General features: G+C 37.4%; 6 protein-coding genes and 2 long non-coding RNA genes across 9 annotated transcripts in view; 5 read left to right on the top strand and 3 right to left on the bottom strand.

Moving 5' to 3' along the window:
* The first annotated feature begins 14,603 nt into the window (after window positions 1-14,603).
* On the top strand, window positions 14,604-15,820 carry SAYSD1 (SAYSVFN motif domain containing 1). Its single transcript, XM_085219432.1, has 2 exons — window positions 14,604-14,794; window positions 14,879-15,820. The coding sequence occupies exons 1-2, from the start codon at window positions 14,660-14,662 to the stop codon at window positions 15,167-15,169; spliced, it is 426 nt and encodes a 141-aa protein (XP_085075558.1). The 5' UTR covers window positions 14,604-14,659; the 3' UTR covers window positions 15,170-15,820.
* A 467-nt stretch (window positions 15,821-16,287) lies between these two features.
* GLP1R (glucagon like peptide 1 receptor) lies at window positions 16,288-97,405 on the bottom strand. The gene is made up of 13 exons (XM_085219431.1): window positions 97,242-97,405; window positions 68,660-68,756; window positions 67,251-67,361; window positions 49,146-49,255; window positions 46,469-46,575; window positions 42,558-42,711; window positions 40,869-41,028; window positions 33,578-33,638; window positions 29,614-29,683; window positions 29,083-29,171; window positions 25,328-25,466; window positions 24,401-24,442; window positions 16,288-19,749 (listed from the first exon to the last, which is right to left on the bottom strand). The coding sequence occupies exons 1-13, from the start codon at window positions 97,311-97,313 to the stop codon at window positions 19,582-19,584; spliced, it is 1,380 nt and encodes a 459-aa protein (XP_085075557.1). The 5' UTR covers window positions 97,314-97,405; the 3' UTR covers window positions 16,288-19,581.
* Window positions 97,406-105,702: 8,297 nt separating this feature from the next.
* Window positions 105,703-226,914, bottom strand: DNAH8 (dynein axonemal heavy chain 8). The gene is made up of 93 exons (XM_010706919.3): window positions 226,816-226,914; window positions 225,297-225,585; window positions 224,415-224,549; window positions 221,855-221,939; window positions 221,015-221,163; window positions 220,187-220,376; window positions 219,584-219,747; window positions 218,427-218,603; window positions 217,992-218,105; window positions 215,661-215,768; window positions 213,851-213,952; window positions 212,040-212,186; window positions 210,886-211,083; window positions 210,669-210,745; window positions 210,109-210,208; window positions 209,242-209,361; window positions 207,831-207,966; window positions 206,733-206,920; window positions 205,538-205,618; window positions 202,081-202,197; window positions 200,242-200,361; window positions 199,387-199,528; window positions 198,168-198,277; window positions 196,433-196,539; window positions 195,917-196,019; window positions 194,081-194,237; window positions 192,632-192,825; window positions 191,057-191,183; window positions 190,307-190,542; window positions 188,822-188,926; window positions 187,499-187,612; window positions 186,922-186,984; window positions 185,302-185,402; window positions 183,754-183,891; window positions 182,037-182,277; window positions 180,829-181,028; window positions 180,346-180,499; window positions 180,072-180,235; window positions 176,081-176,183; window positions 175,380-175,484; window positions 174,940-175,101; window positions 172,800-173,024; window positions 171,981-172,153; window positions 170,107-170,285; window positions 168,623-168,810; window positions 166,492-166,578; window positions 166,248-166,355; window positions 165,330-165,464; window positions 164,638-164,799; window positions 162,679-162,925; window positions 161,195-161,436; window positions 160,975-161,115; window positions 156,676-156,913; window positions 155,729-155,871; window positions 153,160-153,294; window positions 151,143-151,265; window positions 150,691-150,904; window positions 150,063-150,172; window positions 149,308-149,471; window positions 147,200-147,389; window positions 146,675-146,797; window positions 145,142-145,272; window positions 144,657-144,810; window positions 143,490-143,654; window positions 142,709-142,935; window positions 142,207-142,325; window positions 140,054-140,157; window positions 138,248-138,424; window positions 137,066-137,233; window positions 136,198-136,410; window positions 135,509-135,646; window positions 135,037-135,164; window positions 133,795-133,966; window positions 132,953-133,108; window positions 131,969-132,124; window positions 131,095-131,277; window positions 130,620-130,725; window positions 129,551-129,803; window positions 129,263-129,453; window positions 127,626-127,747; window positions 126,065-126,180; window positions 124,569-124,771; window positions 123,574-123,647; window positions 120,890-121,042; window positions 118,360-118,515; window positions 116,570-116,686; window positions 115,802-115,903; window positions 115,260-115,420; window positions 111,262-111,418; window positions 110,541-110,693; window positions 110,258-110,447; window positions 106,977-107,098; window positions 105,703-106,461 (listed from the first exon to the last, which is right to left on the bottom strand). The coding sequence occupies exons 2-93, from the start codon at window positions 225,582-225,584 to the stop codon at window positions 106,174-106,176; spliced, it is 14,004 nt and encodes a 4,667-aa protein (XP_010705221.2). The 5' UTR covers window position 225,585; window positions 226,816-226,914; the 3' UTR covers window positions 105,703-106,173.
* A 516-nt stretch (window positions 226,915-227,430) lies between these two features.
* GLO1 (glyoxalase I) lies at window positions 227,431-233,246 on the top strand. Its single transcript, XM_010706918.4, has 6 exons — window positions 227,431-227,580; window positions 228,073-228,155; window positions 228,786-228,926; window positions 229,729-229,796; window positions 230,868-230,957; window positions 232,042-233,246. The coding sequence occupies exons 1-6, from the start codon at window positions 227,509-227,511 to the stop codon at window positions 232,128-232,130; spliced, it is 543 nt and encodes a 180-aa protein (XP_010705220.1). The 5' UTR covers window positions 227,431-227,508; the 3' UTR covers window positions 232,131-233,246.
* Window positions 233,247-235,001: 1,755 nt separating this feature from the next.
* BTBD9 (BTB domain containing 9) lies at window positions 235,002-349,228 on the top strand. The gene is made up of 12 exons (XM_085219433.1): window positions 235,002-235,154; window positions 236,869-237,036; window positions 242,491-242,701; window positions 243,856-244,219; window positions 245,933-246,197; window positions 248,289-248,508; window positions 250,567-250,686; window positions 302,247-302,356; window positions 311,076-311,265; window positions 322,898-323,005; window positions 337,828-337,906; window positions 342,332-349,228. The coding sequence occupies exons 2-12, from the start codon at window positions 236,955-236,957 to the stop codon at window positions 342,524-342,526; spliced, it is 1,944 nt and encodes a 647-aa protein (XP_085075559.1). The 5' UTR covers window positions 235,002-235,154; window positions 236,869-236,954; the 3' UTR covers window positions 342,527-349,228.
* Window positions 349,229-370,297: 21,069 nt separating this feature from the next.
* On the top strand, window positions 370,298-421,810 carry LOC146544916 (uncharacterized). The gene is made up of 4 exons (XR_014882052.1): window positions 370,298-370,719; window positions 383,731-383,847; window positions 408,462-410,358; window positions 414,806-421,810. It is a non-coding gene; the product is annotated as an uncharacterized LOC146544916 (long non-coding RNA).
* ZFAND3 (zinc finger AN1-type containing 3) lies at window positions 390,552-521,685 on the bottom strand. 2 transcript variants are annotated; one of them, XM_085219435.1, is made up of 7 exons: window positions 521,477-521,685; window positions 487,737-487,777; window positions 485,893-485,919; window positions 433,087-433,266; window positions 423,171-423,236; window positions 409,372-409,542; window positions 390,552-393,190 (listed from the first exon to the last, which is right to left on the bottom strand). In XM_085219435.1, exons 1-7 carry the CDS (start codon window positions 521,545-521,547, stop codon window positions 393,036-393,038), a joined length of 711 nt encoding a protein of 236 aa, XP_085075561.1. In that variant the 5' UTR covers window positions 521,548-521,685; the 3' UTR covers window positions 390,552-393,035. The 2 variants fall into 2 exon arrangements, with proteins under 2 accessions (XP_085075561.1, XP_003203979.2); XM_003203931.5 differs by lacking the exons at window positions 485,893-485,919; window positions 487,737-487,777; window positions 521,477-521,685 and adding an exon at window positions 433,875-433,894.
* A 183-nt stretch (window positions 521,686-521,868) lies between these two features.
* LOC146544917 (uncharacterized) overlaps window positions 521,869-576,716 on the top strand; it is a 61,835-nt gene continuing 6,987 nt past the window's right edge. Inside the window, exons 1-2 of the long non-coding RNA XR_014882053.1 lie at window positions 521,869-522,032; window positions 565,378-565,482. This is a non-coding gene — a long non-coding RNA (uncharacterized LOC146544917). The remainder of the gene's footprint in view (window positions 522,033-565,377; window positions 565,483-576,716) is intronic.

Here is a 576,716-nt window from a genome sequence, read left to right on the forward strand (position 1 = left end):
TCACCTCACTATTTTCTTTTGAATACCATTTTCTTCTTGTTGGGGTCTGATAAGTGCAGGCTGAGCTTCTGAAATCATGGTTAAATGAGGAGGTCTTAGCCCTACCTTTTGTCCTGAAAAGTCGGTCAAGAAAGGCTTTAGCGGAACACCCAGCTACTGAGGAAGAACATGGTAGAGATGGGCACATCACCAAAGCTGAGCAAGAAGATCTAAAAAGCTGCAGTGGGTTGGTGGGGTGAGGCAGGGATCCAGGAGGGAGAGGAGTTGCAGATAAGGGTGAGCACATGTATGGGGTGGGGTGAGCTGGAAAAGAATTTGGGATCAGGATAGGAAATCAAGGGTGGAGGAAAGAGTGAGAACATAGTATGGGTTTCCACAGTGGATTGTGGGATCAGGAGGAAGAATTTGAAACGAGGATCTTGTGGGGAGAGGCTCTTGAATGGGAGAGTCTGTGCATTCTGTGGTTAACGTGTAGAACAGGTGAGAGGAGGGGACATGGAGTCTTGAAAAGGAGTGCTGAGAATGGATTTGGGATAGGAGGGAAGCTGGAAGGGAGTGATTAGGAGAAAAGCAGAAGTTGTAGAGTGGAAGTAATTAGGACATTCTAACTCACAATGGCTCACTGCATGTAAGCAGGTGAGGAATATGACTGGGACAGAAGAGGGAATGGACTGGTAACCTGTAGTGTGGGTCAGAGGCAGGACAAGTTAAGAGGGTGCTCAAGGCTGCAGGGACTTATGACTTAAGAGTGACTATGATTACCAGCAGTCAATTCTTGTCCCTATTCATCCTCCCTTCTCACTCAGAAACCTTGGAGCAGAACTCAGAAAAAAGAAACATCTAGAATCACTTCTTGCTTCTCTCCTGCCCCTTCCACTTGCTCAGACTATCAGGAGTGTCCTGAGAAGCCCTTTTGCCACCCTCCTTCTCTCACTCTGTGAAGGAGGCACACCAAGCGACACAGCAGAAACTCAAACTCACAAAGTCCAAAGTTCTTGCTGCTTCCCATTCCCTGTAAGGGAATATTTGATCTTTGGTTGACTGCTTCCTTTAGATAAACTTGGGCTTTGTACACGTGTTCAAACATGCAGAGCACAGTTCAGAGTTATGACAATAGCCTTCATCATTTTTTTTTGTTGCTGTTGTTGTTTCTAAATATAAACCATGGTAGCAAAAGATAAGAACAATTTCATCCAGGTTTCTGTTCACTCCCATTTTGTCATTACTGCAGGTGCAAAAACATACCAAAAAGCATTACGCTTCTATTTTCAAACAATATGCTTCTTGCTAGCAAAGTCTGAATGGGCTTCCATCAGTCTGTAGGATTAATTTTACAGAAATTACTAAACTCTGTATGAATTCCAGTAATTGCAAATGTGGCCTTCTAATATGCTGTTGGGTCATGTGAGAGCAAGTTTATGGCCTTGCAAAACCTACTAACAGCAGATACTTCTCTTTCAAAAAAAAATGTGTCTGTCAAAGCCAGATATTGTGCATTGTTTCAATTCTAGCTGCACTCTTTTTCAGTAAGGTAGTATGTTAGAAATACTTGCTAAAAAACAGGATAGGAAGAAATGTCTGTGTATGTGCATGCTCCAGCAAGTTTAAACTGCTCTTAAAAAACAATGTATTTCTCTGATCAGAGGACCAGGCAGTTCACAGGTAGGCTGCGCCTACAGACATTGCTGTGACTGTAGGAGGAGGCTTTCTTCTTTATCATTAGGCAGTTTTTTTCCCAGTTATGTTTCACATTTCAATACTGGTGATTTTAAATAGACTGTTTGTAAAAGCAGAGCAAGAAAGTGAGCAAAACAGCAAATCTTTTATCTGAGAAGCTTAGGCTGTGAATGTACTCTGCAAGTAAGCAATTCTGCTGTTGTCATTGCTATGTGAGGCTCCTGGGCAGAATGTTGATGAAAAATTACTGAAATACATGTCTGTGACCTCAGCAAAGCACACCTGCAGGTAAAATAATACAAAAAAAATATTGCAGACTCTTTTTTCCAGAGCCCAGAGCACAAAAATCAAAGGTTTGCCTTCAGATGGTATGTGATTACCTGGTATGGAGCAAGAAACTCCAATGGGATGCAATTAATACAGCAGCCTGAGGTCTATCTTATTGATCTTGCAATATTTTCCTAATTGTTGAGATTCTCATATCCTCTTGGCTTTTATTACTTGCCCTAACTGGTGAGCTGTTAGATAAAACAGTATCTACCATTGGAAAAAAGAAAAAAAAGAAAAACAAAACAAAAAGAAACTTGCAGGTGTTACTGTGTTCGTAACCATGACATACAAGACGTGCTGGATGCCCCATCCCTGGAGACACTCAAGGTCAGGCTGAACCAGGCTCTGAGCACCCTGAACTAGCTGTGGGTATCTCTGTTCATTGCAGAGAAGTTGGACTAGGTGACCTTTAAGAGTCCTTTCCAACTCAAACAATTCTGATACAACCAATTTAAACAAGGCATCTACTGGTTTCTTATTTTGCTTCTGACTAAAGAGCAAAACTATGAATGTTGCATTGCTTAGAAATGAAAATTTATCTACTCAGTGCAATGGCAATTAAAAATAACAATTTCACCTGAAGATGAATTTCAATACTTGCTTGTCTCTCTTCAGCGAGTGTTGTCCTGTCTTCTGTGGATATATGTCTATGCAGCAGATTAATGTTTTTTAGACTAGGGTGCTAATATGTTTGCATGGTGATAAACCATATCATCCTATTTTTTTTCTTTTCTATTTATGACTAGGCAGTAGAAGCTATTACTATTTTTATGTGCTCAAAACTGATAACAGCTCTCACTTAAAGACCAAACTTTGCAGCAGAAGCTTAGGTTACTCTAAGAGGCAAAGTGGCCAATTTTGTTCATTGAACTAATTTTCTAATAGGTTTATAGTCCTGTAGATACTGCATTTTTTGTGAGTAGAAGAAAAGTTTGGACTCAATGACATCTAAGGCTGTATTCAAGTTTACAGTTTGTAGTAAATCCACATGTTACATTAAGCCCAGTATTGATAGGATAACACAATGCTAATTGATCATTTTTTGTTCTTTTATAGAATCTGGCAGGATATTACAGTCTTTTATATTAGTATAGCAGCCTTTTGTATTTCTGGTGTTTCGAGTGTCTCACAGTAAGCTGTTGTTACAATACAGAACAAGGGACAGAAGCTCTTGATTCCAAACTGTTTTATAGTAAAAATGCTGAAGGCTTACATGTATGTAACTACCCAAACACAAATTTTTCCCTTTAACTTCCAACAAAGCTCAGGTTTCCATGTAGCTGAATGATCAAATGAACCTAGGAAAATGCTCACACATCCTGCTCCTGTGAGAAATACCTAGTTGGAGCCTTCAGGATAGTGAATACAATGAATATGCACATCAATAAAGTAATAAACATCCTCAATGTGGTTAGGAACATGAGTTAGGCAAAATCTTTCCTTCTTTTTACATTTCTATTTTTAGTTTTCTGCAAAGTGATACACAGAAAAACTGAAGTTTTTTTTGCCAAACTCTGTATTGATATACATAACTATGACTCTGACCTTTTGAGAAGGTCTATGGACTTCACTGAGCACAGCACAAAACATTATAGGTTGTTATATCCCTGTAACTAACAGGGATTTCAAGATAGCTATTATCAAGTCAGAAGTATTTGATCAACAAAAAATGACCAGTTATCTAAACCTTGGAGAGTAGGATAGATGAGGACAGAATAAGGAATGTAAATCAGCAGAATTGTTGAAACATCACAAATCCAAAGAAATGGGAAAATGATGGAAAAAGTCAGCAAAATCAGAAGTGTCAGAAAGGCAACAAAAGATGCAATGTGACAAACAAGTGTTGAAGGCTGCTTGCAAAGACAAAGAAGAGTTTTAATAACTGTGTTTCAAACAAAAGGTCTGTGAGGGATTGCTCAAACCAAGGGGAAGTTGTTCATGGAAGAGCTAGATAGTACTGGAAAACAGAGTTTCTTTGCCTCAGCATTCATTAGGAAGAAAAGGGAAAAACTTTCAAGAATTGAAAGTATTTCTGTAGAACAAAATCTGGAAAATGACTGAAAATAAAGCCTGCCCACTGAAGCTGACAGAATAGAATAACAATTCAGCAGAATGGTCCCAGGGCAACTGGTATCTTCCCTTATAACCCCTCCCTCCTCCCCCCCCAATAGAGTGTAGAACGTAAATACTGACAAGAGGACAGCAAAGACCCAACTGCAGCATCTGCATTGCCCCAGCAGAGTACAGGTTACATGGAAACAGATCTTTTTTTTCCCAGCCTGTGTACGTGGTGTGTATTGGCATTCTTTAGTATTCTTTTTGCGTGCAAAATCCTTCAGTTAAACTTCAGTTGAAGTCTCCTTCTACTTTCCTTCCTTTTGTTGAGGATTTTTGCTTGGGATAGATAGAATTTAGGCATACAAAAAGGGAAGCTTTTCTTCTGCTTATATGCCATCCTTGATGTGGAAAAAGCAGTAACAGGCATCAGCGTGTGTGCAAAAATGTATATATTGGAAGCAATGGTAACAAGCCCCTTCTTGCTGATGAGTTAAAGCAAACGTACTAACACTTTAGTTAGCATGGGCAATGCAGTGCATCCTTCTGGTCAGAGTAGATGTTATCTTAACACTCAGTTAAGTCTTACACTTAAGAACTTAAATCTGCAAACAACTTGAACGCATGACTTAATGCATGGCTTTATTTCGTAACTGATTTAGTCTTCCTTTAGTTTCTGATTATTAACTCTTGGTTAGCAAAGCCAGCCACAAAAGAAAGGGGACAAATTGCTTCCTTCTATGCTTTGCAAAAATCTTTTTCCTGGAAATTAGATTAAGATACTTCAGCTCTTGTAATCTACGTTGCTGCTCTTTGACACTTGTTTGGCAACTGAGACAGACAGGATTCAAAACATTATCTTAGAGGTGAAAGGCTACATATCCTGTTAGTGGGAAAACTTTCATCTACAAAAAACCGTGGTATTTGTCTAGAGACTAAGGAAGATCTGATATCAGGAAAAGCCTTTGTGAAATCCACTACAGTAACAGAGGTATTCACCTTGATTTAAAGCATTATTTTATGGTGAAATCTAAAAATGGAGCAAAATTGGGCTATAACTTAAATGCAGGAACTAAGACAAATAACAATTTCTATGAGGAAACGGAAGTGCCACGGGGATTGGGTTCCAAAGCAAACTTGTTTTATGAAAAGGATATGAAGTTAAGTAATGGAAAACAAACCAAGAATTTAAAAAAATATTTTTTGTCAGAAATGATAATAAAAAATGAAAAAGATAAATAACAGAATTACACAACTGCCTGACGTTCAGGAAGGAAAGTGTGCATTTGATTAATATACTCAAGAAATTGTTGAAAAATTTATCCTAGTGGAATTAGTACTTCTAGGATGTTGCAAAGGTCAGAAAAAATGTGGAGTATTGATTACCTTACCTTGAATCAATCCCACTGTAATGCCACAATGAAGATCTAATACAGTTGGTCCTGTTTGTCTTAGGACATTTTCCGAATTTTTACTCTTGAAGCAATTCACTTTAATGAAGAGTTACTGGTTTTGTTTTCTTTGTTTGTTTTCCCTGCTTTGCTTTTCTGTACTGGAGCAATAAGAACTCAACTCAGTTGCAGTTTGGCAAGAATTAAACATGGAGGAATTAGAGAGGGAAGTAAATAAATAAATTGCACCCTTCCCAGTGCTACTTGGTTGGAACCAAATGACAGCACAGTCATTCTGCCATGCTTTCTACTGGGTTCCATCAGTAGCTGGGATGTTGTACAAGCACAAGACGAGGTCAGACAGTTTGCTGAGCATTGCCTTTTTTACTCTGAAATCGTGACCTTCCTGCTCCACTGAACAAAGATGGTCAGGAGTTCCCGGAGCAATTTTCCAAATAAAAGATACTTTTTTTGTAATCCAAATTTCTTGAAGGAATGTTTCAACAGAAGATTTTCCAGTAGCCTGCTAATTCAGATCTGTAGGCTGAGAGAGACCAGAGCAAAGGCTGGATAGAGAGACAGATGTACTGCTTCACAATGTGCCGTGATGTGACCCAGTAGCACTGATGTAGAGATCAGTCTCTGGTAAAGCTGCCTACTGAAGTCAAGAGCCCCCCTCCCCCAATGTCTCCAAATTAGTTCAAGGCAATTTTTTTCCTCCTTTTTTTTTTTTTTTAAATTTATATTTTATTTTATTTTTTCCCACCAAATAATCAACAAACTCAGACTCCCTTTTGCCTATCTCCCGCCAGCTCCATACCTCCATGTCTGCTTTACAGATACTTTGGTGAACTGGTGAAGGGTACGGGGTTGGAGAGAGGAACGCAGAAAACCTTAATGTCTCAACAATGCCTTTTTGCTACCATCTAGTGGTGATAGACAGGTGTCATAATGCAGGTGCTTGCAGAGAGGTGGATTTTAGCAATAAGGAAAAAAGATGGAGAACTGCTACAAAAGTTTCCCCAGAATGTCTTTGCTGTAAGATTTTGCTTTGCAGTCCCCTGGTGCTGATCCTGCTGCACTTTCTGTCAGTCTATGGCACAGTGTAGAGAGGCCAAGGCAGGGCTGTGACCTGCTCTTGTCCAGGATCCAGTCTGCCTTGATACTACAAGTCTTTTTTTCGCTGTTCCCAGATGATTGATGCTTGCCTGCTTTGGGGTGCTGCAAGATGTCAGACTGCCTGAGATCACGTAATATCTATGATGCTGAAGGAAAGGCCACAGTTGTCTTTATCCTGCAATGAGTTTCATCAAGAGAGCAGAGGAGCCTTCACTAAATATCCTGGATCATGTCATAAGGGACGCAACACATCAGCAATAACAAGACATGATGACGATACGTCTGAGGGTTACAAAGGTATAAGTCAAGTCCAGAACCTTCTATTACCTGTTGTGATAGGTGGCCCTGGCCTAAAAACATTGCCACCTGCCAAACTGGGAGAATACTTTCTTCTTAGATTAGACGTATACACCAAAAATGAAGTGCTTGTTTTAAAGAGTATCCTCCTTTAAAGAGGGGAATCTCCCCTAGAACTTAAATTTAAATATTGATACTGACCATTTAGAGGGGGAAAAAAAAAAAAAAAAAAAAAAAGAAGACAGAAAGAAAAAGGAAAGAAAACAACTGTCCTCTGAAAAGGGAAAGCAGTAGATGGAAAACCCGAAATCAAATTCTGAAATCAATTTAGTGAAAGAGACATTAAATATAGAGGTCTGTTTTTGGCTCGGTGCACCACAAAAAGTTCCTAATGAAAAGGACTTTCTTTATATCGGCGCAGAGCTCCCTTTTCAGTATCCCACATTCTGAAGACAGATATTTTGTGTAGATACTGGTAATACAAATCCAGAATATTTCACTCTGTTCATACACCTGAGTGAGTTAAAGGAAAAACAAATTAATATCTATTTTGGTTGAGATCAATTCTACAGCAAATAAATACATTTCCACACATACATGATGGAAAAGTCTCTGTATATGTGATTTTCCTTTTGCTTAAAATTCACTTACCCTAGAATCACAAATATATGTCCACCCAAAAAGAAAACAGGAAAGAGAGAGAGAGAGAGTAATCACCTAATGTAAATTGTATTTCTGTCCCTAATCCTGGAATTAAATCCTTTCAGGCCTCTGCAGTCAACCCACAAATATGTCTTTGGAAGATCAGACTTAGAATTGGATGCCTCAGTAACAGGAAAGAGGTGTAATCTAAACTTCATTGTGCAGCTTTCCAGTGTTAGCTGTATGAATTAGTGAAGATTAAAGCTGTGTAACTCTTGACTTTGACAAGCAGAAGTTGGGTTTTACAAAATACATGTTGAAATTCAGTGTTCATGTGATAAAAAGCACACTTATTGAACAAACTGGTATATTTTGAAAGGTGAATCTTATCTCACAGAAGCAGATGACATGGATTTAAATTTTCAGTTCTATTGAGATCAGGCAGCTGTAGTTCTAACATGACAAAAATAATGATCCATATACTCTGTCTGCTTTTCTATAGGTGATGTAAAGCTGAGTTTAATACAGAAATCTTCAAAGTAATCATATCAAATGACAGCAGAGGGAGCTGTCATTTCTCCTCAGTTTATGGTGTCCTCGCTGAATCCATTGATCTCTTACGCCTTGTGTAGTTACTATCAGGAATCTTGAAAAATACAAATTCTGAAATGTGGTGGAACTTTTCCAAAAGAGAGTTAGAGACTAACAAGGGAGAAAGAAAGTACACATTAATATATGTAAGGCCAGAAATCATCTTCTGAACATGAAGGCCCTGCAACAAGCACTTTGTTTTTACAGAACTAACATGTAAACAATGTTGGGCTTGTCTGGTTAGATTTACCTTTTTGCTAGAAACATAAATGACAGACTTGTTAATCTGTAAGTTCTTATCCCTCGTGAATTTATAATATATTTGCTACATTTTGCTGTCCTTACTGAAGCACTCACACAGAACTGACAGGGTAACACTTGCTAAAAGTGTGTAGGGTCCTGCCCATGGAAGCCATATGGAAGCCACACATTCATCCATTGAAAGAAATGACAAATGAGCATACCACATCCTGTGCTGCCCTATATGTGAGATAAATTAACTAGAAAAAGTTTTTTCTTGTTTTTTTTTCTTTTTTTTTCTTTTTTTTTCAATCTGAAAACTCAACAGACGCATATGAAGTATGGGTTCCTTGGATTTTTTTTTTTTTTTTTCTTTTTCTTTCCTTTTGGGGCTTGATTGATGAAAGCATGGCCTATACGGCCCCAGTAAGTGAAGCACTGAAACTCTGGTCCACTTGGATTGAAGTGAACAGACAGGTGAGGTGTGAGGTTACATGCTGAACTGGCTGCTGCAAATGCAATGCTGAATGTCTTTTAGGATAAGCCCCAAAATACCGAAACACAGCCCAAGCTTTGTTTCTAGACCCATTAAAGGCAGAATGATGCCCCGCATCGTCACACTAAAAGCAGCTAGAACTCAATGTCTGAGCTCTGCTTGTTACAAATCTAGAGGCTCAGCCATGGCACTTCCCTCTCCCCACAGGCAGTGCTGGACCTGATGAACCCATGGTGTGGTTTGCCCTTTGGGCTGCCAGGGCGTGCTGCTGTCTCATATTCAACTTGCTGCCAAGCAGAACCCCCCACATTCCTTTCTGCAGGGCTGCTCTCCTGCCTCTTGTCCCCCAGGGCAGGAGATCCATACATAGATACATAGATCCAGGGCTGCCCCATCCCAGATGCATGTCATTTATCTTATTAAAGTCCTGTGTATAAGATACAAGATTTGTGAGGAATACTTGGAATACAACAGAGTAAATTGACTGCATCTGTAATGGTAAAAGCAGAAGTTGTAAGTATTTTTATTATTATTATTTTTTCTTTTTTATGGAAATAACATGAAACAAGTTCGTGTGATGCCAGCAAGTCTCACCATGCAGACAGTGAGGTATGAATTTAGTTGCATCTGTCATGAGACATAATTCTAATCCCAGTATAATCCTGGCTAAATTCCCACTGACTTTGGTAGAGTTGAGATGGCACTTCACAGGTCCTCCTCGATTCAGGAAAGCACAAGGTCTGGTTTGGCATCTCCATTTCTCTCAAACCCACTGCAGTGTCTCATTGTTGCCTCTGCTGTTCCCACAGGTATTTGCTTATCCTTCCCTCCTGTCTGCGGGTTCACTTAGACCACCTTGCCTGGCTTTTCAACTGGCAATTTATGTCCTGATCATTGATCAGTGGAGACTACTCGATGTGTTCATTATGGTTCTGCATACAACTATGTTGTTCCCTGGGACAACTGTACATCTATCCATTGGTAATCAGTGGCATGCTAAGGATTTTCCATTTTTGAAGATGTTGGAGGTAGGCTACAGTATTACAGATTAGATTTCGGAGTACTGCGTAGACCTTTTTGCAAAGCGAGTTTGGCAACATTTGCTTCAAAGAGTTACTGATTTGTATCAATAGTCAAAGTTGCTTTTCACTAGCTCTCTACCATTAGTAAAGGCTGCACTTCTTGTCCTTTATGGATGTAAGACTTTTTTTAGATCTTGATTCTCTTTTGCTATTTTATGTCAAATAGATCTGCTTCTAGACCAAAAAAGGTCATTTGTTAGAACAAACACTGGTAGGAAAAGTACTACGTCTGTGAATAACGCTCCATTAAGTTTAACTTACTAAGTTGAGTGAATTAACTCAGATTGTCACATTTCTAAGAGCTCTGTCAAAATCCAGTGCAGATGTTGGGGCTAAGGGATGACAATGAGTAGAAATTTGAATAAATGAATAAATTTGTTGATGGTACAACAAATGATGGTATTTTCACACAATCTGGTATTTTTTCAGAAGTAATGATTTGGATCTGTGTCTCGTAGATATTGTAAAGATACACACCTACAAAGATTTTTTGTTAAGTAAGCTCATTTCTGTTTCAAACCATAGAGGAATAGGTTTGCTATGATGTCTCCCTCCTTCATCTTGTTTTGCACTGAATAATTTGCGGGAATTAAGAAAAAGCATTTAGCTCCAGTGGCTGGCATTCCTTGGGATGCAGGTGCTGCCTCACATTCATTTGGATTGCTTACAGCCAAGTCTATGAGTATGAGCCTAAGGCTCCAAGCAGCTAACTGGAATGTATATTACCAGATATGATGATTTACAGTCCTTTGGATGTTGATGACTTGCCCTATCATACAGGGCAGCTACGTGAAGGTATGAGAAATGGTTGTTGCATAAACATTCTGTTCCTCTGACAATGAAATCTGTCAGTACTCTGCTGCCCATTGTTTTCATTGAAATGGTTGTATAAAATAGTCAGTGTGACCACTGACATTTACTGTGCATTTTTAATGAAAGATTTCTGGAGATCAGAATGGGTATGTGTGTTGGGAGGTAATGCGCTACATTTTTTGCCTTCCTCAGTCTTTATTCAAATCTTGCTGTTATATCTGTTGTTATATGATAAAAACAAACAAACAAAAGGCGTAATTATGGTCTTCTGAATCTGAAAACAGTTTTGAAAGCTTTGAATTCTGAATCAGATCAAAGTTGTGAATATAACGAGGCAGTCTGCTAGAATTCTCATTGGTTGCAACCTTCTAAATGTAATAAAACAAATGAAGTTGATCTCCCTTTCCTGTTTTAATTATGTCACTAAATAGCTGCAATCTCCAGCTGACATTGTAATAGTAAGGGGAACTTAGTGTTTTTTTCCTGAAATGGAAGTTTCTCATGAAATCCTAAGGAACATTTCAGATAGCTGTGATGGAAAAAATAATTCTGCTTAGCTCACACTTGATTGTCTTTAAATACAGAACATTTTGGCATACAAAACAGTATTGCAAGGGCTAATATCTCAGCTCTTTTTAGCATATACTGTTGAATACACAAACGTGCACATCTTGATATCACGCAGATGTGAAAATCTGCAATTCAGAATCTAAATTGCTTTGATAAAAAGACAGACAAAATATTTCCTTTAAATCTAAATGCAAAGTACCTTCATGCTGCTATTTTAGGAAGCAAAATTAGTAACTATTTTTTTTTACAAAGGAAGCATCTCTCCTCTGTACTTCAGTAATGATTAGTAAATGGATATGCAGAAAGCTCTGTATGAAATTAGACAAGCATGAATCTGTGCACTCCAATATATTTAATACATGTTCCCTAAGACCTCAACAACTAGAGCTAATGCTCCCTCAGCTCCATTGAACTAATTAAGTTAGATCATTATGTTAATAATGGGCTGCCCTTCTGCCTGCATTCATAGCACTTAGCGAATCAGTGTGTGTGTGGATGCTTACTGCATGAAGGAGAAAGCTTCTGTCAGTGAATTAGATTAATCCATCAAGAGAATTAATGTGACATGATTACTGTTGATATATGTGAAGAAGCAGGCGTGCATGAACTTGACACAGAGATATCTGCAGCTGTAGGAAGTAAGAAACACTTCAAAACATTAGGCAAGGGCTATGAGTCTGTACAGTTGAATAAGTGGGTTGCTGATGCCAAGATGTGCTGATGATAGGCTGCTGATATGACAAATGTACAGGGTGCCATGGGATCCTAATACAGCTATCAAGCATTTAGTTTAACTCAGTTGTGTCGATGTTTTGCTACAGACTTTTAATAACACCTGTTGTGTAAAATATTTCCCCAGATTAGTTTTCAGTTCTTTTGCTTTCTGAAGGAGAAGAGACGCTCGAAAATTAATTAAGAAAAAAAAAAAAATCAGTTGTACTTAGGACATCATTTTGGTTGTTCTCCAGTTTTGCCAATTATTTCATCAGCCACTTCATCTCCTTCTGTTCTGCTGACTGTGTGCCATGTCCAAGGTTGCTAATGGTTTGGAAGTTCCCAACTACTGAAATGTGGCCCCTTAAGCCAGTGATAACTGGCTGAGAAGAAAAATGCTGGATTGGGATTATTCTTTTGTGTCATAAATATTAAAACATAATGAAGAGTTGATAGCTGGGATAAAGGAAAAAGCAGAATTGCTGAAGCGAAAATTTATAAGAATAACAAATTTTCTTCCTGACAGAGATATGCGTGTGGACTTCTCTGTATGACAGATACAACCATTAGAATGTAGCATAAAACCAAGCAAAAATAATTGCAAGTTTTTGAAATGATGTTAATCTTCCTAGAAGGTGGTGGGCAGTATTAGAATTTCAGTTATCAAGAACAAAGTGGTAGAGAACTACCAATAGCACCTGACAATTTAGATTAATCATTTACTTAGTTTCAGTTTACAGGAGCAAGGCTTATCTCGTAGTGCCATGCGTAATTTATTTTTCTTACACAGTGAGAAAAGGTTCTAAGATACTCAAGAGTCCTGAAGAAACGATTTCTAATTCACAATGCATTCTCCTGTACTTCCAACCACTGGAAGAGGCTGCAGAGATAGGAATTATTGTGTTGAGGATACTTGTAAGCATTGAAGTCAAGAGCGAATTGCCCAGATGGTTTGTTAAGCAAACAAATGACCCTCCCCCCCCTCCAAGTATCTATTCAATGAAGCTGTTCATTTAAAAACAGGATATACTGATGCCATTAAAGATCTTATATATAAAATTAGTTTACGTATTTGTCTGCAGTGTAGCATTCATTTACAGACGAGGTTACTGTAGTGCACTCAGACTTCAGAGGCATGATTCATGGTATTCATTTATGTGTTTCCTAACACATTGCAATGTACATAGCCCAACCCAGCTATAAAATAGCTATTTGATTCCATGCCAGCAAATACATATTAGACTCAGTACATTTTGAATAAAATTTGATAGCATGTGAATCACTGGATATAGCTGGCATAGCATTAAAGTCAACCATAAGTATCAGTTTGACTATGGACACCTATAGGGGATACATACTGCAAGTATCCATCACTTCTTGGAGGTATTGCTTTTATAAACAGTAGTGCAAGAGGAGGGAAAAAAAAAAAAATTCAAGTAATGTCCTGTGAAGAATATCTTAAAACATTTTGGACAGTGATTTCAAAATCAAATTTCCACAAGTAAAGAGAAAAATATCATTCACTGTGGCACTTTTTGCAAAGTCTGAAGGTTGAAAGAAAGTTATTTTGTAACCAAGTACAAAATAGGCATTTAAAAAATTATTTAACTGGCAAAAAGACACAATTTTTTTTCCACATTAAGATAACTTAAGAACACCCAAATTGGTTTTTATTAGACTTTTCATATTTACTTCTTGGCTGACACATGCATGAGATATTCATCCCTAAAGGTCACTTCTGAGAAAGCAATAAGTGACTGGAAACAGCACTGCAGGACAAAATGATGTCTCATTGCTAACTATTATTGGTAGAGAGTGATAAATATTTTACTCCAGAGGCTACAAGCCAGCTCCTGTAAATAAATTTCTATTTCTCAGCTGTAGTGACAGCTGAAAGATGGTGTGACCTGAGTTTAATTTTTTGGTTAAAGAGAAGATGGGGTGGAGTGGCCTGGATGTGTCACCTCATTGCCCACAGCAAGGCCTGAGGGCTGCCTCCGTGGGGCCCTGGCTGCCCTGAGAGCAGCAGCAACAAATGAATGGGGCCTGCATACAGTGCCCAACAAACACAGCTGCCATGTCATCCCTTCTTGTCTGGACCAGTGCTGCCCTTTAGGCTGTTCGAGCATCAACACAAGGCTGCAGTCACTACAGCTGCTAACATCTCATTTTCCCTTTTGTGTGCTTTGGTTGTTTTACTTTTGGTTTACTTTTTCCGTTTCCTTTTCTATTTGGCGTTGACATTCATCCTTAAGGTTTAATCATGGGGTAAAAACGAGAGGGAAAGGAGAGAAAGGGAAAGAAGGAAGGGAAAGATGGAAGGGAGATGAGGAGGGGAAGGAAGGAAGGAAGCCTTCCAGATGTTTTTCAAAGCTAGGGGGTGGGTGCTGCTACCCCTTTTGGAAAGGCAAGATGGAAGTAGCTGTCTGTCTGTGCTGCGGCCTACAACCTCCTAAATTTAGGTTTCGCAGTCTGAGGCACCTCCTACCTCTGCCTACTCCCATCATCCCCCACCGGCCCGCAGGGCGGCGCCCTTCCCTGCAGCCGCCCGGGGGTGTGGCCACACATCGCCCGCCCGCCCGACGAGGCGTCAGAGGCGCGGCTCGGCCCTTTCCCCGCCCTCGCGCAGGCGCGGCCCGGCCATGTCCGCCGTGGAGCGGCGCCTGGCCCAATTTCGGGCCGCCCGCGGCAGCGCAGCCGTCCCCCTGCGCCCCGCGGAGCCGCCGGGAAAGGCCGCGGCTTCGGAGCCCGCTGAAAGCTCGGATGGCGGCGGGCAGGTGAGCGCCGCGCGATGCGGGTGGGGGCCGTGCGGCGGCGGCGGGGCCGACATCTGAAGGCACGTCTCGCTGCTGCCTCCACAGGCCCGTCTCGGCGGGGCTCCGGCGCCGGTGTGGGCGCGGCCGCTGCTACTGAAGGTGCTGCTGTGGGCCGTGCTGCTGGCGCTGTTCGCCGAGCTGGAGCTGGGGCTGCCCTACTTCGTCCTCTCCCTCCTCTACTGGATGTACGCCGGCACACGCGGCCCCGCCGAGCGGCGGCAGGGCGAGCTGAGCGCTTACTCCGTGTTCAACCCCGGCTGCACCGCCATCGCCGGGACGCTGACGGCCGAGCAGCTGGAGCGGGAGCTGCATTACCGGCCCGCCGCCGGGAGGTAGCGGAGCTGGGGCCGGGCTGCGGAGGCGGGGATGCGGCTGTGCCCTGCGCTATGCCGCCCGTGCCTGACTCCTTCCCCGCCGCTCCAGAATAAAGCCGTAACAAAGCGCCATCAACTTGTCGGTGACTTTCTGCTTACCACGGGAGGCCGGTGTTGGACTACACTTGTAAGGGAGTGCCCTGCCGCTTTCCCTCCCGGCTTTGTCTACACCCAAGACAAGGCACGAGGCGGTATCGATACAACTGAAGCCAGATGCTGCTTCCGATCATGCCCGTGCTTCATCCAATACATCAAATTTTGGTGCAGGTTTCCCGATTGCTTCATGTTACAGCGTTTGCTATCTGCAGTGTAAGGCGAAAATATCAGTTATTACTCCTGACAGGTGACACGTGGTTTTAACCATCATTTTGGAAACATAACTTAGGGACAGTGAGCAGCAAATACAGGACTGCAAGAAGCTCTTAGATGAAAGAGTACTTGCTTGTTGCAGGACTCGTCCTTTTTTACCAGCACACAGCTGGTGATGCTTCTCACCATCATCCCGTGTGCAGCCGTGTGCACTTTTCTTTATGAGCCATTTTGGTTTTTTTTATGATCCCATTGGTATTTCTAATATATAAAAGATTGCATGAAAATAAATAATTGATATTAAGTTGTTTAGAGCAGTTAGTTGAGTTTATACCCCTTTTGTTGAGAACAAAAGTCGCAACCTTGGTCTTTCAAGTCCTGTTTCATTGTTTCTTTTCTGTGTTAGCTGTGATTTATAGTTACCACAGGCTCCATCTTTTGTTGGATAAACAAATGGAAGTGTTAATTGGACTGGAAAGAATAATAGGTTAGGGCACAAGTAAATACCGTGTAATGCTGCTAAGCATCTTTCAGTATCTCTCTGCAACACTGTCAGCTCCTACTACTGCTCTGTTGTATAAATTCCAAATGTTACATAAAGCCAACCACGGAATTTTCTCACTTCTTTCACCATCCTCTGGCTGAGATGTACAAACCAGCTGAGTTCTCACCGTTCTTTTCACTGATTTCACCTAACTCCATGTGGGTAATGTGCTCCATTCTGTTTTTGATTAATAAGCCTCTGCAGGTTCAGAGCACTCTTTATAGTGGACACAGAGGTGGAAATAGAAATCTTTACTTCCATGGAAGAACCATGAATTAGGAGTCTATACAATCTTAGGAAGTATTCTGCTAATGATGGAGTAACAAACAGGTGATAATTAGGAAAAGGTAAGTACACCAGTAAGTGAGAGCATTTTGTGAGCGAGTTGAAACTTTATTCACAAGGAATAAAATAAAAATGTTCATGGGGAGCTGATAATTTGACACCTTTCACAGATCCCATGGGTGTTTTAAGCAAGGAAAGACATGCAAATAAATATTAAGGTAACATCCACGAAACAGTAAAACTTTATAGCAGCAATAATGGAAATAAAGGCTTAATTTGCTTTAAGCTTTAGTTACATGTCAGGGTGAATTTGTAGACTATTCTGTTTAATACTTTATGAAACAAATTACTATGCTAAAAGAGAATGAAGCTGAAAGGCACAAAAAATAAAAATTCATGCAGTTTATCTGTTCCAGTGCTTTCTGTTGCTTTTCTTATTTCATGCTACTCAAATAAATGCACAGTATAAATTCTGAAATAGAGATGGCAAGAATAACAATATGGGCTTGTAAAAGATTTTACTGAAGTAGATGTGAAGTATTACGTAGAAATCATTTTTTAGGCCTTAACGTATTTCTCAAAGTACGGTACTACTGTAGTTCTGCTTTGATGGCAATTCCTTTCACTTAGTTTCACCAGTTCTTAAGAGAGACAAAGAAGTGAGAGCTTAATTGGAGAGGAAGAAAAACACACCAAGGCTTGTCTGAGATCATTACGCTTTTTTTCTTTCACTTATATTCTAACAAGCTGGAACATAAAAAGATAAATTTGACAACTGGTGCTGCAGATATTCCTATGGGCCCAAAGCCTTCAGTTCTTAAGTGACTGGGAAGGCCAAAAAGAGCCTCAGGGCTCAAAAGCAGGTCAAACTGTAGAGGGAAACTTTGTGACAGAAACTAAGTACAGCTTTCTTAGCGCACACAAATGTCTATCCTCCTTCACTGTGTATATTTTTTCCAGCATAATAGTGTGTAACGCATACCTACAGCTTTTTGTTGCCATAGTAAAACAAATTTTGCTAACAGCTGCACAAGTGGCAGAAACCTTTTTTCTGGGTTAGCACACAATCAAGCAGGGCCCTGGAAAATTAGCATCCATCTTGAATATTAATGAAGGAAATTATTCCCTCCAGTGTGTCTTACCATATAGATTAAGATTTCACCTGTAGCTGATACCTTTTCACCTACCAGTGATTCTCATGTTGTTGCTTTCAAAGCAATCAAACGTAGATGCTAAGTGGAAAAACAATGCATACTCTGCATACAAGAAGCTAATTAATTATATTTCAGAACAGTGACTAATGTACATACATAGTAGTCAGATACTGTATTAAGGGTGATGCATTGTAGAAACTAGGTATTAAATTTACAGAAGAGCCTGAGGTGCTTCATTCCAAGGTCAGCTCTGCAAACAATGTTATAAAGGCACAGCCTGGGAATGGCCTGTGTAGAAGCCAGTGTGCTAGGCATACGCAAGCCAGCCTGAGAACTGTGGTGGATTTCTACAAATGTGTCTTGACTTTTCCCTGGAGCTCAATTATAAGCATTATAGCAGAAGAAAGTAACCTATCTTCTCTAATTTAATTCTAATCTGCTGATTACAAAATTAATCCAACCTGTTGGCAATTTGAATTCTAATACAAAGATTAAATTATTCCATGCAAAGCAATCTAGCTTCAGGCAGGAAAGATGCTGAGTTATATCCAGTCCCCTTTCTTGGCAACAAGGGATGTGGATTCAAGTGCAAAGAAGGACTTGAAAATATCTCTGCTGAGTGGTATACCTGCTAGGCTATGGAAGCCACTCTTATTACAAGAAGGCTATGGGCAGGAATGTTCTCAGACCTACTCTTTAGCATCTTGTCTCAGCTGTAAAGGGGAGGTGTATATCTAAGCTGAGTAAAGATACATAACGCTTGTTATTAAGTGAGGCAATGGGCCAAGGTCTGCTTATAAAAGTGCCTCATGTTTTCCCCAGCAACTCTTGTAAACTTCAGCAAGGGTAACATAATTAGCAGCATAGATGCATTCTCTACAAGAGCCCTTGCAGTTTTAAACAAACAAACAGCCCGTTGAGTTGAGGATGCAGTGGTATGGGGCATTTTTTGAACCCAGCTGAGGGCAGGCCCTGGAGCAGGTGGGCAACCCGGGCCCTGGGCAGCAGCCGGGAGCTGTCCGCCGTGCTGACAGTTCAGCCTTCCACTACCCTGAGTAGAACACCTTGCGGGTATCTCAGGTGCCTGGAGAAAATGTACAAGGCTAGAGAAGAGACAAAAGTGAGCCCACACTGTAAATATCAAATCACTTCCGAGTCAGTGAAGTCTGGTAAGACCAATTGTAACTGCAGGTTGACTTTTCTGTGTTTGCATCCACAGAAAGCACAGCACAGCTTTGAAGGAAAATGTTTTGAAGGAAAAGTCATTATCCTGTCTGTGTTCATACCTATCCATACCTATTCATAACCATGGAGAGGCAGAGTACCATATAAAAGCGGAAGGGCTCTGCATTCGGTGGTTATTTCCATTGTTGTCAGTAGAGATGACACATCTATTAATATCAGAATAGGTTCCCTAATAGATAGTAGTTTTGGTCTGTTTTGGTCTGTTTCTTTCAAGCAAAGTCTAAAAAGAAGATTCAGGAATATACACCATGCTACCTGCTGCAGTTACAGACCTTCAAGATGCTGTTCTTCACCTTTCTGGTAAACAGGTAAATACATTCTGAACTTCAGATTTGGGAAACTTTCTACAAAACTGATTCATACTTAAAGCCCATGCTGCCTCCCACTAAGTTTTTTGTAAAATGTGATAGCACCTTACCCTATCCTATCCTCATAAAAGTCAACATGTTTTTTTTTGTCAATAATCATATTCTGTTTCCTTGTAATTTAATCAGTCGATCACTCAGCTCGCTCACTCAACAATAATAAGCCATTGACCCTGTGGTTTCAGACTGGATCAATGCTATGCTAAGTTTTGGACACCTGGAGGCCTTGTGTGCAAATAGGAAGAAAGTTTTAACTTACTTTAGACATGATCAATTTTTGCTCTGATGTGTTGATTACATTAGCAGATTGCTCTCCCTAGAAACCTTTGTCCAACAGCCTGCAGGCAATGAGCAGCATATACTCAAGTTTCTTGCTGGAGATGACACACTTAAGCCACTTGCTTGGGTATTTAAGGGTTTTCAGGTACATTATACAGTTCATTGTTCTCAATCTGGTTCACCTGCAGAAATCTTAGCTGAATGTAGCCTGGCAAGTGGCAGCGTAAACACTACTGCCTACCGTGCCTCCACTACTGATGCTGTTGGCTGGACACTTCAGAGGTTTCATGCTGCTGTCCCTCTGCACGTACAAATGTTCCAATCTCCAGCGCTCCCAACTTTTTCGAAACTCCATCTGAACCTAACAGAAGCAAAACAAGAGAACAAAAGGAATGAGTATAGAAGTAATCAGATCTTTAAATGATTCTGTTAGAAAAGGGCAAATTCATAAACATACCACACTACTGAGGAAAGATGGCAATGTTCTAAACCTCTATTATTGTTGCTTGAAATTATCTAATTATCTCATTAGTCTATCACAGGGTATTTCATATTTAAAATAATGATGGTTTTCACTTTCACTTGTATAAAGCTGTTTTTATGCTACAGTGCACCAGGAATTTTTCAGTATTGTTTTCTAACTAGTATTCATCTGTCATACAACCTGTACTCCATGCCCCATGTATTAAGTTGATTTTACTTAGCGACTATTAAATGAGTGAAAAGATTGACTTCCTGCTCAATACTGTCACCACAGGCATTCTTAAAGTTCTGCTTCTGATTTCATTCAATCAGTATTATTCTTTGGCTGATTTTTATTTGTGGAATATTTACTTTTCTAATTCCATGCAAAAGATATTTATTCAGAATTGATATACCAACAAACTAGCATATTAAAGACTATACTGTCTTTCCCCCTTCTAGATAACAATTAAAGTATCTCTTTGCAGATACTGTATTTTTTTAAAAAGTTGTAGTACTTATGCAAGGCTTATATCCAGTTACTGGTCCTGGGTTAAACTGTGTAATTGCTGTATCCATTTGGGAGTTTATCAAGGGTTTTGAAACCCTTGTGTCATGGTTTGGGGTTTTTATTCTTCAGAACAGAATTTTGAGCCTACCTGTTCCATGGGCAAAGTTCTTGCCACTGGTCTAAAGTAAGAAGTTCCATTAGCTTTTAACGCATAAGGAAGAGGATGTAAAATTGAACCTTTTTTACTCTATTTAGAAAAAGGCAGGAGAGCAATTACAGTGATGAACTCACTGGGGTGTGTACTTCTGCCTGGAAGTTAAGTGCGCTATGGTAGGTTACTCAAGTGAGCCTTCTCTGGAGAGTTCCTTTTTATTTCCTCTTAGGGTCTGGTACTGACCACCAAGAGACTAAATAGATTAATGGTAGTTCCAGCACAGGCCTGTTATCCTGTTCAAGCTGCTGAAATCTTCACCCTCTGATGGAAACTTTCTAGGGAACCAGCTACTTTTTGTCTTTCTTCTCTACTTGTTTATTTTCAAATACCAAACCTGGAAAGAAACCCTGAAAAAGGAGCAAAGTATGCACAGCCACTTGTCTTCCTTTACTAGTTACCCCTAGCATTGCTTGTCAGCTCAGAGCTACAGCCCTTGTACTTAGTACCGTCCTGGCACAAGCACATGAGAGCCAAATGCATTCCTGTCCAAATGCATTCCTGTCCAAATGCATTACTGACTGTGGAATCTGTCCCTCTGGTATCACAATCAAATGGGGAACAAGGAAAGGTGCTAAGATAAAATACTATATTTTATTATGATTCTGGGTGACCGTTGTGTTAAAAGCCACACAAAGGCACAAGAAAAAAGACAGCATGTCTGAAATACTTTGCCATATAAGAGTGAGGAAGACTAACTTGATAAAGACAGAAAATGAAGCAGTGAAATACAAGCACCACGCTGTCTGCAGAATAAGAATGGATGATACTTTCATTCCTGTAATTGGTAACTTTTGTGGGAATGGAGAAAGGCTGTTTTCTTAGGCAGCACTGGGAATAAGCAGTTTTAGATACTGACAGGAAGATCCTGAAAGAGAACATGAATGTATTTATTGACAGAGTAAGTCAATGAGCAATTGAAGCAGGTATTTAGAATCAGGCAGAGGGATGCAATATCTTCTGTCTGGATGGACATGACAGGTGGTATCCTAGAGCTATGACACAAATAGCCTGCAAGATTGAGATGAAGTGATTGGGAAGAACTGAACAAAAGACCATAGCAGAAATGATGCTTTAGGAATAGATCTGGATGACAGAATATTAGTTTTCCCTCCAAAGGTTAAGGAAAAGGGTAAAGAGCAACTCTGCTTTCAGTGCTGAATTAATTTTTTTATTGCCTAGATGGCTATGAAGACATGACTGAAGTAATAGTTCAAGATTTATTTAGTAGATCTTGAGCACAGAAGTTGTACAGATCTTTCAGCCAAATAATTAGCCAAGCAGCATCCATGCATGGATGAGATTCCTCATAAATAGGCTGTACAGGGAGAAGGGAGCCAAGAAAAAAATTCCCATGAAAAAGGGGAAGAAGAAAATTTTCATAGACAAAAGTAAGAAGTATGTAGAACCTAGAAAAGATGGTCATGGATGTTAAAAATGGAGAAGGTATCTCACAGAGAACAGCTGATTGAGCCTAATGCAGGTTGCAGGCAAAGGTATTGAGAATGTGGCAATTAGTCTGAAATCTGATTACAGAGAAGTTAAACTTTGGCAAAAACCAGGTCATACAATCATAGTGATAGGAATGTAGATCTGAAATGACATAAAATAGAGCTGGTGGAGCAGTTTCAAGAAATAGTCTGTATAGAGAATACAGAGTAAAAAGAGAAAATGAAGATTGAGCAGTAATGAAAACCAAAACAAACAAACAAAAAAAGGCAAGGAATCCTGGAGTTAGGACAGATTCTTTTAAGTTGAAAGAGGGTGAAGTGTATTTCCACAGAGATAGGAAGGAGGCAAAAAAAGAGAAGGAAAACTATACAGAAGGCAGCCTGAATTAGCTTAAACTAATTCTGATGGAAAAGGATAGCATCTCTCTGGTTAGAATATTTCTTACAGAAGGCAACACCGCAGAAAAATGGATCACATTAAACCCATCTCAGTCTTCAAAGAAAATTGGTGATAACAGCCAATCTGATGAGACTCTGTAATTTGCTTCAGAGGAATACTTGAGGAATTATTTCAGGTGAAATGTGACTGAAATACAAACATATTTTAATGTTCTTCTGTAAGTAAATTCTATGAAAGGAAATAACATAACTTCTATCTTTATTTCTGTCCTTGATCTGGCTCCAACACTTGCAAAAAACAAAGAAAAGTATGGCTAACGTAAAAGAAAAGAAGTCACTGAATCACAGACAAAAAATACAGACCATGTGCATACAAGGATAGACTTCATAAACACTGTCAGAAGAAAAACAGTTTAAAAACTAAGAGTTTAAGAAGGAAATAGAAGAGACTTGACATACTCAAACTCTTTACACGGATTTATTTTAAATATGTTGATGAATGAGCTTGACAAAATTCTTTTCCCTTCTTTTAGTAAGCATTGGAACAAGTTAAATAATTCAGTCTAGATTGTCAGATTTCTATGAAACTGAATACATTACAATTACACACTGGAAATTACATTACAAAAGCAAAAGAGCTGTAACAACATGAGATGTCACAGAAGGTTCTGTCAAAAGAAGCAACTCTTTTTTCAGGGTTTGTAATGAATGTAACTTTGTTCTTGTATCACCTGGAGGAAACTATTGGACATTATTCACCAGGGGCCTGGCTGCAGCTGCACAGGAGATGTGTGAGCAGAGGCCAAAGTGAATCAAAATAAATGATACAGCAGCAGATGGTTCTTAATTTCAGGATTTACACCTGTAAAAGTGTACAAAGGATTTTAAACAAGTATTTTCCAATTCATGCTTGAGCAAAGCCTGCTGCTACCCACCTCTAGCTTTCATAAGTGGTGCAATTAACACATTCACTTAAACATAATCTTACCCACAGCTACAAAAGTGAACAGTCTCCTGCAGGGCTTTATTCAGCATGCCTGCTGCTTTTTTGTTAACTCCAGCCTAGTCATAATGACATAATTAGAACATTTTTTCCATTGATTTCAATTACTTGATGAGGTCTATCTTTCAACAGATGATCTTGGATCACTGTGTCATATTTAAAAGTAGACTTAGCACTAATGCAAAACACATTGACTTGCATTAGACTTAATAATGTGCTGCCAAATCAGTAGTGTTTTTGCTTCCTTTGCAAACCTGGCTGCTGAGTGAATAAATAATAACGACCACTTAGAAGGTAACACGAAAGGTTTAAGCAGTACAGAAACAGAACAATACTCTAACAGGTCTGGAGTTCAGTAGATGCCCTAGAAGGTGGTACCTGTATTCATATTGGCTCAAAGCTTTGAGGCTGGAGCTTTTGGGAGAACTTGCTACTCCTTGAAGTTCAGTGCTATATTTTAATGAGAGAGTGATGACATTTTCAGTAGCAGGGATGCAGGGAAACCAGACTAAATTAAACCGTACAGACATTGGCCACGAATACTCTACAATCTCACCAGTGAGCTGCTTGGAGTTGTAGAATAAAAAGGGCTCTACTTCAATATTAATCAAAGCAAGCACATTAGAAGCTCTTTGGAATAGATTAAAAGGAGCAACTGTCTCAATAAAATGAAAGTTCAATCACTGAAAACTATACAATTGTAAGCAAGAAAACTTGCAAGATTTCATGCCTACAAATAACACTCTTGAAGTACATTGCCTGGATTCTTTCCAACAAGAATTGTCTGAAAAGTTATCCCGTGTGGCTGTAAAGAGGACGGTCTATAGAAAGAGTAGATTTAAAAAAAAAAAAAAGTCCTCAGTAGGACTTTCAGCAGTTCAAGATCATTTAGCAATTCAAAACCACTTTCAATTTCCTTTTTCTACAGTGGCTGCTGATAGTGCAAGCTGGAGCAATTTGTAGTATCTCTCTTACCTCATTATTGATGAAACAGTAGAGAATTGCAACCATCAGCCCCTGAAATCAACAAAAAACAGAAGAGGAGTGAGAAGAGCAGAGCAGAGCAGAGCAGTTCTCGTGCTTTGCCAAGCAAAGCTGCAGAGGACTGAGCTCCACACTGGCATGTTCCATGGTGAGAGAAAAACAAGAATGAAAGATGAAGACAAAGGGTGGTCTCTGACAGCCCTTATGGCAGAGAAATTTGATCAAACTATGTCTCAAAGCACACAATCTTAGGAAAAATAAGCTACTATGTTCTTCAACCTCTGTCATTTTTTCCTAACACCTCTTTCCCTCTGCTTCTTCCTTACCTGTCTTCTGGCCATAAACACTTAATATAAACAATTCACAGTGAGCTTAAATACAGCTCTGTGCTTGATAAATGAATGGGTGAGCAGGTAAACTGGAAGAATAATGATTCCCTTAGACAAGGAGATTATTTTAAAAATGGCTTTACCTAAGGCAACAGATAAATAAAAATCACAGTAAATCTACATTTGCCTCACATGCAGTTTCAGCTGTAGACAACTACTTCTCACAGCACTGATTTTCAAGAGTATCAAAAATGCAAGAGAAGGCACCAAATTTGCTTTCAGCAACACCATTATACAATCACAGGAAATCACAGACAATTTCATTATTGCCTTGAGGCACCCCACAGGGAGTAGAGCTTAATACATGGATGGGAATACCAGTTTACTGTGAGAAATGTAAGACTTATTGAAAATAGAGTGACATTAACATCTAAACTAAATATTAAAAATGAGTTATCATATCACTGGCATAAACCTGCAATATCCAGTGCTAAATTGAGAAATACAATAAACAGGAATGAGACCATGAGCAGGACACCAAACAAACAGGAGTTACAAAATATCCACATGTGCCAAGTATGAATGCTACCTGGAAAGAAGCAAAGGAGAGCTCAGTAAAAAGCTTCACAAAGCGCAGCATCCCTCTGGCATGTTCATCAGTAATAAAGGCAAAGATGACCTCATGGGTTCCCAGCAGTGGGATCAATGTCAAGGTAGACTTGGCCAGCCTAAGATCACAAAGAAAGAAAGAAACAATGCCACTGAATAATTCATTGTTCCGCTTCTGACACACCGTGATCCGAAAAAGAATAAATAAATAAACAAATGAAGGAAAAGTAGCCTCAAAAGTAACCATGGTAGGTTTCAATATGTTTTAAGTGCTACTCCACTACACATCCCCCCTGCTGTCAGCAATGCTATTTATTCAGCTCCTGGCTGTATTTTGCCTAGAAGGCCTTTCAAATTTAGGAGCAGGTCACATGCTTTCTTGTTCCCCAAGATGTTTCCCTGTGTACACTTCTCTCCATTTGTAAATGGGAAATATAATCAAAACTTACTTTGTTATCTTGTTAATGAAAGAAACAGTCTACCAGGGATTAGAATCTTTTAAAAATACCTTGGCATATGGAGGATACTTCTTGTTCCTTCCCACCTCCATGGTGTGTTAGATCTTCAAAACACTGTAACTGACTGTAACTGTATAAGACTTCATAAAAGCAGTTAAACTGTCTTAAAGTGACTGATGACTCTGTGATTTAAATGGCAAGTTCAAAGACACAGCTAGCAAAAAAAAAAAAAAAAAAGACCAATATGAAATAAAGTATTTTTTCCCTGTGGGAGGGAAAGGAGTGCTCAGGGTTACAACTATAGGGAACCATTCACAAGAGTAGTCCTTAGCTTTCTTTTAATAGATACACAAGCCACTCAACAGGATAATGGAAGGTGCCTGAACCTCACAGAAGAGCTTACAGTACTATCCTGGGCCACAGAACCAGTCAGTGCTACCAGTGTCTGCTGACAGTCTGCCATGGGACACTTTGGTGGGTATAGAATCATTTGACTGGCAGGGTTGACAGTACTTAGAATATCTTGTGCACTCTAGGCTTTCGGCTGATATTCTGAATCAAATTCAAGTTGAAAGGAATCTCCAGAAGTCCCTTGCTCAATTCAGCAGGTTTGCTCAGGTCTCTGTCCCACCAAGTTTTAAATATGTCCATGTCAGATACTGCACAGCCCCAATAGGCCCCTTTTCCCACATCAGGCAACTCTTTTTTTTTTTTTTTTTTCCCCCCACCTCTGACAAACAGCTGGAACCCCTCTTGCAATAACTTGTCCCCCTTGTCCTTTCACCATGTACGTCTGTAAGAAGTCCAGCTCCATTTTCTCTATAATTACCATTAGGTAGCTGAAGACTGCAATAGAATCCTTGCTTAGCCTTCTGTTCTCCAGGCTGAATAAATCTAGTTCTCAGCAACTCCTACATCACTTACTTTATTCCCTGACATACAGTGGTGAAAAAACTGAGGCAAGATCCATGGATTACAGGGGGTCAGAACACAATGACTTTCTTGAACCTGGACACCAGAAGTAGTTTCATAGGTGCTGAATGGAATGGGTCTGTCACTTCCCTTGATCTGGCTACACTCTTACTAACGTACCGCAGTCAGTCTACAATGCCACAAGGGCACACTGCTGATTTATGTTCAGCTTGCTGTCCTCCAGCATTCTTGGGTCTTCCATAAAGTTGCTTCATACGCAGTCAGCACCCATTCCATGTTGCTGGATGGAGTTGTTCCACACTAAGCACTGGGCTCCTGTCAGCCCATCCACTAGCCCGCCAATGTCTTTGGTGCACAAGGCAAGATCGAGAGATACTGTATCTAAGGAACCATTTAAATTAAACAGTTTACAGTCAAGCAGGCATGCAGATTTTTAGTGGACGTAGGCATGCCACTGCACTGGAGGAGGAGAGGGAATTTGCTTAAAAGAGTAGCTAGCCAGCAAGTCTCATGAAGCAGGCTCTGCTTCACCACCACCTCCCTGAGACAGAGGTAGAAGCAAGAGGCTGACTGAATCAGTTCTTGAGGCACGGCCTGGGTAAAGAAAGGGAGTTGGGTAGATGTACAGCAATCCCCTAGTTTGTTTAATGAATGTTAATTAGTCTAGATGGGATACTTGGAGAGCTCTATATTAAACAGGAAGCTATGAAAAATCCTATGAAAATGCTTCCTGGGTAGTTAAGATCTCCCTGAAGAAAATTCCCTACCTCAGCAAAAGAGAGCTTCCTCACAACTCCAGTCCTTAGCAGAGAAAAGGGATTTGTTGCTATGCTGAACAACGAGCGCTATCTGGGCAACACAAGAGAGCAGATCGAAAAATTTGTCTGAAAGCAAAAGACTTCTCCTTTACATATAACTTAGTGACTTTCTAGGGCACCTACATTGGTCTTGTTTAAGAGAATAAATTTCACAGTAGCATTTCCGTCTTTCATCCACACAAGTCTTTTCCAGTATCTCTGAGCAGAAAAGAAGGAGTAAAAATATTCTCATACAGCTACCTATGTTCTCTGGTCTTGTTATCATCAGAGACTTACCAATGAACTGAACTCTTCTGGGTAGAGAAGACTTCCTCAACTTGACTGTATCTACCAACCACAAGAAGGACTACCAAGACCTTAGTCTTCATCAGTAAAGAAGGTTCTGATGCTGGGTAAATTCTTTCTTGATAAAGCCTCTTTGTTTACTAGCAGATTATTGAACATACAACATGAATAACTGAATGAACTTGCACTTCCGGTTCAGCTATATCAAACCTTCCTTCTAAATATAGAAGTCATAAGGGCAAGGGCTTTCTCCTTGATAGCGTAATTTTACAGTCAGACCTTCAAATGCCTCCAAGCCAGCGAAACTGCCTGCCTCCCACTACGCCCTGCGAATTTTACCCTGGGAAGAAAAGGTCATGTTTATTCAGAACGAATGAAAGTTAAGCGTGCAGCACACTAGGAGTCCTTTTCTCTGCTTTGAACTTCAATGCATAAGGATATCCAAAATTTCACAAAGCTCTGAAGGTAAGTAAATCAAGACAACTCTGTACTCTGATAAGATGACACAAAAATACGTGCTGTGTCTACTATAGAAGTCAAGCAAAGTCAAAAAACCATAGCTGAACAGCATGTTGCTCCACACTCATTAATTTATCCTATAGCAGACTTGTTCCTCCTATACTATTTTTCAGACTGTAATACAGAAATGTACTTCAAGATGTAGACATAAATGATGCAACTATGAATCTTATCAAGGTGATAACAGGCGTAATACAGACAGGGCAACGACTGCAAAATAAATATTGAACATTTCAGTGGGTACTCTCTTGAAACTTCATATATATACCTAGTAAATTCAAGATTGAAAGTTTGTCCTAATAAAAATTGGCAATAAGAACAAGCAGCAGTACTCAAAATAACCCCTCACTATCTTCACTGAAGATTTTATTTCTCTCACTCATTTTCTTTCAAATTACGTAAGTACTTGTATATGCTGCAAGTATGCAAAAAATACCTGCTTACTTAATATTCTTTCAGTTGTAGAAGAGCGTAAACTGATGAGCTCAGAGATCAAGTCTTCTGTTTATCTCTAATGCAGGCGCAATAATTGTCCTGGCTTCACCAGGAGGTTTCACTGGTGTCTGACTGCCCAAGCAGTCACAGCAATATGCAACACAAGCTATGCATTTACTCAGGGTCAGTTATCTTTAACCATTCTTGTTAATCCACTTCTTTCCATGTACCTCTTTGTCTACTTCTATTTTGAGAGGTAACAAGTGTCAGACCATCAAACAACATACCTGCATTTTATGTCAGTTTTGCACATCAAATTGGCTTGTAGCTTGGAGATGATGATGCATATAACTCTGATAAAGATTAAGAAATTTACCTGGAGAGATTAAAGAAGAATTTATACAGTCACCAAGAAATATGCATTTGCAAGCGTTAGGTTGGGTTGTGTATGCATTTCGAGGTCCCTGGGAATCCTGCTATTCTGCAGCTGAAGAATTTACCACAGAATTCAATTTCTTACTAAGTTCTAAAATGCATCCTCTGTGCTACCTGCTGCAGCTTTCCCAAACAGAGGAGTTAGCTGTATTGATGTGGCATGCTATTTAGTTATCATGCACTGCCAACAAACAAGACAGTATAAAATAAACATCACGCTTGTCAGGAATTCAAGTAATAGAAACCAATTTGGTTTCATAAAATCTCATTTCTGAAAATGTCAGTGCCCTCAAAGGTTATTAGCCTCTGGACATGCACAATAGCCATATGCACTACCACTCTTTGTAATACATGATATAGTACTGAGTGTACTCCATACTCACCCCAATGGCGATTAGAATGGGCAGTCTGATGATCAACCAGTAATTCATGTTATAGTTCCTGCTCCAGCAGCTAGGCAGATGGCAAAAAGACAAGAAAAAAGTTTCAGTACATTACTAAAATCTCCCATTTCTCATTCACTTACAGTAGTGCAGATGGAAAACAATATTGAGGACTAGATACCAGGAAAGTACATCATGCTGACATGGAAACAGATGCATTTGCTGGGTTCTTAGAAACACTGAATGCTTTATACAATTGCAGCTGTCATAATCTAGCTGGATACTACTTGTCTGCCTTTCCTGTCCACTAATGGCTAGTTCTCCTCCAACTCTTGATGTGAATTATCATCAATAAATTTTGGAGATTTGCTCCATTAAAACCAAGGCCATTTGGTTGCAAGGGGAGAGCTATCGATTTGAGTCAGATGTTTCTTGTGTGGTTCCTGTCCTACACCTCTTGTGTACTTTCTGTCCAGAAAGTAACATGCTGCAGGCAATCTAATACTTTATTCTTCCCATAAGCCTCATTTTCTTTTTTAAAATTTTTGTGCCCTCAAGCAATGGAGGAGAATGATCACTACAAATGTAATGCCTGAAAGCCATAGCTTGGATCATCAGTTTGAAGTGATCATTACAATGGGGTTTTGTACAGTTAGTTCTTTTGTCCGCTGTCTCCAGCCAGCCAGCCCCATGAGGTCGTGTGTGTATGCACAATGGCTTGGGTGGCCCAGCAGTGTTCACGTCCACTTCATTGGCTCCAGCAGCAACAGCTTACTTAATATTTGCATGAAACAGCTTTGTTAGTCTCTTGTCACATTGTTCAGTATTACTCAACAGAAACATTCATCAGTAAACTCAGCAGGTTACTGAGACACACAGACTGTGAAACAAACTATGAAACAGCACTATAGAAAATACAGGTTGTTTCACAGAACAAATTTCTTCTCCAGATTTCATCTGCCTAAACTTATGTGTGCTCAGTTTTCCCTAAGTTTTCTTAACAGACCTATGAAAGTAGGGCACTACTGGCAGAGAGTAAGCCACCTAAGCCTTGTCACGGGACAGTCAACTTGAGAGAAAATAGAAAACCGTGTAGTGCATAATAGGAGTCCATGCCACAGTGCCTACACACACAAATCCTACAGAAGAAAGCAAAGCAGTTTCACTGTGGCAGTTCCATATTCCCTTGGTGGTAACGGAGGTCCAAAAAGGCTAAGAACTTCATTTTTCTTTCAACTTGAGTTTAATACATACAACCAGATCTGCTTGCATTATCCAATTGTATTAAATTGTATTTTAGATACTGAGAAAGAAGTTTATGTATTGTGTGCAGTCAGTGTACCTGAGCTGGAATCTGAGTAACAGAACTTCTTAATTGCTATGGGTGACTGGATTCTGGCTTCATGCATTTTTTAAATTAATTTTATTTGAACCCCTCAAGGCAGGTAGGATAACAGGCATGGCTGGGAGTGGAGTTCTAATTTTCTGACTAGCTAAATGGAAGCAGAGGCAATTTTAAAATTTCCTGATAATGACAGAGACTGAGAAATGGTTTAACATTAGCTCTGCTACATTTCTGTGTGTATTAATTTGCTTCCTGTGGCACAGAGCAGTTTTAGCTACTTTTAAATTTATACAAATATGTGCAATAAAAACACCATTAGAGTCCAATTAAAGTGCCACAGCTATTAAAGTGTCCAGAAAATGAACTTGATAGATCTGTACATTATTTTTTCTCAATTTGTGCTTTCTGGGACTTTCACACTGATAAATATGCTAGCAGCTATTCTGATTGGGATCTACCCCTGCAGTTTGTTCAGGACCACTTAAAAGATGGTCGGCAGATAATAGCATCAAAATTGCAAATGGGAAATTAATCCAGAGAAACAGATGCTACTGGGAAGTTTCTGCCTTTGCTTAACAATCTAGAAGTCTTCTATGAATGAAAACACTGATTTTTTACCTTAAAGACATACAGATTAACGGCTCATTTTTAAAAATACTGAAGACTGGCTGTCTTCCTCCCATAGTTAAATGAAGGCAGAAACAAAGAACACAGAATCATCACAGAATGGCTTGGGTTGGAAGGGATCTTAAAGGTCATCCAGTTCCAACCACCCTGCTCTACCAGCTCTTCAGGTACAATGTAATGATTAAGAAGCTCACTGTCTTCACTTTTATTCGTAATCTATACAAAAAGTGTTTTTAAATAGCTCACTTTTTAAAACAGCAACTGATTTATAAAGGAGTTCAAACGTGTACCTGTAAGGAAAGAAGGAACCAATGTACAAATAGATCTTGCAGGTTCTAATCCTTTATTCAAACAGCAGGATTGCCTGGAACTTCCAATCCTGGCCACATCTACTTCCAGTTATTCCTCATAACCAGGTAAGAAGTTGAGTCACAAATGAAATTTACAGCCTGCCGCATATCCATGGTGACAGTGCTACAGCAAACAGCACGAAAGATATCCCTGTCTGCTCCAACAAATGTCTGCCCAAGGCACAGAAATCATGCCTTTCAGAGAAGCTGCTGCATGTGGTTATTTACTGTTCTATTTTACAAATATTTATACAAGATTTAGAAAATTCAATAAGGTGCAAAATTGTCCCCTTTAAGGTCCGCCGAAGGCAGTGAATGACAGTTTTCCGTAATAGAAAGTATAAATCAGCTCTGAACATCACATTATGTAGGAGGCTCAGTGTGAGTACTTTGAATACATTTTCTACATTGATGGCAAGATATGGCTATGGAATACTGCCTTTCAGATGCTACATGCTCTCTACATCTATTTTGATCATTTCATCAAAACTAGCAATACATCAGAATAGCCATGATCTTGTTATGGTACATTACCAAGTCAACCTTGGAAAGAAAAATCATAGAATAATCCTAGTATTGCTTAGGCCAGAAGAGGCAACTTGACAGCTGTTTCAGTATTATGAAAGACACTGAAAAAAACCCTGATCTTAATACTCATGAATACCAGAAAACAGTCTGAGAGCAATTCTGACTACATGGAATTTTCACACCATGGCATCTCTCCAGCAAGGACTGTGCTTGAAAAAAAAAACAAAACAAAAAAAAAACATCTCACAATGACTACAAAGTGTTGGCTGGGCTGCTTGGATGCTAAGTAAGAAGATCCAATAAATAGATCATCTAGGAAAAAAAATAATGAAATAGCATGAAGTTATACACATCATCACAAAGAAAGCTACTCAATATTTTCAGGCAGTCATTGTCACCAAGACGAGGAAGCCACTTTCCTCTCTCTTGCTTGAAAAACAAAAACAAATCAACAACAAACAAACAAACTAAACTATAATGCTTTCTGGTGCATAAAGCAGTAAAAAGGCCTTTTTTTGCTTTCAGAACAGTTCCTATGGGAAAAGCAGACAAAATGTATTTTGTGTTTTTCAACAGTTTTATTAGTGGTACACTTGACTTCAGAAAGACTAACACAATCAGACACAGAATGCGTTTTCATTTTATGAAGACCAAAACAATGGAAGCTTAAACAAGAACAGGCAATCACATCTCTGCTGCAAGGCATAAGCTAACCACTACAAATTGCAGGCAAAATTCTGTGGGACGTTTTTGCCTTCATCTGAGGCATAACTCTAAAGGCTACTGCCAAAGGCACAATATCAGGAGAGGTCTCGGTTGGGTATGATGACTTCTATTGTTGTTACTGGAACTACAGAAAAACAAAACATGCCTCTCCTTGACCTGCAAAAGGATAGATTCATTCAGACATGCAGAAAATTGGGATCAGAAAGAAACATACAGTCCATCCTGAAATGTCATGCAAGACCTTCAGACAAAACAGAAGCAATTTTATGAGGTTGCAGCACATAGCCAAAGCAAACTACACTACACTACAAACAGAAAGCAAACAATGGCCTGTCAGTGCACACACACAGCACAAATGAGATAGCTAGAAAATCAGAACTAAACCAACCCCTCATCTTCATAAAGGTACTTGACAGTTCCCCAGAGGATAACAAACAGCATTGGTACACCTGGGAAGAGAGGAGACAAGGTTGACACTGACATTAAAGGACAGGGAAAAGCAGAGAGGACATAACCCCCCATACAATGATATACAATGTAATTCTTTGCCAGGAGGGTCACGTCTCCTGACCAGTGCAGTTGGCTGTCAATAGTGGAAAGAAGAATCTAACCAGCAAGTAATTAGTATGTATAACTTTTTTTGCCTACACCCCTGTCTAGTTCCCAGCAGGCACGAGCAACGAACAACAGACCATCACCCCCATATTTGGCATATACCAGCTTTTTATCCATTATCATGGAGAGGCCAAGGGAACTAAATTTCTGGAATATCTGCTGGCCACTATGCAATTTAGAGAGAAAGAATGAAGAGTTCTTTGACCCAAACCTTCTGCATCCACACTTCCATCTGCAGGTCTGTTGTGTTGCATTAAGGTAGTACCAAGCTCAGGCTGTCTATTGGCATTGGGACTGGAGTACATTCAGTTATATGTACCATGATGATAATGAAAGCATGGGCATATTCTGTGGAGCAAGTGTGCTCAGGTCTCCCCAGAAAAGACCCAAATTTGGGCTATGGTATTTGAGCAGGTGCATCTCTTCTTGAGAAGAATCTTGCTCCTGTGCTTACCTGACAGTGTATGTGTTAGAAATATTCATAGTTGATCTGGGATGCAAGGGGAAGACACAAAAGCCAAATAAGCTGGCAGTTATAATTTGCTTTACAAAGTCTCTCAACAAAATTTTAAAGTGCATTACATTCTTAAAAATGAGAATGGTAACAGATGTTAGAACTTTGTAATGCAAAAGTGCAGTTTCTGACAATAGAAGCCACAGGGAAATCAGTGATCTCTTGCAGACTGAAAATCTTCAAGCAATATCTGCATGGAGTATACAATATCAGTAAAAACCTATTCATTCATTGCACTGTATTCCTTCTCTACAATCATAACAGCTAAATACTGCAGAAATAGCTCAAATGATAAATTATTCTCTATCAGTAACCAAAGGGAAATAAAAAGAGAAAAAATAAAGAGCAGCAGGAAAAAAAGTCACAGAAAACCAATAGTTATAATAATAATAAATATGTAAATTGAGTAGAGATACTGGGCAGGTGGTTGAATCACATTCCACAGACATACCTTATACTGAGAGTGTATTTTTGGAACAAAGTTACCGAGAAATCAATCCTACTTTGATACTGGCATAGGAGATTAAGAACAGACTCATTGCAAATCACTTCCGAACAAAAGAGCCTTTGATTCATAGAAACTAATTATAGTTTGAATTACTCCTTTCTTAACTTTGCTGAGAATTAAGACACTTCAATATGAAATTCACAGATTAAGGCACAAACACTGTGAGCACAAAGGCTGTGTGTCAGTGGAGGGAACAGATGCACTGAGTGATAATGGTAATCATTTGTGGATACCTCCATCTTCTGGATACACCAGAAATCTCTCCAAATAAATTGCATTACTTGTCATTTGAATTAAGTGAGAAACTGTTATTAATACTGTATATTAAATGGGCCTGGCAGGAGAAGGGCTCGTATTACTGAACTAGCATCAGTATCCTGCTATGTAAATGTTGTACAAGTTAATAGGTAGCACAGTGGCACAACATCCTCTGTCCCTGTCACCTCTGACGCAGGTCTGCAGTGCCTTTGTGTTGCAACAACATCAGTCACATATGGTCCTTTCTAGCAATATATATTTTAGTATGAGACACCAATACTTAGCAGTACAATTCATATTCATGAGCTTTGAATATCAATGCAAATTCTACATGGACACCATCTGTCATCTGACCAAATTCACAAAGACTAGTCCTAAGAAAAAGGTGGCTCTGAAAACTATCTGAAAAACAATTTCGGCAGATAGGACTACATTTAGTTTCCCAAAGTCCTAATCAAGATCTGAACAGGAGACTGCCGCAGCCTTCCCTAATCCACCTCAAATCTACAGAATATATTCAAATAGCAAACGAGAAAGTTTGCAGCATCTCTACAATAATTGTAGCTTGCAAGGATCACTGAGGTTCTCCATAGATTACTTTGTAATCTTGACACCTAATTAACCTCAGTTAACAGGCAGAAAAGTAAATGTCATTCTAGCTACTTTGCTCAGGGGAAATTTGCCAGGCTTCAGTAAGCATCAGAAGCAAATTCTATAAAGCGCTTTGAATAAAATCTAGAGATAAATATTATTTATGAACAGAATCAATATAGTATTCTCATCCTGGGCTCACAACACACAGCACTTGCAGTACATTTGGGCTTCAGTCTTGTGCTTCTTTCTCATGCAGCTATTCAAAGAATACCGGATATCTGAGAAGAAACTTCCCTCACTTGTAGGGTGTGCTTGCTCTCATACAAAAAGCCCTGAGATCTTTGGGCAATTTCCCCAGGTTAACCGAAAAAAAGAAAGGTATCCGAATTCAGGAAACTGTAGCAGCTGCTTCTGTCTGTACTGAATCACATCTGAAGATGCCAGAGACTGCAAAAGTATATTCATAACAGACTCAGCCACATTAATGCTTACAGAATAACTAATTGAAAGTCTTTGAACACTATATTGTGATTATGAAACCTGTCACAGATACCATATAATAAGCATGCTGAGAGTTCAGCTAAAAAAATTCAACTTAGATGACACAGGACGGGGCTTCTGAATAATAGTCTACAAAAATTACACATATTATAGATGATAAGAAAGTAATAGATCTGACAAATCAATGTCTTATACACCCCACTGCATAAGTAAGTATCTGGACATACTTATTTTCCTGCTAACTTACAGTATTCTGCACCTGCTCAGGTATCTGCACAGCTTACAGAAAAAAGGAAAACAAGAAAGGTAGGTAAACCAGTCAGACATTATCCATGCCAAAACCCAACAGTTTTAGACAGAACAATAATAGAATGGAGTAGGTAAGAGAAGAAAGTTGTGAGAAATTCTACTTGAGGATTCACCATTTGGATGATGTTCTCCTAATGTTCCACAGTCCCAAACGAGCAGAGAGGAGATTCATTAGCAGCTCTGCTAGTGATAGCTTCTACATCCTGTGTATAACTGCAAGCAGAAATCAGCCTCTCCCCTTAATGGGTCTGTGACATTTTGGAACAGAATGGATAAGCTCAGACAGTTTTGAACACCACAAAAGATATCACCAGGTATGTTCCATGCATTTTTCCTTCCCATACCTTGATGTGCAAGTAAGTTTTCATTCTAGCAGGCTATTGCTAGGTTTGCATTGTACCTCATTTTCTGTGAAGGTGATTTCAGAAGAGAAAGATGTGTGAGGAGCAAGAGAGGCACTCACTCCTCATCCTCACGTAATGATTAGAGATTCTTCTTGATGGAAATCTGCCTCCATAGGACCAAAGTATTGCCATCCTGCTGGGACTCATAAAAAAGGACATATTCTGCATACAGCATTTTAGGAAGGATGAATTTATTTATAAACTAGTGTTTCAGATCAGTGGTTTCCATGTGGTGAGAAGTTTAGCCTCTGAGATAATCAGGCACACAAACCAGAGGAACACGGCTGCTGTCAAAAGAAATCTAGTTTCACATCTTTCTCTAAAGAAACCATCCAGGACAGTCTGACTTCATCAACTACAAGAGATATGTGATGAGGAACTAAAATTAGTGATAAATAAATACAATCAGATGAAGAAAGGGTACCAGTATAGAAGTGAAAAGAAAACATGTAATTTTTTTTTTTTTTAACAGATAAAAAAAGGAAAAGTTGAAAGCAGAAGACTGAGAGCAAAGAGAAATAAGAGAAAGTCCAGAGTGATTTGTTTATTTGTTTCTTATCAGGCTCAGTCTGGACACAAAATCAATTTTCATATCCTTGTCTAGAAGATTTTTCACTGAAAACAGATAAGAAATGGTAGTGTAATGAGTGCATCCTCTTGCTACATTGAGCTCATACTGGGTTTGAGAAGGAAGATATCTTACTGGCTCTGCTCCACTCAGATCATCCTTGCAATTGAGATGTAGATTTTGACACCCTAGCCAGGCTTTTTGCCTTTAACAATCTCATTTCCTTCAGTGTATTCATCCTTAGAGCAAGTTTGGATTACCAAGAGTTGGAAGGAGGGGAGTTATTTATTTTTTATAGCAGTTTCCCTGCTGCATGCACAGCTGGGTGTAAAATTGCCACAGAAGTTAAGAGAATGTTTAGCTTTTTTATTAACATTTTCTTCTTAGTTTTTAGTGCTGAAAATTGCCTCCTCCTGACTTTCCTCCTGCCTGGCTGCCATGCACAGTCACTGTGGGATGTTGCCATTGCTTTCCCATTCATCTCTCCTCCCCAGCTCTGAATGCAAGGTCCTGTTTCCAGTTGCTGCTGAAAGATGCACACAGCAGTGTTACAGCAGTACTGCCCTTCTCCAGGGATTATTTTGTATTGCCCTGACACATTTACTTGATGTCAGGATAAGGCTCAGTGACTCTCCTCTTGGGCTCAGGCACAACAAAAAATGTGCTGGTGTCCCAGCCATCCTGATTAAGACCAGCCTGCACATCCCTATCCTTATTTTGAATTGAGATAAAATGTTCATGTTAAACGTAAAATGAGAGTACTTTTCCAGTTACGTAGCTACACAGATTTTTTTCCACTGTTAATGACAAAGCATAGCACTATTCAACATAACAATTGAAACTCTTGGAGAGAAATACATACTAGGACATTTCTACCTACTGGTAAGCTGGTCCTTATGTTATGGTTTTGTTTGGGCTTACCCAATGAATTGATTTGCTCTAGCTTCTTGTTTGTTCTGAGCCTGATTGTTCAGCGAAAAAAGTACAGCAAGGAAAATACCACGGCTGAGTGTACATGCAAACACCCAAGTGGAAAAAACCCTTGAAGAGAATACCATTCCATTCATGCATTAGACAGGAGTAGGAGCACAACCAAATGCAATCACACTGGGGACTCCAGAAGCAGAAACAATACCATATGGTCTGTAAATGATCAAAAAGTTCAGTTCTCATTAGAAAAAATAATGACATGAGTAACACCCACAAAGTTTATGAACAATACACCCACAAAATTTTAACACAAATATTCATCAAAAGATGAGTAATGACACAGTAAAAAATCATCTTGTAAGACACTTCATTAACACGATAAAGGGTCAGGGTATCAAATCAGCTCTGACATAATCAGGTATTTCTGGATCCAGCTTTATTTTTTTACAGTTGATCAACTATTTCAAAGAGTGAGATGCCCTCAGCTCAAACAACCTCACTTTCTGGCTTTTTGAAGCAGAGCCTGAGGCATTATGCTGAGGCTATTATATAGCTCAAAATGAAACTGAGCATTCATAGCAGAAAGGGATCTGATGAGGAACTTGAGCACCCAAAAACTGGAAACACCACCGAAGCAAGAAAATGAGTTAAAAACATCTTCACCTGTTCTCAGAAACTGCTCAAGACCAAACTGTTACCTGCTATAACTGATCTGGGAGCACTGAGGGCTTCATTGGACTGCAGTAGCAGATGTCTGCATCTGAAGACAGAGAATTATTAGCAAGGTTTGCACATACAGCCATGGCTGGAATAGCAAGAAACTATAAAGATGAGGATTGAATGGCACTGGCAAAGCTTTTCTAGGAGGTTTGGATGAAGTTTATATATTTAATGTCAAGTTCTGGCACTGCCACTCATTTCCACAAAAATAAAGTAATGTCTTCTGTTTTTGCGCTCCACTTTTGCAGATATAATTTTGCTTTTTTTTTTCTTCTCATTTTTTTCCATTTCTTCTCATGACTTCAGTGCTTCAAAGATGGCTCCCCCCCACCTTCCTTAATAATAAAAAATAAAAAAAATCAAAGGTAAAATGATTACTACCTAGTTTAAGAAAAGTGGCTTACAAAAACCCTGGAGAAGAACTCTTTATGATGGAGCACATTGATAGGATAAGGGTTGATGGTTTTAAATGAAAAGAGGGGAGATTTTGATTAGATGTTAGGAGGAAATTATTTACTCAGGGACACTTGTACAGACTGCCCAGAGAATCTGTGGTCCCCCCACCCCTGGAGTCATTCAAGGCCAGGTTGAATGGGGCCCTGGGCAGCCTGCGCTGGTGGGTGGCAGCCCTGCCTACGACAGGGATTTGGAACTGTGTGGGCTTTAAGGTCCTTTCCAACCCAAGCCATTCTGTGATTCTATGATTCATTCTATGATTCTATGGTTATATAAAATGCTTTTGCTGCATGGTCTACATAAAACAATAACAGAAGACAAATACCTTCTTAACTAAAACTCTCACCATGAAATTGCTATTCCTTACATTTATTTATACCAGAAAGCCTTTACTTTCCATATATTACTGTTCAGTAAAATTGGTCGAGCAATTCACACTGAGTCATTTATACATATTTTATCAGTGAATTAATTTACTAGAATATTCACAGTTGGTAAATCCATAGAAAGAGAAAGACAGTCAAAGCAATTTAAATGTTAGAAGTAGTATCTGTGAAAGCATTTGCAGTATTTACTTGGATTTACTTTCAGCTTTTCAATAGTCACTCAAGTTCTACAAGGATGGGAGGGAGGAAAAGAGGAATGAAGAGAAGGCAATAAAGACACAAAAGAGAAATAAAATTCAAAAATTAAGATCAGTCCTGAATAGTAATAGAATCCATGCTAACTGGAGAGTGAAAGAATCAAAGCTTTAGAATTTTCATAGAAGGCAGTTCTGACTAAAGCAACTGATTTTAACTCATCACAGTACTTAATCTCAAGGATACATATGTCCCTGGCACATGCACCCTGACCAATCTTTCACCTGACATTTGTCACTTGGTCTGCTCTGCCCACAGTCTGAATGCTACCTGCTAGCAGCCCCTTATTTGTCATCCCTGTTGCATTCCTCCACTCACTGCCAGCACGCCTCTATCTTTACTCCAGTTTAGGTGTGAGATACACCATTAATTTGCACCAAAAGTAGATGATGTCACTGAATGTAATGAGAAACTGTCAGGGTATGGTAATTCAGAGTACCCTTTGCTCACCTGAAACCAGCCACACATCTTCTTTGTTAGGAAGTTGATGTCTTGCTGGAAAAGTACCACATGCTTATGAACCCACAGCCTCTATGCTGCAGGCCTCCAGGAGCCACACTGGCCCAGCTCAAACAAGATCAGGGATCAGGTATAAAAAGAGAATAGACTGCAGAACTTGAAGTGGGCAGCCACAGGTGGACGTAAGGAAAGATCAACTTACCCCAGCCAATGCAGAGATACAGCCGAAAAATTCTCTGCTCGGAAAAGACAGACAGTACCAGCAGCGTGTACAGGTACATGCCTTCCACCAGCAACCAGTAGTAGTTTGCAGCCACACAGTACTGCATCATCACAAACACCAAACGGCAGCTAAGGGATTCCTGCGATGAAAGAAAGCACAGCCCAAATGAATACAACAGTGGCGACAGGAAAAAGAGCAGACCAACCCAAAAGACTGTTTTTCTCTATCCTACTTGTACTTCCTTCTCAAAACGACACCTCACGTTTGAGTACTGAAAGGACAGAGACCAGCACTATGTGCTATATAAAGCAGGTACACAACATTCCTACTTTCAAAAAAACGAAATTATTGGTATTGAATTTTCCTTGTAAGCATTGGACTATAATTTGAAAAGCAGCACAGAAAGATGAAAATGAAAAGCATCACCCGCCCATAACATGTGTAAATCAGTGAATTTTTTCACTTCTCCAAATATTCCATTTGGCAGCTGAGAATTTCACTATTCAAGAGCAAATGGCAGAAACCATAATATTTACCATTTTCCAAAGCAAAAGATTTTTGATAGAAGCTCAATATTGTTCAGTGCATTACAGTTAAGTGCAAAAAATCTCTCAGCTGACAAATTACATAGATGTGGGCAACAGAACTTTAAATAAGCATGAAACCTGATTATCTAATTAACGTATCCATCAGATCTGATGAAACCATTATTGAATAAGTCATATCTGACAACACAAAAACTTTTTTTTTTTTTAAATAAAGAAACGACTGACAATTCATCGTGAATGTCCCCAAACTCTTCATTTAATGTAAGCATTATAGTCTTACTTTCTGCCAACCAACACAATCTCAATGCAAAGAAATGAACTACCCTATGATATTCACTTGTGGTATTAACAATTAAGCCCTAGGCAGAGCGTCACAAAGAGATGGGTACTAATCATGTATTATGTCTCTTTATGACCCCCAATCCAGTATTTCAGTAGCAAATGCTGTACCCGTGTTCTAGAATCACAGGAGTGATATAAATAATGGGAATATATTTCTATAAAGATTCATATTTGGGAAACAAAATGTAATTAAAGAGGAAAGGCATGCTTTCATCATATTCACAAGAGCTGCAGATCCTCCTTAATTGATTAGAAGTATTTAATTAGTCTGTTCCTCCAAAGCTTTTCTAAATGCTTTTAAATTTGCATATCAATTTGATGCTTCAATTTTTCTATCATTAAAACATTATAAAGATTTCCAAGAATGACCCACTAATTTGATCACTATACCGGAGGGACAATCCTAACACAGGAGGTGTTGGCTTAGTAAAATGAATTTCCTCTTGCTAGTACTAGAAGAACTGCGGCTGTAGAAGAGGAAAGAGTCATTTATACACATGCAAAAAATCCACTTGGCCATGTTTGTTCCATTTAGAAAGGCAAACCTACAAGAGGACGAGAAAATATACCATGACATCAACTGTTTGTCTGCAATAAGCTCTGAATGGCACAACCACAACCGCATACGTTGCGCTGTAAGATTCAGAGAAATTACAGACTGCAGAAAGCATTGTTTTGGACAAGCCTAGGTGTACAAACTGAAATTACCTGCTGTGATGCAGACACACCACCATGATGACTCCAATATCCTCATAACCACCACAGTGTCTGCCCCTACCTGGAAGGAGATAAGTCCTTCCCACTGGTGCTCTTGTGTGGCTGTGCTGTACATCCACTTCACCACTGAGTCTTTAATGAAGACGGATATAGCACGGAGGATAAAAGAGGTGAAAAGGTTCAGATGAATATAATTCCTTGTGCAATGAAGATGTCTGCAAAAATGGAAGACTCAGTCATGATCCACAAATAGTGTAAAAGCAGCAATAGCATAGATAGGACTGAGGGCAGGCATAACGAGCCCTGTTGAAAATCATGAGGTACCAGAGGAAATCCTGTAACTTGAGAATGGCTGGGGGCATTTCAAGCTGTTTTTGGGAAGGAATCACTGTGACAGAGGAAAATATATTCAAAAGTGCAGCTATGAGGGTGAATGTCTGAGGGAAGGGAAGCAATGGGTACATAAGAAAAATCAATTTAAAATGTTTTAGGAGTGTAAAAATTAAATCATTTTCATAAGAAACATACGAAAGATCTAAAACCATTCTAATTTCAAATCATGCTGTACCTAATCCCTTTGAACTGACCCTAGTGTCACTGAACAAGTTTACTTCGGCTCAGGAACTGCTGTACAGTACAGCTTCTGGGCTGTGTTCAAGCATGCCTTCCCCAGTGAAAAGAAAATCCACCTGTAAATTATCAATTTGACAAGAGAAAAGGCTGTATTCAAATCTCCCATGTAACAAAAAGGAACATGATTTCCTCCTCTGCATTCAGAATTGAAAAAAAAAAAAAAAAAAAAAGAGAAAGAAAGAAAAGAAAAATACCCTCTTGAATTTCAGCAGTCACAGCTGTAAAGACAACAACATTGCTACTTATCAAAAAGAGCATGTTTAAGGACAGCAAAGGAAACTGCAGTCATGTAAATGACAACCAACTGCAGAGTGCTGCTAGTGCTTTACCAGTTTCACCCACAAATTTTTTTTCTTCCAGAATTGCAAGGGTACATATTCTGCTTCAAAGGAAGCTACACTAGATATAATTCTCTCTTTGTTTGATGCTAAAAAAAAAAAAAAAAAGGAAAAAATAAGCTTGATCTTGAATACTATCAGTTTTAAAATTAAGAAAAAGAAGATTTTTATTTAAAAATATATAATTTAATAAGAATTGCTTATATCACTTTTAGGTTACCGCCTATTGCAAAACTTACATATGATTAATATTTATTTTTGTCTAATTCAAAATTTATTTGTTGCTACACTTCAAAATTGCCATATATTTAAATCCAATTGACAAATGTATGTAAACTAGCCAAATGAAGATAACAGGTTGAAGTAGTTACTATTTCTGCTGCAGTCAAGGCAAGCTATTCAGATTACCTAATTCATGAAATTATGGGCCTGCTTCAGCTTCCATCACTGAAACTACAGATTTTTCTTTCATTTCAGAAGATGGAAAATTGGACACTAGAGATACACTACTCTCTTGAATCATTACAAAAAGCAAATACAAGGGTTATTCTGTAGTATAATACTAACTCCTTCCTACTACAGAAGTGGTGAATATCAGCATTTTGATGCCACCGAATTCAATTTCTATCCTCATCTGATGAGACTGCACAACCAATGGGGATGAGTCACATTCCAATAGCATCCAGAATCCAGTAACTGCAGTCACATAGGGGGAGCGTCTTATGTTTTTTATGAGATATAGAAAGAAGTTGTCTTCGGACAGTCAATAGACATAAAAACAAAAAATGGTTGGATGGCATTCCATATCTCTGAAACATTATTTGCAAAGCCAGAAACAGACACTCAAGCACACTTCTCCAGACACTGCTTCACAGTTGAAGGAAAAATTGCTAAATAATCTCTCCACAAAAATCAGGGCATCAGCATTTCCTTTCTCCTACCAGTCATCTGCGGCAAAGTTGCTCCTTATGATGTGCCAAAGCCATGTGCATCCTTCCTTCAGGAAGCACATGGTTGTGTTCTGTGTCTTTTACATCTGAGCTGCTAAAATTACTCAAAAAGTGTCACTGATGGGTGAAGTAAGAAGAAAGCTCTCATCCTGGGAGACATTTGGAGAATTCAAGACCATCCGGTGTTTTGTTGGATGAGTCCCATGTTGTACAGCCACAACACGTACAAATCACAGTTATCATTACGTGGGACTCAGAGAGTGAGCATGTCTACATTTCTGCAGTCATTTTAAATCTTCTTTGAGAAGAAGGGATAACACTACACTAGAAGGCGTTGCATGCTAGTATAAGGCTTGGGTTACTTTAGCTTTGGGGATTAGAAGATGAAGGCACGACTGATGTTTTTAAATGCAACTCCTCCAATGAGTAGGAGAGAGGACAAGTGAGGGACTGCCTTGCTAACAGAGTGCTGGCTTCAGAGCAAGCAATCATTAACCGGCAATGAGAATTATTTACTAGGGAAGAAAATTTCTTAAGGATCAGAGCATAGAACTGGGAGATGGGAAAATACAATTCAGAGGCAGCCTCATCAACATGTAATCAAGATGATGAGATCCAGATGTATACAGCATCCAGAAGCAAGACCACATGACAGAGGGACTTCCCTCCCACACCAGAGTAGGCTTATGTCTTTGTGTTTTCTAGCACCGTGTTCAGCATTCCTATACCATAGGAAAATCTGTCTGGAATCAGTGAGATACTTATTGTACTTAGGGAGAGAAAAAAAGAGAGACTGTTTTGTTGGAGGCTGAAGGCTTTATTTTTTATTTTAATCAAACCTACACAATGTACCATCAACACGCACCCAGTTCAGGAAGGCTGTGCAACCTGGAGTCTCTTAATTTTGAGGTACTCTGTGCAATGTGTTGGTGCATTACTGGATGAAGCCAGTATGCTAATGTGACCAAATGACAGCAATATATTTCACAAAAACTTTAGAAATATCGATTTCAATTAATTTATCTTCCACATAGCAAAATAAATGAGAGTTTCTGAAAGCTCTCCAACAAGAGATGGTGGCAAAAGTCCTTCTCTGCATTGAAATACACCCTACACAAACCACATCTGGAATACTGTGTTCAGTTCTGGGCTCCTCAGTTCAAAAAAAGACAGGAATCTCTAAGAAGTCCAGCAGCAGGACACAAAGATCAATGAATCATAGAATCATAGAATGGTTTGGATTAGAAGATGATAAAGAGCCTGAAATCATCTCCTAAACGATGAAAAGCTGAGAGACCTGGGTACGATCAGTATGGAGAAGAGAAGGCTGAGGGGCATCTCACTGCTGTTTATAAGTATCCAAAGCATGGGAGTCAAGTTGACTGTGAGGGACTCTTTTCAGTGGTGAACAACAGAACAAGGAGCAACAGGCAGAAGCTGGAGCATAGCAAGTTCCAAACGAAATCAAAGAACTCCTTTACTATCAGAGTGATGAAGCACTGGAACAGGCAACTCGGTGAAATGGAATCTCCTTCTCTAAAGATATTCAAGACCAATCCGGATGCCTTCCTGCAAGACCTACTGTAAGGAACTTGCTTTAGCAGGGGGACTAGATGATCCCTAGAGTTCTGTGATTTTGTAATTCTGTGACTAGGAAATGGGCAAGACTGAGGCTTATACACAACTGTGCAAGGTAGAATGAAAACTCCTCTGCTAAATGTCCATCCCAGATGCATCCCAGATCCCCCATCACCAAGGCAACATCATGAGAGAATGATGAAATCTTTCTTCATCTCTTTTAGTGGAAACTTCATTGAAATAAATATAAAAACAAAATATTTCAACTAATAAAAAGCATATTCATACATGCCAGTCATATAATAGAAGCTTAGGAATTTTGCTTGAATTTTGAGAAGAAATGAATGCGAGAAAGAACACAAAGGCAACTGAGAAATAAGGTGATAGAAGAAGGATAAAATCAAATTTTTATGTCAGCCTGATACAATCATACAGAAAAACATTTCTCCGTTCTCCAGAGCTTCGCCAGTTACCTGAATCCAAGAAGAATGGCGGTTGCAATTATAAGGGCAGAGAAGGAAAGAGCATATCCAATGGTGTATATGATGGACAAATTCAGGAGCTGTTCTTCTGGTGCATCCTGAGAGCACATAAAGGAGAAAAGAAAAAAAGAGAGGGAGGAAGGGATGAACAGAGCTAATGGGCTTCAGTTCTTTTTTACTGAGTTGCTTTTTGACTTTTCTTAATGATACACGGAAGTCACTCTCCTATTTTTAAGTTTAAATGCATTCATTGAATCACTCTTCCACTTTCCTATGTTTTAAAGAAATACAAATTTTAATCTTAATTCCCCAGCTGCTCCAAGGTGTTCAGTCAAAGAGTTGGACTTCACAGCCAAGCTAGAAAATAGATAATGCAGAATTATTCAATAATAATCAGAGTCAGAGAGGCATAAATTACCACACGGGCAGGGATTAAACAGATAACAGGAAGAACAGACAACTTAATTCTGCAGTAAAAATGGTAAAGCTTATATTTTCAGACTTGCACTCTTAGAGCCTATCACCTTAATGCTGTAATAAGGGTGTTCCTTTGGTAATGTCTATGTTTAGAAATAAAACAAGCCAGGTCCCATTTACTGGGTCTAAGGTAAAGTATGCCTTACACTCATGTAATTAAACCCCTTCCTGTCCCTGAATAGTGCCTCTTCCGCCTCAACTACACTGCCTGCTGGCAACAGGCTGCAGACCACCTCATACCATTAACTATGAGTTACAGCACTGCCTGAAAGGGAATGAAGTGATGTAGCAGCAGGGATGCTCATAACTTCCTGATAGCCTCTCTCTCTCTCTCTCTTCATATGTCCTGTTGAAGACACATCCATTTAGACGCTTGCTTAAAAGTGCTGGACAAAATCTTTAGGGAGAGAACTGTCTAAAAAGCTATGTGTGGGTCTGAAATACAGTACACACTTTGTTGCTTGGGCTCCAAGGCACATTCATGTTCTCTTTTATTTCTCTACTTCAAGCTGCTGATTATGCAGCAGACTCCCAAGACCTGTGGTGTACAAAGGAATATACTCGTTGTACTTCACAAAGTACAGCTATTCAGATGTATTTTGCAAAGCCAGGAGGATTTAATGTGAGCATACAGGCTGTTCCTCAGAGATTTGCTAGCTTAGTTTTAGAAGGAATGACATGAAAGTTACTTTATGAAGAGAAAAATAAAATCTCTTCAGGATCAAAAGACAGGCAAGCTACCAGGATGTAACAACTTAAAACACCTACATAGATCAAACCCACAACTCATACCTAAAGAAAACAATGTTATTTCATAAGGAATCACTTGCAAACTCTTGGGACTGTGTGTAACAACAGTTGTGACATAGTATACAGTAAGCTCATAAAAACAACCTCCTGTCTTTGTGCACAAGATGTATAGATCGTACAGTGTAAGATTACCAGGGGCTCTGTACACATTAGCTGGAAAAGCAAACATGGTCATTCACATTCCGGGGTGTCACATGATTTATGAAGGTTTTCAAACTCCAAACTAGCTCATGGAAACCTGGAGGTAGGTGCCAAATGACCACGTGTTGCCACTAGCTATCTCTTTTCTTGGCATGTTCCAGCACAGGTCTGGAAGAAACCACAAAGGCAAACAGGGAAAAGTGATCAAAATTATACTGGCTGGTACACCAAAGTGCTGTGCTGAGACACCCAGAATATGCTACTGATATGGAAGAAGAAAATTATAAGGAAATTTTAAATAAAATACATTATAAGGAAATGTTACATTTTACACAGTTGGAGAACTAGAAATTATCTCTTATTGCATTTCCTTCCACTTTGCAGCCATCTATTCCTTCTAAAGAGGTACTGAGTTCCAGGAACTCAGGAGGCACCCTGCCTGTGGAACTAAGGAATTTCATACACTAGTACTGTTCTGGCTAGGTATGTACTAGTTCCCAGCATGCTGAGACAGAGAGCAAACTCAATTTATATAAGCAAAATGATCACCCTTGGAGGCTCACAGCTGTAATGGCATTACATCATGGGTACGCACACAGTGCACTAGCTGACGCCAGTGGCTGACCAAAATCCCTTGGAAATCTCTCCACTTTTCTTTATTTGGTGCCAGGTATCCCAGCTCCCTGCAGAGTATAAAGTACTAGGGCAAGAAAATAAACTGACAAGCCTAATTCTACAGTTCATGTCAAATTTAGCTTAAAAACAAACAAACAAATCCCACAAACAAACAGAAAGCAGGAACTACCCTTTGCCCAAAGCTGAAAAACAAGTGACTTTCAGGTCAGTTAATTTCAATATCTACTTATGAGACAGAGAACGCAAACTAATTTTATCCCAGAAATATTCCACCAAGGGAAGGAAAGGAAAAGGGATAATATTAGATGATTTCTGTAATGAGAGTAAATAAGACCACTGACTCCCTCAGGAATATCCTGCACCACAGCCAAGATCCTCCAGTTTACTTCTCCCAGTTGCCTCACCTACATTAACCCTAGGCTCATCTGCCTCACTTTGTTAAAGGGGAGATACCTGACATCCCTTACTGTTAGACTCAAAGTGAGGCACTCAGGATGAATTGAAAATGATTACTTTGACAGGGCAAAAATGCATTTGCATCAATCATTAGTACTGTCCTCTGTTTGGTCCTAAATAATGGTAGCAGCCAGAGAGATACTCTTACCTGATCAGAGGCCTCACACTCTGTCAGGTTCCTCCAGGGCAGAGTCGAGTTCTCCTTCAGCAGCCAGGTACCCTCAGAGGTACAGAACCGGTACACCTGCCCATGCAGCACTGCCAGAAACAAGAGGGGACATAGGGTCAGCTGGAGTAGAGCATGCATGCTGGGAGGCAAGGCTGCGACCTTCCCTCCTCACCAACAGCTTTCTGAGTTGGAAAGAACACTCCAGGACGGCTGCAGGAGCGCTTTTTGCCTGCTCCCTGCCCATCAGCACTGCTGCTGCCTGGCCTCAGGGTTACAGCCTCATCTACGATATTCACAGGGAAAAGAGCATGCGAAAGGTGTGGATGCTCTTTCTATTCTGAAATCATGCAGACTAGTGAATAGAGAAATGTCAGAACAAGTACATTAATACAATCTCCCCAGAATGCAGCTATCTCGGCAAATATCTGCACTACAAAATAAAACCATAAATCTCTGCTTAAAGTAGCCGTGTAGTCTTTTAATTCCTCCTGTCTACATGTTTGGATAACAAACAAATAAATAAAATATCTTTTAAAAGCAGTTAGCAACTTGATCTTGTAAAATCAGGTATGATGAAATGACTTATAATAAAATTACATCAGACAGCAGCACCAAAATAGGAGTACAAATGGTAAAGACAACTGAACTTTAGCATATGAAAGTATCTAAAGTCTAATAATTCTAAATCCTAATACAGCAGTAGTCAGTGCAGGAATCAGACACTTCTGTATTCAGGAAGAGTCTTAAGCAAAAAGAATTAAATCAAAAGCCCAAACAGAAGAAACCACGTAATGTGAATGGGAGAAGAAACTATGTATGTCAATGGGAGAAGCATACGCACGTCTTGTCTCAGGAATCATTCATCACCCAAAACACTTATGAGATAGAAAACTTTAGAAACAAACAAATAAACAAAAATCTTAACCTATAAGGCAGCGTTAGGATTGCAGCATGGTTGATACGTGGAGAAATGCTCACAAAAGAACTGAGAAACCATGCAGATGACAGGAAAGTGGTGCAGAGCTGATGTACTAAAGGCAACTGATACTCTCAGGAACGGGAGATCAAGCCTCAACCCTGTGGAAACAGAATATTTTCAGCTGTATATGAAAGACATCTGACCTTATATAATATCAGCACAAGTTTATGACAAGGGTCCTGAAGGTTTTGGTGTTGAATACATACCACACACACAAGACCTTTCATCCTCTGCAACTGGTCTTGTTGAAAACCAGCACTGTGAAAGACATGCGAGGCAAACTCAATCCCCAGGATTCTTAGTCATGTCTGAATCCTGTTGTGACTCAGGCCCCCTTACTTTTCAGGCAGTGCAAATACCAAATGTACAACAACCAGCTCCAGTTTGAGTAGATCAAAATGATGAACAAACTTTCCACAAGATGTGAGTAGTTGCTGCCTCCTTGCTATCATACAATATCCTTCTCCTGTATCATAATGCTTTTTGATACCATACAGTCAGTTTCTCAACTGACACCAATTATTACATTCAATAATTGAATATCACACTCTACAATGAAAATAAATAAAAACTACTTCCAGCATATGGGGAATCTGATTTTATTTAATTTGTAAATTAATGCATCAGCTGACGAAGTTGCACAACTTTTAGAATGGGATCTTAAAGAAGCCAGTTTATTTGTAAAGTGTCAATCACACCTCATTAGAATTACATGTTAAAATGTGGATTGATGTCCAAAGCTCAAATGCTCTGTAGACCGATAAAAGACAGAGAGGATAGGCCAAGAGTTAACACTGAAGTTAATACCATCATCTATAATGTTCTCTGATGAGTCTGTAAATAAAAACAAATGCTGTGGCCAGCTAAACAATTCTACTTAAGAGGAAAATGTTATCACATGGCAGAATGCTCACAAACACTTCCCTATCAGCCTCCTTTTATTAGAAATAGAAGCAAATTAAATGATTTATCTGCTTAAAACAACCTGATCTGCCTTTTACAACAACACTGTGTCAAGGTCAGATTACTCACCTAACAGTCCCTCAGGATAAACTGAAACATTATTCACTGTAAAAACAAATTACAGCATGTCCTATTCAATCACTTCTATTCAGGCAGAGAGACGTGAGAGTGACGAAAAAGGACGAGAGACCAAGAGTTTTGTCTAGATGCTGTGTCAAATATTATAGAACTCTGTTAATAGATCTTCTCTATTTCAAGCAGAAGTAAATGTTTTGGAAATGGTAACAATTTTGTCCACTAAAAAGAGGGATTCTGTAGTAGTATATGGGTATCACAACAGTCTTCCAGCAGACTAGTTTGTTCCTGAAATGAGAAAAATGCCCTTTGATGGGGACCTTGGGAGTCTACACCTCCCAACAGTTATCAGTTGATGTGACCTGACCACTGCTCACTTAGAGTCACTGTTGGCTGTAAAAGCTGTCACAGAAGCATCATTTAGCCCCCATTCTGGCTTCTCATACAGCAAACACATCCTAAACCCAAGACCTGCAGTTGGCAATACAGCAATAGGGTGCAATCTGGACATGAAGCCTCCAGGGAGCAGGAGGAGCTCCAGCCTGCACTACTGTCCAAGAAACACATTTATCTAAATGAGTGTTTATGCTGGGCTCACTGCCACATCGTCTGAAATTATATTACCTCAACAGGCAATTTAACTACGAGTACTTTATTTAGTACCCTTTCCCACTGTTTCTCCTCCCTCTGTATATTAGTCATTCCAACTCCTTCGTTTTAGTGATGATAAAGCAATGACAAAACTATGCCTTGCATTTTGTTTTGAAGGCAGAAAAGCTGACGGTCACTTCAAGTTTCTGCAGCAAGAAGAGATTCATTTTCAATTATATCCTACAGTCTGTGTGAGAGGTGGGAAAACAGATCTGAATGCACATACTGAGAGCTCCCATCATGCTGCAACAGAATGATAAGAGAGAGTCATGTACCCACTGTCCTAAAAGAAAAGATGGACGTGAGCTTACACACACCTAATATCTACTTTACAGGGTGCAAGGGGAGATGCAGCTGAGCAAGTGTTGTCTATGATACAGATTGCACGTGTTGTCTATGATACAGATTGCACGTGTTGTCTATGATACAGATTGCACGTGTTGTCTATGATACAGATTGCACAAACTCACCTTGCATACCCTGAAGTCCTCAGAGCCTGTACGTCATGCTTTACTATCAAAAGTTAAAAACCAGAGACTTTGCTCATGGAGGTGATGTACTGCAGAGATTCTGCATGCAAATACATTCTTATTTAAAAACAATCAATTTGGAATTATACTAATGCTAAAAAATAAAACATTCAAGACTTAAGAATTGCTAAGCTAAAGCCACTTATGTGCTTTTTAATTCCATGCAATAAAACTGTTTTAACTTATGCAGTTATACATTTTTTGTCAATAGAATCTATTGTTGGGTTTGTTTTTTTCTTGTGGGAGGGGAGAGAGGGGATTCCTCAGGGTAAATAATAGGGGGATGTCATTTAATGAAAAATTATCAAGCTATCAGGTCATATTTAAGCATACTGAATCAAAATAACAACAAATCCAATGTTTTCTTAGACCACCAATTCAGCTTCCCAATGAACATTAACCACTACTGTCTCCTATTTGTTCACAGACGTTCCAAAAATGAACAATGTATTCTAGTTACATATTAAAGCCAGATTTATACAACAGAGAAAATTATGCAGCCACAATATTCATTCTACATGGACATTCACTTTTCTTAGTGCAGAGATCATCATTTCCAGCTCCGCAGTATTTTCCCTCACACAGTACAAGTCCCCACAGTTAATGAGGCAATGATTCTGCAGAGAGGAGTTTGAGCTTTACTACTTGCCTTAAAAGACCACCCATTCTGTGCAGTGCAGGAGTAAGATCTGTGGAAAAGTGATAGAATATAGCTTCGTAATTAAAAACTACTTGCATACTAGTTGCCAATAGAAGTTGCATGAGCAAAGTAGGCCACAATAAATCAAAGCACTCATTAAGTTGTAACATTGCATATCGCTAGGTAGGAGTTAGTATCTCAAAACAAACAAGCCAAAAAAACCCACCATAAATCAACCAAAAAACTCACCAGAAAGAAAAAAAAAAAACAACAACAAAAGCCCCACCACATCATACTGAAAAACAAGATTATTATGCTAAAAGGAGTTATACTCTCTAAGCATTTCAGCTGAATAACTTGTGTTGAGAAAAAGCTGTATTGATTATGCTAGACCACACTGAAACCTAACATAACCTTTTGAAATGTACTTTAAAAAACAAGTCATAAAAATGTGTGCATTTTTGTGTGTATTCATTTTAATAATGGAGAGTGTTTATGAACTATAAAAGATACGCGAATTAACATAATAAAAGAAGGCTGTTTATGAAATACAAGTATTTATGCTAATAGCACAGCTTTGTGAAGGCTTGGTAAGACACCAAGAGGGACCAGTAAAAGTCTTATTCAGAATAAATAAAAGTGAGTTGGAATAAATTTATTGCACGAACAAACATGATTGAAAGTTTTATATATATGTAAAAACACTGCTAAGAGGTTCTGTGTTTTTAAGTTATTGGATCAGTAAGTTAATGTAATTAATAGAAGACATCTCATTAAAAGCATGTTAAAATAAAGTGGGAAAAAAAAAAAAAAGATGCAATAAAAAGTTTTCTTGAAAGGTAAGAAGAGAAACAGCTGCAGGCTTCCTAAAGCAGAGGAAGGGACCCATTTAACTATGCCCGTGATTCAAGAACTTTAAAAATAAAAAAAAACAAAACATGCATATAGTGAAAGAAAAATAAGCTAAAAGAAAAGGATGACTAGGCAAATCATCAGCATGATGCCTGGTGAGCCAAAGCAAGGGAAAAAAGAAAAAACAACAGATAACTGCTATGTTAAATATGCATAGCCAGGAGGCAGAGGTAAGTAGGCATGCAAATAAACCCGTTATTTGATGAAGCAAAACAAGAAGGTCCAGAAGATGTAGATAAAACCAGTGCCAGGTGCCACAAACAAACTGCCAATCCTTAGCAGAAGGGAAGTCTTGGTTATTTAGTTATCCTCAAAGACAACAGTGTAAATTAGAATAATTGAATCATTAGATTTCACCTCTCACTGGACAGTGATAAAGATAAGCCAAAAATGCAAAACTGTTGGCAGGTTTTGGTGCAGGCAACTTTAAAACATATCATGAGAAGGAATCCAATCATCAAAACTTCATTGAGAGACAAATAATTCTGTATTACCTGCTACATTCCAAAAGTAAAAGAGTTGGATATTTCAAAGCGGAACAGATAAAATGAAGGATTTCATGTATTTCAGAGTGAAAACATACATTTATATTGAACAAATCGTGCACTCTGGCACTGGTCAAAAGCTTATTACTTTTGCAAAAGAAAGCCTGAAGCTGCAAAGGAAGATTTTATCAACTGGTAAAGGCTTTCCTTTGGAGATAGCTCTTACAATTTCTGCAGACTTGGAATTATTTTTCCAGTACTTTGAAGAAGAAAAAAAAAAAAAAAAGCAAAATAAAACACACACACAAAACAAAAACAACCCACACAGCAACAACAAAACAAAACCCAAACAGTTTGTTCAAATACATTAAGAAATGCAGCCTTTGATATTACTGCTCAGGACTTGTGCCACATCCATACATTCATGCGCTTTGTCAGTGGATTTTTCTGTCACACAGCATGGGGATATTGATGTTGAGTCTCAAATACGGCAGAGGTGTACTCTAACACTTTTTGCCTTTCTGCCCCAATATCTTCCTCTTCTTTCTGCCTTCTTTGCCCATCTCCTTTTAGTTGCTATCATACTATTTCTCTTCCTGCTTATATTGCCCTCCTTAGTTCTCTTCTTCAGCTTTATTTCTCCAACAATTTCTACTGTTGCAATAATTACTCATGCACTACTGATCAATAAACCTGCTGCTGATCCTCTCCCTTCACTCTGAATTTTCTTATTCCTCTCAGCTCTTTGACTTGCTGTGCTCCAAAGCCACTGGAGATGAACAAAATAAAACACCCTGATTTCAACCTCTATCCTCTTAACATGTCTCCTTTCTCATCGTGTTCCTCAGATATTCTCAGCACACCCAACAAGCTTCTGCTCCAGTCAAACAGTGAAGAGAGGGGAATTCAGTGGGACAAAATGCAAAGAATTCACCAGAAGGAATAGAAAGTGGGATGTCTTCACTGCCCTAGGAGTCCCATTCATCCTCCTTACTCACATGCTTAAGTGCAGCATGGTTCTGACAAAAAAATTTCTTGAAAATTTTCAGCTTTAAACCAGACTTCTATTATATTGAATCACATTCAACCAAAGCTTTGCAAGCCTATAAGTTACTAAAATCAAGCTCCTAAAGAAAAAATAAAAAACAAACTATCAAATGATTTAATCACGGAAACCAGCATCACTCCTGCCAATAGTTACTGGTGGCAGTTATGCCTAGATTGACCTTCCCATTAAAAGATGAATCTTTACAACATCTATGAGACCTACTTCTGATCTAAAAATTGGGAATTCTTACACCATTCTATTAGTAAACTGCCCTAAATTCACTCTTTCATCTTCATTTCTACTCTGTTTTCATTGCTTCAAAAGTATTTGGATGGACATACAATCCTTTTGACTTAAATTTTTCTTTTCCTGCCAAAGTGCAATTCTTTCTTGAAGTATTCACTGCCAATGTTACCTCGCATTTTTAAAAGCTTAGAGCAGCTCTCTGACATTCATCATCCCCACAAACTCAATATTTTCCACATTTTTAGCCATGCTTCAGTTCTGTTTAAACAAGATTGTTGATACTCTGCTTCATTAAGCTCTAGGACAATCATCAGCCAGGTTTTGTGTGTGGAAGTCAAGCTTTTTTTTATTTTTTTTAAACTTTCAGAGGAAATACGTTGATGAGCGCTTGATCCTTTTCTTGCTTAATTCACTTCTGCTTTTTCCAATTTTCAGAAAGTAAATTAGTTTCAGAAAGGTCAGATGAATCTGGCCAGCCACCAGCCACCACTATCATTATTATTGCCATTGAACTACAAGTACTGAGGTTCTCTCATAAACACCCTGCCCAGAGAACTTTCGTTCTTATTCACGGAAAATTTAAAGTGATGTATGGGAGTGCTAACAGTACACTACCATTTGCAGTACATTTGAGGAGGATTTGGTGTACTTTCAAAATTCATAGCAAGGACTTGGGTCTCTCAGGGGAAGTGTAGTCTACTACTGAAAACTCAAGGGGAAATTTAATAGCAAAACATACAAATGGAAAATGGTAATATACCAAATAAAGCTGTGTACATGATGAATAAGTACAATCATTGTGTAGCTTAGAACATTTTCAAGGTAAAGTTGCATTTGTGGAGTGTGAAGTGGAGGATGTTCTATAATTAAACTACTTACACACAGGTACCTTTTAAGTCAGTCCACACTTTTTGCATGACTACTTTGTCAAATGAAAATATTAAAAAAAAAAAAAAAAATCAACGCAAACATAGAGCTACTAACTAGAAAGCAGACAGCATGATTCTTCCCCACATTAGGTATTTACATCTATAGGTATATAGGCAAGCTGAGTTCCATACATACTGTTACCTGAGTTTTGTGGATCTCAGGAAAAGCAAGCAATCCTTCAAGTTCACTATGATACCAGGAATGTGTTTGTTACGTGAGAAAATACATACAGATTGGATGCAAGAGGAACATTTGCCGTCACTCAAAGGTGAAGTGCCAGCAATCACAGAACAAGCAGGGAAGAAGTGGGCTCAAGATCACACAGTTCACCCAGCAAGCTGTTCTTTACTCATGCAGTTAAGGTCAAGCATTCACAGTTTATTCTATCTTGGTGGCTTGGGAAAAAAAAATAATAAATAAAATAAAATCAATTCTAACTGATGATTAACAACATTTAAGTGAGCCAGAAAGATAATGACCTGTTCTTAGCAAAACATTCAATTATGTAGCATACATTACGTACTATGTTTATTTAGATCATGACCTATTTCAATTTACTCTTTGCCTACTATATTTAAAAGCTGTAAGTTCTCAAGCGTAAAATCATTACAATTTTAAAGAGTAATATGAAGAACTGTTTGAGGCCTTTTCCTTTAATAGGACTGTGAACAAATGAAGATACTACATATTTCAGTTACACAAGACACTGAAACAGGCTGCCCAGAGAGGCAACCAAGGCCAGGCTGGATGGGGCTGTGAGCAACTTGGTCTAGAGGGAAGTATCCCTGTCCGTAGCAAGGGGGTTGGAACTACATGATGTTAAGGGACCATTCCAACCCAAATCGTTCTATGATTCTAAGACCTGTAATAACAGTTTAGATGAAGTTTAAAGAAATTGCTAAGCTTAAATCTGCCTGCTTAAGATAAGCTATTTTTAGATCTGCACAGACAAAGCACAGAGGTACCCTGGTAGCTCCCTTGCAGTCAGTTGTGATGATTAATTCTCACTTAAAAGAACCTTACTAAGAAACTATTAAACTTGAGAAGTTGGGGGACAACTTCAAGAAGATGCAGAATGAGGTTCACCTATGCAGTGATGTGCCTTGATATCCTTGATACATTCCAAGGAATTACTTAAGTAGAACAAAAACCATCATACAGTCAGAAGCAAGAGTGTTGGAAAACATGCCAACTTTTCTACCTTCCACAGATGCAGTCACACCCGACCAATGTCCTACAACAAAGACACTCACCTTTTATGTTATGTACATATGCATGTATGCAATGCAGAAGAGCACATTCTTCCTAGAGAACCTCAGGAGACCAGATTTGTACCTACCACGCATAAACCATGAAGTCATCCCTGTCTTTCAACAGATGCACTTCAACATTCAGCCACATGAAAAGTCTCCTTTTGTTCCCATTGCACATTTGAGGAGGTGCACATGCTTTGATTGTGGCAGTTCCTTAAGGAAGTCACATAACTCACCCATTTCAATATTCAATACATTTCATATTTTTAAACAAAACTAAGAATGGCATTGCCACACAGTACCCAGCAGATATATCTGCTAAAGATTTTTTTAAAATTATTTATTCTGACAGGGTCTCAATCTACCTTTGAGATGAGCAGCAAACGTTCTAGATTTTTCTGGTTTACAACCAGATGGAGACTAATAAATGGAAACAGAGGTGAACTTGAAAGACTGTTTTGTTTTTTATTTAGCAAACTGAGATTGCCAATTAGCTTAAGACAGCTTTCACTGCAAAGAAGGAAGTATAAATTTTGAATTGCTTAAGGGTTAGCAAATGCAAAGCAGGATCTCTTTCACTGAAAAAAGGTCACATCCCTTTCCAGTATTATGAGAGCTTTCTGGAAACTCAGTTTTATTGGAGCAAAGAAAGGAAGAAATATAATAAATGTCTAATCATCTTTGCAGTAGCCAATACTTGAAGAAAAATTTATTTGCTTCTACATTTAAAGAGAAACAAGCAGTTTAGCAACAAGCTCACGTAGCCATATAACAACATTGGCTTTAAAGAGATTTTGAACTATGAAACTGAATGATTGAAGAAAAAGCAGTGGAGATCAAACCAGACATGGCTTACACAGGATTCTTAAACTAAATGTTCAAACCAGACATATAGTGCAAACTTTCTGAAGGAAATCTCTCATACACTGCTACTTCCTCAATTATACTGCTTTCTGTAGATTCCTCTGCAATGTATATTGCTTTCTTTGGGCTGTCTCACATGGATGATGTGTCACTGCCCCAGTGTGAAGTCTCAGGAACAAAAAAAAAAAACCCCACCTTTCATTCTGCTTTTTGTGTGAAGCACTATGGCACTAAGAAACCAAGTTCACTCCTCTCCTAAAGGGATGACAAGAAAAGCTGTTCTGTGACCAGAAAGGGAATGGTGAGCACTGAAAAAATGGACCTTAAGCTATTATGAGAGAGTAAGAAATAGGGAAGAGCTGACCTGGATGTGTCCTTGCAACTAAAGGTACTCAAAGCAGCAAACCACCCTCTGGTCTCCTACGCAAGGCATGTGAGAAATTTGTTCCTTTCTCTGGCACAAAAGTTTGGTACTTCGATAGTCTTCCAATGGGTTCCATAAGGTCACACTGGTGGACTCTGTAGTTGTACAGATAAATCATTAGGTCCTATGTCCCCATTCCGGATTGAGGTGCATCCAACGGATACCTGAGGCACCGTTTCTGTATCAGTTTTCTCCAAAAAACACCCCCCACATCTGATCAAACTGAACTTGCTCACAAAAAATACAGCCATCAGAGGGTTGCTTCAAAACTCATTTGTGCCATACCAAAATACCAATACAGACACACCTCAACAGTCAAGCCAGTTCAGGTGTCAGACATGTCAAATCTAGAGATAGAGTGTTTTTTATTTCAGTTTAGGACTTAAAAGATGAAAAGATTTTGAGCAGAGCTCTCAATAATATTCGTTAGCACATTTTATTTATGGGTATTAATCACCTGAATTTATACCAATTCATACTGAGAGTATTTCTAACGCTGCATTTCAATACAGAATACCTGAAGCTTGACTTTTCATATGGTCAGTACCCATACATACATTTGCTACCTCATTTATCCAAATAAAGATGATTAGTAAAATCTGCTACTACTATGGTACTACTATGGTTTACATAATTTGTCTGAAACTGGAACCTCTGGAAGTTTTTTTTTTTTTTTCAATTAAAAGGAATTTAGTACTATTAAACAACAAAATATCAGAATCACAAAGGAGACAATTGTAAAATGAATTGTGCAGCTCTGAGGTTTCCAAATCCACACGGTGTTATGGGCAGCTAGCCTTCAATTGTAAAAAGGTAATAAGAAAAAGCACATAGCCACTGGCAGCAAAGTGAGGTGCTCTCCATCCTTTAAAGGAATACTGATCCCCTTGGAGATCTGAACTTTGGGACAGCCACTGCCCAAATAGATCTTGCTGATCTTGCTGACTACAGTGTGGATAGTACAACATGCAAGTTTTACCTGCTGTAACTACAGTGCTGTCAAAAACTGAGCAGCTTTTTTAAGTTCTCACTAAAGAGAGGCTTTGTTCCGTAACACATGCATATATGACAGACCAAAAGTTCTGACTTGGGCAGCCAGAAGCATGTGAAACTTAGCTTCAACAAGCATTGGACACAGTCCAAAGTCTGTGCTGGAAATTTCAAAGAACAAATGTTTTCACCAATAACCTCCCTCTCCTGATACTTCAGCATCTCCCTGTGAAGATCTGCCCAACAGTGAGAATTGCATAAGCACAAATAGTAACAAAACAAAGAGCTGGAGACAAACTGCCCATATAGGTATGAAATTGCTGTGAAGTTTACTGTTTTAAAGATATATTAGCAGGCTATGAGAAGTGCAAATACAAACATCTTACTGGTGATGGAGGAGGAATGATGCATATGATGCATAACAGAAATACATATGTGTCTTTTGATAATTCAGATATTTTCATTTGATATTTTCAGAGCATTTCAAAACACCATGTTGGAATATACGTCTTCCTAAAGAGAAAGCCTATGAATCTCTGAATGAATCCAGAGATCTGAACAGAATACTGTTTGTCTGAAATTCACTTCTCTCCCTCCTTCTGTTACCCTCAGTGTTTTTTATTGTTCCAGAGGGCTTCTTTGTTACATAAACAAAGCTTTTTTTTTTTTTATATGGCATTAGAGAGACAAATGACTGGAGAATTCCTACTATCAGGTACTCACAGTTCAGCATTAACTGAGCTCCTCATTTACTATACCATGAAAATCCTGTACTGTGCTGTGAGAAACGTGAACCAGTAACAAAGTTGCTCTAAATATTATTAGCTCCAGCGACAGTGGCTTAACCCACACTGAAGCAGAGACTACTCTAAACCTCCGCTCAGCTTCAGTGCAATATTGAGTATCTAGACAACTTTAATATCCTTATTTCACAATTTCCTGATGAGTTAGGGCAATGTTCTAAATGATCAATCTATGTAAAGTAGATAAATTTTAATACAGTTGCAATCACTGCAATCAGGAATCTGACCTGCATGGAAAAATAATGACTCAAAGAATCAGGGGAAAAAGATCCACCGCATTTCACTCGGCTAAAATTCCCAATCTGATTTGCTGCACAGCCATACAGAATAGAAGAATATGTTTAGCAACTAGATATACAAAATGCAGTAGTTAAATGTCACTGAAGAAACATGTAGTTTGTGCATGCCATGTCCTAGAAGTATATCAACAACTCAATGCCCAGTATTTCATTGGAGATACAAAATAAAATTCCTCTAAGGATTCGTGTTTAATTTACTTGCCTGTCACAAAGTAAGTCCATAGCAGTATAGGGATACAAGGGTTCAAGCATAAAATCGTGGTTTAATTTCATGATCTTTCTACTATCCAGCTATCACAAACACATTCTCTTCAGAGACAATCTTTGAAGCCAGTATGCCAGTACTGAATTTGGCAAGGATACTGACACACACTGGGTAGCAAAATAAGAAAAATGTTCAGCACTTCTAAAGAGATGTGACATACAAGCGGGACAGTATTGATTTTCTTTACTATACTTTATAGTCCTTCTTTGTATACAACACTTTTCAAAAGAGGTAGAAGACAAAAGTTGCAATTATAAGGTAAGTGATATTGTGAGACAAAACCTTGCAGCTTCAGACATTGCTTAGCGTAACAGAAATGCAGACCCATTCTCCATAGGCTTGTCTTGTGAAAGAGACAAGTCAGAAGTCTCTGTATGCATACAAGTCTGAATGGACATAGAGGTCTGAGAATAATTGCAGCAAGTAGAAATGGAAATCAGTTACTGTCATGTACTGTCATTACCTAGCATAGCTACTAAGCAGAAAAAAAATCCCCAAATCATTTTCAGCTTTCCACTCTACTAGCAAATCTGCTGAGCTGCATCTGCTGTTGGGAGTTGCAGAAGGGTAGTCTGAAGACTGATAGTCACTAAGACAAGATGAGAAGTGATACAGGAACAAGAATAAACCTGTTTCGCAGACAAAGCCTGCAAAATTTGTAATTGATCAAGGAGAGCTCTAGCATTACAAACACTTTTCATGTGAATTCTTTTCCCCACCTCCTTTTCTGGTTCACACCAATGAAAATTTATAAACATTCAACAGTTAAAAGGCCCAGAATCGCACCAACTTAAACAATTCAACAAAGAGAATCACAGAACATTTAGTGTGGAAGGAACTCCCAGAGATCTCCCAGCATGACCCCTTACCATAGGATGAACTAGAACAGATTGCTCAGGGCTATGTCCAATCAGACTTAGGCCATCTCCAAAATTTCTGTTTCAGAGTATGATCACCCTCACAGTAAAATAATTATATTTAAAGGAAGCTTCCTGTATTTCAAGTATGTGTGCTCACACACATCAATAAGATCTCTGCACACACATTCCAGAACTTTCTCTTCTCCTGGTTGAAGAATCCCATCTCTCTCAACCTGTATTCACAAGAGATACTTCAACCTTTAACCACCATCACATCCAATTGCTGGACTACCTTCAGTACATAGTTTGTACGCAGAACTCAGAACAAGACAACGCATTCCAGACAGATTCCACTCCCTAGAGCTAAGCGACAGACTATTCCCACAGAACTGCCAGTGATGATGCTATGGCCAGTACAGCCCAGGAAGCTGCTAATCCTCTTTGTCTCAAGGGCACATTATTGGCTTACGTTCAATTTGGTGTCCACCACCAGGACTTACATGGCCTTCTCCGACAGAGCTGCATTCCAATCAGTCAGACCTTAGCCCATACTGGCATGCAGTTATTTTCCTCCCCAGGAGGGAGACCGCGCTTCCTTCTGTTGAACTCCGGACAGCCCATTTCTCCAGTCTCTCCAGGTCCTTGCAAACCCTGTGGTGCATCTAAACTCCCTCACAGTTTTGTTCCCTCTGCAAACTCGTCCTTGCGGTATACCACTAGAGACCGCTCTTCAAGAGGGCTTTATGCTGATGATTCCTTTGAGCCCAGCAAAACAGTTTTCGGCTCATCTCATTGTCTGCTTTTGTGTAGTTCACACTTCATCAGTTTATCAAAGAGAACATTAGAGGAGACAGTGCCAAAAGCCTTACCAAAGTCAAGATAAACAACATCTACTGTTCTCCCCTCACATACTGAGCTAGTCACCTTATCATAGCTCAGGTTTGTCAAGCACGATTTCACCTTCATAAATCCAAGCTGGCTATTTCTAATCACCTTGTCTTTTATGCGATTGGAAACAGTTTCCAAGATTATCTGCTCCATCAACTTCCCAGTGATTGATGTGAAGTTGACCACTTCGCATCTCCCCACATTCTTATTCTTTTTGAAAAGAGGAGACAGTTGCTTTCTACCAGTCCTCAGGAGCCACGCCCCCAATTTCCACAACTTTTCTAAAGATAATCAAGATTAACCTCACAATGACACAGTGTAGTTTGTTCAGCTCTTGCTGGTACAACGCATAGACTTGTGTACATCCAATTTAAGTGTGCCTTAGCCTGATTTTCCTCTACGAAGGGCAAGTATTCCTTGTTCCAGACTTTACTACGGATCCTAGTAGCCTTGGATTGCTTCAGGCAAGCTTTATCTGTAGTGACCGTTGTGAAGAAGGCAAGGAGTATCTCATTCATTTCCATGTCCTTTTCCACAAGATCCCCTACTACATACAGCAGTGGATTAAATTTTTCTCTCTCTGGCCCTTTGGTTTTGATATTGCTTCAAAAGATTTATTTATTTATTTATTTATGTAAATCACGCTTAACTTGACAGATTCTGGATAGACTTTGGCTGTCTTAACCCCCATTCCTGAATGCTCACTGTCTCTATATTCCTCTTAGGTCATCTGTCACTGCTTCCAGCTCTCTTACACTTTTAATGGAAACTGCCAGGTAACTCTCAATGCTTCCTCCATTCCCATACTTTATCATAAACAGCAGTAAGTTTACTCCCCAGGGAATTTCTAGGCAGTATGGTTCTATAGCACACTTTCCATGCATTCTAAAAAAATGGATCCTAATCAAAGAACAGTAGTTTTAAACAAAGCAAGCTTAGCAGAAGCCCTTCATGCTTAATGATCTTCACTTAACATACTTTAAAGGTACTTTCTAAACAGGGTCTTATCTTTCCCTTTTCATGATTTTAAACATATAAAGACATCTTAGCACTGCAGGGCTTACATCTATTTTAGGCTATGAAAGAATAAGTAATAAACATACTTTTGTGATTACTGTAAGTCACTGGGCATTCAGTTTCCTATTGTTATAGATCTTGCATTATAAAGGAGTTACCTCCCCATCGTGGCAGTCCATCAGCATTCGCTTTGAACATGACTCCACAAGACATCATGAAAATGAGTCAGGTCACAGTAATTCAGACCCCTAAATTAGGCATCACACACTAATAGTAGCCTCTTGTGTTTTGTATTAGATGATAAAAATATTTCCTCATTCCATTCTTATTTCTCACTGATAACACATATTGAGGTATACTCACAGTATGCACATGAGAACAAATCCAGATATATTTTCTGAAGTACTTTTGCAATCCTCCCTAGCATGCTCTATGATTTTTCAAAATGAAAAGTCTTCTCACTGAAACAGTTTTCAGGATAATTAATTTTACTTGTTTCCAAGAGTATCAAAGATATTGCACATCCAAAAATTTATTAATCTGCACTATTGCTTAAAATCTTGATTCTCACCAGTAGTAATGTTTGAAAAGCAGCTGAAAGTCAAACAACTGTGTCCTGTTCAGTATCTCAAAGATTGCAAGTAAGCAAGTTTAGAGGAAAGCAGTTGAATCCTGTAAAAAGTTTTAGATATCCAGAATTACTAGGTATCCAGAAGTGTTAGGTTTATTGGAAGTTCTGCAGCATCATACAATTCTATCTCAATTAATTGTGAAGTAAATATTAATTCCACATATTTATAAAAACTTGTTTATCTGTTCTAAAGTTGCAATATTTTAAATGACTGATCTGAGAAGGGCAGGGAAACAGCATTTTAACATTAGAGGTTATAAAATTATCAGTTACTACCAATACAGTTCAGATAGAGTACAAAAAGACATTCAGAAGATAGAAATATGAGGTAACATCATATTCATAATATCCATGTGGGAAAACCAAGAAATGCATCTAGAAAAAAAATAAATCACCCTGACACATGTTCAATATAAACAAGACAGCAGTAAGACACGTCATTTCTGAAAGCAAGCAGGACAGGAGTAACCAAATGGCTGTAGGAATCCCAGAGCACAGGAGCCAAGAGAATGGAAGAGATCATCTCTTTCACACATCACCAGGTCTCTAACCAATTAGCATGTTGATAATGCTGGACTTCAGAGGAAGACATGGGAGCCTAATATAAAAGCTATAGCAATTAAAAATGAAAATAGCAATGCAGACTCAATTTTGTTTTAAAGTCTTATCTCTAAGACAAGCTTGAAGTTCAACAAAAAGTTTAAGGGTTACAATAGTTGACCTGTCACCTCCCAAACTGTAAGAAACAACCTTGTAATCATCAAGGTTGGTAATACTAAAGAGGAAGAGGTGCTCCAGACACCAAAGCAGATATTCCCATGTGGCCTATGGAAAAGTCCATAGTGGACGTGCTAAGTTGACCTTAGCTGGCTGCCAAACAGGCATCACACTGCACTTTTGTTGTAGTAAAGCAGTGACAGGATGAGGGGTGGAGCTCTTCCACGCATGGAAGTTGTCCACCTTTATAGGTATTATGATGTTATTTTGATGTGAGAATTTTTCACTCACCTTCAAGGTAACAACAGTTCAATAAGAAAAGCAAAAGCTGTTCACACAAGCAAAGCAAAATAAGCAGTTTATTCACTTCTTCACATTGGCAGGCAGATGTCCAGCCACTTCCTGGAAAGCAGGGCTTCAGCACACAGAACAGTTACTTGGAAACACTAATGCCACAGCTATGAGTATTCCCCCTCCCTCCCTCTTTCCCTGAGCATTTTTTGGCTGAACTTGCTGCCATATGGCATGGAATGTCCCTTTGATCACATCAGGTCAGCTGACTTGGCTATATCATCTTCCAAACTCTCCCCCCCCAACAAGGCCAGTAAATGTGTTGGAGAGAAAGCCTTGATGCTGTGCAAGCCCTGTTAAATAACAGTCAAATCACTGGCATGTTATCAATGCTGTTTAAGCCACAGGTGCAAAGAACAACACTGTGATGAAATTTACCTCTAACTAGTCAGACAGTGCAATTCTTATTCCTTATTCAATAGGATTTTCATCACTCCCAGGTCTCAGGATACACCAAAGTATCCTTCAACTGTCCTATTTCTCATTTCCAAATTCCCTTTACTAAGGCCTACAACTTATACTACACATCTAAACTACTTTTACCTTCAACAGCCAGGTTTATACAGCCTCATTAACAGCATGCTGTCCCTTACCAGGGGCCAAGTTCAATCCACCACACAAGACAGCCCATTTACACTTCAAAACTTAGATTTTCATAAAGAAGTTGCACAAGTACTACAAGTTACTATTCAGGGACAAATATTAGATGAAGGAATCCACATGAATTGTCAGATGAATGTATACATATGGATGTAAAAAATAATCACCTTAGAGATTTATCTGTCAGAGAAAAAAAAAAAAAAAAGTCTCTGCATCCACCAGTACCTTCACCTTGTTGTATTCTAACAATTTATTCCAGGAAGGAACACAACACTTTTCACTTCAAATCATTTTTCTACATTTACTACAGGAGGACCTCCTGTAACAGCTTTGCTGCTATTTCTGTTTTCAAACTGTACCATTACTACTGTCAGCTCATCTTCACCAACAAGTATCACAGTACTGTTTCATTAACAGTCACTACTATTCAAATAGCAAAAACAGATGAGAGCACAAAAATGCAAACTACATTCAATCCTTAGAAAGTCTTTTCTCTCATCTTCTGATACATGGAAATAAATACTATACTAATTCCCATTCCTGCTTTTATATTACAGAGAACTGAATGCACCCATGACTGTTAAGGCCAATATCATCCTTTCCAATACTGTGCAAGTAAAACAGGGTTGGTTTAAAGCTGTTCTTACAGGCAAGGACTCTTACCTGTGTTGGCCCAAGGTAAATACCAGGGGCAGCTGACATTCACATAGGTGCCAGGCAGTCCATCAGGCCAGCAGGCATAGTTGTCAAATGTTCTGTTGCAGAACTTGCCTTCTGCAAAGAGATGGAAGAAAGGGGCATGCCACTCTCTTATTAATATTAATGCAGAAAAGACTAAAGAACAAAAGATAAAATACAACATGTGCATTTAAGCCATAATAGTATTATGCATTCAAACTTTGGAGTTAAAGTTTTTTGGACAAGCAAGTCTTATTTATCCCTATGAAACAGGGATGGGAAAAAAATTGGGAATATGTTGGGGAAAAAAAAAAATAAAAAAATCAGTCAATTAATCAAGGGAGAAGAAAGGCACATCAATATTAAACCATTTTTATCTTTTCTCTTCCACACCCACATGTGTCTCAGTTGGATTTAAAATATTTTTTGCTGTGAATACTGTAGATAATCATTGCTGAGAATTGGCTCACAGTCATGCGGTTGGAAATCTAATCTAATACATAGAGATCCATCAGCAAAATACCCACACACAACCATAACTTTGCATTACAGCTTAATCAACACGAGAGTACTTCAACTTCAGATTTATTAAACTGTCATTCTTAGAGGGCAGCACTCAGCCACTCAACAGGATAATGGAACAGAGAGAAATGAATGTTTTGCAGCCATTGTTGTCATCACCTACTGTTCTCACTCCGCCATAATAACGTGGTTAAGAGAAGGAAAACTGACAGTTTTCAAGTAATTATTCAGATACAGCTTTAGACACATCTCATCTTTTTCAGTGTGCCACAACAGCACTGAAGCACAGCAGTGCCCATATTGTATCCAGTTCTGAGCGTCACTGACAAGTCACCAGTGTCCTCTAAACGCCACAATGCTGGCACACTGCAGCTGTTCCCAGCACACTGGAGCAGCTCTACTGCTAAGATGAGCCACATTCTCATTTGCACTTGGCACTTTTTCCTGCATGTATGTTTTGTTTTAAATGCCATTTCAGCATTTTACAATCCACAAAATAATTTCTACTATTAGATTAATGTAAACGGTATGGTCCTAGACTTCCTCATATCTATACTCTCTCAACCCTTACCTCTAAAATAAATTTCAAGAGTGCTATATTAGTAACCTACTTTGATGCACTACAGCCACCACAAGACAATTCTGGATCTGAAGATGAAAATCTTTACAGTGAAATTCTTCCTTAAAATGGTTCCTCTCAGCAGAGGGAAGAGTCCCACAGAGAACAGGTTGAAGGAAATGAAACAAAGAATAGATAGTAAGGATAGGACTGGACAGTAAGCTGGAGAAGTACTTTCAAGTTCATAATTGCTCCCTTGTGACTGTTGTTTTGCATTTTAACAATACTTTATATCCCTACCAAGCAGGCTTACCTGCTGCAATAGGAGGTGCCTCATATAAGTATTTCAGGCATTGGAGCTGGTATTCCTTCCACTTCTGCACAACACCAGAGAGGGATCCATCTGTACTCTGAAAGAGAAATCACGAGTCTCAGACATTGAATTCAAACCACATTTTCCATGCAGTCTAAATTGGAGGATGTGAAGAAGTCTTGACCAGCCTCATCTCCTTCTATGACAAGGTGATCCACCTACTATGCCCAGGCAGCCAAGAATGCCAATGGCATCCTGGCTTGCATCAGAAATAGAGCAGTCAAAAGGACCAGGGTGGTGATCATCCTTCTGTATGCAGCTCTGGTGAGGCTGTACCTTGAGTACTGTGTTCAGTCCTGGGTCCCTTGCTACAAGAAAGTCATTGAGGCCCTGAAGCATGTCCAGAGGACAAAAAAGCTGTGAGGGGTCTGGAGCACAAGTCTTAGGGGGAGTGGCTGAGGTAACTGGGATTATTTAGTCTGGAGGAGGCTCAGGGAGAACTTACTGCTCTCTACAGCTCCTTGAAAGGAGGTAGTGGTGAGGCAGGGCTTGGCCTCATCTCTTGGGTAACAGTGAAAGGACAAGAAGGAATAACCTCAAGTTGTACCAAGGGAGGTTCAGGTTCATTATTAGGAAATACTTATTCTCCAGAAGAGCAGTGAGGCAGTGGCACAGGCTGCCCAGAGAGGTGGCGGAGTCACCATCCCTGGAGGTGTTTAAGGCAAGGGTAGACGTAATACTTTAGGACATGGTTTAGTGAGCAATATTGACAGCAGGTGGGTAGTTGGAGTAGATGATATTAGAAGTCTTTTTGAACCTTCATGATTCTATGAACTCAAAACAGCACTACTCATAATAAACATTGCAAGATGCTACTATGTGGTTAACTGCAACTAAAGAAATCTTTTTCTGTTGGTATCATGAAGAAAGGAAAAAAAAAACAACAACTAAGCTGTGCTCTCAATGAAACCCAAGTTAAGTTAGCTTTGCTGTCTCAAATCACAGAAGGGTTTGAATTGGAAGGACCTTTCAGACCATTTAGTTCTAATCCTCTTCCATGTGCAGGGACACTTTCTACTAGATCAGGTTGCCCAAGAACTCCATCCAACCTGGCCTTGAACGCTTCCAGGGAAGGAATATATTTTTCCTGAGGCCACAGAAAGAGCAGGGATTCTTTTCAGCACGATATGACAGGCTGCAGTATCACCTTTTCCAAGTATCAAGGAGCAGAGTGGGAAGTACATACACACTCTGCACAAAGGCAATCAGATGTTATTAAACTATAGAATTTAGTGCTGGCTGTTCAATCAACCCTAACTGAAGCCTCACCGTGCTCCCAGAGGCCCAGCTTACCCACTGCAATTAAGTACAGAGGCAACAATTCTCACTTCATATTCATATAAACTGAATTACAAACATAAGGATTACCAGGCTCTAAGTAATTGATAACACAGCTAATTCAGCATTCTTTTCCCAGAATAAAGCCCTGCATGGATGTCATAAAAACCTAACAGCATTAACTCTGCAGTACAACCCTAATAGAGGAGAAAAAGTCATTTAACCCTAACTGCTGATCAGCTTATGAAGTGAAGCATGAGGGTTAACAACCCTCGTAATTTAACTCTCACAGCTTCAACTATGCATTTTTGCCTTCTATTTCAGCTTCTAAACTTTTTTAGATGCTTAGAAAAAAATATAGCAGGACTTGGGAAGGTTTGTTTAAAGTCACATAGCTATTTAAAATTTATGCTGTATTTCCGGAAAGGCAACCTGGATGCTATTCACTACAAATAGTGCACCTTTAAAAGATGGTTGTGTAATCTCTCTGGTAAAAAAGAAGTGGCATTTTTGGACTACAGACCTCAAATCCCTTCTTTGCTCTTGAATCCTCCAATTATTAAAAATATAGATTTGGGGAAGAAATAAGCAATCAGAAATACCACCACATTCATTGTGCTCCTGTCTGGATTAAGCCATAATATCGAATTACAAGGATTCACTTCAACATATGATGAGAAATACAACATTTAGTAGGTATCTGTTGTGTTTAAAGAATGGTAGCTCCCTGTATTTACAAGCAACTCTTAACTGTAGCTAGGGCCTCATGGTCATAATTTTAAAAGAATTTGGCCAACTCCCACTGAAGTCAAAACAAGTACAAGCCTGTGGATCTTTCCAACTCTGACCCTTGTCTTCCTGATTTAAATCATTCTGGTCACATTTCACTTATGCCAATAAATGCTGCCAAAGTCTGTTTGGGCTCAAGTCACCAGCATAAAAATGAACGGACCCTACTGAATGTTAACCCTGCATGCATATGGTAACACAGAAACCTGTAGATCGAGGTTCCTTCCAACCCCTGCAATACTGTGATTCTGTGAAAACATTATTGCCCAAATTAGAGTGCGGAGAAACACACAACCAGGGGCTCCAGAATGTCATCTACAGATCTCTGTAGACTGAGCAAGGAATGAATGACCGGTATGGGGAGAGGGAAGGTCTTTCAAACTTAAGTTTCTCCCAGATAGTCTTCAGAAGGAAACTTTCAGGTTACACTTTGTTTAAATGTCTTTATCTTATAAGGGTAGCTATTAAAGTTATACAGGATTGTTTTACCCCCTCTCGGTCACTATGTTAATACTTCAATACATAAATTAAAAGGAACATTCTCCACATGAACTCTGAAGTTCTGATTCAGAATAATTTCTGAAACTACTCACTGTTCCACATCTTCCCAAAAAGTAACTATTAATTATGCATGCAAATGAATGCATCAAGTTGATCCAAATCCAGACTTGCAGATTAATATGTATACAGAGTTTCATTTAGAAGTGAAAGACTACATTATAAACTATCACCATAAACCTAAAACTGTTTGCACTGAGAAAAATAGCTTGTTGGAGGCAGAGATACTTTGAAACAAAATACTCTCTTCTAAATCAAGTTTTCTTTTATTGTCTTCATGAATACAGGAATAGCCAGTTGTAATTAAAAATTAGAAAAAAAGGCAAGCCTCTATTCCTCTATTTAATGAAAAAGTAGAAATATTCTAATCTATAGTAGTTTCTTATGATGTGAGATGACAACTAACAGTGAGATTATTTTACTCTTAAAATTTGCTAATTAGAAACAACACCTTTTTGTGGAGACTGATTTAGCAGGTTTCTATTATCTATAGTCACTTGTATTAAGACAACGAAATATAAAACCCAGAACTACATATTTTATTCTCTCTATTAAACAGGTCACTCTGCTTCAGCAGCGTTACCAAAGTTAGCTTAAATTTGATTTTACTATATGGTATCTGTTACAGCTTCTACAGGACCCGTGTATATACAGACTTACGGTAACAGCTGATATTCAAATAAGAGATACCATATTTTTTTGAGGAGTGATTTAATTTCTTCAGCAATATCGAAGCACTAAGAATGCTTATATGAAGACAGAGCTCCTGGGTCAGTACTCAGAATTTGGAACAAATTCAAGAGTATTCTAAATTATAGGGCTGCCTTTCTTTGCTAAAAGCACCAGTTCATTGTGTTTTTGTTGAGGTTTGCCTCCTTCCATTTATACTCAGCCGCAGGAGTGAGAACATCAGCAGTAGTTTTGCTGGATGAAGATATATCAAAGACAGATAGTGGAGAAGAGGACGGAAGCATAGTTAAAATGGAAGAATGAAAAGGCAAGAATAGGTGAAGGACGTTAAAGAGGTGAGTAATGGTGAAGCTTAAGTAGCATAAATTGGAGGCAGGATAATTAAGACAGACAAAAGCACACAGACTGGGGGCTTTTCAGTGTAGGTACCTAATTAAGTGTAATTAATCTCCAATGATAAATTAGCTCATTCAATAGTCTGAAGACAGAACGCTTTATAAAACCTCAACATCTTTACAGGAAACCCTCTTTCTGTAGCCACCATTTATCTTCATAGACCCTACTGTAAAAGGAAGCATTTCAATCACTTTCCAACATCTTTGAAACTATTTGAGGAAAGGCTGAGTGATTTGCGTCTGTTCAGTCTGGAGAAAAAAAAAAATAAAAAAAAAAATGAGAAGGGATCTCATCAATGTTTATAAATATCTAATGGGCAGAAAACAAATGGATGGGGCTGGACTCTTTTCAGTGGTGTGCAGTGACAGAATAGGGGCAACAGGCAAAAACTGGATCTCAGGAAGTTCCATATAGTTAACTGAAATAACTTCTTTACTGTTCCAATGGAGCAGCCTGCCCGGAGAGGTTGTATACTAAAGGATCTCTAGAGGTCCCTTCCAACCTTTAGAATTCTATGATTCTATTGCTGCTCTTACAAAAAAAAAGCATCCATAGATACACAAGGTGAGCTACGCACAAAGGTACTATTCTAATAGAGTGAAATTGGAGCACAGAATATGAACACTGAAGGGGCTGACTTTGGACAAAATACACCGTGAAACTTCAGAGAAGAAAGAAAATTTCTTAGAGCTTCAGCCGGCAATTCTTGAAATTACCATCTTTCCTCTTCCCCCAGTCATTATATAAGAGATCTTACATGCGAAAGAAAGTGAAAAACCTCCTTCTGTAAGATTTCTACTTGCTGCTAAGGGCTCATATTTTATGTTACAATCACTAGCATCTCCAAAATACTAATTTTACTCTTCCAAAGTAAATGCTAGAAAACCTAACACTGAAGCAGACTTCAGGATGGCCTTGGTATTCTTGTTTCAGGTAGGAAAAGTGACATCAAATCTCTCAGAGGATAATTCAGATTAAATTTACAGCCTTTCATCTTGGTAATACTAACAGGTTAAACTTTTTTCCCCTCAAAAAAGACCAATAAAAATCCAATGCAACACATTATTTAAAGGTTATGTTGTTCAGAATCAGTACAACAGAGGCTGAGGTAGGTAAAGATTGTACACTATTAGTTTTAAGTTCATTCCACATTCTTTCCTCTATAATAAGAATCTTATTAAAGTGTTCTGTGCAAATGAATCTGCACCAATTAAAGCACTGTTTTATTCATAACATGGACTTACATTTACACAGGTTTTGTCCTCATTTCACACCCCAAATTGGGCAGAGCAACACTGCAATGTTGTAACCCATAACCACCTTCCATTCTCTGAGACCAGAATCTCCCTGTCAGAAAGAATGACTTGGATGTTTCAAATATTTCAAGGTGGCATAAAGCATGAGGCTCATTTACAGCTTCTTGAAAATACTTTCCCACTTAGCAAATGCCTTGCTACAACAGTACCTCTGGGAGCAGAAGAGGCTGTAGCATAGCAAAACTCTACAATAAGGTTATCTGTGCATAGAACAGTGTTATTCCTCCTGCAATCTGTAATCATGTATCTCCATTTCTAATTTGGAGTGAATATGAAAGCATATGAATAGCAGGATGCCTCCACTAGTTCATTAAGACCATCTTGACCATCGGTCAAGACTTGATTTCTCAGCAGTTATTATACATCTATCAGAGAAGCCCTGCAGACGTTGGTGCTATAACTCCCAACAGTTGTTCTTCAGCTGATATTCTGGCTGAAAACCAGCAACAAAAGAAGAACACCACTGTCAGTTCAATCCCTTTAAATACAGAAGGTCATGTCAAAGGGAAAGGAGATACATTTAAAAAAAAAAAAAAAAAAAAAAAGGCTGTGCTACCCAGAGAACTATCACTGGAGATACTTGCACAGTAGCTTTTCTGAAGATAATGGGACTGCACTTTAGGACATCTGACATCCCCTGGATTTCCACATTTGTTACTTTCCCTTCCCAAATTACATCACCTCGTTTTGACTTCAATATAATCAGCTGACATTATGGAAGTCTAAGTGAACCTTTTGAGGTCAAGTTACTATTCTTAGTTCCTTCTTTAGAGCTGCTTGACTGATCAGATAATATAATATTAATTACGTTTCAAGTCATATTTTACAAGATACTTCATCAGCAGTTGGATCAATGTGGACAAATCCTTCACTTCTCAGGAAAAAAAAAGCAAAAAAAAAAAAAGCAGTGGATCAAAATAGCTTTCCTTTCAGAGAAGCACCTATTACCAGCTTCTAGGAGCTTTTGCTGTAAACACTTCTGTTCCTTGGTTACTAATTGAACGTATGACTTCAGTAGTTCAAGAGCACCATTAAAAAAAAAGTATCCTTCCAGCACCTTCTCTGACAGCAAAAAGCAGAAAATTACATAGGTCTCTCCAAAAGTAATGCCTCCTTTTTTCTTCCAAGGAAACTACAATAGATACAAAGAGTACAATAACACTATTTGATGGAGCAAGTCCTCAGCTACAAAATATTATTTGCCAACATGGTCACCACCATTTGCTATGCATTTTGACCAGCAATGAGCTGGTCCACATAACTAGTCCACATGCCATGCTCTTAAAAATCTGCATGGCCATCCAGAACAAGACTTGTCTTTCACATCACTGCCACCACTGCTGAAATATAATCTGGAAATAGTAGTAGTACTCTGTATACTGAACAGATCATATTTCTTATTCTTTACAAGTGATATCATGTAAGCAATCTGTCAGATGATTTAAAATTGGTGTATAGAACAGTTGGAGCAGACGAACAAGGCATCGCTTTTATTTTTCACTGATAACAAAATAAAAGACATTTTTGGAATATGTTAATAATCTGCTATCTTTAGCAGAGGTAAGGGTTTCATTATCATAATGTATGAAGGTCACTCCAAAAGTAATGCCTTGTATTTATTTCCATGGAAACCACAACAGGTACAAAGAGCACAATAGCACCTTTTGATAGAGCAAATTCTCAGCAACAAAATGCTATTTCTCAACAGGGTCACAGCCATTAACTATGCATTTTCATCAGCAGAAGTTACTCCCAGTCACTGTCACCACTGCAGAAATGTACAACCTACCACCCACCTCACTGTGCTCATATCCTCTGTTTGGTTCCCATAAACGTTCAGAAAGTATCAATGAGTGTCAGTGGTAGCCATCTCCTCCACATGGAGGAATTCAATAAAGCATCTTTGTTCCATACACACTTCCACGAGAGATGCCATTTTGTCAGGCTGTCCCTCTGCTGCCATCTGTCACATAGCAACAACATGTAATGAAGTATTTATGGAAAGGTTCAACATTTACTGCCATACATTCACCTCTGATGTTGTGTGCAAACAAAATAGGAATCATCACTTTGGTAGCAGGCCTCATATAAGCTCTCCACTAAAGGTGCTACTGAACCTAAAGCAGCAAAAGCTAACTCATCTGGCACTCAAACCCAATCAATGCATAGGAAGGATACTGCTTTGCTTTCTCTTTGGAGTTGCTGAGACTGCCAGCACACTGCCAGTCCTGAGCAGTAACACTGGGCTTTCAACATCTTCCCAAAACACACCTTTTATTCCATTTCTTCTGCCCAAGTAGCTTCAAAACAGCATTTTGGACAATCCAAAGACCAGAAAGCAAATATCACCTCAGTCAAGGACCAGAATATGTATTATTTATTTATTTTAAATCAAAGGCTGGATCTCAGGATTCTTTCCTCCTAGTTGAAAATAACCACTGCACCACATGGTCCCTCATCCTTGCCTGCCCTCCTGTCCTTTTTCACATCTGCACAGCTTCAAAAGGAAGGGTTGAACGTGCTCAGTCACATGTGAAACTATAAACAAGACAGCACAGAGCACTAATCAGCTGTCCTCTCCCTATTATCCTCCCTCCACTCCCCCTTTCTTAAGGACAATTTTTGCTTTATTAGAAAGAAGGATAAGCATGTGTACCTCTCAAAAGCAGCTTGGAACTGCAGGTTTCCAAACATAAAACATTTGTGTGTGGAGGCTTGAGTAAGACAATTCAAAGAACTAACAAAATTGACATGAGACATTCTTGCTTTCAGTACTTCTAGTGACTAGGCAGAGGCAGCTCTCAGTTCAGCAGGACTTAGTTTCATAAACTCTCCCAAAAACATAAGCTGTTTGAGCAGGTGTGAGGATTCAGCCCTGACCACAAGGGTTTCCACTTCAGGACCAAACATCTCAGTTTTGTCCTGTAATGCTTTAATCATGCTTTCAAATCAATTACTCCTCTCTTCCTCTCCAGAAGTTTTGTTTCAACAAGGCACATTTCCCTGAGAATGTCTCCTGGCCCCTATCATTTTCTGGATCAAAGCAAAGTGTTTGGCATTCAAAGACAAGTGTCAAAGCAAACTGCTTTAATATCTAAATCAACTTCCGCAGCATACTGTACTAAAAATCAAGTGAATAAAGCACAATATTTCAGCTTTCTACAAATTAAGGATCATCTCCAGGAGACAAAAACTTAAGTCCTGTAGGCCAGGTATGGTAGCCTGAAAATTTGCTACAAAACTACAATTAAGAGGTCATTACATTGTTTCTGCCTTCTATAATAGACATACTGGGGATACCAGTCTTTATCCCATGAAGATCTTTTCCCAGCCTAGATAGAGGTTTCCTCTTTACTCACTCTAGGACCCACAAAGCAGTATGTTTATAGTTGAAACATAAGCATTCAGTTTGATTATAATTGCTTTCTGAATACATTATTTTCATTACATTTTCTTCCATCTGTTCCATTAAATGTTGCTGCAAAGGACTTACTATATGAGCCAGTCATAGAAACTTCTAAGCAACTATACAGAAAGACAGAAGAAATGCAAAAATTGCAAAGGAGCTAACTACCAAACTCTTGGACAGCAGAAAACAATCCCACAGTTTTAGTTGGAGGTACTGTGTGTCAACACAAGAATTAAATCATCACAGGAATTGTGTACAAAGAGTTTGTTACGCATTGCAAAACTAAGTATATGTTTTGTGAAGTGTTCTTCAGAAGAGGACATTTATTGATGCAGTTATACAACAGAAGTATCGAAGCAGTAGAGAGTTTAAATTTCATTTACAGTCTCTTACAAGCGTGTAGCACTCACAACTGTACGGAAGGAACAATGAAAGTGCTGTGGGAATAGGGGAAGTTACAAAGAAGAAAACAAGAGTTCTTCAATCTACCCATCCACCCTCAGCTGAGAGACAAAGTATAGCCTACACTATTGGAAGAATAACTCAGGCTTTCATTAAAAAGATTATGGTGACATACTATCACAGTGGAATAGATGTGCAGTGAGGAACATCAAGGATTGAAAAATTAAGGAGAAATCTAGGGTTGAATTCAGATACTTAATCATGGACACCGGCTGATCTCCTCTTAACATACACAATTGTCTTGCTTTACCTCCTGTAGAAGCTGCAGAAGTGCATGTTTCCCTGTAACTTGCATTACATCTGCTTCTCCCACACATGCTCTTGAATACTGTAGGACGTCTGCAGAGCTAAACACCTGCATTTGGTAACTGACTCATCCTGAGTGTCTTTTTGCCGCTCAAGCAAAATAAAGAAAAGAACATCTGTCAAAGCCAGACTCCTACTGCAGTTCAAAATACAATGTGCTAAGCTGGTTCTTTATGACATATTGAACCAAGCACATTTTAAAAAGATCTGTTTTCTAAGTTTATAACTGTCTGGTTTCTCTGCAAATACTAACAATGGGCTAGAAACACTAAGTATTTCCATCTTTCACACTGAAGTATCATAGAATCATAGAGTGGCCTGGGTTGAGAAGGACCTCAAAGATCATCTAGATTGAACTCCTCTACCACAGACAGGCTCACCACCACTAGATCAGGCTGCCCAGAGTCACATCCAGCCTAGCCTTGAATGCATCTGGTTACAGATGGATCCCATGGGAGTTAAGCTTACCCCAGCTTTTCAAATGACTGCTCAAGCAAAAAAAAGAAAAGAACATCTGTCAAAGCCAGGTACTCTCGTTTTCAGTACTGTCATGTGAGATCAGAAGGCAAGGTGTAGAGAAGTTGTGATTTCTCCCCAGAAAGAGCAATATACAGCAATATAAGCCTGGTCACCAGCTTGTTGGTCGATCACTAGGACCCCTGAGATAAGCTCTCAATAGCAAGGGGGAAAAAAAAAAAAAAAAAAAAAAACATCAAAAAACACAAAGCAGACATCTCTTACTGAATGCATTTTCTTAAGTAACATTAAAAAAAAAAAAAAAAAAACACAAACAAACTTAGTTGTCCTAAGAAATAAAGGATTTGATACAAAAAAAAAAAACAAAACAAAAACTATCTCAGCACAAAGTTATTAAAAACAACAAATAAGCTCCATATATAATATTACGGGTTCTGTACCTACTGTTGTTTAGTGATTGCTAAAGAGGAATGCAATAAAATCTGCATGGCTTTCACAGTTGTAATTGCAGACAGTAGCTTATTTTGGTTTTAACTAATGCCAAGTTAACTCCCTCAGCAGTTCATTGTCACAGAGGCTCAACTGTCCATCAGCCAATTATCTGCTATACTGCTCCTTCCTGCCTACTCATCCCTTTGCCAAGACAATTATCTGTAGTGGCATTACAGATTGCTAGCATTTTCATCAACAGTACCATCACATCTGAAATCAGATCAAACAAGAGAATTTCTGCTAGTGGGGCTTGGTCTCCAGACGTTTTCCTTCCAAACGCTATGGAAGAGATAATGCAGAGGTATACCTCTGTCTAACACAATGACATGGTCTGTGACATCTAAATGGGACAGAACCCCTACAACAGTATTGCTGTGGTACCACAGCATATACAACAGAGTTCTCATTTACTTGGACAGATACAGCGCAGTGTTTTACAGGCAGCACTTATTTTTTTCTAACAATTTTCATCATTCAACATACACTGCTGCCAAGTGTTACATTCCTCAGTCTTGATTTGTCAAAAATAAGAGAGGAGCAACACTGCAAAATGGCTAGAGCCTTAATCAAATATGGAGAAACAGTGAAGCAGAGAAAAAATAGTCATAAGATAAAGGCAAATGCTGCCCTGGAACTGCACTCTGATCACATGAAATAGAAGTAACACAGGCCCACAAGGAAGAACAAAAACAGCATGTTTGAAGTTAATCAGATGATCTTCATGTTAGATGGTAATGGACTACAGTTCTTAGGCACCAGAATCAAGAGGTGATACAAACTGGAAGAACAAATCTGGCAACACACACTGCTGCAGAACTGCAGCACCATCCTCACAGCCGTGTTCCCAGTCAGGGGAGCCAGGTGATGTTACCATTTCCAGAGACAACCCAGCATGAAAGTTGCATTCCTGCTTTCAATCCACCTGTCACATCCTCTTCCCTCTATTTCCTTTTTAACCAGAAGACAGTGAAGTTCAGCATCCCTACACAAGGAAATTTTTCACTGCACTCTCAAAAGCCCTTTCATTAATTTAATTCTTAAAATTGTCTCACAAGAGAGAATTTAAAGCATCACCTTAATGTGACAACAGTATAATGTATTCGCAAGATCTTAGCAGCCAAGACTGAATGCTACCATTGCCTTTCTACAGTTGCAGGTAAGAGCTATTTTGATTTTAATTCTGTGCCATCTTAACTTCACTTTTATTTGTGGAGGACAATTCAGCTTCTTTAAAGGCAAAAATAAAACAGCTCAAACCCCAAACCTGTGCTTTCCCCCATACTCACCCCCACCCCCAATGTTCTCTGTGAACAGTTGCTATGATCTTCAACAATATTTAGAATTACCATTGGTCTCCATCTAGCTAAAGAACAAAGGAGTGAAGTCTATTTTAAGCAGCTTTCATTAACCTATTAGCTTTTAACCACTTCTCCTGTTTCTTTAATACAAGGTTGATGCTTTTAAAGATTTGCATGGGACTACATAAGCTTAAGACTTTGGAATTCTCTAAATTTCAAACAGTGCTGAGCAAGCTGTTCAGTACTCTGCTGTAACAAGTTACCACCTTTAACTCAATTTATTCAGAAGGATCAAAGCCACCCCTCCACTGAGATAAAAGTACCTGTCAGATACATTCAGAATGGGTTTACTTCCAGGTTTTTTTGTTTGTTTGTATTTCCTACAGTCCCACTCTGACAGGGAAGTACGGGAATACATGCAAGCCAAGCTGAATCAGCTTTTTTCCTATACTAGGGCTGTTCATAACTAGAGTTATGAACCACTCTATTACTATAGGACTTTTCCTCAGATTTGAATCACTCTACCACAAAACCCTTTCAAAAAGAAAACTGTGGTGCATTTATTTTGGAGGCACAGTGCAATAAAAGCATTAAGGGAAAAACCAAGTGTTATAGTAAGCAAATAGCTGAGCAAAACACAAAGATTCCAGGAGTTCTGGTCCTGGATCCCGACGGAGACAATAATACCAGCTCTGAAGTTACTAGTAGTACAGCAGCATGTGTAGATGATACAGAATTCATAAAGTTAAATTTAAAATCCTTCTCATGCTTAATCCTGAGGTCTTTCTTCAGAAATCCCCTTCCTTGAGCTCAGAGGGTTTTGCAAGTTCAAGTTTCAATGTAAACAAATACTTCAGCATTTCTGTCAAGAGTCAACGTTGGGCCAGTTTATCAAACATTCTTCACTACAACTCTCTCAAATAGCAGTTTTCTAAAATCCCTCTATGAAAATGTCAATAACAAAATGAATTTGTAGCCTGCAATCCAGTTAACCTTGTATACATAATGTTCAGTTTCTAATAGTCCATTCCCATTCTGCTAAAGAGAACCTGGCACTGAGCATACCACCAGAATCAACAGCAGAAGCTCTGTGCATTACAGGCCTGCAAAAGTCAATCCCATATGCTAATATGCTCCTAATTCCCAAAAATTAACACAGAGGAAGGCAAATGCAAGGTGCAATCTCCAGTTCAGTACAAGTTAACCCTATCCCCATCCATAAATGATTTCTGGCAGGCTCTCATCTCCATCAGATGGAGTCTCACAACATTGTTTTCCCAATATGAGGAAAACTGTCAGATTCTTCTCACATAGAATCCTTATGAGTCTCAGTGCAGGATTGTACTTTATTATTAACTTTATTTTACTCCTGGCAGGTATCACAGCCTTCAGCTGTGTAGGTCTGCTTAAGAGACACAGCTGTATCTCCAGAAATGAGCCTGTCCCCCACCTTGGTTCTTCTTTCCTAGCCATGCTCTTGTAGGTATGTATGGAGCTAAAGATGTCTGTGACTTAAGCCACAGAAGCAAACCATAATAGTGTTGTTGTTAGAACTGAATGGACAGACACTTCTCCCCGTCTCCTCTGAGGAGACCTTTGAAAGGAAGCAAAAGGTCAACAAGACAAAGACTGCTGCTCAGGCAGCAAGCACTGCTTTGCAGAAAGCAGGAGATGCGATTAAGCCCAAGAGCAGGGCGAAAACTTCATAAGCCACATGAAGAAAAAAATGTGCAGAGCGCTTCAAGAAAACTGTCCAGCCTGAAAAAATGTAAACATAGAAGAAAGAGCTGTCTCTCGGGTCAAGTTCCAAAGGTTTGCCAGAATGAAGTTCAATTTGCACAGAAAGCTTTCCCCCCTCCATCTCCAGTTTTCAGAGCACCAAGGGAAGCAGCGACCATGCAGTAATACCCACACACATCTGAAAACAGATAGGTCGCTTTAGGGAATTAAAATCATTCAATTAGTTCCATGTTAGTAGTTTCACAGCCACATATTTCCTGTCTGACATTAATCTTAAATCAAGCAGCACTTGTAGAAACAGAATAGATTCCCTGAGAAGAGGCTACAGAAAACACTAGGGAACTTAAATGACAGCAGCTTTATTTGACTTTGTCTTTTCCAAGACAGTTTGTTCACTGAACTAACTGCAAAGGATTCTTGTTTCACATCTCAGTGCATCCTTAAGACATACTTCTGTAGCACAGAATCTTCTTACACCATAACCCTACTATCATTTAAAGCAGCATAAAGCAACACAGCTGTTCAAAGATGCAGCCATGATTTCTTCCCTCCTTCACTCATCTCTTCTCCTCGTGCCAGCGTAAGTGTTCATGCCATTGCACTGAGCTAAAAAGGCAGACTCTCCAGGGAAAAATTACACAGGCAGAATGTTCAAGACTATACAGGTTGCCATGAAGCAGAGGCCAGCACCAGCAGCGTAGCTCATGGGGATGCGTGAGAATAATCTTATTCACTGTCTCAGAACAATGTCTAAAGAGGAATCTAAAACAAAGCCCGTTCCCTGTATAAAAATAATTAAGCTAGGCATCAAGTATTTATTATCTACAAAAAAGCAAAGACTTGAGGACTTCAGTTACTGGAGAAGTAGTCCTTCAGGTCTCTTTACCAATATCTATTGCTAGACCACTCAAGATTTTATTTTTTATTTTTAACCTTTTCCCACTAGAAGCAGTACTTGGCAACCACAGAGACCTCAAGACCTGAAGGAACCATGATGAACATCTTAACAGCTTCCTGTGTAATACTTTTAGAGCCTTAATGTGAATGCTTAACAAGCAGGTACTGTTCAGACCCACATCTAACCTTGATTCAAAGATTTTAAGTGATAAAGAATTCCCTTCACTCTTAGGCAATTTGCTACCATGGTTAATTATACTCAGTATTGAATTTGGTGCCTATTTATGGGCAGAGTTGACTTAATCATGCAAATAAGCCTACTTAGAGGAATTACCTTGCAAAACAAAGTATATCACAACAGTTTTATATAACAGAATAGGGTTGACGTTACAAAAATCCAGCCAATTAAATTTTCCTTAAAAAATAAAGTTGATTAGCATTAGTTATGTTAGATCATTTTCTCAGCCTTTTCACAACAGTAGTGGATGAGTATCAGATTAGTGAAACCAAGGAAAAAAATGTTTTTAATGATATTGCCACTATACAGCACCATGCCAAAACTGCCCTAGCACAATGAGGAAGGGAAGCTAGATTTCTCCTTTCCAGCACTGCTAGGACAACTGACTCCTTTGTTAGAAGTTTTAAGTTCCATTACCCACAGACTTCTCGGGCACTTCAATCTCCATTAGCATTTTTTAAACAGCTGATTTGTACTGGCTGCTGTCAGCTTCTTTACCTCTTTGATATCAGTCACTGCCAGATATTTCAGATGACACTTCTATTTCTTTCAAGAATAGTTAAAAGTTTCTACAGAAGTCAACTACACAGCTAGCAGTACTGGGGACATTATCAGTATCTTTAGACTTGTTGTTAGGAAGAAATTCTTTATTGTGAGGGTGGTGAGGCACTGGAACAGGTTGTCCAGTGAGGCTGTGGATGCCCCTCCCTGGAGGTGTTCTCAAAGCCAGGCTGGATGGGGCTGTGAGCAGCGTTGTCTAGAGAGAAGTGTTCTCGCCTGTAGCAGGGGGGTTGGAACTACATGACCTTAAAGGCTCCTTCTTATGATTCTATGGTCCTGAACACCTCGAACTCAGCAGTATTCATGCTTTTATATGATAATTTTCTCACATAATCTTTTAGCTTTACTTTTTCGAGCATCATGCTTCAGATGGTAGCTACATTTCATTGTATTTTTTCCAGTTAGAAGACTGAATAGAATGGGTAAACATGTAAAAACCTGCCGATGGAAGTGCTGCAGTGCAAAGTAGCACACTTTGTATACAGAAAGATAGCAGTCCTTCTTCCATCTCTGGTATCTTCTTGCCTTAGTAACAGATATTTTGAGGTCAGGAAGCTTACTTGTGTAAGTTTAAAATAAGTAGATTAGCCACCATATGTTATAATTCTACTTGAACACCACACCGGCCATTTGCATGCATGTACACAGATTGCTCTTACACCTTTCCAAAGCACCCAGAGAGGACAGCATTTCAATTCTTCTTCTTCCTTGCTGTGTTTTTCCACTTTGTCTTAAGGATATGTGGAGTCTAAGAAAACAAGACTCACAGTGCAAGACTTTGAGTTTGATACACAAATTTAAACGTTAATAGTCCCCATTCCCTCTCCAGCTTTAATTATTGGGTTCTACCCAGATTTGTCATCCTCTGTTCAAACATATACACACACATCCCTAATACTGAAATCCTTTTTAAACGGTATCTTATGGAAATGAAACCGTTCTCAGCCTTAAGATTAATATCTCCAAAGATGCCTCAAGTACTCTTGCAATTCTATTAGCAGCACTCCTTTTAGAAGAAACTCACTGCCATAGTTTCTCCCTCCACATCACATAGAGCTCTCAACAGGCTGAAAGCAGCCATCCATACCTCTTTAGAACAAAACACACAATGTTATTTTTCATTAATTAGTAGAATTGCTAATTTATACTGTGTGATGGCCTCACCAGTAGGAAAGAGATATCTCTAAGACTGACATGAAGCATACAGATCCTTTAGCAATTACAATTTGACTTATATGAGGTAAACTTGATTCTACACGAGTAGAAAGAATAAGTGCTAAGATGAAAAGAAAGAAAGGAAAGTCAACTTTAATTACATTAAAGTCCATTCTAAAATCAGCAGGTACAGGAAAATCTTCTGCTCCAACAACCTGCACTTTCAGGTTATTGTTAGGTACATCCTCCTCTATTTTTACGGCAACCAGGATTTGTTCAGGAAGATTTGCATGCATAAAGGCTTATTCTTACATTCTTAGAACACAATTTCAAATGATTCATGAATTCATTGAAGTTTCATACCTTACACCTCCTTTTTTCAAGATGAAGAGACCTTTAGCTTTATAGAATTGAAAAAGACCTTCTTATTAGCTTTACAAAAACAGAAGAAACACAGACACTAATCACCTGAACTGAGCAAGTCCCTATTTGAGTACAGGAACCTACTAAATTAACCATCGTGTAAAACAAACATTTCAAGCTCCACAAGGAAACCCTAAAAAGCCACAGTCAAAACAGGAGTTGTTAAGAAGGATCTATTCTATGGAGATCAAGTAGAGAAACAACACAATCAAAGAAAGCAGTAACTCACTATGTAGGAGACAGCAAAACAACTCTGGCCAGAGCTGAAAGGAACCTCCTGTCTGGAGGAACCCTTTAGAAAGGAGCAGCCTGGGCAGCAGCACAAATACATAGCAGACTGTCCAGCTTGTCTGCTTTATTTCTACCAAAACTTTCAACGGAGAGAACCCACAGAACATTTCCCTTGTCAGATTACTTGGACACTAGAAATGGTGAAAATATTTAAGGCGGCGCCAGGGTGAAAGAAATGACAGCTGAGGGAAAAGATGCCTAAAGACAAAGATTTAGTTGAGAGCAAAGTGGGTTGGCACTTTCCATTTTTAACTGTTCAAATAGATTCTTTCCCAGTTTGCATCATAAAACTAAGTGAAAGACAAGTGTTGCAAAACAAGCACAAATCAGCCCACAATGGTGCTGAAGCCAAGTATTTCCATGTCAGCTGCCTGTCAGTTCATACTCGACAGCATTACAAGTTTGCTGCAGACTTGCTATGAAATGACCTCCTCATTTCTCTGTGACAGTGTGCTGTGCTTGCTGCCTTTCAAGAAACACTGTTCTCCTTTGCTGATCCCAGCTGTCCATCGAACAGGATACAGACACTTTGAAATAAATCTGTTTATTTGGAGCAAGATCAAGCCCCGGAAATATTTCCAGCATGACAAAAATAGGGGAAGAGTAAAGAGTAAGAACAGTTATAAATTAAAACCAAAACAACAACAAAAAGCAGAGGACGTGAAGTAGCATCAACATAAAGATCCCCGTCTTAGATGTAATGTGTGGACAAGAGAAAGCTTTTCGAATTCAGGGTTTTTATGCAAGTTCTCAGTGCAGTGACTGGAAATCTATTTTTTCTTGGTTAGATGTACACAGATATTCTCTCTCCTCTGAAGCACACTCTTATTCATGAAATGCTTGAAAATATGAATTTTCTTGAAAGTCTGTTTTAAGCACCATGTTATGCAGTTATGCAAAAACCAAGGTCACATATGACTAAGTTCGTATGTTGAAGGTAAGCAATAAGTATTATTATAATATAGAATCATAAGTATATAAGCAATAAGTAAACAGGAACACTGCAAAAATCAAACGCTGTAAAAAAAACAAGTTTCTGAACCTGAGAAAGTGATCTTGCAAGGGACAGATGTGAAGGAAAGTAATCATTGGAGGCTTGAACACGTAGAAAGCTAATCCCATGAACTATAAAAGATGTTTACATTAGTTTTGTTCTCTCAATATGTCAGCATTTAAGCTCACTAAGTAGTATATGTGCAGCAATGACAAGTCAGTTCATTACAGAGCGCCCTGTTGTAAAAAGCATACTACTTAATAGTACAAATATTCTCATTTATCAATTTGTTTATTATACAAATGTAAATCTTCCTCTCCTCTCTCATCCCCCAAATCAATTACATAGGAACAAAGAAACATTTTCAGAAAAGCACAGCCCTTCAATCCTTATTCTACAAGAAGGAACTCAGTACCCAACTGAGTTCTACAGCCATTACAGATATTTCCAAGGCACCTACCACATCAGTATCCACTCCCTTCTCTCCATGCAGAATGCAAGACAGTAAATTATTTTGTTATTCAACTATTAAGTAATTAACATTCCATATGTATAATTCAATATCTTTCACTTTTTGTGGAGATTAAAACTTTGAAACTTCAGACCTTCTATCTTCAAGATAGATGGAAAACAAACAAACAAACAAAAAGCAGACACACGTAAGCCCTGAACTGGATTTTCCTTGGATGCATCTCTACAGTCCCTGTACAACAAGTCTTCAGCCACCCGTTTCTGCTCTCATCCAGCTATGCCATCCCCTATTCCTAGCAGAAAGCTTCTATTTGCAAGAGCACGTTGAGCTAAAATGAAGAACACAAGGTGCTTAGTGGGCCACAAATACCAGATTGGGTAGACCTCTTGCCACCAGAGATAACTGTCATGGCTAGCACACCTCCTTTAACCAGCCAGACCAATCATGAATACTACAGCAACACTGTGGACAATGTCACCCCATCTTCTTCTCCTTCCTTTTCCATGTACAGAAGTCAGGGTCTTGTTCCTAAATAGGATCCCAACTGCCCTTTGTAGCTGAAGGGAGGTTCTTCCCACTCATTCTCACACAAAAGCATCGTTACTGTTGTTGAAAACAAACTTTATGCTGAACAGATCTGGATAATGTTTGTCCACAATACACACTTCTCTTGCTAAAGAAAGAATATCCAAGGAAAGCACTATAAACGTTCAAACATGAGATCGCTGTTCCTATTTGGAAAGTCTGTGATGCACAAAAATAAAAAAATAAAATAAAAAAAAAAAGCAGAGTAGCTTAAGCTGCACCAACTTAATGTTTCTTTTACAGAAAACTAGCAATCTGTTACAACTGTAACAACTTCCTCAAGAATTAATATGGAGAGGAAGATATTAATCCAAATAATTGTTTGCCCGTTGTTTCCTCTCTACTGCGATCACATGAAATGCCCGAGTGATTATAAATCATTTGCCAGGAGATCCACAAAAATTTGAATCTCAACAAAAGCAGTGAATGATGAAATGCAATATCTAAACATAGCCTCACAGTTAATTAAGTATGTAGGGTTACGGAGTAAGGAAGAACATAGGAGTGAGAAGAAATATGAAAGCTTTTGTGTATTGCTATTTCCCACCACTTGGTTACTATAAACAGCAAGAAAGGGGAAAAATGGAAAAACATAGCGTAAAAAAATATATCTTCGGCTGCTCAATGACCCACCCATATGGAGGTGGATTCCATGGATGGGATATCTTATTCATACAAGCAAATAAATAAATCTTTGGTACATTCCAGCCCTGAGACACAATGTAGCTCAGATACCAAAGCAAATAAGAAAACAAATCAGTCTGAAACTACAGTTTAGTTCCTTGTGATTTACAACCATGTCTACTACTGCAGACATTAAGAGTTCAGATTATAAAGCTAACATTCTTTCATCCTTCCATTTCATTAGTAAAAGAATCAGTTTTATCCTGGAGAGCTTTAACAGCATCATTCATTACCAGCAGGTGTCTTAATCCCCAAAGAGCAATGAACAAACTCAGAGCATACGGAGTTATTCTTCAGATACTTCCTATCTTATGGAAGTTCATCCATTAACTAATGTTAGTGGCCCTGGAAGTCCATAGGGAACCAGCTGGATACAATTAAAAACATTCCTGTGTCAACTGTTAGTTAGATTCAAGTAATAAATAACACAGGGGCCCTGAGATGTAAACTTAAAGTACACTCATCTCAATATTAAATGTGTTGGAAATTTTCTATCGTACTGTTTGAATAAGATGTTTCTGACCACCTTTATGACTGAATGTCTTCTGTACCATTTCTGTGATGTTAAATATTTCCTCTACAGAGGACATGTGTAGGAAGCATTTTGAAAGAAGTCCACTACAAATACAACCTCATTTATTTGATTTGCAACTTATAACCACACCATGTCTTGTAAACAGCATATAATAACTTCATATCAATCTTCTCTTTTCCAGAGAGCACCGTTTACCGTGTCACTGAGTTTAAAAGGAATCGGATCTTGATATCCTTAGAACAGTACATTTCAAACAGTACCCAATGAATCCTTAATTAAGAAATTGTAAACAAAAAGGGCAATAAATTAGAATACCACAGCCGTCTGACAGAAGTTGAGACAGGCAGCTATATCAAGTAATTCAGTTCAAATGTTCCACCTTCAGTTTTCCCATCTCAAGGGAAAAAGCCTCATCCATTGTGAGTAACTAGTACTGTATAGCAGAATGTTTTTATCTGGGAGAAATAGGACTGAAGAAAGAAAATGAAGATTGACCAAACCGAGTCTCACTGATTACGTTACACAGGGAGGTGTCTGCTGCTACCTCCATACAGCTGTACCAATATCCAGTGTTTCTACAGATGAAGTATTTGGAACTTGTCAGTTTTTAAGAGTCTGACTTTTTCCACAACAGCAGCAGCAACCGCCAGTTATACTGGAGCATATGACGTAAGCTGATCTATTAAAGCCTTGCACTTTCTCCTCACTTCATCTACCGAAGCAGAAAGGAAAAATAAATCAGGATTTGAAACCCAGATTCTCCCTCCACTCAAGACAGGGCAGAATGTGGACTTTGAGGATGGAAACCACCCACAACATAATGATCAGCCTGTAGATGAGGCACAGCCAGCTAGAAAGGCAACAGGCTTCTGGACTTCCCAAACCAGGCAGGTACCTCACCCAGCCATTCCACCTCCTCTCCTATGTGTCTCACCATAACAGACTCCAAACACCAAAACACCAAATTAGAAGTACAATTTATTTATTTCAGGAATTTCAACAGGGTATTCCATAACACACAGACCAAGTTTCTTTGAAGGTTTTCTGCTTTTCATGAAATAAGTCCTGACATTTTAGAGAACTCGTAAATACTTCAGTACACCCAACAGTTTTGTACATCAAATCTCTTAGAGCAACTCTCCAGCAGTCTCTGAGGCTCCTCTCTCTCACTAGAAAGGTCAGAGGAGCAAAGTTACCAGTTTGCCCCTTGAAGAAAGTCTATAGAGAGGCTACTGCGTTGCCAGGAGTCTCTGTACATCAGGAAGCTAATCTTAGGATTGAAGCTCTCAAATGTCAAGCACATCAGTCTGTCCCAGGAGGTTCAAAAGGCAATAGCTATTATTACTTATTCACACTGCAGTTTCATAGCTACATTAGCCCCATACTTCAGGATTTCTACCAAGCACCTGCAAAAGCTGGCAACAGATCCAGGAATGCCCCTCAAAGGCAGAAGAGCTTCTGTAATTACTTTACCTGCTATAGCTTTGAATTAAGAGTCTGATTTCCAGGAGAGAACAGTCTGCTGGCATGTTGAAAGCACAAATCCTGGACACAGCACACCATGTATTTGTAATTCAACAACAACCACAACAATAGCAAAGAAAAAACTGATTGGTACAGAAGAATGTCAAGACAAAAGTCAAAAGGAACACCAGATTAATGCCTCCAATCCCTTCCCACAGATCTGGTTTTAGGATCAACTGTAGCCTGGAACAGTCTTCAGCAACAATCACCAAGGCACATGCTAACACACAACCCATGCAACAACCACCATCAGGTATGCTTTGTGCACACCTGGCTTCAAAGACAGCAACTAACTTAAGAAGAGGACCTCTACATTTGGTTCAGCACAAGCTCCTAGACCTTTCTTCTCCGTATTAAAAAGTATGTAATCTTGAAAAGGAAAAAAATCAGCGATGAAATCTCTGTAAGTGCAGGGACATACCATACCCTGACACCCACTACCCACCCAATATACCATACAGTTACAGCAGATTTAAAAGAAAACAAACATTCTACAATGCTATGGAAGTTGAGTTTTGTTTTAGCATGGTATTTTTGAAGGGGTGGGAGGCTGGGCTCAACACCCACCAAGGTAACAAGATAATCCTCCAACTTATTTGCTCTAGGAGAGTCTTAGAGAACCGAGCCATGCTTGCAGCAGCTTTGGGAAGTCCTCTACTCATAACCTCTCACTGTAGTCTCCCCAATCTGACTGTAATCACATGCTTCAGTTAGACCTGTTTTCCGAGTGCTGTTTTCAGATACCACAGCAGACATGCATTTATCTGTTTTCTTCCCTTAGTTCTGAATAAGTTAGCTTTTAACACGTCCAGATTGAGTTAATTCCTTGCAACCTGGTTGTGGAGAGTTGAGCTGCCATGAAACAACCAGCAAATACTTTGATCCGGAAAAACATTTTTTAGCAGAACATTTAATAACGGAACAGTACATAAGGAAAAACACAACATCTAGGAGACTGCAGTCAGTGCCATGAGCAGTGCTGATACCTACAGAGCAAAAAGGGGAGAGAAATATTAGGAAAAAGTTGTTTCCTATGGGAAAGAAATGCATATAAGTTTGATGCTAGCAGAATTCAAAGGTAAAGACTGACGCTACATGTCTCAAGTGTGCTTTTAAGAGGTACAGCTCCCATACACCTTTGGAAGGAGCTCTGTACGTCTCTCTTGACTATCGCAGCTCAGTAGACAGAGTGATAAACTTATTATGGTGTCTGCTGAAAATCTGCAGCTTGCCTCAGTACATGCTCAAATGTCCCCCAGTCACAAGCAGAGCACTCAGGAAGCAGCTTTTCTAGTACTTTAGCTTCTTTCTGTCTGTATTTGGCTTGTCCATGTGCAGGAACAAGTCAGAGTCTAAACTGCTTGCACTACCACAAAAACATGGTCTGCTGAGGATGATGAGGTCCCATGCAGATATGTCCATACACACATCTGTTCCATTTATCCTGAAGACATTGGGTCTAACAAATCAGTAGGAACAGTACTACATGGAAAGAATAATAATAAAGCAGCACAGTTTGACACAGCAGGCAGAAGGAAAAAAGAATCAGTCTGAAGAATGGAAGCGATTTGAATGGGTAAGCAGAAAACATGCCTTAAGCCATGGGTGTCCAACCTTTTGGCTTGCTTGGGCAGCAATGAGTAGAATTGTCTTGGGCAGTATAAGCTACTCCGAAAGTAATGCATCCTATTTATTTCCAAGGAAATTAGCCAATACAGAGAGCACAATAACACTACTTGAGAGAGTAAATTCTCTGCTACAAAACAGTATTTTCCAACAAATCTCCAATCAGTATGTTCACTTTCATGAACTTCTCTCCTTGCACAGAAAGGAGCATAGGAGCAGCAACAGAGCAAGGAAAAGGACAGCAGCAAACAGCAGCAAGAACTACACACCCAGTAGTGCAAAAATGCATGTTTCGGAAACAGTCTTTAAGACCTTAAAGGCAGACTCAACTGAGAGGTTGGGAGGGCAAGTGCATAAGTGAGACAAAGCAAGAACTGAAAGGAGAACATAGATGAACTCAAAGGACAAGACACAAAATTAAGGGAATTGGGAAAGCTATCTTAAAACAGTTCAGGAAAAAAGAAGGCAAGAGATTGAGTTAACAATGAAAAGTAATCAATTTTGAAAAAAATAGTAGTCGATACCAGACAGCACGCTCAGATGGCAATCCATTAACAGTCAATTACAGTGAAACAGCAATAAGATGTAGTCAGTACAACTACATCTGTACAATGACTAGCTGAAGGAACTGTTCTTCTATGCAGGTGATCATAGGCCAGTGTAATTGAAGTTCATAAGTATCAGTTTCTAACATCAAACCAAATAGCAAAGAACAATATTCAGCCACCGGGAGCAAATCTAGGCGAAAAACTCATAATTTCAAGTTTGCTGTATTTTCTGTGCAGTATAGATATCTTTATGGGCTACCTTCCATTTGGCAGACTGGAGATGCTTAGACACTGTTTACCCTCTCTCTCTTTGGATAGGAAGCATTGTATGCAAACATTTAATTTGTTATTTTCTGTGGTAGTTCAGTTTGGAAAGACTTACTTTAATTAAAGGAGCTCCTGCCCAAAGCTTTAATTCAGCATCACAGGAAAATAACATTGTAGGGCTTAAATAGAAGGTCTCTTATCTACTGACAACTTTTTCCATAGCAAAGACATGTCTGCTATTGTGTAAAGTTACTTTTGTTAAGATACAAATCAATAGAACTGACACAGTGAGAGAAGGAAACTTGAGCAGCCTTGACTAACAGTACTTGTACTGGTTTACCACAGAGAAAGAAACACAAAAGCCTTTAATAAAAGAAGCTGAACACTAAGAATTTCACTACAGCACTGCAGAAGGAAGCAATCAGTTTTCCAATGGTCTGCTCCAAGATATAAACTTGTGAAGGCCCCGTGATGTCAGAGATAACAGCTCCTGCCGGTACATCCTCTCAAGTCACCGAGAATCAATCAACACAACAAATTAAAGCTCAATTTAGTGTGACAGGCCTACGGAAACTGGCTATGATATAACGCATTAGAAAGTCTGTTTGACAACCAGCAGACAACCATTTATATTTTGCATACCAGGCCCAGTTTCACTGAATTCTATTGTAGATATACAGCTGCAGCTTTTGGAAGGCAGGAGTTTTAGTTACTCATACCGCCGCTTCTGTCACTTCCAAAGCATGGTTTTCTTCTCACAGAAGAGAAAACACACCCTGCCATACCCAGTTGTATTTTACCTACACTTCCCCTCAAATACCTTTGTCCCAGTCGTTTCGGACTGCTGTCCAGTTGAGTGGAAAGTGCAGTAACAGCACCAGAAATGTGGGGAAAGGCCAAAAGATTTGACAGCTCTTTCAACAACTTCAACTTGCATGGACCAGACATCAGACCTTTATAATAAATGCAAAGAGTCAATACATTGTTCTTGCTACATTAATACAGTCCCTCCCTTTGGCAATTTAATTTCCTAGAGTCCCTAAGCTAAAACCCTAATGGTTTTTTTTGTTTGTTTGCTCCCCTCCATAACAGAGGAGCAACATTAAAAGCATCTTCATAGCTTATATAATCAGATTTGCTGTACTACAGCATTAGGTTTTATTATACATGATGACAGTGGCTTTATGGAGTTTCCGAAAAAATTAGAGTTGTTTCTGGAAAGCCAGCACATTACTTTCTGAATAGACAACCACTGTTTTATTCAGCCATCATTTAGGACACTGATTTAGACTGCATTCATTTAGATGGCAGCACTATTAAGCAATTTAAAGTTTTACACCATATTAATATAGGCATGAATTTAAGTGGCCCACACATATAAAGTTTTTGAAAAATCTGGCCACGTTCCCAGAAAAGGCATTCATAAACTAGAAGCTGTCCAAGTGTCCTTCGGTAACAGCTACAGCAAGGTGGCACAGTGTCAGACCTTGTTCGATCACCCTTTTCTCAATTGCTTTCTATACCACTGCCAGAATGTGCTGCTAGTAATGGGCAGAGACTCATCTAGAACATTTTGATTTTGAGAGTTCAGGCAACAAAGCAAACTGGCACTACACGAGCTCTGGGGAGCAGGAAAACAATACAACAACACAACCCTAATTTGCAGTCAGTGTAAATATGGAGGGGTTGTTGCCCAGAAGACTCAACTAGTAAGACTCACCTCAGCTGTCCATGCTAGCTTCTGTGTGAAGACATTGGTTTCCAGAGCATTTCTCCACCTGTTTCTCAGCCAAGCTCTATAGCCATTCTTCTCATCATAATGACTCATAGGGAGCAAGTCTATAGGACAGCATTAATCAGGAGCCTCAGCTCAGTTCTCTCAGCAGTGGGGGTGCAACAGAAAATAAGTCAAACAGTCATTGCTCTGCAAACCCATACTGGGACCTCAGTGCTGCTCAGGCCAGCATCTAGAAGGCCAACAAGATACTTGAAACCATCCCCAAGCTGCATCTTTTCATCAGGAATGATCAAGACTCAAAGCTGAACCTTCGAAGAGAGCCACCTGATCCTAGAAAGCTGTGCGTAAAGAAGTGGAGGCTGCAGAACTCAAGGCAGCTCTGACAGCCTTCCTAAGGGTGAGAAAGTAGAGAGGACTACACAAGCATTTAATACCTGCAATCTAATGGTGACTGTTGGAGAGCAGAGTAGTGACTGTAACTGAACAAGCCTGAACCACCCGATGGGAATAGAGTGCCAACAACATGCACATACACAAACATCCAATCTCATTAACATAAGTATTCAATGTCAATATCAACACTTATCTATTTCTAAAGAAAAGCACTTCAGAAATAACAGCTGAGGACAGCAAGAGATCTGTAATCCTTTTGCTGAATTTAACTGTACTTCCAAGGAGCCTTTGCTAATCACATTTTAGCATGAAGAACAAAAGGTAAGTTTGAAGAACAGAACTGCCAGTCAAGAACTGTGGCACAACTCCTGTCTGCGCTCCACTGATATATTTAAATTACTTTCTTCAAGAATATCTCAACAAACCTTTGAACATAAGTACTGCACAGAGAACTGGGATCTGAAATCCAACCCCAGGGTACAGCCAGACGGTGGGGAACCAGCAAGAGGCTGTGTCAGCTCTGCCAGCAGCAGGATACCGCTGCTCAATGGTGAGAAGGGGGAGGACACAACGCTTGTCATGAGGAGTAATATCCTGCAGTGCAGCTGTGTGCTACCAGCTCTTGATCATTATACTGCCTTCGATGCAGTAAATCAAGGAAGATCTAGACACTTATTAAGCAATTTCCAGCCATCCCCCATTTAATACAACAGCAAGTTTCCAGAACAAATTTAAACTCCAGACTTCATTTTTTTTCTTATTTCTACATACATCTTTAGCTTCTCATCTCCCTTTCCCATCTTGCTTTCCCCCTTTCTCATCTGTTTGAGGGGCTGTGGAGGGAGGGAGAAGTTCCACGTAAAACAGCAGTCAACACCACCACTAAAGCATTTTCTCCCCAACTCCCTATGAAGTTATTCTACCTTTGTCTCACATCTGTCACATCCCTTTAAACTAGAAAACTCACAGCCAGCAGTAAAATTTAAGTGATAACAATCTGCTCCTGCCTAAGCAGTGCAATTTACTGATATTCCCTTTAACACCATTCTGAACCTGAAAAAAAAAAAAAAAAAAAGACAGCTGGAAGCAGAAGTGCCATGCTTCTGTGCAGTTAGCACTGAGCACAGTGTTTTGCACATTTTCTTAGCATACATCAGGCACAATCGCTGCTGTAGACAAGTTGTCAGATAAGACCCTCTAGTGTCAGAAGAGGATATAAAAGCAGAGTGTATTGTGAGAATGAAGCCAGAGGGCAAATGTAGCATTGAGACCAGAGAACTCCTCTCCTCTCCCCTTTCCCCAGCCCTACAGACATCCAGAGGAGAGTCCCTTTGCTAGCACAGCCTGGAAGGTAAGAGACATTCCTGATCTCCATACTGATCTCCATCCCTAACATCATCCCAAGGTAATCAGGGTGGAAGGTAGGTCAGGAAGTCATCTGGTTCAGCCAATGCCAAGCCATGCCTGACAGCAGTTCGGGCTGCTCAGCACCTGAGCAAACAGAAAACTCTTCCAAGGACAGGGGTTCCCAGCCCCTCTTCGCCTCTGTTTCAGTGTTGGGCCATCTTCATGGTGAAGAGCATTTCCTGACCAGAGTTTTCTCAGATGTAATTTGTGCCTGTTGATCCTCTAATGAGGCCCTAACATCAGGAAGGAAGAAGGCACGAGACAACCAAAAAACCCAGAAATCAATATCCACAACAACCCTGTGGACTTCGGCATAGCTGGGAACTAAATGGATTGCTTTTCGTGGTGTTCTGTATAAATCTGTAGTCTCAAACTTTCAGCAGCTGGGAAATCCGCATAGCCCACAGCTCCGTCAGCCCCACCAACTCCACCATCCTTGCAGCCCACCTCCCGCCTCTCTCCTCCCCAGCCCCATGTTCAGGGCTACTCCAGGGAGCAGCCCGGCACCTACAGAGTAAAGGAAGACCCAACAGTCTCGGTTGTTTCACGTGGATTCTGCCAGAGAAAACACGAGAAACACTTGACCAGTGCTTCAGACAAGCAGCACACAGACCTAGGAAAATTAAGCCATCAAGGAAGGGGTTTCCCCGTACACGCCAGCCGCATCCATTCCCTTTGCAGCACGCTCACCTCTACGACCCCGCTCCGTACCTGTGGCTTAGATTTTGTTGGCAACGCACACGAGCGCACTTATTCCCCGCGGCCGAAAGGAAGAGTTACCTTGAGGATCGAAACACAGCAGCAGCGAGCGGCGCCCTCGCTTCCCTCCTCCTTCCGACCACAGCTCCCCAGCAGACCCCCGCGCAGACCCCTCCCTCCGCACACGAGCGCGGAGCCGGCTCCGCGGAGCCGCCCGTACCGGAGCACCCGCGCCCCCCAACAACCTGGGACACCCGCGGCCCCGGGCACTCACCCGCCTGGCGGGAGCGGCTCTGCCCGCGGCTGCCAGCAGCAGGACGAGGGGCACGGCCGCAGCGACGGGCATAGCCGGGCAGGCCCCGTCCGCGGGGCCCGGCGGAGCGAGCAGCCCGCTCCCGGCGGAGCCCCGGCGGCCGCTTTTGTAGCGGCGGCGGAGGCGGGACCGGGGCCGGCCCAGCCCAGGTACGGCCCGGGGCGCCTCGGGGAAGTAACAGAGCGGGAAAAGCGCCTTCGCCAGCCCCGTCCCCACCTCTCAACTTCGGTTCGGAGAATCAGATTTCGTCTAGGATCGGGGAGCGAGGTGGTCCTCGTGCTGTTCGCAGCGTGAAGTTTGATTACTTTCTAGTAACAGTAGGTGCCGTTACCCATTTATATCAGGAATTTTGAGAATCGCAGAACCATTAGAGTTGGAAAAGACCCCTAAAATCATCTCATCCAACTGCCATCCCACCCCGCCATGCCCACTGACCGTGTCCCTCAGTGCCATATCCACACGGCTCTTGAACACCTCCAGGGACGCTGACACCTCCCAGTGCCTCACCATTCTTTCCAAGATGTTTTTCCCAATATCAGAGCTAGGTTTCTAAATCTAAGCCAAGATACAAAACAGCTCCAATCAGCAGTAGGATGTGCAACTCAGCAAACGGGCTCTTTTGGTTTTCACTCTTCCAGATTCAAGTCGTTATCCTTGCATACTCACTTTGTGCTGACACACAAGACTAAACCTATGGTAACTCACATGTATTTGTTGAGGTTATGCACCGACGTTTGGAAGAAGAAAGCGTACAGAGCCTCCGCAGTTTAGCAGGGAATCTCAATTGAACTCAGAACAGGGGTAAAGATTTCAGATTGTTCTGTTAGATACTACTGGAATAGAAACTAGTTATTAATGATGTATATTAATTTCAAATGCACCACAGCCAGACTGATGCTTTGGGAATGTAACTGCTCACAACACTGATGTTGTGAGATCATGAAGTCACTTAGCATATGAATTGCCAGCACAGCAGGTACGCTTCAGCAGCCAAGTCCAGGCAGAACTTACCATTTGTTGCCTAAAGCCTGAAAGGAGATTTCTTTCAACTGTTCAAAAGTGAGAGAAAACAAAAAACAGGAAGAAAAAAAAAATTAAAAAATACACCCCTAAAGAGGAGAGAAAGAACATACCTCATATTAGGTGAAACTCCTGGTGTCTGCCTCAGACAACGGTTTTTATATTATTTGTTGAGATGAATGTTTCACTGTCCCGGTAAAAGAGATGCTCTGTTAGTATCAGAATCGCATTTCCATCTCAGACATTGCTTAAGAAGTAGGGAACAATGAGGAATGAACAACTAAGATTAATTGTGACCAAGTCCAAAGAGGAGACTCTGTGATTTTATGGAAATCTGTGATCCCCTGGATATAAAAGGTTCAAGACCTTACCTAATGTTTGCCTCAAAGGGATGAAGATAATGAGACAGGAAAAACTCACTTATTTTGTCTCAGCTCAAACAAATTACACATAGATACGAGAAACTTCTAAAGAAATCTACATTACTGTTACCTGCAGTTATCACACCCTCAAAAGAAGCAGAGAGAAAATCAGCAATACCAAACTGCTGAGAAACACAACTAGAAAAACAAAGCATTTGCTACAATTTTTGGCAGTTTTACTTCCCTGAAAGGCTAAGAGAAAACCCTGGCCCAAGTCAATATCTGACCTGAAGTCCAACAGCTGACTCAATTTGGAAGCACTTACTGGTCTTACCTTCTGGCACCTGAAGATGATGCTTGTTGCAGCTGCTTTCAGTAAACCAACAAAGACACCAGGCAACTGAGCAAGATATTCTCTAGCTTCATTAAGACCAGGCAATTTGATTGTTCTTAGAGCCCAATTCCTCTTCTAGAGGAGGATGGAGTGAAAAAGGGATTGTGATAGAAGAAACATTGACTGACTTTACTCAAGAGGTTTATCTAGAAACAGTGAACTCTAAGAAGCTATGTTTTTATTATGCCCATTAGGAAACTATTATCTCATTTCAGAAGACTGAAAAAAACCTATTGACTTTAATCACTGTGATAAAAGAATGGTTATTTTCTTTGAAATAGAAGGCTATTTGTCCAACAAATTCAAGTTTTCTTGGGAGGAGTGGATAATGATGAAAGGTGTCTCTAAAACCAAGCTCTATTGGATTTTTGTTAAATTTATTAGTGTTTTTTTCAATACTAAAATCTAACTTAATCTTCAATCTGTGTTAATGTTAGAGAAAGGTAATCTCAAAATAGAGAGCTAAGAGAAACATTAAAATGATGCTATCTAAAACTGAAAGAAGCTAAGATTCTTTCAGTTTGAAAAATACAGCACGATGAGTTGAGAAAGCTTTGTCCAGCACCTTTTTGTTGGTTTTCTTTTGCTTATTTTGTAGGACTGTAAATAGTACTTCACATATACGACTTCTGTAACTTCTTTTTCCTTCAATTAATTCCTTCTATCTTATGTATATTGAAAGTTGTAGGGTATGAAGTTGCTGAGACATGGAGAATTAGGTGTTTTACCCGAGCTCTGGATTTACATGAAGAACAGAGGGAAATGCTGCTCTGTACAGCATTTAATGCAATGCAAGCATTGGCCATGTGTCTGAAAGGCTGCCAGCTGCGTGTGTAGTCCTGTGGTTTGTAACTGTAGTGTGTAGCTGCAAGGAGGTGTCTGGGTTCATTCTTTATCCTGTTAAGAGGAATTGTCAGTACAGGTCTTCGCAAGCTCAATAAAAGCTAAAGTATCTGAAGTTAGGATCAATTTGGTCTGGAAATTAATCCTTTCCGTATTTTCTCAGCAAGGGAAAACTATGATACAGAGATACTGTATGTTTTGATATATGTTTTGTATGATATTCATAATGCTGATCTTTTCTAAAGAGGCAGGGAGGATGTCTGCCTTCTCAGCTGCTAGATGTTGAGCAGAGAGGACCTGGATTTCAACAGAAAAAGGTTGCCCAAATGCTGAGACAAGCATTTAGTAGCTTGTCTGCAACATCTGATGGATTTTTGGAGACAAAAAATCCTTTTGAAAGTGTGCAGGATATGTCTGTTGAGAAAGAGAGGTGATCTCTTATAGACTAGCAGTTTTGATTTAAAAATATTCCCTGGATGAATGAATGAGATGGGAAATTGATTTTATGGGTTTCCTATGTACTATCATGGCTACCGTAAGTACTGTCTATGTAGTAAATATACAGGCTAAAATCTTTCTCAGGAAAGAATAGCCATTTACGTTGATACATCTGTTCTTTTCACTTGAATTTTATGTTTTGCTCTCACTTGTCCAGTAAGGAGAAGACAGACTGTTAACCACAGCGTCTTTTGAGGCCATAACTTTTCACATAATAAACATCCCCAGTATAAGAAGGTGATCCTAACTGTTATTCAATTCCGTCACTGCACAGCAGCTTCTCACCTGAAGATACAGGGAAGAAGGACAATTATCTGGACATCTGTTGGCAAATTTTCATTCTACATTTCAGTATCTGTTCACAGATATTCTGCTTTGGTGATTAGGTAGCTACTTCAAAAACTTAAAATTTAGAGAAGTTTTAATTAGCTGATCTCTTGAACAACCACTTAATTAATCTGAATGTCAAATACAAATGGTTATAGGAGGAATTACTGATTAGTCAATATCATAAAATCATTTTAATTGGAAGAGACCACTGAATGGCATTTGGTCCAACTCCCTGCAAAGAACAGGGATACCTACAGCTCCATCAGGTGCTCAGAACCCCATCCAGCCTGACCTTGAATGTCTCCAAGGACGGGGTACCCACCATCTCTCTGGTCAACCTGTTCCACTGCCCTTATTGTAAAAAACTTCTTCCTTATGCCCAATCTAAATATCTCCTCTTCTCTTATAGTTTGAAACCATTTCCCCTTGCTATGTCACAATAACACTCTGCTAAAGAGTATGTCCCCTTCATTCTTATAGCCCCCTCCCTTAGATACTGAAAGGACGCAACTGGGTCTCGACAGAGCCTTCTCCTTCCCTTTATTAAATATTCAATAGAGTAAATCAGAAACTACAGATATCCCCAAGGATATCTAGCATTCACTAGCATTTCCACAGTAAATTAGAAATTTTAATAGAAATAGAGGCAGAAAAGTATATTGCACATGTTACCAGTTGTTTTTCACCATACTAACCTCTGCTATGTAAAGACTCATGGTATTTCTATTTCTGAAATCTGTTTCTGGATTTGACCTTTATAGTGGACTGTTGCAAAATTTAAAAAAAAAAAAGCAAAACAAAACAAACTTATACTGATGTTTTCAGAGCTGATCTCTGCACGTATCTCTTATATTCTGAAAGCAGTATTAATCAGTAGGAAAGGCGTCTCTTTTGGCTTTTATACAACCAGATTCGCCTCAGGAATACCCTGTCTGTGTGGTGCAGATACATGTATAACATCTTACAATGCCTGTTTTCGGCTGTATGATGTCTGCCCCTGGAGCCAGTATCAGTGGCTTCTGAAAAAAAAGTTGATCCAGAGACTTAAAATAATCATCCAATTATATTCCAATATTAAAATTGAAGAAGCAAAAAAACAACCACAAACCAGCAGAAACAACAGTATACTTAAAACTGCAGTGTGCAAATTCTATACACTTGATTTTTTCATTATTTTACTACATGCATTAACGGACTTATATTTAAATATTACTGGTAAATGTTCTTCCAGACTACCCAAAAATAACACTGAACTCAGCAGTAAGAATAGATGTAATCAGCATGAAACGAAATTACTGAACATATCAAGAAAATCCTAGGTCTTTCCATAAAATATTTCACCTTGGAAGTGAACATTCTGAACCTTTGCACAAATTTTAGTTACAAGCAACCAGAATCTTAAGGCAGAAATAGAAGAAAAATGTTTCTTTGAAAATAATAAATCTTTTAAATGAAGTTTAGCTGAAATGTTATCCTGTCAGAACAAGCTCATGTCCAATCAGTGGTTTTGTGAGATATAGCAGGCATTCACAAAGTAAACATCTGGAATACAAGTCTTACGAAGAGCAGTTGAAATTGTTCAGTCTAAAGAGGAGGCTCTGGCTCTCTACAACTCCTTGAAAGGAGGTTGTAGTGAGGTGGGATCGGCCTCTTCTCCCAGGTAACAGTGATAGGACAAGAGGTGATGCCCTTAAGATGGAGCAGAGGAGGTTCGGGTTGGATATTAGGAAGAATTTCTTCTCAGAAAGATCAGTGATGCACTGGAATGGGCTGTCCAGGAAGGTGGTGGAGTCACTGTCCCTGGAGATGTTTAAGAAAAGCGTAGTTGTGGCAATGAGGGACAGTCAGTGGATAATATTGGTGATAGGTGGACAGTTGGACAAGATGATTTTCGAAGTCTTTTCCAACCTTAATTATTCTATGATCTCTCTCTTCTTTCCCCTCAATTTTCAAATTATATTCCATAGTTTTCAGTAATTTTACCTACTGTTATATAAAAGCTTACTATACGGCCATGCTTCAGACCTCTTTTGAACACTTCTGTAAAAAGTAATCATCTTGACATACATGGCAGATCAAAGGACACTCATTAACTTTTCCACTCTAAAGCAATGGGAAATAGTAAAGCCATACCTTGTCTCACCTGTTTGAGTTTACCTCTGAAAATCAGAGGGAAAAGCTTTCGGCAAAACAGCTCCAAAGAACAAAGAAAGAATCTGATTAAGACAATGGACGTGCCCTCTAAACTAATTCTTGAGTAATTTTTCTACTCATTCTCACTCATATATTCATGAGTTAGGTCCTTCTTGCATCTGTGTGTGGTGACAATTGGTTTTGGTAGTTTTTGGTGTTTTTTTTTTTTTTTTTTGGCTGTTTAATGGTTTTGTTTTGTTTCTTTTTTTTTTTCCTTTTTGTTTTAATCATCTGTTAAATATTTATATTTTGCTGATAGGGTATTCTTGCCTTTGTCGATTCAGGCAGCATAATACCCTTTCACTAGAGAAACAGAAGGAAGTATCTTGAATAGCAAATGCACATTAAAAAAAGATCAGGAAATAACTTGAGGATAAAACTTGTCATGGTTAATTTAGGAATTTTAAAACTTGTTCTGTACATACAGAGCATTTCTGGGAGTGAAAGGTCATCTACTGAGATCTTGAATTCCCACAGATTATGTCAACTGTGAGAACAAAACACCAGACAGGCTCACAGAATATGGGCAAGGGTGAATGGAATCAGATAAACAGCTGTCAAGAATCTAATGCAATATATGAATTAGTCAAGAGCAGCAATACATTATTTACCTCTATCTTGATATTATACAGACTGGAGAATGAAATAATCTTCTGTTACATAACTTGGGACATTATTTATTTACACATTTGCCTATATTTTCCTGTATAGACTTTCAGGTATAAACGTGGCAATGCACACTTTCCATGTGCGGCAATGGTCGCACAGTTACACATAGTTTCCATATTGTAATGAAGCTGAGACCAGACTAGGAAAGGTATTTTAGGAATGAATCAACTAAGTTGTTGTGATGGTTTTGGATACAAGCTAAGATATTCTGTACTCCAAACAAGAATTTTTGTCTTTTCTTCCAGCATCAAGTCCATTGTCAATTAAATGGAGCAGGTCCAAAGAAGGCTGGAGCAGGTCCAAAGAGGGGCAACAAGGCTCATGAAGGGCTTGGAGGATATGCCCTACGAGGAGAGACTGAAGGAACTGGGACTCTCTAGTGTGGAGAAAAGGAGGCTGAGAGGAGACCTTATTGCTCTCTTCCAGTATCTAAAAGGTGCTTACAGCAAGAGCAGGGTTGGTCTCTTCTCACTGGTGACAGGTGACAGGACGAGGGGAAATGGCCTCAAGTTGCATCAGGGTAAGTTTAGGTTGGTTATTAGGAAACACTTCTTTACAGAAAGGGTTGTTAAGCACTGGAATAGGCTCCCCAGGGAGGTGGTTGAGTCACCATCCCTGGATGTGTTTAAAAACCATTTGGATGTGGTGCTCAGGAACATGATTTAGCAGAGGATTGTTAGAGTTGGGTAGTATGGTTAGGTCGTGGTTGGACTCTATGATCTTTAAGGTCTTTTCCATGTGATTCTATGATTCTAAATACTTGCAAAGAATAATAAATGAGTTGGGGTAAGGAAGCTTTTACAAAGATCAGGTGTCATGAAAACCCTTTCTTTTAAGACCCAACGTATTTGTACTGTTTCCATGACAGCCTTCTTGAAATGCAGCTCCTTTGAGGGCTCTAGCAGTGTCGCTCGCTGAACAGAATTTTCAGGTCAGTGTTGAGGAGCTAGCTAGCATTTGCTAGTACTAAGATTGCCTAGTGACCTGTAACAAAAATCGAGGACTCTCATCTTTTTTGGGGACAGTGGTTTGAATCACTACTACCTTGGACTGCTCTGAGTCATTTATCAAGTGGGCAGGCTCTTTGCTCAGGATGGCAGCTGAGCTAATTGATATTTGGGACTTTCAGTTCGGGCTTCTCAATATTTCAGCATTTGCAAAGGCAACTCAGGATTCAGGAAATTAATTTGGGAATGTGCCAAAAGGGGGCCAAAAATACACCTCAGCTGTACCCTGAGGTGTACCAGGCCCAGCACTGCCAGCCAAGCAAAGGGAAAGGATTGTCCATCTCTGCTCTGTGCTGTGCAGCCTCACCTTGAGTATTGTTACATTTGGATATGAGCAAGTCTACAGAGAAGAAAAAGGGAAGGGACTTTTTACTGAAATGCATTTGAAGATCTTCATTTTCACCATTTTGACATCACTTTTTATCTGTGTATTGTATCTTCCAGAGAATATCCTGGGATGATGACTTCTAACAAGGAATAGAATGCCAACTCAAGGAAGAGCTTTTACTATTGCACCAGATGCCCAAGGCCTTCATCAAGTAAAAGCTGCACTTTTCCACATCACACAGATTTGATCATTCCTAAACTGCAAAATGAAGATCATAGTCCAGTCATTTAAGTGAAAAACTGTTGCCAAATAGAGGAACCTGAAGGAAGAACAAATCTGATACAATTACTAAAGACAGTGTAGACTGCATATCTTGTTTACTATTATGTGCATATAATTAATGTAGTATTAATTATCTGTCGATAATTCATGGATACTTATCGGATTTATCAGAAATAATGCTGTGATAGCCACTCCCAGGATTCCAGCCTATGTTTTAGAGTAAAGGTGAAATGTAGGAAAATTATTGTAGTTATATATAAATTGCTTCATTATTCCAACCAGAAAAGCATCTGTATTAACTAGCTGGCACTGTTCTACTTCTGTAGCTATTTTCCTTCTCTGCTAAATTGAACAGAGAAGTTCCCGCATCCTGTCAGATGGTGTGGAAAAAACATTCTTGGTGTAATAACCTTGGTTTGCATAATCTATATAGTTTAACAGGAACAAGTGAATTCTGAAAAAGCACAAAAGCACAAGCAAAAAATATGGAGCAAATGCAGCCTTTTATCTTTGCTTCCCACACAGTCAAACAGAATCATGCATTTATCAGGCTGAGGCCAGGAATACTTGTATTTCAGAGAAGTTTAATTTTATTATGCCTTACACTGTCTTCTGTTGTCATTATATCTTAGTTTGAAACACAAAATAAAAGCTGCATATAAGAAAATGAAAAAAAAGCCGTCTTTCTCTTCTCTTTTTTTTTTTACATTAATTGTATCATTCAAGCTTTTTTTTTTTTAAAGTAATATAATGGAAACATCAAAAACTACAGACAATTAGTTAATTTAGTTTTAAGGTAAAATTTTCAAAGAGAAAAAAATTCATAAGCCAACTCTGAAAGCTTTATTGTATAATAACAGATGGCCCCCAACTAAAAAGCAGAAGAATTACAGATGTAACTGGTTATATATTCTAACTATAACTACATGCTTTTTTTAGTTTGTTTGTTTCTGCTATGAAAAACATTTTACTTGATGTCACATAAGAGAGCCACTCCTCTCAATATCCAATGGTCTGGAGGCACTACTGTCCTTAAATAGATCACTGTAATATAGTTCAGATCTGTTCTGCTGGGCTTCTTGTAAACAGGGCAAACATAGAGCTTAGGATCTTTTGGACCAGTTGTATTAACAGCAAATATATGTACTACTGGCAGCTGGACAAAAAGCATCTTTGGTGTAGATTCAATGAGTTTACTGTTTCTTCTGTCCCAGCCTGCTCCTTCCAAGTACAGCCCGTGAATATATACGCCTTCCTGTGTGGACAGTAAGTGGGTACACGTCACACAAAAGAAAACATCTGCTTTGTAAAATGAATAATTTGCATAAGCTACCAAAAGGAATACTTTTATGAGAAGAATATCTGACATTGAATCTTTCTAACCTATAAAATTAAAGCATAATATCCTCCCTTTTCATAAGATAATGCTACTGAAAATGATGGCAATAGAAGTTTATAAAATCTATTCTACATACAATTTTACTTGAAGTTTATTATATGTTCATTAAATACACATCTTATTCTTTGGCTGAAGATCATTTAAGAGAAATAGCTTTTTTTGAAGTAAGTGGCTTTTAAATAATATTTTTATAAAATATTAGCAAAAAAAAAAAACAGAAAAGATTTATTATTGTTGGTTATCTTCGAAGTTAAAAACAAACAGTGAGGTGAAGAGGCTAGTAATTTTCCCCTTTAGCAATCCCAAATTAGTGAGTTGTACAAATTACATACCGAAATGTATAATAAAATATCTTTGCATGTCACACTTACAGAAGGAGGTACTGTGATTTCTTCTTTGTTCTGCTTTAGCACTTCGTTGTGTATTGTAACTGTATCTAAAGCCCAGCCTTTATGTGCTCGAGTAGCTTCCTGTCTCATTGCTGTTAGGAATCCTTGAAAAATTAAGGCCAGATTTAGTATATGTCCCACATGGCAAAGAAATTTTGCTTATAATGTGTATGGTTCTACACTCAATGTCATAGGCAGACATTCAAAGTTAGAAAGAAACGAAGCACCTTCATTAATGAATACAAACTTATTTGCCACCTTTTTGTTCCTATTTTGGCCCTTTAGAAGTCATTGCAGGGATAAACATTTTTAAATGGCACACAATACAGTTTTTGTATGCTAAACAATTCAGTAGCTGAGAAAATGTTTGCTCAGGATACTCAATTGCTTAGTATCTTTGTTATCCACTACAAGATCCACAGTAGCTTTGTGCTTCAAGAAGTAATGTGAGTGAGAAGTAATAGGTGAATATATACTGATGTAAAGGCAACTTATGAATAAGTTTTTAGTTTTTTTGTTTGTTTTTTAAATGGACAATGTAAAATATATAATAAATTTCAAAAATGCAGAATTTCAGTGATGGGAAACCAAAGGTGAGTCTGAAGTGATAGTAGAAATAACTATATGCAAGGAGAATCTAAACAAGTCAGTGTTTATAAAGGATTATTATTGTCTTGTTAGTGAATAAAAGGAAGAAATAAAGGTAGAGAATGACATAAGTAGTGAGGTGATTTTCAGAATATTGTTTAGGGTAGGCATTGCAGAGATTTGCAACGCAAAGAGTTTGAGAGGTGAAGGGATGAATAGACAAGATGATAAATAATTGTGCAAAAGGGAACTTTGGATGTGTTGTGATAGAAAAAGCTACGGAAGTGAAACACGTATAAACAACCAGGTATTTACTACAGGTGTCTCAGAATATGGTAGCCACCAAAATAAAACAACAGCTACTATTTTCTGCTGGCAGATGAAGTACTACTTGGAGTTGTCAAAACAAGACTGAGGAAAACGGAGAAAAGTTATCAGAGGGAACTACACACTTGAGAGTGATTACTATAAAGTCTTAAAGATTAATTGGCATCAGTTCCTACTTGATGGGGCATAAAGAAAAGAAAGATTAGCATTTTGGATGCTGTTGAGTGCATAAAAGGAGAAACCACTGAATGAAATACTGACAAGCCAGGAAGGAAAGCATGACAGTAAAGTCATGAAGTGGAAGGCAGCAATTCCAGATGTAAGAAGTGGTTTAACACACTAATTAGGAAAAGTTCTAGAACTAGAAGCTGTGTCACAGCTGAAATACTCATATGTGTTGCAAACATTATGTAGTACCTGAAATGAACACATAATAATTTCCTCAAATACTATCTATTCTAATACAAACAAAACAGTTTGATCTAAGTTTCTAAATTTCACTAAAATTAATAATATCTGTAATAATATACAAAAATTTATCTTTTATAAGCCTGTTGAAGTGCAGTGTTTACTTAATGGAATACTTACTGTATTACCACAAACATTCTCTCTCCCAAAATAATTATAAGTTATAGATGACAAGCGCTGATACTTGCCAAAACATCACAAGAGATTTTAAACACAATTATTGGTGAGACTTTATAATTTTATACAGAGGCTTTTCCAATAAACTGATAAAATATACTCGTCTTATTTTAACATTATAATGTATTTGCCAATACCACAACCAATTTAGAGCTTGATTCCCCATTGCAATCAGTCTGTGTTTACTTGCAATGCCAGTACAAGGTAGTCCAATTGCTGAATTGGCTCACTCCAGTCAATTTTTAATTTTTAATTTGTGATTTGATTTACTCAGTTTCCTGGTGAGCTGTATTATTAACACAGTAACTATACCACGCTCTTATCCCATAGTGCACCGTCTATGCTTAGCAGACTACTTTCTCAGTTTCCACTACTAGCATTTCAGAACAAAGAAATTTAAGCAATCATCAGCTTCAAGATGGTCTCTGTGCTAGGGCTAGCTCTTAGGCTAAGTATTTTCTTTAATCAAAAGAATCTGTTCCATTGTCATCATTTATACCATTTATTCCATCATCATCAAATATATGCTCTTGTGTGCTCACTGGAGATCAGTGCACTCACCAGCTATGCTATTTATGATACAAATGGTGTGATGACATCTCAAAACAATCTTTTAACAATAATTGTGATGCCCTCCAGGCACCTTAACTGTTTCTTAGTGCAACTCTTAAAAAGACTTGTATTTTACAGTCCTAGTCATAAAGAGATCAGTAACAATGGAAGCATTATAACTCATAAGATGATCAGGATTTCATAGATTAATCCTAACGAAAAAAAAAGTTGCTGTTACATGTGAGAAACTTTCCGTGGGCATTTTGTATGGATAATTGTGTAAGCTAAAATATATTATTCTGCAAACATACATCTAATAAGGTAACATTTTTTGTTAACTATGAAGATGGTTATAATTGTTTTTTGCTCCTCTCAATAAATATATCAAGCTGAAACAGACAACGATAGATCATGTTTACTTGTACTTTGCAGTATATCCTCAATGAATTTGAACAAACTGTACGTTAATCAGAAACACTGTGAAAATGACAGTGAAAGATGACAATGGAAGGTAGATAGTTCTGTTTGAGTTGTATGTTGCTACTATACAGTGTAAATAGAACCTATTGCTATAGACTCTTCCATATTTGCAACTTGCACTTTGGAAACGGATAAAGAGTTCGAAGCCACAGGAAAAGCAGGAAAAAATACATTTTCTACAGAAGTTCTATCATTCCTTGCTACAATATGGCAACAAGATAAAGCACTACATTTATTAGCTGTGTTTTTTTTCTTTTAATGTAAAAACTGTGACTGTGGGTCAGACCACATGGCTATCTGTATCAGCATCCTGTCTCTGACTCTAGAAAAAAAGGAAGATGCTTACTAACACAACATTAGAACAGGCAAAATGACTCATAAATCCTTTTCCTTCTGTGATCTTCCAAATTCTGTCAGTGCGGAACTTAGGAATCTCCCAACTTGAAGGTTAAGTTTAGGCAATCATGTTCATAGCTGCCTTTGAACTGAGTTTCCCATGACTTTGGCTAATATCTTTTTTTGAATGTGTTCATAACTTCCTCTTCTACGATGTATTCTGACAATATTGGAAAAAAAAAGCCCTTTCTAGGTGTAATATTAAATTAGACGTATAGTAAAACCCATGAAATTACGGTAAATACATTATTACCCAAATCCTTTCAGTACTCTACCTTGTGGATTAAAGAATCCAGTCATCCAAAACACATTTGGTCTTCCTTCATATATCCAAGTAGAGAATTGAGTATTTCTTTCCAGAAATTCAGTAAACCAGAAGCCCAGTGTTGAAGAATCCCAGGATACTCTTTTCCATACTTGAGGAATTCGAGCATCATACATATTATCCAGTGCATCTCTCAAATTCTGAAGGGGTGAAATGATAACATATGATCTAGAACCATCAAGGTAGTAGCTTAAATAGAATAATCCATTCATAGTAAATGTATTTATACTTGCCTCACTCATAATAATAGTCCCTTCTATGGCTAATTTAAGATCATTCAAACTGTTGCGGACTATTGTGATAACTTTTTGCATTCTGTCAATTTCTTGCCGAAGAAAAATATTCATAGAGTTGAGTTGTCCCATTTTAATTAAACGAGCTTTTACCTAAAATTACCCAGAAGAATGAGTTTAGTTAAATATGAAATGTTAAGATACTGTGAAATACTGTTGACTTATTCAACAATATAACTCTTTGTTTGAGAAAGACAAACCATAGATTTATACTTTGAATTATTCAACTAAAAGTTCTCACCTTAAAACCATTGCAGGTTTTTGTTGTTGTTGTTGTTGTTGTTTTTGTGTGTGTGTGTGTGTCTGATACTACCTAATTACTCATGCACTAGACCAGAACAACCTGGAAGGACCGAGGAGACTGCTGTCACAAAAAGCAAAGATTGTTTTTTTGTTGTTGTTTTCATATCTAGATGTGGAAAGCACAGTCTCCAGACACATCTCCATCATCTTTTTTGCAGCGATAGAGATAAAAGTGTTGATTCCTTACTTGAATCTGCTTGAATAGGAAACTGAATGAATTTAACAAGGTTTTTTGTGTTTTTTTTTAATAGGGTGGATGGGAGAGGGGAAGACGTGGAGATGAAGGGAGAAGTTGGGGTCTTATATGTGAAAATTCAACAGAGAAAGAATAGAACGAAAACTACTAAGATGAGCTTGCCTCATGAGGTATATAATCTGGTGGAAGTTTCTCTAGCATATCTTCAGCTAAACGATAAACAATTGCTTCACGAGTTTCTCCAGGTCCTGCTCCACTTTCTTTAGGCTGAATATTGGTAATAGTATCTAGAACATCAGCTGCTGTGTTACTTTGGTATCTACAAGGATAAGAAATGTGTTATAAATTACAGAGGGCTTTTTAATGGTTAAAGCATATGCTTGGTAGAACACAAAATTTGAATGTGTGGAAAAAACATACTGTGTCACCAGGTTAATTTGAAACTCTCAATACAAACTGTTTTCCTGTGTTTACTGTCCCAAGCTGAACACACTCTTTGTGAACAATTTTTGGCTTTGTGTGATTGTAAAGAATCTGGTCTGCCATCTACCCATCCTGTTACACAGTTGTTGTTTGTCTAATTCAGAGTCAAGAAAAAGAGAGTGTTCTAGAGGTTACTTCTTAACCTTTGAGAAAATGAGATTGCAGAAAAACTCATCATATGATTTCTAGGGATTCTAGTTTTGTTACAAGAAGGAATATTTATTTATTTAAGATACTACTTAGAAGTAAAATGCAGAAGAAGGAAAAGGTGGAGGCATAACTCTGCATACTGCCTCTTCATTAATTAGAACATTCATTCTTTCTTGAGGCATTATTTCAGGATTAGTTATAGAAAAGCTGCTAGATTTGTAACACTGGAGATTTTTTGTAACACTGGAGATTAAAACCTTCTATTAAATAATACAGCATGGGCAATGCTAATTTAAATTTATGTTCTTAATCAACGCAAAAAAAGCATAGCATTAATGGTAAAACATACTAGAACACATCAGTTCTTCAGCACAAGTAGAACAACAGAAGTACTTTTGTTATAATGCTAATACGTGGCATAGCTTTCTCTCAGGCTGTAAAAAAGCAAGCATAAAGTCAATCTGTTCATATTTCAGTGGTGGCATTGTCTACTTTTACCTTATAGCATAACATACGTGAGGAACATACAGCCTTGCTCTGGCTCAGAACATACATTTATTACAATTCAAAGCATAATTTTACATGCCAGTTTTACTTTTCAACCTTCATCTGACATCCATCCCTCTTATTACTTTGTCATACATAATTATATAAGAAATGAAATTCCACAGGCTAGAACATACGAACTCATAAAGAAAGTATCTAAGATTGAAGATAGTGTCATAAGACTACAGAAGCTAGATACTGTGCATTTCAACATAAACCTTTTTGAATTCAATTATAAGACTATAAATCAGAAAAAATAGAAGACATTGTATGGCACTTTACCTCTCAGAGGATATAATTTCTGCTTCTGAATGTAAGAATGGTGGGGCTCCCATGGTTTTTAATAACATTTGACTTCAGATTCAAAACTCACAAGCTGTTTTCCATTTATGCCCCTTCATTTAAAAAATGACATATTTATTCAAGACTACATACTGTCATAGAAGTTGGATAAAATAAGATTTCTTCTGGAGTCGTGATTTTGTTCCTAATTTTGGTACCATATCACTGCTTCTAACCCCTTCTCTTTGACTCAGTGACCACACAACTACTGGCAGAATAGCTATGAAACTTTCCCCCATACTGCAAGTTCCATGATTATTATGTTAATTATAAACTAAAATACAAAAATGTTTGTTCTTTCTCTGTGTCTAAACAAAAATAGAAACTATCTTAAAAGGAAGCAATATGTAAACTTTAGGGAAAAGCTGATAATACGGAACAGTTTTTGAAAAATATTCTCAAAGTAGGAGACTCAAAGGGAAGTAGTACTCCTTTCTCTAATGACATTAGGTTGAAATCTTCTGGAAAGAAGGAAAAATGACCTGAATCATCTGAAGAATTTGTTTCTCACAGAGACAGAGTTTGGTCTTAGCAGACTATCAAAATTTATGCCATTAGAAATTTTCTGTACTGGAAATTGAAACTAAGTAAAAAATATAGTTGGAAAGAAACATTACCTCAAATGTGTATAAAAAACAGCAGTATCAATTGCAACATAATACTAAAAAGCTTACATTCACCAAGGAAGGGAGAATGGGAGACTGTACTGTTTTCAGATAGCAGATTACAGGTTGCAGTAATTCATTTAGATTTAAGGCTTCAGTATGGAACCAGCTGGTGAAGGGAATTTGAGAGAAGGTGGTCAGGATATTACTTGCCTACCCCGGCACCTGTTAACAATACTGCCTTTGCAGAATTCACATAGTAAGTTAAAAATATTGCAGCGACTTCAGATGTTAAACTCAAGAGGATGAAAATACTGACATTCAGTGAAATCTTAGAGTTGGAACACTTGGATCAAACTTTTGACTGATCTTGAAAACTGTTCCACTAAGCCAGAGATAGATAGGTCATTATCATCTTTGGTAATGATAACATGGAAATGTCTTGGCTGCCTCAGTGTTCCAATGCTCAGTTAGCTTTCTGCATAGAATCATAGAATGGTTTGGGTTGGAAGGGATCCCAAGGACTACCAGGCTTCAAACTTCTGCCAAAAGCAGGGCCACAAATCTCCAGATCTGGTGCTAGAGGTGGTTGCCCAGGGTCCCATCCAACTTGTCTCGAATACCTCCAGGGATGGAGCATCCAAGCCTCTCTGGGCAGCCTGTTTCAGCAACTCACTACTCTGTGAAGAACCTCAGTTTTGCCTATAACATTCTGTGCTAAGACATGGAGAAAAACATAAAACTATTGATAAATCTTCCCCTAATTCTAGAGGAATATGTAAAAAAGAAATCTCAAAACAACAAAAGAATCAGGAATAAGATGATGTGCCAAGTGGAAAAAAGAAAGAAATCAATACTAGAGATAAACAAAAAAACTGTTCCTTCTCACTAAAGCTTCCCCAGTATTATTAGTTTCAAGTTTTCTCTAATAAATTACTCCTTCCCTACAAGCCTGATTTCAGGGCCAAATTTTCTCTCTCCTTAGAACTTCGTTTAGTTCCAAATTAAATCTTGGATTTCTTTAACCAGTTATGGAAGGGAGATCTTGCAAGTATAAAAGAATGACTTTAAACAGAAAGAAATACAGTGAATCGCTCTTTGATTGCCTTCCTCAGAAATACACATTTACAAGGGTAGGTACTAGGTGGAGGTAACAATAAAATTGTGTATTGTTCTCATAGTATCTTTATGAATCTGATATTTTTATATGATATTCAACATCTCAAATCTGAGACTGAAAAATCCTGGGAAGTTATTTTGTCCAAAAATGTTAGAAAATATTATGTTTCCACAATAGTCAGGCACTTTAATATTTCCCATGCTTTAAGAAACAATGAATGAGAACATATTGAAAATGCAATAATTCATGGCAGAATTAAGAACTTCAGTGAAAGTGAAAAATGATTCACAATCTTTTGTAGGGTATATAACACTATAAGAAAATAAAAGCCAGGTTTTACAAATATTATTAAAGATTTAAAAAAAAGAATTAAGTCAAAGATAAAATTTTAAATTGAATTAATATTTGGTGAGATTGAAAAGTCTCTTTTAAATAATGGGAATGACAGGAATGATGGCAGTAAAAAATTGTAGTTATATGCAAAGGCATGCTGTAAACCAAATGACAGTCCAGAGAATCATTTAACAATAGTGTACACTAAAAACAATGGAACAGCACAAGGCAAACATTAGAAAATTTCTATAGTTGAAGTGTACAATTATTACTGTACACTTGAAATTGAAATTGAATTTAAATAGAGATGTTTCATAATGCTTTCATATTTAAAATATAAAAAAGCACATTAAAAAAACAACACTAATAAGTGAGTAAATTCTGACTACTTTAAAATAATACGTAAAATGTACCAGAAGACACTGTGTTCATAGTCAGGTACATGCATATGAAATGTTCTACCTCAATAGTGAAATTCACATGAATCCTGGATATCTCTTGAAAAATAGATATTTCACAGAGATTTTGTTTCTTAGCACTAATTAAGAGTCACTAGTTTCAATATATTGAGTGCCACTTACGTAATATCAGCATTAGGATGGAGACCAAAGACCTTTGGGCTGTCCACAGCAGGGAGTGACTGGATGTATTCAAAATACTGGTCCAGGGTTTTGCACACTGGAATTTTATATCCAGTATAAAAACAGAAGGCGCTGTCAAACATCTTCTCACTAAACCACACCTGTGCAAAATCCAGAAGAAAGAAGTACATTATTCTGCTCCATAGAGTTTTTAATCTCAGTTTTAGAGAATAGGAGTTCTTGTTTTAGATAATACATTCTTCCTTTTTTTTTCTTGAATATATAAGTAAATCATTAAGAGTTACATCTAAATTTGACTTCTAGTTATGTTGTATTTTTTAATAATTTCTGCTTCTGACTAAAGAGAAATCAAGAAAGAGAAACTCCCTGGCAAAGAACAATGTTATGAAAAATTCATTTTACTTTGATGGGTCTTACAAGCTGGTGAAGAAGTGCATGTGCAGTAGAAAGCTGGGCTTTTGATTTCTGCATAGCAACAACCAATAAAAATGATAAATAGCTGTATTTTCAAAGACTCTCACCCTTGCAAAGCAATTAAGAAGGCGCTTATCAAAGTCATCTGTGACTCGGCCTCCATATTGCACTTCTCCAATCATGTAGCGTACTGTGTTCCATGATATTCCCTGCATGTAAATAAAGTAAATCAAAGACTATAGTTAAAACACATAAGAATAGTAATTCAGATATAATCTGAAGCTCATCAACTTCTAAAATGTAAGTTGAAAAGATTACACTTGGAGCAAAAAATAATATTGAATTCTAATGTGTTTTCTAAGCCCAGCTCTGTAATTTTAAACTAGAATTGGGCTTAATATTGTTTCAGGACACACATCTCATTATGTCCTGTGTGACTTGGAATCAGTCTCAGATGCTACTGCCTCTTTTCTCTGTTTTTCCTCTGCAGTTTCTCATATTTCTTACTCAGCAAACTGCTACTTTGCAAGGAATGGCTATTCTGCATTATCAATGGGAAGCAGCAGAAGCCCAACTGTCAGCCACAAAATAATCTGATTGAATGTGTCAAATCCTGAAAAATATTTGAGCTCCCTTTTCAAAACAGATATTGTATAGATTAGTTAATATTTTGCTTATGGTACTGAAAAAAACAAGATCAAGTTCTGAAATTCTTAACTACTAAATTTTTTAACATGGAGAATAGTATAAAAAATTGAACTTTGATCATTATTAGCTGTGCTGAAGGAATAAAAATTACTAGAAACATGATGAAAAGCAATTAGAAGTACTGTATAAAGCAATTAAATATACTGTATGTAAATTGAAATATTCACCTTCTTGATGTCACATTCATCTAGATGATTTTGTATAAACTGAATGCTGGCTGTAAAGTCAGCTGAGTTAAATTCATATGGAATATTCCAACCCAAAGGCCCAAACTTTCGTCGCTCCTTAAGAATGCAATTAAAAACAGATATGTTAATGAAATGCATCATTTTGTTTCATTATTCAAGTTAAATACAAGTTAAAAAAAAAAAAGGCTAAGTAACAGCTATGTGCCACAAACATATCAGTAGTTAACAACATGGTATTGAGCCTCACCATGGGGATAAAAATTTATAGAAGAATCAACAGAATCATATATTTACCTTCAATGCAAATTACTTTTATTAATCAATGTATGAGTCATAGCTTTCATATGTCTCAGGTCTACGATCAGCTTGTTCCATGAAGAATTACTTTGCTGAATAATGCTATTGTTTATTAAATGAATAAACAGTGAAATACTGATGTTCTAAAATTAACTAAAGTTATAGTACATTTATTGGACTTCAAATAACTAGATGAATAATGACTTAGAGTTGTTGACATCACCAAGCAGAATTTAGCTGCCTTAGCTACAATATTTGAAAAGAACTAGAATAAGAAAGAAAAAGAAATGCATATATATATATATAAAAACAACACTTAGACCTTTTACTTTTCCTATTTTCCCAAAGCATATATTGTTTATTATAGATGAGATAGCACTATCCAATAATACCCTGCAGAAACATAAAATGATTTTTCTGCCAAATTCTCTGAATTACTTCTTAAGCTATATTTATCGTGGCAATCTTGTCTAGAAAAGATATTGTATACTCAGTCAGTTTAAAGCAAAAGAAATGTATATACTGCTTGCTGATCGACAATCCAGCAATAAATTTTCTGAGCAGATGAACGACACAATATTTCAGATGTTCAGATGACTGAACAGACTAAGATCTTCTGCCTCTATAGGAACATTATAATCAGGAGAAAGTACACATGACAACTTTCTCACTGCTTATAATGGGTAAAAGGAGAAAAATAATTCAGAATGCAGTATATTAATAGGGACCTCCTACAGAAAGCCTTTCTCTTTCACCATATTTGCTGCACTGAAAATACAAGAAGCTCAACAGAGCATGAAGTTTTAGTAGAGTTATAAAACTATTTTGAGACTCTTGCTTAAAAGAAGGTATATTTAGAGGATCCAAATACTTGATAGATATTGTGATCTCAAATATTATATATATCATTAATGTACCAAATACACATACCATCTTGCTGCATTGATATTAGTATAGAAAACATCACATAAAAATAAGATAAAAACAAGACACTAAGTGATAGAATTTTATTTGAGAGTAGCCATCTAGAAAGTAGACAGCTACTCTAAACTAGGAATATGAATTACCTTTAAAATTAATGGGAAAAAAATTCTGATACCTCTCCAGAAAATTATTTACACCTTTACAGTGAGCTGCCTGATAGATAAACTGACTGACTGTTTTGGGGTGCTTATCTATGTCTGTTACTGACAGAGAGAGAGTTTAGATGTCACCCCTTCTGTGACTAACTTGGACAGCTAAAATTGGATGAAAAAATCCTCATTCTAAACACTGACAACATGAAAATTATATACAATTTAGAAGTCAATTAAAAGAAGAAAGTAAACCGAAATATAGATGATAGAAATTAAAGCTCCAGCTCTGCAACACAATGCTATACTAAGTATCAGAATGTGTGTTTTCTATTAGGAAACACTGTTAAAACAGCTACATTTTATCAGGACTTAATTTTCAAACCTTATAAGAAATACCTGAACAGTAGAATGCAGAAATGCTACGGTGTAAAGCAAAGGTTTCCACATAGGCATATTGCTAACATCTAACAGATCCTGATTAATTCCAGAAAATGTTCTTTTTAAACCAGCACGTACACCCTGGGGAGGTTCATTTGTGAACTTCAGAGAAACCTGTTATGTAAAAAGATAAAGGAATTGTACTTATGTACTGAAACAGAAGCAACGTACAGAAATGTCACAGATATTAGTTATAAATGAAATATATAATGTCAGTAGTTGAATCATTGTAGATTCAGAATTGATACTGCTTTACTCTGCAAAAGGAGTATGCATTACATTGGATGGCAAAACCCTATGACAAATACTTTAAGATCCTGAACATGGATTTTCTGTTTATATTGGTGAGACCCATCACTGACAAAAGTCCACTGACGTAAGAATTTTCACCAACTTGCAAGCAGTTGCCACGCTTTTCATTATGCATCATATGATCCTTTATCCCCAGTTCAAGGCCTGAATGAAAAGAACTATACACAGTAGATGGTAACTCTGTTGTATTTTTGTTCCCAAGACTTCACAGTAAATACACAGCAACCTCACCTCTCCTCAGTTCAGATCTTAGTGTTCACAGAAGCTACTGTGGACTCCGTTGCTGTGTCTGCAACAGTAAATTAGGAGATTGCCCGTGAAAGTTCCTGGGCACTCCAGTTAGCAGGCCTGGAAGCCAAACCTGCGGCTGTAAAATGCCAAAGTTTTTGGCAACAGCCCCTAGGTTTCATGCAAACTGCCTAATGGAAATGGTTTCTAGAAAACTTTAATTGTCAAATCGTATCTGCAAGTTATTTAAAAGTGTGCTAGTTACCATGAGTTTCCATGTCAGAGAATGTTATAACTACTTACTCCTCTGGACTATTGCATTCTGCTGGTTAATGTTCATGGGCACACTAGAATCTATTAGTTCAGACACAGACTGGCTTTACCAGAATCTGATATATATTCCATAAGACACTTTCAAATGCTGGAGGGACTCAAATGAAAACGAAGCATTTGTCTGCTCCAGCAGTACGCACCTGTCTGGCTGGCTTGCATAACATCACAGCATGCACTGAAGGCGTAGTGAATGTCAGGCTGCTGTAGGGCTGAATGCAAGCACGGTTGTGAACTGCTCCTACCACTGAGAGAATTTTAAAGGGCTATATTAATGAATAGGTACTTCTCCTAGCAGTTTTACTATGCCCATGTTTGTAATAAGGATCTCCAATTTCTTTTAAGGAATGACTTTTCAACTTAGTCTCACAAATTTGTATCTCCGGACTGCAGAGCCTAGGCAAGCTGTCTCAGAGACATGAGCTCTAGACCTATCTGCACATGAACACACTGAAGTTTTGGAATGAATGGGAACACTTGCTAATCAGTATTTCCATATTTTAAGGGTTAGCCTACTCGGTTAGTGAGTTTTTTTAAAAAGCAAATGACTCTCTCCTTTCTTCCAAAAATGATTTGTCAGTTACTCATTTTCTGGTATCCTTGCATATATTTTAACAGGTAATATTTTAACAGGTAATATGCCACTATAGACTGATAAATCACAGATTTGAGGTAAATGCAGTGAAAATTAATCTAACAATCCTCATAGTTCACTATTCTGAAATTTAGCAAATTATATATTTACATATCCTACTACTCATAAACTCAAATATTTAGGATCTCCTCTTCTGTTAAAAGCTATCTTCTACATACACAGTGACATACATTTCTAACTGAAAGCTCTCTCCTAAATTATTCCAGAAAGGAATTTCCCCCTCTCTTCTCCACACTGCCTGAAATCATATATACATAGGCTAATGCTTCCCTTTGTATCCTAAGAATCAACAATGCTATCTTTTTTTATTCATAAAAAATGGGAACTACTAAGAAAACTACCACTCCTTTAAAGAGGAAAGAGGTCTTTGAACACCAAAGAGTCAGCACACATCTATTACACTAGATATTAACCAGAATTATGACCTGCTGAAAAAGTACTGACAACAAAACAGTGATTTAAATGCACTTCATTAGAGGTTAGGCCATTTTCTTGGTACTGACAAAAAATGTCTCCTTAGGATCTACAGAACAACCATTTATTATTTAGCCAAAAAAGTCCAGATTACCTCTTGGTAGATAATGTTCTTTGAGCTGTGCTGTTCTAATGTGTTCTGTTCCCTTTATGTTTTATTCCAGTTAGAGAAATCTGAAAGAGTCTAAGAGCAGTCATGGGTGTTACTCTACGCTCAAGACACTGTGGTAAAAAAGGATACAAGTAAAGCCTGATATTTTTTGATTCAACTATGTGCGTACTGACTTAGTGTGAATTCACACACACATAATGCATCCTTAATTGAGAGAACTTCCAGTTACTGGTAGGAAACCTTCTGTTTAGTGTCATTTAGATTGTAACGTTCATTTTTTTTTTCACGCCCCTCTGCTCTCTATCTATTCCATTTCATTTTACATACTTAAATGGAATAAGTGGCACAAAGTGCCTGAACTAAACATTTGAACAAACCTGTAGCAGTGTAATTGGGAACTTAGGGTGTGGTTCAGTAGTTATCCAAACTCGAAAAGACTCATCCTGTATCTCAGCAGTAAGAAGTGTCTCCAGTAGTTCATCCATGAAATCCAGCCCAAGATGACAATTTTGTAGTAACACCCAGCCACCCTAAATAGGAACACTAACTATTACTTTATAAAATTAAGACCGAGTTATTCATAATATTAAAAACAACCATCTACATTAGAATCAAATTTGGTCTTGTATGTAATTTTTGAGTAAATTTACTTTTGATCTGTTTCTAAATATGTATTATCATTTGATGACAATGGCATAATTAAAACAAATAGAAAAAGTTAGTGTAAAACTTAACTTCACATTCTATAAATTCATAAAAAATAACGTAACTAGAGTCAAATTTTCTAAGTAAAGTATCAGTGCTACCTAGTGGCAAAAAGAAATAATTTCTGTCCTCTTCTGGCAAAAGACCAGTGAAAAGCAATCCTACCATCAGATCCAACAGAATACAAATGAAAAATTAACAGCTAAAATCTGAAACAAATATCTTAAAAAAACACACAAAAAAAAACCCCTGTATTTTTAATGACGCAGTTAGCATAAAGAGGTTGCATCAATACTCCAAAACTATCTAACTTCAATTAGGCTACTTGCAGTAAGCACATTTTTATGAAATTCAACCTGCTGGATATTAATTTTGTTCCTATTCAGCTCTCAATTGCATCAAAGCTGTATTTTTATTATTTTCTCCATACTTCTGCTTTAAATTCAATCAGCTTTTCTAGCATCACTTTAGAAGTCTGGTGCATCTGAAGCCTGATATTAAAATTGGACATTATTTAATCAGTTCTAAAAAGTGATGTGTGGATTTCATTACAGCTTGTAATTTCATATTGGCGATTCTGTTTTAATCTATTTAGAAAGAGAGAAATAACATTTTCTACTGAATATTATAAAAATATTTATGGTGAACTAATGACTATTAAAACAATAAAAAACAAAATAAACAAGTAAAAACATAAAAAAGCTACAGCAGAAAAAAGAGACTTTATGAAGGCTTGCTTTCTTTCTTTCTTTCATGAAGATAGAGGGTTTTTTGTTTGTTTGTTTATTTTTAGGAAGATCTTTGATCAGTGCAATTTCCAAATGAATGAGACTCAATTCTTCAAAACTATCTACATATAACACAGCAGCTTTAATCATATTATAGACACTTGGCCAGAGGCAGAAAAACCAAGATGTTTGTCTCCATATTCACAGCCTTTTTATTTTTCCTTTCATATTTGGTGTTCACACATTCCTTCCTCTCTAAAATGTGTTTACCACCAAGGGATTTGGTTCAGAAATTGATACTAACAGTTGTACTGAAGTATGGTTTTGTGCTTTCAACAGAGAGCAAGGTGTAGTTGCCCAATTTCTCATCATTCCAAGAAGCTGATGGGTGGAGACAGAGAGCCAAGGAATCTAATGGATGCCATATATTGTGAAAGATAAGTTTTAAATCTCAGATCTCAATGGATTCATCTTGAACTTTTTATCTAACTTTTCACGAATATTCCCACCGTAAGTTTTAAAGAATATAACAAATAGGTAATATGGCATGAATCAAACCTTTACTGAACACAAGTCAGTTCAGACTTCTGTAGGTGAATATTACAGGTGCTAGCTTTGTGGTTCAGAAAGGATGAATAGTTGGTTATGGTCAGACCAAAGCTATTTCATTTATCAGTAGAGTTCTTTCAGTCTTCAGTTAGTAAGTAACTTCTTCACTTTTCAACTAGTATTCTAATCCTTTAGAATTCCTGATATTTTGGGTTTACAGGCAACCATGGCTATATATCTTTAGCTGTAACTCTGTCCACAACTCTTGTGTTCCAGCTCTAGCATTCAGCTGACTGTGCTACTTTTACACTATAACTTTCATATTCTATCCAGAGTTTCAGTTACCACCTTTTCAGAGCTGCTCTGAAGTTTGAGAATATCATCTACCTATAAAAAAACCCCTATAAATAAATTAAAAAAAAAATACAAAAAATACACTGCAACTTGTCTCAGGGACCTCAGAAAGTTTTTCTCTGAAGTCCCTGAGACTCCGAGCTACAATGATTGACAAATAGAGAAAGAAAGAACCAAAAACAACTGCCATGGAACAAGAGGCCCTGCCAATAGTACATATGTAAGGAAGAAAATGTGAGGGGCCTCAGCCTTCTCCATCTACAACTTTAAGCTGTGTTTGCTTTGGACTTGCCATTTTGTCTTGTAGAATTTTTGCAACTTTTATGTAGCTCTCATAAGAAAAGAAAACAGAAACCAATCACAACCCCAGACGAACAACAGAACAAGACAAAATAAATAACAACAACAAAACTCCTTAAAAGAAGAGGATTCTGAAAGCCTTGCAGGATAGAATTAAGATGTTATGTTCTTTTTGCTCTTGGATGACAGTGCAGCAAAAAGAAGGGAATGGGCTGCTTCTGAAATGGTGCTCATACTGCTGGACTCCACAGGTATGGGAATATCCCCCAGAGAAATGCTTTCAAGGCTCTGGTTCTCAGAGACTTGCTTATCCTGAAATAAATCTGTTACTAGGGTAAAAATGTGAAAAAAAAGAAAGATTGCATGCAGGAAGAGCTTTTCTGCTAGAGCAGAAAATAAATTTATATTGCAGTGTTTTTTCTCACCTGTTGCATTGACATCTGTATGAGTTTGCGTGCGTGGTATTCTTGTCCTTGACCCATAGAGATGGTCCTACATTCTGCAACAAATTTGACAGTAATTAATGAACTACTATTCTTGAAAAAATAATTCCAATTCAGTAGAAAAGAGAAGTGATATAAATACAACACAATTAAGTATGCTTATAAGAAAAAATACAAGTAGAATCCTTTCACCAGCTATAAGTTTTTTTTAACACTGAAATACTGAAACAGTTGCATTAAAACATCCATAATGATTAGTGTTTACAGAAGCAAAATACTGTGCCTAAAGTTATTGTCAATGAGAATTCAAGCCAAACTGTAATTGAGTCACAGCTTACTTTGAAATATGAACCGAGATTTTCTTTTTTTTTTTTTTTGTAGGTGATGAAGCCATGTGAATTAACAATATCCATAATTCTAAATTTAAATTATGAGCATCTTAGTGTGACCAGTATCACAAATGTATGTATCTACATCCAGCTCAATTTGTACACACAAGTATCAAAATTTCAATACAATGTAAATACAGAGTCCAGAATATTCAAATGCAAATAATGCATGTGGGTTTTTTGTTTTTTGTTTTTTTACAAAGTAATCTTTTAAAAAGATTACATTATTTCTTTGCCTGCTCTTGATATTTAAAATAAAAAGGCAGTACTGTCATCATGCCTGAATTAGTAAAAAGTAAATCTATCTTACTATCTTACAGTTACGGGTTAAAAAACATAATTACTTGGATGTTAACAGTTTATAAAAGAAGAACAGAACAACACTGTTTGCCAACTGCACACAGAATAGTTCTCAGCATACTATATTTTATTTAATATTACCATTATCCCTAAGACAACGGTTCAGGAACAGTAATGGTGGTATAAATGAATTTTAAAAATACTTTTCAGGAAAAAAAAAAGTGAAGTTCCTTACATTACTCTTCTATATATTAAAAGTCTCAACACAATGATTAACTATTTTCCTACCCAATTTAAGCTTCCTAGCCAAGGAATCAATTTGAATAGTTGGATCAGATCCCATAGACAAGAAACAGATCAGAGGTGTTCGTGTGTCACTTTCCTCCCAAGTTTTTTCTAAATTCAGAATGACAGGTTCTGTATATTTCTCATCCAAGGAACTTGCAATGTATTTCCTGGCTTGGGAAACTGTCCGGTCTGGACACCAAGATCTAGAAATAAAATATAAATACATGAAAATACAAATTCAGTTCCTCTTTTTGTTGCCAAGAAATTCTATTTTAATCAAGTAGACATTTTTGCTTCATAATATACACATTCATATGTATATCTTATGTCTCTACAATTATAATAATAGAAAGAGCTGGTAGTCTTCCCCATTCTTATGACTGGTCAGTACTTTGCAGTTGCTTTCATTTTTGCCACAAGTAAATCATTTGCTCTGGAAATCTCTGTTCTGGGTACCTTTATCAGATGGGAGCACACTTCATTTTAAATAGAGCTTTTGTACAGGGAACACAAGTAGGGAAATATGAAATTGGTTTCACTCCTCAGTAAAATTCTACAGATGTTTCATTGGGACTGTTAGTCTTTCAAGACGTATCTCTTGCAATGAATTGTCTTGGTGAGTGGGACGAGTCCTTATTGTTGCCAGGGGGAAAAGAAAACAAACCACCACTTCTTTTAGACCTAATAGTATGACTTCTCTGCAAAACATCAATTTAGAGTCTTCTTATTAATAGATACCACTCCATCTTCTGGGTGTATAGTATGTATCAGAATAGCATTTCTTCCATCATATTCAGGTCTTTCATATTGAACAGGCTGAATCCATTCCAAATGCATTTCATGGTCTAATAATGAATGTTTTATGCAGAGTACCTGATTTATTTCTTGCAAAATTTGGAAACTACATAATGAATGCAAAAGGAAATGAGAAAGGTACACAGGATCTCATGTATAAGGAAGCTAAAATCTGCTTTGGAGAAATCCATTCATCCCAAGTACAGCCACAGTGATCTTAGGCAATGCAATAAAATCTTCTAAACTACATTTTACATGTGGGATTTTAGAATATCTGCTTTGCATTTTCACAAACATATATATATATATACACACACACATACTAATGTTCTTAATTACATAAGATATTTAGAGTAACTCATTTTAAGAAAAGTGAGAAAAGGTCATTTCAAAAACTCTCTGAATGATCCTACTATTTCATTGGCTTTCTGGAGAAGGCTGCAATGTGATCACAAGTTTCCTTTTATCATGTCATAAAAACAGCCAGCAAGCAGTTTTTTTAGAAAAAAATATTTTTCCTCTCTTCAGAGGATAGCTTTGAAATGAGTAAATTTAACAATATGACATATCAGTGAATTAATAATATCTAATATCACCTACAAAATAATTATAATTATGGTATTATGACAGTAGCATATCAATATTCTGAGACACGTGCTGCAACAATATATGTAATTTCCTAAATTTCTGAAGATGCTCACCTGATAAGTAAAAGCCTGTGGAAGGTGTCAAGTGAATCATATCCATCAGGAATAATTTCTTCCTCGGGAGCATCTTTATCATACCAATTTTTCCATCCCTTTTCATTATTGGTTATCTAAATTTATTACATTAATATACATAAACACATTTCAGCTGTAGTAAAATCACCTTGGAAATGTATATTTAAATGAAATTTTCTTATTATATTAGAATATATTACGAGCAACATTAACAGACAGCACTTGAGACACACACCAGAATTACGATATTACAATTAGAAATGCTAGTATTATGGTGCAGCTATTTAAAAATCAGTAATTAGCAGAAGGATTCTATACTAGAAGAGTACCACAATATTTTCTCTTTAATACATGAATTCATGATCCTTGAGGTCCCTTCCAACTTGGGCCATTCTGTGATTCTGAGATTCTGTGATTCTATAATATAGAGTACTAAGAGAAAAAAAACTTTCTGTCCCAATACAGTGTAGATAGTCAAAAAATAACAAATTAAAAAGAACAGGATCCTACTTGAAACTATGTCTGCCAACAAGGCAGAAAACCATTACAAACTACAAAGAAAAGATTTTAACTGATAAACACATGACTAAATTTAAACATCTCAGCAGTGTGCACAGTATCATGCTTTTTGGATTCTAGCTCCCGAACAGCCCAGAGCAGAGACCTGACTATGTTCCTCCAGCTTGCTCCAGATTCAATGTACTGTTTTAGTACCTCCAGAAACCAAGATGTGGAGAAAAATGAGAGGTAAGTATCCCGATCTTTCCTTGATACAGAGCTGGGAAACAGTCAGGACCACTTCCAGATACACCACTTAGGAGAAGATTCTGCTAACCTTCAGGGCACTAAATATTGTCACAAAATCGACTCGTTTGACCACTGCTGTAACAGCAACAGCAAGAAGGCCTCAGTGATCAGACCAAAAGTCTGACTAACATTGCTTGGCAAGAAAAGGAGAAAGGCTTAGGGAGGATTATAGCTACAATAACAATAATAAAAGATAAATTTAGCAAATAAATTAATAAACATCACAATCTTATATGTGTAGAAGTTCATGTATGTCTCAATAACAGAAATAGTATTTTCATAGCTAACTTATCATAACTGAGTAATATTTTGACCTTTGATCAGAAATTATTATTTTAAAAAACAGCAAGCAGTTTATTTGTAAAATCCAACAGACTCAAGGCAAACTAAACAACCTGAAACTCATAGATAAACCTGAAACTCATAGATAAACCTTCTGAGACGTTTTATATCTCTACTTTTTTTTCCTCTCTGACTTCTATTGATTTATACGTTCTTTGGCCCTGTTCTCATTCTACCACAATTATAATAACAAAAAAAGCAGGTAAAGAAAAAATGTACAGCAAATAAATATACCCTGTTTCCCACTACCTAACTGTTCATTTCAGTGCTTTTATTCTACACTCTCTTTGGCTTTGTTCTTAACTACATTTTTCATGTGCATTTCCAATGTGAAGTATGTTAGCAAAATTATGATTAGAAACTGGTGATTAACATAATTAATAAGTATCACCTGATTCAAAATTTTTGCAAACTCTGGAAGTTTACTCAATTCCACTAAGTTTAGCCACATCATGTCAAGAATCCAGCGGAATGGTTTAGGTGGGCAAGCCTTTAGATCCAGTGCTGCACCTCCTGCAGGTAGAAACATTTGGATAAAACGTACAGACATTCCAAAGGTTTTTTGATAGTACTTATTAAATTATGATTTAAATTATGTTTTCTGGATGATGTCATTTTCACTGAGATACTGCATGCATTCCTCATGCACAGATCATTTTAAATATCAAGCATAAATTATTTTAAATAGTAGAGATAAAGTGAGATAGCTAGTAGGTCATACATGTTTTACATACTCCAACATGCAGGTGAAGAGAAGACTCAGAAATAAGACTGAAATCCAATTTTAGACTGACTAAAAAAAATATAAAGACTCCAAGTAAGTTTTTTTTATCATAGTTTTCTACATGTTGTAGCTGCATCGTTTCTGGTCCTCAGCAAATTAACTAATGCCACTTTGCAGGAAAACTGGATGGTGTTATTCCAGAGTTATCAGAAATAAGATCATTTTTTGTTTAGGTAGGTGGTATGATTAATTTCATCAGTTTGCTAAAACAGACTGAAAAAAAAAAAAACATCTTGGAAAAAATTATCATTATTTTTAAGAACTATGTTTATGTGAATGCATGTATAGATAACCTATACACATAAGCTATTTAAATGTTTTTTAGTTATATACACTCATCAAAACACATACATAGGTATATATTCCCTTTCAATTCAAATATTCATACTTTTATAAACTGTTTGTAATCATGCTATAGATTATGAAACAATTTTAACAAGAATCTTTTTTTTTTGTTCTGTGTCCACTTCATCCCCAAATTTTCCATGAAAGGGATATGGAGAAAGTTAATCATAAAAGCAGGAAAGAGAAGAACAGAACATCTGTTATCACTGTGGTGTCATTTTGTGCACCATTTCTCATTATCAAATCAATTGTGGTGAACATAGGCAGGAAAGACTTTCTTTATTCCAGATTTTAAAAATTGTTAAATTATTCCCGTATTTTGTTACAGATTCTAATAAATAAAAAAGGGGTAAGCATCCAATTTCTGCATCAGGTGCCAAGGTATATCTTCCTCCAGCAAAACAAGAATCCATGAGCTGAGAAGCCACAAAATATGGTTCCTTATGTAAAGCTTTACGAAAGCTGACAGGTCAGTATGAAAGATTTCTAAGCATCCCCTGCCTGACATCAGTGTAAAGCAGCAACTGAATACTACTCTCAGAAGATAAAGTCACTATGACAAATTGGAAAGCAAAATAGAATATGAACGCAATCCTTTTTCCTATCCATTTCATTCAGTAAGGGCAGATACTGAATATATATGTTCACTACTTTGAAAGTAGACATTTGCAAAATTCATTTGAACATTGTAAGATTCAAGCAGGTTTTTTTTACAGATCCCTGCATAAGCAATTATGGTCAAGTTTTTCAGCAGTCATAAATTCATGGAGACAGTGTCTGATCCCACAGAACTATTGGCAGAAAACATGCAACAACAACAAAAAGTCATAATTCGAAATGGTATAAGAGTTTTAAGGATTGAAATTACCTCTACATAACACATAATTTTTTAAACTCACCTCTAATGAATGCATGGAACTCTGTGTTTTTCACATGTCCTCTCTCAAGATCGATTTTCAATGTCAGGAGAAGGGTAAAAAGGAACTTGTGGTTTTCATATAAGCCTCTAGCAGAATATGTGTAAATTTCATAGGTAAGGTACTCAATAATATTTGAAATTCTTTTATGGGATACAGGAGACTTCTCAGATCTGAATCATGAAAAAAAAAGAACAAGAAAAGCATTTTAATAAGAACAAACACATGGGAAAGACACACACGGAATGGTAGAAAGATCTGTTTTCCCACCTGGCCATGGATTGATCAAATAACTTCAAGAACTGAGCCAGTGAAGTCTGATACATATTATTGACCATGCTCATTTCTGTAATAAGAAAATAAAGAATGCTCCCACGTGTAGCAGCAGGTCGATAATCCTCCTGAGCAGAGTTAATCTTCACTTCAGTTTCTGCTGCCACAGACAACTTTTTATTTACTTCGGCAGCTGTTTGTTTAGTTATTTGCAGAACTCCAATTAGGGATTCATCATCTACTAGTGAGCCTAAAAAGTGAAATATCAGATATTTAGGGCAGTTTTATCACTTTTTAAAAAACTTCATAATTGTCAAAATCAAAACGAATTATTCACACCAAATAGAAATGATTTTCTGAATTGCAGAAAACATTTTAAAACACAGACAAAACAGGATAGGTAATATTAAAAAATATTTTTAAATTCAGGGCACTAAAAAAATGCATTCAATTTGTATCAATTTGAATGTATCTGTACAGAGAGCTTCGCAGCATGTACTAGAGATATCAACTCTCTATGGCACATAAAATACAGTATTCATGCAATGTTACTTAACTATTTTTAAAATTTGTTGATTGTTCACTCAAAAAGACTTAGAATCTTAAAAGTGACAGTCACATAATAGCATTCAAAAGCATTTCCATTTAAATGAATGAATTCCATCCAGTTGAAGTTACCAACTTTTTTTCTACCGACGATAAAACAAAATAATCACGTGCAGGCTCCTAATATGATACAAAAGATTTTGCATCAGTAACATTTTATCTAGCCTATTTAACTCAGCATTTTCAATGGCTTAAGGTTTTGCTATAATCAGATTCAGTATCTCATCTGAAGAAATTGGTTTATTTTGCAAAACCTGTTTAGGTGCTTAAACACACTTAGTATCTGGAACGGATATATATCGGCACGCTATCATACCAAGTTTCACATACTTCAAATCTCTGTAGTTTTATTCATTACATTTTGGTTGGACAAATTGGTTTCTGTATGGTAAAGTTCTAATGTTCAGCAGCTTAATTAGCCTTATAAAATTCCTACTTATTTTACAGTTTGATACAGAACCTCTGGTTGCACTCAGTTTGTATAGAAGATTGTCTTCCAGTTCTTTCATCTTTCTTTTATTAAAAGTTACATCTTCCATGAGTTTAATTCGTTCTGCCTCAAGTTCCTATTATTAAAAAACAAACAAACAAACAAACAAGAAAAAAAGAAAAAGGCATGACACTTGATGGACTGTAGAGGTGAGCCCTATTCAAAATCTAAGTACTGATTTTTCAAGTTCATGGAATGCGCATTTTATTTCTTCTGCTGTATGGAATATGTTATTGTAACTTTTATTTTAGGTCATACCGACAACCATTTGAAGAAAATCACCTGTGTTTTTTTTTTTTTTTTCATTAAAAATTTTCTATATTGAATCTCAACAAATTTTTGATTTTTTTCATTTATTTTCACTTAAACACCTCTTTTTCCTATATACTAACACTGTTAAACAAAAATTAAGCATCACTATGGTTTATGTGCACCTTCAAGTTACCTGTTTTTCAGTAAGAATTACTCTTCTCAGTAACTGATTCTCAAGTCCTTTCATTGTAACAGTAAAATCAATAATTGATGTTTTTGCATTAATTTCAGGTGTGAAAGCAGGATTGGGTAGCTTTGTAGTAATGTATAGTCTAAAGGAACTCATTACTTCAACTTCCTTATCACCAACTTTCACCTGTGAAATAAGTCAGAATCATATTGGTAAAATGAATAATTTTATCAATTATCATCTGCAATTTTTTCTACAATCTGTAACATCTCATACAGTTAAAGAAGATAGTTTGGAAAAAAATATATAGCATAACATATATATAGTACATACAGTCATTTTATTTCAGAATATGTGGAAGGAGAATGCTTTTAGAATTTGACAGTGATTTATTTATCTAAATAAAGGTCAAAAATCTGCATGGTTCTTCAAGTTGGGAGTATATTTAATACTATTAATAAGCTTCAAATGTGGGGTTTGTTTCTTTAGAAAATATTTCTTTTCCTGATAAAATATTCTGTTGTCTGTTTTCACTACCACCAATACTCCACACTCAGAACTGAGACAGCTTTTCAAACCTACATAATTCTATTACATGGTATAAAATGAAATTGCTTGAAAATGAATAGAAAGTATTGTAAGCATTCAATAGGATAAATCTAACTGGTTCTACCTTGGAAACTTCAGAATTAACTGCAGTAGTTAAATTCTAGATTCATTAGTTGATTACTCAGCCGAGGCTCTGTCTTGTTTTATTAGTTTAGTTTGATTCTTCAACATTACCCTCCTGAATACAAAGTCTACCTGATTCAGCAGAGATTTGCAATGCACAGAAAAAATATAATTCATCACAAAATTAACTTATACCACCTCTAACCTTAAAAGAAGTTCCAGATTTAATGAAATTCTTTTCTAGTATGTTATCAAGAACTGGATCCAACTCTTCACCTATATCTTCAATCACAAGTGATCGTCCCAGTGAAAGACTATCTTCTAGATGTGTACGGAAATATTTGTGATTCAATGTTGTTACCTTAAAAAGTAAATTATAAACTGATATAAGGACAAAAGCATTTATTCTAAGATGTACATGAAAAACATAGATCTCATTAGAAAAACTGTTTTAACTTTCTTAACTGTCTTAACTGTCTTTGTTACCTGAATTTTAAAGGCAGTAACAAATGTTGGCTTTGCAGCAATTTATGCAAAAAGAAATACTTCTCGTGTGCACAAATCAAAGTACCATAAAAATGTGAAGTGAAAGATTGGATCTAATAGAATCTTCAAAACTTCACTATCAAAGCAGAAGTACAATTGGCACAGCTTACTCAGAGATTAAAATGCTACGTGTATTTTTGAAATCAGAGATGCTTAACATTTTATTTTCTATTCAATATCCTTAGAAAATATTTAATAATTTTTTCTTTTTAGTGTTGAGCAACTCCTATTCACTTGTAGAATATTACCAACTCAGATGTTTGAAGTAGCACAAAAATGGATTTATAACATATGAAATCATAAAAAAAGAAAAAACTAATTTAAAAAACACACTACTTCTGTATTGCTTTCTAGATTTTAGTTTTCAGAAAGCTCTCATATTAATTTCAAGATTTTCACTATGGCTATGAAATAGGGCAACGGCTTTGTGTAAAAAGACCCAGAAGTCCTGATGGATAAGATGGGTATGAACAAGTAAACTCCTTTTGCAGCAAAGGCCAACAGCATTCTGATCTGCATTAGGAAAAGTCTAACTGGTGGGTTGAGCAAAGTGATCCTTCATTACTGGACACAGATCAGGGAAGCCCAGATGTAGTCAGTAATGTTTAAAGAAAGAGCATTACATTTTCATAACATTGCTCACCTGTAATTCATTATCCTGTTCTTTCTTTTTAATCCATGTTTTCCCTTGAGTTTGTGGATCTATCAAAAGGGGATATCTAGTTGCCTTAGTGACAATTATACCATTCTGAATTGAGAGGTCATCTCCAGGTAGTCCTTGAAGATTCCACTCACTAATCTACAGAATATTTAAAAATAAATAAATAAATAAAGATAAAAAAATTAGTTTGGAATAAAATCTCACTTAAACTATTGTTCTCCAGATAAGGTTATTCTCAATGATAAAAATACGTCTTGAAAGTCTAGAAAAAATGATAAGTCAATCTGGCAGCGAAGTTAAGCATTGGGATCAATTTAGGGAAAACTAGAGAAAGAGATTTTTTGGGTATAGTATTTGCTGAAGAGTACTTAGAGACATTGTTTACTGTTTGATTTCAATGAAAATATTTCATACATTCTTTGTTAAACATTCACTTTAATTTAAAATTTATTTTTCTAACTAGACCCAGAAAACACTAAGAGAACTAAAAACTACCAACAAGCAACATTGTTTTAGTTTAGATATGAATTTTGTAAATCTGGTGACAGATTTTCAAACCAGTATACTTGAAAGTGCACTATCTTACTGGCAACTATCTAATTGCGTAATATATAACTTGTTTATCTGCTTGTATCTAAACACTCCTCATTACTTAGGTCTGTAGTGGAAATTGCCACAAAAATTTGTTGGAAAACAACAAAACTACACTGCATGGCAATATCAGGGAATTATTATCCTGTTCCAGCTAAGCATAATGATGGCTAGCACCAAAAGAACATGCTCATTGAGGTTAAAATGAAGTCTACTGATCACCAAGAACTTACAGTTGGTGGATCTACCAGCATAGAAATTAAGTTCAAGCTTTCAGAAAAAGGGATTTTATGGGCTCTCATCTCTGTTTCCCATAAATCTTTAAGTAAAAGATTCCTGAAATTTTGATTAAAAGGTCCACAGTATGAAAGGAAACCTGTGCAAAGCAGTACATCTCCCACAAGTCTAGGAAAAAAAAAAAAAAAAAAAAGTGATGCACAATTTCATTTTCTTTATAATATAAACACATAAACAGCTTTTGAAACATACTAATAAGAAGATTTCTGTTCCACATGCTTATTTAAGTAAAGAATTAGTGGTCTTTGAGAACAACAGATGGTTTATTTGTGTTCTGATAAAATCTTCATCACAAAACTTAAGAGCAGAATTGTGCCAAAACGTTATATTTACCCCTGCAAAGAAAAAGAGGCCAGAACAATTCCTTTTTTTCATAAATGAAGCAAGAAATTAATTTATGTCTTAAAAATATGCCTGCAATATATTATTTATAAAAAAATAATACTTAATTCTCTTGGTTCGAACAGATCCTCATAAAAAATGTCCGATTTTCTCATTCACACAAAATCACAGAAACAGAAGCGTTTCACAGAAAATTAATCCAAACTTTCAATCTGTTTACCTTTAGCAGCCAATCTGACAGGTTTCCTGTCTTCTAGACAGCTAGTAACTTTGGCTCATAGGTCGCTCAACATTTTGTCATTTGGAGTGGTACATGGTATGGACTCCAAGTTTTCTAGTTCCTTAAAACAAGGCCTAGTATGCTACATGTTTTTCAACGCATGGAATATAGGAGAAGGGCTAACGTTTGGTTTCTGTAACTCCCTCTTTCATTCAAATATGCCATAACTTAATATCAAATAGGGAAATTTATTTTTCTTCCTTATTCCTTCTCAGAGTCAACCTTAGATTATCCCTACTTTCTGCCTTTCCCAGTAATAGTGGCACAGGGAACAGTATCAGGGCAGAGGCAGCTGTAATACAAGCACATAACCTCTTCTGAAATGCATTCAAAAACATGAGGCATTATTCTAAGTTTAAAAATACAAGTACTCAGTTACTGAAAATTAATCATAAGAGGAAAATGCAAATTTCAGGACAGTTCACTTGATTGTGTAATCATATTAAGATTTTTTTAGGAGGAAAATGAAGCATAACTAATGAAGTTCTTAAATTGTTTGCTAACTCTACATTTTTTACAGGTAATTCGTTGCTGTTTTTTTCTGATAAATTGATACCTGTTAATCTGAGATTTAAATTCTTTTCTTTTCTCAGTCCACCTAGTTTTCTCTCCACTCAGTCCTTGTATAAGTGCAGAGGCTGCTTGCATCTTTCTTCTGCATGTTTCTGCATCATTCATTAAGTCCTAAAAATGAAAGAATACTGTTTCATTTAATAATAAAATGGAATAATCTTAAGTAGTTATTGTGTATATATACACACACACACACTCATACTCTTATTATGGTTAAGTCAAATATTTAGAAGTCATTCTGGAGAGCTGCATGTGCAACAGTTGTCTAGTATGTTCCTATTTACAGGAAGAAGGAAATACAAGAGAGCATGAATTTAAATCTTTTTTTTTTTTTTAATACATGAACCTCATCCATGTAATTCAAGATAGTAGGCCCTAAATGGATGTCTGTGTCAATTTCTTCTTGTGTAAGTTTTCAAGTAAGCAATTTCATAATGGAAATACTTGTATCTCACCATTTTCTCCTTCATTGCTGCATCAAACTTTGCCTGTACTTTATCCAGTTCAGCTTGCTTTTCATCCAATTGCTCTTGAGCATTTGCTAATTCTGCATTAGCTACTTTCAGACGGCCTTCCTGTTTTGCCAAGTTAGCCTGCAAAGAGAAGGAATATTAAAACAATAGTATGAAATTTGAATGTACTTTGATGAATTATTTTCAGCCTGCTCAACTGGAAATCAGCAGTCAATAATATACTGAAATAATTTTATATTAATATTTATACAAATACTATTTCCTGTGTCATATATATAATTTAGATACTACTCTCGTGTTTAACTCAAGGTCCTTACATCTGATAAAAAGTTTCTGTTCAAATGTTTATGAACATGAGAAAGAAAATACATACTAAAGTAAAAATGACTCCTAAAATATTTTACTGTTTGGTTCTAACTACTGCAACTTAACTCCTTTACTGATGACATAAGTCCCAAATCTCTTTAAAATGGCAACATTTAGGCAAGCTATCAGCTGTTTCTTTCTGTATTTATTATCCTTAGCCACTACATTCTACAGGTAATTAAGTCTGAATCTATTTATACATACGTACATAGATATGTACGTATATATGTATATTAAATCCTACTACCATTAAAGTAAATGAAGTTAATTTACACAGAAAGCAAAATAATGAGGTGGTGAATTACCTTAAGAGGTAAGACATCTCTGTTAACACCATAAAACACTGCCATGGCTTGTGTCCAAGAGAGGAGACCTGCCACATTGCCACACACTTTTTTACCACTCTCCATTGTATAGTCCTCCATGTTAAAGTAAGGCTGGAGTAATTCCACTGTCTCTTCATTGATTGTATCCTTAGGAAATTGCTGTAAACTCTGCAAGAACGGGCCGCTCATAAGCTATAGTAAAAAAAAAAAAAAGCAACACGGGATATTTGTCAACTCTTTACTACATACTCTATGTCTAAAAGACTGTTCACTAGTGAGTATGTTTAAAAAAATATAAAATTTAAAGAATTGCAGAAGACATGGAAAAAAAAGAGCATTCTGAGAGAATTCCAAAGATTTTCCTAAGGACTTGGGCCAGGAATACTGAAATACAGCATAGGAGAAAACGTATTATCTCTTAATTATATAGTTTTTCAAACAATCTTGTAGCCTCGAGAAAAAAAAAAAAAAAAAAAGCAAAAAAAAAGCAAAAAAACTGTCTAAGTGTAAACCAGCAAAGAGAATGAGCGATGTTTAACAATTCTCATACTTTATGTATAGCAACATACATAGAACAGGAGACAATCATATTTTAAGTGAACATTGGCAGATTTATTTCCTTCCATCGAGAATTCTTTTTCAGGTATGTCACATGGAACTGAACCAGCAAAATTCCCTGAGTAATTCACCTATAACCTGTAGTAGCTTTATACAAAGGCTACTATATGAATCTCAAAACCATGTTTACATTTTCACAAACTACTTTGAGCAAACAGCATTATAAATTCTCTGTTATTCAAGTTGCTATTTCTAACTTTTTCTAACATTTTTAAAAAACTCGACTTACTTTTAATGATTCTCCCCATGATGGTTTGCAGCAAGGCTTTTCTGGATCCATGGTAACTGGATCTAATTGCTTTTGGAATAGTATCAGACAACAGTCCATGATCCTCATAATTAGATGAGGAGGTTTTGCCAGCTTTCTAACAGTAGCGATATCCACTGGTTTGATTGTCTATTTAAAAAAAAAAAAAAAAATTAACACACTGCTGTCTCGTTACCATCATTCTATTTTCCTATTCAATATCTTAATCTTAATGTTTGTTTGACATACTTTACTCTGAGGCAATCTGTATAGAGAACACACACACAAAAAATAACTCATTGGGTTTACTTTATTAAACTTCATAGTTTCATGACATTAATAATAAATATCAGACAGAAACATTTTCTCAATTCTAAAGACAGCACTCAAATCTTAAATTTAAATAGATAGAATAGCAGCATTAGCTTAATTTGATAATCGAAGTGACTGAAAAAAGTATACTGTAAAATTGCAGAGGATTTAATTAAAAACAGTTTACTTGGAATGACAGTATTTTGGATTTTTAAGGATTAAGTGACACAATTTATTCTGAGATAAATTTGACGTTTTGTTGCTTTCTAATTTATTATAGGTATGAGATTTTTTAAACTTCATTTCCTAGTAGCATCACTGACACTACGCTTAGCTTAATAATGATTTATATGATAATTTTAAATGACTCCAAACTTCAAAACTAACAAGGTAATTTATGTCTGAAAAATATAAGCATGTCACTATCTATCTGGAAAATGTAGTTACAGACTCAACACAGAATTCACAGGACAGTGCAAGACTCCCAAGTCCCTTAGACATGATGGTTTTTTGGTGAACTATAACAGCCTTTCACTCCTCTTAAAGAGGAACAAGGTATGAAAAAAAACAAAACGAAACTGTAACTTTTGGAAAGATTTATGTCTGCATCTTCCTAATGACCAAATAATAGCAAATACTACAAAATATTCTCAGTGTTTTTAGAAGCATATTGTGAGTTCCATAAATACTTATCAGAGATATGACCACCATGATAATAGTGATAAGTTAGTGTCAGCAGTCAAAACCAACAAACGAACTACTTAAAAAGAAAAAAAAAAAAAAAAAGTTAAGAAGTTGACTAAAGATGTCTAAAGATGTTTAAACTAATAAAAATGTAAGAAAATTATTCACATTCAGTGCAGCTTCTGCTTCTTCTAAGGCTGGTTTTGCTGCCTCCAGTTTACTTTCTGCTTTCATTTTTTCTAAATCAATTTCATCCACAATTTTTTGTGCTTTATCCTTCACAGCTTGGACTTCGTTTTTTACTTTAGATGCAGCTTCAGCACTTACTTTGACTTCTGCTAGTACCTGGGATTGATAGTAAACACATAAAAAGTTGACATCAAAGTGGTGGAACAAGTAATTAAGCAATCTGACACGAGAGAAAACAGATAAGGGCCTGTTACAGATAGATATATGAAGCTGACCCTACCTATATAGGGAATCAAATCTATCATTTACAGAATCCCCACAGAGAAATACTGGAGAAGTTTCCCAGCAGGAGTTGGATAGTCTAATTACTTTAATAATAGATAGAAGGCTCTTCAGTGTCTTTTAAAGCTATGGTGTTTTATCCTATGATGGATTTTCATCTTCTTTGAAACTACTTTTTCAATGCAAACAGTTCTTGCATTTTTTCACCATAATTCTGTCGGTAAAGATAAAAATAATACAGCTAATTGAACTAGTAGAGGATGGCAAACCAGCTTATGAATAGTGAGCCTCCTCTCACTAATTGTGAACATGTGTAATTCAGTTATCCACTTGTGCATTTGTTTCCTCAGTGCACATGAATTTAGTTCTATTTTATGCACAACACACAGTTGATGTCAGAATAGGTTTTTATCAGGATCAGCTGTAGGGTCAAGACCTGCACTCTGAGTGCATTTACAAAAACAAAGTGTGTTCTCTTAAATACCTATAACAAGAAATGATAGATAAAAACAAATGACTTTTGTTTTGTTTTGTTTTGTCTATCCAATTCTGAATCCTAGAGGGCTCAGTATTAAGTGGAAAGAAAGTTAGATAATATAAATAATATCACATTTATCTGTTCTTTTATTGTTGGTCTGCAAATCTTCTTCAGTCTCCTAAGCAGTATCCTGTTGAAACAGCTGACAATCCAGAGGGTATGTGAACAATTATTCTAAGACAGTTCTTTCAAAATGCAGATCAAAAACAAATGTTAAAAAAGTGAGCCCTACCAGCATATCTATCATACTCCTGAAATCTAAGCTGTGTCAATTCATTCAATTCTGTCATTATTTTCTCTTACATGAGTAAAGGTCCTGAAGAATACAAGGAGTCCTTTAGCCATTGCTGGCCAAAGGTTTGCTCCCAAATGCATACTACACATTCACTGTCAGAGTATGATGGAATCTTTCAGAAAACAGAATGCCTATAGTAATAGTCAGTTTACATTAGACCACCAATCTCATGAACGCATAAATATTTTTGCTAATATGAAAATAAAATATGAAACTAAACTAAAAGTGGATGAATTTTTAAAATCAATTCTGAAATACTAAAGTGCTCTTACCATCTGTTAACTTCTTATCCACAAATAAGTGCTCTTATAACAATTCTATCATTTAATTACAATTTAATAACAACTTTATAAGTCAATAAACTTCAAACACACACACACAAAAGCTCATGAAACAAACAAAGAAAATGATATCTGATGCTTATAGGAGTGGAAAGAAATGGGAGGAAAACAAGAAAGGCACTCAATATTGGAATATGTTCATGATCTTCCACCCAGACAGCATAATCCCAACCTTCGCTGCAGTCTTAAAGTGCCTCGCATTCAGAAGTATGTGCTTTATCAACATGATGTGGATACAGTCGTGAAATCTTTTTAGACACGTGCTTTTACTCCAGTGTACAACGTGATGTTATCCACTGCCTTTTGCTATTTAACACTGGAGTACTTACTTCATCTGCCTTTACAGATGCCACAGCAAGTTCCTTTTCCTTAACAGCCAGTTCCTTAGAGAGCTTAGCAACAGATTCACTGGCTTCCATCAGCTTAGACAGACCTATTAAGTAAAAGACAAAAATAAGAAAAATGAGAGCTATTAGTTTTTCTAATTACAAAATGCAGTCCAGCTCTGGATCCAAATGCCTTTTTGCTCTCCTTTAGATTTGTGTGTAAGGGATAGAAAGTGGATGTAAGTGATCATACTAGCATGATTGTGCTTTATATTCATTTTTCATGGATACAAACAATTTCAAAATGTACAAAATGATTGCAAATATCGTTAAGTCTTCAAAAAAATCAAAAATTTTATGTTTGCTTTATTACAGCTGTATACAATATTTAAAAGTGGTATATTAAGAATATATTGTGTCAAAAAAAAACCAAAACAACACATGATGCAGTTAGATGCATTTCTAACATTTTATTGGAAAATGACATAAGTATTCAGATCCATAATCGCCTTCTAACTTCCAGGAAGAAGTTTCATGTATTCCATGATCAGCTATCTCTGTTTTTCCTTATCTGTGTTAAAGGGCTGTCCACCCAAAGTGATGAAGCAGAAGAGATTTCTTATATCTTTCAAAATGTGTTACTTGTATTGACAGTACACATTCGCTGTGATCAAACCAGGGCATTTTCTGGAAAGCAGTACTGATCATATAATTTTGTCACAATTTTGCTGCTTTACAAGTATTTTTAATTGTCCTAAACACATATAACATACAGAAAAAAGATGTCTTCTAAATTTTTTAATATTAAGCAATGTGAGACTAAGGATATGGACATGTGAGATAGTAGGTAAAGTAGATAAAGAGATAGTGATAAAGTTTTTGAGATCATTCTGTAGGATGCCATAAACTGGAACATGTTTGGAGTCATGGATGACAAAGTGTTTTTGTGATTTTGTAATAAGCCTTTTATATGCAAATGAAAATATTCAGATTTTTTTCTAACTGGTATGAGTGATAGATACTGATAGATATGATTTTCTGGGCATCAATAATATGAGATGCTGCACAGAAGACAAAGGTGGTCAGCTGAACAAGATCCTTTTGTTTTGAAGACTACATAAGGAATTTTTACATATGTGTACATATACACACAAATTAACAACAACAAAAAAAAAAAACAAATCAAATCATCCGGGCTCCCAGATTTAAATCCCATTAGCAGGATTCATCATAATGCGTCCAATGATTTCTAAAACTGATCTTTGCAGGGAAATCTGAATCATGTCAAAATGTAGTGGATCACTTACTTGTTTATGGACCATTCTGATTCAGCAGTTTGTGAATAAAATACCCACACATGCTTACTCTATTCTTCATTCTCATCAAAAGCTATATTTGTTTGTTAGAAATATCTTACTATGTATATGCTTTCTCTGTTCTGCTAAATTAAAATAGAGTACCTTTTTTCTATCAAGTTGTCTAAACTGTTTGCATTGTAGAATTACAAAAATATGTCTAAATGCAAACAGAAAACCGAAACTGTACTATGAACCCAGTAAGTACTATTATAAGTGGAAAATTAGATCACTTCAAACAGATATTAAAAATTAGAAGAACATGTAAGTCACACTTCCCTGTATTTCAGATCCGTATTTAGAAAATGACCACACATAACAGCTGCTCATTGCACAGCAGAAATCTTAAATAAATCAACCACGAAGCAATCAGATTGTAGAGAAAGGATTTCATAGACAAGTTGAGATCTGGACTAGATGATCTTTGAGGGTCCCTTCCAAGATAAATGATTCCATTAAGTCCAGAAATAAATTAATAACAGCCTCTCTACTAGAGGAAATAAGGTGCTCTCTCAGGCCATTTCATGTCCTATTTTCTATTAAAAATAGTAAAGTGGAAGTACTAAAGTTTAATATAATGTTGTGATGGATGATTAAATCGACAACTTCTTTAAGGCATTCTTTTAAAGGAGTTATTTTGGTCTGTGATACGTGAAGGGCTCAGAAGTGGTTCTCACCAGCTACTAGTTCAGGACTGTGATTAACAGAAATGATTCTAAGTAATCATTGATTAAGTTGCATAATATTAAAAAGACAGATCATTTGAGACAAAACATGGAAATATACCTTCATTTATCTTACCAATTTGCATACGTTCAGCTTGTTCATTAATACTTGCTAACTTTTCGGCATAAACATCTTTGTAGCCATTGATGAAAGAGAGATAAGATTTAGGTGTTACGTGAGCTCTTCTTCGATACCTAAAATAAGGTACGTTGGCAGCATGAATTTCACATATATATTTTTGATATATACAGCAATTTGATTACTTGCAATGAAATGGAATGTTACATAAAACAAGCATTCAATTCAGTCAAGTTTCTTCATAATATAAAGTCCTATTTCCAATTATATTGTTTTTATCCACATAAATAACATTAAAGACTGATTAATAGTAGGAATGAAGATAATGAATTTCCAACATAATAGTACTTTTCATGGCCTTTTCATATATTGATTGAGAAGAATCATTTTAACATTGGCCTTAAAATACAGTTACTGAATCTTACAATACAATGAGTTACAAAACAATATAAATAGCAATACATTTGAGATTGATTTTCACATTTGTTTAAAACATTACCTTTGGAAATAATTCTCACAGCTTTCTGAAACTATATCATGAAAGAGAGCCATGGTTTCTACTATTTGTGTTTTAACTGATGCAGAGCAGACCATATTAAATTCTGAAAGAAAATAACTGGCTACAGCTACAAGAGCCTCTTTAGGCCATCGACTGAACCAGTCCATGGTGCACCCTGAGATGAGACCAGGAAATTTCAAAGAACGTGCACGGAACTTCTCACCAACCTACGGAGAATAACATTGTCAGTTTATGATACAATATCTAAATTAGGTTAATCAAAATGCTTGATGCATATGAACAACTAAATAGACTATATTTTTTCATACTAATTTTGCACATCGTTATTTCTTTTAGATATTTTGTCACATTTGCAACATTCAGTATTATACAAAATTTGAAAAAGATGATTACAAATATGAATATGTCTTAATATTTCAAAATTTCAATTAACATATTTTCATTTCCATGAAAATGAGTAACAAGTAAAAATTTCATAAAGTTGCATACTCTGATCTGTAATAGAAAAGAATATGTCAGGAGGGAAAAATGAAAATCAATTTAACATGTAAAAAATGACTGAATTTTCACGTATTTACTTTTAAGTTCTGACAACTGCACTATTATTTCTAATGTATCAGCAATTATAATCCAGACTTCACAAATCTTATCATGTGTCTTTAAATCTCCCTAAAAATATAAACCTTGAATAATCCTGTCATAACTTCCAGGATATTTTGCTAATGGAAATAAAGAAGACAGATGTAAAGAAAATACTTACAGGAGAAAAGCAGAGGACAACGTGCAAGTTCTTCTTTGCCCGAGTTAAAAAATACTCATACAGGTTATCAAAGGTAGGAGGACACCGAGGCATCTCTTTTTTCATCAGTGGTACTAATCCTTGGGTGATTTCATCCAACTCATCGCGAGCAAATAAATTAGAAATCTTCATATAAAATTAAAAGTGATAATAAAAGAAATAGCACTGATTTAGTTTTTCTCTCGTCTTCTCTGTGCACATTCGCAGTTTAGATGTACTAAAAACCAAATCTGTCTGTTAATTAGATTTCATTCAACTCCATTAACAATGAGAAATTCTAACTCAAAAAGTACTACAGTTTAATCCAGCAGACAGCTCAGCAACAAACAGCTGTTTGCTCACTTCCTGCCTTCCCCGTGGGATGGGGAAGAGATTTGGGGTGAAAAAAAGGAAGAATTCATAGATTAAAACAAAACCCAAGACAAAAAATGGAAAGAAAAGTAATAGTAATGATGATTACTATTTACAAAAGCTGCATGAAAAGGTGTATATATACACACACACACACATACACTCTCTCTCTCTCTCTCTCTCTCTCTTCTCTCTCTCTCTCTCTCTCTCTCTCTCTCTCTCTCTCTCTCTTTCTCTCTCTCTTTCTCTCTCTCTCTCTAGATATATATATAGATATATATAGAGAGAGAGTTGGTTCATGATATCAGTGGCAGGTGCTGGTGGTACAGCAGTAGAGCTTGAACCTACTCAACAATATTCCATTACACGTTGTTGCTGTGTGACAGATGGCATCAGAGGGGCAGTCTGACAGAATGGCATCTGACACAGAAGTGCTTTTGAAGCAATGATGTGTTAGTGAATTCCTCTGTGCAGAAAAAATTGCACCCACTGGCATTCACTGACACTTGCTGAACATTTATGGAGACCAAACAGTGGACATGGGCACAGTGAAGCTATGAGTGGTGCGTTTCACCTGTGGTGACAGCAACAGGGGGTCACCTCTGCTAGCAAAAATGTACAATTAATGGTGGTGACTATGTTGAGAAACAGTGTTTTGTAGCTAAGAATTTGCTCTATCAAAATCATTATGCTCTTTGTATCTGTTGTAGTTTCCATGGAAATAAATGCAGGCACTACTTTTGGAGCAACCTACATTGTCACAGTGAATCTCCTTACCTCTCCTGAAGACAGAAGATTATTAATGTATTCCAAAAATGCCTCCTCTTTTATTTCATTATCAGTGAAAATAAAAGTGATGCCTTGTCCCTCTGCTCCAGCTGTTCTATACAACAATTTTAAATCGTCTGACAGATTGCTTATGTTATATGATCTATAAAGAATAAGAAACATGATCTGTTAGATGGAAACAAAGAACACTGCTATTTCCAGATTACAGTGTTTTACAAATGATAGTGCAAACACCTTTTGTATCTAAATATGCATATTTTGGCTCAGGAATAGGTAACACATGGTACAGCTTTTTGAACTCAAAACTTTGTTCAATATTGCATATAAACCATATATGTACATGTATATTTTTTAATTTTCATTTTTGGTTGGTCACAAAATGAAAAAGATAAGCTGTTAAAAACATACAGTTATGACTATGCAAAGAGAACAAATAGAATAAATTGCATCTATATATTTCTTGCATTTCTTACCTGGTTAAAGTAATCTGAAATATTTTATAGCCAGCAATATAGGAAGCCAACCTTGAAAGACTTTGTTTTCCAGAACCGCCAACTCCAACAAGTAAAGCATTTCCATATGCAGTTCGAATTATCCGGGAAATCTATATAGGAAAAAAGAAGTGCACAGAAAAAAAACAAAACATGAATTCAAATAACTAAAAATCTGTTATACAATACAATTCATTTAGTAGAATACAATGTAAAGATTATTAAGAGGACTGTGAGTTTTGAAGAAAATTTTTCCTCTCAGAAGAACAATTTTATATTCTTTAGGAATTTTGTGGACCTGAAATGAAAGAGTTCTCACATAATTCTATAGGATGGCTATAATTAGAGGTACACACAGGATTTAAATACATAAATGTAGACTATATAAGCTATGTTGAATGTACTGTACTTAAAAATACAAATTAAAAAAAACTGTCTAGAGGAATGAAAACTACATTAATTTTAAGAGTTTAAAATACTTTGATGTTTTTGCTGAAGAAAATAATTTGTTCATGACCATTTATTTTATCTACTTTCTATCTTTTTCTTAAGTTATTTCTGTAACAATTTTCTAAGATGCAAAACTTACTGTTCTATTGTGTTTTTTGTTTGTTTGTTTGTTTGGATTTTTTTTGCAACTTTCTTTCTTCTTCTGAGAACTGTATACATCACATCTTTCTTGGATTTGTTATACAGCAGGGAACTATCACTCTTGAATACTATAGTTTGCTTCATGGATTACATCGAGCTTTTGAATTCTATTGATCTGTTCCTTAAAAGAATTTTTAGTTTTGTATACAGTTCCCTCTGAGTGTATCCACATTTAGACTTCTATTTTAATATCATTATGAGTGTAACAAAAACCTATTGCCACTATAATCATGACAGTGCCTCTCTACTGCACACATGCATATCCCTGATATTCTGGTTAAAACTTGCCAATGGAAATTGAGATTCAGAAACTTATAACATTTTCTGACATTTACCTAACACTACATTGAAAGAATCTAAAAATGAAATGTTTTTCTCCTACTCAAATTCAAAGATAAAGAAGTTATTTAATTCTCTGGAGATTAACTAGAGAAGAATAAAACTTCTCCTGTTTTGGTTTCAAAGTTGCTTCCACATTTACTTTGGCAAACATAACACCAAGTTCACACATTTCTGAAGCAACACAACTTCTTAAACCAGAGACTTCCAACAAAGTACATGCTAAGCTATTTTTTTTTTTTTAAAGCTAACTTCAATTTTGACTTCAAATCAATTCTTCCCTTATGCCTTGCTTTCTGAATAGGGGTTCAATTATTTTTACCATCTGAGACCTTCCTCTACCCTACAACTTTCTACTGCAGCTCATATTTACGCCTCTTGTTTCTCATCCAATCAGACTCTACCTCACATTGTTTTCATCACGTCAGGTACATATCCCCTTGAAGTGCCTTCTGAATCCTTAAAGATTAAAAAACACTGTATATATATATAGTTAAGCTAGTTAAAAAGTAAAAAATCCCAAACCTTAATAATATGCGTCATTGCATCCTTAAAAAACACCAAGTCAAGAAATGATCCTCTAATGTAATCATTGTATTGTCTTTGATACATTTGCAATTTTTCACAAAGAAACTCAAAGCTTGGAATCTGAAAGATTAAAAATAAGTTTTTTAAAAAAAAATTAGTAACAACATTAGCAATCCACATTAGCAAATAACATTTGCAAACAACATTAGCACATCCCTTCAGAATTTAAAACCCTGCTGGCATTTTCATGCACTAACGTGAGTTCATGTTTTAGTCACACATAATGAAATTATCCTTTTAAATCACTTCAGTGCATGTGCCTGTGTGTAAGTAGAATTCTTCACACGCAAAAAAAAAAAAGGAGCAATGAGTGTAGGAATGAATAAACTACCTTTATATGGTAGGTATAGACAAATGTGCTGCAGATATTCAACAAAACTTTCTGTATGATGCGAACTTGGCAACATAACATACTTAAAAGGAAAACTGCAGTGCTGAATATTTTGGTATAAAATGAAATACCTCCTCATAAATTTTTGGTGCTTCAAACACAAAGTCTTCTGGTTCATCACCAGTTGGTTCAGGTACATCCCGCAGAAAATCAACAAAATATGGCTCTGCTTGAGGAACTGATACACCCGTACCCACATATTCTTCTATTGCTTTTGTAATAGTTTTATCAAACCAGGCTATATCCTCAGGAGTAATAAATCTAAAAGTAATAGAAAAGCCTAATTAAAAAAAAAAAAACTCAAGGAGAAAAGCAGATAATACTAAAAAACAAACAAACAAACAAACACACCAAAACTTTGTAACATTTCACTGGAAAATACGTAGTAGGCAATAGCTACCAAAATGATAAGGCAATATTCACAGAAATTAAATATGTTCATGTTCCACAGGTACAACAGTCAATCATTAGAACAGAGGAAAACAAATCTCTGCATTTTACCAAGAACTACGTAAAGACTAACCACTTAATTTCTCAGATGAAAAGTTTGAATTGTTCCAAAATTACCATGGCTAAGATTTTCTTACATTCTTTTGACCAGCAGTGGAATAGCACAATTTATGTTATTACTGTACCGTCAATGAAACGGCAATGAAACAAAGAATAGTGAAAGTCAGCTGAAAACTCTTGATTTCATTTTTATATTCTTGATAAATGATGGATAAGATTTCCTTTTAGATTTCTCGTATGCATTTTCTGAACTCAGTATTTGTATATAAGGAGAGAAAGTACGCAGGGTTTCCAAATTAGAGATCCTCTGGGATATTTGAGCTCATCATAAAAGCAATAACTTCAGTTTGTGGATGCATCCTCCTTCCAAAAATAAGAAAGCATCTAGAAAATGATTCAGAGTTTCCATGAAAGAAGAAGTGGGATTCTAGAGGATAAGGGAAAAGATGGTAATTAAAACTGGTTGACTGCGGTCTGTGTTCTGCCTGAAACTGTTCCTAGCATTTTACCTAGAAAAGTAAGGACAGTTCTTTCTTATACCAGTTTCAAGTATGTGTGATTTCAAAGCTTTACTTATCTTCCTTGTTTTATTTCTGCTTCAAATTGAGTACATGTTGAAGTCCATATACCAAAGTATAATTATAATGATTTTACCTCGTCTCTCTTATAAGAAGCTCTGTCTCTTTTGCTTAAGACAATTGGTTTATATCATTGCTCTTTCCTTGAAAGGTTACTGGAGTAACAGTTATTAAGGCTCACTGTGCCATCATTACGTTATTTGCCTGCTACAGCACTGAATCATTTGCATCAGACTGCACATACTTGACATTTTAAAATAAACTCAATTTTAGACTTCTACAACTGTACTTAACACTGAAAAAATTCACTGAAAAAAGTCATGGGAGGTAATTGTTAAGTACTTGCCATTTCATGGTCTTCGGGTTTAATTTAAAGCAAAGTCAGCATCGCATGCTCTTTTGTGTCTTGCTTTCATTTTATAAAGTAAATTCAATGTAATAAAATAGTTGATAGGTATTTCGAAGAGTAAATGTTTAACTTCAATATTTTAATTAGAAAGCATGCATTTTATAAAAAAATGTGAAGGCTGTTCCTCAGGCCATCAGAAAATGAAATAATTGGGTTACATAAAATCAACAGTAGTTGTGGATATACATTGCTTTTTACATGCAGCTACCTTACCTCTGAAATTTCACAGAAAATAGAGACATTGTAGAAAAAAATATTACTGAATCTTTAAAACATAGTGCTGATAACTATCTGTTTCATGAATCATTTAAAGGAGTTTTTGATGAGAATGACTATTTTTCAATCATAGGCTTATGATGATTACTTTTCCCAATGAAGAGATCAAAGCAATTTAATATTATTGTCTGTGGGCCACAGTGTCAAGTTAGATACTGTACAATCCTCTTTTTTTTTTTTTTTTTTTTTTCCAACAGAGAGACTGGATGATAATCTATTAGCAGAGAACAAGACATCTGTTGGGATTACACCATACAACAGAGACTGTGCAAAATAAGACAACATTTTTCATATTTGCCTAATTACCTTTATCTTGTTAAATAACTGTAGGGGTATGAGCATAAAATGAAGTGAAAGGAAAATGAAAATGAAACCTACTAAATATAAGATGATACAGTTATGATACCTGTCAGCAATTACTCTAGTGCATTCATGTTTAAAAAGTGCTAGAAGGATAGTTGTGTTCGTGCATTCTTCTGCCTTTATAGTTAACATTCCTTGCCAAATTCTAGAAAGGTCTCGAAGATTGAAGATATAGTGGAATTTAGATGGTGTAGGCAGCATCTTTGTCTAAAGAAAAGTATATTTTGAAAAATATTCAAAATCAGTAATATTTAGAATGAAATAGAATAAATTATACATTTATAAATAATTATGTACTTACTAAAATAACAAAAACACTGATTTTCTCATGTACTACTCTGGGCAAACTGTTTCTAAGAAGCCATCTAAAAATATCTGATCTCTTTGGAAGCAGGATCTAGCACTCTTATAAGAGTATAGCGCGATTATCTCATATGTTGCTTTGGGCTTTAGAAATTAAAAATGATAAATAATAAAGAATTTCACACTCTGTTCTCAAGTTATAGTGATTAAAGCTTTGGATAACATGAATAAAACTATAAGAATGAATGAAATGATACAATCATTCATTTGTCACATATACTTAAATCTGATATTTTCCAGATTCCTTTCCTTTCTCCAACAGTTATTCTTAAGGGGTATGAGCTCAGATGAGATAAATAAAATCATAGACTGATTTGATGTGGAAGGGACCTTAAAGATCATTTAGCTCCAACCCCCTTATTATGGGCAGGAGCACCGTCCTGTAGACTTAGATAGGCATACTGATGTTAATAAAACTTTCTATGTAATTCATACCTTTGTCCACTGCCACAATATTCTACCTGTTGGGACCAATTTTTGCACCATATCAGATACTTCAGAACTAAAGTTTCTACATGAATGAAAATACCCACATCCAATAATACCTGAAAAGATAAAATGAAATACATAATTAATCTCAGGGTGCAGGATGTAATAATTTAATTTGTAAGCAATATTAAAAAAAAATTTAAATTAATCTGCTTTTAAATTATGGATGAAATAATGTTGTCTCTCTTATTCGTGGCTTTTCTGAACTGGTGTAGAAACAATTGGAGTCAAATGTACTGTTAAAGTTAAAAGAATTATAGGAACAGAAGTTTGTTCAGACAATGCATATGTATTACATAGTAACAGCAGTGTTCGTAATCTTTCAGAAAATCACAAATTATTTTCTTATCAACTATTTTTTGTGTCTAAAAGCAGAAAGGTAAGTATTAAGAGGGATTAATTTCTGTTCCATGGCAGAATTTTGTTATAATACATCTTCAGTTGTTTCAATGGAAGTATTCTCTATTTGCATGATATGAAAATGAAAATAGACAACTTACTTTTACACATTTTAAAGAAATTATTAAAAAAAAAAAAAAAAAAAAAAAAAAAAAAAAAAAAGAGAAAGAAGTACCGAAGATTTTGTCTATGGATGCATTGGATGGCAATGTACAATTGAATATACAAAACTGTCTTTTTAAACGCTGTGGAATATCATTACGGCCTCCTCCTGGATGTATCATTGCTGCTATTATTTGTACATCTACAATAGTAGTGAAGTCTCCAGGTTTATCTAAGTTGTACATTCCTTTCATTTCCATCATTTGACGAACAATTTCATTTGTTATCTGTAAGTTTATGTAACACACAAATTAGAAATTCAAGCCAAAACATATGATGGGATAATTTAATTTCTTCTTGTAATGTTACCACTAATACCTACAGAGGCTTAGTCCATACTCAGATTAAATTATTAAATAGCATTACCAATGACTTAAATTTAATTAAAATTTTGAGAAGTCTCCTGATCTCCTTATATATGAAAAAAATATCAGTTTGAATAGACTGTACTTTTTAAAAACATACCTGATCTCCCCATTCATTGACAACTGGCATATTGATATCATCAATGAAAACAGTCATTTTCCTGCCTCCAGGAGGTCCATAAGTATTTCCAACACGTTTATCCACATAACTCTCTATTGTCCTCTAAAAATTAAAGAAAGCTCTTGGATTTTTATCTGAAGTACAATATATATAATGTATTGTTAAAAAAAAAAAAGAAAAAAGTCTAGCTTTCTTCTACAACACTTAACTAACGATTTCTTCTTTTTAGTAGCCTCAGCTTTGATAAAGAAGGAACTCTATTCAGCTACAGCAGTTCTCCAGACTTATGACTAGAATATACAACCCAGCTCTAGCTACCAGAGAAGTTTTCTTAAAAACGGGTAGTATGGTTTGGTTGTGGATGGACTTGATGATCTTGAAGGTCTTTCCCAGCCTGAGGAATTACACAATTCTGTGATTAAAAATATTTTTAGAGGGATTAGAAACAGAAAACAGATACAAGTTTTATCCAATGGCTTTTTGCCACACAAAATATTTAGCTGAGTAATTGTATATAGAACCTTGACATATATATTGTATATACCTAGGGTAATTGTATATAGAACCTTGACAGCATTAACACGTCACTTTGGAGATATGATTAAGATGAAAAAAAGAAACTGCTAAGGAACAGATAATGATTACTTATGAGATTCAGGACTTTGTAGCATCTAAAATTGTCTGATCTTTCAAATATCTTCAGAATGATGGCTCAAACTTCAGAACCTATACTGTATGTGGCTCTTTTAAGTGTTTAGAAATATTTCAACTGTTTTTTGTTGGTGGTGGTTTTTTTCTTTTTTTTTTGGTCTGCTACATTTCACTTTTGGAAAACAGCAAAATGAACTATGTGTTCAGCTCGCTAGCTGAAAAAAATGAGCACATCTTCAGAGGTATCACAGAACTGTAGCAGAGGCAAGATACAATAAGATCCTTCCATAGTGCATCTGTACCAGAGAGGAGGAAGTCTGGGTTCTGTTTTTCAAGATAATAATGTTCTAGGGACCCATAATGCACTAAGTGAAGGACATAGGGACAAATGATACTGACTATTCAGTTAATGTTTTATGTGTGAAGGGATACTTGTCTTATTCTGTCTCATAGCTTGATATATGCCATGGATAGAGATCTTCCGCATACCAGAAAAGCCCTGCAGTTATTTTATGAGTTTTGAATTATAATAATAATGGAGGTTTAAGTTATGACTTCTTACCACTTTCTTTATACCGTTTTGAATTACCTTTTTAAAAACAGATACTAGATTTTGGGATAGAATTTATAAGACCTGCTCTCTGAACAGGCTTTTCAATCAAGAAATCTTCACAGGTGATTACTTCATTCTACTAGAGGATTCTCACCATGAATTCATTTGAAGAGGCAATGAAGCCAATTCAACATTCAGGATCACATCTTAGCAAAGTACTAGTATTGAATCACTGTGCTGTGATATAAATCATACTATCATTTGAAAAGTATCTGTAGTATTTGGTTTTATTTGTATAGATTTTTTGCCATTGTTTTGGAAAAGGGAAATCTGTACAAAGTTTCACTGCTAGAGGACCTCCACGACTAGATTTTTGTTGTACTCATCTTTCCTGAACTAAGAAAAAATAAGATCTAGAATTTAAAATCTGCTTTTTATTTAAATATATGTATTGCTACATATATATATAGAAACTGCATAATTAGGACAAACTGATTAACTATAAGCAAAAAATATCATTAATTGAACAAGAAGTGAAGGGTCTTTAGAGAAAAAAGTTCCTAAAATTCCGTAGTGAAAAAGCACACAGTAATCACAAATATATGCATCCATATATGAGTGAATATATTTCACTTCTGTCTGCAAAAAAACATTATTTTATGGAATTTTCTGAAGACTTTAAGTGACTTAGGCAAAAAAAAGTTTCTTTAAACTATATTTCTACCTCACTTATCCTCAGAATTAAGTACATTTAAATATATATTCAAGAATTGCTTAAAGGTATATTTTTACCTGAAACATAAATGGTTCTGTGGCAGATGAAAAGTTTAAACATTTTGACAAATGTTCTTCTGGATTATATTTCTTCACGTATGCCTTAATCATGACTGTCTTTGCAGTTCCCTGTTCTCCTATGAGCAGAACTGCCTGCAATAGACATTTGAATTCCATAAGTAGTATCAAAACTGTTAACTAAATATGCAAAATGGAGCTATTTTAGACAAAGGGATTTTTCCTCTAATACTTTGGTCTAATATTAGATGGTATATTGTTCTGATTGTTTTCTCTGTGCGTCCATATGCAATGACACAGTATGTGTTTTTCATACCACCTCCATTTTCCAAGACAGATTACTTACTGAGTCAAAAAATAAAGAATAAAGAGAGAATGTTCTAGAGATGGTTTGTGGGTATTTTTGTTTGCTTGTTTTTTTAAAGCCAGTTCCTTAACTTTTAAATTTTCTAACACATTCATTGCAATAGTGATTTGCAGCAGGTGACCTTAAGCAGGGTTTCATTTATAATGGAAAGAGGTCTCAAACATCTAATTTGAATGTTGTTTCAAGTTGTTTTCTTAGTAGATATTTTATTTTTGCCTTCACTTCTAATCTCTCATTTCCTGGTTAATCTGTATGCTAAGTGTCATCTTTCATGTAAAAAAAACCTAATAAATACATCAAGAAAAAGAAAGTTTTTCTGGTTTCCTTCTTGTATTGGTAAAATCTGAGTTAAAATCAGAATGTTGCTGAAGAAAAGGATTAATGCTGTAGTGGTACTTTTTTTCCTTTTGTTTAAAATTCCTATAGAAATCTCCCATTTCATTTCATGAAAGGGAGCTAAATAGGAACCTCACTTTTTTCTTCAGACATGAGTCCTTCATGTTTTCTTTCCAGATTTTCATCCTACTTATATGTTTGACAGATGCCATTCTCTTCATTATTACATCCACTGCATGAAACAAATTTAATCAGTTCAAAGAGTGGCGTACTTATTTATGACTGTGGTCACTCAACTTGATAATGCAGGAGATCCCTGACAATATTGTATTTGAAATGTTCAAATATTTGTCACTCTCATCTACTTTAAATTAGTGCTCTCCAACAGATAAACATGATGATCCCGTGTGGTCTAATTCCTTATCCAATTTCTTGAATATCCAAGAGATAAGTAGACCACAGTAACACAGATAATAAACTTTGGAGAATCAACAAGTCAGACTTGTAAAACATCACTTTGTTTTTATCTAGTTCCTGTAATTCAGCTGTAGCTGGAAAGAAAGTTAAGTTAATGCTGTTATGATCTGATTTAGGAGAGAAAATAATAAATGTATTCCTCAAATCAAAATTCAATGCCTTACAAAACAGGAATGCTTGAAAATACTGCACACTGACTGCTATCTTAGATGGGAGAATTTGGCTCACCCAAGATGCAGACACTAGTTCCATGATACACTGAATTCTGAAGTAGAAAGGTGGGTAAAACCATGCATTATTGGAGCACTGAATCGTGAAAAAGAGTATGGTTCAGAAACTATCTTTAGAACATTTCAGTATTTGTTATATGCACTGTAATGACTGCACAAGAACGTACCTGGAAATATTACAAATATCTCCCAAAGCGTTGACATACAAAGATTAATCATTTGTTCTCAAATATCAAAATTTGGTATGTTTTTATAATCTGTGTCAGATACATGAAAGAGACAGCCACATTATGATCTCAGGAACAGATTATCAAGTCCAAGTAAATGGTTTTGTGCTAAATCCCAGAATTTCACAGAAAAGCCAAGTTCCATCACTGGATCATGCACTTTTGGTATTTCTAATATTGGCTCCAGATTCCAAGAAAGGAGTACTCTGAACTGTACTTCAGAATCCAGCACAGGTTTCCACACTAAGTTGCTGGGACTGTTAATAACATTGTGCTAAAGCAACTGTGGCTTTTTCTTGTCTGTTTGTTTTTCCGGAGCATCAACCGTGCAAATAGAACTATACTATATAGTTCTATTTATAGAAATAGATATATAATAATATTATAAATATATAATAATATATATTTATGCTGTAAATAACTAGTGTTTGATGGCCTTTTGGCCATGATGCCAGATTGGATTTTACTGGTTAAATCAATGTATAAAGTATTTTCTCCTTTTCCACAGTCAGGGAAAATGCTATTAAATACAGCTATCCTACTGAAAGAAAAAAATGCAGTAAAGGGTAGTGATTTCATATTTATAATGAATTGATATGTGAAGCTCATTATCCTTATTTCTCTATTCAAAAAGCATAAACTAAAATGAGGACTATTGTGCAAATTCTAGGAACAAGGTTTTAAGACTTTTCTCTAAAAAAGATGATATGTTGTTAGTTTTAAGTTTTAAGAGAATAAATATTTTATTAAGATATTTTAAACCTCCTTGGGGGACAGAAATAACTATAGAGGATTTAAGTTAAAGAAATAAAAACAGAGCAATATTTAAATAATGGTGCAGCTGGAAAGCCACAGCTAGATACAGAGAATGACTGCAACCCTGTTATTATATATGTATGTTTCTACACTTAAAATAATACTTATATACTTACTTTGTGTTGTTTTGCAATTGTGTTTATCAAAAACTGAGTTCTGACATTGTCAACATTTGGAACCAGAATAGATGCATAGTCTGGGACATTATCTGTTGGATACACATATTCCTGAACATTTTTACTCCAATGTTCCCAATCACCTGAAATTCCAAAAAGATTTTGTTAGTAAAAAAAAAAACAACAACCCTATAAAATATAAATATGTACTATTTAAATATACATATAGCTACCTAAATAAAAAAGCCAAAACAATGGTTACCTGAAAACTTCTTCTTATTCTGCTGGTGAAAAGTTACAGAATATGAAAATATGGGTGGTGTGTATAAACTAAATCAATATTGCTGGCAGGAAAATAACTGAATTTGGATAAATTATAAGTAGATGCATTCCCATGACAACATCATGTGATAGATCATTAAATTCTTAGTGAAATTGATGTGCCTGCATTAGCTAACCTATAAATTCCCCGTGGAAAATAATATACTATTTGAGGTCTTATGAATTCTAAGATTTACTAATGATCATCAAACACGGATAAACAATGATTAAAAGTGGAATTTAAATTGGATTATATGTTTAACCAAAAATACTGTGAGGAAATTAAATACAAATGTAAAATTAAATTAATCTAGAACAGACTGGAAATAAATTATTCTAAAAATGTAGACTGGTTAAAGATAAATAACAGAAGAAAAAATCTGTAAGAATGAAATTAAAAGCAAAAGAAATAAGAAAATATTGGCAATGAGAACTGTATCCCTGGTTTCCAACTTCTTATCTTGACAGAGTTGACGCATAGAGAATATGAGTTACTACTATACTTCCAAAATCTTTACTCATACAACCAAGGAATAAGTAGTAACTTTAAATTTCTAGTGAGCTATCTTCAGTTATAAAACACCAGTAAAATAACCATCTTTTTTTATTATTCAGATTATTCCTACCATAATCAGTGACGTAAAACTCATACATCGTTTGATTGGTGCCAGGGTGAATTTCTGGTAAATCTAATTTGTTATCGTGAGTTCTGATGAAGGCTTCAAGTTTATCTCTGCTGTCCAACTCCAAAAGGGCACCTAAACTCCACATTATTCCAAAGCAGAACAATTTATGCAGATGAGTTGTAGACGATAAGCCACCTTCTTCCTTCGATGGAATCAAACCTTCCAGAAGATTAATGGACTGGAAATATTTTAAAATATAATGCATTAAGAAAGCATTACATAATCACTTTTTAATTTTATATCCCCATATATGTATTTACATAAATTATTCATATGTATTCAAACTTTAAATTATAATTGAAAACAGGTACAGATTACAAAAGAATAACATAAATTCCAGAATATCAAGGAATCACATAACATTCAGAACTGTAAACCCAAGAGAATAGATTAAAGGTATCCATGTAAACCTGCACATTTTCAAAACTACTTCAGTATTTTGACAGTCAAATACATCTACTAAATAATGTCACTTACAAGCTAGAGTAATTGAGCAATATTTTAAGAGTATTTATAATATCTAGTGGGATATTCATAATTCCAAAACCAAATACCCATCATTAAACATTATAATTTATGTGCCTCCTCACCTCTGAAAAGTCCTTAAAGCACTGTTTTCTATCTTTAAGCATAGAAGAATTTTCAGTCGCTGTTTAATGTTTTTATCTCAATTATGGTCAAATATTGAATATATCACATCAACTTCTCTTTTGCGTTAAAAAGGAAATTAATCTTTGAAGTATCCATTTTTATGATTGCTTCTCTCTCTAAGGAACTAGATTCCAGAAATCCAGTAACTCACTATTTATTATGTCACTCTCAAGCCAGGTATTTATTTTGATCGTCTTAAATAGTATCACTTATAAGACTTTTTTATACATAGCAGTATCAAACACATTGGTTCAAAATACATCTTTCTAACTGCAAATCAGATTTTCAGTCAGCACCTGGAATTAGTTCTTTAATAAATTATTTATGCTGTCTTAGATTTCATAATCTCATATACTTCCTACTCACAAGTCGGAAGTAATGTACTACCATATATAAATATACACACCCACTCATTTATAAAAACACATGTGTAATAATGTCTATATGAAAAAATATAATACAGCCTAGGGACCTAAATAGTTTAAATATTTTTAATTGCTTTAAAAGTCAGTTTAAAAAAGATGATTAACCACTATTAATTACAGTTATGACTGTTAAAATAATGCCACTAATTTTCTTTGAAAGACAAATTATCAGCTATCTAATTATTTCAGAAACAGGCTGTATCTGTTTATCTGAACAAAATCTGTTCATCCCCTCAAACATAAGACCACTTTAAATTTTTCCCATGATGCATTGGCGTATAAAAGTATTCTGCAACAAATTTTTGGAGAAAGAAAACAGACAGAAACAAATAGCTTCAAAAATACACAAATGGTTCTAAAAAGTCAGGTGACAACACTTTTCCCAGCATCTCATCTGTAACAGTGACCAAAAGTGGACTCTTTCTGAAAAATAAAAACAAAGGAAAGCTATGATAAATCCTATTGGTACTCTCTTGGCTTGCAGTGGTACTGGCAGTGGTGTTTCCCATACTCTGTCCAGCGTAGGGCTTTCAAAATCAAAAAGACTTTCCCTGGGTTTAGAAATCATTTACAGATTTTTCAATCATGAAAATTTCAGGACTGGTCTTGAACGTACATAAACTTTTACGATCCATAACACCCTTCAGCAAGATATTCCATAGATCTGCTACATGCAGCATGATACTGTTTGTTTTTTTTGCTTGTGTGAACCTCTCCATGAATTTCATTTGCCATTTCATTACCTATTTATTCAGTCTCATAAAGTCTGTCTATAGTTCTTCATGGTTAGCTGCTTTGTCCTCAACACCTTGAACAATTCAGTCATAAGTAAACTTCTTCAGCTACTTTTCCTAGTTGTTTATTAATATTTTTTAATTATATTTTAATTAATTAATTAAATATTTTTTCTATGATTTTGAGTGGCACCAGCCCACCGCTGTTACCTCAGGATCAATGCTATACTCTCCACTTTGTAGGAATTGCTCCCTTATTTCAATCATTTGTTTTCTATCTTGTGATCAATTATTTACCTAGAAATGTATCGCTTGCCTCTTGCTGTTATTGCTTAGGTTCCATGTAAATCTGCGGTAAAGAGCTTCATTGAACACTTTTATTTCTTCATGAAGACCCCATCTAATAGGAAACTGACTTTTCATATATACTTACAAGGTGGGATAGCCCTAAATAAAACTATTGACTCTTCTCAAATAAATTTTACTTGTCTATCTAATGAGGTTGTCCAGAGGAAGGTAAACAGCTAAAACACAAATACAAAAATAAAAATGGCAGAAAAAAAGATAATCTAGAAATAGTGATAGAATATATATAGTTAGAAAATCAGTGGAAAGTATAAGGAAGGCAGGCAGTGGTGACAGTACTATTACAAAAGTAAAAGTAAATAGATAGATAGATAGATAGATAGATAGATAAAGCTGTCATGGGGGGGAGGAAGGGGAGTGGGGAATAAAACAATAAATAACAAACAGATATAACTGTGAATGTCCACAAACAACAGGTAATTGAGTACATGAATATGTGTGGGTAAATATCCAAAATTGAACACAAGAACACTTAAGAACACATCTGCTATCTGCAACTAGTTTGGTACACAGACTTAGGTAACACCTGGACTAAATGCCAGTTGCACATCCATATCCTGAAATTAACAAAGAGACATGAGATAGAACCACCATTTGGGAGGCTAATCAGGTACAATGTTTCTGCACATAGACCATTTATGGAAAAGGAGTGACCTTGATGTCTTGTAAAGAAGAGGTGGTGCAGAAATAAAGGATTTCCGGAAATAAGTGAAAAAAGGAGGTAAAGATCATGGTTGAAAAAAAGATCTTGGAAGTAGAGGAAAATCCTGTAGATCAGAACAATGCATCCAGACAAATGCTGGATGATGCAAACGGGCATTGGTCTGACTCTGGTAACTGCAAGAGGTTGCACAGCATAGAACCAACAAGGCATATTGCCTGAACTTCCCATATAAAAAGTAAAATCCCTGCCTGGATAAGAAAGTGAACTAGAGTCGGGAAGCAAAGTGAGCAAATGAATATATAAAGTGATTAAGTAGAATAAATGGTCTGATCTCATTGGATCATAGATAAACACTAGCATGAATATATGCTAAGGGTTTTACTGTTGCATCTGTGATAGAAATGCACTACAGAGTTACATTATAGGAAGAAATATTCATTGCAGGTTTAATCAGGGAAATCTTTTACTAGTAAAATAATATGAGTAGAACACTGACTTGCTCACATTTTCTGAAGAAAACCTAATAAAAAACAGGATAGAAATATAGTTAATCTTTGTACCATCTGTTGTGGCTATTTATCTGCAGCAAAATACTTCCAACTATTAAAAATCTGAAGTTAAATCCCCAGCATACAGGAAAGAGATATCACGTTTAATAGTAAGCAAATGTTAGCTAACTATTTAATATTAAATAGTTAGTTTAATATTAATTGTGGTGTATTAATTTTTGGTAGCAAAAATATTATCTTGTCTATTCTCTTATTCTGAATTTATGATACTATCAATATAAAACATTAAATAGACAAATACAGAGACTAGAGACTCAGAATCAGCACATGAGAACTGATTCATAAACATACAGCTGGAGACACACAGTATAGGATTGGCAATCATAGTAGATCTGTGAAGTAAATATTTTTTATTATTAAAAAATCACTGATTGGCTCCCACTTGAAGAAAAATTGTGACTAGCAGGAAGAGGAAAGCAAAAGTAACTATGTTGACCTTGGAAGCATTGACTGAGACAAATCACATCTGTAGATAAAAACAGAATTATTCTCTGCTGAAAGTACCAGTAGGTTTTGTTTGACCTTTACTGCAGTTTGTTTGTTGTTTATGGAATTGGAATGAAACCACTAGCTTATTAACTGTATGCTTAAGAAAACCAAATTAAGCCTTCAACTTCTATTCAACTCAAGACCAGTATAAATATGAAGCAATAAGAATTTCATTCTGCACATCTCTAACTCCTTCTGTATTCCCTAAGAAACTAATATTGAGGGTGTAGTTTTCTTCTCACAAAACAATCTTTTCAAATGAAACTTTACTGCTATCACGTTGTTCAATTTTGCAGACTTACAATATCAATTCATGCAAGATTACACATTATCTGTTTTACCTGCATAATGTAGTTACATTCCAGAAGCTCCATTTTTGGATTAAGGTTTAGTTTCATATATGTATATGCTGGTTCAAAGATTCTGTCATACAAACTTTGCAAAATTTCAGCTTCTTGAGCAGAACGTTTTTTCAACCATGCCTGAAAAACATCCACAATGTTATTCTGTATAAACATATAACCAAATAAAATTAGGAGCAGCTAACAATGATAATCTTACTTGTAATATTGGTCTCCAGCTAAGGGCAGAAGAGCTGATGTAGACCATACCCATACGAGAAACCGTTGCTGGAGAAGCATTCTCAATGTTGTGGACTTCAAATAACAATTTACAAGTAGGAGACATGGGAATTCGATCTCCATTTGCTAGAGTGAGAGTCTTGTTATCATCCAAAACTGAATTTAGATTCTCAATCCAAATTGCATCAACAGGACCATCTAAAACCAAAAACACATTTTCACCTGGGGAAAAAAACAAAACAAAAGAAAATAAAAACCAACAATGAAGAGTTATAGTTCATATACTTAAAGAACAAGCTTATTGTAAATTCTACTGTCTTCACAGATATTCATTACTGTATGAACTGCACAACAAGTAAAGGCATAATCTCTGAAAGAAACAAATAATTATGGCATGACTATATCTTTATAACATACATTTGCAAAGACATGACTTAGGCTATCTGCATATAATCAGATCACCACTCTCTCATTCTCCCTTCTCAACAGGAAAAGAGGAGAAATTAAGAAGAAAATGCTCATGGCTTAAGGGAAAGACAGAAAGATTGTTTACTAGATACTGTCACGCAAAACAGACTTGACTTTAAAAAATAATTTAGTTTATTTAAAAGATATTTATAGAAAGGATGTTAAGATACTTGAATTTTTACAGAGGAGAGCAACCAACCAGGTAAAAGGCCTGGGGGGCATGCCTGTGAGGAGAGGTGGAAGTCGCTTTGTCTAATTTGGATAAAAGGTGGCAGAAAGAACACTTCATTGCTCTTTACAATTTCCTGAGGGAAAGTGGAGAGAGAGGTACTGATCTCTTTTCCCTGGTAATCAATGAAAGGACATACAGGAATGGCACAAAGCTTCACCAGGGGAGATTCAGATCGGTGGCATTGGGAAAAATCTCTTTATTGTGAGGGCAGTCAAACATTAGAGTGAAGTAGGGAGCCTTGGAATCCTGGATCTCTTCCCTGTTGTCCCCTTTTCCTCTTTTTAATCCCCTTTTTTAAAAAAAGAGAACACCTTCTAGGAAGATACCCTAGGAGAATTCCCTTTCATTAATACAAACATTTTTGTTCTTTCAGATGCAAATGAACATTTCTGGGAAAAGAAATTTCAGTACGCTGCAGTATAAATATAAGTAGTCAAGACAAGAAAAACAGAAAAAAATATTAAAGCTAGTGCAATAAGTACAAATAAATCTTCACTGTAATTTATCAGCGTCCAAGTAATACATCTGCACTGCAGAACTAAAGTGGTAAGGGAAAAACAATTTAATTACTGTTTTTATTGTTTAATGTTAATATTGAAACAATTGAAACAGTAAGTTTTTAAACTCTTCCTGTTTCTTGTGAAGAGATGTGAAATATCATCTATAGTTGTTTTGAAGAGGGAACTTCACCATATTTTCAAACTTGAGATTCTTTTCAACACATCATTCATTTTCCTGATAACCCAAATATAGTATTTACAAACCCTTTTTAGCTTTCAATGTTTTCCTCCACAGTGTAGAAAATATTCCGTCTGTCCAATCATTAGTTGCAGCATCTAGTTTTCCAAACATCTGAGGAGCTGTAATAGCTTTGGGATTCATTCGCATTTCTCTATGAGGTTGTCCACATTCTGTCAGTGCTCTCATTAACATAGTTATGACCATTGTTTTTCCAGATCCACTGGGTCCAAGTGTCATCAGCCCATGACGAACTAGAGAAGTTTCATACAACTATTAAAAAGCAAAACATTTTGAGAAATATGCTTTTGGAAGATTTTTGCTTATACCTATATATGTTTGATAGTCAAAGATTATAAATACATTAGACATTCAAGATTAGGATCTCAGAAATCAATTTGTATTTCCTTATTTGTAGCATTTTGTGGAACTGTACATACTTTCGTATCCTTATCTATTAAACACCAAACAAGTTTACTATAAATTGGCTTACAGAACTAAATCTAGCCTTTTTCTGTATTACTCAAAAGGAAAAAAAATGAATAGTAGCAAAACATTTAACACAAGAATGTATAATAATGAAAGTGCTAAAGCATCTTAAATACATGAAGTAAACAGACACACTTCCTGTAGGATTTTGTAAATTAAGACCACACAGCTGATTAACAAATCTAACACTTCAAGGACTTCCTTGAAGTATTTATGTACAAATTACTACAGTCCAAAATTGTAGTTTAACCATTAAATCACAAGTTTACTAAACATCATGTCTTACAAGTTTTCCAGAGCCAAAATAAGTAATTTCTTGGAACAGCTTAGGAGATTTGTGCCTTTTGCTTTTCAGTCAGAGTACAGCTTAGGTCTAAAGAGCACGCAATATAAAGCAAACAAAACTTAGTACGTTACTACAGTCTAAGCAACCTGGTATTGCATAGGGTCTACCTTTCAATTCCTCAAATGCCAAGAACAAAATATTATGTCAAAATTATACAGCTTTTTTCTTGTTTGTAGGCAAGATTGTTTACCAACAACTACATAACATCTCCCATTCAGATTCTACAGTTTTCTCACCCATTTTTACTAACGATGCTGCATTCAGGTAACAGGGATACATATCGCACATATGTGTGGTCCTTCCACAATATTCACCTAGCTAATGTACTTCAGAAAAAGCTAGCTTTGAACACTACAGACACAAATTAACAGTAGTCAGGCTGGTTCACATTCTTTGATATCTAGAAAATCTCCAAGTCTCTTCATAGCTTTAACCACTCAACCACATATGTCCTTGAAAGAAACAGTTCATTCATATTTGCACCTTTGGTTCTTCCCTTTTATAGTACTTCCAGTGTGTTTGCTTGCATAATTAACCTTGTCATAGGTTTACATAAGGTTTAATAGCATACACTAACAAGTCTGAAGCCTCTACATGTCCCTACACTTTATCTCTTTAAACCCAATATGTATAAACTGGATAATTACTCAACCAGAATATAGGTACTTAACACTTATGTGAGAAAAGATTCGTTTACTACAGTATCTGCTCAAATACACAAATACATACCTCTTATATTTTTCTTTGCCCTGTGATAGCTCTTCTAGCTCTTACACTCTATGCTGTAGAAGTTGTAAGCTGGCTATTTTTGTTACACTTTATTTACTGCCTTGGCCTTCAAAATGCATTCTTGTGCCCTACTGTCCCTAAGCTAGCCTACGAAACTCATGTTTAAAGAGCTAAGTACATACTTTTCTTTTTCATTCAAATAACTCACTAAAATATATGGGAAAGGCTGAGTTAGCAGCATTCTTTAAGATTTTCTTTCTTTTTCTGCATATAAATAAATAATAGATTAGTTTTCCTAGTGTGGTTTACATGTAAGTCTTTATTTTATTCTTATACTAGCAGAACAAGACAGCGATTTAACCACTAATGTGGTGTTCTGACTTGAATTTGCTAAGAAGATATTAGAATTTTTTTTTTTTACCTGAACAAGCTTAAGATTCCATGGTGGATGGTTAGTCAATCCTGCTTCCTCAACCTGATTAGCTACTGCAGCCTGAAGGTCATTATATGTATTACTGTCCAACTGCAGCCCCGGAAACAGATCATTGATAAGACTCAGAAACAAGGGCTCATCTTCATCTATCTGAAAAAGTTACTCAGTATTAAAGCCCAGCTATCCACAGTTCTTAAACCCAAATTGATATCTGCTGTAAAATATTAAACAATAAGAATTTACAAGTGCTTGTGTTCATAAGCACAGTCAGCCAACAGGACAAATCACTAAGCTGGCAGCATTTTCATAATGTCATCTGTATGTCATGTGAAAAACAGATTTGAAATTTATTTCATTTCTCACTCAGTACACACTAAATCTGTATTTATGAAGTGTATGATCATTCAATTCTAATGCTTAAAGAGCACCTTTAAAATGCACCTCTAATGCTTAAAGAGCACACTTCTAAAAACGTGTGAAAAATAGATTTCTCAGCCCTACTGAATATCATACCCTACAGATTTTGGTACAGACAATGGATTTATGGCATATAAATTTAATTCATATTCAAATTATTCCATTTATTGATAGTAATCAATCTATACCCACTAGTATGTAGAACATCATGCCCTAGACAAACCACTATTAAATTAATTAATTAATTAATATTAGATTCTTACCAGCTTTGAAAGATTCATATCTCTTAGCCCCCTCATAACAATGCTTAATTCACTTTCATTTGGTCTGGCCCTTTTTTGAGTTCCAAGAGTCCTAAGTACTGAAAGGATATTCCTCAGACCAAAGTCATAATGAACCTAGTAGAATGTGAAAATACAGATTATGAATCAGTAAGTTCTCTACCTTTATCTCATCAGAATAGCAAATCTTACTTGTCTGTTCTATAGTATAGTCACATTGTCTGGAAAAGTTAACTTAATTTGGAATTGTTGCTGTTCTTTAGAAATTATTCTATTAAAATAACAGCTAAGAAGTTTATTTTCAGGAAGGAGAGTATAAGCTTTCTAGTTCTGATTTCATTGACTTCACCATTTATGAACTGATATAGCAACTATTTTGTAGCTCTCTACATCAGTTTTTTTTTTTTTTTTTTTTTTAAAAAAAAACAATATTTGCATTCTACCCTGGATGGTCCCAACTAAGGCAGCTTAAACCCAAGGCTTCAGATCAAAGCAGTGCTGTGAAATTCAAAGCAGTGCTGTAACTAAAATCAAACTTAAGACATTCCTCCTGCAGAAAGCTACAGATGCTTTCTCTTGACTTTACTATGCATTTCAGAAAAATGAGACACAAGGTTAATTTTCTCTGCCTACCACAGTTAGGCAGAGAACTTTATACATGGGCAACTATAAGTTATATTTTTTAAAAAATTAGGTGAATGTGTGTATGTAACTACATATACATGAACTTACATGGTTCAAAAATGTTAATAGAAAAATGGTTGAATTATATTTAAACTATTTCAATATTTTGTTGAAAGCATGAAAGTGATTGTTCAGAAACAACCTACACAAATGAAAATCTAAAAGGTTGCATTACGTAAATACTAAGACAAAGGGGAAGAGAATGCATAACATTACCTGCTTAGTGAGCTGCTCCTCACAAAGTTTATAAAGAACGAAGAACTTCTGAGACAAAACCACATTATCAATAAATCCATAACTCGCAAGTTTAACTCTTATAATTATCTGAAACACAATGTTTTCCTTTTAGAAATAAGGGTGTTGTGTTTTTGTTTGTTTGTTTTTTTAATAGATAAGCAAATTTAAATATTCAAATAACAAAGTACATTTTTTTTTCTTTCAGTTCAGTCATTAATTTTACCTGTCTATCTGGAACCATCATTGACACAGTTCTGAACAGAATTTTGAGATTTTCCGGTAGCTCTTGGCGTCCAGCATATCCAGGATTCTATACAGGAAAACAAATTGCGTTATTATTTGCATCAGTCAAATAGTATTCTTTTTATTTTTTGAGAAAAGCAAATTTATGCATAAATGCTCAGATCTGTTGTGCTACACCCTTTCTCCCTAGTGATTAAAATATGAAGAAACTTCAACCAAACTATGAAATTAACAATTACATAAAATTGCATTATAACTGAAATTGTTTATCATATAAGCCAGTAATCATAATTTAAAATTTTTGTGGAATAAAATCTACTTGGTTCATTGCTTCTAGTATATTCCCAGAGCTTTACATTGAGATTTCCGCAAGATAACTGTAAAAAAATGATAGTTCATCATTTTCTCTAAAGTAACTAAAGATTATATAGTTGACACTAGCTTAACTGATACTGATCAAATGTTAGGCATTTGAGGAAGAGAATTTCCTAAGTACTGTTTAGAAGAGGTATGTCTTACAGATTCAGTGACTAGCAAGAGCCAACAAAATAATAACCAGTCTATGGTAAATTTCTCTATATTTCTCATATTTAAAAGTTTATCTTTAAAGTATGTATTCTCAATTTCAACATTTAATAGTTTACGAGTGGATCCCATCTGCTGAAGAAATCTAAAAAATCTAAGGAATTATAATACTTTCAGTGATTGCACTGAGTTAAATTATAGTTTAAAAATACAAAAAGCATATTTTGTAACTACAGTAAAATTAATAGTAAAAAAAATTAAAACATGAAAACTTTATGATAAATCATATGGAATACAGTTTTAATGACCTTAATAAGTTTAATAGTTAACTTTAACAAGTTTATTGAGGATTTCCTGAAGCTTACTGCAAACAGGTTGAACAATTGACATCAAACATGTCACATTCAAAAGATTAAAAGTGATCAAATTAAATTTGTAAGCACCTCAATTATTAATCTACACTTGAACATGTAGATGTGTACTTTAATTTCGCAAAAGGTCATCCTGGATTGCCATCTGCCTTAGCATCAGGAAACATACACTATAAAATTCCCCACCCATGAGACTATAAGAACCAGTACTGCAATGCTTCAGAAATCCCACAGTGACAAGACATCATATTCTGAAAGTTCTTATTCTAAAACTAGGAGTTTGTGCTTCTACCTTTGGGAAATGATTGGTAATAGCCCATCTAAAATTATAAATAAATGAATATTTTATTTTTCTATTTTGCACAGATTATCCATTCAGTTGTGGGACTTATCTTTGATGTATATATACTGCAAGAATTTTTCCCGTGTTGTCATTGTATGAAGGTCTCCCATAAACGTCACCCATAAAAATCTCATGATGCAAGACACATTTTTTCATAATGCCTATGCTAAATCCAGGATTCGAGCACACAGCAGAGAGATCCCTTTGCCAAAGAAGGCAAAACTGGACAACTAGTATTGTGTCTAAACTAGTAAGCACATCCACATGAAAGAATATGATAATTTTTTTTTTTAAAGATCTTTTGTCCCAAACATATGAGGAGGAGGATCTTCATACTCATCCTCTGTAAATCAGCTTTATTTTTTTTAATCATATACAGTATCCATTACACAAGACACATCTACTTGAAAATTGCCTTTCCTGGAAGGAAACCTTCAGGTTTAGGAAAAGGGTCTCTTTTTTTTTTTTTTTTTTTTTTTTTTCTTCTTTTTTTTTTTTTCTTTTCTTTCCCTCCAGTAGTTTTCTCACTAATAATGTTAAAGCATTTCAGGTTAAGGTATTTAAGTATGTTACTGTTTTGATCCTCTCAACAAGCACAGAGAATCCTGAAAGTTTGGCCAAACTTCTAGGTAGATGACATAATGAATTGCAGTACAGTAATGATGGGGTGCAATGCACCAAACTCAGGAATAATCTTAAAGTAAAAACTAAGGCATGCTATTCATGGAGAATTATTTATGTGTTCCTCTAGTTCAGTCTATTTCTTAGCAACAGCTCCAACTAATTAATCAAGTAATTTCCTTTCACCTTGTCATGTCATTAATGTCATATGGCATAATTTGTCGCTTCTAGGGAATTATTGCTATATTTACCATTGTTAGGAAAATTCCAAACTCTGGATTTAAATCTACACAGTCTCCATCAGAAAAAATGAATTGTTTTTTTCTTTCTTTTCTCGCTGTTAAGATAATATAGATTTGTTGTGCTGCAACTGACAAGACAGGCAACTCAATCCGGTTGAATTCATCAAAACATCCCCAAGATCCAGACTGTGCAAGACCTAAAAAAAAAAAAAAAAAAAAAGGATATAAAAATGTGTAATCTGCTTTTTCTTCAGGTATATTTGAGATACTTGAACTATATGTTTGTCTTTTTCTTCAAATAACTAAATAAAATTGGCATTATTTATTGCCCTGGAGCTAAGGTCAAACTTCCTCCAAACCACCTGAGTATCTTCATATCAATATTCAGCTTTCTTCAAAATGTGTGCTAGTGAATCAAAATCAGAAACATCTTTTGTTATCTTGGGGAATTCAGCAGATTATGGTACTGATCTTACCATGAATGGAACCTTTAAAGTGACAATTTGATTATTTTGCAAAAAGCAATGGTTCATCTAAGAAATAAAAAAGGAGTGACTTACATCTTCAAAAAATTAGCTCTAAAATGTTGCAGAAAAAGTCCTGCTTTTTAACTTTTATTTGTGTTTTCACTTTCAAAGAAGATGTTTTTAGAAACACACAGCTTTAGACAATTTTATGCTACAATTATTTCTTCAATAAAACAACAAAAATCTAAATAATTTCACCCTTTCCTTCTCAGTACAGACAATACTGTAACTTTGAAAAATCAACTGTCAAAAACTATATGGAGTCCAACAAGTCATTTATCTGGGAGAGAATAACTCCATGCAGCAGTCCTGGCTTGGTGCTGACTGCCTAGAAAGCAGTTTTGCAGAAAAGGACCTGTTGTCATCCTTAACAACTGAGCATGAATCAGAAATACATCCTTGGAGCAAAGGTACCCAGCTGCTTATTATCCAAATGTTTGAGGAAAATCACTGTTCACCATTACCTTGCACTTGTGAGATAGCAGTTGTAGTAGCATATACAGTCTGATGCTTTCCAGTAGAGGAAAGACATTGGCTTACTGGCACAAGCCCAGCAGGTGGCTGCCATGATTGCCAGGACATGGAGAACATGATTCAAAAAGGGGGCTGAGAGAATACAGGCTCTTCAGCCTGAAGAGAAAGCTAATTGAAAAGACTACTGCTGTTTATTGGTGTTGAAAGCTGGGAAGTTGGAGCCAGACTCTTCTCAGATGTAAACACTGGAAGAAAAGCCAATGGACACAAGTTGCAATATGGGAAAGTCCAAGACAATACAGTTACCAAAAAATTTACCATGAAGTTGGTCAAACACTTGAACGGTGGCCCTGGAGTGTTCTAGTCATTCCTAGAGATATTTAAAACCAATAGGAATAAGGTCCTGGGCAACCTGCTCTAATTGCACCTGCTCTGAGTATGAGGGGGTGGTCTATGTGACCTTCCATCCTATATGATTCTATGAAATCTTACCTTTGAAAATCCTACCCAAACCTCTGAAATCCATTTGATCAGAACAGTTGAATACTACTACATATTTTCCCAGAGCCTTTCCCATGTCTTTCGTCGTTTCTGTTTTACCAGTTCCAGCTGGTCCAGCTGGAGCTCCTCCCATGTTCATTCCCAAAGCCTGAGCTAAAGTTATATAGCACCTATAAATGTTAAATCATATCAATTTATTAAACTTTGATAAAGATATGTTTAATGCAAATAAAAAATGAGTTATGTGATATATTCTTGTGTTAAAGCATCAATTCTTCATAAGCAATTCCATTGATTTCACTCGAATACAGAAATTCCAGAGTGGCAAAATCATAAAACGCAGAATTTAAGCATTTCTAATAAAACAAGAAAAAGTAATGTGATCTTTATCTAGTACATTAAAAACTGTTAATATTAGATAAACTAGCACATCAATGAACAGAAAGGAATTTAATTGTCATTAATTATTTTTGAAGCTAAAATGAGACAATTCTGATGTTAAATTATACCATCTTATATTCAGCAATATCTTAATCTCTATACCATTCACCAGGTTAGGTTATTTTTGTCTAAATCTTGAAGTCTGAAGGAATAAGGATATGTGGCCCTCACCATAATTATGGATTAAAACTTTGAATCACCAATTATTTTTTTTTTCAGTCCTGAAGAGTCCTGACTGCCATTTTAGTTATATGCGATCCTTATGATTTTCACACAGTTAAGTGTCAGAGTAATACGCGAATTAAAGTGACCTAGTTTCTATACAACTGAGGAGGTATCTTCACTGTCAAATCAGCTCTAAATAACTAACATTGCTAAAAGTATTTATTCAGAATTTTTAGTCTATAGAGTTTAATAACTACCTAGTTCCTATGGATTAAATTGAATCATTGTGGTGTTTTATGTCAAATTTGCACTACAAGGTTCTTGACGCTTATTATCTGACTCTGTTAACTAATAAGAAACATAAATAACTTGTAGGTTTTAATTCTATGGGTCTATTGGAGTAGAGACAAATTTGGAGTAGAAATTAAGTTTTTTGTCCAAAAATATTTGATTGCTGAAGTACAATATACTGCAGAAATGAACTGAGCTTTCCATATTGTCACAATAGCAGTCCTATGTATACTAGAGAAATAAAGATGTTCTAAAAAGCTGTATAGACCCATATTCCACATAAATAGCAAAATTAATAATGGTATCATGTAAATTATTGCAATATATTGAGTGGAATTTTTGGCAAGTAATATAAATAGGCATATACAGCCTACTTTCCCATTTGGCCAAAAGTGACACCTCAAGAAAGGAATAAATTGAGAAAGAAGCCATGGAACTCCGAAGGAAAAAAAAAAACAAAAAAAAAAAAAAAAAAAAAAAAAAAAAACCAACATGAATCCAAATTTGAAACAAAATTAATGGTTGGTTGTTTCCCAGTACTAATAATTGGTTATCTTTGACTTTCAAAGACATTGGGGTAGTAAGGGTACTACTTGACATCAAGGGTAGCAACAAAATCCTTATAGAATCCTTTATTACAGAGCTTAAAACATTTGATCCAATCTCTCTTTTCAGAATAGAAATTCTGCAAAAATTACACTAGTGTGTAATTACTCAGTTCTGCTAGTAGATCTCTTAAGACCATGGAATGATAAAACTGCTGTAAGAATGACTAAGTGTACAAAATAGTGGGAATGTATTTTACTTTTTTTTTTTTTTTTTAAGGATACAGTTAAGCAAATGTACAAGAAGACTTTTGATTATGACCTAGAACACAGAACTTAATTCAGAATATTTCTCCTTGAAGATACTATGTTAAGTAAACACTGTATATATAAATGTTTATTACATATAATCTTGTTTCTAACCTGTCTGTAAGAGGTGTTATAACCAGACGTTCAGTGCAACCCAGAAATTCATTTTGGTAAACAAAATCAACATCTGTAATGGATACCAAAACTTGATCGAGATCCTCCTTGAAATAAAACCTAGACTGCTTTAGCCACTCAAAATCAGTTGGTGATTTGATGTGCATTTTTACCTTGAAAAAAAAGTAAAAAAAGTATCTATGTTATGACACTCATTTTATTATATTTGATAACTGCAATAAAATCCTAATTTGCAAATAATTAGAATAATGAGTGATTTCTTAGGTTAGAATTCCTAAGAAGTAAAGTGAAGTAAATATAAAGCTCACATAATATTTACAGATGTATTTTAAGCTGATTAATAAATGATCTGATCATTTCAACTGATTGTAATCAAATGAAGCTTAAATTGCTTTGATTGTACATCTAATCCTCCAAGTGAAATTAGCAATCCACATTATGTGAATTCCCCAAATACACAGTAACAAAGAGCATGGTGCAGGAAGGATTTACTGGAGACATAGAATATAAAATCTGTATATTCTGTTATGTTCATATCATAAGCAGTAAAAAATATTGAGGAACAGATAGCATTTCTCACAGAATAAATGAACATAAGAACTTAGCAGACTCTAAGAAGTTCAAGAAAATAACGGATTTTAGGATTTTTTTCATTTGTTTTCCTTCTGCATATACCCTTTAGAATCCATAAGGAAAATCCCAGTAGCGTGCTCTCTGAAGGAGCAGGAGAGACTAAGAATAAATTAGATGTTACAGAAGACAACAATCAATTGTCAAAAATCAAAACCTGTAGTTTACCAGATCATCAAATATATCACGCTGGTGTACATGTATGGTAATAAGTGTTTCAAACTTCCCCCTGTCGAACTTGGAAAGATCATGTGTGGTCTGGCTAATCAACATATTCAAAATATCCAGAAATCTCCCATTGGTTGCTTGCATGATTTTTCTGTCCTCTTTAGCATTCTTTAGAGCTTCTTCAGAATCACGCGTCCACAACATTTGAATTCCCAGTAATCCAACCTACAAATTTAATATGTGAATGAATACAAAATAATAACTTGTTCAATACTATCCCTTTCTTAAATGCTTTGAGCATAATGTGAAAATAAATTACAGCATCAGGAGTGCCAAACAATCGCTAGCTCCCATTATGATAATACCTCACCATAATGCTCTGCTTGAGTTAGTTGGATCTGTTACAGGATTTCAAACTCCAAAGAAAACATTTTTTTAAAGTTACAAAAAATTATCATATACCAAGATATGCACAAATTAAGCAGAACCCTCAGTTTCACTTACAATCCAGTCTAAGTGTAACCAGCATAAGAAACAAACAGATCTTAAACTGTGGGGAGACATTCTGCTGAAATTTTTTCTCTGACAGTTCACATCTAATTAAAGAACATTTTTTAAAAAATGTATTCATTTTCTACTGAACATGGGATGCACTACTATATTGATTACTGATTGTCCTCATTAGAGCACTCTGAACTAGAAAGTATTTTTTATTTCAAATAAATCTGGGACATTGAGTGTAAACTGCAGTCTCAGATTTTGACTTCCACAAATCCATGTAAATGACACATGATTTCCACGAATCCAATTGATATCCATGGCAAAACATGATAGAAGAGAATTCTATCAGTACCTTTCTTTCCCACGTTGTTAAATTTATAGAGTACCAAGACCTAACACTTTGACATCCATTTTCTACTTTTTGTCTCCAATATCTGTAACAAGTTCAAGGCTACAGAGATTGTGAAGCAGGAAATATCTCCTCATTTTAGAATAATTTGGCTACCAAAAATCAAATTTATTTTAGAATGACAGCTGAGTTAGAGGGGAAAAAACACCTTTGGATGCAACTTTTTTCTAGCTGTCTAAAACAGAAGCATCTGAGACAGTAAAAAGATAATTCAAAGGAATGAAAATATATCAAATATTTTTAAGTATTTTGTCTAATTTCTTCTCTGTCCTATAACAAAGCACTTATTTCTCTGTACTTTAAATTTCTTGACTAAAGATCATTTTCTTCTCTCCTTGTTCCTCTCACCCTGTCCACTACTTTTAACACAATTAATTTGTGCTGTCTTAACAATCCTAACATTTGGATTGGGAAACAAGATCTTTCCAGGTGAAAATAATGCCACCTCAAAATGTCTGACATGTAGGCAAAACAGGCAGTACATCATTCTTTTTTTCTTAAAGCAACAGACATCTTAAATTCTGCTAAGATAAAAGCAGTTGTCATAAACACAACTTTAAGATAATTCTGTTCAAAATCTAAATGTCCTGACCAATTTTTGAAATTAGGAATGTACTGCAAGTTTTAATATTTGCATAGATTCTATAAAATAGTTATGCCTACTGCTGTAATGATTAACAAATGGCTGGGTCAGAATACAGAAAGGCTGAGAAACAGTTCATTATTTGCTAATGAAATTTATTATCAATCACTAAGATGGAGAAGTCTCTATGCAAACTAGAATCTTTGAAGATAGGCTTCTACTAGGTGTGTATTATAATGACAAATACATAAATTATGAAGTCCCATAAATCTTCATAAGATGAGATAACCATAATAACAGCCCTTGCAAACATAAATTACGAGAGAGAAATCAATCTGCACAATAAATTTTCTTTGCATATCAAAGAGGTTCAATAGCCATCACAGAAGATGTAAGCTCTACCTTGTATTTTCTATGAGAATAGAAAATTATTTTAATGTGGATTACAAGAAAAATATTATGCTATACATTGTGTACCAAAATTGAGGTTGTTAAAAGCTGCCTGCTACTGGGTAGATTTATACCCTTGTTTTCTCTTTAGCAAATTCCTCATATAGACAGTCCATTAGTCTATATGTTGTTTATTTCCCAAGCCCCCCAACACACAGTCTAGACTGCACACACAAACCCACATTCTGTATTCTCACCTGTGCTGGAAAGTGATTGAGAAAATTCAGCAAATCATATCCCGTATCACTAATTTGGTAATATGCTGCCCTAATTATACCATGCAATGAAATCTGCTGCACATGTAGTAAATTCTGCAACCAAAGCTCTACTGGTCCTTTTGCAATCACTGGAGTGTCCAACTGAGAAATAAATAAAAGGGAGAAAATAAGACATAGTTAATAAACTCCTGTTCAACACTGTTAGTTAATAGATAGCTACTAAAGATCTTTGCACAAAAATTATAAATTTAAATACTACAAATACTGCAAAAATTATAACAATTTTATTACATTGATGACTGAAACATTTATTTGTAAATACAGTATTCAACTTAATATATATTGATATGTTGGATAATAGAATGATTTTATCTATTACAAGATTTCTGTGTGTGAGTAGGGAAATATCAGCAAATTACCAGTATTTTTTCTCCTTCTCTTGATATGACTGCCAGTATGCGATCATAATCCTTTTGGTGAAATTCTACTTCATTTATATTGTCAGATATGGAAAGCAGATGTGGCTGTAAGGATAATTCAGGAGTCATTCAAGTTATTCAGTAACATTAACATTAAATAGCATTAGCATAGAAGAAAACAAAATTTAAGGTAAGGTAATCTTGTGAAGATTTCTCTGAACTTATGGATGAACTTCAGGCCATCCAAAGATAATAACCGTAGAATATTTGCGTAGGATTTTATCTCAATCTGTTATTTTTTTGTGTTATGGTTTTACAGTTTCCACCAGTGATCGAGCAGAACAAAGATCAGTTATTACCTTAGATCTACTATCTTACCTCAGCTCTCAGCTACAATCCAGGAGTAGCCAGACTGATTTAGCGCTATGCTAAGCAACAAGGTCTCATGGGGTCCCTTTCATTAAAGAACCTCCAGCAAATCTTAAAAGGCGACCATATTCTAGTGTTCTGGATTCTGAATATAAATATTTTTAATTACAAATATCTGTTCCCTATTTTGCTAAAGACTAATGAGCAAGAAACAAACAAACAAAAATTTCCATAATTCACAAGAAAATGTTAACATTCTAATCTATTAACTACTTTTCCATATTTAAATTTCCTTTTTGTTCTAAGCAGAAAAAAAATCACTAGGGTTGTACCTGAATTGTATGAGAATCACTTGCTTGTCCAAGAATTTCAAGAAGGACAGGATCAGAAACAAAAAAGAATCTAGGAAACAGTAGCCTCTTCTTCTCTAAGTATCTTTAAAATTGAACAAGACTTCCATTAGAATTTTTCACCTTGTATTTTTTCCCCCCCTTAAGTAGAACTGAAATATTTCATTTTCTGTAGATTTAATTCAAAAAAGAAGACTTGGGTTCATGCCAAAGTATATCTAATTTCAGAACATTTTAAAAAGTTTTTAAAATAGAAAATGCTTTTTAAAAAGAGTAACAAATTGAAATATTTTTCACAATAACAGAAAAATTATGTGTTTGTACACACACTAAGAATGTTTGCTCACCAGCTTTCTCACTGGCAATGGTACTTTCTTAATATATTCCATATTATATCATCATTACAGATCATAATCCCTTGATGCAAATGTTCTTTACTCAGCACCTGGCCTGATATCTGCTGATGGGTCTCACCTGCCTCAAAGGGGGAAATGGATCCTACCCAAAAGCTGGCAAAGCTTGTTGAGAAGGCTTTAAACTAAATTTGAAGGGGGAATGGGATAAAACCAGGCCTGCTAGAGATGAGCCTAGAGGAACGATGACAAGACTGGGGATGAGGGAAGGGGCTCAGCTAAAGCACATCTACACCAATGCACACAGCATGGGCAACATGGAGGAGCTGGAAGATACTGCACAGCAGCCAACTGTGACTTAGTTGCCACTACAGAAATATTGTGAGATGGCTTCCATGACTGCAATGGATGACTATAAGCTCTTCAGAAGGGAAAGACAAGGAAGGAGGGGTGGTGGTGAGGCTCTCTATGCTAGAGAGTGTTTTGATGTTGTTGAGCTTGAGGAATGATAAGGTTGAATCTCTATGGGTTAGGATCAGGGGGACGGCCAATAAGACAGACATCCTGGTGGGGGTCTGTTATAGACCACCTAATGGGATGAAGAGACAGATGAGTTGTTCCACAAGCAGCTGTCAGAAGCTGCTCGATCACCAGACCTCGTTCTCATGGGTGACTTCAGCTTCTCTAATATATAATGGAAATTCAGTGCGATGCAGAAGAAGGAGACTGAAAAGTCTCTAGAGTGTATGGCAGATAACTTCCCAATACAGCTGTTAAGAGAGCCTGTCAGAGGAGGTGCCCCTCTAATCCTGCTGTTCACAAACAGAAAGACTGGTGGGAGGTGTGAGAGTCGGGAGCCGTTTTGGACAGAGTGACCATGAAATGGTAGTTCTCCATTCTTGGTGAAGTCAGGAGGGGGTGCAGCAGAACTGCTACCATAGACTTCCAGAAGGCAGACTTTGAACTGTTTAGGACATTAGTAGGAATTGTCCCTTCGGATTTGGTCCTTTTCTCCAGAAAGGCTGGTCACTCCTCAAGAAGGAAGTCTTAAAGGTGCAGAAGCAGGCTATCATCCTGTGCTGCAAGAAGAGCCTGTGGGGAAGATAACCAATGTGGATGAGCTAGGAGCTTTTCCTGAAGTCCCAAGAGAAAAAGAGAATCTTCCTCCTGTGGAAAAAAGAACAGGCCACTTCACGACAGTACAAAGAAGTTGTTAGGGATGTATTTAGAGAAAATTAGAAATGTAAAAGCCCAGCTTGAACTCGAGCTGGCCACTGGGGTAAAAGGGAACAAAAAACCTTTTTTACAAATATATTAACAGTAAGAGGAGGGCTCCATTCTTTACTGGATGCAGTGGAGAACTTGACCACTGAGGATAAGGAAAAGAAGGCATTGAGAACCTCAGCCTTTAAATCTGTCTTTAAAAGTCAGACCAGCTATCCTCAGGGTATTCTACCCCTTGACCTAGAAGTCTTGGATGAGAAGCAAAATAAATGCCCCACGATTCAGGTGAAAATAGCTAGAGACCTGCTACTCCACCTAGACTGCCACAAGTCCACAGGATCAGATGGGATCCTCATGAGGGAGATGGTGGAGGCGATAGCCATGCTGCTTTCAATCATCTATTCGCACTCCTGGTCAACTGAAAAGATCCCAGAGGACTGAAGGCTTGCCAAGGTGACTCTCATCTACAAGAACAGCCATGCAGAGGACCCAGGGAACTATAGGCCTATCAGTTTGACCTCAGCGCCAGGAGAGGTTATAGAGCAGATCATTTGTAGGGACATCACACAGCATGTGTGGGACAATTAGGGGATAAGGCCTTGCCTTATGGGTTCATGAAAGGCAGGTCGTGCTTGACCAACCTAATCTCCTTCTATGATCAAGTGACCTGCCTGGTGGATGAAGGAAAGGCTGTTGACTAGTCTATCTAGACTTCTGCAAAGCTTTTGACACTGTCTCCCACAGTATTCTCTCAGAGAAGCTGGCACCTCATGCCTTAGACAGATACACTCCTTGCTGAGTAAAGAACTGGCTGGATGGCTGGACCCAAAGGGTAGCAGTTGGCAACCAGTCAAGAGCAGTATTCCCAGGGATTGGTACTGGGGCCTGTCCTGTTCAATATCTTTGTTCATGGCCTGGATGAGGGCATTGAGTGCACTCTCAGTGAGTCTGCAGATTACGCCAAATTGACAGGAATTGTCAATCTACTTGGGATAGGAAAACTCTACAGAGGGATCTAGTTAGGCTGGACAGCTGGGTTAAAGCCAGTGGAATGAAGTTCAAGAAGACCAAGTGCTAGGTCCTGCACTATAGCCACAACAATCTCATGCAATGCCACAGGCTTCGGACAGAGTGGCTGGAAGACTGTGTAAAGGAAACAGATCTGGGGATATTGGTCGACTCAGCTGAACATAAGAAAGCAGTGTACTCAGGTGGCCAAGAAGGCCAATGGCATCCTGGCTTGTATCAGAAATAGTGCAGCCAGCAGGAGCGGGGAAGTGATCGTCCCTGTGTACTCAGCAGTCATGGGGCTGCATCTCAAGTACTCTGTTCAGTTTTGAGTCCCTTACTACAAGAAAGACACTGAGGCACTGGAGCATGTTCAGAGAAGGGCAACAAAGCTGGTGAGTGGTCTGAAGCACAATTCTTGAGAAGAGCAGCTGAGGGAACTGGGATTGTTCAGTCTGGAGGAGTCTCAAAAGGGATCTTATTGCTCTCTACAACTACCTGAAGGGAGATTGTAGTGACATGGGGGTTGGCTTCTTCTTCCTTGGAACTAACAACAAGACTAGAGGGAATGGCCTCAAGTTGTGGCAGGTATATTCAGGTTGAACATTAGGAAACACTTCTTCCCTGAAAGAGTGATCAGGCACTGGAACAGACTGCCCATGGAGGTGGTGGAGTTGCAGACCCTGGAGGTGTTCACAAAACATTTAGGTGTTTTACTGGTGAACATGATTTAGTGGGAGCTATTGATGATAGGTAGGTGCTTGGAATGGATGATCTTGGAGGTCTTTTCCAACCTTAATGATTCTGTGATTCTCTCACAGCTGAATTTAGAAATACACAGAATGCTAGAACACTGAACACTGGAATCAGCCTTCCCACCACAAATGTATAGCAAACTAGTAATTAGATCTGTTCATCTGTAATTCGCACATTATGGATTTTGCAGATACTATTTGCTTTGTCCTCAGGTCCTTTCAGTCTGCTAAATCTGTGTTCAATGGTCCAAAGAAAACAAGCTGAAAATTTACTGTTTGATTTTATGTAAACAAGACTCCTAAAGCTGCAATTAATCCTTACCTTTCAAGTATTATCAACATAAATTTTCATTCAAGAGACATCATCTTTAGCAGTTACCTATGCAGTTTTGAAGAAACTTAATTACAAAAAGTTTGGAAGGCTTCTCTTGCTAGACACAGAAATACGCAGATTAGAAGTAAGGAGAAATTGTATAGCTATAATGTAGAAAAAGAAGATCTAGTCTTCAGATTTGCTCTTAGAAAATCCTTAAATATTTAGTTTGGAACTAAAATTAAACTGAATTTATATAAACTATTTTCAAAATACAAACACATTAAACACATATATATATATAATCAAAGAATTCATACCCTGTAAGTGACTTCTGACATACTTCCAGTTGTTCATGTAAGTGAGGCAGAAGTTGCTCCATAGTCTCATCTCCAACACAGCAGGCAATTACATTTGAATTTTCATGAGCTCGTTGCATTATTCTTACCCATGACTTATCAATATTCTGAAAACGCTTTGCTTCCTATACACAAAAAAATAAAAAATAAAAAAAAGTGCTTTCCTAGCATCCTCTGGGGGAATTTAGTACACAGATAACTATTAATATATAATAGGCAAACACTGTAAGTTTACCTGCGGTAACTGTTTTGCAATATCTCCTCCTACAAAAACTGCTTCAAGATAAACCCAGAGATTTTGTACAACCAACCATTCTTCAATTATGTCTGTAGAGCCACTTAGTTTAGAAATCCAACTCTGAATATCTTTTTTAAATGGTGCATTGTATCTGAAATAAAGGACAAAAGACAGAGAAATTTAATTCTCAAGAAAGCTATTGTTAAACAGAAAGCTAAAATATGATGGCTAAGAGAGAACTTAGAGAGCAAGACAAATCTCCTAACAGCTCCTAACAACTTTATTATACTCAAATATATTGAGATAATAAGTTGTTATTAATATATTAATGTCTGCCAGTAGAGGAAGTTTTTAAATCAGAAATTCTAATTTTTATTCTTTTTTTCATTAATAAATAACATTCAGTTCAAATTTACTGTTGATTTATTCTAATAATAGTATAGTTACTGAAAACACCATGCAAAATCATTTTAAAAGTACCTATTGCTCAGTAAAGAGCCAAGAATCATTAAACTATCCTCCATCAAAGTTATGATTTCTGCTGATTCAGATCCCTTTAGCAGCAACTCTCCTCTTCCTTTGAATGCTGAAAAGCTCAGAAATTGGTTTCCCCAGATTTCAGCTATTTGAGATAGTTTGGCTTCTATATCCTTTTCCTTTGTAGCAGAAATACATATATCCTGAACAACAAAAAAAAAGTTTTTAGAATCTTTGTTCTCCATAAATGAAACCGTTCCAAATGTTAATCTTCTAATAACGGTCTGTTTAAAATCAGTGTATGAAATTCTGTAAGATAATATGGCTGTGTGACAAATGCACAAATCACTGTGCTAATTTTGCTGAAATGTCTCTGAAATGAAGTATATGGATAAGTGAAAAGTACTCCATTGGAAATGTATTAGTATCCCATTTCTGTGGCTTCATGTTTTGTTATTTCTGCATCACAAGATTTCTGAATCATCATTTCTATATGGTTTTGAGTAATGACATAGATATATTTGTTATCAACTCTTAATCCTGTCTCATTTCAATTTATAGAATCACAGTATCTCAGACGGAAAGAATCTCTGGAGATCATCAAATCTATTATCCCATTCAAATCAGAATTGAATTTAAAATTAAGCAGATCAACCTGTAATGCTTCCATTAAAAAAATCAAATAAAGTATGAATACAATAATATCGTTTGCATCTGTATTTAAGCTACAACACTCACAAACTCCACTGAGAGTTCTTTTCAGGTTATTTGTGGGAAACTTTCAAGGTTTTATGGTTTAGAAGACTCTATAAAGGTCCAGAAAAGTATTCATGTTAAATGAAGACTTGTGGAGTTTTTCCTCTGTAAAGTATCTCATTCATTTACATATCTTTAAAGAAATCAGACAATAAAAATTTAGGTGAATGTGATCATTTGAAGCTTATTTTCTGTTAAACAAGGGCTAGAAAATCAGGACAAGGAAGAAGAGATTATCAATAAACATGTGTCTGAAGATTACAGTTACCATTTCCACTTTTCTTCATACAAATGAGATTTCTAAACATAGTATTAATTAATTTCAACCAGTGTGGTCTGCTTGACAGACAAGACCCTTAACAGTGTAAAAAATATTTTTAAAAGTTAGGTGAACATAATTTTTAATATTCTGTGTTAATATCATCAAATGAAGTGCAAAAAAGACATTTATCTACCTCAATATCATCTTTATTTTGAAGAATCGGGGCTTCCATGATGTTTCGAAGGCAAAATGAATCAGATTCTACATCAAATTGATGTCCTGTTGTTTCAGCTATACGGTTCCAGTGCCTTGGCTTCATTGCTTTGTCAGTCATCAATTCCAACAAAGGACAAGACTCACTAAAATCATCAATTTTTTTCTTTAGATCTAAAAATGCTTGCCAGGTTTGGAGTCCTTTAGGTAGTCTACGGCACCTGCAATTGAGTTAAGTTGGTGCAGTAGTAAATGGCCTTTTATAGATACAGGAAATCTTAAAAACATTGTAAAAACAGATAGGAAATGCAAATTAGCTGCCATCCAAGTCAACATTTTCTATGTAAAACCATCAAATTAGTCACCTTTTTAGAAAAAAACTTGTGTAAATATCCTCCCTAACAATAATACTTAACATTTTTTTTTTTACCAAATGAACAGAAATATTTCAGTTTGCATTGAAACATAAGTCCATTAACTGCTTTTCCTTACAAATGTTTATTAATTAAAAAAAAAAACAAATTTGTTAACTTCATATATGTAAATCTTGCAGAAATCAATAATACACAACACACATTATCGTATCACTTTGGAGATAAATATAGAAATTAAAAATATATGGTAACATTATCTTCTCATTCTGGTTAGAGGTCTATAAAATATTAGCTAAGAAAATGAAAACTAAATACTTCTAATGGGAGCAGAGCAAGGAAAGAGAGTTAAAGGAATAATTATTGCATTGAGCCTACTTTTACAGAGCCTGTCCAATAGCAGGGAGCTTGTTATAAAGTAGGACTGCATTATGTACCAGGTTAGTGATGGACTGAGCTTAAAGAAGTTATTCTGTTGCAAAGTAATTCTTGTCCTACTGTTATTTCTTCCAATGATAATATAGATACTCCTTAATAAGGTTAGAAAATATTTCTGAAGCAATCTAACAAAATAAAATACTTTTGAAGGAATTTAATAAAATAAAGTTAACTTTCTTCCTAGCAGCTGGTATGGTTCTCTGCTTTGGATTTAGGATGAAAATGATGTTGATAATGCACCAATGTTTCGGCTGTTGCTGAGAAGCGCTCATACTAAATCAAGGACTTTTCAGCTTCTTATGCTGAAGTTAGGGCTTCACAAGAAGCTGGGAGGAGAGAGAACCAGGACATCTGACCCAAACTGGCAAAAGGGATATTCCATACCATATGACATAATGCAGAACAATAAAACTCTGGGGAATTGGCTAGTGCTGGGGAGCTACTGCTTGGGAACAAACCAGGCATTGGTCAGTGGGTGGTGAGTAACTGTGTTGCATTTATTCTGAATATTCTTTTATTATTATTACCAATGTTCCTTCATTTTCTGTCCTGTTAAACATCTTTATTTCTGCCCTTGGGTTTTACCTTTTTTTTTTTTTTTTTTTTCCCCCCCTCCAATTCTTTCCCTAATCCCACTACGGGGTGAGTGAATGGCTGTGATACTTAGCTGCCTGATGGGTTAAACCACAACATCTGTTATCAAAACCACAGGTAAAAGGCTGGTTAAATGAAACTACAGCACTATCCTGCTCTCCTTGGCAAGCCTGATCACCTTAAGATAAACCTTATTTGTGTAAGTTTTATATGTAAATATAGCAAAGAACTTTTCTGAAGCCACCTGAATATTAATGCATTTAACTTAAGTTACAGTTCATGCTATGATCACACCTGTTCTGAAAATCCAGAAGCTCAGCATTAATTTTTTCAATATCTACATCTGTCCAAAGTATCTCATAATAACCATTTATGCTGTTTATTACAGTATCATACAATCCATACAGTTTCTGAAGAAAGGCTAACTCCTTTCTGGAAGAAAAACCATCATATTAAAAAATTAAATCAGTGATTTGGATATTTATCAGTAGTTAAATACACAGTATCTCTACATAGTATCTCTACTATTACTACCAAAATTTGAGATAGATCGATTAGATTACATTTTTTTAATCCAGAAAATAACAGTTCGTTAATAAAAGCCACATGCACAAAAAGTAGACTATACTGAATACCTATTTTTCACACCAAACTTATATAGGGGAGGTTTTGCTTTGGATTAGTTCAAAAAAACTCCAGTTCACCCAAAAGAAGTGAACATCAGCATCAACAGCCTCACCTCAAGTACTGTATGCAGTTCTGGGATATAAATATAAGAACATAAAACTAATAGAATGTCTCCAAAGGAGGTCAACAATGATGAAGAAAGTAAAAAAGGGCATGACCTATGAGGAGTGGCTGAAGATACTTGCAGAGGAGTGATGTCATTGCTGTCTGCAACTTCCTCAAGATAAGGTGCATAGAGCAAGGCACTAATCTCTTTTTCTCTAGTGACTGGTGATAGGACATAAGGGAACAGCTTAAACCTGAGTCAGGGCAAGTTCAGGTTGAATATAAGGAAAACATTCTTTACTGAGAGAGTGGCCAAGAACTGGAACAAGCTCCCCAGGAAAGGATCAATGTTCTAAAGCTTGTTGGTATTTAACAGACATATGGACAATGCTCTTAGTCATACGGTTTAACCTTCATGGTTCTCTGTGCAGAGTCTGGAGATGGACTCTGATCCTCCTGGGTTGCTTTCAACTATGGATATTTTATGATTCTACCCACCTTGAGCTGGCACTGTTGGACAAAGCAGAGTGTGCCATGGCAAGTGGTGACAATTACTCAACTTACTTCAGAACTCTGAATCTGAACCAAAATGCTAATGAAAAAACAGCCAGAAAGGGTCAGATCCTCATTTGTTTGAATCATTATCAATCACTAAAATGGCTGGTGCGGAACCCTTAGAATTTGATTCTCATTAGTACAGCTGCTCAAAAAAAAATTTAGACTTCATAAACCTCTAATGATATAAAGTCATATATGATTACACGCTGGCTTTTCCTTGTCTCTTTCTTCTTGTTACTATTTTATCTCATCACTATAATAGAATACTATACTTGTATGTATACGTGGGTATATTTTTAGGACATGGCATTCTACTTCTTTATATAGTGTGATACCTGTATTAAAATAATCTGGTGTGGTTCTGCCACCATAATATATAAATAAAATTAACTTTTATTAGGAAATTCTTTAGAATTCTAAAATTTTTGTTGATATTTTCTGAAATTAAAGTAGTGGAAACATTCCACATTTCAACATTTCCCTCCTTTATGTACCCTCTGCCTTTTTAAAATACCTAATAAGCACCTAAGACAGCTGTATTTCAATAGTTACCTGACTTTATGCAAAACTTCATAGTCTGTGACAGGCAATCCAAACAACTGTTCTCCAGAAGAGTATGTGATAAACTTTCTCCAAAGCTCATCAAAATTACTCTGAATAAATTAGGATTCATACAGACAAAATAAAAAAAATACTTTACATTTTAAATTATCTACTAAGAAATCACTGAAGTTCTAAACTTGTCTTTAAAAACTTCTATTAAAAGCATATTTAAATGTCTGAAAAATAATTTTTGTATAAAATTTTTAAACAATTCTCATGTAAAGTAATACTCAAATCTATATTGAATTCAGTTACTGAAAATATATGAGAACGGCTCTGAAAGTAATGCCTCCTATTTTGTCATGCTGGGCCACAAAGTCAGAGGCAGATCTTGGTGACCTGGCAGTAGAGGTTGAACCATTCCACCAATTTGTTGCCATCTGACAAATGCCATTGTGTCAGAATGCCTCTCTGCTGCCATCTGACATGGAAGTGCATATGAAGAAAAGGTGTGTGGCTGAGTTCCTCCTCCTGAATGGAAAAAATGGCACCCACTGACATTCACTGATGCTTGCTGATTGTTTATGGAGACCAAACAGTGGATGTGACCACAAGACAGCAGGTGGTACCCTACAGTAGTGGCAACACTACAGAGACAGAGGTCATCTCCCCTGGTCTAGATTTGTGCAAGCATGGAATGCTTGTATATGAGAAGCAATAATTTGAAGAAATATTTTACAAAAATTGGATGGGAAATTAATTCCTCATCCTCCAGACAGAAAAGAAAATAATTGTATTAGCTGGTAAATTGTTCAGTATGGATAAAAACATTGGAGAATGCCAACACAATTATTTTCAGGAAAAGTGTATCTGCTTTTTAAAGCACTGGATAAACATAGGAAAGTGGAAAGAAGAATGATTTTAATAATAAGTAGTACAAGGCATTCTTTTAGCAAAAGAAATGTATCTAAAAACAATGTATCTGAAAAGCAAATTAATTTGAAGTCTCTCCATTTTCTGTTTATATTAGAGACATGTTGGGATTTAAGTACATTTTTCTACTTTGTCAGTGCTTTTCAAGAACGTTGAGTTCATTCTTACAGAATCACATACAATATGTAAGTGACTGAGAAAAGTCCTACAGAAAAAAAATTAGCAATTTATTACTATTTGCAAAGAAAAGTATTAAAAATTGAATAAAGTCAACTGGAGATCCATGATCTAAGGCCCATAACAAACAAAAATCAAGCTGAAAGGCAAATATGTAATGGAAGATGTGATGTTTACAGGAGGAGGAAAATACACTCATGTGGCTGATATGTAACTTGCCTTCTCAGCCATTTTCAAGCCATGATACTTGTTTTTCTGTTGTTTTTTCTGTTATTGTTGTTTTGAATACTGTTTCAAGCAGATAATTTCTGCCCATGAAACATGAAGCAAGTCTACACATCAACCAATTCCTCCACATTAAGGAACACAGTGCCTGATAAAATTATAGTTAACAGAATTCTACATAGAATATTAGTGAAGACTGCAATCTTTTGTTAATTTATCTTCCTAAACTTACTTTGAAAAGCAACACTGGATCTAATTTTAATTCTTTCAAAAATTAATTGTTCATTTGCTTACCTGAAAGATCTGTAGCCTATTACTAGCTTCCTGAGGTGGAATATTTGGAACCATAGGGCCTTCCTTTTAAACAAACAGTAAACAGAAACTGAATTTTAATTCCCGAAGTGACAGTGAGGTTCCAATCAACTTATGTCTGTTGGTGATGTAATACTTATAATGGTAAATCTAATAAAAGATAATATTCACTCATTGGCTTAATTGAATTGAATAGTACTAGACTCACATATTCTCATTTTTGTTAAAATTAAACAAAATCAGTGAGTGGCCCAACAACACCTTCTTGTGGTATACATCAACAACATCATATTGTGGTACAATAAAAGATATCATAATTTCTAAACGCATTTCTAAATATATATCTCATGGAAAGAATCCCCACCAGGATTGTTTTCACCTGTAGAGCTGTAGACTAAAAATGCTGACATATAACAATGCCTTTTTAGGAATCAATACATTAGTAACTCAACTATACATTCAGTAGCTCAACAGAATAGTACTCCGACATCTACATGATGCAAATAAAAAATACTGAAAAACTAAGTATAAACTGTACCAAAAAGTTCAAGTTAGTTACCGTTTCATACGATGTTTCAAAGTTTGATACATCCTCCTGAAAAACTGCAACTGATTCCAGTAAATTGCTTTTAAATTTTGGCTGAACTCGAGTCAATTCATCTTGAATTCTGATCTGACAGACAGAAGGTTAATAATGAAAGTTATTAAAAAAGAAAAAAAGGAAAAAAGGAGCAGGTATCCGGAGCTACATATAAACAAAATTATTAAACTTCTAAATTACTGAAATGAATGATTTGAAGCTAAACAGGTATTACTTTTCTTTACAGTGCTACACGATCTATTTTTTAGATAAAAAGTGGAAAAAAATAAAATAAATTCTCCCTTCACCTATAAATAAACATATTTCATTATGAAGAAAGGTGAGAAGGGAACAAAAGGGTACTTCCTTCCTTCCTTCCAAAAAACCCTCTAAATCCAAAATATTACATTCCTCTTCTTCAGTGATGGTTCAGCATTTTCTTTAACAACTTCCAATACCTAAAGGAGGCCTACAAGAAAGATGGAGAGGGACTCTTCATCAGAGAGTGTAATCATAGGACAAGAGGCTAGTTTTAGATTAGATACTATGAAGAAATTTTTTACTCAGACAGTGGTGAGGCACTAGAATAAGTTGTCTAGAGAAGTTATGGATGCCCCATTCCTGGAAATGTTGTTGAAGTTGGATGGGGTTTTGAGCAATCTAGTCTAGTGGAAAGTGTTCCTGCAGACAGGAAGGGAGTTGCAAATAGAGGATCTTTAAAGTCCTTTCCAATGCAAAACATTTTTGATTATTTATTCAAAAGCTTGAGAGAAATAATCAAGAACTTCATGAAATGGAAATGAAAAAAAATACCACTTGACCTTTTGAGTCCTTTCTAGAATTATTAATATGTGTGACAAGATGTTTATTGCAATAAAATATTATATATTTCCATGTAAAAAATTTACACTTCAGGACAACATCCAATACACATTGAGCTTTGATGAATATAAAGTCTGTCCTAAACAATAAAGGTAAGTGTGAAATCATCATTTAAGGAGTAATCTTCCTGATCACATCTAAGAATGAAGCAAAAACAGGAATTAAAACAGTGGAACAAATGAGGAAAATTCCTTATTTTCTTGCAGCTTTTAAACCTCTACCTATCAGCTGTAATAATATTTAAATAGTAAAGAACTGCTTTATAAAATAAAATTAGAAAATGAACATCATATTCAATGGTATAGATAGACACTAGTGTGCAACTGAGACAAGGAGTGAGAAAATAGGATGGAGTTACAATTGGTCCTACACCACCTTTTATACTCTGAAAAACATAGAAACATACTTTTATACACTTACAGCTTTAGCTTGTAATTTATTAAAAGAATATCTGAGTGTATCAACTCCTTCTGCTTCCTCTTTTGTAACCTCAATTTCAAATGTGTTTAAAATGGCATAGGCTTCCTAGATTTAAAAAAAACAAACAAACAGAAAAACAATTCCCATATGTTACGTATATCTCAAATAAAATCTCATATAATTTAAGCATAAAATATTGATTTTTTTCTTTTAAAATAAGGTTAGAGAATGAATAAGAATGAGGTCAAAACAGTAAAAAGAATATATTTCTTTGAAAAAAAAACTTGTAAGTGTGAAATATTAGAAAAATACACAAAAGAAATTGAATGTTATATAGGAGGATTTATTATCTCAATGCTTTCTGTATTCTAATACCTCAATTTAGATTTTAATGATTTTTTTCTGAACACTGAATAACTATCCACACTAAAATAGTTAGTTAGTTATGAAATATTTTGCCATTTATAAAATCTTTATTACTGTATGTTTTTCAAACTATCAAATGCTTGTGTATGTATCATTAAATAATGAACCTATCTTTATTTCTCTTTTGCAACTTATTTGCATTCACGTAGTCTGAATACCCTCTTCTATTACTCTCTTTCTACAAACAGGGCACAAATTATTAAAAAATAAGAGAATTTTCTTATATAGTTTTCTTAAATAGTGCTGAACTCATTTTCTCTTGTTTATTTTATTTAATACCGATACATTTGATGATCATGTCTGTATCTTTAGCCTGAAAAGTAGCCTGCAGACACTCAGTCTACGAAAGAATATTCAGAACACACTTTCTTAACATAAAGCTATCAAAAATGACAACAATCCACTAAAAGTCCTTTCTGGTATCATGTAAATAGATGACTTTCACAAAGAAAATGTTGGTATTCAACAGTACAATTTCTTCTGCAAAAGTTAGATAAAAATGTACAATAAACATGTAACATTAAATTGATTGCTCCTGAGTATGACAAAAAAACCCTCCAAGTATATATAAAGCTTAATGAGCTTCTTTTATTGAGTGATATCAGGAAAACCTGAAGAATGCTGCCACTTTCTGACAGCATACAGTGATGTGTGACTTCATAAATGTATTCTGGTTACATTTGAAGGGTTATATGATCAAAATCTTTGCTTAGAGATATAGAAGAATCAGGAAGAGGATTAAATCTAATGAAGGCATACAGAAAAAGGGAGATTATTGTTATCTTCTCTCATGTTTTCATCTGCTTATTTCTGCATATATTTCTTCTTATATTGTATTTAAATTGAGTTTAATAGAGAATCTTGTTTTTTGTTCTGTATTTATACTGGATCAAGCAATGTATATTATATTGATTCATAGTTTTTAATAAAAACAGCAATAAATATTATTTTGTTTTTTATCTTCTGCCCAAATCCTTCATGACAGCAAGCTTGTTTTGTTCTGTTTATTTCATGACTCCTACTATATTAATAAAAACAAAAAATTAAAAGTCATCTTACTTCAATAGGTCCCAGAGTCATATCCATTTCTATTTTATTATCACGTATGATAGATAAAGCTTCCATTGCAAGCCTGACATCATCTAGGTCATTCAGAGGTCGAGACAATTTCTTTAAATATGTGGTTATGAATGATGTCATGTCTGTCATTTTCTTTTTATATTCCTCATTTAAATAACGACAAAGGAGTAACTTCCAGGCTTTGGCTTCAACAGATAAAGCTGTTTTCAATGGTCCTGATTTAGAAACAAAAGCAAACAAACAAAAAATTCACACAATACATATAGTTCTGTAGCACAATTAGGAAGAATGTCAGCAGAAGTGCAATCCAATTACTGTATTTTAACAGTTTCTAGTATACTGAAATACATTTCTGTTTTTGTATGGTATATCCATAAAACACAAAGGCAAGCTTATGTAATAGAACATACAAAGATGAATGAAAAAGAAAAATGTCTGCTTACAAATTTAAATCCTTAGTGATTATATTTAATTAATATATATTAAACAAGCATATGAAGATTAGTGATATTTAAATGGCTTTTATCTGTATTCTAAATGGTATCTTGGGATTTCAGTACTGGGATTTGGAATACTTCACAAGTAAAACTGCAAGGCATCTTGCAGTAATATGAAAATAAAACTCCTTTTTTTCATATCTGTAAATATTTTATTTTGAAGAATAAACCAAGTAACATGACTATTTTTTTTTATTACCTTATTATGTACAAAGAAAAGAAAATATCATACTTGTGTGCAATTCAATTGGACCAAGAAGAAGAGTGGGTTTCAAATCTTCCATCTCTTGCTCAAGCATAGCATAATGAAGTATTTCTTCCCTAATTTCAGTCAGAGATGGACAACTAGCCAAAAATTGCTATGTGAAGGTAAAAAAAAAAAAAAAAAAGCGAGTAAGTGAGTCAAGAAATTCCGTTTTTCACCTTTTTGGTAAAGCAAGTGGCAATGCTTATCCAGGAATTATTGAAAATTTATATTAATACTGTACTTGAATTTAGCCTTCCATTCACTTACTAAATTACTAATTTGCACATGGTTAGGCATGAAAATATATTCAATAATCTGTCAATAATTCTCAATCTTATTGACATATTCCAATCAAATCTAACAGAGAAACAGACATCCAAAACATATTGGTTGCCTATTTGTGAAAACAGGTGATCTTAACAGAGATTAAAAAAGAACACATGCCTGCACATACATAAAAGTTACACCACCAGTATAATGTAAAACAACCACAGTAAAACAAATTTTGTAAGCAACTCCATGAGCAGAGGAAGTCAAGAGTACAAAGGTTATGTCATTCTGAAAAGCTGCATTTTGAAAATGTTACTCAAAAGCTGTATCCAATATGTCTATATTTCATGGGTAAGCAATAAATGCTGAAAGATGTTTCATACTTCTTTTGTCTGAGAATACCCACACAGGATGAAGAAAGGAGGGACGTGTGCACAAACAGTAAATGCCCAATTATTGAGGCTTCTTTTGTAACAATATTCTTTTCTTTAGCATTATGTAGGTCAAAGTTACAATATTTATTTGGCTACACTTAAAATGCAATTACACTAACAGTACAATTATTGTGCCTGCATATAATGCATATTTCTTAGCACAAGCCACAGTGTGCCAGCCAAGAGACCAGTACTCAATCAGTAAACAAGGTGATGTAATACTTGCTGATCTATCTACAAACAATGCAATATACAGTATCTCTCTATTAAATAGAAAACTGAATTAAAATGAGGTTAAATAAAGTAGATGTGGCAGACAATTTTCTTCTATTGAATTTTAATTAAAATGCTGTTGTAGATGTGTTGTAATGTGAATATTCTGAAGTGGAATTCCCAAAATCTTATAATTACTGGAAACAATTCAGCTCAAAATAAGAGCCTTAAATATTTTCCATACAGAAAAATGAACAAGTAATCTGTACTGAAGCTGTAACAAGTTCTATGAATTGTTGTATGTATCGTGCAAGACTAGAGTTTTCTTATGGTCCTAAATCCAGAGACATACAAAGAAAAAGTTAACAAATTAAAAAAATTAAGACCACTTTATCAGCACCTATAAAGGCATAGAAACAGAAAAACCCTGCTCTCAAGCTAAAAGTAGATAGTGTGCAATCCATTCTGCTTAGGAAATATACTATCACTCCTACCACTATTGAAATCAAAAATTAAAATTTGAGCTGTTAGCTTTCTTTTCTATTCTCTTGTCCTTCATATTTTTTTTCTTAATGTTTTCTAATTTTAAATTATGAAAAGATTATTGATGAACAGTCCTGCAGGAGATTAACATTAAACTCACCTGAATTTTAGCATCTCTATCTTCTGTCCAAAGCACTTTATATTTCTGAAAATCCTGCAGAGCTTCACTAGCTATTTCTCTTATAGAATTCATAGAAGAAGAGAGGAGCACAACTAATTTAGAAACATCTTCACTTTCAGCAACACCTGAGTAAAAATTTCGAAGTTTTCTTTTCATCCCATCTTCAGCTCTTTCTGCAAAATAAAATGTAAAAGTTGTTAAAAGTCCAGTTAGTGATAGTTTTCCTCTAAACAGCAACTATACTGTTCAGTAAGGCTGAACAACCTTCTCTATGTAACTGCTTAATATATAGGTACCAGGTCAAGTGCAAGTTCAGGTTGGGCTCTATAGAGTTAGGCCATATTCAGCCTGGAGTTAATGTTTCCAAACAGAAAGAAAAGAGTCTTCTATACTCACAACTATAATTTTACTTTGTCTAGTTTAATTGCAACTAGAACATGACAAGGTCCAGTAAATATTACATGCTTTTTCCTTTTAAATTCATATAATGTTTTAAATTATTTAAACCCCTTAAAATACTGTAAATTTCTAAAATTGTAAAGATATCTCAATAAATAGTTTTTTGTTAGTCTCTAGAGATTAAAAAAAAAAAACAAATAAGAAACAAACACAAACATAAAACTTTGCCAGTTTACAGCCTTTATAAGTGCAAAAATAAAGTTTGTGTTTTGAGTCTGCACTTATCTAACTGTTGGTATCTAAGTCTTTTCAGTCTTAACTGACAGGTTAAACACTGATAGCTGCTGCTCCAGTTACACTGTCCATGCTGAAACAGGAGCTCTGTCTCCTTTGAGATTTAAAAGTAAACTCACATAGAAGGAAAATAAAATGCAATCTATCGTGTCCCTAAATATTCAATGAACTTTTGATACAATCAGAATCATTCTAGACATTGGCAGTTGTGAGATCTAATTTACCCTTTCTGTCATGATAAGTGCCTGAGCATTTTGAGGCAGATTTAGCAGAATGTTGGAGGAAAACTCACTCTTTCTGACGCTCACACTGTTTAACCAGAATATTTTATTTTAGCATGAAGACCATCAAAGGGATCTGGGCACCAGAAACAATGTCTCAGATTGACTCATCCACACCAAAAAAATCCATACATCTCCTTGACCAAACAATAATGTAATCTATCATTCTTGCATCCCTTCCTCCCTGACCATTGTTGATGAATGGTTTGATGGTGATGAAAATGGTTACTTGCTAATGTTGTATTTTGACAAAGCAGAGAAAACAGCTATATATGAGGACTGTCTTCTGCCACTTCTGTTTTTCCATCGATTACAAAGTCCCAATACTGGACCATCAGAAAGAAAAATTTTCCTCTTTGTTAACAATTTTCCAAAGGAATCATAACCAGAATATGGCATTTTCATTAGAATTCGAATTTGAATTAATTAAAAAAATCAAAATAAATCAACTTACTTTCCTCCTTTTTGGCTGATTTTCCTACTCCTGTTTTTAAACTAGATTTTAGCAAATGCTTCTGTCCCCACTGAGCAACTCCACGACTTACATCCAGAATCAGTTGAATCATACGATTGATGGCTTGCTGCATATCATCTAAACTGGGAACCATAACCTATTCAAAACAGTTGGAACACTGTTGGAAAAAAATGCAACCGACTGTCATCCTCTAAGATCTCAGCTTTACTTCTTCCACAGTGAATTGTGGAACATGCCCCAGAAGAGGATCCAGAAAATGTAATTCTTAGAGTACGTCTGCCTCAGAATTGCCTCTAAAGAAAAGAAACACACTGTACTGATCTGCCACCTATTTGTAGAGTTACACTGCAGACAAACTGTCATCCAAGTATTAGTAGCTTTTCTTTTTATTTGTTTTTACAATTCCTAAAACATTTTTATAATCTGCAATGTGTTACAAGGTTTTTTTTTCCCCTGCAACCTAGAATTATAAAGCATTAGAAACATCAGACCAAGATCTTCCTCTCTGTTTCTCTTTACCTCTAGATCCTAAATTCTGTGAGAGAGAATTGTGAGAGGGTTGATCATAAATGTGCATATGGATGCTCATCTTAAAGAATATTTAAAACTATATAACCTCTCCTTCTAAGTACTTTCATATATATGTTTTCATGCCATGCAACTTAAGGAAGACAACAATCACCTATATCACAGTGACAAAGGTTCTACTTGAATAAGTACTGATCTATTTTTTTTCTCCCAAGAGCAGTATTGCTTCAAAAACTATAAAAAGCACAGTAATTACAAAATGAATGGAACTCCATGCATTAGCCCTAATCTCAACTTATATTTTCACAATGGATTTTGTATCCAGAATTCCCAAAGCCAAACAGCTATAGATCTTATTCAGTGACCAGAGTAAAACAAGAATTCTTGATCCAGAGCAACTAGCAAACAGAACAGACTCAAAACACCAGCTCTAGTCTGCCATCCTCCACACTGTAAAAATAATAGTATGCTCCCTGGCATAGTTTGAGGTGATGTAAAATAGCACTCCCTCTCAAAAAAATACCAAACACAAAATAAATAACCAGTTACAGTTTGGAGAATAAATTATGTGGTAGCTGCTGTTTCTAAGACACAGTTTAAATATAATCTCCTAGATTTAGAAGTAAAAGCATTTGCAACAACTGTAAATAGAAGCCATTTCAGGTCAGCTGGCTTTGAAGCCAAAAGTCAGCCACTAGCCTTTTTTATTCAATATTACATGAACAGCCAGGAAGTCCCAAACACAGAGCTTTCTCAACTGCACTGTCAGAATAATGTTAATTGTAGCTTTATTCTGCTCTTCTCTGAAAATAATTATATGTAGGATAAGCTTGAGAAAAGGTACTTATCAGGTCCTCCAGAATGCTGAATAGGAGGAAGAATCTACCTGAGAGTGAGCCAGGAAAGAACAGAAAACCAACTTTTTTTTTTTAAACTTCGGAACAAACACCAATCATGGGGTACACTCAGTCCTAAATGTAGTCCTTAGAAAATTACCTTATAGTTTCTTCAAGTGTAAGCCATTATTCTGAAATGATTAAACTATCCCACAGGAGTACTCAGAACTTGTATATGAACTGCTAAAAAGAGACTGTAATGTTTTACAAATCAATTTAACAGACTGAGCAGTTGCTGCATTAGAACAAGGAACATGCAAAATCCTATTTGTTAAAATAAGGTTCTGTTTCTGAATTGGTGCTGGTTCAGTAAAAGTGGACACACATCCTGTGCTGGAACAAATGCAGACACATAGTGTATTTTACCCTACCTATGAGACACATATCTTACCGCATTGGGTATAGCAAGGTGCACTTCTGCTTTTAGAAAAGAAACATTCTCTTCAGATTTGCTTGGGTGAGTAGAAAATGTTGGTCTTCTAAACGTCGTTTTGCTGAAAATAATTTTGAAACATGTCATACATACTTCAGTATGAAACACAGTCAAATTATCTTAGAAATGTCAGCTGAGCTACCAGTACAGTAGAAACCTTCATGGAGAGTTTTTACATTATTAGGGTATTAGCTATTTGACAAGTTTTATGTTTTAAGGATAAAGAAAATAGCCACAAGTCCATCATTCTGACAAGGGTTATTTTAGATATAAACACTGTTTTCTGAACTTTTTAACCAGAATATTTTCCGATTCTGGATTTCAATCTCTTAAATTAAGAATGACAGTGATTTCCCAGTGTTTTGAGTAGGGCATAAAAAGGTTTCACTGACCATTTCGTGCAACACTAAGAGTTACATAAAAATAATTTTATTTTGGTACTGCTACGGAAGAAATCTTGCATTTGCAACTCACTTTGAAACATATATTCGTTTTTTAAGACTATCCAAAGATAGTCGAGTAGCTTTCTGAAGACTATCCAGCAGCTGATGACTGAAATAGGCAACCATCTCTTTACATTTCTGCAATGAGAAAAATATACATAATTTAGTATTGTACTCAGACAAGAAGCTGAATATTATTTCAAAATATATTGGTCAAATGTAATAGTCCTAGTCTAAGGAAATTTATGAGAAACACAAGTGGAGATGTTAGGTGGGAAAACACCTTGTGAGTGAAATAAGTAAGTAAAAACTGTATGAAAAAAAGTACACATATACAAGGGTGGCTCCAACACTAATGCCTCCTTTTTTATCATGTTGGGCCACAAAGTTAGAGGCTAATGTTGATGGTATGGCAGTAGAGGTTGAACCATGGCAGCAGAGGGACATTCTGACACAATGGCATCTGACATAGAAGTGTGTATGAGAAAAAGGTGTGTCACTGAATTTCTCCATGTGGAAGAAATGGCACCCATTGATATTCATTGATGCTTGCAGATTGTTTATGGAGACCAAACAGTGGATATGACCACAGTGAGGCACTGGGAGGTGCATTTCAGCAGTGGCAACAGCAACCACTGGTCACCACCACTGGTACAGATGTTTATGAGCATGGCATGCAGGTTCTTCTTCATTGCTGGTGAAAACACATAGCTAATAGTGTTGACTATGTTAAAAAACAGTTTTTTGTAGCTGAGAAATTGCTCTATCAAATAGCATTATTATGCTCTTTCTATCTGTTGTAGTTTCCACTGACATAAAACAGGAAGTATTACTTTTGAAGCAACCTACATATAATATAACATCTGAGAAATCTCAATTTGTCTTATTTGGAAGACTGAGAGCTGGCTGAAGTCACATATGCATTCAGAAAAGCATGTGTTCAGCTCTTCACATAAGCATAAAACAAAAAAGAACCCTCTTCCCCCCCAGTTGTAAATTTTTGAACAATGCTGCGTATTCACATTTATCTTTCTTGAATAAGAGACAAAAATGGTAAAACCTCACTGTACTGGATTAAGAAGAAAACAAAAGAAAAAAAAATAAAATAGGAATATGTTCTATTGGCCTTACATGGCAAGCTTTCAGTAGTGGGGAGGATGCGCTACAGAGACAGTCTTTGAGTAGAGCCCAGCACTGCCCCATGTCAGATCAGAGCCAGCTCCTACAAAAAAGGACCCACTGCTGGCCAGAGTTGAGGCACTGAGTGACACTGATTGTGCTTCAAGGAGAGCAGATTTAAGAAAGAGAAAAAACTGCTGTGCAACACAGAAGCTAGAAGAGAAGAGTGAGGAATATGAGAGAAACAGCCCTGCAGACACCAAGATCAGTGCAAAAATAGGGCAGGAGGTGCTCCAAGCACAGAGCAGATGTTCCCTGAAGTCCACGGGAGGTCAATGGTAAGCAAGCTGCCCCTTTGCAGCCAATGGGCACCATGCAAAACAGATCTCCAGGTGTGGCCCATGGAGGAGCCCACAGTACTGCAAAGCTGGTGCCTGTGGGGACCAGTGATGGAGCACTCCACTCCTGAAGGATGCATCCCACAGCACAGATCCATGTTGGAGCAGTGCATGGAGAGTTATAGCTTGCAAGAGGTCCATGTAGGATCAGTTCAGGACTTATTTATATCAATTTTATCCTCAAGATATTCAATTATACTAATTTGATCAGTCTTAAAAATAAACAAACCTCTTCTTAACACTAAATACCTCTTTAAACTCATCTTCTTTATCTTTGCCCTTCCTATCATCACCATGAAGAGCTGCAGTATCTCCATCTTCATCTTCAATACCTTCAAACATTATACGTTTTCCTTTTCCTGTAAAATAAATATATATATATATAAATGCATTTTTTAAAAACTGAAATATGTGTTCTACTTTGATGCAAACTGTCCCCCCACCTCTTTAAAATCAAAGCAATATTGCTATTAATTTTAGTAGTAACTGGATCAGCTAACTGGATGTCTTTCATATAATTTTATAGGAACCTGGTTAAGAGGTCAGCTTACAAGCTTCAGGCTAACAAACATCATACAGTACAAATGCGTGTGTAAAGACAGGTAGAAGAACATGAATATACCAGTTGAAGAGGCCAAAAATCAATATAAACTATTTAACAACATACAGAGGAGTCTCTTTTCATCAGGTTTTTTGTCCTGTTATGTGATTTTTAACTTTCTGGAGTGCTAACCCTGACCATACCTCTATACCTGAAATAAACTGAACGCAGAAGGAAAAAATCCTGGCTAAAAAAAGGGGGTCCCTTACTGATTAAACTTCAAAATACATATTGTTGTTGAAAAAAAACTACAAATACAATGCTGCAGGACCTCTAAAAATCTTTGCAGCACACCCCAGAGCAGTAGGGTCCAGTTACACTGATCAACAGTGAGCCCTGTACAAACAACTGATGGTCAGTTGACTGTACTAATTAAATTGACCAGCCAGTAGAATTTGTTTTTGTATAGGTTCCAGTGATAATTATAATAGAATGTTTTCTGTGACAGAACAATTGCTAAGAGATAGACAGTACAAAGTATTTGATGTAGTTGAAAAGAGAACACTATATTTCACTTAAAGAAAATAAGAAGTTGGAAAAAAGTTGAACAAAATGTAGAAAAAAAAAGAACAAGTAGGAGAAAGGGAACTGTAAAGTTACAAGAACAGCAGAATACTAAAAGAGTATCTTGGTAAATTTAAACAGGACAGAGTTTAATTCCAGAAACTCCATCAATAATGAATTATATGTATATTTCATACAGTAGTGACTTAACATAGGAGTCATTAATGAATGCAGAAGGGTGACAGATGAAACCATGGCCAGAAGAAGAAAACTCAAGAAAATTAGCTAAAACGGTTCAATTCTGATATGTACTAGTTAAATCTAAAGAAAAAAATATATATTTAAACAATCATAATTACCTACCTGGTGGTGCCTGCTTTTTTGAGGCTTTCTTAGAATACTTAATTTCATAATTATTTTCAAAAACAGAGATTAAGTCATGAACAGCATCTTCAATATTCATACTTTTGTGGTTCAATAATTCAGCACATTCTTTAGTATAAATCTGTTAAGCAAAAATATAAAGGAATTATTTTAGTAACACTAATAATATTTTCATTGTTCCCTTTCACGGAGAACCAAATAATTTCCTGAATATTACAACCTTCAGACAGAAACTACATCAAGGAAAGAATTCATTTCAATGAAAGAGCAACATTTTGAGGGGGAAAAAAAAAAAATTGAGAAACTAAACCAAAATCTTTATTGTATTTGCAAAATTTTCAATTATAATACATTTTAATGATTTTTTTTTCAAAATTTAAAATGCGATGGCATTTTTAAAGGCCAGAAGAACTCACTGAATACTGAAGGAAGGTCAAAACCTGAATCTGGTGTAATTCAAATAAAATCATAAAGATTAGTCAAAAGGGTTTATTTGTCTGCATTAAGTTAAAAAGTCTCATTTGAAGTCAAGAAAACTTTCAAATTCTCAAATATATTTTTTGGAAAGTATTTTTAACCTTCTTAAAAAAAAAACAGTTTGGAAAAAAAAAAAAGGAAAAATTAAAAAATGCCATATATATGTCCAAGTATCTTCATAAACAAACAAACAAAAAACCTATATAAAGCAATTAAATAAATAAAATTATATGTGCAATAAAATTATATATGCAATAGTACAGTGTAAGTACCTCCAATACCTAAGTATCAATTTATTAAGGCACTGCTTCTAACAGAATCAAGAATTCTTGTTCATGTATGTAAAGCACCATATACCTCATTAGAAGACAACATATCCTCTACTTTGATAGGAGCATCTACTGGTAAGACAATTAAAAGAGTATTTGATATTTCTTTTAATATTAAGTCAATCCGTACTTCACATATATCATTTACCTAGAAGGAGAAGATCATATTAGTACCATATATCTATGTGTTAAACATAATCTGTTCCTTTAGGGAGTTCTAACAGATAATACTGAAACACAATATTTTGCAGAGAGAATAAAATTTGCTCTCTCTACCATTTAAAAATCGCTGAAGAAAATCGCTGAGAAAGTGAATCATAACAGGAAGGAAAAAAACACAAAAAAATAGTGGAAGTAAAAGCACAAACTTTGAAATTCTCAAGACAAAAGAAACACATTTAAAAAAAGGAAGCAAAACAATGCCCCCCAAGTTATGGTAGTTTAAGGGATACTTATAGTGGCTAAATATAGTCTTTTTTTTTTTATATATGATTTTTTTTAATTTTTTTTTTTTTTTAAACACCTGTCAATTATCTTCTATAATTATAAGCGGACTTCAGGGAGACAAGAAGACAACAAAAATATTCAGCCTTAACACATTCTACTCCAGACAAACTGAAATGTGATCAATGAAAGAATGGATATAATACTGGAAATAATAACTGGATTGGTAAAAGCGTATATATTTACGTCTTGTACAGTATGATAAAACAACTTTAAAAAAAATTATTACTCTGCACAGTTTTGTTATAGACAGCTTACTAAAAACAACATCTTGTAATTTATATGCATCTGTCTAGGAATGGTGGGAATGTTCCATGTTGGAAAACTGAGACATACAAATGCTGAAGAGAGTGAAATCTTTAGAGTAATCTGGTGCTTTCATCTGTTTATTCACAGATTTCTGGTCATTAGCATTATATTTTGAAATTCATCTTGAGATTACTTCTACACCACAACAGCATTAATTTCTGAATGATTTTCTGTTGCTAGTTTTTTCAGCTGATAAGTCTCGGAGAGGAGATGAACGAGCAACACCAGAAAGAACTACCTCCTATGCCTAGATAACCTTATCAAAACATGGCCCCAGCACTTCAGAGTAACTTCTTTAAATTTATTTTATTCTGCTATAATAAAAGAGAAGTCTTTTCCACTATGTTACCTGTACTAGACTTAAAGAGGAACACAACATTCCCAAACTAGCAATCTTGTATAACAGAAAATACAATTTGCGATACTACTAAGAGATATCATAGTCATACAGTTCACCAGCTAAGCCAGAAATATGATCTAAACACCAAGTAGGAGAAGCATTAATACAGGTCTTCAAGTATGTTAGAAGAAATTAAAAATTGTTTGTCAGTCACTAAGGGAAAAAAAACATAGATTCATCATACAGAGAAATGTAAAGGGAAAGTATGCTTCCTTCCAATATCTTGTGAACTGCACAAGACAGTTTCATAGCATGCCTACTGTGAATGCTGTTAACACTACTGTTTCTCCACTGGTCAGCCTTTGCATAGAGGTGTCTTTTCTGCAACTGCACTCATGCAGTGCTCAAAAAAAAAAGTATTTTAAAATTAGCATAACAGTCAGAATTTGAAGACAACAGGTGGAAATACATTGTACTGAAAGAACAGAAGCAAAGATCATGCATGTGAGAGTAATTGTGGGAGAGAATCATTGAGTTCATCATTTTCCAAAAAAAAAAAAAAAAAAACAACAACCCACAAAACATACTTTTAAAAGCAAACAAAATTACAATGTTTCAAGTGGTAAGCCTATATTAATATGCAATATGAAGAGCAGTCTACTTGGAATAATTTCTCTAAAACAGTATTTCAATCAGGTAGTGATTAAAGCATACCTTTTTCAAAAACTGTTTAAACATACACAGAACTTCATCAGCTTCTTGAAGAAAACTATCCAGTGTCACTGATGACCAAGTCAACATAGTAAGTCCTTGCCTCAGTACAGCTTCCATCTAAGCATAAAAACATATTTAATGGGTTATTTTAAAAATGAGAAATATAAAACAAATACCATTATTATTAGGATCACTAATGTCACTGATGAAGTGAAGAGCTGTATAAGTTTTGTAGAAAGCTTACAAATTTTCAATGGGAGAAGGGTAGCACATACTACAGCCTCTGTTCACAACTGTTAAATGTACATGCCTAGCAAAGATCTTCCTCTTTCTGTTCTCCTGGATAGGATCTTTTAGTGGCTGTCACAAGTTAAAAAAAAAAATAAATCTGTATTTTTTTTTATCTTTTTCCCATCTTGAAAATGGGATTAATGTTTCTACTTTTCCAGTCAGTGGGAACTTCACAAGACTACCATGACCTTTCAAATATGATGGATAGTAGCTTCACAACTTAATCTGCCAGTTCCTTCAGAAACTGTGGAAGGATCACATGGGCTCCTGTGGATCTGTGTACCTTCAGGTTCTTTAGATTGTCTCAAACCTGATCTTCACTTACAGTGGGCATACCTTCCCAATTCTTACCTTTGCTTTCCACAACTTTGGTAGTTTGGCTAGAGCCCTTGCCAGTGAAGACACAGGCAAAGAAGTCATTGAGTACCTCAGCTTTCTCCATGGCACTCGCAACCAGGTCTCCAGTTTCCTTCTGGAGATGGCTCACATCCTCCCTGGCCTTCCTTTGATCACAGATATACCTGTAGAATAATTTCTTCTTGTTCTTCTTTATTTCCCTGGATAGATTTAACGCTGTATGGGTTTTAGCTTTCCTAACCTGATCTCTGGCTGCTCAGACAACTTCTTTATAGTCCTCCCAGGTAACCCATTCCCGTTTCCTATAGTCTTTTTTTTTTTTTTTTTCCCCCCACCAAAATAAGTTCAGGAGCTCTTTGTTTATCCACAGAGATCCCCTGGCATCCTTGTCTGCCTTCCTATTTCTTGGGGTGCATTGTTTCTGAGCTTGGAGGAGATGGTCCTTTAATACTGACCAGCTTTCTTGGACCCCTCTTCCCTTCAGGGCTTTATCACTGCCAAGCATTTCCATGAAGAGGTCAATCAAAGTCTGTTCTCCTGAAGTCCAGAGCAGCAAACTTGCTGCACACCCTCTTGGATGCCTTAAGAATCTTCAAATCCACTATTTCATGGCTATTGTTGCCAAGGCTGTCCTTGAGTTTCATCTTACTCATCAGCCCTTCCTAGTTGGTGAGGACAAGGTTTAGCATAGTACCTTTCCTCACTGGTTCCTGTACCAGGAACCACTTTGATTGTTGGTGATCTGCTGTGTTCTACTTCCAACAGGTATCAAGGTGGTTGAAGTCCCCCTGAGGGCCATGATTATTTGCTTTCCAACCTTACACCTATCTAAAGACATCTTGCATTCTTGCCATTTAGAATTTTGTTTTTCACTCCAAACTTTAGAAAAATATAGAATAGTTCAGTTAGAATGGACCTTGGAAGTTCATCTAGTCCAACCACCTGACCTCTTTAGGCTAATGAAAAGTTATAGCATATTAATGAACACACTGTCCAAACGCCTCTTGAACACTGACAGACATGGGTCATGAATCACCTCTCTAGGAAGCTATTCCAGAGTTCAGCCACACTTTCGGTAAACACAAGTTTCCTAATGTCCAGTCTGAATCTCTTTTGGCACAGCTTTGTGCCACTGCCATGCGCTTCAAACTCCTTTTCTCCAAACTAAACAAAATAAGTATCATCAGTCTCATCTCATCGACAAGCCTTCCAGAGCTTTTACCAGTTTTGTTCCCCTCCTCTAAACATTTCCAATTGCCTTAATATCATTTTATATCGTGGAGCCCAGAACTTCACACAATATTCAAGGTGAGGCCACACCAACATTAAACATAGCAGGAAAATTATCTCTTTTGATTAGCTGGCTATGTGTTTAATGCATCCCAAAATGCAGTTTGTCATCCTGGGTAGCAGGGCTGAGCCAGTTTTCAAACCTTTTATTATGTACTCTTTGATATTTAAAAAACAAAACAAAAACAAACAAAAAAACAAAAAAACACTACCACATTTCTCTTCCTTATCATTTCTCTTACTAAATTCTTGGTTTCCTATGGTCTACTTCTTCTGTACTTGTCACCTCCAAGATGTTCAGCACACAGCTGACATCAGTTTCTTTTCCTGTCACTGATATACATGAAGGTCCTTTATTTTTATCCTGGAACCTCTATGGAGATGAAACTCTGAGGAAAAGGAAGTTCTATATGATCTCCAAGCCTTGAAAAAACCAATCTTTTCAGCCTCTTCCATACAGCTCTCCTGAAACTTTTGCTTATTATTCCAAAACTTCTCATTGATGCCGTGGTATAAAGCCACCACAATTTACAACTTTGCCATCTCCATCATCTCTGAAGTGACAGAAATTTTGTTTTGTTTATATTACTGAGAAATTTGGAGTTCATTTCACTCATGGTCAATTTTGAATAGTTATCTATCATGCCTGCTCTTTCAGCTTGACATTTATGAAGCGGGACTCTACACATTCCATTCTGATGCTTCTTTTTGTTAATCAAGATCACAGACTGAAAACATAGTTCAACTCATACAGACACACAGCTATCTGCAAATTAAGCTATTTCTATCACCCAAATGCATTTGAGTGATAGACTTTTAGTGCTTTTGTGCAAAGTATTTAACTCCACAATGTGGGGATGATGCTATTATTCATAACCAACTTAGCCCATCTAAAAAAGTTTAGACTTGCTCATTTCAGTTTTGGATTAGTTCTTTCTTCCCACCTTTGTAAGCAGTGAAGACTTCTGTCTCCAAAAAACATTTTTGTCTTCTGTTGTTTGTACAGTACTGGTCATTCTCTTTTCCCAATAGTTTTCCCTTAAATACATACGTAGGTATATGATTCCTTCCACAGTATAATCATATTTACCACGGATTCAATTTTTCTGCATCAGTGAATTGAATGACTCAATTCACAAGGCTAGTAATTATCTCCAAAGACCACAACATTTAGTATTTCAGCTAAATGAAATATATGAAAATCCATGAATTGAAAGAAGTGATAATGTATCTCCATGCCAAAGACAGACTCGCATAGACAAATACACCCACAAAGTCTGCATCCTTTGTTCTATTAGGTTTATATCTCAAAGACATTGAGATTATTCTACTGTAATACATATTATTTGAGCATTATTCTCCGAGGGATAAAAAGAGCAAATTTTTGGTCTTGAAAGTTTTAGCGAAATTCATAAGTATTCGACTTACGGATCACTCTAAATACTTTTAAATTGTAAACTATTATTACGTTACTCTAAATTTCTCTGAAGTGTCCTGAAGTGCATTTAGTGATACCAACCTTTTGCATTTTTGGTGCCATTAGACTTACAAAAATGGTTCGTGTATCTTGACATAAATCTTCATAATATTGGAGAAGACCCTGTAAAATTATCAGGAAAGGGTAGTATCAAAAAGATCATTTTAAGTGCTTTTTTCAATGATGTAAACAACTTGTTATGTAATCAAATGATCAAGGAAAAAAAAAAATCAAAGTAAAAAAAAACAAGCAAAAAAAAAAACCAACAAGGAAGGCAGTGTGGGGCTACTCTTGAAAAAAAAAAAAAAAAGTATTTTATACTGGCATTACATAGCTATGTACATCATATCTGTAAGGTAATAAAAATGACTGTTTGCACAAAGTATGATCTTTCTCTAAAGCAAAAGACAGTTTGAACTATAGTGATCACAACTTGCAATACCCTCTTGAAACTGATTATTACATGATTTAGATAATTAGAGCCATGTGTAAACTCATTTTTAAAATAGCCTCTCGTCTTTTGTCATACATATACACACATACCAAAAAAAAAAAAAAGTAAGCAAGAAGACACACTCAAAATTTAATATGGTATACCTAATCCCCAAGATACAAACTTACAGACAAGACTGTGGTAAATACTGAAAAAGACAGAAGACACTTGACTTCTCTCACAGATAGTCTGTAAAGTTCTTCATTTTTTTGTGGCTCATCGTATCTTCCAAACTTCAATTCTGCTGAACTGCTTTTTACTGATTTTCAAAGAATGAACGCATTTTGGATAGGTTTAATTGCTTCATCACCAGAATACATTTAATGCACCACAAGGTACAATAAATATCAAATAGCACACAGCAGTTAGTACAGGTGTTCAAAATGAGATCCTCTATGTCCACCTGCACATTCCACTGATTTACCTCATTTCCATTTTTCACATTCATCCCTGCAGACAAGTTTTGTTGTTGTTGCTTTGTTGTTGTTTGGTTTTGGAGGTTTTTTGTTTGTTTTACAAATACTTGAGATTAAGATATTTGCTAAATTATTTTCTAAATCTGCATATTCCTAAACACTAGTGATGATCTAAGGAAAAAGTACAGTTCTTGAGCTGATTCATTTTAATCTATCCTGATAGTTAAATTTTACTTTTACCAAAGGATAATAAGGATTAAAATGATTAATCTTAGAAAAACTGATACTTGTTTTTCTCCAAAGTAAAAATAACAATTTTTAAATTTACCTCTAAACGCAACTTGTTTGACTTCAGGTTATTTTCTAATTTTGCTATCTTTTTGGCTTGCTCTGGCACTTCCAAACCTAACTTTATCATACATTTGGTCTCTCGAACGATCTCTGGAATCTGGGGATCAAAATTAACGAGGAACTTTCCAGTTTGAGGATGACGTACAAGCACTGTGGCTTGTAAGGCTGTAAAGACATTTCTGTATCAGTTTCTAAGACAAAAAAAAGTTTCAGTTATTACCAAACACAAATTTCTAACAATACTACAGAGTGATTAAATATATGTGGTTATTTGTGAAGTAGCTTTACATGACTTTCAGATAAGAAAATATGCAAACAACACACCACCATATTCAGTTTTCGCTATATAAACTGTATATCATCATGAACAAAGCAAGCATCAGAGATAGTATTATTTGTGGCATATTTTTTCTTGGTTTGAGTTATAAAATTATGAACATATATTTTTTAAAGAAATGGAAAACTTTCAGGAGATGCTCAGTATCTTATAGGAATTTGTTCATTCAGAAGATAAATGCTTAGATAATAATATTTCAAAAATCTCAAATTAAAAGTATAAATATCTGTTAAGTGTGGGATTACACAAAATTAATATTTTATTCTTATAGATCTTTTTGTAGATTTGAAGCCACAAAGTGCCTACAATTTGCATGCAAAAATGTACTAAAACGTCAACACTTACTTCATCATAAAACATTTTTTTCCTAGTCATAAAGCTATACTTGTTCTGAGAGGGACTGTGATACCTCAAGTATATAAGTAACTACAGTGGAAATGAAATATAAAGATTTCTTAAATGGTATATACAGAGAATATGAACATACAAACAAAGTGTTGTGGATGTTAAATTTGTTTCAGTGCATTTCTTCAAGTTATCTGTCAGAAAGTGTACCAAATCTGCAATCCACTGGATCAAAATAATAGTCAGGAATACTACTTTGCATTATTGGACCAACATATTGGATCATCATTAATTTGATATTTTAAGAGTGAAAGAGACTTGAAAATAATTTGATTTGCATACTTAGAATTCAATAACAATTAAAAGAAGCCAATTACAATTTCAATTACTTACGATATTGTAATTCTGAAATTTCCTTCATCCACGCATTGTGATAGACTACCTCAAATTGCACCAAGACATATGCAACTCTGTTGTATAATCGAACAACTGCTTTACCCTCTGGACTTGTCAAGATATTTGAATTTTTCTATAAACAGGGAAAATTCAAATTAAAATCGAATCAAAAGACATCCACCCTATTTGAATTTTTCTCAATTTAACTACTGACTATACTTCATTTAAGTTACTACAAATTATAATCACAGAGTTCTTAAAAATTGTACTTATGACTCAATTTTGCAGGACAGTCAAGTCAATATGAACTAGTCGAGTAATTAATAGTAATTATATGTAAAGGTTACACATCTGTAATCTCCAGTGAAATGGATGCTCAGTTCTACTTAAAACCGAATGGTAAATAAAAATTCTTTTTTTAAAAATCTTCTTCATTGATCAGTGATTTTTACTGATTAAAGTGTCTTACATCTGATGTGATGCTTAAGTTTTCTTTTCTTTGGAATATATTTAGGCTGTCATTTTTCTTATGTGAAGGAAACAAGAAAAAAAATCCCTCACTTAGAACTTAACAGCAGACCCTAGACACTTTGTAGGAGAATCTTTCAAAAGTTTCATGAAATATAACAGATTTTAGTGTAGCAAGATTCTGACTATTCCAACGGAAGACACAAAAAATCTGCTAGGATTAAAAATGTCAAGGATTATTTTGCCAGTACGAACCTTCAACTGTACATGAAGTTCTAGAGACATTGTAGAGTTGAATAGATAAGTAATGGAGTCCTTTGTTCCCAGACTAGTACAGAGACTATCTGCAGTGGAACTTGTGATCAGATTACCAGTTACAATACTGCAGTTGTTGTGAGGATACTCATAATAAATTCCTTGTGTGGTACCAGAATACACACACCAGACAATTCCAGGATGTCCAGCAGACCACACTTACGCCTTAAGCTACTCCTAGTTACTTAGTTAGGCTTAGTGAATAGATATTACTCTCCATAGAAAATCTCATGATTAGAAGAACAGAAGAGGTGAGTATTCAATCAAAGTACAAAATGTATGCCAACTTTATGGGCCTCAGACTGCCAATATAAAAGGAAGCGGAAAAACAGCACTGACTGAAATGGTGTAATACAACTTCGGGTGAACAAAGTTGCATCAACAAATCAGTGCATATTTCCAGCTTGGTGTGCGAGTTGAGACGCAAGTCAAGCAAACATTACAGCTTGGATTCACAACAGTTGTTATTGTGGAGAATATATTTTTAATAGCAAATCACATACAAATAAATATGTTATCTAGCATATGAGAAGTCTCTGCATCATAGCCAGAAATTGTACAGTCCCTCTATTGAAGTAAGGTCACTGCTTATAATAACATTTGATTTTTCTTCACATCAACTTACATGGAAATAGCTGATTGGCTCATTTATCCTCCTGAAGAGCTGTCTCACCCACAGTATCTTTCCTGCAACAGGTGGCATGTTTCGTGCAAGAGGGGGGTCATCTTTATGAATTTGGTAAATCTGCAATATCGTTAGATAAATGAATTAGAAAGAAAAGAAAAAAAAAACCTTTTGAAATGTTAAACTGTTTTTCCTCCACTACCGCAGTTATCTCCTTACAAGCAAATTAAATTCGTATGAAGTGACATGATAGTGCGCAGAGAAAAATTCACTGGCTTAAAACATGATAGATGAGTAGAAAGGGAATATGGACATCGAGTTCAGATACAAGTGTTGCCTTTTCAGACATATATAATGATGATAAAGGAATTATCCTTCAAATGTTTAAATCAAATGATGCGAAAAGTCTGCAGAGTGAACTCACATTTACTCTGTACTAATTGTATACTACGTAAGCAATGCAAAATTACAAAATATGATTTACCCACATTTTGTAACTAGTTACACTATCATAGCATCAGATAATACACATAGATAAACGAGAATTAACTTAAGAGGACTCATAGCAAAATAAAAGGTATGCTCAGATGTGCACTTGTCAGTACATATATAATTGAAGTAATAAAAGCAAAGGTTTTGCTTCAAAATTTGAATTTGTGTTATGATACATTTGCTAGGAAAAGCAATGTATCTATCATATTTTCCTATGTACTCAGGGCTCTTTTCTGTAATAGAAAAAAAGAAGTCTTGCTGGTTAAGTACTGAAAGTCAGTTATTGAAATAGAAAGAGTAAATACAAATTATGCATAGTAAAGTATTCGTTCTTATTTTAAAATATTTGAAATTTACTGCAAAGAAATAAAGTACCTTTTTAATAACATCAAGTTCTGCTACATAATGTTGAAGAATACAAGCAACTGTATATGTTACTTCTTCTTGAAGGCATGGCATTCTCAGATTCTGAAATCTGTATTAAAAACAAGTTTCTAAAATTATATTTATAAAACACTATTTTCTTCTTTTTTTTCTTCTTTCCATTTTGAGATACATAAATATTAAGTAAAATGAAAGAAGTGCAGAGGTAGGAATTGTTTCTCAGCCAGTGTAATTTTTTGGCTGTTGTTCTGGTCAAGTTCAAGCAACACGAAAATTTCTGCTCTAGCTTTACTTATCTACGTACATTTTCCTTTGTTTTGTTTTATTAACTTGTACATGCAAAAGACATTGCAACGATATGAAGAAACAGAAGTATATATTGATTTGTATTAGAAAGCTAAAATACAACTTTCTCGTAAATGACTTTTAACAGCAATAATGAAAAAAAAATTTATTAGATCCTTTGTTACAAAATTAATCATGCTATTTAAATTGAGCTAATCAGTAGTTTAATGTTGCTTTGAAATATTTTAAAACATATTTGCCAATACCTTTGAAGTAACTGGAGTGCATGTTGTGAAGACAAAATTCTTCCAAAACAAGTTCGCATAAATGTTTGTATTTGTACCTAAGAGACATATAATTTAGTACAGTTTTTCTAGTCATATTGTAATATTTTGATGTCTGATAATGACTTAATGTAGTACTATTCAGACAGTAGTGATGAAATCCTCCATGAATTAAGTCATAAATTGCAATACTGTTTACCTCTAAACCTTCAATTTTTGCCATGAAGTCCACAAAATCCACATCAAAATCCGTTTTTCTTGGATCAAGGATGTCGTATTGTTTCTTTTGAACACTTTGGTAGATATTTTTGAATTTTATTGCCATAATATCTATACCTTCAATGGTAGACATACTCAGTGCACGAAAGGTTTGCACTACATTTATCATCTCTGTAATCTGAAACATAAAGGTTATAATCATGGTCATAATAAATACTTTGTTTACTTCCTCTATTAACTAAAACCTGAGGGAAATAATCAAAATGATAGCTAGCCCTCTCTAACTAGCGAATTCAGAAATGCTTTGTTTCTGAGCTTCTAAGAAAAATATCTTCAACAGAGCACAGTTAACTCCATTTTCAACATCAGTTATTACCATAACTCAAAGTAACGTAAATCCATATTTGTTTTTCTTGTTGGGAAAGGTTTTTGGTGTTTTTTTTTTTTTTTTTTTTTTTCCCCACGTTTGACTGTTAGGTTAAGTAGAGTCATATAGATTTCAAACATGACGTATACAGAGTGATGATATGAAGAGGTTTCACTGCATAAAGAACACTATATAGAATGCAATATGCATACTGCATGATAAGGAAAAACAACAATGAATCACATAATTCCTGCCTTCCTTACCCCACTATTCTCTTATTACTTGTATCACTTTATTCTGCATCTAGAAACACCTGTCATCTGTTCCATGCAAACCCCACAGATGATAAAGTCCTTTTATTAGGTTAGCAAGATAAACGTTAAGATTACAGCAAACAACAGAATCATCTGAAGAACTGTGCTCAGCATTAACAACAGTTTTTAATGACTTAGGTCACTATTCACATAATAAAAGCTTGGTATTCATCATGTTACTCTAAACCTTCAAAAATAGCAATGTACATCTAGATTAATGGAGATAATTCACCTAGTTAACACAGAAAAATTGACAAACTCGGTAGAACATTGCAAGGTAATTGCCTAAAATGTTTAGCTTACTTTATGCAAGTGTCAAACTTCTCTCAAAAGAAAAGTTAAAAACTCTTCCACACTTCTATTAAGAGCATGTAAAGTTAGGTTTGCCTTGTCAACTGTTCTCTGGAGGAGCCCTACTTTTGCACTGACAATAAAAACACATAATTTACTCACTTTTTCTAATCTCCTACAAAAAGCTTCAGATTTCCCAAAAATGTACATTTCAGATACTTCAAATGATTTTTCTCCTAAATTTTCCAAAATTTCTTGCTTTGTTTCCTGAAAGCATCTTTGATACTCTTTCAGTAGGAAAATGCAGTCCTAAAAAGGGAAGAAATAAGTATCATGTTCTTTGAGCTACACTCATATGTAAGAAATAAGAGAATCAAAATCCACTGTTATTCCAAAGTGGTTAGTTATCACTAAATCTAGTTTCAGTCACCATGCAGTAATGGCTTACATACAACTGTTTTATTTTAGTATTTCTAGCAAGTATTTGCAGTGTATAATCATACAGCTGTACAGTCCAGTGAAAGACACAACAATGGGAAATGAGTCATCAAAAATACATCAGGAAAGCTTTAGGTGATATGAAAAATAAAGAGTGGTTTAGAGGACAGTAACATTAATTTATTGCCAACTAGTAATGGAGAAGAACAATGAGAAGTAAAAGCAAACTTAAAAAAAAATAATAAAAAAATTCTCCTACGCCTCTTCTTTCCTGGCTCAATTTCAATTTTACTTGTTCTACCCACTCTCCATCAAACAGCACAGGGAGATGGAGTCCATTTGGTCCGCAGTGGTCTGCTTATAATAATTTGTCTTGTTTGCTCCTTCCTCCTTGTGCTCTTCCTCTACTCCTCCACCATGGAGGCTCTTCCATGTGATGCAGTCCTTCACAAACTGATCCAGTGTGGACTTCCCACTGGCTGCAGTTCAAGAACTCTTCAGCATGGGACCTTTCTACAGAGTTCAGGAAAACCTGCACAGGGTCTCCATGGGCAGCAGCTTTTTTTGGGCAACAACCACCTTCTCCACTATCGTCCTCCACGGGCTGCAGGGAGACCAGCTCTGTCACCAGAATCTTTTCCACTGACTACAGTCAGTAGTCTCTACTGGTACCTGGAGCATCTCCTCTCTCACCTTCTGGCCTTGGTGCCTGCAGAGCTATTTCTCTCATTTTTTCCTATCTCCTCCCTCTCTCATACCTGTTGCACAGCATTTTTGTTATCCTTTCTTAAATATCACCAATATCAGAGGCACAACCAGAATCACTCATTGGCTCAGGTTTAGCTAGCAGGTCAGCTGAAATTGGCTCTATCCAAGATGGGGTAGCTTCTGGTGTCTTCTCACTGCAGCCACTCCTTAATCCTCTTGAAACTAACCAAAACTTTGCCATATAAAGCGAATACATATGCATTTCTGGGTAAGGTAGGAAGTCAATAGCTGAGGTCTGTTAAAGGAGAAGGTGGAAATAGAATCTATAATGCAAATCAGCTAAAAGTATTTTGTCATGGCACACTGAATGTGCTTAATTTGGTCTTACTATGCCACCATCACCTGAGGAAGATGAAAACTCTATTACCATTGAACCTTCATGGCCAAGGAAGTCTGAAATTGGAAGGAGTTACTGTAACAGAGGGAAGCTTATTCAAATGCAGTTTCCTATTGCAGAGGAAGATGGCACCATATCAGAGACTGTCAGCAGGGAACATGGATTACGCAGGATCATAAGATTTTTTGTTCACAGATACGGTGAAGATGCCAATTCCAAGGTCAGTGACAGAAAAAGCTGATGAAAATGAAGCCATTCTAATTTCAACAAATGCTAGTGGGATAAGAAATGAGAAAACAATCAAAGCAGCATGAAATAAATTAGCAGAGGGGTAAAGTACTTGATACATATTGATATGAACTTTCTCGTGCACATCAAAAGGTAATCAATAGGTTTAACAGTAAAATAACAGACATACCAAAATACAAACCTTAATTTTTTCAATAATTATTGGTGTCTCTTGGTCCCATACATGAGACAAGCCACCGTCAGTAATGTATGCTCTACATGTCGCAACCATTTGATTTGTAACCTATTGTAGACAAATGAAACAATAAGGTTTCAAGCTCAGAAGAAAATTTGCCTTTTTCACAGAATCTGTAAAAATTCCCACTTGTGTGTATTAGTACTATCAGAGTTTGAATGAATTTTACTTGTGGGAATAATAATGGCAAAATAATATATGCAGCATAAAAGAAAAACGCTTTATAGAATGTCTTAAAATGTCCCCAGAAGCATACTCAAGTTCGAAGAAGTTATGTACATGGAATTCATAAGAATAGCAATATATATGCATAAAACCAGAATGTCACTAAACACACGAACAAAGACAATTCAGTAACAAAGTAATTTTCATCCTAATTATTCTTCACTTACACAATAAGAGCTAAGGCTATAGGCAGGATCTCCAGTATCCCCTCTGATGATCTTTAAATGGAAGCATTCAGTAAGGGATGAACACTTGAGCTTTGATGAAAAAAGTTTAGATTGGAATAGAATTTCTCCTTGTTGTTTCATAGCTTCACATAACCAGTTTGGCTGGAAACTAGCCTCCGTAGTGAAACACTCAATCCCTTAGATCATTAATAGACACTAACAAGTGTCAATACACAAAAATCTAAAAACCAATTATTGACCAGCCAAATATAAATGGTGTTCCATAATCCATATCTAACAACTGAAGTATAGAAAACAGCTCAAGTAATAGACAGAGATAGCCTCAGAAAAGGCTTTCTTAATCTTCTAGTTCAAATCAAATTGAAAAGTCTATATTATATCCTGGGTTGTTTTTGGTTTTGTTTTTTTTTAAAGAAAGAAAGTTATGTATTGAGGTCCACTATCAATGTCTCCCACATGCTTACTGGAAGCAATAGCTAACAGAAAAACCACACTTCCTGGCAACAAAAGAAATAGGCTGCCAGAGGGCCAAAGGTCTTACCAATTATAGACATGAGGAGAGGGTTCAAATCTCACTAGCATTCCAATTTCTTCAAGAAGTACACAAATAAAAAAGCTAGATGAATGCTCAGCTGAGTTATGAGAATTGCCCAGATGTTTTCAGCTGTTTTCAAAGCTCTTAGTGACAGCAAATTCACAGTGAACTTGGAAATTAGGTGACATCTGATATACCGAGAGACACAATCATGTCTCCCCAAGGGAGAGAATAAATTTACCCCCTGCAAAAGCAAATACTTTCTTCTTGTTCTACAGTTCATTCCCACAGAAATTAACTTTTGTATTCTACCTAATTCATACCTTACAACTCATACTTGTATATCTTTACCAGCACTGTCCAATTAAGCAATGAAATTGGAAAACCGCAGCAAAAGTTTTACATTGTAAAAACAGTCATCTCAAGGTGAAAATGTAAGACCTATAGATTTAACCCTTTAAGAACTTTAAGCAGCGATACAACATCACAGATGAAGCATTAACTTCTCATTTTCATTTAGCAAGTAACAGATGAGATTAATTCAGATCCTGACAATTATTAAGAGGAAAAATTCAGTTTTGCTGAACCAAGGGTAATAAAGTTCATTCCAAAAGATGTTTCTACTCTGAATTCAAACTGCTCTTGATCAAAAGGCTCCCCTTCCTTTCCCTTACATACACCCACTATTTCTCACCAATTTTTAACAACTGTCCTTCTGATTTAAACAAAATTAAATATCTCATATTTTTCAGGGGAAAAAAAACCTCATGGTTTTTACACTGAACATTATTAAGCTTAATATATTTACCTTTATAAACAAAGATGTCATTCTTTCAGATGTATTGTAATATCTTGAAACACTGTGAATCATTCGGATAGCATTTATCAAGTTTGGTATTCCATTTCTCATTGACACCTTAAAGCAGAGTTTTGAGAAAAACTTTATTTTCTACTGCTAGCAAATCTATTTTTATTCCATTGATATCTAAATTAAATTTTTGCCTAAATCACATTAAGCAATCTTTAAAATGTCACTGAATCATACGAAAAAGTTTCTTGTCAAAAAACCTAATCACACTCGACACATTTTCAGAGGAATCTCAACTAATACACAATAAAACTCTCAGATTATTTGGTCAGATAAAGAGATTCATATGAATATTTTTAATGTTATTTTGATGCCCATAACTGAACACTGAAATCCAGAAGTACAGGTTGCATTTTTTGGCACAAAAGAAAGTATTCTTCTGGCAGCTGACACTGGTTGTTCATGATTAATGCTTTTGTTTTTCTTCAAGTACAGCTGTTAAATGTATTCTACACACTTACATTGGAAAAATAATCATTGCATAAAATATTTTATTCAGAGATTTCACAAAAGTCGTAATTGTCACAGTATTAATTTTATTAATGAGTGTTAGTCATATAAAAGATCAAAATCCTATACACATTTCACAAAATCACTGTTCATACCATTAAAACTAAGTGACCACATTACTGCTGTTCACACTGAACCACTTCCAAAATACTTTGTTCAAAGAAAAAAAAAAAAAAGGCAAAAGAGAAATCTATTCTTAAATAATATCCTGTCAAAAAATAGTAATTACTTAGCAAATATCAAAAAGGGAAAGGAAGGCTGCTCTTACAAACGTGACACAGGTCATATCACGTGACACTGTCTTCTAGGGAAGGTTACAAGATAAGACTTTCTCCTTTGTCAACTAATCACTAGTAAAAGGGTTCTGCTAGAAAAAAGTTACTTAACTATAAGCATGGGAAGCATGCAAAACATATATGACCACTGAAGGAATACTATCTACTTAATGAGAAAAATATTTATTTATTTGATGTCTATAACATTCTTTACTCATGAGTCACAGCTAGCAGCAAATTATTTGTACTTCCTTCATGGAGATATGAAATTCAATAGTATAGGGACACTGAAAAAAATAACCCAAAAAAGCAATTTAAAAGTAGTGTTCAACTGTTGTGATTTAACCCAGCAACCAGCTAAGCAGCACTAAGCTCCTCACTAAGCCATCCCCACGGTAGGGAGAGAATAGAAGTTCAGATTTATGCAAAGTGTTTCTGATTAAATAAAGAACGAAGATAATTCTCTCATGTTAGTAAACTAACAAGTTATTTAATGGGCCCGACTCACAAATGTATTTATGTTAGGTTATCTTAGTAACTCCTACGAAACAGTTTAAGTCTGATATACACGTGACTATGTCGTTTATTCCCTGGTACCTGGCACCCTCTAGCGATAGACTGAAGGACTGAGGATAAGCTGCTTAGTTTTCTTTTCTGCCGTTCCACACTTCCATTGTTTTGTTTTTGTGTTTGTTTGGTGGGGTTGCTGTTTGTTTTTGCTTCCCCTCAGTTAAAACTTAAATTAGGATACTGAGCTGCCACAACTTAAGAAAAATATGCAACAGTTTCTGGTGGAAGACAGGAATCATGTAGGATCAAAACAGAGAGGACTCGTAAAAAAGAACAGAAGAAACACCTCATTCCTAGGCTACTTCTTCCTTCCACCTTATCCTGCAGCAGCTCTTACAAATATGTACTTGTTATAATAATTAATGGTAAAAATTAAACTTAATATCTTTTACTTAATTAGCACAACACAAACAACCTAACATTTAAGTACTGTCTAGCTGAAATTTCTACAAATAGAAGCAGCTAACAAAATTTTCAGTATCAAAATATTATTTTACCCTGCAAGAAGCATTTAGGGCCTCAGTAGGTTTCCATTATTTTTTATATAACTGAAATTCTGGCATGTTGGTTGCATTTGTGTAATATTAATTGGCATATGGAATTTTCACTGAACTACTTTTTGAGATTCTTGCACTGTAAATCAGTATTTTGGGCTTATTTTAAAATAATATTGGCAGAAGACAGGCAATCACACGTATTTGTTTAATGATAAAACATATTTATAAATATATTTCTAATAAAATAATGTTTTACTTTAGTTATAAGTTTAGCTAGACAGATGTTTCAACCAAAAAAAAAAAAATAATCAATACATGTAAACAAATACAAAGAAGATTCCTTTTACCCTGAAATTTTTAATGGACATTTTGAATAAATAACTGAACTTTACTTAGCAAATAACGAAAGGTATACTTACAATCTCATAGTCATAAAGAGGCTGGCAAACTTTTTCAAGCGTGCATAAATATTTCACGTTATCTTTCGATTCATTTGCAGCATCTGTGATTCTGGCATCTAGCTCTTGCCACATCTAGACAGAAAACTTTACTGTGAAAAGACTTCATAGAGAATGAACTATTTTTTTTTAACTTGCACTGATGTGCTTTGAAGCAAACCTTGGAAAACTGTTTTTTAGAAGCACCATCAAAACAAGTAATGCAAGTTGATTACAACTAGGATTTTTTTTATTTTTTTATTTTTTGGCCAGCATCTATAATTTCTTCTCTCACTACATCAAGCACACTAGCAACATATCTAAATTTTCCCTGATTCTCCTCAGAAAAAATCTCTCAAATATATATAAAAATAAATATCGCAAGGTTTGTCTACTAAAAAGGAAAAAAGAAATTACCTTTAGTAAGTTAGAATGTCCAATATTCAGAATATTAATGACAGTTCGGCAATCTGATCCTTTGATCTGCTCAATAATGGAATTAAATTTAGCAGACATACATTTCCAGTGCTCTAATTCAGTCAATGGACCAGAATTATCAGCTTCCTTCCTCATCTGCTGACTCTCAATCAGAACCTGCAATCAAATTGGAAAAAGAAAAGAAAAGGCTGTTTTAGAGAATAGACAAATTGTCTAAGAAGAAGAGATGTTCTGAGGATACTAACTTAAAAGGAACAAGCTTGTTTTTATTAACATTTGAAAATGGTTCCGATTTGGAAAAGACTCCTAATTCAGAATTGTGATTAATGGTATTCTTATACTGAACTCAAGGCAACCAATGTATATGTTCACCCATTGTTAAAACTGGGTGGATCTCAGCATGTTTTTTATTTAATAAGAATTTGAAATACACTTGCTTTTGGAAGAAAAAAATGGTAAAAATGGAACAGTTATTTAATAAGTGCAATAAACACCAGATGTAAATGCATAAATGCACTCATCTGCATGTACATATTCATACAGCCAGATATTTCTACATTTCATTGACACTTTTATTCTGGTGAGTTACATACAATAAACATAATATGTGCTTCTACGTCCCAATTTACACAGATTCTATGTTATAACAAAGAGTTCTGTGCTTTATCTTGAAAACCTTAGACAGTAATTTCTTGGATAACAGAGATGTCACCATCTAAGATTTGCACGAGAGCACCAGATCAAAAATGCCATACTTGGCCAAGTCAAACATCTTTCTAACAATGATACCTCTCTTATAACTTGATGATTTGCAGAAACATAGCACATAATTCATAACCATGAGCGTGTGTGTGTATGCAGTACATATGTGTATACCATCATTATTACTCCTGCATCCTTCGTGCTCTCCTTTTTACTACTTGCATATTAACAATTCAGAAAATTATTTTCTTACTAAACTGCAAGATCTGACCAATGGAGTGCCTTCTTATCTTTGCTTGTCTAGAGAAGCAATTGGCAGGTATACTCAGACACAAATCTAGATATAACCTTAAAATAACTTCAGGCAAGTCTCATATATCATTTATAAGTATCTAACAACATTCATATTGGATAGATGTGTTAAAACAACTTACTCTTTCAATTTGTCTATGCCAGATCATAAGTACTTCTTCTAACTGGTGAATCATATCAGGATTATCTGCTGCTGCTGTTACTTCCTCAAAGGACTGGAGTTTAGAAAAATTGATGTGATGTATTTTTTTCAACTCAACAGTTCCTTCAATACTTATTATAGTCCCTGAATAATAACAAATTTAAAAAAAAAAAAAAAAAAGGAAAGAAAGAAGGAAAGGAAAGGAAGAAAGAAGGAAAAGAAGAAAAAGCAATTACAATACAGAACAGTTAAGACTTGAAAACTTGTTTCTACTAGTGTAAGCAATTTACATTTGGGAATACATATCTGTAAACTGTAATGTTTCAATATAATAGGCATTTTACTGAAGTTACATAAAACAGAAAATTCTTTTAAATCCCGTCTGTTCCTCCTTAGAAGTAATCTATCACTAGATAATTTTCTTAATCAATAATCTCTCTATATGTTTATTAGGCAAGCTTTTGATAATTTCATTTTTCCTTGAAGACTTAGGTACACTGCTTACCTGTGCCCTACTGTGCTTAAAAGAAAATTCCTAAATATAATTCCTCTAATTTGATTGCTTTCTAAATACAAAGCTTACCTTCTAGAAATGAAAGATATCTTCTAATACTTTCCACAAAATTCTGTTTGTCTTTTGTATCCTGTTTGTTCTGACTTAAAACACCCCAGTTGTTTGTTGCAAGGATAGCTGGGATAAAAATCTTTTCTAACATATTCTTAACACCACGTAAGAGTCCTTCAGTTGCATCCAAAACACAAAAGAATATATCCTGCATTGTAACACATTAATTGTTAGTGATGTAGTAACTTACAATGGAAACAGTATTGCAAAGTCAGCATTATTTTTTTAATAAAAGCACTCTGATTTTGCATACGAAAATTTTAACATAAGAAGAAGTGCATTGTTCATTGATGAGAATCAACTCCACACATATCTAATAACTTGTCTCACATAGTCGTACAGCAGAAAATCTTATGCTACATAACTTCCTTAGGATAAACGTGCATTTCACACATTCAAAGATACAAAAGAGAGAGAGAGATACAAATAAACTTTTTCTCTGCTAGAATTGGCTATGTATAAAGTTTCTAGGCAAATGTGAGTCCTTCTATCTTAGGGTTTCGTCAGACCCAAAATGATTGAGATAATGATAAACTAATCTAAACACTGACTGCTTCCTTAACAACTGTCCTGCAAGACAGAATTCACCAGATATCCTGAGTACTTGCTGAAGTAATACAGCTCTTCGTTGTCTCCCCAAAGATAGAAGCACAGTGCAATACAACTCAACATTCAAAAATATGGAGTTACCAGTATATTTAGTAACATAACAATAGTGAAACAAGTAATGAAACAAAACTATCTGCTTTGTAAGTTCTTTGTTTTTAAAATTGTATGAGAGAATACCTCATGTATGCTTTTTGCCTTTATATGTTTGTCATTCTTAAGACGAACGAAAAACAAGCATAGTCCTACTAATTTGTCCGGTGTGTTGTTCACATAAAATCGCATCATTTTACTTCCTTTTGTAACTCCTGGAATTGTCCGACCACATTCTGAAAAGAATTTCATAGATGTCACTATTTTTTTTTTTAAAAGTGATTTATTACGAATTGCTTGAAATACAGTGAAACAGAATTCAACACAGAAATCACTTATCTTCATCTTCTATGTGTAAGTAAGAAAAAAAGGAATAATCCATGGCTAAACTTACTCACAGAATGCACGCCTTACAAAGCAATTTCAGTGTATTGCGCTGCATTGAAGAGGAAATTTGTTCAGGTCCATCAACATTTAATTTTCTAGTGGCTAAGATATACTATATGCTGATTCTCATTCTCCCTATCAAAGATATTACACTCAAGAAAACAATAGGGAAACAAGTAAAGAATTAGTAAGGAATTAGGCAGGGGTGAGGCGGAAAGAAGGAAAAGTAGAAAAAGCAGATATGGAAAACAGGCATATGGTAGGAAAAAGTAAGGCAGTATTATATGGGTAGCTTTAAGGTTGTGTTCAAAAAAATATATATGCACTCAAAGAAAATGAATTACATTTATTCTGGTAAACTAGATTTTATTTTTTCCTCATTTTGCATGCTCAGTATTGCATTACTTTCACTATTAACCCTACCACGTGATAATCTATTGATATAAGATTCATCTTCTTAAGTGAAAACCAGTTTTTATTCTGTCTAACAGTAAATTTAACAGTAGATGATATTATTATATTATATTATTAAAAAGTTACCCATTCCTGGTACATCTCCTTCTTGATAGAAAATTTTCAATGCTTTACTTCCTCTCTTGGCAAAAAATGAATCAAATTCTTCAAACTGTTAAATTAAAACAAATTAAAAAAATCGCAAATACTTGTTACTCAAATCATTGTTTTCTATGTGGCTATAACATACACAACATCATTTGTCCATGGTACTGCCTCAAGTTTTGATGACGTGTGCTGTTCATACTCAAATGTTATGAGAAGTCACAAAACAGCAGATTGTTGAAATATTGCCTTGAATTACTTATCTCACTCACCCAGATGGCTTAGCTCTGATATCTGTATATCATCATTCATGGTCTTCACCAGTGGTGCAGAGAAACTAGATGGTATTCTATTACTCTCGCAGATCCACAAGTCTAAAGGATCAGCCCCAAGCAAGTGGTCATGAAGAGACTCATGAAGGGACTTAGAAGTACACAAGGCAAACTTGCATGATCTGACATGCCCTGCTATAGCAACTCTACCCCTAAAGATAAGATTCAGTGGTAAAAAAGGAGTAAGATTACACATTCGGCAACTGGTATTTCCTGATAAAACCAGACTGTATGAGTTAGAAAAAGAAATGAACATAGCTGAAAAGCTCTGAAAAGCACTGAAAGAAGATCTGGAGGAGATCAGAAGGTTTCAGAGTACGGCATAAGCCTTCTTTGTACCGATCTGTTCAAAATCTACCTTCTTTCACAGTCTCTGTAGTTATCTGTAAGAATGATCGACTCAGTAAGAGCATTCAAACTATTTGACTAAAGGCCTCTCTACTTAGGTATTGAACTCCTTCCCGTTAAAAATAGTCAGAAATTTAGCTAGCAAATGTGCATGGAGAAACATCACCTATTCAAACACAAAGCATAGAAAATCTATATAGGCAACTTTGTGGGTTTTTCGCCCCCCACAAAATAAGCATATATATAATTTGAATTAGAACAGAGGTAGGAAAATGAGTGACACTCAGGTGGATGTAATTTAAACCTGCTCCTTTGAGAAGACAACACTGTGCAAAAATAAAAGAAGTATAAGCAAGCCAGATCTAGAAATGCACACTGCACTTCTATTTTTTTTTTAATAGGTAATAGGGGATGAGTGCTATAACAGCGGAAAAATAAAAATCCCCCCTCAATTAGTTCTACATAGCACATATAAAATAAATGGATAAAGTGCTGGAAGGTCAATGTCAAAACAAGATTTGGAAAAAGAAAAAGTAAAAATTATATATTATGGTCTTGCATGATTTTATAAATAAGGTAAGATGTGCCTACAGGCCTACAGCTTCTGCAAATGCAGCGTGTTTCAAACACATGTGGTACAAACACTTGCTATGTGAATACAGCATACAGGCTACTCTTTTAAGTATAAAACTTATAAATGTTAGAGACATTGCATGTAAATGGGAATTTCCTGACTGAGAATTGTTAAAAGACAACGTTGACAATGCCTCAGAAACCTAAACTGTGTATGAACAAAATAAAAATGGAAAATTTCTAACCATAAAAGTTTTGAAATGGTGATAAATAAGGAGAAAACAAACAAAAAAGCAACACACACACCATCCCAAAGGTTCTTATGTGTCTGAGTTAATCAAACTTAGTGCAGAATAGAAATTTGACATGAAGTCAGGATGATCTAAAACTATATTCCACTTATCAACAAAATATCAGTTAACTGACAAAGCTTAAAGCACCTTGATGTTATGTAAGCATAAGAATAAAAAAGATTATACCTATTTTATGATGTGTAAATATTAACAAAGAAACAACGAACAATAATTTTGAATGTGAGTATATATTCAGCTTGTATCAGAAGAACTGAAGTTGATGTAAATCAGTATTGATAACATCTGGTTAAATTTTGAAGGCTAAGTCTAATCTCTAACCAGCAAAAACATCATGCAGTCAGAGATGACAACGGCTGTATTTTATAAACATAGATGCTCAGTTTTGACACTAAAGGAACAGTTAAGCTGATTGCTCGTGTTTGTTCACTGTGAAACACCTTTAAACATTTATAAATAACTGAAGAGCTCAAAACTGGAAATTATATAACAGGCATTTCCAAATGTAACAACATTAGTGAAATGGATTCTTCTTCTCCCTTTCTCCTAAAAAGCATTCTTTTTTTTTTTTTTTTTTTCCTTTCAAACATTTCTGTGAAGTTTCGCTTATTTTTGCACTATCTTTGACATTTCAATCAGGACTTGCTTTATAAACAAAAACGAAAAGGCTGAAAAGAATGAAACTTGGTGGATATGACAAGAATCCACTAGGTCAAAATAATGGCAGTAATTAAGCTCTCCTTGAAGTAAGAAATAAGAAAAAGTTGCTATCAAAACCAAGGGAACACTAGAAAATCTTCCAGAAAACTAAGCTGAATTATTTAGTCAGATATCATTCCAGATGAACTGCATGCCTTATTTATCACATTTTTTGGTAGAAGTGATCTAAATGATGATTAACATTTCATATCAAAGGGGTAACCTGCTACATATTTTGACTAATAATTGAAATTCAACAGATTCACAGAACATACTCACCGAAGGGACATCCAAAATCAATTCTTCCACAGTAGTTAAGTCTAAACCTAGCCTGATGCTGAGAACTTCAAATATGTATTTATATGAAGCATCAATTTTTGTTCTTCGGTTTTCTCTTGCTTCTCTGTATCGAGCCTAAAACATTAAACATCTTTCAAACAAAAAATACACAAATCGATCATAACTGTATCCTGCTACTTCACTTACAACTAAGGTTGAATGTCTTGTACTGTAGATACATAACTGCTTTATTCTTTAAAGTATGTGTAATTTCAGAGGCTACCTAAAGAGCAAATTATTATGAATTATTATAAAACATGAAGTAAACAAGGATATGGCAAGGAGAATCAAATGTTAAATATACTACAGTAGATCTTAGCATATTTGTGTGCCATATTAACTAGTTTTCTTTTTCACAAAAATATTTTGAATTATTAAATTAATTAATGTTCTTTAAATTAATATACTGATTTCTATTGCTAAACCAGCCTGTATCAGTAATAACATCAAGCTAAAACATCTACAGACAATAAATATTTTCAGGAATCAAGCTGGGTACAGCTTTGCTTCAGTGCAGATTATTCAATTAATATCTTTGGGCACCTTCCACTACAACTTTAAAGTAAAATCTTAAAATATTGAAAACATTACAAACAGATACATTTTCTATTTGAAATATAATTAAAAAGAAGGGAAGAAAGAAGGGAAGAAAGAAGGGAAGAAAGAAGGGAAGAAAGAAGGGAAGAAAACAAAAAAGTAAAAAAAAATTAAAAAGGAAGTGAAACAGGAAAGGAGAAGAGAGAAACAGTTCATTTAAACTGAATTTAATTATCTGAGAAAGAACCAGAAATCTATGTCAAGACCTAATATTGAATACTAAACCTGTTTTTCTTTTAAAATTTCTTGCATGGATAGAACTCCAGCAGAGCTCCGGTAAAGCCTAGACACTCTTCGGGTTACAGGAATAAAAGATTCCTCGGAAGGGGAAGAGTTTACTACTTGTTGAACATGGTGAACAGATTTGTCTTCAGCATTCCCTCGTGCAACAGGGCCAGACACAGAATCCTCTGTAGTGAGATTTTGCCCAGTACTATCTGCTGCCACATGACTGGACCCAGAATCTTCTCCAGTGTTGGAATTTTCATTATTATCTTCTTGGACATTCTCCATTCTGAAATTTATCGAAAAAGGAAAAAATAGTGTTTTTACAAAGATAGTGAACTTTATACAGAATGCTCCACCATACATGACACCCTAAACGCACACAAGTTCAGATAAAATGTAGGATGAAGGTTGTTGGGTAGTATATTTCTTCAGTGGAAGTATTTAATTTCTACAGTGTTACTACATCACTACTTAAGTTTTATTTTGATTTAAATTAATACAAAAATCAGATCTTTGTCATTGAAAGCATGTTGTTGAGAAGGTAAGAAATAATAGACAAGATTGCATCCTAAAATTCATACTGACTGAGCTCTTTGCATGTAGTGACTTATGAAGTCTTATACAATGCTTTAAAAGTTCATAGAGTGTGGTGCACATCAAGACTTCTTCACCACAGTATAAAAAATGTCAGACTTTCCTGTTAATTCTGTGAGTAACCTAAGGTGGCTAGAATACTAGCAGAGTAATCATTCCCAGGTGAAGATTTCTAAAATGAACAAAACAAGGTATATTCATGACTGACTGCTAAGCAGTCAGCTGTTATGGAAAAGTAACTCTGTTGCTTTGATCCTCTTTTACTTCACTATCTCAAAAGCCCTAGAAAGGTTTGGTTTGTGAATCCCAAGCCTGTAATTCAGGGTCATGTAAATATCATCTGCCTTTCTTCATACTGGGAGGCATATTTATCCACTAGCACTTGCTAGCTACCAGATAACAGATAATTAAATGCTTCATTCAGTATTCTCATTTTACACACAGACTGAACAACTATCTTTAAGGCACTGTCACCATCATTATACCTATACCTGAAGTCTTTAGCTTGTGTTTAATATTATCATCTAAAAATAGCTTGTTCAGTTACACAAGGATGTTAGAATGGTTAAATATGTGCATACCCTATATAAATATGCAGAGTAACAGATAAAAATGTTGAAAATGTCGTTGTAACTCAGAGTACTACTACATAATACCAAATATCACAGATTAGACAGCAGTTCTTATGAGGCCCTAAGGCAGCCAACCAGGTATAGCCAACCATGCATTCTATACTGGCATAAGGATGTGTGGTAGATCATGCCCATCAGGTCAGAGCATGAGCTCCAGCTGGCTCCCTACCCTGGTTTCCGTCATGTCCTTTAACATATACTTCAAACATGGCATAAAATAACAAAATCATTCAACTTTCCCCTCAACTAAAATTCGAGGTTTATTCTACATCGCTCCTAACGACTGTTACCTCGGTCACCAGCACTCCCAGTCCGTTGACGAGTATATGACTCTCTCAGCTTTGCTCCTGACCATTTAGAGCAGCAGCAACATGACACGGGGACTAGAGCGAGAGAAGGACGAGAAAAATGAGTCTCGGTGTTACTCAGTAGCTCTAGAGCCCGCCCCGACCGGCCGTTACCAGCCCGTCTGCCTCCGGGACGAGGCGCCACAGCGCGGTGCTGCGCTGCTGGCCGTTATGGGGCGCCCGTAACGACTGCGGCTCTGCTCGCGCGGGGCTCGGCTCAGCTCTACCCGGTCAAAGACGGTGTAAAGCGGGGGGCCAGCCGTCTGCCATGCCCCATCCCGCTTTTCTTAACAGAAGTGTAATAATTATTATTAATGATGATAATAATAATAATAACGACAATGATAGTATTTTGCTGAGTATTCAAGACAGGTGGAAACTAACATCCCTAATTCCCGAAAGGAATAAACCACACATTGGGTTTGTTTTTAGACTTATGGTGTGAAGGTATAACACCGGGCTGTGAAAACACCTTAGAGTGCTGTCAGCTGGAAAGAAGTGCTAAATAAAGCAGCGTTTCGTTTAAGCGCTAACCGGCTGCTCAGATGCGCAGGACACGTTGCACGCAACTGAGCGACTGTGGGGCGGAGTATTGCCTTTGCGCTGCCGTCTCCTCCCATCTCCTCTGCGCCCAACATGGCGGAACCGAGCGGCTTGAGTGATGAGGCTGCTTATGGCGCCTGCTCGGAGCCAGATCCCAGCACGAAGGTGGGCTGGGTGGGGGCGAGCAGGGTGCCTTAAGGCTGTGGGCGGCTAAGGCTGTGGCGGCTTTGGTGGTACCGCCAGCACTACCGCCCCTTTTTTGTGCGGACGTGCGGTGACCGGGGAGCGGCATGGGGCCGGCCGGCTCGTGTGGTACTGGATCCTGCAGCTGCGATGGCGTACAGGCACCCAACGCAGTGGTCGTGGTACCAAGCTGCTGGAGTTCAAGAGGCATTTGGACGGTGCTCTCAGCCACGTGGTCTGACTTTTAGGTGGTGCTGCAGTTGGACTTGGTGATCCTTGTGCGTCCCCTCCATCTTGGAATATTCTAAAATATGTTATTTACGTTGTTTGTAGTACCGTATTTGTTACCTCTAGACTTGCTGGTTTTGATTTTCGTTATTGACTGATATCTTTGTTGATACACAATTAAATTCTGTTTGATGTATAATAAATGCTTTTTTTGTTTGTTTGTTTTTTGTTTTTTCGCTATCCCAGGATTTTATATTTCAGCAGACAATGTTGAGAGTAAAGGATCCTAAGAAGTCACTGGATTTCTATACAAGAGTTCTTGGAATGACGTGAGTGGAAGCTGTATGCCACAATAACTTCGAATGTTTCTTCATTCTTATGAAAAGTTTTTTGTTCAATTGATGTAGTTATATCTATCTGCTAATGCCAAGTTGGATAGCCTGCCAATCTCTGAGAACTTCACAGCACATTGAATGCCTAAATTGCAAATGGATGAAAAGTGGCTTTGTCTAGAATTCTTTTCTTCTCTTTTAAGTACGTCATTTATTATCAGTGTACAACTTCTACCTCACTGATTCTACTCTCAACTGGTAACTTTGGTGATAATGCTTTTAAATAAGAATCATTTCTGTAAACCTGGAAGTTAAATTATCTGCTAGGCCTTCCTGAGAAAATCTGTACAAGTAACAAAATGGCAGCTTCAGACTTGAACCTTGTTCTGGTTTTGCGGTTCATTTACTGATTGCCTATAAGCATCTGATTTTTCTAGCTTTTATAGGTTTATAATGTGTGCTGGAATGTTTCTATTTGAGAATTCAAAATGTAGCTATTTTAAGATTGCAGTCAGAAAGATAAAAATCACAGCTGTAATTGTTCCATAGGGGAAACAACTTGTTGTATTTTCAGGCTGTGTGGTTATCTTTTCTAGTTACTGTTTCAAAATAATTTTTGCTATGTAGACTGCTTCAAAAATTTGACTTTCCTCCTATGAAGTTCTCACTGTATTTCCTGGGTTATGAAGATAAAAATGATATCCCGAAAGATAAAGCTGAGAGAACATCTTGGACCTTCTCCAGAAAAGCTACACTTGAGCTGACACAGTAAGTATGAATACAGTGAGAGATGACAACCACATTTAAGAGAAGTGGATGAGTTTACATCTCATTGAATTGAAAAGAAATGTAGTAATTTCTGTGGAAGCATCTTTACTGTTATATAATAAACCTTCAAATAGGCTGAGATCTTAGATACTTGGCAAGTTTAATCCTTCTCTTTCCAGAGCTACTACAAGCTGAACAGTAGTATATAAATACCAAATAGTGTTTGCTCATCTGGGTAGGGAAACAATGGGATTGAGGCAAAAGTGATGCAGTTAGAATTTCTTTTGTATCCTCTGAAGTTGCCTCTGAAGTAGTGGATTAACTATTGGTTTTGATGTCTTATCAAAAGAGGTATTAAGTCAAAACACTTTGTATGATCTGGACAATCTTGTTAATACTTATGATTATAATTAAGTGTGGAGATGGAGATATTCTCACAAATACCCTGACATCGTGCTTTGCTTACTTCACTGTTCTGCATCTAGATTAATATGTAAACTGACTCGTGCATCACAGCCATCCTTGCAATCTGGATGAGATAGGAGTGTTTCTCAGACTGATTCAAATGTGGAACATGAGTACTAGAGAAGGGTATGAATTTGACTGAATTAGCCCTGATGTCTACTTTGAGGACTATTTCCAGAACCTGTGTTAAGGGAAAGTTCTGATAGTTTAATGAATGCAGCCAACAATTGAAGTTTCTCTGGTTTTTAGAAGAAACAAATTGCCTTCCTGAGGAAGCTAAACACTAAGGAATTGATTTTGATGCTTTTCTTCAATGAGTAATAATTATTTCTTACAGCAACTGGGGCACTGAAAATGATGAAAAGCAGTCCTATCATAATGGCAATTCAGATCCCCGAGGATTTGGTAGGTTTTTTGTTTAGTGTATGTTGTTCTTATGCTTTGTTTTACTGTGCTTTGATTACAATTTTACTCGTGTGTTAGGGAAAAATGGAGGTTCAGTTTTCTCTTTATAGAACATCTGTATGAAATCAATGCAAAGGTTAAGTATGTTGTTGGCTTTATTTTACGGGGGATTTGTAAACTTTTAAAACTTGTGTAGATGAAAAGACTTTTCTAGTAAGTTACTTTGAAGTATAAGTACTACCAGTGTCTTTATTTTACTTCTTCCAGCATGTATGCATGGAAGATCATGAAAATAGGTAAATGTGTTTCAGAGTAAAGAACCACTATTACACTTGTTACAAACTTAATTTTTTAATTTAATTTAACACATTTTAATACTAACCACGCAGTGAAGTTCAATAATTGCTCTTGCATATTGATTATAATGATGTTCAGATTGATTTTTAAATTTGAATTTGTATTTTATAATACACTGGTTACCACTCTTGAGCTAGAAAGAGAATTTATCTGTTGCACCAAGGAGAGCATTCAAGTAGCTCAACTTGATATGTTGAGTGCTTGAAAGGTCACTTGTATGTGAAATAAGTCTCGTACTCAATATAGCCACTTGACATATAAAACTGAAGTTATTTGTAAGTTCAGGCCTTGCATGGTGCTGCTGTTAGTATCTAGAAATACAGCATTAATAATAAATGCCTTGTACTGTTGAACTAAGCAAATGCAACAAAATCCTGTTATGTAGATGTGTCTCTAGAAAGGCAATACAGATAAAATAGTTTGAAAAACTTATCTGGAGTAGGAAGAAATAATCTTCGCATCCAAATAACATGAGCTTTTGTAACTGTAAAGTTCCTGTTTTAAAATCATCATTAAAAAGCCAATTTTGTCAAGGAGGGTATTGTTAAGATCTGAAATGCTCTTCTTTCTGTAAGAAATGATTTTCTTGAGTTTGTCATATCTCTTGTATAAACACGTGAACTTATTGCAGAAGATGAAATGCTGAGCGAACTTTTTTTTTATAAGAAAATAGAAATACTTAGTGTACTTTACTGTTTTTACCCTGTTTCACAGGGCACATTGGAATTGCTGTTCCTGATGTCAATAAAGCTTGTAAGAGGTTCGAAGAACTAGGAGTGAAATTTGTGAAGAAACCAGATGATGGTAAGTCTTAGCCAGAAATGCGAGTCTTTTTTTTTTTTTTTTTGTCTTTTTCAGTTGTTTGTTTTCAATATATTGTGCCTGGTAGATTTTTGTACTGGCCAGCTCAATGATACATTTCTATAGTTGTCACTCCTTAGGATGTGCTAGAACCTATAACCTTGCTCCCTCTTACAAAATGCACAAAACTGACAATGGAGAATTGTCCTGTTTATATGGGAAAAAAAAAAAAGCAGTTTTTAACATTAGGAATTTAAACTGATGCAGCAAATGTCAAAGATGATGAGGTTTTGGATTTAACATTTGTTTGTGGGGCTGGATGAGAAAGTTCATGGTATTTTTTTCCCTGCATTACTGAATCACAGCTGCTGTTCTCTCAGAAGTTTTTATAACTAGAATGTAATAATAATTAAAAAATTTTTGTTACAGTAGACAGAGTAATAGGGCAAGTAAAATGGAAACTGGGTAACTCTTTAAGATAAAATGTTAAGCTGTGCTGTCGTCACTCACTGTCGAATACTTTGGGGGACCCTATTTTTGTGAAGAATATTTTTTCCAACTGTTTAAAACATTCCTGCACTGTACTTCTATCTCAGATAGTAATGCAAATGCATACTGTAAACCAGATTGGGAGTGGGGAACAAGCAAATAAAAACTAGTAGAGCACAAAACTTCACTGTGTAGACAGAAATGAACAGGGCTGAGGAACAAAGAACTTTATAAGGCAGAACAGCTTAGGAAAACATGCCGAAACATCCTGGAACACAAAAATACGTTTCCAAAATTAAGGGCTGAACACTTGCAGGGGTTTAAAAAAAATTTAAAAAAATAACAAAAGATAGGATTTCATAATGACTTTAAATTGCAGCTTTATTAAGTATCAGATTAACAATTCAGCACACAAAGGTGTGCTAGTTGTGATCAAACACTAATTTGGATGTTTTCAGAAGTAGCTGTCTAAGGTTGAATTAATGCTCATACAAAAGGAAAAAAAAAATGAAAGTAATTGCATTTGATGTTAAGATTTAGTCATACGCCCTTATCTTTATCCTTGTGTTCATCATTTCTTCTATTTTTTTCCTAATAGGTAAAATGAAAGGACTTGCATTTGTACAGGATCCTGATGGCTACTGGATTGAAATTTTGAATCCTAACCATATGGTGACTCTCACTTAGATCTAAGGAATTATACTGTATAAAAGATACAAACTTTTAGTTCCCTGGAGAAAATCTATAACAGTATTTGTGAAATTCTTGCTTAATGGAGAGGAATCAATTATGTTCAGATTTTCTTCTAAAATTATCCTGAGGCCTCCCTTCTGTTCTGTGATGCCACTGCAATTTACTTCCAGTTAGGAATCCTCACCCATCTTTTTGAGAGCACAAATACGTACTCTGCTCTTAAACAGACTCTACCAATATTTCACTATACTCTCTAAGATACGTGACCAGAAGTTTACTTCATCTCACACTACCTAGATTTAAACTAACAAAAAGATCCTGCATTATTGCTGATGAGCTTCAGCGAGGAGCATATATAATGTATTTTATTTTTTTTTTTATGAAGTCAAAGGATATTCTGAAGGCTTTGTGGACTTCCCTGTATACTAGAAAATATCAGACTTCCTACTTGAGTAGCAGCATATTTGTGAAAGTCTTACTTACATTATGCCAAGCAAAATCCCTCACTGACCAGAATTAAAAAGCTTTGCCCAGAATAAGAGACTTTGGAGAGGCAGTAAATTAGTCCAGGAGGAAGAATTCAGTATTATAAACTTTTGGCTGCTGATTGCCAGATAGCATAAGAGGTCTCATAGATTCTAACTGACAATGGCCCTTCTTCCAATGCCAGAAAGAACTTGTTCATAATTTATGTTTTGATGCGAGTCTGAGCTGTATTCCACTTTCAGACTCCGTACAATTCTGTTTTAGGAATGTAATGAAAAAGAGTATCTAAAATAGCTTCTTACTAATAGGCATTTTGATCTGCCCCTTCAAAGTCAGTGATGGTTACTGAAATTATACTTGTATATTTGTATGAAGAGTGGAAAACTTGCCAACTTTTGGTTAACAAAACCAAAGCAAATTTTTCTCTGAACTGTTTTATTGTAATCTTTCCTAGTAGCACATAACTTCTGTTGAGTTCAGTTATGTGACTATTGGATAGTGAAAAGACATTGCAATTCACTTTGAAATAAAGCACTGATGAAAAGTCATTTCTAAAGCAGTATGATATGTATCTTTGCTAATTCTTGAATCCTAAGTAAACAAAATACTATTTGTTTTTGTTCATGGATTTATTTTTTTTTTCCTTGGGAAGTAACCTGGTCATATAATATGATATTATATAATATGATAATATATCATATATGATAATATGATAATATTTATTGGAAATCCAGTAGTGAAGATAACTTGATTAGCAGGATGCTTAATAATAACGTGCAAAGTTTTCATTAATTTGTTCAATAATTCCCTAGCTATTCAGTTAAAAGAGAAGTGTAGAAAGTATTGAATTTAATTTCTACTGTGCTAATGTAGATACTAATGACAAATATTAAGTATTATTGTCCTGTCTCTTTGTCTGAAAAATCCTTAATTCTGTATACCTCAACAACAGACCTTTTAAATTCAGTAATTTTACAAAGCTCCATGTGAAGAATCGTTAAAGTTAAAGCAAGATATTGTTTCCATTTGGAAATAAGTAAAATATGCTATGTGCTTCCACTGAGCTTGTACAGGTGTGGAAAAACAATGTGAAAATGAAAACAATTGCCCCATACAGATATACAGACAACCACAGATTTATTGGAAGGTAGAAACAGTAACTCAGAAGATCATCTGTTTTAATTTGTGAAGCAATTCTTCATAAAAGCAACTAGATACTTCAAATTAAATTTTGTGTATTATTTTCTGGGTGGTCTCATGTACTGTCCTGTACGCCTTACAGGTGTAATGCGTATTCAGTCTTTCAATTTCTAACACCGTGCAGATTTCTGTAATTAGCTCATGTTTGCATTCTGTGTGCCCTTCTATATTTGTAGAATACCTAGCCAGTCCTCTATTTTGTCTCTGTGTAGTTGATGATTCCCTTGTATGCTAGGTCATCATGATAGGGAGGATGTAGTTACAACTGTTTATAGCAAGATCTGAGAACTGTTCCAGCACCTCACCAATCTTTTGGTAAAGAACTTTCCCCTGATATCCAATTTAAATCTTTCCTTCTTCAACACTATTTTTCCTTGTCCTGCCATCATTTACCCTTGTAAAGAGTTGAGCAGTTTGTATTTTATCTGCATACAGTATTTTACTCAGATGTGTTTCATGACACTTCAAAGCACAGGTGTGACTGGAAACGCTATTGACACAATTATATGGAATCCAGTAATTAAGAGGAATACTTTGTAAACTGCGCGTTTGCATTCTAAGGGTGTGTGTGTAGTTCAGAGGGCAGCTACACAAGAAGCAGTAGCCCCAACTGAATATTCTCTGTTTAGTATTAATATATGAGAGATCTTGTGAAATATAGAGTTTGTGTTGATTATAGGCAATCCTAATTTTGCGTCTTCTCAAGGTAATGTTTTTTTTTATTTTTTTATTTTTTCTGCTAAATAAAGCACTGAATGAAATGGCAATAGTGGTTTTCCAGGTGGGAGTAGAGAGAAATTTGCGTTCTCCTTTTAGACAGAGGTTCTGCTAATTTCAAGAAGCAGAATGTAGAATCACAGAACCATTAAGGTTGGAAAAGACCTCTAAGACCATCTGGTCCAACCACCAGCCCATGTCCACTGACCGTGTCCCTCAGTGCCACATCCACGCGGCTCTTGAACACCTCCAGGGATGGTGACTGCACCACCTCCCTGGGCATCTGTGCCACTTCCTCACCGCAATGTGCGGACATGCAAGCTGATTTGCAGGAGCCTGGCAGGCACAAGTTGAGCAAAGGCAGCGTGTAGTCAGAATTACGGCAGAAGAGAAAGACGGGAATGTGAACAGCAGTTCCTATTTTAGGAGCTTTGTCGGAACGAAGATCCCGTTCCTGAGGCACGCTGAAGCCCGGCTGCCGTCCATAGGCCCGGCCCGCTGCGGTACGTCAGCACGCAGGAGGACGGCGGCTGGTGTTGATGGCGTCATCGCGGCGGCTGACGTTGCGGCGGCGCCGGGTTGAGAAGGTTGGAGGCCCGGTCGTCGTCGAGGCCGGTGAGCGGAGCGGATGGTTGCGGTCGGGTGTTTGGGGGGGTTGTGGCTGCGCTTCCCGCCTGAACGGTGCCCTGGGGCTTTCCCTGCGGCGGGTTCCGGCCCTTCAGTGGCCGTACAGGGTCGTACCCGCCGGTGTCGGCTGCCCGGGCCCGGCGGCAGCGCAGCGCTCTGTGGCACCGGGTGCGCTGAGGGAGCGGCCGGCGCGGGGGTTGCGCGCGGAAGTGCTGAGTTCGTTGGGAGCCGAGCTGTCAGCCGAGCGGCGTTTGTGCGGGCACGGGGTGACTGCCGGCTGCGCGGCCTGCGAGAGCCCTGAGTGAGGAACCGCGGCTCCGGGCTCGCTTTGCCTCGAGTCGCTTCGGGTGTGACCTTGGCAGATGCTCAGCGTGTGGCACTCCTGCGTTCCGCAGTGCCTGCCCGCAGTGCTTATCCGTGCTGTGCTGTAGCTTTCTTCTGAAGTTAGCTCAACGTGTTTGTGTGATGATAGCACGTAGTGTTTTATCAGGCTCTACTGGGTTCATGCTACAAGTACTACTGCAGATTATGCCCTGCTATGATTCATTCAAATAGCTATTGACTTAAATCATTGCGTTATCAAATAGTAAAAAAGCTGGACTGTTTAATTGTTCTCAGTACAGCAGTAATTGTACTTTCCCAGAAATGCCCCTTGCTTGCACTCTTTTTAAAGCACAGTGCACAGACCTGTCCCAATAACACTGTGCTGCTGTCACTGAATTTTTTGTTTGCATTTTAAGATTTAAGGTGAGCATTCTCTCTATGCCTAAAACGTTGGTCTCACTCTTGTTTATAAGCTTCCTTCAAGTACTGGAAGACTGCAGTGAGGTTTTCCCAGAGCCCCATCTTGTCCAACCTAAACAAGCTCAACTTCTTCAGCCTTTCTTCATAGGAGAAGCGCTTCAGTCTTTTAATCATCTCTGTGGCTCTCCTCAGGACCCTCAAACAGCTCCACATGTTCTTGTGCTGAGAGCCCCAGACCTGGATGCAGTACCCCAGATGGGGCCTCACAAAGGCAGAGCAGAGGGGGGCAGTCACCTCCTTCTTCCTGCTGGCCGCCCCTTTTTTAAAGCAGCCCATGATATAGTTGGCCTTCCAGGCTGCAGGAACACACTGCTGGCTCTTGTCCAGCTTTTTGTCCATGAGGACCTTCAAGTCCTTCTCAGCAGAGCTGCTCTGAAGTAATTCTTCTCCCAGTCTTTAGACAAATGTGGGATTGTCCTAATCCAAGTGCAATGTCAGGTTCTTGTGGGCCCACTTTTTGAGGCTGTCCTGGTCCCTCTGGATGACATCCCTACCTTAAACCCAAGACGTGAAACCTCACAACCAAACATAAACCAGCACTACTCACCCACCACTTTGGGCTGGACAAGGCCAATTATGGGGATTTGGATGTTTGGGGAATTATGTTCATATGATAGGCTTTGCATAGACATGGTTTAATTAAGAGTCTCATATGGAGAAACAATGTGATCACTATTTTGGTGCTTTAAAATGAGAAAATGGATTATGATATATTATTGCTTTTCTGGTTAAAAAAATGTATTGTCAGAATTAAATGCTTTTTTTTTTTAAAAAAATAGAGACTTTAATATTATGGTATAATGGTACTTAAAGATTTCTCATAGAACACTGAAGGATTCGTAACATTTACTGCTACATGCCACCTGTTCTTAATGATATATTTCATGTATTGTTTCAGGAATATGGTACAGTTGCTACTATGCAGCTGGATGTTGCTGACTAGTGTTTCTATGAGCTTGCTGTTCCACCTGTCTGTTGTTCAGAATGGCAAAAAACCCTAATTTTCAGGAAGTTGGTCACCTGCCCACAGGCTACGTCCATTGTAGACCTTCAGAGAGCTTTACTGGTGAGTACAACAATATATTTTCCTGAGAAACTTAAGAATTTAGTTATATGCTATTTTAACCATGTCACATCAAGTGCATTAATACTGATTTCACATGAGTTTTAATAAATCCTACGGTATTGTTCTTGATATGTAGCTGAATTTATTCCTGCTGTCCTATCAGAGAAATACCTGTCTAAGCAAAACGTAAAACAGTAGCACAACTATGCTTGGGAACTGAAAGGTATAGTAGTGTGTAACTGTCCATGTGTTTGAAGTAAAAGTGTTTTTGGTACTGATGCTGTCATTGAAAGGCATGGTAAATAGAATTAACATCCAGTTTTCTTTTAATTATTTCCACAAAGAAGAGTTGGAGATTACTTGAAAGTTCTGGGAGTTCCACTTATTTGGCTTTTCATTTTCTGAATCTCTGAATTCATACTGTGTGGATTATGTTATTATCAGGTATTGGATAAGTATGGCCAGTTAGTTCCTTGGACATTCACAGGTAATTATTAGTATGATAACTTACTTAGTTAATATGATATCAAGATTTTAATTAAAGTTAGAATTTACTTTTTTTTTTTAACTATTATGTGCACATACAGATTAATTCCAATAATACCATGAGTATTATATTTGTTTAGTTAGGTTTTGATTGAGGAGTCACTGTGAGTTGTTCATATGTAAGTCAATGTGATTTAAAATGTTGTAGTGTTGTGGGTAACTTTTTTTTGTTCTGTAGTGTTGTGACTTATGTATGATACATAATTTCTCTAAATACCATAATGGTATGTTAATGAAATGGGAAAAGTTGAGGACATGTTTAATCAGTGGGGTTCCAAAATGCAGGACGCTTTCTGCTTAAGGATCATCTTGATTAAAACATTTTCTTCCTGGTGTTTGAATCTGTGTTTTTGTTTGGGTTTTGTATGTTTGTCAAGTTAGGGGGACATTAATATAAATGCAGCATCTTTTTTCCGTTTTCTTTCTAGAGGCCCTTTTAACATTTGTTTTTTATGCCTCATAATGTAGGGTAGCTTGATTCTCTGGGTGACATTATGGAAAATCTCAGAACTATACAGAACAAAGGCTGGAAATATTATATCAAAGTAAAAGGATGAGAGAATTAATGAAAGAAGGATACTTTTTTTTCCTCAGAAGTATTACTTGACTTGTGCTTCAGTGCTGAATTACATTTTTCCTGACATTGATGTTACAGAGTAAATTAATGATATTTGCAACTAAATTCTAAATATCACATCTATCAATAGCACATCAATCCTTTCTCCTGTGAACCTAAAAGAAACAGTGGACAGGCTTTCATAATTTTGTGGGCTTGCATCAAGCCATAGAATTACTTGTTTTATTCCTGGTGCTTATGAAAGCTTTACGCGTGTAAACTGAAATTCTTTGCAACCTGAATGTACTACAATGTGAACAATTTCTCTTTTGGAACAAGGTGTTATTTTTTGGTTGCTTTTTCTCCTTGTTACAGTTTTCACTCTGCCTGTGAATATTGATACTGTTACTCAGAAGTCCAAAGGAGCCTCTGTGGTTCTGACAGAATCAAAGTACTTACGTTTTTTTCTGTACACTTATCAAATCCAGAGATGTTATTTTATTGTACCAGAGAATAATAAGATTTTTGTATAAATAGCACTTAAGAAATTTCTCTATGTAATTCTAACAAGAGCTGTATTATTGTGATATAACCAGATGATAACGCAGTTGTTTCAGGGATATGAAATTTTAGCTCCGTGTTTATAATCTGGACTTATTTCACAAAGTTTTTAATTCTGTCACTTGTGTGTTCACTTGCTAATTTTTTTTCCATTTAACTATTTTTAAACTTTCAGTAGTTTTGTTGCTTGGCTTTTTTTTTTTTTTAATATAAAGAAAAAGAAATTTCAGCATATTCATGGACAATTTCTTATATCCTTTTTTCTGCGTAGTATAAAAGTATTTCTTCCCCTTTCAGTAAAACAACGCTGTTTTTCCGAAGGCTGTCTTTAATGATAGCCCAAATGGGGCAGGGGGGGTGACATGGTTTTGGTCTTTGCTGCAGTTCTGGTTCGATGTAGTTTAGTCAAGAAGTCATTGTGGTTTTTGTTGCTGAGTATTGTAGGTCACAATATTGCATGCTGTTACATGTTACAGATTATTTATCAAAAAGGGAATATAGCAAGCTGGAAACTGACTTGGTGTTTTTTTTCTAACCTTGACATGCCGTATAATATTATAATGTTATGTTATACAATAAATACGAGGCCACATTTTTTTGCATCTTTAGTAGTAAGATGGCCACCAGTACGTGGGTCTTCTGTTTCAATTCTGGATAGAAGAGATTTGTGGACTTTTCTGACATCATAGGTGCAGTTTAAAATCATTTCAATATTAATAGCTCCTCAAACTTGCTGAGAAGATCGTTGTACTTAACCTATATCTGTGGCATGAACAAAGCTGCAGCAGCTGACTTCTGAAGCATCTGATTAGCTGTTAATAGCTCCTGGAAATTAGGTTATGGTTCTAGTAAGAGGTTTATAAATGGCTTGGCCTTTTATCTGCAGTTTGTTAAATGTTCTTCTCTGATCACAAGGAAGAGCAAAGGAGTGTATCTGAATGGAATGTCAGTGATAACAGAAGATGCTGGAGAGTTCATCATAAAGGATTTTGCTGAGCTTCAGGCAGCTTTTGTCTTTTTTTACTGTATTTTGAGTTACAACCAAGAATGCTGGTTGTAAAGTTCAGCTACACAGGTAGACTCATAGCAACTCACCACAACTAAACCAGTATATTACTATTCACTTCCTCAAACAAGAAATGTGCAGGTCTCTTCAAGGGCTGACTTTATGAACACCTCTAAATAATCCAGAGTGGGAGGATCTGAGGTCATGTATTATTTGGTTCTACATTTCAAAGACAAGTCTGCTCTCATACAGTGCTTCTTTGTGTGGAATACTGATGAAACTTGCATTAGAAATGTGTAGTAGATGGGTAAATAAATTGTAGTTCTTCTTCAGTATAGTAGTGTTACCCACGGAAAGTATGTAAGGCATGTGCATAGCTCTCATAGACCTGTAAGTTTTCAACCCTTTGCATCATCAAGCATTTGAAGGGCTGCTCAGCCAGGGCTCGCAGCTATTCTTTGTATCACATAGTTTCGGTGATCAGTTTGAAACTGGTAATCTAGAATAATGCATCATCCCAGCAGTGTGGGGAGCGCTGAACATCTATGAAACAAACTTAGTTTGCATCTGACACAAAAGGACTTGGAAATCTCTGCTTTCATCACCTGCTTTAGTCCAGGATGTTGATATCAGACTGTCATTATCACCTTGTTAGCAAGTGCCCCCAGCTCAGACTTTGTGCTTGTTTAGAGGTAGATTTATGTACCCTTAGCAGGGAAGTGTTATTTTGATTCTATTTCTTTCTTTATTCATTTATGTGAAATGGAAACAATTTTCCCTTGGACCCTTTGCCCTGTTGGCATATGACAAAACGTACAGTAGCAGCAAACAAAATGAGCGTGCAGCCAATGGCTTTTCCTTATTTTAGCACTTTTATTGTCTCCCAGTTTTGTTCAAGCAGTATCTATTCCCAGTTTTACAGAAAAACAAACAAACGAACGAACCTGGATGAACAAAAAAGTAAAATGTAGAGAAAATGGAAGTAAAATAGATTTTAAAACCAAGATGTGCCTATCCTAATACATGCTTGTAGCATCTTAAATGGCATTCTCTAATTAATGATAAGTGGAACTAGTGGAAGAGAGAGAGTACGTTTTGTTTGATAATATGCATGTAATTTGTATGTAATTGGGTTGCCTGGCTATTGTGCATAACAATGAAGATGAACAACAGTATTAACAGACTTAAAAGATATGGAAGGTATGAAGGAATATGGATGTTTTTGATTTGCAACTGAGTAACAAACTCAGCCTTTTGTTTGCTTCTTTAGTGTAATAAAAGGTTTTACATTTTGAGGACATTTCAATTTCACTGTTGTCTATGCATTCTCAAGTAATTATGCTGTGATAAATACCGTTGCTTATTGCATCTTGATTGATGTGAATTAAGTTAATCTTGCTTGTTACAAAGCAAATGTTACTAGAATTGGATCTGTTGCATAGATCTGCTTGGTGCACTGTTGCTTTACATAAATGTAAATAAACCAGTGCAAATGGAGGAAACATTCTGTTATGGAAAAAAAAAAAGCAAGCATAAAAAATAATTTATTCTTATGTCGGTGTAGGAGAATAACTTCATACAGTGTTCTGTGTTACAGCTAGACTGCCTCAAGTTCCTTGGGCAATATTGCTTGTTCCATTGGAATGCCTCTGTGGGCAGACAGCTTCTAATTCAGATGGCAGAGACAGCCTGTGGAAAGCTGGGTTCTGCTCCCACTCATATTGTGATCTGTCATCAATTTACTATTTACTTGGCTATCTTTTTCTCCAATCTGATTTGCTGTCTGTACCACTTTTTCTAGTTTAGTTTAAAGTTCTTTGAAATGATGTTTCTGTGATATCTTGATTTTGTGTTGAGTTTCCAGGTGTTTTGAAGCACATACAATTCTTTACCCCCTATCCATGTGTTTTCCTTTCTTTGTTCTATAAAAATGCCTGGAAACAGATATGCATTTTCTGATTATACTTCAAAATATGGCTAAAAATGCAGTCGTGTCATGAGTATTTCACATAGAAGATTAATGTGTTAGCTGTATGCAGTATATGGTTTTCTGTACACACCATCTTACTTTAGCACTGAGAATGTGCCCATTTAGAAAAGTGATCCGTCGTTGTAGCACAGGAGGTGACACTGAAAATACAGGTGATTACTATGTGAGGGAGCTGACCTTTTTTGTTGAAAAGTAAACTGAAAGTTGACAACCTCATTTAAGACTGAAATAGTCCTCTGGATGCTTTTGCCACTGAGACTTAGCGTGATAAAGCATCAGGCATAACTTTGAACAGTTATATTCTTCCAGTTCTGGAAAGCTAATTGGAATTCTTCAAGGATGGATTACAAACACTGTTGGTTTTACTCATGGCTGATTTTAGTAGAGGCTTCAGAGTTGAGATTAAGTTAAATTGGCCAGCTAACTTTTTTCTCTGTAATTATTTACGTTTTAATTCAGACAAAAAATATTGTTTATAGTGGTGATTGTAATTAAAAATGTTTAACTTTTATTCATTTTGTTTTAAGTTTTTTTTTAAGTAAATGGATTGATGGAGGAGCAAGATGATGGAATTCTCTGAAATATTTTTGACTAGAGTTGTTGATGCCAGCTCCCCTGAGTCCTGTTATAAATTACCTTCAATAGAAAACCTCTTTGTTTCATTTTCCTCGTAATATATGAGAGAATCAGAGAGAGAACTTAGACTAGTTCCTTTTTTTTTTTCATAACTGCATTTTTCATCATTGCTGTTTCTAAATATGCCCTTTATAGTAGTTATTTTCTTTCTCTCTGTAGGCTATCAATATCATCATCCCTCCAAGATGAGTAACAGCCATCCACTTCGTCCTTACACAGCTGTTGGTGAGATTGACCATGTTCACATTCTGTCAGAGCATATCGGTGCTCTGATGAATGGGGAAGAATATAGTGATGTTACCTTCATCGTGGAAAAGAAACGTTTTCCAGCACACAGAGTGATCCTGGCTGCGAGGTGCCATTATTTCAGGTGAAGCATAGCTTTTGTCAGGCTCACTGCAAATTTTCATGCAGATAAGATAAACATTATTTCTCTATGAACTTTTCAGTGTGTAATCATCTGTCCATTGAGCGTGACCTTTTCTGCACGAATGTTTCCCAGCACATCAAGTCATTGTGTCCAGATACAAAAAGATAAATACCATGTCATGATGTTATTCTTTTGACCTTCATTAAATTGGACTTTGAAGTTATTTTCATAAATTCAGGAGGAAAATAACTTTGGAACAGAAAAGTTCTGCTGTAAAATTTTTTGATTTCTCAGAGCATGGATAGTGTGCTTCTGTGGACTGTATTAATCAGAAGTTTACTTTTGATGTGTTGAAATCAAGTATTTGAAAAGGTCTGTTTGATTTAGGTTAGAATATTTTAAAACTAGGAATAATACTAATGCATCTCATTTTAAAGATGTGGGACTTTTCACTCTAAATAGAATCACTTTTCTGGAAAAAGATAATTATGAATTTAGTTTCTAATTTACCCCTCTGACAAAACTGCAGTATGAGAGTGAATTGTGTTCAAACTCTATACCACACTTTAAAAACAAAACAAAATCCAACAGATTATGGGTATATTTAGTTTTCTTTTTCCTCCTAAAGATGCAGGACATCTTTAGGCTTGTCTCATGTTGAGTTTAGCAAATCCCAGGTTTCTTGGTCTTTTATTCCTTACTTTAATCCACCACTGCTGTTATGGTGATGAACTAGTTGTTTCACTTGTTTTCTGCCATTTTTTGTTTTTTCTTTCTTCTTCACTTTTAACACTATTTAAAAACAAAAACAAAACAAAAAAAATCAGTAACAACAGAAAACCCAACTGAGTTTCTGCTTTGCAACTATTGCTCAAAGTAGAGATGGAGCAATTGTTCCATAGAATAAAAGCATGATGCATTAGAATATTATTCTTTCCTGTGCACTGTTTTCAGTGGTCAGCTGTACTTTAAATGACATGTAGGGTTTTTTCTTTTGTAGATACAGGGAAATCATCCCCTTTGCATCCCCTGTGTTGTTACTTGCCATTTTGTTTCTCTACCTTTTGTATGGTTTTTTTGTTTATGTGTTTGTTTTTGTTGGTAAAACAGATATTTCTAGGTTGTAAATTTCTCAAATTTTATCTTCTTTGTAGAGCATTACTATATGGTGGAATGAGAGAATCTCAGCCTGAAGCAGAAATTCCTCTTCAGGACACAACTGCAGAAGCTTTTACCATGCTGATGAAATATATTTACACTGGTCGTGCCACACTACGAGATGAGAAGGAGGAGGTCCTACTGGACTTCCTAAGCCTGGCACATAAGTATGGATTTCCAGAACTGGAGGATTCCACATCTGAGTATCTTTGCACCATACTTAATATTCAGAATGTTTGTATGACATTTGACGTTGCCAGTCTTTATTCCCTTCCCAAATTGACTTGTATGTGCTGTATGTTCATGGATAGAAATGCTCAGGAGGTACTCTCCAGTGAAGGCTTCTTGTCACTTTCTAAGGTATAGTTTTTGTTTGCATTTTTCCTCAGGATTATTAATTTTTTTTGCATACATTTCGTGATTAAATACTAATGGTGTAAAATACAAGCTTATAAGTTTGTTAACAGTTATTTCTTGGTATTCACAGGACTGAAACAATTGGAAGTATTCAGACCAAGGTGAAGTAAGAAACCTTGGTGATCCATTCTGAATTTTTTAGAAATTTAGTTCTGATCACTCCCTGTAGCTAAAAACAAGAGTATTCTGGTAGCTGGGTACAGACAACTTAATTTTACCTTGTATTTTTTTTATCTGTCCTTGGAATAGTATTGCTTGGTTTCTGAATGTTGCCCGGTAGTTGTAAAGATTTGAAGATAGAAGGTACTCCATTTTATTAATTTCTTGATATGGGCAATCTCTGTCATAGGCAGTTTTCCACAGTGTAGGCTGCAGTGTCCTGAGGCTTGATGTGATTTATATTGCTGATTATTTGTGCAGTCTGAAATCATGTAATATGATGGTATTGCAGGGTGTATTTTTTTTAATTTTATTTTAATATATTTGTTGTTGTTAGATGCATAAATATTTGTGTAAGATTCAGGCAATTCTGTGCTATTGAATTATTCCACATTCTCTGGAATGGTCTTTGAGCTGGGCATAATAGTGGTTTAATGTTTTCAAGTAGCATTTAAGTGAAGCAGCAAAGTATCTTGAATGAAAGATAGCTTAATTATACTTGAAAAAAAATAAAGAAAAAAAGTGTTAAAAGTGTTAGTGGAAAAACTGTGATAGATCAGTTCCTTGAATAAGTACAAGACATTTCTGCTTTGCTGACTAACTTGCTAGCTGTGTAGGAAAGGATGGTTTTTCCCTACGGTAGTCTGTCATACTCAGCTTATTAAAGCTGAGTTCTGAAGGCATATACTTTCTGAAACCTCTGTTGTAACCAATCCTGGCATATAAAAGAGATTTGCGCCTTTCTGAGGCAGACTTCTAATTATTTTGCTTGCTAAATGGAAGTCAGAATCCATTCAGTTCTTTTTGTTCTCATTTTGCTATCTGTGGATTATTTGCATGAGTAGGAATCACTGAGGGTTTTACCTGCTGATACCAAGTTTGTCCCAAAAGAAAGAGAAAAGGGATAAAAATGCCCATGTAATTAGAAAGGGTTTGAAAAGGTAATTCCAACCCTCAGTTGACATTCTTGCGTCAGTCATCTTATGTTAGTCTAAGTTTAAAGGAATGTTTTGAATTGTACTACTAAATCCCCAAATTAGTTCTTATATTGTTTATTACCTTAAATTTACTTACATAATTTAATATAACTTGGAATAAAATTGATTTTTTTCCACATTTCCTTTCCATCTTATTTCTCACAGTGGATTAATAATATTGTTTAGTATTTATCTTAGAGATTTACTGAATCTTCAATAAGAAACTAAAACAAGGCATAGAAACAATACTGAAACTGAAGATTGTCTTGTTGTGCAATGCTCTTAGTACAGTACAGTGATTGTAGACTAATGCAGATTTTTTGTTATTTCTTAATCAGAGAAACTAAATTGGATTTCAGGAATCTTAAGAGGACTTTTGCTTCTACTGTGTGCTATTTCTAATAGTCATTCTTTTGGAGTTTATTTTTAACAACTACAAGTTCAAATGAGCTAAAAGAAATAAACAAAAACTTCTTTTTTTCTTTTTTTTTTTCCTTTTATTTTTTTTATGTTCTTCCAGGCTGCTCTTCTAAGTATCGTACTGAGGGACTCTTTTGCAGCTCCTGAGAAGGACATTTTTCAAGCCTTGATGAATTGGTGTAAACATAACCCCAAGGAAAACCACGCTGAAATCATGCAAGCAGTGCGTTTGCCACTAATGAGTCTAACAGAACTTCTAAATGTTGTAAGACCTTCTGGATTGTTGTCACCTGATGCCATCCTAGATGCCATTAAGATTCGTTCTGAAAGTCGGGACATGGATCTCAACTACAGGGGCATGTTAAGTAAGCATTTTTATGGTTTTTTTTTCCCTCTTTTGCTGTGCTGTAGCTGTCTGGAAGGTATGGTTAATTTGTTCTTTGAATTTTTATTTCTCAGGTGGGAAATAACATTAGTCAGCATTTTTTCTAGGTTTGTGTCTCAAGAATTGCTCAAATATGTGCTTTGTTTTAAGAACATATTTTCCTTGAGGAATTGTTATTTTAGTAAAAAATCTTTTTGGGGAAAAATGATTTGTTGTGTGCTAAATGAAATTTCAATTGTTTTACATTGATGTTGACTTGTTTATGATATATCCATCTTTTCTCCAATATTTTTGATTTTTTGTTACCGTTGACATGTTTGCCCAAATAGCATAAACAGATTTTCCAAATTGCGAAGTGGAAACAAACAAAAAAAAAGCCTGAAAGCCTTTTGTTTGGTTTCTCTTATTTCTGCTCACTGTTAATTCAACAAGAATATCTAATGCTGAGGTTTTTGAAGATACTGTTGCTTTTTATATAGTATATGATGTATAGACTATTTGCCCCACAGCAAAGAATAAAGTTTTCTTTGACAGTTTGCCCTGAAGTCTGTCAGTCATGCAGAATAAGCCATGAAAAAGGTAACAGATTTCCTAGAATTGCATCTCCCATTTGTTTTTCTTTAGAAGTTAATATATAACTTAATATTTAAAAATCAGAGTTAATACTTTGATACTGTAAAAATAAATACAAGGCATTCTGTTGACTGTCCAGAAAATACATTTTTCAAAGTGGAACGGTACCTTCTGACTCCTTTTCCTGCTACCTGACATTGCAGTAACAAGGTGTTTGTAATCTCTGAATTTCTATCTTTTCCAAAATCACAGCTTTCTAAAAATTTGATTTTCTATGTTGTTTTAGTACTTGTTCAGACACTTGGGTTTTTCTTTGTAGAAACACTGATGACCAGTTGCAAAAAAATAGTTGTGCATTACTGCTTTTGTAGTTTTTGTGTAGAAATACTGTAATACAGTACAGTTAATTTTTTACCTCTTTAAATGTTGTACGCTCAAGTGTACCACTGAATGTTCTTTAGATACATGAATTGGTTAATTAATATTCTGTTAAATTTCATACTTCTCTTGCCGACGTATTTGAAGAGTTTCAGATGGACTTTTTTTTTTCTTAACACTGGTGTCATATTTTCCTCAAAAAAGGCTGTTAAAAATGTCTTTTTAATAGAATAGTTGGTCAGTGTATTGCTTTGTAGGTAGCTATCATTATCACTGGTTTTCTTAATGGGAGATTTGTTCCTAGGTTACTCAGATTGATTACTTTGAGATGGTGACTAAGGAGGCTTATTTTACTGGTCTCTTTAGCTTTGAGCCAACATATTTAAAAGTTTTCTGTTAACTTAATAGTCTTTTACTCAGTTTCATTTGGCTTTCATGTCTTGAGCATTTTGCATGGTTTTAGTTTCCTTCTACTTCAAAACAGAAATAAATTTAAAAAATTGAATTTATGGCAAGAAGTCGGGACAAAAGGCCCCAAAATGATGAGTGAGATTGTGAGAGACTGATTGCAAGGAGAGACTAACTAGTCCAAAAATTTCTGTTCAGGTGGAAAATGACAATTGAATAAGGAAGGTACATTAGAATTCCATAAAATTGTGAAACACCCTAAGAATATAGATACAGTATAGTAGTCAATCATCACTACTTTAATCGTGCGAGACCTAGGTGGCATCAGAAGAAATTTCTAAAATCTATTTTCAAAATGCATAATTACTTTGTGGTCATAATCCTATATCGTAGAATTATAAAATAGCTTTTATTAAACCAGTGAAAATAATTTCTAAAATTTACATCTCTGTATTAAACAGCAAAGAACAGTATCTTCTTGTTTAGGAAATGGAGCTGCGGATTGCTGGAAACCATGGGTTTACAGAGGTGGTATTGCTCTGCACGGACTCTCCTTTTGTAATTCTTTCTTTGAGCGTCTGTTTGTAACCAGTATTGGAGAAATGATAATGGCAAACAATCTTCATTTTAACTGAATACAGTCGATGTTCAGAACATCTAACTTGCATGATGTGAGTATAAATATTAAACAATTATTTCCTTTTCTTCTTAGTACCAGGGGAAAATATTGCAACAATGAAGTATGGAGCCCAGGTTGTAAAAGGGGAGCTGAAGTCTGCTTTATTAGATGGAGATACTCAGAACTATGACTTGGATCATGGCTTCTCTCGACACCCAATTGATGATGACTGCCGTTCTGGTATCGAAATCAAACTCGGCCAGCCATCAATAATCAACCACATACGAATACTCCTGTGGGACAGAGACAGTCGGTAGGTGCCAAGTTGACTTAGAGAGGGGAAGGTAATGCATTTTTTACTTGTGATAACACATAAATGCAGAATGTTCATAAAGATTTTATTAAAACAGCATGATACCATGTTGGGGATGACAATGACAAGTTTTGTTTGAAAACACTGTTTTTTAAATATAATTGTTGTTACATATGTGCAAGACCTTATTAAGCAGTCTTAAAATATCTTCTGACACGTCAGGCGTATTCTTTGTTTTCATTAGATATATTTTTACTGAAAGCTTATGTAATTTAAATACTTTTAGTTGTTTTGTTTTCTATTTGTAATTTAATTTCCAGCTATTAATGTAAAATTGAGTATTCTAGTTCTTATGCAGACATATTCATCCCAGACATTGGAAGAATGTTTAGAGTTTTTCAGTATATCAAAATTGTCAAGAGATAATATCTCTGATAGTAATTCAGGGAATGAAAGTTTATTTGGTATAGAATCATGGAATTGCTCAGGTTGGAAAAGATCTTAAAGATCATTGAGTCCAACCACGACTTAACCATACTACCCAACTCTAACTCCACTAAATCATGTCCCTGAGCACCACATCCAAATGGTTTTTAAACACATCCAGGGATGGGAGCCTATTCCAGTGTTTAACAACCCTTTCTGTAAAGAAGCATTTCCTGATATCCAACCTAAACTTACACAACTTGAGGCCATTTCCCCTCGTCCTGTCACCTGTCACCAGTGAGAAGAGACCAACCCCGCTCTCGCTGTGAGCACCTTAAAATGTCATCACAAAAAATTTTTAATTTGGAAAATAGCTAGTGCAGGTATTCGTAAGCAATATTATTTTAAAAAACAATAGAACGTTCTATTTATACTCCTAACACATCATTATCTCTCATATTTTTTTGTACTTACAGACTAACAAATGAGAATTGCAAAAGTTTTGTTTTCTTGAGCAAGCTGTGTTATTTTAGAACAGAAAACATTTATGTTCTACTGATTTTTATTTTTTATTTTTTTTTGTAAATTAAAATTTATTTAGAATATTAATTACAGTTATCATTCATGTTTTTTTTTTTAGCTATTTAGTTGTTTGAAGTGAGTTCAGCTGAAGCTTACGCCTCTTTTCTTTTTGGAAAGACTGAAAAGTAAAATTTTAAAAGGTGCAATAAACAACTTTTTACAATATTAAAGTATTTGTCACAGATCAACCAAGTAAACCCAGTGTTCAATGAAATTTTGAGAAGTATTAGAGGCAAAAATAGTAGTTCTCTTGAATTTTTTTAAAGAGCTGGTAGTTTGTAAATTGCCTCTCATTTACAAGACGTAAATCAACTAGCAGCTCCTGAAGCTGGGAGTGGAGATTTTGGAAAACATTCTCCTTAGCACAGTTTACTCAAGAATATTCTGAACTTAAGTAGAACAAGCCATGATTGGCAGCAGAATCAGAGAGGGTGGACTTCTTCATCACAGAATCACAGAAGTACCAGGGTTGGAAAAGACCTACAAGATCACCCAGTCCAACCAACCACCTATCACCAATAGTTCTCACTAAAACACCTGTGTTCATAAAATACAGAGATTACGGTGGTTTTGTGGTTTAGTATTTAGTTTCTGTGCCACCCTAGCTTTTTTATTTCTTATTTCTTTTTCTGTGGGAGATGTATTATTATTATTATTATTATTGATATGGCAATAGTAATATCTGCATCACTGGTAGTTCACGTTTATTCCATGCAAATGGAATACAAATTATTATTTTATGGCTAAATATCATTGAATTTGAAGGTTGCCATTGCATTTCTGAGGTGATGGTCTTACCTGATTACTGCAGATTGCATGTTAGGATGTTTCAAGTCATTCTGAAAATGTCTCTTAATGTAACTGCATGTGAATTTGTTATCAAAGCTAACTTAGAATAGGGATCTCTTCTAGATATTTTAGATACAGGATTGTGGTAGGAGCAAATAGCCTTCTTTTCAGTATGACTGAAATCCAGAAGAAGTTGAAGAAGTTAATATCCAAGGTGTGGCTGTTCATATTCTAACCCATTGTTTATTTTAAAATCCAAAGGTCTTACTCCTACTACATTGAGGTGTCCATGGATGAGTTAGACTGGATTCGAGTTATCGATCACTCTAAATACCTCTGTCGGTCCTGGCAGAACCTGTATTTTCCTGCCCGAGTTTGCAGGTTAGTGCATGAATGCAGTGTTGCACAACTATCATTAAATAATGCAGATACCAGAAAAATTGCTGGGTTTTGCTACTGTATTACATCTTTCTGGTAATGTATGGTATACACAACTTTCATCAGCCATCTTCAAACAAAAGAAAATGTCACTTTTGCATTTTGATATAACTGCATTTGATAAATTTCAGATATCCTGTTTTGAAATCTCTGGTACTTCTCTCTCTCTCTCTTTTTTTCTTTTAATGATTTTTAAAATTCTGCTATCTCTTTTCGCTTAGAAGTAAACATCATTCCTTGGCTGTCCAAAGCTTTTAAATGCTTTTAAATATTTGTTTTATGGCTTGGAAATGTATTTTCATATATATTCATGTATTTTGTATCTTCTGTTGTTGCACTGAAAAAGTATTTTTCAAGTTGTGGAAGAGAGAAAGGAGAGAATTAAGATATAGGAGGTTTGAGTAGTGTTATGTGAAGCACAAAGCAACTGAATGAGCTCATTCATTTTTGAGCTGATAGTGTCATTTTACTGGAGGTGCTGGGAGTTCTGGAAGATACTTGTAATCACACCAAACCAGCCCAAGCAAAATCCATATTAATCTTTTTGATAGAGAAACAAATATCTCTGTATATTCCAAAGAGACTGTTGTCATTATGCTTTGCCTTATAAAGGAAATGCCCTATATATAGGGCATGCGTGTAGTAATTATTATGTAGACAGACTTCTCAATCACTCAGCAATTACTGAAATCTTCAACAAAGGGAGGCACTGTTGTTGTTTTTTTTTCCCCACAAAGAATGATTTCTTACTCTGATGGTCACTGCTTTATAGGAAGTTCTAGAAAACAGTTGTCTATGTGGAAAAAATATGGTAGGTTACTTGTGAGCCATTTCAGAAATAACTGAATTCCTGTCATTTTTGTCATCCATTCTGAGTGTAATTGGCTTGCAATTTATTTTTCGTGATGCAGACAAATGCATTTTCACCTTTTCCCTGTAAGTTCTGTGATTCTGATGTTACTGTATTTTCTTTCTGAAATGGTCGCAGCTGTCTGCATGTCTGATAAAGTCTCTGCTTAAAGGTATCTCTGTTAAATCATCTAGCAATTATGAAACGCCTCATAGAGTTTATAGGTACTTGGTTTTTTCTTTGGTTTGTTTTTTTTTTTTTAATTGATTTTGTTTCTGGTTTTGTTGTAGTTGCTTTTTTTGTAAGGTTTTTTTTTGTTGTTGTTTTTTCCCCACTTGGTAGAAAATGGACAGGTTGTTACTAGGCCTTTTTTTTTTATTTTTATTTTTTTATTTTTTATTTTTTATTCCCTCCTGTAAGCAAGAAGATTTGAAGAGATCTAGGACGTTAGAGTGCGAATTCTTTTAATCTTCCTTCAAAAAGACAGCAATTCTATGGCCTTATCCAAAGACTTGTCCCAAATTGATTTTCTATTTCAACCTCAATTTGTCTGCTTGTCACAAAGCAAAGTGCTTTGTGGTAACATTGTATTGGGTGACTGAGGAGTAATGGAGAATTGGAGAGATTATTGACTGTGATTTTATTTTACACACCATTTTCAAAACAAGAGAGTAGAACATGCCAGATTGAAGGTCAGCCTGGTTGTCTAATATACTAGAGCAATTGTTGAAATGTAGATTATAAAGAGATAATCAGACCTGAAACATTAGGCAAGCATAGTTGCCTTCTTGAGTTATCTTTTACATTCTTTAAATCTTTTCAGTTTTCTCTTGATTTAACTCTTTGAGTCACTACCCATTTTAAAAACCAAATTCAGTGTCTCTTTCACACTAGCTGAATGAAAAGAATGCAACGTTCTGACAGTTGTTGAGTAAAATGCATGTAACTTATATACAGTGAATTAAGACCAGCACAGTGCTCTTGCTTAGTCACTTATTGCATCATGTCTATTATAACCTTTACTGTGATTTTGATTTTTTTAATGTATGGAGCATTGTGAATTATTCACAACAGATATAGAATTAAGGACATTACTGTGCATCCCTCATGGGAAGAACTTGTGGGACACTGGGACCTCAGCAAATGAATGTTAAAAATTCCAAAAGTCTTCAAACAGGCAGTGCTCTTTTGTATTTTTATCCTTTTCACTTTTTTGTGCTTTTGTTTTTGTTTTGCAGTTTCATCTTCGTGCTTTATCCTAGTTCACAAGTCTTGCAAACCTATTTAAAGCTGTTAGAAAAAATTGAAAATTTTGAGAGGTCTCAAATCAAATGTAACCACAAGGTGTCACTGTAACAAAAGTCTGAGACAGACTTAATGTGCTTTTATTAAGCAGCAATGATAGCAGGTGGTTTTTTTGTTCTGTGCCTCAGGAGTTTTTGATACTAGTGATTACACCATTTATAATCTTCTACCTGAGTGCAGACAAATTAAATTCTAGACCCTGCTTCTCCTGAGCTTTTGGAGGGCAAAAAAAAAGACAAAATGTAAAAAAGATTCAATAGGAACACAGTTCTAAACATTCCTTAGTTTATAATGTTGGTAATTGCCAACATTAGGCAACCAGGTCATGACAGACAAAGAGATGTTGTTTTAAAATATAGGTTAGACAAGTTCTTTTTTCCTTAATTCACCTCAGTCAGACGGCTTCAGACGTGTGCTTACTAATAGTGGTGGCACAGTTGCTTTATTTTTCTTTCCTCTTGTATGAAGCATTGAAGTTAGTAACTGATTAAGCAGAAGTCTTTCACTTTCAGCCTTACCAGTAGATCTCTGAAAACCTTATCTGTAGTAGGTACCCAGTGTTCCTGTGCTTAGTAGAAATGCAATAACTTGCCAAATGGCATTTGGAATACGGTTCAATCTGAGGACATGTTGAAACAAGAGAGGAGTTAACTCTTGAGGAAAAAGCAATTGAAACACTTTACCTGGTACTTAAAATAGAAAACAGTGTCTGCAACTCTAATTCAGCACTTGTGTTTTTTGAAACAAGCAATTCTATTTCCAACCCTCGTGCCCCTGCAGAGTGGTGTTTAGTGAAAGCACATAGACATCAAAAAGGGGATTTTGAATTTTGTTTTCACTTAAAATCCATCACTGATGTAACTGGAGAACACAGACAGAGAATTGTTGGCATGAGCACTGGTAAGGCCTTCAGAAGATCCAGAAAGCATCGGAGAGGGGGGAAGACTGTCATTAATAGCCTTATAAAAATAACTTCTTATGAATGTATTGATTAACATTGTGCAACTGAGACATCCTTCCTTTACTTACTGTACACGGGGAATAAGAATGCTTACAAAGGCAACATGTTAATTTGAGTAGCTTGTGTAGCATGCTTTGGGAGGCATTTACTGCTGTGAAAATATTTTATTCCTAACTGTGCAGCTATGCTGACGTTTCAGAGTTTAGAAAAAAATATCTTTCTGGATAAGACAACTCTTTTATCTCTGGATAACTAAAAGCTTAAAACCTTTAGCTAATTAAATACCGTATACAATACAGTGATAATGTAACGTCAGAGATAATTTTAAAAATATCATGGCTTGTTTTTATAGTAACATGCTATTAAATGAAAACAATTTTGAAATGTTATTCCAAACCTTTAAAGTCTTCACTGATGTTATTTTGACAAACTGGTTTTCACTTCAGGCACACAGTTCTGGTGTGGTTGGGTTTTTGAGTGTTTGTGTGTGTGTGGTTTTGTTGGTTTGTTTATTTATTTAGTTATGTTTTGAGGATGGGGAGAAGAGCTACTCATTCTTTCTAGAACAAGTGCTTGCATCAAGGATTTTTTCTTGGCATATTTCTTGACCCTTGCCTTTTAAACTTCTGAAATGCATGGAAATGATTTTCTGAAGTATATGTTTTAGTAATTAGGTGCTGCTTGCTTATCTTCCTCTCTCTCTGTGTCTTTTTTATGTTTTTTTCAGCATTTTTCTTTTCAGTATGTATTCAGTTTGACCTTTTTTTTTTTTTCTAGATAAGGAGGTAGTCTCAGATTTTTAAAATGGTGTAAATCTTCTGTGGAAGATCAAGAAGTCTATTGCCTGCCTGTGGCAGAATGTTTATTGATTTAAAAGATCCTCCTTTCATCTTAGTTCATGTGTACTTTTGATCCTAACTGTGCACTTCTGAGACTGGCTGTAAATGTGTTCTTTTTGTAGCCATATCGAAGCTGATTTCTCTGCAGGCTGAATCAATAATATTTTTCATCAAGAACTTTATCAAGACAGCTTTTTTCTTAATTCTTTCCTTTGTCTCTGCCATAATAATTTCACTTTCCTAACTTAAAGAACCCAACTCATCTTTGATGAAAAAGCAGAAAATGTAGTGTGAATTTAAGCTGTTGATGGCAACCTGCCAGACAGCTCATCTTCTGAAAAACGTGTTTGTGAACAAGTGCGTGTAAAGGAGTTAATATAGCTTGTATGGAACTATGTGGAAAAAAAAGCCTGCCCATCCAGTTTGTTGGCTGCAAATTGCAAATGTATTTCTATATCCTGCAAATATATGACTTGTTCTTTGGTTTATAGTTTAGAAGAAACAGTCAACTTCAGGTGATCTAGATTACACATTCTTGTTGATTGACATGTACTTTTGTAATTTGTTTAAAACAGGTATGTATTCAGAACTTCTATGTGTTCATTATGAATTTAGAAACAGCAAATTGTTTTTAGGTCTATTTTTAAGTGGTTACATCTCATGAGAAATCCAATATAATTGAAAATTATTAGTAGCTATTCAGCTTTATATAAAGATACACCTAAACACTGAATTATAAAATTCTACATAATAATTTTACAGCAAGATCGGTTTTAAAGTTATTGCTGCATAAGACAAATCTGTATTTAGAAAATATCTTCAACCCTTTATTGCTTTCCAAAGGCTAGAATTAACTGTGAAAGCGTATGTGCTTACAAAGACAGACTTTACACAAGGAGATTTTCTTTTGCCAAGTTTGTAAGAATTCTCATTTATTTTAGTTTGTTTATCAATCATGGCCATCTGTGGAATTTGTTTGATGTCATTGTATGAAGCATTTATCTTTCTTCCCTTTTCTAAGCACATAACGGGCATGGTTTGTTGACATGCCTAAAACATTGTACGCTTAAAATCACACATTATTAATATTCAAGTTGTGTATGAGAAACCTAATAATGTGTTTGTGTATACTGTCTTCTCAATTTCTAAGTTTGTAAAGTGATCTGTCGAACAGTGCTGGGCCAAGCACAGCTGTGGAATAATTTGGATGGCATTAAGAATGTTGTAGTAAAGCAAACATGTCTGTCGTTTAACTCGCTTCTCCATTCAGAAACTGCTAATTATCTTCTACGTAGCTCTTTTTCAACGTATAAACCAGTGTATGAATGATAAAGCTCTGAAGTACACTGCTTCATTCAGTGTCGCTTTGCTCTTTGAAAAAGTGCTTGTAGAACTTGTGATACACTGGAGCTTGTTGAGTTTGGACTGTCTTTCTCATCCCAGTTTCATCTAGGAAGAGCAGGCTGAGAAGATAGGACACCAACAGTTGAAAATTAAAAAGTCAAGCTGGGAAGACCTAAAAGCAAAACTGAACAAATTTAAATTAATAGACTATTTGTATAAAGTTGCATAAGCATCTGCAGTGGACAGAAATGAGTAAAGGAAAGAAAGCAAGAGCAGAGAAAGAGGGGCCACAAAATACACAGCATGTTTTAAAAAGAAAATCTCGAAGTGAGGTGAAGAGTATTTTAAAATAAACTGTTTTCTACTGTGGTGATAATAGGAAAAAACATGCGTGATTTATCATTTTTGGGCTAATCCTATGATTCTGTGATTCCATGCCTTTTTGACCACTCGCTTTGGAGTTACTTGCCATCAGTGCAGCATTTGACTGCTCCAAAAAAGAAAGAAAAAACTTGCAGCCGCACTGATGAGAATATTCCTAGGCTGCTTCGCAGCAAGATAATAGCTTTCATGGGTTGTCTTTACCTCATATTGACAGTATTCTGCAAATTAAAAAAAAATAAAACTTATTTCACTTTCAGAATTCATTAACTAATGAGGGGGTATAATCTAGTTACATAACACCTTCTCTTTGGGGAGAGGGATATGGGGCATTTTCCTTAGTTAATGAGTGCAATTGCAATCTTCTAAAATAAATGATACATTCTGGGGTTAAAATCAGTATTTTCTTTCAGGTTCTATAGTGTTGAGGGGGAAATTTGATTGTTTTGCTGGTTTGTTCTGAAGTGGCTAAGAATTGGAAAAATCTTGAAAAGCTCTTATGAATAAATAGCTTGAGACTTCTTCAACTTCGAGAGAGCTGATTCTTCAAATGTGCAGGACTTGTGGAAGGTAGTATGTGATGTCAAATCACACAAACTTATAAGTTTATTTTTGCATTGGCTTTTCAGACACCCTTTTTTTTATGGTGCCAAAATTTGGATAATGGGAAGAGATCAAAATAATTATTTTAAAAAAATATTCAAGAGACAGTAATATAATGCTGTTTCTGTAACAAGCTTTTTAGAGTCTGGAAATTAAGGAGTTGAAATGTCAGTTGCTTGGACATTTAAAGAAAAAAAAAAGGAGTAAATCTTGAGCACCTAATATTAAAGAATGTAGTTTACCTTAACTGTGCCTTACAGTATGTGTCCAGCAGTCATATTATTTAGTGCATATTAATAAACTTGCTATGTATAAAATACACTTTTTAAGAACTATAAACTAAAGAATTAAAAATATACTTGCTTTTTTTTATTATTTTGTAGTTATTACTTTAATGAAAGAATAAGTAGGAGGGCAATATACTATGTAAAATGATTATCACAGAATCATAGAATGGTTTAGATTGGAAAGCTCATGTCCAGCACCCCTGCCATGGGCAGAAATACCTTTCAATAGATCGAGCTGCCCACAGTCCCATCGAACGTGGCCTTGATTGCCTCCAGCTGTGGGGCATTCATAGGTTCTCTGGACAACCTCCTGCACTGCGTCACCACTGTCCACTGTCATACTGAAGAATTTGTTCCTTATATTTAATGTAAATCCACATTTTTTTTGTTTGTTTTCTTTTGTTTTGCTAGTAATAATGATTTACTTACGGTTTGTTGTTCTTTAAGAAAGGCACCAGAGTATTCTTAATTCTGATTTAATATGTAGGAAAACTAAAGATAGGTGGAACACTGCATATGTGCATGCATAGACATCCTTCCCATTTGGGCTGTATTTCATCCCTTGCTTCCTTTTTTTTTTTTTTTTCTTTTTTTTTTCATTGAAGGATTTATTGTATATTTAGATGATTTTAAAACTTCAGTAGATCGAAACAGAATGAAGGGCTAGAAGACATTATCACTGATTATTCCAGCTTTTACTAAATTATAAAGCATATATAACAGCTGTAAAGAGAGATTGCTTCCTAGGTCATATTTTATCTTGACGTAGTAGATAAGTGTGTAAATGAAAGGGAAACAAATTGTTTCGATATAGGAAATCGATATTATTTCTTCTGAGTGAAAGTGAATGAAATTGAAATAATTCATTCTTGTGTGAAACTAGAAACTATAAATGTATTTTATCCTCTTCCAGCAAATTGACATTCTGCACATTAGTAACAAGACAACGTTCCTCGTAACAATGGTAGTCAAATACATTCATGTGTACTGAATTATGGTTGAGAAGGAGAGGTTCACCGTAATTTCATGTGATTTACATAGAAGAGCATATAATTCATCATTTTAATAGAAGCTGGTATTAATTTCAAGGCCAGGCTGGATGTGGCTCTGGTCTGGCGGTTGGTGACTCTGCCCATGGCAGGGGCATTGAAACTAGGTGATCATTGTGGTCCTTTTCAACCCAGGCCATTCTATGGTTCTGTGATTGTTAGAAAACCTTATTTTCAGACATCAACCCTTTTTATTCTTTGCACTATGGAAAGTTTGTAGTTACCTCTGAGTTCCTAAGTGTCATCTGATTTGTGGGAAGATACTGTAGACTCTATAGACTTCCAATTAGTAGTCCTCTTAGACATGCATTGGCAGTTTCACATCTACCTCCTAACTGGTCTTTGCCACGCATGTCTGGAATTTAATCAAATTTGGAGTCAGCACATCTAGAATACTTCATTTCCACACATAATATGCAGTTTCTTAGAATTCTGCAGAGAATGAGACCACCTTAACGGTACACGTGTGCAAGTTGAGTTTGTGGAGTTGTAGTAATGATGTACAAGCAAAGTATAAGGAAAAGTATTTACAGCCACCAGAAATGTTGATTTCCTATCATCTTTGTGATGACAGAGGTAACCAAAGCAAACTGTCATAGTCACGCAAAAAACAACATCTTTCTGATTTGATGATGGTCATGGCAGAATAGCTAGAAAATGACTGTCTTGTAGACACTGTACTCATAAGTATTTTTCGATCCAAACTTTCATGGATTGGTTTACAGATTAATAGTATGCCAAAATACTTGCTAATAATTTATTCTTCTTTGCCAAAAACTGATTCCCTTATGTTATTCATAACTGATTTGTTATTAGGAATTCTTACGTTGCTAAAATTTCAATAAAAATTCAGGAGAGTGTTTTTAAGCCAACTCTCTGTGTGTATTGGGTTGTTATTTTCTCAGCAGTACAAATGCTAGAGATTGAGGTTGCTAGCTTTAGTTTTCACGTGATGAGATGCTCTGCTGAAAGATATGTAGCTAGATACATACTTTTCTGGTACATAAGAATTGTTTGGAGGTTATTACTCTCATATATCCAAGCACAGATTCATATAATTTTTCACAGATACAGCGTGACAAGAATAAAGGTTGGGTGACTTCATAGCAACATAATTCTGGATACTAACTTACAGTAAAACATTGTTGCAGGAAACTATTTTTGTACATTACATTTTATTTAACAAAGAGCAGAGGAACACCCCTGAGACCTGATAGAGAACTAGAGTCTAAATAGTATTTTGATGGCCTTTTAGAGGATCCTTTTTCTATTGGCAGTGTTGGGGAACCTCAGATGATTCCTTTCTACAGAGTAGCTTTCCCAGTTGTGGCTAAATGATGTGAATAATTACTCTTTCATTTGGGAAGTGTTTTCTGTTATAAGTTTCATGTTATGAAGTAGAGATATGTGATAGAAGAGAGTAATACTGCTTCTTTAGAGAAATGTTAGTAAAAAGACAGGGTGCAGGTAAGGCCTATGCTTAGGAAATGACTATTGCTATTGATATATTAATTGATATTGAAAGAAAAAATAATTTTGGAGGATATCTTCAGAACAAGTTATTTTGCTGGTCTGAAGTAAGGAACTGCTCAGGGACATGATTTAGCAGAGAGCTGTTGGAGTTAGGGTAGTATGGCTAGGTTGTGGTTGACTTGATGAGCTTAAAGGTCTTTTCCAACCTGAGCAATTTTATGATTCAAGGGGCAACAGATAGTTGCCCCCTTATTTCACTGGTGTTTGTTTCTGTATTGTGATATAGTTTTTAATGAATTATTTGAATGTATACAATTTTATCTGTATTTTTTTCGTTTTAACAATATTAGTTTGTGTCTAAAATAATGCAAAAAGGCATTCAGCAAACGAAGATTTGACTGAATGTTTTATTCTGTATTACAGATTTGTGTAGCGTGTGTTTCTTCAAAAAAAAATTTTGTTAAAGAATCTTCCAAATCATCTGATAAGAAATATTGCTTCAAGTAATGCACAGAATGGAGACTGTGTCTGCCTATCCTGTATTTACCTGTATCCTCGATTAGCTTTGGAACTAGTGGTTCTACTGTGAGGCAACTCAGTTTAAAATGTTACTGAATAATGCATTGTTTTGCATATTTCAGGATGATTGTATTAAAATGTGGTGTTTGGTGGGTGTTGGTGTTTGTTTTTTTCTGAAGGGAGATAGGAGAACTGAGAGGCAGTGCAGTTTTTGACCAGCCTCTTGAGCTTTTTTGAGGAATTCACAGGTGTATTGTTTTTAAGTACTTTAAAATTAGCCATCTGACTCGAAGGTATCTCTTCTCTGAATATTTATTTCAGTTAAACTTACATTTTTTTTCCACTTTGTACTGTGGATGATGAGTGTTTGAGCTGTTCAGAAATGAACCACCAAATTTGCTTTCTACATTTAAAAAAAATTGCATGGGCAAAGGATTCATCTAGGCATTGAAAAGCATTTGTTACCTCATTTTATTTTGAAGTCCTGCAGTATATTGTTTAAAATTGTCATCTTGGTTAAATACATAATCTCATCTTTATGTAGCTTCATATCTTACATTGTATGCAACTACTGTGATGAAATTGATAAGTTAAATGCATTAGTTCTCTTCTGTGTTACATAAAAAGGAAATGTTGCAATATGGAAATTGTGTGGTCGTTACATCAATTTCTAAAGTGCATGTGGGAGGAATGATTATTGATCTAATAGATTTAATAGTTCACATTCAGAATCTATGGAATAGAAGTAATATTTTGCAGCTGAATAGCTGCAGAGTGTAATCTTTCAGACAGAATTCTGAAAGCAGCTATAAAACTGGAAAACGACATTCTTTTATTTTTCAGGTATTTGGGTGGCCTTGAATTCATTTTCAGAATTCATTTTCATATTGTATCTGAATATGTATATTATTGAAATCATTCAGATGAGAATTTGTTTTGGGTGTTAAAATTAGGAACCATGTAAGGGGTTGCAATGGAAATTACTTGAAGTACTTACAGCACTTAAGATAAAACAGAGGTCAGTGCAGGAACCACAAACAATGGAGAGTGCTTTTTTAGAATGCCTGTCATATCAGGCTGATAGATGAGACTGAACTTTTTGGTTATCTCTGCTGTCTCTTTCCTATTTCTGCTGATTTCTTTTTAAGGAGAAAAAGGTTTCATACTGTTTTGTGTTTTGTTTCTGGGGTTCTCTGAATGTTGTTTTTCTTCTTCTCACACTTTACTGCTTTTCCTTCCAGCTCCTGGTTTTCAGACTCATTCAGCTACACTGACTAGCAGAAATGATTGAACAGTAATATAGAGTGTTCCAGGCCAGGGCTGAATTAAAGATGATTCATTCTGGATCAGAAAAATAAATGTTAAGACAGCTGTTTTCTTGCTCTAGTTACTGAAACATGGTTCTTCATATTCCTTCAGAAGGCTTTACTGGATGTAATCTGGTTCCCTCTGGTCATCTGCTGCCCTCTGCTCGAGTTTGCTCAGAGTAGGGATTTTCGAGGCTGAGCTACTGGTTCTCCCTTTCCTTTTGACCTCTTAAGCTTGGCCTGAGAGTTTGTTCTCCCATGCTAAGCTTGAGGGAAATTCTAACAGCCTCCTTTTGGAGACAGACAGACAGTATCTGCTGAGTTAAATATGAGCAGGAGCTCCAGGGATCAAGCTTAATGTTCACTTTTCTCTTTCTACCACTTCCTGTCCAGTGGTAGAATTGGATGCAGTCATCAAATGTTTTGCTGGCTTCCATGTATCTTCTACTAGCAAGTGAAGTGGCAGATGTATATGCCAGGTAGACAAGATTATTTATAACACATTTTTGAGCATCTCTGCGTAATATAATTGGATCAATGCAAATGCAGGCTATTGCAGTTCTTACAGTGTCACTGTTGTATTCTGTAAGTTCCTATCAGAAAATCAGCCTAGTAATTACTGTATTGAAAGGGAAACGAATACTACACAATTTTCTTTCTTGATCTCAATTATATGGTTCTTATTTGAAATAACAAAGCAGCTATTTCATCCTGTATAAAGGCAGCTGGCTTTCTCCAGACTGTTTTCAAAAATATCGTGTTAGCATGATCAAGGGGATTAAAGAAGATCTGAAGAATTTTGTAGCAATCTCTTCTGTGAAAAGAGATTGGAGAGGTTTAAAATGTCTCAACAGAAGAGGGGAATAGGAGAGGATAAGCTTTCAAAGTAAAGAAGGTATTTTAAACTGAGGGTATTAGCCAAGGAGTGAAGCAAGCTGTATACAGAAGACAGGCTGATCTGGGACATTATGTGTTAAACATAGACATATTTGTGTGCAAGTGCAAGAACGGTGCAAGACAAGGCTTAACAGTGCTTAGGGATGTTAGAAAAACTTTGACAATGTATTGTTCTACCTAGAAAGTATGTTTGCTTTTAGTAATTGTTGTAATAGGGTTTTGAAACCTTTCCAAGTAGTCTACAACCATATCTAAATTGATGAACTGTATAGTCCCAAGGCCCATTCTTTAGTCCTGAAATAAGCTGTTTCACAAATGTCACAATCTGGCAACTTTTGTTGAATTAAACTCTTTCAGCTTCCAGAATGGATTAACTGTTCCCACTGCCTGTGGCAAGGAATAGCTTCTGGGCTATGCAGACTTTCAAGCACTGCTTTAGAATGGAGATCCACTTGGTCTAGGCTGAAATTAAGCCTAGATAGTTCTAACGCTTCAGCAGCATAGACAGTATGTCAGATTCCATTTTCAGATGACCTTAAAGATGAGTAGTGAAGCTAGAATAATCTCAAGACTGTGTTACAGAGGAGAGGTTTTCCTATGCTTTCATGCACAATCACTACTGTGCAGAGTGAGGGAACAGTTTGAGACAGTGACTTAAGATGATACTATGAACTCCATCAAATGCATGGCTATAGTTTGCTTGAACAGTGTTTTAAAGAGTGTGAAAGTTCTGTGAGTGAGGCCCAATTTGTTAAATGATTGATTTGGAGAACTTTGGCAGTCGTTTTTCTGACATGCCAAAAGCATCTCAGTATAAGCTGTTCAATTACACAGCAGTTAAATATGTGAGCTGTGTAGATATATTCATTTTCTGTTTTGATGATAGAGTGAAGAAGCAAAGGATGTCACTTATCTTTTCTGTAGGTTTCATAGAGTAGACAGATAATACTTTTTGATATAATTTTTAAAAATTTCCTCTAACTTGAAGTTATTGTCCTTTTGCAGATGAAGAAAATATAGCTAAAGCATACCCACTCATTTGCTTTTGTTTGCAGAACAAACTTAAACCAGAAAGTCTTATTTTTAGTGCTGAAATGAAAGGCTCCAATGTTATATTAAATAGATGCATCCAGTATTAGTTGCTGGATTTTTAATAGGATGTAAGATGCATAAGCGGGTGAAGCAGAATATGTGTTCAGCAGTTGCCAAATTCAGGATTGTTTTGTTTTGCTGCCTGTAGGGAATAAGAAGTACGGTGCCAGTTACTTGTGTGTAGAAGGTTTATCATCTGACCCAGACTGAGATTTGATATTTTAAAATCTTTTCTGTTTTGATGTTTAAACCATTTTGTTAATTCCAATTTATCTGGAATCTCTTGTCTGCTTTTAGGAGAACAGTGTGACTGATGAACCTGCAGAGATCCAGTACCCTCTTGGGGGAATAGTGAGACATGAGAGTTACTACCGTTGTACAATGAGAAACCTGATGGCAGCATATTGCAGTGATAGAGTTAAAATTCAGTTAAATAAAAGTGGATGAATAGCAATAGTGCAAGGGAAAGAGTAAGAAATTAAGTGGTATCTTTTTTAGAAGTCTGCCTTATTGCTGCCTGCATTGCTCCTCTGGGATTTTTGTATTGAGTGCAAGAAAATCAGCAAGCTCTTGAAAAACCCAAGATAAAATTACTGCCATAATTTTATTTTATTTTTTTTTATTGTATGGTATAAAGCCTTAATTTAGGTGGGGAGAGTTTATTACTGGCATTTTCTTTGGCATGGCTAAGTTCAATTAATTTCTGTTGACAAGCTCTAGGGTTTTCTTCCTCTCCCCTCTCACAGCCCCCGCTTCGCGATATGTGGAAAGCACAATTTGTTATCAGTTTGCCTTGGACTCTGGAGACCTCATTAAGGGCCCAGAAAGGAATTTCTGTCTCTGCTGTTGGATGCCTTTCTGTTTTCTGTTGAACTGGAGCCATTTGCATTCTTATTTGGAAAGGAATGTAGGGGCTGGAGGATGAAAACTTGTGTGGATATTGCTTTCCTGTTGATTTAAAATAAAAAAAAAAAAAGATTAAAAAGGATAAAAAAATAAAAAAATAATTTAAAAACTGCTGCTCTTTGGGCCGTAGTGTTATGCTAAAATTTGCAGTGCAAAGACAGGTCAACTTTGAGATGTAAGCAGGAAATCTCACAGTTTATATGTAGAATATCCATTTATTTGACAGTAAGGAAAGATGCCAGCAAAATATTACTGCTGTGTTTTGTCACAGTTTAAGCCATCATGCTCTCCTTTCAAATTCTTGTTCCAATCAAAATGCTTTTAGAGCATTTTTTGGAAGAGACTGAGTCTTTCAGTCTGCAGAGTAGTTCATTACATAGCACTGAAGCGGTATGTGTATTACAACTATCATATAGCCACAGTGTATTTTCACAGCAAAAGCCAATATGCTTGAGAGAAATCACTTATTAAATTGCTGTAAAATAATGTTTAACATGAAATATACACAGTCACATTTTTCATTAGCAAGCAAAACCGTGTATCATGTATTTAATCCCAAATAGGTGCTAAATTCTAACTGAAAGCTTTCTGAGTGAAGTAGAATAAAGTAGTTCGATAAAACTTACTTTCTTATGATATAAGCTGCAGATTTCCTCTTTTCTTTGACGTTATCTTCCAACTAAAAAAAGTGTAACAATTGTAGGCATGATTGTGCCTTTCAGCAATATTTTCTACACCTGCTCACACACATTTGTGTATATACCCATGTGTGAACACACAACTGTATTTTAAGGATTTTAAGGCTACTCTCAGGAGGATTGAGCAAAGGTACTTTACAAAATGTAATCTGTGATTCTTTTAAATTCACAATGTATGCTCAAGTAATACTATGCTTATTCATAAATGTAATATTTAATTTGAAAAGTCACAGTCAAGGTCAAGCTGGGAATGATTATTTAGCTTGCTGGATAATAACACAGTTTTTTTTTTTTAATATTAATTTATAATGCTTATGAAAATTTTCTTTTGATTTAGAAGGCTATATATTTGAGAACTATTAATTATTGGTTATTCTGAACTTCTTATTACATTTTTCATTAAACTACTCATAGATTTCCTTTCCTTGCTTCTTGAAACAACTGCATATTTGTCATTACATACTCCATGAATTGAATTCAATTTAAAGATCAAAAATGTTCCGGAAAATCTTTTAATTTAGAATAAATGTACTACGGTCTGGTAGAGCAAGCTTCAGTGAAATTTTGAAAAGGATCAGCATGAATTTTATAGCATTAAAACCGCTGCTTTTTTTCATCTAGAATCTACCATTGTACAGTTATTTTCTTAAAATGAAAACTGAACGGTACAAACTGTTCTAGTAGAGGCTTTCTACATGGGAGGAAAAGTTCTTTGACAGAAAGTGCTTCTTACTTCGAACTTGCAAGTTGACAGTGATGTGTGTTTTATCTTGCACCCTTATTAAAGTTTCCAGAAGATGCTGCAGTTTATAGTACAGTGCTCATTAAAGCAGTAAACGGTGAAGTCCAACGCTGTCATGAGCTATCAGTTCATAAGGCAGTCTTGATGCTGTTTCAGGATAGTTCTCTGGCATTCTAGCTGCTTAGTAGAAACCTATTAAAAACTCCAGGGTTTACTTTGTTTCTCTTTAGAGAGAGCAGTCTTCTAGTTAATTGCTAGGTAATAAAATTGGCTGGAAAGAGGTATCAGAACCAATAATACTCCAAAAGTTACAGATGTAAATTTATTGCATGAAGAAAAATTAATCCCACTAAGGTGTTTCCATGAGTTTTACATTTTTCCAGCACTAGATGATCCTTTGAATGCGAAGTTTTTGGATTGCTTTCCAAGGCTGATTTTGGATTGCTAAGTGTTTGCTTTGGTCAGAGCCTATTCAGCTGTTGCTGTCATTTTTTCTTCCAACAATGTCTTTGTTCCCTGATGACTGACAAGAAAGTTGAAAGTTTGTGTGTGTATATATATATATATACAAAACTAATATTCATCATAAAAATTACTTGGTTTTAAAAATTCAAGTTGATCTTTTACTTTATACCGTAAGTCAGTGACAGTCAGGCTTATGGAGATTGTCTTTGTATGCATTAAGTCTGTTTATTACATATAAAATACATAATTAGATGTGGATCACTCTGAAAGTAATGTCTTCTATTTATTTCCATGGAAACTACAGCAGATATAAGAGCACTATAACACTGTTTGATAGAGCAAATTCTCAGCTGCAAAACACTACTTTTCAGTGTAGTCTCCACCGTTAGCTATGCATTTTCACCGGTGACGAGCAATAGCCTGCATGCTGCACCTGTAAAAATGTGTACTAGCAGAGGTGACCTGTCTTCACCACTTTTGAAATGCACCACCACCATCTCACCATGCTCATGTCTGCTGTTTCGTCTCCATAAACATTCAGTAAGCATCTGCGAATGTCAGTGGGTGCCATTTTTTTCACTCAGAGGAGTTCAGTGACCCACCTTTGCTTCATATGCTCTTCCATATCAGACACTGTTTTTTCAGTCTGCCCCTCTGCTGCCATCTGTCACACAGTAACAACATGCAATGGAATATTGGTGGAATGGTTCAAACTCTACTGCTGTACCACCAAACATCTGTCTCTGACATTGTGGACCAATATAATATAATAGGAGGCATTACTTTCAGAGCAGCCCTCATATATAAAATACATGATTATATGTGAATAAAGTTGGGTATCTAAATCTTCATTCATAAGCTGAAGTGTTGTCAGCATCATGGAAATCTATGTCAAAAAGAAATATACATGCAGACTGTAGAAAGTATTTCCACACATTTCAAGCGAAGGGTGTAAATAAATGGTAATGCAAATGCTGTCTGTTTTGTTGCTTGTGAAATATCCCCCAAAGATAGGAGCTAAGACATTATTTAAAGAGTTTTAAAGATGATTAGATTTCAGCATTGGTAGCCTTCATAAAAATATCTGATATACAGCAGAGAAAAGTTGTGTGTGACAGATCACAAGTAGTGAGAAAAATAAAAAACAAGACCAAAAAAACCCACAGCATAGATCCTTTTCCAAATTACCCTTATTTCAAATTACCATATTTTCAGTCATCTAAAATTATTGCATAACTTAACTGATAATGATAAATTCTTTAGACTTATTGCAAATACGAAGCTGAATAAGGTAACTTTTGCCACTAGAGAGTGCTACACAGTCACTAGAATCTTCTCTCTCCAGAAAAAAAAGTAAAAATTACATTTTTCCATCTTCACATTAAATGGAGAAACAATTGATATTCTTCAAATTCTTCAAATCCCAAATCAGTTTGTATTTAACACACAGGCTCCAAGTGTAGAAATGTGGTTGAATGACAGTAATGGTTTCATTGCAAGCTATTTAAAATTTTAATGTTATAATTTACTCAAATGTACATAATTTTTTGAGTAGATCAAAGTAAGATGCTACTGACATTATTTTAGCTTTTTTTTAATTACATCTCTCAAAAAAATAAAAACTTAAAATGAAAAAACACTCCAAAACACTAAAATAAAACTTTCTCATTGTGCATTCAGGTTCATGAGAAGTTATTCAGAAGGGTATTTTGAAGCTAAACCTATTTTTGAACATTTTCTTTTTTTTAATGAATTCTCAAATCTTCGATTAATCTAAATCATTTTCTGTCTTCAGTTTTATAATGCTTTTAGAATTCCTTCTGTGGTTTTGTTTAAGTTGACTTACAGCTAACAGTAAAAATGTGTTGATTAAATCTAGTTGCCATTTCTACTGAATCTTGAATGTTTAGACACTGTATCAGCTTTTTTTCATCTCTGTTATTCACCCGTTGATCAGAAGTGAATGTTGTGTTTGTTGAAATATCAAATCTAGAGTTATTGCCAAACAAAGGAGTAAAATGTTGGCTTAGCTGATGGTAGTAGTGCTAGCATTTCTATCTCCCACTGCTGAAGTTAAAACCTCAGTATACAAGCCTAGAGTTCTCTTCAGCAATGTTTTTTGTCCTTGGTATAAATTCAGATAGTAAAAGAGTACAAAAGCACTTTATTGTGCAGTTTTAGAAAGTTAGAATGTACTGAAATTAAACAGCTGCTAGAATGTTGTAAAAATAGTGGCTGCTTTTTTTTGTTTGAAATCCAATATTTTGCAGTGTGTCAGCACTCACTGGTACAGTATTTTGTTACCAGAATTCCATAGCTATAGAGGTTGAAATAATGCTTCCCGACCTCATTGTTGACAGTGATGGTACAGCCAGAAAAAAAGGTTGATCATTTCTTTACTTTTGAGAGAGGGAAAAAAAAAAATATCATGGTATGCTGAAGAACTCTTTAATCACTACAGCTTGATTAACTTTAAGATTCCTCACTAGGGATGTCTACAACTTAGAATGCAAATTAGTTACCTGGTAGACTGAAATGAAAATTTCATATATAACTACAGAAGGTCTGCCAAAATTCCCACTATTTTCCCCAGTTTAAACATTTCTGTGAGAGATCAAGTGTTTAACTATGGCATATCCTTTTCTAACTTTTCCAGCTGGATCAGCAGGCTGACCTTAGTCTTTATTATTGTTTTGTATCAGTCTTTGCATAAGGTCTATTATTTCAGTGTTAATTACCTTCAAAGTAGCAGCAACCAAGATTATTTCAAATTCCCTTTACCTAACCTCCTTTCTTAGGTAAGGGACAACAATGCTGGTACAGCTACCAGATCCAGTTTTCCAGGTGCATGGGGCACTTCATCATGCCTCTTTTTTGCTGTCACATCAAGAAACTATATTTAAGAAAGCTCGAAACTGAACAAGCCATGAAAATGGGAGTGAATGCTGCATATGTATTCCCATAAATAGGTATACAATATAAAGCTCAGCACAACCAATCATGATTATGTATTGAAAGCTTTCTTAATTTTGCTATTATCTGAAATAACTGTGAAGTTATTGTAGGGTAAATTTTCATGCAAGGTTATAGATGACATGTAGGTTGTTTGATAAGAAATGCAGCATTATCACAGTTTGACAGATAAGCTGTAAATTGCTGTAAAATGTTGTCTTAACATTTCCTAAAGAGATTTTATATCTTAACCAGACCTGAAATGGCATAGAATGAATAGGAAAAGTGTCTTGGGGAAAGAACTAATGAATATTGTTAGTAAATTTTCTTAGTGATATATCACATAAATTATTTTACTAAAGAGATTTATGTGTTTCATTGCTTTGGATACATTATGTTGCAGTTTGTTTTACACTCATATGTTAGTAATTTTGGAAGGAAAATCCTACTTTTTTCCCTTTTGAAAGAAAATGAAAGGGACATTTAAAATGTATCCTAGTCAAAGCATTGCTTTTCAGATTCTGATTTTTAGTTGTATTTTACAGAGTCATAAGTAATTTTATAACATTTCAGTAGTTAGGATTATATGGACTCAACTTTAGCTATTCCTACACCTTCTTACTGGGGAGCGTGCAACCTGCATGCAATTTTCCTTCTAGGTCTGTTTGCAGCTTAGTGTGACCTGGTGACCGATGAAGGTGTTTCTAAAAGTACGGCAGCTTGGCTGGTAACAAAACCAGCACATTTAGTGCAAGCTTTAGTAATACATCCCCTGTGTCATGTTGTTGCATCTGTTACATCTGTTGATGACACTTTACCCTCATATTAATTAGAAAGATGTCAGGGTATTTAGCTTAAAGAACTAACATGGGAGTTGTTAGTCTCTATTTTGCTTTAGTTTTTCTGGGGAGTTTCAAGTATGTAATTTATTGTTTGGGTACCTCAGTACACCTTATTTACGATATGAATTCCACTCATTCCCTGCTTCAGAGCAGTGCAGTGAGAACAAGTGTTCAAAGTTGGTGATTGCTGAATAGCATTTGCCCATTTAATTTCTTAAAATACTCCATTTTACAGTAATTCTTCTGATTTTTAAGGAGCTTTTTGTTTCCTACTACTTTGAAGATATTTAGGAGATGAAACAGTACATAAGCTAGGTTAGTTTTAAGTGCAAGTAAAACCCTTGGGTGAACGTTGGGAAGGTTGAAAAGAGCGGGAGATCTTTTCCCCCATTCTTGGAGAATGTAGTCACTTCTGTCTGTTGTGCTGGCTCTGACTTCTGGCCTCTTTATGAACAGTTTCTACTCCACAACAGTGTAGTTTTTTACTACCTAATGAATTGAATTGGTTTAGGAAATAAGCACCAGGGGTAGCGTAAGGAAGGAGGTGGAAGTCAGACAGAGTGAGACCTTTTGGTTGGTAGAAAAGTTGTTAGATCAGGTCGACTGTCTCCAATAATTTTATTTTGAAACTAGCAGATGAGCTGAGATTATGGAAATTCCCAAGTTTATTCAAAATGTCACCAATAAAAAGTTGAGTTACGTGAATATAATTCTAACAAATAGTCATGTTATGAGAATTTGAATGTAAGGAAAATAAAATGCTTATCAATCTAATGTGCTTGATTAAACAAGTATTCAGTCTTCAGTATGCTCAATTAAATAATTTCTGTGTGATGTTTTGTAACACTATTCTGAAAAAATATTTTACTTTCTCAATACAGAATCACCAGATTGTAGGGGTCCATGTTCCTGGACCTTCCTTTGTCAGAATTCAGTGCTAAATGTGCTTTGTTAGAAATCTAAGAAAGTTTTAGTTGATGGAAAGATGCTAGGCAGATTATTTTTCTGATGTGTGTGATGCCCGTAAGATATCACTAATTGTTGTACACTTAAAATGATGAAAGTATGTGTTATTTGTGTCTGACAAAATTTCTTGAATTCCAAATTAGAGCAAAACTAATGAATAGTACCAATGTAATGGCCTAAAAGTTGAACATCGGAAGTTCCATACAGACATACGGAAGAATTTCTTTACATCAAGGGTGATGGGGCACTGGAACGGGCTGCCCAGAGAGGTTGTGGAGTCTCCTCCTATGGAGATGTTCAAGACCCATCTGGATGCCCACCTGTGTGACTTATTATAGGGTACCTGCTTTAGCAGAGGGGTGGACTCAATGATCTCTTGAGACACTGCAATTCTGTGATTCTATCATTAACAACAGTGTTCGTTAAAAAGGAACAGTGATCTTGGTTAATCTAGAATAATGACACATTGCATGTTAAAAGTTTGTTTTTTTATCCTGTACCATGGTACCCTGTGTGAAAATCTTGAACCAACCTCTGAAGTGGAGACTTGTGTCACTGTTCTGTGATACAGTGCACCTTTTGGTTTTTCTGCAGGATGTAGTTAGCTGGGCCACAACAGATGTAGCTGTAGATACAGGACCTAATTTAATATTACAGCATTGCACTTGACCTCACAGAAATAATCTCGCTTGTAGTAAGCTCAGGAGTCTTTGATCAAGTTTGCATTGTAGCATGTAGTCAGAACAGTGTTAATGTCTGGGTTCAGGGTATGCCTTTAGACTGTGCTTTCCTAGGCTGCTGGAATCAAGGATTGCAATAACATGTTAGCAGATAGCCACAACCGACCTGTAAAGTAAGGCAGCAATTTCAAAGCTTTCCAGTGAGGAAGGTCCTCACTGTTAAAGAACTGAACTGGGAGACTTTCCTCGGGGAGCAGCTTCCTCAGGCAAATGATTGTGTGTATGTTACTGTAATTAAGAGGGTTCTAAATTAAATACTCAAGGCTTCATTAAGTAGAAGTTTTAACTTTAACTTTTGGTTGGTACTGTAGGCATTTAGTTAGGTATTTTATCTTACACAGATACCTACAAGATTATAAAGCCCTCAACTGATGTGTGACTACCTTTTCCTAAACAAGGCACCTAATTAAAAGGGATAAAGCTCTGTTTTAATTATTTTCTAAGTTTCAGTAGCACTGAAGTATGTAACTTTTTTTCTTCTTGTCATAACGCTTTTTTGTCATAAAAAATTAGCAGAACAAATTGTAGATAGGTTTTCCAATTTGCTGCCTTATTCATTTCATATTGAAGCAGCAGCAATGAATCGTAACTAAATAATGACTTTAATGTCTTTTCACTGTGGGCTTCAAATTGTTGCCCAATGACATTTTAGCTGATCTCTTAGAGCTAAAGCTATAGCTATAAATGCTTTTTAAAACTGAAAGAAATAAGCGACTCATGCCAATACAGTATGATGCTAATATTAGCTTAGCTTTGGCTGTGCTACTGAAATTTCTTCCTCTGAGTTTCTCATATTTGTCTCTGGTTCTTGAATCTTGAATCTGCAAAAACTTGAATACAAGATTTAAAAAAAAAAACAATAAAACTCTATTGTTGTATTCTCTGGTTGATAGTCTGGAACACACGCTATCTTCTGTTATTTTTGAAGGGGAACTCGCATGCAGACGTAGTGGAGAAGGATAGAAAACTGTTGAGGAATCTATCCACATATATGAAGAACCTAAGTACTGTGTAATGTCAGTAGTCTGAAATGCTCAATAAAGGCACTCCTTTATTTTGTGTTTGATATGTTTATATATTCTATGATATAGGTATGTATGTGTCCATATAGAATATACATTTTTAGTATATACACCTTTTCTACCTGTGGCAGGTAATATGAACAGTCCCTTTAAAGTAACAAGAATGGTTCTGCTTTAAATATCAGTTGTGAATTTTCCAAGTGTTGACCATTAAGGAATAGTAACAGTAACTGAAGATTGCATTGAAATAGTTTTCAGTATGGAAAATTAATAATGGTATATTTATCTTAATTGGCAGATGTTAAAATAAAAATTTCCTTTCCAACCCCTGCAATTCTGTGACATTTGTGATGTTTCTCTAATTAGATGCATTCCAATTCAGTCACTTTTCATGATAAATCCAGTCATTTCCAGAATTGTAACCACTGCTTAGATGTTGATGGAAAAAGCTTATGGATTTTTTTGTTTGTTTGTTTTTGTTATTATTATTTACAAACTGTAGGGAGAGTGAATGACTTTCTATGTGACAGGTCTGCTTAGCACATCTGCCATGTTTAGAAATCTCAAAGTTTATGACTTTAAGAAATTGTCGGTGGCTACTAATAGCACAGAGCAGTGTAATATTACCCCTTATTTTAATTTTTACTGTGTCTGTTGGGAAAGTGAAAGGACAACAAATGCAGAGGGAAAGATGGGGGTGAACTCAGAGCTCTGGTCTTGGAATACTGCAATATCTGTTTAAGCAGAGAAGCAAATGTTTGGAAGAACACAGATCACCTGTCCTAAGAAGGGCATTCAGAAGAAGTGGAAACACATGAGAGTTCATGGATGAAGGTGGTTGAGTAACTCAGAGATGGCCTTGGGGATTAAGGGAGATGTAGCCCTTCAAACGTGAAACGTAGGGAAGAGTGTGAGTTGAGTACCTTGAGATGCGTAGGGACCCGATGAACGTCAATCTTTCAGTTTAAAGTGCAGCATTTCCAGGATTTGTGTGTGGAATGCAGTGATTTGATGCTTTTGTTCACCTTTATCTGCACACTAAGGTGGCACTAAGGATAGCAGTAATTACTTTTTCACAGCTTTAGAGCAGACTTAGGCACAGTTTGCATAACAAAGTGATTGACTGCTAATTTATCATGGCTTGAACTAACTTTCATAGAATAGAGCATATTGGAAAGCCCACTGGGCATCTGTTGAGCTAGAAGAAGCTGCAGAAGAAATGACTTAACATTGCTAATACGTGTGGTATTCATTATTTAAATCTTAACATGAATGACAGGAGAACATGAGTAGTGTATTAGAAATAGGAGGTTTGAGTGTCACCAACTCTTCAGAACTTGAGTTAAGCGACAGTTAGCTGTTGCCATTAATTTAATTGGAGATAAAGTTTTCTTTCAGGAATATAGTTAAAATTCCTAGGAGTTTTTTTTGTTTGTTTGTTTGTTCTTGTTACCTGTTAGAAATTCATCAGTACTAATCTATTGTAGTACAGTCAATTTCTGGTACAGGCTTTGTGCATTGTAAGGCAGTATACTTTGGGGACATGACATAATAAAGTAGCCACTATAAGGGATGTAAACTATTCCTGCTCAGGTTGCACATACATAGCAATTGCCCAGGAGAACTACAGGGTGTAACGGTGTAAGTGTGAGAGAGTGGCATATATTAGTTAGGGATCTTAAATCATGATGGTGATTTTGCTACAGAAATAAAGGCATTGTTTAATCCTTTAAGTAAATATTAATGGCTTGTTTGTGTCTTAAAAGAATTTTCTACGTAATTTTATCAGCAGATAGCACAAGTCCTTAAGAAAGACAAATCAATTCTATGAAGTCCTGCCTTTTCTCTGAAAAATAGGTTAAGGGTTTTTTGGTTGCTTTTGTTTTTTTTTTAATTGAAATTGATAATTTCAGAATCAAACATATTCCATGAAAGATATTCTTTGCATGTGTTTTTTCTAGTGTTGGAAACAGTGGTGGTGAATAGAAAGCTTAACTACAAATAGACCATGTTAGCTTAAAAATAAAACTGATTTATATATGTTTGAAGACTTAGGAGTTTACACGTAGTATACAGTCTTGCTTTTCTGAGTATGGTAGTGACTGCTGTGTTCTTTGTTTCTTGTATAATTTTCTTTTCGATTTTTAACACCTTCATCATCTTTTTCTGAGAGACCCGTGTATTTGAATCATTGCTATTCCTGGTAATTCAGTAGCGTTTGAGGCTGCTACAGTCTCTTCTTTTATGCCATCAGCAACATTGACCCCTGCAGCTGTGGACTGTATAATAAGGAAGGGGAGGTATGCGAGATGGTTGCTTTGGGCTCTGATCTCTTTGAGATAAAATGAACATATTGAAAGAGGGAATGATAATGTGCCATTTATTGACTTTGGAAGCCACATTGTGTTTTCTCTAGAAGTACCTTACATGTATCAAGGTTTCTTAATACTGAAAAATAAATTTGATTGGAAAAACTCCCTGTCCAGCTGTTATGGGAAGCTGCAGAATGAGTTTGTTACCTCTGGTTTTATTCTTGTATCCATATTAACTGTAAGACAATATTGGAATGGGCTAAATAAAAAATCTTTGAGGTAGACAAAGGTTGAACAGGTTACTTGTTACATGGTCTCATATCAAAACCAGACTGTTTCAAACAGAAGGACAATATTATTACTAGCAAAGCTGTATGGAATCTACTGCTGATGTCTTTTTACAACCCTTAATGGCTGTGGGGCAAGGAGAATGATCAATAGATAAAATCTGTTTTATTCTATCTTGGTGTTAAAAACAAATGAAACCAGTTCTCAGGCTCGTTTCGTGGATTTATTATAATTATTATTTTCAAAAGTGAAATCTGTTGATGTTAACTGAAAGTACAAAATGTCATAGCTACAGAGCTGAAGTTCTCAAAATATTTTTCTCATGCATTTTATTTGAAAATGTATAAGGTTTGTATTTGTTGTTCAATATTTTTTATTTCCAAACGATTTAAGTGACATATTTTGTGTATTTTAATTTGAGATATTAAAATAATTAACTCTGAAATGTGAAAGATTTGTTTTGAGAACTTTAAGTATATGCCTATGTACGTGTTTTCAGAGGATGACTTCTGTTTGCCATCTCTTGTTCATTCATCAAACAAAAATGCCAGTGTAATAGAGGAATATCATAGTAGACTTTTCACAGCAGTTTGTATTCTTACAATTTTGTATACTGTTAGCTCTTTTTTTGGTCTATTAGTTTTGTTTTATTTCCAAATTAATTTTAGCAAATTATCTAGGGTCGGTCACTGTGGTTTTGATGGTCAGGACCCTTTTGTAATGCCCAGAGCACTTGGAATACTCAGTTAGGTGACTTCCATCTAGACACTCACATTTCAGTTAGACTGTCAGCTAGTAATTTGTGATCAAGGGAAAGTGCTCATCTTACTTTGCAGAGAAGACAGCAAGCTATTGGCAGAAAATTGTTGGGAACTCAGTCTTTTTCTGAGCTATCTGAGACCTATCATTTATTTCTAACCTGTAAATGCATACATTAATAAGATAACAGAGTACATCCTAATGTACTTAATTTATAGTACAATTCACTGTCCATTGCTTACATATTTTTCCAATTTTACAAACACTTTATGTATCTGGGAAATTGATCCCATACCACACTGGTGACAATACATCAGGTCTGTCTTACTTGAAAAGTTTATTTTCTAATTGGGCAATGATCAACAGTATGAAGATGAAAATGCTGAGTGCTGCACCTAGAAGGGAACAGTGCAGGACACAAGCTCAGGCAGGGGTACAAGTGTATGGAAAGAGCTCAGCAGAAGGGGATCAGGAGGTTCTTGTCGGCAGCAGGCTTGGCATGAACTGGGAGCATGCTCTGTCTGCCAAGGGGGCAAACTGCATTTTGAGCGCAGCACAGCCAGCTGCTCAAAAGAGGTGATTCTCCTGCCATATTAAGTGTTGGTGTCGCCTCACCTTGAATATTGTGTGCACAATATTGCGGCATCCGCAATATGAAAAGGATGTTCTGGTACTTGAATGCCTCCAGAGGAGTGCAATAAAGCTGGTAACAGGGCTGGAAGGCATGTCCTGTGAGGAGATACTGGGGACACATGATTTGTCTAGGGTGAAGAAGAGCAGCCTCAGAGGTGACCTCATTGAGCTCTGTAGCTCCCTGAGGAGGGGAAGCACAGAGGGAGGTGCTGAGTTCTTCCCTCTGGTCATCATTGACAAGATGCTTGGGAATGGCACAAAACTGCATTAGGGGAGGTTCAGACTGGACGGTTGGAAATATTTATTTACCACAGTAGTGGTCAAACACTGTACCAGGCTCTTTGGTGAGGTGGTTGATACCCCGCACCTGTGAACATTCAGGAGGCATTTGGACAGTGCCATCAACAACATGCTCTAATTTTTGGTTAGCCCTGATGTTGAACTTGGCAGTTGAACTTGATTATCTTCGTAGGCTTCTTCCAACTGAACTTTTTTTAAAAATAATTCTAATTTATTATGGTATTTCAGGGAAGTTCCATACTTCATGATGCTAGCATATGTGTTGCCAATAATGGGATGCTAAGAGCATTTTAAAGTTTTCTTGTTCATACTCAGAAAAATTTCTAGTAGAAAAATAAATCTTTAAGTTTTGTTTATGACTTGATTCTCTCCATTTGATCTTGGACTGAGTCAAATTTCTTATTCCTGTTGATGATCAGAGCATTTTTTCAGACTCCTGGAACAATATAGCAATTTGAATGTTTATTATACTTCACACTTGTTTAGTGTGGTGGTGACATGCAGTTCTTATTTTATAGTGTACTGTATAAAAATAATGTATTGATTGTATTAGTATGTATTAAAAATAAAGAATAAGATGTTAACAGAATGATAAGGTAAGCAAGTGCATATAGCAATATTTTAGCTGAATTCATAGTGAAGAAATTTGCTACAAAACTAAGTATGATCCAAGGGTGAAAATTAACTGCAAATAGTTTCTTGAGTTTCATTTCAGTGTTCTTCTCCATAAAGACATGAAAAATAGATTCCATAAAATCCACAATGGGATACTGCTGTTTTTAGTCTGGCACCTAAACCGTGATTTGCTGTTGCACAGTTTAGTAATAAAACAGAAAATGTTTAATATTAGAATGTTTTTCTGTGACTTACATAGGCATTTATGGAAATTCCTAGATATGGCTACTTTTGAAATAATTGATATTCAAAAATACTAAGAAGTGCTTCAAGAGTTTTTTTAAAGACTTAGTTTAATAATTGTTCAGTAGTTACAGTACCAAATTTCATTTATATAGAACTTTTATTGATATTCAAGACTATACACTTCATTTGAGTAGAATAGGAAACTATTGTTCTACCTTCTGTCTTGTTTGAAAACCTCATGCTATTATCCTATTGCTGTTTCTCACCTGACATCCTTCCTAATTAGGTGGATTAGAATATCTCAAGAAAAATATACAAGAAATGTCACAATGGTAGGCCCATCATTGCTCAGTGTGAAGAGAAAAACTGCAGGTATCTTTGAGGTCATCAGATTGGAACACACAAAATCTTTTGCCCACAATTCTAATTTTATTTGTTTTTACATTCAAATTTTTTTTTCAGACTGCTAATTTTTAAAATAATATTTTTAAATGACGTTATGCAGTGTTGGTTTCTTTTAAGGTTTTTTGTTTCAGATGGAGGAAAGGGGGCTGGAAAATAACATCTGCATAACAGAAAAGATAATTAATTTGTCATGTAGAATTCTGCTTATTCCTCTGTTATCTGATCTTGGCCACAAAAGAGTGATGTAACAATACTGAAAATTAAATTCATTGAAGTGCTCAGTTTTTTCCTGAGGTATCTTAGTCCTTGTATTTTATATAGTGTCTTGCTAGATTTGTGAGGCTCTTCATGTCAGTAAATACCTTGTCAGTATTGTGTGTCTAAAGGAACAGCTTTTCATTGAAACATAGGCTTCTTTGATTATGTACTAAACATACTTTATCATCTCAGTCTTATCAAACTAGCTTCTGATCTCTCCTGTAAGTCTCTGATCTTGTTCTTACTTAATTCCTCCTCTCATGGAGGGTATGTTTCTCTACTGAGATGCACGCAGCTCTGTATGAACAGCCTGTAACTTCTGATTGTAGCACAGTAACTTCAACTGCTTCAACTCAATTTAAGTATTAGAGTAATCAGAGTATATATTTCCAGTAGCATGAGGGTAAGAATTTGTCTTGCAGGCTTGAGCGTTTTGCTTTTCAACATAGAGGTTACTACATGTAAATAATCCAAGAATGCTGTTTTATATTACAGGCATAACAGGGTGGTGTTAGGGAAGCAATTGCTCAATCTAATTTTTTTTTATTTTTTATTTTTTATTTTTTTGGCACTTATTTGAAGTGGGAAGGCTGTTTTCAGCTGTTGAAAAGCATAATAGGAATTGTTATTGACATAATTGAATTTCTATCTACTCACTTATTTTGGGTCTCTGAATTTTGAAACAACAATACATTTGCATAAAACAAAGACAGTATATTACCCTCTTTGTTTTACTTCCCATTTAATCATGTTATAAAACATAATTATCTCAAATAAGTAAAAACTGTCTCCACGTTGTGTATTTTAATATCCTTGTTTTTGTACTTACAGAGGAAGAACAAGTCATAGCTAATTGGATTCCTTTTGTTTATGCTTTTCACTACCCAATTTATATTTAGGAAAAAGAATGTAAATACTTCCCCTCTTAATTTTATTTTAACTTCCATATTTGGTGCTGTGAGGCAGATTTGAAAAAACAGTTCTCTATTGCTCTATAACAAAGTTTTTGTAGAGAGCTAATTCGTCTTTTAAGTTGTATAACCTTTACTGATACTCCATAGATCCAGCAGATACCAGCATATGGCATATTATGCTTTTTGTGATTTCAGACATTTATTTAAAAACAAGGTGAGTGTATCTTTGAAAATTGATACTGCCATCGTGATGTCATGATCAGTAGTTTCTGAAGATTGGAATCTTCTCAAGAAATCCACAAGCTGTGGAATTTTTCATTGTTGTTTTCTCAACGTAAGCAGCAAAGAGACCTGTATCTTTTTGTGTTTAAGTTCTTTCTGTAGGAAGGTTAGGTTAGAATTGAACAGTATCTCAATTTCCCCCCTTCTCAGCCTTCTGATGGAGGTCTATAAATGATCTTGTATGATAAAGAATGTTATTTCATCATGTTAGAACAGAGCTGTTGGTACAGAGCTTGTGCCCACTCTTTATCATTAGAGCTGAATATTCCCACCCAAATACTTTCTTTTAAACTAACTTTCCAACAGTTATCTACAAATATGTATTTATAAGATTATAGCTATTTGTTTAACTTTTTTACGTGTTCTCGTTTTATATCGCTTAGAGAATAGTGTTTAAGGCAATTTCTCCTCTTCTGAAGTTTGCTTTCTTTGATGCTGCATATGTGTGTAGATCATCATAACTTCATGATACGTAGAAGTTAATTCAAAAATTTTGTAATTTATTTTACTATTGAAACGTATGTAGAAATTAGCATGTTAGGGACATGGAAGTTCTTGTTCTGTAACTCTTAAAATTTAGTGCAAATTGAGAAACATGACAAGATGAGCTCTAACTATCAGATGTCCTTGAAAATTTGCAATGTGTAAGTCTCCCATCTCCTAGCAATAATAGTAGCAACTAACAATTAGTATAAGAAAAAAAAAGAAATAAAACTCCTGTGCTATTACTTACAGTCCTAGTTTGTCTAGTTATTTAAATATATGACTTTCATTCAAAAACCCAGAAAGCAGCATTAGAACCAGTCGGTATAATTTATTTCCATTAGCATAGAAAAGTTACTGATTTTAATTTTTTAACTCATGGAAAGTAGGTAATGGGCACCAAGTTTATTTTTCCATCTTTAAAAGCGATAAGAAGAAGGAGTTGGGGAATTACATCATAGACCACCAGTTCAGTTCCCAGAAAAAATACTGAAGCAATTGATTGAAGCAAATTATAAGCACAAGAAGATAAGGAAATTACTACCAGCTAAATTAGATTTGTCAAAAACAAATAGTCAGTTTACTTATCTTCTGAGGCAAAAAAATCATGGCATGGGTAAGAAACAAATCAGTACATGTTATATTTCTTCTTTGGTACAGTTTTTGACAGTAACATTATCATGTTTCTGTATGCATATCGTTCTCTTGCTTGCATATCATACTTTCTATATGCAAGCAAGAGAAACTGTCTAGATGAAAATGTAATAAAGTGGATATAAAACTAGAGCTCCACCTGTAAGCATAGTTATATGGAAATGGAAAACAAAGATACAAGAATGGGGATTTTTTTAATGAGTCTTTCCTGTGTTCCATACTACTCAATATATAGTTAATTCTTTGAAAAAAGAAACATTTTCTGAAATTAGAGAGAAGCATGAAATGAAGAAGGTATTCAGTTATGTGAAGGGATGAAATCAGAACTAAAAGGATCTTGAGAAATTGGAGTCATGGATTGGAGATGAATAGAGTACAGTTTTCAAAGAACAAATGCAAGAATTTGTGCTTGTGCAGGGAAAGGAATGATTTTAGAAACACAGGTTGAGGAACAAATAGCTAGATAGTATTTCAGCATAAAACCAACTAAATGAAACCAAACAAAACCAAAAACCGAATTGAATATATAAGTAGGAACATAGCTTGTAAGATGGATTGGCATCAGTCATTCAATTGAGTCTTATCTGAATTGCTAATTTTGAACTGCTGAAGGCATTACCATTTCATACTTGAAGAAATGTGGGAATTGTCTAGAAGGTAATGCTAAGAACCAGCGTAGTTTGACTTACAAGAAAAGATAGAAAAACTTGTGTTGGATTGATTCAGGGAAGAGAGGTCTGAGAGCCTTTAAAGAGTTAAGAAAAACAACACCTGACCTCTCAAAGTTAAAAAAATAAATAAATAAATAAATAAATAAATAAACACCACATCAAAAAAAGATGTATAAACCAAGAGATAAACGTATCCTTGTCTTCACAAGGAAATAATAGACAAAGTATAGCGAGAAGAGGTTGGATTTGACACTAAGAAAACATTAAATAGCAAAGTGAAGGTTGTGAAAGCTTCCTAACTAATACATTAAACAATGTATTAGACATTTATCTTTCTGGATAGATATTAATGTATCTTGATCTTTCTTTGTGACAGAATGACAAGAGGCATGGGCTATATGATCTCTTAAATTCTGTTTTAAACCTTTTTTTTCTGTGACTTCTGGTCTGCGATTTCTAGATTGTACAAAACTCAAATTGGTAGTTCAATTAAAAGCATCATGAAATAACCATAGGATCGATACTATATTATTTCTTAAAATTATTTCTTGATTTCCTGTTGTCTGCACTTGTATCATGTATTTGGAGGTGATATACCAAAACTAACAGTATCTAATCTCTGTTTATGAGGGCATAGTGAATAGTATGGTGAAACATGTTTCCTTTGTAGTGATTTTTTTCTTTTGTAGCATTCTCACAAATCTACTGGAATACATATTTATCATTAGGAGTCATTTCTGACTTGTTATGTGAAAGATCCTTAAGCTCCCTCATTGTACTTCAGTTTTAAAATAATTGTTTAACGTGCCCATATTTCTTTTTTATCATTTCTGTATGATTATTTGTTTCTGAATAGTAAACCATACTCAGCAATCACAACAGGTGTAATCATCCAGTTCCTGTCTGATTTAGTATGTGGATAGGTGGGTGTGTTAGGGAGAGAGATTCAGTGGTAGAGGATAAGCAATATAGACTTGGGGAGCTTGAATCAGCCTCCAGAGCTATATTGCTTAAATAGAATCAAATTGTTAATTTAGGTCATATGTGCAATACACATGACTGTTTATACTGTTTACTATATTGATAAATTGAGGCTGTGCTCCTGAATAGCAATATCATCTTTTCAAAAATCAAGGCTTTAAAATGACACGGGGATAAAGGATACAGCAATAAAAAGCAAGCTGATTCTGTGTGTTACTGGTATTTGTGCTTGTGTGTGGACATTTATTTCCCTTTTCATGATAGAAATACTCTTTATGATTTTTCACAGTAAATACTATATAATTAGAAGGAAAGACATTTTAGCAAGAGAATTAGATAAGTTCTTTGTCCGTGGTAATTTCATTTTAGTGCATAATTGAGAGCTGTAATAGCAATTTGGGATAAATAGCGTGTGATTGATAATATTTATCCCAACTGAAATGACTTTCTCTGTTCACATCATGTTTCTATTTCACAAATTGGGCTTCTTTAGTCTGCAGAAAAGGATGCTTGGGTGAGACCTTATCATTCTCTACAACTACCTGAATGGAGGTTGTGGTGAGGTGGGGGTCAGCCTCGTCTCTCAAGTAGTGAGTGATACAAGAGGCAGTGACCTTAAGTTGTGCCAGGAGATTACATCCATCCATGTTGGATGACAGAAAAAATTCCTTCTCAGAAAGAGCTGTAAGGCAGTGGCACAGGCTGCCCAGGGAGGTGGTGCAGTCACCATTCCTGGAGGTATTCAAGAGCCACGTGGATGTAGCACTGAGGGCCAAGCTTTAGTGGGCATGTAGGGGTGCATTGAGGTTTGGACTAGATGATCTTAGAGGTGTTTTGCAGCCTTAGATGACTGTATGAAATGAAACTTCTTTTTTTCCTTGCACGATTCCATGAGATTCAATCAGTCACTTCCATGGATTTCTTCTTAACAATAATCTAAACATTTTCTCCATATACAGAGATTAAAATAAAATAAATTTGAGAGAGGGCCTATTTGTTATGTGAGACAATACAGAGAACTGAGAGAGAAATGGCTATTCAGATGATTTGCACATAAAAGAATTTCACTGCTGTGTTCTGTTGCCCTTTAAAATTTTTTCTAATCCATTGGATCATAAAGTGATGTGTTGGTTCTTTCTCTTTTCCAATTCTCTCTACTAGAAGTGCCACATTTTTTTTCAACGTTTGTAATGTAAAAAAAAAAGAAAAAAAATTTTGAGAAACTGTCAAAAAATTGAATTTTTAAATATAGTTGAAAGGATTGTCTTTTTTAAATCTCCTTTTTTTAGAAACGTCTTGAAAAATACTGCAATTTTTATGTCACTGCAGATGACTTTTCACAGAAACCTTTACCAAATACACAAAATAAGTATCTTCATTCCCCTGCCCCAGATTAAGTAATTGTTCTATCAGTGCACTGTTGCAGGGCTTTGTTTCTGTGCAGGAATTATAGGTCACTTGCTCACCAAGATTAGAGGCACAGTTCTGTAATTTGGCTTCAGTGTAGGAAGTATTATTGTTTAAATGCCATGCAAGCATTATCACATAAATGAAAGGAAGGCATTTCATTTTTTTTCATATTTTAAGAGTCACTTTTTCCAGCTTTCCTGTCTTGTAATTGTGACCATAGCCATTTGCCCTATGTGAGTTTTGCCGGAGTACAGAATTAAAATTGCGCTAGCAGCTTAGAAGGTCTGAATCGCTTGGTTTCATGTTGAGCTTTCTGGGGGTGCTTTTGTTCTTTTTTTTTTATCTCCTCTCCAAGATTTGTTTCCTATTGCTTTACTTTCTTGCACCAAAATGCGATTTCCAAGTTCAGTATTCAGTTCAAGCCCCCCAACAGTTTTTTTTTTCCCATTTGTCCCACAAATTCTCACTGTGCCTGGGCTTAGTAAATAGCTTTTAAGGAGTTGCAAATTCTCTCTTCTGCTTTTCTTGTGAGCTCCCAGTGAGGTTTTGGTTTTGATTAGAAAGAACATGATGTGAAAAGAGGTGGTCTTATTATGGAAAAGACATATTACATACACTTTAATCCATTTCTCCTTTTATTGACCTCATCATCTTCTCCATCTCCTTGTTCCTAACCAGAGAAGATTTTGCAGACTAGTAGCTTTCATTTTCTTTTACTGGAATTGTCTTTGTCCTAATCAAAGCAGAACTGTTGTTCTTTGTTTCCTCACCTAATTTGTTTGTCTACTGCCTTTCCTTTATTCTTTCCCTGTTTTCCCTGTTCTCTTTTTAAATCTCTTGAGGACTTTCTCATTTCTTTTTTTTTTTTTTAATTCCTTTTTTTTTTTCCCTGCTTATATATTTATTGCTTTATCTCTTTGGTTTCTTCTCATGAATTGCATCAGTGGCAGTATTTTGAGCTGACAGTAATGTAAAATAACAAACCTTTTCAATGACTGAAACATAAGGATAAAGCCTGTTCTACAGAATTTATATTTGGAGAAAGAAAAAAAAAAAAAAAGAGTATCAGAGTAGACTGCGAGCTTGTAAAAATGTCATTACAGATAACATTTCAGGAAGAATAATGTAAGAGTGATTTGAACGTTTAGTAGATTTTCGCAAATGATGTAAAGGGTTTGTACTGCAGTTGTATGGGCAAATGAGGAACAGTGAGTAGCTTGATAGTAAGGGGCTATTAGAGATGGGAAATACAAGCATTGTACAAATATTAAAAAAGATGAAATAATAGGAAGAAATGATTAACATTCACTGGAATTTTGAGTTAAGTTAACTACAGACTACAGATATACAGGAGAGGATGAGCTGTATGCTGGGACTGGGGTGCTGTGTGGTATTTCTCCTTGTTTCAGTCTCCCTCTCTCTCCGTCCTCAGAGGTCTTCACAATAAGAAATGTTTAAAATTAGGACGCAGTGTGGATTCCTGTCTTGGCAAGTAACTAACCCGCATTTTATTTTAGATTTAAGATTTAAGATTTAGACTAGAACTTCATGAGAGGTATAACATTTCAATTTTCCATTCCCTTGAACATCAGTTTAAAAACTGTATAGGCTCTAAAGCCTCTACAGATAGATACCTCAGATATTCCTTACTTTAGTGATCTGTTAAAATTATTCAGTGTCAGAACTTATGAATAGTTTTTGTGGGTTCTGAGCAGGTTTCTGATCGATTGGTTGCTGGTTAATGAGGGAGAAGAAGGGCAAGAGAAGCTGAAGTCCAGCTGTCTGTGTAAGAGCACACCTGCCTTTCTCTTTACTTCATTTTCTCTGTAATGAAGGAACCAATTGGTTTAGAGCGATCAATGCTGACCTATTAGGATCAGACACTATTCTGGCATTGCCAAGGCAATTAAATTCAGCAGAGCAAGGATTACAAAGGAAAAAAAAAAAAAAGAAAGAAAAAAAAAAAGGGAGGTCTGAGTCTTTGAATTGGGAACGAGCTGGACTGATATATTAAGATTGCAACAAAACCCAAACTCAATATCATTGAAAAAAATCAAATCATTATCACTTTCTCCTTTTGTGGGATGGAGAATGGTGAGACCATTGTCATTTGTCCTTTAAGTTAATCTCTGGTCCTGCTTCTATGAAGTGGTCTGTTTTGAAATTTCATACTGATATTTGAAGATCTCTAGTCTTGTTGACCATTATATTCTGTACTGTTAAACTCATAGGTTATGTCACTTCATAAAATGATTCTTTTCTACTGAGAGGAATAAAAAACTCTTAGTAAGTAACTGTAGTGCGAGATGCTTCTCTAGTGGTAGATTTTGAAAGTTTGTCATATATTTTTAGATTTGAATAAGATGATTCTTTATGATTCTGGCAAATCTTCTATTATCTGCTGTGGATATCTTTAAACAAAATGAATTTGATTCCTACAGCAGTCTCTGTGTTGATTCCTACAGCAGTCTCTGTGTTGTCAAAGCCAATATATTTGACAAGTTGGAATTAACTTACATAAAATGTTAGATGTTTACTTGCTCCATATTTTAACCTACAGATTTATTGAATGTGGACATTTACTAGCAGTATTATTGATGTTAAATTAAATGCAAGGCCCATTTTGTGCCTCCTTCGTGCTTGAAAGAGGCTAATGCATTATTTTGTAAGGTTCATCCATTCTGTGTCGAGGTGTTCCTATAAAAGTAAAACAGAGAAAAAAACAAATACTCTGCAGGCAAACCAAAAATATTTAGAAATACTTCTCAGGTGTAAAATCAAAACTGTAATATCCAAGTATGATCTCTGTGCTGCAAGAAGGTAAAATTTATCTTTTTACCTGATATCCTTAGTATCCTTACTTACCCACATGTCTATGGAAGCTAACTTTGCTCCCTTTTCACCTCAGAAAACTTTATAAAGCTATATAAGAGCACTTTTCTAAATGTATACAAAGTTCCTTTAATCATCACTTGCTCACTGTCATTTTAAATTTCATCATATGAAAATCCTTTTTTTGTGTGTGTCCTTGAGCAAATAAGGGTACGTAGAACTGTTCTTCAAGCTTTTAAACACAGTTTTGATTGGATTTTTATAATTGTTATGACAAATTTCACTTCATTTTGATATTCAGCGCTCATAACCTCCTATTTAATGTCCATTTTAGCTGTAAGTGTGGTTTTATGCTGATTTCTGTAGTGTTGTTGGCACATACATATACATGCATGTTTGTCTTTTGCATATGTATACGTATTTAATTTTCATTGAGGAAATCCATTGAATATAATCAGGCATTCTAAAAAGGGTTGAGGAGGTGGAAAATGTTACGAGCTCAGGTGAGCTATGGTTATGATGCAGCTGTGCCCTCTTCAGGGTTCACCACTACTTAGTTTTCAGATGGAGTTTCTACACCACTACTTAGTTTTCAGATGGAGTTTCTACAACCATGTGCTTGGATGCTTTGATCTCTGAAAATATCAAATATGGGGACTTCAGAGGTCGCTATTGGAACTGGCATGTTTCTGCCCAGGAATTTGCATAGGGTGCTAGGTGTTGGTGACTAGCATTAGTAACTTCTGTTCTGAACGAGTTCTCTTTTAGCACGTGTCATCATTCTGATCTCCACTGACACGAAGTATTTTTTGACTCACTACACACTGATATGGCATGGAGATAATTTTCAATCTGGATGTATTATGGATTAAAACCAGTTACTTTAAGCCTTTATTGATTATCAGTAATATCGTGTACTCTCTATACTGTGGAGAGTACTGATGTTAAATAGGTCTTAAACAAATCTTTAAAAGATAAAAAAAAAATAGAACAGACAAAGAGCGTTCACCCACAGATGGTAAAAGAATCAGCCTTGCTTGTCCGTATCTACTGGAGCAGTGTTTAATCATGATCCTATGGCACAAACTGTGCATATAAACATAGAATGAAATTGGTAACAGACTATTTCCAGCAAGGTTTTTAAAAAGAAAGGAGTAAGTCAGCTACATGTGAATTCATCCTCAGAACTAACTAAACTCACTTTCTTCAGAATCAAGGCTGTTATTTCCAGGCCAAAGAATTCACTGGCTTGTCAGTTTCAGTCTTGCTTCAAATAAAATTCTGTCTGTAGCCCAAATCTGTTACTGAAATGCAAGTCTGAAATTTCACTTTTCAGAAAGGATATCACAGCATAAAATTTAGGTAATGCCTCTGAAAATGTTTTTTTTATGATGATAAGTTAATATTTCAAAAGTCATGAAGGTTTAACTTTGAGTTCTAATTTAAATGTATCTCAGGCCTTTGGGATTAGTATTTATGAGAATGAGAGTCATTTCAAGGTTGAATTTTTTGGTGTAGAGTAGACATGTTCTTAGAAGACCACTGGCACAAAACAAAAAACATGGCTGGAGTATAGATTCAGTTACAGTACTTCCCATTTGTGCTGTAATAAAACATCATTTCATATTTAATTTATTCATTGTGGGTGTCCTTTTCTTTGTATGTATGTGCGTTATTATTACCTTGAAGCAGAATTGAAAAAATAAAGCTGTAGGTATAGAACTAAATGCATTTACTGATATTCTGTAACAAAAATATATTAATTTGCAATAAAAACAGTGTTTGAAATGTTTACAAATTACATTGTCAACGCAGGCCTGATGAGATATTCTCAAAATTATTCTGATTCTGTACAAGACAACAAAGCTTTGTATAATGAGAAACTAGAAAAACTCAGTGCTCTTTTACAGTTTACAAAAATAGCATGATGCAGAACAGATGTGATCCAACCAGATAAACTCTCACATTAGGTCACAGTGCTTAAGGGGAACACAAGTTCTGCTAAAAGATCTTTCCTTCTCAAAACATGGTGGATATTTTAAAGTCTGAATCTGTTAACAAATACCACAATGAAATCAGATCTCAGTTAGGTGAGGTGAGAATATTTGCTATTTTTTACTGTGAGATTAAAATATTCTCTTTTAGGAGAATTTTAAGCTAATTTAAAGGGATGGTTTGGATTCAGTAGTATCTACTTGTAAGTTTTCAGATAGTGGTCATTATGTGAACTTGATCATTACATATAAAAAAAGATTCAAACATTGGACAAATGTGTTTTAGTATTCCAGCTATTTAAATCTATTGAAGCTGAAATTTGCTCAGGTCTAAACATTTTTGTTTTACTTCCTCATTTTTGGAAAATTAGCGAATGTAGAAGAATTTCTAAGTATATTATGATTATTACAAATGTATTTTGGTTGTATAGAAATCATATTTCTATGGTTTGAAATGAAAATGTGATCGTAACATGAACTAGGCATGCAAGTTTTAAGTCTAATCTGGTCAGTATGGATAATAACAGCAGGTAAATTGCACCTTCCATCTGTTTAGATTCAGAAGTTTCTTACAGAACTTCCAATGCTTGAATCCAAATTGTACAGTGTAATACCAATGAGCTCGTGTCATTCAGATGGCATGTTTAGCATGCCGTCTTGTTTCATTCATATGGTTCAGTCACATTTGCTAAGTAAGCATGCTCTTGGATTTTGTTCCCTGATATCAGTTTAAGATGTTTCAATCAACGTTTCCGTAATATCTTAGGGCAGCTGAATTCTTTGGTTTATCTATCTTTTTCCTGGCCTGACACTAAAAATCTGAAAGTGAATGAACGCTAACTGGTGGCTGGAGAAGATTTTTTAATACTTTGCGATCTCCTCTGATAATTGTCTTTAACCCAAAGTAGTAATGATTTACATCTCAAAGAAAAATTGTCACAGAAAATAAGTCTAGAAGAGTTTGATTTCTCTTGTGATAGAGAAAGGAATTGAGATTTTTGTTTTTATTTTTGTTTTAAGGGATCTCTCCCCAAGAAGAACGAGAGACTAATAAAATACTGCTTTTCTTTGGACAATAGCATAGCCATTTCACAATATGACAAATCTATAACCGTATTTTAAATTATTAGTAAAGGGGAAAAAGAAAAAAAAAAAAAAACACCTTTTTTTCTGAAGAACTCCAGAAATATTACTAGGAAAAAGATTTAATAAAAGGCAGCAGTTGTTTTGAGTGTATGCAGGGGATAGGATTTTATCTTTTCCAACAGTTCTGGTTAAAAAAGTAGTAGATTAATTTATGAAATGGGTAAACCTGAAATAAATTTATCCTGGAGTTTTTCTGTAAATGTGGCTTTTCTGAATCTTCATGATAAGACGCTACTCAATAGAAACGGAAATGTTAGAACCTCAGTGTGCATCATTCCTTACATTAAATACAGCTGAAAGTTTATGAAACACTGGATTGCTGTTTTTTCAAATTTCAAGACTACAAGTTTTGAGACTAGTAGTAATGTAATGAGCTGTTCTTGCTAACTGTTTAAGAAAATAAATAATGAAAAGAGAGAGTTTAAATGGCCCAGGAAGTTGTGTGTATGTTTTTGATGAATAGTGCTGGGATATTGTGGTAGTATCCACAATATGAAGTAATGTTAAAATATGTACATATGCATAGGATTGTCGTTGGGTTTGACATATTTGAGCTGCTGAGGGTTGTTGGACGTGAGGAAACCTCTATAATTAATTAGATGTGAAGTAGGTAGAAGATGTGTATGAAGATGATTTACTGAAAGGACATACATTGCATCAATCAATACCACAATTACCAGCTAAACATGAATGCAGTCAGATTCTTAATCATTTTATGGTGAAAACTATGCAGGTTACTTATTAGCTTCAGCATGACTTTGGAAGCTTTGTTCTTATTATATCAAGATTCATACTTCAGGAAGTGTGACCTAGTAGGGAAATTGGAAATGCTGATACTGCGGTGAGCGACCAAGGTGAGGGAAAGTGGGCATAAGCTGGGAGGAGTACATACAGTGAGACTTCTGAAAATGAAAGTGAAGTGTGAAAATTTGAGCAGGAGCAAACGTGAGGGAGGAAACAGGTAAAGTTAGTTCTGATGTTCAAAGGCTAGTTCTGAATTTCAAATGTTCCACTGTGTTAGGGACAAAACTAAGGTACCGTTCTGTATTCCCTGTACGTTTCTAGTTAATGAAAATACAGCAATAAATAATAGTGGCTGCTACAATTTCCTAACATAGATTTATTTCATTATACTCAGAATAGTATTATTATGGGGAAGAAGATAGTCTTAGCATGATAATAGTCTCCTAGTCATAACTGACATCAATTACAGTCAGGAATAAAACGCTAAACAACAATGAAGAGCTGCCTCCTGAAACTTGTTTTCACTATGTTAATATATATGAAGACAATCTATAAACTACTTATCTTTCCAAAATAATACAGTGCTGAGTTACAGTTACCAACTTAATAAAGTGAAGTGGATGGTGTAAAAGGTGCTACAACACCTTCCAGTGAATTGAATTAATATACTAATGAAGTATGTCTATAGAATCAAGATTAATATAACTATATGGTAAGATTCCTTTAGGAGATGCTCTTTACCACAGAGTTCTGCCATCACTTCTGAAACAAAAATCGTGTTGCTTAGAGGAGAAACTGTTCTTGAATAAGGTACGATACCAGCTAATGCCCTTCAGTGGCAGCTATTGAAAGGTGATGTTGTAATGATCTAATTGTAGTTTGAGAATTCTGTATGTTCATAGCCACTTAGGGAAGGCCAAGTACAAAGTAATAATGATGGCGAGCTATCAGATATCAGAACAGGTATGGTTAAACAAGCATATGAAAACACCATCTCAGCACTTTTTCTTCAACGTTCAGGTTTCTGATTGGCCACTCAGTTGTTCCCTTGCGCAGCCCTCAGTGTACAACTGTTAGAGCCAATAACCTAAATCACGTATTTCACCTTTCCTATCTCATTGCTGTGTGCAGGATAGGAAGTATTGAATAGATTATAATTGTGAGGTTGTACAACAGATTGTATTTGACGTGAACATTTTCATTTGACTGTCGGTTTTGTTTTTTTTTTTAACTCCTCATTTGGTTCAAATATAATGGCTGATTTCCTCATTGAGTAGGCACGTTTTAAGATGTTCTCAGCTACATCAGTTCAGCAGGCAAAAGTAAAAGAAAACAATTTCCTCTTAAAATTCATGCCTTTGTTTTAGGAGCTCTGTTTTGTCGGTGATAAGGATGTGGTGCATGGGCAGAATTCTTGTTCTAGCTGCTATCAAGGTGAAAAAGCAGATGTGGGACACCAGTTTAAAAGTGTTATCAGGGATACTGAATGTGATAAAAGTTTAGATTGTGTCAGAGCACTTAGGTCTCTTTCACATTTTCTTTTCTTAAAGAAAGGAAAAGATGATTTTTAAAGCTACTTTTGAGTGGTTTTCATCATGAGCGTAGTACTGCATGTAATGACAGAAAAATATCAAGAACGCTTAAGTAAATTGGGGCTTTCAGAAGTTCAGGTGTGTTTCAGTGATGTCATTAAGCTAGGAAAAAGTTTATTTATCCTTTCTACACAGTACATCTTTCTGTACTAAACAAGACAGAATCATATGGAGAAGTAAGTTTATTACATTATGGGATCCAAAGTGGATCATTACATTTGCTTAAGGAGCCTTTATTTCACTGTAACTTGACTCTAAGTGTATCCATTTGCAACTTCACAACATTTGCAAAACAACTTTTATATACAGAGAGTTTGCTTTTTTTTTGAAACAGGTGATGAAGCACCTCTCTGACACTTCATAATATATGGATGGCTAAAAGGATCATGGCTTAATGTATTCTCTCTTTAAATAGCTATCCAGACAAAGCTCTGATTGATTCTCAAATAAAAGATGTGAAGTAAATCTCAACTTGTTTTTCAAACTGCCCTTCAACTATTCCACCCTTAATGCAGGTTATCTCACACAGGGATTTAGAGACAACTTCATCTTGGTAATTAACATTTTCCTGCCTGGTATTGAAATTCTGTTTTTTCTTTAACAAGTGGTCTTATGTAGCTGGAGATACCTTTTGTTTGAATTTCTATATTTGTAGTGAAGGAGATCATTATGCTTGTGTTATTTCATGGCCATAAAATTAATTTCACTGCAGGAGTAGTCATCCTACAACTGTTAGAAATTTGTACGCAAGCAGATATTGACTTTTTTCCTGTCCTTTCAGTGTTCTGTGTGATCTGTTATTAAGTGTTTGAAATGTGTTACTAAGGGAGATCAAGGAAGATTCATTGTCACTGATAAAAGAAAAAAATAGTGTGATTCTATTCCTCAAGATTCAGCTATTTTCATAAAATGCTCCCCATTTTAGTGTTCATAATGGTAATGCACTTCACTGCAGTGCAGTGATTATATTGTGTTGTTGTGTCCTATTAATGTCAAGCTATGCTAACCTGAAGGCACTGTGTAAATGACAAATTGCTACATTTGCCCCAGTGAGATCTTTCTTCCACCAGTGATATAAGTGATAATGTGTGGCCGCCTGTAACTTTTCAGTTTTCCTGGAAAAATCCAGTAAGTGAAACACTATGTGAATGTAACCTAACCCTAACTTCTACATTTTTCAGGGGAAATATATTTTTTTAACAGAGACAAAATGAAACACAATTCCTTCTTTCAGCTCGTTTTTTCCTAGGTGCTTGTGTCACTAACTGTACTCGTATGGCTTGGGCTGCATACACTGACAGAGTAGTGAAAGGGTTTTGGTAAATTAGAAGTTACCTTGATATAGCATTATATGCAACATTTTGATTTATTGCAACATGACTTTACTGCATTTATTGGTAAAGATGTTCAGTCTTTCATTTTAGTTGGATTCATCAACAAGCTAGTATTCCAGTGCAGATTGTGATTAGCGATAAGGTGTGAATCACAGACAAATCCAAACTGGTTCCTAGAAATGTAATGATTTTTGTAATAGTGATATAGTGAGAATTGTAGTATGTTAAATTTGAATCTCAATCTAATTTCACAGAATCATACAATGGCCTGAGTTGAAAAGGACCGTAATGATCATCTCGTTTCAGCCCCTCTGCTATGTGCAGGGTCACCAGCCACCAGATCAGGCTGCCCAGAGCCACATCCAGCCTGGCCTTGAATGCCTCCAGGAATGGAGCATCCACAACCCCCTTGGGCAACCTGTTTCAGTGTTTCACCACCCTCTCTGTGTAAAACTTCTTCCTAATATCTAACCTAAATCTCCCTTGTCTCAGTTTAAGATCATTCCCCCTTGTCCTATTGCTATCCACCCTCGTAAACAGCTGTTGCCCCTCCTGTTTATATGCTCCCTTCAAATGTTGGAAGGCCATAATGAGGTCTCCTCAGAGCCTTCTCTTTTCCAAGCTAAATGAGCCCAGTTCCCTCAACCTTTCTTAATAGGAGAGGTGCTCCAGCCCTCTGATCATCTTAGTGGTATTCTTCTGGACTCACTCCATTCTGCATCTTTCTTGGGCTGGGGGTCCCAGGCCTGGATGCAGTACTCCAGATGGGGCCTCACAAAAGCTGAGTAGAGGGGGACAATCACCTCCCTCTCCCTGCTGGCTACTCCTCTTGCAATGCAGCCCAGGATACAGTTGACCTTCTGGGTTGCAAGTACACACTACTAGCTCACATCTTGCACCTTGGCCTTGCACTTGGCCTTGTTGAACCTCATTAGGTTCACATAGGCCCACTTCTGCAGCCTGTCCAGGTCCCTCTGGATGGCTTCCTTTCCCTCAAATGTATCGACTGCAACACTCAGCGTGATGCTGTCTGTGCAAAACTTGCTGAGGGTGCACTCAATGCCATCATCTATGTCATTGATGAAGGTATTGAAGTGTACCAGTCCCAAGACTGACCCATGAGGGACACTGCTTGTGACCAGCCTCCACCCTGACATAGAACCATTTTGCACAGCACTACTACATTATAAAAGAAAAAAATGTTCTCATGTAGACAAAAAATTACTATCGGCATGTCCTGTTCATTTTTGCTTTGCAAAATGTTTATATTCATGACTTTTTATTTGTTTTGCACCATTGGCCATCCTAAGTGAAAATGTGAAAATATGTATAGCAGGAGTTGGTAACAGTATGCTGAATGCCTTGCACATAAAATTTTTAATCATAAATTCTAAGTAATGTACCTACTTAGCCTTTTGTGTGTATGAAATTTGAACAAGTATACACACAACAAGTATTCCCATGAGGTATAACCTGGCAAAAGCTATGCTCTTATGTAAAATTTTGTTCTATTGTGCCAGTTTTATATGCAGCACAGAGAAGGTTTCCATGTGATATCTGACAGAGGAGATCCTCTGTTAATAGCTGCATGTAAGATGTAAATAGTTTGTCATCCATTACCTAAAATTTGAAAAGTTAAGTTTTTGTATTTAATATAACAGATGTTTTTTAAGAAAGTACTCACTGAAGTTAATGTATATTCATTGTGCTTAGAGCACTTTGACAAAGCACAGAAATGAAAAGTTAAGCCAAGTAATAAAGTTCTTATCTTCGTGCTTTCAGAGGCACTTTGTCTTTAGGTTGGAGTCCACAATAAAGTCTGTCATAATGCTTCTATTATATTATTATATAAATAACAAATCATAATTTAGCAGACAAGTGTGCGTGGAGGTGGGGTTAAGATTCAAGCTTGTTGCAGTTCTTCCATATAAGAAAGGTATAGGAAGCAGGACCTTGCAGTGTGATGTGGGAGAAGGATTGATCTGACATTCCACTGGTTTAAATAGGGCATCAACCATCATGTGTTAGGGGTGTGCTTCTACAAGCATGAAATCTCTCCTGATGAAGAATTTGTGCTGATGTTTCTTTCAAATGATAGGATTGCTGTTAGCACCTCTGTCTGTAAACCACTGGGTAGTATAATGGTGCTCATACACGGCCATTTCTTCAGTAACTGTATGATTATATCTTGAGTCAAGGAACTAATTAACAAAGGCATATGTGCCTCTGATCTGAACAACTTGATTATTAGTACTAAATGTTTTATGATAAATGTTTAAAATAAGTAAAGCAAACTCAGCATAAAATAATGAATTATGCCATATTTCAGCTTTCTGAAACTGTTTGTGCAGCAAATTCCAAACTGAGACTGTGGTAGTTAGCCTTTTCTGATATTCTCCAAGTACAGAGAGTTGTATTGTTAGGCACGATTTTGAAATAGTAAAAATAACAATGAAAAAGATGTAACCAGTCATTTTTCTTACCAGTACTTAGCTGTTTCTGGTAGAGCTTTGTTTAGAATTTCTAGTGTAATTTTAACATAGATGAATCTCCTCATCTTTATCACTGGCTTTATTTCTCAGTAGGCAAAACATTTTACTGACATTTGGGCTTGCTTTGCTTTTTAATATTACAAGTTTCATGTACAATAATGACACCTCCCCCTGCTTTGAGAGTCCTGGAAGTCTTCGCTTATTCTTCTTAGCTTATGTGCTCAAATACTTGGAATTGCTATACTTCTATTTATCCAAATTGCTCATCCAAACAACCCTTTGAAAAAAAGATTTTTCAGTAATTGCCATATTTATTTAAAGAAAAAAAAATCATTTTCATTCTGTTTTCAGAGTCTTCTTTACCACCATTTTTCTGATATTGAGATCCCAGATCTAAATACGATTTTCCTTATGTACCTTCACTACAGTTTTATAGAATAAATCCTAAATTCCTTGCTTGTGTAAACACAGGTCAAGAACACAACTATTTCTTTGTTGAGTTACCATAATGCAAGTTGAGATCTCATTTTTTTTATCTGCCTAGTTGTAGATCGCTTTGCTCTAATACTTTCTAAATATTTCTTTTTGTCATATCTTATATAGTCTGATTCCAGTGAAAATCTAGACAGCTATTGCTGAGGTGCACTTGAAACAAGAAATGATTATTACATGTTAAATTCATAGGCTGATGGAACATGAGAAGCTGGGGAAAATGGAAAATGTTCTCAGATTTCAACGCAAAGAATTTTCCCGAATTTTATTGCGTTACATTCAATACATATAAAACGTGGAATGTATCTGCATAATATAGCGTAAGCTAAATTGGCCCAAAGCCACAAGCTATATTAGTATAGTTGTTTTTAAGAAAACAAGTCCTGATAAACATTTTGTGCTTTTTGGAAAGAATCTGGCTTTGTGTTGCACCAGCCTGAAAGTGATGCAGAGTGGGTTCCCACATCTCTGCTCCGGATTCCATGTGCAGATGATTTTAGAACCAGACTTCAGAAGACTAGTGCTTTCTTCTGTATTAAAAAAAAAAGTAATGTTCTCCATTAGATTAAGTTTATGAGTCCTTTTTAACGTATTCAGCAGAGGTAGCACAAAGACAAAGGTGGTGTTTACATTAGGTTTGGCTGCAAAGTTGAATCAGGGGTAGGACTTGGTTACAGACCATCAGAATCTCCTTATATTCTCTTAAAAGACTTCAAATTTATATGATGAATGAAAGTCTCTTGAGAGGTAATGGGAAACTGTAGATGTCCATATTCATGCAAGTTCTGGGAAATGCAACTATTTTGGGTTGAGATCTGACCTGAAACAAACCCTGCAGAGATACGTGCTCAGAAATGGACTGTCACTAGAGATGCACACAGTGTTAAGATTCAGTCAGGGTCATCTTAGATTCCAGGGTTTGTTTGGTTTGTTTTCCTCAAACTAAAACTAGAAACAAGTAGTGAAAAAAGTACTCTTTTGTGTGCTCACTATTCTTTACACGTGGAAAACAAAATGTTACTTATGTTAATGTTAAGTTGATTAAATATGCCCAGACCAAAAACGTTGGCTGAGGTTCTTGGTTGATGTGCTGCTTACATATAGTGCACAGGTAAATATCCTTTATAGTTATCGCATAGCAATATTTTTTTCCACTTAAATCTGTGGTGTAGAATATTTAGATAAACATTTTTGAAAACCCATTTCTTGTTGTAGTTTGCTAAACTGCTACGTTGTTGCTTTACATCAACTGAGTATGAAAGTTTGTTTCTGTACAGGCTTTGTGGGTGTTATGTACACTAGAGTTCGGTAACGTTCTTTTGTTTAAGTATTTGATTCTTCTCCATAGCTTTGTATATTTGCAGTGGGGATTTCCTTTGGTATAAAATAGATTCTATTAGGCTTTCTTTCTAAGTGCAGGAAAACTCGTCAAAAAACAGGAATGCTTTCCACGTTTGTTCTGACCTAATTCTTTATTTTTATGTTTTTAATGTATGCACACTGTTTTTTCACATGATTTAATTCTGGCAAGAGATTTTTTTTAATCCCTCTGCCAGGAGTCTGTTGATTCAGCTGTGTGGGTCTGAAGGATTGTAGATTTTACAGTTGTCAATAAATGATGCTTAGATGGCTATGAATAGCACTGTTTCCTTTTCCACTGAAAGACAAACAGAATGTCTTCTAACACCCTTGTGTGCTGGGCAACGTCTCATACATCACTGAGGCAGTGATTAGAATGCAAATATTAATGTCTTCTAGGCAGTTAAAGTCTATATGAAGTGTTAGCATTAGTATCTCAAACACAGTGTTCCAAAAATGAAAATAAAATGCCAAAGTCTTAAGAGCTAGTTTTGTACATATTGAGTCTAATTATTTATTTTAGTTCCCTATTGCTGTTCTGCGTTGCCATGATAGTAACTAAGAATGGGATATTGGTGCAAAATATCCATTAATTTCTTTTACCTCTCTTAACTTAGTTTTCTGTTTTAGTTTTGTTAAGGGTTTAGGATCTGTGCTTACTATATTCCAGACTTTGTCTGAACCTTACTGGTGCTATCTATTACAGTGAAGGATTAAAAAGGATTCTAGAACATGCATATTTTTATGCTTTGGTACACATGCCCCAAGTACTGCTAGGATGCAGGCAGCTGAGCTGTGGTATTGGAAGTCCCCTCAGGGTATCCATAGCTGAATCAGTAGTATGCTCAGCAGCAGCTGTTGCCTGAATTAAATGTGTCAGCTGCACAGATGAAAAGAGCAGAAGTAAAACATAATGTAGTTGTTCAGAAATACGAGAGTTTGTATTTTGCAACAAACTGCCCAAGTCATAGTTTCAAGTAAAGTTGAAGAATTGCTCTGGGGTGGGTGAGGGCTGCCTGATTTATCAACCCAGGTTGTTCATTCGATTTTTTATAGCTTAAGATTCTACCAAGATCCAGCAGAGCACACTGTTTCTCTCTAGTTAAAATAATTTTCTTATTAATGCAATGATAGATATTGAGAACACAGATTCTTCTGGTATTCTCGTCATGGATATCTCAAGGCCAAGTGTAGCATGACTGTACTAGTCACACTAAGTGACTAGAGAAGTCTGACATGTGGATGAAATTCCTAAAGCATTTCAATGCTATCGATATCCATTTTTCTCCAACATTAATCAAAAACATCAGTGCCTTATTAGCACTGTTTAGGTCGCAAATCCAAAACATGTCACCATGTGTGCTAGTGTAAAGAAAATTAACTCTGTCCCACCCAAAATCAGTACGTATGCAAATATAAATTATAATTACCTCCTTTCTAGTAAGTTTACTGTTTCTCTGATTTTTTTTTTTTTAAATTCTTCATTAAAATGTATGGTATGCAATATAACTTTAGTTTTGACCACGATGCCATCAGCCAAGACGAGTCGCATAACTAAAACAGAGAATTCCTTCATTTTGTTGCACTGCAGATTGAGGCTGTGTATCGTATGAACACCATTTTTCTTTAAGCTATTGTCAAGACAGGAATTCCTAAGTTTCTGTCAGAGATGTTTTAACTATGATTTCAACTGAGTTCCCTTGTTTTTGCTCGAACCTATTGTGGAGAACCACACCCAGGAGTTGCAGTACTTCATTACCAGGCTGTTCTTGTTTCTGTTTGGAGAATATGATACTGGGAGTGGATGTGAGATAACTGAGATGCACTTGTTTTCTTCAGTGTAAAGGAACTGTGTCTTGTGTGTCATATTAGCATTAAATTTCATTTTCAACTCGTGTTGTATAATTTTGTTCAGCTCTTTATGAATAATGTGAACATAAAAATAAAGAGAACAACAGCTAGCATTCGTATGATTTCTAAGACTTGCAATAAGCAGTAGAAGTCAATGGTAAAGTCTTTGGAGATTGTGGAAATATAGCTAACAAAAGGAAAGATGGAAGCTTTTGTTGTCAAGGTCAGTGCATACTCCATAACCTACACATCACTTCAATGGAAAATCTCTATTTCAAACTCCTTTTGTACTTGCGATGGTGATGATGGTAATGGTAATGTACTTTTTGCTGATATTGAAACTGTCCTTTAAAAGTGATCACTTAGCTCACATTCTGTGCATTTTAAGCATTCGTAAATGTGCACTTGCTAAATAATTGTACTTACTAATGTTGTTACCTGTAATCTTGTATTTCATCTAATAAATTACTCCAACAAAATGATGAGATGGTACATATGCTCTGATTGCATGAAGGATGCTTTTAGTTTTAATTGTCCTTCAGTTGCATTTCCTTCTGTCAGAGAAGTGCTTAGGAAAATCTACATTTTCAAGCATATCATGAGCTGTAATAGACATTTTATTTTTCTGAAATCTATATCTTTTAAATTAAAACTTTACTGTTCATTTTGACATGGGTAACATTGCAGTTTCTCATCAGCATCATGCTTCTGAGCCAACTCTATTTTGAATCTATTGTCTAGTGTTACTCTCGTGTGCTTTGTGAGTAGAAACCGTAGGGTCTCTCACACTGCAGTGAATTAGGTGATTCTTGCTTCTGGTTCTCTGTTGTGATTTTGCTTTTGCTGTGGCTGACTGTGCACTACGAATAACCCTCAGTTATTCGTATTGAGGCTGGTATCAATTTTTGCCACCTTATTGCAAAGTACAGCATTAATATATCAACTAACAGCAGCTGGCTCACTTCCATGAACATGTCTGGGGAAGAACTGCTGTTTCACTAACTGTGAATCAACATTCCTGCCGTGTTCTTTGCAGGCACTTGTAATTACATGGCAAAAACTAAGTTCTGCATCGTTCTTAATTGTGATAATTGACCTACAAGTTGAATAGGGAATAACATACCTGTCTGTTTTGTTTCAAGCAATTATAATATAAATCATTTTTAAAATTAATTGAAATGTTGAGCATTAGTATATTCATTTTGTAAATGGAAAAAGATACGTAATGGATGAGCTTTGTTTTCCGGTGAACTCGTTACATTGTCTAAAGGGATCAGAGGTCAATAACTCACAGAACTGAAATCTGCTTTTCTTTAAAACTTGGTATGATGAACACAAGCCAGAATTATTCTGTTGGTGAGCAGCCATTACTCTGGAACTTTAGTTGTACTGATAAGCAAAAGATTGTCTTATATAGCAGATAAGTGATATTGCTAAAGATCCGTACATTCTGGTGGTTCTTAATTGAAATGAGTTCATTTAACACAAACGCTTCCTGTATTGTAGGTAACCCGTTCTGTGGGATGATGGTACTTGTTCAAGATAGTTTTCTATGCTGTTTGTTCAATGTTTATTGAAATAGAGTACAATATTCCATTTATATGAAAAATTTATGGTAGGAACTATTGGATCTCTTCTGAAAATGAGGGAATCAGACTGAGTCAAGATTAATGACTTGTTAGAATGTGAAGCCTCCAGGGTAATATAAAAGTGAATAGGTTATGATGTTCAAGAGAAGCTCTATTTGATTTTGAATTAGAGTCTAAATGTACAACTTACACAGCCAGGAATGAAACCCAGAGCTAGCTTTGTTTCACAAAATTTTTCTGCTCAGATATTTAGTATGATTAATAAAAGATACAGCAACAAAGACATTGATATATTTTACTTGTGGACCATGACAATTCCTCTTCACTGAGTGTGGGCCAGAAAACCAGAGTGTTGGACACCCATGCTTTTAAGTCTCCTTGAGTATACATTGTGCTAACTGTCTATTCCTGTTTTTCCGGGCATATTATTCTGGAAAGATTTTGATACATTTCTCAGCTCTTTTTCTCTTGGCACCCTATCAAGTTTTGCTATGAAATTTCTCTCTTTTTTATTCCTTTTTAATTATTTTTAGCAATTACTTGATTCTGTGCAAGTGAATCCCACTTGTACAGTTTGGCACAATACAGTCCCACTGAAACATTTTGTTTTTTTTCCCCCTTCCATAGGTATATTCGCATCGTTGGAACCCACAACACAGTGAACAAAGTTTTCCATATTGTGGCATTTGAATGCATGTTTACCAACAAAACCTTTGCTCTGGAAAAGGGTCTGATAGGTAAGAAATGCAACTGCTTCCATTTTACATGAACTGTTGGGTACACTTGCCTCTTAAGACTGGCTATGATTTCACACTTGCTGTACTTCCCTTTCCACACAAATGTTTAGCTTGAGTCATATGATGCTGTATGTGTAGAATTAGTTGGCTAGTCCTTGTGGCTGCTTTGAAATTCCAGTGCTGTGGATCAATTAGTAATGCTGCAGGAACGTGAAAGTTCAAATTAAATTAACTGCTGCTGACAAAACCACTAATAATTAAGTCTCTCTGTGCTCCTAATCTGATTTTTCCTTCCATGTGATAGTGTGGTTGCTATTGCCTCCAGGTAGGTTTGCTTATACTTCCTAACTGGGATGCAGTAACCAGATCTATTTCTTGCAGGGAAGATGAATTTGGTCACTTACTGCCTCTTATGCAGCCTGCTTTCAGCTGCTAGAAGTGAACTCTGTTGATTTTTCCCCGAAGAGTCGTAGGCACATCTATCTATGGCAGAACATTATAGTGACTATACCATTATTCCCAGAACACCATGCTGATGGAGCTCTGTTACTTCTGGTCCTCAAAACAGATTATTTAATATTCATTAAATTACGACTGTGTAATAGTGCATTACTTAAGATAGAAGTCCCAGACAGTATATTAAACTAAAATAATTAGTTTTATAAATTTGTAGGAGTGATTTCTCCCATCTGTAGTTTTACTCAAATTCAGAATCCTTCTAGTTCATGTTTTTTTACCACCTATTACTGCTGTGTGTGGTACTGTATCACAAATTGTTGCTTATTCTGAAAAATCCTCAAGAGTTCAAAATTTTAATTTTTAAGCATTCACCTATGGTAGGTGGAAGAGAAAACAGTTCACAAAAAAGAATCAGAGGGAAGATTTTTAGTGAGGCATACTTTCAACTTTTTTCCTGAGGAAAACAATACTATCTAACTCTGAAAAACTGGGTCCCAATTCCTTCAGCCCTTTTGCCATGCATTCTGCAAAGGCATAGCATCATTAAACCTGATCTCATGAGATCTGCTGTGGAATTTTGTGATGTCTTTATAAAATTGTAGAATAAATAAATTGGTTGACACATCACATTTTGCTGATTTTTGCTTCTTACAGCATGGCTGATTGATAAAACACCTTTGAGCTAAGTTTCACATGTAGTGCTACTAGGTATGAATTTTTAAACAGCTTCATGCAAAATTAGAATTATTTTATCATTAATGCATTTATCTTTCTACATTTTAAGATTATCAATTGCATTTAGTTATAATGTAGGACACAAATATTATATTTACCTTTATTTTTTTGCATGTTAAATAATTTGAACATTGTTTTGTCTTAACAATATAGTGAATCTGTGTATGCTTGTGGTTATGTACTTGTACCAACTATCTGACACTCAGTGAGCTTTTTTGTGAGGGGAATTGTTCCATCTTTTTCAGTGTTGCATGTTGATGGGTTCCAAATTCAAGCCATGAATTTTAAAATTAATCTGAGAGATGGAGACTCTATTTGACCTTATTAAAACTTACTGGGTTATGACAGATGCTTTATTGCAGTTACGTATTTTGTGCTTTGAAGAATGATCAAATGTTACTTTCCATCCAATATCAGTTGTATATTATAAATGCTTATGTAAATCATAGAATGTAGGCTATGATTGTTACAGCCAAGTCAGTTTGTTGCTAGATTATCAATATGTCTGTATTCCATGATCAAATTTCCACAGTATTCTTGCCAACATATGCCATGTGCATATCACCTTGCCATTTCCTATTTCAATGCTTCATGACTTTTGTGCATCTGCCTATTAAATTGTGGAGATGTTTGTAAGTTGTCTTCTGCTTGTTTCCAGTTCTAACTGCTACCTTTACAGAAAAAGGATATATGGGCTCCGATCCCATATAAAAATGTTCCATGCCTCCTAGCACTACAGAGAACTTCTATCATTTTCACTTTTCTTTTTCACAACAGATCTTACTATCAGAGATAAAAATGTGCTGAGCCTTGCAAATGGTAATGCAGAGGCATACAAAGTCACTGAACAACGGAAATTCTATTCCTGGTTCAGAACAGGCCTAAAATGCAACTGGAAATGCAGTGTATGTGTAACAAAGTGCATTGTGACATTTGAAAGTGTGAATTAATGAGAAAATTGCTGACTAATGGCAGAGTGTCTTGCTACACATCTGGGAGTGTTAACAGTGAAGAGGAAATTGGAACCAAATAGAGGATGAAAAAGACAATATGCATGAATATATGGTAAACTAGATTCACTACTTACTAGGTAAAAGTCACTGAGCTCTGAGCAGCTAGCGATGTAGAGTTTATAAGGATAGCTGTTAACTTACACCCTTCTCTTGAACCAGTGCAGAATTACAAATTTGACATTCAGCAAAATTACACGGAATGATGCATATGCTGTTTAGAATCTATTAGTTATCAAAAGGTGCTGGTGAAATCTATGCTGTGGTTATAGTTCTCTTCATCCTGGGCTATCAAGTTTTGAAACCATCTCCTGATAGTTGTTAAAATTCGGAAGGGTCATTTCTTGGTAGTGATATGAAAAACCTACTTCAATCTTAAGAGAAGTTCTGTAGCACATCACGACATACTTCTTGCATTTTTGTATTAGAAAACATGTAGTGGGACTTGGACTTTCCAACCCCTTTAGGTAGGAAGAAATAACAAGATGTTTGCATGAATGGACTCTAGACTCATGGAGCCTCTAGGTATACTGATTACATACCTTAGCATGTGAGAGATCACAGCAGATACCGTAAGGATATTGTAATGGTCCTTGCATACATTCTTTGCTCTAGAATCTTCTAAGTAGATCCACTGCTTCCATCCAAACCCATTTTTGGTCACTATAAATAGGGTTTCGGCTACATGCTAATAAGTATCCAGTGGTGAACTGTGGAACTATGCAGTCTTTCAGGGTGGATAAATCAGTTGTTGTACCTGTACGTCATTTGATATAATTTACAATAAGTAAATAGAGGTCCATAGAGCTTTTTATATTGAAATGATGGTAGTCAATGCAATTCTTAGAAAATTAAAGCAGTAAGAATTCACAGAGCAGCTAATTAAAAGAGGAAATATGTGGATCAACTTATGACTGCAAATAAGGCAACAGTGGTTGAATATATGCAGATTTTATGGTGAGAAAGGGACAGATGGGAAGATCTTGGAACCACTTGTGGACAGGCCAGTTCTGAATTGGTGCAGGGACACTGGCTGTTCCATCAGAAATTATGTCTGTTTCCTCTTTAGAAATACTCTCAACAGCTTTGATCCAGCAAAATGACCTTATATCCATTTAGTGCTTGGTTTTACATACCTGTAATGGTTACTATTAAGGCAACATGTTGTCTGACTCACTATATCAAGCAGACTGTCGCAGTTCCATAAAAAATTTTGTGTAACTACCAATAGAATAGTTGGCAAAGGTGTGTCTTAATGCTCTACTGTGATTCATAATGCTGTAATTTCTATTTTTCCCGTGACTGGATAGGTTGAAGTGAATTGAAAGCAGTTGGGAAAGCTCCAAGAAATGTATGAAAATGCAATAATCAGAATAGGTCGCTTCTAAGTTTCATTGAACATAGAAACTTCACTCTTAACCCTTAAAAAAGTGGTATTGCATCAAGTTATTGTTTATGTAGTATGGGATTAAATGTGTCTGTTCTGACCTAATTTAATACCGTAACTGCTCTTTCTATAAACTGTTTAATTAAGAAAAGGAAATGTTACTCATTCCTTGAAAGTCATATGGTCATATTTCTGAAAGCCTTTGTGACCCTAACTTCTATCGAACAACACTGAAGATACTATTCAAGGACTTCCTCATTTCAAATCTCATTCCAGAACATAAGACCACAGAGGTTTTTATTTAGGGATCCTATCGATTTAGAAGTAATTACTGAATTTTCATTAAACCTATTCAACTTGATCAGAAAGCTGTATATAAAAATAGGGTAACTTATCAGACATATTATTACTGATACATAGTATTGATTTAATGGCTGTCACTGTAAAGTGAAGATTAGAAGACTGGTAAACATAAAATAAAAATGAAGTGTCATGATAATAGCAGTTTTATGTTGCTGTGTTTTTAGATACTAAGATTTCATTGCAAATGATTAACTTGACATGTTACATTTAAAAGTTTGTATGCAAGATGATTTAGACAGTTTTAGTACACAATACTGGATGTGGTACTGATACCACCCATTGACAATTGACTAACAGTTTTGAGGTAAAAGTAGCAGGAAATGCTTCTTCGAGCATCATCTTGCTGCTTTAGTGTTGGTATACACTTTGTTGTCTTGTTAAATGAAGTAAGTGACAGAAATTAATTCAATCATATGAAATTATTCCCTAATGCAGATGTTAGAGCATATTATCTCTAAATGCATATGCACATTAGCAGTTTTGCGTATTGGATTCACACTAGATTGACTTAACTGTTTTGTTTAACAGGGGTGCAAATTTTTTAAAATCTCAAAGGCGTTTGTTTTTAATGAATGTGAGCTGCTGAATTTTGAGTGGTCTTTAGTCATTAATATTTAATCTGAAATCCAAAACAAATTAAAGTTTTTACAAACAGGAGGCATAGTCCTCTGAATGCAGATGCAGTACCCAGTGTGATGTGATGCTTGGTAATGGCTTCTAACCTACCCAATGGCAAGAGGCTACAGTAATGGGTAAGGGGCTTCTTATATGTATATTTCCCCTAAATGTATAGGAAATTATTCCTTTTATCTTCAGCAAAGGGAGAAAAATGATGATTTCTTTTGTAGTCCAATGGTTAAAGAACCTTTAATCAGTGCTCCCTGCTGAGGTGCAATTAAGGATTGTGTAGCACACAGGTTTGCCTAGCCCACCGTCCTACTTTGAGCTTGGTTAAGGTCATAGGCAGTGCAACGTGGAAGGCTTTTACATGAAATTGTGTTTATCTGTGATCTGTCTCAGTCTACCAGACTGTTTTTAAACTGGTGCATTACATATGAAAGAGGGAACAATGAATAATGACCAAAGAGCAAGAGATAGATATAAAACACTGGAATGTCCTTGTTCACCCTCTGGGGAATGCTGTTCAATACGTATGAATCATTGTGAACATCTACTTATGCACTACTCAGTGCCTTAAGAGTACTTGTAAAGGAAAAAATGAAGAAAAAATCATTCATCTTTTGTTCACTGACAGTCATTAAAAAAGAAAAGCAAACAAAAAACAACAACAAAAAGTCACATTTAAATGTATAACAGACAGAAAGCAGCTGTATTGGTTTCTAGTATGTGGTTCAGCATTCATTCTGCTGACTCGCTTCAAGGAAGCCACAAGAGGTGCTGTTTTCATGTCTAGTTTAATGTTAACTACACACAGAGGTATTTCATTTTGTATCTTCTTTTTTTAAAGGTTAGTGTTCTTTCAAAGCCGTGCAAGTTTCCCCAGCATTGTAAGTCATCTCTTCTGCAACCATAGCCCTAGGAAATTATTAAAATTTTAAGACCATCTAAATACTGCAAGAATTTTCCTCTTACAACAGAAAAGGACAGTCATGTGGTCAGTTTAGTAGCTGCTACCCAATCTTCGATAAAGATCTGCTCGTATGGTTCCAGTTTTTTTGTTTGTGGTTTTTTTTGGGGGGGGATCAGAAAATCACAAGCCTCAGCACCTGAAAAATCAGTCTTCTATGTAATTATTTTAATCCAAACTGACAATTGCACATTGAAAAACATTATTAGTGGGATTTTCTTTTAAAATCTGTCAAAATTGTAATTCTTTTTTTCTTCCAAGCCGTAGACATGACTGTTAAAGTCTTCACATTCTGATGTAATGCCTGTAGTATGCATTACTGTGTATCTTTCAGCAATTGCAGTATCTATGGCATAGATTGGTGTATACAGTTTAGTAGAACAGCACTGTATAAATCAGATTGTTTCTCAGATATTTTGGAAGCATTTCTACCTTGAGAACAGATTATAAAAGCATCCGAGTTTTTTAACATAATATTACTATAATTAAATATACTGCCAAGCAGTTCATTGCTCCATACTGCAGCTTAAGACCAAGGAACAAAGTAAGTTTTAATAACTGTTTTGATGCTGCCATACTGTAACTTCAATCACCTCCTGTTGTTTGCTTACAGAATGTGTATGCTTTGCTAGCAAACATCTTTTCCATTCCCTAAAAGCAAATTCAATTTGTGAGAGTATAAACAGTGGGGGGAAAAAAAATCCATATTTGTAATCTCTTCTTTTGTTTTCTTTAACAAAGTTGGTTACTGTAATAGCTGGATGCTTGATGAATTAAAAAAAAAAGAAAATAGAAACAAGACTGTTGTTTTTTGGCAGTACATGCTTGTAAACAAGTGACCCAAATTTGAACAGAAATTCTAATGAGAGAAAGGAAGAAAACCAGAAGAATTGAAAATACAGCACAGATCAGAGTCCCCACCAGATGGTGTTTTTAATAAATGTATCAAGCCAATATAAAAGAAGATAATAAACATTCAAAATAGGGAGTGGCAGACTCCCCTAGAGAAAAGTAGCAGTATGACACCTTCTGCATGCTGCAATTAGTTAGAATCACATTCTAATTAACCGTTGTAGAAAAAGAGACACTAGATGTACACTAATACAATTTCTGTATGGCTATTAAGAAGTTAGGATAATCAGGGTAACATCTTCTGAGTCTGTGGATAAGTACAGAAATATAAATGTGAAAAGGAGCAGGGTGAAGCTTAGAGGGCACTCAGGTAAAATATTTTATGAACTGAGTTGTATTGTGTTCAATTAATGACTTATGTAGCTCATAGAGTGTCTGGAATATTCCACAGAGTGTTGGCATGAAAATTCATTTTGACATTTTATCTTGTACATGTTTTCTTAACCTAGTAGCTTCTGTTTCCTACAAAAAGCAGGACTGTATAGAAGATGCCTTAATGCCTATGTAAAATGGGTACTCAAAAAGTTCTCTTACTGCCAGGGAAGAGGGGAAGAAAAGAAAACCAAGGCAAATTCCGTTTTGATGCCTGTGGACATAGTTTGCATTGTTTTCTTTGCTTTATTCAGATAATTTCTAGTGAAGTACACCTCATGTCTGCTTCTTTCTTCCCCATAGGAATCTGAGAATTTCTGAATGTCTCTGTTTAATAATACCAAATCAAGACATTTCTAGAATATGAATGCACTGGTTTTACTAGTTTTTGATGAGCATACAGTGATGTTATCAAGTTTGATAGTGCACTAGATTTGGGGAAAACTGTTGGTTTTTTGCTACCTTGAATTATTATTTGGCTTGTAATGAACTAATGAGCTTGCAAATTTTTCCCCATTTAAGATTCTGTTCCCAGCACCACTTGCACACTTAAAACAGAATCATGTGATCACAGTATGGTTTGGGTTGGAAAGGACCTTAAGGATCATCTTGTTCCAACTCCCTATGGTGGGCAGGAGCACCTTCCACCAGATTGCCCAAAGCCCCATCCGACCTGGCTTTGAACGTCTCCAGGGAGGGAGCATTTCCAACTTCTATGGGCAACCTGTTACTCTCACAGTAAAGAATTTCTTCCAAACATCTAAGCGAAATCTGCCCTCCTTCATTTGAAAGCCACTTGTCCTATCATTACATACCCTTATAAAAAGCCCTTCTCCATCTTCTCTGTGTGCCCCTTTTAAGTACTGGAATCCTAGCTCCTCAGAGAAAATTAGCTTTTTTTGGCTACTGGAGACTTTAAAATTTGTTCTGAGATTTCGTATAGCAGTATTTCAGCTATTTTCAGATGATATAGCAGTTTTAATATATATTTTAGAGAAAATCACTGTCTGTTATTAAGTTTTCACTCTGAAGTGGATTTAACATGTTGCACAAATCCATTTTCATCTATACTATACATTACTTGTTTCCCTATGTGAAAATTCAAATAATCTTGGATTTTGGTTGTCAGTGTTTCAAATTTTTTTGTACATTTCATCTTTTGAAATTTGTTCTTTTTCTGATTTTCTGGTTTGTTTGACAGGAGATTTTGGAAATTCTGTTGAATTGATCATTGTCCTTCGTATGATTGTAATAATTTTATGTTATTTTTTCCACTCTTGTTTATTATGTTACCACACATATATTGGTCATTCTTCATCTGAAGCTGACAGTCTTAGCTTTTTTTTTTTTCCAAAGAATATTTATTATCATTTAGCTAAAACGGTGTTTTCAGTGTTATTTATCACATACAAAGAATAAACAGATAACCTTTATTTTTGCATGTTCAGAAGACATAATTTGAAACCTTGTTAATCTGAATTTTCTTCTAGAGAGTTTAAAAAGAAAAAAGAATGAGACATAGATGTCTCATATGAATAGGGCATCTTAAATAGCTTTTGTATGTCCAGTCATCATCTTAATGATGAGATTCAAAAAGCTTGGGAGTCTCTCTCAATTACGGACAGAGTTCTGTATGGGTTTAAATGTAAACAAAGCTAATTAGATAATTAGGTGAATATGTAATTCAAAAAATAAATGTTGAAGCACTTGCATAACAGAGCTTCATAGTTTATATTAAACAATAATTAATGTTTCCTTGTGTTGATCATACTTTGATAGTTCGGTTTTTGGGGTTTTTTTTCCAGTTTTTTTGCCAGGAATGAATATCATTACTGTCTGAACTGTTTTCTGACTGTATCACTGTGTGTATCTTCCTCGTGTTTTAATTTGCAGTTCCTGCTGAAAACGTTGCAACAATTGCAGATTGTGCCAGTGTGATTGAGGGTGTCAGTAGAAGTCGCAATGCCTTGTTGAATGGAGACACAAAAAACTATGATTGGGATTCCGGGTACACGTGCCATCAGCTTGGGAGTGGAGCTATTGTAGTACAACTAGCACAGCCCTACATGATTGGATCTATACGGTAAGACGGTTTATTTTTCTCTAAATTAAAGGCAACAGTGAGACTTTTGCTGAATACAGTTATTTTCTATAGAATAAAGGATGTTTGGAAATTATGGTAGTGAGGTATCTAGTTTAGTAATTGTCCTTTGACATTTTTATTTCAGTATAATGGTTATGTTAAAAATTAAATACATGAATTGTGTGTCAAGATACAGCAGTTCAATTCCAGAAAATACTATATTTCAAAGGCATAATAATAGTAATAGTCAAAATGTAAGATTAAAGATGTATATTTATAGTAGAATAGAAATTCAATTGCAGCCTCACTTGTGATCACAGTATGAGCAGTTCTTCACATGCATCTCATTGTGAAAATGGAAACATGTCTTGAGGAGAGCCATCATATCAGAGTCAGCTAGGTTTCCTTTTCACTATACAATTATTACAAGCTCTTAACTTGAATATGAAGTATATAGTAAGGGCACAGTAAATTGAATATTGCTTTACAGTGTTGGATTAATTATGTTATTTAGATCTGGATTGAAATACATTGGTCTGTTCTCACAGTGGGTATGTTTGCAGATACGACAAACCAGCTTTGGGTAATGTAAAAGCTTTTTGCACTTCTTCAGTTTTCCTTTGTGCTTTGGAAATAGATTGGAGAGCAGGATTGTAAACAGGTGAAGAAGAAAATAGTCTTTCCAACTTCAGATTCAGAATGTAAATGATTTTCTTTAACAAAATCAGGCATTCAAAACCTTGTCTTGATGTCTGTTTGTTCTTTGTAAATTTAGAGTGTGTTGTCAGGAACTTAATTTAGTTCTCTGTGATAATGAAAAAAAAAGAAAGCTTTCTGAAGCTGAAGTGAATGTAGAAACTGCAGGTTAGGTCCTTGTTAGCAGCAGAGGCCCAAGATAGGTATATATTGCTAGGATCTGTGCCATCTGCCTATCAGTTGTCTCTTTGGACTAGTTGATTAGTGAGTGAGATGTGACATTTCATAATTGCCAGTTTTTGTTTTCCAGCAATGGAAAAAAGGAAGTCTAAAACTGTTTAGGCTGAAGGAGATAATCAGTAGGGAGGTGTAAGAAAATGCCTGAGACTGTGGTTAGTTTTCTTGGATCCTCTTCTCTGTCTACTCACTGTACATTTGTATTCTGAAAAAGCAGACTTTCTAACTGAGTTCAGAGAAAAAAAAAAAAAAAAACAACATTCCAGTATTCCTGAATCATGAAAATAAATGGTTCCTTTCTTCCAAAGCTATGTCTTTTGTTTTCAGCTTGTAGCACTGCTGTGATGATTATAAACATGAAAGTTTTAAGTCAGAAATCCAGACTCTATCCATTACAAATGTACTATTTGTCTGTTTCCTTGCTACACGAGTTATACATACTGTGAGTCCAGCACTGTTCTCACCATGTGCAACAAGCTGAATAAGAAGCATAGTTGGCAGCTTTCCACAGCGAATATTTTATGCTTTTGAGTTTGATGTTTTTATTGTTAAATTAAGTATTGCATCGCAAGTAGAAAACTAAAAAGATACAGTACTCGGATATCTTAAAAGAGGTAATTGAAAATGTAATTACAAATTTTCATGCCACTTTGAGCTTAAATTTTAAGTAGCAGCAGAGACTTGCACATGTGAAGGAATAAGAGAAGAATATATTAACTAAAATGTATTGTTTTCATTTCATTGTCCCTCTGTCTCCCAGCCTTAGAATTTTCTGCTATCTTTAAATTGGTGAATCGTACTGTCACTTCAAGTTAGTGCAATAGTTGGGCTTTCCTGTATTAAATGTAATGCTAGCATTTATTCTTCTTGAGCAGGAGTTTTGGGTTTTTTTCTTTGTTTTGGTAAATTTGTTTTGTTTTGTTTTTTTGTTTTGTTTTTAATCAAACTTAATATTTAATGATGTATTAGATGAACTAGATTTTTTTTGGTTGTCAGGAAATAACTGCACAATTGGAAAGTATATAAAGTGAAATAATAACCACTTTTTTTAGATATTTTTAAGTGAATAGGCATTGAATTGTTTATGTGCTATAGTAAATATATAAGGTCAGTCTCTTTTTTTTTTTTTTTGATGGTTTTTCCTGCACATACGATACAAGCAAGATGACAGCTTTCCTTAAAAAATGACAATAAATAAGCATCATCATCATCAGGATCTGTGAGACAAGATGACCTGCCTTGCCTGGAGAGAGAGAGATGTTAGCACTATGTCATCCTTTCATTTTCATGTTCTGCCTAGAAAAAACAAGTGTGTGTTAAGCTAATGTCTGTGTCAGATGATAGGCAGATGAGAGAAGGATGCCCCTTTGAATGGAGAAGGGCGGTTTTACTACATAGCAGCTGCTTCTTTGGCATGAGTCTGTAACGTCTTCTACTCTGCAATGTGGAAGACAGTGACAAAGATCTCTAACACTGGGAAATCTATGGCTGGAACAAATGTCAAGTAACATACAGACACAAAGCAGAAAGTCTTACTATTCCATCTTAATGCAAATGGAGGAGTTATTTTATTTTTTTTTTAAGCAGGTCTTCCAGACCTGATTAAATTGTATTAATTGCCTATTTTCCTATTATGATTACTTGAAAAATTCCTCGATCTCATTCTTCCACTAGGATAACATTTCCAGGAGCACTTTCTTTAGGCTAGCCACACTACAGAATGTCATGAATTGTTCTTCCCCCAGAAACTGAGTCATTGGGTTTAGATTCTAAAGGAAGAATTAGAAATTAAAGTCTGCATCCTTTACACTTGGAGACATCAACATGCCATTAAGTATGTTTGTGTCAGAGATACTAAATATATAAAACTTTTTTTTCTTAAAAAAAAAAAAAAAACAACAACTAAAAGGGTAGTAGATGCTTTTAGTTTCTAGAAATCAGAATTCCACTGAAGAGAGCCTCAAAGTCAAAATGTGTTACTATGGCAACTAAACTCTGAGTGTTGAGAAAAGCAGGGCTATTGGTGCTCAAATATGCATTAGAAATGTACAGAGAGCTGAATGATTCTTGAGTATATGTTATCTGCATGTTTTCTGCAAGATCTGTCAGTTTATTTTAGTATCTTTGAATCATTCACGTTGGAAGGGACTTGAGAAAGTGATCTTGTCCAGCCTCTTCATCAAAATAGCATTACCAGGAAAGAACTAAGACCATCTTATTCAAGGCTTTATGTAGACAGGTCTTGAAAACCTTCAAGAAAAGAGATCCACAACTTTTCTGGGTAGCTTATTCCAATATTTAATTTTCCACACCTCACATTTTTTCTCTTTAATGTGGTTCCTGTTTTCTCATGGCTTTAGACCATCTGGAACTTCTGCTTCAATTTATGAACATTGTCTTATATTTCTCCCATTCTGCACCTGAGAAAAGAGCCCTATTCATTCTTTTTGATAACCTGCTCTCAGGTATTGAAAACTGCTGTAGAGTTTCTCCACCATCTCAAGCTCTCTTAGGCTGAGCAAGATATTTTCCTCGGTCTCTCTGTGCACCTGCTCCAACTTCTAGAGTGTCTTGGGGATCCTTTGCTAGATTTGCTTAAATTTATCAGTGTTGTATTGGGATACAAATTTGGATACAATATACCAGTAGGGGATCTAATGAGTGTCAAAAAAGAGAGAATAATCTCTGTCCCTTTTTCTGCTGATTCAGTTCCTGTTGATGCAACTCAGTATGCTGCTGGTGGCCTTAATTGCTTAGAAGGCACATTGGCAACTAATCTTTAGTCTTCTGTTCACTGTGGCTCCCATGTCCTTTTTAACACAGCCAGTTAGACTGTAGCAATTACTACTGTAGTGATTTAGTCTATATTCATATAGGTTCTTGCTTTTGACCTGGAATTTCATAGGGTTAATTTTTTTGCACGTGTCTCTAGTCATCCCAGAAGCTAGCAGTCAGTCCTGAAAGACAGCTGCACCCTGATAAAGATTTTTAACAGGTTAGGTCACTGAATGAACTCTGGTGGAAATTTTGTAACCAGACTCCAGGAGGATATTGAACTGTTAACCTCTGGCATAGAGCTAAACCATCCACCCAGTTGTCACAGGTTTTGTAGTTTAAACATCCCAGCTGGGATACAGGGATGCCATGGGAGACCGTGTTGAAACCTTGTTAATACTAAATGTGTTTTTAGATATTTTTATATGAATTTGCAGTTCTCATCTTCCACATCAAAGTTGACTTAGAAATTCTGAACAAAGTTAATAATAGTCATAGAATTATAGAATCACCAAGGTTGGAAAAGACCCCTGAGATCATCCAGTCTAACTATCCACTTACTACCAGTAAACTGTGTCCCTCAGTATGACATATAAACGTACACCTCCAGGGTAGTGACTCAACCACCTCCCTGTGCAGCCCATTCCAGTGCCTGATCACTCTTTCAGGGAAGAAATTTTTCCTAATGTCCAACCTGAATCTTCCCTGCACAACTTGAGGCCATTCCTTCTAGTCCTAACAGTAGTTACCCAGAAGAGGCCAACCCCCACCTCGCCACAACCTCCTTTCAGGAAGTTATAGAGAGCAATAAGGTCTCCCCTGAGCCTCCTTCAGACTGAACAATCCCAGTTCCCTCAGCTGCTCCTCTTAAGACTTGTGCTCCAGACCCCTCACAGCTTCATTGCCTTCTCTGGACACACTCCAGTGCCTCAGTGTCTTTCTTGCAGGGAGGGGCCTAAAACTGAATGCAGTACCTGAGTTGCAGCCTCACCAGTGCTGAATACATCATCTCCCTGCTCCTGCTGGCAACGTTATATCTGATACAGGGCAGGATGCTATTAGCCTTCTTGGCCACCTGGGCACATCAACACACCCATGGCCATTTCTTCCACACAGTCCTCAGCCACTCTGCCCCAAGCCTGCAGTGTTGCTCGGGGTGGTTGTGGCCAAAGTGCAGCACCCAGCACTTGTTCTCGTTGAACTTTATCCCAGCTATCCAATTTGTCCAGATCCTCTGTGGGGCCTTTCTACCCCTAGGCAGATCAACACTTCCTCCCAGTTGGTTTCATCTGGAAACTTAGTTAGGATGTACTCAATCCTTTCATCCAGGTCATCAGTAAAGATATTGTATAGGAAAGACCCCAAGTGGTTCCCCTGGGGAACATCACTCGTGACTGCTCACCAGCTGAATTTCACTCCATTCACCACACTTTCTGGGCCTGGCCCTGCAGCCAGTTCTTTACCCAGCAAAGAGTGTACCTGCCCAAGCCAATAACTGCCAGCTTCTCTAGGATAATACTGTGAAAGAGAGTGTCAAATGCTTTGCGAAGTCTAAGAAGATTACATCAGCAGCCTTTCCCTCACCTCCCAGATGGGTCATTCAGTCATAGATGGAGATGAGGTTGATCAAGAACACCTGCCATTTGTGAACCCATGCTGACTGGGCCTGATCCCCCAGTTGTCCCCCACATGCCGTGTGATCTTCCTCAAAGTGATCTGCTCAATAACCTTTCCTGGTACCTTGGTCAGGCTGACAGGCCTGTAGTTCCCTGGATCCTATTTATGACCCTTTAGTCGGTGGTCAGTAGAAAATTCTGCTAGAAAAGAACTGGAAAAGATTTTGTTTAAAAGTAATTATAAATAAATAAAGTCTTTAGATTATAGAAATTTAAAAAATACATTTATGACTTCATATAATGACTGTATTATTCTTCTGTACTACAGCTCATGAGATACTTGAAACAGTCAACAGAGAAAATACATACTTCTGCTGTTTTTTTCTGTATCGTTGTCTGTCTGGACAGAAAATAACCTCACTGTTTTTCCTCTCTGAAAAGGCACTTATCAATGACAGAAAAAATTATTAAATGTAACTAGATGCAGAAAGGCAGCAATTGGCATGTTTAACATAACAGACATGATATAATTCTCTTTTATTTAGCTTTTAAATGGCTAAAACCTTAATATTGAAATGGCTGCCATATCACAATAGCTTTAACTCCTCTATGCTTATCTTGTACAGAAATCTAATGCTATTACACTGCAATTTTGGCTGATAGCTTTATATTTTTTCTATGAATTTCCAAAATAGAATGAAGAACAGGGCTTGCTATAATAGCGTGTAGCAGAGAGAGACAGAATTCTTCTGTACCGTAGTGGCTTTCAGATTAAAGAAAATACAGATGTATTGCATCTCTGCAAAAGTAGATTAAACATTTATCCCTGTTTAATCTCTTTGGATACTTTATTATTAATATGCATACTTTATGGTTAACTCTTATTTTTCATATTCAGATTAATTTTTAAGTTAATAAGTGGTACCAGGAAGCTTTAATGTGTTTTTGTTTGCATATATCATCATTCTGTACACCTTTTACACTTTCTAATATTCAATACCACTTTGTCCTTACGGAGTTTTTTCTTTTTTTACTGCTCATTTTCTGTTCTTGCCTGAACTGAGCGTGAGATCATGACTCAGAATAAACGATCGCATTAAGCACGTGGAAAATGTGCAGAGTTTGACTTATTTGAAGTATCCCGGGGAAAAAAAAAAAAAAAAAAAAAAAAAGAGTAACTTTCTGCTGCAGAAAATATAAGGAGATTGTAGGCAACCAGAGTCAAAAATGTGATTATAATTTTATAAAAAAATACTCATTCCGTGAGCTTGCTTTTCTTTTTCCCCATTTTTGAACAAATGTCATTACCTCATGTTTTAGTTTTCTACTGTCTTTTGGATTTCTGAAAGCATGCAAGTTGTTTACGAGCATAATGCTATGAAATATGTATGCTGTATTTGACAAATACTGACTCTATAGTATTTAGGAAGTGAATGTCATCCTGTAAGTTTCACCACTATTGTTTGGTATTCTTCTATCACCTTTTGTTTAAATAGTTATATAGCAACCTGAACTAAACAATGACAATCTTTTGGGGGATTCTGATAGTAAAAAGCAAGTAGAGACAACGCAGAGTACTCATACAAGCACAGAACAATCAATCACATGGGAACACATGGCATTCAAGGAAGTACTGCTGAGAAAGTATGGCAGCCTCTTTTGATGTAGCAGTCAGTTTCCCATACATATAACATGAAATTTTATTTATATTTGAAAACTGTCATTGTGTAAAATGAGGCATCTTCAGCATGTGATGGAAAAAATAGTATCACATTAAATGCTTACAGATTTACACTTAAATGTCCAAGGAAGTGGCATATTAGCTATATGTTTAAACTCATGATCTTCCAGAGAATGATCTGGATAAAGCTTTGTACAGCTTTTCCTTCTTCATCTTGAGGGCACAGGTTACCAACAAGAGCTAGTGTAGCTTTTTATTTTAATACAGAGACTTCTAGGGTCACAGGGAATTGTAAGTTCTGACATTTTCATGGAAGTGAATTAATATCTATAATAGCAAAACACAGTTTCTCTACAAAAGTTTATCCTGGTGCCTGGGATGCGTTTGAAAAATTATTGTACCTGGCATAAAAAGTGATCCTTGTGCCCAGTGTGCACTGGTGAATATTCATTTTATCAAACTGAAACTTCTTTTCTGCTTATCCAGAAAGGCATTTCATGCAGAATAAATTTGAACTAGTCTCTGTGGTAAAGTCTTCTTCCTGCCTCTTTCTTACAAAAGATACTGCAGAAAGGTGAATTAAGAATTTTTTTTTTTTCTTTCACAAGTCCCAAAGAAAGAAAAAGCTACATTAAGCAGTCATGCTGAGTTATTTTGGAAAGATTCTTTCACTTTTCTTTCACTGTTTGTTTGTTTTGTAATAATCCCAAGCCATATGCTTTTTCAAGCTTTTTAACTTGGGCTAAGTTTTGGGAGAGAGCAATTGTACACATTCTTAAAAGGAGTACATGTTTCTTAAAAGGAGTACATGTTATACATATTTCCAGTTAGCCTTTTACTCTGAAGCCAAGCCAGTTTTGATTACGATATTGTTAATTGTAATTACATCCACTAGCATGCTTCTGATACTCAAACCCTTTGAAAACCTCGATCAAAGAAACAGGACTGAGCTTCCATGATGAAAAGGATCCTATTGAAAACCATAATTAGCTACATTTTAGCAATCATTTAAAAGAAAACAGATTTATGTATGTTTTTTCTTTTCTGTCTTTCTAACATTCGGAAGACTTCATCTAAACATAGATCTTCAATCAATTCAGCATCTACTATTAGTAGTTAACAGATCAAAGATTTTAACTCATAAATTTTTTGTTTGTTTGTTTTTTAAAACAGAGAGTGTGCTTCATTCAGTCTCAGTATTTGGACACCTTCTAGCTGTAGAAAAGCAGGATGGGGAAGATCTGATGAGGCCCCAGGAGTAGGATTTTGTTTCTTTTGTTTTTTTAGTTTAGTCTTAAATGTTGCTGTGGGCAACTATTTTTATTTTTCTGTTAGCTCTGAATTTTTTCATTTGCAGAGTATTCAAATGTACAAAAAGGCTTCTGTTAAGTGTTTTGTTTCAGCTTCCTAAAGCTACTTTTGATGTCTCATTTTTTTTTGATAATACTAATGAGCTGGGCTTAGCTGAGGGCATTGAGGGAGTTCGTTTAAAATCTGCCTGTCCTGTAGACCCAGTTCCACTTTGAATGCTAGGATTCTAAAATGGAAAATAAAGAACTAAACCAGATTGCTCTAAACAGAAGGAAATAGCACCGTTTTTAAGGCAACAATACAGTCACACATGTCCTTAATAAGCCAGTTCTGAAGAGTCCAGCTACTGCTTTGGACAACATTTCTCTGTAAGAGAAAGGATTCTGTGTTCAGCAAATGGTGAGGTCATTTTCCCCCTCTAGCTGTCTTGTTTTTCAATGTTAGAAGTGAGCAATAGTGTTTGCAGTTAATGTTTCTTCCAGCAGAAGTAGCAGCTAAAAGCAAGAAAGATTTTCTCAACAAGAAGTGAATTCATAATATAAAACTTGAACACTCTTCTGAAATATGATTAAAGAGAGTCAGCTTGAAACTTTGCCTGGGAAAATCTGCAGAGTGGCACAAGTTGCTTTTCTTTTCAAACATCTCAGCTATTTTCATTACTGGATCCTTGTCTATTACACTTTGAAAAGTGTGGATCTGCAGTAGCTATTCCACTCAGCTAAAGAATGAACCCAGATTGGCTGCTTTACCTGGCTTTCACAGTTCTCTGTGTGTGGCTGTAGTTACTCTGATTTAAGTCATCAGTGCAGTTGTAGCCATTTTGGATGGTTAGCTGCTCTTTGTTTATTTGTCTACAGCAAGTTCATTGACTAACTAGCAATTTCCAGGGTAAATAAAATCCAACAATTTGCTGCTCTAGGAATTGTTAGCTGGCACAGAAGACAGAACCTGAGGATCAAGAGATAAAAACAACTGGTAATTGCCAGTATGTTGCAGTATAGTATATATTCTCCATATAAGTATTGTTAGGGTTTAGAGAACAAGGGTTTTAATAACAACAAAATCAGCAAAGCATAGGTTTACATAGTAGACATAATGTGGACTGTGCATTTCAGAATATTGGAATTTCAAAATTTTGGGTAGTTTGAAGAGCATTATTATCATCATGCTGATTTTGCATCTAGTCATCTCTAACTGAAACAGAAAGAAGATACCAGCCTGTCAATCTCAAGTCAGTGCGTGGCAAAATTATGGAGAAGCTTATTCTGGAAGTTATTGAAAAACACATAAAAGATGATTCAGTCATTGGTCACAGACAGCATAGGTTCATAAGGGGAAAGTCCTGTTTAATGAACTTAATTTCCTTTTATGGCAGGGTTACCCAAACTTCACAAGGGAATAATTGATATAATCTTTTTGGATTTCAGCAAAGCTTTCGATAACTGTTTCTTATAGTATCCTTCTGAACAAAGTATCTAGTGTACATTTAAACAAATACATTACTTGATGGGTGAGCAATTGGCCGACAGGTCCAGCTCATAGGACAAAAGTAAATGGGGTTTCATCAGGATGGTGACCAGTCACTTGTGGGTTTCTGCAGGGCTCCATTTTAGAGACAGTTCTCTTTAATATTTTCATCGATGACTTGGATACAAGACTTGAAGGTATGGTGTTGCCTTCCTCAAGTGTAGAGAGGCATTTCAGAGAGATGTTAGTAAACTGGGGGGCTTGGCAATCACCAACAGCATGAAATCTAACTTCAGTCCAAGAAGTTACAGATTCTGCACCTGGGGCTGGGCAATCTTGGATGTGCTTACGAACTTGGGAATGAGAGGCTGAAAAGGATCTGGGGATTCTGTTGGTTGCAAGTTGAACATGAGTCAGCAGTGTGCCCTGGCAGCCCCAGTGGCCAGCCGTACCCTGGGGTGCCCAGGCCCAGCACTGCCACCAGGTAAGGGGAGGGGTTGTCCCTCTCTGTTCTGTACTTTATGGCCTCACCTCCAGCACTGGGTGCAGGTTTCTGTGCCATGATGTAAGAAGGACATAAACCTGTTAGAGAGCATCCAAGGGAGGGCTGTGAAGATGGTGAAAGTTCTGGGAAGCTACGGAGTATGAGGAGCGGCTGAGGTGCTTGGTTTGTTCAGGCCAGAGCTGAGGAGGCTGAGGGGAGGCCTCACGGCAGTTGCAGCTCCTCACAAGGGGAGCAGAAGGGCAGCACTGAGTTCTGCTCTCTGGTGACAGCAACAGGACCTAAGGGAACAGCATGGAGCTGTGTCAGGGAGGGTCAGGTTGGGCGTTAGGAAAAAGTTCTTCACCAGAGGGTGATTGGGCCCTTGAACAAGCTGCCCAGGTCAGTGGTTGTGGTCCCAAGCTTTGGAGTTCAAGGAGTGTTTAGACAACACTTTCAGACATTGGGTTTGAATGTTGGGTGGTGCAGCTGAAGCCAGGAGTTGGACTCTGTGATCTTTGTGAATCTTTTCCAACTTGGGATATTCTGTGATCTGTTACAAGAGAGAGAATTCCCAAGTAAGGGTAAGGAGTAGAGAGGATACAACACTTGTCATATGTGTTTTTTGAAAATGATATGCTTAGGTTAGATCACATTCCTGATGCTTTTGATCTTCCTGTGTGAGATAAGGATGGAACTTGAAGGCTGTTGGCTATAACATTTAGAGCACTTCCGAAGAGACACACACTTGTGAGGATGCATATGGAATGGATCCTTTGAGACCTCTTTCTTTCTCCTTTTTCCTTAGCAATTTTCTCAAGAATTCCGTGCCTCCTTCCCTATACTATGATAAATTAGAACTGAGAGTTTCCATTTTTCTTACTTGCCTTTTTTTAAAAAAAACATTCTTGAATATTTACAGGGAAAAAAAAAAAAAGAAAAAGAAAAATCCAGTTAAGAAGACAGTGTAATCCTCCTGGTCAGCAGTATCTTTTTATCTTTCCATTTTAAATGACCTTTGAAAAAAGATCTTTGACTAAGGTTTAAATGAGGCAATGCCACTTGCCAAATAGATTCGTTCATTTACTGACTTTCAAATACATTAGAAGTAATTGGGTGAATGTCATAGAATAGTGTTAGTAAGATGGTTATTGTAAGTCAGTTACTGGCCTTAGGATAATGAATATAGAGATAACATTGAGATGACAATAACAGTAAAGACCTTCCTGAGCACTGGGGACACATTCCAGAAGAAACAGTTAAATATAAAAAGGATTAAGAGGCAGAAGTAGAGGACTAGGAAACATAAGTAAGCATCTTGGTTTGGCATTTGTTTTACTTATCACTCAACTGCTTCTTCATACTTAGGTTACTGCTTTGGGACTGTGATGATCGAAGCTACAGCTACTACATAGAGGTTTCAACAAATCAGCAGCAATGGACCATGGTGGCTGATCGCACAAAAATTTCCTGCAAGTGAGTTTAATTTTTTCCCATGTATTTGCACAAAGCAGAACTGAAAAATGGTTTTCCTTTTTTCTTTTTTTTTTTTTTTTCTTCTATTTTTACATAGATGACATCTCAACTGTGAAAGGAATGATGGTTATATAGCCTGTGGATAACTAATTCCAGACTGCTCAAATACGACATCACAAAGTTGCAGCATCATATCTGGCTAAATATCTAGACTTTCAAACCAGAATCTGTGAAGACATAGATGAGTACTATGCATTTTGCCCCTACCAAAGCACACAAATGCCTTGTACAGAGTTGAAAGGAGTGGAAGAACTGAGAGTAGGGCCTAAACCATAACAAGTCAACCACTGAACTCATTTATCTAAGCTTAACGTCTTCTCTGTGGTGATCATGAGGTCAGTGCATATAGGACAGAACCTTTGCTTTAGAACAGAACCCTTCCATAGGAAAGAAAACCATGCTTCTTAAAAAGATAAAAACAAAGGAAAACTGAGAACAAAACCATTTTTATTTGTATACTTCAATCAGAAAAATTCAAGTATGAATACTCTCCAGATGTATATTCTCTATTGGCCTTTCTGTAACTATTGAGTCCACTGATAAAAATCTAATATGGAAAAATCATTCAGTGTTGATAGCCACTCTGAGCAATTTGATATTTCTAATTCCAGCTGGAATTGAAAGATAGGCTGCAAAATTATCCATGCTACATATCCAGAAGTCAGGCATGCTCAGCATTCAGTGAATGTTGGTAGTATACGATCTCCTGGATGATTTTTATGATGATTCTTAGGGAGATTCTTTGAAAAAACGTATTTCCATTCTTCTTTCCCCTCTTGCGTAGTTTTCCAGAAGACACGCTTTCTGTTATTGGTGGGGCAAAACTGAAGTTATTAGCTAATATGGGAACAGATCCCACCCATCCTGTACTTGTGCCAAGTTGCAACATTGCTGATACACAATTGCTGATACACAATTGCTAAAATTTATGTTCTGTGTAGTTACAATGTAGTCTTAGGGGTGTTGGTGAAGAAGAAGTTGACACATGCTTTCACTGCCTGTAAAGGAGCCTTGGTATTGGGCTGAAATACTGGCTGGAGAAAGAATTGTAATCGTGCTCAAAAACATCTCAGCTTAATGGAAAAAACATCATCATCCTGTTTGCCCCAGCAGTGGTAGCACTGGGAAGCTGAAACCAGAAAAAAGAGAGTCACAGTGCTTTGTGCTATTCTTTTACGTTTTGATACTAATAGTCTAGGACAATCAAAAGAAGCATTTGGACAATGTGGGTTAAATTGCTGGTTGACATCCTAGTTCAAGTATCTTTTCACTGTGTTCAAACCATGGTTTTGAAACCCTTAACCTTGGACAAAAATCAGTGCACTCCTGAACTAAAGGTGGTTGTCCTTCATGATATAGTTCAAAGTATTGACTCAAAACATAACTGCTCTTGAAGTTCTCAAAGCTTCAGGAACTATTATCATGAGAATTAGAAAATTGCATTTTCACTCGCTTGCTCTGACAGACATATATCCAGCTTACGAAATGACAGTCTTAAATTTAAAATCTACAGATTTATAGTGTTCTAATGCTGCCTCTAACTATGTGCTCTCAGTAAATACAAAGAACCTGGTTATAAAACTTACAAAAAAAAAACACTTGATAAACTCCAGAACAATTCAGTTTAGCAAGGACTAGAAAATTGTAAAGAAAAGTGATCAATTTGAAAAACTGACATGAATAATTTTCATTCGTAAAATCTTTCTTTTTGAAAGTTTTGATCCTTTGTAGTTATATTTAAATCCTATGTCACTTGTAATTGTGGTATGTCAAAAGGTTTGTAGGCTGTCCTTCAGCACCATCCTTCAATTTGCAAGTGATTTCTTTGTATTTGAGAAGATTTTTCATATTCAATTTAAATCCTTTGCCCTATGATCAGCAAATCACATTTGCAAGTATCTCACCACAGAAGAAAACACTCTTTAAATGCCATTAATTTTCTTTTAAAATAGAATTTTAAAAAATACTGGAATTACTTAATTTCAAAACTTATTCTGATTTTAAGAGCAGATTGATGTGTGTAAATACTCACTCTATTGATATTCATGTGTGAACACATGAAACATACATTAAAAAACACATACATACCTAAAATAATGTTTACATACTCATACATTTTATATACGTATATATATAACACAAATTTAAGAAGTATATGAATGTTTTTGTATATATATGAATATGCAACATAAATGCCTACACACATTAAGATGTTGTTGTGAAGAACAGAGGTTCGGAACTGCTCACAGTCAGAGCTGGACTGCTGTCATTTTCTTGAAAAATATTGAAAATTGGTACTTGTGACCAAAGAAGCTCAAGAGTATTTGAATGTAGAACTGAAGACTTACAAGTCAGTGACTCATGCACTGAATCAAGTCGCTCACTTGTTAGGCAAGGTTTCAGTACAGTGAGGGAAACATTTTAATGATAAGAGAAAATTGAACCAGTCTCTTATAGGAATATATATGAATCTGTGTTTTTAATTTTGTTTCTGTAGTTGGGAGTTAAAAAAGTAAAAATAAATCTTGAAGCAAGTTGAAAATGAGAAAACTAAATGATGCTACAGTAAGGCAGAAATAGTGCAGTTTGTCTGGTTTACTATTATCAGGGAATGGAGAAGATACTCCTGATGTATGAAAAATAATTTTTTTCTCTAGTGCGGAGCTTTTAATTTCTTATCTAAGCTACTTTATCTAATGTGTTCTAGACTGAGTTTTTGTATGAAATGTTCTGTAGCCTAATGAGCAGAGTACAGGTATTTTACTTAGTATAGGACTTTTAGATCCAGTGTGCTCTTCTTTCTGTCTTTGTCCTTCCTTTACTATTGATCTATAGGTATTTTATGCAAACAGCTCAGCTCCAAAGGAGAGAATTTTTCTTCAAAATGTCTTTTACTGAAGCAATTCAGGAATTTCCCAATGATAGGTGAGAGCCAAACTTCTGTGCAGTACCTGACTCACCCTGGGGTTTAGGCAGCCAGTTAAAATTCCCACATTTAGCAATTTGCCTTAATTAGACTACAGCATAGTAGGATGGAATTAACAATACCCTCATCTCTTCAGTCTACATATGTTTATGAATGCAGCATCTGTCTATCCAGGAAGAAACAAAGTCTGTTCAGGTTCTAACAGTGGTTTGTCTCAGCCAAATCTTACTTTTTTGATTAAAACTGGAACATCCCAGCCCTTAAAAGTATAAAAATTGTAATTACTTAGGCTTATCCAGCTTTGCTTTTAAAAGAAAAAAAAAGAAAAGACATCCAAGAGATAAGTCCTTGAGTGGGATTTAGACTGTCTGCTTGACTGCTTTGCAGAGCAACAAGTCAGCTGTTACAAAATAACATTATATGTGTATTTTTTGTGAGATTGAAATGCAAACACCTTCCAAAAAGTACACCTCAAATTATCTCTGTTTCTTTTATAGATTTTAGGCATGTGAGGGAATTCTAGGTAGGTCACGGTGCCCTGAAATCCCGCACTTACTCTTCCTTGCGTTACATCTGTGTTAAATATCCTTCAGCAGGCTCTAGACAAATAACTTGCTACTGCTGCAGTAGCAAACGAAAGTGGAGAGAGTTAAAACTTCAGACTGAATTTCACAGGGGCCTACATTCAAAGAGATGGAATACATGCAATGAAAAAATTTACTTTTTGTATTCTCTATTCGCTCTTTCTCTCTTCAAAGACACATGGATAAGAGCTGTTTGCTTTGCTCTTTGCTGCCTGGCTTTATCTGAATAATCTTTCAGTGGAGTTAAAATCTTTTGCTGAAGTCGTTCATTAGTGTGCAGCCTTGCAAGTGTTTTGTGAGATCGCCAAGTTATTTTGCTGCGTCTCTGGCACAAGGGTGACAGGTGACAGGACGAGGGGAAATGGCCTCAAGTTGTGCCAGGGTAAGTTTAGGCTGGATATCAGGAAACACTTCTTTACAGAAAGGATTGTTAAGCTCTGAAATAGGCTCCCCAGGGAGGTGGTTGAGTCACCATCCCTGGATGTGTTTAAAAACTGTTTGGATGTGGTGCTCAGGGACGTGATTTAGCAGAGGGTTGTTAGGATAGTATGATTAGGTCGTGGTTGGACTTGATCTTTAAGGTCTTTTCCAACCTGAGTGATTCTAAGGGGTTGGATGACCCATAAAGGCTCAGACTTCAGTGCACATCTTTGATGATCAACACGTGGCAAACAAAACAATGAGAAAATTAAATTGAATTCAGCTTAAAAAGCATGTATTGATTTTGGCAGTCTACTGAACTATGAAGTTTCCCTTTAAACTCTCAGTATGCTGCTTTGCATTGCTTTAATAGTACTTTTAATGTAGTATTTTGTGTAAATTAATAGTTCAGTGCTCAAAGGTAGAATCTGACAGAGTATTCCTAACCTCCTCATCTCTCACAGTTCTAAAAGGCTGAAGACAGAAGCTGTATGTTTGTCATCTTCACAGGCAGGCTTGCTTCCCTCCCCTGTGTGAGTGCCAGTTAATGCGTACTGGCTGTGTAATTGTCACTTTTAAAAGTCTCAATGTTGATGTTTTCTTTCTTTGATTTCCACAATAAACTGCTTTTCTCAACCCAGTATGAAAGACAGCAATGAAAGACAGTCATGCTTCATTCTACTTTTTAAAACATGTATGATAAGCTGGCTTGAGTGTCTTAGTGTTGGACAGTAGAGACGTGTACTTGTTAGAAAAATTTGCTGACAAAAAGGCTGAAAGTCAAATGAAAAAAGATCTAAAGGCCACTGGACATCAGGCCTCAAAGTTAATGATTCTTTTGATAAAAGAAGCCCTGTAAAGACAAATACACAACAGGATGTCATGAGTGTTATCAACTGAGTACCATTTTGAATGTTCTCATGTATATTTACTGTGAAATGCATCTGGTCCATGATAGCAGTTGTGTTATGTTCAGTTGCCCAGTAGGAGAAAAAGAAATCTAATAGTCTAATATTGTTTATTTATGAGCAGTTCTATAGCAGTTGATATTAACTGTCTATATGGTTGTTTAGAGACAGATTTATCATTTTTTTTGTGGAGGGTACGACTTTATTTTCAGAAGCTTTATAACATACTGTGTTATGTCTTTTTTTTCTCCTGAACTCGTTTGCTATTTGATATGCAAAGTATACTGTTGTTATGGTAGATGTTTAAAAGCTTCCAAACTTAATTTCATATTTCCATTGTTTATTATCTTATTTAATAAGTATTTCAAGTTCTAAATTCTGAGCTTAGTTCCCCTCAATTTTTTTTTATAGTTTCTATGTGGAATATTTCCATGTGATGCCCCTTTGAGGCGTGGATGCAAGATTCATTAACAGATTTATTTTTCTTTAACTATCCTCAAGGATTTTTTCAAGAGTAATTTTCAACTTTGTCCAGTGTTTCAGATTTTTGTCACACCAGTGTCCTTTAAGCATCTCCAGTTTTCAGACACTGCTAATTTCCTTTGATAACAAATCGCAGCTGGAGAACACACTGGAGAGATCTAAGGCTAAAAACACCTTTTGAATTTAACTGTTCTGAACAGCTTTTTGAATGCATAATAGAATTTTCCATGTTGTTTAAGAGCACAAACTAAGAAAATAGTTCTGGTTTGCATAATGTTAGCGGCAAACTCAATTTTGCTCATTCTTTTTTTCCTGTATGTACATTTGTGAAATCTTTGTAATACCTATCATGATGTAAACATTTCTTTTGCTGTAGAGGTAATATTTGAAGAGTGTGAATACCCTTGTTCATAACTGCATGCAGCATGTGTTACATACAGCTCGATGATCCTTGAGGTTCCTTCCAACCCATTCTATGATTCTGTGTTATATGTGGTTCCTCATACTTGAGCACAAGCAGCAGTTTTTAACTCCTGTTCTCCTCCGATTCCCACAGTGTAGTCTATGATCCCCTCTGCAGCATTTACTTGCATCCACTTTCAACCACTGTTTTCTCCTTAACCACTTTCATATGACTGTTTCGTCCCATAACAAAACCTCTTGAGCACTTCTCAGCTGTTTTGCTTTCCAGCTCTCCATACGCTAAGATTTTTTTCTGTTGTTTCCCATTAGTCTATCATGCATGTATTATCCTGTCATACCTAAACTGAGGAAAAAAAAAAGTCTCAGTTTTGTATAATCCTTCATTCTGTCTCATACCTGAGCTGCCAAGTAGCAGAGTGGAACAGGATGAAAAGAGATGTTCTTGTACTTGCTACGTTAACAATGAATTTCAACCACAGCTCATCCTATTTTACGTGGAGTTAATTTCATAGTAAAAATGTTCTTGTACCTCTTATGTCTAACAGAATATATTTCAACCACAGTTCATCAGTATTTTATGTGATGCTAATTTCACAGCAACTCTAGGTAATCCAAATGTCTTCTCCATAGTTGCAGAACTTTGTGCAGACACATTCATACGATACAAAGAGGAAATATAGTTAAGCGGGATGTCTAGGAAATTGCTACATTGTTAAGCTCAATTTCAAGTTGCACTTCGCAGAAATGAACTGAGGGTTCTCATTAATCTGTTCATTATGCTGCTAGTAATGCCTGCTGAAGCAAGTCAGATAGATATAAAGGGTCATTTTGTGTAATTAGTGAGCCAATCGAGGCATTAAGTACATATTTTACTTGGAGTTTATATGCTCATATTTTGAAAGATCCTCATAAAGCAAAAATAAAAATAAGACTTGCCTTATTAAGCATAAAAAATAAGATTTCACAGACAGAAACCAGAGTTGTATACCATTTCAGAACATCAGGTGACACACCGAGGTGTATAAATTCTGCTTCTAGCATTTAATTTGTTGGCCTTTGTTTTAGCTGAGTCTAGTCTGATTAAGAAAGGTCTGGCTTTTTTTTAAGTTATGTTTCTTAACAGAGATCCAGGATCACAAGGAGGTTTTCAGATCGTTAAATAAGCCTTTAAAAGAGTAGCAAAGTGGTGCTAACTGCAGCAAATGTCTCTTTTGAATGCTTTACCATGTGCTTCTTTTGCTGCAGCTCTGCATGCACTCCATGCATTTAAGGTTGTATGGCTTTTTTTGCTTTGCTCTGCTATTCCATGTGGCTGCCATATTCTCAGCACATTACTGTGAGGACAGTGAAGAAAACATCACAATATCACTGACATCAGTTTGGATGTTAGCTCAGTTCTGCCTGAGGGAATACAACTGCTACCCAATAATACCCATAGTATCAGCAGTGCCTGTTTTTTTTTATCCTATAGGAGGATCCTTCCGTATGCACTGTGGCAGTACATTGGATTGTACTCACTGAGGCAGAAAATATTCTCTCTTTTGAAAATGTCTATGTTTGTATGCTTGTAGCTGAATGCATGCATGTGCACACTCTCAGCACCTTTCTGAAAAAATATTACTACAAAAAGTCATGCAAGTAATAGATCTCCTATGAAACTGCTTGAGATTGAAAAGGAATGTCTTAATTCTTAAATGTTGTTTTGCAGATGTGTTTGTTTATTTTGATATTGATTATTGCATAAGGTCATCTAACAACCCAATAAACAGGAGATGCCCAAAAGTTCATGAACGAGATGCTGAATTACTATTCTGTCTGCAGTCTCCCTTTCTCACAGGCAAAGTCATTAAATATAGCAAGTGCTGACATCTCCCTGTATAGTCAGGGGGCCAGACAGATGTCATTGCATCTTATGCTAAATGTGACATTCTGCTTTTATTTCTAAGATTTGCCCTAATTAGATTGTTGATATTTGAGATCTAATTTCATTAATACTTGGAAAAGTCAACATTTTCTTATGGTGGCAAAACAAGTGTAGTCTTAAGCATTACAAGTACCCTGTGTAAAGATACATGCAATTTTAAGCCATTGATTTATTCACAGTAGTATTTTTACCAGGGCAAGTTATATCCATGAATCACAAAATGGAAAAACTATTATATCTTCGGGTTCATCCTTCGGGAATTTCTGTACTTTGTGGATGTGGTGTGCTTTCTAAGATAACACTTCATCTGTTTGATTCCCTTCTGCACTTTGCTTTTCTATTACACTGATTTCCCACAGTGAGAATTTTCTTTTTTCTCGATGCCACTGCTGAACATTGTGTTACCTAATTTCACCCCATTATTTTGCTTGTATCTCTGTAAGCTATTTTTTTTTTCTGCTTAATGAGTTTTAATACACATCAGCAATATTTATGAAGTCATTCTGCCTGTTTCCTGTAACTTTGTGTGCTATTTCAACAATTTTCCCTGACTTTATTTCATGCTCTTTCATCACTTATTCTGTTTTTAAAATGATGCTTGTTAATTTTACCCAATTTATTCTACTCTGTCTCTATATACTTCAGTATTAAGGTACTGAGTTGGGAACAAAATGCTAAATTTGGTTTTATCAGAATCAGAAAGGAGGGCAGTTACATTGTCTCTGTTCTACAACACAATAACAGAAACAAAAGTTGCATTTGCTGTTTTTGTCTGTCGTAATTCACTTCAGTTTCATCTCTAAAATTATTGCAGTCGTGGATGTATTTACATTTTTTTTCTAGGCAGCCCACGCAAGTTTGAGTCTGAAGTCAGCAGGCTTTGTTTTCTGACCATGAGGTTAATAGATAATTCAGTTTGGAAGGATAAAGGGCTATAGTTTTCCTGCCTTCCATTAGCAAACCTCTGTATGTTTGTATTGCTGTTATGAGAAGGCACTGATGCTGATTTACTTTTTTCACTGTTTCATTCTTGTTAGAGGCTGTGGTTCAATTTACTGCATTCCGTGGAGGTTTGACATGTCAATTAGATGTTATCGACAGTAATAGAAGGGCAGTTGCTGTAAATGTGAAGTTTTTATGAGTGGTCCATGAAGTGGTGCCCAAGGGAATGCAAAAGAGAAGAGCGATAAATACAGTGTTATGTTATATGCTACAAAGGAACTGATTAATAGAGAGTGTGATTCTGTCTCCTATCCCTAAAAATATTTGTATGTGTTTGCTGTTAATCAACTATTCCATTTGTGTGAAAATCTGTGTAATAACAGTAGCTTACAAACTGTTCTAGGATTACAGGGTAAGAAGTCTTTCCAGTTAAAAGCAGCCCACTGGTTGTATTACTGTGTTGGGTGGCTGTTCATTATCTTTGCTATCTAAATGAATATCAGAAGAATAAATATTGGTAATGAGTGAACACAATGAAAGCAGTTCAACCTCTAGGACTGTACATGCTTTTCTTCTGCTTGACAAAGATAATAGGTAGAACTGCATTTAGTTTGTGTGTAAGTTAAAAACTAAAATGCAGAGGACCTTTTGGTCTTCACAGTGCATTTCTTCTACTTTCTCTCTCCCCATTAGTGACTTGGGAAACAGAATGAAAAGGAAGTGGCTGAGCCAGATACCAAGTGTGACTGACTTCTGTGATTTATGGCTTTGGCGCTCTGAATTAATATGGTGTTAAATGACAGCTTTAGCAGGAACAGTTTTATTTTGCTTTATTGTTTAGTACTGTTATAATGAAAAACATGTTTTTTTATTGGCAATGTATGAGGTGGCTGTAGATCTTATTTTATAAAGATTAGTCTGTATCGCAATAATGTTATAGCATTTTTAGAGCATTTACCTGTACTGTTAGATACTCCACAGCAGAGGCAAATATATTATTTGTTAATAGAGCAGGAAATGTAATGCTTACTGTGCAGTATGTACTACAGTGCTCTTCCTGTCTCTGTTGGTTGCTTACTCGTGTACACAGCTTTTTATTTGGCAGCTTCTCGTGGTAGTTACTTGCTTGCTGTCTTGTTTTCAGTGCAATCATCAGACTGATCTATGGAAAGTCAACACAACTACTCTTTCCTTTTCCTTTCATCTCCTTTTACAAATGTCTCCGCGTTCATCGCAATGAATACTGGATTTCAGTTAAAAGTTGTAGTCGTCACTGAAGTATTCCACATTCAAATAACCTGAAGTGTGTTTTGTCACTGACAGAATTAGACACGTGCAGGCAAGCATTAGAAAGCAAAATGGAGGTTACTTATTGACAGTTGAAGTTGTTCAACAATTGTTCATTTCTGCTTGTTCTTTTAACTCTTTTGCTTATTTTTGGAGGGAGGAACGAAAAATGGAGGTCATAAGACACTTTGGAAAAGGAAGAGCTGCAGCATGCACTCTCAAAACTCACATAGTTAGCCCAAGGCAAGCCAGGAAATGAATATGATATGGTTATTACATCTTGATGAATTTTGGTTACAAGTAATATCTTTCTCTTTGCTCTTATGTCTTTGGCCTGAACTTGGTTTCAGCTATAATCAGTGCTGCTCTGGTGATCCCACAGTATGGTAGTATTTTTGTAATGCCAATGGATCATTAGAAAATCTCAGTAAAAGATAAGCTTCCACTTCTTTCTTAATTTGTTCCTTCTGGAAGAGGAGAAAATAAATGGGATGACTCACTATTTATATCCCATTCTATATAATAAATCTCTAGAAAGATATCAGTTTTTCATGGAGATAACTAGGCAAGAATTTTAAATGCTGAGAAAAGCCATTAAATTCTTGAAGAGGTGAATTGCAATTTTAAAGCTATAGATAGCTTAAGCAATGGCAAGCTATTATTATAATTTACATGGACATCAGTTTTTCTTGCATTCTTCTTGCAATAGGTTAATAAAGAGAAAGGAAAACAAAACATGAAAGTAGAGGGGTTTCTAATGATTTTCTTCTTGCTGAGAATAGAATATAGTGAATAGGTTGTGGGATGCACAGAGCCATTGAGTTTTCAGTGACAGCTGTTGGAGAGATGAAAGCATTTTGCCCAAGAGTCTGTTTATATCTTTGAGCAGAGAAAGTGATTTTCATTGCAAGGAGTTCTAAGTAAGATGGGCAGAGTCAGAGAATAAGAGAGCAAAAGATAATTATCTAAATTATGCTCAGTCTATTATAGAAGACGAATATAGTTAAAATGTAATTAAATATGACAGGCTCACAGGATGCAAGCATGGCTTAGGAATGCTAATCATCAATTACTGCATCTCCTTAGGGGAGTCAGACAGAACAAGAGAGTTAGAAGCTGGGTGGCAGAGGTGAGATGTAGAGCATTAAATAAAACACCGTAGGGCTGTAGCAAGGCTAATTTCTTTTGGAAAATTGAGCTATTTTATCAGGAGATCTTTGCTGGCCAAACCAAAGTGATGCATTTCATCTTGAGGACCCTGGTACAAGTCTGAGTACACTGATAGTTTGTAGTGTTATCTTAGAGGTGATGACCAAGACTGCTGTAGATTGAAGTGCAAATCCCAAAAGAATCAGCCACCAAGGTGGGTATGAAAGCAGAAAAGAAGAAACCATCTACACTCCCTGAATATTTAAAAAAGCTAAACACTGAAAAATCACTAATCACTAATAAAGAATACACAAATACAGGAAGTCCAAAGGTGACAGTGCCTGTTAATGGGAAAGAAAGCACTGTCATTAGCTTTAAAGGTTTGTTTCCTTGGCATAGGGGAGCCAAGGTGAAGAAATGACTCTTATTTTACAGAAGTATTTAATCCCAGACCAAAAGTAGAGGTTCTTTAGATAAGGTTTAATGCTGCTGTTCCTTGAATACAGTGGCATATGAATGCATCAACACCGGAGATATTCACTGAATTTGCTGGAAATTTTTGTAAAAGGGATTATGAGAATAGAAGTATTATTTCTCGTGAGGAAAGGAAATAAGCAAATATTCATGGCTTGACTAAACATTTGCAAAATAAAAATTCTATGGAGAAACTGAAATTATGTTAAAAGCATAACTTGCAGTAAAGTAAGGAAATTAAAAAGAAACTGAAGGTTTGCTAAGGATGTCTTTTGTTTAATTGAGGGAATGCCACTGAAGATGGTTGTTATACATAAATAGAAGTCTGACTGAATTTATTTTATCAGCAGAAAGTATAAAAAGAGAGCACACAAGTCATGATGTGTTTTTCAGTTATCTTCTTCCCATACGGTATAGTTACACTGTATAAATCATCTTTCTATTGCATAATTATACTTGTACTGGTGAGATATTCCCTTGTATATATCAGTGTTACTCGAGGAAATGGCCACAAGTTGTGCCAGAGGAGATTTAGGTTAGACATAAGGAAGAACTTTTTCTCTCAGAGAGTGGTCAGGCGCTAGAATGGCCTGCCCAGGGAGGTGGTGGAGTCATCATCCCTGGCAGTGTTCAAGAGGCGTCTGGATGAGGAGCTACAAGATGTGGTTTAGTTTTAGTTAGCAATAGTAATGGGAGGACAGTTGGTCTGGACGATCTTGTAGGCCTTTCCAACCTTGTGATTCTATGATTCTGTGTGATTCTATGATGTTCTCAAGTGTTCTGTTATAGTCAAAATTGTTGCAGCGTTTTAGTGATGAAGGTTTATCTTCCTTATTTCCAAAGTGACTTTTCCAAATCAGTTTTTCTTGTTTTCTACTATGCTTTTTTCTTTTTGCTAAGGAAATAAATTAAGAGACCTGATGTTCTCATTATCTCATCAAGTGCTAATTCTCTGGTGGCAGTATTCTTGAATCTTAATAACTCTTCTGCAAGCGGTGTATAATTTTAACATTTCAGGTTGTTTTTTTTTTTACCCCCACTGGGAAGGGAACAAAATGGACATAATAAAATAGTAAATATTCTTAGGACCAAATTTACTGAAAACCCTATCTCAATTCAAATCTCACATTCTTTTTCAAAATTTCTTCAGTTTTTTTATATTTTATAACATGTTTTGGAATTATTGAAAGGGTAATTATAATCGAATCCAAATAACAGCAGTATAGGAGAAAGGAAGGGAAGTGGAAGAACTTAAGAAATTCCTGGAGTTGCTGATCTAGATGAGCATTCTCAAAGGATCTGCAGAGGCCTTTGTCTCAATCCTTCTTGCTATCACCTTGCAGTCTTTTTTAACCAGTCCTCAGAAGTTCTACAAAAAAATACATTCCATTCTGTGGTCCCCAATTAAGCTTTTTTGGGAATACTTTGTTAAGAGAAATAATGTTGCGATTGTCTAATTGTCACATCTACACTTGGCAGTGAAGATTAGCTGACTGGCTGTAGTAGACTAAAATGAGAAGAAAGCTCAAGTAAAATCTTCTCCCCTTAAGGGAAAAAAAATTCTTAGATCATGGCAACTTTTCAGATCTTGGGGCAGTCAACAGAACTGGGGAGGTTTACATTAGAACAAGGGAGGAAGTTTTTCACACAGAGGGTGTGAAGCACTGGAACAAGTTGCTGAAGGAAGTTGTGGATGCCCCATCCCTGGAGGCATTCAAGGCCAGGGTGGATGTGTCTCTGGGCAGCCTGGTCTAGTTGTTGGTGACCCTGCAAGTAGCAGGGGGGTTGAAACTAGATGATCATTGTGGTTCTTTTCAACCCAAGCCATTCTATGATTCTATGATAACACTCCATTTGCATTTTGTATTTTATTTAGGGCTTGAAGAAACAGCTTGAAGGAGAACATAGCCACTTAAAGGTTATAAATAAATTGTGAAATGCAGATAGGTAATAGCTCTACCTCCAAGGCCTGATTCAGACCTCACATTTCTATTACGATGAGCAGCTCTAATCACATCCATTACTTCATGCAGTAATACCAGTAAACTACATGAAATTAGGTCTTAATCAGGCACAGAATCTTCTTTAAGCAAATATAACCTGACAGGAGTTGTAAACCTAATAGTAGACTAAATCAGACCCAGAAATGCCATGCTTGTGTCAATGAGATGATAGCTTTCTGCCAGGGTAAGCTTCCAGTGCACAACATATACTGAGCAACAAAGCTGTTAATGCTGCATGCCTTTGTGCACTCTACTTACTGATGGTGAGTAGTGTTTTGTTCCGGTTTTGTTATGAGTCCTTTATTTCTTCTGTGAGCATTTCTAAAGGTCTTTTGGACGCTTTCAGTATAATTTCATCCAATGCTTATCCTGTTTGGCGAGTTAATCTGGTTATTCTTAATGACATTTTATCTCTAAAGTCTTCTATGGTAGAGTCTAGTTTTGCTGAAAAGTTGTATTCTGTATCTACCTTTCATGTTTTATGAATAAAAAGGTAATATAAATTCTATTGTGTTAAAGCACTTATTGGCCACGATGGAAGACTGGCATAGGAGCTTCTAACTCCTGTGACCTTTTTAATTTTTCTGTTTTACTGTCAGTGTGTCCTTTGAGCACAAAGGTGTGATTGGCATTGCTGTCCTTTGCCAGCCATTCATGAAGCTCCTTGTAATGTGTTGTACCTCACCCAAATCAGAAGAGTACAAATGAAGCAAGAAGGTTATAGTGTTCCCAATCAAGCTTTTAGAGAAAAAGCTACACTCTAGCTCTGGGAGGGTGAGATGGAGAAATCCTCACAATCTGAGCTGAGAAGAATGCATTATGTCACTTGGAAGACTGGGCCCCCTTCTCTGCCTCCACTGCTCTACTTACAGAATGAGTTTCCTACAGCTGTAATTTTCTTGAACTGAGCTTTGATGATTGAAATTTCTCATGAGTAGTTAACAGAGGCATCTACTTTTATTTATCTTCTCTCTTGTTTGTAGTACGAATATTATTCCTACATGGAGGTTGTAGTAATATAAACTGCATATGAATACACAGAAGCAGAGACAAGGCACTTAAAAATAAGTTTGAACAAATAGTTGAAAATTCAGGTGCTGCAAAGTGTTTCTTTGTTTGTCCCTTTAAGTGATTACGTACTGTCATTTGGATGAACTGCCTCTGTATTTCACTGCAAGCTGTGGTGACCATATGTAATATTTGTATGTCTTTCTGATTTTTTTTTTTTTTTTTTGGTAGATCCTGGCAAACAATCACTTTTGATAAACAGCCTGCATCTTTTATCAGAATAGTTGGAACTCAGAACACAGCTAATGAGGTAAGGATTTGCTAATACAACTTATATTCTTGAATATTTAACTATATGATTTTTGGTATCTCATAATGAAATTAATAATACCCTCTAAAGAGAACTTTTTTTTCTTTCTTCTTTTTGCTCTGGAAATGTAGCAGAATGAGAATGAGCGCTTTCTGTATTTAAATATTAGTGAATGGTGTTATCATATTTCTGCACTCTACAGGCTTGAAAGGTTGTTGCTAGAGTGGAAGATAATTTTGGTTTGATGTGTTTTACAGACAAAGTACCATCAGTGTGTTTCAGGTTTTGACCTGTACATTGTGCAAAGAAGCATTTCTGTCAGGTTTGGTTAATATTTAAATCATTCCTTATTTTGATAACTGATAAAAACAGCATTGTAGTGAATTGAGAAAGGTGTATAGTTTCTGATTATTTGGTTTTATTGCTTTTGTATTACCTTCTTAATGAATCAAAAGCAAGAAAAATGTCATTCTTCATAAGAAAATCTTATTTGTATGAGTTTCTCTTATAACTACTTTCATATTTGGTAAATCAGTTAGCCAACAATGGCTGAAGGGATTTCTTCAATTCATCTTACACAGAAAAAATGTCATGTGACAACCAACCAAGGGCAATATCATTCTCTTTCTGTTTACTTGTGCTTCTGTCTTTAATCATTGTTGTGAAATGTCTCAGAGGACCGTTGACTTCAGTGAAACAATTTACCGCATGTAAATTTAAGAACATGTGTATGTCTTTGCAACGTCAGGACCTCATGTAACAAAACACTAGAGGCACTGATAGCTCCTTCTATGTCCTGCGTATGTACTACACCCACAGAACATTGTACTTCACCCTTTACAGTGAACCGTAGGTAGTGGTGTTAGAGCTTGTCAGTTCTGTCCTTATTAGTGATTTGTGATTAGTAGTGATTACTAATTAGGATTGGATCAGATGACCTCCAGAGATCCCTTCCACCTTTAACCATTCTGATATTTAGCGTAAGGGGATGCTAGTTCTTAGCATTGAATGAGTTGTCAGATAGCATTGTTTGTACAGTGAGATGTCAACATTAGCTTTCAGCAGACAATTGGAAAGAAGCTGACCATTAAATAGAACCAAAAATATCAATTAGATTTTAATTTTCATAAGGACTGCCTCTTAGAGAGGACAGTTCAGTCTTCATCAGTGAGTACTCAGAAATACAGAATCAGAAACTGCCTCTGGGGTTGTTATATGTGCATGAAAAAGGCCTTTTCCATTACTGATCAGTATAAGCAGTCCTACTTGCTCTCATGCCGATCTCTGTAATTTCTTAATCTTCATTAGAAGAGAATATGAAACGTTGATTAAACTTAGAAAATCAACCTACAAGAAACACTACTTCCAGCTTTTAATTCTTAAAGATAGCTCTGAAAAGTAATGGGCATATGGACTTCTAAACATAATTCTAATTACAAATCTGTTTACATTTACAAGACATTTAATATTTTGTTTAGTTATGATAGATGGAACTCTACCTAACTACACTGAAGATCAGCATGTGGAAGTTCAGGTTATGCCTATTCGTGCAAAGGTTTGGTGAAATTATAAATACATTGCCATTCTAAGTCCTTCCATCTTTTGTCTTTAAGAACAGTGCCCCATGCTAATTTATTTTAATTCTTAGACAGTTTATTGCTCCTAAAGCTTCTAAAAAGAACTTTCACAGACTACCATATTATACTCCTTTGATATATATATTAAGCAAATAATGTATAATATTTTGTCATAAAATTTTATTATCCAAAGTATGTAGCAAGATATTTTTCATAAATCCAGTTTAAATAACAGCACTGTAACGATAGTTTCAGCTTGTTCTGGAGTAGATAGTCTTGCTAGTCACATCCATGGGAATGTAAGCATTTCCGGAATTATTTACCCACAGCAAGTGGTATGTTATGTCAAACCATTTTCATTTTAAACAAAAGATGTTAGTGGCAGCATGTTCTCATCACAAGTTTAACTGTAACACGTAGGAAAGTATTACCTATTTGTGCTGTCGTGACACTGCCACAGCATACCTCTTAACTTTGAGGCACAATCTGATTTTTGAAGCTACAAAAAAAGCAAGCACAAAAAAACCCACAAAATTTCTCAGTTTTGTAAATGTTTTCATCTTTTAAATTCATCTTTCATTTACCATATTTTCTATGTGTTGAAAGATAGGATGCTCATAGATTTACTCGACCTAGTAAATTTCTTTTGTATTTTACAACATGATAAAAATGTAACTATTTTTCTTGAGCTTACAGATATACCACCTTCATAAATAAAATATTTTTTTCTTGGCCTTTTTTACCATTTGTCAGGCAGGTCACTGATGCATCTAACTGACTATATAGGCTTTCTCTTGTTATTCCTTTCAAGTAGTACTGACCTGGAAAAAGCATCTAATTGCTAATGAGGAAGCCTTATCTAACAAATTACTTCACCAGCGCATATGTACTTGTTTTGTATGTCAAACCTTCCTTCAAATCTCCAGGTGAACTTAACATGCTACTAATTAGAGAATGATACTGAAGTGTGATCTCAGCTTTTATAGAGAAAATGATACCAGATTTTTTGTTTCAAGAGTACTGAGCTTAAATACACAGTTCCAATACTGAAGTACATGAGGTCTATCTGATTCTTTCACAAGCTGTATTCTGCATGTGTTAAAGTGACAGAGTAACTGAAAATGATGTTGTGAATTCTCAGGCTTGTTAACATTTGCCAGATGCTGAGAATTTAGTGTGAAAGAGTAGTAACAAGAAAAGTTGTAATTTAAGAATTAGTTACTTCAGATTTTATAGACTAGTATCAGCTAAATTTCAGTGCTACCTGTACTATGTTTTACATACTGTAGGAAGTGAAACTTCAGATGAGAAACCTTGTTGGTTTAAGATACAGTAGAGATAAGGAATTTCTAACTCATAGATATCCATTCCCTTCTTTAGAGTATTAAGCTAGGAAAAGTTATGTATTAAAGAGATACGATAATGAGATATATTGTTCTCTTCTAAAAATACTGATACTGATAAGTGTGGCTGGAAGAATGTCAATAGCTGTTACTTTAAAAAGCAAAGGAGAGCAATGAATGTAAAAGTGGCTTCTCAAGAAATGGAACTGAACACAAAAATTGGTTTCTTAAGAACGGTAGCAGATGGAGGGAACTCATGCCACCGTAGAAATTAGTTTGACTTTAGAAAAAAATCACCAGAAGAAATGCAGAGAAAAAGCCATTTTTCCATTCTTTGCACATGTGGCAATGGTGCAGATAGAGAGGTGGCAGTGCATCTTTATGTGAACATAGGTACATATATATGGAAATATGAACATACATCATAGTGTATCTATATAAAATCTGAAGGAATTTCTACATTGAAAGGAACAAGAAAATATAAAGGGAATTAAAAAAAAAAAAAGCCAGTGACTGTGAATGTTTCTTTGTTTTTTGTTTTTTTTATTCATTTCATTCATGCTGTTAGAATTTGAATTAACTAGCTACCTTCTCAGAAAAGACCCAGGGGCTATTGCAGACGTGTCATTGCAGATGTCTGCTCCATATGCACTTGTGCAAGGATGGTCAAAAAGAGTAATAGGATTTTCAGTTGTATTAAAGAGAGGATAAAAAAATATAATACTGTGTATTCCTCTATGAATATGTAGTATACCTATGTTTTGTTTATGGTATTTGATTTTGTCCATTTTAACTTGACAAGGCCTGGGAAAGAGCAGTTAGGATTAGAAGCAATTACACTTCTTTGTGAGAAGTGCTTTAAAGACATCAGCTACGTATAAGATCGATGATAGTGGTCCAGGCTTTGTTTGAAGCCTCCAAAACTGATCACTGTAATAAAGGGCACATTCCATCTGCTTCAGTAGCAGTTTCCTTGAGCAGTCTTGAATACATTTCTACATAACTACAGAAAACATCTGTAGAGTTACCACTGTTGTTACAGAAGCGGGCAATCTTGAAATAGGATCATATTGGTAATGATTTAAATTTCTAGTGTGTGTGAATAGCAGTCTTTTGGAGATGTACTTAAATCATATTAGATGTATAAAACAATTAATGTAATTGTTGTTGTTTTCCAGTAGTATATATTAAATATTTATGTTGTTTGGCAAAGGAAAAATCACAACTATCTCATCTGCCTTAGAACCATCTTTCGGATTTTCAGTGTCATATGTAAAAGTTTGTATAATTTGTAGGCCTTCTCTTGCTCCACTCTTATAACTTGTATCACTTTGTAATATTTCTGTCACATGGAATAATGGTTGTGAGCTCATGTTGAGGCATTCTTACTTGACTAAGTGCTTTTGCACTTATCTGGCCTGCATACTTGCATATAGATTTCATCTTACTTTGATCATGCTTTTGCCAGCATTTAATTGTTTATCTTCCTTTTTTGTTCTCTCCAGGTGTTTCACTGTGTGCATTTTGAGTGCCCTGCACAAAGTGGTACCCACAAGGATGAGGGTTGTAAGGAAGTGGCAACGACAGAGGTGGGGACTGGTGAACAACAGCTTGTTTCTCGTCCTGTTCGAGCTGCAAGCACTAGTTCTTTGCATTCCCCTCCTGGATCCACCTTGCGTTCGCATGCTCACCAACCGTAAAGGAGATTGAAAGGGAGCTTTTGCTGCCCCACTGACATTATATAAAATTATTCAGAACCTTCTTGTGCTGGCACCTTTTCTTTCTTCTTCACTGTGAAGAAAGGGGACCATGTCTTATAATGCTGAAATGGCAAAGGCTTTTCCCAAGGACATGAAGAGACTGCTTCACTCTTCTCAATTTGTTCAAATCAGGCTGGTCTCCAAAGGGGGAGAAAATAGGTCTTCAATCTTCATCAAGTACCCCATTAACACCTTACCTCTCTAATCTAACCAAGGCAAGGAGAACAGAAGAAAATAAAAGGCAGAGCTACAATGAAAATCTAAGATGACTTGAGCAGAATGGAAGGCATATGAAATAACTATTTGTTCCCTGAAGGCTTCCATTAGCAAAGAAAATGTTTATGGAACACATCAGTACAGAATATGTGTTATTTTTGAAAGTTATTCTTCATTCATATTCCTTTGTAACTAGTAATCTCTTTCAAAAATTGTTTTAACTCTGCATCCTGCTTTCTCTCTTATTTTTGGCTGCAGCAAATGCTGTGCAGTAGATTAAGGAAATATCAAACATGTTTACCTGCTGAGATGCAAATTCCCTCATTCATCAGTGGGATGTCAAGAAAAGCCTTTATGATATCAACAAACTAATTAATGGATGCTGTATTAATCTTGACCCTAGTCAGCTTTTCAAAGCACAAAATTGTCATTTCTTATAGTCAAAAGGAAAATTTTGAAATCAAACTTCTATCTTGAGAAAAGCTTATTTTTCACTCATGAAGGTGATTACTTAAATTTTACTCATATTTCTAAGACAACTTGCAACAGATCATCAAAAATATTTGATCTAGAAAGTGAAAATTCATCTGGTCACTGACAAGCATTTGTTCAGAATACAAAGGAAAGAATTTGCATAAAGCTATTTTTATCCAAGAAATTATGCTTTACAGCCTGGATCTAAAAATTTAAGGGCCACACATAAACTTTCTCATAGTCTTCATAGAGTGTTATGCTTTTACACTGTATTGTAAGGGATCTGGCTCTCATTTTACATCACAGAATTAATTATCCATCCATGTGTGTATTAAATTGCTTACTACTTCACTTATTCTACATGCTTACACATCAATGAGATTGCAACCTTTCGCTTTCCAGATCCAGATAACTTAAGAAAAGCTCCTTGTTGGTCTTTCAGTATGTGAAGAAGTGTTTTTGTATTATGACAAACACTGATGTAATTGACAAAATTGATTAGGAGGATTGTTATTCCTCTCAAAGCATATGCTGAAAATGTCAGCCATCCAGTTTTATGAACATGGAATTTCCTGCGGTGACAGATAGCCTTGTCAGAAGAAAACAAAGCTAGTATAGGATAAATATGGTTTTCCTTTGCATTACCATAGTGATAAAATGAGCTACATATCAATATAGCAAATAGTATGCTAATTTATCACAATATGTAATTTGAAAGAATTTCCCTGCTGTGTGCTGGTTGTGCTTAAAACTGGAAGAAATACAACAAATGGCAGCAATGAATCAGTAGAAACATCATAGGAGAAATGCTTTCTCTTTGTTGTTTCCAATAAAATTGACTAGACTTCATCAAGAATATTACAGTATTTTCCCACTGTTGTTGTCTGTCTTGTGATGTCTGTCAGTGAAGATGCATGCAACTTCATTGTCTATCATTTTTAATACATGCCATGGCTGCCTCATGCAGCCTTGAGTTCTGAGGCAGGATCTTGCTTATGAGCCAGCGCCCAGTCTTGGTTGCCGATTACCTTATGGCTTAGAAGCCTTTGGAGCATGAAACAATTGAGACTAGCTACTGGGGATGCAATTGTTTTGTGTAAGTATAGGTCCAAAAAGTTGGATTTTTTTTTTTTTTTTTTTTTGAAAAGTAAAAACAAAAAGATCTATTCTAGTTGTAGTACATGTCGAAACTTACTGAGATGAATGGAGCATGTCTTGTCTTTGGTAGTTAAGACCTTTCGTGTCAGTGATGATATTTCTCTGCAGTTTGATCAAACAAATGTACTTTTTCAAGTTGTGGACACGCAAGGGGTGTAACCTAGCTGCTAGTCATTGTTATAGAAAATATTTAATTATTAAAAAAAACAAAAGACAAAAAAACAAGAAAAAGAAGTTTGTGCCAGATGTTCTGAGTTTAGGCGCTCAGAGAAAGAACAGGATTTTCAGTTTGTAATCTTTGATGTGCACAATTAATTTTTTGGATACTAATAAGCCTTACAGACCATACGCTACCGCAGATTCTTTTTGATCTTGCTCTGTGACTCACTGCTGACGAAAAATGTCGATTTATTTCCCATGACATTAGTGCTCTGCCAAGAATCTGAATGAAAAGATAAGAGAATCTCAAAGCAAAAAGAATCAGGTCCTATAGAAATTCTAATTCCCACCCCCAAAAATCATTCAAAACAAAAGCCAGTATAGCACTGTCCTTTCTTACAGTCTTTATCCCTTCCACAACTTAACAATTTCTACCTTTTCATTCAAAGAAATAGTGTCTAAGGGACCTGAACTTTGCTTGTTCTTCTAACATTATCCACCCTCAAACACCCCCAAAATCTTTGTGGCCTAGTATAGTCTCTGCCTTAAACACAGTGCCAGCAAAATATTACTACTGGCAAAGGATAATATCACACAGGACTGACCTGTGCTTTTGTGTGAGTATTCTCATGCTTTCTAAGCATTCTCTGCATTTATTAACTCCTAATATGAGATGTAGCTCTTGAATGTTCTTCTGAAATCTAGGTTTTTTTTCTTGCAGTGGAAATAAATTGTGCTGTTATGGCTTAATATCAGGGCACTTATAAACATCAGGGTTTAACTGAGTCATGAGATACTATAATTATTCAGAACTGCATGATCACTTTCTTTAATTACAACAGAGGTTGAGGAGAACTGACCAGCTGTTCATTGCATTCTTGTCAGAAACTATAAGACAGACCTGTTGTCAGCTTTCTAGACAATGGAATTAATTGTATTGCCAATTCTGAACCATTTTGTCTAGTTAGTACTTCAGCTGTAGTTATCATTATCTTTAAACTCCCTTGTCCTCTTTTTCTCTTATTTTTCTTCCATTGATTGAATTCAGACTTAGGGCCAACTCATATGTAGCTTCTAAATTCTCTTTATTTAATGAACTAGTCCCAAGTAAATTTTAAAGATTTTTATTCACAGAAATCTGTGTGACCAAAAATTAACTTCAGCAACAGTAAATTCAGTATTTGTAAAACTGATTTATATGTGAAAATGAATTTCTAAAGTAAGCAAAAATTGTGCAGTTCTGCTTTCAAACAAACTCTAAAACAAGCTTGAATGACAACAGGAATGGCAATGAGAAATTAATCCAAGAATTACATAAAAGACAGCAGAGAGGAAGAATCGGCCAGTGTTCTTAGGAAAGCAACTGTTTTTCATTGCTCTCCTTCCTTTACAGCTCCATTTAATCCTTTTTCCATGCAAATCTGTTTTGTTTGTTCAATATGACAGTTCATGGTGGAGCTCTGCTGAAAAGTTGAAATGAACTTAATGCTTCTTCATCTTTACTAATCATAACAACAAATCAGAGAGTCTTCAGTTTATTACCTAACTTGATTTCCATGAGAGAAAAGAAAGCAAATGATATCAGTAGTTTTTTCACTTTAACTAAATTAAGTTTTCTAGCCAAACGCACGTGAGTATCTACTCACATGCTTTGTACATCTGAAGTGTGAAGATTAGAAGGCAAAGTTAGCGTCATTTTTGTCTGATTGTTCCGTGATCATTCTGGTTATACACTGTCACCCACTCAGAGACCCTTGATATGGAATCAGAATTCAGCTGTGATTTCAGAGGAAGCAGAAAAGCTATACATTGTTTTTCCCCTAAGAAAATGTTTGTTGGTTTCTATTTTGACAGGTGATAACTTACCATCAAATTGGCAAATGAAAGCATTGGTAATTTGTTGTTGTGACTGGAGCAGTCAGCAAACACCAGAGCCAGTGGTATTTAATGGGGTATTTAAGAGTAGACATTTAGGCTTGTATGTTATTTTAGCAGTTACTACAGGATAAAACTGCTTAGAAGATAGTACTTTGTGGATCCCAGAATTCTTGAGGCCTGGCTCCCTTTCCCTTCTCTTAATCGATGATGTGTTTAGGTTAGAATCCTCAGCTATCTCTGAACTGGTTCCCAGCAGTTGTACTAGTTAAATTACATATAGAAGCTCCACAGGTTTTGTACAGGATACAGTTAATAAAAGTACTGGGTCAAATTTTTAATGGAATACCATATTCATATCCCATATACCAATTTTAATTGGAATACCATGTTCGTATATGTGTTAAATGGAGCTTAGTAGCTTATCATTTAGCTTGAATTTAGAATAGGTTCCTAAAACTCCTAAACTGAGAAAAACAGGGTGAAATGTTAATATCTGTGGTATGGCAGGATGTGAAATCACTGTTACGGTTGCTTAAAATGTGCAAACGTCTAAGTAAGGTATGGATGAGCAGGTCCAAAGCTGGTTTGGCCAAAGTTGTTAGGAATTGGTGATTTGGCTGTAGTGAATAAAAGAGAGGAAATGAGGAAATCAAATGCTCATCTCAAAGACATTTATGCAGTCCAATGAACACAGACATGTTGCTCCTGGGTGCCTTGCATGTGACTTGTGCTCTTTACAGAGTGCATCTCCATATGAATTTTGCTAACTGCTTTGAGAAGTCTGCACCTACAGACTTCTCAAAGGCCGTTCACAAGCTTTATTGCAGTGTTGACTTAGGTAATGTAGAAGTCATACCAAGAGTCCATGACAGAATTTGAGTCAGCTTATCTTTGGAAATGGTTTTATTACAGAAACAAAGCCCAGATTAACATAATGTAGTATAACATGAGGAAAATGCTAGTATCTGGTACTTACACATAGATTAACTAGATTTTCTAATACTGTATGTATTTAATTACTACGATATGCATACAAATGGTGGAAGTAAGTGAACCACCAGCACTACACTTAGGTAATACGCTCTTGGTAGTAGATATTATCAGCCCATCAGGAAATCAGAGTTTTTCTTTTCCCGCTCCTACCAGCCAAATAGAACAGCATAAGTAAATGTTCAGAAATAAAAAAGAATAATTACTTTGTTACATAAATGTCATGGGAGTTTAGATTATCGTCGCTAAAAATCTGAAGGAGTGGTGACTTCTGTCTGCTTAGGTATAAATCTGCCTCCCCAGTGCCTCCTGCTGCTGAAGGCCTTGAGCTTTTGTAGTGGATGGAGAGCTACACTGTTCGTAGTACATTTCTTTGTCAGAACTTTTACTCATCTCTTTTGTGTTTAGCATCTTGGCATATCCATTCTGTTAGAAGAAGGTAAGCTGGTTTCTCACAGCTTTCAGAGTTACTCATTGACTCCTGCAGGCTGGCAGATACATCTCCGCAGATGTCTGTATTAAGCAGTTTGCAAAACTGTTTTACAACAAATGCTGCGTGTCCAAACAGTGCCAGCTGATCTTGAAATATCTTAAGTTGGGCTGTATTATTGTTGAGATGAGGGTTTGCACCTCTAAAACTCTGTGCCATGCAATCCAAGTGAACAGTAGTGGCTGCAGATTCTTTCTGGAGAGAAAGCAGGGAATTTGCACACATACCAGAAATAATTCATTTTCTCTGTGTTGTTTTTGTTCTACATCCTGTGTCTCTGTACTCCTAAGCTATCATTGCTAGGTGGTTTATGATTAAAACCTAGAATCCAATAAATAAGTTTAACAATTGACATCAAGAACTTTTGTCTTTAATGAGAAGTTATATATTGTGTTTTTGAAGCATGATTTTGTCCCCTGAATTGTTTATCAGCATCTTCTATAGTTGGAGTTGTGAGGAGAAAGGCTGTTAAATAGTTGCATGCATGCATTTGTTTCACAAGTTGAAGTGACTTGGCAAAAAAGTGTTTTTACATGCCTTTTTTTGTGTGTGTGTGTAGTGAATTTTGGCAAGGAATCTATAGTTAAACTGAATGTGGATGATGAACTGAGGAAGAGAATGTAATGCAGGCAGCAAGATTTTATTCATTTTAATGGGAAGAGCAACATGAAGGTCCGATTCCTGTAGTCTGAGCTACTGCTTGTCTCCTGTCCTCACAGCTCTTACTTTTTCCTACAGGATTCCCCCAGACTGCCTGTTTCTCCTTTTCTTTTTCTCCCTATCTGGAATCATACTGCTGTTGCTGCAGTGTTTCCTGGAACTTTCCTCTAATCTAGAATATATTAAGTATTTAAATTTATTTGATTTAAATTTACACCTTTTTTTTTTTTTTTTTTTTTGTTATATACAGAATTCAGTAGCCTAGTCCCAGTTCATTCACATCAGATTTAAAAGTCAATTACTACTGTTAAGAGATAGTGAGTTTTAATTTGACTGTCTGTGGATATGGAAAATATCCACAAACTAGCTGTTTTCAAGTTTCTACTTTCATAATCTGAACTCTGTTTTCTTTAAGAGAAAAATCAGTTGAGAGATTTTCTGTTGATTTAAGTGGTAGGTCAGGATTTGTGTGGGCTTATCTAATTTAAATCAAATATAATTGTGTTTCTTGTTCATTGTGATGTTCATATATGTTCAATTTGTTAGTTGTTCATTGCTCAATGTTCCAGTTGTATATAAGTATTGTTTTCTCAATAAACTGCATCATCAAAAGTGAACCTTGAAAGAATCTGCATCTTTTCAGAATACTTATTTTGGCTGCTTATAGATTCAAATGTTACACTGAGCATGTAGGCTCTTTGTGAGGAATACAGCAGCGCTTCACAATTCAGTGCCCATCTCTATCAACTTTGTCTGTTATATTGCAAAATTTTCTTTCCTTTCTGCTTTGCTCAATTTCATTAATATTGGTTTTCTTTGTGGAGTGGTGGTTGATATTGTTCCTTCAAATATTTTAAGTTAAATATTAAGAGACAGGCCAAACAGAAGTTCCACTTTAATGAACTTTTTCCACTCATTCCTATCAGTGCTCCTCTTTCTCTGCTGGTGGTAGTTTATAACTCTGTGATTATGTTCGCTTTCTCTGTAGCAATTACCAGTTTATCTCGATAGTCTTGTGCATTAAATCCCTTCCCTTGTTTCTCATGTTTCCTAAGCACCCATTTCCCATAGCCTGGTTCTAAACTACCTCAGATCTTGCTGTCAGATATGAGATTCATTTAAAATGAATACTTTATCATAGTCCTTTAGATGTTAAGTGCACGTACATGGAACTTAATCAGCCTGCCAGACAGCAATTGCATTGTCAGGAGCACAGTCTCTGGAGTAAGGCACTTAACTGGCATGAATTTGCAGGCACACCCACTGGGGCTCCTACTCAGCACTCTTTCATGAAAAACATTTAAGGAGCATGATTTTTGATGTGGGAAATGCTACACCTTTGTGGTCTCAGTTCTTTGAAGGAACATGATATTGCCTGCACTGGACTATTTTAACCTATTTTTTATTGTGACAACCACTGGAAAAGTTGTGACATCAGACCTGCACTGCTGGTTGTTAGGAGCTGCACTACTGTATTGGACTGTGCTTACCACGTGCAAATCATTCCCCACACAGCATTGTTTGCATGACCTTGGTAACATTTTATATTGCAGTAGATATGCATTGCCAACCATTTGGGCTAATTAGGTTTCAGGGAGAATGCTGGTTGCAGATTGCACTGCAGTGATCTGATCAGTAACTTTGGGAACTGCCTGATTTTGTAAGTTAACCACTCAGCAGCCTGGTAAGCCTTGTTAGTACTGATTTACCAGAAGATATTCAAATCATCATTTCCTATGAACTTGTAGAAAAAGAAGCATCACAGTTCTTCTCTATAACAACCAACATGTGTTTGTAATGCAAGTTACAGAGTTATTAAACAAGCATAACCCATTCTGTCCATTCTCTAGCACTATATTAAAAGTTTGCATGAACAGCTGATAACCAGAGCAAGGAAGGCTAGCTCTGGATTTCTTATTTAGAAGTTTCAAAGAGCAGCCAAACTCTCCACAGTGAATACAGGACCAGACAATGCTGAAATCAAAACATCAAGTGAGACTCCTGTGCTTTGTATTCTTTTCTTTAGGGACTCTTCTTTTAAGTATTTAACTTCATAGAAAAATATAGGATACATTTAAAATAGTCATGATCAGAAATGCGCCTGTTCAAGAATGAGAGGGATGTAGTTTGAGAAATAAAGTGATCTTTTATGTTCAAACACTTATCTGCAGTTTTGTTAAAGTAATGGTAGAGCCTTTCTGGTGCTGTTCACGTATTGCATTTAAGAATTTGAGACTTCTATCAGAATTGGACTTAGGTCCTAGCACAGCAAGGCCTCTACTGATGTGGAACTCATAATGCAGTAGCTTTAATATCATCATAGAAAACACTGGGCACTTGTATTCCAATGGGCTTCCTTGAAGCTTTGAAAATGCTTGGAGCTTTGAAAATGCTGAAGTCAACAGCTACAGTAGGCTACTACCAGCACGTGCCACTCTACTCTTAGGAAGAAGAAATTATGAATACACAACTTTTGTTACCAAGTAAGCAGAGAGACCAAACTCAAAGGTCAGAAGTATAATGCCAAATTGTAAGTTCAAACTGAGATGCCATAGTAAACCATTGGGGAAAAAAAAAAAAAAAAAAAAAGGCATAATATAATTAGATCTGATTACTTTTGTGCATTTATTAGCTGTAAAGTTGTTAATGAGTTTGACAGTTGTTCGGTTTGGAGACTAAGAGCTCAGTGATTTGAAGTGTCATATCCTGCTGTTCCTTTTAAAAAATGGATGTATACATTTTAGAGCATAAGCTGTCAGTCACCTCATTTACTAAATTTAGACATTTTTAACATATGGGATTAGTGATGCAAGGAAGACTTGTTTTTGAAATAGCTTTTGCCTAATACAGTACAGGCAGAATGTAAGCCAGAAAGTTGTATAATCCAGTCAGTGAAAAACAATGTATTCTGAAACCATCTGCGTTCCCAGGCCATGTGTCCCAGTTACAAAGAAGGTGAACACTTTTTGCTCTATCTTAAGGAATCAAAGGCTTCTTGAAGGCTTCGAGAAATTTCCATTGCAGCCCTCAGGCAAAATGTTGGTTATGTCCAAGATAATGCAATTCCTAGCATCATGCTGATGTATTATACTAGAAGAAAGAAAAAAAAAAATTACAAAATCAAAGAATGGAGAGATAAGTTGAGTGAGAGCAAAGTGTGGAAGAAATATTCTTTCTCATTGCTCTGTTGAGGATCTAGTTTATCTTTGTGCTTGTAAAATGATTGTGAATAGGTTCAGAACATGAGGGAGTGCAGACTGAAGTGGAAATGCAGATACCTTTCCAAACAGAAGCGGAGTGCAGGGGCAGTTGGTTGCCACAGTCCAGGGACTTTTTTCCAAATTACTTCTAATTCTAGAGGATGGATTCACTTGTTAATAAGTAGTGGCAATCTAAGCATAAGACACTGTGACAACATCATCTGAGTTGGAAAGACCAGATGCATACCAAGTAAAAATCATTTTATTTTCACTATATGAAGAAAAATAAATGGGACATTTTTGTTAATCATTTTGTAGTTTGTCCTCTACTGACTGCTACTTGTATATCTTTGTAGGCTGTGCTAAACAGATCTCATTGTAGTTTAAGATAAAAAAGAATTAATCATGTAAGATCTCACTTGAGTCTCTCTGTTCCTGTGCTTTCCCATTCTTTCCCTTTTTCTTTTCAAAACATTTAGCAATATATGTTATTCTGTAGCAGGAAAAGGGTGGGGGTTTGTTTGAATTGTTTTGTTTGTTTGTTTGTTTTTGTCTCTGAACCATCAGAAAAGCAAAGTTATATAGGAAAAAAAATGTATCCCATTTAATAAGAACGAGTTAATCCCAAAATTATCTCTTATTGCAGCAGAGTCATTGGGAAATAGCATGTGTCTAGTCTGTGCAGTGCCAACTTTAGTCCCATTTATGTACAACTGTTCTTTGCTATCTGTTTTGAAGATGTTAAGCTTGGAAGCTGAAGCTTAAATTTTTAAGCTTTTATTTTTTAAAGGCTGCATGACTCAGGGAGAAAAAGAAATAACCATAAATCTTCGCTCCTATCAGCAACAAACAGCCTGCCAGCTGCACAGGTTCCCTCCTGGCTTGCAGAAAGGACACGGGCCAGTTATTATCAGTGCATTCATGGAAATGCTAGTTTCTCTCGTTCTGTTTGATCAAACAAGCGTGGGTTTTGAATGTTAAGATTCATGGCGTGTGTCTGTGGGATATAGTGGGATCGCTTAGCACTGAAATATCACCATCTCTAGGATGCAATCAAACAGGCAAGAGGAGATATTTTTAGAATGTGAAAGGTATATTTGGCTTCTTATTTTTTTGAGCAGTTATTCTTTAAGAGAGGACATTCTGTATTCTGACAGCTCAGTTTCCTTAAGCCTTTGGAGAGAGATACGGTCTTCTTTCTCAGGCATCTCTCCTCTGACAGTAGACCATAGCAGAGTAAGATTCATAAAGAACCTTATCAAAAGCTTTTTGGAAACCTACATATAATATACCAAATTGATCGCTTGAACCATTGTGCTCACTGCCTTCTTCAAGGCTCTTAACATATTTATAAGGTAATTATTTCCTCTGCAAAAGCCATCCTGAGTGTTCCCATTTCGTTTACCAAAGAGAAAATGAAGAGACAAGCCATGCTTCTGTGTACTGTGGAACAGTTTTTAGCCTTTCCTATCTGCTCTGGGTCATACGCTCTTACCCATCCTCTATATGGGCTCCTTCACTACTGCATTTAGTGTGATTTTAGAAGATGGGAGTCACTGCTCAGGGTCTGTCTGTAGTGTGTATTGCTAATCAACCCATACCCAGACAAGGAAGCACAGTTATGGAATAGCTGAGGAATTTGGTTGTCATGAAGCACTACCAACTGCTCTCCCAATGTGCCTCCTTCCCTGTTTAACTGTGGCTATTGTGCCGTGGTTATTCTCAAACAGTGTGACCTTCTGCATGGAGCTCATGCACAGGGCAACAATATAGGCTGAGGCACAGCTGTGTTTATTTCATCTAAAGACTGTCTGTAGGCCATGCATAGATGCTCATATCTCTGTGTACCCAATGGATGCAAACTGCTACAAGCAAATCAGCTGTGGGCATGCATATACTTGGCCAATGAGAGATTCCTAATTTGAGTTGTAGGATTTGTGAGCTTTGTGTTGTATTCTTTGTTAATAAGCTTTGTTGATAATTCCAGGATTGCTGCTGAAAACATATAAAAGGGATTCTAAGAATAGCTAATAATTGCCCTTGCCTTGGAGCCTGTGCATGAGACCAAGTCAGAGCTGTATTTGGAGGTATTTATTTTTTCATAAAAAGCTTTTTTTGCAGCCTGGTTTCCTGATTTACTTAGGCACAACATGTATGAAGAAATCATATACAACCAAGTGTACTTGAATATATCAATGTGGGGCTTAATAAAAGAGTATTAGAAAGGTTAGGGTTTGTCTGTGGCTCCCTAGTGCAGTTCTACAAGTCTGCTTTGCTCAGCAAGGCAATTTGCTATCAGTCTGCCATTGCAATGGATTAAATAGATGCTAATATAAGGATCTCAAAAAGTCTTGCTTTCTTTCATTCCCATGAAAGGTACACTTAAGATGTGTATTTTTAAGAAATGAGAATGTGGAACAAATAGGTGATTTGACAAGTGTGTTCTTTATGCTGAGTGTCCTTTGCAGGACCGCTGATAAATATTCTTATTGTTTTAATTCAGACATGACATTATCACGTTCTGTTATCAGCTGCTGGTTGAAAAGATATTTTTACTAAAATGCTGACACAGTGTAGTTTTATTGCTGCTTGCACTGTCCAGATTTCAACATCATATAATGGAGGTGATACTTTCTCTTGCAGAAGTATTTTTAAGCTAATAGTATTACTATTAATAAATAGGATTTTATTAATATAAATGGAAAGTATGCCATGATACTTTTAGCCATGCTCCAAGCCAAATGGCATCAGTAGAAGTTTGCTGCAAATGCATAAGCTTACATTACAGTAACATTTTGATTTCTCATGTTATTAATGATAATATGAGATAGAAACAACTACCCTTCTAAGCGATCAGAACAAGGAAAGGAATTAACCTATAGTTTAGTTGTTGCTATAATAATGTCCAGGTTAAAACCTATTAGGATGATCATAAGGGAAGAAAGCTCTGCCTTTGTGACTGAGGGTATTAGAAGACGTGTTTTTCAGCAAAAGCACAGGAAGAGATAACAGTTGATACGTACACTTCACTCTCTCCTATATGTTTAATGGTACTCTTTCTTGGCCTGCTTCCAGCAGCTTTCCTCCTCTTTGTGCTGCTGTAACTCCAGTGCAGAGGGGTTTCTATCAGTGACAGTGAAGTTCTCTAAAGTTCAGTCTATTGTGAGGAAAAGGGAGCATGTCCTTATTATACAAACACTTTCTTTGTTCATGTACTTATTTAGAACTGATGAAAATATTTATTTAAATGCAAAGAAATGCTCCTTCATCAAAAGTATTTTCTCCAACTGCAGACCTGGAGAATTATTTGGGCAGAACACTGAATACAGCATTGGTAATTTCAAAGTCTTAAAAACTAACTGGGGAAAGTTTTACCTCAGCTTTAGTTTAGCCCCTGGTTAGAAAAGTCAATTAGCTTCAGTATTCTTTCCACCTTTCTGGAATTGGGAGCATTAGTATGAACACGAATGTTATCCTGCACACTTTATTATATCCTAATTCCTCATTAAATTGACCTTTCTTTTTGTTTCAAACCAGACTAGGACAGCAAGAAATCCTGTAGTCTTTTGGCATTTGCAAGACTCAGGTATGACTGATGGAGTGTTTAACAGCTCCTGCGGCCCATTACACTTGCACATAATCTTTCTGGGTGGTGGGCCAGCATTTGGACATTAGGGTATATGACTAGGATGATTAAAGCTTCTCCTCAAAGAGGATACTATTACTCCTTTCATGCTGTTATTCATACCAGTGACCTCAAAAACACAAACTGCGTGTTTATTAATATCCCAGAGCATTTTTTTTCTTGTTTTTCCAAGTATAAACTTTGAAAACAGTGGTACCTGCTTAGGGAAATGATTTTCTCGATTACTTAAATGTAACAGTTTCTAAGTTTAGCAGTTAAAGGTCAGATTCTCTCTCAGCAAGATAAGGAAAGGGGATTCATCTTCAAGAAATAATTCTTTGGCCAGACATGAAGGAGCTCATGAAAAGGCCTGTCCCTTTTCTTTAAAGCTATCATGATCCATAGTCAAGGAAGTGCTCCTGTAATGGTTGCAAGGATTTTGAGTTGTGTGAAGATGAGAGAGAAAGTAGCAAGTGAAACATGAATATTTGGGGCCATATCAACCAAATGACCTGCAAGTAAGGTTGATGTTCATAACATCTGCTTTCCAAAGCTGACTGTCTATGCAGTCAGTGAGAAGTAGACTGGATACTGAAGCTAATAGGTATCTACATTATGTGGACTAAATCTGATCTATAATTCTTTCCACTGATTGCAATATGAAACAGGTCATATTAGCCATGATGTCATGGGTTGAGGCGTAGCAGTAGGCACATAAATCTGAGATAACATGGAGAGACGCTGCATCATATTTAATGGTTTGCTTTCACGGTGTTGGAGATGCCTGTGTCGTATCTAAATTCAAAATATCAAATGTTTTCAACTCAATTACATGTTTGCAGTATGGTAACTACAGTACAGTCTCCATCAGAAATGTCACTTGCAGCACCTCCCCTTTTTTAATGAACATTAAGGATGACATAAGATTACAGTTGCACTCGTGATGTAACTGAAGAAAGTATTCTGTGCTAGGAGCTGTGCAAATGCGTATTTCAGGTTTAGTTTGAAAGTGTCACCTGATCCAAGGAAGATACTAGTGCATTCTGTTTCCCTGAAAACATTGTAGAAGCGACTAGCTGACAGCTATAGTGTAAATTTTACTCCTGAGAATGTGAAGTAGCAAGTTGCATTATCATTTTCTTCCTCAAATATAAAAAAAAAATTGTCAAGTTTTTTTTTTTTGGAGTGATTTTAATTTTGATGTTATTAGGCAACTTCATTTTTCTCAAGATTAATGGTTTTCCTTACGTGTCATTCTCCCTATCATTTTTTCCATCCCTCTTCAGAGCCACATTACTGAAGCACAGCAGATGCTGACAAACAGAAAGAACTTTGTACGTTTTATTTATCATGAAAGTGCTAAAAGTCTAGCTTTTTAGCTCACTTAATCATTTTGACAAGATGACAATACGATGTATCATCACCAGACAGATGACACTAGACAGATGACAATACTAATCCTGCAATAGGTTCTCAAGGGAGATTTTTATTGTAAAAATTGACATATATTGTATCAAGGTGAATATAATACATTTAGGAAAACAGCAATTTGCTATTTTGTGTTGTTCAGTCTATCTCTAGGTCTTTATCAGCTTTACATCAGACTTTCTGCTAATCTCAGCTGCCTCAGATTTTGGGCTCCACTAAAACTGGCTGGTCAGCCCCCACTTCTGGAGCTGTTGGGATGCTGATGGATAGGACGTGCACAGCTGTTTGCTTAATGGTCATTTCCTCAGTGGCTCTTGTCAGAGCTGTTGGCAGGGTAACAGAGGAATTACCTGGGAAATTGCTAACTCACTTTCACTGAGCAATAGACCATTTTATTGCAAACCATGTTTGACCAGTTTCTGAATGTATGAATTGCTTTCAGAGAGGAAACTGTTCCTCGCATAGATGATGTCACCCAACAGCTGCTTTGTAAAATCCATAATTTTTCTGCTGGGACTGATGTCTGAAGCTTCTAATGGAATAGAACTTCTTTAAAGTTTAGCAGTGCTGGATAGAAGAAGATAGGCAGCAATCTCTAAGGAATGAGGGGGAAAAAACCCTAGAGTGTAATTTTTGTTTTGAACAGAAAATTCTAACCCCTTCTAAAATTCTAATCCCTTCTGGTAATCTGTCCTGAAATATGAGGTCTGATTACTTTTTTTTTTTTTCCCAATGTAAATACAAGTAGGAAGAAGAGCAGGCTGCAGGGTGGGGGAATGGACTTTGCTCTACCCCCGTGGTTGCAATCAGGTGTTAGAAGCATTGGCTTCCAATATGTTATGCTGCTCTTTTTGCTGCACAGATTACTTGCTGCGCCCGCATGTTGAGCTGCTTTTAACTCATGTGCAAACTTTGATCTTTCTTTCCTTTTTTTCCTGGCATTAGCATTTGTTCTGTGACCTGTGCAAGAGACACACAGCCCAAGCTGAGACTGTTTAAGCCTTGCTTATGCCTGCCATATGTTGACTTACCCTGAGATACATTTTTCTTGATTTCTCTGATATATTCAACGCCACAATCCCCATATGGTTACTACTTCATTGTGTATTCCGATGGGAGTTTATTTTCTGCTTTTCAAAGGTTTGTCACAGAGGCTATCCTTAGTGGAACTCACTGTGTGCCTGGTTCATCTAATTATCCTCCCTAGTTAGAGATGCATCAGGCGCTCCGAGTTAAATTGGGGAAGGCTTTTAAAGTTGAATATCTGAACACTGGAAGCTGTAGAAATAAAGAGTGAAAAGAGGGCATCATATATTGAACAGCAACATTCTAAGATGGGAGGCTACTTGTGTTCCTACCTCCTGCAGCTGACTTGATTTCCACTGAAAAATGAGGGGAATCAGCAGAGAGATACGCCCCTCCTCACTGCCCCCTCAGTGACCAGGTGGGTGAGAGCAAGTGCCCTGGCTTGCTTAAGGTTCCTCTTCCAGAGGACAACAGGAGTCAGTGAAGCCAGCAAGTCACACTGACAACTCATCCTGGCAGTCTAAAGAAATGCAGACTAAGTGAGATTCTTCAGAATATATTTTGCATACTTACTGCCATGTTTTCCAGCACTGAAGAAGAACCAATTCAGATCATTGCTGAAGAAAAGTAAATGAAGATGCTGCCTTTTCCAGTTAGGAATAGCACAGCATAGTACAGTTTACGATACTGAATGTTTATCCTTCAGACATCTATTAAATTTTTCTATTCCTACCCATATTCACAAAGGAATTTCACATTATGTCCTCCTACAGTTTCATCAGATGTTGAAAAGCAAGACTAAAGGATGTCACTGATTTTGAGAGGCAACAGTATATGCATATAATTAACAAGGGTGAATTAATAGTAACAAACAACACTGGTGTGAAATAACATATTATCTTAAATTACTTTTGCTTTGTCTCCTTTTTGATTTCAAACCGAAAATACATGAACAGTTGTCATTTTCTGCCCAACAACCCCAAGGTCCTCTCTTCTAATTTCTTTCTCCCTCTTAGTGAAAATCAGGCAGATTGGTGACACCCAAAGGCTGTGAGTCAGGAAAAGACATATTCTAAGATCTGCAGCACATGCAGTATTTATAGGTACTGCCTACATTGCTACCTAATGCCTCTGAAGTATCAGATATATGGTACCACGAGTGTAAAAAAATAGGAATAGTAGACTAATAAAAAAAAAATAAAGAAAAAACCAAAAACTTATCAGACTTTGTTCTGAGAAATAATCAATTGGTTATAGATATTTCTTGTACAATTGCTACTGTACAAGCCTAACAGTAACTCTTCACCCACATTGCTAGATAAATAATGCTATAGATGTATGAATATATGCTCACAGGTATAAAAAAATAAGCACACGCACAAGAGCTTTGTTTGATCCAGCTCCCCAAGTCTCTCACCTAACTGGCTAATGCATATAAAAAAAATGAAACAAAGCAGGCACAAGAAGCAAAGACCATGTGTTATATTTACCCATGCTTTCTACTCTCCCAGTTCTACTTCATACAAATCACAGTATTTGGCAATGGTCTTGCACAGTCAACTGCTATAAATTCCAGAGTTTTGTATTATAGTTACACAGTAAGCAGCACTGTTTTACACACTAAATCAAGGAGTTTTACCCAAGAAGCTATAATATCAGCTGCTTTCCTGCCTGCATTGTTTGTATTTATGGGGAGCGTTCATCACTGATAGATAAGGTCCATTTTTGCTGCTGTTGTTGTTCCCTAGACTGAGAATGCAATGATTTCTCAGAAATCCTTTCTATTTCTTGCTGTCCTGTGTCACCCAGAAAATTAACTCTGGCAAAAGCAATAAGAAGAGTGAAACAGACAGTGTGAATTCAGAGCATATTTGAGGGAGACTTTCGATTGCACAGTTGTCTGGTTACTGCTCTATTTACTCTTTATGAAAACTGCAGTGGAATTTTCTGCCTAGGCACTCAGATAATAAAGGAATGAGTATTGGATGTAATAATGAATTAGGAGGGTTACATTAAAGTTTGTAGCTGAATCAACATTTGTTTCTATAATGTAGAATTACAAAAAATGTTTGAAATAAAACCCAGTGTAAAAAGCATGAGAAAATATCCGTGTCCCAGCAATGGTAGAATTGGTTGTCCACAGAAACATGCATGGCTTGAAGGAAACCTCTTTTCCAAAGAGCTGCTGTTTTCCTAAGGGGCCTTTAAATACTCAAGAAAAATTTGTCTGATATGGGTCTGAGCCTACTAGCAGATCTCTGTAACTAACATTTTATGAAAACATTGTGCTTGTAGTCTTCACTCGCAGTTCACCCACTTGCAGCCTCTAATTCAAACCTAACCCAGAATCTATTGTATGGGAAGTAAATGCTGGTAGAGACACACATTAAGGAGGACCACTGAAAGTTAGAATCATCACCATGTTATGTTTTTTTCCTTATTATATGTTTTTAAGTCGCTTGCTCTAATATATTCTAACTGCCTCTACAATGTAAAGCAGGTTATGAGGTCACTGTCTCGAGGAACTTGAAATCTAATTTCAAGCAAAATAAAAGGTAATGTAGAAAACCAATTGCCAGAGGCTATGGAAAGGTCTGTGGAAAAGCAGAAAGACTGTGCAAGCAAATGAAAAAAACTGTTGATTTTTATATACCACAGACTGGAGTGTGGACTTAAAATGACTCGCCCAAACGTCTATTACATGAAAATGGAAACCACAGAGAATTGATCTCTCTCACTAGAAAACACAGCATACTATTTTCATTGTGGTTTTAAAACTACAGAAAGCAGTCAGTATATTCTGTCCTGCTATGGCCTTTAATAAAGATTCACTGTACTCTCTGATAAGAAAAGAAACGTAAGTTAGGGTGTTGGTTTTCTTCATTCATATCTAGAGGCAAAAGAGATTGTAACAGCTGTCTTTCTAATAATACATCTGTATTTCAAAATACAAAATCTATTTTGTCTAAATTTCCCTTCAACAGGGTTTGGATTGCAAACCAAGACTTGTGGCTTTACTAAGGGAAAAAAATAGAGACATTTACAGAAATCTGTGTATTTGTACCGATGCTCAGTCTGGTATGCTTCCACTAAACAGCTCAACTATATTCAGCCTGGGAAGTAAGATTTATAATTTATGAAGGTAGGAGGGAACATCTATGTTAAGGGGAAAAAAGTGCTGAGACAGGGAAGAAAAACCAACAAGCAAACAGGGAAACTTAGATGAATAAATTCAAAGCTCTGCACATTACTGTCTGCTCTTTCCTGATCCCGCTACTATTCTTCTGGACAATCATTTAATGGCGTGCATTTGCTACAAGTACCCCTTTGGCACTAGGATATGTCAAGAAAGTGACTACCCTACAATATAACCAGCCAGGATCAATGTGATTTCTCAGCTTGGTGACAAACTGTTTTTCCATGAAGGGAGTTGCTAAAACGTACCCAATAAACTTAGCTGAAAGGCTGTCAAGGCTGAACCTTGGACTTCATGAGAATCTTTTTGCTTGACAAGTTCACTAATTCATGATTAAAGGAAATGAGGAGGTTCAGCACATGAAACAGATTGGGAAGAAACTGCTGGCATGATTAACAGCTGGTAAAAATATGAACTTGAAATAATTACACTGTTCTCCATGTTCATGGCCTCTTTGTACTCATGTCATGCTCTTTTGATGACAAAAAGCAAAGAGGCTAACTAACCCACCAGCTGAGACCTGTAGGAATTAATTTTGTGGACTGTGATCAAGAGAAAGCCCTCTCTAATGGGTATAGCAAGGAAATAGCAAACCAGCATCCAGGTCAGGGATTTACTATCTGTAGCTATAGCACTTTTTAAGTTCTCAGTACGGTAGATGCTCAAAAGCGATAAACTTAGGGCAACAAAAACAACAAGAGGTTTGGGAGACTAGGATAAATAAAAAACACAGCACAGATCCTTAGGAAAGAGATGGAAGAGGCATTAAAAACAGCCAATAGAATTTCCGTGAAGAAAACTGAGTTATTTTCTGCTTTCAAAAACTCAAAAACTTTTATAGGCACCATTGCTCAAAACCTTAGATCTTGTCTGTCAGCCAGAAAAAGGAGAAAACTGAGAGGCTGTGGCGGAAAAAAAAAAAAAAAAAAAAAAAAATAAAAAAGCAGATGTGGGAAGCCAAAAATTCTGAAGAAGCTTAGTTTTGGAGACACTGATGTGAAACGAAATTTGCATGCAAATACGATTTTCATTAAATCAGTTTCAAGGAAATCATGCACACAACTTAGTCACAAAAGACAGCCGTTGACAGTCTTGGTAATAAAGCTAGAAGTGGAGAAATAGTAGCCCTGATCAGCTAGTTTAAAATTATTTATCACTATTTCCCTCCAAATTATTGCTTTTTCTGAACATGAAAGGCACAAAGTATGCTAAATACATTGCAAAAACTACAGTTAATTAATTTAGCATCCCTGCTAGAGAAACCAGTCGATTTTTCTCAGTGTCAGGTGGGCTCTCCAGTACCTTCCCCATCTTGGCATTCTGCCTGGTCCCTCCCCAACCTCCTGGAAAGGCGAGATAGCACTACTCCAGGCTTAATCTGTCTTATGTCTGCAAATAACTAAAGCATCAGAGAGAACAAATGAGCTAAGAACAAAGCTGTGTTTGATCAAGTCCTATATGTAAGGTTTTTTGTCTTTAGAATCTTGTGCAAAATACATGCAACTAAGAATGGAAAAGTGCATGCTGAGATGCCGCAGTTACAGAGTTTGGCAAATTGCAGATCTCATCTGTCATACCTGTTCTTTCATGCCACATGCATAAATCCTATTGGATAGAAGACAAGAGTGAGATCCTATGGGAAAACATCCATTATCAAAGGCAGCAGGGAAACTTGTGAGTTGAGAAGCCTAGATCATACAGATGCTGCTGTGTGCACCTGAGAGCACACTGTGATGCACTCAATGTCTGTGCCAAACGTAGGTCTGAGCTCTGTCAAGCTTGTTCTTTCTGGTCATGCCAGAGACTGGTTGCTGAGTCACTTGGCTGTTCCCCAGTCTTCCAGAGAGAGAATTCATTAATCCAGCACAGTGCTAGCCCTGACCTACGTCTGCAGCTACGTCATGGCTCAAAATGGTTAGCTCAGATCCAGTGTGAGCAGAGCTCATGTTCACAGCTGTTTTCTGGCTTACTCGTCATAGCTCTGGAAATTGTCCCTGCATGCTATCCTGCCTGCCCACATGATCCTGCCAATACGGCACACACGCTAAGATAACTTTGGATCTGCCACGGTTTATAGCTGGGCCTCCTTGCCACGTAGAACAGCTCTATGATTTACAGGCCTGCAAGCAGTATGTCCATGTTCTCCACCACTGCACCTCAGCTGTAAAGTAAAGTGTACCAGAGCTGACTACCTCTGTATCTATAGTGTAGGGTAAACCACTATTAAGATAATTTAATCCCAGAAAATATAGAGTTGCTTGAAGAGTAATGTGCAGAGCAATCCTGCAAATTATAGCTCTGCAAGGCTAGGGTAACCATGAACTGGGGATGCAGGAGAGGAAAACAGATTGCAAAGGTCTCATGAGTATGGAAAAAATGCTTGTCTTCCACAGTGTCATGCTACATCGGATACATGACTATCAGTATTTTCAGCAGAAAAATAGGATGTGCTTCTTAGATCAGATGAACGGTATATGCTGAAGGAAAGGCAGCTAAATGGAAAATTCTTAAAGGAAGTCTCATATACTCAAAAATTTAGAGAGAACCAAAGCAGGTTTCACTTGTCCTCTGCATACCTTAACCTCCTGGAAGAACAGCAAGGGACAGCACTAACTGGAAATGTTCCCCTTCTTGGTTGACTGTTGGGGAAGGAAAGATCCTTTACAATGAGTATGTAAGCAACCACTAAATTCAGCTGCCTTGTCATTCTAAAGATGACAAAGGAGAGCTATACTTTCACTACAACAGTGAGACTCCTGAATCTTTAACGACTAAAGGAAAATTGAACATCAGAACCCCTCCCCAAAGATTTACTTAATTTTTTCATGCTTTTCATCTATCCTCAAGACAGGAACAAAGTATGATTTTAGCGAGTGATAAACAACAAAAAAGTAGCTTTCAGAGAAAGCAAGCAACCCAAAATATTATGGATTTCAATATGTAAATGTAGAAAAACATAGAAGCCTTATATAGAAGGCATCAAGGATAAATCACAGCAACAGCTCTGAGTTCAGCTTAGAGCACTGCAGTCATAAATTCCTTAAAATGTTGTGGTGGCTATGATAGTGCCTCTAATTTAATAAAAAAAAAAAGAAGCAGGTACTGCACTTGTCTAGAACATGAATGGCTGAGCTGTAGCTTCTCCATATGAAGAACTCTCACAGTTCAGGAGTCTCTGGAGAGTAGTAGAAAATGACATCAAGACAGCTGTAGGAAGAAAGCACCTCCTGTCCTCTTAAAGCTTGTACAGCTAGCAGTATCAGACACATGCAGCAAGTAAGGAAAGAGATGAAGCGTTCTATAAAGGAGATTAGTGTATGCCTTGAGAATTGTGAACCCTGGAATGTTCTGATTTGCCCAATGGTGGCAAGTGCTAATGTGGGGCCAACACCTGTAAGACAAGCAGGTGCACTGCTTAGGAGTTCAGTGAGAATGGGGGACCTATCCTTCACCAACTAGTTTGGTCTGTTGCAGAAATTCCATATTTTTAAGATTTCTTCCTGATGCAATACTGTGTGAATCATAGTCTTCCACTGGGCCTCAGTTTTCTCAAATTTATGACTCCAGCCTATCTTTACTGGAGTTTCTAAGGCTGAATTAGCATTTATGAAGTATTGTGAGACCTCTGAAGAGCTGGCAGAGCACAGTATAATCATCAGTTTTCTATGTTTTTAAATACTGAATAGGGGTAACGCAATATGTCCTGCCGTCCTCCTTCAGAGAGAAAAAAAGGCAGAAGGGTGAGTCAGATAGGGTAGCAGAAAATCTTCTTTATTACCATATAATGAAAGATAAAGGCTTTTTTTTCTTTTCTTTTTTTTTTTTTTTGGCACTTACTTCTGGTGCACACATTCTGATACACTTGTGAGCTACAGACTAGGATTTTGATTGATACCTCTGTGCAGTATTTCTGTTCCATGAAGAATCAATTGTTCCACTTAAGCAGTAAATAATATGAGCCCTTTCTCCCCTTGATATCTCACCTTTGTGAGTAAAGTGAATATTAATAGGCAAGTTCTGGTTAAAAGTCCCTGGCTTCAGTGAATAACCATTTGTTCTGACAACAAAAAGATGATTCAGGAGCTGGTGGAAGTGTGTGAGTCTTCCTTGGAGGGTGCAAAAGCCAAGTGTACTCCAATGGCTGGTAGGAGTGGACCAGGGATGCCTATGGCAAGATTCTTACTGATTCAGTATCTACTTTGTTTTCCTGTTAAATCTGCTGGAAACCTTGGGTTTTCTGCAGTCTTCAGATTAAGTTACTGTCCTCTTCTGGAAGAGCCACTAACCGTCCCCCCTCGGTAGCTGACTGCCTTTGCAGCAAGGACCTGTGCACTGGGATCATTGCCTGCCATGGTCAGCATGAAACTGGTTAGGAAGTAACCTTAACCAAGGTTAGGAAGTGCAGAAAGCAGGAGGCTAATCACGTGTCTTTAACAATAAAAGCACCATGTCGTACCCAGTCCCACTGCAGTTTTCTCCAGCGGCTTTGAGGCTTCAGCATCTTACAAACGTGTGGAAGAATAAATCATATCTTTACTAACATCTCCTGTGACAGCAGTACTGTTAGAAATGTAAACCTTCAACTTCTGTGATTTATATATATATTCCCCTTTGTCCCACAACCTCCTCAAGCCCCCTCCTCAGAGTGAAATGAGTCATATTCCACCCCCCCTGAACATACAGCCATAAGCCGGCCAGCAATGAGGGCATTCTTATGTGTCAGTCTCTGATTCTGACACTATTGTGTCTTGCAGCAAATATTTCACGTTCCCAAGTCACCCTGAGTTTTGATAAGCTGTATGTAAAGTAACTCACCAGCATCAAAATCCTTGTTATTATTTCAGCTGTGCCTCCGAGATAAGGCAGGTTGTAAACAGATCCAGTTGGACAGCAGATTTGCCTGGAATACGTGTGCTTGTTCTTTTGGAAATTTCAGAGAATGCTTGCTTGACTTGCCCTTTAGAAAATCTTTGCTATATTAGAGCTTCCTCTTTCCTGCTCACAGATTCATGTTGTCTACTGGAAGCAGCTGACAAAAACATCACATTCACTTTTTCCATACAGAAAATGTTTGATGTCCTGCTTCTCCATTACGTTGATCTGCAGCACATAACCTTAGAAGTGCTTTTTGCGGGTACAGAGAACAATGTCGGCATGCCCAGCCTGCCACAGTCTATCTACCCAAACTGTCTGCAGCAAATTATTTACCCACTGAGCTTGAATTTTGTTTCTGAACAGATAACAGCTTCTGTAAGTGAATCTCACACCCAGAGCTACTCATTGAGTATTTTGCGTGAAGAAATTTTAGCAGAGGGACTGCACTCATACTCCTCGCTGTTTGACACTGTAATATTTGCAATCTAATATCAGATTGATATGGGACTGTTCCATGAAGTCGTATCGCTGTTGGGAAATAGATGCTGCCCAGTATCATCAGCTCGCCTAAGCTTATCATTAACAAATAACGTAGGCATGATTTAACTATCCACCCGAAGTGCAGAATGCTCTCTGTTCCTCAGATATGTAATTTAGGTCAAAACATACACATTCTCCATCAGTTGCCAGCTGTCAGATGGCTTCACAATGTGGAATTTTGGAGGCAGTTACTTTACTATACTTTCTTCTAAAAGGGCCATCCTGTAGTGAGAGAAGAGACACTGATTTGGTTTCATATCATCAGACCTTGCATGGTAGAAAGAGTTTCAGGAGTGGTCACACTCCAGTACCGCTCAGCAGAGATTAAGACACTTTTCTGCCAGTTTTGTTGCTAATACCATTCTTGACAGGCCTTGGAGACTGGAGGTAGTGTGTTTTCAAACCTTCTTTCCCCAGTGTGAGAGCAATACCTTATAACATACTCTTTATTTTTGTGCTTCTGATGCTCTTTCATGTTGGGAATGGAACTGAAAGCAACAGAAGATTTTGTTTCCTGATTCAGTCTCTAACTAGACTTAATGCTTGACAAATAAATGTTCCCAACATTGATACTTGAATGGAGATTTCGGAAAGATGGGACTGTTTGTAAATAAAGAAAGACTTCCATTTTTTTCTGATATTGTGAAGTATTTTGAGCGTTTTGGGTGCATTTCAAAACATTTTCTGTTCTAGTTCTGTATTTAGCACTGTTGTATTCATAACCTCCTGCACAGTATTAACCATAACTATCAGATTCAACCCTACTGTAATATGTAGCCAGAAAAGGTTTGGGAGCCATTCCTCCTCCTTATATAGAGCGTAACACCCGAAAGCAGGATGACTAAAGCACAGCAAAGCTTGCTGTTTATCTAATAACTGCAGTGGGAAAGAGTATTCCCAAGAGACTTGAGAATAAATTTCTAAAAGTATCACCGCAGAGACTTAGTCTGCTTTGGCAGCAAAGCTTTATTGCTTGCCCATTGTATTTCACCCATGTATTTTACTTGACCAACAGGGGCTTCCCCCTCTCACACTGCTGTTCACCGGATCCAGCTGTGGTGAGAAGAGGGAGGACTGAGGCTGATCACTTGAGCTGAACACCTGGGGTTTGCACTGAGCTGCTAAAAAGACACCTACTGCAAAAAGCTGAGGAGCCAGCAAATGCTTGTTTCTCAGAAACATCTGTGTTTGAAAAATGAATGAGTTAGATAAAAGAGAGGCTATTACCTCTTCTAAGTAAATTATTTAAACTTGCAACCTGTTTATATCTTTTTCCATATGAAAAATTAATATACCACAGGCCCTTTGCATTTTCATGGTAAACAAATCTATGTATAGTTTTTTCTCACCTAAGGAACAGAGAAAAGGGATTTCCACTGCCAGGGTCAGAAATTTTAGGCATCAATCCTACTGCTACCCTGCCTCTGCCCCAACGGAGACAACTCAATTAATGAGCATCTAAATATTAATAGAGCAGACCCATGATTCTCCAGAGCACAGTATGCTACTGAGAAAGAGAAGCTGAGTCAAAATTGCTGCTCTTAACATTTGTGAAGGATGAAATGAGGATTTTCTTCATGTACTACTAAGGCACTTGGCCTTAGACTGATATTTGATAAAAATAATGGTCAATCTTCAATCCAGGTGCATAAGCTAGGCTTTCCTTCCTTCCTTCCTTCCTTCCTTCCTTCCTTCCTTCCTTCCTTCCTTCCTTCCTTCCTTCCTTCCTTCCTTTCTTTCTTTCTTTCTTTTTCCCACATTAATGCACCACCTGAGTAAACCACCCTAATTTTCAGCAGTGCTCAGCAAATGCCCCTCTGATTCATTTCACTGGCAGTTAAGAAATCTTGCCACCTCTGAAAATCAAATACTGCTTAAATTTACAGCTCTTCTATTTCAAAGTATCTCCTCCAGTCTCCATCCATTTAAATGGAGAAATGAGAAGCCAAGGGCACACAGTGATCTGGGTAGTTAATAATGTTTTTGGCAACGTAACGAATCAATGAAATGCTTGGGAATAATGGCATCAACTCGGATTTAACAGTTTCACAACAGTGTCACTTTCCAACAAATGAATGTTGGGATTTTTCCTCGTGCGTTTCTTTATGTACCAGTTGTGTCAGATCACAGTTGTGTTCCCTCCCCCACCTCCATGTTAATTTCTGTTATACTTCTGAGCAGGCAAGCAGCCTGGGCACGTTACTTACTGCCCTGTTTTCAAAGGTGTAGAAATCTTACCTCATGTCTCAGATTTGCTGGACATGTGGAACCAGGTCATTGTTGCCCTTCTTGCCTTGGAGAAAGAAAGGAAGAAGAGAGATCAATTCTAGATTTGCTTGAATGGGTCACATCATCATTACCACACGATATCAAGTGTTTTTAGTGAATGGAAACTGCAGACTACCTAATCCCTCTGGGACAGTCATACTGAGCTTATCATTGTAAGTAGGAACAGATTCTCCTTTCCCTTGTGACCTCCAATTAGCATCTCTCTGACTACTCCCATGTATTTCTAGCCCTGGGAGTGACTATGCCTGTGTTTGGAGCCTTCCCACACCTGCCCTGAGAAGTGGCAGCTTTGTCTTTCATGTCCTTTGTGCTGGGTGGCTGTCTGGCAGCAAAGTTTTATTATTTGCCCATCTGTGAGACTGCTGTCTCGGGCATTTCAGCATCTTTATGGGCCTGTCTTTCAGGACCTTCTGCTTCCTCTCGTTACTTATTTATTGCATTTAGCTGCTTATTTGGCTGACAGTGCACTGTCCGTCCTTGTATACCTTACACCCTCCGATGCGCCCCATACATTTTAAAGACAATTTTATTAAAAAAATAAAAGTAGGTGTGTTAAATAACGATTTGTCTGGCCAAGACCTCAAAGGAAGATTTAGCTGAGCTACAGTATGAGCTTGATGCTGTTGTGGAAGCTGAGGCAGTATTTAGTTTTCCTTCTGCAACATAATTTGTTGCAGCATACCCAAACAATTGCCTTTGAGATGCTGGGCAAGCAAACAATGAAGGGAAAGCAATCCACCAACAATTTAACACTTTCTGATCTCCGTACACTCATCCAGGTGTCTAATGCTGGCATACTGGTTGACACCGTGAACTTAATGCAAGCACGTATTCAAGGGGTCACTGTTTTGTTCTGTGATCTTCAGTGAAACACAGCTGAAATAATGCACAGGACTTCTGGGCTGCCAGAAGTTTTACACAGAACCTACTGCAGAGTCCTTTTCCTCTTGAGATGGATCATCTACAATGACTATCTATTTCTTTCCCTGGTATTAGTAATGCGAAGTGTATATAGAGTATTGCTTTGTGAGAAATCCTTTGATACTTTTGTTAAACATTGTCCTTTGCTAAAGCTTTATCTCTAGCAACAAATCTGGTGTGTTTTGTACAGACAAAATAAGCGATAAAACAGCTTATTCTGTTAAAGGAGACCATTCACATTTAAAATGAGATTATTCTTTACAAGAAACGCGGCTTATCTGTCCTAGGGAGAGGTTCCTTACTCTCATCAGATATCGCCCTGAAAGGCACAACAAAGAAGCATCTCTTTGGAGATCCTCCTAAGGCAGCAGCTACCAAACCGTAAGAAATTCCGCAGAGCGGCCACCTCAGTGCTTCTCACAGCTGCACCATCAGTGCCAGGGCCGTGCCCAGAACGGCCTGAAAAGCCCCATCACCTTGGGTGTGGTGTCCTGAGTCAGCCCAGGGCAGGGCCTGGTGAGAGGTGCTAACAGAAAAGTCACCAGAATGGTGGGTATTATCCATTATTGCTTCTTCGCATTGGCAGCAAGGTACAAAAAGTTCAGGGAACTTCAGAGATAACAGACTAAAGGACTGGGGCACAGGCAGCCTCTTCCCATCCCCTTCCACCAGCAGGGAAAAACGCTGAAACGCACAGCTGAACGGTCTGCGGCTCAGAGGCTGCTGCCATGGGGAGACGAGGCTTCTCCGTCACGGCATCGGCTTCGCAACCCCGGGCCTGCCGGGTGTGACCCTTCTCGGAGGGCAGGGCCCGCCCGCAGCCAGCTGGACGCAGCTCGCGGCTACTGAGGCGCGAGGAGAGGCAGCGCAGAGGCTCGAGCCGTACCGCCATGGCGGCGGAGGGGCGGCCCGCCCGTGTGGGGCTCGCCCTTGTGGCAGCAGTTCCAGAGCCGGAGGGACGGTTCGGCCCCGCCAGAGGGAGCCGGAGACCGCCGGCCCGCGGGTGAGGTAAGGAGAGGCCGCCGTGCCGAGGAGGCGGTCGCGGAGTCCCGAGCGCTGGCAGCCCCTCCCTGCGGGCTGCCGTGGGGTTCTGGGGTCTGTAATGAAGCTGCGACGGCCAGTTCAAGCTGCTACTCTGCGGCTCGCGATCTGCAATTTGTATAATTCGATTTGACAGTGATTCCATGGTCATTATGCTTGTTTACGAGGACTGAGTCCCCGCTCGGCTGTTCTCCCGGCTCGCCCAGTCACGCTGCGGTAACTCGCTGCGTATTTCCTCGTCACCGCGCTGTGCCGGAGCTCCTGAGGTGCTCTCGTTTGTGCCAGGATGGAGTGCGGGTCTTGCTCATCCCTGTACCCACACTGTAGCCTACCCGACATCTCCTCAGAGGTTCTAATCCCACAGGTGTTTGCTGATTCTGTTCTAAGCTTGCAACTTTTTTTTTTTTTTAATTGCTGTGTTTACCTTCAGGTGCTTGTTAATTTCTGAGGAAGGCCTGTGCAGCTTCATTATGTTGGTTTCTGGGGGCTAGATACTAAAAACAACTTGGCACAGTGAAGTGTGGCACTATTAAATGCCAGAAAACGTTAATTGCAGCTGTCCTTGGAGCTGTGTCTAAAGCATGGATCAAACCCAGCACTCGAGTGAGGTGTAGGAAGAGCTAGGTGTGTCAGCAGGACTGCCAGGCAGAGTTCTGAGCATGGCACAGGCTCTAGGAGGTCACATTTTTCCTCTGAAAGGGGTGGCGAGGTGTTGGAGAAACAGGCTGTCGAGGGAGGTGGTGCAGTCACTGTCCCTGGAGGTGTTGAAGATCCATGTGGATGTGGCACTGAGGGGCTTGGTCAGTGGGCATGGCAGGGATGGGTTGGTGGTTGGACCGGATCATCTTAGAGGTCTTTTTCCAACCATAATAATTCTATGAAAGGTATGTCATCCATCCTCACTGGAATTTTGAGTATTTAATTCAGAAAGTTGCCTCCACACTCCTGGGATACAGGCTGGATGAAATTCCTTGTTGAGCAGACATGCCTACAAACAAAATTGAGTTCTTATTTTTTCCTTTACATATCCTCATCATAGGAGAGGAGATGGAGGTGTCACCTTGGTGTATAGTACCTTGCTAGAGAAACTGCAGAAAGTGAATGATTGCTTGCTTTGAAATGTTGTGACTTCCAAAGTCACATCTCTCTCTCTCTCTCCTTTCCTAGAAATAAGCCTGCAGCTTTCTGGGGGAGGACTAGAGTGCTTGTTACCTCTGTCACTATGCAGAGAATAACATGTGGGAAAAGGAAATTTGGCTCCTGCATGAGCGGCTTCAATCGCTTGTGAGCCCAGAGCTCTGATCCCTGCCTCAGAGACTGCACAGTTGTTATAGCCATTAGTAATGGTCCTATGGGAAATGCTCAGAACCAAATGCTGCCTTCCCCAGGTGCATGTTTCAAGTCTTCAGGTGTTCTATTAAAGGAGACTGTTAAATCAACAGGCAACAGCTGTGTGAAGGCTTTTCCTATTTGGGATCTCAGTACTTCACTGATGTTTAAGACTGCTCCTTTAAAAAAAAAAAAAAAAAAAAAAAGGAAAAAAATCAGAAATTATGATGTGATCCTCTTTTTCTATATTTTCTATAAATTTAAATATTTCTGTATACATCTAAATGGCATGAATAATATATGTATGTATATCTGTTCAGAAACACAAATGACTGCTTTGGAAATAAGCAAAAGAAAACCAGTGTTTTAGTGTCTAAATTCATACCAGTATGTGTAAGTACTGTGAAAATGCCAGGATGGAGACTTCAAAGCTAATGAAAAAAACTATGTCAGCACACACATGTACTAGGCGTGCAGATGAAAGGTACAGAAAGAGCTTCTGAAGTGGAATTTACATACATTAGCTTTGTAATTGTGTGCACAACAGGCAATTACACAAGAGTTAATAAAACAGTAGTAATGATTTGTACCAGGTAATTGAAATTTATGAAGCAGTTTTGGTGTCTCTAATAAAGCTGTGATGGCCTCAAGTAGAGATAATGAGTATGACAGAAGTGACTAGCATGAATAAACTCAATTAGTGCTGCATTTGTCAAACAAAATAGTAAAATATTTTTTTAAGTGTCTGAATGTTAGTATCATCATCATATAAATGGGAAACTGAGGTGGGAATGTAAGTCATGCTTCAGTTTGCTTTGCAACTGAATACAAAAGACAGAAGTGGGATGCTGCAGTCTTCCATGGCAGCACCCTTTCTCCCACGTAGTAAAGTGTTGGCTGTTATTACAAACAGTGCGTAAAGTGACTTGAAAACCTAATGCACGTTTCTGCAGGGGCTGCTGGTGTGTTTCAGCATTACTTCTACACCTGTGGTGTGCTCCCCAAACTGCTGTTGTGTTTTGCAATTTGAATTCTTTCCCTGTGTTTGCACTGCTTTAACTGTAACTGTTATTTAAGTGTTGAGTTGGGTCTGTAGCTGTTAGCACAGAAGCAAGCTCATGCTCTGGGATGCTGGTATCTCTGTGCCTTTGAGGTGTGTGACGAAAGGAAGAAGGGGGATGTCTGAATGTAGCAGTGTGTTTGAGCAGGGTTTGCTTTTCTAAGTCCTGTTTCTATGCATAGGGTTTACATTAAGGTTAATTTTGTGTTTTGTATACCACAGGATATATTTCCAAGGTGACAGCAAGTGCTTTTCCTTAGCAGAAAGTTCTGTGTAATTTACAAATAAGGTAATTGCCATCCAATTGGAAAGGTCTCTGCTTTCTGTGTTCTGTGGGGCTTTCAGCTGGACAGAACATTGAGACCTTTGTGCTGGGAAGGCCTCACTTCTCTTTATGTTCTTGTTGTATTGCAATGTTGGTCTTTTAAAGGAAGCGTGTTTGCTTTAGGGTAGAATGAAACAGCATGGAATAGGTTCTTTCAGCACTGCCACCGGTCACACAGCTTTCTCATGCTTCAGAAAAGCCCTGGATTGTAGTGGTCTGGATGCTAGCAGCCAGAATTGTTGGTGCAGAGTTATTTGGAAGGATGCAATTAAGAGGGATGGGAAAATTCCAGGAGTAAGGCAGTAGATGTAGTGGCAAACAAGTCAATTTGGTCATTGTCGAGTAAAGACTGTGGGTGGCACAGAGGTTGGAAATCAGGTAGGAAGGAGTGAAGTACTGGTGAGAAGGCACGACGAAGGGAGAAGGCTTGCAGAAACAAAAGTGTTTTTGCATGGGCACAAGCAATTATGGTCTCTTCCCGCTTGTTTTGCTTTTAATAAACATCCTGATCCGTGCACTGTATGCTCTCTGGACAGCATGTCACTTAATTATTTTTCATTGGATGGAAAAGCTGTAATTCCACTAAATTAAAAATAGAGCTGTAAATGGGCTTGGTTTGATCTCTGTGGCATCTGTAGCGGAGGAACAAGATTAATTTCAGCAATTAGATGTTAATTGATGTCTGAACATGTCTATTCCTAGAAACAGCAAGACCGCATATAGCATAACTAGCACCATTAAAACAGCATCGTCTCCCCTCTGTGCTTTGCAAGAATAGAGCTGGAGGGGGAACTTGCCAGGGACGCTGGTAAATAGAGCGTTGGGGATGCTGCGAAAGGAACAGATGCTCGTGATGGGGAAGAGGAAGGGCAGCCTCTCTGAATGGGTAAGAGCTGGTGGTTAAATGCACAGTGTTACAGAAGAACTGTGCTTTTGTTTGTTAAACATAAATCCACTTTATTTTCATTTCATTGCTGGTCAAGTCTGCTCTAAGACTCACATCATAAGCAACTACAAAGGTTTATTACCTTTGATGAAATACCCGATGAAGAGAAAAAATGTATATATAGTTTTTCAAAGGCCAAAAAAATATACCAACAATTTTGATTAAATGGAATAAGAGGTCACTGAATCTGGTCTTTAACCTACTGTGTGTAACAGCTTCAGCTACATCCATTTCAATAATGAGATTCTGTTTCTGTGCTGCCTGTGCCTTATATATGAAGCACCATGCACTGTATATATTTCATTTTGTTTCCATTTTACAATACAGTAAAAATCTTTTTCAACCAGAATAGATGCCAGCCTTGGATACTGAAGTGCTGAATAGAACAATAAATCCTGTGCATCACTGCCCTGACTTTCATCCAGTAGTCTCAAAGAGCTTTATAAACATCAAGTAAGCTTTCCAGCATGCCGATCGCAACTGGGGAGAGTATTACTGCTGTTCTGCAGCTATTATTATTAATTTGTATCACCGCATCAGATTCAAGACTTTACTATGTACGTAGTGAAAAGCTAAGCCCCTTCCCAAAGACCTTTTGAACAATTGTAAAGACAGAAAAATAGGATTGAGATACAAGAGAGGAACGCGGGATAAAGGGAGAAAGAAAATTAAATATATATGAAAGTGACCAGTGTTGGAACAGCGTGGTCTGCCCAGCCGTTGTCATCTATCTTCTGGGCAATGCAGCAGAGATGAGATCTGAGGAAATGTGTGCCTAAGGCGCTCTTGGAAAGGTTGTGTCAATATTAGGAGGAAAAAAATTGTAGGCTGGAGGTAACTGAACTGTGGAGGAGTGAGGATCATTGCTTAATGCATGGTAGGAATGAAAATGGAATCGGTGGGTTGAGGAAAAAGGAAAGAAGAGCGGTCAGCTCCTTGACTGTACAGAAACGTCAGCAGAGTGAACATGGATGGCAGGTGTTAAAACAAACTTTGCTCTATCTGTGCTTTGTGGCAATCTCAATCTGGTATTCCTTCTCCCAGACATCAGGGTGTTTGATTTCCTTTGGGGTTTTTGGAGCAGAAGAAGGGAAGTAGTGAGATTGTCCCACTGTGTGTGGAGCCCTGCACGCAGCCTGATCACCTGAGGTCAGACAATAAGTTGCAGCATGTGCGGAGAGTGCAGTTCTGGTGATTCAGCAATTGAAGAGGCAATTTTAGAAAGCAATGTCTGGCAGGTTCAGTGCAGTGATTGTTAAGTCTGGTGTGTCACTCAGGCTCACCCTTTCATTCTTTGTGGAGTCTGGAAAGCAGAGCCTGTTCCTGTTAGAGAGACGGTCTCGCTTCTGTGATTCCCTCCCCAGCCCAGCAGCAGTTAACACCTGGGACAGCAGAGTGTGTTTAGCTCAGAGCACCTCCTCCACTGATAGTTAACTACTGCCAGAGGGCTGGGACCCCTCAGGCCAAGGGTGCTCAGTGCCTCTGGGCCATCCGTGCTCTGCAAGAGCTCAGTGTTTGTCAAGCTGACAAACAACTGGAACTTCTCTCATTTTACAGCTCCTCTTGAGAGTCAGACTGCAGACCTAACTCTGGAAATGCTTTCTAGCTTGGGTATCTCACGATGCAAACACTGAGGAGAAGAATCTGCAACAAAGCTATTCACAGTATCCTGGAATTCGTTCTCCAACTTCTGAGATGCATGTGCTCCTGTCTAACTTTTAAAAGGCATTGGTTGCACCTTCATTGCTCGCAGCTGCTGAGTGTAGAAACCACTTTGCAGAGGAGAGTGTCTGTGACTCCTTCATGCGGCTTCTATTGGATTAGAACCTCCGTTGTCTAGTTCTACGCTGTCACTCTGTATCATTTCTGTGCTTCTTGTTTTTCCTCCGGTCTCCTGGCTGCTTTTGGTAAAGCTGAAACAGGATTTGCTTTTTTGTCCAAGTCAAAGCAGCCGTTTGCCTTTTGAGTAGATGACCTCTAGTGCCCAGCTTTTGTCAGCAGTGTGGGCAGGGCCAGGTCATCCTTGATGTGAAAATCATCTTGGATTGGAAGGGATCTTAAAGCCCAACCAGTTCCAACCTCCTGCCGTGGGCAGGGCTGCCACCACCAGCTCACCACCCAACCTGGCCTGAAGCCCCTCTAGGGATGGGGCACCCACAGCTTTTCTGGGCAACCTATGCCAGTACCTCACCACCCTCTGAGTAAAGAATTTCTTCCTAATGTCTAACCTAAAGCTCTGCTGTTTTTATTTTAAGCCCCTTGCTGCTGAAGCTTGCTTCTGTGGCTGGAGCCTGTGAGCTGGCAGAACAAACCTGATAAAATCTCTGTGCAGGTCCAGCTCCTTATGCACTTCCCTAGCATCCCCAGTGGGCTACGTGAGGTGATCGCTGTGTCGGGGAGCTGTGAGTTGTGGTCTGTGATTCTCTGCATGTATTTGTACAAAATGGCTGTGCCTATCGAATTCCTTCTGTGAAGACTGTGTTCCTTGTGTTCTGCCACACTCGTCCTGGCTTTTATCTAGAATCTTTTGCATTTCCCATTTGTGCATTCCAGTTCACACTTGTTACACATAGTATCTGCGTCTCTTCTGATGCAGTCAGACTTCACAGCTATTTTGGTGCTGGTCTGTTGTAGTCATCGATGCAATACTTGTAGCTCTTGGTCTCCCTGAAGATATCACTGAAGCTGAGAATCCAGCTCAGAGGCCAAGTTCGTGGGGAAAAAAGAAGAATAACCAGAAGAACACAAGACTGTGCAGGTCAGAACAGTGTTTTCCTTCGCCTGCTGGCAGGCTGCTGCGATTCTCCTAACTTTGGTGAGGGAACAGAAGTTCAAGCTTGGTCACTTTGTAGGTGGAAGACTGCTAAGGAAATTCAGGTGCTGCAAGGAGCGTTTTGTCATTGCTGTTGTTGACAGAGGAGGTGGCATTCCTCTCTCTTCAAGGGCAGCCTCAATACTTTGGTGTGACAGCAGGAGATGTTGTCCTTCTGGAACTGCCATCATTCATGCACGACATGAAGATTGCATCCAGTTTATACTGCAGTTTAAAACATCCCAAGGCACCAGGATTCTTATTCTGCATGGCCTCCTCGCATTTCCATGTAAACAGCTTCAGTGCTGCCTCCCTAAATCTATGTCCATATGATAACAAGCGTTTGAGGCACTGTGTGTGAAGGACTGTATTTGCAAGAGAAGAAGAGTGTGTCTCAAGTTTTACTGAAGTGCTGGTGATAAATGGTAACTTAGAATACGAGGTTTGAGCTTAAACCAAAATGAAAATGGTGTTACTTTGCGGTGGGTTAAAGGCACCCGTGGCCTTGGCTACTGCTGCTCTGTAGACAAACTGCACACCCTGGTAACTGCATCACTTACAGCCATACATCTCTGTAAAGAGACATCAGTCTCATTTGGACATGATCTGTTCTTTGCCATGTGAATGAAATGTGCGGTGTTGCCAGTGTGCTTGGGAGGGCGGTGATTAACCTGTGTTTAATCCACACGTTCCAGATTGTTCTGTGTGAAAATGGTTGGGCTTTGTTTGCTTCAGTGTAGAATACTCAAAGGAGGGAAGGCACTCTTTGTATTCGAGGTTTTCTTCCTTCAGGGACAAATGCTTCACAATCAGGCTGTGTAGTCAGAACTGCAAGTGAGGCGAGGTCTAGCAGTAACATTTTATAGAGAACACTTGGATTTTTGCAGCACAAAGGATAACGAGCAGTCCTGCTGCCTGGTGGCACCTCCAAAGCACGGATCTCAGGCACTCATGGCGTTCCGAATGCTGTGTGAAGCACTTCAGTTCTCTGGCTTGGAAGTGCTGGGTACCAATGTTTTGCATTGGATTAGAAGTGTTAGAAATCCTTCTACGTTACATTTAAACTTGTGAGTGCTGTAGAGACTCGTACCAAACGCTCCTGACGATGTTTGAGCTTTTTTCTGCTTTTTAAAATCTAAGATGAAAAAGAATGTAATTGAGCTGCCTTATCTGTGTAGTTCTTACTCTTCTCACATATGAGAGGAACTGCTTTCTTTTCCTTTTCTTTCGCTACTAATTAATTTGATCTTCTCTTTATATTGCTTAAGGTAAGATACTGCCATGCACTTGGAACGAGGAGGAGAAGTCATAAACAATGTAAGACAGTTCAGCTACCACTGTGAACCATGCATTAATTGCATTAATTTCTCACCTTGATCTAGCATGACAAAATGACTTGGGCATTGAACAGCAGTTGATTTCTAAGCGCCTTCACACTTGATGCAACCCCTGGTCCGCACAAAGCCATCTGTGTGTTGCATGGGAAGATTTGGGCACTTGAAAGTAGATTCCTGCTATTTGAGCAGGGGTTTTGAGAATCTCACAGCACCTAACTGTGGAGTTCAGGTATCCTGCCCAGTTAGTTCGTTATCTTCCCACATGTGATAGCAGTTTGTAAGCAGAATGCATGCTGGAGTTCCAGTGTTGTCTGCATGGGTCTGTGTGCACCTGGAAGAGTCAGCCTGTTGGATCTTAAATGTGCTTCCTTTGAGCTTCTCCTTTTGTGTAAACAAAGCTGAAAGGAAGTTTGAATTTGTATTGTTGCAGGTGTTCTGGACTAAACAACCTCTCTTACTTTCCTCTCAAGATACACAATGATCATGAAGGTAATGCAGCTTTAATAGTAGCCCCTACATTAACAGGTAATTCTGTTTCCTTTGATAGAGATTTCAGCTTTTGCTGCTGGAGCAGATGATTTTCCTGCCCTGGAGCATACTGTAGGCATGTATATAACAGAACTTTGAGACTTTTGGATATTTTGCCTCGTTAATGTTTTCTGGCTTCCATAGCTGTCCAGCTTGTAAAACCTGGACAGTATGGGACTGTTCCCTGTTTTATAATCGTTGTTTAATTTCATTATTGCAATTAAACAGTGAGAACGAATTAATTTCCAGCTACTTAAGCCATTTCCATGGATGCAGCTTCTTGCAGCAAACACATGATTGATACATGTGGAATGGCCTGAAGTGATGAAATGTTGAGGGGCAGAGGGTGGAGGCCCCAGATTAACTGCTATAACCTATCCTGCCTCTGCATAGGAAGCCTCCTGAGTAATTGTTTTAACTGATGGGTAAATCAAAGTCAGCAAAATGTTTCCAAATGAGAGAAGAACAGCTTAGCCGAAATACACTGTCTTGGATAATAGGGAGATGAGCTGTTGGAGAGGGTCCAGAGGAGAGCCACAAAGGTGATCAGAGGGCTGGAACACCTCCCCTGCAAAGAGAGGCTGAGGGAGCTGGGCTTGTTCAGCCTGGAGGAAAGAAAGCTGCGGGGTGACCTTGTTGCAGCCTTTCAGTACCTAAAGGGAGCCTATAAACAGGAAGGGAATCAACTCTTTGGAAGAGTAGATAGCAGCAAGACAAGGGGAAATGGTTTTAAGTTGAGGGAGGGAAGATTTATGTTGGATGTCAGGGGACGTTCTTTACAGAGAGAGTGGTGAGGTGCTGGAACAGGCTGCCCAGAGAGGTTGTGGGTGCCCTGTCCCTGGAGGTGTTCAAGGCCAGGTTAGATGGGGCCCTGGGCAGCCTGGTCTGGTATTAAACGGGGAGGTTGGTGGCCCTGCCTGTGGCAGGGGGTTGGAGCTTTATGATCCTTGAGGCCCCTTCCAACCTGGGCCATTCTGTGAGATAGAGGGGACACAGCATAACTATAATTAACAAAAAAACAGTAACCCTATTTTCATTGCTCAGGAAGCATTTCTTACGGTTGAACCTGCAGGGTTCAGTCTCTGAGGGCATTGAATGGCTTGCAAAGTCTATTTCTTGTATTCTGATATTCTAGAGGAAGTGTACTGGAGGAGACACAGAGAGAACAAATGAGGCACCAGAGCCATGCTGACTAATTGGATATATCTAGAAACAGTGAGCAGCCCCAGCACTGCAGTCATGAAAATTCTCGAAGCTTAGATCTAAACCACGTTGGCAGCTGGGAAAGGAAGCTGCAAAAAGGGAGAGCTCCTAAAAACATTTTGACTACAGATTCATACATCCCATTGAAAAACAAAACAAAGAAACCTGGAGCTGTAACGCAAAGCATCTTCCTCTGATTCCCACACAGCTTACTGAGTGCGTGGCACACAGGTCCCACTGCCCAGATAAACCACCCAGAGAGAGCAAAGCCTCTGTGCATGTTTGCAGGTCGTGTGTCCATCACTTGGGGCCCAGTGCTCCCACTAGGCTCATGGGGACTGCTGGGAGCTCGATTCCACTATTATTGTCATTTGTTGACAACAAGGACGAGGGGTTACAGAAGATGTTATTTCTGGGACTAAACCAAATGCTGCTTTATTGGCAGCTGCCTTCTGTTTAGTTGCTCCTTTGTAAAGGAAAGAGGAATATTGTCTTTGTAGCTCTTCGTGGCTTATGTTTCAGCTGTGCATCAGATCTGACAACAAAAACACCAGTTTAACGCTCTTTGAATTGAACGCAGGTAGCCCATTGTCCCCTGGTCTTCCATTCATGCTCAGTGACCTTTTACTTACCCCTGGCTGCAGGAAATTCATTGTCTTGGGAGTAGTGCGGTAAGGTAGATTCAGGGCATGTCAGTTGAGCTACGCTGAGGAGTTCTTGCTTTCTTTTTCTGGTGAGAGGTAGCAGGTGGATGGTCTTTGTAACCAGGGGTAGGGCTGCTTGGTTTGCTCTGGTTGTTTGAAGCGCTGCGTGTTGTAGTGGAGAGGGAGAGCTATCTTCTTGTTTATCTTCTTGTAGCTACTGGGGAAGGAAGAGAACGTTGCATCTTCTGTCAGAAAAAGATCATATTCTCAGGGAGACATTGCGGAGGGAAAGAAGAGCAGAGACATGGGTAGGGGGTCTCCAGCAGAAGAGACAGAGTCCCTCTCCCTTTCCATAAGGACAAAGTGATGAGGAAAAAAGGATTGGCTTTAAAACTTTGCTACTGACTGCTTTCCTAAGCACAGCTCAGGTTTGTGTCTCTGTTTAAGGAGGGGGCTCATTTTAGAGCCTGGTAAACTAAAACATATTTTGGTTTGGTTTCTTGGGGTATTCTGATGTGCTCTGAAGCAGTGTGACACAGTTGCATAATGCTGTGCATTTAATTTGTCTACAGGATTGTTATTAGCAGCATCACACTAAAAGTTTTTTGGAGAGTGTCATCTGCAATCTGCTGTGTAGCAATTCTAGCAAACTCATTTTCATGGCATTGAAGTGTTTGTTGTTTCTTTCTTGAGGTTTTCACTAGCAGCCCAAACATTCGCAAGCCTGTGTGTTTCTCTGATGTTGCAGCATTTCCAGAGAGACTCTTTTAAATGCTGGTGGAAAGGGAACGAATCTCAGTGGTCAAAATGAAGGAGCTGCTAGTTTATCTAGGAACACGTTTCATTGTGGTCAGATGCCAGAAGTCTTTAGGTTATGTATTTGATACATCTCTTATTTCTCAGCTTTACTTCTCAGCTCTAAATGCTGCAGTTCAATATATTTCATCCATCAATCGTTAGATAAATCTAGATGTGAAACTAGTCTGCTACCGAGGACCTGGGCCACGAAAGGGGAAAACATGGAAGCTGGAGGAGAATTTCTGCTTTTAAGACTGCTAGAACTTAAATGAAAGAAAAGTCCTTTAAACCCTGACCTTGAGCTCCTGGATTTCCTTTGTTTGTGTTCTTTCTAGGAGCCGCATACTGGCATTATTTACACTCAGTAAAATAAATCAATGTGTGGTGCTGTCTCCTACACACAGGCAGATGCTAATTTCTGGTAGAAATGTGTTTTTTTTGTGTGTGTGTTATTCTGCAATTAATACTGTCAGAAGGCCTCTTAACAGTCTGAATCTATTTTAAAGTATTTTGGTGCTTTACAAACGTACTTGCATGCTTTGATTCCATTCCCAAAGGACAGATGCCTTGGGAGGAAATATGAAAATATATTTCATAGGATCATTGAATGGCCTGGGCTGAAAAGGACCACAGTGATCACCTGGTTTCAACTCCCCCTGCCACAAGCAGGGTTGCCAGCCACTAGACCAGGGTGCCCAGAGACACATCCAGCCTGGCCCAAACCACCTTAGTGTGAGAAGGAGAACAGCACTTCAGCTAACCTTAGGAAACTCTAATGGCTTGGAGGTGTTGGTCTGATGTACAGTGACCCCATCTAGTGACCTGTCCTTTTAGAAATCACATGCATTTTTCATGTCTTGTGAATATCAAATACTGAGCCAAAGCATTAGTTCAGCATGGAGGCACATAAGTTGTCACATCTTGGCACTGGGCACTCGCTCAGGGCCCCATCCTATGCTTGACTTGGATTAGCAGGGTGTAACCTATGAAATAATGTGGCCCAGGGCTCCTATTGAGCAAGAAGAGACTAAAACTGTGGTAAAGAGATCTGCTGTTTCTGTTCGTGGAGAAGAGGTTTATCTTCACGCACCTACAGGTTGGGTCACTAATTAAAGCTGGCTTCTTCAGGAAGTTCTGCATCCCAGATGGAAAAAATGGGCACTGTCAGTTCACTGATTCAGTGGACTTCAGCTGTGTTCTGTCCACAGCCTGGCTTCCTGCAGGGGCTGATCAGCACTCATCCTAAAAAGCAGCCAAGTATTGCCTTTGATGGATGCCAGGATGATGTCCCACCCAAGTCGTCATCCCCTTCCACCCACACCAAGTCTCCCAGTGCCGTGGAACACATGGCCACTGTTGGCATGCTGGATAAGAGGTGGTGGTGTGTATGAAGGAGGCTTGTGTGGGACACGTGTGTCTCTTTGCTGAACTTTGCTTGCCAACTATTTAGGCCCTAGTTGGGAAGGGGGGGTGGTTCTGGCACAGACCTGAGCAGCCCCATGTGGCCTGGGGAGTCCTACACTTCTCCCTTTTCTTTTACAGCTTTTGACTTGGAATTTGCCACAATGCTGATCTGCTGCTTGTCTGAAGGGATGAACTGGGGGGATGGTAATGCAAAGGAGGGAGAAGCTGGTCTGAAGCCTTTTCTTACTGCTGGAGGAGAGGGCCTGCAGAGTAAAGGCAGATGGTGGATAGGTGGTATAGAGGGAGAGCACAAAATTAATTTAGGAGATGCCTTGCTATCTCCAGCATTACACGCTGTGCTGTTAGCATAGTGCACATCACTGCCCTGTTCTCCTGTGTGTCTGGCATGTTCAGTGTGTACAGATACACAAACGGAGCGTGATTCTTCTTTATGGGTAGGTTTGGGCTGTGAATCCTTCTCAGAGGTGGCTTCCACACTGCAGTAAATTGGGGATACATGCATACTTTAGAGCCAAGTACAACTTCTCTATCCTTGCCAAATTATATGAACAAATTGCTGAACTGCCTGCAGGTGAAGGTTGCATGGTCTGTCATCTCTGGAATTAGTAACACCTGTGTGAGTGAGACCGTCCTGTGGGTTTCCTACTCCTGTTGCAGCTCTGGGAAGACCAGCTTCCACATCCTCAAGGTAGGTTTTTTCCTCCATTTGTATAAGTCTTAGTTTGTTAGGCTCCTCGCCAACACAAAATATGTTATGCTTTCTCTGCAATACCTACACACCACCAGGGAGATGTCGCACAACGCCTGGTTAAAATAGTTTGTGCTGTTCAGTTTATCTGCTGTGTATCTGCTGTGAACCTTTCAAGTTCTGCTGCCTTCATCACTCTGGGAGTTGGCATGCAGTGAACTGTTTCTGCCCAGTTATGTTGGCACAGGTAGGGACCCAGCAGTCACGAGCAGCAGACAGAATTATTTGCAAGCAAAGAGACACATTGCAAGAACATGCTTCTGTCTGAAATGAGCAAATAATTTTTTAATCTTTTCAAAATGCAGACTATTTAACTGATAGTTTGAAGTTAACATGCTGGTGGAGTATATTTACACAGGTTCACTGTCAGAAATCACTTCTTATTTCTCCATTTTTCTCTGCATGTAGGGATTCGATTTCTTGTTTACATGCTTTCAAATAGAGGACAAAAATTAGCTGTTCTAATACTGTCATTTTTCTTATATGCTTTGGAATAGCAGTACTCTAGTGTAGTCTATCCACAAGCAGTTCACAGTTAAGCCCTTTAAAACAGAAAATTGCACCAAGAAATCCATAAACAATAAGAACAGCAAGGGTCAGGCTGTCTTACTGTGAAGAATTACATGGTGCAGGATGCCTGTCACCTTTTGTTCTTTCTCCTGTTAGTGCCTCAGTCTCAGCTCCCCGTGTGCTGTCTGTGAAATCAGAAGGGTTGTATTCAAAATACATTTCAGCATTAGAATTGTGTTTTGCTGCATTCTACAAAAACTTATGTAATCCTGATGGTTTATTCAGCTCCATCTCACAGGTTTTATTTTCAGACTGCTCTCAAAATAAGAGCTCCTCCTTACTCCAGAAAGGTGCTAGAAGTTGGCTATGGAAATCCAGTCTGTGGTGATGTTAAGTGACTGAATAAGGGCTGGTATGAAACAAATGGTCAGTGCTGCACCAAGCTTTCTGTCTTGCTGGATGTATGCAAATTGTACTGGGCTTACAAGTTTCAGTGCCTGTGAACTGATACAAGTTCCATAGGTTGTTGAATTTCCTTCCCTTCCTCTCTGCCTTCAGGCAAATGATGCAACAACCCCCCCAGAACGCACAGTTCAGTCACAGACCAGCATTGTCATCTTTAATACGTTGTAACTCTTTATAAACAGCTTTATTGTTTCACACAACAAAAGTGATTAGAAAGAGCAGGTACAATATACAACTTGGTTGCTTTGGGATGTGTGGGTGATGGGTCCTGTGAATCCTGAGATGTTCCAGGGTTTGGGATACGGGCGCAGAGCACTGACTGCTGCAGCTCTGGAGCAAGCGGGTGAGTCCTGCGTGTGTGCAGCTGAGGCAGTGGAATTGGCTTTACCTTCATCATCCAGACCGAGAACAGCAAAGGCAAGGAACTGGTTCTGATTGACAGAGTACGTTTGCTTTGGGTCCACGTGACCCGTGGTGTCCACGTCAATCAGTAGTTACTCAGTAGTTGTGATGGTTGAGAATTGCTTTCGTGAAGCTCGATGTAAAGAAACCAAACAAACACACCATATTGCATCGTGCTGATACTTTTGAAACCGTATTACCTAGCAAATGAGTGGTAACTTATTATTCTGTAGGTAACATATAAACATTAGGATAACTAACAGAAGAAATAATTAAAGGTAGAACAGACAAAAAAAAATGCATCCTTGGATGCTTGATCTATATGGATGTTCAGTACCTGCAGGGGTGCCACCAAACACTGCCTGCATGTCTCTGGTGACTGCAGCATCAACTAGCCTTTGGGTTCCTTGTACTGACGGAGTTCACAGAGAAAGGTTAGAGCACTGAGGAAGGGATTTATGCTGGAAATACAACTCAGCCTTACAGTGCACTAAGACACAGCTCTAGGAATTTTGTATAGTAAGCAGCAGCAGTCGTTTAACACTTAAAAAATAACCTTTTCTTTGCAGACAGAAACAGCTACTGGCAATACACATCTCAGTAACTTTAGACATGATCATCTCTGCTTTTATGTTGTCTTTGTGTGGACTCTGAACAGGACAGTTTGGGGGTGTGGAGGAGTGCTGTTGGGCAGTGTAGTTGATGAGGGAGATTCTGCACAGGATGGGTAGAGCAAGCCTCTAGAAATCACAGCAAGCTCAGAAGCCAGGGAGTAGAGGAATGAAGACCTGCACGTGTGCTAGAGTAGAGGCTGACAGAGGCGTCTGAATTCAGCAGGAGCTGCTGCTTCAGACTGAGGTGGAATATTGCTATCAAGGTAACAGCTGGAATAAAATCAGCAATGCCTATTTATCTGATCCTGTATCTACCTACACAAGAAACTCCTCCTTACACATATCTACACGCACACACATACCCTCATGCTAGGAAGAGCAGAAGAATTGCTATTGAAAAATAACAGTAACCCAGCAGTGCTCTCAATTCTGCAGCTCTTAGCATGCCCTCAACCTCCTCTGTTGTTCGGGGGTGGGGAGAGTGTTTTTAATGCAATTGCGAGTGAGCAAATGGTGCTTCCAGGGCTAAGTCTGTAATTACTGATAATCATATTGAAACTCGAATGAATTCAGATAGTGGTATGTGCTGCGTTTCCAGAGAAGGGCTGATAAAAGGCACATAGGTGTGTTTGATCCCCAAAATATAATTTGATTTGCCAGCTCATTTGTGTGCATTCGGCATATGAAAATACCTGTTTGGAACTATGATCATTGGCAAGACCTGAGGCTGGATATCAAAACCAGAGAACCATAAGTGAGCAGAGGACTTGAAGACAACTACAGAATTCATAAGTAATTGCTGCTTAACTGACAAGTACCTTCATGTATATAAACATGGAGGGTAATGAAGGAGAAGCTCTGCATGCAGCCGGAATGAAGGTAATACCTCTGGCTATCATGCACACCAGGTAGACTAGCCAAAGCAGCGTGACTTGAGTCTGATACAGGCTGCTCAGTTCAAACACTTCTAGCCAGCCATCGTTTTAAACTTTAATGCAGACAAGAACAGTTGTGCTCGCCAACAGATGATAATATTTAGCTTATTCCTGAAGCTCATCATCTTCAGCTCATGCTGCAGCTGGTCTCCAGAAACAGGTCTGCTTAAAGCTTAGAGGAATCTAAAGTAAATATAGTGTAGTTTGAATGCTGCAGAAGAAAAAAAAGTAAAAGACAAGCTATTGCTGGAGTTAAGCTGAATTTGGAATTTATTCTTATCTAGCAAAGGGCTCAGACGTTCTCTTCTGCCTCATCCAAGAAAGTCTTGCACTTGCTCCTTGGAAAAGTGGAGATGAGATGAAGCATTTCAGGAATGCTTCAACAATGAACCTTTTTCTTAGGTTTTTAATGCAGAAATGCTGATCATGCAGACTTTCCTTTCAGAAGATGATAAAATGCCATAGCTTGTTTGTTTGAAAGGATTGCTTCTTTACTTCAAACAGACCCCAAATACTTTAAGAGGAATACAAACAAGATTTCAAGTGTTCTGAGAACCCGGAAGAGATGTCCTGGTGCTGCATTTCAGATAGAGAGGAAGGCTTTGCTTTCGGAGAAACGAACGTCACGTTTCACGTTCTAGTCAGTGCCATCGCTGTGCTCCCTGAGCACAGCTGTGGGGGGAAGGAAGGAGTTTTCTGCAACTCAAGAAAGAATAAAAGGGATGAAGCAACCAGGAAACAGTCGACACCATCTTCTGTTCTCTTGTGTAAAGGGAGAGGCAATGGACAAGAATCAATCTCTGTACTTTTATTCTCATTACTTACACAGTCACTGCGCTGACCTATGTGTTATTAACTCGGCATCCTATTGCATGTTATAAGCTTTGCACAACCATAGCAGAAAGCAGCAGTCTGCTTACGGTTAAACCACTGCCGTGAATGTTTGCTACTACCTGAAGAACAAAAGCCTTTTGTTAGAGGGTACAGTCACTTTTAAAAACTATCTGTAATTTCAGTAATATTTTCCTATCTCTTCAGATGCACGTACTGAATTTGAAATTGTTTACTGTTAGTCTCACAAGGTTCTGCTCACTTCTCTTTCCAAGAAAATAGCAGCATATTGCAAAACAGGAACGTCCTGTAGCAAAATATCCCCGTTTCATTGCTTCGCATATAATGTCTGTTTCAGAATTGACACAGATGAATTCTAAACAGCTGTATTTACAAAGGCTGAACAAAACAATTTTCTGTAGTATTAAGAAAGTTGGTACTGTTTGGCAAGTGATCATTTGCCTTTTTACCACTATGTGCTCTGAGCTGACTTGTGGTGGTGATCAGTATGCTCTTGTCAATGTGCAGCCTCTCCCTCCTGCTTTCATGCCTTCTTTTCTCCTGACTCAACTTCACATTGCAGGATGAAGCACAGAGAGTTTATTGGAAACTGTAATATGAACAATATAATAAAACTATGACTTAGACTATGGTGGTTTTTTTCCCTTCAAAGGTTTCAGAAATAGCCTAACATCCAGAACAGTGAAATAACGTCTGCATTAAGCTTCAGTTAGTGACAAAACAGCCTGTCGCTGCAGTAAAAAGCACAAGGAGGTTACCACTTTTACAGCCCAACATCCAGATTTCAGTCTCCTTAAAGTAAGGTGCAGGGGCTTCCAAAGGAACAAAGCTGGTGCCTTCTTTTCTGTGTGTTCTGAGAACCTAAGAAGAAACACATTCAAGCTGAACTACTTGACCAGCTGCACACATTGAACGCCTCAATGAAAAGGAGAAATGAATAAAGAGTAGAAGGAGACGGAAAAACGTATCCTTGTGACTGCTGGCTTCAAGAACTGTTATTTAAGAGTGGCTCTTCACAGCACCATTACAGTTTGTTTTCTTTGAAAAGCTGCTACCAGAGACACGTAAACCCACTGCTGCACAAGTTCACCACGTAAAACATGCACTGTGAATATTTTTCAAATTTAATCTTGTTCACTATCTTTTCCAGTGTGGTCCTTCATAAAGTCTACACAGAGGCACTCTCACGTAAGGTTACGAGCTGCTTACACTAGAACTGTACCTTCTTACAGCAGTTCTGCCAGAGCAGCTTTCGTGTTGAGCTGTTGCTTAACGCTTATGTTACTTTTGTTTTGTGAGGAGCATTATAGTCAGGTATTTGAGTGATTAAATAAGCATCTGGTGCCAATAAACACAGCTCATTTTGAATAGCGTTTCCATTTGTTTTCTACATTTAAAAGTACCCAGGAGCATACAGAATTATTTCCAGCACAAATTGGCAACCATCTCACTGTGACATTAAGGGATTACTTCATTTAGACCCTCTCTTTGCTGCTCTGCTGCTGACTGACTGCAGTAACTACAATATGACAAGGAGATTATCAATCCATTTGTCTGAGCACTTCTGACTGTGTGCATCATGCAGGCAATGCGCATGGGTGCTGTCTGTTATTGCACTGGTACAATTCTAAGGCTCTGGTATAGAACCTCTATTTTTAATGACACCATTAATATCAGTTTTTTTCCTTGGTGAGTTTTTGTACTGACACAGTCACTGTAAGTTAAAAAATATGTTCTTACAGCTCAGGGATTTTTGAACAGGTTGTAGATACTCACAGAAGGAACTGCAATGACTGCAACATGAACAGTGCAACACAATGAGTTGAATAAAAACAGGCTGTTGTATTCAAGAGGCCAATGGATTGCAGATGTGCCAAAAGAAGTCATGCAAGACTAGAACCTATTCATCACGTTTCACAGAGTAGATAAAAGTACTTAGTATTACTTTTGGACCGCTGTAATTGCACCAGGGCTCTTCTAGGGTGCTGCCTGAGCACTACTGAAGGGCAGTTCAAGTTATCTCATTTAACAGCTACATTACTTCTAACTCAAACACGAAACCGATTCAAAACAGAAATCGGGTGCCATTAAAGACAGGCTCTGATGTCACAACCAAAATTGTCACAAGGCAATTCTTACTTTTCTTGAAAGCCTCAGCTTGCATCCAGCTATAGGTTTGGCACTTGAAAACAGGGAAGAGCTGTGTTACCCAACTTACCTTTACTATAACACAGCCATGTTGTTCAAGAATCACACACAGTTTGCTAACTGAAAGCACCACAATCATTTCTGAGGAAATAACAGGTGTACGTGCTCCAGAAACGAGGCACAATTTCAATTCCAACCAACGTTCAAATTTGTTTTAAATAATCACCTTGCTGTTCTCTCTTCCTCTTCAATACACGTTTATTAGCTTTGTGCTTCTAGCTTCTAAATGATTAAGAATCTATAGCTCTTCCTCGAGTCATCCATGAGGCGTACAGCGACTGCAGGTGCAGAAGTTGTTCAAATGCATGAGAGAACATTGAGGACATTTTAAAACTTCCACGGCAATGGCAGAGTGCACAGCCCGCACCTGACCTGCGTAGCAGCACAAACAACCTGGTCTTCTGATCTAAATTCAAAATTAAACTGACCAATACTCAGCCTACAGGAGATTGAGCCAGATTTGCATACAAACAAAATCTCTAAGTTGGAATGAAGCAAAAATACAATTCTTCCCTTTCAAAATGGCAGAAAATACCGTTTGCCTTCCACCAGCCATAAATGCAGCTCTATGTTACTGGCTTAAAGTTGGAATTTTCCCCACTAATATATTTCTTACATGAGCTTGCAGCGGATTCATAGTGCAAAACAGCCAGACCTGTTGGAATAGGCAGAAAGGAATTCAAACTTTAATCTGATTGGTTTAATTTTTTTTAGCAGGAGGAAAAAGAATAAAGTTACAAGATTCTTTTAATATTTTCACAATGTTAAACTAAAACTGAGCTCTAGGCTACATGTGTAAGTAAATCTAGAACACAAAAGGGTTAAATAAGATCTTCTTTTAAGATACAAGAACTTAAGCTTTCTTTACGCTTAACAAACTTCACAGAACAGATACTGCAAAGGAACAACCCCGTCCCCAACTTCTTTGTTTAAAGTGAACATTGTCCATAATTCACATGAACTTTTAAGTAGCGTTCTTGCGAAAGCCACCTTGAAACCATCTGTGCACTTGCAATGAGTTTGAAGAGAACATTAAGGAGGAACAAAATAGCATCTTCAGTATTAATGCAGAGAAGTCTCGTGTGTCATTCAGAATGCCCATCAAATGCTATGAATAGGGTTTTGTAGGAAAAGAAAGTGCGTATCACAGCAGCAGCTGAAATCCGTGCTTTTAGAAATTCTTCATGGCAAATGTAAATCATATCCTTGGACGGTCCCTTTCAGCAGGACCACTTCCTGAAAATGCAGCACGTTACTGAAGATTTTGCTGCTGGCTTCATACTCTTGAATAATAACTACAATAACAATAACTAAAAAAAAAAAATCACTTGCCGTTTGGATAGCTTGCATTTTATAGTGATGGGACACTTCTGATTTGCTTCATGGCTAACTTATGCTAATACAGTCAGATGCTGAACACGTGTGTGGAGATATGTTTAATTTTTATTTTTAAATTAGTTATCTCCTTGTTAAATGCTTCTACCAGAGTAACAACATGACTTAGCCTATGAGGAGTTAGTTACCTGTACCAAGTGGAATGGAGGATGACTCATCCATGCGTTCTCCCACAACGCTGGGGTTTTCCAAGTGACGGTTACTTCACCCCTTTGATGTTTTCTACCTGCCCAGTATTTGAAAATGAGACAAAATCTTTCCCTCCCTCAGGTTTTCTTACAGATGTACCTTATTGTTACCCTTCGCTTGGGATTAAGCTGGGTCACTTCAGTACAATCCTTTTTACTCGCGTAAGCCCTGTGTGCAGTAGGAGACGTGCTGAATATTCTTTTTGCTTTTTGTTCACAAACTGACGAGACCGGTGCCATTCAGTTCAGCTCAGTGTGACATACCGTAATACAGACCCATGGGTCTAAACAGAGCCCGAGCATTCTACTCCATGTAATGCTTTTCATATTCACTTTCTATACCGTCTTTGCAATAGATGCGGGCAGAGATGTTTGTGAGAGCGTTCGGCTGCATAGAAACAGGGCCGGTGTAACCCATGTGATTATCTCATTGACGTTCTGATGTGAGGAATACAAACTCAATCTGATACAGGGTGTTTCACTGGTTGTTCCCCAATACTGTTACTGAATTCCGTTTGCTACAAAATGTCCTTTTTTTTCCCCAATATATAAGTCTAGCTACAGAAAGTCAGTCTGTAGAATCCAGCCATGGCTACTGTGCTGTGAATTAGCCTTATTTGATCAATTATCAGATACCTGCACTTAGCAAAAGGCAAACAAGAGCCAATCAGGTTTCGGCCGGTGGGAATGGCTGCATTGCTCAAGTGTCTGTGGAATCTTCACACGACCCTCAGAATCTCTGTGGATGCCATGTAAAATGTACGCACCATTTACTGCTCTGGGATGGAGTTGGCTTTAAAGTGTGATCGTAATTTAACTGAGGAGGAAAAAAACCAAAACAAAACAAAAAAACAAACAGAAAACCCTGATAGGTTCCTTATAGTAAGATAGATATAAAAAATTTTTCATAAGAATCTCTGTCCCCCTTTCTTTTTGGCTTCCTGGGAAGAACCAGAAAGATGTTCCTACCCCAACAGAATCCCTGATGCTGGTGACACTGCCTAACTCAAAAGCCACACGCGATGAAGGCACGAGTGACCAGTCAGGTCTTCTGGGCTTAAGCAGCTGCAGTTGCTGCTCGTGGTAGTATTTCACCTCCTCAGGAATAACCAGGCATGAAGAAGTGAAAGGCTGCACATTAAACAGTTTGTCTGAAAGCCACGTGCATAGCAAACTTTTACACCAGCTTCTATACAACTATTTGTGTTAACTCTGCAGCTGGAAGGTTCCCAGCGTAAGGCTTTTAGAGTGACTCCAGCAATAACAGAAGCCTTTGGATTTTTCTCGTTTTGATTAAATCCACTAGCCATGCTCAAAAATAATGTTTCTTCATGTTTTAATTTTTATACGGTGGCTAGCAGGCACCTTAGTAACCAGCCAGAAGTCAATTTCACCCACCATCATCCCCTAAACTACAGTACCAGGACGGTTGGCTAAAGAAAGGAAACTGATTGGCTGTAGTCTGAAACTTGCCTAGTACAAGGTGTCTGGCTGACTTTGTCCTAAATAAGGCTAACATTAGTGAACTAAGAGAACAGCATTTGGTTGCAGTCTTGCACTCAGGAACATCCTTCGCCGATGCGTTGGCAAGATCTTCCTACTTTCCGATCCAGTTTCACCATTTTCATAATGGCTTCTTCACGTCCACGTCCCATGTGGTCAAATGTGCAGTCATGCTGTTCAGGAAGGCGATGTAGCATACAGAACACATAACCTACCATGGAAAGGGAGAGAGAGGAAAAAAAAAATACGGGAAGTTAAGACTTGATTAAAGTGGCAGAATCTTACCCGAATCACAAGTGAAGTGGCACCTACTAAGGAACTGATCAGCTGCCAAAAATCAGTGCTGGCTTCAAGCTTCTACTTACCTTCCTTACATGGCATTAATAAATATCTGATTATTTATGGTATTTCTTGCACATTTATCAACACAGTGTCAAAGCTCAAGTCACACAAGTGGTTTTTTGCCATCCTCTCACCTTATAGGAAAAGTCCCTCACACAGTCTGAACCTGGCATGCCCAGGTGATAACAAAGCTAATGTTTTTTTTTGAAGAAAAGCACGCTCTTCACCTTCACTGAGCTCCTTTCTACTTTACGTGGAATGTCAGTTATGACACTCACGCCTACAGCAGCCCAGGTTTGGCTCCCAGCAGACATTCAAGTCAGGACTGTCAGTACTGACCGAGAGAGAGATCACTGCCTGAATGCATTCCTGTTTTCAGGAGCTCGTTGTCATGGACTGTTCCAACACTAACATGGGGGCAAACGGGCATTTGATGCAGGATCATGTTCAGGCCACATCGTTGTGTTCCGTAGATAAAAAATGTGGGTTATCATCTCTTTGTCTGAAGCTCATGTTTCTCAGCAATCCAGGAGGGCATCTCCAGCAGCCATCTCCTCCTCCTAGTCCACCAAGAAAATCAGCTTTTTGACTGACTTGGCCCAAACACTGTATAACAGCACAGACACTGTCTCAATTTTCCTATCTTTAAAATGAATGTGATATTGTGATAAGTAATACTGGAATGATCCAGCAGTAAAAAGAGTTACACAGCCACAGGGTCCACGTAGTCCACCGTATTTGAAATGAGGGATGCTACTGCCTGAGCTGAAACATTTTTCCTGAATAATGGGTACAAAGAGCATCACTTTGCCTCCCACAGAATGCTTTACGTTGCTGCCAGTCCTTGAACGCTCAAGAGATTCAAACTACAAAATGATGACATTTGACAGATGGTAACAGATAAAACTGAGTGAACGATCAAGAGTATGTGCATGTGTGTGTGTGTTTGTGTGCATGTGTGTGTGGTTCAAGTATTTCAAGCTCCTGAACCATAAGACATAATAGTAGGAGAGAACAACAGGCTGCTTTTATGTTAACATCACTGTAATGAAAACAGAAAAGGAAGAAGTACCACACACACAATTGTTCTTAAAAAATTCAAGAGAATTGACTTATCTTTGCTCATTGTTTGAATAGCACCAACTAGGAAAAGATGTGTCTGTTATCTGTGGCTGACTTTGAAACCTACTAATAGGAACAGAGCAAGAAGTTTTCTGTACTGGCACATGGAATGCAGGAATACAGAAATGATGCAGACCGAATTGAGATATAACATCTGTCCCCTTGTGATCACTGCCTCTACTTCAATCTCAATCTGGTCACACAACACTGAGATGTGATGAATATCTTCCTCAAGGTGCCAAAAATTCAAGGTTTGATTGTTAAAATGAGAACAACCTTGGAGTACAGTTTTCATTCCATTCTTTTTTACAGAAAGCAAGGACTGAAGTTTTCCCTTCTTTATTTCTGGAAATAAGAGTTCAAGTAATGGAACCAATGTCACTGTAGATACAAGGATACATAAATAGCTGATGAGATCAGCCAAAAAAAAAGAAAAAAAAAAAATCAGTCAAAGTCCATCAACTTATTTGCAATGGAAGTAACAGCAGCAGATGCAAGAAACCCTGCTTCAGCAGACTGTGCTGAAGTCATTTCAGTTCCCAGTTAGGTAAAGATTGGTTTTAAGTCCTAACGGTTTTACTGATTCTGTCCACGTGGTTAATAAGTCTATGTAGAAATGCTATCTCACGTGATCTAAAAGAGATACGGAGAATGTACACAATCTTCTACACAGTTTCAACAAGTACCCTTTGGTTTGATAAAGTTTGATAAATCTAATGAAGAAATACATTTAAAAGATGATTTATCACTTTTGAACACGACCTTTCATTTGCACCATCTCTTCTCCTTCTACAAAGCCTCTTGCCTTTTGTAGACCAGTATAACTTCATGGTGTTCCTTTCGACTTCGTTCTCCCCAAGAAAATACAATCCATTCTGTACTTGTCATATCTTTATCAAACACACTTTAGTTCTTTTTAGAGCAACTGCTTTCATATAAGGCAAACCGTACTGTATACTGTATTCATTGCAGATGAAATGCACACTTTATTTCTTCTGTTCAACAACTATTTCCTTATTCTTCAACTGAATTTCTGTAACTGTCCACAAAAAATGACAGTGATTCTCGCTTTTTAATCCTCCTAATTTACAGTCTGTAAAAGTGCTTCTAATTGCAGCAACTGAAAGATCTAAACCTGTTGTTCATGTATCTATTTAAATTTGAATTGCTAACTAGAATTGATTAAGTGAAAGAATACCCCCACGTTTGGAACATTGCTAAGGACTGGTTAGCATATATCAGCTGTTCTTATTTGAGGGGGTTTATTCTTTTCAAAAAGCAATAGGAGTCCTGCAAGTCTCATTTCTGAACCAGACTTCAGAACTCCAGTCCCATTACTCCAAATGATTAAGTCACTTAAAAGACTGGAAATTTTGTTTCGATTCTTTGTTTAAGGTTTTATTTAGAATTTAAAGGACTTGAATAACACTACATGGCAGCTAGCTGAGTAACAGCAGTTCCGAAAATCTCTGTCATTAGTTCAGAGCAGATTTCTTCAATTAAATTATAACTGCAATACTCACTCTTCTCTGGTCTGGACATCAGGGGTCATTCTGCAGTCTCTATGCACACTAATGCTTGATGTAGTTTTGGAACCATCAGCTTCTTTAGCAGTTAAATTAACTGACTTGTACTGGGACATATGGCCATTACATATACTTCCACTCAGGTCCTTAAAACCAATCCAGATTTAGAGATGAAACTTTGTCTGCTGAGTAGTTTGCTTATTATGGCTATAAAGCAGAGTTGGATAAATGTGCTCTTTTGGTATATTTACTGTTGATTATTGGAACATATCAAATATAAGTTGCTTCCTTTAAAGGATTTTACTGCAGAAACGCTTCTTTTAGCACATCACAGCTAAAAGGTAAAATAAATAAACCCTCTGCTACAGAAAAGAGCATTGGAAAAAGGAATCCATCTTCCAACTGAAATAAGTTTACTGTGGTCATCAACCAAAAATAGTTCAGACTTCCACTTCGAGCATAAAAGATGTAGATCTACTAAACACAATCATACGTCTCAAAGCACTGCAGTTGTTTTCTGATATTAGAAGTAACCCATGAATCACCTATTCCTCAAACCTCTAATGCAAACATCATGGAAAAAACATTATTTACTGCATCAAAATCTTACACCTCCTTTAAGTAGCCCAGAAACTACTTCGTAATCAATCAAAAATTCACTTCCATTTCATCACCAGAGCATCAGTGGCGAAAGCCATGACTGTGCTATGGCTCTGCCTGACTTGTACCACACAGGTGACTCTTCTGCACAGGACATGCTGGAACAACAACATTCAAAGAAGTCTACATTTGCACACAAGCAACTGTGAAGTTGATTTCATCATACCTGAAGAAACTGCTGAAAAAAGGTAATGTGAGATGAGAGACAACATAATCAGCTTCTATTCAAAACCAGAGAATAAAGCAGACCTAGTTCACTGTATGTATAATGAAAAATGACTGCATTTTCCTGCATTCAAGAGCAGTGATTGAACTGAAGTCTGGAATGATGGTGAGAAAAATATTTAAACAAAAACTATATTTTAACTTTTAAACTTTGCCTTCAAATTCTCAAAGTTACTACTGGAAAAATATCAGCAAAATACATGAAGCATCAGAAATAATTCAAGTAAATGGCGTAATAATTCATGACACAAAAGCCAAATTGTAACTGGGGGAGGGATCCCTGATTTTTTTCAATATTTTCTCTATGTTAACAGAATACAGTCAGGCTTTCTAGAACATGGCATAAATGCCCACTATGCAGATTACTGCTAACCATCACCAGAGTGACACAGTGCACTGCTAGGATCACTCAGGTGGGGGTATTTGGTCAGGCACCGTGTCTTTTAAATGCTGCTGGAGAACATCACACTGTTACATAAGATATAGGTAATACAATGATTCCTGTTACTCAAACAGTGTCGTAACAGAAAGGAAATTCCTTCCCTCTTCCCCCCAAAATTCTGGTCTTGATCTCACTGACGAAACATTCAGAAAACTGCTAAAGGAAAACTGTTCTTTTCCTCATTTGCAAGAACATTTTGAAAAGTGGTAGAAGTGCCAAGCAAGGTTATTAAATATTTATACAGCTTACATATTTACAGAGTGGCTTAAAAACATTTCGCAGTGTCTCTATTTGAAAGATCCCGCTGTATATTGCTGAAGTAGTTGTGTGTTCCCACAATAACCTTTTAATAACTGCCTGCTATTCACATTCTTGTTCTTGTAAGAATAGCATACAGTATGTGTTGTGCTTAATATGACAGATCCATCTACTGAAGAAAACTGAACCCCACGTGTGTAGAGGTATGTTCCTGCATTCCTAAATGCATATATATGCAGACTTCTACAAGTCTGTGTACCACACCAAGTGCAAGAACAGATTTTAACATATCATTAAAAGGTAAACATACCTTCAGGATACATTATGCAAGATGGCTAAGCCACACAGAGAAGATTAGCTCATGCAGTGATACGTGCTGCTCCAGCACTGCTCAGAATAATTGGACATCGTTCTCCAGTAGAGTGCAGTAATCTCCACAATAACATTTATGCATCTCCCCTCATCCGCTCCAACTGGAAAGGCAGCTCAGTTTGTTGCAAACTGTACTAGCAAAAAAAGCTGTTCTTAAAAACACAGGAGGGAAATCCTTGTTTTTCAACACTTGAAATTGGTAAGAAAAAAAATGTGCAAGTACAGCCACTTGCTATGAAGGCAGAGAGTCAAGACCCTGAAGACTTGTGCAATGAATACCTGAGAAAACCCCAGCTCTCTGGATCTCAGTGTAGTGCAGTTTATCCCTCCAGTATTTTGGGGCTGTTTGAAGGAGCATTCAGCAAGAGAACAAAGTAAAGCTGTACTACAGTCTAACCTAGCAAAACTTCCAGCATTGCTTGTATGCACTGCTATTTTGTATCTCAAAAACATTCTAGCCTGTTGAGATCCCTCTACACAACTCTGTTCTTGCACGTACTCCAAATATCTTTTTTTTTCCTTTTTTTTTTTTTTTTTCCTGTGGGGGAATGCTCTGCATCAGCAATGTCAGCTTACATCACACAATTCACGGAACATTCTCCTTTCTTGACATTTTCTATAGAAAGCAAGCAGACCCAACAAGCTGAACAATACACTTTTGGAATTAAGCAAGCTAAGCTCTTCTCATGCTTCCTTTTCCCCAACATGCCATGAACCTCAAGTCACAGTGATGTGGCTAGGAACACTGTCATTCTTTCCTTGAGGAAAGAGCAGTACCTCTTACTGCAGTGAACATTTTTAACCAAATAGGTGTAAACTCCACAAAACACAGTTTGATGCATTCCTTCCTACCCTTTCCATTCCAAAATGATATGATAGGAACTTAAATTGCTAAGTGCTCAAAGTGACAAGTTTCCAAATATTAATACACACAGTGCCTTAAAATGGATCTCTCAAGGCATTTCAGTTCCATGTTCCTTAGCAAATCTTCTGTGGTCTCTGCACCCTGCCTTCCACTATCTTCTGGTTTGCACATTTCATCTACAGATGATGTGCTGGGCTGATGGTTGGTTTCGATGATCTTAGAGGTCTTTTCCAACCTAAATGATTCTTGATTCCCTGACTATCAAGATGATCAGTAACTGACTCAAACACAGGAAAAGAACCAAGGTGATAAGATACCTTAAAATGTTCCTCAGTCTTGCCAATCCATCCATGGCACTGGAAGTACACCTGGGACTTGAATATGTTACTCTGTGCTGAAGTCATTATCTCAGGTTTCATGCTTAGAAGCACATCAATCTGTGACATCTGTGATGCTGAATAAACTTTTATGCCTGAGACTCGGGATGCTTATGAGGTACTGCAAATTAATTCTGTATTTCTGCTATGGAGTTTACACTTAGGAAAAAGGGGAACAAATATTTCTTTTCCTTCTTGCTCTGTTTTCTGTCTACCACAAAGAGGAGTATGTATGGGCATACATTAGAGACAAGAAAGCTATAATTGAAACAAACTGCCAAGAGAAGACACTGTATACAAAAGAAAGGTGATGTCATCATAGCCCTGTAGCAGCCACTGGACAGGTACGGCTGAAGATTCTCCAAGAATCTCCTTAGACTCCAAGGCAAAGGCCTTTTATTTCCAAGTTTAGTCACGCATAACTTGTATTTCAAAGTGCATTCTGTCTTTTTTTAGACGATCATAAGCCTGGGAAGCTGCTTCAGAGAGCACAAGAGATGCAGTCTTGCACTGTGCAGACTGCAAACAAACTACCTTTTAACCCAATTTGTGCTAATTTCAAATTCAGTTTCCCATTTATCATACTTTACATCAACAGATAGATGGCCATTTTTTCCTGATACAAATTTTGGACAGAGAATTTCTATCACTTGAAGACAGAGCACATACTATTCATTTTTATTATTAACGATTTAAAAAGAGATTTTATGTAAGACACTAAGCTATTCCTTGATTCTGTAGCTACAAAGAAGATCCTAAAGAAATGGTCTGCTCTTATTTCTTTGAAGATGATTTACTTAGAGAGGAAAAAATCAGGTATGCTCTCCTAGATTCAAGTGCTGCTTCTGCACTGGTGGATACCAACTCCACAGAAGTCAGGAGCTTCTTCATGAAGAGAACTGAGGCTTCTCAGGAAATTATTTCTGGATTTTGAGGGGTCCTCAATGACTTTATGTGACAGATAGAGCTTTCCTGCTTCGTAACAGTACACTACCATTAAAAAAGTTTGCTGCAGGTCTGGTCCATCCAGGCTGGATAGGGCTTTGAGCAACCTGGAGTAGAGGGAGGTGTCCCTGCCTGTAGTAGGAGGATTGGAACTACATGATCTTAAAGGTCCCTTCCAACCCAAACCATTCTGTGATTCAGGTCATAATAAATGCTGCAGGTCTCACTCAGGATTGTACCTCTGTTCCAGCGTGTGACAAAAAAAATAGTAGTGGTTAGTCTTTTATTTTTGACACAATAGATCTGTTCTATGGAACACAAGCACAGTAGAGTAACTATATTTACATATCGTTACATCAGAACTTCTTCACCCCACTAAGGATTTATTTTGTTAAGGTCATCATCTAGTAGAGACAGACTAACTGAGTAACTTAGATTCATGATAATTCCCACTGATATAACATGCAGTATTTGCTTCTGGACTACTTTATACTTTAAAAAAAACAAAACAACAAAAAAAAACCACCACAATCTGCCTACTCATTTCATCTTATGGGTCTCCGTCCAATATTTTTCACCATCCAAGCTGCAATCTGGAGCAGCCAGGCACAAGCAGTAGCTGTGACCCACAAGCTGACAAACCAGCTAGCATAAATGGCAAGTTGCCACTGTTGTGAAATACAATGCAACTTGATAAAAATTGTCATTATAATCATTTCTCAGTGTAACCAGACAAAATATTTTTCTCTATGAGACTTTGCCAATTGTTCAAGCTAAAAAATTGGTTTAATTTAACAAGACAATTTTCAAATAAAACATTCTGCTCCCATCAGCAGTACCAGTTAACACCACTGTACAACTAAGGGAGAGGGGAGTTTCATACAAAATTAAAAGGTTAAACCTTATGTAGGTGAAGAGCATTTCCCTTTTTTGAATAACTGTGTGACAATAATCCTGCAATGATATGTCCTGGAAGACGTAACACCACCACTGTGCTCGTCAAAGGAGCACTCAGTTCCATGCCCACGTGCCCAAGAACAAAGTGAACACAGACCCTCCCCCATCATTCCTAATTTCACAACATCCCTTAGGATGCAGGAGAATGATTCCAAAAAAAACAGAACAGAGGCTGGGAGATATCCAGTAAGAAGGTAGAATTGTGCCTAAAAGGAATCTCACTGCCCAAGATTAGACACCTCATAAAACTGAGGGAAGCTATCTAAATAGGTGCCACTATTGTAAGTGCGAGTACTCTTATAAAACATTAATTCCATAGGCTGTACTAGCATATATGCAAATATCTGTTTCCCATGCAGAATAATGTCAGATCTTGGAGAGGAAAAAAAAAAAAAAGAAGGAAAAAAATAAGTGATTACTGAAAAAGGACCAACAAGTAGAGCTACCTTAACACTGTATGGGGCCTTGTGTATAGGGTTTGACATTTTCATATGAGATAGATCAGTAGTAATACTTGGTGAAGTCTGTACGCCAAGCCCATCAGAGCTAATGCGCTCATCCCAGAAACTGAAGATTTAATTAAGAGCTAAAGTGTACCCAGTAATTTAATTATAATAGCAAGCAATACTGGTGATTTAATAATGTATGTGTATCATTTTGCTTAGCTCAATGAAAATGCAAAAAAGACAGAGCTACTAATAAAGAACTGGAATAAATAATGAATGGTTCTGTACTAACATACTGTACGTGTTGTATTAACTAAATCTTCTCCTGGATCCTTGACATATTTTGACTTCACATCATCACATGCTGAGTATGATTCCAGGTTTGAGTTTTAGTGTACTTCCTGAATGATATTATTTATGCCTTGGGCTGGAACAGCTTTCTAGAGGTTGCACCATATTGATCCAGTTTGACTGCTGGACTTATCCAAATCACTGGAGAGAAGCAGCTCTCTTGTTTTAAAACCTAGATTAAATTTATTTTAGGCCTTTATCTCCCCACTAACATTTTACTTCCAGTGCCTCTTAGACTACCCCTCCTGTTCCTCTTCTATTCCTGTACCCTCTCTTACAGCCTGTATCAAGAGTAATTCTTCTCAAAGAAAAACAGAGCTCCATTCTGAAGCTGTATTTATACCACAGAGGAATACACAGACTTGGATGGATGCACATTTCTTCTTCCCCACCTCCTCTGTTTCTTTATTTTTTTTTGAGAACACTTGCACAACAATTCCTGCTCCTGCCTGTTCAGAGCATGGCAGGCTGCCCCATGCCCCATTTATTCACCTATTTGGGCAACTCTTCAGAAAGTCTGAAACATTTAATGACTGTGAGCAGCTCTGTAGGTGAACGTTTTCATTTCATTTTGATACAAATATAGACACAATTACATAAACATATTACTTTTTTAAAAAACTCCCTTAAGAAAATTCTACACGGTAGAGATTATACTGCTCATAAACAGTTTTTCACCTCTAAAAACTTTTCCTCAGGGCCAGAAATGTTTGATATCGAGAGCTCTGACACAGACTAGTATTATTTTTTACTTTTGGAAAAACTGCTATACAGTGATCTTTATCCCACAGCAATCTCCACAGTTAAGAACTCTTGCAGAGAAGTAAATAGTCCCAATATTTGGCTTTAACATTTTCTTATACCTTAATAATGGTGAAAGGAGATCAGTGATATGTTTTCTTCCCCGCTTCCTTCTAAGAAAAGATTAGATTTTCAACAAAAAGAATCTGTGGGGCATCATTCCTTTTTACCTGCTGCATATGCTTCTTTCTTCTTTGTATGGGTACTGATAGAAGAAGAGACCTAACAAAGCACAGCAACAAAACGCTTACCTGTCCCTCACACTGTAACACCTCTGCCAGAGCTCCCTGAAAGTGATAAACTGAAAAACTCGCTGTATGAAACGCATTAAAATAAAACCTCATATTTTAAAAAGTTGGGCTTAAAAGCTCAACTGACCCATCTCAATTACATTTACTTATTAGGACTGTAGGAAGGTAACCAACAAGCTCATTAAACTCACTACTAAATCAGAAGAATCACAGAATCATAGAACTGCTCAGGTTGGAAAAGACCTTAAAGATCATCAAGTCCAACCACAATGTAACCATACTACCCAGCTCTAACAACCCTCCACTAAATCATGTCCCTGAGCACCACATCCAAATGGTTTTTAAACACATCCAGGCATGGTGACTCAACCACCTCCCCAGGGAGCCTATTCCAGTGCTTAACAACCCTTTCTGTAAAGAAGTGTTTCCTGATATCCAACCTAAACTTACCCTGGTGCAACTTGAGGCCATTTCCGCTCATCCTGTCACCTGTGAGAAGAGTTATCTGTTGTAGATCTTTAGGTAGCACGATGGGAGGAATCAGTACGCACTGTAACACGGCCCCCATTGGTTGGTTATACTGGAGGAATACACTACATACGATCTGAAAATTGTATCTACCTTATGAGCCCTGTTACAAAACAGACCATTTAAAACTGTAAATCTACAGACAGCTGAAACATACACTGAAGCCTTATTTCTGAGTCCTGTCCTTGGAACCCAGTCAGTCAGTTTCTTGCAACTGTTTTTGTAGTATTTTCAGAATACATTTTACTCAGATCCATAATAGTTAACAGCTCTTCTTCTTTATCATTTCAGTTACAGTCTTGGGGTGAAATCATAGTAAAATAAAACAAAAGCCCTTTTGTTGAGTTTGAATTTTCTTGGTAGTGGCATTTTTGTTTGTTTTTTTAAGCTAAGATGCTGGGCATTGCTGGAATGGGTGAAGCAAAAGCACTCTTTTGGAAACAAATACCCAAAGTGCACAGTTCACAAAAGACAGCCAATTATGGTACATCTTAAGTCATGGCAGCAAGTCTTGCCAGAATTACATGATGTCACCAGTTCCTAATAAGATTTGTTTTTCCTTTAGTACTAGTTATTATTGAATTGGTTGACTCAGTCTCCAGAAGCAGTGTATGTATTTAATTTTCATCAATGGAAGTACATCTGTTCCACCAATACATTGTCGTGTTTGGAGCCATTCTGCTTTGTACCAGATAAACCTTACCCTTCTGGAAAGTGAAAAGACCAGTACCATTACAAATCCTGCTACATACAAACAGGTTCCATAGAAATGGAACCAAACTTAATATTTTACCTAGTTATAAGAGAAGCGTTGTTTTCAATACATGTTGGGCTGTTTTCAAGCAGTTGTCAGAGCTTTTTTTTTTTGCTTATCTATACACGTTTCTGTTCTTCTTCCTGTTCTTTTGAAGATAATTTCTAAATTAAGTGAGTAAATGAAATCATTCCAAATTTATTCCGGCACAATCCAAGCAAGTGCCTCATCTCCTGTGTTTATGAACAAGCTGCTCTGTTACACAAGTTAAGAATCTGCAGCTGTTTGTCTTCCATTTGCTTTATTACTGGATCACAGTGAGTCTTGCTGCTACACTACCTATAACAACAGTTGAGTCTCTTCTTCATGAACACATTTTGCTTCTGATGGCCAGCAGAAGTGCTCAGTGCTTGACTTGAGCCCGTTTGTTCCCATCATCTTCCTACCCCTCTGCTTAGCAGAAAAGCAAACAGAAGTGAAGCAAAAGACACTTAAACAGTCTCAAGCGAAGAATTCTACCAGCTGGACAGCTGCACTGAGCTAAATTAAGAACAAGGATGTGGAAGAATAAGCATATCTACAAACCAAAATGTTCTTTTGTATACCTATTACCTGTGCTCATGTGTACGTCTCTATGCATATAGGCATGCATTTATATACATGAGACAAGCCAAATATCAAATTACCAAAGACTTTAAAAAAAAGAAAAAAATGGTAATACAAAAACCACCACTGAGAGTTTTATTTCCTGTCCCTACCAGGATTACAGATTTACAACATTTCTAATGCCTTCTTATGGTAGTTGGATCTCTTTTTAAAACATTAATGAGCAAATGCAAATTAAGTCCTTTGCACTGTTAATAAACTATATATTTTTGAATGCTGGCAACTGGCAAATTATCCTTAGAACCCCATCAGACTAAGTCAGGAGACATTTAGGATGAAGGATGTTCTGTAACAGACACAAGGACAGTTTGTTTTTAACGCAGCTCTTGTGCAAGATAACCATGTTCCCCACTGGTTTCTTCCCTACCTGACCTCATGGTCAGCCTTCCTTTCAGCTATTTGCTGCAAATGGAAGTTTGTAATTACCAAGTTTGTAATTCTGCTCTTCTGAGTAATCTCCCTCATGATCACTGCTCACATACAAAGGAATGTGCTGCATATCTGTGTGGACATAAATTTGAAAACCTGACATGGATTTTAGCTTCTCCTTTATCTCTTTATTTTTCTGTATGAATGAATTTGTCATTTTAGCTGACTGTGTAATGAAACACGTACAGCTTGTAATACTGTGGCCTCCTTTCTTCTCCTTTCTTTCTGTCCCCTTCACTCATCTAAGAAAAATGCACTATTTTCAGTGTTTGTATGCAGTAACCTTATATGAAACAAGTAACAAATTCTTCTGGTACAAACTGAGTTATAAACTATTCAAGCATCTTTTGATTTTCTGTGTCGGTAAGCTGCAGCTGCAGCAATCACTTCACTATTAAACATGTTAGAATTAGAAACCATTTTAGAAAGCAATCTTATCCACTTTGATCACATTCTGCTGAGACATTTCACCAACTTCTAATAGAACTTCAATATGGAATGTATTCAGGTTGCATTAAAGTCACATTCAGTGCCATCTCTGACAATCCTGGCACATCTCATACTGCAAAGATTCATACAGGCTCCCAAAACCACTCACAAGAACAACAGATATTCCTTATCAGAGATGCACACGGTCATATCAGCAGCATCTCTCTAAGGCTACCAGAAGACAGATGCACTTACTTTCCAGGGCGCATTATCTTGGCCAACTCATTGACTGCAAGAAGACAAAACTAAAACCAGTTCTGCATGGGTGGTGTCTGACTTACAGTCTGTTAGGACGCGGCCTGTAAACAGTAAATCATTCTATACAAACCCACTGGTACATTGTATTAATTTCTCTTTAATTGGTTAATTGTTGACCAGGACTGGATCTAACACGACAGATGTGAAACCCCTATAATGAGCTCCTAGAACACCCTTGTATGTCTCATGCAATTCCACCACTATTAAAGATCACTACAGACTCCCATGTTTTGGCTTTAAATAGCAAGCGATACCACAACGGGTTTCTGTTGTAAAACACTAATCCTCTGCCATGACATCAAGCAGCGTTTTCTGCTCAAATAATTTCCATGGCTCTTAATTCTACAACTCAGAATATTTTAAAAATGTGTACAGCTTTATTTAGAAGCAATATAGATCTGGAAATTAAGATAATGCCCATAAATTCATAGTGCAATCTGCAAACAGAAAAAAACTTGCTTTTCCCAAACTACATTTCCAGAAACGTGTTGGATAGCTACTGTTAGCAGCAATTTTGCTAGCTTCTAACCAAGTCTGTGATGAACACTTCCTCATCACACTGAACTGATGACTCAATTTAGCAATCAAGGATTAGATGGTTGATTTCAAACTGCTTACGCTCCCAATAGAAATGCTACAATAGAATACAAGTGTAAGAATACACTCCTTTTAGTTTCTTAATGAAAAAAATTGCCCACTAAAGCTAATATTAAATACATGCATCATCTCAATACAATCTTTATAAATGATAAGACACTGAGCCATCAAGAGCCCAACCAAAACTAGAGAATATGGCTGTCTGGAAAGCAATCCTAGTGTAACTGTCATCCAGAAACAATTCATACGGAACTGTTTTTGTTCTGGTAGTGTTGATTTAAAGGTTACTCAGTCAGAGAGACACAAAATGAGAATTCATTTTAAAATCTCTTTCTCACTGAAGCTTGCAAAGTGCATCAGCAATTAACAATTCCTATCACTTCTCCTAGTTCCCTATGTGAAAAGGCTCAGAACTCGTCTTACAAATTGCTCTTTTGAAGATCAAAGGGAAGCTGAATTTGTCTATGTGTGCTCTAGATGAGGTGGTAATTTACTGGAACTTTCAGAGAAGGCTTGGCAGCACGCTCGTTTGACAGCTCCGGGGCACAGGATTCAGGGGAGCTCTGTGACTCTTCCCTTCTGAGTTCCTTCCTTGCCTTTAATTGGCACCTCATTAGAAATTAATGAAAATGACATCCTCTGTTCTTCCTGCTCTAGGCACAGAACACTACAAAAAGGCCTATCACAATTCATAACACATTCAATTTATATAGCAATAGCTCTTAAGCATTATTTATGAGATGTGAATTTCTTGTCAGCAGTTAATAACTTGTACAAAGTGGATGCAGAATGAAAGGAGTTCTTCCAAGTATGCATGCATGAAAATAAACAAATTTTTCTACAGTTGAAAAATGTTGAGTTTGAATTTAAAGTACCCTTATTGGAACATCCTTCTCAGTAGTAAATTGTTTTTCTTCAAGGCAAAGCCTTGCAGCTCTGTCAAATCTGTCTAAAATTTCGTGTAGTGTCAAGGGAACAAGTTGAACAGTATCAGCTCTCTCTGGACAGATCTTACAAGAGATGGTAGAATCAACACTGCAGCTTCCCAAAGATCTCAGAACCAGGTGTTAAGCTTTAGGTGTATACTCTCTCTGCCACATTTTTTAAGGTTTGTGCCCAGTTGGACAGGACAAGGCAGGTCTTATTTTATAAAGATTAAAAGCAATGGATGTACTTTTAGAAGTTGCTTTCAATCTCAGTGCTCTTACCTAGCTCCAGTTTTAGAATGAAGGCAAAATTAATGATGTGACATGTAAAATAATATGTCATCTTCTAGCCAGTTCTTCCCAAACTTGCAAAACTCTCTTGCTTCCAACATTAGGGGAGATTTTTCTGCCAAAAGGTACCTGGAAACACCCTCATTCATTTGGATATGGAGTGACAGGAGTAGACAAAGGGTAGAAACTCCCTAAGTCTGAGCAGAAAGAACCATACCAAACTGTCACTGATAGTGCTGAATTTCTTCAGTTGGATAAATATATACCTTACTGGATACTTCAAAGTATCCCAACACATTATTTCCATAATAAAAATGTCATTATAGCCACTGATTTCATGTTTGGTGGCTGCAGAGATAACGTATTAAGTTCTACAGCAGTGCTCCAATATTTGAAATGAAGCCTGTCTCATGTCCAGAAGAGTATACAGCAGATACTGAAGACATAGAATTTTTTCAGTTTTCTATTATCTCATTTGTTATTACTTATTCAAAACACAGTTTGTTATTTCAGTGTTTGTAACCAGCTTAACCAATCCTTTCTTTTCTCACTGAAGCTCAGATGGAATTGCCTTCTAATACAATAAATATTCTACACATTGCAGATGGAATGTGAATTGTACCTGCCTATGCAAATCCTTTGGCAAGTGTCTCCTTGCGGAGCCATGATAAAGCAACTACAAACTCTCCAAGTGTATCAATACAAACATGGACAGAGTGAAATTGCAAGCTTTCAATACACGACTACAGGGAGAAGAGAGGAAAAAAAAAAAGCAGCAGGTAAAACCACCATGTGCATTATCATAGATTATGATAATCAGTTACCAACAATTGTTGCACGAAGGAGAGACCATCTCCTCTGGAACCCAGTCACATTTGCTATTAATACTTTGCAGATAACATGAAGCCCCACATTAGCTGCCTGCATGAGATCATCAACCTCAGCTCAGTTAGCTGAACAATACCATCAACTTTGGAAAAATCAGTTGGACACTATTCAGTGCATAATCAACAGCAATTCCCCCCTCCCTGCCCATCCCTTTAGCTGATTGTGAGAAGAAAAAACATTTTCAATTAGATGGTGTTTTTTCTTGCTTTTGTGTCATCTTATTAATAACAACCTCATCATGAAATGCAGAATGTAGTGCTGACCTATGCTTAAACTCTGTTAAAAAAAAAAAAACTTGTCATCCTTGCATATTCTCTGATGTGCTTTGTGTTTCTTCTGTCAAGTGAGCATGGCACCCTCCCACCTTACACGGACTTCTGAAGCTATATTCATTAATATCTAAGGATCTCTTCAGACAAGACAGTATATTGGGGGCATAGTTTTAAAGGGAAAATTAGACAGGCAGGAACTAATTACAACTTTTTGCCACCAGTGGAAGACATAGCTTCTGTTTAAAGTATGCCTGAAAGCTACAAAGTGCAAGTGTTCTCCATACTTCCACCTGTGACACGGATCTGAGCACCGCTGTGGTAGAAAGCCGGACGTTACTGACAGACAGTACTCACCACAGCGACATGATCCCAGTTCCTGCTGTACTAGCTCCAGTTTTGTTTGGCACTGGAAGCATCGGCGTCTACTCTTCTGTTTGGATCGACTGGTTTCTTCAGGCCTGTCATTACTGTCATCCAGTAGCCGTGGCCGTTTCACAGGAGAAGCCTCACTCTCCGACTGTGAATCTGTTGTATTCACAACAAATATTTTAGGAAAAACATTAGAACCTCCTTGCTGAGGCAACCCTCTGGGCAGACTGAAGGTATACTGCTTTCAGCTGGGGTCACCACCAGGCAGCTCGATACTTCCCATTCTATTGTATATAAACATTTTCTTAACAATCACAATCAAGTAAGAGACAAATTATCTTTGTTCTCTGTAAAAACCTCTCCCTACTGACAATACTCAGCAGAAAGCAAACTGCTTAACCTACTCCCAGCCACAGCCAGGTTGTGTACAGATGCAGAGTACGCGCCATCCAGAACAATCGCAAGCTTCATTTGTAATCTCATTTAGTTTCTCCTACGTGTCTTTGTTCTCCTTGCACAAACAAACTGAACTAGGCTTCTCCTGAAAAACAATCGAAAGTAGATTTGACCTATTTCCTCCCTGGGCAGAAGGAAGATTCTTAAGGCACAGCGTGTAAACTGCCTCTTATGACTGAAGACATTACATGAAAGCACCATACTGTGCTTCCCTCTTTCCACATGGATAACAATTTAAATGCAAATTAGTAAACACCAACAACACAAACTACGCCCAACCTGTACAAGCATGCTATCAATCCAAAGTGCTCAGCTATTTAAAAAGAATCAGTCTGAACACCATTTGCATTAACACCTTTATCTATATAATTTTCTGCTTGTTTCTGGAAAGCATACTTCACTCAGAAGATACAAATCAGTAGGTGATGCTTTAATTAAGAGCAAGTGAATCAGTGAGATGCTGGATATTCTGCTGCGGGCTGGAGTTGCCACACTGGTGCTACAGAAGAGATCAAGGTAAGTTGCTACCACTTTCCTCTTTTAATCTGCAAAAAGCCCTCTAAAAACAAGTTTCCTTACAAAGTAAAAGTACAGAAAGAGTTTACTTCAGCCAATATGGTACTTTTTTTTTCTTTAATAACAAAGAGAATTTTGTCGGGACTCTGCAATGCCCAAGTTCTATCCTTGTGGCATATCAGAGGGAGCAGACTTCATCCAACCTGCTGCTCTGCAGCCCGAATCAGGTCAGGTCAGACAGGCATCCTCTCTCCCAAGGTTGGGCATAGTTGAATCAAATCTGTATTTCTTTTAAATAGAAAAGGAGGAAACCAATCTCAAGCCTGTAAAGAATTACATTGTTCATAGCAATGTTGCAAGGAGACCAGCTGCAGAAATCCATTACTGCATTGAGTCAGTAAGACAGTGAGCAAGGAAAAATACAAGTATTAGTTCATTTAGTCCATTTTTAAAAGGACAAATAAGAAGATAATTTTATCTTTCTGGCAGGGCTCTACTCTATCAAACATCTTTTGGCCTTTATATCAAAAGTGAAATGGAAAACATGACTACTTATTGTCAGCTGTCCTGGCTTATCCCAGAAAAGTTTTTAAATACTTTTCTTAAGGCTAACTTGAATACCTTACCATAAAGTACGTTCTAGTGCAGCAGCTGAAAAGGAGTAATTCTGCAAGTAGCATTCTGCAGAGATAACTGCTATGGTCAGACCACTGCCCACATCCTTGTTATTCCAACTATTTCATCTGATCTGCTGCTTATCTGTATCAAGCCTTTCCCTGCCAAACACATAACCCAGCTGGACCAGTAACACCTGCTAGCCTCTCCAAGGCACGCTCCAGCAACTTTCCCTGCTTTCTCACATGCAGTAGAAATTAAGCCACTTTTCTTACCCATGTTTCAAATCTTGTCTCAGCATTTATACAGCAGCTGGATTCTAATATCACAGCCGTTATAAATATGCAACCTGCCTCACTTAGTTCTTCTTTCTTTCTGTCATATCTCTAAGATATGCTGAAAATGTGCTTGGTTTTTCAATACAGACAAACTCCCCACTTCTCACATTTCACAGAAAAGTGAACAGCTTCCTGCACCGTACACAGATGATAAGTTTTTATTAAGCTGCAATAATTCTATTTGATGTGTGTCTCAATACAGCTTTTTTCATCAGTGTTGTAGATTACAACTTACACCTTACAAAATATATCTACGAGGACTAAGCTAACATTCAGTATGCAATTATTCCATCCCTGCATGCCTGGCTGTGCAGGAACATTGACAATGAAAAGTAGAGTCTAATAAATTGACACATTCATGGAACAAGTCGTCCTGCCTTAAATAAAATCTCTGCAGATGATGATCTCAGAGAGACGTCCTCAGACCAGACTGCAGATCCCAGCTCTCACTCCCAGGCAACCACCCTATCACACATGCACTGATTTTCACAGCGCCCAGAGGAGTAGGCCAGCCTTCGCTACAATAGGGTGCACCCAGCAACACACACCTTGTACACTCTCACTGCACTGATGTAGAGTTCAGTACAAGTCTGTTACAGCCCATCTCCTTGCCGAGGATGGGGAACTACACAGTTTGCAATTATTCATTACTCAGAGACACAGATTGGCTGCTATTATGAAATAGCCGCCTCCCACACACCTCAGCTTTTGGAAACACAAGCCATTCTGCTGCTTCTCAAAAGCATATTTTGTGTCCTACAAGGAAAACAGTGTTTATTCTTAAGTCCAAATAAGGAATCCAGTGTCTACTCAGTTCATGAAGCCACATGCCTTAGTGAGAAAAACAGCTACTCCAAGTCAGGCTAGTAGTAATTTAATTAAACATTCAATTATACATTTCCTATTAATTGGGAATGGCTAACTGAATAAGAACATAAGTTGACTAATAGGATAGAAATGAAAGTTACATACCTAATTTTTTAAGCTCGTATCTTTTTGCCATAACTTAAACAGTGTTAACACTGTTACTTACTGTTACACTGTAACTTAGCCTAACTGGGAGAGACAGTTCCAGCTATCCCATTACTGCCTCCAAAATACCCTGAGCACACAAGCTCAAGCTAATAGTTGTTACAATAAGGACCAATAGTACACGTGCTTACATCTTCTCAGAGGTAGGTACAAGGAGTGGGGAGAAAGCACAGACGAGAAATCTGAGGGTAAACTCTCAGCATAAACTATTTAACTATCAAAAATGGCTAGCCAGGAGTCTCACTGTTACAGCTTGCCTTAGAAGGATGAACTGTGCAACAAGAATTACTTCTTTCTAGAATGAGATGAGAAACTGCACAAAGATCTCTCAGCTAGTTAACTCTACTGTTGTTAATGAGGATTCTCCTAATTTAGATCTAAAGGTGCAGGTTCTTCTAATTGTGGCATCTTATCAAGCTCCCATTTGAAATGAGAGAATGAAGCAATGCAGCAGAGCAGGATTTAAGCAGGAGGCTTGACTGAAACAAATACTGCTCGTAGAAATTCTGTTGCGCCTCAGACAGAAACTCACATTTGCTCCTCACTGTCACTGTACTTGTCTTCATTACTCTTTCTCCCCTCAATACTTTCCAAATAAATTGTGTTAAGACTGTCAGAGTCCAATCCCAGTCTCTCTCAATCTCTTGTCATGAACGTGCAGACTGGCATCCGCATGGCTTCACTAACAATCATGGTGGCTCTTTCATGGCATTTTGGGAAGCAGGTGGGGAGCTGTAAACCCAGCAGAGATGATGTGTGCTGAGAAAAAAATAACAGGAGGAAGAAGGGATGGGAGACTTGTACGGAAAGAAGCAGCCCTCCTCTGTTGCTGCCTGCTTCAAGAATGAGATGAATCCGTTTAATCTCTGGTTTGATGACAGCTTTTGAGGCACTCAATCAGTTTTTTTTTCTTTTTCATAAAGAACTCATCCCACTGACAGACTGACATTTACGATCTCAACTGCCTGTCCAAACACCAGTAACAGCAATAATTAATGAACCCTCAAACTTCACTGCCATCTACTCCAAAACCATTTTAAAAGCAGCATGAGCTGCTAAAATCTCTGTCCATAAAGAGCCTCACACAGGTACAGACAGTAACTACGTAACAAGGATTAACTCCAGTTTGAGCAATGCTCTGTCACCAGCTTCTAGGGTTGTTTCCCCCATTTTTCCTCATTATTCCATTTTTAGATGAGAGACTACTTAATTCCCTGGCACGTTGACTACGCATTATAAACATCTAGAGGAAGCTGCTTCTTTACAAATCTTTCCTATTACATTTACCAGAATCATTATTTAAAATCATCTCCTCTACTTCAACTGAGCCTAAAATTAACACAGTTATACCGTAGTTATATGCTTGTTGACTACTAATAAAGAGTGAAAAGTTCAGGATTAACATCTTAGAAGCCGAGTTTGACAGCTAGGACTACAATTCTTCCCTGCTGCTGTTCAATGCTGCAAAAACCTTTATTTTCAAACTCTGCTATCTGCATTGAGATGAGAATCTTATTCCCAAGTGCAATCAGGACTGCACGTTAAGACTGTCAGAAACCTGAGTGCACACCTCTCTGGAAGCACTTAAATTTATTTTGGAAATCCACTTCAGATTTTCTTAAAACACAACAGATAGATGTCTCAAAGTCTTACACAAAGCCTTCGGTAACAATTAACCACACAATCTCTTTTCTACTATCACTGCAGCGTTCTTAGCATCACCATTTCATTCATTCATTTCCCCTCTCCATATAGTTTTAAAGTGATGGGGATGCAGTAAAGCTCATTGTTGAGAGGCTACTGAAATAGCCCCTACAAAAGTCAAGTCCTGTCAGCCCCTTCTTTGCTTCAGAAACCTCCTAATGAAATCACCACAGTAACCCCAAGAAGCTGTGTTACAGAAATGATTTCCATACCAATTCACAAAACCACAGCAGTTGTTTCCTGCGGCTCTTGTAAGTAAAAACAAAAATGCACAAATTGTAGCCTAGTTGTTTGGGATACACATGATGGGAAGAGTTACTCTAAGATATTCCAAATGTGAAACATCACAAGTGTGCCAGTAAAACTCACCACCTTCCCTATGCCAATCTATTACCATTTGCATACACTTTCAGGAATGTGGGCACCTGAACAATTTTATTAGATATTTAATTTACACATTAGAAAACACTTTTTAATATATATATTTTTACTTTTATTATTATTATTATTTACTTTTTTTAAACTGTAGGTGAGGTCCAGCACTAAGACAAATTGCCCAGAGAGGTTGTGAGGCTCCATCCTGAGGGTACCCAAAATCTGACTGGATAAGATCATCTCCATAGGCCCCTCCCACCCTCTGCTATTCTGTGATGATATGATTTCTAGATGGGAGAATGCATCTATATATATAAAATATATATTGCACCAATATATAAGCACTAACTCCTTCTTACCTCTCTTACATTTCCTCCTCTAAGCCTGTATTGCTGGTACCATCATCAGTCAAAAGGAAGCATGCTGTACTGCAGTGTAACTTAATGAGGCCATTAACTGCCATCTCTAATGAAACGGAAGAGGCTCATCCAGTGCCAGCAACATAAATGAATGAAATGCAAGTTGAAAATAGTACGACTAACAGGGAGCTACACAGGATACTGAATGCATTTTATGTAAGTTATAATTAGAGTGTGAAAATGCATATTATCCTTTCCTGTCAAGAAATTTCATAATTGCTAAATTAAGCAAATAGTGAACTAGTTTTCATCTTGTATGTAGGCTTCAGTACTATGTCTGTTTCATGGTTAAATTCTTGCATTACTCCCTTCCTCATACATCTTTGATGTCAGTATGTCTTCACTTAATGGAAATATTAATTTATTTCTTAAACATTTTTACTTATGCACCAATTCAAACAAGAATGTATTTAAATGTGCTCAGGCACTCGTACTGTCCAGTTCCTTGTTTGTTTAAAAGCTGAGACCAGAAAGGGTCATTCCCTGAGTCACATCAAAGCGTGATGCCTCTACACTTCTGGAGCCCTCAACAACTGATTGGCTTGCAAAGGCAGAGGAAGCTGGCCAGTGCTGCTGAGCTGTCAGCCTAGTGCTTGCTGCCCATCTCTTGTTGGGTGCATGAAAAGCTGAATGAAATATTTGTATTTTATCCGTTTTAGAAAATATACCTTAGCAACTTTGGGTTAGAGTTGGGGGAAGGACACAGGCAGATTCAGTTCAACTCTGAATCACAACAACAGGATTATTAAGTGAAGGAACAATGCACAAATATTGAGAGCAAAGTGGAAAAACAGAACCACAAAAAGGAAGGAAAAAGCCACAACACAGGAATATGTATGATGAAAGAAGCACGAAGGTAAATGCAAACATCTCTGCCATTCCACAGCACCTGAAGACTGCGCACTATATTCAAATATACATACATGCATATATGAATACATCCATGCAAACATGTACAAATAGATACTGGATCAGGTAGAAATGGGAAATTCAAAAGCATTCACCCACATCATAGCTTTTGTTTTTGCTGGCTTTAATTGAGAGCCCTCTTACTCTCTGTGGAGCTCTCTAAAATTGGATTAACATTAATAGATAATGCTATAAATACTGCAGATTTGCTACTCAATTCCAGACTGTGTAAGTAAGCAGCACTGCTCTGCTTCAAAATCCTAGTAGTATACTCCAACTATGTCCTCATCAATCAAATGGTACACAGTATTCAGGAAGGCAATTCTTCAAACGAACAGCCCAGAAACTAGTTCTATATAAAAACTCCTTGCTCTGTTATTTTTCATTCACAAGCACACCCTTCCCCCATCGGCATAACGAGGGTTTTCCAAGGCTAAAACACAGATTCAGAAGAGGAATTGTAAAGAGCTCCTGCCTGCCAGCTGTGAAAAAAATACGTATTTCTAATATTTATCTTTCAAAAAACTTGTCATTTACTGTAGAACCCGAGTGATGCCATTAGCAACAGAAACTTTACAATGAGAGACTATCGTTCCAACGTCTGGATCTGATTAATGTTTAGAGAAATACCTAAGAGCTCTTATGTTTTGACTAAGAAAAAAAAAATACCCGATGAATTAAATGCGGGTTCTGAAATGTACAGCTAATCTATTTCCAAAATCATTCTCAATTCAAGTATTTTACATAAAGCTTAAAGATCAGTTTATATTTTGATTGTGTTAGTTTCTTCGAGCAATTTCATGGGAAAAACGCAACCCGTCCTGGCATAGAGTACAATTTCTGCAGACCTTCTTGCTGACTGCAAGATACCAGAACTCAGGCTGTTTTAGTGGAAAGCTCTTACTGTTACGAGAGGGGATATTTAGGAAGCATCTCAACTAACTTGAGCTGAAGACCACATGTCCACTAGGGAAGTAGAATAGAATGCAGAAAATAAGATGCAACAGTATGTACACTGCCTTCTGTATTACATCTAGTTTGTTTTCAACCTTCTTTTGTTCCAAATTATTGGTCTCATTAGTTACTTCGTGAAGTTTATTTCATGGATAATTACTTGGAAATGAAATAGGAAAAAAGTAACTTCTTTGCATAACAATCACTTAACAGAATTTTAAGGAAATTATCTTTTTTTTTCCCCTGTTCATGCTCAGCACCCTTCGAAGAGACTCTAAAATTATTTCTATGTATTTTTATTTTTTGGAGTCACTGAGCCTGGAGGTGTTCAAGGAACTTTTGGATTTTGTGTTGAGGGACATGGTTTATTGAGTACTATTGGTGATAGGTGGATGGTTGGACTGGATGATCTTGAAGGTCTTTTCCAGCCTTGGTGATTCTGTGAGGTCCTCCTGACACTTAACTTTAAATAGAAAATAGGAAACACTTATACTGAAGCTCTCTGACGCTCACTGAAATTGTCAGTAAATATGAGTGGCTGTGCATTTTTAAATCTATTTGAGGATAAATAATTAAAACTAAACTGGTTCAACGAGCCTCCAGTGCAATAAAATGCCAAAGTAAAAAAGATAAAAGCTATATTTCTCATTTGCTAAAGTCCATCATTAACAAAGTCATCTTCCTGATCCGAACAGGTCAGGATGTTGGATTTGTGAACTTCAGTATTTGACTGGATGAACTGACAAGGTGGGACAGATCCCAAATAGCTGTGACAGTGGCCAGGTGACCTTTTAGTCACTTCCCCATTAAAAAAAAAGTATTGTTTTTAAATTCTAGTTCACCAAAGTGCTTTCTTCCTCTCCTCGTGGGTGAGAAAAAACTTGTTTCTCACAAGCTAAAGATACCCAACAGCCAAAATCTACTGAAATTGGTACACATTTCTGCTGCTTAAACCAGAAAGCACTGCAGAATATCCCTTTCTGCACAAAGCAGCTGAATACAGCTATGCTGATCTACCACACTACAAGGAACGTGCAACCTTTTATTTCTAAAGTTTTCCTGTTGTCATCAGAAAGTATACATCAGCAACGTATATGGGTATCATATCTGACTGTCTCACATGCACTTAAAAGCATTAACCTGTTCTGGTACAATTACCAGCAACACAATGTCATAAAATGGCAAATAATATTAAGTATATGAATTACCATATTCATCTACTGATTCTGTTCCATAACAGTGACTTTATATTTTAAGGCCTGCAGCAGCCTGTCATAAATTGCTCTGACAGACTGATTAGACAAAGGGATTATTCCCAAAGTCGGAATTATTACCTTCCACAGAGTGAAGACATGTGCTGTCCTACAGGCCACTACAACTGTCTGGATTCCTCACTTTATACACAGCACACAGGAAAACAGGAACACAAAGAACCAGCAGGTATGAAAGTTAATGTCAAAGGAATGCCTACCATGAACAGAATGAGCTTCCATCTGTCTTAGTGTACTGCAGTGTGAACATAAGCAGTTATAAATATTTCCATCCTAAAATCTTAAGAGAATTTAAAAACATCTATTTATTTTATCCCATTTATATTAAGTAGATGAGGCTTGAAACCAGTGTTTTCACATGCTGTCATGCTGCTGCACACCTTTTTGTTTCTAAATGTTGCATTTTTTTTCAATACTCCAGCAGAAAATTCCATTCAGAAGTACATGGCATAAGTGACTACCGTATGAACTATGAAGATTCTTGCAAAACTTCTCTTTAGATTAAAGGAAGTACAGGCTAAATTTCAAGGCATTTTTTCTCCATAGCCTTGTAAAGAGATGATTTAGATGTCTGGTACAGAAGTGTGCTAGACACTGTGATAGATAAAAGATCGTGACAGACCTTTCTGTGAATATTACCAATTACTGTGTGCTAACAAGCTCTTAAAAACCTTCCCAGGAACAGTTGAAGTTTTTGTAACTCATAGGCAAGGATCATCACAGCTATAGCTGACTTTCAACAAATTTTTTGATATACTGACCCCAAATTCACCTCTTCAGATTCTCCAGCCACACCAGTTATAACCCATTTAATCTAAAAACGCACGTGAGATGTTTAGTGTAAAAGACAACCATACCCATATTATTAATGAATGAGGGCATTTTTTAAAAATCGAGTAAGGTGGTACTGAGAATAAATCCTACAATTGCAGCAAATCTTTAATGTTGTTTAGTGATGCAACTATTACGATCCTTACCGTTAGATGGATTTTAATCTACAATAATTGTAACAATTTGAGAAGGCTCTTGGATAATCAATACTGGAAACTGATGTAAAGTATATGTACAGAAGCCATCAAGCTTCTTCGAACAGCAGGGGAATCGGATCTGTCTATCCAGATGCATATGGAAGCACAGAACAGACATTACAACACATCACGGAAATAGGCAATAAGATGAAACAGTAAAAACCCATCAACATACATCATCTGATCATGGTACAGTGTCATCTCCCAGCCTCTATTAGCTCTTGCTGCATCGGTGCAAGTCCCAGATACTTCATCCTGTTTATAATTGCTGATGAGCAATAATAAGGCCTCCATGCCTCAGCTCCTGTCCGTTCCACTTCAGAGCTCACCTATTAGGTTATAACTTTTATTTACAGCCTTGCTTGATGTGCTGCTCTATTAGAGTACAGCTGGAAACTGAGCAGGGGAAAGAAAAAAAAAAAAAGAGTATCTCTAATGGACACTATTATTGCCAGGGCTGTGTGATTTATAGTGCTTCTTGAAGGCTGTTCTATCATCGCTTTTCTTTTGGTGAGAGAGCTCTAAGAAGGTTGGATTTCTAACACAGTGCCCTCCAAAAGTCAAACACTGAAGAATACCTTAGAAGTCCCTTGAAACATAAGCAAAATATCTCCAAATTGTTTTAATGGTATCAACTCTCTTCACTAAGCTTTTGTACAGTCTTTACACAGGCACTTAGCACTTCAGATGAATAAAAGAAGTCTAATTAGTGGTGGACCAGGTCTTTTTGTACTTACTCAACTCATATCATATTATCATTAAAAAAAAAAAAGAGAAAGAACTAATGGCTTGTTGGAGATGCCTGTTGGTGAAAATTTGTAATATCCATACTTTCACAGCCTGTCCTTTCTGTAACTCCAAAAAGACTCTTGTGTTGATAGCCAAGGTTCAGTCTCAAAGTATTATTATAAGACATCAATAAAACAGAATCTTCAAAAAAGGACCGTGCATCTGCATGACATGCAATCTTTGAATCTTCTAGACTCAAATCTCATACTAGAAAAGACACAGAGCACACAAGATACTGTGATCTTGCACAAAACAGATACCACCACAGCCATCTAGGACAGATACACCAATAAAATGTGAGTTTGCTGCCCGTATACCTGCACAGAGTACTAAAGATGTTTTATGAGCCATAAGTGAGAAACCATGTATTTGAAAACTCCCCAACTTCAGGGATACAATCTACGAATTGACTTTATTATTACTGCACTTCAACAGTCTGCTTCTACTGGTCTCTCTACCACACAGTTTAAAATAGTTTGAGCACACTGCAACGGCTCCACTGATTTTTTCCAGTTTTCTTTAAGCTGTGTGATATTGTTATAAAATCTGGCTGCTTTGAATTGCACATAAAATCATCTTTAAGTTCCACAGCAGAAAAAGAAGAGCGACATGCTACATAGTGCTCGCTTTCACAACACAGGAACCCAATACGAATGGAATCTGGATGCCCTTCCGACTAAAGCAAGCCTCAGAGAACCTGCCATAATCATAACAATATTTAGCCATTAAGAAACAAGTCAAAACACAAGAAAAGCTGTGCATCAGGCCACGGTCCCATCTTAATTTCCTATAAAACCTTCAGACTACTGACTCTCCTAAACCTTCAAGGCACCATCCAAACTAATAACTGCAACTCTTTACTCATTCTTTTCATTATAATCCTTGTCCTATGGGCACACTTTGGAATATAAATACTTTTTACCACAGCAGTGATTCTGGCAAAGAGGAAGGAAAAAGAACAAAAGCAGACACCGCTATTTGGTGTCATAACACCATTTTTTATCTGCACAGCTCCTCCAGCACACAAGCTGACAACTGCATGAGGTAAAAACTGTTTTTTTGTAAGAGAACTTTCCCCAAGTCTTGACAGATTTATTGTTTTGATCTTTCTTCGGTGGTTACATTAAGGCTAATAAAATATGAAAGGTTTATGCCTTCCTTAATATCTTCCTGACAGGAACCTGCTTGCAACATATGTAGGTCAAATTTCTAATTTTCCATCTCAAATGCTGATATATGGCAGACTTTAGGGAAAAACTATGCTTGAAGGGAAAAAGAATCACACAGATGAATTCCACCAAAACATTCTTCCTTCAAAGTGCTCCAGAGCAGAAGAAATGTTGAATTCTTACTGAAGAGAGGTTTATATGCAATATGTGGTATTGAAATACATTGCTTGTAGTCACCTAAATAATGTCCTACGAAGGGAGACTAAATGGAACTGAATGTAGTGTGAAACATCCATCCACACAGTGTGCTTCCTGAGCCTGAAGATGAGATGCCATTTCTGACAAACATATTGTACCCAATGGTTTCCTCTCAATTCCCACATTCCTACCTAGACTCCTAAAAGCGGACTTAGAAAAGATTTTTATTTCGTTTCAAGATGGCACTGAAAAGTAGACTGAAAAGACAAGCTCTGTAGCGAAGTGTAACTCCTGGTAACAGGTTTATTAATGTAAGGGATAACAAACAAGATATGCAAATTACTGAGCATTTAATGAAGAAACAAAGGAAAATAAAGCAATATAAAGCCATTACAATTAGTTGACTGAAATTTGTGGCATCAGATTAAGATATCCTTATTTCTCATTAAACACAAAATCAAATGATTAACACATGGACATACAAGATGCCAAACACTGGCATAAACTAATAATAAGAGATCTACTGAGAAAAGTTAGCCAACCACTTAATGGATGTTTTCCAACATATCTAGTAATTTCAATGGCTTTGTTCTAAGGAGCTCTTACTGTTCCTATATGGCACTGCAAATAAAGGACTGATTTGCCTTTTTGCTAATCATATGTGCATTTGTTTTATTAATATTTGCTCAGTCCTCTGTTTTCAATTTGTATGACATCACAGAAAGCTTTTTAATTACCCTGCAATGAAAACTGGTGTTAAATTGTACAATAATTAACATACAAAGAAAATACAATTTAATAATACCATGACTGAAGCAGAGTAGTTTGCAAGGAAAATAGAAGCAAACACTTTTGCTTATTTAGGTATGCTTCCACATAAGGGAAACTCAGTCTTTATACTCTGGAGAAACTATATCCAGCACCTTCCAAAGCCAAACTTAAAAAGTTCTTGGGCAAACAATATTCACAACAATGGCACAGCTTACCATGCATCATCTGAGAGCTCTGAGCCTGCACGGTAACACAGCTTTTCTTAAATTGAATCCACTGTATACCGAACCAGTTAATAGCATGCACACATGGAATAACCATAGTTCAGCCAAATGTATGATAGTTTGAAAGACTTTTTGAAAGAATGATCTCTGAGGAAATTTATCTTACATTTCTAAAGAATTAGAGCCCTTTATCAAGACAACCCTTCCCTTCTGCATTCAATACAGCTAAATTAATATATAAATGTAAATATAGGCAATATCTATTTTGGAAGTAGACCCAGCTAGAATTCCTAGCTAGGAAGTAGACCTAGCTAGAATGTTACTACTATTTAGATGCCTTTCACTGCCTCTCCACAGGAGGTTAAGGCTTTCCACAACAGTGCTAGTGGAAAGGGTTGTATGAGCTCTCCTTAACACACTGCAAAACCAAAGTCTGAAAAATGTCTGAGCCAACACAGATAGCTTGGATGCCTGCCTGAACAAGTACTGGTATGATTCTTTATGACAGATCTGTTGCAGATGCAGCAACTTCGGCCTGGCAGTGACCTAACACATCACTAACACTAGCTCTGTGACAGATTATCTAATCTATATCCTCCACGTAGAATTAAAATCACTGTTAAGAACCCAAAGCAGGAAAAATTTAGTCTTGATTAGAGTAAACATCAGCTTTCTGTATTGCATTTTCAACCAGAAATCTCCAAACAGCTTTATATTCGATATTTCAAATTCAAAGGGGAGGATTACAAGAATAATACAGTATTTGCTACACTTAAACTAGCTACTTCTGTATTTCTGAGGCAGCCAAAGCTAACTGAAAACACACTATGTTTAATGACTTACACTTAACAGGGCTCTGCCACACAACTACTTTATATAAAACGATAGCAAATCAACAATGTTTATTTTCAATTTGGCACTCTCTAGATATAGTTACTAGCTTTGATCATTAAGCTATAATCATACAGCTACATATTATAGAAAATCCTACTCCTTAACCCCCCAGAAACACATACCTGAGTCACAAGATCTTTTGGTAGGTGTGGTTAATGAGGCATGAGCTGTACCTGTACATGGCCCACCTGCAAACAGAGAACATTTTAAGTCTCAAAATGCCATCTATATTTAACATCTAAAACCACATCAAGATTATACTTAGAAATATAAAGTAAGCTGACAAACAATTGTCTTTGGAAGAACATATGGAAGTAGTCTACTGTTCTCAGTATTTCCTTCCTAGTCAAATCCAAACGACTTCTACTGAAAGAACAGGTAAGAAGCTAAAGCAAAGAGATAAGTTGTGTTATACTTCAATATTTTAAGAGAGTTTTAAGAAAATATTGTTGTGATTGTGATTTTTCCATTGTTGACAAAGGTGCTATTTATGTTGGAAAAAAGCTAGACACTTAGCTAAACAATCTAAAACTAACACACAAGAAGAACTGAGCACTTCCTTGGTGTCAACAGAAACCCTGACACCAACTCTAGTAAGATAATGACTTTGCCTCTTATCTTGTTCTCATTATGTTTTCAAAGTGCAGCACAGGCATACATTAATAAACTCTTCCATGATTAAGTTTCTTTTGAGCTCTGGACTGTTCCCATTCATTTGGTGTCTGTTTGGTAGTAAATTACTTTCTGGCTTTTTTCTCAATACGCATCATCGCTGAAGAGTTCTCCAGAGATCTTGTTAAAATAGCAACCAATTCAGTGCATTCAGCAACTGGCAGGAATAATAAATAAAAATAAAACCTATACCGTGAAGCCAAGACAACCTGACAGTAGCATTACCACTGGTAATGACATATCATAGCTTTGATAATTGGATATTATAAACTGGATGATGCTAGTTGGACTAGATGACCTTTAAAGGTTCCCTTCTGACTCAAACGACTCTATGATTCTATGATCTAGTAGAGGTTTGGCTATCAAGACACCAATAATCAAGTTTGCATTGAATTTCTTCAGTGTAAGTAATAGCATGCTGTTAATACAGCAGAGCTGAGTACACTGGCAGGAAAAGCTTTAATCTAAGTCTTCACCTGCCAAGAAATGCTTACTCCCTTTTTTATTCCCTTCCAGTTTTTGTGGATTTTGGTAAAAACACCGTGTATTTTGGAATATGTTTTTCTCTTTTTAATTATTTTTAAATTTGACCTGGTTGTAAACTGTTTGTTTCTTTTTACTTTTTTCGAAGATGCTCTGCCTTCAAGTTTTTCTTTTATTTCGACATATTTCTCCAAGCAAAAGGCCTTGGTTAGCAATCTACACTGTAAAGCTCATGGTATCGTAGCACCATGAAAAGAAAGGAAAAGTAGGCAACAGGGAGGGAAAGACGTAAGGGAATTATTGGGGTGCATTTGATTTAACTTCAATGCATTTAAAAGCAAAGATTTCACAGTTTTTACAAGTTTTTCAGTGAAGGGTTTCCTGCTCTCCCCAAAAAATCCACCTCGTAACATACACCATTTCTTAACAGTGCAAGAGGTAATCTTTAATGTGATGGCAAGCTAAAGGCAAGCTGGCAATGGCTTGGCTTGCAAGCAAATGGCTAGACCCTGCTGGGACCGTTCTCAAAATTACCATGTCAAAATTACCAGAAAATATTTACATTTGTTTATATTTCAGCATCCAACTAAACATAAGATCTTTACTTGCCACTCTCAATATAATAAGCTAGTATCTATTCTGCACTTCCCTGTATTAGTTTTTCTTTCACTTAATCTTCTTTCATTAGGCATTATCTTCATATATCTTCAATTTGTATAGCACAGCATTAGTTTCAAGACAGAATATGTGGGGATTTGAACGCATACGTGCTTAATAATTACAGGCAAGCACAGTGCCTAATAAACAGTGAAGGCTCCCTGTCCTCTGCAGTGCTTCCTTCTGCTACTGTTTTAGTTGCATCATTAAAAATGTCATGCATAATTCAATGCTATGTAGTATGGGCTTGACTGTACAATTCTGTGTGGAAGTCATTATATTGAATCTTTTAGTATACATAACACCCAGTACAGATACCTTAATACTATTTGAAATAAAGGAGTGCATTTTTCATAGCTTTGATAAAAATTCTGCACGAGAGCAAAGCAAAGTCAGCTACAGCAGAGCACCAGTGCTTTTTGGCTATACCCAAAAGTAGCTTATGACTTTGAGCGTTTCAGGATAGATCTGTACCTTTGTTCTAAAAAATAACTTTTTCAAGGGAATTTGACACTGATACACAAAACACTTCAATGCACAGCAAAAGGCCACACGTCTAACTTCTAACACAACACCCACAGGGCTGTAGATTTATTTTTCTCAGTATAACCAAGAGATTAAAATGGAAGAAAAAAGATATCTTTCTATTCTGTATCCAACTAACAGATTAAACAGTAGCTTCTGCTCCTATTTTTTCCAGTATGTGCCTTCTGACATTTGCAACTCCTCTTCCAAACAAAAGCAGCTGCCGCCGAGCAATAATGTAGTTCTGAGAGCAGATGATTAAAAATGCAAAAATACTAAAAGCCATTGAAGAAATAATTGTGACAGTCACCGAGTCTGCAAATTCAAACACTATTAAGGAAAGACAAAACAAAATCCTTTAACCTGAACACTAACGACATAGAACGGGTTTTGTTAATGCAGCTGCTCTGTTTTTGGCTTCTCATACAACTAGCTTTCTGTTAGGTACTGTTAACAGTGCACCAAATACATCGATTGGGAAAAACAGGTTGTCAAATTACTAAGAACTGTGCAACTCAATGAATAAGCAAGCATTTAAAAACAAGCTTTCTCAGGAAAATCTCCAAAGTAGTAAGATTTTATGTATTACCTGTATTTCAACATCTCTTATTAATTATTATAGTCTATTTTGATTTATTTATCCATGTTTATATCAACCTTCAAAATGCCCTTCCACATTGCTCACCTATCCTCCTGAAAGACTAACAATTGCCAAGCAGCACCCATGCTGCAGGACATGCTCTGAGTGGGTGTAACCTGTTAAAGAACCTTCAGAATTGGGGAAGTAAAGTGAAGTGATTCAGACTTTCCCGTGCAGGAAAAGAAGCGAAGTACTAGGGCAAACTCTCCTTGAACCCACAATATTTGAGCCAGGTGTACAGTAGTTCGAGGCACAGCGCTTTGAATGGTATCCATTGACTAGAGGAAAGCTGCAGAATGGAGTGAAACCGTGCTCATGTAAGAGCACAATAACACATTGAAACAATTACAGATAATGCAAAATCTGTAAGCCAGATAATGAACAAAGATGAAAATAAAGTTAAGGAGCACGAAGCTTTGTAAGGTTTGTTCCTCTCTGAGCACATCCGAATGCTGCTTTGAGCTTACAGCACTGCTATGGCTCCTCCTCTCCAGAAAAAGACCAGCTCTGCCTATGCAACAGGCAAGAAGAGGGGATCATAAAAGAGCAGAATATTCTTGAAAGGCAGTGTTGTTACCAGGACAAGGAGAATTTTACTGCTATTTCCAATGCAGGAAGAAAACATCTTTGAAAATCTATCAAAACCAGTAATCCAGCAACGTACATTTGCTGAATCGGTAGAAATCTAATCTAATCTAATTAATCTACACAATTGAGTATGAAAACAGTCATTGATTATGAACACAAATACATAAACAAATGGGGATGTAAATCTCTAAATTCAGTCTCCAGACAGACAGGATGGTCTCTATGGAAATAAAAACAAGACATTTTAGAGCACTTCCATTACTTATCTGCTGCAGAACATGTAATTTATGTCACGTCATTACCAAGCTGATAAGAGGATTATGCCACATACAAACATATACTTTTAAAAATTATTTGTACAAACGTGCCATTATTTATTCTGTGGATTTCTATCTATGCGCAGCTTTTGCAGAAGGAATTGAAAACTGGAGTGCTTTGCTGCTTTGGTGCATTTAACAACAGAAACAAAGGAAACAGCCATGATTCAGATTCCATTTGACAGTTGTTGGGCTCCATTAGTTGCTTTTCCTCAGTTTCCCCATTTGTAAAGTAGACATGATACTTCCCTCCTTCATGGATAACATTTGAAGTGTAAAAATGTGCTTTTGAAATTGGCAGTGACATTATATTATTAGAAATACTTGTATATAACCTTGATAAGTGGGCAATTCTAAACCTGCATTTGTATTATTTGGCTGAGTTTCTGTTTCATTTTCCAAGAGGTCCTTTCACTTTAATAAATGGGACCCTAGGATGTACTGTCTACTCTGCAATGTGAAGTGACTATAAATCAGAGGGAACAATTAACAGTGGTCTTATTCTGCTGATTTTCATTATGTTTTGAAATTATCATGCCACAGGCAGGGAAGGAAGTGTTCATTTCATCATTCTGTGGGCCAGATCTTTCTAGCTTATATGTTAAGAAATGTTCTTCAGATGATACCGGGACTGTAAGGACCAGATTAAAACTCAAAGAAAGATCCTCAAATAATGCTAAAGGCAACTCTTCTACCACACATAGTACATTTTTTCTTATCAAATTTCTAACTCCCAAATGTTCTGTATTGGTACCAAATTTTAAGCAGCATTTCTCAGAAGGCAACTCCGATAGCATCCATTTCAGAACAGTTCTGTATTTTGAAGAATTGTTGTAGATCTCCAGACAAAATGTGCTTTAAAAAAAATAAAAAGCATCTTTTGTGATAAATGTTCAAGAAAACCCACGTTTAAAAAATGAAATGAAAAACTGAATTACTGTTAATTTAACATTAAGCAGTAACAAAAGGCTCTTCTTGTACAGAGTATCTTTAGGGAAAATAAAAGCTAAAAATAATCTCATAAGATGAAAAACATCTCCTACTGTTACCTAACTTAACAATAATATAAAAAAGCTGAGAGAACAGTTAGTTCTTGTGACATATAGATCCAAAGATGACTGTAACATCAAACAACAACCAGATGCATTTTCTGTAGTGGAGGTGCATGTTCTCTTTTTTCCTGATACAAGACAAAATTGAGCAGAAGAAGAAAGAATGTGTAGATCTGGTGAGTTTGTAAGGAAAATCAGAATTACTTCTCATCACCATTATCTAGCTATGACAAAGCTCTGTAGCTTTGTTAGTTACGTGAGTTTAATTGCAATATTAAATCGCGTGGGTCAAGTAGGCTAGTTTTATAGTCTAGAGCAACTTCAGCTGTTACTGCACTCTTTCAGATAGGAGGAAACACCTACTAATTGGTATCAGAAAAAACAGGTCAGCAGCAAAGCAAATTAATTTCTACAACCATCTCTAACAAGCAAGACAAAAATAAATTCTAGCTTGGCTTGTTTATATATTTAATATATTATAAAAGCAGGTACATACGTAACATTCAATCAAAGATGAGCCAGAAGAACATCCCCATAGCCAGAACTATAAAAATGACAGGACATACAAAACTGAGTTGTATGGCAATGAACAGGTCATTTCTCAAGTATTTTCAGAGCATACATAGGAAAGCTGACCTTTCTGACTCTCCTGACAAGCCCAAGCAAAATACAAAACCTGACGTAGCTTGAAGTTGTTAGAAATCTTTCACATGTTGCCAGAGAAAAGGCTATTCAACAAAGAAAAAAAAAAAAAAAAAAAAAGATGTGCTTGTTTATCCATTTTTGATGAGGTTATGTTGAAAAAAACCTGACAACTGTTGTGGTTTTTTTTTCATTATTACTACTCAGAAGACAAAAAAAAAATTATTATGTTCTTAGTACTGTAGTCTGTGTTGCTTTTTACAGTCATGCCTCAATAAGCCATGAAATTTAGACGATAAACATTCAAAAGCTGCAGCAGAAAAACAACCAATCTCTCACCTTTCTGCCAGAGATCTCTCATGGGAGCCTGCTGCATTCTGTGTGCCAGCTGTAGTGCCTCTTATGTACAAAAAGTAAATTCACCAAAATAACTTCATAATTGGTTGCAAGTCAGTGTTCGCAGCACATGCAAACGTTTAATAAAAGAAACAGTGTTTTAAAGCTTTCTTTAAACTTGTCTTGCAAATCATGTGTTTAAGCATTTGAAATAAATTGATGAAAATGCTTAAGCTCGATATGCAACAGTTCAAATCTTGGAAGCTATACAGTAACTAGAAAAAATTTACAGGCATTCAGCCCTGACAATCACATTTAGACTTCAGAAACTCAGCACACAGAGTTAAGGCGTGGACAGTGACTGTCACCCTTTCCGTGCTGAAATCCCAATGTATTTTGTGACATTTACAGCAATACCTCAGGTCTTTGTGTATCTTCTTACAAAGTCTTCACTGTAGAAATGCAGAGCATTTAACAGCTCTGAAACATCAGATATTCCTTCTGTCCTTTTTCAACTGTGGTTTTTGCTAATTTGAGGAGGCCAGGAAGAGTTAAGCACATAATTAAAATAAAATAATGTCAACTGAAGCTAAGAACTACTGAAATATCAGATCTGATCCAGCTGCCAGAATTCGAGTTGTTCACACTGACATTTCTCCTGCCACGTAACAACACGGTTAGTTTTAAACCTGCACAGTGTCAACTTTAGGTCTACTCACACACTGACAGAAAAATAATGTGACAGCCCCAGAGAAAGCAATGAAGACTTGAAACTAAGCAAAATTATTCCATATTCAGTGTGACCTTTTCCTTACCAAAATACATAAAACCTTCCTTAACAAGCCTTTTTTTTTTTTTAATCCTTCTTAAAAATGTGGGTAGTTTAAGGTGGAATAAGGGGCAGAAAGAAGCAGAAGGCCTTTCACAAATTCCTTCTTCCTCTGTTAGAAATAAACAACTCTCCCTCCCAATGAAAAAGGAAAACATTGCCGAAGTAGCCAGTTGATATGGTGACTAACACTAGAGTAACTCCTGCCTTGACTTCCTAAATGAAAAGAGCCAAAGTGAAAGATAAAGCATACATTAAAACTAAACAGAACTTCAACACACAGAAACTAATCTGCATGTAAAAAAGCAGAGGAACAACAATTAGACCGATGTAACAACCTGTTAGGAAACAGATCATTAAAATCCATGGAAATCTAGACTTAGTAAAGCAGTATCAGCATTAACACAGATAATTCCTTATCTGCAAAAACTCATTTCAGAAAACTTACTGCCACTGACAATACAATAGACAGGAAAATTTGAGATGGAAAAAGGCAACTGGAGTAGTATATATGGAAAATAAAACAAACAAAATAACCCTCGAAGACTTTTCCCCTAAAGCTCCTAATTTCCCTAAAAGCATTTAAAAATCAATCATACCAACCATGATATGCAATAAAAACCAAAACATAAGTGAGGGGGGGGGAAAAACATCCTGAAACTTGCACCACCATCTCTTGGCATAAATTCTTAATGCATTTTCGTTGACCGCAACTGTAGTACTGAGAACGGCCTTCCATGTACAAGATTCATCAGCAAAGCAGCCATTGCTCAGAACTGAGGGTTTGGGAAAAAAGTCACTGTAACCTGGACATGTATATGAGCAGCTCAGTAATTGTCACAATGACCTCCTGCAAAATTCAGTGCAAGGAACATTTCCTCTCCATCACTCACTGAGTGTTTAAAAAGGAAATGACTACTAGAAATAACAAATAAAAAAACCTACAGTCTTTCCAACACAGAATATAAATCCTACCACATGAGCTTCTATGGTTCTCTTTAGTTGTCGTAACATGAGTGGAATTTCTTAACTGCCTCAACGACCTCCTCCTATTTTGTCCAAACTCCTTACCGTGGGAACTAAACTGCTATAGCAAATGCCTGGATGTGAGATTCTCCTCAGAAGCACGACAGGGAAGAGAGAGAAATGGGGTACATCATGAGAATCCTTCCTGAGTGCTCTCATCTTTCCATTCTCTGATGGGGATTACCTTAATAACCCAATATATTGATTTCTGGTGCATTACTGCAATTCTATTCTGAACAGAACATAGCTGTACATCATCACACAGCGCTGCAAAGTATCAGTCTTTAAAGGACATAGCTACAATGAGAGCAGTGCGTGCCTTATGGAACTTGTTGAAAAATAAATATTACACAGAAAAGGATGCCCTTAAATTAAAATCAAAAAGGCATTTAAAGTTTTCGCATTCTTCATTACAGGAAAGACTCTTCCACTCTGAGACCATTACCCACCAGAAAAGCTCCATCTGTGCATAATTATTTCTGATAAATGGTATTAAGCTTCATTAAAGAGGTAGTGGAGATGTGAGAGAAGACAGAAAGAGCTCCAGCTCTAAATAAATCTCTCCACTGTATTTCACTTACAATCACCCCAGCAGGAAGTCATAAAGAATTTTTTATAGGTAATATTTTCAAATGCTCTGCAGGCCGTACTGCCTAATATCCATCACCTTGAGTGTATGTTCACAAGCACACAACGATCCAGGGTGAAGGACATGATTTAATTTTCCTCCCTTCTTTCCCTCTCTGTAATCACCTTCCCACATACCCCCAAGTGCTTCTCAGCCACAAGAGAAACATTTTAACACAATTTAATTCATCACTGAACACAATTCATGAAACCTGACCCAATAAGCACCAGAAAAGCACCCTATAATGCCGGATAGTAGATCTCTGCTAATAAGCCAGCAGAGGTGCTGAATCCCACTGTCCTGCGAATGCCCAAATGCGATGCTACAGCACAACATTTCACTGGAAGGGTATTTTAAAGCTTTGTTTTTTGTTTTTACATGATACTGCAGGTTTCCCCTGGACAAATGCTGGACAGAAGGAAGAGATGGGTGTTCTGCAGCCACTGGGTGTGTGAAGGAGCGACAAGTTACACAGCAAGTTTACCCTTATTTCTGATATCAGGAGGTTCAAGCATAAACAATAGGAAGTACCTATTACTTCTTGCTGTATTTCTGAAAATATTCCCATATATAGGTAGAAAAGTTCATTTTAAATTAAGCATTTTATTTTAATCTAATAAATTACTACAATCCCACAGCAGCAATTACTGCTTTGTCCATAGCTGTTCTGAATAAATAAGAAGAACATAAATGCAAGGTCTAACTACCTGTAAAAAGAGTAAATACTTTTGAAACTCAGTAAAAATCAGCCTATGTAAACATTGAACATAACTGAAAGCAATCGTGCTGTATCAAAGCTCTCTCAATCCTTGTGCTTTTTCGGTATCCTTATTTTCAGCAGAAAAATAAGTGCAGCTCTAGGAGATTCTTCATCAAAAATGAGTGTGTTTTTCTTACAGCATGTACATCAGTCTACTACATAAGATGCATAGGTGAACACAGCTCAAGAGGGACTCTCTCTAGGCAGAACCTTCTAAAATAAAGCTACGGTTTGAGCAACATGAAACTATAAATTATTCATTTAAGCTTAACTTAAAGAATGCAGATTTCTAAACTCAATATACAGATACAGTGTGAACTTGTAAAGAGGTTTAGAGTGAAGCTCTTTATCACAATACACTTCTACTAATTTTAAATTCTTTAGCCTAGCTTAAGGAAAAAAATTTGCCTAACATTTCAAGAGAGTGTGTGAAAGAAAGAGGCAGGTTAACATGTGAAGCTTTGTTTATCTAAGTGAGCTAGCAGGAATTTAAACAAATATGCATTACAGACAATACTACATGCAACTGTAATGATTAAAAATCAAATAAGTATATATATTAACTTACTATCAATTGAGAAAAATTCTCAAAATAGAAGTGCCTCAATACTTATATAATTAAATTATTTAAACAATAAAATTAAATGATTAAATTGCATGCTGCATTTCAGACAGCTATAAAGTTAACCAGAAACTCCTGTGACTCTTTTTCCTTTGCTCTTTGGTTAAAATCATCAATTTTCATTTCCTGAGTAACTTCTACTGTTTACCATCAAAAAGCAGACCTCCTTTACTTCCAAAAAGAAGTCAGTAGAACATAACATTGCGAACAAAGAGAAACGTATTTGTTTCATTTGCTCTCACTTAGGACTTGTGCACTTACATTCCTCTTTGCTCGGTGAAGTTACATTCAGTTCTGTCAAAAGTTGCTGGTTGGAGTTAGCGGCCTGCGTGGTTAGAGAGGTATTGCTGTTGTCACTGTTTGTTTCTCCAGAGAACAAATCTGACTGGCTGTTGCTTGTGCTGGGAGTTGAGTCATCATCTGGCTGCTTCTTCTGGAAATCTGTCAAAACCAAGGTTCCATAAGTCATCTCATTTGCTTAATTGAATATGTTTTATTCAAATACCAGAATAACAAAAATCACCCCCAAATACTGGCAAAGGTATCATCATTCTGACTGTTCCTAATCTCAAACACCACAAACACTGCAATGTCTGTTTTTTTGTGTGAAATTGTGCACTAGGTTATCTGAAAGAGAAAATTCTTTGTTAATGTTTACAGCTTCCATTAAAATAAGTAGACATTTCTTAGTGTGGGAAAAGCCATAATTTTTAATTTTCCAGTTCGTCATATTTGCCTTTAGTATTAAATGCAGTTATTTATGAAAAGCAGCTCCCTCCTCCATACTTAACTTCAAGCTAGAACCAAAAATGAAATAATACTTCACATTCCAATTAAGCAACAGAATACATTATTATCAGTACATTATGACTTAATGAAAGAGAAAGAACAGAGTACTATTGCACAAAATTAGATCTCAAAATATTGTAGGAGCGGGTTCAAGAAAACACAGCAATCCATACCAATCACAGGACAAACTCCTTCCCAGGCTCCCACTCAAGCCACAACTTCTTCACAAAGGGAATTCCTTCTATTTTCATCCAACTTACCCATGTGTTGCCTCTCTGTGCTTAAGTCCTCCAGGGCTACCTGTGCTATGCTCTTCCTTTTGTGCCCACAGTCTTACATTCTTTTCCCATGCTTGGGCTGAACTGAATCTAGAAATATTTAAGCAATCCTATCTCTTTCTCTTATCTCATTCTGTACCTCCCAAGACATAGCCTGGTCAATGCTTAAAACAAACAAACAAAAAAACAAAAACAAAAACCAAACAGATGAGTATTTTGCAACGATTAAGCCAGGCCCGTCCAACCCATGGCCCAGCACAACCAGCAGTGTGGCCACCCCCACCCCACACCATCATGGCACCCAGCCCCATCACTCAGCAACAACTTAAACACTGGTGCCCTATTAACACTGTCTGCACTGCAACAAAAAGAAGAGGGCTCAGTGCAGAGCTAGCACAAGTTAGGGCAAATAATTTTACACATTTTGATACATTGGCTAAACACAGTCCTGCAAGCAGAGAAAAATGCAAAACCATGCTTTCCGTTCTGATAAAGGAATTTGAGAATAGTTTCAAGATTGCCAAAAAAAATCATCAATTTCTTTGTATATCAGTGATTCTATTCAGTTGGTCATATATAAACTATCATTCAACTCAAAAATCTGATTGTGCCCCTTTGTTAGATTTTTAAGGTTTATCTTTAAGCCAGAGAAAAATATCCCTTGCTTCATTATCACACCTTATTCACATCACTGATTTTTTGGCAGTACGTATATTTGTAAACAACTATTTTCAAGGACGTAGTGCAGAAACAGTAAACTTACAACAAAAACCTCAGAGGAACATCTTGAGACTTCACCGAGAATTGCAGCTACTGCCATCAAACCAGCCCGGTGCGGCCCAGGGAAGCCAAAAGATTGGACAGCCACAATCTAAGCCAATGCATGTCCCGCAGCATTGTTTATTATCGATTTGTAAATAAGACTTTTCTGGACTGGAAAAGGAATACATTTCTACCAGTTTCCAGACACTGATTTAACAGTTTAAAATGCATTTCAAATGTGCCAGCCAACACGGCTTCCTCTGTCAGCTGTATCAGACAGGTAATTCTAGGAGCCCTGCAACATGGGGGACAAGACCTTTGCTACAATAGTTGAACACAAGTGTTAGCAGCAGTACTCCTCCAGCTGGCTGAGGCAGCTGCCTCTCCACTTTCCAGATCCCTTCTGCTTCAGCACATGACAGAGAGAGGAGAACTAAGCTGAGGAGGACAGGATGCTGAATCAGACCACAAAATAAGATTGCCTCAGAAGACCAAAAAAAAAAAGAAAAAAAAGAAAAAAAAGAAAAAAAAAAGCCAGTCAATGCACCTATGTAGGCATCAATGGTATGAGATCTGCTAGCTTGCTAGCCGAATACAATTGCCTGCTCCAGCACCAGCATTCTAAGCTGCTCACTGATCTATGACAGTTAGGTTAGACAAGGGGAGTAAATCACTACGGTACGTTAAAGCTATGTACAACATTATAGCTATGCCCCAAGGTCCAAACTCCATATCTTGGATAGGTCCCATTCTCAGGCTTACGTCACCTCCAAAACAGATTCAGGTGAAACCTTTTTAATTGCAAAGCCCCTCTTGAGGGCTTTCCAAATCCCATGGTCTTGGTAGTGGATCAGCCATAGCACTGGTCTCAATTCCTACCAGCCATACCACTAATTTCAGCCTGGCATCTTCAGACACCCCTCAAGAACACCCCTCTCCCAGCCAAGTGGATTTTGGTTTGCTTAACATCCAGTTATTCCCACAATGCAAAGCATTTCCTCCTAGTAAAGACAGCTGTGGATGAGCTGCTTTCACCTCCTGGCATTCTTAAATACATTTAAAAAAAAAAAAAAATACAACAAAACACCACCACAAAGGCAGAATGAATTAATTTTGCAAACATAATACGTGTATAAGTGAAGGTTGTTTGTTATGACAGAGAGAAAAACAGTGCAGTCTATAAATATTTGCAGACGATGATGCGTCAGAAACACAGGTCGCCAACATGATGCATTGGGACTGGAAAGCACTGCAGTTGAACAGTCCCTAATTGCTGATTTTGGATTCAAAAGTAAATTGCCAGAAAAATTAAGCTGTAACTTCTGCTGCGGAAGCCTCAGCCAGAAGTTCAGCTTGGATAAGCACAAGCTCAAAGCCAGGGAAGAGTAGGTGGCAGCAGGCAGGAGTTCATCTGCATCGACAACAGCCTGGTGGAAAGCTCTTTGGGTAACAGACCTACTCGGGCCTCACTAGTTATCAACACAGTTTCATGTAAGTTTGGCTCCTGATCATTATTAGTGTGCCTGTAAAAATCAAGAAAGCTTTGAGTTCTTGGAATTCTGCACCAGCTATGATCCAATAGGTGCAGCAATAAGACCTGGAACCATCAGTTTAGAAGCTCCCCAATTCTTCACACCTACAATGAGATAACAGTTCTGGCAGAAGGAGAGCTCACAGCTGGAGATTCTTTGGGAATGACAAATAACAGTTGAGAAAATAAGAGAAAATTGTACAACTTGCCTACAAAGGTGACTGCAGAGACAAAGTGTTTTATATGAGATTGCATCCAAGGCAGTGCACAAAAACAAAGCTGCACTGTGCGTGTGTATCAGAAATGGGAACACCTTCATTTTCAAGGAGTGGACAAAAAAAAAAGCTTATGTTCAATATTACACATCACGAGGAATCCACAAAATCCATCAAAAAAGTGAGTGCAGAGTTATAGAAACAGCGATAGGTACTATGGGGTTTATTAAAGTTTGGTAAGCTAAAAATTCACAGGCTATTTTTTTCGATAGATGCAAATACATAAGGTAGGACTAGCTCCGTGCCATCCACTAAGGGCATTTACAGATGAATGCAGAACATTTTTTAAGTAAATGGCCTAAATAACAGAAGTCCTGACAGTCTTTTAAAGACAGTGCAGTAGATACCAGTGCTACAGTTGTGTCCCCTAAAGCTCTATTTTTTAATAAGCACATAAACCGACTTTATATTTTTTCTGAAGAACTATTCACTTTTATCAACCTGTGGATAAATTCACCAACTTAAAAAGAACATAAAAGGCTGTCAGAAATCATCATGCTGTGACTGCATTTCCCAACAAGCTTCCTAGTAACACAATTTGAGCAGCAACATGGCAGCAAAATCTACCACGGCACTTAAATGCCTTTTATCTTTCCCTCTCTGGGACTTTAGTTCAGAACTAATTTTTATCCAGTCTGCAGATCAATTAACTTTCAAAAATGTTTCAACCTGAACGGTTGGGTGGAGCCCAGGGACACCTCCCAATGCCTCTTCTTAAACACTTTTTCATTGCAGGCAAGATACTTGAGGAAAACATCGAAGCTGCTGTTATTAAAAGACACAGCAGCTGGAACTGAAGCTGTACCATACACTGAATTATTACTAAATATTGCTGTGTTACTGTAAATTACTGAAAGCTGCCTTAGTAATTTTGACAGCAATACATGATCTATTCAGAAATATAATCTATACTACAACTTTGATTTACATTTTCAACAAATTTCTGAAATACTTCTTTACCATTTGAAGTCCAGTATTTTACTGCTGCAAATAGGTAACTTATGACATGTTGTATTAGCTGTATTACACCTTCCTGAGTAAGAGCAGACTGCATTTGGCTTCTTTTAACCAAAAACCTGTTAGCACATGTAACTGGCAGACCACCTTCATCTCCCCAGAAGGCAGTAAGAGTTGGCAACAATTACAGCACCAATTGTGTCTGAATGAATCCAGTTAAGCCTTAACTGCTTAACAAATAAAACAAAACAAAAATATGAACACAATAACAGGCAAGATCCTGGCAAGATCTGAAGGGGAGGTTTCACTCAGATTAAGATCAGAATGTAAACTCTACTGAGAGAACAATGACCTCCCCTAACAGCCTCAGTGGGAAAGAAACCAAAGCAGAACAAGAGTTGGCACGTAATTTATCATTTCCAGAAGTTTTTATTTAACCACAGACATGCTAAACACCTTCATTAACTTGTCTCCTTTTTACTGAGGCTTTCTTTCACTATGCTAGCAAAACCAATGCCAAAACGCACAACAACTGACTGAAAATATATGAAATTACTCAACATTCTGCTTTCCTAGTTAACAAAATGCATGCTACGACTTTATACAGCCTTCTACTGGCACGCATGCTAGGAAGGTTTCTCCACTTGTCAAAAAATGTTTTCTCCTGTTGTTGGCTTTATTAGTTACCAGGTGGAACCCGCAGCCAAATGCAACTTGACAATTAGCTGCTTCTCACGTGGAGGATTAGCAGTCAAAAAGAGCTCTCAGTACAACACATGAAATCAATCCAGGAAGATTTTACTCCATGGATTGAGAAGCTGCTAGTAGCAAGCAGCAACACCGCCAGTTTTTGAGCCCCAAAATCCTTCTGCCTTGTTGTGTTTAAGGGCTGCCCCCAGCATCCCAACTCGCAGAGGCAGAAACCTCAGGCAGAGCTCTGATGCACTGGATGTTAATGGTAAGTAGCGAAACAAAAACAACTCTCTTAACATTTGTTTGTAAACAGCACCATGACTATATGCATACACAGACATTATACAAACATTTCATGCTTTCTCTATACAGTACACTCAAATAGTTTAGATTGAAAGGGAGAAACCAGGTATGTTCACAGGCATCCAAAGAATAAATTCCTTTGTAGGACAATCTTTTGCCTTTTTGTAGTTTTATAATAATATTGATAATGAAAACCATCCATTTATAGCTTCTGATATTAAAACCATCAATATCTGACAAAATATCTAAGATAATAATGAGTTCTTGACTTTTTCTGAAGTGTAAGGGGTCTGTAACTATATTGGGAAGAACCCTTTAGCTCCTGATAAGTAAATCTTGTAACAACAATCAGTAGAAAACTGAGGTTCAACCAAATATGAGCCATATAAATGTATCATTAAACATTTAATTCTGAAAAAGACAAGTTTGCTAGAACACTATACAAAATGACAATACTTTTTTCCCTTTTGCATTGATGCTATGGCATAATAATCATACAATTTATGACATTTGCAAGTGGTCTTAAAGCTAAGCTCTTCTCTCAGCTTATTTCAAGGATCAAGGTTACAAACACTTCTTTTTCTCTGGTCTATAACAGATGTTGTCATCAATAAAGAATGGGTTCATTCAAGTAAATGATGGATGCTGCAAGAAGTGTCAGAGTAAACAGAATGCTAAGAGGAAAAAATTAGAGTCTTTAAAGTAATTTTGGTTGACAGGCTATAATACACCTCTTTGTCACACTCCAGCCCTACAGCTCCCATAACTTAGAGTGTAAAATAGCAAAAATGGTGTTTGGAGAGCGTTTGCTTCTTACACTGCATTAAATGTGCAGGCTGCACATTCTTCTAACGAGAGCATCTTGTTCTTTTACAGAGTATAAATTAACATGGCAGTGTTAAATTGGATGTTCAGTAGAATCACAACACTGCACACAAGAGAACTTTTACCTTACTCTAACCAGAACACAGCTTCACACTTCAGAGAAAGTGCTTTTTTGAGAGTATTCTGTGAGAAGTAACACAAATATTATGACACTGGAAGCATTACAGTGAACTGATTGTTCTGAGTTATTGTATCATTCTTATTCTTCATGTGACTGTTTATACATGACAACCATGGTATATTTCTGGAAGCCCTAAAGATTTTATTTACCTTTTTTTTTTTTTTTTTCTTTTAAACTCTTCACTGGACTTTTCTGGTTCACAGCCTACTGCAGGCATTACAAGTGCCATTCCTTTCTACCTACATTTTGCACAATAAATTAGTGTGAAATGGGTAAAACCTTTCCCTTAAGTATTTCATTCATCTGAATGAAATCTAAAGCTCTAACAACAGACTAAACAAAACTCCACGGGATAGAAGATTTTTTTCTTTTAGGTAACAAAGATGCAGTAGCCTGCAGAGACAGAGACCCTGCCCTAAGGGGAATACACAACAAAACTGAAACAAGCATTTGTATCGGAGAAGACAACCAAAACCATGACACACAATCAGAGCTAAGAGCTGTACAAATCTATATCTATAAATAAACATAATGCACACACACAGTCAGAAAAATATTTCTTAATAAGTACGTAATAGCAATAATATGTGATGAACTGAGAAATAGTCTGGAGATAATAGCTTGTGTAAAAATACACAAAGGATCAGCGAAGCTCATCGCTCTCACAATTAAACACGAAGTGCAGCAAGAGCTCACAAACTATCAAAAATACTGAAAAGATTATATTCTCTGCAACTGAACTTTAGAGTAGTGAGCACCTTTAAGAAGTACAACACGTTATTAACAGGAAACGTGATTTGCATTTTACAGAAGCTGGGCTTTTCATATACATCTCATTTTCTTTTTCAATAAGCAGAAATACGAGAAAAAGGGTAAAATAAATGGAAGAAAAAAAAAAAAAAGATGATTCTAGGAAGGGAGGAAGCAGACAGATCATAGCAGCAATTGCCTGTATTTATCATTCAGAAACCAGAATCAGGTTACATACAACCTTCATACTGAAGAGCTGTTAGGATATTTAACACAATCGATTTCCATTTATTTATTTATTTTTTTAATTAAACCTGATAGACATTGCGTTTTGAGTTAAGTCCCACCTCAAAAGAGATGAACCACTGCTTAAAGGTGACACCACAGAGGCGGCCTTCCGTCTCCTGGCTGCACAAAAGGACTCCCTACCACAGTTACATAGGAAGACTGGATTTGATCACCGAACTTTGCCTGTTATTTAGCAAGAAAATTCAAAAGGAACTAATAAACAAAGACCAGTAAGACTACAAGCATAACATTATTATAAGCGATCTACAATTCAGAATCCAAGTTGTTAATGAATACATGTGCTTAGATCTTTTAAGAGAAATGCAGTTTTGCATTGGAGTAGCAGAATGTACAGCAACTCCATTAACCAGGTTCACAACACCTACCAGGACATTATGGAAAAACCCACCATTTCCACAGCAGATATCCCCACTATCTTCAAAATAGCTGTGAAATACCAAACTGATGAAAAAGGAATTTCATTACCATCTACGAAAGTTCCCTCTGGGTGCAGCTTCCCTGCAGAACACACAGTCCTTGCTCTGTCTGACCTAACAGTTTGCCTACTGGAGCTACTTCAGTGTTGGACAGTAACAAAGTCATTGGAACCCCCACAAAACCCTTGTGTCACATTCCGTACTGTTACTTTAAGTAGCACGCTTACCTTACTTCATATAAAGTTTCATTATTTCATAAAACTTGCCAATATAAAGAACAAATATTATTGCCTACCATTACAAGATCCAAAGTACTGAAGCTGTAACAGAGTAAAGGATTATTTCAACAATCCACTCTTAGGTTTCGTATTACAAAATCCCTCACATCTGTGGTTAGCATCTGTACTCTAATCCAGTACAGAGCACGGACAGTGAGAAAGTACTAAATAAAGACAGCACCGCATTGCAAGAAGTGTAGCTAATGGAGGGCAGCTATGTAGCACCTGCACCTGACAGCGTAACCAGGAGATTAAGAAAATTTATTACCTGATTAATTGAAACTGCATGGATTCTAGAGCCCGTGTCAAAGGACATCTGTACTAACTCAACCCACAGTGAAAGTATGAGCTTTAAATAGACTGTGGAAACATAAAGCAACCACTCCTCGATCACGACCATGAGAAATATTTTATTTTTCAATGATAGTATAGAGAGCGTGCATTTATCTGGATGAACATCTACCAAAACTGACTGCTAGGAAATGACCCAGCCCAGAGGGCAGCTTGCCATGGAGCCCTGCGTGCTGCCGCTGCAAAAACTGGCAACAATGACACACTGAGCACCTCTTGGGAGAAACAGCGTGAGAAGGCCTGGTACCCTGCAGCCAGGAGAACTAAGTAGATACCAAGTTACAGAATGAGTCTGTAAAAGTGCATGGATGCAGTTATTTGAAAGATCCATGTGCTGCTTAAGGAGGACGAGCATTTAACGCGATCTGAGGGTAACACAACATTGGGGATTAAATATAAGAGTCTGAAAAAAAGTACCTGGGGAAAACATCTAAGAAGCTCAGATCTACAAAACTTATTCCCAAAGCAGAATTGGAAAATTTGCAACATGAACATTTTACAACAGACAAAACAGGATTCTAGAAAAGACACCAAAGTTTTGAACTGCCTAAGAGAAGAACAAAAGTAACACAACACTGCAGCTCTGCAATTGCCCTGAACTTCTGCATCTTTAGCACTTGAATTTTTAGCAGTAGTACCTCTTCTTGAAATTGAGCAAATTAGTAAGAAATGTTCCACTTCAAATTAAATTCAGATTGATGGTACAATAAAATCTATGAGGCTCATATAGAGGGAGAAATGTTCACTTTGATTAGAACCTGATAAGTCAACCCATAAAACAAATAAACTAATGAAGTGAACTTCTTGAGGCATTTTTATTATAAATGAGAGATCTCGAAAACATGACTGTTAACTGATGGAAATAGATTTTAATTCCCATTCACATTTATTTTGGACACTTCATTTACAAGACATGTAGGAATTAATATTCTTTTAATAAAAGAAATGCTTCAATTAGCTTCTCCTGTACCAGAGCTATCTCTGTAACGCATTTTACTGTGCCCTTTCCAACACCTAGAGAGAGCCCTCCAGTTTCAAAACGTCTATTATTTTTTAATTAATTCGTTCAGTCCATATTATGTGGTTCCAATCAAACTGTGCATGTGTCTCATTTTCTGTCAATAACAGTCACTTGTAAAGCCGAAACATTCTCAAGCATTTGCCTACAAGTTGCCAAGATTTCCACGAGGGATGAAAGGCTTTTTACAGCAAATTAAATCTTTCTAGCACTAGCCTATGGTCCATCCCCCATAAGTCCTCTGTTCCTTCTTCTCTGCTTAAGGCATCTTAAAAACTACCATCAACAAAACTCTCAAAACAATCCTCAGAATTACTCATTTCTTGGACGCTTTTCCCCAGTAATTGCTGGGAAGCTGTTCTAGAAAAGCTCCTCCTAGAACAACAAGAACAGGGACTCTCACTCCCTTGCCTCATTTCCATCCCACTAACTCATCCACATCCTGAGCAGCGCAGAGCTGAAGGCTTCAAAATGCCATCACAGTCACTACATGATGGAAAATCAGGCAGGTCTCATTTTATGTTTTATCCCTTTTTGAAACATCCGTCTGAGAAGATGATTTAATATTTTATCACTATTTAGGTTTAACCACCAAACCTATAAATTGCAAGGTAAAGCATCAGGAGTTTCTTTCTACTCTTTTAAATCTCTGTAGAATCTGACGCTTCTCGTTGCAATAAATACGTGTCTTTCACAAACAGCAGTGGAGAACAGTGCGGAAAGAGAGAGGTACATGGAAAGTGACAGCCTTCAGAGGCGGCAGCATAAACCTCGCTAGGGTTGGAGCCCACATAAGCAGCCTGTGATTGCAATACTCTATGGCAATAGCCAACCAGAGGTGTTTTGACCACAACCTGAGAAAGCTCCACATTTTAATGACTTCCCAAAGCAGTTTGGAAGCTTAAAGAAGAAGCTGGAGCCTCCCTACTCATAGAAGGGACCTTTAAGATCATGTAGTTCCAACTCCCTGCTACAGACAGGAACGCCTCCCTCCAGACCAGGCTGCTCACAGCCTGGCCTTGAGAACATCTGCAGGAAGGGGGCATCTCAACCTCGCTGGGCAACCTGTCCCAGTGACTCACCGGCCTCACAGTAAAGAATTTCTTCCTAAGATCTAGTCTAAATCTACCCTCTTCCACTTTAAAGCCATTTCCACTCATCCTGTCACAACATACCCATAGAAAAAGTCCCTCCCCAGGTTTCCTGTAGGCCCTCCATAGGCACCCCTTCATCATCCTCTCCATCTTATCATGTAATCTTACAGAAATGCACGAGAGCAGCATTCAATCTGACAACAAAAAGAGCCAAAAGGAAACTGTTCAAGATGCAAGGAAAGGAAAAACCATCTAGATTTACAAATCCAAAAGGTCAAACAAAACAAACTTTCACTTGATGCACTTGCTACAACCTGCCCTGTAATCATTAAATTCTGAATGTGGAACACAGCAGCTCAGGAATACAACACCAAGTTCCCTTTGCATATTTTCACTATGTACTTGAAGTTCGTATGTATTTCCCTATGCAGTCTTTCATGGAAAAATGTATGAATATGCAGATATCAGGCAACTGCTTTCATAAAATAAACACTTTTCTGTGAGTAACAAAACGTGACTGCTTTGAATTAATGAAAACAATTCTTTTTATTCCTACTTATTAAAGTTGTCATCTAGAAGAATGCAGAAATGTTGAATTAAAGTAAATGGCAACAGGCATTTTCATTATTAGCCAGTTAATCCCAAAGAACATAGCTGGAACACATCTCAAAATACGGAATTAGTATAAGCTGGCTGCAAAGACAAGTCATCTAATGAGTTCATATCAAAAGCTTAGGAATTTTTCTCCATTTATTTTTCCTTACAAATGCTGGCTATTTCAATATATAGGCACTTCTCTGGTTTCTGTACATTCAAAGAAGTGCAGAAAAGAAAGAGGAATGAAAAAGACTGCTGTCTTCAGTATGATACAGTCCCCCCAGTGGAAAAGATGGATAAGTACACTTATTTTTATACAGCAAATATATGTGAACTTAAAGCATCTCTTGCCATGATGAAGTCATCCTTCTACGTCTCAGTGTCAGAGGACAACTGCTGAAACTGGCTAAACCACTCTCATCTATGACCTAATACAGAAATAATGTGCCATAAACAAAGAATAAAACAAAAAAGAACAATTCTTTCACTTCCAAAATCCATGATACGTGATTTCTGACTTTTTGAGTCACCATGGCAAATTCCTTGACATGAGAATTAGTCTTTTGCCAGCACTGTTTCCACAGGCTGAGCTGCAGGAGGTTATTAGACTCCAAAGTTAAAACAGAAAACAAAAGTCTACATCACAGCAGTGCTGTTTAGACCTTAAACAATACATTAATTAAATGCTGGTAATAATGAGATCCTGAAAATAAAAATGGATTCTGCAGCCAGTCCTCCATGTTTCGAGACTTGCTTCAAGGAATTCAACAACTGGGACTCCTCCTCACATAAAGGCTCCAGCTGCTTTGCTTTCTCTAGATGAGAGCCTTAGAGAAAATTTACAGGACTACACAAGTTCTTCTATTAATAACACGCAAGACAGAGAAAAATATATTTTGAGTGTTCAGCTAGGGGCAAGGGTGAAGAAAGAGCAATATTCGTTATGCTCAGAAGGAAGAAGAGAAAAAAACATGCCAAAAGTCCTACCAAAAAAAAAGGAAAGCAAGGAGAAAAATGCTATTCTCACATACTCAGCTAGTCTGCTCACTTTTGGAGTGCAATACTCAAGAAAAGCAAGGAACTAAAATGTGCTTTCAGGAAGAGTGAAAGCATTCTTTTAGGAGTTCTTCGTTATGCCTCAACAGAGTTAGAAATAACAATTACACAGTATTGCTTCTTCGGGTGCTCATACTGTACAGAAATGGCATATGATTGACAGATTGAACCTATACAGAAGATCTCGTAGAGAAAATATCCAATTTTTCTGCTTTGTGGTGTTAGTAAACTAGAGGATAAACAGTTAACAGTAATGTGCTTCTCCAGTTAGGGTGGCCAGTTGTCCTTCAAGAGCAAGTAATTACAGACATTACTTTGGAAACTAATTGAGGATCAGCACGTAAAATTCAGTTCAAATAAGTAAGTATGAATAAACTAAATGATGCATAAATTTTCAGGAAGAGATGAATGATTACTAGAAGCCAATAACTGTTTTGTGCATGCTGTTCTGATTACCTGATTAAAGCACAAATGTCCAAGAGCCTATCTTCAGTAGGCAAGCAAGAACAGCAAAATGCAATCAATTCCAGCAGCAAGAGAGAAAGTAGAAGAAAAATCTAGTTAACTGACAAGCTTGGAATAAATCTGGGACAGGCTGCCCAACCTCCTGCCATCGTACTCAAAGACTCAGAACAGTGGAAAACCTCATATGCAACCTAATTCTCTTTTACAAGGCTCGACTTGGTCTTCAGGAGCAGACTAAGAGGTATCTCCCACTATGAAGTCAAAAGTGTAATGCAGCACATTAAAATGGTGAAGTCTACCAGCAGAGGGAGGTGTTCTACTAGATTGCATTTTCCAAAAAAACTAACTTCCCTGCACACTGATTTCAAAATTATTCAGTCAACATCGATAGGGAGCAAGCTTCCCTCTTTCTTTAAACACACTTTCAAGTGTCTCTTGTCATGCATATCCACTTTAGACTAATTACTGCTATGGCAAATTTGATTTTTGACGTAACAGAAGCAACTCAGTCCCTAATTCAACACTTCCATCTCAAGTAAACTATCAGCTGAAAACCCCACCCTTCATCCTCTCTTTCTGACCATTATGTGAATACAAAAGAAATTCTCATCTTCCGTATGATCAGGAGATATTGGAGATTTTTTCCAAAACAGAAACTACTTCTGCTTTCATCAGTGGGGAAGAAAAAAATGGTGGCATCACCCTGCTCTCTTGCCTGATCAGTTCAGCAAACCACCAAGCTTAAAATACACATAAATTAAAAAAGGGAGAGAGGGAGAGTTGCAGTAGCAATACTAATGCCTTTAATCTTTGCTGAATTGTGCTGTAAAAATTTGTGGGAATTATTAGTCCTAGTATTAGTTTTCTAGAAGACTCAAGGAGTGGTGAGAACAATGCCTAATATTTAATTTGTGCATGACTGTGAGCAGACAGACAGCTCTGGGAAAAGATTCAGAGTACAAACATTAGGAGAAAAATTGCTGCAATATTAGGTATCTAAATCACTCTCTTGAAATGCCTCTGCTGACTATACTGGACAACTCAGTAATGCATGGGAAAAAAATTCCACAAGCATTCCACAATTCCATTCTGCAAAGGCAAGGAATAAAAACAAATCCCTTGTGTTTGAGAAGAGAGTTATAGGCTTCCTGCAGTTGATATTTGCAAGACTAAACAACAGTAAATGGAAGTATTTAAGAAAAGAGGAGTGACAGTGTTTTTTGTTTGTTTTTTATATGTATTGCTATAAAAATGCACAGACTCCACTTTTCAGGAAAAAAAACACAACTGTGTCATCTACTGCACTGGCTATTTCTAATTGAAGTCTAAGTTCTTCAATGTAAGAACTTTAAGAGGTATATTTTAATGTTAAATGCTCCCTGCTCTGATCTTGCTGAAAAGATGCTCTCTATTAAATGTGTTTTGCCTGAAAACAGCAGAAGTAAATCTAACAGGTAACACTCTGTGGATGACTTTCCACAGTTCTCCCTCATCTAAAATGCTCTAAGGTACCATTTTGATTCTGTCAAATTGTCTTCACATTGAAAGGCAAGCAACTTCAGAAGATCTTCTGAAGGATGGACCTTATTCTCATAATCACTTTAGGACCATTGTGGCAGGTGTGATACTACATGCATTACGTATTTATGCCTATGTATGAAATAAAATTTAACAAAATAAATCTATTTAATGCAGGCTACGTTGGAAGAAAAGCATTTTTTTCTGTATTAGAATGAAATACTAGAATTAATTTCTTTTTCATACTATAGGCTTCCATTATCTCTAGAGAAACTACTTCCACAAAAACAAAACAAAGCCTCAGCACTGTTTATTAAAAGAAAACCACTAAATATTTTATAAGTCAGCTTTAAGATTTTCTCTCTTATTTGTTCAATGTTTATACAGAAGATTACAGTTAATATAGAAGATTCTCTTCATAACAGTGGCAGCTCAACTGAAAACTGGTTTAAAATGAAGGTATTCAAGCTGATAGATCTGTTTTCCAAGATTTTAACTAAGAAATTAATTTTTAGACTTGTGTATTAGCCATGCTGATATTCTACAGATATTTCACATTCAAATATATCTGAATATGAAAATTTTAATATTAAATTTGGTTTCTAAAAGGCAAGTCTACTTCAAGTCTCCTACATCCGATTTCACAGAGACCCAAGAGTGTCCCCAGTTACTTCTTATCTTCTTCCTGCCAATTTCAACAATGACTAAGAACACATCAGCTCTACAAACAGTCTGATATGAAACCCATGCATTTAATTCCATCAACATAGTCCCTTGCTAATTAATTTGTGACCTCTGCAACACACAGTGGGACGTCTATCTACAGTCTCTTCTAGTTCCCAGCTCAGAACATAATTCAATCTGGGCTGCAATGCTGGTCTGACTTCCTGCTTATTCCTCCATTTCCAAGTTCTTCAGGCTATATTAGGACTTGTCAGCTACATCTGGGATAAAAAGCAAAGTTACAGAAGCCCAGCTTTCAATTACAAGATTACTCTACTTCATATTTAATATTAGGAAGAACATTTTCTTTTGCAGACATTTACACTCACTGCTGTGCTAATTCTGTCTGGTCTGTCCTGAGGTGAATTTTGCATTATTAAATCACCACTAAACACACTCCTGTTTGTGATGCTTCCCGCTTGAAACAGCAGATTCCAATTTGCACATTTAAAAGAAGTTCTGAAAAACAAAGATAAATCAGTGACTCAAAAGAGACCATGGTGACAGAGGCGGTGGATGAAATCCAAGCTTCTGTAGTATGTTCAATTGGAATATTTCAAGCTGTTTTATACTGAACTGTACACCATTTAGAGTGCAAAATGTCTCATGTAATCTATGTCTGAAGGTAAAGCTCTGTTTACTGTCGAGTTATCTTTATGGCATTTGCAAATAGACTTTGAATACTGCTAGTTACATTTTCATAACCATTTTGTAAAGGTATCCAACTGTCTTTAGAGATAGGAAAAAGCTGTGTATGAAGAAAATTAAACCACTTGTCCAATTTCATGCTGGAGAGATGCATGACGAAGTCAGGAAGCCTACATTCATTTCAAATTTGGGAAGTTGTGTGTGTGTGTGTGTGTGTGTGTGTGTGTGCAAGTATTTTTAGAAGCTGTGAGAACAGTTTGCTCTGCTTTCTTACAGTCTTGCACTCTTAGCCATTATTGGATATAGGATGCTGCTCCGTCAGAGCTTTGGCTGGCCCTGTACAGACGTTCTTTTACTCAGCTTCATGAATTATTTAGGAATTGTTCATTTATGCAAAAGAAACAGCTTGAAGACATCAAGGAACACTGTAAAGAATGGAACTGAAGAAAGAAGAACAAAAAAAAATTAAAATAAATCAGCAAATAATACAGTAATCTGTGTAAAGAACTTAAAGCCACAAATCAATTAATATCAATACTCTGATAGCAGCCATTTTGCTTGCAGATTGTAAGGTTTGCCACTTGTATCTTGCTTAATCACACTGACCCTTCTAATCAAAACTTGTTTTCTAAGACAGTCTTGGAAAAACAAATCATCCAATCTTCTAGAAAACAAACAGAACTTAAGAGAATACTTAAGAAGCCTGTTATTTTGTTTACAGGAGTTTTTCAGTCCTCCATTTTTTTTTTTTCTAGAAGATTCCATCATCAGGCGTGCAAAAATTATCACTCTCTTACGCTTCCTTATGAAATCTTAAGTCCCTTTCCTTTTCCATATTCCCTCAAAAAACAGCAGTTTCAGAAACAACTTAAAGATGATTTAATCCATACCATGTGTTCCTCAAACTCGCTTCACAATAAAACTGCGAAGTGCCAGCAATCTGCAATACCATGAGAATAACTGCACAAGTCTGAAAATTCACAGCAGTCCTTCATGTTGAAAACGGGGCACTACTCTGAAGGGTTTTCAGAGTGGTTTCCATATCAAAAGTAAGTAGCAGAGAAGTAATGATTTTTTAAAAAGCGTTACAGTCACAAGGACCGTGCTACGAACAGACTGGTGTGTCAAATTCACTGTAATGCTAGGCCTTCTGAAGCTTTTTGTTTAATTCATGCTACAGATTGAGGCAGGCACAGGTCAGCGGACAGTGGTAACTGTATGTCCATGAGTGATGCAACACCATCTTCTAGGCTGAAGATTCATGTTTATGATTTTCTGCATTGCCTACTTGCCAGACTGCTTTTGTCTGTCTAGTATTACACCTATCTGTATGTGTATTGTCTTCTCATCAAAACATAATTCTACTCTCTTTTTCTTCTTGCTTCTGCCTTCAAGCACAAGGAAAAAAAAAACCAAGGCTAGAAGCAAGTAAGAATAACTTTACTCTTAATATGCTGTGTTGACAAAGCATATTAGAATTGGGTAAATGGAAAGCAGTCCCAATGCACCTGAATGCTGTCAAAAGCAGACGATGTTGACAGTAACACATTTAGAAGATGTGAAAGTTAGGAAAGATCCAGAGTTATCTCCTCTACTATTCTGAAATCATCTCTATGGTATCTTTAAAATCAAACATGGAAACAAATCACAATCTGCTCTTCTGATGCTGAAAAAGTGGAGTTTCTATTATCATCACTTTCTGCTCAATGACAGTTGACTGAAAGGCTTTCATCAAATCTCATGTGATGAAGAGCAGAAAGCTGCAGCTTTTCACCTGGATGTCTGATTAGCACTAGAATATCTTCAAAAACATCATCTGTTAAAAATAGAAGCTAGAAGCACAACTCTCTAACACAAAATGACTGTCTAACTGAAGTTCAAGTGAAACCGATCCAAAACTGCGAACCTACACCTACTTTGCAAAACTCTGCCTCGCTGACAAGTTGCATGTTATTTTTACATTGCAATTTTTCACAAGAAGAGTAAAATCGTCTGCAGCAGGTTATGTCATGGACATACTGCTACTGCCTAGGAGTTCCTCCAAGCTCCAGCGTTCAGGGCCTCCTGCTCAGTCTTCCAGAATGGGTTGGAGCAACAAACAGGAAGAAGGAAATCCACAGCTGAGAATTTCTGACATTTTTCAACTGAGGCTACATGCCTTTTTTAGGCAAAAGATAACATCTGTTCTGCACACAACTGCAAACAACAAATGCAAACAAAAACATCTGCACAAGAGATTTTTGGAGGCACTATTTCAAGCACATAACTAAAGATCACATCAAAAAAAGAACACTACAATACACATACATCTACTTGAGAACACTTGCTATTTCTTCAAAGTGTCCAGAGCAGGCACCAAGACCTTATGCAATTTCCTTTAATGCCAGCACTCAGATAACAGATTACTCCATAATTCAAATATTCATTCAGAACAAATCTGTGGATACAACTTACATCCTGCTTTTATTATTTAGAAAACAATCATTTGACATCTTTAAGAAAGCATTAAAAAGTGCTACCTTAAGTAAGATTGAAAACATGAGAACAGTGTGCTTTTTAAGCACTCACTAAGCTATCCCTCCTCCCCCCCAAAAAAAATTTGATTTGGTTAGTTCAATTGATAACAAAATTGAATCAATAAATCTCTCAACTTTCATTAAGATTATGCATATTTGCTGCTCTCCTAAAGAATGACCTGGCAAGCAAAAATTTTTGTATGAAGAGATCCAGTTGGTTCTTAGGGTTTCTTCTGTTTTCCCTGTAGAGATTTAAGGCCAGCTGGGACAGCTCTGTTTGCCTATAGTCTACCCATAGTCCCTCTTTTCAAATGGGAAGGGTGCCTTGGGAACAGAACTACTACTAAACAATGTCACTCTCCTGCTTAATCCTCTTCATGTTTTTCATATGCCAGAATTTGGTCACAATGGCAAAAAAATTCTGTTGTGACACACTATTACCTTTATCTTCCATATTTCACCATCTTTTTTCCTCCATTCTTTACCCTAATTAAGGCTTTACTAAACAAGAAAGTAACAGTTCCTGAGTTCTCCAGCCAGCGTAGCATTGCTTCCTCTAACCAACATATCAAAAGACAAACAAAATAAAAAAATCAAGCTATTTTAATCCAGTACTGTGACAGGCAGTTATTGTCAGAGATTGCAATGCACAGTGTGCTTCCAAGCCATACTCTCAGTAACCACACAAAGTACAACTAACAAGAGATGCTACTCTGTTCTTTTTCAATCCACTTTCATACTCAAATGTAAATCTCAAACTTCCTCATGAAAGTGATGAGAAGGCTGAGCAATAATAAAGAAAAAAAACCATGCCGGAGAGTAGCAACTTCTGTTTGGATCCTGAAAGCTCTACTACTTGAGCTAACTTCATGAAATCTTACTTTCACTGATTAAGAACCTTTTCCCTCAGCTATCCATACCAGTTAGATAGTCTCCACTGAGAACAGTTTTGTATAAATATTAATATTGTATATCATAAAGGCAGCCAGCTGTGATGAACAGCTTTTCTTCAAAATTTTGTTTTGATTTTCTGTGGCTCCACCCAAGATTAAATAAATTGGGTTACAGCTTCAAGATTCCACCGAGACTTTAATCTTTATGTTCAATTACATTTAAATACTTAACAATAAGGATAAAAAAAAAGATATGCATTTTTACGTATGTAAAATGCACTTTAGTAGACACTGGCAAAGAACCCTGCATCGACAATTCAAGACATTGAGGAAAAGCATGTCTCTCTAAAGTTTTTTTTTTCCTGATCTTACTTCACCAGGCTCTCAAAAGAGCAACAAAGTCACACACAGAATCACAGAATGGTCTGGGCTGGAAGGGACCTTAAGGATCATGAATCTCCAACCCCCCTGCCACAGGCAGGGCCACCAACCTCCCCATTTAATACCAGACCAGGCTGCCCAGGGCCCCATCCAACCTGGCCTTGAACACCTCCAGGAGTGGAGCATCCACAGCCTCTCTGGGCAGCCTGTTCCAGTACCTCAACACTCTGGAAAGAACTTCCCCGCCACAGCCAACAAAAATCTTCCCTTCCTCAACTTAAAACCATTTCCCCTTGTCCTGCTGTTATCTACTCTTCCAAAGAGTTGATTCCCCTCCTGTTTATAGGCTCCCTTTAGGTACTGAAAGGCTGCAATGAGGTCACCCCACAGCCTTCTTTTCTCCAGGCTGAACAAGCCCAGCTCCCTCAGCCTGTCTTCATAGGCAGGTGCTCCAGCCCCCTGATCATCTTTTGGCTCTCCTTTGGACCCTTTCAAACAGCTGTCACCTCCAGGATGTCACTCATTCTTTTATGATTTACAATGTTCACTTCCAGATATCTGAAATTTAAGAATAACTTCGCTACTCAGAACCATCTCCTAATGTTTACAATTAGCATAGCTGTAACATGTTCACAGTGCTTAGCAAGTTACGGTCTGCTGGAAAAGAAGCAAAATAGAAGAAAACACAATTTGGACAATATGTAAACAGTGATTATACTGACAGAACCCTCTGAACTGACAGAGTGCACAATGCACCCAACCCACTCTGAGCCAATACTCTGCTCTAAGATCTGATATCATCTTCCAAGTTTTGATCAGTAACCTGATAGATCTGTACGGGAATCAGTTCAGCATTCAGACCACTGCTGTTCAAGCACCTAAGCAAAGGCAGGCTCAGCCTGAGTTAGTACATCAGAACTTCATAATCAATCACTGTACTCATGAAATGGCTTGCTTCCTTCTGAGTGCTAGTCTCAAGAATCTCTGATTAGCATGTTTGTAATGTGACGGCTTGTTAATGCTTACAGCTTCCAGAGGTATAAGATGTTCTTCGAGCCTCGATGGCATTTGAAAAAATCTCCACACAGCTGAGAACATACATATCAAGGTTGATATGTAGGTCCTTTCATGAGAAATTCCACTCTAACCCTACAAATCTCTTTCTTTTCCTACTCAATTTCTTCCTTCTACTACAGTGAATTTAACATCACTGTAAAGATTTAAGTGCTTTGATCATGTCCTAATTAGTGAGTACACATGCACACATCTTCACATCAAATTAAAAGTAAAAAAATAAATCAAAATTGTAGACCCCAAATGACTATAAAACCACAGCCCAGCATCTCTAATGCAAAAAAAAATCTTGAGTCATTTCTAAAAACGTCATTTTTCAGTTCTAAATTGACAATTTGACTGCACTTAAGAGAGCTCTGCTTTCATCTCCAAGAGATCTCAACAAGAAACAACAGTTACTATTGCTTTAGTTTTCTACTGGATAGCAGACTTTGTCCAACCTTGGCAGAAAACAGTCCTGGTTGTGATTCTACATTCACTTGGCACTGGATCTCCCTCTCTCCCTATTACACACCACTGTCCTTTGTCCCCTCCTCCCTCCTGCATATGTATTTTAATAACAAAAATCAGGTGTGTGAAATGGAAGGGGAAAATTTGGGGCTACAATCCACAATGAATTCCTTCAGAAACTGTGAACCTTTAGCAGTTCATTTCATTCTGCTACATACACAAAGTACCTTCTTTTATCATTTCAGTAAGAGGTAATACACACACATAACTCTCCCTCTGCCCAGCACTGTGCTACACCTTCCTCAAACAGAAGTCAAAGTCACATCCAATGCCTGCATGATTTTACCCCCCCAAAAATGACAAGGAAACAGCAAACACAAGATGGTAAAGAAGCTTCTGTAAAATAAGCTGTCATACAAACATGCTTTACAGCTCAATTAATTGTAACTAGCAAGACAAAGTAGGCACACCAAAGACTGATGCAATATAAATCATTTAAAAGTTCATACACTATCAGTTCTTAAAGGTATTTTCGTTTTTTAATGGTATGAAAATCGAGTACACCACAATTTTTAAGCAAGTCCAACAAAATCTAGAAACTTAGATGGATTTTTTTTTTGCTATATCAAAAACCAAGTTTTTGATCGTAAGATGCTCAAATTGGTGCATGCTGCAAAAACATTTTTCTTCATTACCTATCATGTTTCACCCACAGTACCAAGAAAAATTATAATTAAAAAAAAAAAAAAAACAGGAGAGAATATTTATTTTCTCTTAACAGAACAAGTCCCACTAGAATGGGCAGAATTGATGGGATGGTGCAGAAGGAAGGAGGAGAGACTAGATATTTTTAGAAGGGATGATGTTTAAAAGGCAGGGTATTTCTTTTTCTCAGTGAATCTTAAATGTACCGAACAATGCAGCAGTGAGGTCAACTGTGGGAATCTTCATCTAAACTCTGTGTAGGACTACCAAGGAAGAGAAAGGAAATCAAAATACCTAAGTCTGATGATGAACGTGGTTTTAAATTGGCACACCCTAGAGGCTTCGAAACTGCTGAGAACAGAACACACCTGGTGACAAAGCTGATTTTATTCCTACACTGAGATTAGGTCTGTATTTCTATAGTTGCAACCAGCATGAAGACACTGGGTAGATATAAACATAGCATTGGGATAAAACACAAAAATGATTAAGAATAAGTATTAAAGATATTTACGATCTTTAAAAATTGCTTATTATATCAATATACTGAAAAACAACACAGCAGAGCCCCCAAAAGACCAATTTGATGACACTTGAAGAGGAAAACAAAGAACACAGATTCTAAAGTGAACATGACTGGGTGAAAAATTCATGGTCCTACAGAGTGTGGGAAAGCAGAGAAAGCAGAATAAGCAGAAGATTGAAGAGAAGAATGTTGATTGCAGTTGTTTTCACAAGACTGCACTGCTCAGCACACAGGCTACGGATTTGTGTCAGAGCACTCAAGATCTGGTCTGCTCTCCAACACTTTCTGGGTGATGTCACACAAGTCCCTTTAGCTGAATTCCTTTCCACTTCTTTCACTTGCTGGCCTTGTCAAATTAAGAGTTTGAAATCACTGAGCATAAAGCTAAGCATAGTAAAGCCTCACATAAATTTCTCATCCAGAGATACCAGATCTTTAGATTCAACTTCAAACCTCCAGTTAATACACATACAGTTTTCCCATGTCTTGTGCTGGCCTTTTATGCATATACACCAGCAGATTTACAAACTATTTTAATAAAAACCTGGATATAAAAAAAATTACTGCTTCATTATTTATTATTTCTTTTACTGCTTGAAGTAGCACTAAAGAAATTTTTTTCCAAAAAGCTAGTCTAAAGAATTAGAACCAGAATTTCCTATTCTGCACAAACATACAATATTAATATTGAAATAAAAGATTGGCAAACTAACTGTAGCCCAACAAATCAACCCAGCACTCCTCCTCTATTTTAGTACTTGTCTGGGAAAGCCTTTCACCAACAACGCTGCTCTAGTCTGCCTTTCATGAACAAACCTCCCCACATTGCTCATCACAGCTAGGATAACGTTTGATCTAATTCTGGCAGATTTTCATTTCAGAACCAATTGTAAATCTCAGCATGGGATTACATACGACTTCAATGAGACAGTCTCATCTGTGCATCACAGACGTGCACTTGTTTATATTTGCAGTATTTTCCTTACTAGGGTGGGAGCACAAGGAGAATGGTTAGTTGAAAAAAGAACATTAAAAGAAGTGACTCTTCTTTCCTGTTAATCATATTGATATGAAATCTGACAAGTGCTTGCAGCACTTCTATTTACCTTCAGAAAGTTCGAAGAATGTCTACCCTCCTTATAGGTGCTTTTCACTGCATGTAGTGAGTTGCAGCAATTAATGCAAAGCAAGAAAGCTGCTCTGCAAACCTGCTGACAGCTGTTTAATAAGAGAAGTGGAAAGCAGTGGACATGTCCTGGCGCTTAATGGATACACAAACACCCCCAGTCATCAGCCCAAAGCAATACTGGCAGAGAATTAACTGAGATACAAAGCTCATTTAACAAAGAGACCCACAGCAATCTGGACAAAATAAGACTGTGTAAAGGTTGGGAGAGGGGAAATGAGAAGATGCATTTCTTCAACGGGATGTCGGTCTTTAATTCCACAAGTCATTTTATTTAGCCTTTTTGCTTCAGTGCACAAACCCTTGCCTCCACTTTGCAAAGCAAATGCTTTTGTACAGATCTGTAAGCTCTCTGGATAGAGCATGTCACAGGCTTGCTTGAGTCTAAAGGAGATTTTCACGTTAATAACACCACCACCATACCATGTTTTCTTCAGACACTTCAGAACGTGGCTGTAATTTAAATGATGGTCCCACTCACATTCAAAATCGAAATTTCAACCACTGTCAGACCTACTGCGTGATGTTACTGACAGAACAGCAAACTGATACCTGCTGGCGGCAGTGGGAAACTACAGGAAAACCTGTCAGTAATAGTAATAAAGATCCTTACTTTGTTCTCATTTAAGAGAAGAACACAATTATTTATTTATTCATACTGCAGCAAAACACAGCAGCAGCCCAAATGGGGCTACAGAATAAGGTACAGCGTAAACAAAGGAGAACAGCAGAGACAAGACACAAAAAGTGTGCTTGGGTTATTACAGTATAATTCAAATATAGGAAATCACAAAGGTCCAAGCCTTCCACAAAACTTCTGCAGGATTCCACTGTTGCAGTGACTAAGTTAAAAGACCAGATTATGTTATTTTATGATTGAATAAAAGCAATCGGTGCATTTTTAAGCATCTATCTGTGCCTGGCACCATGAGCACACTTTATTAACGAGTAATAAAATTTCAAGCCCACGAATCCTTTGCAATAATCAAAATGAGAAAAATGTCAAGCTGTTTTCTGGAATCAAATATTTCCCATCACAGAACACAAACACCTGAAGTGATGTGTAAATCTACCACATGCTCTCCTTTTCCAGATTTCCTCTTCGAAGTAGCTGTGTATCAAGAGCTAGAAAAAGTTTGTACAACCACAAATATTATAATGGTATATAGAGTCAGCATTCTGCAAAATTTTCAAATTATGCACCCATATTTTCTTCCAACATCTTATGAAACACAAAAAAAATGTTTTCCATGCTGCAATAATGAAAAATGTATTTCAACCTTAGCAAAAATAAAACTCCCTTCACTTTTTTTTTTTTTAATCATTTTTTCAATTACAGTTCTTCTGACCTCTAGCTGAGGATGATCTTATTCTAAAAGCTGGAAAAAAGAACCTTCAACCTATTCCATTCAATTGCTTCCAGAAGCCAAAAGTCTGAAGTACTGTCCAATGCAAAAATAACCTAAGCACTTTCCAACTAGAACATATCCAAAACAAGATGACTGCATCATTGAAAAATCTCATGCTGGAGGCAGAAACGCACCACAGTTGAGATAACATTTCTTCTAACAGCTGTGACAGTTTAAGCAGCTTTTGCTGCCTGTTCCTCAGTGAACCAGCCCACACTGTGCCTTAGCTGTGCCAATCAATGGTGTGACGAGCCACACCAAATAACTGGGCTGAATATATACAACACCTCCTCTCATCCCAAAGAACCTCATACATCAGGGCAAACACAGCTTTGCTGTCAAACTGACTCCCATGAGCAGCACAGAGTTCCAGACCAAATGCACACCAGATCCAAGGGGCAATACCAATGTGGGAGCTAGCAATGAGCCCTCAGGACAGCATCCATCGCACAAGTGGAACAGAGACTCAGGCTTTAGTTACAGATTTCCTAGAGAGAGCACCGCCCCAGTTTTCAGAGCAGTCACAGTTCGAACGTTTGATGATTTTTGCAAAATCAAATAACTCTGTTACCTTTGTTTTAATACCTTTATGAAAAAGTTCTCGTCCTATAGACTCTTCCTGTAAAGACACACAAATTTTATTATCTTTGAATGTGTCGTACTTTGAAATAATACATCAATACTTTTCACACTTGTCACTTCCCCCCCCATCTCCATGCAGCTCCATCAGCTTTCTAATACCAAAACTTCAGAATCCGCTCACACTTTGATACATCTTAATGTCTCAATATGCTTTTAGGGGTAACTCTACAAAACACATGTAAGTATTCCTCTCTGAGAGAGTTAAGTATTTGCAACAAACATTCTAAAAGCAGGCACACGTCTTCCACAAATATCCCTTCTTCCATTTTTTAACTAAAGGACAAAATTCCTTTCTCAGTAACCATGCACGTCTTTGCCAGAAGTATCAAGAGAACCAAAGTTTTAGAAAGATTTAAAAGAGGCAACGCTGGCATTGCTTCTAAGAGAATAAATAAATTACAAATGCAAGCCTGCTGCTCCAGAGGGAAATAAGCTGCCAGCAAGAGTCAAAAAATAAGCCTTCCTTCGCTATCAGTTATTAGATGGTTGTCCATTCATTTGGATCATTTTCTTTACTCCTTTTCCTATGGAAAGGACACCTACTACTCCAGATAAGATAACAAATGCAGTCTGATGCAGTACAGTAATCTCCATGACATTCCCAAATTTATCTTAGCAATAATGAAGGGAATTTGTGAATTTGTTTTTATTTTCTTTCTTTCACCCCTTAGGTGCCTCTTAAGCATCACTCTATCCAAAACAACATTTTAGTACATGTTATCAATATAGATTCCTTTCTTCTGGAATATGGAGATCACAAAAATCAAGACATCTCTAGATACTCCTGATTTGACTTTCAGACTTCTCAACAATACATCATTAGTTTGCTATTGGTTTATTAATTTCCACTACCCTTCCAGTACAACCCACGCACAACTGTCCCTCCCTTGCACCACCTCACAACTAGTGCTGTGACCACGATGATACAGAGACCCAGAGAACCCATCCAGGTGTTTGTGTTAGATGGATTACTCTGTAGCTTATTTCCACCTGTTCATATTACTGGCAGAATACTGAAGAGAAACTCAAAATCTGAGTTAGATTTGAGCAGCTGGGGAAGAAGGAAAGACTGGTCCCAAAGTCTGAGGCACAGTTATTGGTTGATAGGTAAAAAATGGTAAAAGAGCAACAGAATTAGTAAGATCTAATGAAGTAGTCTGTCTAGTTCTTCATGAAAAGATGATGCCCAGAATTAGAAGAAGTTCACAAAAATTCAGAAGAGTGGAAAGATGTTAGATAAAAGCAACTATTAAATCTGGAAACAGTTTAAGCCTTCTGAAAGTGATTTTTAGGAAAAGCAGTAACCTGAAAGATAACATTATGCCTTGAGGGAATAGTTTTATCTTTAAGACAAAATAAAAAAATTGAGCACATCATAGCGTTGCCTCACTGTCAGGCAATCTGTCAAAATGTCAAAAATCTGTGTCTCGTCATCTGTCCAACACAAAGGACAACAGTAGGAGAAATCTGAGCAGTGAGTTCCATAGCTTATGCAACTTGTTCTTCCCTGTAGGTTAAGCTATAAATATGAAGATGTGGAATTTTGTTTTGGTCTTATTGCTTCTAGACAATAGAAAAAGCTTTTAATAAAAATATGTACTTTGGAATTTATCTTGATTCCTTGTACGCACAAAGTGAAGAGAGACAGTTAAATATTTTCAAAAACAGGAACATTGATGTAGTGGAACTAAGCAGATCAAGCTTTCAGACTATATTTTAAAAGCACTGAATACACGGTTGACTGGGCACACTAATAGCCAACTTCAAATACTGGCTGAAGTAGCTTTATAATGGAAAGACAGCCTAACTAAATGAATGCCAAGCAGGAAAAACAGCTTATTTTTCCATTACTCCTTGTTTACAAACCCCACAATAGAAGTCTCTCCTCTTTGCCTTCTACTTAATTTGTCATATTGAAAACTTATATACACAAACTTTCTGTAATTGGAAGACAGAATTATTCAGTGTACAAGGCTAATGACTTAGGTTACGTATCTCAAAGAGTATTCTAGCACTGTATTGCTTTGGTTGCTTTAGAAAGTGTTACCCACCGTTTCAAAAACAGAGTCACATCTGGCCTGTAGCAACCATGTCCTCATTGAGTTTACAACTTCAAGCAATATGGGCTTGGCAAAGAGCAGAGTCAAGTCCCTGTACTTCAGGAGAGCGAACTTCCAGCTACTTAAGGAATTATTGACTGGGATCTCCTGGGAAACTGCCATTTTAGACATAGGAACATAACAGAGCTGGCAACTCTTTAAGGACACCATTCTGACAGCGTATCCCCTTAGCATAAGAAATCATGCAGAGGAGGAAGGAGACTGGCCTGGCTGAACAAGGACCTACTGGTCAAACTGAGGGAAAAGAAGGAAAAGTACAGGCAGTGGAAGTAGGGATGGGTGGCCTAGGAGAACACTGGGATGTCATGTGGACATGCAGGGATTAGGAGAGACAAGGTACAGATGGAATTGAATTTGGCAAGGAATGTGAAAGCAAGGGTTTTACAAGTATGCTGATCAAAAGAGACAAAGGAGAGCACATCCCTCTGATAAATAAAAATGGGAGAAATGGATAGAGAAAGCTGAGATACTCAATAAGTTCTTTGCCTCAGTCTTCATTGGCAGTCAGGCTTCCCGTGTTTCTCATGTCTCTGAACCTCAAGAGGGAGAAGAGAAATCCCTCCCACTGTAAGCAAAGAACAAGACCACCCGATGAGACTGAAAGAATACAAGTCTATGGGGCCAGACAGCATCCATCCCAGGATCCTATGGGAAATATGATATAGTTGCCAAGCCACTTTCCAGCATATTCAGAAAGCAAGGGCTGTCAGGTAAAGCACCCAGTGACTGAAAAAGGAGAAATCATTCCCATTTTTAAGAAAGAGAAAAAGGAAGACCTATGGAACAAGAGGCTGGTGGGGTCTCACCTCTGAGCCTGGGAAGATCATGGAACAAATGGAGCAGGCTACGCAGCTATGGATGCCCCATCCCTTGCATTCAAGGCCAAGTTGCATGGGTAGCCTGATCTAGTGTGTGGCAGCCCTGCTCATGGCAGGTGAACTAGATAATCTTTAAGATTACTTCTAACCTAAGCCATTCTGTGAACTAAACCTGATTAAGACACATTTCTTTAAATTTAAGAGCACTATAGTAAAAATTTGCTTTTTATTCTCCCTATATCTGAAAAGGTCAAAATGTCCTTTCTCCAGTGTTTCCATGTTCACATGGGTCATCAATCAGAGATGCAGTCTTGAATTTAATAGTCTGAAGAACAACCTGGGATGTATCTGCATCGCAGCATGCTCTCACTAGATTCAGTGCGGTGAGTTCACCACTCCAGCTAGTTGCCAATCTGAGTCAATTACACAATCCTGACTGCATTACATGACAAAAAAATCAGAAACAATCGAACCCCACATTCCAACTACCAAGTCTGTATCTGTATCAGCAAAAAACATTTTCAAACAACTATGGCAGAGTAGCAGGAATTAAGAGATGTAATACTGTGTAGATTACAGCAGACCCTAAACATGTCTCAGCTCCTTAACATTCCTCGCTCTCAGAAAATGCATAATGCCTAAGAGCAAGGGGCAGCCATGAGAAGGCATATGAGAAGAAAGAGAGAAAATTAGCAGCTAGCAGGGAAAACAACAGGATTATCTCTTGAACATGTCCATTCTAATTAGAATTCTGGACCAAAGTGCAACACTGGCTGTAACTCAAATTGAAAAGTACATTTTCCAGGAGAAAATTTGGGGTTCAGAAGTATACAGGACACATGTTCCTAAGCAGTGACAGGAATTCTAAGATTTGTTATTATACATAATTGGTGAAATTATGTGGTATTGCCACTCAGCAAAATGCGAAATTAAAAATTTATGTAAGGAAAGCAGTATGAGTTACAAGTTTTTGTTAACCATTCAAATGTTTATTGCATTAGTAGTACAAAGAACTATGACAGATGAGAAAGCCGGGGTTTCCTAAATGGAATTAGAAGCTTACAGGACACTAACGACCACAACAGAGGCCTCAAAGCATACAAAACTGTTTTGGCAGGCAGCTTGTAAAACCAAGAGATGTAAAATAGAGATTTATAAGTATTATATTGCTTCACTCACTGTTACATTTTGCAGTATACCTGAGCTGGGAGATGCATACTGTTCTCAACAGATGCATGGCTGCATTTAGGAAGGGATACCGCTCCACAGAAACGGAATAGAAAACGTCCTCTGCAACTAACAAATTCTGGTGTGTGCAAGGGAGAGTATATAAGACATTGCTTCCGTCATTTACATACTAGATATAGGTAAATATTTTCCCTATTTTGCATAATATTAAAGACATTCAAATAAACAATAAGAATTCTCATACCAATGATGGGAGCTCACTGGTTATTTTGTTTCAGAAGGTACAGATACTGTTCATTCTGGTATTATGACATTACATACATTAACAGCAAAACTTTGGACAGGTTTGAAACAATCAACAGTAATTTGCTTTAAGGAGTTGATAATCTTTGCTCTAGTAAACCAAGTACAATAAGCATTGTTTCACCATTGAAAAAAGCCTTAAAAGGCAGCCTCTGAAGCATCTAAATGTCTTCTATAAGGTTAAAAAAAAATGGAGACATCTGAGAATTTATTTATATCACTTTGCAGAAAAGAAGTATTCAAAATAAGGGGTTGGCAGCTATTAAACAAGCCTCTTGTTTTCCTGTTCTTCAGATACAGGAAGCCCAATAAATTCAAGATGCTTTTGTACTGTAGTTCTGATCAGTCAGAAGACAATATAGGTAAACAAACAAATGCATCATCAGAGTACAACTTAAGAAATGCAGCACAGACTTCCCTTCTTGAAGCACTCTGCACATTCTTGGAACCAGCTCCCTGTTCCTTCTTCATGAGGGAGCTGACTGCGTTACATCCAACTAACACAATCACCAGATTCTCTGACAAATGACCAACACGACTTCAGCTTGCCTTCAGACAGAAACAAGGCTAGCACCTCACACCACTCGTGACCAGTGGCTATTGGTGGCACCATTATCCTGTACTGCCTGAAGTGCTTCTAGTATGCAAGGCAGCCAGGATTTAATGCTTTTAAGCTTTGAACCAAGGTAGCAACAGACTGTGACTTCTGTTTGCTCCTTTGGTGGACAGGCTGCTAAAGTGGGGATCAGGGGAGCAGTAAGGAAAAAGTATTGATAGAAACACATGCCCTAATCAGCATCTTTAAATGAAGGGTAGCTTTATTTTGTTCATCCAAAAAAACAAAACAAACAAACAAAAAAAGCTTTAAAATTACTTCCAGCAGTACCACTGTTTCTGAACCAAATACTGATGACATTTAATTCATTGGGTGCAGTTTTCTGTATCATACAGATAATTTAATAATTATTTGACCAACTGAACAAATACACTGGAATAGTTTATAAAAGTTAATACTTCAACCAAGAATATGGGCTTTGGTTGTTCTTTCCTTTTCTCCCTAGACCCTGATTCCATGACACAGAAAAACAAACTGCATTCTCACCTCTTAATAAAACACCTTTTTCTCAGTTACGAATCTGACCCTGAAGTAACTTTGATTTAAAAAATTGTTCTTGTATTGCAGTTCGCAGTCACTTCAAGAAGGCTCTTGTCTGTGGTGCATGACTTCATTCGGGATATTTTTCAAATTATGTGATGCTGAAACATTACAAGTTCTCATAATGAGGAAGTGTTATTTATCCTGCTAGCATCTGGAGAACCCCTTCTGCTGCCCACTGAAAACACAGGAATTATTAAGAGATGGTACCATCTTCTAATTATCTAGAGTCTCCATAATGAACATATTCATAACAGCTTTTTGTACATGGACAAAATTATTCAGAATTTTAATTCCTGTTACCTTCTTTCTCAGAGTCTCTCGTTGCCACGTAACCCCAAACACTGGTCCAAAAATCCCATTTAAAGGCAAATTATAGAGATTAAAAAAAAAAAAAAAACAACCTCTACATGTGATGCAATTATCCCAAGCAAAACAATCCAAGACAAGCTGTAATATGCTATTCAGTGCAAACTGGTCAAAAAAAGAGAGAGAAGTTCCAAACTAACAGAAGAAAGAACTTACTGTCAGAGTGACAGAGCACTGGAACAAGTTGACAGAGAGGATGTAGAGTTTCCTTCTCTGGAGATATTCAAGACCGGCTTGGATGCCTACCTGTGCGATGTGCTGTAGGCAACTGCTTTAGCAGGGGGTTGGACACAATCTCTAGAGGTCTCTTCCAACCCCTACAATTCTGTGATACTGTGAAGCAGCTCAGTAAGCACCTCAAAGGCACCACTTGCAATGAAGTCCTGTTTCAACGCAGATAGGAAGTTGCATGCAGTTCTTACATGGCTTATCACTGAAGAGAAGTGAATGTATTTAGGCAATTAGTTTGAATAAAACTCTGGGTTTCCATTTAATTCAGAAGGGGTATTTTCTTAATTGCAAGATCCTTTCCATGCTCTGCATGAAAAAGAAACAATTAGAACAATCTGAAACAAAATGAGTGTGAAATTCTTCCACCACCTCACATGCCACTGCAGCATGTGCATGAACGTGTAACAGATGGTCAATTTAACTTACACTCTCAGTTATTAAACATTACCTGCAGCTCCATTAAACTGCCTTTCTACTGGAAACACTATATAAATTACACAGTACCCACCAATGCAGAGGATTAACTTGACCTTTCTCTAGGGCATGATGTATTCCTGCTTAAAGCCACTCAAATACAAAGTTTAAAGGATATTAGCTGTTTTTCTAATGTCAAATTTTACAGTTACATCTTTAGTAGGTGAGCTGGCAAGTGTCAGTCATCCGCCTCATTGTTTCTTTATTACAATCACTATGAAGTTAATGGACACTAGAGAGAGGAGGAAAAAAAAGCTGACTGACAGATTAAGGTATTATAAAGTAGTCGTGTGAAACCAAGAAAAAAACACTCAGACATACTATTTTACACTGTTGCCATAAGGAACTGCTGCATGCAATTCATATGACATCTTTCACTTGTTCTTCTAAATATAGTTCAATAGCTCCTGGAAACAGCAGCACACAAAACAGGGCCACTGTTTTTATTCCTCCACCTGGAAAAATCTAAAGACTGAGAACTTTCTCAAACACAAGATTTTTCCAAAAATGAATAGCTTGCCTTATAGCAAGGTACAAAATTAAGTACATTACAATAATTGTAAGAAAATTAAAATGACTTTTGAAATTCAGCATCGCAGCTAGACCGATTATTTAATATATTCAGATCTCCATAAAGTATGGGGGCTGAGAGACTGTTCATTACTATTAAAAACTCAAGTAAAAATGCTCCTGCTTTCACTGACTGCTTTCTGAAAGGTATGAATAAAACTTCTCCTATGCTTACTATTAAATGCCCTCTAGCACCTGAAATCTCAAGAAATTACTTTCCATCAACTAGGAGCTCCATTCTTCTTGACTGAGCTCCAAGACGAAGAAAATTAGGAAACCAGAAAAACTGCCATACAGCAGAGAAAAAAGATTCAGGGTATTTGGTTGCTATACCTCTATTCATTTAGATATACGAGCACATGAAAATAAACTGAATTTTGATATACTTATGCTCTTTCCACATAATGGCTTTAAAACTTAACAGCCCAAGGAAACAATAAACGTTCCTTAAAGCAATCCTGAACAATTAAGAATTGTATTTTTTCTCCTTTGCAAATACTTGGCTTGGAATTACAGGGATATTCACATAGGCTATTTCCTCATTCTCCTCCTTCACAACAACCATGTTTGTCTAAACACAAACTGAAGCAACAGATGCTCCATACATACAAACATCAGGAAACACTTTTTCACCATGAGGGTGACAGAGCACTGGTACAGTAAAGCTCAGAGTGATGACCGAGTATTTCCATCCTTAGCAGATGATCTTCATCCTTGGAGATACTCAAAAGCCATCTGGATGTGGTCTGGACATGGTTCTGGGCAACTAGCAAAAGGCAAGCAAGACAAGTTGATCCCTAGAGGTCCCTTCCAACCTCAACCATTCTGAAATTTTGTAAAAATGTGGTCCGACAAAGAACGAAGAATTATGGATGGTCTCATTGTCAGCTTAAAGACAACTGTGATCTGTATGCCTACAACTACAGGTAAATATCATCTCTAAGAAACGGCTGCAAGGAGAAGCTGCATCCCACCTGTTGGTGGGATCTGACCTCAACTACATTCAGTTTTGTCATACTCTGATGCACTACAGCAACGCTGAAAGTGAAAACCAGCATGGAATTACAGTTGTCATCATACTGAGAACAACACTGAGAAATTGTCCATAGCTCTGTCCTGACTTCTCAGAGACAAAAAAATTCATGTGAGATCTCATACCTTATCTTTGTGAATGGGAGTTATCTGCTAACATGGTACGAGGAAACATATAAAGAGAACCCTGCATGGCTGCATAATCAATTCTTACTGAAACAAAAAGCCACTGCAAATATCAGCTTTTCCAAGGGAAAGGTATTCTTTTGTGATCTGGCTGCTAGTAGTAAGTATAGAACAGTAATGTATTTAATAACAATCCTACAGAATTTAATTCAGGGAAAGGAAGAATGAAAAACCTTTAACAGATGTTAATTGTGTTACTGAATTAATTTCAAGCATTAAAATTAGGAGAAGTTTATGTGAAACAAAATCCAAGACCAAGGAATAAAATTTATATGAAAATGCTCCATTAGAGCCAACAAAATTAGCAGGTCTGGGCAGTATTAAAACCCTATGTTCAAGGCAGACAAGTAGCTACACAGGAATACGATATCCTACAGAAGATCATTCAAAGCCACAGGGAATTAAGATAGAACCTGTAGTCTTGCTGGGTAGAACGTCAGCGTGAATGACTGCCAACAGTTTGGGAGTATTATTCTATAGATATTTAAATGCACACACAAACACTTCAGGGAAGAGTATTATAATTCTTAGAATACTTCATAAAAAATAAAAGAAGTATTAAAAAAAAAATGCTTCAGTACTGAAAAGCAGAGTTCATTTTAAAGAATGTACCTGGAATACTCTCAAACACACAACATTGCACTGTTTAATTTTTCTCATTATAAATCTGAAATTGTTCTCCTTTGGTTTATGCTCTCTTGTTAAAACAGGATTTTATGTATCTTTTTAGTCTGGTTAACTCCCATTTTTGTAATGATGACAATAACTAAAAGCATATGGAGTATAAGAATTGAAAGGCTTTATCAAAATCCAACAAAACATTCTATCCCATATTCCACATTTAATAATAGGGTATGGCAACGGATAAACTGAACCAAAACTAAAACTGTTTCAGAATCTCTGGTCTTCCAAATGGGCAAGAACTTTTGTTTTCTTCTACTCTTCGTTGTAGCACAGAAATGTTATGGATATACATAATATAAATCACACGTTATTTTGTTTGACACAAAACTCAACTCTTCACTACCCTTTGTAGCTGTCATCTTGCTTTATGATTTTCTGCATCTGTGGTGACAACAATTGATGCCATCTTCTCCCACCACTACTTTCACATTTCACTTTTAGAATGATGACTCTCTGGCTTTTTAGCAATTTTAATCTGCTAACATTTTTGTATTGTTCATCTAGTATAAGAAAGATAAGAGCTACATATGAATAATAAAAGATGATTTAGATTAGAAATACACAGAGTAAAAGGAAGGTGCAAAACCAAATGCACACTATATGTATGAAACTTTAAGAAATAAAATAGATTTTAACGCTATAAAAGTTCTTTCTTTAAATGTATAGCTCAAAATCAGAAGTCAAATGCACAGCTTAAACTGTATCATCATCTATGGAAAAACAGCTTTGAACTATGCATATTGCTATGCCTGTAGTTTTCATAAAGGAGTATGAAAGTCCAACTTATCGTACTGTAACCATAATATGTATGTTTCTTATACAAATAAAATGGTATTTTGCTTGTCTTTACTATCTCACTAAACAATTCTGATAGATACGTTTTTCTGCATTTTGCATCTGAATCATGACTTCCAGAAGAGAAAACCTGCTAGCAGTTAGGACCTACATTTATGCACAGCAGAATAAATAGATGGTAGAGACAGCACCAATGAGAATTCACTGAAGAAATTTTTAGCTTGATTTGCCTAATGCAGCTAAAATAGACATTTTATTTCCAAGAACTTGAACAAAAACTCTCAATAAAGCATCTGATATAAATTAATTTTCTAACACCAACTCAACAGAGGCAAAGGGAAAGGTCTATGCCAGGTTAATAAATTAAATTTCCACTGAGAAGCTTCCTAAATTGAGCAAAATCTGGCTAACAGAATCTGCACAAGAGTCAATAGCTTCCTCTACAGCCCTGATACAGCACAGTACATCAATAGGACTAATATTCTTTTAAAAATATCTCCAGCATTATGATACTGTCAGCTTCCCTTCGCTGTTTTCACCTTTCACTCTCCCAGTCATTCACTGCTACATTCAATCAGTTCTTATTTCCCTAGCAGCATGAGAAACTTCTCACTTGGAACTGTTGCAGTAGTAGATGACACTTATTTCAGGCCATGCCCAGTGCATTTTCCCCTCTTTTTAAATAATTACACGATACACTATGTTTGAGGACCTTTTGCCAGGGGCAAAATACATATTTTTCATATACACATACATATACACACACACACAAACCTATATATATAACCCTGTCACTGCCTCAGGCAGTGAATTATTCCCCACCATCACCTATGCTGAGTTGAGCATTTCCATTTATCTGACGATTTTTTGTTTCAGTCCACGCAAAAGAATTCAAACACATACTAAAGGGCGTTCAGAACACAAGCATTAAGATACACCTTTTTAAAACATCTTACTTCAAAGAATCCAAAATACATCATATGTGGCGATCTTTTTGTTAAGAAAGCACGCTGACTGAAGCAGACAAATTACAAAAGCCAATTGCTGAAATGGTCTAAAAAAAAAAAAAAATCCACAATGAAATTCCACTAAGATCATTGTTATTGTAAAATTAAATTGAAGTTAAATTGCAATTAGCATACAGCTTTTATTTACTGTAGATCATCTAGAAGATTTATTACAATGACTAAAGCGTTAGGGAGTAAAGTAGTCATGATTTTTTTCAAGTTTGCTGGTAAGTTTTTCATCACTGGTACCACACGGTACAACCTCTGTGCAGATTCTATTATTTTAAAATTTACTGATTACAGAATAGCTTTGATGGGTTCCAAAAAAGCAGTGATTTCTCCAACACAGTTGACAACTGCATGTAAGCAAGTGCAGCGCTACTGTTAAGTGTTTTCAAGAAATCTCATAGGAGAGGCATGGCTTACTGACATGTTGAAAATAAACAGCAACTCAGACTTGTGTTCAGATGTTTAGACTGATGCCTGAGGAGATGCAATATGAGTTCTCAAAACTCCTACCTTTCCTTTACACAAACACTGATCATTCCTTCTTCCCCACTGATGGAGCTCCACATACCCACTTCACTGGCTACCATATGCAGATGAGAATCTACTGCTGTGATCCTCCAACTGCACAGGGGAGTCAGGCACACACTCCTAACAGAAAGAAGAATTAAAAGCAAGCAGTTTCCCTATGGATTCGCTTCCAGTTAGCTACCATGTCACACCTTGTCTGCCACTATAAAGTAACCTAATCTTATTCTGAATTTTTAATCATGGAAGGGTCCAAAAATGTGCCAAGTTAGCTAAGATTTATTTTCAGTTCCTTTGAAAAGGTAATAAGCATATATATAGAAAAATGCTTACTCATAATCTGGTACACTTCAAGTGTGAGCATATTTGAAAACCTTGATCACAAACTAAAACAGTTTTGAAACTTCATTATAATAGCGAAAAGGAAAGGCCCAATCAATTTAAAGACCAAACAGCACAGATGCAGAAAATGGCTTCAAATTGTAGCACACATTTACTATTTATATCTATACACTAGAGATGATGACAGAAGGAAGAGAAAAAGCATCATCACAAATGACTTTATGTTGACAAAGAATAAAACATGTTAATATTTCACTTATTTTTTCTCAGTGAAAGACACCCAGGAGCACGCTGCTCAACACTTTTAATATGCATCTCCTTCTTAGAGAAGCTTCATAATATTGGTTTTACAATTCTTCAACACTTTGGGTTTGATTTCAGGAATGTAAAAAGGTTGCCCCAAAACACCTGCCTGGTAAAGAACATTTACTGCTGATAAAACAAGACAGGCAACGAAGCACACCCTAGGGATTAGAGCTGCTTCTCAAAAAGCTGTAAGAGATACAGACGCTTCCCTTTAACACTCTTGTACTTTCTGTAAGGTACTGCAACACAGACAGATGCATATCTATCACTCATCCCTCTGAATCAATCTGAGGGGGGGGAGGGGGGAAAAAAGAGAAAAAAATCCAGAGCACTCTCTACTAAGAGGAAGCCATTTCCAGCAAACACCCATAGACCCAGCAAGTGGCACCACAAATCACTGGCATCTGGAACGCAGATATATCCAAAGTGGTCCCCCATCATTCAGCAAAGCTCTCCTCAAACAAGTGCTGAGGCAAGGAAGAAGACTCTTACTGTGCAGATACTCTTCATACTGAGTTTTGTAGTATGCTTTAAACCAAAGCCTAATTTTATTCAATTCCTGGCTTTCACTGCTAAAGACAGTCCAAAGAAATATTATAAAAAGTATACAACCCAATCTACAGATAAGACATTTTTCTTCACAGCTGCTTAAAAAGCAAGAGCCACGACAATTTATAATCTGGTTTGACCTCAAATGAATTATAGAGATGTTACGGTCTTATCAAAACCCCAAATGCCGAATTTAAGTGTATCTAAATCATCCCAACAACTGTACCATGTCACATACTAAAGAAGATAGTGAACTATTATGACTAATTTCAAGCAAAGGAAGCATGCAATTTCTATTCATGATAAACAAAGCATTCCCCCACATTCTTCCGTGCATTTCTGTAGCTCAAGTGTATTATCTGAATATTCACCAAAACCTTAAACAACAACAGTAAAATAATATTAATAAATAATTCATTTTGAGTTGGCTCCAATCATAAGGACTGTCTGCCTAAGGCTGTAACCAAAGCTTACAATGCACTGCTAGGTTGGTCTGAGAGCACTGCCAGGGTACATGAAGAAATTCAGCTCCAAAGCGACGAACACCTATGAGATGCCTCACATCTGCTGATGGCCAAACTACAGCTGACATCCTGTGACAGCCTCATTTCTCGGGAGCAGCAAGCAGATGAAAGGAAATCAGCATTATCCTCACTTATTTTAACTCCTGCCTTGAACCTTTTTATGGTAAGCTAACAAACACACAAACCTCATGTTTTATTTCATAAACTCCCTAGAAACCTTTAGGATCAAATTTTGCTTGACTGTAAAGACATTATGACATCTGAGATGCTGAGAAATAGAAGAGAAAAAATGTTATTTATTTGAAGAACAATGAAGTACGTGTATTTCAGTTCTTCTTGGTACCTCATTTGGTATATGTGCAAAATGAGTATTTTTTCCCTTGTTCCTTGCAATTCCATTAACTTACTTGCCTTTTATGCTGAAAGCAGTTTCTGTAGCCCACATTAAACACTAGAAGTAAATCAGAAAATCAGGATCAGCTGTAGATGGAACTAGGTGATCAAACTGGTTTTACATCACCAGCTTACAGCTACTGACAGGCCAAAGCTTTCTTTTTTCCATAAATATCATTACCAGAAGAGTCATTCCTACCAGGTGGGATGCACAACTCACACTTTCAGCAGAAAGATGTCCAGTTATCCCTTTACCAATCTAAATTCAGCAACTTGAGTCAAAAGAAGCCGATTTTCTCATGTATAGCCTCACTTCTGGTAATGCAGATCACACCAATTTGAGATACTGCAGACTGGCACAAAAATCTTCTTTAGACTGGCTTCATTTTTGCACGAGACAAATGAACGTTATTTGAAAACAATAACTTTATCCTAATAGATCAAAAGCATGTCTTACATGGTTCTACTGCCAGCCTATAGTAGAGCAGGTAGTAGAGAAGGCACTAAAAAAAAAAAAATCAGGAAGAATACAACTACCTCCCTGAAAAAACTGAGCATGATTTTAGTTGTCACTTTACTGGCCATCCTCCCAGAAGAAAAATAATTAAAAATAAATCATTACTCGCCTAATGAATGTAGCAGGTGCTAAATTAGTAAGTCTAAGAAATGTTTCTTAGAAAAATCTCTTAGAAAAATCAAAAGCTCTTTTGTGTAGATCTGCTAATTACTTAGTTATTTAGCTTCCCTGCCCCCCCCAGTATGTGAAAGTGTTGAGTCATGCCTCTTGGCAGAAGTCTGTGCTCCACTTCTATCAAATACCAGGTTACCTACATTCATGCCTCAGCTTTATCTGAAGGACATAAGTCTCTAAGTAGGGTGCGGAAATTACTTTTAAAGCAAAACAAAGCATTTCCTTCCACACTTCCCTTGCCTCTTATTGGTTATGCTGACCACTCCATTTCAGTAGATCTATCACTTTCCAAAGGTTAGAAGCAAATGTTTCCTCTGGAGTATTCTGAAACTTCTGATCAAATTATTAAGCAAAAACTGAATTATAAAGCCAATTTGTCTTCTACAGGAAAAACAGCAATTCCTCATCGGAAATTTCTAGTAAGAGCTGATCCAACCTGAGACAGATTAAATAGCTGTAATGAAAGCACTTGAACATCAGTTACAAACCTGCATCCAGTTTTGCAAAAAAGCTGTTTTTAAAGAAAAAAAAAAAAAAAACAACTTACAAACAGGACTGGCATTTAGTTTGAAAAATCCTTCCCATCTCTTAGTGTGCCACATAAAATTCACATCACCGAATGGAAAACAGTTTCACAATGCAGTTCTTGAAAAAGCATTATAATGCTCATTAAAGGCAAAAGTCTCTGAAGGGTTATAAACTCTTCAATACCACCACAGATGGACATTCTTTTCTTCTGCAGTTTGCAATCATTTTTTCTTACCTCCCTCATTCTCCTGATGCCCTGACAGCACTTTTTCCATACATGAAAGCAAACAGAAAGCAGACTGATATTTACATCATCATCTTTCTAGGAGAATTCTACTTCAAGCAAGATACTGCTTATCAAACAATTAATTTTAATAAGCGGTAAGATTTTTTCCTTTATCTTCTAATCAGAAGACAAGAACAAATCTAGTAATAGAATGTCAATGCTAATTTAAGGGGAGATGAAAAATCAAGTTTATAATATTGCAGCACAATCATGTTCTACAGTAGGTCACGGAGGCATAAAATTCTCAACAAATTCATTCTCATTTCACTGTTTTTTTCTTAGTAACAGGGCAGGACAACTGAAGGTCTTAGCAGATCTTGCTGTACAAACTCATATCAAGTTACAGAGATGCTGAAGTTGGCTTTTAGCATCCCAGTTTTTCTAATCAGTGGTTAAACGGGGAGAAAAGGCAGCAAGTCTTCTATTTGTTTTGTTTTAGGCAAAGGCAGAAACTGAGTGTAAAGTCATCTCTACATTAAAAAGCTACCTAATAAATGATACTAAACAGTACTATACACTATACAAGTACTATACAGAGGTTTTAGAAAATAAAATTGTAACTAGAAAAGCCAGAACAGAACAAAGCAATAAAACCCAAGAGCAGTACCTTGTTACTGGCTTCACACAACCACCCAATAACTGGAAGCTCAGCCTGGAAACTTTCACTTTGTTAACACAGTTACGCACAAAGTTAGTATCTTAAAGCTGCCCATGTCCTTACTAGGTTACAGCCTTTTGCACTACACAATATAAAAGGGAAGAAAAGCTTTCTAATTCTGTGTAGAGGACCCAATGAATGTCAAGCCTCTGTAACCTCTTCCCCTATTCTGACCTCACCACATCTGAGAATAGGGAAGATGACAGAATGTGCCCCAGACTGCCCAAAGCTGCACGTTCAAAGGATGTCATCCAAAGTTTAAAAGCTGAAAATCCTCAATCCCTTTCAGCTAAACAGGAAGATTAAGTAGAGAACACTGAAGCCCTCAACCACTGAAGTTTGATGTTTACACAGACTGCGCAGCCATTTGGCCTAAGACTGCAGAATGCAGAGTGAACAAAACAGAGGATTGGTTCACCTGCTCAGTAACAAAAGATCAAAATAGTTGATGTTTTTCTACCATAAGGTCCTGAATTCCTTAACATTCCACAGAAAAAGGAAAAATGGTAAAAAAAAAAAAAAAAAAAAAATCACTTCTAACCTGGCAGCTCCAGCAAGGATTGTGAGATTTTAAATTTGGTAGATGTTATTCTAATCCTGTTTCACAAAAGACAGATTAAAAGGAAAACGCTTTAAAAATTCGAGGTCAGAGTTTAAAGGTTGATTTCTAGTCACTGTTTGCATTTAAACACCTACTTACAAGAAAAATTGGTTTTATATGAAGGTTAGTACTTCTTTCTGTTAACCAAGAAACTAGGAGATATTTCTATGCATTCATAGAGTAATTCACCTTAGTATTTGTACTGTTTTCTGGGACATTCCTTTTTTGCTAGGTTATTTGTCTAGCCACAGTTTAGGAATACATCTGAATGCAAATTGGAACTCAATAGAAAATTCAGAAAGAGGAAATTAAAATTGATTTCTTGATCCCTTCCTAAAGCACCTATTCACAGGGAGCTATTTTTGTTTTTGTTTTTTTCTGTTTCAGAATTTCAAGTTTGCCATTAAAATAACGAAACAAACCAAAATTAATAAAACACTTTCTCCATTCCTCCAGAAGAGGTTACTATGACAAGAGATAGCTTAGTATTTCCATACAAGAGCTAAGCAAAGACTTCTATATAAAGCGCCCTCACACCAGTAAGACTATTGGCTTAACTTTTTTAAATAGCCAGACTCTTTCAAAAACCTCTGCAAGCATAACTACAGGAAAAGATGCCATAATATTACATAAGGCTTGAGGTGAGGTTTTGCCTTCTTCTGAAGTTTTCAAGAAAAAGGTAGTTTCAAGTACCACTGATAACATCTTCAGAAGCCAAAAGGAGCTGCAAGTTTTTCCTCCCTGTAGCTTAAAGTATGATTCATTTCTCAGGCTCAAGTACGTGTGTGGTGGGAATCAAAACTGATGTTCATCTGCCCTCTATGGGGATCTGGTCACTGCAGCTTGCTTTTGGAAGAGAAAATGGTTTCAAGTTAAAAACAAAACAACTTTTTCTGTTCTCCTGTAAACAGACACACTGTACTTTGCTATGCTGCCTACAGAAAAGGCCCCACTAAATACCTTAAAATCCCATTTTCTAGAGTATGGTCAGCATAACACAGAGCTGCTCCCATCATCAGCCATTTATGCAATACTAACTCACAGTAAATATCTTATAAATCACAAGCAAAATAGCTTTCCTTCTGTCAGAAAGAGCTCAAGAGAACAAATACATGAAATCTGACCTTTACATCAAGAAAGGTCTTGGGTTAGCACAAAAAAAAAAAAAAAAAAAAAAAGTTCTGTTACAAAAGCTTCCAGGAACTCTACATTTCTAAAGCCATTTGATGAATATTCCTATGTATTTTTGCCTCATCTGAGACCCAATGAGAACTTTCTGAAGGGGAAAAAAAAAAAAAAAAAGCGACACTGAAATGCACCAGAGACCTATTGTTATCCATGGCTACCAGCTTTATTGATTTGGAAAACAGTGCTAGTCATCTTTGTTTTGGATTTAGAGATGACCTTTGTGTCAGTTACTCACGGATTTGAGAGCCCAATTTAAAAGAAAAAGTTACTAATCCTGGTACCCATCCAGTCACCTATGACGAGCAATCATGCAACTAGGCTCTGATTTTCTCACATGCTGATTATGAAGAAAGCTGCTATATCAACTTAACTCAACAGTTAGAACAGTTCTGTTATTTTAAAATAGTAATTACAAATAATAACACTGAGTAACAATGCATGTTTGAATATTTCTAAACACTGTATTTGTCAACTGGGTAGATGTAAACACCCATTAAAGCCTCCTGCATTTCTGGGACTATTTATACATATCACAATTTCCTCTACATACTAGTAAGTCCCATTAAAAAGAAAAAAAAAAAAAACAAAACAAAACAAAAAAACCACAGTTGTCAAAATGTAGCTGTAAATTGCTGCTCAAAGCTTTTCAGTAGAAAGTTCCACCGAGGGCTTGAAGTGATGCACAGAATTTGCTGAGACACAGAAAACGTCATTGTGAAACAGTGCACCCACCTATACTGAGATCAACTTCCTATCTCCTCATATATTACAGGGCAGGACACATAAACAAAGGTGAACAATAGCTCATCTATTAAGGCCTATAAAACAATACTAAACAAAGCTAAAACAAAATGGGAGATAACACCAGTATATTTCAATTTCAGCCTATAAATGCATGAGACACCCACGCTTACTCCAGAGACTAGATCTAAAGGACTGGAGTTTGTTGAGGATTGTTGTAGCTTTGAGGGTTTGTTTGTTTTGTTTTTAATTTTATGGGAGTAAAAGAAGAGCAAAACAAACCCTGGCTTTGTTTAGAAGAACAAAGCCAATAATGTACACAATTACCAACGGAGGAGTACATCTTTTATTGCTGATTTAGTTTACTGAAAATAACATAACCTGAGATAAAGAGAATTCAACTGGAAGCAAGTGAACACCAACCAGAAGTACTTGAGACACACTCTGTTAAAACAAGCTTACTTTTGGTCTTCTCTAATGCTTATACTTTCAGTCATCTATAGGTTGCGTATCAGGACAAACTTCTTTACAGAAAGAGTTGTTAAGTACTGGAATAGGCTCCCCGGGGAGGTGGTTGACTCACTATCCCTGGATGTGTTTAAGATCCATCTGGATGTGGTGCTCAGAGACATGATTTAACGGAGAGTTAGGGTAGTATGGTTAGGTTAAGGCTGGACTTGGTGATCTTTAAGGTCTTTTCCAACCTGAGCAATTTTATGATTCTATGATCTGCTGGCTGCTTGTAATTCACTATGACTTTCCCCCAGAGCCAAGCATAAATGCCTCAACCCCAAAAGGAAAATCTCATGCTATCTGGGAACTGAGATCAAGTGGCTTTGCTACAAATTTTGCTGAACTGCTAACATATGTGAAATATGCATAAATTGATAAAGTTTAGAAATCTCAAAGGTTTTCTCCTCTTACCCTAAGTTTGAGAAACTTGTTAATTTCATTTGCTCATTTATTGAAGTAAGCTAGAGCGGTGCTGTGGTTAAAATTACACAAACCACTGCTTCCCTCACAATTTGTCCCATGGAATTTTTAATGTGAGGAAGAGAGAAAAATTCTGTACTATGCACCGAAGAACATCATTTTCTTGCTAGATTCTGTAAACAAAGATGCCACTGGACTGCTCACTCTGTGCTTCAGCTGGTCACTACAGAGACAGCACACTTGAAGTCAAAATTGTCACCTGGTGGCATCAGAGCAGGTCAGAATCAACACTCCTGACTCATGATTTTCGTGGTTCTGTACTTCGTGGGATACATGGGTATTCTAGAACCAGATTTCAGGCATTAAAGAATACTCTTTTTTTTTTTTTTTTTTTTTTTTTGTCTTTGAGCCTGAATCAACATAAGCATTAGGATGAAAATCAACCAACTCTATGTGTCTTTCATACACAAATTTCTTAAGGGGTATCATTTAACCATGCATATGGTTACACGTTTTCTTTTCCTGAAAATGAAAACACCACCATTTATACTGAGGCACTCTGAAATTTGTCACATAGAATAAGCCTGCTCACAAATTACAACACAGGTGGACCTGATGATCCTAAGTGTATTTTCTAACCTAAATAATTCTGTGATTATGCTTTTTACTTTACATATACTATTAAGTAGAAACTCATGCATAGATGATATTTATTCTTTTTAAAGTAAGGTTATTGCTGTATTATATCTGTATAACTACATGAGCAGTTTTCCCTCTGATGACTCTTTGAGAAAATACAAGATTTGTAATAGATATATGAAGACTGGCATGAATTAAGAATGAGTAGAATATTTAAAGCTTCAGATGAAATAGCTTTACAAGAGTTAAAAGTATGTGTTAATTCTAACAGTGCTACATCATTTCACAAATAAAGAAGAAAAAAAATACTGAATAAAAAGCATCAAGTTGAAGAAGATGAGAACTGCAACCACACAGAGGCCTCTGAAGGGAAGGAAAAGAACAGAAGTTCCAGAATTTTCACAGACTCACAGAACAACTTGGTTGACAGGGACCTTTAAGATCACTCACTCCTAAACTTGACACTGTGGACAGGGCTGCCACCCACTACATCAGGTTGTCCGTACCATTCGGCCTGGCCTGAATGACCTCCAGGGATGGGGCATCCAGGCTATTTGCCCCAACCCAGTGCCTCAACAGCCTTTTACAGGTTAAGACAAAATAATGAAGCAAAAGGTCCCACACAGCATCCATTCCTTAAAGGTATTAAAGTAAAGTCAATCTGCCATCACAGTGAGGATTCAACAGCCATAACAACTTGCTCACCATGTAGTGCATAGCTTATCTTTGCCAGACTACTTGGACACGAATCTTGGGGCCTGTATGTGGACGTGAAAGCATAAATAGACCAAATCAATTTAATTACAGACTTTGTGCAATCAAATTGCCTTTGTGTTCCATAACTTCTGACACAGAGTTCCGTTACACTAATCTCCTGCATTACGCTCCGAGTTAAGATGTAGAGTGGAATGTAGGATCAAGCTTCTATTTCAGCCTGAGCAATTTAATCAGTGTGAGAGGCCTGACTAACTTTGAAAACAGCCAATTTTCAGTTTAATATGTACTAATGGCGTGCTTACTTCAAGCCAATTTGGAAGAGGAAAATAAAAATATTGTTCCCTCCCCCACAAAATTTGTTACTTCCCAAGATGAAGCTCTAGATAAACCTTAGACGAACACTGCTACTGTACCAAACGCTAGGCTTTTTTTTTTTTAAACTTCACAACCATTTCAGTAAAGCAATGAAAAATTACCATCCCTCAGTAACTAATGAGGATCAGAGTCACAGAAGTGGAATTAATAAAAAAAAGGACTTGCCTACTATCACAAAGAAATGTTCATTGGCTGTGAAAAGGAAAGCAGATCTCACGCTCCTGGCTAGCTGTCTAGCTGCTGGATCACGTTCCTTTCATATAAATTGGATAGACAATTTAGAAGTCATCAGTTACATACTGTTCTATTATCCAGATCACATCTGTCCTGTATGTCTGCTTACCTAACAGCTTAAATCACCTTTACAAGTAGCTGTACTTCCCCTTACATCTAGCTGCTGATCCAGAGTTTTCACAAGGGAGGTTTTTCTTGGTTTTGCCTTGCTTGTCTATGCAATGTCTGCTGAAATGATGTCTGAGTCAACCACCATGACTGTTCACCTAAATTTTTTCTCAGTGTCCTTAGCTGAAGGTTGTTGCTGAACAGCAACTTCTTTCTTCCAAGGTGTACAAACACAAAGGATGTGTCAGTTCAAGTGAAGAAAGAGCAATGAAAATGTTGGGATGGAATGCATGAAAGAAGAGTATTTAAAAATAAAATGAACTTACAAAATATTTGTTGCTTTTAGCTTGAACTCACCAAGTTCTGTATCGAATATGTGATGTGAACAATTGAATGCTGGATAATTTCTTCAAGTCACAAATGTTAGTACTGGTGGTCATAGTAGTACCCCTTCCTACAGTACCCTGGAATGGTAGAACACTGAACCCTCCCTTATGGTTACCTAATCTAGCACGTAACCTTAGTATGCATATTTAGTAAATGCTACTTCTAGTCTCCTTCACTTGTAAAATCCATTTTAAAACTAGCACTTTTACCACCTGGCAGTTTTCCTGCAAAACTTCAGCCTGCTGAGTAGCAGTACAAGGGGAAATAAAAAGGTTAGCTGTGAGCATTGTATTATTTTCTTGCGGCATTAATGATTACACTCTTAGAAAACATGCAGTGAACTCAACAGCTGTCCTTGTGCATTTCTAAATACTCTGTATGCAGTACTGCATAACACTGTCCCTAGTGACAAATTGTATTTTATTTGAAAGACAAAACATGAATCTGGATCATACTTCTGAGATGAATGAGTTGAACATTTCTAAAATGCACTTACTGATACTGACCTCTCTTCTCAGAGAGAAAGAGTTAAACAGCTTCCCTTATTCCCCAAAGGCTGCTGGTCTCATGCAGCAGTGCCATGTTTTATTTAAAACATGCACTCTCTCAGCAACCACTTGTTCTAATTGGCAAGGCAAGGCTGGGTCCCCAAAGCACACAGCTCGTTACATTCAGTTTGGATTACAAAAACACGATGAAACAAACTGCATCGAAATGTACAAATTAACAGCTCCAGAGTGCACGACACAGACATGGAATTAGATTGTAATATGGAACAAACTCCACAGGGAGGCTAAGGAACAAATCACTGGTGTCTCTATAAACTACAGAAGGTTTCCAAACGAGCAAATGAACAAAACAGCACACAGACTTTTCTATAACTCAAATAAATTGCTAAATGTGGAAAAAAAAAAAGGGGGGGAAAAAAAGAAAAACATTCTCCTATAAATGCATGCATAATATACAAGAGGGAATGGAATTACACAGGTTTAATAAATGAAACCTGTGGGTTGCACAGTCTGAATAGGTAACTCTGTTTTCATGCCAACAATGTGTGAACATCATGGCACTTAAGTCCTATCTAATTTTTTTTATTTTTTATTTTTTATTAAATCAGAGAACCTATACACATGGGACTACATTACAGCTGTTTTTTCAACAAGTCATTTGGAAAGGTTATAAGTTAGAAGATGAGCAAAATATTAAAGAAACAAAAAGAAAGCAGCTTTACCATAAAGAGAAAAGTACACTGAACAGAAAACAGAACTACAAAGCAAACTAAAAATAACAGAAGTTCAAGAAAAATAATGGACTGAGCTCTTCTGTCTTCTTGTCAGCCTGTGCAATGGGCCTGGCAACCTTTTGAGATAAGGAAAATATCAACAATGTCTAGTCAAATTAGAGAAAACATTTTAATTAGGTAAATTTGGCAGTCTTTTCAGATAGCCAGCATTGAGATGTTGCATTTTTGAGTGTATATATATATATACATAAAATATATTTTATTTATTTATTTATTTTTAGAATAAATGAACCCCAGATTACTGGGCCATGAATTTAGCAAGATGCAATCCAATGGAACAGCCCCTAATCTCCTACAGTGACAGGATTCACTGTCTGAAAAAAAATTGAAATTCTTAATTAAAATGCATTCAATTTTCCTAGGCTACATGGTGAAAACACTTTCAAATATCACTGGAAAAAGCCCTACTAACTTGACATTAGTAGTAGCCTGAAAGAAGAAAATGCTGAACTATCTTGAGAAACAATTTGAGTATCAGATGCCAAAGAAATTCCCTTTCATCCACTAACCATTCTGTAAACACAGAAACAGAAACGCTTCACATGTCTGTCCTCCATCAGTGTTAACTCTCCCACTACTTTATATGGGGGAAAACGAAAGAGGAAGACCAAGGAAAAAATAATTGAGGAAATCAAACCAGCAGCTGAAGCATTGGCTTACTGACAACCTACATTGCACACAACAAGTGCTGAGCAGATGAGGCTGGACCTTCTACATGGCACCTTTAAGGTCCTTCCATAGAATGCCTAGCAAAATTGACAAAATATTGACACAAGACAACATAGAAGCCTTGCACTCTGATACCTCCATGCCATGTCGATACAGATAGAAATGAAATATGCCTCTCATTGGGCAAATTCCCCTAAGTTAGTATATTTATATGGCATGCACACAGAAAATACACTGATTCCGTAACTCAAAATTTCATCTCTATTTACACTTAAAAGCACAGCAAGTTTAGACAGCTTCAGAAATTCATCTCTCCTACATTTCCAATTTATACATATTATTTATTAGAAGCATATAGCATAATTATGCTGGATGATTTGGTTGATGGGACCATATCTGACAGTTAAAAACAAAAGTTAAAACAATTATTCCTAAGCCTAATACAACTATACTTGAACAAACTCATTTTCCCCTATTAATTCACATTTATCCACTAAAACTTTTTATCCGAGACAGATTCAGAGAAGAGGCAAAAACGAAAATCCTTTCCTATTCCTTGATGAAAATACTACCCTGTTTTAACAACCTAACCACAGCTATTACTCAGATCTTCACACTTTTTAAAACTGCAGAATAATGCAGTAGAAATAATCTTTGGGGTCAGCAGTGTAAATCAAGCCTATAAATATGTGAAGCCCAACTGAAGACTGAAGTCATTCATCCAATTGTTTGCTTAATTCCATTTCACGTTTGTTTTTTCTTTTTTCCAAAGTTCAAAAGCATACTTCTGACTTTGTCAAGTTTACTAATTATGTTAAGACATCTTTTCCCTACCAGTCTTCCGCCTCTTAAAAATTCTTTGGGCAAAGAGTAAGGGAAATTAAGTACATGCCAAACATCATCTATGTTTGTATCTGGAATGCTACAGTTCTTTACCAGCAGGTGCTCTAGAAATTAGCAGTCTCTTTATTGCCACTTCAAACAGCAATACAATTTTCCAAAGAATTGTTCAGCTTCAAGTCTGAGCATACAATAAAATTCAGAGATGCATCTTTCCCAGTCTCAAGCACCAGTCAGTGAGCGCTACTGTTTGTAACAAGCAGTCTCTGTACTTCAAAACACAAAGCCAGAAATGACTACAGCAACAAATTCTAGCCTAATGAAGCGACAAATTGAGGCACCAGCTTCCATTAGTAACTAGCAAAGGTAAAAAACGTTCTGCTGCCTTTCTGAAAAAGGATGCATTTTGTATACAGGTAAAGAGAACTACTGTTTGGTGTTTTCTTGTTTGTTTTAAGCTTTTGAAAATGCTTGCTCTTTTTCCAACAATAAAGTACTACAAGATAGCACAAGGATATGGAAAATGTAAGCAAGATAGATTAATTATTCATTTAGGAACAAAAAATTAACAAAGAGAAGGGCTGAATGAGTATAATTTATCATGCAGTAGGATGAACATGAACTAGCAACACACAACTGCAAGTTATGAAAAGGTTTTCAGTATCCTGAAAGCTTGACTGATGGACAAGTTAGCAGCTCATTAAAAGTAAAATGTATTTAGGCAGGAATGTTTAGGACTTTTTTTTTTTTGCCAGATCATCTTTAGAGTAGGTCTTGTTGCCACCACATAATACAGCATTCTAAATTGTTCCCAGGATTTACAAAGACAGTGAAAAGAGGAAACTCCATTATTCAAGTGACTCTGAGTCACAAAAAAGAAACAAGATTTTGTAAGCTCTGAAAATTGTGTATGACTTGAGTGTGACAAAATAAATAGCTGCTGAACAAAACAGAAGGGTTAAATAAAAACATACAGTAACTCCTCATTCTGAGCTCAGGATACAGGGAGATTAGCTACATCTAGAATCAGATGATACACAGGAGATATCAGTATCCACTTCTTACTCCTCCCATTAGATCTCCAAACACAAGAAAAAATAAAATATACCATTTAAGTTACAAAACTTGATAACCTGGCATGGAGACAAGCATATGGCTGATTACCAGCAATACCGATTCCTTCCTTGATGAAGGAAGATTAAAATTCTTTAAGTTTACTGACCAAGTCCTTTACAGAACATAAAGAGCTCACAGCTGGATTAAGACAGACATGAACATACGCTTCTACAGAGTCTCAATCATATAAAAATAGAAATGCTATGAAATTGATTCACAAATCCATGAATATCCTAATCACCTTTTCATGATCTCTCAGTTTTACAAGCATGTCTCCTCATCAAGCCATCCAGTGCTGCACTTACCTTCAGCTTCACACATTACTGAACAGCCCCAAATCCACTTCTTGCATCCCTCTGGCCAGTGCTGACTGCACCATCACAAGAGCTAAACTTTCCAGACTCCCAGTGGATCAAATGGATTAAAGTCAGAGCACAGGTTTGTTGTTTCTTTTCAAGCAGAAAGACTAGTTTTATAGTTTTCTGTATTTAAATATTTATTCTTTCTCTGTAATAGTTTATTCTGTGACCGTTCCCACAGGCTCCAATTAAAATTGAGTTCTTGTAGCATCAGGTGTTGTTTTTGTGAATGTTTGTGGAATTCCTCCCAAAAGCAGGTAGGGTTCATAGAAATGGCTTTTCACAAGCACTCTACGTCTCTATCTGATATTGATACTACAACTTCCCTAAGCATAACATGAATAAAACTAGATTAATAAAGAACACTTCCAAAAAAATTTCATTCATTGCTGTTCTGCATTTTAATCATTCAGATTTAGCAGCCTGTATTGAAAATACAGAGGTAGCACTACTAGGCCAAAAACGTGTGTCACTAAAGCAGATGCTCTGGCTGTAATTTGCATGTTTTCCACTTACCAACTTATACTCTGATTAAGTAAAACCTACACTTTACTGTGTTTGTATTTGGAAGTCTGAGACAACTACGTCTCAACCATCTGAAGAGCAAACTTATTTGAAGCAATTTAGTATGCAAGATTACGCTTGCACTGTACCTGGAGATTTTGGAACACTGATAACATGTGTTCAGCACAGAACTCGAGGCAGAATGTCGTACTTTGCAGAAGTACAATTAACTTGAAACGATGAGAGAAAAGCTCTTGAGCACTTCAGAGTCTGCTACTTCCACTGGGCTTAAACTAAACAAATCAGCTATTCCTTCTTGGAAGAGACAAATGGAGTGAAGGAAACAAAGAAGGTTGTGAAGAGGACAGTTAAGTTCAAGCTCTTCTCCAGTATTTAACTATCTTTATGCACCAGCCAATTTCGCATGAGGAACAGCAGATTTGTCCTCATACAAAAGAGCAAAATGCCCCTTTAAGGTCTAAACCAATAAATTGGTGTATTCTGGACAAAGGGTTCAATGTATTTGAAATAACCAACTCACTCTTGTCACTGAGAGCTTAACAACTTCATCTCTGCAGTAACATCTTAAAAGTATTCTCCTGTTCCATTTAAGACGTACAAATACTTGAAACAAAGAGTTTCAGTCCCTGTGCTACTTCTAGTGAATTCATCTTGATTAGAATGGAGACACTACTAGTACTTGGTCAAACAAGAAGGTACACTGACAGCCCATGACTGCCCTTTGCTCTGCTTCAGAAGGTCTAACAAAAAAGCAAAGATAGGAAGGTTCCATGTAATAACTTATATTGCAATATAAACCCAACGTTTTCATTCCATGCTGATCTGTTGACCTTTTCCCATAAGTTTTATAAGAACATAAAGCTTATGCAAATGCAAAGGGCTTTACTGCTGCATATGTCCTAAATTAATTAAAACAAACCAAGAAACTAGATGAGATCCCTACCCTGCAGCAGGAAAGAAAAAAAAAGTCAGTTAGTGAAGCTACTAACCTTTTTCGTTGTGTGGATTTCTTTTTTCTAAAACAAAAGAGAAAGAAAACAATGGTCAGGAGAAATAATAATTCCCAATTTTACCCTGCACACAAATATGCCACAATACATTTGAATGAGTAAACTATCATATTAAAAGGAAAAAAAACAGAATTTCTTTTCCAGATCATATTTTTGGAGTGCCTGGAATGGTTCAAAACATGTTTTAACAGCTTTCTTGCCTAAATTCTTGCTATCTGTGGTGGTTCTGTTTACAAAACAACAGTATGTGTCATTATTTCAATACCATGGTTGGAAACTCAGTAAAAATATGCTAAAAATGTTTATACTGAAAATAAGCTAAAATAAATGCAAATAAAATCTTGAAGAACTTAAGAATTTTTTTTTCCTAAATCCCACATGTTTAGATATCACCTCATATTTTTACAGCAGAAAATGAATTTGACTAGAGGGAACAGCTTTTCAGGGGAATTACAGAATAGAAGCCAAAAAAGGGAACAAAAATTTATTCTCAAAAAACAAATAGAGATCAATAAAACAAAGATCTTTTGTTTAATGATTGGCCTAATGGTTCCAAAGTTTTGGGTACACTGACAAACCCAAAATATTAAATATTGGCCATTCTGCTATCTCAGAATCAGCAAATCCACATTTTTGAGTTATGTAAACAAGTTATTTTCCAGTGTTGATAAGAAAACACAACAGTACTGAGCCAAATCAAAGACCTAGTAGTTTAATATCTCTCTATGGTGTATAGGGAAAGAGTATATGAAAAGGCTTGCACTTTTTTCCGCAGTTTCCTTCCAGTGATCCATGGCCTTAGAAACAGCCAGAGGAATTTATACCATATTTTGCTGAACAATCTTCATAATTCCATGTTTTTGTCTGAGGAAGTGATGATGAATCCAAGATTTGAAATCCACAAGTCAAGGTACACTTTGGTACAAACTTCTGTAAAAGCAGTTTTTATTTTGGCAGAGGGATGAGAGTAAGAAGGAAGAGGGCGTGGGCAGCGCTCCTTAAATTTCAAAGATTCCATCACTTTTGCATTGGAACCAATGACTTTTAAAAAATAAACTGAAGAAATGTGTAAGCTCAATATTAAGACCAACTTAAGTTCTAAAAGCAAATACTTCATAGACAAGCCAATGGCAGTTTCAAATTTTTTTTACATCTTTTTAATACTGTGTCTGTTTCCCCAAGAGAAATTAAAATAACGAACAATGATACCACTTTAATTACAATTTAAAGCAAGCTTGCAATACTAAACAATAGCACAAAAAATTCAGGAAGACAAAGCCAGCAGATGCTAACAGAAAAAGGTCAATAGCAATTCCTAACACTTTAGATGGCAGCAATAAAAGAAAATGATATGTAGCAATGGTAGGTAGCCCACTAATGAGCTATGGATGATTTAATTTTCAAAGGCTACAAATTAAAAAAAAAAAAAAAAAGTGAAATGAGTTTTTCTATAGCAACTTTTTGCTTTTCATCTATATCACATTTCAGAGAATATTACAAAGCAAGTTCTACAAAATTCTGAATTGCAATTTAGATATGCATTTTTGAGAGAAATATTATCCATATAGGTGCAGTGCTAACAACAGAACTGTAGTTCAAGGCTATTCCTGACTTCCATAACCTTCAACAGCAAGGTTTGATTGGTGTATCTACACAAGAGGTTCTTGATTGGCAAATAAATGAAGAACCAAAGGAAGAAAACCCGATTATGCATACACAGCTACAGCAGAGGAAGAAAAACCCATGCAAAGGCCCTGCAGGAGATGCCAACAAAGTGGTTTCAATAACCCAACAAAAAACATAAAGCCTTTTATTGCACTTACCAGCAAAGCATTTGGAACAGAGATTCATAGTCTTGCTGGACCTGGGGGAAAAAATAAAATAAAATAAAATATTGACCTAAAATATTCATTATCATTTGAATCAATATAGAGAATTTCAGACACGGTAAGAACTTACACAGCTAGGAATCAAAAAATAACAATAGACTAGAAGTAGCCAAACTGGGAACAGGGATGAGGAGGAGATTACATCTGACAACCTCTTTCCAATTTATAGAGCTTTTAAAATACAATTTTCACATTTATTTATCTCATATTTAAGAATAAGTTTACCTTTTGAGGTAGACACTGCACACTTACCAGACCTATCTATTGCTATATGAAAATAATGACAGACAGGAAGAACAGATACATTCTACTTTAATATTAAAGCTCTCCTTGGCAACAGCTTTGCAGTCCTGACAAATCTTGGATACAGTATTGTGGTAGAGAGATTAAAATCCTGCACTTATAAGGACATAGACAGATGTGCTCTTGGAATGCTAGCTGGAATGGTTTAAGGAATTATTACCTCAAGCTGTTCATTACTCCCCTCAGCCACAACCAGCAGTAATTTAAAATAACCAGGCTAACTTTGCACTGACATGGACTAGGATAGTTCATATGATCTGTTAGTGTGGCTCAACTTTCAGGGCAGTAACCTTCAGCTGAGAGAGAAACAGCAACATCTTAAGTCTCCCAGATGTCTCCAAAGCATTCACATAATTATGCCACAAGCGTTCAACCTCCAAGAAAGTCAACAGGCTCACAAACAAACAAAGTTAAGGCTACAGCCCTCTCTAGGACTACAACAAAATCACACAGTCTCCCACAGCTTACAAAACATTCTAATATCACATCTCCCTTACAAAGTGACCTGGAGAATACACTCACAATCTCTAAGCACTGAAACATCTTTAGGTAAGTACAACCCATTTTCTGTGCACGCTGCCCAATATTTGATTTGTTCAACATCCCCTGAATGCCACTGTAAGCATTAGCATCATCCTGAACAGGCCAGAAAGTGCATATTGGCAGGTAAGGTTCTATCAAAGCTCAGAAGGCCTTTTTCCCCTCCTCAGGCCAGACTCTAAGCAGGAAGATCTCATTTAGGCAAACTAAGTGTATATTTATCTATAGAAATATGTGTATTTAAAAACAACTCAGGCTACCTAAACAGTTTTCTAATTCCAACCAAACATGGACAGAATTTTGAGATGAGATCTGTACTGAATAATATAAAACTTTAAGAATCAAGACTCAAACCAAAAATCTTGATTTTTTTTTTCTCCAAAGAAAATAAATCACAAAAGACTATACCTATTAGAATTATATACTTTTTCCCCCCAAGTTTGCAAATGAATATTTTGAATGAATTCCCAGTTCGAAAGTAAATCCAGACTTAATCAACCAGATCTTAGCATTAGTCACATGAAAACATTACATATGCTTTTCAATTCGTGCACATTTGAAAGCTGTTTCACATCAGGCTCAAGAGTTCTAGGAGAACACAGTTCACTGCAGATATGAGACATAAGCATTTGCCAGCTACAGCAAGAGCCATAGACACATGAAAGCTGGTTTTAAATACATGAAAGCTAGTATGTGCACAGGAGAAAAGTTAATTCCCAGGAAAACCAGAACAGCATTTGTAGCCACACAAATACATATCATATTGGTATATACCCAAAGATTCAACATCTATGTTAACAGTCTGCACAGATTTTCTACTTTCAAAAGAACTGCAATTAAGAACAGCACGGTGAGTCAACACCTACAGCATTAGTGTGCTGCAGTTCAGTACTCACTGCTTATGGATTAGACCTTCTGGAGCAGCTCAATATGCCAGGCAGGAGCTTCTCTGCAAAGCCATTAAACCCCAGGGGCAGCAAAGAAAAAGAAAGGCAGAGTTCAGATGGTTCATACTGATGACATTGGAATGGGCAATGACATATGTTTCCACCAACCATCTCAGCTGTTAAATATCAATCCAAATCCACATGTAATATTTACTTAACACACCAACAATGAAAAGCACACACAAATGCACAAATAAAACATACAGCCATGTGAAAAAAAAGGGCTGCCATTTACTCTTAAAAAAACCCAGGGTGTTTTGTTGTTTTGTTTTGTTTTTAAAGACCGTGCTATTGGATAAGCAAGCAAAACAACTTCAGCTCACTGTTACTCTTTCAAGGTTCACTTTCAGATGCCTTTATATGCTTTTTTAAGGCATACAAGTTAGTCAGAGGCTGCAACATTGGATGAGAACCTTGACTGCTTTTCTTGTTCCTTGACGTGTTTCGTTTTTTGGGGGTTTTTTTTGTTGGTGGTGGGGTTTTTTTTGTTGTTGTTGTTAGTTTCTTCTACATAGACGTCACTGCAGGAAATCAATAGTAAGACAGTAACAGTGTGATTAACCACCACCCCTGGTGAAAAGTGCAATATTTAATTAAGGCCAAAGTTTTACAACAAAAATATCAAGCAGTGTAGATATGTCAATTTTAGGAGGTATTAGCTGAGAAACATATTAACATCTGACAAGTAAAATACACATTTAATGGTATTCTGTTGCACTGTAAATCTCTTCCACTCTTACATAGGATTTCCTCTTCTCTCTCACTAGCCCCTTAGCACATGCAGGTTTGCTCAGTTTTATTTTTCCTCATGTAAAGCTTCCTGTCCACGTTGTTGATTTATATTAATCGTATTTATTTCTTTATTTCTGTGTTCCTGACAGTCTTTTCAAATACACACCTGAAATACAGGTTATTTCTCAAGGTAATTTCATTTGAAATGTTCCTATCAGAAAAGGGTCACGACATAAGGTGGTCGTGGTACAGCACTCTTTGTTTCCACTTCACGGTCACAGAGGGCAACTCAAAAGCAGATGATTTCTAGGAAATGCAGTACATATTGGATTTCTAGGAAAATTCATTAGAACAATGAGAGTAAAGGTAAAGAAGGCACAGAGAGTTGAAAGCCCAAGTTAACACTGGCAAAGAGAACAGACTGCAAGCCCTCAGGCTGATAGCCAACACTTTCACACCCTTCTCTTACAGTTAGGTTGGGGATATTCACCTTGCTTATGAATTAGTCATCAAATGACCGATTTTAATGGGACATATTAAGGTAATTTTCAGATTTCTCTCATAAAAGTCAGCTTCGTGCTTAACAGCATGTAGTTCAGAGCTACTGCAGTATGTATTTTAGATCTACAGCGTCCCTACAAAGTCAGTTTTGTATTAGCAATCTGTCTCCACCTGCACATAATTTAAGCTGGTATTCAGACAGACATTCCTATTTATGGATAAATCAAGTCAAATAGAATTGCATTATCTTGGAGGCACAATATAAACTTAAACCTTACTTGAAGGTACTTCCATCTGCCAAAAAGAAACCATTTAACTAAAGGGTGATAAAAATTATGTAGATTTGGAAACCACAAGGTGAAGCAATGCTTGGAAGGTCAAGTGGCAGAGCAAATTAGAGGCAGGGGAACTTCAAACCAGCTGGAAAATCCCAGAGGCTTCAGAAGTATTGCATGCAACTATTTGATAAAACTTGGACCAAAAAAATCTCAGCTATTCAAAAGGTTTCCATTTCCAAAAAGCAAAACAACAGAAAAATCTCCCGTAAAAACACAGCCTTGAAAGCAGTAACAATGAATGACACAGGCTTAGAAAAGGAAAAAATTGCAGAAATAGGTCATCCCAGAATTCATAGTATTTTTATACTTCAAGTGAAAAATCATACGTTAATGTAAAAAATAAAAAACCTCATTTTGGGATATTCATATCATCCCTCACTTGGATTATTGTACATACAAATTTCCTAAGCAAATGAAACTCTTTGAACCAACAGACGCACACAGAGACCACCGCCAGGGCTTAGCTTCAGCGAGATCAACAACTGCACCTCAGATTAAAAGCACACAGAAAGAGGGAGGAACTGACTACCAAAATTAACATTTGTCCACTCCTGGTGACTGATACACTGAAACTAATTAGCAAAATCAAAAGAACTAGGATTCTTATTCAGCCACTCTGCTTCCCTTTTCATATATCACTTTCATTACATTCTCACAAAGGCACGGCCTCACCTATTCCATTAAAAGCGCTGAAAATTATTTACTTGAATTATATACCCTACTCTACTAGTTATTCCTTTTAATTTTTGCCATCTGGCAGTATACAACTGGGAGGCACAACTGTCCAAAACAGTGTGCATTCTACTCTTCTGTCTCCACTGAAGCCCCTTCCCTTTCCCTTCCCCCAGTGAATAACTTTATCAAAATAAAGCCACAGACAGAGAATGAATATGATAGTGTTTCAACCCAAAATCTCAAAGACTGATAGGTGTATCATACTTCATTCTAATAGGCAGAATAGTAAAAGAGAATCTCAGTCTGAAGGTTCTAGAATAAAATAAACGCTGAAACTCACAGCACCGGGAGAGAGTTTAAAAGCATTATACAAAAATCCACTTCTTCTCAGCATCCTCAGACTTCCTAATGAAAGCAATTTTCTGCCAAGAAACTTGGATAGGCTTACCTAATAAATACCAAAGGTTTTCTAACAAAACCTTACATTTTCCAGCAGTCAGGCACTTCCCAGCTTCCCCATTTGCATTTTAAAGAAGAAAGATGAAAAAGCAAACCAGAAATGCTAAAAACTAATACTTCACACAAGTGCTAAAGGGCAACACAAAACGCTCCGTTTGGTCTACGCTATGAAAACTCCTTCACGTTTTAAATAGCAAACTGGTATTGCTAATGCTAATGTCCACCAGTGGGCAGATTCATACAGCTGCACTACAGTAAAAATGAAGTAAAATTCTGGCACAGGTGTATATTCTTAATACCTATAAAAGAAAAAAAAAAACAGAACAACAGTAATTTCTGGAAATAATTTTTCTTCAGTTGTGTTTTGGGACTGAGACAATAAGGAGTTTGGAGAAAAAGCTCTTCTATAAGACACGCATTAGACATTTCATTTCAAATGTAGTTTGTTTACTTGCGGCTTAAGTAAGCATGATTTTGCATTTTTATTGGTAACAAGACTTTCCAGCATACCTAGCATATCTTTCTGATTTAGAAGTTCTTATGATTTGGCAGCAGGAAAACGTATCTGCTTCAGTAGCACTATAACTGCATTGGTGATTAAACACATCAGGTCCTTCTTGGTCCTCTTCCAGTACAGCACTCAGAGCGGGACGTCAGCGTTACCACAGTCAAATCTTACTTAGTCTATCAATGATACCAGCCTGGCACGTTGAGGGCCGTGTGCCTGACAAACATCAACGTGCACTGAGTCATGTCATTAATTAGTTAAAACTACACAGAAGCCTCCTCCCTGAATTTCCTGCACATGCTGTTTTTTCATGTGTTCGACAACTTAGGACAACTGTAACATATGCTAAAGTAATGCATTTATACTACCGTAGTTAATGGTCTGTCACCATTTCCATTATAAAGCAATTTTCAAACGTTTATAACTCTGCTGAAGAATTCACTCTGAGCTGAATCCTGGCACACAGTATAAGCAGAACCACAGTCCACATGTGTTTACTTTTGCCTAACCGGACCAGAAGGGTTATTTATCATTAAAAGAAAATTGATTCAATTCGGTACTTCCCTTACACTTTTCATCATTTCTCAGAGCACGCAACACCTCACCTTGTACAGAAAGGAGGTTAATTAGACTGAGTTAATAAGACCTTCAATCATCCTCTTGAAATTTCTGTGTATCCTCTAGCTTCTCAAGAAAGCCATTTCATTGTTCTAAATCTGATGCCAACTCACAGATTAAATATACGCTGTATATTTGATATTTTGGTTCCTCCTCAATTTATAATCTTGCTAATAGGATACCGACAAGATTTTTTTGGACAGTTTAAACAATTATTCATGTTTCTAGACTGAGACAGCTCGGTAATTCTTCAAGAATTATGTATGCCAAAGTCTTTTCACATAAAGGAGCAGAAGTGAAGCATGTCAAATGCAGATGAATTTGCAGTGAACCTGGCAAACAAATGTCCACACAGACTCAAACTGTTTTTTTACTCAACTAAAATCTGAAGTCAAATATCTCACAAAGGCAGCCAATGTCTCTTCTTCCTGAGCTGTTCTACACCCCTACGCCTAGGGTATTTACTTGTAAGAATTCTAGCTCAGTTAGGAAATGTTATTAGTAAGATTTTGTTGTTATTACTATTATCTAACAGTTTTACTAGCTCGGAAAATACATTAATATTCTGCTTTTGATTCCTGGATTCCTCATTTTCACCATAAGCAACACAGCGTTCCTTACCACTGCTAGATTTTTGGTAAGCAGCAGAAAGTTGAGTCACATGCCAGTACAGACCTCATCATCCTACTTCAATTTGAAACGAAACGGCAAAGAAACTTTATGCACAGCACAGAATATTAGAGTTGCCCTTTTGGCAACTTTCCACAGTCAAAAGATATGCCAGTGCATCCCAATGAAGTAGCTGAACTCTGATTTATTATTTTTCCAATGGCTAAGCTAAAGTATTCTTCTAAAACTCTATGGCTGAAGCACTTTTTATATGTTAAGTATAAAGGGACACTGAAATGCTTTGTTTACAATAATGCCAGAGCACAGCACAAACGCACAAGAGGGAAAACAGGGAAAACACTGCAACAAAGCAGCTCCTTATTCTTACAAAATGTATCTTGGGCTCGACAAAAGCACTGATGGAGTTTCAATTTACAGCCTTATCCAAACAATTCATACAAGAAACTGCAAAGAATCTAATGCATTTAAACTAGGTAAGAAGGGTTGGAACAACTCAGAACAGATCCATTTCAGTTTCTAGCTCAGTGTACACAGTTGTTGCTCTCCAGTCAAAGATAAATGCTCCATAAATACAAGTCTCTCTCACTTAAAAAACTAAAGAATAAAAAAAAAAACCAAAAAACCTCAGCAGCAAAACCCTATTCTAAACATTCCCCTAGAAATTCCCTGGATCTTTTTCACAAAGATGCACAATCTACTGTTTAAAGGACAGTATAAAGGTTGAAAAACTAAGTGGTGCTCAGCAGCAGGACAAAGGCCAATGGTACAATCCGGAGCACAGCAAGTTCTATATGAACATGAGGAACTATTTCTTTACTTCAGCAGTGACAGAGCTCTGGAACAGGCTGTCCAGACAGGTGGTGGAGTCTCCTTCTCAGGAGATATTCAAAGCCTGCCTGGAAACCCACCTGTGAGACCTGCTGCAGGGAAATGCTTTAGCAGGAGGCCAAACTAAATCATCTCCAGAGGTCCCTTCCAGCCCCTACCATTCTATGACCCTGTATTAGTCAACTCTAAGAGGATTTAATAGAAAAAGTAGGAACAAAATCAGGATGTTCTGATCCACCTACTTTTCACCAATTCCTCAATAACATCACTATTTATATGCATTGCAGGTAATAAATAATTTGCCTTATGACAACACAAGCACCTTCCTCAGATTTTTCAAGATTAAGTTGTATTAAGTATGTCTTTTTCTTCAGATCAGACATTCCAATGCTCTACTGATAAGCAGAACTCAAAAACCTAAATCATAGAATCAGTAATAAGTATCAGAAGTTTCTTAGGAAAAAAAAAAACAAAAACCAGTTGGAAAAGACATCAAGAAAGCATCTATTTCATCCCCTGACTTAAAGGCATGACACCAATACATCAAACGTTCCCAAGACACTTATTTCTACAATCTGCAACTCCAACAACTCTATTTAGATTAGGAAAAATCTAAAAACTTCCCTTGTTCAGTGTAAGGGTACAATGTCTTTTCAGCATGCAAAACTATTAAACAGACTTGAAGGCTCAGGTCATCCACGTATAAGGCCAAAACAATGACAGTTATGTCACTCATCCTTAAAAGATCACATTTTTTAACACCCTGACCATTTTTGAGTTTTTCTACATTTCTCCCCATTCACATCCATTCCCTGTCCAACTACAACGGTCATATTGAATCAGAACCCGTAACAGAGCTTTAACGAAGCTGAGAATAACTGAAACCTTAACACAAGTGTGCCTAGCAGTATTCTTAGCTATAAATCAAAATTATACTTCTATAATCAAGGCTTTATCTATTGTTGATATTGGTTTTTGGAGAAGGAAGATGACTGCTAGCAGAAAGTAAAGAAAGAATCATTACTTAGTTCTGTTTTTTCAGTTTTGATTTTGGGTTTCTCTTTTTTTTTTTTTTTTTTTTATTTTATAACTCAAGCTGATACAATGGCTTATATTCATCTCTCTATTTTAACTTCCATATCTGTTTCTTGAGAGCTGCTATCCAGTCAGCTCTTTTCCAGAATTTATGTAGTTGAATAGTCTGTGGAATTTACTGTAACTTAACAAGGTCTTGCTTTTAAACCATCTCATTCACCTTAGCTATGATATATGAGCTTGAGATTAATCACATTAAGCAAAAAGTATGATAGTAGCTAGATTTTCAAAACATGAAGAAAGTTACTTACCAAGTCAAAGTTAAACGTGCATGGAATACGAGACAAACCAAACCAAACCAAACCCCTTTAGCAACAACAGCCAACCCATTCTCCCAAAAAAACAACCCAACACAGAAAACTAGTTCAGGCTCAACCCTTCATTTGCTATTAGGCAGCACTACTACTACAGCTGCATAATACAGGGATGTGGAGCCACTACAGGGGAAGATAAAAGATGAAACCAAGAGCATAGAAGAAAGGGATCTTCACATGTAAAAGGTTTTTTAGTTACCATATGTTTACACCAAAACTATTTTTCTGACTAAAGACAACTGAAAATGCTTACTAGTATTATCATGTCCTAGAAATAGTAGAACTTTTAGACAACAAAAAAATGCCTTGCTTTGATTGTTTGTACATGTGCATGTCAAAACTTTGATTGTTTGTAGGTTTGTGTGTCAAATAACATTTACAAAGACAGCTTATTTAAACTAGTTAAAAATGCAGTTGCACAGTAGTAGGCCAGAATTCATAAACACATTTTCTTAAGTACATTAGCACCACTGTTGCACTGATACTTTTAATGTTTAACATTACACAGGCAAAAAAACATTTGAAATGTTGATCATCCCAAGTACAGAGAGAGAAAAAACAAAGGTTTGGTATACATAAAAGATGTGACAAGAAGAGTCAGAACCCCAAGAATTATTTTGGTGATTTATTTCCACAAGTTAAAAGGAAAAAGCACAGAAGGCAAGGTATCCTGTTCAATAAATACAATGTAGCTCCTACCAGTCCTGGAAAAGGAATGCTTTCTTGCTTTGTTCAAGAAATACTCTTCCCTATTCTGTCTGCTATGTTTCTAAATCTGGATTTACACATTAGGGCAGAATTGAAGCACTTCTTGAAAAGCACATGAATGATTTTAATGAAGTGCCTGAAATCCTATCTTATTACTGTTCATAAACCATCTAAAAGAAGTCTCAAGTACGCAAGCTCACAGCACGTTTCCTCCTCCCCTTTTAAATCGGGTTTTAATGAAATCTTCAAAAGTTTAGCTGAGAGAAACTCACATTCTTCCATCCCAGCAAGCCTTGTTCCCAATCATCAGCTGGGAAGCAACACAGCTCTTATTTAGATCAGTGCTCTCTCTGTACCTGAATAGAGGCAGTCATTTTTGGTTCTCACCTGGGAAAATGTAGCTGTCTTGACACTGTCCTACAGCACAAGAGTATTTCTTTCCGTAGAAATTCAAAATTAATTGTATCAATGTCTGCACTAGGAGTGATCTTCTAATTAAGTGTTTAAACAAAACTTTCAGAAATGAAACAAACCACTGGTAAGTCATGATAACCAATGTTAACAAAAAAAACAAGGTCCTTTTGCTGCTGGTAGCAGATACACACCTGTAAGCTCATTCTAATCCCCCTGAAGTTTTGATAAACTTTCTAATAGCTTGCTGGTAAGGTTTGTGTCAGATTTTTCATCTCTCAGACTGTGAACAGAGATTCCCAGCCTCAAAAAAAACATCCTGGAGTAAAGAAACAGAGTTCCACTTGCTAGCTATACTGCAGCAATGGGGTAACATAACACCCATGCTGAACACCTTATGCAAAGACTTAGCCCAGATGAACATTCTGGATATTTTACCTTCAGGAGAGATCAAACTTCTGGTTTGTTGGGTTTTTTTTCATTTAAAACCACAAAGCCAGAGTTCAGTGTAATTCAAAGGAACACAGCATTTCTAACCAGAAGAAAACTGTGTATAAACATAGCCCTTAAGACATTTGTGCTAAATGTTCAACTTCTGACGTTTCTGAAAAACCAAATAAATCAGGTAAAACTCATAACAACAGAGTTCAAGGAACAAACCAATATAAACATAAATCTTTGGCAACACCACTTAAAAAAGCAAACAAGCCCTCAAGAAAATAAAAGAAACACTATGAGCAAGAGTTAGGCTGACAGTGATAAACAGAAAGCCTTATGCAAAGCAAGATACTGATACCTAGGAGTTGAGATTTTTTCATAAATGTGCAGCCAGGCATAATCACAAGTTGTCCACTACAGATCAATTGATAGTACACAAAGAAGCAGCACCTTCTTTTAAGAGAAACACTCTATTCAATGTTCCCTTCCCTAGTGTTTCTTTGACAGCGGATGACGGTCACGGCTACTGCACCCCTCAAACCCTTCACTTGCATGAGATGCATGGCTCTATAAACCTTCCCAAACATCTCGTTAAAGACAAATGCCAAAGTGAAAAATAAAAATATAAGTCTGCACAGTTAAAAAATACTAAATGTTCTTTCAAGCACTTCCATTTCAAGCAGCAAAGGGAACAGTGCAACCATATACGTTTGGAACGCTTTACACAAGAGAGCACACAGTTCATCACTATGCTCGTTTTCTCCCTGCTAACCCCAGGAGGAATCGCTGCCTCCCGGGTCACTTCTGATCCACACACTCAGCACAGCCTCCCCCCACGACACCTAACTGCTATTTTTGTGTAGTTTTTCGCTGTTGTTGGTTGGTTGTGCCTTTTTTTCTTTAACACATTAAGTAAGTGTACATTAAGAAGCGCAAAACCTCCACAGTAATCATTCTGAGATTAAACTGCTTTAGTGTCCGGAATTCATGTGACCTAAAACAGGAAACAGCTTTAAAACAACTTAGTGCTTCATGGTGTCAAAGTAATTTTTTAAAGTGTTCTAGATGCAAATACAGTATCTCCAAGAGCAAAAGCAATAAAAGATGTAGTAATCAATTATTTTCAGAAAGAAAAACTACATTAGATGCCCCAATCCTAGGGAAAAAAAGAAGTTACTTTCAAAATACGCATTTAAAATCTGTCCCTCCCTGATCTGAGAGCAAATAAGAAGTTATCCTCAGTCTTCTCATTCCTATAGCTAGCCAGACGTCTAGCTACTTGTCTACTTGTAACAATACAACTGAGTTCAAATACAGAAGACCTAAAGAATAGTAAAGCTGCTCCAAAAACCAGATGGAAAGCACCCTATGCATTCTTTTAGAACACAGCATTCTGGTTCTTTTGCATTTTATTTTCTTACAAGTCAGTGCAAGACAACATGCGTCTTGATTTATTGAACAGTACTGGTCTATTAGCAATTCAATTAAGAAATTATTTCATAAAGAAAAACTCTTGGAAAAATAACAAAAACCCATGTGATAAAAGAATAACTTTCAGTAATGCAAAATGTGAATGTCTGCATAATTTGTGTGTAAATAACAAAACCAAGCAAAAGGATAAAGTTAAATAAAAGTATTTTGAGTCATAATATATAAGGGTTATTAACAATAATCCAGATGCTTTTCCTTTTTGCTCTTCTACAGAGGGACAAAATCTTTCCAAGCTTACCTAATTATGTCAATCACATCAGGCCATACTTCTATGAGTTTCAAACTTTATTCTTCCTAGTCTAGAAAGTCAACAACATCCAAGACATCAATTTCTTAGCTCCTTACTAAGTGCATGCTTTCTAACACTGCATGGACCAACAAGCCCACAGTATAACCAGCAAGTCCACTGACACTCTCACAGACTGAGCATGGTACACAAAAATCAGCTCAGACCAAATACACCTATGCTGAAGTAGATCCAAATGTTTGCTCTTTATAGAGCTGCACTGGCATTTACACATTAGTCTTAAAGCATTCACATTGTCTGATTTTTTTTCCCCTCATCTTTCATGCAGCCTTTACCTCCTCAAAACATGTGTACAACAGTCTATTTCTCAAAACACCAACAGGAAACAACTCATTCCTAAATATTCAAGATGGCGTAGTTAACATAGTTAATCTAGCAACCCCAATAAAACATCCTTAGTTCAAATGTGCAGAGAGCTGTGCCATGGCAAAAATTCCAGCTGTTCTGATGGTGATGTAAGAGCTGTTCTCTCTTCTGCATGTTCAGCTGCAGCATGTAGGATAACTAATGCTTCACATTTCCAAGTATCAGTATGAGTTCCTAGGGAAGAGTAGAAAAGAGCAGAGGAAACAAACTGACCCAAGATACCTTTCCCCTTACTGTCTTCTGCATGATAGCAGTAAGAATCAGTAATGTTCTCTTCTAGTGCTCTTCACTCATAGGTCTTACTACCAGAAAAGAAGATAAGACAAAACATTAAACAGGATTCACAAGAAAGATTTATCCAAGTCTATTTTGGACAATTTTTTATCTAACTGACTGGGAAGGGGGAGAAGGACACAAATCTTAAACACAGACAATTGTAGACAAGTTTTGTTTTTAACGCCCTCATCATGATTACAGGAAGGATTCTGTCCCAATCTAAACCAGACATGCTTCTTAAATTCGGTGTGCAACTAGTCCATCACATGAAACTGCTCAGAAGTTGCTTTCAGCTATCCAACATGCTTGTGTAGGTGGATGACGACAGCAGAGGCAGGGCAAACCCAATGCTACCAGCTGAAGATTGAGAGACTGCAAAATAAGCAATTACAAGGACACTGAATGCACTACCACACCAGACTGCATAGCTCCCAAATTATTTACTAACAAATGAGATCACACAAACTGAAGCATTTAGTAGGTCATGACTAACACTGGGATACTCACTTTTCCATTCAAGTTTTATATATGATCTTCTAAACAGGGCATGTAAAAATAAAAGTTAGAAACTATGAACATTAAAAAAAAAAACCCACAAAAGTGAAGAGCTGCCATTTTAGTGTGTTATCTCAAAGCCTTAAAAGATTCCCCATTTGAAAATAATTTTATCTCATGCTCATCACAGTAAAAGCTTTTATGCTGCTACTATTATCTTTGGCAAGGACTGAAACACTGTACACAATTCCTTATTCAGACCATTCATCTACAAGCTGGAGTTAATACAGGAGAATATTTGACAGTCAGTATTCCACCTATTTCTTTTCCAGAGTGCATCCTGTGAAGAGCTGGCACCTTATTCCATTGTCTAACTGATGAGCTCAGTTCTGCTCACCACATTTCAGTTGGGCATAAAAATCGTCTGCAGAACTTTTTTAAAAAATACAATAGACATGGCAACAGGAAAATGGAAAAGGAAGTCAGGAAGAGATTGTTTGTCTTGTATTAGGTTCCCCATCAGCTCTCTTTCTCTCTCTCACAGACACACACACGCACGCAAACTAAGTTGATTGTTTATTCAGTAAGAACTCATATATATACACTTCATATGTATGCCTTAAAGCATACCACAGGTAGAACCACTTAATAGGCTCTGCCCAAGACCACTAAGATGATGAGACGTTACAGAACAGTACCAACACAGGACAAAGGTTTGTAGCATGCTGCCTTTATACAGTACTACAGAACCTGCACTCTGTGGGTCTCTGCCTGCCTACATTTGTAACTCTCTAGGTACTCTCACATCTGCAAAGCATAAGGATTCCTGCTGCTGTTAACACCAAATCAGCTCAACTAGTAGCAGCACTGGTGAGAATTTACTGCATAAAGGCAAAGTTTGATAGGAACACATTACCACACTTCAGTATCAGCGGATGAATCACATTAATTCTTGCCCCATGTTCAGAAGACCATCCCTGAACTCTGCAAAATTTGAAATCACAGCCTGCTTACATTTGTATTGCAAGGCCACAGTGAAATTCAACTGCAGTGGGCTCTGCTAATCACCATCCATCCCGTGAGATCTGAAAATAAATCTACAGGAATCTACTAGGAAACATAAATTACTCTTGAAAAACATGAAATGTATGACTGACACATATCAGTCATACGTAACAACCAGAGTTATTGATGCAAGGGTCTTGTCTTATTTACACAAGCGGAAACGCTGACTGCTATGATAACAAAAGGTAAGTCTTATCTCATTCAGTATCATATGTGAAAAATAACCCAGAATACTTCCAGAGAAATTAAAGGAAAAGTAATGAAAAGGAAAATCTGTTTGCCTCCTTTTTTACACTAAGGGAATTCTTGGCTCTTTTCTGCTTCCCTTTTCAGCATAAGAATGAGTAACTTACAGCACAAGAGAATGAACACATTGGGAAGCATTATTACAAAAAAACTAACCCAGGAAATCAAAGGCAACATGAATATTTAATCTATTTAAACGAATAAGAGAGGCATTCTCAAAACACTCGAGCAAAGCTAAAACGAACAATACTGTGCATTTCAATTCACTTCCTGATCCTCAGCAAAGGTTGGAGAGAGCTTTCACTTCTTGAGACTTTATTAAACTCAGCCGAAGCCAAGCAGTGGCCTGACAGTCCCAACAGGTCTATTGACGAAACAAATTTCGAAGCTTGTAAGTTCCTCTGTAAAGGTTCAAACAGCAACAGGAAAAAGCAGAGAAAAGATTTGTTATTCTACAAGTCCCCTTCTTAACTTAAGTGAAGACCTCAGACTTTCAATGAGCTGCAACTTCGCACTTCAGAATTAAGCTTTCCTCAAAAGGAAGTTGTACATTATCTGAGAAGTAGAATTACCACGACCGCTGAACACCAATTCAAGCTTTCATTTTCTGTGCATCACACAAGAAATGATCAAACTTTGCTACCCTATCTAAATTCTAAAGTTTAGCAAAGAACCCATGTTATCTTTTTTCAAGTCAATTACACAAATTAATTGTTTGAATTGTTAAAAAAATAAAAAGTTAAGGCTCACTGCTTCAATATAAGTGCAATAAAAACGGAGACTGGTATAATCATCAATTGAGGGCTTCTGAAACAAGCTGTCTGAAAGCCCCCATCACAACAGGAGTAGCACAAGAAACCTAACACACTGCAACCATTAAACTCACACAGTCAGCTCTTGGCTTTGCACAAAATATAAAGGAAAGATACACTACAGTCATGTGCTCTAGACAGCATTCTAAACATTAAAAAAAAAAAAACAACGATGGAGCTTTTAAAACCCTTACATTGAGATTAAATGCCTTAGCATTGTAAAATAGGCTCTCTTTTAATGTTAGAACACTATTCCTTGGGAAGAAAAAAATAAAAAGAAACCTGTGGAGAAAACCCTAAATCCTCCTATGTCCCCAATCCTCTCACACTACTTTTAAGACTACATTTTCTCGCTCACTGTCTATGTGACCAACACTTTCCTTGCAGCTTCTCAACAAACAAAATTCTAACTTTCATTTAAGTAACTCATCTTAGTTTTCCAGTCAGCTACACCAACACAACCACCCTTGTGTTGACAGTTTCAAAGGAATGAAAGATATATTCCTTCTTGTATTCTTTTTGCTAGCATGTAAGAAACTTTTGAATACACTCTGTACCTTTTTTTTTTTTTTTTTTTTTTGCAACATCTATAATAAAAGTGTTCACACTATGAGGCCAGGGAACACACCAGGAACATTTCATCCCACAGCATCCAGAAAAGCCCAAAAGCCTTCTCAATAGCAGGAACAGAACGGTCTTTGGGAGGAAGTGTTTCTCTCTCTTCTCAGTTCCAATGGGAGACCATCATATCTGTCCTTCCTTGTACCATTTCTACTTCCTTAAAGGTAAACATTTTGAGTCATAGATTCTTATTTGGAACAAAAGTACCTTAAAAAACAGCCTAGCAGTTGGCCAACCAGATAAATACGCCCATCTTTACTGATGTACAAAGCAGTACCCTTTATGTATCAGGACAAAGAGCTCTGAAAAAATATTTTATCTTGCCAATACACAGCTGAAGGTCAGTTGGCTGTGGCTGGATTTCTGCCATTTATAGCACGTAATATAAAAAAGCTGTGCTATTTAATAAAAAAAATAATAAAAGGCTAGTTAGGAGAAAGCAGAACCTCTAAGAACATCAGCCTTCTCTGTACAAGCTATGTTGTGTGAAGGCTTTACATCGTACTGACACTGCATGTAATCATAAAAGCAGAATTTGTGTGGATGGAATAACTCAGTTTTCATTACTTGACCCATCATCCAAGTCACTGATGCTGCTGAAACTGTCCTATACCAAACATCATGCCCTAGAATTTGAGACCTTACAGCTTGTTCTGGACTAAGGGCTTGCTTTTTCCTATAGAGTGCACGCATCCAGATTTCACTGAAACCAAAGCTCTTTTTGGTGCGAGAACAACTGTTTATCATGGCAAAGACTGGTGGCAAAAGGACCAATACTGCAATTTCAAGTGTTGAATGTTAAACATCCGTACCAATGATGGCTATTGCTCTGCCAAGTTCATCTGAATTTAAAAGGAAAGTATGGGAATCTGAGAGTCATGCTGACTCAGGGCACCCAAACTTCAGTTTTATTTTAAATATCACTCCCACCCCCATATTACTGCAGTTAAATTGCTCCCCACAGCCCTGCCAGTGTGCTCAGTAATCCTATCTCATTCCCTACTTAAAGCAATATACCTGATCACTCTATTCAGGGAAAATCCTGTTGCCACCAAAGCTCCCAACACACGGATACAGCATGCATCCTGAGGCACATAAAGAGGAGTTAAGGGCAGGAGAAAGTTAAACACCGCACAACAGAACTGTACAGAAACAAGAGAACACATGGATTACTCCTCTAAGACCCAGGATTTCCCAGTTTTTCCTTACACTTGTAAATCACTGCGCGAGCTCTAAAAATCCTTGTGCAAGAAGTTTGTCCCTTACAGAAAATAGCGACGCCACCTTTGTGAAGCACAACAAATACCTGAAAGAAGTTATTTCCAACTGGAAGCTGTTTGGGAATAGGTCACAAGAAATTTAGATATACCGCTACGGAATCCAAATAGCCTCAAATGCTGCGTCAACCTAATTCTGAGAACATATTTTCCCAAAACAGATTGTGCACAGGATAATAATAATTTAACGTGAAGTGATGCATCTTACCAAGGAGGAAATTTAATTTTGTTTAAATAGAAAATAATTTCTGCCAGTAATTAGACAAAAGAGTTACCAATAAGAAGACAAAACTACTGCACTATGGCATTGTATTCATTATAGATGCACAATGAAAATAGTTACGTTTCTGTCCACAGCCACAGACAAGCATTTCACACTGATATTTAGAATGCTAATAAGTGACCATGTGTTTATGAGCCATTTTCCCATTTGTAAACTACAGACCAAGCTAAGGTTAGTTATTCATCCCGTTTTATGGCATCCTCTCATTTGAATGCTCTGAAATTTTACTACAACACTGAAAGCTAACTACTGATTAAATAAAGAGCAGTTTGTTCTGTTATCCTGCCAGCTGGTGAAAATATTTGAATGTACAACTGTTCAACATTCATTCCAACTCATTTCAAAGTTGATATCAACTGTTGCACTGTTAAATGTGTACATGTTTTATAGAAGAAAAAAACTACGCAACTGCATCTGAAATGCAGTTAAGTGAAGTCAGCACACACAACCCTATCATCTGCTGACTAAGCAATCACCCCACTAAGATACTCAGAGTATTTCTGCTTTGGATTCAGTCCTACAAGCCCCCAAATACTGTTTGATCATATTACGTAACTATGGTTGGCAACACAACGTTTTCAAAAGCTCAATGGGATTTGATACACAAGTCATTTAAATGCTTTGAAATCACTTACTATATTTGGACTTCCAGCGAAGGACACTCGATTACAGGAACTGTGCCTGCCTTGTTACATGAATGATAAAGAGTTCTTTTTTGTTTTTAACCCAATCGTGTAACCTTCAGGCCCTCCTAGTGAACAAATCAGAACTCTACTTTCACAAAGAAATATATTCCATCCAGTGTTACTGGCTGATAATTCAGATGGTTTGAATTAATTCCTAAGCTTTTCAACATTCGAAAGTCTACAAGAATTCTAAACAAACCAGTGAGTGAAATCTGGGAAGCTGGGACTATAAATACTCCCTAGCTTGAAAATGTCTATCAATGCATGATCTGTTTTTTCTAAAACAATAAACCAGCAAGAAGAAAAAAAAGTTTTATGCTGTAAGGTGCAGAACATCATTTTTGCTGTTTTTCTCACAAATTTCTTTCAGCTTCCTGCGCTTCGGTATCACCCTCACTCCTCTTGATGGCATACGAGTGATAAAGCAAGGTCCAAGTCCTTTCTGACTGTTTGCACGCATAATGCTGGAGTTTGCCTGCACCTATCTGCTGCCACAAGGAGTTGTCCTGAATTCCCCAGTGACTGGTTCCAGCGAGCAACACGTGGGTCACGCAGCACACAAGTAACCCTTGCCCAGCGCTCCGACCCAGTCACCACTTAAAACTTCCTCCTGCAAGCAGCAAGTGGCACAACCAGCAGTGAGCATTCAGCACAGTCCATACACACCTTTCAGTCATAAATCTCTAAGTCTGCTATAACAAAGCGCTCGGTTTTCAATCTTCTGCTCATTCTCCCCAACAACATAAGCAGGCTCTTGTGGCTGAACTTATTTGTAACCTCTCCTAGCATCAGCTATTTCCTGGTCTACAGACTATGTCACATTTCTTCTCTTTTACCCAATTACTTCAGGAAGAAATTCCATTTGGGGATTTTAAATAATTCTAACACTGAACATCCTGAATTAACAGGTGACAGCACCACATAATGTCAACATTTCAGGGGCATTTTGCATCTGTAAGATACAAATTAATATTTTCATGCAATTGCTGTTCCAAGTATAAGCTTTAATTTAAAACGCATTTATCTTACACTTCATTCTGTGGCAGCTTTGTAAAGCAGGTTGTACACAGCTAGCACTAACAAATAACAGAATGGGTAAAGCTCAAAGAAATTAGTGGAAGCCTTTAAAAGAAAACCATTAAAACTTTAGCAGTGCAGGAATACAAGAAAGCATTCCACAATAATCTGACAAAACAAAAGCCACTCATCTCTCCTTTCAGCATCTAACTGATGATAAATGCAATTAGGCAACCAAGATGCAAGCTACACAGGGAGATTAGTTAAGTGTTTAGCTTCATAATCAAACATGCTACTAACAGCCATAAATCTCCCTTGGATACAAGTTTGGCAGAACTAATCCACTGGGGGTAATCAGCGACCCACAAGTCTCAACTCCAAAGTTTAGTTATCTACATTTGTAAGCCCCATTTTGGATTTTAAAAATATAAAGCTTCTTTTAATTCCTACAACTAATTCAAGACAAGCATTAGCCTACTCTTCTCTACTACATGAAGTCAATTAGCAGCCTACTTAGGAAAATAAATTATCAGGACCTCACAACAACCTTAAGTAACCCCCAATATGCTACCCACTCCCTCAAGTCCAAACACTGTCATAATACAACTACATTTATGCAGTGAGATTTTTTTTTAAGCACTATGTGGAGAAGTTTGCAGTGTCTATATAATTAGAGATGAAATTTTGTACCTAGCCACTTGACATTTTCCTTATAAATTTAAAACTAAAGTCTTTATGCAAGTACAGCAGATGTAAAAATGGCTGGAGGACAGAGAGAACAAGGTCATACTAAAATAGTTTTTTTCTCTAAAAAAAAAAAAAATCTACTATTTCTCCCCTACTGATGAGCACTTAAGAGAAATGGTGATGAGGAAACTAAATGAATAATCAAAATGTGAATATGCTTCACCCTCCCCTCTTCTCACCTCCTTCAGTTTCTGTGATTTCGTGGAACAGCCAGGGCTGGAAGGGACCTCAGGGATCATGAATCTCCAACCCCCCTGCCACAGGCAGGGCCACCAACCTCCCCATTTAATACCAGACCAGGCTGCCCAGGGCCCCATCCAACCTGGTCCTGAACACCTCCAGGGATGGAGCATCCACAACCTGTCTGGGCGGCCTGTTCCAGCACCTCACCACTCTCATAGTAAAGAACTTCTGTGTTTATCGCAGTCTCCCTCAATTAATTCCCTAGGGTATGCATTCCCAACCACCTCTCTCACGCCGCGCCTTCAGAACCCTGTGTAAGGAACTCTCACCCCGTTGCAGCTGCGCTGGCAGCCCCCTAAGTGAGGCTGTGACTGCGGTGGGCCTGTTGAACACTTTGCCCCACTAACTCAGTGCTGGCTACAGAGCATGAATCGGTGCCACATGCCAGCATGCTAGCCATGAGAAACGAGCCGCTGCGCATGCCAGGCGAAGGATGACAGGGCAGGGAACGGTGCTTTCCAGAAAGGGTGCCAGATGTAAAGTTGGAATGAGACTCCCAACTCAACGCATTGCACCTTGTTCATATTTCACACAGCACACTTCCCGCTTCTCAGGCAATTGCATTTCAATTACCAGCACAGAAAGAATTCAGCGCACACGTTCCGCTCTAAAGTTCAGGGGTTTTAAACACCAAGTGAAAAAACAATCCTTCATCCTGTGACAGGAGAAAGAAACCTTTACGCAGATTGGTATTTTGACTTTTCCATCTTCAGTGATCCAGATTAATGCAAACACAAACTGTAATCTTCGCAGTTGTCATTTCCACAAGGTAGCTTTTACTTTCTAAGCGTTTAAAGCAGACAGCATATATTTATTTACATGAACAAAAATGAGAATAGTGCAGCACTCAGACACCATCATGTAATCCTCATCATTTTCCTGTTTTGAGATTACACGGAGAAAACGTGGGAAAAATCTGCAACTTCCTAGTATTTTCCTTTGCTAATTGGTACGAAAGGAAAAAAAATCACAATCAGCACACTTATTGCATCAATTCAGGCTGTGGGAAATCAAAGCCAGGTTAAATATTTCATTCACATGCATGCAGAGCAAACAGTAAAGGCCCTTTCGTGCAATCAGCTATTCATGCACTTCTGGAGGTAATCTCGGGCAAAGGCACAGTAACCAAGCACTGAGCAGTCATTAACAGCAGGTAATAAAAAAGAGCCCCATAACATTACCTCACCCTGAACACTCATCCAATCTTTGTGTAACTTGGTCAGTACACAAAGAGAAGACACAAGTTTTAACCACCTAACCACTGTGACTCTGCTGTACACTGCAAGCCTACTGAATCACAGAATGGCCAGGGTTGGAAGGGACTTCAAGGATCATGGATCTCCAACCCCCCTGCCACAGGCAGGGCCACCAACCTCCCCATTTAATGCTAGACCAGGCTGCCCAGGGCCCCATCTGACCCGGCCTTGAACACCTCCAGGGACGGGGCACCCACAGCCTCTCTGGGCAGCCTGTTCCAGCACCTCACCACTCTCATAGTAAAGAACGTCCCCTGACATCCAACATAAATCTTCCCTCCCTCAACTTAAAATCATTTCCCCTTATCCTGCTATTATCTACCCTTTCAAAGAAATAACTACTGCTTCATCAACTACGCCAATGTTGAATTCTACATAGAAGGGGAAATTAAAAGGCATTCTAAAAATTTAAGCAAGCAAGCAGAAATATTGACCCATAACTCTTCAGTCATATCAAATCTCTAAGAAAGATAAAATCCAAAAGAAAAAAGAATGCCTTCATGATCACGCTTGACTCAATTAAAGCTTTTAATCATATATCCTTGCACCTTCTTCAGCTGCATTCTTTACTCACAGAGGGCCCCTTCTGTAAAGAGACCACACAATCCTCCCTCTTTCCACTTTCACCAGAGTAGTCTGAGGAACCAGAAATAGCTTTGTTTGGCCTGTATCAACTAGGAAACTAATGAACAGCAGACACATAGACTGTGACCTCCATGGACATGATTTTCTTTCCTCATCTTACTTCCCACTACTTGTACTTAACGCACTGTCCCTTTCAACAGCAGACTGGCAAATGAACAGTTTGGATCTTCTAGCTATCGAAGCACCAATTTTCCTTGAGACAATGTAAGGAGATGTTTTCTCTCCATTACAGGAAGGGAAAAGGCTACCTATGCATCCACAGAAAACATTTACATTTGGCAATTCAACCAGAATCTAAGTGAATTAAACAAATCTGTATTTAATACGTATTACCTAAAGATAGCCACCAGCTAATACATTTTGTGATAAAGATCATACCATATTTAGCATTTGCTACATGACTTTAGCAGAAACAAGAGTTTCTGAACCATACCTACAAGTAAACAACAGAAAACCAACACACAAACATTTATTAGGGTCATCTGTCCAGACAGATGGCAGAAGACAGACATCTTCTGATTCCTGCTAGCCATGAGGAGATAGACATACATACAGAACTGATTCTGGAGACAGAGGTAATACCTAGATAAATACTTAGAAAAAGCAGAGAAGTTTGCCTGTACATTGAAGGAAAGCCTGTGCATCCAAAAGCTGGCCTACTTTTTCTAAGCTAGGTGTTCAGTCGATCCAATAAAAATGCACAATCTGCCTTCAGAGCTGTCCCTCATCATCTGTGCAGGATAAGAAAGCTACGCAGGAGAAGGCAAGGCGCTGTTTATTAATCAGATAACAATAAAACCCGAGAAGAAGATCATCTACACCATTCCCCATCTTCTTCACCATCTGCCCTCACAGCCACCCAGACAGCACAAGCTTTTAGAGCAACCCTGTCTGCATTACCACCTTACAGAAACCTTAGCAGCTCAAAGGTGTATGGAGCATAAATTCACTGTGGTAATTACTGGTTGAGTGGCCTTCATTTTGCCCACAAATAACTAAAACAACTCTCAAAGCTCCACTTATGTTTATGCTATTCATATCAGGAAAAAATACTGTTAGAATAGGTATTCAAAGCTGTGCTCAAACAAAAGGAACTTATTCTAGAGCTGTTTTCATCCTCAAAATTGATAGATGCACCTCAGCAGTATTCTGTGTTTTAGCAGCACTTCTGTGTTCAAGTGTGCAACAAACACTTATAGAAGCCATAAACTCATCACCAACTCGGATAACAGAAATAACGACAGAAATAATGTGGACAAAAGATCAACTAAATCACTATTTGTCTCAAAGGCATCTAGAACTTAGCAATGTGCTGGCAAACTGATTTGAGGACACACACCAAGAAAAAACAACAATTACAGCAGCATCTGCTATGCTGTCTGAAAGGTGCAGACGTACATTTCTTACAGCCTTAGACTAATGCTATTTAGAGTTTCCAATTACAGTAGTTTGAAAAGCAACTGCATTTTGGACGCATGTCAGAAGACGTGAGAATTCTCAGTTCTGATCTGTAATACTAAAGCTCTTGTTACACCAGTAAGTGATGAAATTCCCAGTATTTTACTTGATTTTAAAAGAATGATGCAACACATTTGTTAATTTACTATACAATTCTATATATTGTGCAATGATATACACATTGTGTTTTCACCACTTGAATCTGTCTTTACAAACTGCTTGAGCAGGACAGGAAGCTTTCATTATTCACCAGAAAGATTTCTGGTCTTGTTTGAGTTAGTCACAGGAGAACATTAATAATAAAAGGAAATACTGCGTCGCAGAATAATGGATAATAATGGGCTCCTATCTTCATCAAGAGAGTGCTACAAAACCACCTGAGACTTCCAGATGTGTAATGCAGGCGGTTCTTGCTCTGCTAATTGCATAGCAACCCTTATGATTGAAAGAAACTTCCTCCACCCACCACAAGCACTTCCTTCAACATGAATATCCTTGGAAACGACGTGTCAATGGCTCAACACTGTTTTTACAGCAAGTTCTGATTTAAAACAAACATCTCTCCATGAAGAACAGAGCTTGGGAACCTGCAAACACTCTTTGCTGTCAGGTCTTGCATTCAAGAATCTTAAACAACTGTGGAATTAAATAGAGCAATATGGTTCATTAATGATGGAAAACATCAGGTAAGAAAGCACGGTCCAACTGACATAGTCACATATGCTCATAGAGCTAATAATAAATCTTTTTCCAAACTTGAATGCAAAGAGAACACATACTGTATTTAAAAAAGGGGGGAAAAAAATGTTAAAGGGAACGGTATTCAGCAAAAGGGACACAATATCTATGCACTTGGAGTCACCATACACAAGCAGAAAGTTAAAATAGCAATATGTCCAGAGCCTAAAATAATGCCAACTACCCTGTTACACTAGCAAACCACAGGCAAAAGAAGAGGGTACATAGCAATATTCCACTCTCATTTATAGTATCTAATCTAGAGAAGAAATATACTCTAAAATACGTACACTACAAGTCTCACAAATACTCCACGCACTTGACAACATTAGGAGTTATGAGCAGTCAGTCATTTCCTTAAATCAAATAAGGAGTCAATTTGCTCCATCTTGAGTTAATTATTATTTGCAAGGCAACTTTAATTTCAATTACTTTGCAATGAAGTATTAATCCCAAAGACCCAGTGCCAAGAAGAGATATCTGAAGTGTTCAGATACTATTGTTAATTGCTTTCTTTTGAAAGCTCAGAAATGAATTAACGCCTAGGTTAGTTAGGTAAGTTATGGGTATACGTGGATTATTCCTGAAAGCACTTTATCAATTACAGCACAATTGATGGCTCATTTCGTGACTCTATTTTCAGTTTTTTATCATTTTGAGCATTTTTTAAAAATGAAATCACACTACTTTCCACAATAATGTTGCTATTAAATGTTATATTAGGCTTACACGCTTATAAAATTAAAACTGGAGAGAACTTTAATTATTGAATCACACAATGTTAAAAATATGCTTTATTCCTTCAAAGACACATGCAGTCAAAAGCTGATTCTAAAAATAGAAATTATTCGATTTCTAATTTCTTAATATGTTAGCAATTCAAGAGAACACTAGAAACCTACCTGCATGAATAAGCAAACATTTGACAATACTTAGACAATTTCAGAAGTCACTAATATCTATTAGGTTACTGGGAGATTTAAGAAAAAAATAACACTAGGATATGAAACAACAGGCAAGCATTACTGCCAAGCATTACTGCAAGCATCTGACATCATTACCTGCTCTTGTACATGTTGTCAGCAATACCTGACCTAAGGTTTATCTTTCTCCAGCTAAACATGTATTTTATAGAGCAGTACCAGATATTTGTAAAGAAAAATTTTGTAGTAAATGAGTTACCAACAATCAGACTAGTACTGATAGCATCTTTGACTGAAAACAATCTAACCTACAGCTGGAAGGACAATACAGTTTCCAGTGCTGAAAGATCCTTTCTAAAAAGCAGCATTTTACCTACCTTATACACACAACTTCCTCTGAGACAGCCTCAACAACATACAATTAGAGATCAACATGCTGCTGTTCTAGCAACAGGGCTGATCTCGGACACAGCCAAAGAATGTCCATGCGGACATGGCTTTGGATTCTGCTTTTCAAAGGAGTTAGGAAACTATCATGGGGTTAAAAAAAAAAAAAAACACAACACTAACACTGCTTCTAATCTGGTATTTTGTTCCCTTCTTCTCCCTATCTCTTAAGTGTTTGGAAATTAAATAGAACTTCTACATTCAAACAAACCGAAGTTAAATATATACATTATAGAACTAGGCCCTCAAATTAAACAACTCACCCAGTAGCATGTAATGCACACACTGAAGCTAAGAACTAAAGATGGTAATCATCACACAACCTCCTTTTCTCACTGTTTGTCTGACTGCTTATTCAAATTTTAGAAGAACCAGTTTTTAATCTCCTGCCAAAATTTTTCATGACTTAGTTACTCCCTAAACTGCACCAAATAAACACTGTAAATCTAACAGTAGCCAAAGTATATTTATTAAGACACATAACATTAGAAGTCATTTTAAAAATAAATTTCCCTAAAACACAAATAAAAATTTTACGTCATTAAGAAACTGAAGTTCATCTTCCTCACACTGACCTACGAGGTTGAAGTTCACAGCATCTGTATGACAGGCAGACCGAGCAGCAGGAAGCAATCAGGGCACCTCCGATCCTGGCACAAGACATGCAGCAAAGTGGTCCCTGCTGCACATACTGGCAAGACCTCAGAGAGCAAACCTCTTGATGTAAAAACTCAATAATTTCCTAATGCAACTTCTCTGTACAGGTATTACCTCAATTGCCACAGTGCTACTTCTCAGATGCTATTAGAAGAGAAAGTGAAGTGCAGTTGCCTGAAATGATTTTAATATTCCATGAATTGCAGACTCAATACAGTTTCCTGAGTATTGGTAAAGAAAAAAAAGTTTATACTCCAGTTTAAACCTAAGTTCCTTCACAAATCTCACATCTAAAAAAGTAAATTCACGCTGCAAATATGCCTGATTTTTAATTTTAAATACAAAGAAGGGGCTCACGCTGGTGAGCTCTGCCAACACTGAACAGCCAGGAACCGCTTCAGCTATCAAGTGCCATTTGAGCAAAAGGGGAGGAAGAACACATTGATCTGATTTGCCTGCTAAACTGGACAACCATCTCTGAAACCCAAATAAGTGTTTCACCATAGTCAAGATCAGATACTATCCACAACCAAGACTTAAAGATCCCAAGCGTGCCACTAAAGGTGGTCTATTCAAGGAGACACAGTGACATTTTAAAATTCAAAGAATATAAGCACTGTTTTGCTGTGGAAAGGTATCACGTTGATAACGTCCACCAACTGCCTCTAAAGAAGCCTATGCTTATGGACAAACTCCTGTATTAAAATACTTTAAAAATCCACTAACAATTGGCATAGCACGTCAACAAAAATATGTAGTGACCCACTGGAATAGGTTGTGGATGCCCCATCCCTGGAGGCATTCAAGGCCAGGCTGGATATGGCTCTAGACAGCCTGTTCTAGTGCACATAGCAGGGGGGTTGAAACCGCACGATCATTGTGGTCCTTTTCAACCCAAGCCATTCTATGATTCTATGAATATATCCATCACGGAGTTAATGCTTTGCCTTACTGTGATTTCAACATCCTAAAGGAAGTACTGAGTTATAATGCTTCCATCACCTCCAGACTTCAGTGTTACACATTAGGCTCACAGAGCAACAACATTAATGTTTCTGTGGAAGCCTGATGATGAAATGGTTGAAACGCAATTAAAAACAATAGCAGTAGTTCCTTAAAACTGATACCACTGTTATACCCTTTTAACAGACAAGACATGTATTAGAAACCTGGGAGGACCCAAAGCACTTTTTCAGTATAACACAGCAGTACACAAAATGCACTGCATCTGTGCTGCAGCACAGCAGTTGAATACTTCAGTAGTCTGAGAGCTATTCTGGAGCACTAACTGGAATAATCATTAGCAGTGACCAAACTGCAATACCTCCTCTAATCACAGTTTACGAAAGAAAAGCAGAGGTACTGACAGACAAGAAGACAGAAGGAAACCTGGGCGGTGACCCACACACGTCACTTTTTACTCAACTCCTGCAAGCTTCAAAAAGCAGCACGCAACATCCACTCTGTTCTTAGCTCCCCGGTAGGAGCAGCTATGAAACTGAATTTCATTCTGATCAGTATGGAACTTACAGTCAGATTAAAAGGCGCTGGGTACAGCTGCCTATAATTGGCACTGCATCTGTCTATAATTAGAAAGTATTTCTACAATATTTTATATGAAGATTTTGGATAAATTCACGGGTTTAAGCAAGTGTTTGTTTTCCCAAATTCTGGCTTCCCCGCAGAAGTAAACAGACAGTTTTAATCAAGGAGGCCTATTTTTGGATCTTCTTAAACAAAACACCCTCACACACCAGCTGCTCGAATTTATTCATTCCTTAAAATTATCACACTGCAAGATTAAAGGAAACAAAACCAATTATTTTTTTCATAAGCAGCATGGCTAAATTATGGAACCACTTGTTGCAGGATGTTGTGAGGGTCAAGTGTGCATATGGATTCAATAAATCATTACGCAAATCCATAAAAAAAATAATTAAGAGCTGCTAAGCCATAAATCCACAAAACAGAGGACAACCTTATGTCTGATTGCCAGAAGCAAAAGAGGTATATGGAGATAAGCAGCGCTGCATGCTTGCTCTGTTCCTACATTTACTCCCTTAGCGCTGCTTATCACGCAAATCAAAGCCAGGGCTGAATGCATCCCTGGTATGATCCAGAACAGCCGTTTTTTATTAAATAACAAAACCTCCTTTCTGTCTTGCCTACTTTATTAAGTACCACAAAAGAAAGCATTGTTTTTACATTCCTAGAAAAGAGTTTATTACTGTTAAAATATTAAATCCAATTCATCTGCTTCTACTCCAAGTGCCAATAACCCCTATTCCTAAAGGTCAGCTTCTGCAGCAAACAGAAAGCTTAGCCCTGATCCCAAAAGCAATACCTTCCTTGCAACTGTGCAACCTTCCTTGCTCACCATACAGAAAAGTTCAGAAACAAAACAAGTCTACTTTTTGACTGTAGTTGAGAAGCATTGCGGCTTGTATTATGACTGAGGGAAATCCCAAGAACTTCCCAATTTATTTTTCTTTATTCTGCATATTCTCATCCAAGCAGCAAACACAACAAAGCCCAATTTCTCTCCCCCCTCTTTCCTCAGATGGAAGCTACTCCATGTCTCGCAACTCTCAAAATCTTCCAGAATTTAAATCCAAGGAAAGAATTCCAATGACTCTCCAACTCTCTTGTAGTTCTCCATAGCATTTCCTAGGGAAATCTGGGAGTAAATCAATCTGCTGTTAGGCTTTTTGTTTCTACTAATTAATTAATTTCCTTCCTTCTTTTGCAGTACACCTACCTCACAGCAGCTAATGATGGCTTTTGCTACAAGCTGCTGCACGCTCTTTTACCCACGGATTTAACATAACATTAAATAAGTTTGTGCATAATATATAAATAATAAAATATTCAAGTATTTTAGTCTTGGCCTAAAACTAAAACACAAAATAAGGACCACAACAGGCAAATTGATTTTTGATTTAAACCCACTAGACTTTACTTGGAGAGCTGACCTATAAACTTCTGTGTAATTCCACGACAGTTAGTTTTATTGTATTACAGCAAATTTGAAAGTAACAAAAAGCAATGAAGTTTTTATACTTAAAAATGTTTTGTGTCTTGTACAGCGCCGGAAGAATTACCCTTCTCAAAACATCAGCATCATTACATTATTGATTTAAAATCAAAGTAGAAGTTGTAGGGAGAAAAAATGGGATGGTTGGTCTGGATGATCTTGCAGGTCTTTTCCAGCCTTGGTGTTTCTGTGAAAACCTGACATTTGTTGCCATCAACACAGAAGCCCTGCCCCTGCCTCACACAGCACTATACCAAGGCACCTCATTTCTACCTCATCACATCTCACCATTTGCTCAAGGACCTCAGTGAACACTGAGGTCTCATCCACAAAAACCCATTTGGTAGCAAATACATTGTCTTGCATAAACTGACAATTTCACTGCTTCTTCTAGAACTTGCTCCAAAGCTCCTGGAAGTGAAGCCCTGGCTAAGTAAGCGCATGATCCAAGCAAAGCAAACAACTAATTCTCAGAGGGAAAGGTATTTCGTGTATTTCTACAGTGTTCTCTAGTCTCTTTGGAGATGTTACTTAGGAACATCTAAGTACTGTTTCAACAGCAAAATTAAATTTATGAAGGCATTATTCATTCAGGACAGTATACATGGCCTATGAGAAAATAAAGTGCTTATTACACAGGCAGACACTCACAGTTCATATGGAACAACCAGCTGCAATCACCAAGAAGAAAAAGACTAGCCAAAGAAGAGGCTTGCTAATGGCACAAAGATGTTAGTCATTATTTGTTTACAAGCTAGAAGCGAGCTTTGGTGATATACAGTCACAAACTAATCGCACTTGCATTAAGTGATTCACCATTTGATCAAGTGTGTAATTTTAGTAAACAAAACTGAGGGAAGAGTCAGATTGGCATGGCAGGGACCTGGTGATACATAAGTAACTGGAAAATCCAGACTCAGAAATAAACTCAGGATTAGGCCAGTACTCAGTGCTGGAGGCACCATGTCTCACCACATCTGTGATGTATGCAGTGTCAGAGAAAGGCAGAACAAATGGCATCAACCTGCAAAACCCTGCTGGCATGTTCTCAAACAATACTGCCATCAGTTTTAGCTGACTACAGTACCTTAGAGTTGCCAGAAATAAGATGAGATGAAACTAATCATACTGTGTTTTCAATCAACTTCCTGCTGGCTGCCACCATTTCAAGACTGGAATTCATTTGTTTTTATGTCCATTAACATATTTCCTTTTTTTTTTTTTTTTTTTTTTAGTTCTAAGTCACTGAATGCAATGGCTGCTATCAGTCTGGACTACTTAAAAAAAAAAAAAGCATTCACTAGCACTGCACAAGTTACCCTTTTCTGACTTACCCCTCCACAGTCTACCAGCCTGGAGTATTTTACCTTACCACTCTCACCTACGCATATAACTGTGTAATAGTAAAACCTCAGCCCTTTCATGAGCTGTACACAAATGAAACCTTCATGGAGTGCTCCAAAAGCCAATGGGGAACTGCCAAGATGAAGTTCATTAAAGGATTATGCCTCATCTCTAATAAGCAAAGTGGCTTAACTGGAATACATGCATACTGCAATATTTTCATGTTTTTATTAACTTAGAGCAGAAGATTTTATATATGCCATAAAGTAAAATGGGTTTCTGAAATCCACTCATCTAAGAAAAAAAAATTACATGGTCTGTTAATCAGGAAAGAAGAAAGATTTTTTTTCTAGATCGTAAGAATGACAAGCACAGCACAAACTCTAAACGAAGTAACCTAAAATAACAGCTTGCATACTGCGCCCTTTCCAACCTTTGTACACTAAGACTATTCCAATAAAAACTGAGATAGTTGCAAGTGACTGAAGTTTAAAACACAAAAATAAAAAGAGAGGGGATGGGGTGAGGAATAAAATATTTCCACACGGTAAGTTCTTGAATTTCTCATAAATAAATCATTATCTGTGAAAGAAGTTTTTGTAAAATGTAGAGATCCAGTTTGAACTTGACTAGAGCAGAAACGGCAGGCTGGACATTCTGAAGAGAAAGGGAAGTCTGCAGAAGTTTAAAGATGGCTTCTACGATCTCCCACAAAAGGTAAGAAAACGTTAGTTGTTGACCTTAAGGAGATGTTTCTGAAGTTCTGAACAGTTTCACTCAAGTCCCTTCTTTCAGTTGTTCATTTTTCAGTCTCTCAGATCTTGAAACATCAAGAGTTTAGTAGTTTTCCAGTCACTAGAGATTCCTGCAACTGACAGGGTGTGAATCTCTAATACAAACCTCAGCATTTTAAGAGAAGAATCCCTTCAACTTTAATGCAATAGTACATACAGTCCTCTCTCGTAAACTCTGAATTCCAGCACTATACCAGCATGTGTTTCAGGAGCTACGTTATGACTACGCACCACTGGGTAAATTTCAGCCCACAGATTCACAGCTTACTACAATTTTAATGTTTCTGTTATTGTGGATTACTGCACAAAGTATTCATCTCACTGCAAATGGTGCCTCTAAGCTTAAAAAACAAAACAAAAAAAAGCCAAAACAAACAAACAAAAAACTATAATGAACCCCAAGATTATCTTTTATAGTTGGCCAAGACCTACTGGGTATAATCTAGGCCTTTCTGTTTGACCCAGTGACAAAGAACTTTTCTGAGGCCTACATGGTTCAGGGAACACAACAGCAGGCATTCAAGAACTCCCAATCACTGCACTGATACTTAAAGAAAAATCATTCCCCCATATACCTGTACTTAGAAATTTCATACAAATTACTACATTATGGTTGCCGAACTTTAATGTTGTAAGCCTGAAGATAAAGGGCAAATACAGCCTCTAAGCTGTGAAAGCAAAACAGAAGTCACTAAGAAAACTATATCCTCTGTAAGACACACTGCTGGCATAACCCTAACTGACATCTAGGGCAGAATTCCAGCTTTGCATGCACACCAATCTTTTTCCTAGCACTTTTTGCTTTCTTCAGAAAGCTGCTATAAAACCGTGACTCCATGAGAACTCATGCCAGGGCTGCTTCACTACAAGGACATGTCCATGCACATTTACCTGCAGATCTCTTCAAGCAGTGGCAGGACCCAAGTAAGTCATGACAAGACAACACTTTAGTTTCTTCAGGACAGAGAAGCATAACAAGCCCTCAGACTGTGGAAGCTGACAATGCACTATTTTTATTTTGATGGTTGTTTGTACAAGGAAATGTATGTTCTATGAAAGAAGTGGAGTCTTTAAAGGCAGAGGGTTTTCTGAGAGCCTCCTGTCACCACGAAGCACTTCCTCAAACACGAGGCACCAGCTTTCCTTTTTCATTAGTACAACAAATGCTGAACCAGCCAAAAAGTTCAGCCCAGAGAAAAAGTTCTCTTTCGGTGCTTTGGGATTTTCATGTCAGCGTCACATTACACAGCCAGTGCACTGCCTTACAGATAACAGCAAGTTGTTTGCCACTGTGTTGTGGGAAGCAACACGACTAAATATGGGAGCCTAACAAAACAAAAATCAGCAAATAGTACCAGTATACAGTAAGTTATATTTTGCTTAATCACTCCCAACAGTGCCACTGCACATATTGCAGTTCAGGTTTCCACCATAACTCAAAAATGGGTTTTCGTTTAAAACCCTGCCGCTCAATAAAACACCCCAATGTTCAGGCACATCAATCTCTGTTATTGCATCTCCTCCCGCTCAGCCTCCACTCCCCCAGGGCACCGTAAGCTGTGTGACACCAATATCTCTAGAAGGTCTCAGACAACGCAGAGCCCAGGTGGACCCTCAGAAACCTACTGACTCACACGTTCTTGGAACATCTCATAAACAGAAAGGTTGGGAACTGATTTTTTTTTTTGCTATATACATTGCAGGCGTTCTGTGATCACGTGTGCCTGCCAGCACACCATCTGCCATGATACATCTGATTCTCGAGAAAAGGAAATCCAGTCAGCAGACACAACCCTGGGGATGACAGGAGTTCAGCAGGGGACGGGCCGATTTCTCCCCCGCCCCCCAAACACACACATCTTTTAGCAAACAGGGATAACCCCACTCCCTAATCTCCAGAAGAGGCTCAGCCAAAAGCAAGGACCTCATCCAGCGCGACCCCCCCCTACCCCACAAGGTGACAAAAGCACCATTTTCCCTCCGCGCGCTCCCCGACCCGCACGGAGCCGCCCTCCCGCCCGAGGCACAGCAGGAGGTCCCGCCGCCCCCACCCCGCTCCTGGACGCGCCCCCTGCGCCGCTTCCCCGCGGAGCCGAAGGCCCGGAGCGCGGCGTTCGGCCCCAGCAACCGCCTCGGGAGAACCCCGAGCTCGGGGTGGCGGCCGGGCCTGCCCCGCTGAGCCCGAGGGAGGCCCAGGCCGTGCGGCCCCCCTCACCCCCGCTCCCTGGGGGACAACAACGCAACCCTAGCGCCGCCGCCACCTCCCCCTCGCCCGGCTGCGGGGACGGGGCCACCCGTCTCCCCCAAGGGCAGCGCCAGGCCCAGGCCCGGGCCCTGCCCCCAGCCCCCGCCGCCTCGCCCCCCGCAGCCCGGCCCCCTCCCGCCCGAGGGCCCCGCTTACCCCCAGAAGCCGCAGGGGCAGCGCGGCGGCAGGCTGGGCGCCTTGCTGCGCTCGCTGCCGGCGTCTCCCATGGCGGGGCCGGGGCCGGGGCGCGGGGCGGCGGCGGCTGCGGGCGGGGGCGCGGGCGGGCGGGGGGGGGGGGCGCGGGGCTTCGAGCCGGGATTCCAGGCCGGTCAGCTGGAGCCGGGCGCGACCACCGGGGCGGCGGCGGAGGGGAGGTCGCGGCAGGGGGGACGGCCGCGCCCTACCGACCGGCCCCGCTCTGAGGCGGCGCTGTCTGCGGCGGTCCCTCCCGCCCGCCGGCTCCTGTGGCGACCCCGCTGAGGCGGTGAGGCGCGCCCGCCCTCCCGCGCCTCTCGGCCCGTGACTCAACAATGCGCCCCCCCGCTGCGCCGGCACCTCGTCTCCCCCCGTCCTGAGCGCGATGGTTTCACCGAGCACCGGATCAGCTGGGAACGGCCTGTACCATAGTCCAGCCGCGGGGGGGGACATAGGATTGAGAAGGGCTGGAACTCGGAGAGAAACAAGTTTAGAAGGCGCCTACAGACTCGAAAAGGTAACGAGTAACCCTGTGGAGAGGCGGCAGGATGTACGGGGTCTGGCAGAGCCACCTGCGGCCGCCGCCTTCGTTCGCCTCTACCCGCGCGTTACACGCACGTTGGTATGTCCGCGGGACAGCCGGCGAAGGGTGGTTGTCGGCTGTGGCGGCGCATGCGTGGTAGGCTGCGGACGCGGAAGTGGGTCGGTGGCGGAGGGGTTCCCCTGGGATCTTCCCTGCGCCGCCCCGCCGGACCCCGCTAGTACGGGTCGGCACGGAGGGCTCTGTGGGCTTTGCCGGCTGGTTCCGTGCCGGACCTCCGCTGGGAATGGGCTTAGAGGTCGCTGCGAGCAGCGCCGTTCCTTTCCTGCTTGTTTTATATGCGTTGGTCTTTGCCTTCTTCAGTATGAAATAAAATCGGTTATTTTTCTGAAATACGCTGGGTTTTCTTTTCTTTTTTTGGGGCGTTATGTCTTGTGCTGAGCACCGCTCGCTGCCTGACGAAGCGGCGCTGAGGGCTGTGCCTCACGTTTTGGGCCCTGGAGAAGGGGAGATGTAAGGATTCAGATGCGGTGAGCAGAGAGGCCTGCAGCAGGGCCCTCATGCAGGCCTAAAGGCCGCTGCCTTTTAGACAAGAAAGGAGAAGAGAATTTCCAGCGTCTACCTTGAGAGCTGAGCAATGGGGATTGTGCTTCTGCTGTGGGTTTAGCGAATGGCCCTCAACCAGTTTAATAACTTACTGTACCTTGGCTTTGTCTGTGAAGTGAGAGTATTGAACCCCTGCTAGAAACTGTTTTCTGATCTCTGAGTGAAAAATGGTATGTGGAAAAATGCTAGTGTGGTAATGAGGGTAGACGGAGTTGGAGCGGGTTCTTGAGGTGCTGTTATACATGGAGTGGGTTTTGATGTTCATTTTTAAGAATGAACATTGAAAGCCTATGGTGATGTGGTAATTCACTTCAAAGTTAAACGTTATCCCCAGACTATGCTTTTTTTTTTTTTTAATTACAAGAAGTCTATGTATATTTAACATGGCATTGAAGGCATCTGAATAACTTCAACTCTGTTCAGTACTGATGACCTATGAGGAATAATCTGAAGGAGAGAAAATCTTTAGAATTCAACTGTACTTGAATTCTATGGGCGGAAAGAGCATGGATAAGAGGATGGTAATCCTTAATGAGGAGCTAGTGATCCTGCAGCTTTTCTCTGGGTGTCTTTTGCAGAAAAATCAGAAGGAATCCAGAGGAGAGCAACATACAGTCTGCAGAGAGTGAAAACCTTTGGAAGTATAATGCTTATAGTTCATCAAGTGAACAGTTGCATTTGGGAAGAGGCATAACCATTTATTCATATTTAAAATTGTAAACAGAAGTGAGAGGTGTTTTCCAGCAAGATGTTGAGTTTACTTAAAGATGTAAGAGAGATGTTTCTAAGGAAAGTGACACATAAGTCAAATAAGGAAAATGTTCTCACAGTGAAGTCTGATTTTTTTACCTCTCACTGAGTGCTTCATGCTCATTCTCAGGAGGGCCACACTGCAGGATTAGATGAGGTAACTTCACAAGATTGAGAGGCAAAATCCTACCAGATTTAGAAGTGACAATTAAGCACCATTGTTTTTCAAGTGTTCCCTTTCTTCATATACACTAGAAAGAGTTGTACCTGTGTATAATCAGAACATTTCGGGTTGCTTATTTTGTTTCAAACATGATTGGCCAATTGAGGTACACGTGCACAACCATGAAGTGGAGCAGGTGGAGAATGTCACAAGTGTTGTACATCTTCCTTCTCATCTTGAGTTGATAAAATGATAAAAGTGACTCATGTGGTGCCAATCTGTTAGAGAGACCCTTCAGTTGATTGAAATAATCACCTCTTTTTATTCCTCTGCAGTATGTTGATCTTCTTCCTAGTTAAATTTTTTCATTTGTAAGATCATTCTTGTTAAACTCTCTACTGAGATTCAGAAATAAACTGGGTGTGTGGAAGAGGGCAGTGGAGAGGACATCTGAGCTGCAGTCATACTAGCTATAAAGATGAAAAGTTGTGATGATTCCCTGTAGCCTAGGAGCATAGGCTGTAGTCCGTGAAGAAACTAACCTGCAGCAAGTCAGCATCACAGGTGCGATCCCGGAAAAAGGCAACTGAACCCTGCTCAAGGCTGGCACACATTCTTCTCGCTGAGTGAGAACCAGAGCTGTCAGCCTTTCAAATGCCTGCTCTTCAGTGCTTTGTTCACCTCATTTTCTAGATTTGAAAATCATATCTTGGTTCTTTGTGTGCAGCTGGTATAGCAAAGTGTGATCCAGCTGAATGCATCAAGATTTGCTTATTCATTTACTTTGAATTAGGTGTCAGTGCAAGCAATCAGTAGGCAGAAATGCCCACGCCCTATCCTCAGGCGTGGGCTTCAAGGAATCTGACTCTGGGTTTCTTTGCTGCTCCAAAGGCCTCCAAATTAAGGAAGGCAAGCTGAGTTCATCTTGGCTCTCAATACTGGTTGTGTTGACAAAGCAGAAGAAATAGAATCATCTGTGAATTATCAACTTATGAGTAATGTAGATTAGAATCTTTTCTTTGGCACATCCTTTTAAAACATACAACAAATATTTAAACACTACAGGAGAAGTGTAAATAGTTGTAGAACAGAGTTTGGAGTCAAGACTTTGACATTCTTTTCAGATGTTTTAAATCTCTCCACAACTCAGTTTTGCTTTCTGGAATGGAAATGCTTGTACATCTCATGGACAGCCTGGAAATAGAATCTTTATTGGGTGGCATTTTTTAGAAATGAGAAATTGCTGTTGTTATTATTACTGTAACTAAGAGTGCTCAAGTAATGGCTGGATGGAGGGTCCAAGGTGAAAGTGATAACTCTTAACACAGCCAGTTGCACTTTGCGAAGATATGACTAACCAAGAGGCAATTATTATTAATAATACTTTTATTTATTTCACATTGTGTGCTACTTCCACTTCCTGCCCTTTATGTAATCTAGGGTACTCTGAGAAAAGCACAAATGTGAAAACAACAGTGCTGTTAAACAAAACTTTCTAGGCTAATCCAAAAAATGCCAGACAAAATATTAAAAACTAAACAATAAAAACATTTGGCATCACTTAATAAAGGGAGAGGGGATGCCTAAGACGAAAATGGAATAGTAACCCCACACAGATGTGACAGTGACTAAGACTGAAACCATTCACAGAAAAATAAATCTACAGATGTTCTGTATAAGCTATTTTTTTTATTATTATAAACTGTGAGACTCATGAATGTGTAACGATGATCACATAGTGCTAGGCATTTCCTGGTGATGGACAGCAGACTCAGCAAAGGCCATTCTTAGCCTTTGAGAGCTCCTTTTAGCAAATGATCTCCAAGCATTTTTTTAAAAAGGTAAGCATAGTCACAGCAATTTTACCAGGAGAAAAGCAGCCTTGGAAAGTGAAACAAACTGCCTGGGGTCACACAAGAAGTCACCTGCAGAGCAGGTAATAGCAGTCACATGACTGAGCTCCCATGCTGGGTCTAAGTCCTCTTTCAGAGCTTGTGTCATGGGTAATCCCTTTGCAGCCCCCATGACTTCCTCTGCTCTGGGTACAGGATCACTTAGAAGTGGCATCCCAAACCATCTCCTTGATTTTTAAATTAAAGGGTTAAAAATGCTATAAACATCCTTCCATTTTAAAATGGAGCTGAAGTTAAAAGAATATAATTAAATGGAAACGTAAAAGATTCATGATATATATATATTTCGTTTCCTTTACCTGGCTTCTCTCCAGCATTCTCATAATACCAGACCAAGGGGTCCTTGTCAGCACCAAGGTCTTTTAGGTCCAACGCTAGCAGAGACTAACAAGCATAATAAAGCATATAGATCAACCCAGTCTTCATTAAATGGAAGGTGCCTGCCCCTGGCAATCTATTTGGAGATGAGCTGTCTCTGCTCTTTCCTCAGCTACTCTGAAGATGTCGGAAGGGGGAATCTGCATCTGAACACATTTCCAGGCACCTCGGTGGGTTTATCAGTTCTCTGACTCCTGACCCGCTGCTTTCTGAGCACAGCTGAGGCGAGCAGTAATTCCCTCATAAACGCCGCAGTGTCAGGGAGGCTTAATTGCTTAGCGCCAGGAGAAAGTGCTCGCTAGTTCAATGACAAAAGGTCTGAGGAAAATGAGGACCGGGAGCCTACCGCTCCCCCTTTCTGCCCCTGCTCGCTCCCCTCCACAACATGTTCAACATTTAGCTTTTTCGGAGCCGTGGCACCAACATTAGCTGAGAAAATCCCAATCTTGTCATTTCTGGTGTCCATGTGAGCACAACAAGATCGGTAGTTAGAAGTCATAAGTGCAGCCTGGGTAATTTTGTAAACAACAGCAGCACCAATTTCTTTTATAGCAAGTTAAAAAAAACAGACATCGCCTCTGGAAATGAATAGCATATAGAGCAGCTGTTTCAAATTTGTTTGACTCTGTTATAAAACAACTTTAAAGTGTTAACAGTTGTACCCATGACAGAGCTTCCTCTCCTGTGTGCATGCTTAAAGCTTTCCCTTATGTCATATGACCAAGCAGCCACATTTGTGTTCAGCCCTCTTGTCCTTTGGGTCACCTCCAAGGAACATCCAAGCAGATGCTGGCTGCAAACAGCTGGGCAGGCTATGGGCACTCCCGAAGGCTGCGATGGGCAGAGGCTGAAGAGGGAGGATGAGGACAGGCTGAGAGCTGCGGCTGTTCTGCCTGGAGAAGAGAAGGCTCTGGGAAGACCCTGAGAGTAGCCTTTCAGTATCTAGAGGGGGGCTGTAAGAAGGAAACGGACACACTCTTTAGCAGGATCTGTTGTGGTAGGACAGAGGAAATGGTTTCAAACTGAAAAAGGGGAGATTTAGGCTGGAAGTAAGGAAGAAGTCCTTTACAATAGGCAAGGGCAATTGTAAAAATACAGTGAGTCACTGGCAAGGGTTGTTCAGGGAAGTGGTGGAAACCCCATCCCCAGAGACATTCAAGGTCCAGCTGGACACGTCTCTGAGCGCTCTGACGTTTCTGTTCATTGCAGGGGAATTGGACCAGCTGACCTTTAGGGTCTCCTTCAACTCAAAAAATTCCATGATTCTGCGATTCTAATGTCAGCTCCAGCAAGTGAAGGGATTGTTTATAAGCAAGTGGAAGAGAAAGTGGCTGTAAGTGATTGCACATGAGTAGGGAATATAAAGATCCTGGAGTGAGAGAGGAGCAGAAATGGACTCTGTGAATTCTTAACATCTCCTGCTGAACATGCACTCAACCCTCTGGCTTCCCAAGCCATTCTTTGGCTTCAGTCAAAGTGACTTCTTTGACTTCAGGCCTCTGCCTCAGGCTGTGTGGACTACAGATGTGTAGATTCATAGGACAGATGACATGTGAGGAGAGTAAGGCATTACATGTGGCCAGGAGACTGGTGAAAATACCTTCACTTAGATCTGGAGCTGAGGGCTGGCACAGAAATGAGAAATTGGAAGGTTATGTATGTCTAGCAGGGAACATGAGTCACTGTTTGGGTAGGCTAGTGGGTTTCAAGGGAGGTTTCTGGTATTTTACAGGCAACTTTTAAACAGAGGAACAGGTTACAGGGTAAATGTTGAAGAGAGGAGACGACTCTCTTCAAGAGCTCCTCTACAAGGAGGTGCGCCATAGGGACAAGTCAATGGTTAACAAGCTGAAAACAGTTTGGTGAAATACCACGGGCAGAAACCACAGCAATGGAGAAGAGTCACAGGAGGATAGGAGAAGAGGAGATATAGGAGAAGAGCAGACATCAGTGAGGGCTTGGTAAGCAATGCAGAAATTGAGAGACTTCTGAGCAGGGATCCTCAAGCTCTTGCTGTTGCAATTGCCTCCTGATGCTGATCTGCATGTCTGGGACTGTCACGCTGCCTGCTGCTGTGTTTACTCATTCCTTTATTAACCCCCCTCAGAAGGGTTAGCAGGGATGTAAGAGGCACAGGGAGGCCAAGGGAAAAGTTGGAACAGTGGCTTTGTCTGTAATAGTGTGTATTTCTGAACCGATGCAACAGTTTCTCTTTAACACCCTGAGATGGGATTTGGGTCAAACAGCTTTGTTTTCCTTTTCTATTGCCTATTTCTAATCAGTTTTCCAGCATGCAAGAAAGTACTCTGCTTACTTAGTTTTAAAGAGAACTTAAAAAACCCTAGCTAGGAATTTATGCTGGCTTTTGGAGAACATTTATAGACAATAGCACTGAGGCAGATCCAACTGTGCTAATTAGTAAAGTGCTATCATTACCTGCAATTAGTAGAAGGGTCTCCTTGCCTTCAGCTCATTCATTGCTCTGATCAGGTCAGACAAGTCCTTCAGATTTTGAGTAGGCCATGATAGCCATTACAGTGCTCAGCAGCGGGCACATCACCTGCATCCTTTGGGCTGTGCTGCTGTGGTTCAGGAGGTTTAACTCTGATATCAAGGCACCCACGAGAAGTCAGAGCATATTTGCAGGGCCAGAACTGAAGCACACATCTGGTGCACTGAAGGCATGGCCGTGCTGCCTGCAGAGCCTGCTGCATGCAGCCCATGTTTGCTGCTGCACACTGCATCTGTGCAACATCTGTGAGGAGATCAGGAGGGCCCTCCAGCAAGCGGCTCAGAACCCTGCTGGTTTGCACACATGCGTGTGATACTGAAAATCTTTAAATCTGACAGTAAGTAGTGTGAACACCCATGAAGAAGAGCAGAAAAGTTCTCCTGGTATGAAAGCCTCTGTGACACTAAGTGGTGTTTCACTGAACTTGCAGCGTAGGCTGGCAGGGCTTGCTCCTGTGGTGGAAGAGGGTGACAGGGCACTGAGTTAGGACTTCTGCCTGCTTGAGGTGACAAGTCCTATCAAAAACACTGACAGGACATACTATTTTTTGTCCGAAGAAATAATGAATGCCCTATTTTAAGTCCTATAGCATGGATCGGATACTATTTTGTGTTTCTGCCTGCTAGGCATGCCTTCATTTAATTGCTCAGCCTGTTCAAAAGATACTAGTAACCTAGTTACATATATGCTACTGTCATGGTTACAAATAGTTTCCTTAAAAAATTTAGGAAAACCAGAAAGGGAAGCAGCTGGAAATAAGATGTAAGGCTCATTACCACTGCTTCTCCAATGCTTCTCCAGCCTAAGGAAACCCTACAGGATGTAAGGTTCTTCTTCACGTAGAACCCTGAAGAAGAAACAGGAGGTGTTCACGGCCAGGTTGAATGGGGCCTTGGGCAGCCTTATCTGGTGATTGGCAGCCCTGCCCATGATAGGGGTTTGGAACTGGATGGGCTTAAAATCCTGTCCGACTGCGATTCTATGACTTATCTTGGGTATTTGACAGAAAACCACCTACTTATTCCAGAGGGAGATTTTGGCACCTGTTGAGTGAATGAACTGGGAGAGCTTGCTGGCAGCTGCTTGGGCTTTTTTTCTGCTTATGAATATCATAGCTTGCAGCAAATCTCTCCTCTGAAAAAAAAAAAAAAAAAAAAAAAATCTGAAGCATCCAATCCCTATCCAGGAATAGGGAAAAACTGGCATGAATGTCCAGATGGCGTTGAGCTGATATACCAGAAGATGGTTACGAAATTATGTCTTCTCCAGCTTCCTGCATTAGTCCCAAACTGTGAGGCTATGAACAAATAAGCCCCAGAGACAAGTATTTCTGTCAGCGATTTCATGGAGTATAGCTGTGGGACTTATAACAGCCGGAGTGGGACAGCGTTACACCACTGCTATTGACACATCTGTCTAACAGCGCACTGACCTGTTAAAAACAAATGTCCCCATGTAGACCCCAGCTCACTGTTTCCTTCTCCATGCTAACAAATGTGGCTATAGCTATTTATGTAGCTACAGATCTAGCCCTGCTGCTGCTTCTATTCTAAGCCCATTCCCCAGGAGATCTTTAAAATACAATTATCTGCAGCTCCACTTAATCACACAATCTGTCCCAAGGTCTGTTCCTGCTTTTTTGGTCCCCCTGCTGCCAAGGTCTCTCTCAAGGTAGTCTGCTTTCTCTTGTCTTTGATCCCATACCAGCACCTGACTGTACCCCTTGCCAGCCTCTTGTAGTGGGACGCCTGGTGCTCTCCCTCGCTGCTGCAAAAGCACATAGTGGGGTGGTCTTACTGTATTTAACCTACTCCATGTGGTACATCCATCTGCTGGGACTTTCCTTTTGCCGGCCTCCCATTGCTGATTTTGTGCAGGTGTCACAGCACTTCCCCAGCCATGCTATTTCCCCTTCTCTCACCAGAGCTGAGCACTCAGCCTAGCAAGCAACTCATTCAGGGCCATCCTTTTAGGCTGTTGTAGAGAGATGAGCAGTGAAGAAATGGAACAGGTTATGATATTTTGGGTTCAAAAAAGAGCCCAAACTAAAAACTAGCAGGTGGCTTCTAGTGTGCAGAAGCAGTGCCCATAGAGGGATGGGGAAATACAGGCTTAGGAGCCTGTGTGGTGGCACTGAAGGATGACTAAAATTAAACTCTGCTCTCTGAGTTTCAGCTGAGTCCAGTTTGAGTTCAGCTAATTTATACTTCTGAAAAACATCTCACTTTTTTATGAGGATGAGAACAAAGTTGGAAACAAAATGTGTAAGGGCTACAGTCATAGGTAAGGCAGTAGAAAAAAGGGTGAGGGACAAACTCTCAGTAGGCAGCTCTAGCTTCATCCAAAGTTATTTACTGCAGAATTTCTCACACCCGTGTTTGTCTCATGTAGTCTATTTCTGGAGACAGGCTGCCAGATGCTAGTTAAGCAGGTGGTTTGCCAATGACTCCCACGTTATATATTGATCTGTTCTGTGCTCCCTGTTCCTGGCTGGTAACTTTATCAAGGCAGAACTGCCTTGGTGTTTTATGTTTTGACAGCGCTCAGCAGTACTGGGCTGCTGAATGAAGCACACACAGTCCTCTACATGTATAAAGCCATCAAAGAAAAGAGGATAAAGCACCCACTTATTAAACTCATCCTTCCTGCTCTTCCCCTCCCATGCCATGCTAGCCATGGAAAAACCTTAACAAAAAGCTCAGCTCTTTCCCAGGAAGCAGTGAGCATCCCTTTTCCTCTCTCAAGGTGCAAAAGCTGCTTCTCAGTCCTCTGCTGAGCCACCTGCCCAAAGGCTAGCATCACTTGGGAAGGGCAAACCAACCAGACATGTTACTCCTGTGTAATACCTATGAGTTTTCTTTGTCCTTTCTGCCGTCTAGTCCCAGATGGATTGTCTGCAATCCATCCCAGATTGATTTCCTCCTTTGCTGAGTGTCATCACCAGCTGCTCTCAGTGACAGCTCCACCTTTGAATGTGGTGGTGACAGAAGGGGCAGTCTGCAGCTTCTGGCTGTTTCCTGGATCGTGCAGGTTGATGCATGAACCAAGGGAGCTCTGCTATGTGGTGTGCCTCATGTTCTGTGCTGCACCTCTGTGGTGCTGAGGCATTCAGAGAAAAACACATGTCCCATCATCATTTTCTTGTCTGAATGCTGGAAAGAATTAACACTAATACATCCTATTTTGTGTCCGTTTAGCTCAAAGTAGTACTTTCTTCTTTGAACAGCACTGACAGTACTGTATTTTCTTGAAGTGAGGATGACTGACGACAGAAACAGAGAATCATAGAATGGCTTGGGTTGGAAGGGATCTCAAAAATCATCTCCTTCCAACTCAAAGGTCTGGGTGTGGGTGGTGCTTGATTACCATTACCTGATTTACCCAGCTGGATTCTCCTGTCACCAAACAACTGTTGCAGAGCCCAAGGGTACCTATTCTGCATTTTGCTTTCCGGAGTCAGATGTTCTCCAGGAGAAAGGAAGTCATGTTGTAGATTTGTGCATAAGGTGCAGGGCACTAACCGGTTCCTAGCCAAACATCTCCGTCAAAACTATGTTTTTCCTCACAAGAACTACTAAGTGGCTGAAAAAAGGATTGTGAATGGGTTTCTGAGGAGGCTGAAGAAGACAATGACCTTGATGAAGGGTGAAGTTTATCTATTGAGTGAAAAGAACAATTTGAATCTGCAAAACAGTTGTTTTTTGCACTGCTTTAGTTATAAACTTTCTTTTTCAGAGAAAAGATCTTTTTGCCTTTCCTGTGCATGCTTTTTTCTCAATCATACCCTTTTCTTCCAGTAACTTATTTTACATGTCACCTTTTGCCTGGCAGCAAAATATCTGAGAATGGTTTGAAAATCAAGGAGGGCAATCTTACAGCAGAGAAATAAAAATGCCTTTTTCCAAGCTCAGTTCTGCATGCTATCTATCTATAAGTTGCAGTTACTTATGCTGCCTGAATCAAAATCATTTATTGCCATTATAAAAATACATATATTTTAGGAGTTTCAAATGGGAACTTGTAGTTTGATGCACAGATTGGTGCTCACAGATTTATTAGACATGTGATAAGCAGTTTGAGAATAAGAAGATAGCTGTAATCATTTGAAGATGCATTTAACTTTTAAAAATATGGAACCAAAAGGTATATATTCACTGTGATGTTCAGAAAGCATATGCCCTATTTCCCATTGGAAAGGATAACCTGTCTTAAACTTTGCAGCCATCGTTCAGAAGCAGCTTTCATCAGCTCATGCAGATAGCTAAGAAATAGATTACCTATTTCATTGAAAAGGGTAAAATCTCTTACCAGAATTTGTTCAATTGTTTTCATAAATGCTCCAAATGTTTCAGCATCCCCTTATTTTCTTGTTTCAGGTAGTCTGCAAGATATTTCCAACATTTTTTAATTTATTGCTGAGGGATCACGCAGATCAGGGAAGAACAATTTTTGATCCTTCTCATTCTTTGGCTTTAAAACCACAAGGTTCTAGTGATGAAAGTATAAACCTTATTTTACACCATTATTTATGTTATAATAGTCTCAACAGAACCTTTCCTAGGATTGGGATCAAAGTGAAAGAGAAGTCATGCGTGTGTCACTTTCACCTCGTGGAGTTTCAGAAAGCTTTATCATCTAATGGGCAGTTAAGGAAATAGAACCAGAGCTCCCAGGTTTTCACTAATGGTACTGCTATGAATTAATTTGCACAAATCATTTGGTCTTTATCTGTCTTGGTTTTCAATTGCTATATTCTTTTGCTACCAGAGGAGCATAACCTCTCTGTTGTAGAATGCTTCCATGACATGGAAGGTATTGCATGAAAGCTGAAAATGACATGCAATGAGGACAGCTTCAGATTCTTGTCACTTGTCTCAACTGATCCTACTCTGGTTCCTCCTCTGCAATCCATTCCACCGGTGTTGAATTCTCCTCTTGAAATTAATAATGGCAAACTTGTCAATATTTTAAAACCCAAAGTTAATTTTGTTCTCTTGAGCCTTGCATTTGGCTCATGAAAGCAGGAGCTTTAAACTCTATTATTTGAGAAGTCTACTGGGATGCCTTGGTGTGGCAGTTGCTATATACGTTTAGTGACGCATTGCTATTAAAGTCCATTAAGAAGGATCTTTCCGGTGCTGTCAGCACACTGCAGATTAAAACCAGAAAAATAAAGGCACACTCAACAAATGCTGCTGTAATGGTTCAGATAACTGCAGAGAGAGGACTCATCTTTGGCTTGCCATCAGTTTACTCCTAGGTTCAATGGAAAGGTTGTTTGGCCTCCTGTATAAGCTCTGGAAAAAAAAAAAAAATCGATGTGAGGATGCTTGGATGAAAGCCAGAATTGCTGCAATCAATCCAGAATATAGAAAGCTTTCACTATTTCTGTATTCTGCTCCATACAGTCTCTTTATATTCTAGTGAGAACTAAGCTTTGCTATCATGACTCAAGCAACACTGCAGAGTTATAGGATGTGAACAAATTGTCAGATTTTATTTGGATGTTTAAAAATACATTTCAAAACCCCTACCATGACACTATTAAAAAAGCAAGGTATGTGAAAGGTGAAAGGAGGAGCCGTCAGACACCTTCAAAAGAGCTGGAAGCGAAGCATAGGAACGAGTGATCAGTTTTTAAATTGGCAATGATTCACAGCAGGACACCTTCTGAATCCCTGCTGCGGCCACTGCTTAACTGGTTTGGAAAAGGGAGGGGAACATGAGATGTGAGAGATGGATCTGGCACTGCTACTGGTCTTCCTCCACCTTGGAGGGAATGGAGGAGTGGCAGAGGCAGCCCCAGGAGCAAGTGGTGAACAGTTTCCACACCAGCAAGCATGAGGCAATGCCTCCAGGATGTGTTGTAGAAACCACCCAGGCATGCCACCAAGTTTTGCTTAAGCTGTAATGCCGTAGGGAGTAAATTGACAGTATGGAGAGCTTAGCGAATTCACTTGCCCAGGGCAAAATGGTGTGATCAGATATATGAATAAAGTAAGTACAGAGCATGGGGCAAGCCAGCCTGTGATCATGGTAACACTCTTGCTGAAGTCAATGGTGAAATCATCTTGTCCTGCTTTTTTTTCCTGTTTCACTAAGTATACTGAATAAGGCTCTCAGATAGAAGGGACAAAGATTGCTAAGGGATGTGAATGAATGCAGCGTTTGGATGGGGAAGGTCAGAAAACACTGAACGTTGTAAATTAGGAAGTTGGTCCCAGTTGGGATGTGGAAAATGTAGGTGGTAGAAATAAAGAAACACAGACACTCCCAGAATACAAGGATGAGGAAATAAAAGGCTGCGCATATAAAACTGGTAAAAGGAAATACATTTTATACAATGCCTAATTAGCTCATTCCCATAAGATAACATTAAGCCTAAGAGATTAGTAGGATTCAAAAAAAGGATTAGACATTTGTGCGGATAATGTAATTGGGGATGTTCTTATTAAATAGAATACATATTTTCTTTTGTTATGAAAGGATATAAACCCTGTGACTTCAGGGCCTAGGCCAGTTACTATCTGATAAGAATTAGAAAGAAACTTCCCCTGTTGGCAAATCATTCCCTACTCATCCTCTGCTACTTTTCGTATGTTTAATATGAACAATTCCACAGGGCACTTTCACAGAGGAATTATTTAACTGTATGGGCCATTTGTTTGGTATGTCAAGGCAATTCTGTTTCTTCATAACCAGACGTCCCACTGTGACAGATGGCAAAAATCTCAGCAGTCTGCAACAGAATGCTTTCTTTTGTTGCTAGCTCTACAAGAGAGCTGACCTCGGAGTGCCCACCTATTAAGCACTACCAAATAGTCACTAACAAATCTCACGTATCTATGCTACCTATGACAGAGTCGAACTCTCCTACAGGGTTTACATGAGATCAGTTAGAGGGGGTGGCTGGACATCAAAGACTCCACAGCCTACAGATTTTGAGAATGTATCCTTCTCCCACACATGTGACTGGGATTATCCCGTGGATGTTACAGGCTGCTAGGAACTGAAACGAAACCTAGTCATATAAAAATAAAACAGTCATAATCAGAAGAAAAAAATATTCAAAACTCTGCCTTCAACTTCCAGGCAAGATAGGAAAGACTCTGGCAGTAGCCTAATCATCCTGTTGAAATGCATCAGAAAGCCTTATCTAACCTGGGTAAAACTAAACTGTCTTGCATCTTGATTACTGAAAAATTCTTCTCTTTGTTCTTGCCAAGTGCAGTTTCAGTCTGTGCACATCCCTGCAAAATACTGCTGTAAAGATCATCCTCCTAATCCATCAGCTCGAGGATTTTACACATTCTTTGCTCTTCTACTACATTCCTCTTCTTTACCCAGTCAAACACAACCTATTTATCTTTCCTGTCAAAGCACTTCCCATCCTGCCAAAGAGCTCTCCTTTGCTATGACAATGTCGTTTCCCTTCTCATCATTCTGTCAGTGTCTATTTCTCACTTGTTAACATTTTTATAGAAACACTTCTGTGCTCTAGTCCTTGGTGCTATTGGCAGGAATCTTGGTAAAGAGCTGTGAAATCCCTCGTTATCTCTTTCCAAACCTCTGCTAAAGCCCTATCTTTACCACACTGCCTGTGAACTGCTTGGCAGTGGTTTGGCCACTCCTCATCATGCTGACAAACACGAGCCCATTCTTCTTTTCCACTTCCCTGTCTGCCCAGACTCATCCATCGCTCCTTTGATGCTTGCAGAATCAATCTGCAAGTGGGCTGATTGAGGTATCCTGAGTATATCTTGAGAGGGTCAGGAATGTGTTTTGGTTCTGACAAATGTCTATACAACAGCTTCATCGCTGACTAGGATTTCCAAGAGTCACTGCAAAACAAACATTGATATTTCTCACTCATTTTGTATCAGTGTTCACTTGAGTATTCCTGATTACTGTTGCTGCTGTGCTAGTGAAATACCAAAGTTAGCAACTGCTTTTATACAGGTCACAGAAGGAGCTATATGTGGAAGGTCATAGATATGTAGAGGTCTCATCCAAAGATGGCTGCATTGCAAACAGGACTTCAGAATAAAAGCTTTCAACTTAGCTCTGTTCTTGGCAGTGTTTCTTTTCTCTCATCTGTTAATGACTCTTGCAGTCCAAGGGGGTGTCTTTTGTGTACTAAATGCTGCCATTATTTACAAAGCACTCTTGTTGAATATGCTTAAAGTCAGTCCTGCAGGACAGTTCAATCAAATCCAGTTCAATTTATTCTATCTGAATAAATCTGACATGTAAATAAAATTAAATTAATGGTGCTTTATTTGTATCCTGTTACAAATGCAATGAGCTTAAAGTAATGCTGACTGTAAAATCAACTGAAGACTGTAGCATAAAACAAACCACTAGAAAACATCGCAAAATTTGGTATCTGGCTTGCAAGAGCAATCAAGGGTACATTTAATCCAGTAGGTCTTTTTAATCATATTTGTTCACACTGCTTCTCTGCTTCAGTATAATAAAAGGTGAGAATAATTCGGTCTCCTGTAGTGGTTGTATTTGGTTTAACAAGCATGCAAAATACCTTATATCTGCTCCCAGCTCACTGTTCTGGGATTTGAAATTATATTGTTATTAATAATAATCTTACATTTATAGGACACCTTTAATCCCAAAGCGCATTATAAATCATAGCTGAGGCCCAAAGTGCTTACTTAGGACTGTCAAAATATGTGTGATTTCTAATTATCCAGGAAGAGATTCCAGATGCTGTCCTAGAAATTGTAAATATTGATATATGCATTGCAGAGCATCTTATCTATTGAACACCTTCCCAGGAAACATATTCCCCAGAACATCTAGAATTCCTGCCAATTAGATTTTTGGATCATTTCTGGTGCAAACATTACCCAAAAACACTGGGGAAACCCCAGCCTTCACCAAGAGTACTACAAAATGTATCGCAGGCACACAAACTAGGCAGTCTCGGGATTTGAAGGTCTTATCTGGAACATTAGGTACAGGAAGATATGTGGACTGCAGTAAAGCAACTGGGAACAAGTAGCTGTATTGGCCCTATGAGAACTCAGACCTCTGGCTCTGGGGAGCCCGATTATTCTGAACACTGCCGTCTGTTCCCATGCAAGCTGCTCTGCTTCTAGCTGCCAGCCCAGGGAGTAGTTAGGAGCCTTTCCAGTCTCTTGCATACTCATTCTGCATAATTTACAGGAATACTCTTTCTGTATACAGAAAGAGGATTCAGCAGACTCAGGGAAGGGATGCAAAGATATCTGGGGCAGCATATGGGGAAGGAAGGGGGAAGTGGGGCTAGGATTCTACCAAGACCACATTCAGTCCAAAGGGTCCAGCACAGAGTGGGCTGATTGAGGTCTCCTGAGTACATCATCCAAGAATCATGGAGGTTCTTCAGTAATCTTTTATTTTGATTTAAAAAGCAAACGTTCAGTGGGTTAAATAAATTTGTAAGAGGAATAAGCTCTAGCATTTTTTTCTGATCCTCCTTTCTCCCAAATCCTTTGTTGCATGGTTATCTTGGATGTGCTGCTCATATGCTTTCTTCAGTTATTCACAGGCACATGACAAATGCTACCTAATGGCCAGTTTATCCTATTTATGCTTTTGTACTACCCTCTTCTTACAAACCTGAAGCACTTTGATTTCTCACAGTGAACTACAGAAAGTCAATGTTCATTTTTCATAGGTTGGATTCAATAACAAAATGGCTTATGTGAAAATCTGTGAGCGATCTACAGAGTATTAAGGTTTGTGTGGATATATCTATACTTTGAACCCTTCCGTATGACATCTTGCAGATGTCTCATATGATGCTGATTCATACTAAGGCTGATTCATCTGCTTACCTATAGGGTCTCTCCAGATCAAGGGTGAAACTAATGGCATTCAGCTAATGGTATATGCTAGCAGGCTATGAATATATACTCTTACATATTGTATTGTGCCTTACACTCTCACTGCCCAACATGAAGTACTGTCTAGAAGTCGTAGGTCATCCTACGCCCAGGGAGAGGAGCAGGCTGCTCAGACTTGCCTTAATCTTAATTCCTGTGATCTGGAGATATAGGAGTATATAGCAAAATGAATGAGTGGAGAAAAATCCCCTTAAGATATAGCTCATTGCAACAATAAATGAACAAAACTATCGCATAAATGGGAGAAAAACCTCAAGGCTATATACAGGGTCTCTGGCAATGCTCCATATACTAATTCCTTCTCCAAGGCTTTGGATCTGATATTTGCTACAGAATGGGGTGTCTGGGCTATGGCCTGTGCTCATGGTAAAGGGGAGAATTGTTGTAACTAGGCCAGGGCAGACCTAGACAAAGTGGTACTCCATGAATACAACATAAACTTGCAATACCACTGGAGAGAAAGAGTTCCCAAGAATATGGTAGCAGGCATTGTGCGAGGGTGCATTTTGGAGATATAGATAGATGACAGAAGGCACTTAAATGGCTTCTACAAGCCCTGAAGTTGATGTCATTTTAGTTCAATAAGTGTCAGGAAGTTTCTTCAATCTGTGCTGCTTGTATCTCCAGTTTTGTTACTATATTTGCTGCAAGTAGCATCCACACAATGGAAATTTTCGTTTGGTGATGATTATTCCCTTGAAATTTGCATAGTAATTGCGCACCATCTCCATTCTCCCAGCCTTTTTCATTTTTGTGCTATCCAAGTCAATCACCGCAGCACATGCCTCCACCCCAATTAAACTAACAACAGTGCAGCACTTGCAGATGAATGCTTAAGAGAGGCATCCAAGTCTACTGATACTTCAGTTAGGGCGATTTGGGCAATAAAGAACACACTTTGCTATTTGGTGGGCTTTATCAGCTTTCAGCTCCCACAGCGTTTTATGAGATATGTTTCCCAAAACAAGATATCTGAAAATGGAAGGAGAAATGCCCCTTGGCTGGTCACAGCCACACTCTTGCTATCGTCAGAGCTTATGTCTAACAAGGTTGTTGCAGACCCTGCTTGGCACTGTGCTTTGAACATGTCCCCTTGTACAATAAGGGAGAGCAGCAAGCCAAGGCAGTGCTGCTACATCTCACCAGGGGCACAAGATGAAGCATGGCCAGGAAGGTTGTTGGTACTGTGGTGCTACACATATGGGGAAGGCTGTTCTGCCAGATGAAGTCACCACATCTCCTCACCTGTCCTGTTTTTTGAATAGATCCCTTCTCTGCCCTTCAGGGCCTTTCATGCCAGAGTGAACTCCTCCAGCATAAGGACAACCTGCTTTAATGCACAGTCTTCTTCCAGTCCTTTAATTCACAGGTTTCTCCTACCTAATCTCCCAATGCCTCTCATCCCCTTCACCTTTCCATCCTTTTAGGATTCCTTTGCAAAAGGAAGCAACATAGAAAGAATTTGATTACCACTAAGAGTGAGGAAGATACTTCGAGGTCGCATTCCAGAATTATCTTGGAAATGTCATCACAGCTGCTGCAGAGATCCCAACTGACATAGTAATGATGTAGTTCTTCAGCCTTTCTTGCTGCTGCATCACATTCCCAAGAATGGAGAGAGTATCAACTGCCAGATTAATCTCCTAAGTACAAAGAGATAGGGAAGAGATCCAGTGTTCACATCCTCTTGACAATTTTGTAGAGGATGAACAAAAGAAAAAGGAAAGAATTAGAGGGAAGCACTCTGAGCAGAAATATAATAACACCTTTTTTTTTTTTTTTTTCCTTACTTGAATGGTGGGGAAGACAGAAACAACAGAAAATTAAAAGCAACAACAACAACAATGGAACAATCCTGCAAAAGAGGCCTCTGGAGTGGAGACAGAAATGGAGAGCCAGAGGATGATGTGCCTGTGGCTCCTTCCTGTGCAATACATCAGCCCAGCCCTGTTATGCTCTAGAGTCCATAGGGACAAGCTCTTATTGAGAGCAGCAGTACCCTTCCCAAAATGTAAGCCAGAAGCTTTTCCCTTCCTTCTGCAAAGGCTATAGTGACAAAACCAGCCAATGCGCTGTGACTCCAATGATTCTATTCAGGCAAAGACATGAGATAGAGCTGCCACATCTTGAAGAAGTCCTCGAGCACCCACCTGGAAGCCTCACAGCATTGCTGGGTGCACCCAGCAGCTGTTCCAGTGATTGGCAGTACAGGTTTTGCAGACAGTATTTTGCAGTCTGTTCTGTGGATGAGTCCGTGGCTTCACTAGTGGAAATTTTTCCTGGATTTATCTGGTAGGAGTTTTCATTATTTGCATTATTTGATTTTCAGTAAAGGCTATTTTTGACAAAAGTATTAAAGCTCTATAAATTTATATTCTATCTCATAAACATGGTAAAATGCCTTTTTGACAAATCTAATAAACATAACAAAATACCCTGTCAATAAAATCACTGAAATCCTGCCAGGCTGTATAATAACACTGCATTTCAGCACTGCCTTTAAAGAGGGACACAAAACCGCCCTCCCCTTTGAGCCATGATCTGTTGCAGTTTGCTGACCTTAACACATTCAAAGACCCTGCGCTTCTCCTTTCTACCAGTCTCTGAGTCTTCAGGGCAAGAATTAGCTATGGGGCAAAAAGTACAGAAGATTCCTATTTTACAGGAGCAGATATTGCTCCGGAGCCTCCAGGTTTGTCAGCCTCCCATGTCTATATATTTTGTACTCATTCATTCCACTCTTGGTAGAATGGAATGGGTCTCATAGAAGTGCCCAGGAAAAAATGGAATGAGCTGGGCGAGATGGTGGAAAGATCGTTTTCCCGGGACAGAAGAAATACAAAACATCCTCACTGTCAAAGTGGTGTTGGAGTATTAGCTACATTTCTCATTTGATGAAATAGGCCTAGCTTTCTAGAGCAACACAAGTGCTTGTCTGAGTCCTACCTCCCACAGATGCTCTGCTGTGATGCGGTTCAGCTCTTTGTTAAGGGACATTTGGCAGTGGTACTCAAAGGCTCTGGGATACTGTTAGTAGCACTGTTCTGTTATTTCCATTTTCTTTACTGGTCTGATGAACTTGGTGCAGTAAATCTGTGCTGGAGATGAGCAACCCCCTCGAACTCACTGAATTGTGCTCCTTCCTAATCAAGCCAATGAATTCTTCTTAACCTGCATCTTCCAAAACTATTATCTTCTCAGCCTTCTTCCACAAATATTTGCAGAATGGCCATAGAAATCATTTGAAGTTATTTCTTGCTCTGACATATAAACTGCCAAGTGTGAAATGTCTCTCTACTGGTGGTGTTTATTAAGATCCTTTTGGAAAAGACATGCATCTTGTAGTGGGCCCTGGTTTGGCAGCTGATAGCTGAATGTAAATGGGAACTCCTGCTTGCAAAGTGAGAGATAAACAGCAGGAAATTACAAAGTATGTCTCTGTCCCAAGAGTGAAGTGACATTCTTTAGCATTCTCTTCTGCTTTCTCCAATTTCATGGAATGTATTTAATTAATTTCTATTATAAAAAAGGCTTAAATTAGAGAAATGTGCTCAGAAAACCTTCCTTTCATTGCACAGCTATATTAACTTTATGATGTCACAAATGTCGAATAAAACATTTATATTCTTCTCTTTATTGGCTAAATTTGTCTCTGATTGTAAATCCACAGAATTCAATTAGATTACATCAGTTAGCAATTTCATCTTGTTTGTATAAGTTCTGAGGTGGAAATATTTACTAGTGGCTCTAATTCTCTTATTTCCAGAGTTTGATATCAAATTCACTTATTTGTTAGTCTGCTTTCACTGCTATTACCAAAAATGGAGCCAGAGGGCAGCCAGATTTATGTATGAAAGATTTTCCATGGTGAGGAGCAATTGCCCAGGAGGTGATGGAGTCACCATCCCTGGAGGCGTTGAAGAACCATGTGGATGTGGCACTGAGTAACATGGTCTAGAGCAGTCACAGGCAAAGTTTGGTGGTTGGACTAGATGGTCTTGGTGGTCTTTCCAACCTTAATGATTCTATGATTCCATGATTCCTTTCCATACCAGGTGTTATGGAAATGCATAACTTTTGCCTGGCCTCCATCTGACCTCGATTCCCTCTCAGACTGGGTGTCTGAATGCTTCTTTGAATTTTGTTTCTGACAGGTCAGGCTATGTATCCATTGTCCGGAGATTCGTCACCAACCTCATACTTCACAGTGAAGCTCTAGCAGTGGGATTATTCTGAGATTAGGACTTTACTTACAAAGTGTGGCTCTTCTCTGAGAGTCCTTGACATTTATTTAGAACTTTTTTTTGAAGCTGTTGGCTGGGTGGTCACTTGATGCTGATCTTGTCAAGAACTTCAGACTGAGCTGTGTAGGCCCCAGGCAGAGCAAGGTTGCAAATGCCAATTTGGAAATCTTTAATTAATAAGCTTCCACGCAGCAAAGGAGAGTCAAAGTGTTTCACTGAAACCTCTAAACTAGATCCCTCACAGATTCCTTAGGGATGAAAGGTGCTACAGAAATGTAAGACATTATTGCCGTTGACTGCATCAATATGGCTCAGTACCATGAGGCAAAGCATTCTTCATAATAATAATGCAAAGGGCATTGTTTGCTTCACCTTCACCTGAAAAGTCAGGCTTGTTTCATAGCTTTTATGCACATCTAGGGAGGTGATGAGAATGCTGACTCTAGTTGCTTGTTACCTTCTCTTTCCAAATGAAATGGACATAAGCTATATGATATCAATATAAATCTGCAGTACTACAACTGAATATGTGAAAACAGTTTATGCTACTGAAAGTCTGCAGCAAGCTAAAGGAATTTTGTGTATTTATTCCAGATTTATAGTACCAGGACCATAATATATCCTAATTGTTATTCACTGACTAGTAGAGTCAAATGTCTCCTTTGTCAGTGGGATTCTGCATTTATAGGTAAATCTCTGCTACTGAGGTGTTAACACTGCATCACTGGTGTAACTATGAGAGATGAACATCATTAAGCTGAAGTGCTCCAAAACACCAGTTGTAAAAGATGTCATTATAATAAATTGCATCCCTTGTCCAGTTATGTCTCTTTTGACCTAGACTTCTCAAGTACAGAAAAACACTTCTGAGTTCACTTGAGATCTGTTTTCCAGTGCAACCATGATCATTTGAATGGGTGTGTCAATGAGTTTCTTTTGGACCTTTCAGAGATCTCCTTTTCTCTGACATCTGTAGTCTTCATCAGTTTTACTTTGTCTAGCCTGGAAGATAATTGCATCCATCCTTATACCTGTTTGTACATAGATAGTGAATAATGGCTGAAGAATGAACAAAGTTTTAGGAGAAATTTCATAATCTGTTTATCCATTTGCTATTTACATGCTCCTTATTTACATAATTCAGCTTTTTCTCCAGAAGGAGGCTGAGAAAAAACTGAGTAAAAACTGAGTTATGACCTCAGAAATTTGCGCAGCACTAAATGCTCTGTTCATTTACACATAATGCTGTCATGCAGGTATAGTGCTGACACCAAAGAAAAATAAGGCAAGAAAGTGACATCAAGAGATTTGAGCAAAGAGCAGTCAGGCTTTGCAGTGAATTCCAACACTGTTATGGACTGTAGATCAGTCCCAGAAGAGTGCTTCGTCTATTAGTTTCTGGATATCATCATCGTGTGCTATTTGTGTAATTGCTGATCAGTATCTTTAAGATGTTTTCTTTCTTCTTCCCTCCCCTCCCCTCCCTTTCCTTCCCTCCCCTCTTCTGCCCTCCCACTCCCACTCCCACCTCCCACTCCCCTCTCTCTTCCCTTCCTCTTTCCCTTTTTCCTCTTGAGAAAAAAGAGGGCAGAAAAGAGAAAAAAAAAGGGAAAGGCAGAAGTATCCATACTGGGATATAAGCGATCTGTTCCAGCACCATCAAACTTCTTCCTTGAAGAGCTGGCCTTTCTGGTCTTCTCTCCCATGCTGAACATTTTCCACAGTTCCTCATTCCTAAATACACAAAGAAGAAGAAAGGACTTTCTCAAACTGAGCAAGGAAGCCACAGGAGGTTGTTTAATTCAAATATCCCCAAAATATAAGTGTGCCCTACATGAATGAAACAAACTTTGGAAGTTCTCAATCACCAGGTGCTGAGGCCAGTGAGAGGCAATCCTTCACATACCTTTTTCCTTCCATTACAAGAAGGAATCTATAGGAGACATCACCTGCCTTCTAAACTCTCATATCAGTAACTAATTGAATCTGTATGTTTTCATCCTGAAATAGCATGCTTCTTTGCTTCTTCTGCTTCTTTACTTCTTCCTCATAGGGTGATGTCAAAAATGTCATTCTTTATGAAAGCTGTGAGGAAAGGCCAGTGTCAGTGTGTGATGTGTAAGGATTGTGACAAGGAGAGGCCATAGATATAGGTCTAAAGTCACTAATAATACATGAGGCAGCATAACAGGAGGTTTTGGGAAGAAAAGCAGCACTTAAGAGATTCTGGACAGTCCTCCTTTGGGGGTTAATTCTAACAGTTGGCCCAATTTATCCTGATATATCACTTCCTTTGATATACTAGGCCGTTTAAAACATTTAACCTTGAAAGGACAGTGCTGCTGTTGCTGTTCTTGTACAGGCCTCCCTAATAAACTTAGATTAGGGTTGGTCAGCTTGGAGTCTTAGGCTGTCTGAGTCTTGTAGGGATGCTGCTTTTACTGCCACAGCAACTTTTCAAGCTAAAGCACTGTCTGAAGAAGCTCAGTAATGACTCCAGTGCTGCAAATTTTAAGATATTCTGGTTTCTGTCTCAATATTACCTTAAGGTCTCGTTCTCTCAATCATCAATTACTTCACTGGGAGTACCAGTTCTGGACAATGCTCTTCACTGTAACATTTAGGCATTTTGGGGTACAGTTGTGGAAGAAAAGAGATTGTTATGACCCCTGCCAGTCAGATCCATTTCCTACCCATCACACAAGCACAGCTGCTGGAGAGAACACAAAGATAGAATGGTATCTTTTGACTCCTTTTCTCAAGCGGATACTCCAAGAGGACTTTTAACCAAGGACTTATTCACCATCTTGTCTAAGCACTGTACAAATATTGTTAACTAATTTGTATTCTGTGCTACTCTGATAATATAGCAAACAAGTAATTTTATTTATACACTGAAGGCTCTTTCCCTACTTCATTATATTAAATTAAAGTTTGGACCAAGATCATCTGATATTCCTTAAATTAGAGGAAAACTATGTATGTCGCATTCATGATTGAATGGGTACAAGAAATCCATGATTGTATTTATGTCACTGAGATTATATTAAATTATTGGCTTTATTTTTAGACTACATGAAGTCTCACATGCTGTGGGACTCTCAGGCACAGTTGTCAAGACAGCCAGATAGGCTGCTATGGGGTCTTTTGCTATGATGATACTGGGACTCCTGTCAGACAGTCAGCATGATCCACAGCCTCCTGGTGCCTCCCAGAACAAACCAGCATGAGCATCTCTGTCCTGGTGCTTTTTCCCCTCTTCAGTACTCTTTCTTCCCACCACTGTTCCTAGTTTGCTGCATACCACCAGCTGGACTTATGCCTCACCCCAGATCCTTGTGAGTGTCCTGGAATTTTTCCTGAAATACCACTGTAGATGCTATGGGAGACTTTGGATTTTTGGGGGTGAAAATGCCTATTGCACAGAGCTGAAAAGGCAGAGAGCAGTGTTCAGTCTTCCTCTGGCTATACCACATTCAGCTCCACGGCATGGTTTTGCTTAGGACTTTCATTTTATTCAGGCAAGAACCAAGTTGTACTGATTGTATCCCATTGCAATCAACGTCAGGCACTTAAAGGCAGCTCTAACATTGGGCATCTGAGCAGGAAATCCCTGATTTACACGGAGAATGCACACGGCAGCATGCAGCAGGAGGATGGCTCTCAGCTCTGCTTGCTGCAAAACTGGCACAGGTTTGTTTAGCTGTTGGTAACCTTGAAGCTAGGCGCTTATCACCAGTCACAGCTTCCTCTGCATAGCGCTAGCCTTGGTGTAGGCACTCAACAAATCACAGGACTCTCATCTGCACGGCTCCCGCTGGCTTGGTATCTCTGTTCCTGGAACCTCATGAGGAACAACAACAGTTCCCACAGCATTCTCTGTGGACACCTGGGCAGGCAAGCTGAGTAGCTGGCATTCCCATTGGCAAAGTTAAGGGGACATGCAGATGTGGCGTAACAAAAAAGAAGGGTGGGCTTCTACTCTGTGCCCACAACAGGCCACATGCTTTGCTGTTTGGTGGAACAACCCTCACTGTTCATTAGGAGGTCACTCCCCCTGTCCCCACCGGTGCATGAAACTCCCCATGCCCTGTGCTCAGTGCAGTGGCAGCTTCCCACAAGGCAGAGTGACTGTCACTTGCTGCAGCAGGAAAGACCTTCATGACACAGATCCCTGCAATACTCCAGTCTTGCTTTCCTCAAGCTTAATGTGACTGTGCATGAGAGCCCAGACACAGCTCATCTTTTAGAGTCAGTCTTTGTCAGAAAGGGCTTTGGCACTGGGGGCTCACCTCACTGTCAGTTCAGTGCTAAATCCATCTAAGACACACTTTTCTCTTGGTGTGCTTTGAAACAAAGCCATTGTAACCACACACCTATTCATTTCTGGCATCTCCATTGCTCTGCCTCTTAGGAACTCAGCATGCTTTGTTTGAATTATAAGATGATTTTAATACGATGTTTGTATCGTGCTCTGAATTGTTTCTATTGTTGTTCTACAGTGCCCCAAGTGTCCTGGCTGCAAAGTGCTGCAAGTGCAATTGGATTATTACTTTGCATAGGTAAACACTGGAAAGTAGGTTTACTAGTATTGCTAAATGGATAGGAGTAAGTCTCGAGTATATGCATAAACACATACGCCAGAATTCACATAAATAATCAGCAGATATATACAAATCTATACATGCACCACAGAATTACACTTATGCATGTAAACTGCCAACAGGCATCAAGGAAACATGCTGAAAAGATCACCTTGAATTTCTCTTGTTATGATGATGGTAGGTTAGGATTGAATGCAAATCTGGGCTCATTCACTCTAGCTCCTGTTTTCTATAAAAACTTGTCTTGCTTTCATGTGGCTGCCCCAAACCAAAGAAGAACATCTCATCCCTGTCCACTGCAGCAGTTGGACTAGATGACCTGTAAGAGTCCCTTTCCAACTCAAGTGATTCTATGATTCTATGATCGATCTCTCCTTTGGATAAACTGTACCCATAATGACAGGCTTGGGGAAAATCTTAAACCAAATGGATTTTCTGGCCTTCTGAGACAAACTCTGAGGTGAAATGCTCCTCAGCTTCTGGCAGCAATCATACAAAAGGCAAATTAAACATGTTCTGAAGTGCCGTCGGCACTTTCCCACTTCCTTCTGAAGGTCTCTCCCTATGGGGCAGGAAAGGCAAATGACAGCAAAGTCACAGTGTGCCTTGCATGTGAATGTACGTGGAAAGGCACCAAAATGACACTCCTTCCAGCACATACAAAGAGGCCAACTCGATGAAGACAGTATCAGATTTTGTCCTATGCTGGTGGTTGCTCATGTAATTACAATGATTGAGCACAAAATATGGAGGGTGCATGAAGCCTTTGCCTTTCTACAATCGGATGATGCTATAAGCTTTCAGCTCAGTGGAGCAATGGGAGAAGAGTGTTTGAAGAAAGCCAAATTCTGATTCAACCTTATTTCTTTGCTCTTGTTTTTTTTTTTTTTTTTTTTTTTTTTTTTTCCCAGGCATACAGCACTTGTCCTGTTTTCTCAGAAACCTTGGAGTTGTTTCTCTCTGCAATGCTTTCGTCAGATTTGACTAGGAAGAAAAACACTCAATCAAAATGATCAATATCAAGAAAACCTGAATATCTAAGGTTTTTAGGCCTTGCTCTTGTCTTTTATTTTGTCCTGACTATTGTTATATACGGCTGTGCCTGAAAAAAATTCAATAGGAATTAGAGATACGTGCCAAGGATCCCAGTCTCATCCTTTACTGAATATTCTTGCACCTGGGGCAGAAGGTAAAGAGAAAGGAAGGGTCTGGAGCACGAGCTCTGAGAGGAGGATGTGGCAAGGTTTGGGTTGGCCTCTTGTCCCACGTAACTAGCGATAGGATGAAAGGTGATAGCCTCAAGTCGCACTGGAGGAGATTCAGTTTGGATATTAGCAAGAATTTCTTCTCAGAAAGTAAGTGGTGAGGCATTGGAACATGCTGCCTGGGAAGGTGGTGCTGTCACCGTTCCTGGAGGTGTTCAGTGTGTGGATGTGATACTGAGGGACATGGTCAGTGGGCATAGTGGGGGTGGGTAGTGGTTGAACCAGGTGATCTTTGAGGTTTTCTCTAACCTTAATGATTATGATTCTATGATCCTGTTGTTTGTTATCCCTGATGTAAAATATTAGCCCAGTTCAGCAGAAACCTCTGCTTTCTCTCTAAAGCTTCCCAGCAATACAGCCCTGGCTGCTGACATTTGCACTGCAATATCACCCAAAATTGATTTGTGAGGGCCTAAACAGTGTGGTAATAGGACATCAGCAGCACTACTGCTCTATGATAGCCCTGCCACTGCTGATGCAATTGGAAGGATTGCAGAGGTGACAGCAGTGAAGGACATTTTTAAAAAAACAAAGATCATTGAAGCTCTGTGAATATATTGGTCCGTATGGACCCTCACTTGTGAAAGGCAGAGTATTAGTTTAGATTTGCAGATTGGATTAAGTGGAAGCAACAGTGTGCCTTGCCATTCCTCTGATTAGGAGATGTTTATATGCCTGCTCTCTTTCTTAAAAGCTAAATTTATCATTAGCTGTCTTGGCAAGGGAAATTGGAATGAAATTTCAAGCTATTAACTTTTAACAGATAAATTTACTTATTGACCCTTTCCATAAAGAGGAACAGAGGAGACAGCCACAATGCATCAGATCACAAGTCCGCTCAGTTCAGCAGCTGGTAGCAGAGTGGCAGTAGTGAATACTCCAGTGTAAATGTCAGAACAGTATCCATGCCTTGCCTGGTTCTCCTCCCCAGCCTCTGGCAATCAGTGCTTGAAAAGCTTCCTGTTTTGCTACTCTAGGATTTATTTCTAAGACTGAACCTTCCAGCAAAAGCTGCAGAATGAGGAAGATTTTCAATGATGTGTAACACTGTGAGAAGTAGAGAAAATAGGAGCATTTGAGCAATGTCTTGTTTATATCAGGCAGGGCAGGAAGGCTGCCTGCTGCCGCACTACCAACTGACTGGCCTTGGCCCCTTCTTTTTCTCTGCCACAGCAAATTCCAGGCAATGAAGTCCTGAAGATTTCCAGTCCCAGCCGTACAAGTAGTCAGTCTCGTCAGTTGGTGGTGAAGGGATCCATTTACCTCCATGACAATTAGAAAAAAAACATGCAAGCGAAGAAAGACAAATTTATTTCTAAGGTAGAGGAGCATCAAAAGTTTGAAGGTGGTATCCAGTGCTGAAGTGTCCCTGCAGCTCCAAGCAGGAAGTTGGAAAGGTCGCTGTTTGTGTTGGTGCTCTTACCTTATGTTTCTGAAATCTTTTTCCTCTGTGGTCAGAGAACCAGTTATTTCCACTAACACTTTGTGATAAATAGGCTAGCAGAGGAAAGAGTGGGTGAGGGCAATAAATATTACAGATTTCATTCTTATTATCCTCACTAGAACTCCCTGTGAAACTTTACCTTTCTTTGTCTTATGAACAGTGCCCATGTCCGCGGTGAACAAGTTCTCCTCTCCCACCATCCTTTAGTAACTCAACATCTCTAGACTGGAGCTGAGGATTCACCAGCAAATAGATAGCGGAGCTAAAAATGAGCACAAAGGTGATCTGAACTAAATCTTTCAAAGCTTTCAGGCCACGGTGCTTTGATTAGCGAGCAGACAAGAAAGCTCTGTACCCTCACAACCTCATCCTGTAACTAGCTGCTCTTCTAGACCAGGAGACTTACATGAGCAGAAACTGGGAAGATTGTTATCCCTTATCTCTCATCAAACTTTGTCATCGGTTTTGAATGTGACATTTAGTAATGTAGCAACAGTAGAGGATAAAGGAAATAAAAAAAAGGAAAAGAGGAAAAAACCCTCTCAGATTCCACATAAGAATAGCTTCTGCCATTTGCCTTTTGTATCCACTGCTGAGGTATTTGAAAAGAGCAGGAGATAAGTAGCCTTATGACTATGACAGATCAGCAGGCTCTGAGGTACCAAACGCAGATTGCTGCTGCTGGGAATATAATGGCTATTGAAATTCATATTTACACAGACGTTTCCACAGTGGCACTGCAAAGAGAGGGCTGTAGACTAGGCTATGGACCATAAATGCTGCAACCACGCTAAGTAACACCAAGAGCAAAAACCCTGTCACTGCTAAGTGGCACTGACCAGTTCCTGCCATTTGGAGATCCTCTCTGACTTAGATTATGGATCATCCTCAGAGACAAAGGACGTGCTTCAGCTTGGAAAGTTCCTGCCAGCGGCATTCTGTAGAGAAGCGAATGGATGTCCCTGATGTGCAACACAGTGACAAACTGCCACAAGGTGTCTGTTATGCTGACAGGTTCTCCAAGGCAGCTCAAAGGCTCACCTCTGCTTGGTGAGCCAGTGGAGGGAGCTCATGGGATAAAGGTAAGATGGAGTTTTTGGTTTCTCTTAAAGCCTTTGGGTTTGCTTATGATTTGTTTTGCAAAGCTCATTGAACAAGGATGGGGCTTTGTGCTACGTGCTGTGGCTTAGTGTAGCTACAGAGACATGTTGTGTGATTGCCCTCAACACATGGGCTACAACGTGTTGTGTCATCCAAGATTTCAGAGAGTGCATCAGGTCTGCACAGGGGTGGTTAAGGAAATAATGACTTCTGCTTTCCTTGCTTTAGCTCTGGAATGTGGAGGCTCAGAAACAGCTGCATCAGGTTTGCATGAGGACAAGGGCATTACTAATTCTCAGACACAATCTGTGGTGAAAATCATGAAACATTCTGCAGGTGAATTCAGTTCTCCCGATTTCCAGACTTGTAAGGTCAGTATTACTGTTCCCATATCATAACTGGGGAAATGGACAGGGTCACCTAGCGGATCAAGAACAGACCTGGGAAAATAATGCAGATACCTTTTCTTCAAATCTCCTGGTTTAACCCATTTGCGATTTTCTTGCTATTTTCTGATAAAAACACATATCAATTCTTTTTTCATGTCAATATATTGTACAATGTCTACATCCACAGCCCCTGAACACCTTCCCAAGCATTTGGAGCTAACTTTCCAGAATCCCTGTGAAGAAAATACTAGAAAGTCTCTTTAACACTTAAGGAACAGCAATGCAAGGAGTTAAGGTGTGCGCCATTGCCTTTGGTTTGAAGAAATCCAAGATTACAGAGAAAGTTGAACTAGAATAAATAAGGATGCACAAGTCCTGAAAGAAGGCACTGTTATAACTCGATATTGGATATTTCGATGCAGAAACCTTATTTCATCCTCTGCTAGGGAAGGGAGGCAAAGTACCCACCCAACTTTCATGTTTGCACGTCTCTGGAGAATAGAATTTGCACACAGTTGTTAGATCTCAGTTATATCCACACATTTCTCTCCAGCTGCTGCTGTTACTCAGCAGAAAGGTGGGATGTTTCTTTTCATCTCTTATGTGCTTTTGATTAACTGATTCCCAAGGAAAAGAGGGATATCCATATCTGGAGGCTCCCAAGGGTATGTCCTGGACGGGGCTGATCATCCCCTCCCATCCTGTGGATTTCCTTCATCAAAGTGGAGGGACATTTCCGACCAAAGACAAATAACTCTAGCTTGTGTGATGGGTTTGTGATATAGTTATCTCATCAGAAAAATTTGCTTTCTGGATGGCACGGTGCTCTAATAGTAGGGGGTGTAGGTTATGACCGAGAAGCATCAGCAGAGATGTGTGAGGGCGGAATCTGAGTACCAGTGTGACCTGAAGGTCAGAAGTGAGGGCTGCTAACAGATTTTGGTTTGTGTCAGATTTTGATCCAAATGCCTTTATAAAAGAAGCATGTCCTTCCTGCACTGGACTCACCAATACTCAGGGTAACTTCATTGTGTCAGAAAAGCTAAAGTTTCTTCCAGAATTGCTAAAACTTAGCATCAAAAAATTAAGGTTAAAAGTGACTCCACATCCATGTCTATTCCTCTCTCTAGGTAAATGTTTACTTTCTTTGTTTCTATGTCAGTGGCAGTGAGCAAGTAAACTCTGAGTTGCAGCAGGATGAAACGAGTTATTGCCGGAGCCCCCAGGGTCATAGAGAGCACACGACGTAATGCAAGAAGCACATAACTTATTTTTACTGCAGGGAGAATACAGAAATGATCCCCAGGTCTACGAATAGAAGCAGCCAGTCCCATAACCGTTAAGGCCACCAGGCTGTCTTATTAAGGTCAGATGCAGTGTGTCGTGTTGAACGCAATTATTCTACCGCTTATAATTTCAGTACATTTGATTCTGAATATAAAATGAGACAATTTTCTTCCTGGGGATAAGAGAAATGCGTGCCTTTGCAGAGCAGGAGACACAATCACTCTTAGACGGGCTAGCTTTATTTCTTCTTGATGAGGCACGGACTCCCCAGGGAATGAGTCTGAAACAGAATCTTCAGCAGAGAGGGCAAAATAGAAAGAAGAAAGTTTTTCCTCTGCTCATGGAGCTCTTTGCTTGGATGGTGGCCTGTTGCTAAGTGGCCCCATGGGAACAATTCCCAAAAGGATCATAGTTCTGTGGCTGGAGATTTCATTCCCTTTAGACCTCTTTCATCTTTTCATTCAAATCCTAATACTGAGAATGACCCCGTAAGCTATTAGTTGCCCTCAGTTGCCATTGTTCCTGTTTTAAAAGTAGGGTTGACAGGGACATTAAAAGAAGGGACTTGTCAGATCTGGCAAATTTTGTCATTAGGTAAGTGCAAAATACTCTTTTCACTTATTTATTTATTTATTTATTTATTCATTTATTTCCTCTTTTTGAACTGAATGGGATTGGATTCCTTGTTTTCTTGCACTTTATGCTGAAATGTATGGTTGTGCCAAATGCTTAAAACATGCTGCCAAATCTGGAGAGCAGCATTTTGTATGTTCTTTGTTCAGGCATGAATGCCTGTGCAAGGTGCAAAGTAAGACTAGCTCAAATATCACAATAGTCCCAATCAGAGAATGTTACTAGCAAATGCTAAAACAGGGCAGTACATTTCCTTGGCTCTTCTGCCTCTTGTCTGAAAACAGGATCACTGAATCTGGGCATAATCCTCACCCTATTAAGCTGGCACAAAATCAGAACACTAAGTACAAAACCGCACTACCTGCTGTCTTGCTCACTTGCAAACTGGAAATAAAATTATTTTTTTAAAAGCTGAGCTCATGGGAATTATAGCATTGCCAGTTTGTTCCCTCAATAGCTTTCAGGTGTCCTGTGATCACCTGTGTCTGCAGCACAAAATGGACAGCAAATGATGCATTTATCATTAAAATACCCTCTGCAGCCAATTCACTTCATACCCAAAAGGGAACTAAGGATTTTAGTTATTCTCTAGTCCCATTAGATTTTTCTCCTGACTGGCTGATAGCGTTCTGGATGATGGCAGTGCTGACAACAGTGTTCCCTCCCTTAAGAACTGCTTTCATGGTGAGCGCTCTTTGTTATAGCAGCACAGGGGCTGGGCTCAGGCTATAAAGAAGAACCCTTGGAATGAGTGCATTTCCTCCTTCTGCAAGTGAGCTGATCTCCCTCTGGTGTCCTCGGAGGGACAAGTACACACTGCCTGCCAGTACAAGTTCAAAGTTCCTGAAATCACAGGTTCTTGAATCATTTGGTGACCTGGGTCATCATCCTTAGGAAAATGAGCGTGATCTATGTGAGCGCCTAGGAAGAAAGACTTCACCTGCACAAAGATACAGCTGGTGCTAACAGCCCCCAGAGCTTTATTGGATGAGCCCTGGCCAGCTGTGGTCAATTATCCGACATAGTTGTGGTAGTGGCTATTATGGATGTTAACTCATTTTTCTTTTAGTTCCTCTGAGCAGAGGCAGCCAGAAGGCAGTTCTTTAGGAAGGTAAAATAAAGGGAGATTTTTGCCCTCAACTCTTCTTTCAGTGAGCAGAAATAAACACTAGCAGAGCAGGTTTTGTTTTGTTTTGTTTTGTTTTTTCTCTCCAATGTGGAGAAAGGTTCTGGCTTTGCACCGGGAAATAACGAATTTGGATGGAGACAGTCTGAGGATGAATCTGAGAGTTTAGAGAAACTGTCTCAGCTCAAGATGCTGGGCTGGGATCCTGTGATTTGTGTAAAAATGCAGTGTTGAACTACCACTAAACACATGAATAAGTAGTGAGTGGGTTCACTGAGAGCATCAGTGTCTACTACAGGAGCTTGCTGTGCCTGGCTCAGCCTGTAGCCTCCCTGGGGATCAGCTGGCATTTAATTTTGATCACTGCAGAAGAGGGAGGCTGAATTTGAAACAGTACTGACTTAGCTGATGTGTGTGAATGTTATTAAAATGGGAAAATGTCTCTCCAAATGGGTTTTGCTTTGCCGTTTAAAAATCCCATGTAAATGATACACAAAGGATTTGAAGTGGGGGGAAACAATCAGAGATAATAATGAACTATTAATAGGAACTAGTCAAGTTTCACTCAAAGGGATTAAGACTCAGTCATGTCTCATTTAGGAATGCAGTATTAAGCCATCCTTCAATATGACAAGGTTTATATTTTTGCTGAGTTGTTTCCAAATGAGGAAGGAAATCTCAATTAATTCAAATTTTTGCTTGTTGTCAGTCATGGCTCCATGTGTTAGCTCTCATATTGACAGTCCAGCCTGATATCTGATGTATCCAGCTGTAGCAGCAATGGATTTAGATCTATCATTGACAAGGAGCAGTTGAGCAATAAGTACCAAAATTAGATGTCCAGCATTGGAAGCATTGCCTAACAAAGGGACACTGACAGGTGAGGGAATATATCCCCCCTATTCACAGGGAATCCGTAATGTTGCCATAGAGAAGGAATTTGAAATGGTTAATTGCTTCATTCTGAGAAAAACAAGTTTATTTTTCATTCATGCTGGCTGCTGGAAACAAAATCACAGCTGTACATGGAAAAAACCAGCTCAGCATCCTTCCAGGCACCTCTGTGCAGAGCAGCTATCGAACTCAGTGCGTGTATCTCAAAAAATATGGTTCCTACTCCTCCTTTTGTGATTCTGTCCCTTGGCAGATCTCATTGTTAGAAGCTCTTTCTTTCCCGATACCTCATTTTACATATCCTCTGTAGGATTTTCGTACTTTAGTTTTACAGCCCGTCTAAGCAGCTGAGTCAGGGAGCTCATCCGTAAAGCTTCTAGAACATATGGCACGCATGAGTCCTCGTTGGGTCACAACTGGATTCATCAACTTATTTGGCTTAGCACAATACACATATATTATATTTAGGTACCTTTTATACTGTCCCTTTTCAACTGTGCTATAAATGATCTTCAAATACATGCAGGCAGTTATTTTGGTCTCCTTCTGTATCAGTTAAAAAAAAACCCTCAACATCAGCAGGGTTGTGGCCATTTGCTGAAGTTTCTCTATTGATGTAATTATCCCAGATAACATATCATCCAGAGATTTATTGCTTTAGGTGAATGGGATCTGATCATCCTTCTCTCGTACAAGAGAAATGTACAAACTAAACTCAAGGTAGTTGTATCACTATGACTCCAGTCATTACTGCAGGAGCAAAATCAACAATTTAAGGGATCCCTTTAATCAGCTTCCAGTCAACTTTTGTAGTTTCAAATCAGTTTACTGGGATTGTCTTTGCTCTGGAATGTCTCTTTGGGTATCTAAAACATCCCATTTCAAGAGACATCACTCACTGTAAGCTCAAACATCTGCTCTCCTCTCAAGTGTGCTCTTCATTTTGATTTCCCTAGTCCTTAGCTGTGCTGTTTGAGAGCTCTTCCTCAGTTCAAGACTTAGTTGCCATTGTTCTTCCCATGTTCTCCTGAGGGAAGCTGGAAGCAACAGTTCCCAGGAGCACATGTGAAGAAAGCTTGGTGAAGAGAAGAATTTCCTTGGATATATTTTACCAACAACTTTTACTGCTGTGTGAATATTCTAAAGAGTATGAATTCTGAATTTGTAATAGAATTAGGCTTTGAAAGCCTGCATTCGCAGATAACAAGGGGCAGGAATTAGGGATAGACAAGAATATTAAGACCTTTAGAAATCTAAATGAAGCCAGCACAATTTCAGCTACAGAATTCTTGCAACAGTTTGTGAATGAACTACGAATCATTTGAATTAATTAAAAGGTTTCCAGATACAATTTCAAATGATGAATTAATTAAGAAAAATCTCAAATCAGCGAACACACTCTTCATGAAGAATAAATAGACTAAGAGATAAACCTAATTCAAGAAGTTATGTACAGTAAATGATTTGCTTTACTCCCCTGAGATTTGGCTGTCTACCTTTTTTTTTTCTTTCCTAACTCCATGCACTCAGGTACACACACACACACCCCATTCACTCACTCTGGACAATTCAAGTCTTGTGACATCTTGTCATTAGCCACAATCACCACTGTAATGGCCATTTTGCTGGTCAAGTTCCTCCTCCCTCATCTTTTCTGATTCTGCATTGTGCACTACTGTGATTTCTCTCTGTCTTGTGGAATTAAGTTTAAACAAGGAGACTTACGTGCTTCAGTCTTTAGATGGCACCAAAACTGAATGCACTAATTAGGGAGGCTTTATGATTTCTATTATTTGCCAGTTGCGAATAGGCTTATTGTTTCAGGGATTGCAGAAGTTCACTCACCCTGATTTTCTATGGGTTCTACATACATGCTGTCTGCAATGCTAAATCTTATGTTAATTAAATAGCATTATCTAAATAGCAACAATTGCACTAGCTGCTTTGAAGTACACTGTATGTCGGGAAAAACTGTACTGAATCGAACTACAAGAGACAACAACATATAATCAGACTCTTAAAATATAACATTAACTGGTGAGCTTGTCTGATGTTGGTAGAGATCCTTTCAATTCCTTCCTATTCAAGCGTATGAAGCAGTGAAATATTTTCTTTTCATCTCAGGGCATTATTATCTTTAAGGAGTTTGTGCACTGACTTCAAGCTGTCTAGGTGATATTGACTGAAACAAAGCAATGCATACAATTGCATTTCTAAAGAACCAGTGCAAAATGATATGAAATTAAAATAGATGGAGACATTAAGTGCTCCCCAAGGGCAATAACACTGGTACTTAATGGTCAGAGATGTACAAGAGACAAAACTAGGAGTTATTTACTACATAAATCCTAACAGACAGGCTTCTTGTAACTGGAGTTGTGGTGGAAGAGGGTTTGAAATTGCTGCTTTCTTTCAGTGCTAATGCTGAAATGGTCATAGCTCCCCAAAATGGATCGCTTCCCCTCAGTCCTTCCCATATCCCAATGTCTTTTGCTAAACTATTTGTTTCTTTAACTGCAGTTGTTAAAGCATGGGCTGAAGACAAGACTCTTGGAAAGCTGAAAGATTTTAAAAAGAAAAATTCTCTTCAGGTTCATTTTTCTTGAGCTGAAATTGAATTGCTTGCATTACCGTTTATTTATTTATACTGCATTTCTGAGCAGAGCACTTTTGTGTCTAATGATCAAGTGACCTAGAAGATTTGAATTTTAAAAAGTGAGAGCGTTACTGCTGAAACTTGGAATCTTAGGCTTTGTTGGTGCTAGAATTACTAAGACAAAAGAAAACTCCAGTGTGTGCAAGGGTGCTATTCTGTCTAATCACTCTGGCTCAAGTTCATTGTTTCAGTTAGATCAAAAGAATGAATTGTGTTCATTTAAAAAAATATATTCTAAACGTGCATTCTGTAGCACTGTTTATTGCCAATCCAAGCAGTCTGCTGTAATGTTCTAAACCAACAGCTAAAGTTTGATTTCATTAGAAAAGCAACAGCTCTTTATTATCTCAGGTGTTACTGCATTGACAAAGAAAAGATGTGTACTGCAGCTTCTTAGAAAAATTCCTGTTTTCCCCAGGCATTTAAAGGTCTGCTGCAGCCCTCTCTCTTTGCCTTCCACAGAGAGTGCCTGATGTTCTCTGTATGGAAGCTGACTGCCTCCTTGGTTGTATTGTGGCCCTGAACCTCTCAGTAAAATCCTGACAAGGTAACGAGGGAGATGCTGGGAAATCTTCAGGTGCTTTTCATTGGCAAAGTGAGTGTGTGTGATGCTGTAAGAGTAACAGAAAATTCCATAGCATCAGGGATATGGGAATAAAGAAATCCCCAAGTCCTCTTGGCTTTGAGGTGCAGTGTGGCCAGTCCCCAGTGAGGGATGCTCTGGGAAGTGTCAGACTCACAGTGCAAATTTTGTTAAAGATCTTTTTCTCCCGGTACTGCTCACCAAATGCTGGTACAGGCTGACTAATAATTCCCTGGAGCTGTCATCCTGGGCATTCTGCAGTTGAACAAGGGCTTGACATAACACGTTACTGGCTTCTTTGTAGGCCTCAGTTTTCTTGGGTAAATGCTGAGCTCCAAGCAAGTGGATAACACCCAGCCTACTTTCAGTGTTTTGCCTTGCTGGAACATGTGTACAGAGAAGCTGGGGCATCTCCATCTGTGGAGGCTTTCAGATGAGGCCCAGAATGACATAGTCTACTTCTGAAACTGACTTTGACCTTGTCCGCAGATTAGATTGGCTTTTGAAATGCCTCCAACCTGAATTTTTCTAAATCTTGGAACTTATTTTCTGTTTTGATTATTTTGACTCATCAGCTCCTTTTATTTCTTCTCTGAGTGATCTAAAAAATGCATCCCCTTAAATATATATTTTTTGAGTGTAGAGAAGATAATAAGATCTACAGAAGAACACAGATGACCCAAGAAGAAATTTTAGTAGTACTATTACATCAGAGAAGAGCTTTAATTAGTACACCTGAAGTAAAGATAATCAATTCTGCCTGTATCTGTTACAGACACATGAGAGGGATACTAAGCAGATAGAGACCATCATTTGTTAAAGTAAAAGGTGTCTTCTTTAACCTTGCAGAGATCTCTGCTGCAATGCTTTGCTTCATTTTTTGAGCAGGGCTAGGAAGGGAAGGAAGAAAAGTGCTTTTTTTCTTGGACATAGGGTGGAAGAAGGAAGAATTCAGAGAAGGAGAAGCTGAGAAAGCAAGAAACTATAATACTAAATATGTGATGTTTTAATATTTACTTTGCTGGTGAGTTCATTCTCAGGAACTGTGCAGATTTATCTTTGCCAGTAATGAAGAACTTCACTAGTGAATTCAGCTAGGATCAATGGCACAGAGCTTTGCTCTTATACAGAAAGGGACAGAGGATTGAGGAGGTTGGGCTGCAAATTTACTTCTCACCTGAAAGAGGTTTCTTTTCCAATAATACTATCGTGTGGGCTGCGTAGTGTGACTTGGGATCTTCATTCCCTCAAAATAAGTTTTCTCCTGATAGGTGGTTTCTCTGTGAAGGTCTCCAGCCTGCATACTGCACAACCAGTATGGCAAGCCCACCACAAGGATGAGAATTCAGTAGAGAATGGCTTCACCTGTCCTCATTGTCACCAGCCTCCCAGGGAACAACCTCCTTCCAACAGACTTGAAAAAGAGCCTTTGGCACCACCAAGTGCTCCCATGTTCACAGATGCAGGAGGGAGCAGCCTGAAGTGTGAGCAGTAATTGCTGTGTCTGGTTTGAAAATACAAAACTGGAGCCAATACGAAAAAGTGACCTTGGATTATCAGATATTTATGAATCTCTGCTTTCTAAATACTCCACAATTTTGGATCTCTTTGAGTACGAAAGAAGCCTCAAAGAGACTGAGAAAAATGTGAAGCAAGTGAGGAGAAAATGAAAGAGAAAGGCAATCACTGTAATAGAGATGGGAGCCAATTTTCTTAAATGTCTAAGGGTCTTATGAAATCAACTCTCTTGTAGGTTGAAGACACTTGGGGTGATTCTCATAATTTACCCAATTTACTGGGGAAAAAAAAAAACCAACACATTATAAAAAGCTTGGCACTCATTTGGCTGTATGCAAAACAGCCCTTATTTAGAAGGTCTCTTGCTAGACTGTGTATGTCCTTTTCAGGGTGGTGGATCCCTGGGGAGTTCCCCCTCATACACATTCCTTCTCAGCAGGCAGAGAGCAGCTAATATGCAAGAATGCCTGGAAGGAGCAGCTCATCACTGTGTTTGAGTGACAGCATGTAAACCATTCAGTTTCCAGTAGAAAGGCTGTCTGCTGGTATTTCAGCTCTCTGATTGGGATTCTGCTTCCCCTCCAGTCTGGCCTCTTCTTGTCTGTTTGTTTTGCTATCGTTTGTATGGAGATCATCAGATGCAAGTACATTTGACATATGGAGATAACAGTCAGGAAAGGAAACAACATATGGCAGACAATTCATATCCATCAAGATCTGTCATAAAACCATTTTTAGCAATAGAAAAAGAAGGGTGGAAAAGATAGCAACTTTGAATTTAAAATAACCATGATACTCTAACAAAGAGGAGGGCCTAGGGCTTGCTTTGCTAGATGACACCCCTGGTTCACTGAACCCAGCAGCAGTTGACACTCTGTGCTTCAACAGTAGGCTAAAATCTTATGCATTGGCCAATTACTTTTTGACCATCATGGCTGATTAATGACTTGTTTCAAAGCCCTGATGGAAGCTTGATGGAAGTCTTGACTGTTTAGTCTATTGAATTGTTACCCTGGAGTACTCCTGAGGTAACTCCTGTTTATTCCAGGGCTGTAGGAGTGAGGGAAAAGGCAACATGGCATGTGTGCTAAAGGGTGAATAGTCCTGGAGAACCCATTGTGGTCCTGTTGTCCTCCTTTATCTCTTTTGCCTTATGACAGTGTCACATAAGGGACTAGGCAGATAGGATTGTCCAAGTCCTTCCCAGCTGGTCACTAACATTGCCTGCTAGAAGGGAGGCTAGCATTTGTATGTAGCATGAGTTCAGGCTGTAGTCAAATGATGTGCAAGAGTGTTTAAATATGTAGCACTGGGTCTCAGGAATACTCCTGGGATCAGGATACTTACCTATGGTAAGTTGTGGATGTATCATACTAGAAACACGTCACTCAATTTCTTTTCTAAAAAAAAGTTGATACTTAAATTTGACTGAATTGAAATGAAAGCCCTTTTTGGCTGGAGAGGAGTGTTCTGATATGCTCTGTCTGTTTGAAACACAGCTGTATTTGGGTTAATGGATTCTCATATACTGAAAAGTTTTAAAGGAATGATGACTCTTCCAGGGTAGAAAGATACTGTGTATGTCACTGATATACATCATATTTAATAATGTTAATAATATTATATAATTATTAGTAATGTTAATAATGTTAATAATATGTAATAAATGGCATCTGTTCAGTAAGCCACAACCATTTTTCACCAGGGGAACATGGGCTTTTACCAAAGAAAGTGGCCTTTTACTTTTGTTTGGTTTCAGTTACGGTATCTGCAGTTTGCTGAAAGGAAAGAGCAACCTAAGGCTCCTTCTCATGAAACCAAAATCTGAAAAATAGAAGAAAAATAGCCACAGTATAGTGAGATACTTTCAGAGAGGTTGTGCTTGCAGTCCTTTCTTCCTGATGATCTTTCACATAATTTTCAGTGTGATTGACCCCTGTTCTCCTCTGCGAATTGCTTTCCCATCTGATATTTACTCTGCTCCAGGTGAAGAACAGTTGAGCTGTGACAATGGGGCTTGGTGGTATGACATCTCTGGAAGTGAAGTGATAGCTGGTTTTGTTGGAGGAAGAAATGAAAGCTCTCTAAGATGGAAAAGGCCTGTTGGATGATTCAGGAAATCTGGCTACGAATGGAATTTTTCAACCTTATTCATGGGTTAAATGTGTTTTACTGAGCAGAGTTACAAGAGAGCAAAGTTAGGCCAAGTGTATCTTCCATTCTTGTCTGGGGAGGCTGAAGCCATTGCCTGGTCTAATAGGGTGTCAAAGCCCAGCCCTACCCAGAGCCTTGTCACAGAATCAGAATAAGGAGGTTTTGTTGTTGCTGGGCATGGTAATTCTTTACAGGTGCCAACTGGAAGGGTTTAAAATGCAAAATGGCATTTCAATGTTTAAGAATAGCAAGTAATTTGATGGCTGTAATAGAAAAGCTTCCAGTCCTTTAGCAATGTGTTCCAGAGCTGCATAACACTGCTGATAAAATTGCCTTTGGATTCCTTGTCTAATATTCCAGCCTTTCTCTCTCTCAGCAAAACACAATAGCTTGCACTAAGCCTCCCTGGGAGGGCAGCTAACAGCACATTTACTAGACACTTCAAACATTTGATCATATTTCTCCTGAGTGTATTTAATATCTGTTAATGTCAGCAGCCCCAGCCTGATCGAAATACCTGCATTGCTGGGAAAAATGTTTAATATAAAAGATGACACGGGCAAGCAATCACTTACTGATGTCTTTTGGAAATGGATAGGTGACTACCTAACCCCCCCTACCTCGCTCCCCTCCCTGCTTTGTTACCACCCTGCTGCTGTGTGCTTCTCTGAATGCATTAGAGTGGCTATTCTGAGTATGCAGGAGATGCCAGGAATAGTTTCATGTTTCCTGCCTCATCAACCAAATTCAATCTGTAAAAAATTAATACACCCAGAAGGAACAGTTAAAAGCATCTCCAATCAATTAATGTTAAATGGGAGCTAGGAGGCTGATTTGTTAAAGGAAACCCAATCCAGCTCAGTGCTTGAGAGGCTGCTGGGGCAAGAGTACAGTCAGCGAGTTAAGTCATAATGTTTCCAAGGGGGAAAGCAAATAAGGTTTAGGCTAAATCTATCGATGCATCATTCCAAGTGTTCACCGCTTCAGGCTTGGGGACCCTAAAAAGATGCACTGTTTTGGGCTGGATAAGAAGCATCAGCAGAGAGAGTCTTTCCATAAGGGAATGGATGGCACATGCCCAGCTCTCTGCACTGGACATCTGTGTTTTCTCTTTCCTCCCAGAAGGAGCTGCAATGGGAAATGCAAGGATGCGGCCAACATCCTTGAGATCTGAATACTTACAGTAGCTTTGTGTGAGTCGATATGAAAAGTATTGATATGCCATCCCTTTGGCCTGTGGTCTTAAGAACTGGAAGTCAAAAAAGATGAAAGAGGGTGTTGGAACTTTCTGTTGTTGTTTTCCCTGATTTCTGAGCCTCTCTTACATTCATCATTCTCACTATAACAAGGGCCAGGCTTTAAATTAGTTTGTAATGGAAGAAAAAACTCATACCATCTCTTGACTGCAGAGGTTGGAGCTTTAAGCTGCAGTTTGAAAGGCACATGGGGAAAGTTGCAAGAACTGGCAACAAAGGTTCTCATAGTGAAATTAAACAGAAATCCCAGTAATTTTCACAGAGGAGGATTAAATCTACAACTCTTTGCTGTCTCCTACCTAAAAGGCCAGTCCTCATAAAAGTGATAACTGAATTCTACTTTTTTTTTAACCTCAAATGCTGTCAGATTGTTTACAAAGTGTAGAAAAGTTCCAAATTATGTCTGAATTCAAATTCAAATGAAACATTCAAGCATTTTTTCTTGCTATGTGGCCTCTTAGAGGAAAAAAAGTTTTTTTTTTAAAAAAAAGTTAGGTACACAACCAGCTGAAGCCTATTGTTATTTTGCATCTGATTAATGTAGGTCACTCTTTTCTTCCTTGCAGCTATTAAGTGTTTAGGTCCATTTATACTTTAATCCCTTGTCTTTTTCCTGTTTCTTTGTTGCTGTGTTACATCCTCACAGTCAGACAGCATTGAGATAAGTGGTAGAAAAATGGGAAGAGGGAGTTAACACAGTAATCCAGCTTTGAAATAACAATAAAAAAAAAATTGGCCTGAGGTAAGTGCTTGAATCCAGAGAGCTTACTGAAGGCAGAAGGAAGAGAGGGGAAAAATAAATGGGGTTGGAGAAACTGAGGCATAAAGAGAATAGAGATACTGTGCAAAAGGACCTGAGTCAATATCAGGGTGCTGTATTTGAATGCCGTTCTTGTGAGAAAGATTTAATGGAACTGCATTTCCCTGAGTGTTGACCAGATGAGGAGTAAAAGAGGTCTACTGAAAGCTATGACAGTGTTGCTCAGGTGTAAGTAAGTAGTTTAGCTGGTGCTGGAGTTACGCTGTTCGTTGGGCAACTGTGCTCATGAAGAGCTTCCACATTACCCTTTGTCCCTCTGAACAGGACCCTTGTACCTGAGAAATGTATCCAATCCATTCACAAATCTTTGCTTCTGAGGTTTAGAGCATGTTGTGGGCTGGATGTTTTCTGAGCGCTATGTTCTTTGAAGGAAATGATCTCATCCAAACTTACTTTTTCTGCAAAAGTTTGGACATGATGAACTTTTGAGGCCTCTTCCAACCTTTGCTGTTCTGTGATTCTGTGGAAGTTGCAGACACTAGCACCAGCTCTGATTGCAGAGAGGAAGAATCTATCTGGTAATTGAATTTAAACTATCACCTTTTCTATTTTCTTCTTTATTTTAGGTAGAAGGTAACAGCAACATTCTCTCCAGTTAAATCAGAGGAAACCATAGCTAGAGAACTTGGATAAAACCAATTGAGATATTTTTATGTTCTTTAGAAGAAGTTTATAGAGAAATACAATTATATGCTCCTCTGTCAATAACTGGGCATGCTGACTCCATAGTGCCTTAGGTTACGCTTCTGGTTCTTTGCTGTTTGAAAGCCAGAATCAATTTCCCCATGAAATTCTGAAAGCAAAAATACAAATTTAAGGAGACTTCTTGGACCTTGTGTTTTCTTTGCCACGACAGATATAAACTGGATTTTGCTCAACAGAAAACATTTTTATTTCCTTTATCTGGGCCTGGGCAAGAGGAATGATGTTGCTGCAGCCAGGGTATAGGAGACTGCATGACTCAGCTGTGTCCTATACTGGGATACAATAAAACACAGCGTGGTGCAGCTTTAATTTTAATTCAAAATAAATATTTCCGTAGCCTACAGAATTCCTCTAATACACTTATCTGGGAGAACACAAAGATTAAAGAAATCCCGCTAATTCCTTTATCTTTCAGATACAGGGCTGAAAACAAAGACGTTCAAACCTTGAGCTAAATAGAAGAGGAAGAAGCCAAAATCTGTGCCAGAGGTTTGACTGCTGGGTTTACTCATAGCTTCAGGTAAGCTTCTTTCCCCAGATTGTTTAGCATTTCAGAGGCCCTCTGTGCTCCTCAAGGAGAGCTATGGATTACAGGCATAAAACCTCTGCATAGCTCACAGCCCAGGCAGAGGGAGAACAAACAAGCTAATCCGGGGTGCCTTCCTGTCCGGCATCCTGCCTCTGACCCTGGCCGGCACCACCTGCTTCAGAGGAAGATGTAAGAACCTCACAGCAGGCAGATGCAGGGTAATCAATCCTTTCAGCCTTGTTCTCAAGCCCCATTAGATCTCATCCTGATCCCTAAATAGCTTGAGCTTGGATTAAGCCTTGCAGTATGGTATTTAATACACTCTGAAAATTGGTGTTATCATTAACTCCCATGACTCTGGAAACAAATGTTATTCCCACCCAAATACATTTTCATTTTGAATCTTTCTGTGTCCTTGGTCTGCTACAGCAATGCATACATAGGTTTAAATACCTGTTTGCAGAAAGTATTTAATGTTCCTTTTTATCTGTGGTTATTTCCCTGTGATTATTCTTCGCTGTGTATCCCTGTTACAAACCTTTTGAAGAAAGGAGTAGAAATAAGCAATATACTCTAAAGATGACACATTTCTTCATCACAGTGCGGAAAAAAAAAAAAACGCCTCAGGGATATGTTCTTTCAGCAGCCTAAGCATCACTTTGTTATCTTAAAAACAGAGAGAGGTTTTGCACCACTCCCAACCCTAACCCTACCCCAGACCTTAATCCAGGCTGCAGACCTTAGCTGCTTTTGTCCCAGCTTTTCTAGTCATAGTTAGGATGAGCAAGGTCTGTCCCCTGGCAGCCTCTTTCCAGCACCCATCTAACTGGAGCAGTAGTTCTTGCCTCTCTCCCAACAGCTAACCCCTCCCCTTGCCCTGTTTGTTAGCACAGCCTCCCCAAAGACATTTTGGACATGTAAAGATTGTTAGTGGAAAATGCATTTGCAGCCTCCCTCTTTGTTTGGCATCTCTTTTGGCTCCCCTTTATCTATAAATCTTCTATTTGCTGAAACCCTGGCTGTTATCCTCATCTCCTGCTCTTTTCCTAGAATGCCTTCTTGGTATCTTCCTTGATTATGATGATTTTTTTTTTTTTTTTCCTGCTAGTCATAACCCTATTTATCTCGTGCAGTAACTCTAAGGAACATTTTAGGAATACTTTAGAGCCTATGAAGAGATGTGTGTGTCAGTTCAGCTTGGTCTGCAGTGCTTACATAGAATAGCTCAAACACTTTGGTTTTTTTTATTTCTATCTCAGTTTGGCTTTCCACTATCATTTGTGCACATAGTGTACATGAATATATCTATGGTGATGTCCTGAACTATATCGTAGTGTTACCTACATTATATCTCCATACCACCTGCTGTACAGCATCCTCTCCCTAGTCCCATCTGTTTACCACTCCTCCTCCTTGCTCTTTCTTCTCCTTCCTTTAAAATTGCGATCTTTCTCTTTCCTCCTATACCCTCTTTTCTTCTCCTCTCTCCTTCTCTGTGCTCTGGGCTGGGACAGGGGCTAAGGAGCACCCGGGAGACCTGTGTATATACGTGTGAAATGCAGAGGAGGACCTCCCAGCATGAACCCACACTGTGAGCCATGGGGAAGAGGGAGGTGGGCAGGGGAGATGTTGCTCTGCTGTAGGGGCGCTATGATGGCATTCTGCACCAGAGACACTGGGCACATCCTGCCATAGAGATGAGCTGTACAACACTTTAGGAGCACTGACTGTGAGATGCCTTTCACAGGTATAGGAGGAGCATGCTGCAGGGCTGAGGCCAAGGCAGATACACCGTAATGCACAACCTTTGACGGCATCTGAAATTCCCATCTCTCACCTAGTGTTTCAGCGCTGCTGTTTTGCACTGGCCAGTCATCTTTTTGTCTAAGATCTTCCTGAATTCACCCATCTACAAAATTGTCTGGTGCTGTTTTTGTTACTTCAGCTCAATCCCTTTTGAGACCATTCACAAACACAAGTAAATTAAACAGTGTGGGATCCAGGGTGGAGCCTTGAGGCTTATGATGTTTGCTAAGGTGAAAATTAGCTTGTTTAATAATACATTTCTTTGGACTTTCCTCTTCTCTAAAGTCTCATCCAAAATATGTTTTACCCCTTCCATAGTGATGTCTTAATTTCTGTAGTTTCTCTGTGCCATGTTTGCTCAAAAGCATTTTATCAGTCTGAACGAGTCATGACTTTCCTCTTAACACAGCAAATTCTGAGAGATCAGTGAAACAATTTTGCTTTCTGTGGGCATCATGCTAAACTCTATTTTCTTCCTGTTCTTAATGTTATTTTCAGGGAAGAGTGGCCAATATATTCTAACCAGAGGTAGCTCTGCAGACTCCAAAAACCTATTCCTATTACAGTGCTGATCATGCCATCCCTTAGCACTACCAGGCTTTTAAATGAGATCGGTAGTAATTGGAAGAACATGAGAAAGGGCAGATTTCAAGAGCTTAGGGGCTGATTTGCCAAACAGATCAGTACTCGTACCTGGGAGTAGAGGCTCTCAGCCCTGTTTGGAAATCTGACCCAGGTCTGTGCAGTGACGCCTCTTAACAAGCTGGTGAGTCTTCATGGCACAGTGTGGCTCTATGCAGATAACACTCAGCTCCCAGAAATCTGTTAGATCTTTCTGGGCCCAGCAAATTAGCCCTGCTGCAGAGCAAGGCAGCTTCACTGCTATTCTCCTTGCAGACTGGGGGATAGCTGGAAACAGAATTAACTGCATGATCTTTGCCCTGTTCATGGTTTCATGAAGCAGGTAACTTTATGCTTTATGTCTATTGCTGCCATCTGGAAGCTCAGAGAAAGTGCTTTTGGGGGTGTACAGGCTCACCCCCAATATCAGACAATGAGAAGCCTTTTTTCTGCAATCTCTTCTGCATGGATTAAACCCCCACATGGGTAACTTCCCTTGTCAGCCAGTGGAGGTGCTGAGTGCCCCAGGCACTCATCAAAATTCCTCCTGCCTCTCACATCTTCTGTCACCTTCAGGAATGTGAGACCTCTCAGATCAGGCCATTAATCCTGCTTCTCCCAGTGGAGTATGGCTTGTCTGGTGGAATGTGTTTCATTGCAACTGGTTCTTCAGGCTGTTGAGACTGACAAAATAGACTTTGGCTGCACGTATGAATAGCTGGGATCCTGCTACTACCTAACTCTATTGATCTGTTACTGAGCTCAGCACTAACTGCTGGTGTAGCTGTGAAGAAGCTCAGCCTCTGCAGGCAGCTGGGAAGAAAGGCAGACTCAGAAAGAAAATAGATGCTCCAGCTCATCATAGAATAACAGAATGTTCCAAGTTGGAAGGGTCCCTAAGTATCACTGAGTCCAACTTTGGGCTCCACAGAGCACCACCCAAAAGTGATGACTTACCTATTCAATGCGAAGAATTCCTGCAGGAGAAAAAACAAACCAAAACAAACAATCCCAACAAACTTGCACCTGGAAAATGCTGCTCTGTATAGCCCTGCTTCTAAGAAGAGTCATGTGGCTGTTTCAGAGACGTGCCCAAAACCAGTGTTATTAGGAGGGCCAGGGTTTGCTCAGGAGGCTGTGGGATGCAGCCATTCCTTGGGCACTACAGATATATTTACAGTATTAAAAGGTCAAGCAATCCCTTCATTCCCTGTTTGCTTCAGAGAGTTTTGTTGAACATTCTCATTATTTGTTGTGGTATTTCTTTGGTTTAAGAGGATTTCTCTGCACAACCATAGTTATTAGAACGTGGTGTGTGTGCAGTGAATGTGTTATTACTATAACTAGCTTCTCCTCATAGTAGGTATTTATTCTGAGTGTGAGGCTTTTAGTTCAGTTGTGTGTGTGGCAACGCAGACAAGATGGGGCAGGTAATGTGGAAAAAAAGATGGAGTAAAATGGGGAAAATACACAAAATCAGTAGTTTAGAGACATGACTTCTGCCCCTACCTTTGTTACAGGCTCTGTGCCAACTCTTGCCTTCCCTTTCACAAAAAGGTCAGGAAAATGAGTACTGTACAACAGGCTGAAGACTTTTAGGAGGGGAACAAATTTTATTCCTCATGCAATTTTCACCTAATAGCAGGCAGTGCATTTGGCCCTGTTAACCTTTAGGTGAATTATGGGAAAGCCTCCAGATCTCTAGGTAGTTATTAGGAGACCTGGATCCTCCTCCAGGACTCGAGGAAATGGCCACAAGTTGTACCAGAGGGGGTTTAGGTTAGACATGAGGAAGAACTTTTTCTCTCAGAGAGTGGTCAAGCACTGGAATGGCTTGCCCAGGGAGGTGGTGGAGTCGCCGTCCCTGGCAGTGTTCAAGAGGCGTCTGGATGAAGAGCTACGAGATATGGGTTAGTGCTTGTGGTAGCAAAGGTAATGGGAGGATGATTGGACTAGATGATCTTGTAGGTCCTTTCCAACCTTTTGATTCTATGATTCTATGACGTGCTTTGTGTTCCTTGTCCACTACACGCATGAAAAGGAGTTGCTGGAGAGGGTAACAGCAAAACACGGCACAGAAATGCAAGATAAGTAAAGGCAATGACGGCTTTCCATAGACTTGGGAACAGTAGGAACTCTGGCTTTATCAGGTAGCAATAATTAAAGATATTATAATGAAGCCAGGGAATCAAGAGCATTATGTCATGATTTCCACTCTGTATTTTAAAAGCTACAGCATATGGACCTGGATAAGGGTCATTACTTCCATAAAGAGTTAACTAAAGAGTCTGTTAAACATCATCTATTAGGATAACATAAACCTAAGAGTCTTAAGAGAGTTGGCTCAGGAAACGTCTGGCTTTAATGAACCTGGAATTGCTGGTGTTACTACAGAGCACTGCAAAGGTCTTAGATTTTGCCAGTATTACAGAAGGGTGTGACAATTTTTAGGATAATTATATGCTGAGCAACTTGATGTCAATGCCTGTCAAAATAATGCACAGGAGAGTATGAGACTTGATTGCTAGCTAGAAATATAATTAATACCAGGTAACATAGCTTTCAAGGAGGTAGGGCTTACTAAAAAGAACTTCAATTTTTTCTATTTACAAATTTGGTTATCAACAGTGACTGCTGAGAGGTAATATGCTTTTGCAATGTGTTCAGCATAGCCCAGCACAACATATTGGCTTGAGTCAAAAGAGGGAGAGCATGCTGACTGATGGGAGCAAGGTTTTTATAAAATAGCCTGTGTCCAGTGTTATTTCAATCTCTCTATCCATGATCTGGAAATAAATATAAAATTGCTGCTGATAGAATCTGAGAATGACACACAAACTGATGGAGTAGTGAATAAAGATGGGAACAGAGTGCTTGCACAGAGTGATAGGATGGCACAGTGCCTGTTTCAGTGAAACACTTTTTAATGTTTAATTGCCAAATGCCAAGTCATTTACCTGAATTCCAGGAACAAGGAACTGTTCTTATACGGACAACTCTTATTCGTTACAACCCTAACATAACTTTTTCTTTTCTTTTTTTTTTTTCCCCCTTGAAATATCTGTTACGTGAGGGTGATACATTTGGATCTTACCACGGATAGTTTTGCCAGTGGTCTTTGCCAGGACAGGTTGTTTTCACTGGTTGTGTATGTCAGTGCTGGTCTCTTACGGGTGAGGCTGACAGTGTCGTACCAGTGAATCGGCTTAATGGGAGTGTAGCTGACTGTTGAGACGTACTGAATGTTCATCATTTGTCACTCTGCTACTGATACCCTTTTCCTTATGTGCTTTTTCTGTCCAGGGGCAAGCTAATCTAAGTGACTTATATCTTCACCAAGCTCTGCTCGTGACTAAAGATTCATGTTTTGGCTGATAAATTACACATAGTCAAATGTGCAGTTGAAGTTTCTTGAAGTACTTTCTTGGACAACTGCCCTTCCCAGTTCATTATTTGGGCATTCTTATACCATCTGTCCAAACGACAAGTCCAGCTTACTGCAGCTGGGTCTTCATTAATAGACTCTCAGGAGTCCATCTTCATGCTGTGAGGTTTGAAGGATGATTAGCATCTCATACCCTCTTGGCCAGAGGGAGAGAAAGACGTAGTATCAGAATTTCTCCAGCAGGTGTTAGTTCTGCATTATCAAAAACTCACATTTCTATAGAACAATGTAAAGGCAATAGAAGAAGAATCTGTTGAATACTAGGAATATCTTGATTTTTCCAATGGAAGAAAAATAACCACAAAAACTGTTAAGGGAGAAGTTATACATTTGGAGATTGGATCCATTGATAGAATGCTCAGTGTTAGTAGGGATTTTTTTTTGCCCATTATAAACAAAGAGCACTTATCCAGACAAGCCTTATGGAATCTTTTATGGTCACAGATTTTTAGGACATTATTTTCACATCTATTTTGATGGTTGACTGTACCAGGCAAATATCACTCAGGTGCTGGGCTCCAGTCCTGGTTTGCAGGATGAAGCACTTTTCCTCCATCGCTATAAGGTTCTTCCCAGCACATAAATACATTGACAGAGCTCCTGCCCTTGGGTTTGTGTCAGCTGGTGAGACTGCAGCCTGGGAAAGCAGTTAGCTTTATTAAAATAAAGATTGAGAATCAAACCAATTTCTGAAATTTGTTAATGCATTTGAATTTCTTTATAATGCATAGATGTTGCACAGACTTTGAGAAAGCAACCAACGTGTATGTGAATTGTTGTCTGTTTCCTTCCAGGAAACTGCTTCAAATTGCATACTGTAATAGAAATATCGTAGTGGTTGTTGATTTTTATTTTTTTTTTCCCCTGTGGTGATCTCATATTGAAAGGAATGAAGTACTGTTAAGTGTACTAGTTGCATGTATTTTAGAACTTATTTGGTGGATTATGAACTGCTTCCTACTTCTGAGTAATTAGTGGTATTTATGTACCAGCATTTGGATTTTTAGCTATCTGAACCACCACCCTGGGAGAGACTGTGACAATTCCCATGGGATAGGCTTTGGTAAAAGTGGAGGAAGAAATTGTATTTTCTCCTGTGTTTCCTTAGAGAACAGTGACTCAGGACTGTGTGACAGATATCATACCTAAGTCTCACTGCAACACCAAAAGTAAAAGCAGTGGTGTAAGTCTACATGGTAGTGACAAAAGAGTTAAAGTCTTTCTGTCTGAAAGTCCTCAGCATGTGGTTGTTGTGCCAGATCTTTTTACAGGAGAACTGATGAGTATGAAAAGAATCAGGAGGGAAACATGAACCTGCTTCATGCTGTGATGTAGTGAAAAAATAGATCCCTCTGGAGACCTGGATCTGAACTGCCATCCCAAGATTAGGGGGTTTCCATTCTGCTGCTGTCTTCACCAGCCTGTAGGAAGGCAACAGGTACAAGTCTCCTTTAGCAAAAAGTACCTTGCAAGGCACAAGTCAGTCTTCCCAGGCTCTTGATTCTCCTTCCTTTTCTATTTTATTTTATTTTATTTTATTTTATTTTATTTTATTTTATTTTATTTTATTTTATTTTATTTTATTTTTTGTAGCAGACGTCATACATATCCAATCTGATCATCAGCTAACTGATCACCAGCTGAATGTATTGTGGATGACTCCCTGTGTTTTCTAACAGTTTTGGGGTAAAACTGCCTGAGCTGCTACTTGGGTCTCCTCTGGAGGTGCCTCTTGGGCACAATGAGTCCGTCCTGCCACCTCTAGCAACCATCAGCAAGGAGGGAGTCACTGGGTTGTTTCTACTTGACAGGGATCTGGTGCAGGCTGGTCCTGATACACAGACTAGGCACACAGTGCTTCCACACCCTGAGGGGCTACTTTGTCTCTCCATGTTGATGAAACCCCAACATCTATAAATATTTCTGTCCTCTAGAGAAGACATTGTTCGTATTGCACTACCTATGAAAAATGCTTGCCCCAAAGCTTATTTGTGGCTCCATTAACCTAAAGAACTTGTCTGAATGCTCCATTTGCCTTTTAAATAAAGAACAAATTATTGTTGAGGACTTGCATCCCTATCATTTCATGTTGCTTTCCTCATTATGAAAAGAACATAAGGGTCCCTGATCATTATTTCTGACTCTGTCATTAGCAAAGGTCTGGAAAGTATGTTTTCACTCCATTAGCCTTCAGAAATGAAAAGAATGATTGCATAAATCAAGAATAATTATTTCAACCACATTTTTTTATGCTTTGCTGTGGAACAGGCTGGGCCCTAAACTTGGTCTGACAAATTAATTTCTATTATTTGCGTTTTCTAGAAAAAACACACCATGTTCAGGATTCAGTTAGTAATGCAAATGACTTTGTGGTTTTATGTGCTTCTTTGGCCACGTATGACAAACAATAAGGTGCTTTTAGTTTCCTTCATGAAATCTGCCAGTGCTCCTGTGATTTACACCTGGAGCAGTGTAAAAGACATTCCTAGATCTGTCATAGCGCTTTTGCTTCTCAGAGGTGTGTGGACACTTGTGTTAAACAGGGTCACTTCCTCTAATTGTATCCTTCAGTAATGATGTTGAAGTTCACTCTTACCTGCCTATGTGATGGCATGTGAGTCAGACTGTCTGAACAGTCCTTTTCATGTTCAGAGCAATTTCTTTAGTGTAGAGAAAGGATGGAATGTGTCTGCCAGTATTCCTGATTTTCCTGTTGGTAAGGCAAAATGCAGCTGTTTTTCTTCTGGTTACAACATTAATACTTGCTAGGCCCCTGATAATATCTGGAAAATTGCCACAAAATGGGTTTGTAGTGCACGACCTCTTCATGGTGTCTTCAGGTGAGACAGAGAGTGAGTGTGCAGGAATGGGAAGCAAGTGGGGCAAGTGGGGAGGAGTCTGACTGCCCCACCACAGTTTCGTATCAGTGGATACGAGCTGCTCAGCATCACCTTCAATCAGCTCTTTCAATTCCAAAAGGAAAGCAATAGCTACTAAGATGCTATGAGAAATAATTCAGGTTATTAGCAGTCTCAGACAGAAAAGTATTATTTCTTATTTTGACAAAAGATGCCCTTTGATTGCTGGAGATAGTAAAGGTAATTACAAAGCAGCTGAGAGCTTGGAGTGAAACTGGGTTGAAGAAGACTATTTACTTCCCTTTTTCAACTGCAATAGCCTTTAAAACCCCTACTTTGAAGTGACTAATGAGCCATTTGACATGAAGGAGTGTGCCTCCTATAGTTCAGTGCAACTCCTTTTACAGCAAGTTTAACTGGAGATTTTGGCTGAAATGAGATAGATCACATTTTTCTTGCCAGTGAAAAAGCTGAGTTGAAAATGTTTTTTGCTTGTTTGTTTGTTGGCTTTGTTCTTGTTGCTGTTTTTAACTGGTCTGTGTTTGCTGAATGAGATGCGGATTACACCTTGACAACATAGTTCTGTGCACATAAGCACTCAATAAGAGACAGAGGTGATGAGGACTAAAGAAAACCCGGGTGATACTGTGAATCATGATATTGTGCCAGAATTTTATGTTAATTACATGCCTTGTTTTTCTCACCTCTGAGAGTGCTAGTTCCTAGGAGAGGAAAGAGTTCAAAAGCTTGACTCCAGCAAACTCTCAGAAAGCCTGCAGTCATTCACTCTCAACTATTAAACCAAACCATAAGCTGAAAGACAGAGAGAGATGTCCTCTACCTGACAGAGCTGTAAAACAATGAATATGCTCCCTACATCCTCTGGACAATCTTAATGGAAACCAGGCAAGAGAATCTAAGACAGAAGAGGCTTCTGACCATCACGGTCAAAAGGACAGCATCAATCCTGAGACCAAGGAATTCTTCTTAGCCTTGAGATTGACCTGAGCCTTAAAGAATCTGAGCCAAGGTCTGTTTGAAAATAAGAAGTGATCCGTGTTGTGTTAGTTCTTAAAAGCAGGCACTAGAAAGATTGGCTTCACTGTCACTTTTGCTGGAGGATTCATGGTAGAGGCAAAGGCCTTAACAAAATAGCTCAGAGGAACTATGGGTATGCTTATGGAGCCGTGAGATTTGGACCTAACCTGCAAACCTAAATGAGACAGGGACTCATCCAGCTCCAGTTCTTTATCAGTGACAGATCAGCTGAGCAGGTGCTTTGAAACATTTGGATGATAAGCACCAGGAGCTCACAACAGACATCAAAGCTAGAATCATCACAAAACAAAGCAGAGTAGAAGTAGAGTTGGAAGAAAAGGTAAGAAACATTTTGTTAAGGGCTTCTAGAAGGTCATACTCCACTGTTTAATAGTTTTTTCTGGCCTTGGATTCCACATGTTGGTGCAGGGCTTTTCCACCCTCTGCTTTGCTCTGCTCAAGTGAAATGTTTGAAGGTATATTTGGAGATTTTTTCCTGTAGTGGACCAGTGGTAAGGCCCAGAACCATGAGGAACTCCTTTGTGCTCCAATTTGAATGCTCACACACCCATCTTCAGTTTGAAGGGCACTTCTTCATGAGCTTCCTCTGCTGGGAGATTCACGTGTGGGTTGCTGAAGCAGCCTTGCTGAAATGTGTCTGCATTGTAATTAATAAATACATTAATGGACTTTTCATTGCATTATTAGGACATTTCAGAATTTGCTCTGGGAAACCTTTCAACTCGATTAAATCCACCTTTGTCACAAGATAAAATGCTCTTCATAATGAGCTCATTAACATTCAGACTGCAATTCAACCCCATCCATTAACAGCTGGCAGGCAGGAGTTTCCAAAAAGACCCTAAAAAGCATTATCTCTGACCAGGGGCTGGTTTCCTAAATGTGTCTGTTAGTCCCATGTTGGATGGTACCCATTTAAATGATACCCATTTAAAGGTACTGCCAAGACCAGCTGTGATCAGGCAGGGATCTGGAAAAGTCTACCAGGAGTTCCCACCCTGCTATTGGGATGTTTGTTTGAAATGAAAACTGCCCTGAGCAGAAGATGCCAGACCCATGTGGCAGACATGGGCAATTTCCTCCTCTCTCCTACTTGGCCAACCTTCATTTAGAGCCCAAGTGTCAGCTGCTCCGATGAAGTGCGTTAGAGCTGGGCGGGACGATTAACTGTGAATGATAACAACGGTGTTTCAATGGTAGCTAATAGGCTTCCAAGCTTAATCTTTCTCACTCTTACTGAGATAAAGAATAGATAATTCTTCCGTTACAATGACTGCATACTGAAGTTTGTATTTCCTCCATGATGATGAGCCACGAAGCCTGGTTTCACCCAACAGCACTTTGGAGGCCCCAAAGCTGGGGTGCTCAGGATTTCACTGGATCTCTGTTGACCTGCAGGTCTGTCTCCGGAGCCAGGTGATACAAGGAATTAATGC

The sequence above is a fragment of the Meleagris gallopavo genome, chromosome 2 (assembly GCF_905368555.1).
Source record: "Meleagris gallopavo chromosome 2, MGAL_WU_HG_1.1, whole genome shotgun sequence".
Lineage (NCBI taxonomy): Eukaryota > Metazoa > Chordata > Aves > Galliformes > Phasianidae > Meleagris > Meleagris gallopavo.

Bases quoted from the DNA above. Each gene is read 5' to 3' on its own strand.
- GLP1R (XM_085219431.1), bottom strand. From the start codon at position 97,313: ATGCCCGTCGCTGCGGCCGTGCCCCTCGTCCTGCTGCTGGCAGCCGCG. The intron at 67,362-68,659 runs GTAAGCCTGCTT...ATCTCTTTGCAG, and splicing joins GGCACCTCCTATTGCAGCAG to AAGGCAAGTTCTGCAACAGA. The intron at 41,029-42,557 runs GTAGGGGCAGAC...CTTTCATCGCAG, and splicing joins AAGGACTTATCTCCTTCCAG to GAATCCCTTAGCTGCCGTTT.
- DNAH8 (XM_010706919.3), bottom strand. From the start codon at position 225,584: ATGGAGAATGTCCAAGAAGATAATAATGAAAATTCCAACACTGGAGAA. The intron at 194,238-195,916 runs GTAAGATATGTG...TGTTTTGAATAG, and splicing joins ACCTTGCTATACCCAATGCG to GTTATGGTTCCCAGTTTAGA. The intron at 162,926-164,637 runs GTAAAAAAAAAA...GCTTTTTAATAG, and splicing joins GGAATCTTAAGCTTGTTCAG to TTGTATGAAACTTCTCTAGT.
- BTBD9 (XM_085219433.1), top strand. From the start codon at position 236,955: ATGGCAAAAAACCCTAATTTTCAGGAAGTTGGTCACCTGCCCACAGGC. The intron at 248,509-250,566 runs GTAGGTGCCAAG...TAAAATCCAAAG, and splicing joins CTGTGGGACAGAGACAGTCG to GTCTTACTCCTACTACATTG. The intron at 302,357-311,075 runs GTAAGAAATGCA...TTTAATTTGCAG, and splicing joins TCTGGAAAAGGGTCTGATAG to TTCCTGCTGAAAACGTTGCA.
- ZFAND3 (XM_085219435.1), bottom strand. From the start codon at position 521,547: ATGGGAGACGCCGGCAGCGAGCGCAGCAAGGCGCCCAGCCTGCCGCCG. The intron at 487,778-521,476 runs GTAAGCGGGGCC...TTTTTCCCCCAG, and splicing joins TGCCCCTGCGGCTTCTGGGG to GTCCAGCAAGACTATGAATC. The intron at 409,543-423,170 runs GTATGTGTTTCT...TGAATACAACAG, and splicing joins CAAAAGATCTTGTGACTCAG to ATTCACAGTCGGAGAGTGAG.
- GLO1 (XM_010706918.4), top strand. From the start codon at position 227,509: ATGGCGGAACCGAGCGGCTTGAGTGATGAGGCTGCTTATGGCGCCTGC. The intron at 228,156-228,785 runs GTGAGTGGAAGC...TTTGCTATGTAG, and splicing joins ACAAGAGTTCTTGGAATGAC to ACTGCTTCAAAAATTTGACT. The intron at 229,797-230,867 runs GTAGGTTTTTTG...CCTGTTTCACAG, and splicing joins TTCAGATCCCCGAGGATTTG to GGCACATTGGAATTGCTGTT.
- SAYSD1 (XM_085219432.1), top strand. From the start codon at position 14,660: ATGTCCGCCGTGGAGCGGCGCCTGGCCCAATTTCGGGCCGCCCGCGGC. The intron at 14,795-14,878 runs GTGAGCGCCGCG...CTGCCTCCACAG, and splicing joins GCTCGGATGGCGGCGGGCAG to GCCCGTCTCGGCGGGGCTCC.